This window comes from Osmia lignaria, chromosome 3, assembly GCF_051020975.1.
Source record: "Osmia lignaria lignaria isolate PbOS001 chromosome 3, iyOsmLign1, whole genome shotgun sequence".
Taxonomy (NCBI): domain Eukaryota; kingdom Metazoa; phylum Arthropoda; class Insecta; order Hymenoptera; family Megachilidae; genus Osmia; species Osmia lignaria.
In genome coordinates, this window is record NC_135034.1 from 10,010,907 (window position 1) to 10,475,123 (window position 464,217).

Sequence of the window (464,217 nt, forward strand, 5' to 3'; positions counted from 1 at the left end):
TCAAAAAAAAAAAAAAAAAAAAATTTTTGGGAATCAAGGATTTGAACCGAGGACCTTCAGATTACCAGTCATGGATCCGCTCCGTGGTTAAACACATGACTCGCAATCTGAAGGTCCTCGGTTCAAATCCTCAATTCCCAAAATTTTTTTTTTTTTTTTTTTTTTTTTTTTTATAGTTTTTGTGTAATAGTTATTCAAAAAGAGACAAATTATCATTAAAAAAAAAAATGTTGGGAACCAAGGATTTGAACCGTAGATCTCTAGATTGCGAGTTGTATGTGTGAGTTTGTCATTGTAAGGAGTAACTAACTGTAATTGTTAATATCTTTTAAACAATTATAGGCATATAGGCGTGTTCAGCTCGACGAGCTCTACAAGCTGACAAAGTTTCATTAATAAGTGAGTGTAACACTTGGGTAGTTCTCCGTATTAGAAAAGTTATTACAACAATAGGCCGACCACGGCTACCCCATCGATCATACAATTTCGATGGCACTCATATTCTATCATCCGAGGCCCCCGCATAAAATGACCATAATCCAATACAATAACAAATTTGGCTAGTGCCACTTGACAATACGGTGAATTAAAGCTCCCGCTAACGGATGATGGATCCTGCACAATGAAGGAGAAACCACCCCTCGGCTGATCACGTTCGCGCACGTACGTGTGCTTATGTGTCCGCTAAAGATACACACGTGTCCCTTGCGGCCATCGCGCACGGAATATGCACTTGCACAGTTACGTGTTTACGTGGATGCGTTTATGCGTGCGTTCAAATGCATCGCGTGTAGACAGGTCACGTGTGTCCAGCACGTGACCCCCATAGATTTTCGGTTGGAATCGAACACCTCTCGACGTAGGAAGGGTTCTTTCGAGCAGAAAAATAATATTGTTTTTCCATTTCAATGTTTTTCTCTAGCAACTTTCTATCATCCGTCAGGGTACATTCATTATTCTTCCAATATTCTGTATTTTCCAAAGTTTTTATTACGCCATAATATCACTGTTCTTTAATAGAGATTTCTGATATTTATGATGTTCGGTGTGCAAAAGTCACGAGGTTTTTTTTCAGTCTTTTCACGATTATTCGGTTAGGGGAAGGTTTTTAGTTAAAATATCCAGGGAACTCTTTTCATGCAGCTGTGACCGACCCCGGAAATTTCACCACCACCCTTGCAGTTTCGTATCGCGCAGGCAAGGGTTGGTCGAACGGAGCAACATATGCAGGATGATGAACGACAACGTGCGCGTATCCCCTGCGAGTCATAGGGTGCTTTTGTACAGGCGTGCGCGTTTGTATCCTGCACGGGTTGACGGTTTCTTTCAAAGAATTATTTTAATCCTGAACGGCTACTAGGGTCACTGGTGTATGCAAGTACAAGAAATTCACGTTGTACAAACTCACCCTTGCTACAATTATCGCGCGTCTGCGTGTCACCAAAATGTTTTCACCCTTGCTTAAGAAGGGTGGTCATCGAACTGATTCCATGATCTTCGCAGCTGTAAATCACAGCTCAAAGAATATTTCAAAGTTTCTTTAGTTAAAATTAGTACCATAATTAATAGTCTTAAGGATAGGTGTTTGCGTTTGAAACGTCACAAATCTTCCCGTGGTTCCTTCCATTCGTCGAATGAGCAGCTTCCAACGAATTGATGGCTGCCATTACCAGCAATCATTGCCATCTGTTCTGTCGCGAAATGTTTCACGTTCCGTTTGCTAACTTATCTGTCCGAAATGTTACGTTGAACGATGCAATAAAAATCCGATCAACCGTACACGATATTATTCAGAATTAAGGCGAACGGTTCGCTCGGTACGAAGATAAATCACGAAGTCGAAACGTGAGGGCCTTTGTTCTATAAGTGAACGAACTTAGAGGAGACACGACACGACGATCGATGCAGGATGACGAAGGTTGCTGAGCGCTGTCAAAATACTTCTTTTTTTTTATCCTCGGCATCCTGCGGTGACCACATCGCAGTGCGTTGTCGTACGATTTCGTTCTTCATTTACCAGTGCGTACGTGCATCAAAATTATAAACAAAATATCGTATTTCTTCGTAATCCTTCCATCCCCATAAGTGACATTAGCACTATTTAATTAGGCTTCCATTTCTATGCAAACATCTACCGTGAAATTTCACTTCTACCCTCCAAGTCCCCCTCGTCTGTAATTAAAATTTCGACTCGAACAAGTTTCACGCTTGGAAGAATTTCGCTATCCTTATCCTTCGTCTATTTGCATGAACGATCACCCAGATATTGAGCACCCCTGAAGGAATAACTCCATGCCCGCGGGGCCTTGGATCGTGCGCGGTCGGCCGTGGTCGGGGATCCTCGCCCAGACGTCGCGAGAGCGACGAAGAGGAACGATTTGGGCCCAGAAGCGGAGCTTCTTTTCTCGCGTGCGCGCGTGTTCGATGAAAGAAGAAGGGAATCGGGGGATGGTTGGATAAAGAAGGAAAGAAGGAGCATAGAGAAGGGCTGGGCGAGATGGAGCAACAGAGAAAGAGGGGACACTGTCTGAACGCGAGCGCGCGTTCCCACGCCCGCCGCGCATGCGCCGGCTATCCTGGCCCCTCGGGGACCCCTCGGCTCCCTCCGGGAGTAATCGGTTCTCTTGCACTTCCAATCCTCTCTCCTTCCAATGGGACGTCGACATGCTGCCCTCTTCGTTCGCTCTGCCACCACGTAGCTCCTTCTAACTCTCTTTCTCCTTTCGCTCTTCCCCGTCTCTCTTTCTCTCTTTCGCTCTCCCTCCCCTTCAGACATCCGCATAGATTCAAGTGCGGACGTCTGCCGCTCTTTCTCTCCGCCACGTTCTTTCTCCATACACCTCGTCCGCGAACAATATTCGTTTCCACCACTTGTCTCGACAGCGGTCGGCTCCCTCGGCCGCAACGTTCACCTTCTCCTTCCACTTCTTTCGCTTACCAATAAGCTGCTCTAATTATCTTCGACCTGTTTGTCAGCGGATGCCGCCGATGTAAAGTGACATCGGTCTCGATTGAACGCGCCGCGTCCCTTTTTTTGCCCCTCCACTTCGGGGTGGTAGGATGTAGGTGGTATGCCATTTCATAAATAATATATTTCTTATCGCGATCAGCACCAGACGAGGGGGTGGGTTTCGAACGAGAGACGAGAACCGTGCTCGTCGATGCTTCCTAGAAGAAGTGCTCGAAGTAGGAAACAATCGGGGAAATGTTTGCCGAGGAGAACGCAAAGATTGCGGTCCGTGGAAGCAAAGGGGGGGCTGAGTGTTTAGGAAGGCAAATTTAAAAGAAACGCGGGACCACAGTGCGGAATAAGAGAGCGGTGCGCGAGATGTTTGCAGAACCTTCGGAACCTTTCGGAACGTGTTATTTGCGAATACCTACGAGACGGTTTCGTTCGTTCTCGTGAGAAGACGAGCTTACGGAGCTTTGCAACTATTTCCAACGGAAGGGTAACGAGAGGTAGAAGGAATTCGACTGATTCACCCCCTCGTGTCGAATCATGGAAGCCCGGGGGGGCTGTTTATTTTAGCGCAACAAGCAATTAAACGATCACGGTTCGAATTCACTTTACATTCAGCCAAATTTGCCAATAAATCGAATTCCTTTCGAGTCAATTTTTCCACCAGCCAAAGGCTCGTTCGTTGCTCGTTGTTAGTCAGTGCGCCGTGTGGCACAGTAGCGTTTCGAACATATCCCGTACAAGTTACCGTCCCGGTCACAGAGAAGACGTCTCGGTCTCGTTAGTGGCCCTGCTAGACGCGGACGTCGTCGTCGACGCGCCGCTGTATAATGAAGCTCCTGCAAACGGAACCGTTGCGGTCTCGCACCGACGTGCTGATTGCCAGCGCGAATATTGTCGTACAGTAATGGGTCTGTTCGTAGAAACCCGTGGACAGCAGAATCGAGCGAGGAAAAAATGATTATTTAGCGGCAATTAGAAGCGGACGCCTAACGATTCGACTGGCCACTTGTAATCCTACCTTTTGTTTTTCTATCCTATGATCGAACAGCGTATTTCCGATACGAGTGTTCGTCTTCCTGGACAACGGATCGTACAACTTTGACTCGATGGAGCTGAATAACCAACTCTGTCCGGCTCGGCTAGAACGTGACTCGTTATTTATCTTTGTGGAGAGCCTGTGTACAGACACCGGGGGGTTAACGTTCGGGGAACACCGTGCATACTAATTGCGTTACTTTTTCATGTCTCGCGTTCTATCTTCGATTATCGAGGCGACGAACAAAGAGGTGAAACCTAGCAATTGTTACAAATGGCTTAGCGTAATAAAAATGACGAAAATTAACGTTGAACCGAAGACGAGTGTCCGAAGTACCGTTGGTCGGCGTTCAACGATTGCTTCAACTCGAGCTGCTGATTACTCGGTTAACAAGAAAGCATCGTTGCGCGAAGATAAATTTCCTCCCTGTATGCTTGTAGTCACACCCGTTCTCTCTTTCTCTGTGTTTCGCAAGTCTCCGGCGGTAGCAACGTTCTCCTCTGACCACGTTTTATAAATCTGCACGCCCTACATCTGGAAACGTCCGTTACACGTCTTCGTACACGCGGTCAGTATGTATTTACATGCTTTTTACCTTGAGCATACGCGATCTTTACAGTGGGATACGGTACGGTTCTGCGAGTGTGCAGAAATGGCGCGAGAGCGATCGGTTAAGGAAAGAGTACGAAGGCGAGGGCGGGAGCAGCTAAAGGATCGGCTTTTAATTACGATCGGTGTGCGCGTGTTCAGCGGACCTGAACGAGAAAAATAACTACTGCCTCTCCTTTCTGGCGAGCCACGCGAATTTTATTCCTGTCGTCGTGCGCGCATACACTCGCGCTATTAATGACTCGCGTTAAGATATATCGACGTGCTGGCTGACTCGCGCAGGATCGGTTCCTCATAGTTAGAACGAAACCAAAGATTAAGCGATTTAATCGTTCGATTAATTACCGCGCGGTATGAATGAACGATTAAGCGTTGTATTTTAACTCTTGATCGACCAATCACCGAACATCGTCGCGGGTGGCCGATAAAAGATCCATTTTGATTCATACCTACACTTTCGTTACATGAACATCGACCAGAATTTTAGAAAAGGGAAATGAAGTGTATCATTTTTTAATGAAACCGTTCACCATCCGAGGATTAAAGTAGCATGTAAACTTAGCGATGATAAGAGCTGTATATCCATCCCTGATAGTAGATTTGCATTATGTGGCATTGCGGGCATGAAATTCTTAACTGAATGAGCTGCAAGAAAAAATTAATCAAGGAAACTGTAAATTACGCGTAGCTGGTAATGCGGTATACCTTGAAGCAGTGGGAAAGTGAAATGGAGTACAGTCGTTTGGAAAAAACGTGGCGCTGACTCGGTACTTCCTTAGTCACCTTTTGAGTAAGCTGAGAATTATTCATTGAAGAACCAGTTATGCTATTCAACGCGTTCAAGATTTATTAATCAACTATCAGAGTGTATCGCTATCATTATTTGCATAACAATTTTCCTAATGAAATATCAAAAAGTAGAAACGTCAGGATGATAGCGATTCAGACCAGTTGCACCTTGTTATTTTTCATCTAACCACACGGTCCATGTCGAACTACATTTTCACCTCTATATTTCATTATCCCCGAGTAATTATATCTTTTCGCCTGGTATACGTTAAACCAGTTTAGAAAGGAAGCCCAGAAGAGATCGGGGAACGACATCGGAGGAGATCGGTTGCTGGCGACGCTCGACGGGTAATAATTACCGGCGGTCGATAAAGAGTGCCGATTTTCTCGGCGAGGATGAGCCACCATCTAGCAAAGCTGCCCTCTCGGATTCTGCTAATCACCACGTGTTTCTCTCTTGATGCTCCAGTTAGGTAGCCCTGCAAAGTCCTTACGATCAGGCCGCAACCACCTGCGATGTAATAGCAGCCTCCTGTCCTCCCTTCCTATCGTTCGCCGTTCCTTCCTCTCTTCTCGGTCGGTAATATCTTGACACCACCACCAGACTGGGGGCCAAAGTGCCCTATACGCAGCTGCACGTGTAGATCCGGTAGGGCCAGGGCTTATGTATATACGTATTCATAGGTACATAGTGGCAAATGCTTGAGCGAGGAGACCCCCAAGATCAGGGATCACCGGTTCGTTTCTGTGTATGCCAACCGGGGATGGGCTACGCTCATCTAACTACCCACCTTTATGTATTCATGCGCATAGCTGTGTTCCTCTCGCATGGCACAAGAGCACCGTGTGCCATGCTGGTGTTTAAGAGCGAAGGAACGCTGATTATACGGCTCTAACGCCTCCAGCTACGGCCTGCATGTTAAGCGTCCTTCTCCCGCACCTCCCATGATTAGGGACGATCTACCCTGGCCATTCTTTCTACTTCTTTTCGAACCTACGACCCTGATCGTGTATCCTGTTCCTTTTGTCTAGTCGTTGCCCTGTCTCCCGTTTCCTTTTTCCTTAAGGGTTCACTATTCCACCGTGTATCTCCCTTCTAACCCGTAACATTTCTTTTCTCTTCGTCGCCACACTAATGACCTACTCTTTATTTCATGATACTTTTGTCAGGTGTCGGTAATTATGCCTGTGAATCCACTTGTTATTATCTAATTTTTATTCCAAGATACCTGTTCAATTTTATATCGACGAACGAGCAAGACAGACGCAATATTCAAGTCAGTTCGAGGGTTAGTTTTGAAGGAGAATCGTATACGAGGGTCTGCAAAGTCCATTTGTTATTCCGCCCCTGGTCGAGAGCAGCTTTTCTCCAGCTGCATAGCATTGGGTCTCTCATTGAATCGTGTTTTTCTTCCTCTCCGCTGTAGCTCGAACCTATTGCGCAAAAAGCAACGTCTAGCCCTGCTGGTAATGATATTCATTCGCCAGGCCCTTGGTAGATAGAAATTAATGAACGCGTTCCCTTTGCGTTACGTTTTATTGCGCGCATTGTTTTGTTCTCCGCGTACGTTGAATCATTGATAACGAGCAACGAACCCTTACAGCATACCCGACCGGTAATTACACGGGGTTATCATTTCCTCCTGGTCACGGAGACTCCGGTAACGCTGTATACGGAATGGTAGCTTGTAAATTAATTTCCTCTTGTCCGACGAGTCGATTACACGGCGAACGAAACTAGTTCGATATCAGGTGGTGAAATAAAAGGAAAGCAAATCGGTGGGCAAGCAAATCGAATGGAGATAATACGTATCTATGATCAGATATTTTAGCGCGATCACACCCGCGGTTAACAAGCTGAAGATACAGAGTAAGAGATAACGCTTTTCCTACGCGATTGTTTTACAAGCGCCGTCGCGATAAACGGCCTGCCTTAATTAAAAAAGATGCAACTTTTTTTGTTATCGATAGCTTCCATTCTGTTATTTTTGAAGAATATTCAAGATCAATCAACGCGGTTTCGCGCAAAGTTACAAGGTTGTAGACCGGACTGAAATTCCAGGGAACCCTTCATTCATCTTTCGTGACTAACACGGTCCGTTTACCCTTTTCTGACACCTACAAACGGTTCGTGTCTAGGCTTCGTTTCCTTTGCTTTTTTTAGCAAAAATAAAGGCAAGGTTTTTTCGTTCTATTAAAATCGCATTTTTCCATCTGCACAAGGGATGTTGAGTCTTTTATATGAAATCACACTCGTTTAATTTTTCTTTGATACAAGTAATTTAAATTATTCATTGTCTTTACTGTGTGCGTGTTCTCGTGGTGTATGAAATATTTTTTAACTTCATAATAAATATTTATTTATTTTTAAATAAATATAATATCCATTTTGGATTTTAATAAATTCGTATCTGAAGATGGTTGAACAAGTGTGTTAAAACACACAGGCATAGAGGAACGTGTCGGTGCATAGAGGCTGAAAGGTATCAGCTAGAGTGCATAGAAATCTATGGTATTATGGTGTGAATCATGGTGAAAGAAGCAGGTTTTCGAGACTATACACGGTGTATTCGCCTCGGGGTCTGTCTCGCATACCTGAAGAAGAACCTGCGGCCCCGCCGTGTTATTAAAGAACCGGAGGGTCTCTTCTTCTTCCTCTTGCTCCTCTTCTTCTCCTACCGTATCGTTCCGTGCTGTTGATGGTCCTCGTTCCTGTGTTGAAGCGTAGAATTCTATACCGCGAATCTTATTTTTCTTTTTTATCTTCTCCATCGTAGATTATTATTTTCCACCTCCTACTTTCGCGTGGACGTTGATGCCTGATGGATTTGCAAAATATTTTCTCTCTTGCTTTTCGAACGGTATTACGATGAATATAGGAATTTTTCGAAACGGTTCAGTTAAATAAGTAACATAGAATTCTGTTCAAATCGACGTGTCAATGAAGATATTAAAAAAAATAATAGTAAAATTGTAACAAAATTGCTCAAGATATCGGACAGAGGATGAAATCGATGCGATTCGATTTTTTATCCAAGGAAAGGTTTATCGCAATTTTCCTTTCGCTATGATAATCGTCGACGAGCCGTTGCCCAACAGCGGGGCTGGCAACGATCGACGTCCGATGATCAAGCGATTCGTGGCAGGCATAAGCGCTCGATCCACCGTCTCGAATCGAGACGTTTTCCGTTTCTGCGGTCACGAGCCGATTCCGGGCCATTATCGCGATTAAGCCTGCGGGGCCCGTTGGATCGCCCGTGCCTTCGATCCCCCGCCCCTACCATATCTCCCATATGCTGTGCTGCTGACGATTATGGTAATAATACCTTTGCGCGTATCGCAGCTTGCAACAATGATACAGATAGCAGGGCCGAATTCCGCTGCCCTGTGGAATCTCTAAACACCATTCTCTGTATTGTGCGATCGAAGATAGTGAAAAAAAAAAAAGTGTTGCAATCTGACGATCCTCCTGTACTGCACCGATCGATGAGCTCTGTTTAACATATTTCGTGCCACACGAAATCGGGCATAAGAAATCGAAAGTTTAAATTTCGAAGTCGTTAGAAAATTTCTATCCGGATCTCGAAAGTTTGATCAGCTGTTTCCTCAACCTCCCAGAAATGCATCGTTCATTAAAGGTAATTGATTCGACGGGGCACCCCGTGGAAAGGTATTCAGAATTTCAATCACGTATTCACTCTCGCTCGTGAGGCTCGTTGTTCAGGTCTATCGAGGTACATATTTCGTACAGACTGGCAGGCTCGGAGAATTCAAATAACAAAGAAGAGGACTGGAGGTAAGGAGAAAGTCCTGCGGAGTATTTTACCCCGAGGACTCGTTCGAATTTTTAATTACTATGCAAACCGCGAGCCACATATAAGGCTCGGTATTATAATAGCGCGTGATTGGCGGTTCGGTATATATACTCATCACTATTCATAGGGCGAGCACGTTCGATGGTACAGCTTCGTTAGAGCTATCCACCCTGTTCCGCATAATGACGTAATTAGCGCGAGCCCTTGCTCCGAGGGCTACCTGTGTACCATCGACTCACCCTTCTCACGCTTTCGTAATGGCTCTCGCACGAAGTCACCTGAAAAACTAGCGTCGCGTGCACCATTAATCCTACCGGCTACTAGAGTATCTATCCAGAAGTATCTGCGTTGAAACTCTTTGTTCCTTGTTATCCGGTATAATGTATCAGTTACCGCATACATCGGGGGCCAGATTGAATTTCATTAATGAACTCCTTAGCTAATTGTCCGTTATTCTGTAAAGAATGCGATACGAAAGGCGTATCGGTTTAGAGGAAATCTTCTAGAGAAGATAATTTCATTCCTAGACCTCGTCGGATCTGAGTTTCGCAATCGTGATACCTGAACAGACCTTCTATTTTATCCTAATCACGCGAATTACGCCGGAGAAATGCAGAATCCACGTCTAAATCATGAAAACGATGATTCGTCGACACGGTGACCCAATTCCGATGATAAATCAAAGTTTAATGTACCGTACGAAAACTGGCGTGACGATACACGGTGCACCAATGTCGGCGGGGTTAATTATGTCCTCTCTCCGTTTCGGGCTCCTTTCGTGCCGGAAAGATCAGCCCGACGATACGGGCCGCGTAATCGCGCGGAGAAACGCGCGCCGCTCGATGTCACTTCTCGCATGGCTGCGCCGCGAAACCGTGGCTTGCAAGTCGGTACCAGGATTTTTCTTACCTGCGTATTCTTATCGATAATCGAGCCACTGGGCGAGTCGGTGAAAGTTTGAGAAACCTGGCCGGACATCGGTTTAGACGGGCCTATCTGGCGTTGTTAAAACGAGAAATATGTAGAGCGAACTGGCGCTCTCCTATATATCCGCGCGATTAATGATCGAGCAGAAACGTGTTACCGTCGAGCAACACAGCAGCGTCGAGTTTCCTTTTGCCGCTTCTCTTACTTTCATTGCCGTAACGAATAGAAATTTCAAGCAGTTATCGAAAGATAACAAGTTATTCGATCGTATACCCATAAATTTTGTCAATAATAATGAAATTTATTTGACGTCACCACGTTTTGCAAATAGAGGTAGGTTAAAATTTCAAGTTGTGACTGAATTTAATGAAGACGTTTACGCGATAACAACGTCTTCCAAGTTGCCAAATTTACTTATACGAAAGTCGCCTATCGCTTCAGTCACGATTCCGCGTCAAGTTGCAGTCGTTTTACATATTCCCAGGTAAGCTGATCGTCTCCTTTTCTGAAAGTTGCCTTTTTCGTTGGAAAACCGAGCTGCGAGACTCGGAGCGCGTACTTTCATACCGCCGCTTTTGGCAACGCGCTCCTTGATCACGACACAAAGTGACCGACGTCCGTTAATCTTCCAGAACGTGCGAGTACACGTATTTATTTGCGATCGATCAAACGCCAAGCATGGACGTTTTACGACGTGAAAACGCGATCGACAAACATGGGATCGAGTACAGTCAATTAAACGTTGATCTATTTCTCCTGCGGCGAAAAAAGTCGATCAAGGAAGTCGTATATTTTATTCAACTATATCGGCTCCTTTCCGCGATCAAAACTAAACTCTTAATTTTTCTACACTGCAAAAATTAAAAATCAAAAAAATCTCCGTTCCGAGATACGCGGATCGATTAAACAATCGACGCTCGAGCAGTTTATTAGCCGTTTCTGGTTGAAAATAATTAAACGACACTGGACGAGCTCGTAATGGGCCACCATAAATGGTAACACGTGAGAAACACGGATCGTTAAGTTTGTTCGAAGTGCGCGATGCTTGATGGAAAAATGTTGGCTGGTTTCATTAAAGCGCTATTAAGTTCGCGCCTGTGAATACAGGTGTTATTAGACGTAATTATACTAACTGGGGAAAAATAAAAAGTTCAGAAAGGGAAGCTCGCGGAGAACCGTTGTTAACGAATAGAGGAAATCGGAAGGGGGCTATAAGTGAGCGACAGTTCGCATTCGACGTGTCGAAACGATTTTCTTAATTAACAGCTCGAGAGGATAGAATTCAGTTCCACATTTGCTGATCATCTCTTGTTTGCCATTTCGTACTGTTATTCGGACGATGATTGTATTCGTTGCTCTCGTTTAGAATCGAGAATCCTTGCCGCGATATATTTGCTTAGTCAGAGATAATAATTAGTTCCGTGTCCAGTTGGCGTTTTGATTTGTCATTCAGAAATAATCTCATGGATGTTTACAGTCGGATGGAATGTTAACTATCATAATGAAACCGGTGGTTCGACGTTGACGTTAAAAATAAAGGACAGCGTTAGTTTTCAGAGAATTCTATTCACCGTTGAGCCTTATAGATAAGTGTGAAATACGCGTGGAAGGAAATCGTGCGAAAACATGGCAGCTTTACGCCAGAATCGTACGCGTTCCCTCTGTTTACCGAGTCATCTGGCGTGCTCAGTCAACGAGGTCAGAAACACGATGGTGTTGCGATGCTGATGACCTCTAACCATCCTCGTACCTTTCTACCAGCTCCTGGAAAGTCATGTTCCTCCTCGCCCTCTTGGGTTTCTCGCGTATGCCAAGCTTTTGCATCGTTCCGCTTTCGTTCCACGTTCCATCTATATTTCACGAATAAAATATCCACTCTATCGCCGTGACGAATCGAAACGTTAAATAACGCGTGAAAATAATACGGAAATTTTGCATTTTCGCTTCAACCTTGAACCGGGGTAAAAATGTTCCTGCTATTTATCCGTCACGTCACTTTCAGAGTATCCATTTATCAGCGGTTAGGAGAATACAGAAATGCGCTTGGTAAAAAGTAAATAATTACAGAATGATTATTCCCTGTGCAGCTGGTGTATCTATCCTATTGACAGATACCTGATCGGACAAGTATCTATCGACAGATTCGATCGATTTACGCTAACGTCGATCCTAAGAACGCGAACCGGGCTTCGACGGGAGTGAGTAGGATAGCAGTATCGTCCACTGCTGTTCCATGCATTAATGCATGAAGATAGTGTATCGACACACCCCGTCTTGTAAGGGACGATACATAAGTGTGTAAGGTCTTATCACACTTGCCTCGTCACCTGCCCGGAACAAGTCCCTTTCTTAGCATACCTTTGCAAATCGTTCCTGTTAATGTCTCTTTTCGAAGTGATAGAATTCGTTTAAAATTAATTTTAAATGTGTAAAGGTACGTTTCCATTGTGAAACTCGGGGCGTTAAATATTATCTAATTCCTAGAATTTTGACATAAGGAATATTTACAAATGTTCATCGTACGCGTGGACCATTTCACTGCTTTCCCCTACGCTTTGTCGTCATTCGAGTGCAGTGTCCATATTTGACGTGTTTCGGGTATGGTCTGTTGGTTATCATTGATATATTTGAGAACCGGATACGGTTAGAAGGGAGGACGTTTGAAGGAAGTATTCTTTTTCGCTCGTGGGCGCCTCGAAAACGTGAGCAAACATTGTAATGGCGATCCGTCGTGGCTACCGACTGTTAATGTCTCTTGACCACTTCTTCAGCTTCTTTGGTGAGTGATCTCACCGTCGATCAACAATGTTCCGTGTGTTTAACCGAGCCACGGGTCAATGTATTAACGATAAAAGTTGATAGCGTTCGTGTAATGAGAATTTCCGGTCACTTTGATGAGGTAATAATTAACCCTCGGATCTAATTTTAAACCCTCTTTAAGAGTTAAGAATTCGGATGATTTTGAAAGAAAAAATTAGAGGTAGTAATTATCCAAGGGTGCGTACAATTAATTATTGCACGCCTCGGTTAATTAGTATCGTCGCTAATTTTCTCCGCGTAGGCGTAAAGGTAGTCGGAATTTCCGCTTATTAAAGGCGGTATCCGGCCATGTAGATGTGAAACTTGAACTTGTAACACTTGTTCACACTTGCAGGCATTCCAGAGCTTAACAATGTAGAGATTCTTCGCCAGTTATCTATGTAAACAATCAGTTTCTAAATAAGTAAAAGTCCAGGAAATGGTCGAAAAACACGTTCTGATTGGTGATTTAACATTCGAACCCGTTGCCAAGTGATTTCTATCACGGTGGCAGCAATGGCACGAGCAATTGATCGGTCAGAGTTAGCGAACGAATCCGTAACGAGCCTATTGTCTTTGTCGCCGATTGCTCTGGTCGCGACGTCTTCCTGACGGTGTCGCCGTCTGCAAAAAGCACGCTTCCAACACCGACTGGCCACTACATAATTAATTAAATCGACGTACAGTGGCGACTGAACGGTAGTTACCTTCTTAACTGACTATTAATTAGAGTTACATAGCTGTCTTTGCTGTAGAATACTACGTTTTGAATTTTTCAATCTTCTAGAAACTAGTTACCATTTTTGAAGACAAACAAAATAGGAATAAATGAAAATATTTAACCAGGATTAACATTGACTACTTCAAGTTTTTTAATTACTTCAAGTGTAACGATAGAACAAATTGTTTCAACTTGACTTCACACCGACACGTCTCCCACCATCGACTTTCCCACGCGTGCCTCGACTCCCTTAACAGTGTTTTTCTCTTGTCTTGCACGTTGTCAGCGACTTGCCGTCTGGGCCGGTTCGAGACTCTTCGCGATTTCCAGAGAAACACTATTGCGAACGCTTCTTCGCGTTCGTCGCCGGTGATCGATCGTCTTTTTCCTCGATCCTTTATCGTTCCAAGTTATTGCCATCGGGAATCAAGTAGATCGTGGTCGTAACGGAACCTCTTGAAACGGCAGTACCTTTCAACAACCGTTCATTTTTACTCCATATTTGCATATTTACTTGTTACTTCAAGCGATAACTTGCGCCTGTAACGTGGTATCATTTCAATTCCAATTCTTTCGATATTTTCTAAAACTTTGCCCAATACCATGTGGCGTATTATTTCTCAATAGGCTATTTGACTAATATTAACTTTTTATAGCAATATCTCACAGCGATAGTGATCAATTGATCGAGAAGATAAAGTATCGACAGAGGTGTGTACCTAATTTCCAATTTCTTTCCGTTCTACTGGTAAAAACGTTCGCATTAGCATTGCGCGAAGCTCGCATTTAGTCGCAATCATGGGCCGTCATTAGTTTCCGGTTGACAAGCGGTTTATTAACGTCACCCGGTAAACGTAGTAGCATTAGCCAGAGTAAGTTCACCTTTTCCATCGAGGGGAGCCGAATAAAAAAGCGTACGAACGTCGCCTCGTCCGGTAAATTCGACTCGAGAAAGCGATCGATCATCGATCATCTGGCTTAACGGAGAGGTAGACCTTGTCCAGAAACGATCATTAACGATCCTGCGATCGTATCCCCCCTGGTATCTTGTTAATTACGAAATTATCGTCACGACACTCAAGGTGGACCCGTCGTAACAACATAATTCGATGAAAGTTGACTTCTGCCCGCTACCGACCTTCCACTTTCCATTAGAATTATGAAAATCACGGTATTCGCGCCTGATAATTGGGTAATCTTCTTTCTTGGATAAAGCTTAACCCTTTTCCCTCAGGGTTAACATTCTCATAAGATTTTTTTTTTTCTAAAAATGATGGGAAAATTGAAATATCATATTATTTTAAATCGTCCATTTAATATGCAACTACTCGATACAAGGTGAAACTCTGTTCTTCCGCGAATCCAGTCGCCCATTGTATGGTCAGGAGATCGCGGACAAAGAGAATAGACGGTGAAACAAAAGGAAAGCCTAAGACGACAGGAAACGATAAACTGGAACATCCTACCGATAGCGTGCTCCGGGAACCAGTAGCGTGCAACTGCTCGTTCGGTACGTCGATGAAGGAGAAGTTTCAGCAAAAAAGTGGAATCCTCTCGAGAGACGAAGCTAGTAAGTAGCCTTATGTAGGCTGAGTCAGGAAGGTACCTGGAAAACAGCAGGCCGCAAGAACCGTATACCAGCGTGCCGCTTGCAGTCGGTGCACTGCTGCTGCACTTTGTTGCATCGAGAAGAGAACGTTGGACCTGTTCCGTGGAACAGCCTCGAGAATATATCAGGCGAAAAAGTGGATGAAGTAACGAGGTGAAATTACGTCTTGTTATGTCCTCGAGATTCCGTAAGGATCCTGCAGATCGATCGAGCTTCTTCGAGAATCGTAAAAACACTTCGATTGGTAACCTTCGCGGTGCAAGCTCGATCGACATCCTTGGAAAAATCCACTTCGACGTTGTCCCGATACTTCGCTCGATTGGAAATTTGTATATTTTAATTAAGAAACGAATTCCTGAACACAGTGCTTAAAATATTAACTTTATCGATCTTCTGAATTCAGTTTCAATTAGAAATCGGCAAATTTTCATTCAACAATCAAATGATATTCACAGTACCTATCGAACAAATGATTTCCACTCTCGTAGATCATTGTCTGACAATCATCCACCTTTACAGTACCTTGAACTGCAAATAGGAAAAGAAACGATGTTTCAATAAGAAGGGTTGAAAGTGGAGAACCGAGCACATTGTAGCTATGCCCATACACAGGACGTTTTCTATCAAGATTAGCATCTTTTTCGAGCGCCACACGAGGTACTGTATTTACGGCTCGGTATTATCGAAAACCCTTCGGTATCGATCTTGAATGTACACATTCGATCAGCATCAACGAGAGCCGAGGGCGAGGGGACGGATATGCTTTCTAGACACACAGTCAAAGGCCACGGAGAAGAGTTACACCCGCGTGTACGTGATTGAACGTGGGTTCGCGATTTACATCGCAATCGGAGCCGTAATCATCGTGAAGCGGCCACGATGTACACGACGAACGAGGATAGTGTAAAGTGGGTGCGCGAGCGGAAAGGATAGCCTTTATATGTGGCCACGTACAAGATCGTTAGTAAGGGTGGAACAACGACTACGTGGACGACGAGCTTGGAGGAAGAAGACGAGTATCTACCGACGATTTAGCGCGCCTTTGCATCTCCGACTCTCCCCTCGGATACTTTTCTTTCGCTTCCGTTCGCCTCGCCATCCTAATACCTACGCGTTCGTGAACTTCAAACGAGCTTCCTTCTACCGTCTTAGAAACTTGCAACGTTTTCTTTGAAACTTGAAACTTTCCTTTTCATTTCTTTATTTTTCTAATAGCTTGCCACTCTAATTGGCACTTGTATAATAGCGAAGAAAATCTAATTATACGGATCGAGCATCGCTAACGACGTTTTTACGCGTCGATGCGTTCGCGAATTATTCTTTGCGCCATTGGACGGGCATCGAGCGCATCGTGCAAATTTCTCGCACGTTGCTTCATGGATTTAGCCTGTCGTAGGGCCGTAGGTGTTGGTCCGTAGCCATTATTTTTGCGCTTGTTAGAGCATGAAAGTGCGCTGCGAACATACGTTTCTGTCAACGGTATCGGCATCATGCATCACCGCTTCGAAACGCGTGACTCGATAAATCCCGGCCGCCTTACGAAGCCGCCGCGCCGTTTTCTCCACGCTCCAAGGCTTTTCCTGACGCTGCGACCGGTGTGCTTTCGTCGCAACGAAATGTAGCGCAAGTTGGTCAACAAGTATCTCTCGAGGATTGTAGACAATCTTAGAAAGACCTACAACTAGATAGATCTTGAAGGCACAAGTGAGGATAATTAATTTTTTCAAAATTTTATTATTCTATCATTCTGGCGTCTTGGATCCTATTTGCTAAGCTTGTTTAAAGGTGTACAGATGTTGACCCGTGACGAAGTTCCTTGTATTTCGCTTGCGCGTGTACGTATCGGCCGCAGAAGAACCGTTCGAGGCATTAAGCAGAGTTCTACCGCATGCCTCCTTGAATTCCACGGACGTAGAATCCGCTTCTGCCATTACGAGGGGGAAACGCGGCTTTCGCCGCGGCATCTGCGATCCAATCGCGCATTTTTCTCGCTCTAATGACGTTAACTAAATTGCGGACAACGGACGATCGTGGACAGACTACGCTCGACTGACGGTTCTTGCGAACTCCAGAAATTCTGCGGCTAAACTTTCCTCGGTAGCTCGAGTATTTGTTATTTCGCTCGATTTTTGCCTGATCCACGATTAGCCGTTCCAAGATTACGTACAACACTGCTTCATGATACATTTCTTTTCCCTTTTAATCGCTGCAGGACTTTGTTGATATCTTTACTCGCTTTTGGAGGGAGCGTGCGACTTCCAGTGTAATGGTGAATGTAAAAATTGTAAGTAACAGAGGATGGAAATAGTAACGGATCGAAGTGCCTCTCGAATTCAAATAACCCCCCAAGACACGACGAAGTATCTGGTAATCCAAGGGGCGTCGAACAGAACTATGAATTCCTAGAATCTAATTCGAGTTATCGCGAATTTCATTCGCTCTCCTGTATCCTCGGTACAGATCACTGTGATCATCGAAGATGGCGCGAGTAAATGTCGAGCCCGCGGTAAAGGACCATGTTTCGAACCACTTTACCTAGCCTCGGTTGTTCATTTCCCTCCATTCAGCAACGTCGAATTTAATCCGACACCGGTAATCCGATTGCGCACACGCGAATGGAATGCATCAAAGTGTCAATAGCTCACGGTCGAAACGATTATCGCGTCGACCGGCGCGAGTGCAACACGACAGGCAAATTTGTAAATTCCATGGAAATCGTGCCAGCCGATGAGCACGTAAGTCTTGTTCGACTGGAGAACATAATCGATACATTGTATGGTATTGTGGACAGATGATTGCAGGTTGTCTTGTAACTGTACAGGGAATTTACTCAAATTCAGATGCAGCTGAGTGTTCATTTTAGTTTTGGATTTTTATCAGTTTTATTTTCTATATTTTGCAAACTCTCTTTAGGTTTTGTGATATTATATTGTTAATTTGAAATAAGGGGTAGATTGAAGCTGTAAATATAACTTGCTCGGTCAATCTTAACAAGTACAACCCTCGATGATTACCCACCCCAGTAAAAGTACCTAAAGTACCATCATGGGGTATACATATCTTTTAGCGCGAAACGGGTCCTGCTAACTGAAACCGCAAAGACAAAGCACGATCCGGTCTCGACGAAACGGGAGGATGAGCCGAAAGAATATTAGCGGACAGCTCTGATCGTTGCCGCGTTCTTCGTCTTTTTTTTCCCCGAGCTTTCTTCCCTCCTGCCGTCCTCTGCATCAGCTTCGTCATCTTCTACCTTCAGCAAGAGAAGAAAGAGGCTCGCTAATAGAATCTGCGGTCCTTTATTTACTTCCTCTCCCCCGCAGCTCGTTCCACACCAATTTTCGACCCCCTTTTATCCTTCCCGTCTTTTCTTATCAAAAGATCCCCTCATCTTTCCAGATTCGCCACGACTAACCGTGACCACCTGTCTCCTTCTTCCCAGAAAATGACAAATTTCTCTCTCGTTCTTCCCTATTATTATATCAGACGGCTTCTTTTTTTAACAAACGTTCTCTAAACAGCCCATTACTCCGGCACGGGACACCGTGAACTGGAAACTAGAATCGACTCTCGTCGTTTCGGACGATCCTCTGGCCGTCTGGTTAACGATCCGATAATCGAGCATCAGACGTTTCTTGCGAACGAAAAGAAACGGGCGTTTATTTCCACGGGGCGATCGGTAGAAAAGGAAAATAACGAGCAGGATGAAGCTCGACGGAGCAAGGAGTTAAGCTCGTTGACATCGCACTCGTGAGGTCAGCCAACCAGAGTTCGATTCCCACCGATCTTACTTTCGTACTTAGCCACTCACTTACTGCTCGTTTCTCTCGACTATCGAGAGTACGCGTCGACTTGCATCGTTGGGTCATGTACCCCGGGGATCGACTAGTTGTTTATTTGCATACCATATTGTGGACACCGTGTAAACAGGGAAATATCGTCTTGGAGAAATTTTCATTTTAATTTAGAAGCTACTAAATTTATAAGAAATTCATTTTTCTGTCCAAAGAATCGTAAATAGCTAATAGCGTTCTAATGGCAGCTGTTGCCTTACATTCTATACGCGACTTTCTATGGAATATTTACAGGAATGTCGTTTGTCATTCGCGTTATGTCCGACTGAGTCATCGACGTGATTGCGATTGAAATACCGACGTCGAGGAATTTTCGATGGATGTCTGATCGATCGTATAAATATGAAAATTCGCGTGCCGACGTAATGGATGCATAAAAATGCAACGTGCCGAGATATCGATGCCGGTTCTTACGGAAAGCCGACGATTAATATTCATACGCGTCTATTTCTATTGATGCTTATCGCGAACACCGATCGAATATGCATATGATCACATTGACCAACAGTTACACGTTCAGACTTCCTCAAGGAAAATCAGATTTCCAATATTATACACTGTATTTTCCGAATGGTAATCGAACGAACATTACCGTAATTGAAAAATATGCAGATCTCGGATGGAGTTGGGTTCGAGCAAGCGTGTCTGTCGTTCATAGAAATGGTATCTGGGAACGTTGATGGAAAAGGAGTCCCACCTTGATCCACATCGGTGGGACACGAAGCTACGGAGCCGAGGGAGTTTTACATCGGTGTAAACGCGAATAAGCGGCCTCACCGCGTAATCTCCTCGCTGCGGTTTCCCGTAGCGCGGTATTTTCCGTTAAAGCGTGACCGAAGCTTACTCCCGCTAACGGATGTTCGTGTTCAATTTTCAAATAAGAGCCGTTCTTTCAGCGGAAAATTAAGTGCCCTGATGGCTGATGCTTTTTGTCTCATCATTTTCTTGAGCCAGGCCGGAAAAAAACACCCCCAGGGCAAAAGGAAATTATTATTCATTTCAATTTAGTCTACGGTAATGGAAGATGCTAGCATATAATCATTTTAATTTCAACAACTCGGACCATTGTGTTAATTCTTCTTCGGTACTATTCTTTTCTAACCGAGAAATTTTAATTATTGACAGATCAATCATTCGCCTCGCACGTGTGTTTAAGACTTTTTTTGTTAATTCCTATCAGCTTACAATTTAGCGTATTACGGTTTTTGCTCGAGGTATGATTGCTGGAAGAATGAAAAATACTTGGGGCAATCACCAGGTGGGTTGCGTAAATAGGATAAAAGTATCGCACCTAATGAACTCGTGATATAATGTAGTCGAATAATAATCGAGGGAATAAAGAAGAGGAGCCGCGGTGTTCGTAATAACACAGTCAGTCCGTGTAATTATTTCATTATACCGTTTTCTTTGTCTAGAACCACTTTTCTTGCCTTTGCAGGCAGAACCGGACACCGTATGATTTTCTACAGTCACAGCCGTGAAACCCTGACGGCATTAGCGATTGATGATTAGCGTACGGTCATTCATGCATTACGCTAAGTCACCACCTAAGACGAGAATATTGCTCTGTCAGCTCTCGCGTGCATTCATAACTGAACGAAAAGTGGTTTTTTCAAGATTTCACACAGTTATTCTGAAAATAGATCATTTTTACAATTTTTCTGTTTAATTTAAAAATTCCGCAATCAGTAGATTCTTCATTTTAATCCAAATCCATCATTTTTATTCTACGAATCTACCTGTTTTAATCATGATGAAACAAAAGTGCCGAGGATCTTCATAAATTAGTTTCATTCGTGAATAGAAAAAAAAATCCCCTCGTGTTTTCATCGTCGGTAGAAAAGTGGTGTTGGAAGAAACTGGAAACGATATACGGATCGCGTATGAACGGTGTCGGGGAAAAAACGAATAAGGGTGAAGGAAAACACTTGGACGACTTGTTTGTCGGGAAGCTGGCGATGGTAAAGCGGGATAAACGGAAATGTCATTGCCACGCTCCGGCGTGAAGCGGTCGAGAGGGTGGTTTTTTACGAAAGAGATACCGCGATGGAAAAGGGAGAAAGAGAAAGAAAAATGAAAGAAAAAGGCAGCGGCCACATGGCGCTATGCAAACGCCATCGTCGTAAACTGTCAGCGATACAGCTTGTGTCCTGTTAGCGACAGACATTCCTCCTGCTTCTCTTCTTCTTCCCGTTTTTTTGCTTCTTCTTGTCTCCTTTTCTCTTCGCTTTTTTTTTCCTCCCATCTTACTCTGACTGCAACTTTTTAACCAGCTAAACCCTTTGGTGCGAGACGGAGGAAGACATGTGCTCGGCAAACCGGCGACCGTCTTCTATTCGTCGCGACGCTGACTCGGTAATATTTTCGTGTTCACGCGGAACTTGGCGGCAAACGAGTGGCAACCACTTGGCCCTTCCTCGTTTTGCTGTCGCAATAATTCTCTGTCACGTTTTTCGCCACTTCCAGACGATTATTGCAGCTACAGCTCGTTCTGAAATGCACGATTACAACGGCGCCGCGATCGCGTTTCCGCTTCTGACTTTGCTAATAGTTGGATACATGCAAATTACTTTGATTAAAATTATGTTTGATAATTTCAAAATTGCTTATTTCTCCATTGTAATTAATTACATCCGTCGAAATCAGAATTTAAACATAAACAATCTACATATTTGAAAACTAGAGTCTTCTTCTCGGTTTACTTTAAAATAAGGTCATATTCTTCCAAGTTTGTAAACGGCCACACGTGGCCGACAGACGCGACCAGTCACTACCATTCAAGCTAGGTTCCCGTCTAATTGGCCTCTCGAAACCTCTTCACTATATTTTTGTCGATCGACCCAGATCCCTTACGATTTTTCGATCATTATCCCCCTTCGAACATCGAATTTTTGCCTCTGTCTCTTTTGAACGCCTTCGACCCTCTGATTCCCCGGATTCTGACCCGCATCGTTCGAAATTAATGGAACTACTTAGCCATCGAGTCGCTGCCTAATTCACAGTTGAATCGGTCGATTGAGAAATAAGAGACCCTTAGAATGAAGAAGAAAAAAAAATCGAATCCATATTTAATAACACGCTACATCGTCGGTGTGTCTTTAGATCCCTAATAAAACTATGTTACCGAAACGTTGAAACGCTATTCCCAAATGGTTAGAAATTATATTTGAAAGCTTTACAACTGTCATTATGCAACGAGAAGCATTAAAGAAACTAGCGGTAGTGGCGTCATTATGCAATCTGGAGAACATCGGACGGTGAAGCTTGGTCGTGAAGCGTTGATAGAAGGCGCGGAGGGTATTACGATTTTCACACGAAATTTTTCTCTCACGTTTATGTTGTTAGCTCGGATGGAGATGGTTTCGAAGTGTACATCCATTAGCGGACCGCTCACAGAATGTTCGACTTAACGACGTATCATGAGCCTATTAGCTTATCAATGAGCTACCCTTTGAGTATGGGGGAGTTTGAAAATAAACCGTGGACCCCCGTGAGAACTCGTCCACCTTTCCCTGCACGGTTTTTCCCTCGGTGTTACATACCTTCTCACACTTAGTCGGGTTAAAAGCAGACGTACTCTTGCGATACATGTGGCACCGATCCTCGTCGGCCTCGTTGACGGCAAGGACGAACGACAAAAACGTGTTGCTTTATGCTCGAAAAACGCAGCTTCGAACGGCGTTTATTGTTAAAACAAACAACGAGTCTTGAACTCGTTGAAGGTTTCTAGCAGTTTATCAAGTCTCGCATAGCTCGTATTTATTTTCTTCTACTATGTTACAACGTTACAACAGGTTGCAGCTCGATGATGTAAGCCGTCGGTTTTCCATTTTCACGAGCGTGCAGCTGCGAGGGGACGTTAAGGGTTGCTGGGACCGCGATCGTCGTCGACATCACCGCGAGTCGCGCGTTAAAAAAAGATGGCCCCGTCGGTTTTTTTTTTTTTTTTTTTTGAAAGCACGATAGGTGCTGGTGGCGATCGCGGTGAACGCCGACGAGCTCGCGTTTACGATCGGTGACCGCAGTGGACCGGCCGAGTGTTGCGTTTCAAAAACCGCAGAGCACATTGACACGTCGTTCCACGCTCATGGGAACACGCATCGGTTCTTCCTTTTCCTCTGTTTCCACTTTCATTCGATCCATGGTGTCTTCGAAAAATACCGCGGTAATCCTTGCTCGTCAACTCCTCGGAAGATGTTCATCGAAATGGATATTCCGTTGCTTTTTGTCTCGAGATTAATTAAGCATTATAGATTTATTAGAATTATTAGCCAAAGGGTTGTTTGTAATTCTAGGGATCACGAAGTTGGTGTTATTTTTACTTAGAGCTTTTAAACCCTTTGAAATTCTAAGGATCGTATTCGGATAGTGGTTAATTATTTGATTTTAATTAGAAGGTAACGAAGGTTCGTTGGCCTTTTAGGTAACACGATATTCAGGCAAACAAGGGTTGTCCACCGCGTGTTTATGGACCACAGTCTCCCTCGTTGAACAGATCAACCCCTAAGCCCGCAGTCATTTTATCCACGTGGGAAGCTTTACTCGGCTCTTACCACCTCCTCATTCATGAAAGCCTCTTCGCTGCCTTATCCGCCGCTCTATTCCTCAATGGATTCTTTCGGTTGTCCTCGTTTTGAATACCGAATGGACATCGATCCTGTCAACGAAATCGGACGCCTGTTCTTTTGTTCTTCTTGTTTGTGTAATGAATCGATCACGAAGCGACACGTGCTTGGAACGTTAAAGTGTTTGCTCGTCGAACATCAATATCGTACACGGTGATACGTTTGTTTCTTTTTTCACTTTTCAAAAGAGTATTTAGATATTTAGGAAAACTTTAAAAAGATACAAAATCACAAAATCAAGCTCAAACCTAAAGAAAAAAAAAAAAAAAAGAAAGAAAGAAGGTATCTATGAATCGGGAACAAGTTCAATTAACACGCAGCGTCGATTGCTCAATCAAGAAGTATGCCCGGATCGCCAGGGTCCGATCGTCCCTTACACGTTGGTCAACGAGCGGTCACGATCGAATCGCGACATCTTTCGACTCCCTCGGATTCTTATCTCGACCCTTAATTGATCGCGTCCGTTGACCCTTAATTATTCGACGATCCGGCTGGGATGACCCTCTCTCCTCCCTCCTACCGTTCCCCACTGTCGAGTGTTCCTCTACCTCCTCCTACACCTTGCCCGGTTTTCTGTCGGTGACGATCGCGCTCTTAATGGATGCTAATTCGACGACCGTATTACGGTGCCGTTTCTTAATTAGCGCTCCTCACGAGTCTCAGCTGCGATCAGTGTCCCGGGCTAATTACACGCTTCTAGATCTTGGAGAACGGTGCTTGCGCTTCCGTCGCGCACTAGCTAGCCTATTCGACCGATTACGAAACGGTCCGTCGATGACGGACCAGCGAGAGAAGCGTACGTTTTCGAGGGAGGGGAAAAAACTGCTATGAAGAATGAGAGAGAAAGAACGAGTCCATTAACATTCGGCGCGGCAAATTACAAGCCGAGACACTAATGGACCCAGCACGGGCGGTCCTCGGTCCATTGATGGTGGGTGGTGATGGCGAGATGCTGATGGTGCTGCCTGTGATGGTGGTGGCAGTCGTGATGCTGATGTCGGTGCTTGGACCACTGTCTCTTCTCTATCATTTTGCGGGACCAACATGGAGATGAGTTTTCGCGATACCACGACCGGACAGATTTCGTTCCTTCCCTCTGGTACATCGATCCTTATTTTTACCTTTATTTGCGATCGTTCTTTCCCGTTAAAAATATGATGAATAGCTCAACCCTTTGAGATTTTATTTTACTTTTCATCTTTTCGATACATAGTTTTAATTTCCTTGTAATTTGTTGCCATATTTGGAACTTCAACTGGTAGCCTTTCACTGTCGCGTAATAAAAGGGTTAAGATCTGGACAGAGTATCGGTACGGTGATTGTAGCCTGTCGATTCGGAGCGAAGATTTTCAGATCAGCCTGTCGATTTCGATACGCCGTTCGAACGTTAATTTATGAGCTGGCGTAATTTATTCATTAGCATATTAAATAAGTGACCGGTCCGCGAGCCAGGGTTTTGCAATTTCAGTTACGCATCCAGTTAACCGAGAACCTGTCCACCGATTTAATCTCGTAAACAACTGGCGGATTGCTTCATGAACGAGAATCGAAAGCTGAAAATCAAGCGAACCGAGTGAACGCATTTTCACACGTCGTTGAGAGGGCAACTAATTGCGACACCTTGATTATCCCGCGATTTGCTCTTGATACGTGCGTGCGAATTTTCAGCTCGACAACTCGTTCGAGTTTTTATGAAAAACTAGCTGTTTGATCGTTCTCGCGTAACGACGAATTAGGGAGGTGATAAAATTACTATTTCAAACTCGGAAATTTTCATGCAATTCGATCGGCTGAGAATCTTCGATCGCTCCCGTAAAATTTCCAAATTGCATATCAATTGGAAGGATTACTCGAACGTGTTCCATGATGGGTCGTATAAATTCAATGGCGTTATCGACGACACCGCGTGTGACGGATGGACCAGTGTCGAAAAATGATGGTGGTTTCGCCGAAATGGTTCGCGAAGGAGAAACGCAATTGGCCGTGGTGGTTGGAAAAACTGTTGTGGTACAATAAAAGGAGGGGGGGGGGGGGGGGGGGGGGGGGGAAGAAGCATCGATATCCAGAGCGGACGAGTGGTTAATGGGAGCGACCAAGCGTGTTGCTTGGGCTTAAGAGGCAGCAATAACAGCTGCCTTTACCTCTTTCTCCCTGTTCGTTTCCTCGTCGTTCCATCGCGTTCCTTCCTTCTCGTCCACCTCCTCCTGCTTTCTTGCGCTTCTCAAACTTTTTTCCTGCAAGCTTCAAGTAATTCGAGCTCGTGCCAAAAGAAGTCGGGGAATTCGCTGCGGCCGAACGCGTTCGAATTTGATGGTTCCGGTCCCAAATCCAGACGATCAAGGGACAGAGACGTCGTTACCATTGTTTGTTCTCCCTCGTTTCTTGTATGAATCTTCATCGTGCTCGTTTTGTCTTAGCATTCTGTTTCGTTGAGCCTGTTCGACGAACGCGAAACTCTGCCGATAGAAGGGATGAAAATTAATTCTTATAATTATCCAGTGTGAATTTCATAGAATACGATCGGAAAATACATAGCGGGTATTTTATTATAGCCAGGAGAAAATTGCGAAACCGAGATCGACGTTTCGGACGATCGACGATCACAATTTCAGAAATCGTCGCGAAATTGTCGAGAAACAATCGGCAAGAGGATCCTTCTCTCCGCAAGATCCTCAATTTGCGATGCCGGTACTCGTTTTGCTCGCGCTTCGTTTTCCGTTCGTCTGTGACTGGCGATGTTATTACCGGCTAAGTGGACGATTCGTAATGACACCGGAGGCTGCCATTTTAGCGCTAAGTGCCGCGCATTATCGGCCAGGGATGACGGTAGTCCATTTTGTATTTTTCATTTTCTCCCATCTCTCACCCTTGTTTCGCGTTTCTCCGTCTCTAGCAAATCGGACGACTTTTATCGAACTGGTAATCTTTATTCACGAAATATTGCGATTCCCATTAGGAGTTCTAAGATATTGCAAAACGAGAAATTCGGAGGTAAATAAAGATGGTATATTCGTTAATATCGAAACTTATATGTTGTCTTTGGAGTTTCCCGAAGATTCTGACCGGTATTTCTTGCCCAATTAAACATCGAACGATCGGCAAAGGCTGGTCCTTTAACGCTTCGCGCAATTTCAGATGCTCGTTTAGATAGCGTGCCGCAAAAATCTCGCGGCCATTCGTCATGTCCCGTAAGAAGAAAGAGACGGCAGAAAGGCGGGAAGGGTGAGCGACGTCGATTTACGAGGCAATTTCGGCAGGGGATCCGTTAATTTCCGGGCGATACGTCGCGATAAATTCGCGAAAGTCGCGGATATTGATCTTTTTACCCTTCCAAAGTCGCCACTGGACGAACGCGTCTTATTAATTGGCTGCGAACGGTCGACACTTCTACTGCACCTTCTATGGTGTAACGAAAGCTTTGGGGAATTTATATTGTATTAACTACCAGAAGAAAAAAATTATCACTCCTCACTGTTATTTCCATTTATTTCATTTTTCTTCAAGAAACAAAGACATATTGCGTTTTAACTTCGTCTACAAATTATTTTATTTATTCGTCGCGTATCTGACACGTGTCCGAAGGGAACGAAATATCTGTGAACAGTGTTTTCCGTCCAACTTATCGTGTGAACGAGAAGCGACGAACTAGGAAGAGAAATTGACATGGAACCGTCGCACAGTTTGCACTCCCACGTAACGAGATGATTCATCGACGTCGTCTTAATTGTCTTGTTTCGCGAAACGAAAGTGGCAAAAATTCAGTCGCTAATTATGAAACTGTTCGATGATACTCGTTTCGCCGCGTGGATGCACCTGTCGACGTTTACCCGAAACTATTTGTCCATCGGATTTCCCAGGTTCATATTTTACTGACCATTTAGAACCTGCCTATGGGATATCATAACGCATTAGATCCTAAAAATAAATCGGTTGAACAACCCACGAAGGTTTCTTTGCCTTATGAATTAGCGCCTCCTAACATCTTCCGAGTTGCTTCGTTTCGTCAAAAGGATCATACTCGAATATAAGACGCGATAATTAATTGTGAGCTACCGTTTAACGCTAATTTAGTTTTCATTTTATTCGTTTCGATTAGAAATAAATGGTGATCGTGATTCTTAACTGGATATCTTAGCTAGATTTTATTTATCTAATATCAGATTTCCTGAGATATTTTCAACATTTTCCGTTTCCCGATTAGATAGTATTCTAGCCGGCAACGTCCCATGGAATAAGGCTCGGTGAAACCCTAAACCCCAGGTTTAGAACATTAAAACGTTAACTAACTTTGTAACCGAACGCTGTCGCAATTAACTAGCGACATTAGGGGAGCTGCTTCGTGAAACGAAACACATTCCCTCCGTTGTACGCCGTTCGGGACCATTTTGCGTTGAGGAATGTCACGAAATTGTATCCGTCTCTTTTAAATTAGGACGATAAAAAGCCTAACGAGTTGCGCGATCTAACGAATACCGTCGTTTTTAAGGAGATAATCGAGGGAGAAGGAGAAACATTTATAGCGAATAAAATTAATAACGATGCTCTATTCGTTTTTATTATTCATCTTAATTACAAATTCGATATATTCCCGGTATGGAACAGTAAATATTTTCTATACTTCTCTTTTTATGCAATAATATTCGCTATTTCATGCTGGAATTAGTTGCGAGCAATTTGCATTGAAATGCGAATTGATACGAGGGTCTGCAGCTCGTTGAGATCTGCAAATACTCCTCGTCGATGAGGGTGTGCTGCTCTTCGAGATCTCGATCGACTGTATGCCGATCGATTTATCAAGCTTCGAGCCCAACCATACAGCCTCCTCATCACTGACAATAACAAACGATAATTGAAATCGCACGACTCGCTTTCGATACCCGATCAGAATCGCGTGTAATGCGAACACAGAAAACAGCCTCGATCAGTTTCTATTATTCGATGCTCTCCACTCTCATATTGCAAATATTTTCCTTCGACATTCCGATGAAGATGTTGGAAAGATGTCTTCTTATCCTTAGAAATGTGATACATCAAAGTGCTTTTTATCCTATTAGAATTCTCAACCTCTACGAGTTTATTGCTTGTTGTAAATTCTTTAATATAGAATTAAGGCTCGATCGTCTTCTTCCTTTCTTCCAAAATACCCTGTTCGTTCAACGATTCGGTCTCTGTTTGAAACTGATGTCTCATGGCGTAGGTTCGTACAGAAAAAACGACTCAACTTTATGGCCACTTCGTTTATTCCAATCAAATGTTTCTCACGAACTTGACAAAATATAGAATTAAAGATTACCCAAGTGCAGGGAGGTTGAGAATAAAATCACAGAGAATTCCGTGCATCGGAAACAAGAGTGCCGGGATAAACACGATCTCGAACACTCGACGTGGCTTTTTGCGGCGTGTAAGTACGCGCCTGTCGGCCATTTTTCCGCAAAACTCGAAGGTAAAATGGTTGAGCTATCGAGTGCTATTCATCGTGTCCCCGGCATAATTCACCGCGCTCGATTCTTTGTCGAGGAAAAGAGAACGACAGCGACACGTCGCTCCGCGACATTCCACGCGAATGTTTACAGACCGATCAGCCAGAGTCCTGGCAACGATTTCTGCGGCAAAATACAAGTCGTCCTTTGGCGAGATCTTCTTGCCCGCGGCCTACGATCGATTCTTACAGACTGCACCGCGTCTCTGGCCACATATAGAAACTCGAACGTCGAGAATCCCAGCTAGAAACGAGCTGGAAGAACACCTGGATCATACGCTCCGCGCGATCCTTTACCATCGACGTTCATTTTTCTGCGTCTACGAGGCTAGATAAAACCGTTCGCAACGGAATAATCAGGGATATTTGATGCAACCGTAAAGATGGCACCCGAAGATTCATTCAAGATTGAAATCTAAACTTCGAGATGATAATTTCATAGTTGAAAATTTTATTCTTCAATATTCCGGCATAGTTTCACGGTGGATCTCTGATTTCGCTAGGATAAGATAAAACTAAAGGAGCGTACACATTCGGCCCTCGTAGATCGCGATTGATACGCGTTACGTGCACGCACGCGGAGCGGAATAAATGTCGGAGCGTGTCGTGGAGCCGCCCATTACCGGAGAGAATGGTCAGCCATAAAGTGGCTTTCGTTTCGTCTTCTTTTAAACAACGTTGATCCCGGCCAGCCAACAAAGCAGAATGATGACGCTACTGGACGGAACTTTACTGCCCGTGAAGCCTCTGATTGATACATGCTGCGCGTACACACCACTCTTTGATGCAATCATATTCGCGTGTGCTGATGAATACACGCGAAGCAACGGCAGTAGCGTAGCTGCGAGTAACCCTGGTACCTTGGTGGTCCTTGATTTGCAGAGATAATTTCCCGTCAGGAAATATACGGCACGTATACACGATTGGAGTGATCGTAAAAGACAAATTTCAAAAATATTTCAAAGTACTGCTGTAAAAAACAGAATCATGGCCCGTCCTAGATTCGTTAATAAAATTACCCCGTCCGCTTTCACAGAGCAACGCGCACACGATAGTATAATTACAGTGTACTTGACACGGTATCATGGCGAGATGATTGCATTCGTACTGGTTCGCAGAACAGCGTATAAACATTCAACCTTCCACGTTTTTATTATATAAGCGAACGTATTCATATTCTGTCGCAGAAGAGTTGTGAAAATCAGTCCTTATTAGCGAAGGGGTTAATGATTCTCATTGAAATTCGTCATTTTGACAGGCATCGTTGTCTTGATATTAAAAATCCGTGCTTCGTACTTCGGGCTGGTCGCATCCTTCTGAAATAATAGATCCGGCGGGAGGTACACGAGTACAAGTCCTTTCTCCATGCGACACTGCTGGCACCGCATGGTGCTCGTTACGTCCCTGGTTTGCTTAGAAGGGAATATTCACAGATAGAAGTCAATAAATCCAGCCGATGGTGCTCAACGCGGCCTACCGACACCGGTAGTCGCGAAGAAACTCGCTGCCGGCAAATAATGGCCGTGGAATCGTCGCTTCCGTTTATAGAGATACCGGCTACAGCTTTCTATGCGCTCGCATGTGCACCGCGATATCCTTGCCAGGAGAAGAAGAAGAAGAAGAAGAAGAAGAAGAAGAAGAAGAAGCCGGAATGGAGCTGCGTAAAGTAACTCGGAAACCAGCTGTGCCTTCGACAATGGACGCCGATACGTTCTTGTCTTTAGCTCGTTCCTGCCGCGGCCATCGTTGTCGGACTTTTATTCTAACCATGAAGCCAAGAAAGCTTCGTAGGTATCACGGTGTCGGCATCCGACTCGCTTCCCTTGTTCCAATGAAATGGGAAAAGATAGGGGATGGGAAATTGGAATACTCGTTTCACTTTACCTACCTATTAACAAGATTTTCGACATCATTGATTCATCTTTAACCCCGTTGAATTAATCGATTCTAATGAAATTTCAAGATTAATTTATGTACTTTTTTATTCCAAGAATTTTTAATTTATTTTTTCAAACGTGAGAAAGAATTTTGTTCATAAGGAAAGAGCAATAATTAGATTATATTTAAAGGAACATCATAAAACTGATACACTTTTTTTTATTTAAAATATTGTACAAATTAGTCTGCTTCAATCATATATTAATTTTTAATTTTTAGTCACTGTCAAATTGTAAGAAGTATTATCTTCTTTACACTACAATGCATCAACAGTTGCATTGGGTGCATAGTACAGGATGCACAAGTTGCATCGTCGCTTCTAAGGACAGCTAGAAATTTCTTTTCATTGATCTCCTCTTCAATAGCTGAAGATGATCAACAGGGTAGTAGAATACGGGTCCCCGAACCCCGAGGATCATTAGAAAGCATTAGAAAGTAGCTTTTCTTCGGCATCCCTATTATTCCGAAGCTCGGTCAACGACCTCGTAGACAGACCTTCCAGCATTTTGCGGTTTCCCTTCAAATTACCCGCAAGATTTTTTAATATTTTATAGGAGACTCTGCGCGGATTGTTAGCCATGGCGGACGGAAGCGAGCGATTATGCGAGATACTAAAGAAGAGGTTTAATTAGAAGCTTGAGAGAACGGAGTTTCGAGCGAGCAATTCGCAAAGGGGTGAAAACGTTTCCTTGAACGGTCCGTTTCGAAGGTGTAGGATGTTTAGAAAAATGATCCGGGCCAGTTTCTCGTAATTCCACAATCATACTAGGCCATTTTTAGATACACATTCGAAGAGAATGTAATAATACGTGTTGGAGAACGGCCACAAAGAATTCGAGGTCTTCCGTTTTCCGGACCTTTCGTGGAAGCCTTGACCGCAACACGATCATTGTTCCATTTTGCAAGAAGGCATTAAAGGCCTGCTAGAGACCGCCCAGTTGGAGCGAGAATTTACAAGCAATTTTAACCCTGTTTTTAATTTATCAAATATTTGATCTTTTACGACAGAACTTGATTCACCAAAGATGGATACTTTTCTCAACACTAATCTGTGCAAATTTTTTCTTTGTTCCAGCTGTACATCGAAATACGTGGGAGAGTATTGTCAGCACCTGAACCCCTGTCACACGGGTCCACGTTGTCAGAACGGTGGTTCGTGCAGGGTGAAGGAAAGCGTCGGGGGTGGAACGCCGTCGTTCACCTGTTCCTGTCTCGTCGGATTCACTGCAAGCCTGTGCGAAATACCGATTGAAAATGCATGCGACTCATCGCCGTGTCTGAATGGAGCCACTTGCAATTTAAAATCGTTGCGCGAATACGTTTGCACCTGTGCCACCGGATATACAGGTAAGATTTTCCTTAATTCGATCCTCCATCCTTTAGCCGTGGACACGTCCTCGTTAATCGCTGAGTTAATGAAAAAAGTTCTTAACGTTCGTATCATGGGACCAACCTGTACATATGCATTTGGTTCGCGGCTAAAGGGTTGAGCTTCGAAGAAGCTCGCTCGAGATAAAAATCGTCGATTTACGAGAGGATCCTTATCCGCTGTTAAATGAAGTCGCTAAATCTGCGAGTACCGAAATGCGAGATTTTATCGGTGGAAAGAGTCGCACGTATAATTGAGTCGTTGACCCGTTACGATATCTTCGCTTTCGCCAGGAAATACCGAGTCGTTCGATGTAGAAGAATCTAAAATATTTTTCCAGCATCCGGTTAAAGTTATTCCGCGTTTACGAGGATCCTGCGAATATACGGTTACGAATTTTATAGATCGGCTTCGAGGATCTTGGCATAACCAGTTATAACGTTTGAAAATGATTCTATCACGCTTTTTTATTTTAACATGCACCGAAACGGTTAAACATCATTTTTCCAAGCATCGCAAAGCAATTTTGTTGCATAGATCGTACGAATAATTTTTTGCTCGTAAAATGCATGTAACAATCACGGTACTTAATAACTAAAGGAAGAAAAAAAGGAGGACGTACGTGAGTTTATGGGTGCAATATTAAATGACTGACGTTTTAGTTATCTAGGTAACAAGTTCCATAGATTCACGTGGGTTTGGTGGCAAGGCTAAACGATAGATGTAAAGATAAAAACCGTGAGGTAATCACGCTTGTTCTCATTGTTTTATACTCTAACAGGATGTTGGTTCGCGTGATACTTTTCTGTCATCAAATGGTATTAAACAAATTCACCGGTGACCAACCATTTTAAATTAAAAATATTAACGAGGGATCCGTATAGTGATTTTCCTCAGATCTTAAGCTTTAATTTGATATATCATATGTGAGATTTTGTAACATTTTTATGTCATGATATTAAACTTTCCATCTTTCGAAATCGGGTCGGATTGGCATGCGCGAATTTGTTTGGCTCGCGGAAGTGGCTAACGAATCTAAATGAGGATTTTTTCACGGACCGCGTTTAAACGCGAGGGAGCGCGTGCTCCCTTGACAAATAAATCGAAGAGCAACGGGATTCCGAAGGGAAAGGGTAGATAAAGAAAGAAACGGAAGGGAATCGGTTAAGAAAGAGAGAAGTTTGTGCCAGCTGGATAATTGGCGGAGAGCAATGCGGCATTTCGCTGTGGCGGTACCTTTGGTCCAGTGGTTCTCACCTTTACAATTATATTTTCACCTCTTTTCAACCATTCCCTCACTACTTTCTATACTTTTAATACATAAATTTATTGCTACGTTCCAATATATCAATACATTCATTTTATTCTTTTAAAATGCAATGTGCATCAAGGAACATGGTCATAAAAATTTCTTAGCTCCTCGATGGTTTAATTTTAATTAAGTGAGCACCGTTGGCTCATAGCTACACGGGAGCACAGGATCAAGGAGCAAAGACATCTCAGATCCAAGGAAGCGAGTAGCCACTCTGGTAATTAGTTCCACTAATCAGTGACGCTGAAGAAAGCAGGGATGGGACGTTAGGTAGACAGGAATATGTGGTCACCGCGATTTTAAACGATATCTTCCCAAGGGAAGGAGATCACCGTCGAGCTAATTTATCCTTGTCCTTGCCTGTGATCTTTATCGATGAGATGCTCAAAAAAACGCGAGACAACGTCCATTTCCATTAAAGTGATCGACAATGATTGATTTATTTACTTTTGTAATTGTCCTTGGTATGAATTTTTAAATTAACATCTGCACATTTTTTTTTTATTTCAATGGACATATGTTCGGTTTCGATTCTTAACCCCAAACAGGGTGAGCTCTTCGTAACGTGTCCAGCAGCAGATCAAGGGCAAAACTCACCCCTATCATTCTTCTTCCTTCCTTCTGCTCCCCTTCTATTCTTCCTGCGACCTCTTCAGCACCAGCTGCTGAATCTTCATTTATCTACGTTAGCCAACGACTCAAGGATAGGGTTCCTATATAGCTGGGTCATTTTTGAAGTGCATCGTCTACTAGGGGAAGGGGTTGGTCGTAGAACAGCCTTGCAAATTTAATCGTACACCGTTGGAGAAAATATTTTTTATCGAATCGGAAACCCTTATTTCCTTGTTAATAAAAGAAGAAAGTAGGCGCGACGGCAGGATTTTCTCGCGATTTGATTTATAAAGGATCGGTCGAGCGAGATTCTTAAACGATACGATGCAGCATGTTTTCGCGGTTAAAGCTTGGGACAGCCGGCACGCCGCATTTCTCTTGTTGCTTCTGTTACAGGGGAACACTGCGAACGGCAAGACCACTGCGCCTCGTCGCCCTGTCGAAACGGGGCCGAGTGTCGTTCGCTCGAGGACAGCTACAAGTGCACGTGTGCACCCGGCTTTACGGGGCCGAATTGCGCGGACGACATCGACGAATGCGACAGGAACCCATGCAGACACGGCTCCTGCAAGAACATTCACGGATCTTACAAGTAAGTCGAACGACATCGTTAACGGTCCTACCACCGATACTTTACATACCATCTTTATACGTAAATTGCGATCTCACGCCGGTTTTGGGCTTTTCGATAAACCCCGGACGCGATTCAATTTCCTGCGGCGAAGATTTCGTCGATAACGTTCATTCTTCCCTCCTTTTTCTTTCATACGAATCGTTTCTCCTTTGCAACCGAGACACCGGTATCGTTATGGTTAACATAAATTTTCATCACCGATACTGATGGTGATACTTATCTCACCCGAAGCTCTAATTATCAATCTTCCGCGAGCTCGAATGTAAGAAATCGCTTGAATATTTTAATTTAACGCTTAACGCGTCGTATATTTTGCATATATTGTCATTTATATCATTATCAATGAAAAGTTGCGTTACAAGTTGCCACTTGAGGTAACTATACTTAGGGGATGAAATCCTTTAAAGTATCTTATTTTATGCTGCAATATGCATTTTTATTTGATAGCCTCTAAGTATGTTAACGAGGAACGTTTGTTATGTATGATTTTAAGGTGTAAAATTACTTTGATCCGCATAGATATGGTGTTATGGGAGGGAATGATAGTGAAACGTAGAAAAAGGTAAGGTGTACGATCAGAATCGCGTCGAAATATCGTGGCGTACCAACGTACGCGGTGGATTAGGGCTCGGAGAATCGCGTCAGTGTCGTTCGTCTTTGCTGCAATTACCGATTGAGCACGGACGTGGAGCGCATAATGACGTCGAACAACGAGGATCCATCGAGTCGATCCCACGGCCCATTACGAATTTGCTCGTAATTCGACGTTGCGTCGATTCAGAGATCGCCTCTGTCCTCGCCCCGAGATGCATTTTCCAATCGCTCCTCCCTTCGGATCTGCGTTTCGAGTAACGACCCGTGACTTACGAAAGACAATTTAGATTTCAAGCAAAGGCGAAGTAGTTTTATTCGATTCGTATGACAGGCAAATGCAAAAGGTATAAAAATGAAGATGTCCAGGGCGTTGGAAATAAGGCGAGGACAATTTCGGGAGAACCGACAAAGCTTTCTCTCCGGTTGCTGACGAAGGGAAGAAAAAGGCAGGGCGTACCTATACGCGCACACAGCCACCAGGATCGAGCCGATATAATTCAATATAATGTAGGGCCCAGCGACATTATCTGCTCTCGTGCAGTCAGCTCGACTCGGGCCCCGATTAATCTCGACTCGATCTCAACAAAGCGCGGATTTATGTTCTCCACGCCGCCCGGCTTCAAGTCCCCCGCTGGAACCAGTTTTTGGCGAGCTCGTTTCTTTTCCGCGCTACCCTCTCCTTTTCCTTTTTCCCTTTTCACTTCCTTTTTTTTAACCCCCCTCCCTATCGTCTATCCCTACTGCGCCCTTTTCGAAACTCGCTCTACAACGTGCTTCTAGACCCTCCATGGCTTACCGGTTCCTTTTCGAATTCATTTATATAAATTTCTATTTTTCTGTTCTCGTAAGGGTAGAAATTTGAAGAATCTCGCATCTCGAGATCTCAGAAATCGCCTCGATGTTTTCCTTCAAGGTTGAAAGAAGAAAAATAGAAGGCGACGTTTTATTACCGGCGCGTACCCTTAATTGAATGGTATCTGGTTATCGCGTACGATGGAAACTTGTAGTCGGATAGGAATAATTGAGCTTTAGTCGGCTAATAAATATCGACGAGGGGTTAATCGAGCCGCTACCCAATAATTCCCTTTAACGCTGTTAATCCGCCTCTGGTAGAGCCTGTAACATCTTCTGCACTGTTAACGCGTCTATGCATCCCATTTCGGTTCGGCATTTAAAGTACCTAGGTAGGAAAGGTTCCTGCGTTCCCTTCTTTACCTGTCCCGATACGTGCCACTCTCGCGGTGCAACAATCTCGTCAACACGAAGCTCGCTAATCTCTCCTACTCTCTCTCTGTTACGAGGCTGGAAAAGCAATAAGGTTCAATTGGCTTTAATAAAGACTTTGATGTGGCATGCCTGACCGCCAGGTGGTTCAGCTAGAAGCTACCATGTTATTAAATAGTTAGGTTGAATCGGTGGTCGAAGAACAAGGCGCGCCAGCCACTATGCCGAGGACATTGTTGGGTGGCTTCGCGATACAAGGATAATTAATCGTATCTTTGCTGTGAAATATTCCGTCGGTGATCTTACAGTTAATTGTAGGTACCCGGCGGAAGGGTTTCGCAGGTGTTGTTAACTGTTACGATAGTCTTTGTATAATTTCTGCATACGTTCGTATTTTATTTCATTCCCTTTTCATTTCGTCAGCAAATAGCTTCTTTGATCGCGTACAATGTACGCTTTCAGCGCGAAAAAGCGCACCCGCTTGGCTACGCTTGTGCGCGTGCTCGGGACAGGTAGCGTGATTTATGAAATGATCCTGGCCAAGTAGAATTTAATTGAGCGGAGGCGAGGCAAAAAGGAACGCTCGAACGATGTTCCTTAACCCCCCCCCGACCGATGAATCCGCACCGGATCTTGATAAACTGCGGCCTCCGCAGTAATTTTCGACGTTGCCAGAACCGACCCCCGGTTGCACGAAATTCTTCTCGGCTTCTAGCCGAAACTCGCACCTGGTCCGTCCTCACAGTATTCCGGAATGTGTCCACATCTGTTCTCCTCGCCTCGTTCTCATCAACGATTACGCTTTCGTTCGTTTCTCAAATCCAAGATTCTTCAAATTTTCTTACCAGAATTTCAAAGTTCGTACTTTTCGAAGATGCAGATGTTGATAAATCGGAATGACTCTGTAAAGATCATTTTATACGATCGATTCGGCCGACACACCTGGTACGATAAAGAGGACAAGAGGCTACGAATTTCCATGTAATTACATACTTTCGCGAAAGTGTTAACGATAACCCGGGGGAACCGTCTGCGACGATCGGAAAATTAAACTCGACCACGATCGGCCGCGTGTGTTAACGTTATCAAGATCGTAACGCAAGCGTGGTCAACCTTGGCGCCGATGTTGAAGAAAGTAATCTGACGGAGCGCATCGGTGTTCTCACAACCTTGTTGTCGCCGACTTCACGTGTCTCTTACAATATTGTATTTGTACGCGTGGAGAGGTGTGCCCGGCGAAGGATCACGTAATCCGTAGGTCGTACGGGCCGACTTTAACCAGTCGTTTCCACGCAATAAGGGTAGCCTAGACGAGGTCAGCCGGGTCGATGACGGTCGTGAAGCTTGGCCCGTTTCTTCCGAGAAGGAAAAGAATCTCGAACTGTTTCGAGGAAGCCGTTTTCTACGGCACCGAGTGACCGATAACTACGTGACGCGAATACCGAGATGGATGATTTTCGAATTTCGCCGGATGTACACGCGTGTCTAGCGACACCAGCATCATCGCCTAGTCCGGCAGGAATACAGAAACCTGGAATCGAGAGTTGCTTTCAACGCTGATACTCATCAGGATCTCGTATCTTTTCTACATAGGCGGTCGGTTGGACGTGTTTGGAATAAACGAATCCGGTATGTAAGGACAATGAAAAATTAAGGAAATTCATTGGAATAGTAGACTGCTTGGGATTGCTGAAAATTTGTCAGGTCAAAGGATTAAGATCTCTCTTGGTAACCATCGATTTCTCCAAACTCCAACCTCCATGGGTCGTTGGAAGTTTAAATAAAGCAGGAACAACGGCGCTATGATTGCCAATCGCATCAATCTTATCCAGAGTTGTAGCTGTTATTGCTTCATCATGTCTGCCACTTCCTCTACGCGCTCATAAATAACGTTTCACCGGTGATTGCGACTGACGCAGCTTCGTTAAATGTTGCTGCCCGCGGACGTTTTCATTAACGTTTATGCAATTGCAAATTGATTGCGGTGTAAAAACGAGAGAAAGATTTTCAATCGAGGAATTCAATGCATCAACGTGTCAGATTAATTGTCGCCAGACGATGTTGCGATCGGCAGACAGCGTCTAATGCCGTGAATCGTTTCAGCAACCGGACTTCGAAACCGATCCCTGATATATCACCGGTGTTACCAGCGTTTTCGAGACCGGACGATGCCGGGATTAAGATGAAAAACGATTGTCACGCGACTCGTCCCGCTCGAGTGGTCGAAGATAGCGGTAGCAATCTAGTTTGTCGCGAGGATGACGTTCGTGTATCAGAATCCCGATCCTTTTCATTCGTGCGTGTAACTTCTTGATAAACGTAATCAGTGATCTAGGATAGGAAATGTCTTCAGAGTTCTGACGTGGAAATTAATTAGAATAGTGTCTATGATGCAGGGATGTAGATTCGTTATTGAGATTGAAGTATTTTTTAAGGAATCCTGCTTCAGAGATCGCTAGCTTGTTTATTATAGAATCTCCGAGCTTATTTTATTTGTAAATTAGGTGGAAAATTATTTTGCTAGTAGATTAGGTACTCTAAAAATGATTTCAAACATCTTAGAAATTATCTCGTCTATGAAATTAATTAGTCAAGCACTTGAGGAAATGAATTCCGTTTGAAATTATAATACAAAAATCCTGGATGATTAATTTATTACACCAAACTTTCAGTATTTCTCTTTGAATCCAATTGACAGACGAGGTTGATCCCACGACAGACGGTAATGATTAATCGTATAAAGTCGATCGGGATCGAGCTGTCAAGGTTACATACCGCTACACTTTTCCAGCCAATCTACTATGTAAATTCGCTCTGTCCACTGGTTGCTCCACATTTTCATGGACGATGGAGGAAAGCGCGAGTCAAGTTCCATACGGTATCCATTAATAATCCGCTTGTAATGGCTGTCGTTAAAGGGAATTGTTGATGGTTCAGTGGATCGTTCCTCGACGGCTGTTTAATTATTGTTACGGTATGCCAGTCGCAACTATTTATAATTTCGAAGAATGTCGTAGGTGAAGGATAATCATTCAATCTGTTGGACCGAAGGCAAGGTCCATCTTTTTCAATCGGGCGTGGATCGATGATCTATCGCAATATTCGCACCTCTGCAAATAATTGAGTCGTCGGCAAGGATTTTTCTATTCGATCTAACAATGAATGCTGGGTGTATTGCGAGAAGGAAATGTCGTTTTCGAACGTTCGAATAACGGGGTGAATGAACTTTCCTAATAATATTTTAATATTTTGCTTAAATTTAATGACAGGCCATCGCGAATAAAAGAAATACCTGAACAAATAAAAGTATGGATTAATGTAGTATGGATACGTTTGGATTAATAACCGAGAATTGAACAGGTAATACTCGTGATAATTTAAATGCTAGGTTTTCATTGCACGAGAAATATTCATGTTACATTGGCAACGTTACCAACAGCTCGATAATGTATTAGGTATTTCCAATAATCGCCTAAAGGTGAGATATTAATATACGGTTGGGTTAGGAATGGAGCAACGAGTGAAAGGGAAGGAATTGGAGCTTTTGTAATGATAACTCGATTTGTACACTTCGTGTTTATTAATTGCTTAATTTACAGTCAATTAGAAATTCGATCGTTTCAACAGAATATTTTTCACACAAGTGGTTTCTCGTTAGACAGAAAGTCAAGGTAATTAAATTTCGTTTTCTTCTATTTTCTTTATATAACTTGCTGACAAATTTTGCAAGTGACAAAGTGTCCAACGGGGAAGTTGATCGTCGAGAATCGTCTGACGTAACGATTATCGAGTCCAACCAATTCAGGCAATTACCACGGTGGGAAAGCGCCCTGTGCTGGCGTTCCATTAGCCGTGTTAATCCGCTGTTATGCTCCTTACTTTACGCGCACTGCATCCGTTTACGTCACGGCTGCGAACACCACGCGGTATCCGATCAAGTGTCAGATTAATTGTTATCAAAATATAACAATTAATTCAGGAAACTTTCATTCTTACCTTAGAAAATTTGCCTCGAAGAAATTGATTAGAGGAGTCAGGTTTGGTCAGTGTAATTAATTTTCTAACAAAGAATAGAATTTTTTTAAATGTTTTATTATTCCAAAATGTACAAAATGAAATTATTTTTCTGAGGTACAATTGCCGGTGTCTAAAAATACAATCACATCCTTTATGGAAATCATAAATTCATATAAAAAGGAACGACTCTTGTGTGTCGTAGAACAATCTCGTTTCTGGTTTCTTGAAATGTAGACGTATAACGGACGCGCTGATGCATAATCAATGAGACGATCTAGATTTCTCCGGTTTAGAACAATATTATCTAGCAGTTCCGTGCGAAAAGGAATGAGAATGCGCGGGAAAAGGAAGCATATTCTTGCGACATCCGTTATCCTCCCGCCGTTTTATTCGTTATTTAATTATTATTTTTTCAATATACTAAAGTATTGCATTAAGAAATTTGAATGACTAAATTCTGGGTCAGAATCGACAGGGTATCAACTGGTTAATATTTATGCGTAAAGCATTATAAAGCCGTAAGGACCGAACAACGCGTGTATCAATAGCTGAAGATAAGGGGAAGGAAGGGTTTATCATTAACCAAGAGTGCACTTAATATTCCTCGCGAGAATGTTTTCATCTCGGCGGCTCGATAGGCTCGTAAAGATGATCAGGAACGAGATTCCCGAGGCATGTCGTCTCTTCTCGCCGATCGAGAATCGATTTCAATCTCCTTGCGTTCCAATATCCTGTCAAATAAATCGACCAGCTAACCACCTAACGGCTCGTATCAATTTTCGGTACCGCTAATGACAAAACCGAGCCAGAGATTGCTGTAGATTCGATTAATCCCTCCGAGCAATTGCCTTCTTTATCTTGATAGGACCTGTTCACTGTTTCGTCTCTTTCCTACCGTGTCTCCTTTACGAAAGGTCCTTCTTCTTCCTGGAAAAGATTTCAGCTTCTCCTAATTTCAAATTACTATTTGAAAATGGTCGTTGTAAAAAAATGGGTTTCTGCATTTGAAACACTTTGGGTGTGTGTGCTCGAATTGTTTCCATGTTTACGAATTCGAAAGCGAACTTGAAATTTATATTTCTGTAACCGGACAGTGTCAAACGTCCGATAAAATCGGCCTGGAAAATATACGACCGTGTTTCTTTCACTTTTATATTTCTCCGTAAAAATTCGTATTTGTCGAAACCGAGGGGGAGAAGAGATCGAGAACGATCGAGCAGAGGAGTAAAACTGGCGGGTGACTTGTTTCTTCTTCCATCGTTCGATTTTTTTCTTTTAACCACAGGGAAGCTCTGCGTGCATCGCGCGTCGGCTCGAAAATCGGCTTCCCAACTGGTTCCCGGATCATTTCTGACATATTTTCTACCTTTGACTGGCCGAGACCCATGCTGAAACTTCCTGCTGTCGTGGTCCGCCTCCGTGGCATCCCAATATGAATCATATAACAGAGACACATAAACATCGATGTGCCTAACCCACCCTTCCTTCTCTGTTCGATTGGTCGTTGAAATCGAACCGCTTCGGGATCGTACTTGTCCTTTTTTCATACCTGCAAACTGGTTGGACAATCTGAAAGACAGTGGTCAGGTTCGTAATAGAAAAAGATAAAAATTTAAATATTTCAAGAAACCGAGGCACAGTTTGTTTCAATACATAGGGTGGTGTTTTCCATAAAGAAAGTGGAACGAATTTTACATTCTCGCTGGACCAATTGAAGCTCGGTAATCTACGTGTGATCGGAGACTCTCGAAAATCGAATGTATCGAAAAATCATTCGAAGTCATCGATGCGGAATAATGGATGGTGCGAGGGAGAGTAGAGAACGTGGGTCGGGTCAGGAAACTGGAGGGTAGCGTTTGTTGGAAGGGGAAATCCGGATGATCCCCTCGTTCACGGGAACCCCATCGTCCGGCCTGTTGGATGCCCGCAAGCCATACCATACCGTTCGCACAATGCGTGTAAACAAGTGAAAATTAAATTTTTCAAATTGCCCGTCTCCAGTCTGTTAGCCGATGCTCCTAAGCAGGTCAGTCAACACACGGTTTAATCAGAATTTTCGTGTTTCCGGCACGCTTCTGCCTTCCGGCCTGTTTACTCCACGCATCGGGTGCATAAATATTCATACGAACGGATTAACCAGATTTTATTCCGCCCGACGTGTAAACTCCTTAGCGGTTCTCATCGAAGTCATTCGGAATAAAATTGTACAATTTTCATGGGACTTCAACATTTTCAAGAGAGAATCGTACAATGAAGCTGCTGTCTCTTGTCGCCTAATCGTGCTAAAAATGTCCAAGCAGAAGTCCGTTTGTGTACCGTTCACGACGTTCCGTTCGTGCATGAAAATGCACGCAATTAGCGTACCGTGACAAAAATGCCGAGAACGCGTGACAAATTTCGTTCCCCGTCGTAACAGAAGTGCCGAAGGTATATCGTGTAACTATCGAATTAGCAAAATTCTTGCATACTATCAACGAAGCCGGAGGTATATAGGGGCAGAGACCCGAGATGCACGCAATGATTCCGCATCGTTTCTATGGCCTAGGGGCTCTAGGAGGTTGGTTGAAAGGAGACATCCTTATGGTATCGCGGTGCGTGCGAACAGGATAACGCGAGACACGGTCGAAGATTAACGAAGGATGACGGAACCAGCCGAGGGGACCTTTCGGTTAACGAGCATAAGGGAGAAAGAGAGGGTAACGATCGCGTGGGGCAAGGTGAAACGAGAAGGAAAACAGAGTCACGACGCGACGGCCCAAACGATCACCACGGTGGTGGGGAGAGATCGGCTGTGACGCTAACAGAGGGGTCATCGACGAGCGTGGCGCCCTCTGAACGGCCCGCTCCTGAAAGTAAGGTTAGTCTGTCGCCAGCCGTTCAAGAACGATACACGTTCTACGCGCGTCTCTGTCGATTTCACCCTTCCGGTCCACCACCGAGCGCGTAGAATACGCGCGTAAACAGGTGGCAGCGTGACGTGACATTCTACCGTGTTCCATCGACAGTGTTATCAAAATTACCTATATAGTTATTATTATAATAAAATCGTGTTTCCGGTTCCCGTGGGATTTTCAAAGTGGCGCGTCGCGTTCGAAAGAGACCGGCAAGCGTCGTCGAGCAGCGCGTCTCGGTACCCTCTGTTTCGGCTGACGATCATCGTAAGCCCGGTTCCATCGGAATAATACCGCGGATAAGTGTACGCGGTGGATTGATAAACGATCGAGAACATGAATCGACATAGGTGCGTGGTGACAGTGGCACGATAAAAAGGCACAGATGAGATACGGCAACGCCCCGTACCCGAAACGACCCGGTCGACCGTCATGGCCAGCTCGTCGGCGATCCGACGTAACACAGGATAGAGGCAATTTGTGCGAATTTAAGAGAGTTTAAAGTACGCGCTGTCACGCGACGCGAATCGACATTGGAACGATCGTGCATGGATTACACGAGGACGATTCTGGCGTCGAAGTGAACCGCGTGCCGGCGTCGAAAAGTGACGACGCGAAAGACCGTGAGAAAAGGAGCAGAGCGCGGCCCTGGCTGGGTTTGCCTCTCTAAAGAACGGACCAGCCATCAGATCGCTATGCTTTCTCTTTCTTTCTATCTCTTCTCTTTTTAACGTTGACGTATAGAATTTATAATAGTTTGTTGTACGCTTGGTATATAGTTTATATGACTTTCCTACTTGACACCAGTGCCGCACCAAGCACCACGGGTCATTCGGACAATTACGTGCAATCATTTGGAACGCCGCGTACCGACGGCTTCTCTTTCGGTCCAACTTCTTTCTTAGGGTACGAAACATTGAAATTTCAAAAATGGAGTTATCGATAAGGTGCTTCGTATATCGGGGAGAAAGTGCCCGTGACGGAATTGAATCGGTGATCAATTTTCGATAAAAGGACATATACTGACAGTGGACAACATTAGTTTCTGCTCCTTTGGGAAACCGTGCTTTCTCGATATCTTTGAATGATCATTGCTCAACGACTGTTCGAAGTTTGTGATACGAATACCAGTGCAATCGACGCCGTGTAAACTTGTGCATTTTCTATTTAGATGTACCGCGTGTGAACGTAAGTGTGAGGTGTATATACGTGGATGTGTTTATATATGTATATCAATAGTGAGATCGGTAAGGGAGGATTTCAGAAAAAGGGATAGGGTGTTTTTCGAGTTTAATGACGATGGTGATCGATGGGAATGGAATAAACGCACGGTGTGTGTTCGTGAAAATATGAGGACATCGTCCGACTGCGAGCCGAGGGAATCAATTTCGAGAGAAAATGTATCTCACGCGCGTGTTCTTGGTTGTTCTACTGGCTGCCAGCTCGAGGTACGTTTTATTCATTAAAATACACCCTGTTTTCCCTTAAACCAAACAATCCTTTGGAATTATTCATCGTAAACAGATTGATAATTTCCTTTCCTTAAAGCGGTACCAGCTCCCTCTTTTTCCAATAATTTATTCGCGATTAATTTTTCCACGACGGACCATGGAGAGAGCCTATATCCTACGTTACTATGTAGTATCGTAAATCCGTACACGATGGAATGAATGGTTTATCAAGAAAAAGGGGATTATCGTAGGTATCTGTGTTTACTGTTGCTACGATAATCTGAAGCTTACGTTCGCGAATTAAATACAAGCACCGTGTAATGTTTACGTTCGCGCTGTGAGTGGTAGTTTCGAATAGGTCACGTAGAAAATAACATTGAAATAAAGTTGACCTATACGAGAAAGGAAATTGTAGTCACTCTGAAGTCTCTTCACGATTGACACGGTTTTAATTAACATAAAATATTTTATAATTCTAGTTTTCCTAATGTATTCAAATCCTATTGTTGTGTATCGGCCCTTATATGAAAACGCGCCTCAAGGCGCGTGGGGGGGACGCGCCACCTGGGATGATTTTTAGTAAAACAGTTCGATTATCGTGTAATGGCGTCATGGCGTCGAATGGTGTCAATAAACGTTATACACAGTTATTAGTTTATTTTTGTATAATAAATGTGTTGAAGACATGACACCTATGTTTTTAATTTCGTGAACCATCAAGGTATGTGATTTTTGTACATAATATTTATTTGAAAGGAATTCCAATTGCATATTTTTCATTTTATCTTTATCGGAGCAACTACCTGTAAAGTAATACGCACATAGTTGAGGCATTTGTGTGATCGCGATGAGTATAAATATGTGCATAAAAAGTGTCGCATTAGATGCAAAAAAGTTGATGTTACGATGCCAGAAACCGGTATTATAAATATTGATTGTTCGAATGGTTAACGCGGTTCGTTGGTCTCGCGTTGCCTTCGATGGGAGTGAACGAATGGGAGAACTGTGAGAAATCGATCGAAATGAATCGTATTTCCATTATTTGACGTTCGCGTTACTTGCCACCGATGATTTTACGTTAATCGAATAAATAATACCCGCCATAGATTACTAAGCGTAATCGACACAACTTTCGTCATTCCGCGTATCGTATTAAGTCTTGCTGACATCGTGGCGAGTAAAATCGCTTGTTCGCGTTTCTTTCGATGTCCTAGAGAATCTGATCCGTCGTTACTGTCACCAGCGAACTCGCGTTCAAGACTTACCTTATAATTAACGCTGAAAGATATACAAGATACGCCTTCATTAAGTTATAATTTATCCGCTCTTTGTCGATTACGCTTTCGTTAGACCGTGTAATTAATCTGATCAGGACGGATAATCTTAATCACTTATTTTGTGTAAGCATCATGGCTTAGAGATATAAAAAAACAAGGTGTATATTTTATTTGTTAAAATGATCTTTACATTCAAAAATAAATATCTGTTTTCAAGTAAAACTAAATTTTACCATAATACATAATTCTATGTTTCCATTTATTGCAAAAACAATTTTTTAAAAATTTCAAATGATTTCTTTTCCAGATGCATGTGCTCGAGCGGCTACACTGGCCAGAATTGCGAGAACGAGTATATTCCCTGTGATCCATCGCCGTGTAAAAATGGAGGCACGTGTCGTCAAATCGACAATTTGGAGTACAAATGCAGTTGCCTAGAGGGTGAGTCTGAAACCATTCTTTCTTTCTTCTCTTTAATGTCAATCTTTTGCGGTCGGGCATAAATCTCAAGCATGGACGATATTAACCAGATATTGTGAATGAAATTCTATCGATGGGAATGTACTTCTAATAATAATAGAGTGTAATTTTCTGTCATTATTTTGCAAAAATAATTGCCTCGTGGGTCATCGATCATGCACGATGATTAGCCTCGGAGCAAGTATACTCTTGCGCAACGAATATTCTTAGATTGAATGAATGTTGAAACAAGAAATGAATGAATAATTTTTTTTTTCGATGTAAATAGAAGTCTATCTCCAAAATTAATTACCATCGTTGAAAGAGTATTACTTGAGATAAAAGAACCGCAAACGATTAACATGAATTCTTTCGTAACCATTTCCAGTTTCGACGCGTAATTTCTAGTGTCTCACGCATGATTAATAATTACAACGTTAATGTATATCCTGCCATATATTTTCCTATTGAAATACGTCCCTCATTACCGAGTATCCCCCATGGAACCGCGAAAATTGATGTTTCTCACGAATCGTGAAAAGATCGGCATGTTCGTCACCTTGAACCGTCTATCACGAGAAAATGCGAATTCGCGAGTAACCCACTTCGTGGTCGACAGAAGTTTTTTCAAATTATCCCGCGTTCCACGTTCCACTCTGTTTACGAGGACGATAAAGTCCTGGTTTAGCCGGTTGCGCAACCTTGTCCCAAGGAATAAGCCGTAGGGAAGAGGAAGGAAGACAAAAGAGCGGTGTCCGTGGGCCAGTGATTAGCCCGTGCAACAGGTACGACTTAAAGCGAAGGGGTGGGTGGCCATTTACGTGCGTACGTACACGGTGGATGGTTAATGTAAAGCCTGGGGTCAGCCTAGCGTGGCCTTCTCGCAGCTCGGATCACAATGCGTGGTCCTGTCGTTCCCAGGCGGACCACAACCATGTCGACCCAACCTTCTTCGTTCTTCCTTCACCATTTCCCTCCCTCTTTCTCCTCTTTTACGCTGCTTTGCTCTTGGTCGCGCGCCTTTTTCCCGTTAAACAATCGTCCCCCGTATTGTTCCACCTTCTTGCCTCGTCACTTTTCATCGGTTCGTCGACTTTTCGACAGCTTGCCATTTTCCTCGTCTAATTGATAATTCGTCATTTCTCATCATCGTGAGAGAAAGGATTTTTCCAACGATTCGTTCTATCAATGAAGGATCCTTATTATTAACGGCGCTCGGTGAAAATTCAAATTAAAACGTGGCAAAAAATAAGAGTCAATGCCTCTTGGAATATGGTATCCGCGAGTTTTACGACCTCTCATCGGTACAAATTACCACGTTATGTCGCGTTCCTCGTGTATCCGTACTCGAAGCTGAACACGTTGCTCGGCCTCGCGCTTCTCGTTTTAACGAGGCCGCGTTCGACTCGGCTGCAATTATTATATCGCCGCTATGGGCGACCGTTTCTGGTCAGTCCTGCTCGTTGGCGAAGCCAGCGCTTGATTCTTTCAAAAGAGACGCTCTCGGATGGCTAGTGGTGAAAATCGAAACTCGTAAAAGGCGTGTCTCGATCGCGTGCTCCTAATGGCAGACGCTCGAGAAAACTCGTTCCAGTTGCTCCTTATGGAGGCGATCGCTTCGGGACGAGGTTGTAACTATTCTGGAATCTAGTCTTCCATGGTCTCCCATTTATTTGTTACCAGGATTTTTCGATACCACCCCTTGTTTCAATTCCTATCATTTCCAGCAACAGTTTCTTTCATCTTCTTTTTATTCCTCAAAGAAACTTACAGAAGCAGGAATAGTACCTTGCTTAAAATTCTTAGCAAACTATGACTATTGATTACGCTTTCACTGTTTCAATGGAAAAAGATAAAATATTTAATTCTGTCAGGTAGCAAATTATATTTATCTAAAACTTGAACCGATCTTCAAGGTATTTACAACGAACTCGTAACTATTCTCCGAGTGTACGCGTTCAAAGTGATCAGCTCACGTAGTTAATCGTAATGGTTCAATTTGCAACACCTAGACACTCGGCTGCATCCTCTTCTCCGTTCAATTCTCTTTTTACCTATCGGTCATTGACTCGGTTCAACGCACCGGTTAAATCGTTCCTGCCGGACGAGAGCTTATATTCTTCGAAAGAATCTTCTCCTCAGTCGGTCGTAAGGACGACGAGGCTGTTGTAACGATCCTAGCAGGATTCTGTAACCTTGGTTTCTAGTCGATTTGGTCGCGTAGGTAGTCGTAATGGTTCAATTTGCAGCATCCAAGCTTTCTCGACTCCTTTATCCCGACGCGGCCTGGCGTTTCGCCGCGTACAGCACGAGCCACCTTGCTTTCGCCTGTTGCTCCCGTCCTCTATTCTCACCCACACCCTCCACCATTTCTGGCTCGTGCAACACACTGACTCTCGTCCCTTTAGCCGAGGACGAGCAACAGATTTCTCTGCTCGACGATCCGATCACGCCTCCTCCATTCCATTCCGCTAATTAGAAACCGTTCTATCGAACGAGCACCGGTTAAACGATTAACCGCACGCCCATAGATTAATCGGCCAGGCGACCGAGATACAGGAGTAAAGGGAGTGCAAAACAGCAGGTTCACTCCAGATGTATCTTTCTATTTCATCCTGTTATCCGCTAAATTAAATTCTCCACGCGACATACCAGAAGGAAAGGAAATAAACGTCCGTTCTATGATTTTCATATCAGCTGCTCGTCTAATTAATTCTTCTCGTTCGAAGGTATTTTTATTACCGGTAAACAACTCTGAATAAAAGGTCGATCGAGCACGAATTTCCTTGTATAGGAAGCATGCAAGCTCGTGTATGCTCCCATCTTCACGATTCAATTAAAACGCTCGCGATTCCGCGAGTAGTAGTCGCGTTCGATCGAGCCAGGATCGATTTTACCGCGATCGTGTCGGAAGGATCGAGAGTACACGCACACGCGCAGCTTTCGACGCGGAAAACGCTAGGTTCGCGGGTGTATCGTGGCTCGAACGAGCGGAGAAACACGTCGAGGAAGAGCTAGCCGGACAGTGTTATACGCGTTCCAGCTGATTTATGCCAACGCGAGGGCATAAAGTGCGTGGCACCGAGGAACCCGGGGATACCGGAGACCCACAGGCGCTTTTATTCGAGTTCCTTTTGCACCTTGGTCTATCACTTTTAATTTTGTATACTTGACTTATTATATTTACTTTTTGTTTGGCGCCAAATGGACATTTTATACGTATAATGATAATCAGATAGCGGACCATGGAGAGAGACTCGATTTTAATTTAATTTAATTATCTATTTCTTTTAAAATTATTTCTCCAACATGTCAAACCCTTTCATACATTTAACTCGAGGTTAATAATCAAAGGTTAATTAAAAAATAAGGAAGGTTAAGGGCACGCATAAAGAATTCGAAATAACGGAACGATCTATGGGTATCCATGGTTTAATAAATACTCTGCGACAACGGTACTCGAATTTTATCGTCAAAGCTGAGCCCGTTGGTCTCGACCTACGCACGGGACCAATCGAAGACGTGTCTCGCGAAGATTTATCGACACCTCCGCGTTACATTGTTCCTCTTGAATCGTCGGACGGTTTAATTAAAAGTGTACTCCTCGCCGGGCTGATTCGACGCGTGAAAGCTGGCCTAGCACGCTGTCTCGCGTGGAATAATTAATAGGCGAGAAGATCTGGACACAAAGGAAGCGCGTACGACGACGTCTAACAAGTGTCCTCGCGTCGTACCTCTATTCTAGCGCATTGTCAAGACTCGTCCAACTCTATTCCGACCTGTGTCGTCGCTCCATTCTCGACACTTCGCTTCGGCACCGTTCTTCCTGCTCTTCAACTTGTCTTCTTCGTAGGTGGTGCGACACGTAGGTGCCCGTCACTCGTTTGGAATGCTTTTGTATGTTGTAATCTACTTCTTCGTGCTTCATGCTCTTTCTATTTCTTTCCATCGACCTATTAACCAGTCTCGATGCAGGTGTACAGATTGTTGTATTGATATTCTGTATTTTTTAAATACGATTGTTAGCTCTTTTTTTCTTGAAGTATAATGAAGTTTATGGTTAATAATGTTTTGGGTGAACCATAAGAAAGGGTTAACAATGTCTTTCATTTTCTCACTTTTCTAAAAGAAATAAGGAAACGGTCGAAGAAAAGGGTATCCTTAGGACACGTATCGTCTCAGTTCGCTCGCACTGGCTGGAGACAGTGACAGATACTGGTCATTGTTGTCCATGGCTGCTTACAGCTGAGGGTATCGGTATACTGGTGGCATTTCGTTCTCATAAAAGCCGGCGTGGGCACGATAAATGAGTCCGAGGTATGGAACTAGGCAAGCTAGAGCTTCCAGCTTGAAAGCCTTCGCGGTCTGTTATCCGAGTCTCTGTACCCGACTTTGTAAACGTAATAGAACTAATTCCCGTAGGAAGGTATCAAATATCCGAGTAATCTGTACCCTCGGATGCTGCATCCTTTGTAAACTTGATCCGCAAGTAATCGTTCGATCAGTTATTTCTAAAGTGAATTGAATTTTCTCTTAGGATCCTGATTAAATATCCTAATTATTCTTGGGAAAATTTTTATATTCCACTATTTCTTCCTGTTTCTGTGTTGACGATGTGTCATCACCGTTCCCGAATCTCTCGACAAGTCAGCTTTCCCACGAATCGAACGAATCGCACAGATGCAACTATGACGAACCCTTTCCGTTCGAATCGGAGGGGTATGTATCGCAAGGTTCTCCGGGGAATCGTTCGGAAATCAGGGCGACCGATGCATAATGTAATACCGTGAAGCATAAGCGGTTCCATTATGTCAAGGAAGGTGAGTCGTGACAGGGACGTATCCAGCACCGAGTGCCACTCGGAATTCTCGCAAAGGTCCTCGAGAGAAAACGAGCTGAATCTCGTGGTCCCTTTTGTCCAGATCTCTCTCTCTCTCTCGCCAGAGAGTGCAGTGATAAATCCACACCCACGCGGTGTAAACCGAGCTCCCTTGGACACGCTGGTCGTGGTAGCAGTGGCCGGAGAATCGGCCGCACCCGACGCAATCGTGTACGAACGACCGCTTTGTACACCCGTGCTACAGGCATATAAATCTGGATTAATTTAATGCGTCCGTTGAATCTCAATAACGATCGGCGGCGGACATGACGGATTTGCATACGAGCCCGATTCGATCGGTAGAGGAGCGATCAGATCGCAAGAAATAAAATGATCCAACTCGCAGATCGTTGTTGGGATTCGGATTAATTTGTTCGAGAGGAATCTATCGGATTTAGGTTGTTTTTAAGTTGAAAATAACGTAGAAAATTAAATACGTAAAAGATTGAACATAATTTAATATACGGATCCACTCTTTATTTCAGAAATGAAATCTGAGCATTTCTTTTTTATTAGTACGTTTTCTGAATACAGTAATCAAAGTAATGAAAGATTAATACATTGTTACCTTGCGGAAAAGAAACGGGGAAAGTGGAGCAGAGAAAAAGGGAGAAGCAAAGTAGGTTTGTAAGCGAATTCTCTGTTTCCATCTCACGATTCGCCGGCAGTGATGAAACACACTCGGTCGAATCAAGCAGATGCAAAGGATTCCCTGGAAACAATGGGTCCGATCGATACAATGGGGGTGCAACGGGTAGGTGATCTCCATAGAAAGGGGGACCACACCCCGTAGAAGGAGAGCGAGTTTAGTAAATCGTGTATACGTTTGAAATAGTGGAAGTCGTTGGAGGGAGCCACAAAGACAGAACGTACACACAGAGTCATTGACTCGGTCGTAAAGGCATAGTGGTGGCTGTGCCAGTGCCTTATTCTTGTTTTCTTCCTTCTTCCTTTTCTACGGGCCCCACCTTCTTTCTTCGTCTGACCTTTTTCCATCGATTCTTATTCCCCGCTTTTTCGATACCATCTACCAACTCTCTCGCCAACCCCTCAGCCTTCTTACTCTTCATATTTTACCATTACCATATCAGGTTCTTCTCGATTCTTCTTCGTCCCTGTTCAGCAACCTTCGTGGTCTATCCGGTCCCTTATTAAATATAGTTACGTAGATACGCTCACGTACCGAAGCCACACACCCTTGATCGTCTACCCTGATGATTTCTACACGTTCACCCTTCCATAAGCTTTCCACGAACACCAGTCGATCGGTGCTTTGATTATCTTCCACCTTTCGACGGTGAGGCCAGTTCGAAACCGCGAGTTCATTTTTTTCTTTTCTTTCCTTTCGATAAGGAAGAACCTCGAGAGGGTCGTCGACATTGTTGACAATACAGAACCAGTTTTTAATTAGTTCTGATACGGGTCTTCCTCGTTCGAGATATGCAAATTACGAACACTCGCTGTTAGGTAAGAATCATTTTCTTAGCTATGAAAAGAAGGTTAACCCTTTCTTTCGGTGTGTCTATGACGAAATTGAATAAGGGTTCGACGATCTATTTGTTCAATTTCATGACAAAGTTTATAGCAGTAGTTTCAGTTTTATTTAAAAATAAATGTCAATTTATACTTGAATATAATTTAAAAAAATTGTTTCTGGGCGAATACAGGTATACACTGTCCGGGGGTTAATGCGAACGACGATCAGTGTGTAGTTTATAATAAATTTTCCTCAACGCATTGCAATCTTCATAGATTGTAACGTTGTTTCAGTCATTTGTATGTTTTTCTATTATCCTACGCGTAGAAAACATGTGTTTATTAGAAGACAGTGATTTGTCTGCGCTGAGTGATTCAGGTTTTTGTATTAATCACGACTGATTACTCTATTCGAAGCTTCTTGCATTCTTTTTCCATCGATCGATCAAGTGATCAGCAATTGTATTTTGGAGCAAGAAAATAATAATAAGGACCGCTTTGGTGGCGCGTAAGCCGTTCGAAATCGCTGCAGACTCTGGTGATCGTTGAGGTTGCATCTCGCTGCACCGCGCCACGGGAATATGCATACGCAATAAGGAGATGCACGCGTAAAAGGTTCAATAAACTTTACTGGTGGCGGTGCACCAAGGGTACGAGCGTTGTTTCCCTAAGGTCATACTCGGTGGAAGTCGCTTGACCTTTGTCCTCGGCCGCCTCCGTGTTCCCATAAAGGTGGTACAGGGTTACTTTATGCCCCTCCTTTAGTATGTTCACCCTCGAACGCATCCTGTGCAAGGCAGCTCGAAAATTGGCTACAGATTTTTTTCGTTTCGCCATCTTCGTAGAATTATTCATAAATATTTACTTTATAATTTTCATAAAATTGCAATCAAATCGATTCTTCATTAGACAAAACAGGGGCTGCAGGAATTCTCAAGATTCTAATTAAAAAAATCATTCACAACTCGCAAAGTTTTTCCACTTCTATCGGGAACAAATTAACCGGCACGAATTCGACCAATTAATTTCCTCGTTGATCGTCTTCCGCGTGTACGATGCAGAGGAAGGAGAATGGGTGAAAAAAGGAGGAGGAGGAGGTAGAGGGTGGAAGGCGGTCACGTTTGGAGGACGATATCGAAACGGCGGATCGTTCGAGATGCGCTCGTGCACATGTTCCTCTCTAATCTTTGCAACTCGCGACTTCCTCAGCTTGGTGGCTTCTCGTATCTGGCCGAGCCTTGAATTCCACCTCCTCCTCCTCCTCCTCCTCCTTCTCTTCTTTTCCCTGCTTATACTCTTACTGTCCAGCTAACGACCCCTATCTCGTGCATCGCGAAATAATGAAATTACGCGAAAAAGGGACGAGTCGCTACCGCATCGGAGGACCATGGTCGAGAAACTTTTTGCGAGCTGCACGGATGCTAACGACGTTCGTGTTCATAGAAATGGATCTGGCACGAGGCGGCTTTATGCCGGGCAACGAACGTTTCTGAAGTCGTTTCGTGTACCTTGCTATCACGGCTTATTTTTCTGAGATCATCCGCAAACTCGTTTACCTGAGATTTTTACGAGTTTCATCTCGGACAGAGTACTTGATTCGTTTCTTGGAAAATGAACACGCGTCGAATAAATCGAGAAAATGATTAAAGAAAATTTGACTTCGAAAGAGGCGTGCGATTCTCATTTAGAACGTAATAGGGATTCCGAGATCGTTGAAACGCTCGATTCCGTTGAACTTTCGCGTCGCGACCTCTTCCTGATAGGAGAAAACGCGCATAAGTCAGTTGAAATTCTTATCCGAGGCATTATCAGCGCACGTATGAAAGCGGGAATCCGCTTGGTATTCCGTGGAACACAGGTTAACCAGGCTCGAAGGGAACAGCAGCGATCGCACATTATACGCTCGCGACTGTTAATCAGTGGATTCGTTCGTTCACCAGCTGAAGATCGGAGCCTGGACGGTTTAACAAATCGTCGTGGCTGGAAACGCGTGATTCATCCGCTCGCGCGTGTGCTTGCCGGAATGGTCGGCTGAATCGTAATTCTCTTTAATTGCGTCCGTGTTGTATGTACGGGCGGCTCGTTACAAATTCGCGGTTATTGCGTTCGATTCTAATGCACCCCGTTCCCTGGCATTCCTTTACGAATGTTCCAAATTCTTCCTTTCAACTTCAATGGTAGAAAAATTCATTATTTATCGAGCTGTCGTTGATCACCGCTGCGCGAACATTTTCTTTCCCTTCAGGAATTTTCATTTTTTTCATTTCTTCTTTAAGGCTCATAATTTAACAGGATGTACCGTGAAATAAATTAATACTGAAATTTTCATTTTTTCATTGATTTTTTTTTTTTAAATAGAACAATGTTTCGTTCGCAGAGGTGATTACACGATTTTAATGTATCCGATTACAGAATCGTCGATGTCGGAATAGATGATAATCACAGGCTGATGCATCGTGACAGTTTATCGCGTTGAAATCACATGCTATCGTTCACTTACGCAATCTTAAGGCTAAACACATTCCATCGGTATGCTTCCTGCTCGTAAATTCGACCTGCACACGCGTAGACATCTTACAAGGGAGATTTCTTTCGAAAAGAGTCACTGGACACCTATCGCTACCATGCTCCATCGTTGACAACTCATTTTTTCTAGATTCATTTGAAAAAATTTAACCACATTTTGAAGAATTTATTTTTAATTGAGAACGACAATTTTCTTGGTGAAAATAATATATTCTCCAAAATGATGGTTCGAAACATTGTCGAATGGAAGATAACGATTAAACGGGAAACAGCGGTATCACAATGGAAAGCAGAAAGTAGATAGTAACAAATAGGCAGAGAAAAGGCGAGCGAGTCTATTCATCCGAAATCCTCCCTCTGTTCATTCCACGACCTCTGTCCTTTCTTTCTCGTCTGGCCGTGTATGGCCGGCTTTAACGAGTCGTCGACCGTGACCACGACGCGATTAGACGCCGAGACTCTTCTAGACGGCAGGAAATCGCTCGTTGCCGCCATCTAATCCACTGACAGAGACTACAGGTTGATGACGATTAACGTCCCACCGTGCTTAACATGCGTAGCCTATGTGTTCTCTCCTCTAACCCTTTCACGGTTCAATCCAAGAAAGATTCATTTAGGGTGCGACTGTTTAATTAGTTGCAATTTCCCATGTGGATAAGAATTCAATGAAATTAGGCTGAGAATGCGTAACATTCTCAGTGTTTTCATCACTGTCGTTACGCGATGCGTGTTCTCTTGTTATAATGAAAACTGGTCGGTCGATATTCGATTAATTAGTAAAATCGTTGCCCGTGTGAATTGAGTCTTTGAGAAGCCGACTATCGCAACAGATGTGGGAAGAGGATTCCTGTAATTGGCGAGTAGAGCACCGCGAGTCTATGAGAAAAAGTTCGATGCGGCCGCTAATTGGCGGATCGCGTACGTTGAAAATTGCGAGTGATAATTAGAGAGAAGGAAAAAAAAGAATCCGCTTCAGACAATCGTAACTCGTCCCGTGGCGACACCTTCCTTTCGTTTCATTCCATTTATGGGCAATGAATTTCATTTATTCAAAAAATATCTCCTTCGATTGTTGCTCACTTTCGAAAGGGTTAAAAACGAGCTTCGGTATCTTTCAAATGATTCTTACCATCGCCAGTCATGAACAGATTAATCAGGAATTAATTTCACGTGGGAACGAGTATCCGCGACATACATATATAGTTTGTAGACGAACGGAAGTGAAGTTAGTCATAAACCGAACTAATTAACGAAATCATTAGGAGCTTCAGTTTAATGAACACCCATTGTTGATTGCGTTTGCTATTTCACATGATCGCGTTCCCTCGAATGTTCTTTCAAAAGACCCGACACAAATCCTAAATGTGTAATAAAAAAAAAAAAAAAAAAACAAGAAAAACAATACAGAATTACATGAATCTTTAAGAAGTTTAGGAAGCTTCCAATGACCGCAAAAAATAGTGTCAAAGTACTAAAAATCAAGAAAAGTTTCACCTGGTTCTTCCGTGTTAGGTCACACGTTTACCGATCATCCCGATAAGCGTTCGAAAATTAATATTACCAGGCTAATTACGAGTCGGCTCTTTTATTTTCCCTTGTTCGTGGTATCTTAAGGGTCAGCCCCATAGTAGCACGGCCCGAAGGCACGCTCCTAATGACCGGTACCGGCTACCGGTGAAATGCATGCTCACGTATTTCCCGCCATAGAATGCATTATATAACCTGTGTATACCGCACGACACGTATCTCGTTTTATAAGTCGGTGCACGGGTCCGTGCAGCCCCTATTAGAAAGGAGAACTCGGACTTAGAGGGTTGCGCTGCTAGTCGGAGCGAAGGGCAGAGGGTGTGGGGGTTCGGAGCAGGTGAAAAATGCCCGGACCTCTGGTCGTGCCATCTAATTGGAACACGATTCTGACCCTGAAACCCAAGATAGGGGAATATTCCAGCTTCTCCTGCTCTCCTCTTCCTTTCTCCCTACCTGAAAGAGAAAAAGAAAAAAAAATAAGCCAACAAAAGAGTGAGCATAGACGAGCAGAATCTCGTTAAGGGTCCGGTGTGAAATACGGCTGCCTGTGGAAGCGAAACGATACCCCTCTCCGCCTATAATTGACGCGTCAGCGAGAGTACGCGTTCCAGCCCGGTCGCGCGAAGCGGAGATTTTATCCGCGAGCAGGATCTACCGGTGGCAAGCTTCTTTCGGCGAAGCCGACAGTAGGGATGGATAGATCGAATCTGTTGCTTGGAATCTGGAAAAGTGGATGAAACGCGTGAAAGATGTGGTATTCGGATAGAGCATCCGAAGAGATCGCAAGAGGGTAGCTCGTTATTGCGACAAAAAATACTAATGATTTTTAAGAATTCTTAAGTCTTCAAGTACCGTCGGTCATTATCTTTCATTTTTCCCCTTGAAGCGTAGGCTGGAATCCGAACAGATGTGTTTACCGAACACAACTTAATTACTCATTTAGCTAACGACGACGCTTGTTCACATTTTTGCAACTATCTTAGCGCTTGCTTCTGATTCTCGTTCTTCTCCCAAAAGCGTATAAACATGCGAACAACAGTAATCGTCGAGTACGAAGAAGAATAAGCTCGTTAGCGCCTCGTCTCTGCTAGCTCGATCAGCATGCAGTTGCGCTTATTAATTTTAATCGAGCTGATCGCGTAACAAGCGATTCCGTGGTAGGAACACACGGAGGCCGCGAAAGCTTCCAATTTCCTTGCCGAGTAATCATCGCGGGACAGATGGAATTTCTCGGTTGCAGTAACGGTGCTTTGTAACCCACGCGCGTATCAATGTCGAGAGGATTATGTTGCCGACAGGAGAGTACGAAAATCGAGTCACATTCTGCAGGTAGTAGGAAGCTCTTACCAACCAGCCAAATTTATTTATTTTTCTTTGAAAATAATTCTCATAAATTTACCTGAATCAACCTGACACTTCCGGAGGTATGCAACGGCATGAAAACGAAGGAACGCATAAAGAAAGTTGAAATTTGTTTAACAGCGTAATAGGTATAGGAAGCGATGGAGGCGGTCGAGCGAGCGTATGAGCAGATTTGACCGTACAAGGCGATACACGCCGAGGCCAGCTTGTATAAATAAGACCAGCGGGCGACGGTCCATGCGACGATCTGATTCATTTGCCGCACCGGGGGACAGGGTAACCACTTCCGAGATGCAGATATCTCTAGTAGCGGCGTGAGTAACCTCGAAGGCAAAGATGCTCGACGAGGAGAAAGAGAGAGAGAAAGAAAGAAAGAGGTGTAGGTAGTTATCCAGCAGGAGGTTACCCACGGCGGAGGTGGACTCGCGGCGGTTAAAGAGCGATTTAAGAGGCGATTCCTATCTTCCTTAATTACCGTGCGTTTTTTCGTAGTTAGACCGTGCCGGGGGAAAGGAGCAGAGACAGGAGCGAGCAGAAAGGCTTGACCGAAGGGTTACCGCGTATATGGGCTTCCTCCTCCTGCGGCCTTTCTGTTTCTCGATTTGCGATCCGCGGTTTGGTTTACAAGTTCGCGGAATGGCGGGGGATGCGCGTTGATTGTGCACAGGCTACTCTTTGCTTTACGGTGTCTTCTACGGTCTCAAGGGAGGCCGCGCAGTGTCCTAGGAGATCGTATTGGATCAATTTAATCTTTTAAATAAAATTTTTTATTGATAATAATAGACTTAATGCTGCTTGGTTGAAAGAGTGAAAGTTTGATGAATAAAGAAAAAAAGAGAACCGAGTAACAAAGACACGCGTAGCCCGAGCACCTCTGTAGAGGAGCAAAGGGTGCATTAATCACAGAGCGGCTGACAGGGAGAACCATGGCATATAATGCGTTGCATAGATTTATTTATCATGCGCGAACGCGTAAGTCACTGGTAAATGGCCGCGGGCGGCGCCATTAAGTCCCTTTGTGGGTGGAACCCCGTACACACCACCCATTACACACGCAGCTCGTACAGCTCTTCGGCCCTTGATTTTTTTCCTCGTTCCCTTAATCGACCGACTCTGGCCGAAGCGGGACGAACTTCCTTAAATGTCCTGCCGAGAGAGCGGCGGCAACCGAGGCGAACAAAACCTCAATGACAAAAGCCAGCCGAGAATCCTTTTACGACTTCGTCCACGTATGACGGAATGCACCCACCATTCGCCGAGTTTTATTTTATATTTCTGCCGAACGACGCGGATCACGCGCGAGTTTAAATTGCCAAGCGTAGGCAATCGAGATCGTTAACCCTGATTATGCAAGATGCAACGTAACGGTGTTTCGATGCAAGGGATGATGAATGGTCTTTTGGAAATTCGGATTAAGAAAGCTAGGAAAATGTATTTCTTAATTTGACAAAATTTAGTATCAATAGACGGTCGTAATCCGAAAATTGTAGAATTGAAAATTTATTCGAGATTCGAAATTTTTCTCGAGAAAGGATCAGATGAAAAAGGTAGCCCGAGTAGGTAAAAAGCGTCGGCGTTAGGTCCCTTTCGGGTTTGATACTCGAACGAGACAAATCCACGCCTACCTCGAGACCTTCGCGCTCCTTATTAAGGGCAGACTCTGGGTCTCCGACCACGTGCCTCGAAACACCGCTGCGAGAGACAAGAAACACAAGGAAAGAAAGGGGTCCATCCAGTTGGTTGCTTTCTGTGCTTGTGCACGTAGGAAGGGGCGCGTCGCGTTCGCTTTGCTTCTATGCAAATTTATGCGGCTCGAAGTGCCTGCATCTCTGCTGAGAAGGCACCGAGACGACGACAACTCGCGAGGATATTGGGTTATCGGATACACGAGTGTCCTCGCCAGCATACCCGCGGTAAATCCTTGCATGCTCCCCGAGGAAAGTGGAACTCGAGGTACGCGCGTTCCGCGTGCAACAGGCGTTGTTGAATTTCAAATCGTTGCGGGAAAATAGACCGGTCGCTTTCAAATGACACGATCATGCTCGTGAGCATTTGTTCAGTCTAATGTAACCGTGATGTGTATAGGCACGATCGGTTACTTCCAATTTGATGGATTTTCTGTTGTATGTTCAAAGGGGTGAATTGGAGATTTTGATCCTATTTTGGAATGATACTGGTAGAAATTGAAATTTTTAAACAAATTTTTTCAGTTGCATGGTTCTTGCATTCAACCCTTCAATTTGAAATTGGATAAAATTAAAATGTTCTAATTATGAATTTGGCTATAATTAAGCTTATTTGCCAAATTGACTAATTTCGTACAATATATAATGAAATATACAAAATTAAGTATGCGGAGTATTTCTAGTAGCCATGATTAAAAAATATCATCCCCTGTGTCATTTGAAAATAAGGAATGCTATATCGAAAGTCTCCTCGCGTGCGCCGAATGCCATCAGAGTGACGATCATTACGGGGAACGTAAAAGAAAGATCATTACGCGAAACAATAATGCCTGCGTCATCATAATTTCAATAAATCCGGTAACGCCGACACGTTGGCCAGCAATTCTACCCTTTTTTCCCTTTGTCGGTTCCCCCTGCACGATTCACTGCGAACGAATTACCTAGCGCAAATACGTTGCACGGTTTGACGGTGCATATCGAACAGCAAAGGGAAGCGAAGAAGAGATACGAAGGTGGAGGAGAAAGGAAGAAAAATCAACGTAGACAATTTCCGGCCGATTCGACACGCTTTTTCCCTTTCACCCCCTCGCGGTATCGTGGAAAGGTGGTGGTGGATCTGGTCTCGTCTGGTACCTCCTTCTTTGTCAGAGCTTGTAGCCTCGATGGAACGCACATATGGCCTAAGGTTGGTTTACCTTAGAACAAAGTGCTTTTTGTTCGGTCCCCGAGCAACTTGTGCAAGTCACGGGGGTTTTGTTGGCGTCGCTGAAGAGAAGAAGAAGAAGAAGGGACGAACGACGGAGCAACAAGAGCAAAGAAGCCGCGCGCCACGCGTTGGAGGAGAACCGTCCAATCGTTCTTTCTTTCTTTCTTTCTTTCCCTCCTCCTACTTCTTCACCTTTCTCAAGCTTCCCTCTACGCGTCCTCTATGACCTTCGCGTGTACCACCGAACAACCTGCACGGAGGGGATTTTTTCAAAAAAAATTCAAAACGGCTCTTTAGCACCCAACTGTTGAATTTCTTTCCGAATCAATCTTATCAGTACATCGCGTTCGTATCTTCGATCTGGAAGCGCTCTTGTAATTGCTGCTGGTTTCTTGCTCCTCAAAGAGGGTACAAGCAACATGCAAATCACTGAGAAACAGATGAGGATCAATAGTCATCCGTAAACCTCGATCCTCTTTAAGATATGAACTTCTCTCCTCTTTGTTTGCGAATCTTCGAATTTCTTTGTATCTTAGCAGGAACTGCCTATTCCTAAAAAATGATTTGTATCAAAGAAAAGCAGAAGGATCGAATTTGTTAGAGCAGTGTCGTTGCACGAAACGAAAGTGCGGAGTAAAAGGTGGATAGAAAGAGGCTGAGGAGAAGAAGGTAGAGGCACGAAGCGGAGGGTCCCACCCACTAGTGGCCCTCCGCTCGGAGTTCAAGACTCGTGACCACCTCAGGCTGATATGTCGAACTGAAACCCTTGGTTTCTTCTTGCTTCGCATCCCTCTTGCTCTCTCCTCTCTCTCTCTCTTTCCACCACCGATCATCCACGGGAACCATGGACCCCTCGTGCCTTCTCCTCTCCTCTCGCCCCCACGGGACACAGCCGTCCCGCGTGGCTCTCACGAATACTCTTCCCATGATTTACTCGCGCGTCTCGAAACGGAGAAGCATCTTTTTGCCTTGCCTCGCTTGCCTTTCCTCCGTGGTATATCTCGTTGGCGGAATCTTCGCGGTTTCGAATAGGAAATGCTCTCTAGCCGGCCTAGAAGAAGTCGTCGGCCCCCTGATGCTTTTCGGCGATACCAATTGAATAATTGCCTCGAGGCTCTTACGATCCGAGGGAGAGAGAGTACGTTTCGACGATCGAACGTTTTGCTAAATCCTTTTTCATCCGGGAAGGTGAAGCGTTTATATGTTTTTTTTTTTTTTTTCAGAATTTTATAAAGTAAGGCTTATGTCAGGTTGGAAGGGTTATAAGATCCTTATTTAAATTTTATTCATTTTCAAAGCTGAATACTTTCAATAGTAATATATCGTATCTGTTTATGCATGATTTATGGTGGACGATTAATCTAGTATTCAAATTTGAACACACGATTATGTAAGAAGTAAAAATTGCTCAGCCTTTCTTCCGCGTTAATAATTGATTCCTTTCTCCGCCATTCGTCTACTCGCGTAATTGTCCTATCTGACTTATTAATTATCGCTCGTGTCAGTCATCGTTTCAATTATGAACCTCTCACGGCCCTAGGAGTCGATTATCTGGAGCCAAAGGCAATTTGTCGTACTGTCACGGTGCACGGTACGGTTAAAAAAGACGGCCATCATTTTCGATACTCTTTGTCTCTCGAACCAGTCACGACAATTAACCAAGACGAGCGTGCGTTATTGCGTAGACGTATTCTCAAAAGTCTCACTTCATAAAAGGCTGACAGTTCTCAATTATCCTTAGCTCGTCATTTTTTACCTGTCCTCGCCGAGTTTCACTCCTTTTCGAGCGTCAAAAGAAACCGAACAGTCGATACGGTTTTATGCAACGAACCTTGCGATAATTAGCAATCGGATTCAGTTTGGTACGTACCGAAGATTCATTTCGTGGAACCTAAAACTTTCTTCGAGTTATGTTTAACCTAGTTTCTATATTTCAAGAAGAAATAGAAATCGTATCTTAATTTTAGGTAGGAGTTATTTTTCGTAGAATCAGTCGATAGGACGATAGACGTATCTGGGTTGAGATGAAATACAAAATAAGGGAATCCTTGGATCGATCAAATCAGAAAAAATTTTTTTCATTTCGTCATAGCGTGGCTCGAATCGAGCAGTGCAATTAAGAGGTTAAGGTTATCTACCTACGTGCAATATTTACGGTACCGGCGCGATGGCAGCTCCGGGCTAATAGACGAGGAAACGCGTCCCTCTTGCTTTCCGACGCCCTTTGTTTTCTCTCTTTTCTGCCTTGGGCCGTCTTCCCTCGGTACGACCCACACGCGAGGAGATAAAGTGGAGGATGATCGACGCAGTAAATAAGGTATAGAATACGCATATGTAAATCACGAAGGGCGCACCCACGCCTCCTTACTCAGCGGACTCTCCGTCCCTACTTCTCCATCTCTTCTTCTTCTTCTTCTTCTTCTGCTTCTTCTTCGTCGACGTCGTCTTCGTCGTCGTCGTCGTCGTCGTCGTCGTCGTCGTCGTCGTCGTCGTCGTCGTCGTTGGCCTTCGTTCCTTTCTTCTGCCTCGATCCTAAGCCACCCTGTGTTCCTTCGTGTCTGGTTTCGCCCCCTTCTCTCTTCCTTCTTCATAAACCTCTCGTGCAAGAAAAGAAGAAGGGTTGCCGAAGAAGAAGAAGAAGGTGCGTGCACGAAGGTGGCTCGGTTTCTATACACAATACCCTTCACTCGGTGTTCATGTGTGTCGAGAGTGCACTTCAACTTCTCTGCTGCCTCCTCAAGCGGCGGATAAGGAGACCTTAATACCAGCATGCTCTCCTCTATTACTACTTCATCTCCACCCTCGACACTTCACTGTTTCTTCCATTAAGATGATCCATCTTTCGTTTCGTTCTCTTTATTTCGAACAATTTTGAATTGTACTTGTAATTAGAAGGGTAGTTTCCAAAGTGAAGTGTTGAAAAAATGTTTGAAATCACATATATTATTCGGGACATTTGAAAATACCTATCGAGCAGAGAGCCTAAAGGTATCATTACGAGACAACATCCGGTACCTGAATATTACAAACCGGATACGGAGCGCAATAAATTCCCGTCAAAATTTCAACCGCACCATCGCGGAATCGTGTGTTTCACGCGATGTCGATTTATGCTTTCTTGGCAGAGGGTCTATTACATAAGAGAATATTGATGATCGAGTCGTGTAATTTATGCGTCCTAAAACTGGGAGGGCCGATGCTGTTCTAAGTGGTCGATGAGAATTCCACTCGTAGGAAACGGGTACAAGTCAAAACACGAATTCAGCTTCGCTTAATCGCTCGATCGAATCTCTCCTAGAATATCCTGTCAGTCTCTGATCCTTCGGAAAGTTTTTAATTAATTCCATAGGTAGCGAACGTTGGGCTATAAAAACGACGCGTATATTGCGGTGCCTGGTGAAAATTTATGCCTCTGACGTCGAAGAGGAAATTCCATGAAAAATTGTGCGGTGGGCGTGCGCTTTGGCCGCTCCTCTAGCCGTCGAACGGGCTAACCAATACTGTTGAAATGGTCCCCCTGTAGGGATTTTCGAAGGGCCCCGTTCGCGTAGGGGTTCCTCGTTGGCGGCGCGCCGGTCTACGTGGGCCTCGAAAACGCAGGGACCGGTAGAAAAAGCGAAAGAAAGAGGAGGGTCAGGAGAAAGAAGGAGAAAGGGAGAGCTGGCCAAATCGTAAATAAGAAGGCGATTGTCCTTTTAAGCGGCATGGGGCCTCGGTCCCCGCGTGCTCGACCGACGGTGGGGGTAACCCTTCGAGAAAGGGGCCCCCACTGATTGTCCCGAAAGAATGGTAGCCGCATGACGGTCCCATTGTTCGAATGCCCGGTACCTGTACAGTGTGCGAGCACACGCACGCACCGGGGCAGCTCTGTATTTGCGAGCTGGATAAGAAGGGAGTTTTAGTATCCGCGTATCGCGTCCACTCCCTTCCACTTCATCTCGTCTGTTCTTTTAGCTGCGGGCCTGCTTTTCTATATCCTAGCTCTGTCGCTTTTTATAATTACAATTGTGTCATTTTCCTAGTTTCCTTCTTTAGTTATTCGATTATATTAAATTTGTGGCCTCCAATTTTCTCGTAGTAAAAATTTCACCACGATCCTTTCGCCGAATCTTTCCTCCGGCTACAAAATCTTTTCCAATCCTCTCCCCAATGCCTGTTTATTCTATACACTTATGGCGATACAGGGTGTAGTTATAATTTATCGCGATCTTGTTCGATCTAAGGTTCGAACAATAACCGCTTCTTATCCCACTTTCTATCGGAGACTGTGATTTGAACGAAAGAACCACCTGTTCGATGGCGTACACCTGTTGCGTAAGATTTCGCGTCCCATTCGAGTCGCTTTTTCTCCATTCTGTTCTTCATTTTTCTCTTTCTTGCGATCTAATTGCAGCCTCACGGATTTCGCGTGTAATTCAGCAGCCCCCTTTTGTGTAGCCGCGTTTTCATCTTCCTTTTTCTCTTTTCACCGGTTTCCGAAGATAGCGTGCTACGAGCTAAAGCACTCAGCAAGCCCTGCGGCCACTTGTTGATCGTTTTGTAGCTACCTGTTGCACAAAGCTCGGGCTGCTTCTTTCGTCGCACGCATACCTCTATCGCGACCAACTCTTTCAACCGTTTCTCACATTAGAACCACCGCGTTTCTATTTTTTTTTTTTTTTTCAATAAATAAACGTCACTTCTGTTCGTTATCAAGGAACACTAGCAAAGGTGTAACGAGATAGAAATTAGGGTGGTATTTGACATTAAGGAAACGATTGAAATAAATAAAAGAACACCAGAAGTGTTATTGTAGAATTTCAGATTTATTTCTCTTGTAACAACCATAGGAAGAGACATTAATGAGATCATGGAGGACTCGGTGATGGTAGTTGAGTCCGTCGAGCGTTTATTTATAGAAGGCTCGTACAGGTCCATTGAGCCAAAGCGTCTGGAGAATCTCTCGTCATACGTGATTCGTCTTGGAGCTGTTATGATATCCAGCTGCTTTTCACTGGCTCCCTTCTCATCCGTTCGGAGCTAGCTCTCGAAATCCCTAAAAGACATTCCGGCGATATTCCTCGTTGCCGTGTGTAACGTCGTACCACATTCCCAAGGATATTCTCAAATTAGACACTTCGGCAGCGTGTTCCGCGTATGCATTATTCATGGCTCTTCAACGGGGTCCGCATAAATTTTGTGCCAAGGGTGTTTCGAGCCGTCCCGTGAGAGCTGCAGGTTCTCGAATTGCCTGCGCCCTGTGGTACCGTACCACTCGAGCTTGCCCGTCCGTTTCTTCGATTAAGCTTCTTCTCGGTTTAATGGAGACATTTAAACAGTTCGATTCGGCCGGGGCGACAGGCAGGACGCGATTTCGCCGATCGCGTACGCAGTAATGGCCGGAGACGGAGTGGTACGCGCGGAAAAGTGAATCCGGTTTTGGTAACGATAAGACGGCGCGGTTTCGTGGCCGAAAACGTCCCCCAATCGAGATCGAGGCCCGAGAGGAGAGTGCATTAAGGCTGGCAGAGCGAGCACCATCTCGGCGCCCGGATCTCTCCTCTCTCCTTCCTCTTTCATCCCGACGTCTCTGCTCCTCCCGCTGGACCCGTCATTAACCGGGGACCCTCCTCCCTTGCCGAAGCCATTACCCATTCAAATTACGCTTATCGGTGGGTCCTTTCTCGAGTACGCGCGCCTTTTAAGGTCCCAGAAAATGGACAAAGAACGGGGAGAGTCTGATGGGGTGGAGCGGAGATGAAAAAAAAAAAAATGGTGAAAGAGGGTATTAAGACGCGCGGAACCGGTGTAGAAATCGCGCGCTGTGCGACGACCTGTGCATTATTGCTGCCCAACTTGAACTGGTTCCATGGATTCAGCATTGGTACTTTGCAGATAACGCTCCATTTCTGTTTGTGCTTCTTAACCCATCTTTCTTCTGATCTCGTTGGAACGCATCCAGCTAAATATTTCAAAAGATCCTCGGGTCCATAAGAATTTATCTTCTGAAAAATGGCAAATCAAGAGGATTAACGTTACTTTAGTTGAGAGAATTTCGAAAATTTCAAAGCATTCACCGTATCAATGCTGTTACGTTTCATGGTTTCGCTAAAGTCGAGGGAATATCGGTGCACGGAAAACGAGCGGACGGGATTCTTTTAATGGAACGATGTACTGGCTGGGAATTGCAGCGGCATACGGGTCTCTAAGGGCTCTCTCGTATCATTACCCTCTTTCCGACTGTCTGGGAATTCTAACAAGCGTGCAAAGCAGCTTTTAAAAGGCCTGGGCTCGCATTGGTTCGTTAGAGATCTAACGAGGGGCGAATCGCATTGCAATAATTACTCCTTACAAGGGCATGAACGTGCACCGCTTGTCCGCTCGTTCGAGATGGATGGCGATCGATGGCCATTTTGTAAAGTAGCGTTAATCCGCTAATAAGCGATCTGTATCGCTCGATTGTTTTCGACATCTCCCGCGGACTTCGTTCCTTTTCGTGATTAGGCAAGCAACTTGTCTAACGTTAAGTAATCGCGAATGTTAATTAAGAATTGAAACTTTGATTAATATTTCTTGTTAAGTCTGGAGGGATTGGAGAACTTCGCATCAGACTCAGAGATTGAGATCCACAATTTACAAAATAACGGTAGACCATGCGATTCCTGTCGCGAAAATTAGTCATCCTCCATCGTCATTAAGATGATTCGTCTTCTAAACTCTTCCAAAGATTGATGCTGGCAAATGTGCATAGGGAACGTCCCGAGAAATCCATTTGTACCGTGGTACCACGGTGATGTCTTCATCCTTCAACCTACCTGAATTCACAGCGACGTCGATGATTTTCGCGATTCGATTCGCGACAGGTGCATCCGTGTTTCGCCATCGCGCAACCACGTGGCCTGAATATAATTATAACGTTCCACCGAGCGCGCACTTATGGCGACGGACAAATAATTTTTCCATGGGCACCCCCGTGGCGTGCTCGTGGCTACCCGGTGCCTGCGATGCTTTTTGGTGGGGGAGGCACGGGCCGCTGTGTTTAACCTTCCTCTTCGCTTCATGGGCCCCAATGGGCCCCAGCAGCTCTCAACCATATACCCTATGGTACACGCGCCCGAAATTCCGAGGCAAGGACGCCATATGGTGAAACGAGACGCGTCACTTCCGCGTCTCTCTTGTTTTCTTTCCTTCGTAAAAGCACTTTCTCTCCAGAAGAGAATCGTTTTTCCGGTGCGGTTCTTTGTTGATCTTTAAACGACGGAGGATTAAGGGGCTGTTAGGTGTACGGTGTCGTTTGATGTTTCTTATTTATTTCAGAAGAATTCTTAAGAAAATCTAGCCTTTTGACATTGGCTTCAGAAATTGACAAGTGTTTTAAGACAAATCGAAGGCGTTGGCTTAGCGTCGAATCGCAGAATTTTCTCGCGACGCCCCTAATGATACCCTCTTTTTTGCGTGCACGGTGAAACGTTCTTGGAGCGTGAAAGCAGGAAGTCGAGCAGGACTCTCGTGGGGGCTTGATCGCAGGCGTCGGTCGAGCGTCGGTTGAGCGTCACTGGCGACGCCACAGTCGGCGGCATGAGAATTTTCCCACAGTCCCCACCACGTGGCCTGCGGCCGACGCACACCCGCTCTCGCGACGTTGCCACACCTTCCGCCAGGCTGAGAGGCACTGTGTTGCTAGTCAGATGTGGAAAGGGGAACAGAGAGGAGAGGATAGGGGCTGTTAGAGAGAGAGAAGGAGAGAACGGATCCTATCGAGAGAGGAGAAAGATCTGTAGAGAGATCTGAGAAAGGAATGAGTGAATGAGGATGAAGGGGTGGGGGGTGGATCAGTGACAGAGCGAAGGAGAAAAGATGAAGATGAGAGAGACGGGATTTGTGGCGAGCAGGAACAAGGTGCTTGGAGAAAGGTGAAAAGAGGTGAGTCGTAAGAGGAGAATTGGATGAAGGGAGACGAAATGATAGCACAGGATACCTCGAACTCCCTAGAAAAAGCTAGTGGATTTAGAGAGTCTTGGCGAGAAAGGTACCGCCGACCAGTATTTATACTGACCTGGAGTTTTTCTTAATTTTTCTTCAATTACGTCAGGATATTTTGAAACATTTGTAGCTCGATACATTTCTTACCTTCAAAACAAAATTAGAATGTCATGCAAGTTCTTCGGCAAAAGATACCTACGGAGAAACCTTCACCCTGCATGTACACCCTCGCTGGTACTCGAGAAACCCTCTCAGTCTTCGTCGTTAATGGCGACGGCTTATTTCCATAAAGTACCATCCTGTTCCCGGAATTCTGTCGTACCTTCCAGCCGAATTCATCATGGAAACCGTCCGGACGAGTAGCCGCTGGCGAAAGCGCAGACAAATGGAGCGTGCGATGATTCGCGAGTACAGAAATAAAAAGATGGGACGAAGAGAAAGAATAAGCTTGGAAGCTTACAGCGAGCTGTGTAAGCCGCGTGGGTGCGTTGGAGAAGGATGAAATAGCTACAGCACTTATAAATCAACCTGGACGGAGGCCTATAATTGCAATTGTCCATGAGCCTCACCCCAGATCGGAACGATCAACCGCCACGTGTGCGTGTGTCCGTGTACGTGTGCGATGGGTGCAGAGCGGACCCTATTCGACCCAAGGATACGTATCCGTTACTTCGTTACAGATGCAGGGCCGTAACGAGCGGAACACCGGTATAAATTCAACGTACTCTTCTTTTTCGGTGATTCGAACAACACGTTTGGATATCCCCGATTTTATTTTTATTTTCGGCAGATACATTACCCGAACCGACTAGACACGGTAATTACGTCCAGGAATTCTATCATTTTTTTCCTAATGAACCGACAATCGGGGGGATTAAGAGAGCAGTCATTAGTCGAAGTCGGCACGATGAGAAACAACGATTTTCGTTGCCGATGAGGATACACGCTCGCGAAGAGCAAGGTCGGGCACAGTCGAACTGGAATTTCGGGAATCCTGTAAAACGGCGGGCAATTAGTCGCTGATTCAGGGTAGCCAAGGATGATTTCATTCACCCACGAAAAGACTTTCGGGGAAAAAAACAAACGGAGCAACGGGTTATAAACGTTTCGAAGGAATTCAGGGATTTCGATTCGTGTTCGTTGAACACGTTGGCTCGCGTTTCCTTTGGAATCGCAGAGTTCTCACGTTGAAAAAGCCGCTTCGAAACCCTTTGACCCCCGTGTCACTGCATCCTCGTGGCTTCTTTTACCACGAGAATACCAGGCGTTTTGTTTCCTCCGGGGAAATGGGAAGTGTCCTTCCGATTCGTATAATGTAACACCACTGTTTCCTAGAGAAACAATTAAACGATGAAATTTCAGGGATTTTTATTAAAATTATTGTCCACTCTTTGTAACATCATTTTGCAAGTGATTGAAATCGTACGTAGAGTTAGCCTGCACCCCCTAAATGGATCCTGCATTTTAGCCACAGAGGGGTGCTACAGGGATGTAGTTTTTTTTAGACCTGGTTCCCCGTGCAGCCAGGAGAAAAGGTAGAAAGAGAAAAGCAGTGAAAAGAATGCGAGTATTAACGCGGAACGAATGCCGCTGCAAATACGTGCATTTTTCAAGCAGCTTCAATGGTTCCCCTTTCTATCCCCAGCCGTATCGATATTAAAGGCAATCGATTCGCTCTGCACCAATGACGTAGGTTCTTCTTCTTTATGCTTCCCTGTTGTCCTCATACTCAGCTCGACTTCTTTAAAAATTTCTTTTATTATCCGTTTCTTTTTTCCTTTCCTGCCAATTTAAGAGAAAACGAAGACGACGCTTCCGCGTGGTCGCGTATAGTACAGCTCGTAAAAGTTCGATTTAACGAGAAAGGTGAAATCTTCGTTTCGCGTAACATTGCCGCGTATATTCCTGGCCAGGATAGGGTATTATAATCTGAATTTTACGGTGTAACAGTCTCACGGTAGCGTGTAAACCCGGCGATCTGTGGTCCCTCTGTAATCCGGTAACTCAAGAAGGGAAACCTCCTTAAAATTCCAGTTTCGAATCTCTGCCGAAATTCACTGACGGAAGCCATGGTGGCGCACGAAACCATCTGTTGCCCTCGTCAATTTGCTCTTCAGCTATTTCGTGGCTTACTAAAAGAAGAGAAATTTAGGGAAGCGGTATTATAATCGATAAATTAAATAATTTAGTTGGGAATTTATATTGAAGCAAGCGGAAGATTCTAGCGTAAGATTATTCCTCGAAAGGGGCGACGAACCCCCCGTAGGCGAGTTCCTCGACCGATTTACTTTTGCATCGCGTTAATATTAATGTTACGCCCCTGTTTGCAAGCTGGTATAATAACGTCGTGGCCCATACATACGTATAGGATCGGAATTCTTTTCGTTCTGAAACGAAACTGTGGCTCGATGCGGATGCACAGGAAGTTTAGTTAACCGCTTTACCAAGCATAAATTATGCACGCCATTAGAGTTGGTAACCGTGGTTCATGACCAGCTTTGCATCGCTCAGCAACAAGTGATATTGATAGATAAAGGCGGAAGAATGTTACGTATCATCTGATGTATTTTTCATTTACTAAGGGATTCGGTTATTTATTATAAATCAGAGTGCTCTGTGGCAACTGAAAGAAATTTCTGCACGTATTCCAAATGGAGTTCATTGACTTCAACTTTCAAAGAATATCAGAATCCTCTTAAAAATTCGCAGATATTTCTTCGCTACTGTTTTCGATATGCACGATTACGCGAGACCGTCTCGAATCCATTTGCCGTAAACTTTGAATATTTATTTTACCTGCAGCTAGACAAAGGTCTATAAAGGAGAACTTGGTGAAGAAGCAAAAGGGGTTTTCGGTTCGCTTGCAAATAATCGCGCGTCATGCTACGTCGATCCTATCGCGATCCTTTCTATGCAACAGTTTTTGCGTTTTCAAGCTTTACACCGCGTCGATTTTCGTTTTAATTAAAACAGCGTTTAGCTTCTTGCGATGATCGCTTTTCTTCTATGTCTCTCCAGTTAGGATCTCGGCTAAAAATCATTGCTGATCATCACACGGCTGTTCGCTTACCGTTTACATACACACTGCTCGATACCGTATCGACCGATCGATTTCACGGTTATCGAGGTTTATCGATTTTATCTTGATGGCTCTACTCGCCTTCCTTCTTCAGTTGCATTCACGAAGAATGCAAATTAGCCTCACCGTGATCTATCGCAAGAATTAATATAATTACTATTATTAATTAGTCGATCACCAATGATCACAGCTGAGACACTCGATATCCATCATCCTGAAAATGATTCCTCTTCAAGATTTATATTGTCGTACCCTATATATCTTTTCCTCCATAAAAAAAGAAAAAGCCCTCAGAACACAGTCTAATTTATCATCAATTTTGTTCCAGGTTTCCGTGGCGAGCAATGCGAGGAAAACATCGACGATTGTCCAGGGAATCTGTGTCAGAACGGTGCGACCTGCATGGACAGGATAAACGAATACTCCTGTCTGTGCCCGCCATCGTACACGGGCACACAATGCGAACTCGACGTGGACGAGTGCTCGGTCCGGCCATCCTTGTGTCACAACGGCGCCACGTGTACCAATTCTCCTGGCAGTTATTCGTGCATATGCGTGAACGGATGGACCGGACCCGACTGCAGCGTCAACATCGACGATTGTGCAGGAGCTGCATGTTTCAACGGCGCTACCTGCATCGACCGCGTCGGCAGCTTCTACTGTCAATGCACCTACGGCAAGACCGGTAAGTGCGACACGCGATTTCAATGAAAATTTCCCACCAGCTGTTATCGACCGGAGAATTTGATAAACGATCCCGGCCGAAGTTCCTATGAAACTTCTAGACGAGAATAGTTCGTGTCTGCACGACTGCACGTTTAAATCTCGAAAGGGTTAACCGATGATTCGAAAAGACGAGATGGCGCGTTATGCATCGCGAGAGGAGTTGCATCGTCGGACAGGTGCATCTGCACGTGCAACAATATGATGCAGCTTCCTCGCGGACCCTGAAGGGAGCCCCTCGGAATCTCAAGATTCCGGAGGCTCCAGGCTAGCCTTACCGAGCGACGACCTTGAGGACTGAAAACGAGTTTCTGTCCTTAGTTGCCTGCCCTCGAGGCCGAACAGGACGGTTTTCAGATCGATCGTACCGACAGCGATCGCCAAATACAGGCATCCTTCTTTCGTTCCCGACATTACTGCGATTCCTGCGATAGAAACCACCACCTTATAGCTCGGCGAGCGACTTTTTCCATCGGGACGCGCAGACCCGGGAAATCTTAAATGAAGGAATTCGCGCGATCCGCGTACCTTGAACAACGAACGTTTAAGGGACGGTTTCAAAGGGCTTTCGAACGAGTTCGAAACCTTTCTTCTGCTATGTTTTTATCGGTAGCTTTTGTTTTAAAATGGTCAGGGAATTGAATCGAGTATTAGGAATAGAAAGAAATTGAAATTTTATTTGATAAAAGAGAAACAATCTTGATATACGTAGAGAAGTTGGTGGCCCACGAAAGGGTTAATAGACCAATCAACACCATTATTATAATTTTTCCTTAATCTTTAGATCGAAACATCGATTGCTTCCCGTTACAAGCTACATCATACCGGTTGTCAACGATTTACGATCTCATTATTTCGAAACGGTTTAAGCAACGCGTACAAACTAACGGGTTTACAGAACGCACGTGTAATCGTGCATCTTGTTCACTCTGGTTTATATGTGAACAGATCCTAGACATCCCGTTATCGAGATACCTGTGCTCGAGTGGCATTGTTGGCAATGACCAACAAAAGATTCCTTGTACCTCTGTAGCGTTTGCGGAAGATATTGATCGTGTATCGGTTTGTACCTCGGTATTTTTATATATTTTTTAGAACGTGGATTTTTGCTATTCTTTTAATTATATTAAATTTGTAACGTTGTTCACTGATAACCCTCCACAGTATTACACGCGTTAAAAAAAAGAGTGAAATTATAAAAACTGTTGAAATACGATAGAACTGCAATTTACCATAAACTCAAAGCTTCATTATACAATAAATTAACAGTCCATTGCAAGCTTCTTCCAGGCAGTAGAGATACGAATTCCTTAGATTTCCACATGTTTGGAAGCAATTAGACCGACTTATCGTGTAAGTTAGCCAGCATTTCCAACAATTTACCGAATAGGAATCCGTATTGAACGATCGAGAGCCGTTGGGATTTGTCACCTCTCTTTCTCTCCTTCGTTCGCTTCATGTTTAACGATCCTCGAGTAGAAGTTTTCTGGCCGGGTTATGCGAACCACCGAGCGATACAGACCTTAATGATGTCCATCTTTGGTGGTTGCCGCCGTGTTTGGTGCTCGACGATCGACACTTTTGTCCTAGAAACGCACGCAATGCTCGATTAACAGGCTCCCTTCAAAATGGCCGTTCTTAGTTGCGTGCATTTACAATGTATACTTTTACAATGAATTTTTACAACGAAGCCTGTCTAGCGATTTTTATTTCTAATACGAATAAGACTCGCGATACGTATTTTATCGATCAATTCTCCGGTCAATATCGTGGCAACTGTAATCAATCGGAGGACAATCGAAGGATAAATCTATGTACTCTGGTTTTCAGGACTGTTATGCCACCTGGACGACGCTTGTACATCGAATCCTTGTCACGAGGGTGCAATTTGTGACACCAGCCCCATCAATGGGTCGTTTACTTGCTCCTGTGCCACCGGGTACAAGGGAGCTGACTGCTCGGAGGACATCGACGAGTGCGAGCAGGGTGAGTACAATAAAATCTTTTTATAATTTTGTTTTATATTGAATCAAGTGACGTCTAATTTTTACACGGATGCATCGCTTATTTTACCTTTGATTAATGATAAAAATTATTTGAAACTGGTTAAAAAGTTCAATGTTATTCTTCTCTATGGAAGAATTTTATGAGTATCATATTATTTAAGTATAAATGTTACTGGCTAGTACAAATGAGTAAAGCAGATATAAAATATATTGTTGGCTAGCGCTATTAATTCGATGATACGTCTGCATGGAATATTGATCTAAAAGATAAACCATCTAAATATGTAATCTCGAAAAATTGCGAAAGCAATCTCACTTCAGAACGAAAGTAATGAGCGCTCCTCGCCTCATGGTGCCTCATCCAGCACAGTTATTAATGATTCGTCGGATCTAAAAATGCTCGATGATGATTTCGCGCATGAACGGACAAGAAAAATCTCTCGAACATCTCACCTGATAGATTTTATCGCGGTATGAGATAGTTTAAAGAATAATAAATGAATATCATACGGTATTGCATTCTACAAAACTACTTCAATACATTTATTGGAACATTTGTAGTACTTATCGTTTTAATCATTTCAAAGACAAAGAAACATATAATAATATAAATAATTATGGATTGCTCAACATTTTAATAATATTTCGGGTATTATTCAATATTTAAAAAATTTCATATCATTATGTAATATCGTGTCTTGGTTAATACTGCTTATAAATCGAATACCGATGAGATCTGGTCAGTCATACAGAATTAATGTACCAATTAACAGTATTTTTTTTTTCTTTGATGCAATCGTATTTTACACGACCTAAGCGCGTTAACATCGTTTCAAGGATCGAGCAACCGAATATTTCTGGCTCCTTTTGATTAGTCGAATAAAGATCAAGATTTGTGCTTCGACAGGCACAATATCTCGTTAAGTTTCATATATAAATCATTGGCTTTTGACGTCAAGAGAAAATGTTCGTTTCGATAAATATTACGTCATCGATCGTTTCGACAGGAATATATTATTTTAATCAGACTTTTATTATATTCTAAACAAAAAAAAAAAGGTTTGCGAAGAACAAGTTTTTATATTCCTTTCTATCTCTGGCAAGGATAAGGTAGATAATTGGCAAAATATTTATAAATTCCATTGAAATTGATTATTGTTTATTGAGTAAATTTTTTATGAAACATACAAACTGGTAACAATTTATTGATTAAATTCTCAGACAGTTACCATTAATTAAAAATCTCATTTTTTTAAATAATATTCGTTCAAGAACAACTATAGTTAGCTTTATCAGGATCCAAGGATGTTTAAAAAATCCTTGGCAAAATATGAAAAGCAGGATGAAGAGGATGCAGAAGTACTTGTATACACGTATCTCGTCTGGTTCGCGATCTCGTTCTCAAAGCATACCACGCGAACACCTGTAGGGTGCAGTGCACCTTAATAAGTATCCTTCGAGGACTCCTCCGATCCCTGTCTTTCTCTTATTTCCCTTTAGTATGCTCCGAGGCAAACTTGTCATTCGTAAAAGCTTTCTCCCTCTTTTTCGTTCTCATCATCTTCTCCGATGCACAGATCGCGATTGGAAGGGTGCCAGTCCCTCTGTTAGGACAGCAACGATTATTAATAATTCCCTCGGTATAATTGATGGTCCGTCGAGAATTTGTGTTTCAAAGTACATCCGTTGATATCCATCGATCGATCGACAGTTGTCTCAAAAGCATTTCATCCTGGCGCCCTTTTAATTTTCTTTTTCTTATTTAATTCTTCAGAACCACGAAAAGTGGTTTTTAATTAGGTGCATCTGAAAAATATGAATATTAACTCCATTTAAATTTTTGAACTTTTCTAACAAAATTCCTGTCAATTTGTTATACTAATAAAAGCCCTCATCGATTCATAATAAATGATAGTTAAATTTATTACAGTTATTTCTAAATAGGAATTAAAGGTATCGAGAAATCATGGTCATTTAATTTCTCATTAGAATAGTTGCTACTATAATTAGCTACTCCTTGTAATTAACATATTAATATAACGAGGGTATAATGATGGCGAGCTTATAAAGTATGTCTCTCGGTGAATCAAACGAGCAAGATTGTTAACTTGTTCACCCCCGAAATCCAATTAATCCCCGGTGCCAGTTGATTAACGCGGTTCGCTAATGCGAGAAAGCAAGCCCCGAAGAGGGGAGCAGCGAACACGTAGGGTTACAAAAGAACAGTTTCCGATTATTAATGAAGTGTCTTTGTCTGGAACGAAACGTATTAACCGGTGCGTTCACCTACGGCAGGCGGTGAGTATTTATTATCAGACCCAACGAATGAAAGGGATTTACTTAGATGCATTTTCAACTGCTTCTCCTTATTCTTCTTCCTCTTCTTCTTCTTCTTTATGATTCACGGCTTCCTTTTTTAAACGAGCCTACGAATGATCTTCTTCATTCGAATCTCTTGTTCACTGATTTTACTTTCTTCAATCGCTTTAGATTGAATTTTCTTCTGGATTTGAAAATTAATTTTTTAAATAATCGAAGGTTGAAATAAACCCCACCAGGAGAACGTGTACAATTCCTATTCTCAGGAAATTATTACTGAAGTATCCTGTTCAAAGGATCGTGCACTCGGCAAAAACGTTAAACGCAACGTTCTATCCGGTTCTATTACCGCTCGGATAAAAAACAAACCGCCAATATTAAAACAGAGTATCGAAGGGGAAGAAAAAATGATGCCGGGTAACGCAGCGAGAAACAGCATCGGTTTTCGTTTTGCGTTAACGGTGAATCAGTCGTCTGGTTACCCTATGGCCATTACCATTTTTCCCGGTTCACGGGTGATCGAGCACGGCCGTTCTCTACTTACTTCCACGTCAACGATAGATCGACAACTCTGAGTTCCTTCGTACGTCATAAATCGAATTCCGGCTGATAATGCGGTGAGATAAAACGCGCGCACGGAGGAAGAAAGGTTCGAGGTGTGTGGCCCTCATACTGGGCTCGATTCCCTGACGGACTATTAATTAAACCGCGACTACTGCCTGTCCACCAGTTAATTACATACCCATTTACTTGTGTTCGTAACGCGTACGTGAAACGAACGGTGAATTTCTACCGATACTTGTATCATTTTTTCGTCTAAATCAAAGAATTTTCAATTTTTTCTGTCGTAGGTCATGTTAAGGTATCTATCTCCTTTCCTTTTAAAATATATTTCAAGTAATTAGATTTCGCTCGTAAATTTTGGTCAAGAATCCATCTTTCTTCTTTTAAAAAAAATTCAAATAATCAGATTTCAGCCCTAAAGTTTGCCGTCTGAATTGATCCGACAATCAATTTGCAAGTATCACACGATATGCATCAGAACGAAAGGGTTGAATTCTGCTGGTTTTATTTTTAGATTGATCTAGATCTTTGGTGTTTTTCATTCGATAAGATTGACGGGCTACCGGAATGGATAGTCCTCGTGATAGTTGGACGGGAGAAAGCGTTTCTGCAGGTTGGGCCGACTACTCTGCGCCAGATTTCGGCCGTTAAACTTTTTTATGGCCGCATAATGAATGAAGGATCCGAGTTTTTCTGGACGAGCGGACCCATTCGAGAACCCGTTCCTTTGGCCCGGTAGACAGTACCCGTGTGTCATGCTTCGAACGCGAGGATTGTAATTAGGAAGACATTACTCAAAGAGGGCCTCTTTCCCCCTGGGGACCAGAACGATTCTTCCTATGCTTCTTCGTCTTCCTTCTCCTCTTTCTTTTCTTGTTCGTCTTCCTCGTCTTACTCTTGATGGCTCGCGGGTTCGTTTGAGAGCGAACCATTACCCGTTTCACGAACGGCATTCTGCAAAACAAATTGTCAATCAACTTGCGGTACGAATAAATTGTAGGGTGATTGTTGAAAAAATTGTAGGTTCATAAAGTTTCTTCAGATTTTATTGGATTATAGTCTATCTAGTAATTCCTTTTCTTATCTTTCTTTGTTCGATATTCTAGTTCACTTTTGATTTCAGTATAATAATTATTATTAAATAACATTTTATATTAATGAATTTGATCTAAACCATGTTAAAAATGATGAATTTTTAAGGAACAAATAATAAGTAATGTCCTTCAGGATAATATCGTCTCATTATCGCTTTATATCGCAATGTCTGACATATCGTTGACTCGTACTACTTATTTCTGTCGAAATGCAAGAATCAGCCTTAAAAAGTGTCCCAACAGAAATCCATCGGACTCATTAGGGCCTCTTAAACTCCCACCACAGAAAGTGCAATAAACCAGTGAACAACCTACCCCATACTCATCGATCCTCCCTCATTATCATTGATTGCAATTTTATTCAGTTCACCGTGGTGGTTCTTGAAAATTTGTACATTTCCATTCCACGATCGCGTCGTTGGAATCGCAGTTTTTTCCAGGCCAATTCCCACAAAGGAAAAGTATCATCCATCCCGTGTGGACACCGGATCGACTAATTTCAGGGAACGGGTTAATTTATTCGTCGTTGCTCCCAAGAGGGACGTCTGTCCCGAGATAAGCTCGTCTTATTTCGTCGCGGTTCTTTCTTGCAATTCGTCCGGCAAATCGCGAAGCCGAGGTGGACCCGTTCGTGTCCCAGGACTTTCCTTCGTCCCTCAGTGCCAGCGGCTTATAAATATTTACGCTGGAATTCTTGAAAACGTCGGCGTCGCGTCGGTCCACTTGCAGCGAAGGACCACCGCAAACCGGGTCGTTCGGCGTGCATCGCGGTTCGTCCGGTGTTGAATTACATGCCCGACCGGCCATCTTTTGCCCGCTCCTGAAATTCTCTTCTGCCGCGAAGGTGACACCGTGCAGACGTCATAATTCTTGACAGAGTCCAGTGTCGTTGGCCCGTAGGTTTTACTTTGCTTTCGTTTCCCGTCGAATTAACAACGCCCCCCGGAACCGGGCGGCGACTTTCAATCCCGTGAAAAGGTGGAATAAGTCATTCCCCGATGAAGTCATCCAGTTTGGATGAAAATTTCAAACTTCCAGACGGACGATTCCACGGTTTGTTTTTGCTCGACCAAGATGGACCGGATGCGTCACCATTTTTATTGGAATATAACAACTATTTCAGAACTGGTTTTTAGAGAGTCCATCTGGACGGTATTCTTCGCTTTGATGTCTTCAGATATGATCTTTCGTTCTTTATAAAATCCAAGATAAAATATATAATTATTTACTGAGGTATAGTTTAACATTTCTAGAAGCTCATTTTCTTTTCATTTCTCAGCATGATCTCCATATGCATTATTCAGAAAATTATTCCAACGATAATTAAAATCCGTTTTTATTCAATATTTATAATCAGTTCTCATAATTTTATTGAATAATTCCTGCAATTACAATGAAGGTAATTACGGACAGGTTACGTTATCGTATCATGAGGTATTAAAAAGAATCATTTTGTTGTGCACCGCTCATCCTCTCACGTTCTATTTAATTTAATTTAATCGTTATTCTATCGTGAATTAACGCTGCAATACGTATCATGGGAACTGCGGTAATTTACAGTATTACGATGCAATCTTTTGAAGAAAATATATAAAGCAATTTTTCATTAAAAAAAAAAAACTAAAGCTACATAAATCCAGCAATAATATGAACATTCAAATAATAGAAATAAAAAACGAAAGCCTGGATTGTCCTTAAAAAAGAAAATGAAAAAAAAAAAGAATTGGTCCGTGGATCAAGTTGCTCTTTACGTGGGGTGCGCACATATAACGGGCTTCGTGTGAGTTCCGCAAGCCCGTTCATTGCGTGCCAATGCAAACAACGTGGTAAACGCGTAACGAAATCCCTCTTGTTTCGTGCTGAAGCTCCGTGTTCCATCGAGACCAGGCCGGGGCCCTTCTTCTTCGTTTTCGCGGCGAAGTTGACTCGGCCGGATCTCCACGGCGAGGAAACCGGGGCTGCGTTCGCTACCTGCCGGCTAAACAAAGACCCATTGTTACACCGAAATTCGGCAACGTCGCTCTGACAATGGTAAACCGATACGAGGTAAGGTAGTTCGTATACCTGGATGGATCGGCTGCATACCTGTAGGCACCTCGAAAATCCGGGCTACATTGGACATTATGGACGAAACGTGACATGTTGGAAAATTTTTCTTCGCTATAATCTTTATTTTTACAAAATTAAATTTTAATTTTCACCATTTCCCTTGAAGAATCTTCAGATTCTGGTATTTACCGAGAAACCTTGCAATCGTGTCTAAACAGTATTTCCTTCTTCTTCTTCTTCTTCTTCTTGTTAAGAACCGTTTACAATTCAAGTAAATCCTCTCGGACAAACTTTCAAGAGGGAACACTCAAGAATTCCCCAAGTTTGTAGGTAAACGGAAAAAGAAGGACAGATTGCTAGTTGCTTGTGTTGTACACCAGAGGACAGAAATAAGATTGTTAATAAGATTTAGCCGGAAGTGGAGGCTTAGAAAGATCTGCAGCCCGGTCAGTTTTCTCATGCGAGCTCCGCTGGCGACCGCGCACCAACGAATCTAATTAAACGTTAAATTGTTATTTTAAGTTTAATAACAACCATAATGACCTCGTGCTCCGGCCTCAGCTCTGTTATTATCTAGATTGCATATTTTCTGGTAGATTAAGTCCCTTAAGAGTAAGAGGAGCGCGCAAGAAGCAGAGGACGAGCTACCGGCAATCGACAACACTCGCAAACTACGCCCTCGAGCGAGTACGATTGATCGATTATCCCTGATATTATATTCGTCGACGAACCCTCGATATTATGGAATCAGCGTGATCCAGCGCTGGATAATGATGTAGAGAAATTTCTGTATTAAGATCGGCCGGTGGTCGAAGCTGCGATTAAATGAGATGTTGAGATTGAGTGTTTCGCTGGATCCTCTTCGTTGTCAGCGATTGCTCGTTAATTTGAAATTAAGGATTTTATTCGAGATTAATTCTACCCCTTCGGACAATTATCTTCTGACGTGAAAAATATCGTCGCAGCTTAGAAAAGATATTTCAGCAGGTGAAACGCGAAAACACCGTTCTTCGCGCTACGTTTTTCATAATCTCTTCTTGTCATCGGTGCCTCGACCTTGTCGGCTCGATCTCGCTGTCGACCGATTCGTCATCTGTTCGTCTGGCGAACACGACCGAGCAATGTGTTTCTTGCTGTCGCATAAACACGCGTGCACCCTTGCTTCTCTTTTCTACCCGGTTTCTTCAAACGTCGCGTACCGCGACAGCAATTACCCGTGCGGCACGGAAAAACCGTGCTGGCACGAATTACACGAGATCGGTATGCGAGAACGTGCCACGTAGACGCCAGTTTACAAAACGGCGAATCGACTTCCTTGGAAAAGTTTGAAAAATAATCCCTCGCCGGTAATTTCGTACGCGTTTGCCCTGGGAACAAGCGACCACGAAGAGTTTCGTGTTTGCCGCGAAGAACCGCTTGTTTTTCGACCGCATTAGCATTGTATGCCAGGGAACGATGTCGAATCGTTGCCCAGAGCGTCGACGAGAGGATTCCGTTTCTAACGGAACAACATTCCTCCAGATGGATTTCGATGAGACGAAGCTGCAGCTTCGCTGAACACTTGAGGTACTTGAATTTTAGTGGTGGTTCATTTCAAGTGGTACACTTGTATCTATGTAACTTCTAATGGATGTGTTTTTCAATTTTAATTGGGGTTGTTGGATGTCGACTTTAAATTGTAGAATTTATTTACGTAAATAGTTCCATCCGGATATAAATAAAATAATTTTATTGGCAAACTTTCATTTGCAATGAGAAATTTTTTATTATCGCCATTTTTATTCCTGATTGAAATAAAAAGAAATTGGAATTTACTTGTAATTGCATACAAGTTGCAGTGAAATTTAGTTTAGTTTACCGTGGTCATTCTAATTAATAGTATAAAGAAACTTTCACTGGTGAAGCGTTACATGCACAACTAATGCGTGTACAGAAGGTGTGTGAACTTCCTCGTCTTTTAGTGAAAGCAAAGAGGGGCATGGTGTAAGTTGAAAAATGTATTCAAATCCCATAGAATACACCTCCCTTGCGAATATATAATTTTATCAGACAATTAATTACATTCAGCCTAACGATTTTTTATTTTATCAAAAATTATTATTTCGAGTAAGCAACAATCATTGATATTCTCTAAAGTGTATCCACAGTTGGTTGAAAATATTGAACAAACCCAGCTCTGTTGTCAGAAATGGAAACTCCCATACGAAAGTTGGTCGATTGGAACGCGACAGCGTGTGATTTCCAAGATTCTTTCATTCTCCATCGAGCACTTTCTCTTCCCCCCTCGGCACTCGAAACGAAAAACAAACTGTACTCGCTATAACGAGCGCATAATTCCGATAAAACCACCTAGCTTGTTTCTCACCACTGTAATCTGACGATGTTAGGTCACAAAGAAGTGCTAACAATCGGTAGAACGGCTTGATTGCAATTTTGCGCCGTTGAAGTTGTGTAATTTAATTAATAGAATCCAATTCGTTGCAATTTCATTTTATCGCACTGCAGTCTTGCAATTTGACAAATGATCATTGCAACATTCCAACAGGATCACACGCGTTGCATAATTAAAAATATATAAACCTTTACGAACAGCACAGCATCACCGTAGCAAGATTGGAACGACAAAAGTCACTCTTCTGCAACGAGTCTTAATGAAACGCTCATTTCACGAGCGTCTGACAGCTGACAGCGGTAATTATCTTATTGCAATTAGCGTAACTCCGAGAATACGGTCCACGTGAAATGGATTCCTGTCCAAGAAAGTTGGCAGAAAAGGTTTAACCCTGGAATCTGTACCCGGTAACTTCCTTCTTATGGTCGTCGTGCTTGTTCGACTTCGCTTCTTCCCCTAATGGCAAACGCTTCTAAAAAGCCCGGCTACTTGGCCAATTAAGGCTCGCTATCGTGCATGTGTCGCATCCCATGGGGGATGCACCTGCATGCTGCACTTGGACTAGCGCACGGCTATTAATTATTATGCACCACGTGTTCACCGGTTTGCGGCTGTTTTAATTATCCAGCCTTGCACGACCACTGTAAAGAAGCTTTCTTCCTGACTCCTTGGGGATCGCATCAGGTCGTTTCTGTCCTCTCTTCTTTTCACTTTGTTTTCATCGCTTGTAACTGATCATTTTTTGAAGAAAGAATAGGGCACATAGGAGACTTTGAAAGAAGAAACCTTATTGATTTGTTTAAATATTTATTCGAAAAATAATTTTTACAGGAATATCGTGTGAAAATGAGAATAATAGGAAATAAAAAATTAAATTAAAATGATGGCTCACGGCGATCGAGGAGTGATAGAAGACATTAAATGTTTTTCAGAAGGAAAACACTTGCGCTACTGTTTTAATTATTACTATTTATAAATCTTAAATTAAATCTGCTTTACTCAAAACGCACATAAGTAAACATCGAATTTAATTTAATTAAATTGAAGTTGTACCTATAAATTTAATTTAATTTAATTTATTTATCAATTTTTCCAGGATCCCCTTGTGAACACGATGGTATCTGTGTGAACACGCCCGGTTCGTTCGCCTGCAATTGCACGCAAGGATTCACCGGGCCGAGATGCGAAACAAACGTGAACGAGTGCGAATCCCATCCCTGCCAGAACGACGGTTCCTGTCTCGACGATCCAGGAACGTTCCGGTGTGTCTGCATGCCTGGTAAGTAAACTCCTTTCTTCTTTTGCATGCTCCTATTAAACACCGTATTGAAAAAAAGTATCGTTCACCACAAGTACCGCATTGGAGGTAATCATTCGCGTGACCACACAAACCACATCCGTTTAACAAAATTTGTCGAATTACGTTATTATTCTGTTCTATTTTGAAAAAGTAAAACGCGACATACTCTAGTTACCGCAAATAGCGAACAATGATCAACGATAGATCTCTAGTTTTCATTTCTCGAATATCTCGCGCGATCGCGCGGTGTTTTCACGGAAAAGTTGGCTATTCGCGCGAACCAGCGACGCTTCGCGAGCGCACCGAGGGAAATCAAGATCCCACGTGTACGATAGCGCGAAGAACTCGCGAGTTCTTGGCTAACTTCTGGCAAGTCGTAGCGGTGTCGTCGGTAAATTGCTCGGAGATGACAGGGCCACGGTTTGCATTTATCTGATGGCAGCGGGCCGCGGAAGGATGCCAGCCGGCAACTCGTTTCCTCTTTTAACGCGGTTACAGACGCGTAAGTCAAGCTTAATTGTTTGACACCGCGTACGCCCGTCTTCCTGGCTAACCAGACCCTCTAAGGGTCTAGCATAGAGGCCTCGCATCCGAGATTCATCCGATCGATAACCGATATAATCGGCGGGGAATGAGCGAGCTCGATATCGCTGGGAATCGCGTAAACGCCTCGGGAGGATTCAGCAAGATTCTCAGGGTGGCGAACGCTGCTTCGTGGTTGGTCAATGATGAATAGAATTGAGAAAGTAATTCGATGGTATGCAGCGGGAATAATAGTATTTAACATAGCATTGTGTAATAAGAATTATTCATAACGTTGATATGAAAAAAATGGCCAGAGTAGGTAAACAAGAAATTGATGACACTTATGGTGCTTCAATTATTTAAAACTTCATCAGTCTTTTTTCTTTCAGAAAATAATTAGGCTTAAAATTGGTGTACTATAATTGCTATTTTAAAATACTTTTATGTCATGAAATGAAATCTGAATCAGACCCTCTTTATTTCGAAATCCAATATTTATGTATAATTGCACCACATTTCATATCTAACGAATTGCTTATTGAAAAGATTTCAAGGAGTTTCGAGATCGATAATTCAGATCTTTCAACACTATTTGCAACACTCTTCCTCTTAGCTATTTCAAGCTCACCTACTCCCATTCAGCGACATCACGATACCCCTGAGGCTCAACAATTCCACGATACCATTCCTCGCAACTTCTATCGTATACCATTGAAATCACCCCGTAGAATTACCATTCCCCAGCCTGGTCCCCTGGCACGAGAAGAGAATATTCTCGCAAGCCTTCTCTCGCAACAAATAGAGCGTTAAGATCGAACCGCGAATCGAGCTCGAAACGGCGGCCATCGATTACGACCGTTCGAACGCTATTTCGCCGTCTCTTTATTCCCCGTTCCCCTTCCTCCTCCCTCCGTCTCGATTTATCGCCGCGATTTACAATTCGCGCGACCTTTGCCGCGCCATCGTCCTCCTCCTCGACGTCGTTGTTACGCCTCGATGTGCACGCTATTCAACGAATACCCGCGGACAGGATAAATCGTCCGGTCGACGAGGAAACACGTCGAGCAATTAAGGAAACACGCCTCATATCCTGTCCTCGAGATCCCACCTTTGATTTTTTTTTTACTGGAAACTTTCTGCCGACCGATTAATATTTCTCAGCTAAGGGATCGGGTAAGTTTTCTTTCTTTTTCTACACGCGTTCTCGCGTTCGTGGAATTCCTCCTGCGTGTTCCGCACTTGGATATTTATTTTTCACATTTTTATCGTACAAATTGGACTGATTATATAAATTGTTTATCCAAAAATTTCATTTACCACCGACGTCTATCCGTTTCTTAATTTAATCTCTGCCCTCGTGTTAACGCGATTCCCCCTCCGTTGTTTCAATGTCGGTCCAGACGAATTTTTCGAGTAAGATGGACAAGGTCCAACCGGTTTCGAAAAGCAACCAGGGAAAGGGGACGCGAGCAGGATTAAATTATTGTCGCCGGCGACGTTTGGTGTCTTGTTTTATTCGAACCCCGCTGAGCCCTCGCTTCCTGACGATCTCGTCCCCGGTTGAAATTTCACGAACCGTCGCTTGATTATGTAAAAACTGACAGATTTAATTTGACCGGCTTTCTCGACGCGTAAACCACTGATGGATAATTACGTTCGTTGATTGTTTCTTGGAGAATACGATTACTTACTCCTGATTTTAAGTATAGCAGAATTTTTCGAAAGTTTTATTATCACGATTCAAAATTCCAATTCGATCCAGCGATTCTCTGCAAATTACACGAAAATCCTCGTAAACTATAAATAAACCACCTACAAAGCCATACATTTGCACATGAGATAAGAATCAGGAAAGTGTAAGTACCCAAAAGCGACCCCTTAAGTGTCCACGATCTACCTTGAAACCAGAAATCATTCGCCCTTTCTTCGAGCAAACATTTACATAATTTATTCCTCCACAAAACTCCGACTCGCAAATATAATAAGTATCGTAGAAAGAGCTGCGCGGCAAACAGAGCGGACAATAATATTCGAAAGCTGAAAAAAATGGGGGTGGGGATCCTGGTCGCATATTGGGAGCTCGAATCGAATGGACCTCGGCTAGTAGAGCGATGAACAATCGAGGGGAGATTTAAGGGGGAACGAGGTGGGCTTGGAGGATCGAAAAGGTAGAACAGATTCGAAGGGCCCCGAAAAGTTGGCGAGCAAAAAATGAGAGACGAGCCGAAAGGGTCTTGGAAGGTTGGGAAGGGTAAAGAGAAGGAAGGGGGCAACGAGTAAAATATGATAGCAGGATTCGCGAAATATGAGACCGAAAGGAAGGGAATCCTTTGCCCGGGGCCTCTGTTAGGGCACAAAGGCTTATCTTGTCCCTGGACTTACCAACCGTTCCGCCATTTTGGTACTCTACCTTCGCTTCCTTTACTCTCTCTCTCCTTTTCTCTCGTTTCTTTTTCGTCCTGTTTGTTTCGAAGCTTCGTCGTCGGCCCGTTTACCATGATTTCCTTTCTTGTCGGGATCTGCTGTCCCGTAAAAGGATCCGCTAAATAGCGCTAAGCGGTTCGAGGAAAGAGGATACTCGCGAGCATTCAGGATTTCGCAGATCCGAATAGGGTGCACCGTGCTAAGTCCACCGTGGATCCTTGTAATGAGATGAGGGTTTTTGCAACTTACCAAAATCTTGCTTCGATGAAAGCCGGTTGAAATTAAAATCAGCAGCACGATAAAATTAGATAGTACTTATTGTGTTTCAATCTATACACGCGATCCTGATCGATAATCGATAAAAGTCAGATGGGATTCAGAGGGTAGACTCGTGGTGTGCATCCTTTCGCCAAAGTACATAGCAGCTACCTGACCACAATGATGATATAAAGGTGGCGTCGCGCGAAAGGTGCCATAGATCGTCCCGATCAACTATCCGACAAAAGGCGAAACAATGTTATCTGCGACGCCATCTTCTCAGGTGTACGTCCAGGTGTTCACACGGAACGGGAATCAGTAAGATACTATGTCCAGTCTTCTTCCTGGACTGTTGCTGTAATAGCACTTGATGTATCAAATTTCGTAGGATCTTATCGAATTTCAATAAGATTTCCATTTTTCCATGGGTCGTGTGTATTCACCTTCTGCATATGCAAACAGAAAGGTTATTCAATTCTTTTGGGATATTTCTTAATATTTGAATTTTTCTGTAACTAAAAATTATCACTTAATTAACTGTTTTCAGAAAGCATTAATTAAAGAGAAGCCAGCAGATATCTCAATATTCTCTTGAAGAAGTAGATGCAACAATAACGCCGTGCGCTTTAAAGTTCCTCGTCTTCAGGGTGCATCGTAACACGCGCGTCTATGATACATTACCGAAGATGTAGATTGCGTGTAGCATAATCCAGCAGCCTTGCATTGTCCACGCTGGACAATGGCCGGGGTATTCTGTTAGCCCTTATCCGACTTCTCCCCTTCTGCTTTCCTTTCTTCGGCCTCTGTTCGCCATTGGTCGCTTCTTCTCGCGACTAGGAAATCTTCAAGGAAGAATCAGCATAGTTATCGCACAATTGCGCCGATTGCAGACAGACCATGTTTCTCCTTCTTTGTTATCTCAATCGACATTTTTCTTAAGAACGAAGGAAGACGAATAGGGTTTCGTTGTCGATCTTCAGCTTCTGTTGAAGCTTTCTGCCAACCGTTATTTAGGGATTTTAATTATTCGAGTTTGCATTATTTTTAGTAGTAGAATAAGAAGAGATATTGCTGCGGTGGTAAGAAAGAATTCTCAGCAAGGGGCAAACGAATCGTCGACGGAGTAGAACGAAAAACCGTGTGCACGGCTTGGAGTTTTTCGAGCTCTGTCTCTTTCCCATTGGTCTAGGCGGTCGCAATCAGTGGTCGGTGATCTGAACCAATTTAGATGCCGCCTTTCTAGAGCTGCCCGTCCAACTTCTCGTACGCGAGCGAACCAGAGGAGAGAGGAAAGATAGAAACGGATAAGCGGAGGCAGAAAGGGAGACTCGCGAGCGCAGATCCGAGCGGATAAAGTCCGCTAGAAGACTTAGCGGGCGTGTTGGGTAAACGTAGATAGAATCTTGCTCGCCCGTCCACGCTTTTACCTACCTCTTCGTATTTATGTAAGTGTCCCGCGGCAAGCCACCTACCCCTTCCATCTTACACCACGTGCAATTTTTGCTGCGATTTCGTGGAATTTCTTTTTTCCCTCTTTCCACGGCGAATTGTTCCTGCTTTGTGTCGACCGGCTCGTAACACTTTTCAAATCTTATCTTCATTATATAGGGTTTATGACAACGTAGATTTCCGAGTTCCGTTCGTAGAAATATTTCTAAAATAAAATATTAACTCGTCGAAAAAAATAAAGAGACGATGCAGATTATTTTTCTTTTGAAAATATATCAGCAACACATTCGCCCCCTGCATCGAAAGAAAATCAACATTTCATTTATACAACTTCCACGACGGGATACCCGGGGTACGATCGAGTAACGGCGAATATAGAAGAAAGAGAATCGAGTCGCGAAATCGATCAACAGTCCGGTTCGAATCGCGAACAATAAATGCTCGCGTCTCCTTTCTCCGGAGGGTGCCGTCATTCTTGACAGTCGCCCTCAGCCTTCTTCTGTTCGACAGAGAGGATCCTCTTTGTCCGAACCGATCGGTTCGCGGATCAGTCGATGAAGAAACAAAAGCATAATTTATAATAAGGCAGAGGAAGAGCCGAGGGACCGGCAGAATCGTGCCAGCATCTTGGACAGGAAGAGATATGTCAATCGTGGACCAGCTTCCTTGACCGATGAGAATAATATCAGTATTGTTCTGATAAATTATTCGCGACATGTCCTGTTGCGTATCATATCCTGTTCCATGTATTCGATATGTCAGATTGACAAGAGCATTAGAATTGTCCAGCAGATGGACATTCTTCTTGGTGTTTGATTCATAGAATATTCATGGTGAATAATTATGCAGATGAGGATTCGTTATTGATTTGTTATAGAAGGGTGGAAATGAATTTAATAAACCATATTTAATTAATATAAATTAAGATCTGAGTGTACCTCTAACGAAAATTTTTAATTTTGCTTAATAATCCCTGCACCTATTTTTGAGCACAGACGATTACTTACTTTTCGCGTCTCCGGGGAGTCATCCATCAAGGATGGAATTGAACCCATCAGACTGCTAAAGGACAGGAGGGGGAGGGTCGGAAAACACGAAACAAAGAGAAACAGTGTAGCCGAGGAAAAATGAAGCAGCGTGGAAGACCACCTTTAGCGAGCTGATTGCTAACGAGCCGCGTTGTCGCTCAGCATGGCGCCCGCCTTTCTCTAACGCGCCTTCTTTTTCGCGACATCAGTCACTCCTGAAATTGTCCGGGACCCGGATGACGTTATAGTTCCGTGGACTCGTTTTTAGCCGCGTTTTCATGTAGGCGTATCGCATGCTGCTCGTGATGTACGAGCATCGAGAAAGCACGCACCACGCCTTCGCGAATAACGTGTCTGCTCTTCTTTAAAGCCTCCTCGTTCTTGATGTCCTTAAGCCGTAAAGTAGACCGATTCGAAGAGAAGACTTCTTCTTCGCCGGGCTGAGAAATAAGGATTCCTTCGGCGAGAGAAAAAGCGTTGTTTGCTTCGGGATCGCGCACTCCCGCGGTGCACCCATTGCTTTCGGTGATGCAGGTTTCGACAGAGGTCGTGAAATGATTGCAAGTTAATTGGTCGAGTTTTTTGCCACTTGGAAATACGATAATGATTTTGTTATTTGAAAGAGAAGGCTATAAACACATGGAGGAATTAATTTGTCTTCGTTTGTAAATTAATTTGTCTCCGTTATTTAACCCCTTGGACAACGTGTTACTAGGAATTTCACATATCATAAGAATAATTTTTGAAGGAGCAATGACGAGATTAAACTGAAATTGTGGCTCTCTCCGTGGTCCGCCGTTTGAGGGTTAATCATTTAGGAATTTTATTTTTTATATTTCTCATTCCTGATTTATTACCAAACCATGTACTTATTTGTAACTTTTAACAAGAATGAACTGTTGCTCCTTGAAAATCAATGAAAGAACCCTTTCGAGCCCTCGTCTGTTTCACGCTCGTTTCTCTGTGTTGGAAGTAGGCAATTTAAAGGTGCAACGGGATCGGTAAGACGGGATCGGCGAGGTCGCATGCGAATGCAGCCTTAAACGTGTCCCATTCTCCGTGAAGCTGGTTAGGTTCCTTTGCGCTCGCTTTCAGGCCTGGGTCAAATCGGTGACCCGTTCTCACCTGGACGACAGTGCCGATCGTAAAGCAGAGCCGGTCGCGAATCCAGAACGAATCGAAAGTGCTTTCGAGCATTTCTTCGATTTCGTTTCACGTCTGCTTGCATTTGGAGCGGCGCGCCTTGATGTGCCCTCGCGACCATTTCATTTCACTTTGTTCGTTCAAACGAGTTTCGAGAAATACCTTAGGGATAATACAAGGATAGTTTTCTTTCTGGGAAGTCAATTTTAGGGTCGTATTGAAAATACTCGTACAAAGTTTAAGTAAATTTTGTTTAAATTTATTTTGATTATTTCTAATGGTTCAATCGTACATTTGTAATTAGATTGCTAAAGGTTAAATATGAATGACTTGGGAACAAGAGATTAACATAATACTTAGTTCAATGAGTATCTTCGACTTCTCGTTTAAACGTTTTTGCACGATGAATTTAAATTTACAGGTACGTTAATTAGGTAACTCGCGGTAGGTCGGAATACCTAGCTCTCTTCAGAAGTGATTTTGTAATTCTTGGTTTCATGCAAAGGCTGGTCTCGAGAGAGTAGGTGTCCCCTTTCAACACGGAACCGTGGAATTCATTATCTTTAATACGGCAACGTGATTACGTTCCTAGTCCTAGAGAGGAAGACAAATCTTAATTCGATTTTAAACTGAACGATACATTTACAAAATTAACATAACCAATTGACTTTCATTTCTTAATTTATCATTTTACGCGACACTCGCTCTGAATGAAAATAATTTCAAGGTACCATTTTCTTATTTTCCAAGGTCTTTACTTATGATTGATAAAAAATAAAATCTTGCCATTTTCTAAATTTCAAGTTCAAAGGAGAGTCAAGCATATTTATCAAGTTTCCAAAAAGTTTGATTGAATGTTCAAAATCTGATGATTAGAAGTTAGAAAGGATTCAATTCTGTAAACTTGTTCCTCTCGATTCGATTGAGAACAACCACGAGCGTTATGTAACGAGGCAGTTTACCTCTAGAACGCGGCACGGTCCTCTCGCGGAAAAGGTTAACGCATTTGCTAAGAGAAGACGCCCTTAAGCCGGATTCGCACGATGGCAAAGGCGAGGGCGAAACGAGAGGCCGGACACATTGTCCTGTCTCGAGGCGTTATTTATCTCGAACTGTCGCCAGAGTTTCTACGCCCATCGTTTCAATCGAGCGTGCACCGCTCGGAAAGAAGCGGAAGAAGTTATGAAGCCAAGGAAAGAGCGAAAGGATTGTTTCAGCTCGCCTTTTATATACCCTCGCGTTTTCTAACCGGATTTACATCGATCTATATACACTCTGTAGCACGGTAAATCGTTCTATACGAAGGTTTATTAACGATTAATTTTATTTATTTTATATAGAATTAATTTAATTTTATCCATAATTAATTTTATGGAGAAGATCGGAAAGCCAGGACATCGTCTTCTTTGAGGAAGTCTGTTTTGGTCGCGAGTCTACCTCTCTCCTTCAATTTCATTTCATTTCATTTTATTTCTTCAAATCAATTACCCCTTTCAGAAGATCACGCCGGTAATCTGAAACACCGATGATCTTTACCTCTCGTCATTCGTTGGCCGTAAATCAAATTGAGATTTCAAACAGGTCTTCGTGGCAACTTGTCGGTGTCATCGAATCCTGTGTCGGATAAGCGGATTGAATTATAAATACATACGTTGGTCCGCGAAAGTGTGTAAGTGGAAGGAAAAGAAAAGAAAAGAAATGGAAGGAAGCGAGGCAGGTTTTATCGTTGTTGGGTGTGTTCGAACATCGCGAAGAGGGACCACTCGAGATCGAATTCTTCGGCAAGCGACAAGGGGGTTACGTTAAAAGCTAGTCAGATCGTCGATGGAAAAAAGTAGCAAGAGAACGATGATGAAGAGTAAGAGGGAGCCGTAGCAACAAAGAGGCTTATCTCCATCTGGTCGGTAGCGAAACGGACTCGGCGAATATATACGCTCGTGTTTATACCGACTTGTCTATTCGTCAAACGCTCTTTTCTACCGAGCTCCGCTCGTCATCCGGCTATCGTCTTCAGGATCTCGGATTGTCCCGAGCCTTTTGCGGCCTCGTCACACGTCCGATCTGGCTAACGGTATATCCGGTGCAGCCAGCTCGACCTGGCGACGATATATTGCCATTCCCGAAGGACACTCGTCGACCAGACTCCTGACGGATACCGGTGATCTCTGCTTCTTTGTCAAAGATAACTTCCATCCACGATTTCGACAATATACGATGAAGAAATTCAGAGTTTTGTTAAGTGACACAACAGAAAAATGAACCTTTTGCGTTTGGGTAGATAAAGAAAATTTTAGGATAGCATTTTACGTCCCCTTTGGATTGGCACTTAACTCTTGATATGTATTTCAATTTACTGCACAAATTTTCTTTTGCTTGCCCACATAAAGGGTTAAAATCTGTTACCTTGCATTATCTTTTATATTACCGCTGAAAATTTCTCTTTTCCTCCTTCTAATTAACCGAGTATATTGAACTTACGATGCAAGTCAGCACTGATCTTGTAGCAATCAACGTGTTCGTTTTCAACCTATTACAGCTGGAATATTTCAATGCACCAGTGAAAAGATTGTTCCGTACAGGTGCCGTTTCTTCGTTAAATTCGCGAAAGAATCGCGCAAAAAACGTTGAAAGCGTCGATCGATCGATCAGGAAGGAAGGCACTGTCGTTATCGCAGTGAGGAAATTAATTTGAACGACGAAACAAGCCGCCGCTTTATTGGCGGTAGTTAATTATCAACCAAAGTTCGATGCTTGGTCCTCTCTCGTTTTCCATTAAAGGCGCGTGCAAAAGTCTCGCGTTTGTATCGCGCGCCGGTAGGCTTAATTAAAAAGTAAACGCGCCTGAGCGTTGCGTAAACCGATGTGTTTGCGAGTTTTCTTGAAATTTTTTTCCCCCGACAATCCCTGCTTAACGCAAGAATTTTTAATTTAACCTGTCGAATTAAATCATTTCGCAATCTTCGAATCTACTAAAACGCGTACTCGAAGAATCTTCTTTGCCGGATCTCTTCTCCGATCGATTCTCTCACCGCTGATCAATTTCACCGTTCGTTTCATTCGATTTGTTCTTCTGTTTTTTCCTTTCTTATTTCCCGCTACAACTGATCCATTCTTGGCCTAATGGCGAGGCTTACAGTAACGAGAGCAAACGTCGTACCAGAACAGAAGGTGTGTAAGGATCGTGTAACAACCTCTTTCCCCTTGCTCTCTCCTCATCCTAACCTTCCGCCCGATCGGTCAGAACATGTTTCATTACTCACCTCGTTACCGCGGAACAATAACAGAATGTTGAAGGAAATCGAAACGCCTCTGATCGGTCCGAAAATGGAAATCGTTTAGAAGCAAGTACGAAAGCCTTTTACTTTGGTTTGTTGCCGCAATTAAGTGACACGGAATTTAGAGTAGCTCATAATAGATGCAGATTTCGAGTATTCGTGCGAGTCGTTCGAGGGAATGAATAATTCTACTTAAAATAATCAATTTTCGAAGGAAAATCTGTTGATAACACGAGTACGTTGAACGATGAACCCGCTGTGTAATAACCTGTCGATTTTCACGAAGCTGCCGGAAGAAAGCAACCTTACCGTCCAATTTTACAATTGAACGATACATTAATCACTTTAATTACACACCGGCAGGCCAATGACTGGCAATGAATAATAAATACCGTGATATCATCGATCAGTCGTGGCCGACGTGCACCATAACTGTTCAGGCCCACGCATTATTCGTTTCTCTTTAATAGGTTGCAAATTAACGAAACCCTATTGACACCTTTTTGTTATAAGTCAATGCGCATAGAATTTTCTTTTTTTTTATTAACAATCAAGAGGAAATCTAAGGGGGAGGGCTACAGAAATCTTTAAATATCATTTTAACCTAGACAACTCAAAGGAACAACAGTCTAAAGCACAAAAGAAGCCGCTATCTATGGAATCATGAAAAACTTACAATATCTAACAAGCTATCCCCAATATCTTTCCCTGTTTCGAGCTGGCTGTTCAATTTATTTACCGTATTCCCCAGACACAGGCAATCTGTTTCCTCGAGCGAGTGCAACGATGCAGCTGTGCATGCAGTATGCAACGCATGCAACGTGTCTAGCGGAGCGGTGTCGCTTTGTCGGGACGGCAACGATCGACAGGATTCGATCATGTAGATCCGAATGGATCTCGATCGTGGCTCGCCTAGGAGTCGTATAATCTTTGCGACCCCTCTCCTTAGATCCCTTTCGATCCATCGTTCGCGGTGAATCCATGAATCTTGAGAGCCTTCCATCCGTAGACCCTCGAACCCCCCGAGTGCATATATGTTTATTCGATGGGTTCGATTTAAATGGGGAAAAAAAATAATCCTGGTCCTGGGACGTGGACGGAGAGACGATGCAGGTTTGGCGAAGGATCATTTGCGTCCTCTGAATTTCTGTTTGCCTCTCAAGAAATAAATTGATGCCTTCGGTATTTTAAAATTTGCAAAAAAGTCTTTCTACCGCTCAGCTTAAAGACTCGTTAAAGGCTTTTGCTTCCAAGGGAGATGAAGAAAAGGTCGACAGTAAAACGATGATTCATAGAAATGGAATTAAGTCGGACAAGAAGTTCGGTACACCATGATTGAAATACGACGAGTGAAGGATGAAAATTACCAGCGAAATGGAGGTGGTTTCCGATCGGTCATGGTTTCCTAGCAAGATATTTCATCCGCGTTATAGTGCTTCGCGTTGTCCATTTTCCACTGAATTAATCTCTTGAAAGAATAGCGAAAGGCTTAATTTAATGAGAGCCATTAAACGTCAGAATCGTAGTCGCGGTACGCTTGTGCAATCGCTTCGTTCTACACAATAAAGTTTTCGTTCTGATTTTATTGAAATAATAAAGGCAACGATATCTCGATCGATAAATTTTAAGATCCACTTTTACGATCTTCTTGCTGGAGAAGCTGATATAAAATATTTTCCATGGTAGATGCCAGGGAATGTTTTGAAAACAATAAATATTTGTTAATTGTAATATCTTGATATACTAGAGTCGAGAAAATTAAATTTAATATCCTTTGTGCCATTATAGTTCATTTTGATACATTAATTGCCTTAGTGGTCATTAATTTAATCCTCAGATGACGGACCATGGAGAGAGTCTCAATTCTAATTTAATTCCATACTTCGAATTATTTTCAATTTCAAAATTTTACATTATTAACCATCCAAGCATATGTATTATAATCCGTCCAACGAGACGAGTCAAGATATGTTTACAAATTCACGCGCTCGACACAGGGTCGGAGCTCAGTTGTTTCCTGTTCTTCGAACATTTCGGTCGAGTTATGTGTACTGTGAGTCCGGCCTGCTTCAAGCATGTGAATTTTTATGCATTTACTGTCTCGTCTCGTTGGATTGAGTATAGTAAATGGCAGTGGTCGATTTCGATGCGGTTCCGTCACGGGCGGCGGACTTTTTTCGCCCTCCACCTTCTCTCTCGTTGCATCGCGAAAACGAGCCGAAGTTGGCATTCCCGGTGGCGCATCGATCGTTTATGCGGCTTCTTAATAAGATGCCTTGCGACGAGAAGAACAGGCAACCCTCTCCGTCCGCTTTTAGAGCGGAGATACCGGTGAAAGAGGTTGAACGGAATGAAGAAGCTCGCATACGTGGGCCACATCCAGGATGATCGGCTTCCCGGACGAGAAACCGGGAAGAACCACCGCGTCGCGATGTGCATTTGCATTTTAAATACGCCCGACATCCTCGCGACCCACCAAATTGTCCGCTCCCTCATCCTTCTTATTCCTCCTTGTATTCTTCTTCTTCTTCTTCTTTCTTGCGACCTCTTATCTCGCCACTTGCTTGTCTCTTTGCCTCGGAACCAGGCAACAGGGTATGTATGGAGAAGATTTGAATAATGGGGATTTTAATATCGTATCTTGTACACCGCTTCTGTTTAAAAGGGCGAACCTTTCGTTCTGATCGTTTTTAATCTGTACAAAGTAGGCATACTTGAATATCCATATTCTACTCGTCGCAACGAGCATTATTCGTAAGGAAGCAATTCAAGTTACTAGACTTCTTTTTATCTTACATTCTCTACAACAATACAAATGAGACTCCCACGTTCCCTTGAATAATCGGTTGGACTTTTTAAACGGTCACGTATCCGAATTAAGACAATTCGCTAGTTTCTTGCGTCGGAACACGATCCACTCGATTTGGTAAGGCTTGCATGCGATTCCTTTCGGTGCGTGCAAGAAAAATCAGTTCGTTAGCCGGCGCATTCGAGGCACACACTTCCGGGCTCCGTTTTCGACAAAGTCAAAGAAAAAAGCCGTTTTGCGTAAAGGGACGATGATCGTTCGGTTTTTACATCGTTCCTTTACTTTGTTACGATTCGACACGGAGAATGTAGAAGAAATTACCCGGGGCCTTATGCGATCGGCTTCGATAGTTGTCCCGGTCAACTTTGATGCCGATGCTAACCGGGAGGGCAATGAGCCCCGAGACCGTTGAAAATCGCGCCGAAGAAGAGCCGACTTTCGATGAAATCAACCCGCCCAGTATTCGTCGCACTTCCTTCCCCCGGTAAATCGCTGCGATCGAACTTGATACACGCCGTTTCGCTATCTTACCGGATGTACGTTCGTAGAGTGAACTTTAGCCCGAAAATTTGATCGAAAATGAACTTGACCGATCGTTTCGATAAATTGTATGATGTTAAAATTACTTTCTTATAGTATCTTCTTGGAGGGAATCATTTAAATAAAGAAACTTTGTTGAAACTCGAGTAACCGTTATGTTTCCCTGTATTAATGGTCAATTACCGTTTTTCTGTTTCAGGTAAGTCCGATTTCTCTGTTCGTTTAAGTTGAAACGAGTCCTCGATCGACGAGGAACCAATGGAGCGTGACATTTAGCACAGGAAGTCAGTTCGTAAGTCAATGATCAGTTATTTGATAAATCGGGTGGCGAGAAAGCTGTTCGTTCTCCTAATTATTATCATCGTTATCTGACCTCGATACTTTTTCTCGCTGAGGGAAATAATGTTGAAGAATTTCGGGTATTGAAAAAACTTGAAATATTAATTAAGAATATTTTTTATTTAATCTAAATAATTTCTAATACTTTATTCTGCCAAGATTGTAAAAAGACAGTTGCCAAAGGAGCATATTAATATTTAAATTACCGTAATGAATTTCTTTGACCGCGTATATGCATGATATCATTTTCGAAAGGTTAAAGAACCCATCGCCGATTCTCGTTTACATACACCAAAACCGATCGTTTCAGGATAAATCAATTTCACGAAGCACCTCGTTCGAACGAACTGAACGGTAATAAACGCAAGCGTAACAGGCGTAATGCTCCTCCTCTTACGATTCATTATCACGATTGTGCGAATACATATCAAGTAACTTTCCCATCCGTCAGTTAAAGCGGAGAAAAAAGGGTACCGTCGAGAATTTTATTTTCCTTTTTGGACCGTTTCGAAAGCGGAAGCACCTGTGCCTGGTCGCTTCACAATAGCAAGCCGACACCTCTAAATCACCCCCCTTTATTTCCTGGAAGTATAAATCAGTCCAAGATTCACGCCACGAGCTGCGAGTATCGGGCCACGATCGAATCCCCTGAAGCTTCGAACAACGATATTCGATTTCCTTTGCAGATCCTTCTCGTCCTTTACTTCTTCCTTCTCCTCCTTCTCGTTTCCTTCGATGCTTCTTTGCTCCCAGCCTTTACTTTTCTTTTCTTTTTTTCTTTTTTTTACTGCGGCCGAGCTCGTCCTTCGAGTCGATCTGTGGCGAAAACAGTTTTCTCGATGGCTAACCCCAGAGTCGAGATTTTTTATCAAATTATCCTGGGTTTTATCGCGTTTAGCGGCCAACGATTCACTTTACTCTCTTCGATTATTTCCAGTAGAAATCGCCTCTACAGACCCTTCTTTGTCCCTCGAGAGTTCTTCAAGGTAGTGGAATTATTCATTTTTATCAAAGATCCTCTTTCACACGAATTGCCGAATTCTCGAGCACGTAAAAAAATAAAGAAAAAATGAAAAATCCAGAGTTTATTCCATCGTTGGTAAAAATCCTCTTATGACGTCGAGGGGCACCTGCTATACAGTCGTCCTCGCCGTATTGTGATTCTAATCCTTGCGTAATACGAACGTTGGTACGATCTCGAAATGGTTTATGGAGTCCATAAAATTGCCTTTAAGCCGACGACTTTAATGGTTCACGACTTTTGCCTATGCAGATTTCGTGGTTGATAATCCTCTGCCCTGCTACTCCGACCTCTCGATCGAGAGTATCCTTTCGGGCAAGGAATACAGCCTTTCCACGAACTGCCCGCTTCCTTCTCGGCCAGGACGACATTAATATACCGACTATATCTGCAATAGAATTTTTTTATAGAAAATTATTTACTTTATTCTAATGAGATATTGATATTCATTGCATCGTTAATTTTTTAATTTTTAGACAGGATATACAAAATTTAATAAATTTCTTTTTTCTTTTAATTGAAATATTAGTTAACAGTGATGTAGTATCTATTGTGTACATAATCAGCTGATGATCCTTCATTTCGACAAAAAGGATAATTGTTAGTTTAAACGGAATTCCTGTTGCAATTTCATCGCGGCGACTTAACGAGCACCCTCTTTCAGAGCGAAATGGACGCGGAGAAGATCAGGTAGACATTCCTCTCGTATCTTTTCCCGGTAGGCCGATATAGATAGAAGTTCATGGAAAGGAGCGTCGAGATGCCCGCCTATTATTCGCCTCGTGCGACCGGTATGTCATTGTCAGCCATTTTCAGGCTCACCTTGAGCGTGAATATTCGATCTGTCGTGAGAAGCAGAAAAACAATCTCTCTTAAACGCTATCAAATATTACATTTCAAATTTCACGTAATATTTTACACGCCTTTAGTCTTTCCAGAATTTTATTAAGTATTCAAATTGAAATTGCAAATCGCGGATTTGAAATATTACTGATTTGTCGCGTAAGACCGACGATTACGTTGTTAATTGAAGGTATTATTATTCGAAGAATGGTAAAATAACAGCGAGACTAGAGAAATCTTTCGAAACGCGATACGCGAAGTGGAGAAGTCGACATCCTGGCGCCTTCCAGGAAAAAAGGAAGCTTTCGACGTCCCGACTGTGAAACGCGAGAGTAACAGTCGAAACGCGAGATCAACTCTGTACTGGATGGCATAATGCGATTACGTTTTACAAATGATTCGGGGGACGATAGTTTGGTGGTTAGATTAAGGCCACCGGAGTTGAAACGCGATATCGGGGCAGGTCGTTGCTCGTCACCGCTTGAGAAGCCAGATAACGCTTCGAACATCGTCAGGAGGATCCAAAGCGAGTGGAATTCGCGACTCCTGTCGATCATTTGCTTCCCTTGCGTTGTCACTTGCAAATTTTCAATATTAGGCAATGTTATAATATCCAGGGGTGTTTTATCGAAGGATGCATCGCGCGGAGAGAATTAATTTTTTGAATGAATAAGGGTAAAGGAGATGAAAGGGCGTGATACTGGCGCAGAGGAAGAGCGAAAGATGCTTATCCTCTCGCGCGGCAACGCGCGGACCAGGGAGAAACCGGTATGTAATCGAGCAGTCACCTATGCGCCGGTTCCTCTGGATGGGTAGCAATAATGCAGCTCGGTAAGAAAGGTACGTGACCCATGGCGGAGGTAAAAAAAAAAAAGCTGCTGCACAACAGCGAACGGCGAAAAGGGACGCTTTTGTCGGCGCGTAACAGCGTTAAACTTTTATCTCAAGCTTCATCCAGCTTTGCTTCCGCGCTTCTCCGTTTCGCGGGTTCGCGATCGTATCGAGATGTTTGCTCTCGCTCTCTCGTCTCGACACCTTTGCTTGCTAACGCTGACGTATCGATACATCCCGTCGATTAATGAATAAAAATGATCGTCGAAACGTGGCTTACGCCTGCCGATTATTCTTTTATTCGCTGAAGTAGGATACTTTAAGGGTTTGGGAATAACAAAGCGTTAAAATTTTTTTTAATGAAATATATTCTTATCGAAGGAGTACACAATTCATCAAGACAATTTTAATTAACTAATGAATTAACGAAGTGTTTAAATTTGAAAACACGTTCCAAGATTTTACATAATTTCCAAGGTTCTTTAAAACTCTCATCTCATCGCTGCAGGGCGGTTCAAAGATAAATCGACGAACCCTGCGATTACTCTCATTATACGTCGTTAAAGATTTGCTCGTCGAACGGTACTGAGATTATCGTGATGCGTCTTTCGACGGCACAAGAAAGGAATATCAAATTAGTTCGATTACCATTTAGCCGCATGATTTCCGCGAACTTCTTTAACTTTCAAAAGCCCGGATCCGTCAGCCCATCATATTATCTCTTGAATACACTCAAACATTGTACGTATACTGAGTGTCTCTATAAACAGGATAAATTATTTATCAAATTTCAATCACAGATCCATGATTGTCATTTGATAAAAAGAAGAGAATTTTTATTTAAATCGTCTCATAGGTAAAGGGTTAACAAGGTATCGTTTCAAATCGATGAAATCGATCGAATCGATTGTTGAAATATCGAACATTGAAAACTTTAAAGCAGATCAAAGAACTCTTCAGCTCGAACTGTTCACTGCATTGCTCGTCTCTCATCGTTCATATCGTTTTCTCAGAGCGAATGCCGCCAGTATCCAGAGGATTCGCACGGATCCACGAGATCCTATCATTCTATTCGCTTGAATTCCGGCTTGGTAGCGATAGTCGGGTCGTTTATGGAACTTTTGACGGCCGATATCCTCGTGCTTGCGAGATCGTCGTCGATTCGAAGATCGATAGCCGTAGAACACGAATCCGAGGAGGATGCTTCGACGGTGCAGTGACTTGGGGGTTGATGACATCAGTAGATCTATATTTATTTAAAAAGAAATAATTGATAAATTTATAATTGCATTATTTAATTGCATAAATTCATCGATATTTCAATAATTAAAAAAAAAAAAAAAATAGTTGCCCCAATGGGATTTGAACTCGAGATCAAAGAAATTGAAATCTGCAGATATACCCATGTATGTATTTCTTCTCAAAATTATCATTGCATCGATAATTAATATTGCAATTTCCTTGGGTTAAGACCACCCTCTGGAATCAGCCCGGGGTCGTAGTTGTCTGGAATCGCGAGAAATATCGCGGGATCGCGTTCATCACGAAAATCCACGTTTCCCCGCGAGCGTGGTATCAATTGTGAGCGTGGCTGATACGTTGCCGACCGGTTCCCTTGGCTGACTGGCGGCTAGTTTTCTTGGGGTCACGAGAGAGTAAATAAATTCAACGAATAATTCCGTCGGTGACCGGTCTGGGCGTGTTTAGAGTCGCTGCTATCCGAGCGAGTCCGCGGTAGCCTCGGGACATCACGAGCTGAAAAGCACGAGCTCTTTTTCCCTTCATCTTCTAGCCTCTCCTCCTTCCTTCTCTTCATCTTCCCTTTATATATCGTTATCCTGTTCGTTGTTCGTGCGTTTCTCATTTCGATTGCGCGGTTCGCGTGTGCTGCATCGAAAGCTCCTTTTCCAGAGATGCTTATCGTTATCCATTCCAGATTTACTGGAATCGAGGCTTCAATTCAGCCGATCGGTTACCAACTGTATCTTGTACTTACCAGATATTAAAGAACTCTTGGACGAAGATTTACTCGATGATCTTACATATTACACGGTGAAATATTTATGGTTAAAATTCGATTTTAGTCAATTTTATTAATCGTTCAAAATTGCTCGTGGACACTTTCGATTATTTTTCTTCTATTTGCCTGACAATCGGTGCTCTACCGTATTAAGAGGAAAAAGGAAGGTAGCGATCGCGATAGGCTCTTCCTCGGATTCCTTTATGGCGAGAAAAAAAGATCGGTCGACCGTTTGCGACAAACGTTCAATAATTTTAACGAGCCAACGTACCGGCTCTTCTCGCTTGGTCGAGATTCGACTTGGTAACTTTAATTGGTACCCGAATATTTGCATGCCAACCAGTCGATCCTCCCGAAGCCTTCCCACCTTTATTCATTTTCTTCTTTCTTATTTCGCGTCGATCACGTACCATGCTTTGCTACTTTTTCTCCTCTTCGGCTTCGAAGCCGAGGAACGGCGATAACGTTCCGAGCATTTCGACGCGATGGATAATTTGTAAGGTGTCGTTCGTGTTTCGAACACGAAGGGTTGCTTCACTTATTCCACGCTACTGATTCTCTTTTTATTTTTATTTCTCTTCACCTGGAATCGGATCCCTCTTCGAAGCAATTCATTTTCAATTATCATTTTAATCGCGTTTAAATATTGACACCTAATTCTTTATAAGAGATTCACTTCTACATATACATATGTTACCTTCTCATTCCCTAAAAGTAAGGTTTTTACCAAACAAATCTCCTTAATCATCAATTGTCCGATCGTATGTACACGCGTCGGGGACTCAGCATGAATTAGCTGTATCAGGGTGTATTTAACCAGGGTCAATATGGCACAATAGAAAGGAACGATGATCCGTGGATCGCAATTGTATGGCCAGGATGACGTCGAATTCGAACGTACGATTATTATTTTTTTTTTCGCGACTCTCATTGTCAGGCTAATCCCTGGCCGCACGAAACGCGTTTTCTTCGAACAGCTGTCGGATGATCGGCCGATACTCTCCGAGGTGCGACCGAATGGACGTTTTGGGTCAACCTGGGTCCTCATAAAAAAAAAAGGGAAGGAAGAGAAAGCGGGTGAGATCAAAGGAAAGTGGCAACTGTCAAAAATCCCACGAGTACGAAAATATACGTGACATTCTGTGATGTCGCGTATGCTAATGAGTCTGTTTTGCAAAGATAAAAATAAAATTAAAATTGTAAAACGAAACATTTGTAATGAAGAAAGAAATATTAAGGTTCTCGATAAAGAGACCATTCTATAAAGTTCGAAGCTCGTTTCCGGCCACCCACTTCAAGTATCCCGAACGATATCGATGAACATGTTCAGGTTGAACCGAAATAACGAAACGAGCGAACGTATCAATTAATTGCCCTTCGATTTCTTGTTGAGAGGGAATTACGCGCGAAACGATGATGTAAAAAGTCAAAGCAGGCGGAGAAAGAGGACCAGAAAAGGGAGATGGTCGACAAACATGACGAGGAAATGAGGGAGAGGCGAGCGAAACGTAAAAGGTAATTAGTTCGACGATAATGAGGGTCCAGTTTTCTTTTTTCTGTAACGGTTCGAACGGTGGCACTTCTTCTCATTAGCGCAAATGCACCCTGACTTCGTTAGGCGAGGCCTTTTTAAAACGTTTCCTTTTCCTCGTTCCCTGGTTATTTCACCTTATATACGAGATCGCCGCGTGGGAATAGCACCGACATCGATATTCATATCGCATATCAGACGAGATCTCGCGGTATTTTCGTTTCGCGTAATTGAGAGTTCGCCTTTCTATTCGTTGCGTATCCTCTGATATTCGCTTCATTTGAATCTTATACGGAGAACTACTCAAGTGTTACACTCACTTATTAATGAAACTTTGCCAGCTTGTAGAGCTCGTCGAGCTGAACACACCTATACCCCGTTTTGTGGGCAGATGGCTAATTGTTTAAAAAATATTAATAATTAAAGTTATTCAAAATAGAATATAGAATTTTAGTTTAGAATTATATAGAATTTTAATTATTCAAAAAGAGACAAATTATCATTAAAAAAAGAAAAAAAAAAAAAATGGGAACCAAGGATTTGAACCTAGAACCTTTAGTTTGCGAGTCACGTGTTTAACCACGGAGCGGATCCATGACTCGCAATCTGAAGGTCCTCGGTTCAAATCCTTGCTTCCCAAAAATATTTTTTTTTTTTTTTAATGATAATTTTTATGTAATAGTTATTCAAAAAGAGAGAAATTATCATTAAAAAGAAAAAAAATGTTGGGAAACAAGAATTTGAACCGTGGATCTCTAGATTGCGAGTTGTATGTGTAAGTTTGTCATACTTCAGAATGTAAGGAGTAACTAACTGTAATTGTTAATATCTTTTAAACAATTAGCCGTCTGCCCCCAAAAGGGAGTATAGTTGTGTTCAGCTCGACGAGCTCTACAAGCTGGCAAAGTTTCATCAATAAGTGAGTGTAACACTTGGGTAGTTCCCCTTGTTAGGCTATGCAAACGTTTAATAAGTTAAACTTTGCAACTTATCTTTGCAACCATTTCAAAAAAGGCATCCCTTTTATGATATTCAACTCGAACCTTCGATCATCGAATCCTGAAGCAAAATGTTCCCGACCTGAAGGTTCCTTAAGTGAAGAAAATCATTCGGTCTTGTTGAAAATCAGCTCGATCCGGAGATCAGTCGTCCGGTTTGGGAGGCGATCGTGAGTCTCACGGTTGCTCCGATCGCGAAGATTAGTCACGACTTAAGGGTAGGAAAGTAAATCAGGCCCTCGCCCGTTGACACGTTTAGCCGCGTCCAGAATTCTCTCCGTGGCCGTTGAGGATGATGGCGGTACCGATAGCGATGCTTATGCCGACGGTAATGGTGATCCTGGCTGGTCGCGTTCGACGATGCTGCTGGCGGCACGGCGATGCTATGGTTCTTCGTTCGCATAGCCCATGTGATAAATCACCGACTCTACCGTCGTCACAATCCGGCGGCCATTAATCTCGATAATTGAATCAATATCTGTGATATCTGCTTGTGTATCCGGGCCTGGCCTCATGGTAATTAGCCGGCCTCGTCATAAATCATGCCCTTAGGGGGTCGGAGTGCGCCGCCAACAGAAACAGGCTACGCGGTATTGCTTCTCTATATGGCCATTATTCGTCTCAACTTCGTGTTCTTCTGTGCAGACGATAATACTTGTGTCAACTGGATTCATGATATTTCTTATTTTTAACCCTTCGGTCAATAGAACACAGTGGACTCTCGTTATATTCCCAGAAGGTAAAATACACAATTTTGACTCTCTTTGATTATACCCAAAGGATGCAGGGATGTTACGCAAGGGATGTTAGGGATCACTAGAAGGAAAAATTTGCGACGATACTCTTCCGCGTAGCGTTCGTCTTCATCATCGCGCAGAATCACGCGTGCCCAAAGTGGTATCGCTCGATGATTCATAATAAACCGCTCAATGCCAGGAGAGTTCACCGTTTCATCGAGCACGTATGGCGATTCACCGACGTCTCGGGGCAAGCCGGGGGTCAGCTCGACTTAATCAACCGATCATTATCACCGGTTCGCGTCGTAATGACTGAAAGAGCCGGCGTTGTCCACGCTTTATCGCGGAGAACGGTCCGAGGCGTGGTCGTTTGCCAGCTGCTACGTACCACCAACGACTTTCATTATTCGAGGAATCGATTAATTAACGGTCACCGACTAATCATCGATAAACAGCATTTTGATCGGAAACCAATTCCTGAAAGGATCTAATAAGTACAAGGTTCCTATGTTTAATTATTACGAAAGTATCTCTGATTTTAAAATTAAAAAGATATTTTAACCATCTCAGTTTCGCGAAGAATTTCGATTAACTCGTGTCGAGTTAAAGCTGTTGAACCAATTTTCATGGCACAGCTGCGAATTCAAGTCCACCGACCGATTTATCGTTCCCTGACTAATTGACTCCGCAAGATACGCGATTCGTCTGCTCGCTTCTTCGCGTTCTCGTTATCTCTTCAAGGGAGTCGTTTCCCTCTCGAGCGAGCATCAGGCTCGATCGTGAAACGAGCCGCCTCCTTAATGAGCCAATTATTTAATTGGCCCGCGTACACAACCCTTCTCCCGCCGTCTCTGTTTCTTTTCTCGAAAAAGTCAACCAACGGTTTCGAACTTGTCCCGTTGTTGAAATTGTTTCATTGCATTTCTTCGTTTTAACTCTGCTGATGCATCTCTGACGAGATCGCCAGTTAACCGGCGATCGAAATTCCTCGATGTACACAATCTTGTCGCTAATGGATTCGAGAGGAACACTTGTTACTCGGAAGTATTGCACGTGTTTATTTGTTAATTATTGCAACGCACGATCAACGAGGAATTGAACAGGAATTAACAGGAATTCCTCTTAACTTATTTTTAATGACAGTGGAAATTGGGAATAATTAATTGTTTTTTTTTTTATGATTTGCAATCAAAGCTTTAAAATAATAAATTAGAATCAGATTCCTTTTCTCAAGAAAAGGGATTTTATTCTAATTCATTCTAATTCAGCTAGTTTTGAAAATTACTTGAAATAGGAAGAAAAGAGGGCAAAGTCCAGTCATAAGATATTAGCAAGGATCATCTGGTCGTATTCAAACGTTCGACACGTTCATCGGCAAGAAGAGTCACGTAAAAGGCAGAAGTGACCTGACCCGACCCCCAGAAAGGCGGTACACCTTCGCCAAAACCAATCAAGCACGGTTTGGAATGCCGTTTTGCTCTCTCGAGGTCTTCGACTTCCATTTGCGGCATGAACTCGAAGAACCTTCCACGGTTCATTCGTTGTACAGTTCGGTTCGTCATCTTTCTCGGTTTCCTACGCGGAGACCTGTTCGCACTCTATTTTCTCCTCGCGTGGGGGGGCAATTTAGCCTTAATTGAGATTTCTACCGAACCGCGTCCTTGATGAGTTCATCTAAGACCCCCTCGCGTCAACTTGCTGCCGCTGCTTCACGCTTCGAACAATGTCTCTATCGATGATCGATATAACTTCCAATACTTTCTGTCGTTTTGAAAAAAATTACAATAATTTCTGGATAGTCCAATAAATAATGCAATTAATAATAAATTATGGGCTTAATGAGGTCTTCAACGCTAAATACTTGAATCATTAACGCTATTAAGTTTCGCAATATTTTATACAAAAGAATTTCATAAACTGTGAAAAAAAGTTTATTTCAAAACTGAACTGAAAGAAACTGCTCCTAAATCATTTTCAAGATCATCAAAGTACACATGGAACTTCATAAAAACTAGAATTTTCGGTTCCAAAGGATCAGGATTGGGTTCTAGAGGATAGTATTCACGAAAACGATCTAACAAAACATAAATTCGAGATAACGAGGTATCTAGGAAGGACTGATATCCAGCCATTAAGAGTGTTCGCCAACACTCGTCATAATGGTGTTCTGTTTCTATGGGAGGGATAATTACACCTCCACCCATTCTCTAACTCTTTCCCTTCGCACCGACTAAGAATTATCCTCGTAAATTATAGTCCGTTTATATAATTGCGACCTTCCACGCATCGCGAGGTGTCATTTACAATTCTCGCCTTAACTTTCGAATTCAATTGATTAATTAGTCGCGTTAATTAACGCCACGCTGCGGGTGGTAATTAACGCTTGCATCGGATACGCGTTGCACTATGCCTCGAAGGAGATATATTTTACATTCTATTCCTTTCAGCTTGAAATAAAAACCTCTATTTAAGAAAAAAAAAATAAAATAAAATTAGAACTCAACAGTTCAAACTGATCTAGGCCTTTCTATTTATCAACTGACCAGGTGGATCAGAAATTGTCAGTATTCTTTCAACGACAACCAGAACAATGTCGAGTAAAAATGCAAAGTGAACGCAACTTTCTTCTCCTTATCTCATATCCTCGTTGAGAAACGATCAACGAAAGGGCGTGAAAGTTGGCCGATTGTTTTGCGCGCGGCAAAGGAGGTTCCGTTAAATCTTTTACGATTATTCGTCGGCGAAAGGAACTGGACCTGCTTATCGAAGCCGAGGAACTCGAAGGAGATAGGAAGTGCATGATGCAGAAAGGAAGAGTACCTTCTTCTTTTTTTAGGGACCACAGTTTCCATTACAGTTATCGAAGACCACGTATAAGTCCTTTTATTACCGCTTGCCTAACCTTCCTTTCAGCTTATGCTTCTTCTCGGAATCTCCTTTTACAAGCCTGCATCCACCCACGTGGATGTCGATGAAATAGCAATTGGAATGATCTGACGTAAGATCGATGACAATGATCACTGCTATGGATGCAGGAAGCTGATAAAGCTCGATAGACTTTCCTATATAAATTACCATGAAATTTAAAATTTAAACTACCCTAATGAATCAACTATTCAGATGAAAAAACCATTCCCTAAATGTCAATCACTGAACTGAGTCTGCTTATCCCCCGGGTTAACTGATGGAAACACTATTCAGCTAGGTAACCTTAACGATGCACTAACAGGTCCTGTACGAAACGCTCTCCTTTCCTTTTCCCACTCTTGCCGACGGGCAACACTACCACAGAAATGTAGAAAGCTCGACTAGGTAGCAAACGTGTACACACTCGAGGAACATGCTTCCCATTTCTAGGTAGACGTGCAACAAAACGTATTCGAATGGCGAAATGAAAGCCCCGAGTCGAATAGCAAACCTTGAACCATAAGAAAACAATCTTACAACCTTCTCCCATATCCTATTACGATTTTTAATCATTCCCCTAAGCTGCGCGGAGGCAACGAAACCAGATGATACACCTAATCGAACCAAAACACTGCATCGACGCGTCCCACGCTCGTTTCTTCTCCCCTTAACTGTAATCCCATCGATATCTCGGACTGGTGTGTTTGCTGTTTTCATGGTCCGCTAGCTAATTACCGTGGATGCAATCAGCACCGCGCACACCCTGATCGTCTCTATGTTGAAAACGGCCTCACGTGTCTACGGAACGGAACACACGGTCCGTGTGCCGAGTCCGATTTCAGTCGGACAGTTAACTTAATTACCAGCCATCGTACACGCGGCACGACGCAGGAAGCGATGGAATCTCAAACGATCGACGTTCACCGGAGCCTGGATGACGGGCCTGGCCACATACAGCACGAGATCGGCAAGGATAAAACGGATACACGAGGAAGGGAATGGAGCGAGGTAGGTCGCACTCGGGCGTGTTCATGTCCGACGCGACCTTCGCCCTCTCCTACGAGGCTGGTGCTGTTGCTGGATGGACTGGATCTACGGTACCGCTAGCCGTGCCTCTCTTCTGGTTACTTAGACTTCGATAAAATGGCATTGCTACCCTACATACCGACACGGACCAGCTGCAGGCTCGGGCGAATACTCGTATGAGAATCAAGAGTATGAACAGTAGAGTTAACGAGGATGAAATGTCATCTTTGGCTCGTGGGCTTGTTGAATCTACGATATTTCAATCGTCATTTTTATTTTTATTTGGAAATAAGAAAAGAAGGTATTGGGAACACATTAGCATTTTTCGTTTATTTTACTAATTTTCTTTATTCCTCCACGCATTTTACTCTTCGAAGGGTAAAGCTCCTCTTGTACCGCTATCCGTGCTCATAACGCCAGGGACACGAAGCGGAATTAGTGATCCATGAAGCAAACGCTCGTTGTACGCGGAGCTCGATCGCGAACCATATGATAAGGGTACCGGCGTAATTTTCTTTGACCCTGGTTCGCGACGTTATGCAAAGTAAATTGCTGGGACACATCGGTGGCTAACAGAGAGCTGCGAGATAAGCCGAAGCGAACGGTAACACGCGGTACCACTGAGATCAAACGATGATCTCGTTGGCCGAGATCGCGGAACTAGGATCATTAGGGTACGTTGATCATCCTGACGCTTGTTTGGAATCGCTATTTTAACGGGAGGTGCTCTTACGCTCGAATCAGTTCGCCTTCTAATGAGATGTTACGCAAAAACATCTGTACCATGTTTGTTTTCTTTGTTGCCTACGTTCTTGCATGGTTTTCGAGGATAAACCGTGAGAAAATTAGTGATTTAAACGAAGGGATTCAGGGAATTTTGATGATGAAATTGTTGGAAGAATTTAATGGTTCGAGGGCTTTTGATCGTTTACTGCTGTCCTATTGAAATTTATAGCCTTTCTATGCTTGATAAAGATAAAAATAGTGTTTGAAGCAGATGTATTGAATTCTTTGATATATATTGAAGAGAAATTAATTGTCTTGTTGTTGAGAATTATTTGGGTAACAAGGTGTACCTACATCAGAGACGTTTCTCTTCTGTGTAAACCAGGTTGCGAACTAGTTTCGACTTTACGTGTTCCCTATTTAAGAACAAGATCTCCTTCCTATCTTCCGTCTTAAATCTGCTTAGAACAGCGACTTCCGGAATGCTTACAAAGGGACACAGGTAAATTCGAAGTGTTAGTATAATAAATGAAGGTTTCTAAATAACTGTTTCTAACTATTGTTATTTCGCTAGGAGTAAATATTTTTATTGATATTTTTCTACAATTATCACTTAGCTTTCTGTATTGATAAACGATATGAGAAAATGATTGTAAAAAAAAGGCGATTGAATTTGTGTAGAGAACTTCTAACACTCTGCGAAGTGTTATCCACCGATGGCACAATACCTCGACTAAATGCCAAGGACAGCTTAAGTTTCTCCTTCATTTCACACAGCTTCCTGTTCTCTGTCCGAGAAACACGTAATGTCACGTTCCCTAGGTTAATTTTTACAACAAAAAAGAAATAGAAAAAATATCTTCTCTACTTTGTACCAATCTCTAACCACATTTTATTTATTTTTGTTACAGGTAAGTCCCTGTTTCAACGTGTATCATACATTGGACGTGACTCTTCATTAAGGTCAGATAAATTATAATTTTATTAACTGATTAATTCTCAGAAGTTGAAAATATATTATTTTCAAAATTTCTAATATTAAATAATGATGTTGAAAATAATATTACAGTAAGTATCGATATCATAAATATGCAGTAAAGGTAAAAATAATTAGGGTGTTAATGAGTTAATTTACCATAGGTGAAGAATTCTAATAACTTCAATTACCAAAAAAAAAATGATAAAAATGGTTAATTGAATTCAGACAAATGAAATTCATTTAACACGGGTCGAATTATACCCGGGAAAGTTAGATCGTACCTTTAATCGCGCCTTTCTATCGCGCTGCTAATTTCTTCGCTCGTGTACGACGCACTTAGGGCGAGATATATTGCTAAATTTACTTGAGAAACGGCCCTGCTCGCGAGACTTCCTGTTTTAATGACTCGTTGCTTGCATCGGAGAATCCATTCGAGCCGTCTGAAAATGAAATACGTCTTGTCGATTGATCTTAACGCTTAGTACTAGTCATTTTTTATTAAAAATACCAACGAATCTCTTACACAGTTGTTTTCTTCGTACTTCAAGCTTTAAATCGATCTGCCATAAGTACAATTTTGCAACACTTTTCTGTCATGAATTCAATTAGATATGTCGCGTGATATGCAACAAGCTAATAAAATCTTGTCCGATTTTTAATTCGCGATGTTTCAAGTGTCAGCCAGGGTAACACGTACCTCGTCCTCGTTTCATCGGCGTGATTATGATGCAAAGAAGCGTGTCAGAACGCAGTCGCGGAGCGAGTAAATCAACTTTAACCACCTTTTGCCCTCGATCTGACTTCATAATCGAAAGCTGGACCGAGTCGACGCGTCGGTCAATTAGACCTCTAGCCTCCTGTGGTTACTTTAAATTGCAAACAACTACACTTCTATTCAAATAAATATTTTTAAAAAACGAGCAATAATAAATAATTTTTATAAATTCTTCCTAAAGTTAGATGTATCGATGATCGGATACCTTATTAACTTCCTTTTCTCGACAACAAAATAAACATTTATCATTGAAAATTCCGAAGATTCAACTTGAACTCTGGTCGTCTGATATCTCTAAAAAAAAAATCAATCTCTCATTTGTCTTCGGTCAGCCTAACCGAGGCGCACTGGCATTCTTAACGATCCACGAGGAACAATCACGGGTCAGAGAAGATGTCAATTGATTATGCCAATTCCACACAGGACGCCTGTGCACACAGAGATACCAGTTGAAATCCGGTTTACTCGCCAGGTTACGTAACACGTCAAGTTAGAATGGATGCCCGTGACAATTCGGAACGCAGCATCTTGATCGAGAAACGTGAAACTGGTTAACGGTACCGGTCGCAAGGTAGTCTCACCGTGAAAACGATGATTCCAGTTTGATTCGTCGATAGTATCGCACAGGGGCAGCCAATTATGGACCAGCCGTGGAACCTCGTGTCAACGCGCCACTCAGCGTTGATTAAACGCGGGATTCCGATCTAATTGGATTAGGCTTCGACTCTATTTCTCATTCGTCATCGTTCGAAAGCACTTATTTCAGTCGATTTGCCGATTCATGATCCTTGCTATTTTTCGATAAACGATCTGTTTGGATCTAACGGACAGGTTCTGGGAAAATATTTGTATCCTCTTTTCGTTAACCCTTTGATTGTACAGAAATTTGGCAAATTGAGTGGCGAAGGCTTCTGTTAATCAAATTCTACAGAATCTAATCAACTTGGTTGTCGAGTTTCAGGCGAAATTTTCATTTCTCAGTACTTGAATTTGAAGGGTTAATTCTGAAATTTGAAAAAAATGGAAAGAATTATCCCTTGCTCTTAGTTTGTACAGCAGTGATTCGGGTCACCGTTTCATTACTGGTTGAGAAACGCTGTCAGGGAGGACGTATGGTCGAACTGATGTAGCAGATAGTCATTTTGGTTCATCCAACGTGTCCGCCGCGTTAAAAGAATCAAAAGGATTCGACCGACCAGTGATTTGTTGCTGACGGTGCCGACAGGTCCGGTTTAATATGGGGTCCTCTTCAGCTTCTACCTTCGTCCGGTTGATGCTTCGTCGCCGGTTATGAATCACTCTTGAATTCGAATCAAGCCAAGTCTCCTTCTTTTTTGATTCATGAAACGAGGAGACAGCAAATTGCCGAAGATACTCGTATCTATCGCGAAATTTCAATTAAAAATTAGAGGAACTTTGGCTCGTATGACACATACGGTGCGTCGTTCTCTCTTATCAACAAATGATACGTCATCTTATAATTAAGAAAAAAGTTGCCTAAAATACATCCGTCCATTTTTCAGATGTTCCATTAAAAAAATTCTAAAGGGGAATTTCGCAATCTAAGGCTCCTGGTCGATGCTCGATCAGCAGCGAGGACAATTGCGGCGTCTAGAACGGCCACACGCGGTCAATCGAGATTCCAGATGGTCGAGAGAGCTCGACCGATAGCTTAGAAAAGATGTGGCTTCGAACCGTTAGAATAGGAAGGAGCAAAAGGGGTCTGTAAGTGTGTTGTAGCGCGCCTCGGGGCCCTCCTATAGAGGTTACGAAGCGCTGGAAAGCGCGCGCGGATGCAAGAGAGTGTACGTATTGCTCGCGAAGCCCGATATCTTCGACCACACCCATCTTCTCGCTCTCCTTTAGCTCTCTTTCAGAGAGAGGAAACCCTCTGCAGAGAGAAACGGTCCGGGTTCTCAGGTATCGCGGCACCAGGTAGATCAACTCGACGCATTTGCATCCACGTTTGCTCCACTTGCTCGCGAAAGAATTCATCTTATTGTTAGAAATGTAGGGGAGAAAAATGTCACCCCTGATGCACAAATTCCCTTTGTTTCTACAATTCGGAGTATCGTTCATTGAGAGAATCGTTTGATTTTTAAAATGTTCCTCCCCTGGAAATATTTCAGTTTCTAATTTACAACTGTAAAGGGTTAAAAGGCTTTCCACTTTCAAAATGATATAAATTTAATGTTCTTTAATATTTTTTTTAACCAATAGTGGAAGAATGTTTCTTGAACGGTCGTTACTGCAAAAATTACTATCCCTGTTCGTTATGGAATTTTCTTTATAATACCGCTCGAGTTTGCAATATGTATTCGCTGAAGCAGAATAGAAAACACTTTTCTCTCGTTCAAACGGCGAAGAACGCTTAATGTAAGGCCGGGAACTCATTACTTTCTTCGCTCGCAGATACCGTGCAATTCTACCTTGCATCCACTAACCGGATATTGATCGTAAACGAACGAGATACTGTAAGTTTCAGTGAAAATTATCGGCTTTCCCTCTAATAACTTGAAAAATCAAAAAGATCCCAGTGCACATAGAAACATAGTATTAGGAAAAATTAATTTTTGAGAGTTGGTTAAGGATTAATAATTATTTTTGACTGATTTGTGATTAATTAAATTTCATTTTGCAAGCTTTCCAATTATTCCAATTTTCTCTATTTATCGGTGTTAAAACTCCGATGGAACATTGATGAAACACGCAATCGCGTTAAACAGTGATGCACGCTCTTTGAACCCGGTCTGAATGTGTGAAACACCACGTCGAAATGTTAGAGCCGTGGTAAAGTTTATCCTTCGGAGGAGACGCCCGTTACGAGAGGACTATTTACGATCGTCGATCCGCGAGAAAGTCGCGGCGAACGCCGCGCTACAGATAATGCCGATCGAGATTCCTATCTCCTGCTCTTGTGTCTTTCAAAGAAAATATTTTCAAGCAACAATCTTTATCTCTTCGTCGAGATAATAAGTACCCCTGATATGCTTTAAGTTATTACACTTTTTCTGCAAATCATCGTTAACGCATTTTCTTGAAAATTTGTTCAATTTCTTTCGTACAATCATTTCTGCACGTGTTACCGATTTCGTATGAAACCGTTTCTCGTTTCGCGGTGACTCAGCCAGGAGCGTGACTTTCGGTTTATTGAAACGAAGCGAAGGGGGTGTCTGTCGGGATACCCGACGACGTGGTCGAATCCAGTAGATATACATACGTCGATACAAGTTGGCGGCATTCACGCGTGGGAGATCGCCGTGACGCCGGTAACACACGGCCCGCCACGCCCCGAACAATTACCAAGAAGTCGAGGCGGTAAATCAGCCGTGAAACCAAGCGTACGAGAACGGGACACCAGGGTATCCCAGAGATCGCTGATTCTTCTGTAAAAAGTTTGACAAACTATTGCCTCGACAATAGTCTCCCTTTTTTGGGGGGAGTTCGCGAAAGGAACTGGGTGACGGCTAATCATTTGCCATATGAAAAGTCGTTGTATAAAGATTAAGGGCTTTTTTGTCAGGAAGCCTGGTATAATGAGCCCATTTTGTAAAGAAATCTTTGCACTCGGTTACTGTATCTATCTTCCCCGGTGTAATTGAACTCGACAGTTTTTCAACAACGCAAAGTTAGGTCAAAAGGATCGGTGATCGATGGCTGAGACATTAATAAACACATCCCCTGACGAAAGCTGGACTAATGCCGAAACGCTGGTCAGAACAAACAATCTGAAAATGATGATCGATGAACGGGTAAATTGAACTCACAGTTCGGTCGAGGGATAATGAAGATATATGTCCACCCACAAAACAAATTTCACTCTCCTTTTCACTGAAAATATGAGCTACAAGACACAGTGAAATGGGCATTTGTTATGGGACTTATCGAAACCCTAATTATTAGGAATAGGAATAGTTGATTTGAAAATTTCAATCTTTGAAATTTGAAATAATATTTTCCTATTGTTTTCTCTGAATTATTCAGACACGTGTAATTTGAGGTACCGGTCACCGATGACCCCTATGGTATTCGAAATGTTTAATTTCTTTTTGCAAAGAACATTTCATTCAAGAATGGAGTTAGATAATTGAATAGAGAATAGTGTAGCTTCTAGTATAGCGAAAGGGTTAATTACCAAGCGTAATCCCGTTTGCCTTCGCGCGTTTAAGCGGCGCGTTAACCAGTCGTCTCGTTACACACTCCCACACACGCACATACGGTGGCTGAGAAAAAAGAAAGCACGGGGATACACGAGGATTGCATAACGTTTATCCGTATTTCTCATGGATACCCATAAGCCGTGCTAACGTTCTTAAGCCTGTGCTTTCGCCCGGTTCCACACTCCCGGAGCCGGAGCTCTCTCGCCGAGCCATTCGAACGGTTACACATATGCGAGAGTTCTCTCTGCCACACCCAGGTCACAACACCACCGGTGAAGGATTTTTTTCACCAATGCACAGAAACCGCTGATACGCTATCTCTCGCCAACGCCATCTTGATCCTCTAGTTGGCTGAAGAAACAAGAATTTTTCCTTTCCTTCCTTCGGGACTGATGGATAATTTCGAGAAACAGTTTGCACCTGTTGACAGGCTTTGATGGGTTTATATTTTATAAGATTCGTGGCGCTGATAATTGATAGCCCTCAAATGACAGAACCGAGTCAATGAAAAATAATATTTCAAGTAATTGAAAAATTTCGAAAATTAAATTTAAATCCAAGGGGTGAAATAAAAATTTGTTAGTTATGATCTTTCCTTCCTAAGATCTTCCATCGAGGTTATCAAATGCAACAATGAAGCATTAGATAATTTTTCTTCACGAACCAGTGATCTTCTCATTAATCGTCTCTCGTTTCATCGCCTCTTCGATCGAGGCCCGATCTCTCCTTCTTTGGATCTTCTGTTTCCTATTGGAAAAAGTCGGATCCTCTTCGTTTCTCTTCGTGGTAGCCGGTTCATCGGCTTCCTGGCGAGAGATGCCACGTTTTAATGAATATTACACACTCACGCGATATCCTGCGAATCGCTTCCGATCGTTCGACGAGAATCGGATCGTACGATCGTCCTCGAACGTCGCCGATATTTCATCGTTAAGGCTATCAGCCATGTGACACGACACGAAACCTTCTTTTTCATCGTTTAATTGGACGCGGTTACATTTATTCCTCTTTCTTACTTTTTTTTTTCAATAAAATTTAAATTGGAACTCGGAGACTCTTTCCACGAATCTCGCTACTGGAGACCCATAAATTCGATCCAGGATCGATCGTTTCGACGATAAATTATTAAATTTCAAGCTGGAATTAAATATCGCGTGCAACACGAATTTGTCAGCTTCTTTTCATCCGGAGTTGGGAGATTATTTGAAGATAAACAGTAACTTGTGCTCTTGAAAAATTTATCTCAATTTATCTCAACCTGAAACTATGATACAGGTTTAATATAATTTGATGGAATATGAAAAAAGGTGTAATCGTAACAAGTTTCAAGAAACGCCTTTCGAATTACCAAGTTGAAAATAAACGTCGAGCAACGAGCTCGAGAAACATAAGTATGAAGGTAAAAAGAGGCCTGTAGGGATTTAATAATCAAAGATAACCAAAAAAGTAAAAAAATTAATCAAAAGGAAAAGCGGTCATTAGAAAGCTTTGAATTGCGAACTGGAATCGAGAATGCGGTAATCGTAAAATCATGAAAAGTATCGTGGATGCTGAAAGCCGGTTACAGGATACTGGAGGATGCTGCGATAATTAAAAGTCGAGCTGCATTTGCATAATCTGGTTAATTACGCGGCGCGAACAATCCTGCTCTCTTGCTAATCTTGATTGCATCTATTTAATCGGATCGTGGGTGAACTCTGATCGTTAGATGCATATTAGATCGTTAGAATTCAATTTTTTAATTGCTCTAAGTAGAAGAAATTTCTATGGAATTGTGTATCAATTATTATAAGTTGACTTTGAACATTTTAAGTCTTCTAATTTTTCGGAATCTGTATAGCCTGATTTCACAATCATTATCATCTAATTATCTTCTTCAACTTATGCAAATTAGTTGAAATTTCTCTTTAGTGAAAGTTCGATAGTAAAACCTCAATGATAAAATTCTCAAATTTCTTTACGCAACATTTAAATTTTTAAATATATTCGCAAATTTTATGAAATTTTACTTTCATTTATAAATCCAGCAAAAGTATCAAAATTCACGTAAGATTTTGTAAGTAGCTCAATATCTGCAAAATTACAACTGTTTTTTTTATTTTCTTCGGACATTCGTGCCATCCGCCCATCGATCGAACGTTCCGACCGATCTTTATGTTCTTATTTTCAATGATTGCCGATGATTGAGTCGGCGAAAGGTAATTTGAACGGTGCGAGTTTAAGGTCGATTATACAGCAGTCGTTCTTGTACGAGGGTCAGAGTTCGCGACAGCATCGCGAAACCTTCTCGCGGATAACTCTCGTAATTCGTGCATATTTAACAGTATTGTAATTTGCGCGTCGATTTCGAGTAACGGAAAGATTTCGAAATTGTTGCATTAACCTGCTTCTTACTAGCCTCGCGTGAAATCCTCGATCGATCCGTTTCCGGTTCACTTGCAACACGACGTGTAAATTATCTGTTCAATTTTTTTCTCCGATTGATTGATAATTTTTCGGAGAAGAAGCAAAGGTGCGGATAAATTTAAACGACTCCAGCAGAAGAAGCATGGAATTCGTCTCTTTTTCGACTTCCGCCGGCATGAAACTTTCTAAGATCATTTCGTCAAACGTTAGATCGACTCGGTAAAAAAGGAACGTTTTAAACACGTTTGGTATCCTTTCCAAGAAATATAATTACACAACTCCGGGGCTGAAATATATCGCTCGATTAATCGATTTCTTGCGACGAACGAGATCTCGCTACCCAAAGACAGCGTTTTAAAAAAAAGGGGTTCCATCAATCGATCACGGGTTAACAGCTGGCATGAAAGTAATTAGAATTTCTTACGAACCATCCGGTCTCCTTTACTGAAATCGTGTCGAATCGTTAAGGAAAGCACTGATCACTGTCAGTATTCATTCCTCTGGACGTTATATTGGTGAAGATTTTTCCGAAGATGAATTTTTCTTTAACCCCGAAAATAATATAAAGTACAAAATTAAATTAAAATTGCGGCTCTCTCCATGGTCCGCCGTCCGGGGGTTAATTTCAGTGAATCTTCGCTTATGTTCTCTTTTGAACTTTCTCTGAAACGAGATCTTAATTCAACAAAAAAACGTCCTCGATCGATAAGCAATTAATCAATCTGTCTGGAAGAAGATCTCCAGATTTGCATAAGATTCCTCCTCGTCCCGACAGGGAACGGTGTTCCATGTACAGCTACCAGCTGGCGAACCGGAAAAACCACGAACCAAACCCGATACGGAGGACAATCATCGCTAGATTTTCTTCGACCGCGTCCTTTCCAGTCACGCAACCAACCTGGCCAATTACGACCGATTAATCGAGTCGTCCGCGGTGAAGAAAAAAAAAAAAACGCGCTAGCACGGGAACTCGTCCGCGTGCACGAAGCACCGCCTTGGGAATCGCCAGCGAACCGGTGGATTTCATTTTACCTCAACTTTCAGACCCGTTCTCAGCCTTATTCAGAGTTTCAGGAAGCTGTGACCTAGGCTGAATAAGGAACAATGATTGTCTCCTTCTAATCATACTCGCTCTTAATGGTAATAATTTGATACCTTCGTTAATTGAGAAGAAATTTTTGGAGAATCTGCAGAACAAATTCATTTTAAATGATATTATTTTAAATTAGTTTAAGGATCCCTAAAGAAAATAGCAACATAGGGAAAGTAGGAATGCTTACAAGCTTAATTTTAATTAAGATATACGTCCACCTTTAATTAGAAACCACTCAGTTTCAAGGGGTATATAAAGGGAGCCAAGAATTCTATCAAAGTTACAAGACCCACGTGGTTCACCGTGCATGTAAGTCGTTCGATCTAATAGTCCGTTCTACACTTCTCTTGCAGACGATTCATCTGGACAAATACGATCCAGCATGTTCCTAGGCCTGGCTCCCTTATGCCCATTTGCCGATAAATTTCCCGCAAAGTGGAATCGGCGAGAGCCACGGGACGCCATTCGCGATCGCTGGAACGTCGATCCTCTTGGAATCGCGTAGCAGGAATTCAGCGGAGAATTCCAGCGGCGTTTCTCTACGGCTGAAACGCAGCCGACTTTACGGTCGCTTCGAGCTTCCGGAATTTTTTTATTCCTTCCGGCGAATCATCCGCGAACCTTCCCGCCAACGGTTTACAGTTAGACGGTGAGATGTACAGGGTGTGGCTGCCATCGGGCAAAAGGTGATCCTTCAGAGAAAAATATCAAGAAAATAAATTTATTTTCTATATTCACCATAGTACATGTTATAAAAGGTGTGATAAAATGATTTTCTGAAATTTAAAAATTAATAGGGTGATCCTGTTTAAGGAATGCCTAATAAATGAAAAGATTTTATTTAATATTTTTTATCCAATTTTCCCTAAGGTACCACGTGTCTTGCTACATCTACCGTGCCTCCTGTACACAGTTAGGATTAGAAGTTTTCTAATACCTTAGAATTTTTCATTTCGACGACTAGAGGTCGTGGCACACCTCGAGCAACAGTCGTCGGATTTTCGACGTGTTTCTCTGCATGCAATTAGTTATTTATTCCACCGTTATACCCCCGATCGACGTATTAACATGTATAAATCGTACATTAAGTGAGAGACACCGGGTTAGACTGTTCCAGGGAAACCTTCCATAAGAGGATTTACAGTTAACTTGGCCAGATATATGGCTGGACGAGCTTTTTCTTTTTTATTTAAAAAGAGGCGTGGGTAATACCGTCATTTTCGTTCGCAGATATGATGGGTCTCGAAGCAGGGATTAAAATCTTGCAAAAGTGAGATTATTAAATTCTTTAACACTAATACGGAGAACTACCCAAGTGTTACACTCACTTATTAATGAAACTTTGCCAGCTTGTAGAGCTCGTCGAGCTGAACACGCCTATACCCCGTTTTGTGGGCAGACGGCTAATTGTTTAAATAATATTAATAATTAAAGTTATTCAAAATAAAATATAGAATTTTGGTTTAGAATTATATAGAATTTTAATCATTCAAAAAGAGACAAATTATCATTAAAAAAAAAAAAAAAAAAAAAAAAAAAATGGGAACCAAGGATTTGAACCGAAGACCTTTAGTTTGCGAGTCTTGTGTTTAACCACGGAGCGGATCCATGACTCGCAATCTGAAGGTCCTCGGTTCAAATCCTTGGTTCCCAAAAATTTTTTTTTTTTTTTTTATGATAATTTTTATGTAATAGTTATTCAGAAAGAGACAAATTATCATTAAAAAAAGAAAAAAAATGTTGGGAACCAAGGATTTGAACCGTGAATCTCTAGATTGCGAGTTGTATGTGTGAGTTTGTCATACTTCAGAATGTAAGGAGTAACTAACTGTGATTGTTAATATCTTTTAAACAATTAGCCGTCTGCCCCCAAAAGCTGGTATAGTCGTGTTCAGCTCGAAACTCTACAAGCTGGCAAAGTTTCATTAATAAGTGAGTGTAACACTTGGGTAGTTCCCCTTGTAAGAATTTATATATTTATTAACAGTGACATTTTCTTCTGACTCGAAGCTTCAAATTGATGTACTGTAAATGTTATTTCGTGGTACTTTTAAGTAATGAAAATCCACAGAATCATGTCATGGTCCAAATGATCAAACTTGTTAAGACATCAAGATTCACCGTAATTACCAAAATCACATCACCTCGAGTTCAACGTACAGAGAATTTATTCGTCTTATTACCTTTTTTTCTCACCTGATAAAATGAAAGAAGGAGAGATCAAGGTGTCCTCTCGTTTCCTTGATGAGCCACCTGATGAGCTTCTCTTTTTCATTCGATTCGGTGAATAACCCAGACCTGCCACCGTGGCGATTCGACTACTCAACCGGCGACTCCGTCGTTACGTGTCGTCGTGCATTAACGTCGTCAAAGGGACGAGGTCCCAGAAGATGATTCAGGTAGCCGAGGTTGGACCGTTAATCGCGAAGATCATCTGGCCACAGGTGCTTCGAGTCTCACCTTCGTCTTCTTCCCTGTGGCTCGACCTTTGATCCGAGGCTATGGACCGACCCCAGAGCTTTGATCGCTCGTTACACTCTTCTTATTATCCTCGCCGGTATTACAAGTTACTCGGGTGTGCACCATGGATTGCCTTTCAATCGGATTCTGAATTTCTATATTGCCGCAAAGATTGTAACGATTCATATAGGAACCGAGTTCTTCGTTCAGGTACAAAGTAATAATTTTATTTATTTATTCAATAACGCGTTGTCCTTTTTTTTATACGTAAGTAGGTTAAGTTTGTGTCTCACAAGTGAGCTTTAATTCTGTCCTCGATGAGATCATCCAGTTCCTCTAACAAAGTGAAATCACCACTTCTCCAAATTATCATAAATTTAGTCATTTGCACGAAGGAAATGTATAAAATTTGCTTGGAATACTTAAAGGATTTCTGACTCGAAGGAACCTCTGCGGTGATATAAGAAATTCTCATTCTGAAGAAACGAGACAAGAAGAGGTAACAGTGAAAAGAATCTCTTAATGCGTGGATTTCGTGACGAGCTGTTTTTTGTCCATGATTAAGCCAGCCTAAAGGAGGCACGAAATTGGTTAAATGCGACGAATGAAGTGATCCTCCGGGCTGACACAAGCGTGCACCAAACGATTCGATCGTTTCTCGATTCGCGTAAACTGAGTGTTCGATTCGGATCGATACAAGGGCCGAGTTTGTTCGTGGAGAATCACATAAGAGAATCAAAGGGTTCCGCAACCGCATCAACGATGTGTACAATGGTCGTCTTCGGCTAAATAAGTCTTGCGGAAGAAGGTATTGAATTGGTTTTTCTTGATATCCTTCCATTTTGTTATTATTATTAAGAGAACGGGTTATTTTCAGAATTGAAACGAGCTTGTTTCGTATAATAGAAAATCGAGAACGGTAGACTTCTCTAAGAAAAATAATATCTTTCAGTTTGATTGCAAATTTAAATTAGAAAACGGACATGTTCTTCGGCTGTCTGCTTCGAATATCCGATGAAAGGAAAGTGTTGTTCTGTGTAGGATGCACTCACACTGAATGGGCGGTAACCGTTGTTGATTAACAATCTGCAAGATGCACTTTGTTACTTTATGCATAAATTACGTCCACGTACAGTGCGCTGCGCTGTGCTAATTCTTTGATACTAAGGATTAGTTCTGGTGGAGAAATAATTAGAAATATGAAAATATAGTTTCTGTTAAATTTAGAATAGTAAGATAGTAGAATAGTATAATCTACTTGCACCGAAAGGGTTATCCCACAGCCCTAAATCTAAAATGCTAAAAACCCTCGTCGGTCGCTGAAAAACACGTCCATTTTTCTTGTTCGAACCGAAACAGCTGAAAACACAGGCGGTATTCAAATTTCATTGTATAAATACGCACGCGTGGTTGTGGTGAAGCTCGTTAGCTGAATGCTGAAGCGCGATCGAAAGAAACGGACAGGTTCAGGTGAGAGGCAGTCTCGGATGTAGAAAGAAGGGGTTGAAGAAGGACAGATAACAGAGAGTGCATCAACGGGCCTTGTGTTGGCTTTCGCATAGTTTATCAATGCGCGTAGGCTGGTTCGAGAACACCGGCGAGGCAATAGATTACAATTATCCGAACACGCCTGGCCAAACGTGGGAGTAAACGGTGCTGCCACGATCAACGACCACCATAGATCGAATTCTCGCCTCTTCTCTTATTCGCCAGACCTTCAACTTTCCGATGAAATAACGACCAAGTCCAATTTATGACTCTTAAATCAGGAGTTTATTGTTTCCAATCCCTTCGAACCTTTCGCTAAGACAATTTTCAATTACCTGAATTTATTCTACTTTATTCATCTTTGAAGAGAGTAGACTTTTAACCGAAGGGTTGAATGCAAGAATCAGGCTGCTCCATTTTTTCTAGAAATTGAGATTTTATTATATATTTTAGACAAATTTTTTTTCAATTAATTCTTAAAGCTGGGCTAATTGTCACCTAGATTTCTATTGTAATTTTATTGAAATTAGACAGTGAAATTTTTCAATGAATAGTTTTCATAGTAGAAGCAAGACTATTGTAATTGTTAATATACGAAGGTAATTTTCCTAAAATATCTTTATCATAATTGAAAAGTCATCATCCGGAATTGAAAGATGGTGTAGAAACAAGCAATAACATTCCATGGACCAAGAGTTGCTAATTCCTTCGGACTCGTGGTACCACGAAGTTCTACCGGAATTCTTTCGCATTGTTCCGCAATCTTCGGTACCGTTAGTCCTTGCCGTGATTCGATTTCTGCTTGATTCGTTTCCGTACCGCGGAAACGATCCCAGGACAAAGGTCTATGAAAGCTACGAGCCGGTCATCATCTTCATCATCGTTCAGATACACGTGATATTGGGACTCTTGAATAAAACCCACCTTGCTACATCACTATGAACCAAGTTATTCTCAATTCAAATTCAACATTCTATTAGAATTATTCATACTGGTTGAAAAATTAAATTTCTAGCATTTGATAAATCGCAACGATTGTTCCGTAGGACGATTCAGTTTTTCATTTTTATTCTCCAAAGAGGAAACAGGACTGATATGAAAATCGAGTGAAGACAATGGCGTGTTAACTCAGCGTTGAAAAATGTTTCTTCTTTCAACCCCGCCTCGCATGTCCTGGGACGTCTTTAATAATTCAAACGCTACGCGTTTCTGCGGACGTATTCGTATGGAAATACGCGAACAGGCTTCTGACATTAATAAAATGCTTTTGGTTGCATGTGAGCTACTTCTATGCAAACATTTTTAACTTATACAAACTTGCTTGTAATTATTGCTATCACTTATTCTTTAGACGGATGCTTATCGAGTATTCACTGATGTATAATTAAACGTACAAATTTCCTCGGCGAGAAAAATCAGTGCACGCTGCTCAATGATTCATGCCGCTAGTGAGTCGCTTGTGTACAGGGACTTTAAGATTCGAGAGGAAACGGCGAGGATCCGCCGCGTTGTACGTGCGTTCACAACTGAATTAGCCACGTCCATTGTTTGAATGGGTAAAAAGACGAAGAAATATCAAATGAATGTGAATACGATAAAAGTCCACGCGTCATCCGGCTGGCGATCGACGTCGATATTTACCTGGGTAAATATGGACAAATTGGACATCATTTCATGACAGAAATGTGTTTCGAAATAATAAATAATTCAATTCTGTTATTAAAAAGTAATTTTACAAACATCGGTCAGCCAAATTACTTCCTGCTGTTCTTCGAGGACCGGTCTTCTTGAACCGTCGGATCGTCAGGACGATAGTCATCTCCTGCCGCTAATTACAACCGATAATTGGCACGATTATTGACGCGCGCGGATCACCGTTCGACGGTCAAGAACGCGTGGAAAAAAAAAAGGAAACAAAGCTCAAACAGTCGATCGATCAAAGATACAATTAGCAGTTGCCAGCCATACGATCCGGTCCATCCGAACCAGTCTCCCTCGTTCGCAGCTTGCTACGCGTTTAATTGAGGCTAATTACGCTTCAAGGCCGGCTGACGACTTTATCCGACCCCTGAGGATGTTTGCAATTTCCCGAATTGCTTTTAACTCGGAAAGAAACTGCCTCCAGGCCGACGAGGATCGTCCAGAAAGGATAATCCTTACAATTACAACTTTCAAACGATGTTTTGCTATTAGAATCTCTTTTAATCCTGAACACCTTGGAAATTATTCCTGGTTCGAATGGATCCTGGAAGAAACTATTGCCTGATTTTTCCCTCTCCTCTTTAGCCATAATCTTCAAATATTAACTCTGCCAGTATATTAACAATCGGGAAATGATTTTGTTGCAGGTTTCACTGGCACCCAGTGCGAGATCGACATAGACGAATGCGCGGCAAAACCATGCCTGAACGGAGGTGTTTGCACCGATTTGATAAATTCATTCAAGTGCACCTGTGCCAACGGATTCGCTGGCTCTCATTGTCAGATAAACATAGACGACTGTGCATCATCGCCGTGCAAGAACGGTGGCATCTGCCAGGACTCGATCGCGAAATACACCTGCGATTGTCCACCAGGATTCACAGGAGCCTCCTGCGAGACGAACATCAACGACTGCCAGTCGAATCCTTGCCACAGCGGTACCTGCATCGACGGAGAGAACAGTTTCAGCTGCAATTGCTTTCCTGGATTCACCGGCAAATTATGCCAAACTCAGATCGACGAATGCGAGAGTAACCCTTGCCAATTTGGAGGAAGATGCGAGGACAGGATAAACGGCTATCAGTGTATCTGTAGACCAGGTACTTCCGGTACCAATTGCGAAGTAAACGTGAACGAATGTTACAGCAATCCTTGTAGAAATGGAGCGAGGTGCATCGATGGTATTAACAGGTAAATTGAAGGTTCATTTAGAGATATTTAAAGGGGTAAAAATTAGTCGTGGTATAGATTTGTCTCTCTTTATTAGAATTATTACAAACTGTTATCTTTTTTCAAATACTAAATTCATCGTAATCACATTTAATTACAGGTATTCCTGTGAGTGCGAGCCAGGGTTCACCGGGCAACATTGCGAAACGGACATCAACGAGTGCGCTAGCAACCCGTGCGCCAACGGAGGTCGCTGCATAGACCTGATAAACGGTTTCCGGTGCGAGTGTCCACGCGGCTATTACGACGCTAGATGCTTGAGCGACGTGGACGAATGCGCGAGTAATCCTTGCGTGAACGGTGGCACCTGCGAAGACGGGGTGAACCAGTTCATCTGCCACTGTTTGCCAGGTTACGGTGGGAAAAGATGCGAGGCGGACATCGACGAGTGTGGCTCGAACCCCTGCCAGCATGGAGGCACTTGCAACGATCATCTGAACGGATATAGCTGCAAATGTTTGCCCGGCTACGCTGGGACCAACTGCGAAACGAACATCGACGACTGCGCGAATAATCCTTGCCAGAACGGCGGCTCCTGCATCGACCTTGTCAACGACTACAAATGTGTCTGCGAACTGCCTCATACTGGAAGAAATTGCGAGGATAAATTAGATCCTTGTTCACCAAACAAGTACGGCTTTCAACGGTTACGGATAAGTGATACGATATTCTTGATTCAGTTAGCTGTGCTTTCTTCTATAGTAATTCATCCGTTTATCACAGCTAGCTTATTCAGGAATATAAAGTTACCCTTAGGTGTCAAGAATTTCCCTTAACGTTATTCTTTTTATAATTGCAGATGCCTCCATGGCGCCAAGTGTTCACCATCATCGAATTTCCTCGACTTCGCCTGCACCTGCTCGGTCGGTTACACGGGCAGACTCTGCGACGAGGACGTCGACGAGTGTGTAATGACATCCCCATGCAGAAATGGAGCTACCTGTAGGAACACCAATGGATCTTATCAGTGTCTCTGTGCGAAAGGTTACGAAGGTCGGGACTGCATCATCAATACCGACGACTGTGCCTCCTGTAAGTTTAACACGATTATAATTGTAATATCAAGAATGTTACGTACACGACTAAGATAAATTTGTTCCTTATAGTCCCATGTCAGAACGGTGGTACCTGCCTGGACGGCATAGGCGATTACACTTGCCTCTGCGTCGACGGTTTCAGCGGCAAACACTGTGAAATCGACGTGGACGAATGTCTCTCGCAGCCCTGTCAGAACGGTGCTGTCTGCAAGGAATACGTGAACTCGTATACGTGTCAATGTCAGCTAGGATTCTCCGGTATAAATTGCCAGACGAACGACGAGGATTGCACGGACAGCAGCTGTATGAATGGCGGCAAGTGTATCGACGGTATCAATAACTATACATGCGTCTGCAAACCTGGATACACCGGGTCGAATTGCCAATATCGTATCAACGAGTGCGACAGTTCGCCCTGTTTAAACGGAGCCACCTGTCACGATCATATTCAGTATTACACTTGTCATTGTCCTTACGGGTACACAGGGGCTAGATGCGACCAGTACGTGGACTGGTGCGTGGATAACCCCTGTGAAAATCAAGCTACGTGCGTGCAGCACAAGAACAAGTACCACTGCAATTGCTCGCCCGGTTGGACTGGCAAGGTCTGCGACGTGGAGATGGTTTCTTGCAAAGACGCAGCCATCAGGAAGGGTGTGCCTGAAAAGAACCTCTGTAACAATGGTAGTTGCGAGGATATCGGTAACAGTCATCGTTGCCACTGTCTAGAAGGATACACCGGTTCGTACTGTCAAGAAGAAGTGAACGAGTGTGACTCTGCTCCTTGCCAGAACGGCGCTACCTGCAAGGATCTGGTGGGCTCTTACCAGTGTCAATGCACGAAAGGCTTCCAAGGGCAAAATTGTGAGCTGAACGTGGACGACTGTAGGCCGAATCCTTGTCAGAACGGTGGTACATGTCATGATCTCATTAGCAACTTCAGCTGCTCCTGTCCACCAGGCACTTTGGGTTTCATTTGCGAGCTGAACGTCGACGACTGCGCCGTAGGCACTTGCCATAACAATGGAACTTGCACGGATAAGGTCGGCGGGTTCGAATGCAAATGTCCGCCCGGTTTCGTCGGTCCCAGATGCGAGGGAGACATCAACGAGTGCTTGTCTAATCCGTGCGCATCACCTGGAACTCAGGACTGCGTGCAACTGGTCAACAACTACCACTGCAACTGCAAACCTGGCTACATGGGACGACACTGTGAGGTGAAGGTGAACTTCTGCGACAGTTCACCCTGTCAGAACGGTGGAGTTTGCACTGCCAAGCAAGCTGGACACACGTGTCTCTGCCCGACCGACTACTATGGAAACAACTGTGAATTTGCAGGTTCTTATTGCGACAGGGAACCCTGTCTGAATGGCGGCACTTGCAGAGTAGCTGAAACCGATGTCGGGTATAGATGTTATTGCCCTCCTGGAACGACTGGAACTCACTGCGAGATAGATGCCAGAGACGAATGCGCGAGCAATCCTTGCCAACAGTCGAACGCTGTCTGCAAGAACCTCCTTGGCGATTACGCTTGCGACTGTCCACCCAAGTGGACCGGCAAGAATTGCGAAATTTACGACCCTAACTATGGAGGAGGTATCTTTGGCAACCCTAACTCTCACGTTCCCAAAACCATGAATGCGTATGACCTTGATCTAGAATTGGAGAGAAAGAAGTGTATCGAGAACAGATGCGAAGAAAAATCTGGTAACCACCATTGCGATGAAGAGTGCAACAGATACGCTTGCAACTTCGATGGAAACGATTGTTCTCTGGGTATCAATCCATGGCGAAATTGTACAGCTCCCATCAACTGCTGGGACGTCTTCATGAACGACGTCTGCGATGAAGTTTGCAATAATGCTCAGTGTCTTTTCGATGGAAGGGATTGTGAAAGGAAGTTGGCACCGTGCAAGTAAGTATTAAAATAATTGTAATACATATTTTAACATGAACAATTTTATTTAACGAACGTTTCTCTGTTTACAGTCCTATTTATGACGCTTACTGTCGCAAACACTACGCCAATGGACACTGCGATTATGGTTGCAACAACGAAGAGTGCAATTGGGACGGACTCGACTGTGACAGAGAACCTCCATCGCTAGCCGAGGGTGTGATTTCCGTAGTTGTCAGGATGGACATGCAAACTTTCCGCTCGAACGTCGTCGCCTTTCTCAGGGACATAGGCCACGAGTTAAGAACAACGTTGAGAGTAAAGCAAGACGAGCTTGGCAATGACATGATATACCCTTGGAAGAGGGAAAGGGAGCCCAGTTTGCAGACCAACTTCTTCGGTAGACCAACTACCATTTACACCAACACCCAGAGCGGCGTGATCGCTTATTTGGAGATCGACAACAGGAAGTGTACAGTCACCCAAGGAGCGGTATGTTTCCCTTCGGCCAACGAAGCAGCCGAGTATCTGGCCGCAACGGCGTCCAAGCATTCTCTGTCTCGAAACTTCCCGATCGAGCAAGTCCGAGGTGTGGTGGGTCCGCAGGGTCCGGAATACCCGGATACACCAACCAACTACAAATATGTCTTCATCGGTGTGGTCATCGTGGTGCTTGGAGGAATGCTGGTCGGCGTTCTGGTTACTGCGCAAAGAAAACGAGCTGTTGGAGTCACTTGGTTCCCAGAAGGATTCCTCCGCACCAACAGCGGCAGTGGGCAACGTCGGAGATCCAGAAGAAGAGGGCCGGACGGTCAAGAGATGAGGAACTTGAACAAGCAATCATCGGTGAACTGTATGGACTTGGACGTAGGAAATGGACGAGCCCAGCAGTGGTCCGACGACGAGTCTGACCTACCACCGTCGAAGAGGATGAGAGCGATAGAGCCTGGATACGCGAGTGACCACACAGCCATAACTGATTACGAAGAAACGGAGCCTCGAATGTGGACACAGCAACACTTGGACGCTGCAGAGATACGTAGACCAGATGCTGGAGTGTTGACACCGCCCAGCCTCGAACATGGTCAAGACGTGGATGCCAGAGGACCCTGTGGTATGACACCGCTAATGGTAGCTGCAGTTAGAGGCGGAGGGCTGGATACCGGAGAAGAGGAGGATGAGAGCGACGGCACAGCTGCTGTGATCGCCGATTTGGTTGCTCAAGGTGCCGATTTAAATGCCACCACAGACAAGAGCGGAGAGACGTCTCTTCACCTGGCGGCTAGATACGCCAGAGCCGATGCTGCGAAGAGGTTACTCGACGCTGGAGCCGACGCGAATTCCCAAGACAATACCGGTAGAACGCCTCTTCACTCTGCCGTAGCTGCGGACGCGATGGGTGTCTTCCAGATATTGCTGAGGAACAGGGCAACGAACCTGAATGCTCGTATGCACGACGGCACCACGCCGTTGATCCTAGCCGCGCGTTTAGCCACCGAGGGTATGGTGGAGGATCTCATTAACGCGGACGCGGACATTAACGCAGCCGACAACAGTGGTAAAACAGCTCTGCACTGGGCAGCAGCTGTTAACAACGTCGACGCTGTCAATATACTTCTCGTTCACGGTGCGAACAGAGATGCTCAAGACGACAAGGACGAGACACCGTTGTTCCTCGCTGCCAGGGAAGGCAGCTTCGAAGCTTGTAAAGCGTTGCTCGATACGTTCGCCAACAGAGAGATCACCGATCACATGGATCGGTTACCAAGAGACGTAGCCAGTGAGAGATTACATCACGACATCGTGAGACTGCTCGACGAGCACGTACCTAGATCCCCGCAGATGGTCACCATGATTCCAAATGGTCCTCTCATGGGTAAGTGTTACGTCGTTAATCTATTCTTCCGTATGATGCTTTTAAAAAGATTCCACAATATTATAATATGTGCTTTGTTACAGGATCTCCAAATCACCCCCAACTAATTACACACCCGACTGTGATCGGTTCAGCCCCGAAACAGGCGAAGTCGAAGAAGCGGCCGAAGACTGGGACAGCGGGGAACCCAAACAGTCCCGACTCGGAAGGCGGAGTGGTAGTGGTGAGGCGAAAGCCGTCGGTAAAGAAGCCACCCGCCAAACGCGGTGCCCAGCCACCGAACCAAGAAATTCCTCAGGGAGCGGAGGGTGCAGAAGGAAATTTACCGAGTCCGTACGACAGTGCGAGTCTGTACAGCAACGCTCTGCCTTTAGTGGGTCACACAGCCACGGCGAAGCAGCCGCCACCGTACGAGGACTGCATAAAGGGTCAGTCGATGCAGGGTCTTCAGCAGTTGGGCCTCGACACGTTCACGACCAACTACGGTCTGCCTAATTTTCACGACCAACTGTTAGCGCCCCATCAACGGCAAGCTCAAGGCATGGTGAACACGTTATCACCGCCCTACAGTAATCAGTCTCCGCCGCATTCGGTGCAGTCGAATATGACCCTGTCGCCACAGGCGAGTTACATGGGTTCACCCTCTCCGGCGAAAAGCAGGCCATCGTTGCCAACCTCCCCTACGCACATTGCCGCCATGCGACAAGCGACGCATCAGAAGCACGGTGGCATGCCGCCGGTGGGTTTCGACTTTGAGAACCTTCCCTACTCCTCCAGTCAGCAGCAGCAACAACAGCAGCAGCAACAGCAGCAGCAGCAGCAGCAACAACAACAGCAGCAGCAGCAAATGCAACAAACGCAGCAGCAGATCCAACAGCAGCAGCAACAACAGCAGCAACAGCAACAGCAGCAACAAAGCACGCAACAGCAACAACAACCACAGCAGCAACCCCAACAACAGACGCAACAGTACTACCAGTACTTGACGCCACCGTCTCATCACTCCGGACCGGACGTGACGCCCCAACATTTAATGCAGGCGCCCGAAAGTTTTCCAACACCCTCGCCGGATAGTCCAGGACACTGGTCCTCCAGTTCTCCTCACTCGAACAGCGATTGGTCCGAGTGCATGGCATCGCCGAACGCGTACGGCGCCGGGGCTGCCCACCAAAGCAACAAAGGCTCCGAGGCGATCTACATATGAAGCCGGCGATGCTCTCTTGCTCGCACGAGTAGATCGTGAGTCGTGTAAAGCGCACATGAACTGCCTGTGATTGACTCGTCGAGTTCGAGGGTGTTTGTCGCCTATGTTTCTCTCTTTTTTTATTTTTATTGTAGCATCTTGTTGTTGGTATCTTTGCGAGGGATCCGCGAGTGCGACGAATCGCAACGCTCTATCTCGTTGTCTTTTTCTCCTGTAAGGTGAAACGGGTTAGATATCGGCGTTCTTCGTCTTTACGAGAAATGCGTACACTACCCACGGCTGCTATATATATATATATATATTTATAAATATAAATATAGATGAGTAATTTTTTATATATGTATATGTATGCGAGGAGGTAAAATTCTCTTCGAATCGGAAACACGCCGTTTTACGTGCTCGTTCAACGATTGTGCCTTCTTCCCAGACATATTTTGTCCACTTTGCTCTGGTGGTTAACACGCGGATCAACGAACAATGGTGCCTTCGACTTGCCACAGTGTGAAGACCCCCACCCGTAGAAAGTTTCCTCTTTTTTAATAATCGTAATTAAATAAATAAATATATATATATATATTTTTCTCACTCTGTTTCTTCATGTGCGCATACACGTGTGTAATTGACTGTTGCATCGAGGAATCGACGAGACTCGGATGTGTCCTTAATGCAATTCTGAATTATATACTTTCATATAAAAGTTATCCGAATAATGGAACACGAGGGTCCAACGCAATTTCCACGACTATTATCACAAACCTGTATGCTCCTAAGGAGAAATATTTTTTATTTATATATAAATATATATATATATATATATATATATATACATATACATAGAATTTTGTAACGAATTAAGTGTATTTTTCACGCGACTGCCTTTGTATTGTTAAAGCCACGAAAAGTCTGCCAAATAGCGAACGACGAAAATATCAAGAGACATACGTATGTTGATAATTTTCATTCTTTATTTTCTATAATAGTACCTATATTGTAAAAGATCTGATTATAGATTGGACAATAAATAACTGTTTGTTAAACAGAGTTTGATATTTTCCGTCGTTGTACCATCGCCAAACATCGAACATTTTTTTAATTGGTACGTAAACAAGTGTAAGTAAATTTAGAGGATTGTTGAACAGGTGTAATTAAGGATAACGAATGTGTTCAAAATTGGTGGCAAAACGATGTTAACGAGACAACAGCGATAAAGAATTAATGAAAATGTAAAAGACAGATAAGTTACACCCTCCAATCTACAGTTATCTAAATGATAAGTTAGAAAACTCCCAATTATTATGATAGATCTTGTTATTCCTTGTAACTTGTAAAAAGTACTGAGTTTTATTAGTATTAACTATTCCATAAGCTAAGGATTTGTTTCGGTCCTATTTGTATCCTGCCTCTTTTTCCCCTTTTCCTAGCCCCCTCTTCCCTTCTCCCATTATTTCCGATCCTCATATTTTTTATAAATAAGTTATGTCTTTTTAAACAGATGTAATAATAAAGATAATCTAACGTTCACAATAGGGTTGTTGTTCTGTTCTATTGTGCTATGCTTCCGCGTTTTATTCCTTAATAAATTGTAAGCATAGATACCCTTTTTTCTCTCTGTTTCTATACTTCTTCTTCCTCTTCTTTTTTTAAGTATATTACAACAGATTTTACACAACAATCAAATTGTATTATAGCAATAAAAGAATAAAAACCTGATCATTTCCTTAATGTATATTTTTTTCATTTGTCATTCTTCCTCTTTTATTGTATAATAAAAAATAGAATCAAAAATTTACTTGAGTTATTACATGGTATAATTTATACTAATATTTTGACAAGATATTTAATTATTACGACAAAGCAGCGGATGTTCTATTGCGAAGTGGACTAGTCCTATACCGACAGCCGAGGGGTGCGGATCAACTTGTCAAACATACATACATATACCTCTAATTTCGTTTCGGAGTTTATTTAATTTACTTTATTTTGTCTCTCTTTTGAGCCTCGACCAACCACCCCTTTATTTATTATTTTATCTTTCCTTATGAGCCTTCCTTCATCCCTTACATCCCTGCATCCCCTACATCTCTACATCCATTACATCACTTCATCCCTTACATCCCTGCAATCATTTTATCCCTACATTCTTGACATCCCTACATTCTTTTCATCCCTTCATCCCTTACATGCCTACATTCCTTCATCCCTTACATCCCTGCATCCCCTACATCTCTACATCCATTACATCACTTCATCCCTCACATCACTTCATCCCTTACATCCCTTACATGCCTGCAACCCCTACATCTCTACATCCATTACATCACTTCATCCCTTACATCCCTGCATCCCCTACATCTCTACGTCCATTATATCACTTCATCCCTTACATCCCTGCAATCATTTTATCCCTACGTTCTTTTCATCCCTTCATACCTTACATCCCTACATTCCTTCATCCCTTACATCACTGTATCCTTTACATCCCTGCTTTCCATACATCTTTGCATCCTTACATAACCGCAACCCTTAAACTCCTTATCCCTTATATCTTTCATATCCGTCATATCCGTAAGCTCTTTTTGAGTAAAAAAAAGTTACAAATTTAGTTCCTTTTTTTGCCCCCAGATGGCGCTGACTCGAGGTCGAAATTTTAGTTCACATTTTTGCCGCTAGAGGGCCAAAAATTGAGCATGATTTAGTTCCTTTTTCCAAAACCAGATGGCGCTGACTCGAGGTCGAAATTTTAGTTCACATTTTTGCCGCTAGAGGGCCAAAAATTGAGCATGATTTAGTTCCTTTTTCCAAAACCAGATGGCGCTGATTCGACATCGAAATTTTAGTTCAAATTTTTCCCGCTAGAGGGCCAAAAATTGGGCATGATTTAGTTCCTTTTTCCAAAACCAGATGGCGCTGACTCGAGGTCGAAATTTTAGTTCACATTTTTGCCGCTAGAGGGCCAAAATTGCAGCATGATTTAGTTCCTTTTTTTGTCCCCAGATGGCGCTAAATTTATTCGTACTTTAGTTCCTTTTTCCGCCGTTAGAGGGCGCTATTTTTCATAAAAAATTTACTTACCTTTACTTACCTTTACTTACCTTTATTCGAACCAGTTTTTATAATATATTATTATATTTATGATGTATTTATTATAAGGGATAAAGGGATGTATGGGATGCAGGGATGTAAGGGATGTAGAGATGTAGGGGATCCAGGGATGTAAGGGATGAAGGAATGTAGGGATGTAAGGGATGAAGGGATGAAAAGAATGTAGGGATGTCAAGAATGTAGGGATAAAATGATTGCAGGGATGTAAGGGATGAAGTGATGTAATGGACGTAGAGATGTAGGGGATGCAGGGATGTAAGGGATGTAAGGGATGTAAGGGATGAAGTGATGTAAGGGATGAAGTGATGTAATGGATGTAGAGATGTAGGGGATGCAGGGATGTAAGGGATGTAAGGGATGAAGTGATGTAATGGATGTATAGATGTAGGGGATGCAGGGATGTAAGGGATGAAGGAATGTAGGGATGTAAGGGATGAAGGGATGAAAAGAATCTATTGTTGTCAAGAATGTAGGGATAAAACGATTCCAGGGATGTAAGGGATGAAGTGATGTAAGGGAAGAAGTGATGTAAGAGATGCAGGAATGTTGAGAAACCAGGGCTGTAAAGAATTCAGGAATGTGAGGGTGTCATAGATATAAACGATGCATGGATATAAAGAACGCAGGATGTAAGGAGTACTGGAATGTTGATAAGGCAGGGATGAAAGGGGTACAGAGATGTAAAGGAATCAGGGATGTAAAAGATCCACATAGAAGTAATAAAATTAACACATTTTTCCTCTGATGAGTTTATTTAGTAAGCTTAGAAGGAAAATACAGCAAATTAAATGAACGCAGAAAATAAAATAAGGGTATACATACAGTGCCGTAACGAGGGTTTGAAGCGCCTGTATCAAGTATCTAACTTGCGCCTCAGCGTAACCCAATAATGATTAAAAATTTTAATGTAACAAGTTAAATTTTGCTAAATGCAATACATTAAACACTATTAACGTCATCAAAATGAGTTGCCTGTATATACGATAATGTATTTATCAAAGTATTCGTGTGAATAAATAATCTATAATCTAAATAAGAACAGATTTTTATTTATATTCTGCAGCGACAAAATAAAAGAAATACAAAACATAGGTGTCTGATAAAATAATATAATAAAAACAAAACAGTTCAGCTTATTTTATAAAGTAATTTTATTATATCGTAAAAAAATCCGGGACTCCGCTGCGCCAATGACATCCTTTGGATACTGATCTGATATTATTGTGGGGTGTTAGGGACCCCGAAGCATCGGTGAATCTGTCTGCTTAACGATATATCATCTTGGGGTATTAGGAACCCCGAAGTACCGATGAATCTGTTTGCATACCGAGATATCATCTTGGGGTGTTAAGGACCCCGCAGCAACAGCGACGTTCTTTGTATACCGACAATATGTCGCCCGGGGTGTCAGGGACCCCGAAGCACCAGGATCTAGCGAAATATAAGACCTAAAACCGAACAAATCGTGAAACTCGCTTGTTCCAGGTAGTGATGGGCACTACAATTATTTACTATAAAACATTCTTGTAAATAATTAAGAAGTTATTCACTCACAAACAATGAAAATGTTAGATTTACAAATCACAAACGATTTCCAATCAGTTACAGTTATCAGTTGTCACGAAATCTGTTTAGTATAAAAAATTACTAACATGTTTCGACTCTCATCATGATTGAAATAAAATTGCTAATTAAAAAAGAGTTATATCTTCACAAATGTTAAAAATAGACTCACAATTAATCACAAACGATTTACGAACGAAATACACTAAGAAAAATTAAAAATAATCATATTTTATTACTCCTTCCGGCTAGTTTCATGTATGTACTAAAATTATATCGTCTCGGGGTTCTAAAGACCCCAAGCATCGACAATTCTGTATACTTAGATTATATTGTCTCAGGGGTTCTAAGGACCCCGAACGTCCGATGATTCAGCATACCAAGATTGTATCGTGTCGGGGTCCTAAGGATCCCGAATCACCGATGTTACTGCATGCTAAAATTATATCGTCAGGGGTTCTAAGAACCCCGAAGCATCCTTGATTCTGCTTACCAAAATTATATTGTCAAGGGGTTCTAAAGACCCCGAAGCACATTGATTTTGTATACCTACATTATATTGTCTCGGGGTTCTAAGGACCCCAAAGCTCCGATGATTCTGCATGCCGACATTACGGTATCTGGGGTGTCAGGGACCCCAAGGAAGTAGCGAAATATAAGAACGAAAAACGAACAAATCGCGAAACTCTCTTGTTCGGGATAGTGATGGGTTTGAGCGGATCTAGCGAAATATAAGAACGAAAAACGAACAAATCGCGAAACTCACTTGTTCGGAATAGTGATGGGTTTGACCGGATCTAGCGAAATATAAGACCTAAAACCGAACAAATCGTGAAACTCGCTGGTTCCAGGTAGTGATGGGTTCGACCGGGTCTGTAGCGCATGGGCACTACAATTATTTACTATAAAACATTCTTGTAAATAATTAAGAAGTTATTCACTCACAAACAATGAAAATGATATATTTATAAATCACGTACGATTACCATTCAATTTCAGTTATCAGTTGTCACGAAATCTGTTTAGTATAAAAAATTACTAAAATGTTTTGGCTCACATCATGATTGAAATAAAATTGCTAATTACAAAAGAATTATATTGTCACAAATGTTAAAGATAGACTCACAATTAATCACAAACGATTTACGAACGAAATACACTAAGAAAAATTAAAAATAATCATATTTTATTATTCCTTCCGGCTAGCTTCATGTATGTACTAAAATTATATCGTCTCGGGGTTCTAAAGACCCCAAGCATCGACGATTCTGTATACCTAGGTTATATTGTCTCAGGGGTTCTAAGGACCCCCAAGCTCCGATGATTCCGCGTACCAAAATTGTATCATGTCGGGGTCCTAAGGATCCCTAGTCACCGATATTATTGCATACTAAAATCATATCGTCTTGGGGTTCTAAGAACCCCGAAGCATCCTTGATTCTCCTTACCAAAATTATATTGTCAAGGGGTTCTAAAGACCCCGAAGCGCATTGATTCTGTATACCTATATTATACTGTCTCGGGATTCTAAGGACCCCAAAGCTCCAATGATTCTGCATACCGACATTACGGTATCTGGGGTGTCAGGGACCCCAAGGAAGTAGCGAAATATAAGACCTAAAAACGAACAAATCGTGAAACTCACTTGTTCGGAATAGTGATGGGTTTGACCGGATCTAGCGAAATATAAGACCTAAAAACGAACAAATCGCGAAACTCACTTGTTCGGAATAGTGATGGGTTTGACCGGATCTAGCGAAATATAAGACCTAAAAACCAAACAAATGGCGAAATAGTAATTGCAAGATTATACTTACTATTCATTTTTATATTTTACAATTGTTTATTAATAAAATTATTGTTATATCTATTTAAGTAGTTTATTTCTTTACATTTTCGCATGGGTGGCTTATTTTTAAGCAAATTGTTAAAAAATACAAACGTAGATGCTGGTATAATATCATACTTTATTCTTCAATCAATAAAATATACAAATTAGAAGATTCTTACCAAACGTCGGTGTGGATCGCGTGATTGTCCTTGAAATGCCAATAAATAATTAATTACAGATGAAATGCTTACATAATATATGTATATTAGAAAATAGGTACTGCATTACACTTTATTCTTTAACAATTAGAGACTGGGAAACTTGGAAAATCGATAATAGAAGAAATCAGCCACTAACACATTAAATATAATACAAAGCCAACGAGTATAAAAAATTTTTTTTATTGATGTCAACTTTAAGGGTTTCAGGGTATTTTTAAATAGATTTTACATTATAATTTAGTTTTACATATGGGTTTCTTTAGGGTCACATGCAATATATTTATATAATAATAAAGAATGTCAAATCCTTAAAGTAAAGAATGAGAAATCCTTCTTAAAATAGAAGGAATAAACGGGACAATAAATTTGTGTATAACAATATTCTATTCACAACGATGATATGATAAATTAGCATCGAGAGGCAACAATTTCTTTTCGGAAATGGTACAACTTACATTATATATATGTATATATATGAATGTATGTATATATTATATATAGTATAACAACACTGCGGAAAGCTTGAAAACACTCCATTCAAATTACGTTTATTTTCTTTTTTTCATCGTTTATAGGCATATCATTATATGTATGTATTTATGTATGTATGCATGTACGTATATATGTAATATATATGTATATATATATTACTTCCTAGCGCGTGAATCTTTATGCTGTGCTACGTTAAAAACTTTAAACAATAATACTTTCCATTTTCAGCACATAATCACCTTTCTCTCGATCACTGATATACAATAAATAAATATTCATTCATTCGATCATATCACACGACTATAATGTTAAGAAAAAATAATCGTTCTTGCTAGCAACGCTTGCAGTCACTGTGATATAGTATTCTCCACTAAGAATTCTAGAACAGTTAAGAAAATGACAACAGCGTGCAAAGCAAAGAATTTGATTTAAATGGTAATGTCTCAGATGATTTCATATAAATATAAATTAATAATGCAATAATTTAAAGTGTATGGAACTCTCAATGCACGCAGATTTCCCTTTTCCTTAACTATTCTGATGTTATAGAAAATGCACATTTACTCGTACTGTCTCCACAAAAGTTAAATTCTGTCAATCATTCATCATTTTCCTTGTTACACCTTGTAAATGTGTTTCATAATTCTTATTCCTGGCCGATATACATTGAATCATAATGAATCTTTCCGGGGTATGTACTAGATATCTTTAAAAAGATAGCGTTTAAGAAAATGGGTAACTTTACTCCACTGTTTTTGACATAAATTTATGATAATGTAAAACAGATACATTCAACAGCTACTCCGTCATAGGATAGCTTAACAGTGAGATCAGTAATGTTCCCTTTTTCTTTTCCATAGTGTAATATTACAGACTTATAAAATGTCGAATTTAACTCGTCTACGATTTTCTCTCGCTATCATTTAAACTTGTTGTTTATGTAACTCACACGTAGAAGAAGTTAAAAGAATTCAACATTGTAAACTTGTTACATTTAGAATTGATAATATCGTATCTAGAATTGATTGTTCCTTGTTACGTCGTTTGTTCATATGTTTGTATCGCTAACGATTGTACGATGTAGTCGATATGAGAAACGTGAACAAATGATGACAGATTTTATAGCACGTTAAAGTGAAAGAAGTGACTTAATCGGTGTACAGAGCGATTCTTTTTTAGGCTTTGTTCTCTTAAGTGTCCTATTACTTTCATGACATTAACACGCAGCTATAAAGAGTTTTATAACTCTGCAGTCGATAACGTGACGGGGGGTGAAAGATACGTTGATCTTTCTACGGAAACATTATAATTACTACGCATTGCCGCTCGGACAAAAGTGGTGCCAGCCACTTCTACATCACAACCAAAGAATCCTATTACATCGACACCTTTAGTTCTTCACGCACGCTCAACCCCTTCCTTTCAAAAAGATGAAAAAAAAGAAAAAAATAACAACGAGAAACTAAACACAGAAGCAGGTACTCTAAGAGTTAATCGTGTATCGATTTTACGGTGGCGATACAGATTTGATCACAAAGAGAGACGAAGGATAATAACAACAATAATAACGCCTAATACGCTTCCTCAGAATGCCCGAAGAGTGTGTCGACCAAAAATTAACACATTAAATGACAAAATATATAATATATGTATGTATATCTATATATCGAAAGCAAAACCGCACTGTTTCTCTGTACATGTATCTTTATCTGTACCTACTCTACTATTGACATAAATTTACTATATGCTATATAAAATATACAAATTCTTAAAATACTACATGAAAACTATGGCTCCTCGTATGCGGTTTAGAAATAGGATTCAACCATCGCAACACTCTATTACCACTTCGTTTGTTTAAACATAAACTTCAGTAGAAAATAAAAAATGTCGTTGTTTGAAAGTACCGTTCGCCCCCCTGCCATTTTTTCCCATTTTGGTGCCTTTTTTTCGCAATCAATCTTGTTACTCGATGTATCCGTTTCTAATGCGTATAAATTAATTACACTTGTCTACTAGGGGGTACTATTTATAATATTTACAAGAACTTAAATGAGATTAACATCGCGTATGTATATGGTATGTATACACACATTAACGCGTGACAGGCATAATATGTAACATATAAATAGTACTCTTTCCTTCGATTCTCTTGCACCTCCATTCAACAATTAATTAAAACTAGGCGATAACAATACTAAGGTAAATAAACATTGCAAGACATTAACACATGTATGTATAAGAGTATTGACGTCAAAAATTCATAATTAATGATAGACTCGGTGAAAATAAATCTGCGATACATGTATCTATGAACGTATATACAGAGATACATCTGGTCCAATGAATATTAAGTATTCATGTAAATAACCAATATTTTCTTACATATGTACATAGCAGATACCAAAATTGATAATATAACAGAGGATGACTCAACGTTGGTTATTGTCGATGTTCAATATGTCATATTATAATATATTGCTCAAAGTAAATTGCTGACAAAATGAACACAAGAATCGCCTGGTTGTTGCAATAAACGTTGAGACATATATAATCGAACAAAAACCGTAATAAAATAAATCTACGTAGCACTGAATGATATAGAATCTTTCATAGCAATGGTATTTCTCCAGCTTTTCAAGCAAATTTTGTCAAAAACCACTCGTTACTTAATCACGACCATTTTCCGTGGTTTAGACTATTTGCAAACATAAGTATTAATATATGTTACCAAGAAATTCCTGAGACACAAGTTATAGGTTTGCCAGTAGTTGTCAATGAAAAGAAGAACAAAAATCCGAATTACTTTTAAGGAACCAGTTCTGACGTTCCTTGAAATTAAAGTATGAATTTATTATGAGCAATGAAGCTAATTTCCAGAGGAATCGAAAGACTAGAAAAGTTGTCAGAAGTATAGAGTTTACAGTCAAGAGATGGATCAAGGTACAGAGACACTTTACCCCTTTGTTGAGAAAAAGTGAAGCTAGAGACATATTCGTTCGGAGCGGAAGTACTGATTAATTCGAAAAATTAGCAGAAACATTGAATCTATTCACGACTTCATCGTCTGCAGACTCAATGTAGACAGAACTGAAGAACTGTAGACATCGTGTTGCGAACAGCGCGATAATTTTGCACATTTATGATACGAAGATACTTTTGTATACGTATACAACTCTGCATAATATAGAAGAGAGTTGCTAAATGGCAGTAGGGAATTAAATAAAGTGATACGTTGTAGTATCCCGATTCTGTCTTCTTCTCAAGCACCGGCAAAGCCATACACTTCTAGTACTCTAATCTCAAAGTCGCCACTAGCACAAAGAGGTGGATTATTAAACGTGGAACACCGATCGGTCTTACCGAATCTTATATTTTCATCCATCCAGATCGCTTGTCCATCTCTGAAAACAATCAATTACAATCTTACAATCCAAATTTCATAAATGTACACTATTAAATTATTAATTAATTGACAAATAACCATAGATCTCCATAAATATTTAAAGACTTACCCTCCACCAATTGTTATCATTTTAGAATCTGCCGCCATGAATAGCTCAGCTGAATGATGAACTTTCGAATCATTGTGCGAGGAATCCATGCCTACCCAAGGGTATTTTGCTCGTTCAGGATACAAACTAAAGAGGAACGTTTCACCTGTTCCAAAGTAAGCTTGTCTTTGTCCTTTATCGTTTTTTAAATTACGTTCGCACCATCTCGTGGAGCAATAAGCACCAAATACCTTATAAAAAATGATCGAAACGAATTATGGCTTAATGTTTTAAGTAATAGATAAAAGGCCTATCAGTAGGAAATACTTACTTCATTATTACAAGTCTTAATCATCAGCAATGTTGGTTCGTGTTGCTCTACCCTCACGTAAAATGTTGTTAAAGAACAACCATGTTCTTCAGTAGTGTACAACAGAATTGGTTGATACATGGTGATCCTCATAGGTAACCAGGACCATAATGTGAATAACTGTCACAAAATAAAAACATAAAATTAGTACAATATGTATTTTACAATTAATGTTCATAACTGTGCAAACATTAGTTTTCAGTAATTCTCTAATTGTTCAAAAATACAACAAACTAAGTCACAGCAGCGGTAGATCATGCGCTTGACTGAAAAAAAATTTATATAATAGATAATTGTGAAGCCAAAAAATATAAAAAGATTTGTTTCTTTTCATTTTTAATGTAACGTCGATTTTATTTACATTAAATAACTTATATAAAATTTCTCTTTCATTTATGATATACGTTACTTAAGAATTACAAATATTTTATAACTATTTTCTGGCGTTACGTGCGTCAATATAAATACAACATATTACTGTCAATAATAATATTAAACTTACAATTTAGACTAAACAGATATTTTAACATTATAAAATTGATTGTGGTGTAATAAAAGGAACTAGTAAGAATATTAACAAAATAATTAACTATTTTACATAAAAAATAGTATCATTCGTCATGCAAAAGGCACGGGCATCATTCATATATAAAAGTGAATTGCTAAAATATTATAAATCTTGAGTGAATTGAAGCTGTGAAATAGAAAACTGATGGAGTAATGAAAATGATACAATGAGAACTAATTTTCAGAACATATAATTGCGCATATCCATCACATGTGTTTTCAAATGTCATTTTGGAGTAATAGCAACCAATTTGACTACATGTTATTGGCTACATGCTACTTGTTATTGCTGCAAGAAAAAAACAAATTTGTAACAATACAAATTAGTACAGGGTTTAAGGGAGGAATTTCAAAGGAATGGATGAGAAATGCATGAAAATTAAACAGGAACAATACATGCCAAATTAACAGCGAAGAGAGTGATTTAACTGAGCAAACAGATTTGTATCAAGGAATACATGAAAGTGCACTATTCTAGTCACGGTATCGATAATCAGGCCATACACCATTCAATTCAATGTAAGATATTAAATCTCAGGCAAAATGATGTACAATAAAAGAAGTGACAACGAAACTGTGAAAGCCGATTTAAATTGATAATCACTAATGTACTTGTACCTTGCACATGAATGACAATCAAAAATTTCATTTACCATCGGTCTGGCCATATTTGTAATTTAGAAGATCTGCTAAACGATTACCGGTTGTTCGTTCAATCGACGTGAATTGTACACACTTGAACTAGTATTCAGTCGAATAATAGCCAAGATCGGAACGATGTAGACTACCTAATATAATATATACTTGAAGGCGGCTGTATGTACACCAATAACGACAATATCGACATGCCAACAGAGAGGCGACCAGCGAACTACTGAAAACTCTGCTACTGCCGAGACTCTTTTACTTTGTTTTACTTTGTTTTCATTAATGAACGGCCGTAAAGTACTTACATCAGGTATGTCTAGAATCTGGGAGCATATACTTTGTATGGGATAAACGCCCATTGACAGAGCACGCGGTCCAGGACTGTGTGCACCCTACACCCATGACCATTAAAATCCATCATCATTCCAGTAACGCAGCATGACACAAGACAACACAAAACTGTCAGTTATGTTGGCGTACGGCTTTGACTCGACGTTATAAAAAATATATAGGAATAAATACTATACGAGAGACACTGGTTAAAACCATCGGAGAGACACAAAGAGCATAACAAGAAAAACCATCGGCCAGTAATTTCAAATCGTTTGATGTGACGCGCGAATGGAAATGTTGAATTCACTGTTAACCAGTGTAAATGATCTTGAAAAAAGAAAATTGTAAATGATGTACTACGGAAAGCATTGAAAATAATTAGTATAACATTAAAATGCGTCGTTCGAATGGCACATTTCTTATTTTTTTAAAATAGTTTCCTACAATATTAAACAGCAATAAGATTGAGATTGATGAAGCGCGCTGCTGCATTCACTGATCGAAACTGATGTTGCGTACCAAGCACTTACAACAGCTTTTCTATTTCATTCGTTTCTCGAGACAACTTTGATCATCCTATCGATCAATGACAAGCAAACATCTTGTGTAGCCCACCAGTAACAGTCACCATCTATATGATTAAGTTTCTCAACATTCTTTCTGGTAAATGGTTACAGCAAAGGATATTAATTTTCTTGATAGAATGTATGAATTTTTCTGTTTTCATTATTGTTACATTTGGCGTGTCATAGTTGCGAAACACTGAAAGCCAGTGAAGACCTAATGAATAGACGATATGAATCTTTGATCAGAAGAAATCAATTTGTTATTCTTTACTCGATAAAGGCAAGTGAATAGACGGTAACAGCAACAAAGCTGGCACGATAAAGTGTAACAATGGGTGAGTATGAATGAATGTAACAGGTATAGTAGTTCAGGAACAGAGGGCAGAGCACATGAAACTAAACAACACATTTCCCAAAAAGATAATTATACGATACCCTGTCTTTGTATGTGTCTTCACACTCTTTCTGAAAACAAAGTGAATCATTTGAACAGCTTTCGCATCATTTCATTCGCTACTGTTTACCCTAAGAAACTATGTTTAACCGACGATCGTTTTCTAATCGCTATTAAACGCTATTCTAAACCATATTAAATAATATATAAACTACTGATAACTAAAGTCTTCGAACCTGTAACACTTCTCAGAAATAAAAGGAATCATTCGCAACGATTAAAAAAAGTAATGGGCTCACATATATGTACATCATTCGTGAATATAAATTTTTATATTCTGAGAATAAAGAGGAGAGTAACGCGTTGTTAACATGCCAATAGTATCAATAACTACAAAATTTACAGGAGAAAATAATTCATAAAAGTCCAAGAAGAGAAACAACCAGATAGAATGGAGTAAAATCTTAGCATGTACGTGAGTCCACTTGTCAAGAACATTTTTGTTCAAAGATTGGAAGGAATAGGAATACGGATAACATACTTCTCGTATGGTGAGCGTGTGCGACATCATCTGAATGTTGACTTGAGATTGACTCGTGGGTAGATTGTCCGTGGATCGTGATCTAGCCAGTGATCTGGATCCTGTTAAAACGCTTCTACTCTTAAGAGCCATTTCTGTGCGCAAAAATACCCTTGATATGTACGCTGAGCTGAGACCACGTATTCCAAACGCGGTTCGCAAAAATTTAGCTGGTGTTACCTGCAATTACACGAATAATTTTTTTTTTTTAATGTGAATGGTGTATTCAGCCAAGTGAACTTGTTGGAAAAACGTTTATAAATTATTACTCACCGGTATCTGCCTACAGAATTTCGAGAGAGCGGCATCGATACCGTTCTTGGAAATTTCATTCATCCACTCGGAGTTTTGCAACGACGAGTGCTTGTAGAATAATAAAACTATAGCCATTGCTACTCGATAGAAGACCTGAAAATAAACGACAGGAAGTTAGCGAGCGGATATCCCAGTTCTAAAGTCAGATTCTAAATTCCTGATGAGCAATGTAGAAACTATGAATTGATGCATGGACACATTAAGAACAGTCAACAAGGAAAAATGTATCTTAAACCAATTTCTCATTGGCACAAGATCAACACACGAATTTACCATTCATACTATTCCTGGAAGAACATTCCACAACATTATACATATCTTTTGCTTCATCTTCTTTTTGAACCAAAGCCAATAAGTGTTTTTTTAATGTAGGTTGAAGAGGTAGAAGAGATATCTGAATATTTTGATACTGTTTTTCTTTGAATTTTAAATACCAACCTTGATGCCTTCGTGAAGAAAACAATCCATAACCCTGACTAGATGCTGGAAAGGGAGAAGCTGTAGGATCCACCAAATCCAATCCATGTAAATCCTTTCAGCTCTGGATCCAGAGCAATGCCTTGCTAGATGCACTGCAGCTGATTTCTGTTACAAATTATTCACATATGCTAAAAAAATTATTCATCTCCAAATTGCAATTGGTAACTATTATAATACATGGAAATAGAGTGATGAATGACGAGTTCGAAAATTAAGTATCAAAGTGAAGAATACATGACAGTAACTATCAAAGTGTTAATTTCATATACAAGGATACAAAACGGCCTGGAACTCATCTAAATGATGTACAAATAACTCATTCAAGGATGAAACAATGAGTCAACTCTTGATGATCAACCGGTGGTGAACCTGCTGCTACGTACCACGTGCTTCTTGGTGATCTGTTCTACAGTCTTCCAGGTGACCTCGTAGAGGAGCTTGGTTTGCGTAATGAACTTCTTGTCTTTAGCGGCGACCAAGCTGGCCATGCAATGATAACATTCCTCCTCTGCAACAGAAAAACAGAGATAGAAACCGTATCTCGTGAACACGTCCGATTTCGACCTATTAATAAAACTGGGACACCATCCAACCGTGTGTCCGCGTCTTAATTTATGCGATCAGACAAGAAATTCGACTTACGGGCACGCTATGTGAATTTCCATTGTGACCGGAACGAATGTTTCTCGAATAAGAAGAAGAACAAGAAGAACAAGAAGAAGCTCCTGTCGGTGCTTTATTTACCGATGTTTATTTATACATGCTTACCTGGCATGAAGTGAAGAAGAAGAGCGGTGATGGGATAAAGAGAAGGGCTGTAGGTGATGTCGGGACAAGCGTATCCAAGCACAGAGACAACCCTGTCCGCGACGCTCCTGCCTTTTCTCGTCAGGTGATACGACAGGCAATGAGTACTATCCACGAACGGTGGTAGCATGATTGATTTTTCCGGCAGCTCTGTAAACAGATAATTCCAGACATCAGTCGTACATCTAGCCAAGAAAACGGACTGGGATAATGATTTATAATTTTATAAATCTCATAGAGCCTAAAATCAGCTAATTCCCTGTCAGCATATGCCCGCCAATTTTCAAGATTCCAAATATTCCCCCTTTTAATTAATACATAGGCTAACAATTTTTTAGAAATAAAACTGATTTTTTGTTCCTAATTTTCTTATTATTCACCTGAAAAGAAACAAACCTGTGGTTCCAAACACTTGGTTGACCATATCCCAATAGAAACCATCTAGCATGTTCTTGCCATGTGCATGCTGATTGCAAAGAGCTGGCCAAAGTTGCGCCCTGATCCCGTTGTTCAATGGCCACGCATTCTCCCTTATGATCAGCTTAGCCTCCCTCTTTCTGCCAGCCTGGAGTAGCGCATTAACCTCGTTGAAGGTCTTCAACGCTTGCTTCTTGCTGGTGGGTGACTCGGGCTGTATGACGATGTTCGTCGTGTCGACGTGCGGCGGGAATGCATCATCGATGTCGACGTTCGCCTCCTCCTCGAGTACCGACAACATATTCGGCAGAGTGTCCGTCGAGGAGGGTGTCTGTGTGACTAACATCGCAGGTTGCGACTACGGCGCGAGATTCTTCTTCATTGTGCCGTTTTCTCGTACGTTTAGTGCCACGATAATAATTACGTCATATCCTGGGAAGTTTCAATTTTCATCTGAAAATAGAAATACCATGGATTTCAGCATAAATAGCTTTCGAGAATGAGAAACATTTGGTTAGGTAAAAAAAGTTGACGGGTGAAAGTCGGGTGGTCTATCGTAAGGGGCAGCGTTTAAGTAACTATATTCACAATATTTTATATTTATAAAATTTAGAGCGGTTTGCTGCTCAATAATGTGATAATTAAAAAAATAGAATAGATTAAATATCAAATATATAAAGTTTACATTTATATATTTAAAAAACTCTGGAAGTTTATATTCAGTAGAATTACAACGAAGTCGGGTTGCCTACCATAAGGGGCAATGGTACTTAAGAACCCTTTCACTGGATCCATTATATGTATAAAACTACCAGACTTTAGTATCTATTTTTACATTTACAAATTATTTATATAAATGAATTGTCGGCATCGTTAATGGTTTTCCTAAGCAATTATTAAGATGAGTTCTGCTTTGTATTATGAAGATTTATTTCCAACCTTCAACATGCTTATTTATAGTCTATTTCCTTGTATAATTCTTTTTCCCTTTTCTCAATTTAATTTTTTGTTGGCATTGTGCACACTGTTATACCGACGAATTCCAAAGGACATATGTGAACACATATGTTATAACGTAAACGCAGCATGTTTGTTTCCCTTAACTAGATGGCACTGTACGATTAATCGAACGTTTCAATCGCTGTTTTCATTGCACCATCGCGAACGTGCTTTCTAAATTTGTTCGTTCAAAGTACTGATCTTCCGTAACAGAGGATCTTCAGAGAAGAGATATTCGCGGATGCGGAAGAAATGATCTAACCAACTTTTCTATGAAAAACTGAAGCATTCCATGCGCAGTCTGTAATTACACGTACTTATAAGATGTCATGGTTACATTACCGGTTTTTCAATCGTGCAAATTGTTCAGCCTGGCAATTATTCGTGTACATACACTCTACAAGGATCGTTTCACGAGTCGAGTTCAAGACCGAACGACGGCGCATGATTCCAAGAATCTTCCGTAAACATTCCCATAATAACCGTGACTGTAGTTAAATGTATCGTCGTTTAGAGCCGCGATGCATTTAATCACGCGGTCGAGCGAAATGAGAAGCGAGAAAAAAAATGAACAAAGAGGGGAGAAGAACTATCTGAGCCAACGCATCTCTTCTGTTACCGTGTGCAATATACTTTTCGTTGACGTCGTCGGTTTGTTGCGGCACTTTGGTCGCTTTGCAATCGAAATCAATTGTCTCCTGTAAAGATGCCAGCGTAAACAAGAGCGAGAGACGCTTCTCAAATTTCGGGACAACAACGGTTTCTTAATTACCTAACTGTATAAAATCACTAGCATTCATGAGTCTCGATTCCCGCGAAATTTAAATTTGAAAAAAATTCTACGGTACTCTGAACAGTGTCTAAATATTTCTTAAATTTTTCAAATGCAGAAAGCTTCGATACTCGAACGAGAAACAAACGATACGAATTGAAAAGTATTGTTGGTTACGTTCAACTCGTGCGGGACGGCCAGCGTCGATCAGACAATGACCTCGACGATGTGTTTCTAAAGGAGTCCGGCCAGCAGGAGACAATGGATATATAATATTGCCTATAATTAGCCACGTTAAAGCTGTCTCTAATAATAAGCAAAGCAGCCAGATGTGAAACTCTGAGCTACGATAATCTCGGTGTACTTAACAGTTATTAATAAAATGCGCGAGTTATCTTGCAGCCACAAACACGTTTAATGCTTATCAACACACCATGTGCGACTCGGGAATATTACTGTACACAATCCGCAGATAGACTGCTTGCCAGATAAAGGCTTTTACGATGATGCCGTTTTCTGTCTGGAGGCTGTGCGGCAAACGGAAGAATTCTCTTATCGCTGGTTAACCCTTCTTTCGTCCGGAACATAGAATTAACGTTGATAAACAAATCATTAATGGTAAACAGAGAATTAAACGAAAAACCACGAAAATTTTTGTTTAAAGAACACTTACTACAACTATTCATATAGACATGACCTTAAAAGAACAATTATAAGTTACTTTTCTAATGAAGGAACACTGTGAACCCTTATTCGCTGAATTAAATGCAGTATTGTAGGTTCATAGAGTGTTCTAAGATAATAATAACAGCATGCTTTATTCGTGCCTTACTACCCTTTAAGGGCGTAAAAGCTATCCTCAAAGTCAAATGGCTGAGCGCACTTTTCCAAGTGATTTATTATTTTTATTTTATAGGAAACACGTGTTAAATTTGGAAAAATAGTTCAATAAATCTTCGATTAGAATTATGAGAGATCATAGTTCCATTTTATTACGCGCGATATGATTGGCCTCAACATTGCGCAACAAAATTAGAACCGTCTCTAGGTTACATCCTCTCGAGAATCGTATAAACTTGAGCACCAGGTTGTAAAGATTTATTTAATCACAGCATTAAATTTCAAATGTACACTTTTTAAACGAAACCGAATTCCTTCGGATTGTTACAGAGTTAACTGGATTTGCTATTTACAAAACAATTAAAATTACAAGTGTACTACTTTGCGGTATTAGCAATGATAATAATGAAACTAACTGATAATCTAATACGTTAGCAAACATTGTTTGCTAAGAGTGTGTGATGTATTACTATGCATTATGCATAATACTTGTTACAACAAAGATAAACAGTAGTAATAAATTAAACGATACATCATACATGTACCACCATTACATCACTGTACGTACCTAATGCCGTTGGAGCACGTGATTGTTACTAATTAGGGTATTTAACATAACAGTAGTTCAACCCAGAGCATATTTCCCAGTACTGAAATAAGTTATTCCACCAAAACAGTATCAAGCATTACCACTGTTCTGTTATTAAAAGCTATCAGCATCTGATATTAAAATTATAATCTCCAATAAGTAACAAACATATTCGAATACAACATTAATAGAACACACGTGCGTCGACCAAAGAACGAATTGTAAATAATGCAGGAGGCTGAGAAAAAGAAAGTAAAATATACATTTAAAGCAGTATAAAACCCGTAACTTTATTTTCAAACGTCGTTCACGTGGCACAATAAAATGTATCTAAAGCAGAAAAACCCTGTACACTTTCTTTTAGTTCCTCAGTTTCTTACATCTCTTTCGTCCCGTTTAATCACAGTGGATGCTAACAAAAAACTGTTCCATTAGTGTCATATTAAAATCTACTTCCATTTTCACGTCTCCTGGTCGGTGGTAAGATTTCTCGGCAGACACGGATTTTCAGAAAAAGAAGATGCACGTTTGATGCAGCTCGATTAATAATAACGAGATGCCTTGGTGCAAAGTGTGCCGCATGAAACCAGACATCTATTAATACCAGCCGTATTGCAGTTTACTCTCGCGAACAAAATCGTCGTCATAATGCCCCATCCACACTGGTGTTTACAAGTAAATCACATCATTCGATACATGTACAGTTGGTAGCAATAGAGGCTTCTCTTGGATAAAGAGAAAACTTAAGAGGATCTTGGGATGGGCCTAGGAGATCTTAAGATGCATCTAGGGGATCTTAAGGTGAACCTAGGGAAATCCTAAGGTAGGCCTAGCGAGAGCTTAAGAAGAACCCAAGGTGGGACTAGAGATAGTATAAGGAGAGCCTAGGGGAAACCTAAGGAAAACTTAAGGAGAACCTAGGAAAAGCCTAATATAGAACCTTTGGTCCACAAGTCCCCCATGTCCCAAGTGTTGGAAGATTTCTTCCCCTAAACTTCCCTTAACTAAAAGAAGTCTAAGTTGCCCAAGACTGTACATAGTTCACAATCTATCTGCGACTACCAATATGGATGCGGCCTAAGAACTCGGCTACAGCTGAAATTCTACAATATATTCCAGTTTTACGACAGCAGGATGGATACGATGAGAGCGCACACGCCAGGCGCGACTTGCAGTTGCCGTAGCAGATAAATATTATTGCAACTACACAGCACTCGAACCACTTGATAGTGTAAATATATCATGCATCGAAGACGAGGGCAAACACGCGGACATTGCATTGTTGAATACGTAGAGCAAAACAAGATCGGTATGGATGAGGCTCTGCTTTGCATTGCGACACGTGCGACCAACGACTGATTTGCATAATTCTGAAAAAACTTTCGCTTCAGTTGCCGGAATGGATTGAGAAAATTAATGTATATTTTTCTCCTTTAATATGTATTAATTTTTTCACTGTTTACCGAGAATCTAATTTGTTTGACGATCAAAGATACCTAGACAGATCCTTTCCATTTTCTTGACGTGGATGTTAAATGATTTGTGATTATAAATTGTTAGATAGTTTATTTGAATGTGATTATCTGAATTTCACAGACTAAACAGTTCAGTCTGGGTCAATAATCAAAGAATGATGTATGCATTGATTAATCAATTGTATAAATAATTTGTGGCAATAAATATTTCTATGTCAGCAAAAATAATGAGAAGTATCTGCATATTATCTTGGAAACCAACGCTAAAATTTCGTAAATAAGTCTATCGGCATTAGCATGGCTCGCACATATGACTGATTTCTTATCATTCACTTTTATTACCCATGCCCCAGAAAAATAAATGTTTTCCACTTAAAAATGACTCATTGTCAGTTAACAAGTTATGAAAAAAAAAGAAAAAAAAAAAGATTTAACTTACGATATCGTGTTCGCATTGTAATCTCAACGAGCTTCGCAGTGGAATTCTGCTTTGCAACTTCTGCAATTCTGATTGCACGACGATCTTTACAAGCGACAATTATTGCACGGAATAATTGTCGACGTTGTTCCAAGTACTTAATTAGTCTACGCGGATCACTATTACTCTGTGACATGTTTGGATTGGGTTGCCACAGGGATTCCCGCAGATTTCAATGTGTACTTTTCAAAGTACCATTATGTGGATTTTAATAATAACCATTTTTTTTTTACAAATGTTATAGATATTTAAATTAGGAACAATTAGAAAATTAATCATTACTTGTGTATCTCCAATTGTCATTGGACAAATTTTATAGAAATTTTAGAACGAGGAAAAATTCAAATAATATTTCAAATAATTAAAATTATTTAATTAAGAAACCTTATACTACTCACACTTTTTATTCTCGCTTTTTAATTAATTATTCAGCTGCATTTCACAATGTCGTAATCCCGACGTGTAAACAAACGTATGATAATCAGCGAAAGAAAGATCTTTCGAGCAAGATAGATAAGAGTTTAACTTGATAGTTGCGATTCCATGGAGGCGTGCATTGTCGTGTATGGTCTTATGTTATCACCAGGAATTATCACAGAGGATTAACGTAGTTTCCGATAATTCTTCTTATCAAGTTTGCTGCTACATTTTTGCAACACGGTTACATCCAATTATTGCAACCGATAGATAAATGATTTTTTTCTTAAATAATCATCGTTTCAACTGATTTAGAAATTAACATAAATCTCAGGATAAAATTATCTTTAAAGTACTCGAAAAATATTATTATTATACTGTTAATTATTTAAGAATACTTCTATCGAACTTTGTTATTTATACTATGCCATTATTAGCATAACAGAATAAATGTACTGATGGTAATTTTAAACGAAACTAAAGCCAGAAATAATTCTTCCAATATGGGAACAATTTTCATCGTTATGTTAAATATAAAAAACATAATAAGAAAATTTTCTATTTGCTACCTTGCATTATTAGTGCTGTTCAAAATAATATTTTTCCACTGTTTTCTTTTAATTATTCAACTGCATCTAATTTACGGCGCCGGTCACCAGTGACCCTACGGCACTCGGGTGTTAATATTCCACTGATGTACTGAAAACAAAAATTAAAAAAGAATACTTCAGAATTAGTTTAACACGTTTCTGTTAGTCCTCTTTGTTACCTCTTGTTCGAACAAAATTTCATTCACCTTAACACGTGTATTTATAAAACAACCAAGTAATATAAATCACTGGATGATTATTTTTCAAACGATCTCTTTCAAACGTGTTATGCTATCTCGAAAACATTCTAAAAATCTTGTCGAAGAGCGGAAAATTTTTTGAAAAGACACGAAAACACCGTATACCATTCGCGTCTTTGGCACGAGGAAAATTTCGTTTTCGAAAAGAAACATGGAATATCGTAGCGAGTGAAAAGAAGGCCGGACGAATGGCGAGCAAAACATTGCATAATAACAGAATGTGAATGTTTAAGAAAGAAAATATCTGCCGAGAAATTCTCAAGTGCCAAATATGCGTACGCGACTCGCTAATGTGATCTTGTAACCTTGATTTCAATGATCCACTACAGTTATCGTTTTATTTCATTTCAGATCTAATGCATAATTCATGTACTAGTAAAACGTGCAATTTCAACTTGTATTGAAATTAATTTTCTTTTAAGAAGAAAATGTAATTTTTGTAAAATTCGATCAATTAATTTTACAATTTATTTTATTTAAAAATTTGAGTGACTTTTCAGTGGAGTTGTAAATAATTTACAGTGATAATTGTATATTTCATTACTGGTGCCATTAATCCATTTAGTAATTTATAAAATTTTCATAAAAAAGTACAAATTAATTTAAAATTCCAGGGAAAGGATGAGCATACGGGAATGCTCGCAGCTGGTTGGTACATATCTAGAAAACTCTGGGGAAAAGTTCAAGTAACACGAATTACTCGTTAATCAAGCGCTAATGAAGTAATTGCATGTTCTGTTCAACGAAGTGTTGCGACCGTGTGCCGTAAAGATTCTAGAAAATTGGCAATTAGAGGATCGTTTCTGAACGACGACACCTCTTTGTATATTATCGACCAATAATACCCGCTGTAATCTGACTTGTTGCTCGTCGCAGTAGACGAGCATATAATGAGATTAAACCGGTGCTAATTAACCTACACTTCTTTTTAAAACCATCGCGAACAAAAATACGCAATTTCATATGAAAACAATTTTAGTATAATTATGGACCTTGTTACACATGGATCGAAGCGTCTTTTAATTCCTTTTAAAAAACTATTAAGATATTCGTGTCGAATATTGATTAATTCAAAGATATCTCAGGGAGAGACAGGGAGAACCTAGAGGTCTCTCCCTAAAATATCTTTTGAACCATCCAATTTTCGACCCAAGTACCTTAATACTTTTTTATAGGGAATAATAAGATCTATTATATGACGTTTAAGAAAGTATACGATTCCATTTGAAAAAATGGAATTGACCTTGAAATATTTGGAACACCACCATTTCCGGTGCTGACACATCCATTACCGGATGCTTCATTGGACGGCTTTTAATTTTTCTTAACATTTCTTTCTATCTTTAACTACTTTAGAACTACAGACCAGTTGCTTGATAAAATTTCCTGTATACCCTGTATAAAATTTCAAAGATAAGGAAGATAATTAAGCTGCTCATTTCCGTATTGATTAACTTCCAGGAAATATCCAAGTTGATAGTGTAAAATAACTGAATTCGTTTATCGTGCACGAAAGCTTTTTCTTTATGTAGTAAGTCGCATCAGAAGGCTCGCATCCGATGGCATCGTTCCAAATCACATGACACCAGGTGCGCGAACTATATCCAACTATTTTTTTTCCTTCTCTGTCTCACGCGACTGAGCGCTATTTTAATGAGATGTACCTGCCTGTTATAAGCGTTGTGGTTATTTTCACACTTTTCACATGCCAATACCGTGCAAACACCGTTTCAGACCCGATGCAAAAGAAGAAAAATGAAAAATTCAATTATATTTATTTATTAGAGCCAATCGTTATTAGATTTGCTAAGTTGAAGTAGTATTAAAATTTAATTTTTATTAATATTAGATAGAAGAGAAAAATTGTCCAAAATAATAATTAAAATTATTCATAATACTTTGGAGAATGAAAAATTCAAATCTTACGGCTATCCGGTGTCTGATAAGGAATAATCGGCTGTTATCTATGACATTTTTGTGTAATGGGATTTTGAATAGATGCTCATGTGTATCTAAATGGGCGACCCCCAAACGCGTAACACGGACGTTACGTTTACGGACGGGCTATAATTACAGGGCCATTAGCGTTTAATGAAATGCGATGGACGAATCGGCGTCATTGGGCAATTATTCGTGGACACCGGTTGCAACCGGAAACACAAGGAACGGTTTGAAATTGAAGCTGATGTTGCAAGAACTTGCAAGCTTATTTCATGGAAATTTTCATAAATTGCTTCTTATTTCATAATTTTACAGTAAATTAGCTAATGAGTTTATTTAACTGTAACTATCCCTGTAAAATTAGCGGATGAAATCAATGTATACTTTCCCTCGTCTCGTGTAAATCTTTTTTCAAACAATCATCGATCGATTTGTAAGTCGGGAAATTCAGTCTTTTTAGAGTGCAAAAAGGATTCGCTTTCTAAATAGATTGCTAATGGGAACGGATTTACTTTCACGCTGTAATCGCTTTTCCACGATGTTTCCTTTATAATTACACGCGCACACTATGGATCACGAATAGTGGATTAACGATCAAAATTAGATCGTAAGAAGCCTGAACGTTCCCCTTTTAATCTAATTACTTTTGTAATGGTACTCGTGGGAAGTACTGACCGAGAATACTTATTATTATCCGCTCTAGTAAGAAGCAATCTCCTAATTCTTTTTTCTCTCTTCTGTTTCTTTTTCAACGCGTGCAATGAACTGAATTCATTCGATGGAAAAAGGCTAACATCCATGATAGTATCGTGAAACAGTTTCACGTTTTAAACATCGAATAAGAAATTTCGATTTACTTTGTAATCTATGGAATTTTCTATACCTCTGAATTTAATTTTAAAATATTCTATTGCGAAAAAATTTTGCAACCAATAATGTCTTCACGCTATAATATTTAAAATTTGTATTTGCATAAATTAAAATGCGTTAATTAATTGTCCAATTATCAGTTACATAATTCTCTCCTTTCTTTTCTTAAGAATTGATGAAAGAGAGAAACTGAAAAATAAAATTTTTTACGATTAAACAGTTCCTTTGCCAACTGGTGTGAATGCACGCTGCACAGACGTGTTCAATATTATTTATTTTGATATCCTGGCAGTTTACACTGACGATATCAAGCAGAGGAAAAAAAAATGACAAAAGCCTGGCAATCACGAGATTCTTTTTTTGTTTAAGAGAAAAAACAGAAAGGAGAAAGAAAATAGTACACCAGGTATAAAGAACTGCTTCTTTTTCTTTTCAAATCGTACGCTCGTGAAGTCACGATAAGAAAAACATGATTTAATTAATACATGTATCCTTCGATCGAGCGTGGTAACGCCGTTAATTATACTTTCCTCGTGGTTAAAACTGCTTTCATGCAAAAGAATCGACTGATAGCATCATCAATATTCATTATTTCGTTCACTTAGCGATTATCGAAACAATAGCCAGCTAGTGGAAGTATGTCAACGACTCTGTATTCCAGTTGAAGTATTACAATACATTGTTTTACAAGTTCTAATACTGCTATTTCTAGCATATTTCAATCTAAAAATAGTAATGATATTATAGTACCCTCGTTGATATTATAGTAATTAATATTAATTAATATTCCATTTTTTTGATTAATTTAATTGTAGCTTTATTATCTTTTTCTCGCCATTTAATATTCATAATTGAAAGCTGAGACTCGCTGCAATTAGGTTAGTTTAATTACGTTGATAATTAAATTTTTTTTTTAATTAACTATGAAGTAAAAATACAGTATTTTGTGTACTATATTTTGTTTCAAAAATATACATATAGTACAGGTGGCATCCCTAAGTACAATACTCTAGTGGCATTGTATTATAGTATTCTGATTTATGAATAATATTATTACCCAGAATAGTATTTAGAGCAATGTTTTAAAAACTTAAACAGTAGTTAGTAATTATCTTTAATAATCGGTGTGCAAACTAAAAAAACTCCCACGCTATAAAATGCTGTTATATCACGAATTAAAAGTCTTATAGTATTTGTAAACATTTGAAGAAGTCGAAGTTATTCTTGTTCTGTGCTTGATATATATGTACAGCCATGCTAAAGCTTCGAGCAAAGTGGCACAGTGTAAGCCTAGTAAAACATCACTACGGTATATTATTATGCATGGTGTGCATTAATTATGCGCCAAGTTTCAGCCAAACAGGTGATCCAAATATCAGTAGCTTCCCCGTGGAAATTGGATATTCGAACAGAGCCAAGCTTCTGAATATTCAAGTGACAAACACTCGAATACGAATTGAGTGACTCGTGAAAGATTCGTCGGAAAGAATTCTACTTGAAAATTTAGGTAATTGGAACACCTCGATATTAAGGGGTTCAACTAATGAATATTCTTCTTGGTAATAATGTTACTTGTGAATTACAGTGTTAGATCTACTACTGTGTAAAATTGAAATACCGTAATAATAGTATAATAAAAAAAAAATTCTAATTATATTAAAATTAATCTGCTCAATATCCCTCTCTAAAAAAATTTAATTTATTTCAATAAGTAAAAACATTCATTCCAGTTTAATGAAAAATTCCTCTCCCTTTTCAAGTGTAATAACGCGCGAATTCTACCCTCGAATTATCTGGATAATTCAAACAGCGCGAGTTCCATTAATTTTCTACATTTTCTCTGGCGCGAAAGACAGCCTTGAATGTGTTTCGCGAAATACGCAAAAATTTCAAGTTTCTGAGTGACGTGTTGAACGTTTGACGTAACACAGGGAAACGCTTACGATTGCGATTTCCGTCCAGAAGAATTTATACCGTGGTGAGAACACTTTGAAAAAGAAAGACAGTAGTACCGCTCGTAACCCCGATATTCTCAAGTTAACGTTACCCATTTCGACCGTCATGTAAATATTACGTTTCGCGCGTGTTTTACGTGGGAGTATTTGCACGCGATTCGATCGATCGTGACGAACGGCTTTTTCTTCTACGGGGTACATAGAAAGCTTATAAGAAGCAAGATAATTTTCCACGATTCTCACCGCAACGTAATATCAGGACTATTTTCATAATCATAGACTATAAGAGTGTTGCATACCAAATGGCGAATTCAGAAATACGAAAAGTCTTTTGTGATTTCATGACAGAAAAGTACGGTAAATTACTATCTCTGGTACATCAATTTGAAGCTTAAAGTTTGAAGAATAACTACATAAACCTTTCATTAATGTTCTTAAGACAAAATGAATGGTTAGCAGTTACAGCAAACGGTGATCGATTTCGAAGCATGCCAAGTCTGATACGATTTCATCACACAGAAGTATCGCCAAATGGCAATTATGGTACGTCAAATTGTAGCTTATGCTTTAGTGAACATACCCACGTAAACGGTACTTTAAAATTGATAATATAAAATGTCGAATGACCACTGATAATTGGTTCATGATAAACGTGTCTTATCAGACCTCCTGATTTGAGAATCTTTTGGAATTGTGTATCTGTTAATTAATCACAAAGATAATTAAAAGGTTAGGTATTTTAACCTTATGATTCATTTTATGAATGAAAGGTGCAAATTTGTATTTTGATATAGTCAATTTTAAATTGCCTCCGAACTTAAAAAAGAAAAGAAAAAATTATATACGAGTTGAATTTTTGTTATTTACATATAGATGAATAATAATTTTTGGGGATAATAGTATTATTATTATTACTAATCCCATTGTATTTTATTTATTTATATAAGTATAAAAAAATATCCAACTTCTTTATAATACTAGCTTCTGTAACAATTGTGATGTTTGCGATCCTCGTTTCTGGCATCGATCAATTCATTACAATTAAGTTTTATCACCAAACGCGATGGTATTACATCACCGACAGTAATTACTCATTTTTTCTCGTCACCGTCTATCAATAAATTGTATTTTTTTTCCATCGCATATCGCTTAGCCCCAATATTTGCTTCATAATATTTATGATATTTGCCATGATGTCTTTCGTCACTTGCCAGTTCATTATAAAAGAGAAAAATAATTCAACTGATTATTTTTGGCAATATTAATTATTTTTGTCCTATGTCAATTTTTAAAAGATAAATTCAAGATTCCAAAATGAATATCAATATGAAAAATGGCACAAACTTGAAACCACGTTTCATTATTGAAAATAAATTGCACACTGTTAATACAACACGTTTCGAATTACCATGAATCAGAGTTATGCTGAAGAATATCGCTAAAAGTTAAAAAAAGAATCGCTTCGTCAATGCGAACGCGTTTAACGAGTCGCTAACTTGCTAATTGATTCACAACAACCCACGCTAAGCACGTTTGCGAAAACAACAACAACCATTATCGATTAACTATATTTACGTCGTGATATTTAAAGAGACCGAGATTAAAAAACATATCTGTATCCCTTCAAGAGATTTAAACATCACGCGAAAATAAAAAAAATTAAAAATTGTTTAGATACATTTGCTTTACTATAATATTCTCTCCCATATGGGGACAAATATTCGCGTAACCTTTTATAACGAAAGATTTAAGCGGCTTAAAAAGTTACTCTTCCGTGCAAATTCAATTAGAGTACCTGTACACCTGTACATACACTCTCATCCATAAGTCACGGGACACCTGATCATTTTACAATAAATCTAAATTATACTACTAATTTAATTACACATTTAATGCCTCAAATTTATGTACCGTGTCGAGCAAAGTAGGCATCCCTAATCTTTTTCTAAATTTTTATATTATTTTACACTTTATCTACTGGAAGCGTATTAACAGGCTCTTCGACATCACCGGTTACTGACAAAAAACTACTTAATAATTTTTTGATATTACAAATTCACCTTTAAAATATTTCACCAGTTGAAATAATAAAAGTTAGGTGTACTTCAATTAAGAGGAAATTGATAGAAAGGGTTACACCCTTTCATCATCAGTTACCGTTAAGTTATATTCTTAATAGGCTGAATTATTTGGGATTTAGATGTAAAATTGAAACTAGTAAGCGTTCGATGACTTCTGAACGAAGGTGTACATCTTATGGAAGGTAGCCACACGCAATGAAATCGATCGAAGGATCGTTCATCAGTCTTCGCGTGACTCCTCGTCTTCTTTAAGAAGCTTAGCTTAACACGCTCCTTTTCGTAAGCCCAATGACTGATCGAGAAAACACGCAACCGACCTGACTCTAGCTGGTTTCCTTCTGTATTATATAATATTTTACTCGATAATGATATTGCATTGATAAGTTCTTCGAAGAGGTTGCAGATGTAGGCATTACCCTAGATCTCTTTTCAAGATTCTTCACGTCTTTTTAAAGTCGCAATGTAAATTACATTTGATTAGATCTTAATTTCAATTCTAATTTCTCTTTAATTTTCTGGTATTTTAATTTTAATTATTTCAAAGCATTGTAATTGAGATACTAGAGGGAAATACAAAGTAACACTTCACCCTTAATTTACAAATAAAACTACCTACAATAACAAATTTGTACCGACTTAAATAACTTAATATAAGAAGGCACATGTACCTGGAAGAGATGATCATAATAGCTGTAAGAGCATGAACTATAAATGAAATTATCAACATTTTAAAAATCTCTATAATCTAATTATGTAATAAAACTGTATATATGTGTACTATTACGATTCAATAAACAATGATTATTATGTTAATAAAACTCTTATATCGTATCGTGGTCGTAGTCCATAATCTGTTTCATCCTTCTCTTTATCTTTATTGTATAATATTTGCGAGCTTCTCATACGAGATTTGTATTTTAATTTTAATTGGTGGTAGATATACCGCTTCTTTTCAGATAGTGTCAATTTTGTTGTTACCAATTATTGCTTCAGTGGGAGGAGAAGTCAGATAAAGATCACGCGTTTTGTCATTATTCTCAAAGATAAATGCAATCTAATTTTCATATTTCCTTTGAAATATAACAATGCACTCAGATTCTATTCATTGTAAACAACGATCTAAAATTATAACACGGTTATAAAATTTATACACATAAATATGCAATCAGGTGTTATTCTCCGAGCCATTAAATTTCATTTTTGCATTTTCTATCATTGTATCGTTGCGAAGAGAATCGTGTCAATATAGTCGCGAATAATTTATGCAAATGCACCCATTCGTTTCATTATTTTTTTTTTCACTGGACACTTTATACATATAGTCACGATCGACATTCTAAACTGTACTATGAAGTGCATTCTAGTTTAGCGAGGGATAAAAATAAGCAATTCTGTGAGTACAAAAATAGCAATAATTGCGACGATATCGACTGCAAAGACTGTAAAGAATCCGATCGAACGGATTATATTTGAATCAATACTTTTCTTTTCTGGTTGAACCTCTCGTCCAAAACAATTTAAATAAAAACATTGACGATTACGAGAAAATTCTTTATTTCTTTACTCTAATCGATCATGTATACCTATCAGTATTTTAATAAAATTTTGAAAGATATTAATTAATGATTTCAACAGCATCGATAATTAAATTTATTGATTTGCTAAGTTCATTAATTTTTTTTAAATTATCTGTCTTATCATAAACAAATGTTTTGAAGGACTATCTTGCCTGATATAAATGAATTTTTTATGAATCAACAAAGTTTCTCCTTTCAGAGAATACAGAGAACATTGCGGCAATTTTATTTCCGATAATTCGTCCACGTAGAAACCTAGTTCCGAGTTGAATTATTTTTTCATACCACCGTTGTATATCCGCGACAGCCAAAGTTCTCTAAGTTTCAAGGACTCTTTCACGGAACTAATTGCTGAAGCGGTTGACAGTGCATATTAAATATAGAACGTTTTCTAGAACGACTGTTTCAGAGGAAGTCGCCATCCGAATTCCTGGTGTATCTAGTATACACCATCTGTGATAATATACCTAATCACTTTGCGCTCAACAAATTTATCATATTATATTAACACAGAAATTCGGATCCAAAGATGGATTAATGGCAATCAAAAATATTCAATTTGCTTTAAATTATACTAAATTTACGACACGATAAATATAATATATTTGGGAACAACTTAGCTCTCAGATGGATGACCGTCTGCAGTTGGCACACAAACAGGAAATGATTCAGATTGGCAATAAAGGCCAATAAAAATGACTGTAGATAGTTTTGTAGAAGAAAGGTAGGAAAATTTATTTTCCTCGAACGAGATCCTTCCGGAAGATCATGATACAATAAAAATATTTTGGATGGAAAATTACTATGTTAAAATTGATCATAGTCATGCAGCATTAAACATACCGTGTGTAATCGATATTAAAACGGAGCTCCGCGAGGTAAACCACCCTATCGTTGGCACTTGACCAACGATTGGCTCATGTGTTTATTAACGCACGATAGAAGAATGTAACGCGCATCTAAACGATTTCATAACGCAATTGCACCGAGTAGAACGTCGTGCTTTGCATGCCAATCCGTCCTCGAGATTTGCCATCGACGAAACGTACGGAACGACTTCAAAAAGTTCTACGAAATTACAATTCTCCGATTCTTCATTCGTCTGTATTTATACAAAATTACTTAATCAAAAAACTATTTAATCTTTAAGTATCAGAGCAGGCTCAGATTTAAATTCATTCTAATTAACTGATAATTAATTATCTTTTAAATCGTATTCGAATAAACCATCACTTATATTAATACAATGAAATGTTAATTAGCAAGATTAGTGGTAATCCTTTGAAGCCGGTAATTATGCAAGATAAAAATTAATTCATTAAAGAAAACAAAAATGTAAATCATTTTATGAGACACGCATGTATGTCCTCTATCGAATGATTAAAGATTAAAATTTGAAATTGTATCGATACGATACGTCATTGTCCTCTATCGATATTTCCGTATCGACTGAAGTTGCCGGTCACTTTTCGAACTCGCGCGCAGATCTACGAATCACAAAGAGGAAGGGGACAGTGATATAAAGTTAACGCTCGTTGAATTATGACGGAACCATTACAGAGCGAACGTAACTTTGCCACAAGCTCAAAGAACAGTGCTCGTGAAAGCGTTTACGGCTTTTAAAACACGCGAAAGTGTGGAATAACGAAACCCGAAGCTTCAACACCGGTCAAAAATAGTCACCTCCGGTAAACTCGTGGACTTTGATATTTTCTAGAATTAAAAATATTTTTCTACGCTACCGTAACCGTTATAAATTTACTTTACGCGTTCTTTGGCAACTGAGATTTATTATCTTTTAATTATGTTAATAAAATGTTAAATGTTCAACACCTGTCAACTTTTATTTTTATTTTGTGGTAAATCCTATTTAAATTATTGGTTCCAACTAATTTGAACTTAACCTGGAAGAAAGTTAAAAGGTTATATTTGATACACTTCGTTCTAGATTTTCCAACAAAAGCATATGATAAAGCGAAAGAGTTAACTATGGTGACGTAAATCGACGATCAAAGGTCCGATGTCATTTATTTTCTGCAATTTTATTCGTATCAGTAGCGATAATTGATATATCTCGTTCGACTACAAACAATATATATAATATTGAGCATGATACATTTTCCCAAAGAAAATAGCGATGTTCCGAGCTTTTATCAGGAAGGAATTTTCCCGCGCTCCCGACTCCCACCCTTCCTCGTCAACGACCGCGGGGAAAGTGACGATGCAGGAGAGAGGGTCCCATACGTATAGGACCATGCTCCCCCCACCACCTGCGTATAAACGTTGACGCGGGAGAATTTGAATTGATATTTATACATTTCCTTACTGAAGCCTATTTTGCTCGCTACTTTATGTTTCCACACATGCAATTAAATAATTTCTAGAACATAACTCGGCACGTTCGATTAATCGCGTCGAGATTACCATTTAAATATCAGATCCTCGTGATACGACTAAAAGCTTCATCGATAACATCACGTTTTTGTTACGCGTTATCCATCAGATTACTCGTTATCGCGTGTAAATCAGATCATAACGTATTTATGATCGATCTATCGTGGCTTATAGTTAATTATAACGAAGCCTCGAATACTTGAGCGGGAAACAATGAAACGCGTATGAAAATAGATCAATCTTTTATTTAAGCATGTTTGCAAACACGAGTTAGATAATTAAAATTCTATTGATATTTCACACGTATAAATGTGTCTATCATTTTATAAATTTTATAACAGAAAATTTTTAAATAATTAATCAGAATTTAATACAGTTGCTCAGCAAAATTCGTGACCATATCAATGATATTAATTTCTCATCTAAAGCTAATTTAAAATTTAATTCAAAATTCTGTAAATGCATTAATGTAATATTTTATTACAAGCTCCCATCTTGTGAAATTATACGAAATAAAAAAAAGTTATTCCAACTTCATGATTTCCAATTTTTATCCTACACCAAATTTTAGACGAATTAGTGAATGTTTGAAAAATCATTCGACGAACGTCGGTGGCTTAACGATCTCCGTTAACGTTAACACGACGAAAGAAAAAACGGAATTGAATGATTACAACTATTATGGTAGCAAAAAAATTTAATTACGTAGGTAGAGAGTCGTAAAAGACGCCAGGACGAGTACGTACGTATAGGGTTAAATTGTCCGTTACATCCCGTGGAATGTTAAGAGCTGATTAAGGAATTAAAAAAGAATTCAGTGAATAAGCGCCACGACGAACCCTAGAACCAGAAGGATTAGAGTTTCGTTTCATCTCGTTCTCTACCTATACACGAAAGTCCCTGAAACGAGAACTGCCTACTTCCGAGTAATAAAGCCCAATGCCGTAATCATCGTGATTTAACGACACCGACCCAAGTGGCGCGGAGGGTCGGTCGTGTGATCGTGCGAATCGTTTTCCCGACCAGCTTTCGCATCCTCTTCTTCTTTTTAACCCTTTCGAAGGACAACAAATGATACACCGAATCTTCAAATATTTTTTTTTCTTTCTAAACACTAAAAGCTGTACAAACAACCACATTATAACATGGTTCTCCTAACTAATTATCATAAACGAATAATTTTAACATTTCAAGACCTTACTTTCATTTTATTAAACAGCAATTCTCTTTCCCCTGTAATTACACATTCGCGCTTACAATTTATGTACGATAATGTTCAGGAACAGTTACGTTCCTGTAATTGTCACGATGCGAATTGCTGAAACGTGCATAGATAGGAAGAAACGTAATATAAGTGGTAAGCTCGTTGCACTGATGCATAGGAATTATTACGTACACTAGTGTACTTACACAGACGAGAGATTATTACGATTTTGCGCACTCGAGTTCGTATGCAAAAAAGTAAGAAACTTTGTAAGTACAAAGACGACTTATACTAGTGTATTGGTAGCGCTAGGAACATCGTCATTTTACGAACAAGTGATTCTTATCGAAAAATATAATTTGTACATATTTGTTATACTTATGTGTAAAAATTGCATTTGAACACTAGTGTACAAAAATATAACTCAACACGTTGAAGGTCACAACACGAACCATTGAAACGTATGAAGATAATAAAGAAACGTTTTAAGATACGACAAAGTATCAGGCTTGTTACACAGACACACTGAAAGTCTTACGTACACTAGTGTACAAGAACTCGGTCATTCATACGAGATCGTTATCGTCCCGCGCGTCAATATCCACAATTACGAACTACTGAAACGAGCACGTACAAAGAGAAGCGTTTGCAAACGTGACTAGTGCATAAGAACTATGCACTACATACAGTAGTGTACTAGAACTGAGTACACTATGTTAAATTAAATATTTTCTCTATGTAATATTAGAAATTTTCTGTAAATTATATTCAAATGAAACATGGATAAAGCACATTTTTTGCAAGGTTTGCAAATCACTAAGTATTGGTACACTAGTGTATAAAACCTACACTATTTCCATGAAAATTTACTATATTGAACTGACAATTTTCTCTATGGTATGTTAGAAATGAACGTGAATAGAGAAAAGTGTTTGCAAACTGGACAATTAATTCCTACACTAGTGCACAGTAGTGTACAAACGTTAATCTGTTTTCATAGAAACTTTTTATATTGCATTAGGAATGTTTTCTAGATTACTTGGAAAGCAACGTAGATAAAAACATTATTTAAAAACCTGAAACAAATAATTATATAGTACACTAGTGTACAATAGTATACGGGTACCATCTTATTTTTATAGAAAGTTATTATATAATGTTAAGGTTTTCTTCATACTGCGTTAAAAACGAGCAGGAATAGAATCGTTTGCAAACGTAACAAATAACTATCTCGTACACTAGTGCACAGTAGTGTAAATAAACAAAACTATTTTCACATAAGTTTACTACGTTACGCGTGGAACTTTCTCGCAGGTGTTACATGTTACCCTGCGTAATCGGCTTTACGAAACCACCAAGCTAATTCCACCAGGCTTAACGTTTGGCTAATTCAAAAAATTCTTGTTTAAAAAATCCAACACTGTTTCTTCGAATCAGAGAAATTTCAAGTTCAATTTCCACAGAAATGTCAGTATCTCTATACACGCTTAACAGCGAGTTAAAAAGCGTAAAATTTAAGATTTCTTGATAGAATCTTGAAAAATGAACAAAATGCCTTCTTGTCTCGAATTAAAGATAATTATTACTGATTGTCACATTAATTTCGACTAACAATAAATTCTATTATCTGATCGAAATAGATAATTTTATTTAACGACGTCAGGTTTAGATATCTCTAAATCAATCTCTGATAATTGTATGCGTCATTCGATTTACTAATGAACTTTTTTACTGAGAATAATGTTACGATACAGCTTGGTATTTGGCGATTGCAATATACTGATCTTTAATACGGTAATAAATAATTCAGTATGTGCACAGGATTTCCGTTGAAGAAAATTGAGAACCGTTTCGAGGAAGTTGGGAAGCGTGAAACGTTCTACCGAAATCATAATTCTCTTTATTCATTCATGGAATCGTTTGCCAATTATACAATATTCATCAGAAATCTTTCATTTGGAAATCATCATAAAACTGATCCTGTGATAAATAACACTGAAATTATTCTATTTTGAAATAGAACAAATTATAGCAATGTAAAATTTGAAAAAAAAAAAATTCTTAAGAAATAAAATATTTATTAAGAAACTGTAGGGTATTCTATTTTATTTTCCTTTAACTACGCTAGAGTAATTATTATTTGCATTTTAAGAATTAATTGATTGTTTAAATACCGGAAAGATATTCAAAAATTATAATACTTCCGTTAAGAGTATCGCTAATTACTCTCTTATATCACTAATTACTCAATGTTTAATGAATTTAATACTTTCGTTATTATCTTCTCACCGGCATTTGTACATAGAAAGTTTCTTGCTGCATTTCGCGAAAAGCTGCATGTTCATTGTGAATTTCATAACTCGAATGAGTCACATGATATGTGGATTAATATGAAACTCTGACATTTGTGTATGATCAAAAATTTAATTCAGTATGAGATCATTCGAAATTTGGAATTATTGGAAGTCTTAAAAATCTTTCACAAGATATTGATAATACCAGTGTTGAAATGAGTAACAAGTTATGTGAAGATAACATTATTTAATATGATAACATCACTTCCTTTCTATTGTATATACAGAAAAGATATATATTCTTTTTTTTCTAAACAACTCGATAAAATCATTGAGAAACCTTTCTCCATTCAAAATGTTTCTAATGTGGAAATTATTAAATTATATTGGAAATAATATTAATTTAAGTTTGAACATGATTTCATATACTTGGACTCTAATTCTTAGCCCATCAATTTAGGAAAATTTCTCAAATTTTTCACTTCGAGTAAGTAGATATAAAAAAATGTAGCTATGAGAAATAGTACAGAACGCCTATCACAATCTACGGATTACACCACCGCGCCGTATCGATTCGACATTTCAAGCAATCCCAGCAGCTTTTGACCCGTTTAGAGATAGTCGGATACGTGCGACCCATATTCCAATTTCTGGGTTAACAGGTGCTCATCGTAGGATTGTCGTCGATTCGATATACCGCCACGACGGTAATGGATAAAGTGTATCACAAATAAGCAGCTATAAAGGGCGATAATGGGAGGATAATGAGTGGAAGAGCTCATTTCCGGAACTGGGTCTGACGGAGCGTTTAAAGCAACAAAAATGCGAACTACATGGTATATAATTTAATCCTCAGACGTTGGATTACTAATTGTAAGCAACAATTTAAATTCAATTCCAGACAATTTAAATCATTTTTTCAATTCCCAGTCTAATATTCTATAAATTTTTACTTTGAGATTAATATGTATTAAAACACTATGAAATATTTTTAACTAATAATAATAATACTGTTCTACTAATAATTGAAATTTTCTTTTATAAATAATGGATATTTTATGGATACGTGACTGTTTTGATGCATCTCAAAGTTAAATAAGAATATACAAGATAAAATAAGATAAAACTTACCATTCGAAGGCGAACGATAAGATTATCGGAACGAAACGTTCATACTGAATATATTTTATTTATGATGGTTTCCAATGAAAAAAAATATAATCGTGAGATGATTTATAATTTACCATCGTAATTGTTATGCACAGATCATTTGCTAACCACGCAACGCGATGATCTCTTTCTACTTTTAGTGATGACACCCATTGCTGGTTACTGACGAGTATCCCGCTTTGTTCTCCGGAATTGTAAAAATAAAACAGTCATGCATCGTGAATAAAACAAGGAAGAAATGTGACATTGGGTACATTATTAATCGTAAGTATTGGAAAGTTCAATACCCAACATTGTAGAAACAGTGCTTCAAGAGTAATAATAAAATCCTTCGAAGCCTTTCCTATTACTATAGATTGAATATAATTTATTTGAAAAGTTGACCGCTGACGTAGTATTACGTCTTTTCATCCGTTTCAATTTCCATACATATATTTATTAGAATTTCAAATGATAAGTGGCTAAAAATATGTTAAGGAAAAGCAGGATCTCCAATTTCTAGCAAATTTTCATCATAAATTTATTAACCGCAAAAGTGTAATAATATAATAATTGCAAATTTCCTATATTTTCAGATAGAATAAAATTGCTTTTGGAAAATTTAGGAAAATTATTATTCAATCTATAAAAAATGATATTTCAAAAGCAATAACACTTCTTGGTAATCGTTTCAGTAAACCTAAATCTGTATCTACTACCTCAGATCACCCTAAATCAAATGAATGAAACGAAAGTATCTATCTCGGGGTCATACTTTGTACAAAGTACTTATCTCACCTTCTTGCAATCTCCCAGACAGGTTTACAAAATATTTACATATGCAAAACTGGTGTCATGTTTAATGAGGCAACACGCTTTGAAACAGAAAATATTTTACGATTAGACTAACATAGATTTGTAGCCTACTTCACAAGTATTCGGACGTATAATAAACTTTCGAACCGTTTCATCTCTGCGGGTCACCTGTACCCCCGCGTAACGAGTGCAGTTACAAATTATCAAGCCACGGAAGAGAAAATATTTTAGAATAACATAGGTTCATAGTCTATGTTACCGGTGTTGCACGCATAACAAACTTTCGAAACGTTTCATCTCTGCGGGTCACCAGCGGCCCCCACGTCGCGAGTGCAGTTATCGAGAACGCGGAACTCATTAACACGCTTCAAAGTCGAAACACACGTTTCCTTTGAAAGAAAACAGTGATTCTTGTTTCAAGTCGACGACACACCCCATGCGTCTTGCGTCATTTAACGAACGACGCACCGTATGCGTCTTATGTGATATAACTAATGACGCGCCTTATGCGTTCTGATCAAACTGATAATGCACCATGCACGTATTGCAAAGAAACAGATATTAAGTAAATATTGAACAGGCGATAGAAGATAACAATTAAATACATATTTGTTGTATAAGCATTCGTCTAAATGGTGATTGTATTACAGCATGCGTGAACATTATATGATTGTAGAATTCAATGGAAATATGTAAACACGATAAAGGAAGTTCAGGTTTCATACACGATACATGTTAATGATCTCTTTTTCTTTTACTTTTACTAGCGCTACAGGCGCGTGGTCCAACTTTGTGAACATTTACTAGTGCGGTGTTAGTTGAATAAAAAATGATTTTCATTGAATAAGGGTATTATGATTCACTAATGAACATGCAAAAAGCGTAAATGAAATAAGAAATGAAAGGTTGCTTAGGAATAAGATTTTGCCCATCTATGTCGTGCATATATAGTTTGAGGGTGACTTGCGCGAAATTCGTCGCAAGCAAAATGCCCGTACTACCACTGATGTTCACGCGTGAGTATACACGACCAGTAATAACGACCTACGAAGTTGTATATCGAATTATCCGGTAGATTTGTCCCATTTATCCATCCTCTACTTTTTCTCTCCAACCGTACCGTACATGTTATTTATATGACGTTGACGAGTTCCGAGTGCGAGCTTCAAAAAAATTACTTATTTCATTGAATAATTACCGCGAGTTCGATGTTTATTGTTAGGAAGAAATCACAGATACCGAACGAGCGAAACGGCTGTAACTTGCACTTGTTTAAGAATTTTGCTATCTGAAAATAGACTAATTGACTTATGTAATTCGGTAAACGCGGTCTCTCGGTTTTCAACCGGGAACAGAAGTGCACGATTCCAACGACAAAATGTATACTCGACGCGACATGTATTACCGGCAGAATCTTTCATCTCGCCGGTTTCGAGGCACGCGTTCACGACATCGTTATCGGTCATCCTTATCGCGGATGGTTCATTATTCGTCCCTTGACGAGGTCAACGATGCAACCGGAGACGAACTATTCGCTAACAGCACCCGACGCCGGTCTAACATGCGTTCTAAATCTTATAAATTGAACTGAAACTGAGATTTCACCGATTTTCGAACGGCCAAGAATGGGAGGGTCCCGCTCGTCGTTTATTGCGCGACCGTAAAATTACATCCTAAAGAATGTCTGTAAACGCGTGCAGCAAGGGAAGAATATCGTAATTCGGGCCTGGTAAGGGAGAGGGGACTGTACGTCCCAAAAGAGCGTTACCAGAGGAAATTGGTACAGGGCGGAGCCTAGATTTTCGTGCTCGGAAAAGCGCAGGCGATAACGCTTCCTCCGGGTTACTCGACCTGCTGATCAATATTAATACGCGACACCGGCGAGAGGGCAAATGGATAAAACACGGTGGTAAGACGATAGAAAAAAAGACAAACGGAAGGGAAAATGATCATGAGTTCAATCACGTTTAAAAAGGCACACAAGACAGATGAGCAACAATGGGGATACAAACAGTAAGTAAGAGGAAAAAGGCAAGGTTCACGGAAAGAGAGAGAGCAAAGAGGACATGCTGTTGATAAATGTGTATTTACCGCCAATCTAGGGACGTCCACAGTCTCGTCGGTGCAGCCCACCTCGAAGGTTGAAATGTGACAATAAAGCGACTTGTTTCTCGCCCTAACACGCAGCATGCAACACTTTTGTATCCTCGTCCACTGGTCCAGGGCACGTCATCGGTCAAATCGTTCGCAAGGAAATCACGACGGCTACTGTCAATGATTTAGAAAGGGCGCGGGGATCAGGGTTGAGGCACTCTATTCACTCACGTACACGCACTTTTCTTGCCGATCGTAATGCTTTAGTAGATCTGTACGTACGCACCGAAGCCACGGATATGTAATTGCCACTGTCGTCTTGCTGTCACGTATATTCCCGTATATAGGCTTAGGTGCCCCTCAACGATACGCGTATTCGTCACTGTGTGAAATTTATCAATTGTTAACATTACCGATAACAGGTATCGGTATAAGCGGAATCACTACTGAACAACTTGATCTCCTACGTGCCACCACGATACGTCCTCATATTGCATTCTTTCAAGACCAACTGCGGGATCACGATTTTCGGGTCTTTAGTTCTTCCGGTGGTGCCCCCCTATGGCGAGCGTAACCTAGGATTATACAATACATAAAGCGGTTACTTCGTGTCCGTATTTCGTACCTATGGATGTATTTTCATGAAGCAATAAAACAGTGTTGTGATAACCTTAGGTTTGTTCTTATTTTTATACCAATACTTCATTGATAATCCGTGAATGACCATTATTTTTTTTTTCTATAATATTTATATTTTATTACTCGTTTAACGAGAGAACATACCTGTTTCACGCACTTCAGGGAGGCCCTCTATATCCTACTTCGAGCTTAGTGGTTATATACACAGTGGACAAAAATATACAGATAAAAGGAACAAGTTATGTACCTCCTCGGAGGTCGAGTATATTGAATATAAGACTACTGGGTATGCAACTCGGTGCCGCGACGCGCTTGCGCAGACGGAGCGCGCTTGCGCAGACGGAGCGCGCTTGCGCAGACGGAGCGCGCTTGCGCAGACGGAGCGCGCTTGCGCAGACGGAGCGCGCTTGCGCAGACCGATCACGCTTGCGCCAATCCTAGTTAACTTGCGCAAAACGAATGAAAACTCGTTGTAGAAAAAGTAGTCTCTCGTTCAACGAATAATACTGATCGTGAGTGCCTCCTAGTGTTGATTAGCAGAATTAAAAATAAATATATTTTTTGCGCTCCCTATTGGAGAAACAGACAAGCTCATTTTTAACATCAAACATGTTTGGCGCGATTTTTAAATATACAAATTCCGATAAATACTTAATAGCAATTTATACAGAAATGAAGTCTTGCGCGTAAAGATGCCACTCTACATTTTTGCCTTATTTTTTCATACAGATTCACCTCCTTTCTGGTTGTGCCGCTACATTAGAAATCCGACAAATAATCAGTAAAATAAAAATTGCTCTATCTTCTGAGATATACATTTTTAGAATAATGCCCTTTCAAAAATATGTAGATCGGTAAAATGTAGTTGGCTCTAACACATTTTTATTTCACTTCTTCGTACACCTATTACAAAAGAAGCAATAACAGTCGGTCGAAAACCTTGTACGCATACAAATGTTCAACATACTCGATACTTACTGACGAAGAAACGGAAGAAAAATATATTTTGACGGTAATCTGTAAGTAATGATCATAGGTACATACATATATTATAATTGCGCGTGGATCGCACTACATAAACACGTGCTTTTAAAACGACGTCCTCAACAGCACAGTAAGAAAAAATACCCATAGAAAAATATAACCGGCTACGTAAGAAATCGCATAATCAAACGCGGTGAGCACGTATGTATGTTACGTTTATCCTTTCGATAATAGCTGTCAGAATTTCTTTTTCCTTCATCACGGTGAGTAATTGAAAGGGACTTTCGGATATAATGATTATTAGTAAAAGTTTGCTTACAAATGATATGCTCAGTGACATTGTGTTTTTCCTTCACACATCTTGCAGTTACACGTATACTTGTTTCATTTTGTGGTATAGTGTTCTACGCATGTAAGAGTCCTATAAATGAGACACATATAATATAAATGCCTTTGGATATCCCTTTGCTTTATATTACCTCTGCGTCAGTGTGAATAAATTTCGATTTACATTTTTATGTCTTGAACAGGATTAATTTTCCCAAATAATTCACTGTATTATTTTCATCGCGTTAGTTCTGAAAGAATTTACATGTATTTTTTAATTAACGCATTGATGCTTTTACAAAGATCATATAATATGCAATTTCGGTAGAAAATTATTAAGGATATTATTTATGACAATTATGCAATTTGTTGTTTGTATAAAGCAACAATGAAGTTGTGAAAGATTTAATGTATAGTTATATTTAAGAAAAATATAAATCTTCCGAAAGTCGGTTGTTCCATTTTGATCAATTATGAATTATATTTACAAAATGTTCTACTAAATAGAATATTTTATTGTTAACCGTATTTAATATTTCAGTGTGCAATTATGCACTGTCATTTCCTTGCGTAAAATTTCGCCATTAGCCCAGATAAAACCACTTAATTACCGATATCATATACTACCGAACAAACAAATTACATCATCGTTAAAAACAATCGAATGTAAATCGACATTATTTCAAATCAACTTGTTACTCATTTTGTCATACTCTTTCCGGTTAATTGTTCGGCACACTGTCTTCGAAACAGCATTACCATCTTTTGTAGATATGTCCCTTTGATGATGATGACGCTTAATGCTCTGGTGGATCAACCAAAGCATCAACAATCACCATGATTATCGGTTATCGGTCCATCCAACTACAATATAGGCTTCTTTTAGTTAAAAATAAATATTATGAAAAGAAAGTATCCATCATTTTGTCTTCAATCCTTAGAAAATCAAAGGAAAGGCAGAGAGAAGTTAATGTAGAACTTGTTCTCGCATATGTATAAAGAACATCGACAAATAATGCGAATGGTATAATATTCTTTCGCTACACTTCTTTTTAACGAAAAGAAACCTGAATTGCGCGTGACCGTACATTCTAATCACTTACCATTGGTATCTATTTAATGTTAAATTACACATATATCTTTTGTTGATTAGAGATCAGTAACACATTAATGGTAATTATTACTTGTTTCGTGTTTATCGATATTTGCTAGGGATAGTTACTTATTGTTTCCTTGTTAAGAACGACACACTTTTAAAACATCATTAATTTAAGTTCGGCGAGAGTTATTTGACGCGTGATCTTGCATCAATTTCAGACGGGTTAAATGAATTCCGTTTTCCCCCATTTGTATCCGTACCATGCAAACAACTGTTGTTTCAAATTCGAGCCTTAGAACTTATTGATTCTTCCTTAAAATATACAATAAGGGATCGATGTATCGTTCGATCGTTTAATTTGTCATATATGTATATATACAAACTATCGTTAATTCTGCAAATATCCCTCGCCATCAAAGTATCAATAAGCAATTATCAATGTGTATTTATGATCGTTTTGCAACGCTAGAACTCTTGTGTTGTAAATTTTACAGCGATTGCTTTAGAGTCCATTTTCATTCATAGACTGTTTCTATATTCGGCAAAAGATAGATAAAAACACATTTTTCTTTATCCTACATTCTATGTTTGGCTAATCAGAGCTGAAAGAATTGCAGTCGCAAAGAACAATCTATCAATTTCCGATAATTAATGGTATTGATAATAAGATAAATTTGACAGTGATAATAAATCACTCAAAAATACGGGGAAAAAAATGATGAAGATAAATTAATATTTTTTCTGATATAGGTGTACAGTACCGAACATGGTGGAACCCTTTCTTCGGTTTCCGGTCTTCCCCGGTTTAATAGTTAAGATTAAGATTTTTAGAATTCTTGCTACTTTCGACACTGTACACTTATATGTATATGCTTCTATAATTAAAAAAGAAATGATGTGGAAGATATCTTATTATCAACTTAATTATCAAATCAATTCACTTTCTTCACTGTGTGTTCATCTACCGCAAAATAGTCTAGTGTTTTATTTTAACTAATAGACTGACAGAGTCTAAGTTTTTCGTTGCATATTCACTGTTTTTTTATCTCACTCATAGTTTTGTTAGCATTAGCATTACCTTAAACTGTATGCTTATACCGCTTATATATGGAATTTACAAGAGAATACTGTTAACAGTGAATCGAGAAAAAATGTAATAGAAAATAGATGCAACAGTAATCATTATAACTGCATCACATTTAAAATACATTTCCAAGTGAGCCATTTTAAAAAGGAACTATCAACAGAATTTCGACAAGCAGCAACGGTATTTAAATATATATACATATGTCTCGAGAATCAGGTAGGATGCAGATGTAACATAAAAGAAATGTTATAATGAATTTCAGGAGGAAACTGATGATGATTGTATTAAAAAATACAAGAGGAAAAAAAAACAAAGTTTAAAAAATATCAGTTATTGTAAAGTTGTGCAACATGCAAAGGCAGTAAATTCCTCCTAAGAAAAGAAATTCTGGTTTTCCATTTTTGAAAGCGGAATAGATATAGTAATTATAACTCTGTAACTAAATATATCCATGTAATTTTAATTCTTAACATAGAAAGGAAAGAATATCATATTCTTATCTCTAATGAATTTTATGGTTTCCTTTGTTACAAGAAATTTACATGTGTTCATATTTGTTGCACAATTCCAAGATACCTGATAGAACACACGGTTCATTTAGTTTCCCCAATTAAATGAAAACAAAATATAAAGGATCAAGCATCCGCGGCTACGTAAGAATGTAACATGGCATCACAATGATTTCGATAAACTTAAATACGAATGAGATTAATCACCTCGTGCGGAAAGTTAATGATAAAGATAATACACTGTATATATACAATTGTGAATAATAGTCGGCACTCGCGTACATACAAGAAATTCTGAATACAATCAAACTATGTACAAAGTTAATAATAAACTTCTTAACCTTAGATTAGACGAACCCTATACGTATCAATTATTGAACAGAAATATTTCTTCACGCATACAATCACACGTTCATGTATTATGAATTTTTTCTCGAAAAGAATTATGTGTATTACTTGCTCCTGAATTATTGGCGTAACAATAATGACTTCGTTAAAAATTCAATCTCAAAATTGATTTTCTATTCTTTTCTTTTGAATTAATTACGGCTGCGGTTAACGGAGTGCATCTATTTACTGAACAGTTTTAATGTTTATTACTTTTGTGATTCATATTGAAAGCTACCTTTACGTATGTATATATTTGGTGCATGTTCAGAAATTGACAACGGTTTTGTCGGATCTATATAATAATGGCAAACTACACTTTCGATCTACCTATGTTTTTTTTGTTCTCGCTGTTTTTAAGTATTGGTTTTAATAAACACCTTACCCACCGCTTACGGATGAAACGTATAAGCATTATCACTTTGTAACTTAATAAAAATTGGAAGGGGTGGTTCATATTACCAGGCTCCTTTTAATTGTAGCACACTTTAATTTTATTATTTCGCTGGCATCAGAGTCTATTCATTGGCTTCCGGTCGGTAAGGTGTTAACGGTATAGATCAACGTCAATCATCAACTGCTTAGGCCTTCTGAATATGAATAATAAGTGTACGCGACCATCGTGATTGCAAGTACACTGATAAGCGACGTTAGCTTTAGGAAATAAATTTTCAATAAAAGGAGAACACAATTGTTCGCAACTATGTAAACGCATTTGTCAGAAATAATTGTATAATCGCTTGCCAATATACCTGCAGCTTATATACACATTGACTGCCATAGTAAAAATATTCTTAAACATTACTTCTTCAATCTACTGCTTATAATACCAGCATAATTCATTTTTTAATTATTTGATGATCCCCATGGCAGTTAAGGTGTTAACAAGCAGATGACGGTTTTTAACATCTCTTAAATCCGATTATCATAGCATCGCCGACGAAGTGTTGTATACAAGACATTTATCATTAAATGTGAGACCAGAGAACGTTAATAATAGGCGAGATATTCATTCACTCTAATAATATGAGGCACACAGACAGCCGTATCACTATAGCGATATATAATTTATCTTAAGAAATTAAAACTCGATGCACTCTATTAAATTCCGACGTATTCAACGAAGAGTAAGAATCGAGGGTCAATAGTACGATTGTTTTGTTTTTTTATCCGGGTAAAATTAATTTGATCGGATTACTTTCCCTCTAAATCGGAATGTGTAGTGAAAGAGAAACTCCCTCTCCCACTTGTATCATTGAAAATTATTAAAAAAAAAAAACATATATATAGCAAAAGATATCAAAGAGATGTTTTAGAATGATCGTTAAAACACAAAGGATGATAAAATTTCGATTCAGTTCTTTCGCTAGGATCGTGGATTTCACATTTAATTTACCTACATCTTCTAGGTAACCATTCGACTTAAAGCTGAAAGCTTGGATACCTATTAACAAGTTTCCAACAAAAAGTGTTCTCTAGAATCATATACAATAGTATATGTAACAGTTACGCTCAGTCGTGTGCCACGTGTTCGGAAAAGCGCGTCCATTTGAGCGCGCTGATCTGTGAACTACGATGGCGCTACATTAATCAACGTAATTGGTGTTTTTCCTTGCGAAGTCAACAGACTTTAGACTGTTGACGTTTGAAAAGTTTCTCTACCTACGATAAAGCTATATGATGGACGTTTACATATATCTAAATAAGTTAAAAAAAAGAAAAAAGAAAAAAAAGAATGACACCTACTACTTTTTACATGTTGCTGATATAAGGCAAATAAATAAATACTTTTCTTTATATAGATATACATATAGAATATGTTAATGTGTGGGGTTTCTCTCCCTTCATGCTATGTTAAGCATCGTTACAGCTGCATCATTTTTTTAAGTATACGATTCCGTAGGTCCATAGCAAATACGATTTTTTATTCCCTTACTATCCTATCGGCGAAAAGGACAAAAAAAAGAACCTACAAAAATACATTGAGACACGATTAATCTAACCGAATCATTAAAGTTTTTTCCTATACGTTTCGATTCAATCGATATTTATACACGCGTTCAATATTTCAAACGAAACAGATATACATCAAATTTCAATTTGATCTAAATGTCTGTTTGCGGTATTATCGTTTCTTCACTTTAATATGGAGGAAATATTAAAATTTTTTCATAAATTAAAATACAACCTCACAGAGGCTGTTGAAATGGGATAGACCGCGCTAACCCTTTCACCGCCCTTTGAGTGTTGTATGATATTTTTTTCTTCGATTTGCAATTAAGCTTCTACCTAAATACCATTAAATATAAACGTCCTAATTCACTGTTTCAGCCTTTCGATTTCGAGACGCAGGCAGTGAAAGGGTTAGACGTATTCTAGTTTTGAGACTGTGCTTTTTTCCCACCGCGCGGTTTAATGCTCTCGGAAATCTGCCACATTGCCTCCTCACAGAGGAAATCACTGAAATTATTGAAGAACGTTATTATACGTTCGTGTTTTTTAAACGAATATGTCCTGTAACATACAATACATTCATTGTATAAAGGGAATTCTAATAAAAAGTGTCCTGAAATGAAATGAAATTAAAATTAACAGCATCATACCCTTTTTTGAACCTCTTCATATTTTCCACAATATTAAATTGTTGCCACCTTTTGGAAAAGTTTATAGTGCCATCTGGTAATAAATCACTGTTTCCAATGTGCACAAATGTAAGATCTTGTAAAACAAGTCCGCTGGAAGTACAAGGAAAATATTTGCATACATACTGTTGAAATAAAAGAGGTAATCTTTTGATTCATTTCGAAATACAAAATTCTTACATGTATGGAATACATGGTGGTTGCGTTTCTGCCAGAGCTTGCCTGTAAGCTCTAAAACTGCTAGAACTATCAATAAGAGCACAATATTCCTTCAAGCCTTCTGTAATATGTTTCTGCCACTCGAGCCTCCTAATCGGCGCGCTATCCAGTGCAGAAAGCAAGGCTAAGTAGCTATTAAAATTATTTATTTTTCTAAGGTGCTTCATTATCTTAATAAATTTAACCACATATTTTTCTCTATCCTTCGCTTCATTTTCTAATCTATGCTCCAGTATCCTTGATCTGGCCCAGTACGACATTTTGTTGAAGTGTTCTGTAAACCTAGTCAGGTTTGGACTACGTTCTTCGTTTTGTTCTTGGGCCCAAATCAACACTTCCGGTATCTCGATTTTCATGAACAGATCAGCGTCTAACAATGTCATTTGCTCAGCTATCTGTTCGCTCTTAAAATCGAGCAGAGAAGCTTGCTTCGTTGTCACACTTAGAGAAGAAAGAATTGGTTGGGTCGCTTGTAATTGTTTCGCTGCGTGTTTCTCTAAAATCTTAACCCTTAAAGCTTTTGCCATTGTGAGATCTCCGCTGCAGACTAATTGCTGCACGAATTCCATTAACGTTTGTAAGAGAATATCATCGAGATCCGACATGCTGGAGGATATTAATATTTCTGAATTATTTGACATAATCTTAAATATCATTAACTCAAAATCTTTTTCACTTACGTTAAATCGCTAACTACTCTAACTAATAAGGAAAACGCTTCGCGAGCTGCCCTTTGCTTAACGACGTCAGCAGAGCAAGAGAACCGTTGATGACGTCTATGTAATTTTTGAATTAATTCCAATGGCTGCATGAAGGTTCTATAGGTTGTTAAGAATGCTTCTTGGTACAGGAAATCTGTGAATAAAATAAATATAATAATGTAATTATATTCAATGGTTTGTTACAATGCACGGTCATCAATTATAGCAGGTGAGTAGTAGATGAAAATCTAAAAAATGCTGTAGTTAGTACACTGACCTGATTCTTTCTCATCTATGAAGCATGAAAGAATATGAAATACATTATATTCAATGGATAATATTGATTAATTATACAGTTCTTATTTTAAGAATTGACTAAAGATTGTTACCGTGTTTATTAGCTTTGGTAGCATGAATTAACAATGCATCCGGGTGTCCTCCTCGTATATCTGGTCCTTCTTCATCAGGTTTTTTGAAGACTAAATATTTACTAATGTCCAGCTCATCTAGAATACTATCATCCTGATCGACATCTCTTAATTCAAGAGTACTGTCATCGACTGACAATGATGATAAAGCATTGCTTGCCGGTCTCGAGGGAGGCAATATCGGGCCCAGGACAGTATTATTCTGAAAATCAAATATCCGTGGTTAATAATGATCAATCAATTAATTAATGAAATATTTACCAATTTCACTGGAGTTGAAGGTGTGAGTTCTTTCTTATCGTGAATACAAGCTGATTCTTCTATCTTCACCGGAGTTGACGTTACAATTGGGTCCATTGAATGTATGCTTTGTATGCTAATGGTAGGTTTTGGTGATATTGGTGGAGGTGTTACATTTGATTTAATGGAACGCGATCTCTTTGGCGGCAATGCTGGAGGGAGACTAGAATTATCTGCTATTTCAGTTACTGATGGTGTCATTGTTATAGAGGTACTGAAAGAAAAGTACAAAAGATGTTGTTTTCATTTTTCATAATGACAACTATACAAAATTACAGGAAACATGTATACATTTATGTCATCAATTACGTACTTTGAACTATCATGTAAAGTGGTCATAGTGTGAGCCATGAAAGAACATGATTGTGTTGTGGTAAGGGCCATCTCATGTTGTTGCCATTCTGCTTGCATTGAATTATAAGCTGCTACTGAATGACGTGTCCCAAGACCAGAGATAAAGTCATTGTTACTGTGGGAACAGTTCCCAAACATCTCCATGTACGCCATAACTGAAATAGATACAGTCAAAGATTTTCATAATTCTAACAATATAATTAAACATCGAAATATTTATTGTAAAAATAAAATAAAAAATATGAACTTCGTGGATATATAAATATAATACATATGATAGATACAAGCATGATTTATGTAACAAGAAATTATTAAAGCACAGGAGAGTAAAATATATAAAGAAAACACTGATGCACAAGCATGTAACTTGATACATGATCAGAAATAATTCAGGGGGTAGAGAAATTCACAAGAACTTACTGCTGTACGAATGAAATCTTTTAAACAACATCTTTTTAAGAGGTATAAATGAATTACACTTTTTTTGCGATCAAACCTTGATGTATAATGTTAGAAATAAAAAAATAACACATTAATGCAAGCACCAACGATTTGTCGCGTGTATTAAGAAGATTCTTTTCCCGTTGATTCTTCACGCACAATCGTGAAAACGAAAACTAAAACCTCCGACTCTGTACCAGAGTTAAAGAAGCATAAGTGTTAACTGACTATTAGCAAGAAAAGGTCAAGTTAATTAGTGAAACAATGTCGACGCCTACACGACTGGTCCAAGATTAGTTTCTATAGTTAATCAAATCTAGAACTCGTAATGTTAACGAAAAACAATATACTCATAACGTGAAATAATCTGTATTAAATATGTTCATAGAATTTAATATCACAGAGTATTTTCAACTGAAAAAAAAAATGATTAAAAGCAATTAAATTTTATACAATTTATGTATGATAAAAAATTAGTATTATCTTCAGTGATTAAATATTATAAATGTAAGCTGTGAAAATAGCTAAAGATATGAATTAAAATATCCAAGCTTAAATGTTAAATGAAATCATGTATAGTGTCAAATGATCCTGACGAAATGAGATTAAAAGAACGACGAACATGCCGCAGAAAAGCCAGGAGCTTGAAATCGTGTATTAATAAGGCGTGAAACGAAGGATTTCAACTTAGCGTGAACGTGTTTGCTGAGGGATAGCTGAATTTGTGTGGGCAGGATCCCACTTACCAGAATATGCCACTGATTGGAACACTGGGGGATACAAAATATTGCATCAGTTTTAACCTACTATTTGTTGTTAACATTTTCAATATCTATTCTAAACAAAATCTAGTCAATGTTTAAAATAACTTTCTGTGATAATTCTTTTCAATTTATTTTGCCATCATCGTTCTTTGACAGTAATAAAGCAATGATCAATTGCTTTATCGCTGTTTTTATTACAAATTAGAGATCAACTTACTATGACGTTTCTTCAAAGGGAGCGGAGGAGGTTTACTGGCATCTGGACTATCCCCATTGCTGGTATGTAAACTACAGGTTGATAAATGCTCGTTTTCAGGTACATTGTCGTACTGCGATGGCTGACGTTCTTTTCTACGTTTTGATCGTTTTTCTGGCAATGCTGGAGGCATACCGTTCGCATCAGATGCAGAAACTGATTCCATTTCCTGTACAGAATTGAAACTGTAGTATAACAGATAGATACATAAATACTTAATAAACACATGCACCACAGATATACTATATATTACATCAAACATGATTTTCGGTAGTTTCAAAAATAATCAAATAAGTAATACTTAAATTAAAAAGAAAAATATTAATTAAATATCATGAGGAAGAAAATATATTATTTTGAGGACAGTACTTTTGATTTGTAAAAGGAACATAAAATCAAACCATGCAACACCCACATTTACCAGTTTCTCCAACATGGAGGAATCTCCACTTCCAGATATATTTGTAGTGCTGATAGTGCTCTTGGAACTGGTCATTGTCTTTTGGGTGAAAATAGACCCGTTACTATCCGACGACAATTTTGTCTGCGAGAACGACTGCTGTGAATTGAACGTTTGGGAATTATAACTAATGCTGCTTTGCTGAGACGATCTTTTGGATGTTACACTGGAGGCAGTGTAACTTTGAGACGAGCTTCGTTGTGAGTGCATCGATACGAAACCAGATTCTTGCGTCTGGGTCGATAATCTTTCCATTTTTCCTTCTATACCTGAAACAGAGAATCATAAAAAAATTGTATCTGAAAATAATTCCACGAGAAATTGTAGAATCTTGCTCTTACGCAGAAATGTTTTTACTGTTCCCCAGTTCCAGTTAATAGACATGATATTTTTATATAATCAGAATTTAAAAAAAGAAATCCGGTTAAGTGCACCGATCTCGGTGAAGATCTATACGATACTGTTTATTCACGTAGTCTGAAGGTTTCTGACGCCTACGCTACCTGCTCCACTAGCTTATTTCAGAAATTCTTGCGTAATTTTAGCTCCTACATTTTTCTGTACGCTGATAAATGTGCAACGTCACCGGTACCGTTCTACTCTTTGTTCGAGTGTTTGGCAACGGACATAAAAGAAATTTTTCTGTTACCTACCGGTGAATGGATTAAGCATTTCTTGTGGAGTTTGTTGACCCAACAACATGGTGCTTGGTATATTTGTTTCAGAACCATCCCAGCAACTACAGTTTGAACTACCATTAACTTGCATGCCTGAAAATATACAACCACACACTTATGGAATATTATTATGACACTATCGGACACTAAAAAATGTTTAATCATCTCTTACACCACATTATTCTAATTTTTTGTATAAAACAATTAGAGAATTATTTTGAAATGTTTTAAATCAGTGCAGTGTGCATTCTGAGGCTTTTCCAGTAAGACTGATGCAATGATTAAGAGAAGCACAGTTGAGAACTATTTTGCTGACTAAGCTACACTGTGGTCTGGTTGACACAGATGGAAATGTACTTATAGAGTTCTTTCATTGCCTTCTTGAGAAGATGTCACTGTCATGAATTCTTTTATCTTGAAGGATGTCTTATTTTATTTTACATAGATATTAAATTAAGTAACTGCCTAATCTGTTATACATTAATAAAAGTTGCATACTTTTTTGAAGATGAGTAAATATTTAGTTCTTTGCATTTAGTCCTCCTATAGAAATACGTACAAGTAATATTTGAATATTTAATCTAATCGAAATGATATCACCACATTATCAAACCTAAACCATGAACTCTTCACCTAAAGTATAAATCAATATCACAAACTAATATTGATCCAAGAGGAGTGCGAAGCAATCAGACAAAAAGACGAATCGATAGATAATCCATGCAACAGAGTATCATTAATTACCCTGAATAGTAGCCATCAGGCTGAGATCCATACTGTCGTTCAGAGACTCGTCGTTTGGTCCCATGATCGCCCTAATCTCATCCTCGTCGCGAGAATGATTAAGAGCCGAATCCAAACTACCAGCCGATGCGCTTAAAAGAGACGACGAATCCTCTGGAGATCGACTACGAAGTGAAACACCGTCAAGACTAGATGCTAAAAGACCCTCGGACTCGTCCAACAGTTGTTGAGCCCTTGTTCTTCGTTTCGGAGGCAAAGGTGGCGGTGTCCCGGACGAACTATTCTCCTCCGACAGGCACACGTTGCCTCTGAAATAACACGCCCGTACATCATCATTTTTTTATCGAACGATGCATACGGCACGTCGACTAGCATGAAACTTTATTAATATAAAGGATAAACTACCTCTCAGGGAGTGGTGGTTTGGGGGGTGGACTAGAATCCCTTAAGATCGACTCTGAACTATGCGAACTACGGACCAGACTAGTAGTCGCGGCTGTCTGCTCTAAAATCTGCCTTTCCCTCGGGGTTAACGGGATATCGGGTAAAGAATTTCTTTGTGGCGTCAATTCCGATCCGTAACCCGACGTTCTGAAATGTGATATTTTCAATGTTTCCGTGATCGATCGTCAGCCTTTGTGTTCTGCTATGACGGCACAAAAAAATAATCATATTTTTTTAATAGGCGCCAGGGCCGCCTGAAAGGTAGATAGAGGAATCTCCCATCGTTTGTCTTGGCTTCCGAGAGGATTTTGACAAAAACCCTAAAGAGAGCTAGGGAAAGGACCAAGGAGGATCTAACTAGCAATCTTTCTCTAATTACAATAATACAAAAATTTGCTTTTCTAATTAAAACAATTACTTCAAAAGATTTTGAAGGAAGGATGAGGCGGCCCCGTCAGGTGCATGCTTCTTCAATTCGGGAACTGAGATACCTATTGCTAGTCGTGACGGCGGCGGGTTTCTGTCTATTGGTGATCTTCTCGTTCGCCAGGGCAACCAGGTTCTTCACAGCTTCCTCGACTAATCCTATGATGTGCGTCACGTTCTCAGTGTCCAAAGCAGATGATTGGTCACCGTGCAACAGCACATCGTCGCAGAGCTTCAGTAACTGTGCCAGGGCCTGATATACTTGGTTCGTCGCTGATCCCAGAGTGGAGCTTCGATAAAAAATCTCCTTTGTTTGGAACTATTTCTCTTTCAAATAAAATTCTAATAATAAGAGCAGCGATTTACTCGACGCCTTTCTCACTGCTCGCTATTTTAACGAATCGTCTATGTTTCTACCTGTTCTCGTACAGTAGATAGGACTTCAGCACGGTGTGTATGGTGGTGACGGTGTCGAGTACGATGGTGCCGTTGCCCGGCAACATCTCGAGCTTCTTCTTCGACACGACGTCCCTGAAGTGGAGCAGTGCCAGCTGCACCTGTCGCACATGGATGTGCAGGTCACGGAGGGGATTCTTGTCGAGGGTGGTTGCGTCCGTGCAACCGGGTGCGCTTTTGTCCCGAGGTGTTCGCGGCGAGGAGGGCGAGGCAGCCCGTGTAGCTGCCCCGCTACCTCCACCGCCACTGCCGCTACCAGGAGAACGCATGTGGGAGAGCTTCTCCAGGAAGTCCTCCTTGAAGGAGCGCGCACGACGCGCTAGTTTACCGCCGCGCGCCTTCCCGCCGGAGCGCTCCTCGACTTCTAAAATCAATGAGAAAAAAATCGAATGAAATAAAATTTTCCTAGAAACAAGAATTATATATAAGTATTAAAGTAGTCGCGAAACGTAATCTGTATCCAGTACAATGAAAGTTGTATAAAGCGTTATCATGACTTAACGCACAACTCCATTAATTTAGCCAATTCCGGCCAGCTCTAATCGTAAGTTAAGATGGCAATTTCGGGTATCGGACTGGGGCAACGGCTGCAACAGACGGTGCAGCCGATAACAGGAAGAAATACGAAGTTTCCCTTGGTCATTGTTCTCCACGAGTTTCCCAAGAACACGCTTCTATCGCGTCGATTGCACATGTGCACCGGCTGCTGTGCAACGTCAAGCGTCGAATGCACTTCCGACCTTTTAAATTGCTAACTTATATAGCGTACTTAATCCTTCGGGTAAGAAGGATATACGTATATTGAGAAGAGGTTTATGTTCCTTTCAATAAATATATATTTCAAAATGAACACTTTGATGATTTTATATTTTATGAAATCAATGACTTGTAATTTTGTATTAATAAAGGTTACCTGTCTAGAGAATGATGCGTGGAAATTTATATAATTACTGTAATTACTAAATACTACCATGAATATAATAGACGTCATGAAATTTGCAAGATGAATTTCACAACGAGCGTGTTACGCCTCTTGCATAAATTTTACACGAGACCTCGTCGAGTGCAACGTGCATTCGGCACTCGACTGCACCGGCTACGGCATTGAAATAATTTTTTTGTCTGCTTCTTTCTCTCCATGGAACAGCATGGGTTATTCCATGTCATGGCACTCGAATGGTAACGTTGGCAAACAACGTTAAACGCCAAATGGGATCGTATTGATTCTCTGCAATTTTTCTCGACACGGGGGATACATGGTCATCGATTTCAATAATGGATTTACGATCGACGAAATCTGAATACATGGCTTTTCATCAGAAACGAGTGTTTCAATGAGAACCAACTAGGGTGAACATTTTTTTGGAGGGAAAAAAAGGGATTCCAGGAAATACGATTGTATAATTTGTTTTCAGGATTTCAACGTGCACTGTTGTAACTTTGTTGGAGAGGCAGTCTGGTTCCGGTATTCGTTTTGGAGATGAAAATCATGACGAACTGGTGAGAAAGAAAAATGACAATTTTTTGACAGTTTGGAAATAAAAAAAGAAAAGAATAGTTTTTGGTTGCTTGAAATTCATTTTGGTTCTGAATACTGATTTTTAATAAGTCAATTAATTGAAAAAAAAATAAATTATAAATTCATCAGAGTAGACAGATAATTAATTTTTCGATAAATAAACTATCATTCAGATGATGAATAAATTATCTGCCGATGTAACTAACTTTACCTTTTAATTGATAAGTCATTAATAAATCATCAGGTATATATTGAATATTAGCGACAGTAATTATATTATTTTATCACGTACATTATTACTACATAATTCTCATGTTCTCCAATTAAAAAAGAAGCAGATAACATATTCTCCAATAAACCACTAACCAAATTATCGCTAAAACAGCGGATAATCGAATTGTCTGTCGGTAGAACTTCCTGCACCCTTCGATTAATAACCCCACGCTGGAATCATTATCAACTATATACAAGGTGTCCTATTTTAACATTAAAATTAATAACGTTCGATGCACATTTATTTTTAAATTGAAAATAGATGAACTTGGTAATTCTAGTATTAATTTAACTAATGTTCAAAAAACAACCCTCTCAAAATAAATTAAATTTTCTTTGGAATATTTTTACAAAATCAAATAATAATTTACTAAACAACTGTACGAATTGTAGTAGCATCCAAATTATCTCCAAAACTGCGAATAATCGAATTGTCTGTTGTTCGCAGTTCCTGCACCCTTCGATTAATAACCCTGTACTCGAATCATTACCAAGCTATTTGAAGGTGAACAGAGTAGAGTGGATTGAACAGTGATCTTCGGTGGGTGTGTTTCGCAAATGGGTGGAGAAACGCAAGCAGCCAGGCAAAGCAGCCTGTGTGTACGCACGCCGCGCCGGTAAATCAAGTTCTATTCACGAATTCCGATTGAAACCTCAATCAGACGTGATTTGCGCTAAAGGCACGGCTCGGATGGCCGACGATGATAATAGAAAACATACGGGGAACAAGGTAGACGGGGATGGATGGTACACGCAGACCAACGACGGATGCAAATTGCCGTGATTGACTGGATTCACGGAACGCGTTCGATTCCCATACGCCTACCATGGGAACTCGCTATGGAACCTCGACACTGTACTCACGCGGTTATTTGCAAACCGCGCGGTGAACGGCTTCGAGGGGGCGGACTTTTTTTTCGCCCTGGAAAAATCGCCGCTTCGTTTGTCGATCGTTCCGCGTGCAAATTTCACTTGGAACACTCAAATCCGGATGAAGGATTCCGTTTTTTTTTTTTTCGAATAGAACATCTAGACTTGATTGCTCGATCGAAATTCAATGACACCATAGACGAATCTTATTGATTTGATGATATGAAACTACCGCAAAATGGTACTTATGGCACATCAATTCAAAGTTTAAATTACACTGAACATAATAACACAAACGATCCTTCGATATCAAGTAAGAGTTGAATAATTCAGTAGATAAACGAGATAGCCTGTATCTACAGGAATATTAAATTCACATGTTATTTAATATCATATAAAGAACCTATCCCTATCGTAGTTTTCTCCAAGTAAATCAACCACCCTCGTCCGAAAGCTGTCCCGTTAATAACGAAGATTATCGAGCGAAGCGATCGCTAGGTGGACTTGCACGCGAAATTAATAATAGAGAGAGGGAGAGAGCTTTTCATTAACCAGACCCGGCACACACGTTCTCGTACCGTTTGCCACGAATCATCATCGCGGGTTACACGGAGGCAAGCTTTCGTCTTTTCATCGTTATCGTGACGGTGCAGCGTGCTCGAGAATGTGCAAGTTGCGATAACTTTCCGCCCGTGTCCATTCATCAGCGTGAAAGCTTTTCGCTGGCCACGCAACGATTCCTCTGATTATGAATACAGCCTGGAGGAAAATTGATTTCAAATCGTAATCTAAGCGAGAGATAACGAGTTCCAGAATTGCATTATTTTAATTAACAATTCTCATCTCAACCCCTTCTTCGAATCCAAGAATCACCGTAAAGACTCGTCGATCCCTTCCCATTTTCCACCGCAAAGTCATCGGACCGAATTCCCAACGTCACGGATTAATTAACAATTACCAATAGCAAATGGCAGTAGTGTAAACGTTAATGGCCCTGAGATTCATGTTTTAGGGTCGCGTTTACACATGTATCAACACGACCGCGTTTCCCCGCGGAATTTACGAGAGAACCGGTCCGCGTTAAACGACGGGAATTCGGTTTAATTGTTTCATGGAAATCCAACGAATTTGCATAACCCCTCGAACTTCTCTTCGGCAGGCTATTCGTCTCGAGAGACCGTACGGATCGATGAGGAACTTCCGGCGACTTAACTAGCGATCATCCCGTAGTCCAGACTGCGTGCAACCGCAATCTACCTGCAAAGTTCGTTTCAGGAATTCCGGAGAGAATGGTTGTTTCGTTTGGGAAAAAGAAAAAATTTCAACGAAAAAAGAGCGTGTCCCATTGAGGATTTTCACGGATCGGTCGATTGCTCGCCAGTGGTTCGTTAGAGGCTTTAATGACCCGCTTTGCGCGTACGGCTCGATAGACGAGATCGGCTGAAAGATGAGTACGGACATTTTGGATTTTTTCTATCTGGTATAACGTAAGTCTTTTTTGAATAAAATTTAATGGTACTGTTTTTATCGAGATAGTTTTCTGTTTTAATAAAATGATAATAATTTTAAATGAAAAGACATTGTAAAATTTCTATGTAAATTTATCTTTTCTATATGGAAATTGACTAACGAAAATGTTATTTTTACCCCGAGTGTATTTGCAGTACGATTACATAAGGTAAATAAATCCGTCAGATAAATTGATAGAATATCGTTCGAATAAACAGGAGTTCAGATAAATGTAATTCAACTGTAGTGAACGTTACGAAATAACCATTGCATTGCTATTCCATAACCATTATGAAAACTACCCCGTAACTGCCACTTTCACCGACAAAACAAATCGGAGCTATCTGACGCAACGAAACCATCCCTCTCTGCAATCTCTTCTTATTGTTATGCATTCATCAATCTTCTATTGTCGCAACAGTGTCATCGAATGGTATCTACGCTTTTGGATGAATATCGAGGTACACGACACACTTGAGGAAACTCGATACCTCTACAGGGTGTACCATAATACGTGTTTATATTTTTAATTTGCATCGATTGGCGTAATCAAGATTTTGAAAATTTTTTATTCATCTATTTTTACTAAGGAAAATTAATTCGATCACGAGTGCACATCTAGTATAATAGTTTCTTGCATTCACCCGATGTAATATCACGAACAAAACGACACAGGACGTGTCTGAGGTAGGGATGTGCGGGTACCCGATATTACCCTCACCGCGGCAATATAACGAGAGTAAGGGAAAAGGAAAAAAGGATTGTTCGTGTTGGAACAGCACATAGGAAGGTACTACATACCACGTCACGTTCATGCGGAAACACGTGTGCGACAGGAGACGAGACGATGCCAGGGTTATCATGGTCTGCGGTTATCGGATATACACGCGCACTCGCGATTTCACGGCAGCCACCTAATGGGAAAACGCAAATTTTCCGGGTATTTGCGAGAAATCAGAATCATTCTACTTTTTCCAGAATGGCTTATTAACTCTTTCACTGGGAATCATGTATCCGGGGTATTCAGAATAAAAATAAGGAAAAAGGAATTTAAAGGCTGATAATATTCGTGAAATAGAAAAATATCCTATTCCAAATAAGAAAACTAACTTTCAGAATTAATTTTTGCAGATATTTAACTCTCGAACGGCGGACCATGGAGAGAGCCCCAAATTTAATTTTCTAAATTTTATACTATTCTTTTAAAATTATGAAACACCATTGTTTAAATATTATACATTTAACTTTAGATTAATATATTTCGTAAGTTTGACTCAGGCTCCGCTGTTCAAGAATTAATTAGACACCTGATCATCGATTTACCATTTCTCTAATATTTTAAATAAAAATGATACTCTTCTATTGTAAATGAAATAATAAAATGTCTTGTAGATAGAGGCTTCGATACTTTATCGAGTTTCGAACGAAAAGAAACCAGGCACGTCAGGTTATCTACACACATACCAGAGATAAGTTTCGAGCGGAGTATGCGCTTGCCAAATGCATTTTCGTGCAGTTGCATCAGGCGCGAACGCGCATTCAGGAGGCGGAGAGGATCTCGCTGGACAAGCCAGCTAGGCGTCTCCTATCTGTTCGCTTCAGGCAAATAATCCGTTAATTTTCCGGAACACGCGTGTCCCGAAGGCACGGTAGCCAGTTTGCACGGCGCATTCCGTGACACGAGCAACCCCGAAATAACCACGAGGTTGTTGCACCGCCCCATGATACACGGTCCCCGTGTATACTCGGTCTCCAAAAAACGTGCTAGACACACCATTCGAATTTCAACGTTTCTCCTCTGGACTTTGGGGAATATGCGTTCGAGTACAGGTAACAGGAAAACCGATACAGTAATGGTCGTTGCATTCCACATGGGGGTTGTAACCAGATTCGTTTCGATGCTTTTCAATTTTTTTTTTTTAGACTATCAAAAGTTTCGAAGTTTTTTGTCAAATTTCTTGCAATAATTTCAAAGCATTTGAAGTACATCAAAATGAAAATCTGCCCCTAAAAAAAGAAAAGGTACGTTTTTCACAAACGAGGCTTGCCGAGAGCGATTGGGACGATTAAACGATGCAACCAGGTAAAAAATTGCATAACATTCCCCGAGCCCGGTTATCCATGGTTCTGGTTCGAATGCACCCTTCCGTGTTCGTGTAACAACGATACAGAGTTTCGATTGTCTCGAAAGCTAGCATCGAGAGAGGATTCTCGTTGTCCCCCGACGGGATGGAACGTTTCACGCTGTTTCATCGTATTTTGGCCGCGGGTTTCGGCCTCGCTCACTAAATTTAGTTCGTTGTTCGAAGCCACCATCTTGGAATAATCCTCTTTCGGCGTTTAAGCTATTTCGAAGGCTCTTTAAGCTCGCGCTCCACGTTTCTTCATATTTTGCCGACGTTTGTTCGAGATGGCTTAAAAATCACTCCATACTGGATCCTTCGCGCTAATATTTTATTTTCAGACTTTTCAATGCATATTCTGTGTGAAACATATTCTGTAATATTAATTTAAAATAAAAAAAAATTAAGAACTCCTGAATTTGTAATTGTTGATATTTTTGAATAAATTAAATTTTAATGTATCTGATATGATTTGAATATCCGATGGAATGAATAATTTTTAGAAGAATATAAATAATGATTTGATTCGATTCAATCTTAATTCATCGAATGATTTCACCCCTATGGCAACAGCTCTAGGGGTTCACTAATATCAGCGTCGAATCGTGAAATTCTCAGCTGGAACGGTTCACGGTATTCCGTGAACATTAAAGTCCCGTAATTGCATCGCTGCAAGCGAAATGCAGTAGCGAACAGTCGCGAAAAGGAGGGACGATATCGTTGCCCGGTTTCCATGGATCGTTCCTCTGCTTGCGTAGAATTTAGCCTGTTAACAAATTGGCTCGGGGAATTTGTTGATCGGAATCCGTCCAACCGGCATGATCAAACAGTTGATTGAACTGACAGAGATTAAACGAAGCCCATTAATATTCTGGTAATAAGTGTGATTAACTATGTCGCAACGTGGATTGTTGTTTGCCCGCGTATCACGAATTTCATCGAGTTATTATATAAATTGGATTGCTTTCATGGTTTCCTTTGGAAATAACCAGTGTTATTAGTAAGAAAAGGTTTACGTAGAAGGGAATTTATCTACCGATAAATCGTCTATCTTGGTTTCTTTTTTCATTTTTTGAAGATGTTAGGGAATCAGAGGGTGATTTATAGATCTTAGAATAGTTCGTTAAAGGAATGTAAAAATTCTCGATCTTTTAGGTAGGCAAGCTTCTTCGAAAGTGAAGATAAATCTCCGAACTGGAGGAATGCGAGGTCAAAACGAGTCTGAGTCTCCCTTATACCATTCATGAAGGCTCTTCTTTCAAAATATCGATGTTCTGAACATGAATATAAATCATTCTATCTCGCGTTGTTAATTAATCACTCCTTAAGATATGAAATAAGAATTAAAAAAGAAAATTCTGATAAAATTTGATGACATAAAAATATCACAAAATAGCACTTATGCTATACCAATTTAAAGCCTAGAGCTTCGAGAAAATGACTACATAAACGCATCATTACAGTTCTTAATATAAAATGGCTGATTGCCAGTTGCAAAAAGCAATGACCCGATTTCGAAACGCGTAAAGTCAAATACGATTTGATGACATAAAAGTATCGTGAAGTAGCACTTATGGTACATCAATTCCAAGCTTAAAGCTCAAAGAAAATGACTACAATTGAAATCATGCCAAGCTTAATGCGTTTGAAGAGTAAATTCAAAGAATTTCATGAAATTCCATTGGAATCGTATCAAATCCAGGGAGGAAAAACTAAATGGAAAATCCGGGAGCAAATTGATTTTCAAAGAACGAGGGGTGCTATCTTATATAAAACACGGGTATCTTTCGATATTCTCTTCAAATGCAAACAGTAGATCCATTAAGGGGCAGGCTTCGAACCCTTATAATGTTTGAAGATGACCGCAAGAGAATGCTTTCAAACGACCAACGAATAAAAGGACAAAATATAAGAATTGCCTTTTTTCTTTAAACAGCTCGACACTGGTTGCCAGCTGAAGAGTTCGCAAGCATAATGGACCGAGTCCAGTTGAACTAGGCTTACTATAATTTTCCTGGTTCCAGTAAAAACTAAAGACACTTCCAGAGTTGTGGCTCAAAGTTTTGGGAAAATAATGCGCTTCGAAACTGCAGTTTCGACCCGGCATTCCTGTTCCGGTGTATACTCTGTTTGAAACTTTAAACACATAAAAGGAGATGAGGTAGTGATAATAATCATAACTATGCTCGTGTACTGCACCGATGGTTAAAAAATTTTCATATTAAATTATAGGCTTTCGTTACATAAGAATAATATTTAAGAATACGAAAGGTAAAGGGATGAAAATGAAATAAACAAAGTGGGTTAACAGAAACATTATCCACTCTAAAGTTTAAGAATTACCGGTGTTAATGTAAACACGTTAAGAGTGAAACTCGTGCAGCCGAGTGGATGAGCTTTTCTAAATTTCGCTACGTGCAAGCCATTGCTCTTTTTTTCCTCACGTGAAAAGCGGCTAGAAAAGTGGCTGGCAAAATGCGGACGAGAAGTGCACTTGGCGGAAGTGCGGAAAAACGCGAGTGGCCTGAACTGCATGCTTCCGGAATTTCAACATTATACACCTTATACGAGGACATTTTCACAATTGTATCGCTGATCTTACACCGAGCGAAATAATATGAAAAGATAGAAATAGAAGAGATACCTAGCTAGAATTCAATCAATGATGAATAATGACATGATTTCATGACATAAAAGTATTACAAAACAGCACTTATGATGCATCAATTTAAAATTTAAAGTCTGAAGAAAATAACTATGTAAATGGTTGCAAATAATGAGGAATATTGAGGTTTCAGAATGAACCACTTGATACACACTGATCCTTTTCGGTTTATGGATTAATCCATGGCTCGAAATAACCATTTTCCTTCGAAATCTAGCTAAAATCATGGCCGTTCATTTGCATTTAATTTTCCCTGGCTGCAAAATAACGGGAATTCCCGATTTCGCTGTCGAGTTTCCGTCGCTTTGTGCCAGTCGAAGAGATAGCCGTAAACGCAAGAAAACCACAGAAAATCGCTTTCCTCTCGGTCGTAATCAAATAAGACTCTGCAAACAAGAATCCAATTTCCAGCCATTGCTGCCCTTCCCTATCTACCGATGCTTTCTTCCGTATAACACGAGCAGAGTTTCGTTTTCCTAGGGGACGGGCAAGAAAGAGAGCTTTTCTACGAACGACGATAGTAAACAGAAAGAAAATAGGGCTGTGATAAACATTCGTTAACTAGGAATATATCGCGATCCGTGTTTAGGAAATATTTTATCGATGGTAAATTCCTCTGTTTCTTTCCTACGTTGTTTCACTGTTATAACACAAATGTGGAGTAGAACGTCAATTATCTAAATATCTGTTATCTGAGGAATTCATTATCGGAACAAGGAATGAGTCACTTATTCAAACTATGTAACAACGTTTACATTTTGGAACACGTATCACTCTTGCTTCAAATATTCGAGTTTCAATGTTTGCTCCCGATGCAGTGGATATTTCATATTTTAACTTAAAAGCATTACCCCGTTTGAAAAAAATATCAAGCTTAAAATGTAGGATATTCTGTGCATGCACGGGGTTAATCCGCGCTTCATTTAAAATGCAACCAAGGAAATTTATAAATTTCCTCTACGCTCTCATAAAGCACGAGAAACGTTCGTTTATTTTATAATAAATTCACCACCCTATTTCCCTACACCCTTATCTTGAAAACTTATTAAGAAAGGGTTGCTACTTGCTAGACGAGCAAGTTTCCCGTCTACTTTCTCGGGTTGCATTTTCGTTTACCCGCTCGGAAGGAACTTTTCAGTCTAATAAATTGCTCGAACATTTATCCACGTTGTAACGATTGACATAATAGTGTAACACGTGTGTCGAGCATGTGTGATGTTGAAAGAGGGATGCGCGAGGGAAATTAGATGCAGAACACTCCCTCTGCTAAGTGTCTTGAAAAAGGAGATCCTTTTTCAGCGAGGGTTTCTGAAAATCAACCACACCTTTTTTTTTTTATCGTTAAGTGAAGGATTTTGAAACAAGAAAATTTTAATTCATAAATAAAATTTAATTTCCTTCAAATAAATTTCCGTGGCTCTCTAATTTTCTTTTTTCGTATTTCTTTTAGTGCGTTTACTGAAATGCGGTTGAAATTTCCAGGGTGACTGATTTTTGTGGAAAGTCGGGTTTATCCCCAGTCATTCGTAAAGCTTTAGGGATAAGAAATTGGATATCTAGTTTGCAACGAGATACTCTAATCGCTCATTCAGCACGGATGAAAAATTCTCACGATCCATCCTAAGCCGAACATCCACCATGTCGGCCAACCTTAATACCATGGACTGCGTAACGGGAGCTTCTAATTAATTAAGCGACCACGTGCACAGATAAAGTGAATTTTCTTTTGCTCCGTTTCAATGCTAAGAATTTTATCAGTCCTCCCCTTCGCCTGATTACTTATCCCGTTCAATCAACCGGAATAGATCTTGTTCTCGCTTTAGTAGCTCCATCAATTAACCAGGAATTCTTTTGTTAATTAATTTTGTTTGTAGAAAATGTATCTTGTTTTCCTTTTTGGAGAAGGTAAATTATATCGGAGTCATTCTGTACTCACATAGCGTTTGGAAATTGCGTATTGCGAATCCATTAATTAATTATATGCGTTCCTGATAGATATGACGTGTTTGTTGCTTCTTGTATGAGTCACTCGAGAGACGAGTTTCAAAGACAAGTATGTACAGTCTGATTTAATTTGAATCGAAGAGAAAAAAGTTCAATTTTTACCAAAAATGGAATGAGGAAAGTTAATGTTCTTGTCACCTAAATTTGCCAAAATGATGACACCCAATTAATGGAATTTCATTAAGAAATTTTGAGAACAAACTTGAAAGCTTTTCTTAATTTTTTCAAGCTCCTTCCAAAAACGTATTGAAAAGCTAAAAAAAAATTAGAATCCATAGATCTCCATTAATCACGATTATCTTCCTACACTGGAGAATCTGCTGTACCATTCGATCCATCAACTTTCCATTATCTTCTCTTCTGTTTACCACACTTCTCCGTAAATGGATACGAAAAATATTTAATCATCGTCCTTCCATCCAAGAATATTTTTAACCAGTCCCAGGATGACCGTGTGATGGTTGATTTAAAATCCAGTCGTATTAGCAAGAACACGAAAATAAAAATGTTAACACATTGGATGACTTAAGGCTGACCTTCGTCCTTCTGTTCATTGAATCGTCCGACCGCCTACTTTCGTGCACTTGTCGTGATCTCATCCCTGAATTCCTTCTCTGGTTATGTTTTATTATGTTTAATACACCAGCTATTAACAAGTATTGGTACTTTTCATGCATTCCTGTATGATTACAAATTTTCCACTTGTTGAATATTTGATGCAATGTGAGTCACGAAATAAGGTAATTGTCTAATTGATGGTATGTTAAGTTTCAGAAGCTTCTAGGGTGCAAATTCTATTCCCAAATATTTATTTTAAAATTTTTATCATTTTGATTACCAATATAATTACACTACTACTACTACTACTAAAATAGTAAAATTTTAATAGCAAAATTGTGACTTCAATTAATTTAACTAATAAATTTAAAATAAGGGGCTGTAATCTAAAATTGAGAATAGTCAGCTTACTGCACAGTACCTTGCCATTCTATTATGGGCAACCGAAAATTTCATTTATTGCTTCTTCAGCAAAATATTGAATGAGGTAAGTTTCCAGGTACACAGAATGGCCCAGTAACTTCCCCAATTTATTGCGTTCAAGTCCAAGTGACCGAGCAGCCGCATTCCCGCCAATCGGACGTAAAAATGAAAATGCCTAGACGTCTCAGAATGCGGATACAATAACGTTTCTTCCTACGATCAAGCGGCTTGAACCGCAGTAATACATGGTACACGCCCGTAAAGTGAGTCACGGTCTGTTCCTCTGTACAATATAATAACAGTGGAAGCCGGAAGAGGTTTTCGTTATTAAGCGTTTCGAGACCTACTGATTTATCACTTACAGAAGAAGTAACGTTAGAAACATGCACGTCACTTCTGTCACCAAGTTATTAATAAACGCCATCCTGTCGTTGCCACTGTGCAACCATGATTGATCCACCGTTCACGTCGTCTCGTGCGCGCCTTTAAAATTCAAATACCGTACGAAAAAATATCGAGAGGAAATTAAGCGTGAAGCGATCGGCTAGGCGCATGCATATTTCACCGATTCAATCTGAATACATTGTATACCAACTGCTGGCGAACATTTTTGACCCGATATCAATTCCTAACGGTTTTACGAGTATTACCTGGTTCGCATGGCTTCACTTTTATGATAGAATGCATTTACCTTCGACTCTTTTGTTACGAGCCTGTTTGGCCGTAAACTGTTCTTAAATTATGACAAGAAATTGTTCATTGAAAATGAAATTGTATAAATACAAGTGTCATTGATTTCATCAAATATGCAATTGTTAAAGCTAATAAAAGTTTCTAATTAAATATTTATTTCCAAAGATACGATACCATTTACCTTTTAGCGGGCTTCAAAATATTTCTCCCTTGTCCACAAGCTACCAAATTCACCGGTAACCCTTTCCGTTTAAGTTTCGTTCAAGCACCAATACGAAATGACCATTCTCGTCGCGTAGTTCGTCGAGATCGTTAGGATAAATTGAACTTCAACCTTTATCAACACTTGAACCTTCGAGTCACTTGACCGGACCGAAATCTCGATGTATGTACCGATGTGTCGAGGAATTTAAATGGTACGCGTATCACTGGGAGAAATCATGGGTATATTTCATTCGACCGAGTTTCTTCATCGAAGAGGCCGCTTTCGAGCGGAAGCCGCAGATTTCTCTGCCACAAAGGCAACCGGACACGTTGACAAACCGAGAGAAACGAAACGATTGCCAGAGGAACGAGAGGACGCGTCTAACCGTACGTCCGGAACGCGTGGCGTGTGCGCATCGACTGCTAACTAACTTCGCCCGACCAGCATCGAGTACGATCTCTTCTCTGTTTCCCTCTTTGTCCCGCCGAACCTCGTGACCCCTCTACTATCGCTCTCTTTCGCGCCTCTCTTAACGATTCATTGTTTAAATAAAATTAATAATACAAATTTCTTCTCTTCTTTATTCTGATCTATTTTGAAAAGTATCGATCATTTAATGTTTTCTTCTCCCTACTCAATAATTAATTAAACAAGTTAATTACTATAGTGAAAATGGGCACTTGTTGCAAGATGTTTTGATGCTCTAATTATTTTTTAAAAATAGGAATAGCTAAATTTCAAATTTCAAGCTTCCTATTTGCTATGTTATTAGAAATGATATTTTTCTATTGTTTTTTTTAAATTATTCAAGTACATGTAATTTTGTTTATATGGCTGGGCTGTGGTCATTATGGAGAAACGACAGATTTATCTTTATTTTTTCTTGTCTTAGGCAACAATGAGTTGAGCAGTCGAAGCTTAAAAAGGAAATAAAACGATGTTTGGTTGTAATTAAGTTGGTTAACGATAAAGAATCTGCAGAGGCGTTCGAAACGACAGCCACCTCGTTGCATTTGGAATGCGGCACAGCAGTTTTATAAACTTCTTCGACTGTTCTCGTGACGGAAATCGAAAGCAGACTTCTCTCGCCCTTTTCGTGGCCGAAGTCGAGATCCCTTTTCTCTTTTTCCCTTGATATTCGACTCCTGGACGTGACTTCAAAGGCTTTCTCGTTCGTGCTCGTTTCTAAGCGAACAGTAACTATTCAAGAAAATTATGAAAATTCGAATTCTCACCGTTTCTTTTTACCGATGGAATACCATATCGTGGAATTCTTGGAATTTATTAGATTTTGTAAAATCACAGGTTCGAAGAATTTATCAACTTTGCAATTATAAATATCAATATTGGAAATATAAAAATTCGGAGATTATCAATTTTGTAAAAATTGAAATTCGAAATATATAAAAATTCTAACAAATAAACTATTGTATAGCTTTTAAGGATATTTGAAAGGATTTTTGAATTACGTCCACGAAATGGTGGGATAGTACTTTCCCTCCCATTTGTTCCTTTTCCCTGCATTCTTTCAACTACCCTTGTGCTATTTCCTCGACGAGTTCGTAGTTCGTCGTAATCATAAAATTCTGGATGGAACTCGTGGAACAAGTGGGACGACCGTAAAAAAACACGATCCTCATGCATTTCGACTTGCAGTACCATCCGATTGGTTGAATTTTCTCGAATACCTTATACGTACCCATGGTCAGAGGCTCATTTCGTACAATGCTGTCTGCCGAATCGTTTTAACTCACATTTTTTTTTTCACCGTTTTGTAGATGGATCGATAAAACCCAGCAGTAAATTTTTTAGAAGAGACTCGAAGACCGGAATATTTGATTTTGAATCTGGTTAATTTTTTCTTTTCAGTATAAAATGCTGAGAAGAGGACAAAATGGTACTTCGGTATTTCGTTGTACGATGAAACTAATTTCCATATTTGAATAAAAATTAGAAGAAAATATTTTTCAGCTCAAATTTTCTTACTTGAAATATAATTTTAATTTCAATATAAAAATAACAGCTTCGTTAATTGCAAATGTTTTGTACCTATCTTCACTAGATCGTTAAACAACGTTGAAAATTCATTTATTTAATTGATAGAGTTTTACGTCGACCACGTGTTACAAACACGTAGGCAGCCGCGTGTGCTCAGTTAAAATATCGTTTAATTAACGCTGGGCTGGACAGAAATTTGTTAACCAAAATGGCTCTTCTATCGTATGTATTAAACAACAACGAGCGTGAACATCACAATGCGACACTGTAATTAAGCAACAATATTCCGTGATCAAAGTATCGAGTATGAATAAAGCTTCTCGATAGTTTCACGGATTTTTATTTCAACTTCTTGGCATCAAATCTTACGGGAGTTTCGGTTTTATCTTAAAACGAGTTCCGCCGAAACTGTAACAAGTTTCCTCGAGCCAGAATCAATCGATAAGGTGGAAAACTTGGCGAATGCAATGGAAGAAAAAAAAAAAGCCTTCATCCCTTTCTGTGCGTGCTTCCGGAGTCTGAGAGGAAAAGATGAATGCTACTTCGAGTTAAACTTGAAATAGAGCTTTCTTACGTGTTTAAAACACCATCTTTTTTCCAACTTACTCAGTTCAGCAACAAAATTTTCCAAGGGATTTCAAAGGGTAAAAAGTCTATCACGATTTCATGACATAAAAGTTTCATGAAATTACACTTATAATACATCAATTTAAAGCTTAACGTTTCTTGAAAATAACAGCATAAAGATTTCATAAAAATTCTTACTACAAAATGGCTGGCTTGTAAATAAAAAATACGTGCCAAGTTATAAAGTTGATTGTTACACTGTCTACTTCGACGAAGAACCAGCATTTCTATATTAAAGATAATTAAAAAATGCTTATACAGTTATTTTTATTAAATTCTAAGCTTTAAATTGATATATGACAAATGATATTTTGTGATATTTTTCTGTCATGAAATTAACGTGCAATTCCAACGACACTTGAAAAGAATAATCCTATCAATACGATAATTAATAAATCAATATTCCACACAATCTACCGTGCAACAATGCAATCAAAATCTCAGCATGCATAAATCTCAATAATTCAACGATTTCGTATCAACTTCTTCCCAATCAGGCGGGGATAATAGGAACAGCTAACGACTTTCCGCGACGATATCGACTTGCATATTAGTCCGCGTCGGGTCCCGAGGAATTCGCGGTTGCAATTTGCGTATTAATGGGGTCCCGTCGAGGTAGCTGCGTTTCTGACTTTAGGGGGTGATAAACGTATTTTATGGACGGGATCCGCAGCGGTTTCTCCGCCGTTTCAATTAACGGTAAAACACTGGTGCACCCCGTGTGCAACGCTGCGCTTGTATGCGTTTCGGTTCACGTGCATACACCAGGCACCGACTACGCTAAATAAAAACCTAATGGTTGGCACGACGAACGAAACGGGGATCATTTTCATTTTTCCTGGTCGCGCGTCTGGATCGTGAGAAAACGCTGAGGAAGGTGGTCTCTCCACCCCTCGGGAACATTTAATTGCAACCAGGAAATTATACGAATTGTGGAGTGCAATTTCTTGTTCGAGTATAATGGTTTAAACGGATCTTTTTGTTTTCCACTGTTTCAAATTAAATTATACAAGTCGGAGGGTGTCTTTTTGTATACGACAGTTCAAAGAAATTTTTCTTTTTCTCTTAATATTTAATTAAAGGCTGCAATTTTTTCAGGGCGTCTCCCTCTTACCCCTTTTTTGTTTTTAAATTTATAACAAAATTATTTAAACTGCGGAGTGAAATTTATTTTTGATATTTATTTTTAATATTCCGCGGTGGTTAGAGAAAATATTGAATCGCATATGTTTTCCCAACCGTTTGAAAACTGATTTACCTCCAAAGCCGCCGGAGAACGTAAATAATCGTCCAGAAGCATTTTACAGGACAAAAGAAAGGTAGAACGACACCGGGGAAACTTTTAATCGAAAAACTTCGAACAATGCGTCCTCGTTGCTTTTAACAATAAGTCCAATTCAAAGCCGGACTCGCGGTGCCTCCTTAAACGTTTTATTATTCCATAGACTGTTCGAAATGTGACGACTTTGTCTTATTGATTATCGATGACTTTAATGCCGTGATTATTTGCTTCTCGCTACGACTGGAGATCGGTACGAAAGACGTTCTAAGAACGGAATTTAATTAATGTTTCTTGGGCAACTCGACGTCGTTCTTCGACAAATTTCCTCTTACGAAAAGGAATTCCATTGTTTCGGTGTGTTTCATTGAACGATAAGAGTAATAATCTTAATTCAAATTTCTAATTCGAATAGCATTACTCCAAGAATCTGCAAATTTTCAAGATATATATATTTCGAATATAATTATCCAAGTAATTTGAAACTCCCATCACGGAGTATCAAATATCCAGCCCTAATTGCAATATAAGATACTTGATGTTACCCAATATTACAAGCAGATAAATCAGATTCGAACTACAAACAGGAACTCAAATAATTAAAAAGAATCCCTCGATCAACCCCTCGTTTTCTAGTCACGTTTTTCATCAAAATCCAATTTGCTTACACACTTCGATATAATCATCCCTGCACACGACACCAATTAGCGAGAAAAATATAAAAGAAAGAAATTAATTAGCTCGGTAGCAGGATGAATCTCGTGGTCGATAAATAACAGAAGAGGATAGGAGAGGGAAAGAGGAAGACGAGAGGGAACATAAATTCAGGGCGGAAAAATATCCTGCAGCTCGTTGTATCGGGCATTTTTAAGCGAAAATACGGCAACCGTGTACCCTCTCGAGAAGGGACAGCAACGAAGAAAAATGTTGTCGTAAAACCAGCGTAATGAACACGAGGCGTCCAAGGTGGGAAGACACGGTGAGAAAAAAGGGTGTAACACAGAAACCGTTGCTACTTTTTCTTCTGCTTCTTCGTTGTCGCGTATATCGCGCACGATATTATCCGTTTCCGATAAAAGCGTCCCTGAGAGGACATCCGTTTTGTATCTTTTTCTTGCCACGAGAAGCACAGGGATTCGGCTGGTCCCTGGCTCGACAAAAGTTCAATAACCCGCTTCGAAATTCAGCTTTTTCAAAGTCTGCCATTTTTCAAATTCATCAAATTTTACAAAGCGATAAAATAACGGGATCATTAAAAGGCGTAAAGATTGTGAATTTAATCCATTTAGGAATAGTACGAGCGCAGATATTTTTAATGAAAGTAACACAACCACGGTATTCGTGCTTTTAATCGCGGCTAAGATCATAGTTCTTTGAAAAGCTGAAAACCGTCGGGTTTTTTGACTGGCGACACTTTAGAAACGTTAAAGCTTGTTCGCCTTCCATCCAGCGACGATTCAGAAACGTTTCTCAACAAAAGTGCTTGCGCAAACAAGTCTCGGCCGTTGTCGCCGCAGCATTTACCCCCGTGGAAAAGACTTGAAAGAGCCGTTCAAAGCCCGCGGCCAACATCTGCCGCACGATTGGCTTGGAGAAAAGTGGAAGAGGTTGTTTCATTTTGCAAATTGGAGGCTGAAGAAACATCAAAAGACACCCTATGACTGTCGTCACTTTCACGCGTGTAACCCTTTCGCAGATTTTCCTGCGCTACGAATATTGTTCGCGATAGAGAATTTCTTTTTCGAAATAGAGATTTTAAGTTTCTCTTAATTTGTGATTTCTGAACTACGTATATCCCTGGAATTTTGATATATTCCGAGCAAGAATATTCTATTTCTATTTATTTTTAACAAAGAGAATTAAATTTTTAATTCAACTCCACTTGCAAACCTACTTTCCTATAAAAACGACGAAGCAATTCAATTACACCCTTACCTCTTTAAGTGGAATAAAAACAAAGACACTAAATCTTCCTTCTGAAACTCGGAAAAAAACTTTTTCCATTTATCTTTCGTTCAAAGAACCTTATATTAAATTCGTAATGTCCAGCTCAGGGGAAAAAGACACACGGGTTAAACAAATTAAAACGTGGACTTCGAAACGCGAGATCGCTTGGTTAAGAGAGCGAAGGGAAACAAAGGGAACGAGAAGTCTAGCTTCCGGAGCAGAACGGAAACAAAGGAAATGGACGAGACCTGCTCTTACACCGCCTTAATCATTAAATGCAGATCCAAACGGGACGGCGATACAGCGTCGTTAATTAGCGCATGTTCAAGTGTCCTGAGGATACTCGTTCAATCGATACACGTCGACCAGATGCTTCGTCGAGGTGAAATGGTATCAGTTAAATTGGATTACAACAGAGATGTACCTACTTATCTTTCGGCACTAAGATTTATTTCCGAGGATAATAATTGCCAAGATCAGACGAGGTAATATTATTCGGTTCAAAAAATAAAAATAATATCATGGACTGGATCTCAGGAAAATTCATAAAAAGAATTTCATAAATATCTCTATTTAATTTTAACGAGTTTTTAAAGATTGGTATAATAATTAAATATTTGATAAAATTAATAATAAGAAAATAGCATCATTGCTAAAATTATGTAAAAAATGAATTTTGTATAAGAAGATATTTAGACTGAATATTCTCTTTCATGTCTGAATTAAAATTAAATTACATTGAAATATATCACAAAATAAATTCACTGTATAGCGAGTTCGTTTAATGTATTCAGCATGAAATATCAGATACTCCAGTTGGTCACGTTTTAATTAATATTGCCATGTGTAATAATTTACAATACAAAAGCTCTTTACATTCCTCATCCGAGATCAAAGTCCCTGTTCTCTAATTCATAATTAATCTCATTAATCCCTTTACAAATTCACTCTGCAAATATTACAAAATTAGACTATCATCAAAACAAGAAGATCTCTACAAATTAAGAAAAGAACCTTTTAATTACCTCAAAACAAGAAGAAAAGAAATAATACCGGTTACATATCTTCCAATAGCTCTCATAATTTAAACAAGGCTTGAAAAATTCACCTGCAACCACGTTTAAACCGATTACCACCTCCTATTTCCAGTCCAGGCAGCAAGAAGATTAATTTCTCTTCTCTTCTCAAACGAAAAATAAAAAAGAAAGATGTAAAAATCGTATCGATTGTCCAGTTGATCGCAATGAACGTTTACATCAAACAGAATGCACGAGTGATTTTCAATGAAAGGGAGAGATAGAACAAGTAAAACCCTTTAATATTAAAGGGTTACTATATTTGATGCTGCCTGGTTTAATGACGTTGAAGAGGAAGTTTCTGCTTTGGAAAATGTTTGTTCCTTTGACTTAGCAAAACGTCCACCGTTGCATCACCAACCGAGCCAGCATCTTGCTAATTAATGCAGTTTTAGTTGCACGTTTAGAGGGAAAGCAAAGCGTCTCTCGCTTCTCATTTCGGTCGACGTCGCTCGAGAAGCTTTCGCCTTAACGTATATAACTCGTTAGCCATCTTAATTCGCCATGTCTTCCACTTTGGATCTTACTATGCTCGCGACTGTTTATCTTTCATTTTCTTGCCTAATGATAGCTACGAGACGCGTTGCATGATTAAACAACTGCCACGCCGCCTTCGAAATTGCACGGTGCAACGTTTAATTAACGCGCCAAGTGTTTGCAGCGAGGGAGAATTAATTTGCAAAAAATCAACTAGCGTAATTATTGATTACAAAGGGGAGTTAATTACATATTTATTGCGGTGATGTAATGACATTTTTTAAGAATAATGGTAAATGAAAAATAATTTGCAAAAATATAAGATTAATAGAGTTTAATAAATCAGAGGAGAAAGAAACGATATACCCATTCTCTAAACGTTGCATAATAAACATTCCACAAACTATAACGCTAAATTCCCTATCGAGAACCCTCCAGCGTGGAAACGATAATACCGAGGAACGCGTAAAAAGGCTAAAGCAAAATAACTTCGACGCTCTGAGGATCGTATTAAAAAAAAGTTCAATAAACTGTAATTTCCCATATCGGCTCCAAGCCGCAAGGGTGCAACGACATTCTGTCCCTCATTTTCCTGTGTATACGAGCCTTATATCGATGAAACGAGATTCGAAACCATGCACGATGCGAACTGATCGAAACCCTATCCGTTTATGGCAGTATAAAAGAGTCTGTACATTTTGGTATGACCATAATTACGCTATAGTAATAATACCGCAGAATTGAATTGAAATTGTATAAAAGAATCAAACGATAACATTTTGCAGGAGTTCAGAATTTTCGAAAGGATTAAAAAAGATGCAATATTTAATTTCTCCTTGTTTTCTCTTTTTCCCCTTATTTCGAACGTCGTGATTGAATTGCAGAAATTATGCAAATCTGATGCCTGTGGTTATTGTCATTACCGTTCCCATATAAATATGCACGCATATTAAGCAATGCAGTTTTGCTGCAACTATGCAATACCCCATCTGTATTCGCACGTGCGAATTCGAGCAATGTCCCCTTTACTATTGATCGCTTGGTAAACCCATGCCATTCCAACGATCATCGTAAATTTCAGACAAAATTCTATGGTTACCATCTGTTTTATTTCGAACTGCTTAAACGCATAATTAGTAGAATAGTAAATAAATTTTCATTCGAAACCACCATAATTCTACTAGAAGAGAAAAATGTCGATAAATTAATAATTAATTAATATCATTAGTTGGTAAATTAATGCAAAGAAAGTCCTAACACTAACAAAATGAACTTCTCATTTTCCTTTAATTAAGAAATTACTCCAATAAATTAATGAATACTTAATTAAAAAAAGAGGAACTCCATCTTCCAAGCGATTAGTAACCATTTTCTAACCGTGTCAATCTCTCTCCGTTCGCAAAAAAAAAGTGAGAAAAAAAGTACAACCACCGAATACTTGATTAAATCCTCGAATTGAATTCCCCGCTGGGTTTCGAACGAAATCGAACGAAAGCAAGTCTGCGAGCAATTAATCGATCGACAGTTCGTCAAATTAGTGTTTCGTCACGGTCGAACGATTGTTTATCACAATTTTTGCCAAGGTACCGAGTCTTTTATGAGGCTCGAGACACAGACAAGCAGACGGTCAGGATAATTAATCTCATTAGCGAACAGAGAATCCGCAGACTAATGAGATGCCACCGCACGATCTTGCCTCGACACGAGTTCCCTGATATTTTTCTTTCGCGCCCCTTTGACACACCCCACCAGGCTCTACACCCACTGCCACCCTCTATTTTTTTAACGAGCACCCGGTTGCTCATTTAGTTACGCCGTTTTTCAACCACCGACGAAAGGAATTTTTAATTAGTTCCCACGTACATATATGATGCTAGACACTTTGTTGTTCGAGAAACGATAACAAAAGATTCGAGTACAAGTTAAAAAGAAAGTAGGCAATTCCCCATGCAATAATTACATAATTAAGAAATTAGCGAAATAAGAGAATTACATCTGGTATTCACGTTTCGTCCAAGCAATTTACCAGCCAGCAATTCCAGGTGGCAACGGTTGTCGCCCCACCCTGTATATCACGTCTGCAAGGTCTTGGGACACGTTCGAGGGGTTGAAGAAACGCGAAATTCCTCGTCACGGGCGAAGGAGGGGAAGAACTGTGGCGGCGGTAAAAAAAAAAAAAAGTAAATGGAAAAAAGGAGTCTGTGTGCCTCCATGTCCTTTCCACCATTTCCTCTCACCCCTTTTTTTCTCTTGTTCCTTTTTCCCTCCCCTGTTACGCGTGCTCGGTTCTTCGGGTCGTAGTCGATTCTCATTCATGCAAGAACTTCCAGCCAAGTGAATTTTGTTCCGCGGATGCAAAACGAGATGTAGACGGTGATAGAGCGACCTGCAAAGGGTGGCGCGGCTCTTCTTGCTTGCAAGAAGGTGAAACTTCTGATACGGATAAAACGAATCCCATGGAATAGCAATAACCTTTTTCCTGTCATCTTGTATCACTCCGTTCACCGTATCCTTTCATATTTGCAGTAAGCTTTACCTCTGTATCGTTTCATATTTTTGTAATAACCTTTTTTATGACATCTGCTCGACGCTATCTTCTTTTGTATCGGCTTATATTTGCAACAATATTTCCCGGATGCTGGATCGTATTTGTAGTAAGAACTTTTCTTTGATATTCCTATTATTCTGTTCAGATAATTGTTTTCTATAGATAATTAAATTACACTATTATAAAAGAACAACTTAGAGTAATTAATATTCTCTTTTCAATAAAATGCAACCAGTAACGTATAGTTTTTTCAAATATTTTGCTTCAAGGAAAATCTTTTCAACGACCAAAGAATCGAACTACCCCTGGAGAATAGTTACTGTTTCCAGCCTCCAGGGGCGAAAGGCAAAAGTACTCGCGGCAACGTTCCACCCTTTCAAGCCGCACATGCGACCTGTCGAAGCCACCCCCTCCGAGGCATATTCCTGCAGCAAGCACCCCCCAAAGGGACGCGCGTGAATGCACTTTACCAGCGAAATATTCTCCTCTTCTCGCCTGAAATTTATCGGCGGGACGACGTTAAGCCCCTTTCACGCGGAAAGCGGATTTCTTGTCATCTTTGCCCGTCCTCGTCGTCGTTGTATAACCCTTTCCTCTATCGCGAAAGAGTCGCGTCGATTCGTGTCTCAAGATTTACGAGCGAAACTTTTCGGTATAAGCTCAGCCTCTGCCCACCTGATGGTGTTAAATTCACTTCCGGTGGAGTAGCGCAATGTGCATTAAACCGACTTCTTCATTCTTTCAAATCCTTTCGCGAAGCAGTTTTTAAGGAAAAATATCAAATAATGAAATTAATTTTAAGAAATTCAGAAGTGGAGAGGAAAATTAAATAGAACGACGAGGATTTTTATTGGGGGAGGGGATGGCAGTCTTGTTTCCAAGTACGTACACATGATTCGAAACCTTTTATCTATCGGGGATCGATGATACTAAAAGGGGTGGCCAAACCCCGAGGGCAAGAGTGGCTGAGAACTCTCGCGAAGAGAACTCTCGTGTAACGTCTTGATTAAGTAGTGGTTTACACCCTCTGGCGTGTAGGGCCACCCTCGTAAAACAAGCCTGCCCTCCTGTGATTCTACTTGACGCGTTAAATGCTCGTATAAGAAAAGAACGCGTTATTTATACCTGCGTGAACAACAAATTGCTATACACGTGGGGATCAATTTATTCGCGTTCAAGTGATTCGAAACTGAACGCACCGCGACACCGTTCGATATTAAATAATTAATTCTTCGAGTTTTTCAGACTTGACAGAATTTCTTTGTCCTTTCATTTTCAAGTTTTCCATATGATTTATTCCCAACCAAGATACTCAATTATCTTGGAGAATCCTCTATTTAAAAAAATCATAAAACGTACAAAAATGATCAATTTTATCTTTTTTAAATTTACAATTTAAATTTAATAATTATCTATCGTTTGAAAATTGAAATTTTTAACGACATTCAATCGTCTTTCAATTATACCGACGTTTGTCGGCTCCGTATGAAAAGACATTCAACAGTTTTTCGCTACACCCGTGATTATTATTTCATACAGAAAATTCCTATTCATGAAAACGCTGACGGCTACCGCCTCTATGGATGCAGATTACATCGTCCTGGAAGGTTTTTTTCCCTACGAATATATTCATTTCGATAGAAAGGGAGAGAGCTGAATGCTGCTGAAGCGTTCTGATAAACCTGCACTCCTTATTCTTATTAGCCATGAATACAAATGAACTAATTTGACGTGAAAGCACGGATACCGTGTTCTTTATTGTAAGATCAAGTCCGTGCGCCTTTTCATCGCGTCGTACGGGAAGCTGTTAGTATATCGTTACGTGCGTTAAGAAAATTCAACAAGCTTTTTAGATAATGAAGGATCCCTTGTTCGTCGAGTTCGTAGACTTTCGAGCATTACCATTGTTGCCTATAACGAGGCAAAATTAATTAAACGTATCATGATTCGAAATTCTATGTTCAATTAATCACGTCAAACCTGATTAAACGGAATCAAGGAAAATCGAATAACATATGAGAGTAACACGGTTCATTAATAATCAACTCGCGGTTCAACGAGCGTTCGAAACGAATTTCGTACGGTTCGGTTTAATTTTCGCCCGGACACCGGTAAACTTTATCGCTGCCACTAATTACCGCTTGTACTTCATGTTTATTAATGTTGACGTTAGCCGGGCGCGAGTTGGCGCGTGTTTACGGGCCGGTCCGTGCAAACGTTGCGGTCGCATGATAATGACTGAATCCGCGTATTTATGAACGGGTCAGAATTCGCCCGGAAATTTCTCCTATCAAAAGGCCGTGTTTCCGCGTGACACCGAGGTACCGCCGGATATTGCCCGGGGCTTGACACGTCGGCACCGGGTAAACCGGGGCCGGTGCACGCGTGCTGCTGACAGTGACCGATCAAGTTTGAAAATCTTGTTGCAATCGAAAAGTATTTACTTATTTCTATAATAGGTAATTATACTGGACGAAATTGAAGTGTGAAATAATTAAGGAGGTAAAATGTGTTGAATTTCAACCCCTTAACATCCACCATTCGGTATCTCAACGTCCAGACAATTTGTTTGAGGATTAAGATCGTGTTCTCTGGACGCCTCAATCGTAGAATATAGCGGGGAACATAGCAATTTGTAGCACACTGCTTGCCCAGAGGGAAATCACTAGCTTGTGTATACGTTATGTGCAAAGGGGGTGGATGGGTGTTGAGAATGATAGTGTGCAGACTGTAGTAACAGGGAGGTGTTAATAGCTCGAGGTGGTACCACGTCGTGAGTTTGGTGCTTAATATGATTGACAGCACGAATGGGTAATTAACGAGCGAGTCGCTTTCACGTGCAGCACACTCGACGGGGTAGCATATTTAGTGCGGCCATACTTGCTTCCATAACGTTATTATCCTAAGTTTAATTACTGTAGCCAGATATTTTGAGGAACGTTGATCTTCTATTTGTCTACAGATTTTAGGGGTCCAATTCAATATGCATATATTCGCAAATGTAAATCAATTCCAACACCCAATTTTCAGTTCAGAACATTTCTAATAACTACATCATAAATTGATGATTTTCCTTTATTTTTAGATTATAGAGGGTTAATTATTCAGAAAATTGTTCTTTACATCTTTTTCTAATGGAAAAACCAACGAATTTCTTTGACTAATAAAGAAATCTTCAAAGCGGACTCTATGCTTTCAGCTTATTCAACCTAGCTCAATACAGACTCACGCCCTTAACCTGAATTTTTAGTCCAATTACCTTTTAAGCTGCAGGTCGATATGGAACCGGAAAGAGTCCTGGCGTGATTGGTCACGGCCAGTAGCAAAGGTGTGCCCGTGATGAAACTCTTCGACTTGGTCACTAATTGCTTTTGCACCGCGTAGCTACGGGTCCGTCGCCGAAAAATCGGCGAATCGAGGAAACTATCGTCGTATTGAGGCATTTTATCACATATTACACTGAATAATCAATTCTTGAAACATGGATCCTCCATAGAATTCATCGCACCTGTATCCATTATCTCACTGCGTCTATTAAGCAAAGTGTTCTTCATCTTCATGTTGTACTTGCACTGATTTAATGACAATAGAGTTTTTTCATTAATTTTTTCACTCAGATCGTTTGTTTCTTAACTTCATTTTGAGATAAATTTATAATATGCGATTGGTTTATTGAACTATGATCAGGTTTCTACAGTTTCTTAACTGTTCCTATATCAAAAAAGATTCATCATTTTAACAACGAGGAGGATTCCATGAAAGATCAGGTATTGAAATTAAACGAAACGCGATGACAGTACACCTAAATATAAGTGAGATGATACATTTAGCTGCCTCGAGTACTATACCAAACTAGAGTACCCAAACATATTCGACTTCCAGGATATCTATTTTAGACGAATCTTCCGTTACGATTTCTTGTCCGCTTCCTAGTCTATCCTGCACCCAATTTATTTTCACCCAATTACTTTTAACCCTAAATTTTTAAAATATTTTTGCCCATCCAGGGTCGCTTGAAGACATAAATAACAATGGCCATATTGAGAAGAAAAGGCAAATTATAAGATACCAGAAGAGAATTTGTAAAGAAACAGAAGGAAAGAGTTATTGTTAGCAAAGATCCAATAATAGGTAACTGGTTGATAAAAATGCATTGAACAAGAAGGCAAGGTACGTCTACGAGATCCAAGAGTTGGCCAAGGTTCCATCAGTTTTCACGACAAACGATCAACGATTACTGGAGCGAAAAGTCCACCCCTTTACTCCACCTATCACGATTCCACGTCGCTTTTACTGTTTTCCTAGCAACGTGTATGATTCTATAGGAGAGCAGGAGGTCGATCGTGTAACTCGTTCCACGCTGGACTGGGCACAAGGACCACAGTTTTTCTGGCTTGTTTGTTCTCACAAAATTATCGAATTTTATGCACACTCGGGCCTTTGACAAAGAAACGAAACGTGACCTCGTTGGTTGGCTAATAAAATAAGTGTGAAACGAGTAAAAAAAGAAATACATGACGTGGATACAGTTGTGATCTATACATTACATATTTATTAAAAACTGCATATTTCGAGCTTTCGAATATCAAAAATTACTGCAGAGTTCGGAATTCCAGATTCATAGCTACTTTCCCTAGGGAAGCCTGATTTGATCGCGAACTTCAATTTCTAATACCTCGGCGTTCCAATTATTTAACGTACTCGAACGGCCTTGCGATCATGCAAATCCACGAGAATTTCATGCCCGGTTGAGATTTCCTGATTAATAATAATTAGCACTGATGAACTTGCGACCCAGTTACGCTCGACTCTTCCTGTCGCGCCCAAGGCGCTCCGTTATTTTCGGAGTTCGATGGACCACCACCGATTCGAACGACTCAGCTCTCGAAATATCAAAATTGACAAGAAATGGATGAATTCGAACCAAGAGATTCAATTATGTATTAATGAAACACGGTTTGGTCCTTTTAATTCCAAATGAAAAGAAATGTACATTCTGCGATTGCATCGATGCACAAAAATGCATACGATTCTTTTGTATTAAAAACACTATATGCAGTTATTAGGAATATGCGAAAAATTATCATCTTTTGAAGGCAATTTTTTTTATTAATACTTTAGAAATGATAATCATTTGAATGACGAGATATCTAGTCTTGTCTGATTAACACGACCAGTGTAAATGAATCGTAACGAAACAGACGACTTCACCTCCGAAAATAAATTCAATGGGTTGCATGTAAAATTTTATCGTCGACTCTCCTCCTACCCCTCTCTCTCCCGTACTACGCTATTCGTTTCAATTTCCCATCGCTTTTGCTTTAATCGCGGCGTTCCGATGATTACGAAAATAATCGCGACAGCAGCGTTCGAAAATTTAATATCGAATATCCTGGCGACGGTTGGCGAATAAAAAACAGGAGCATGTTCGCGAGCAGGGGTTGCGCTGTAAACGCTGTGTAGCGCAATCGAAACGTCGAAAATGAGGGAATATTTAATATACGAATGAATTGCAATTAAACAGTCTGCACGTGAAATTGCATTCCACGTTCTTTAACAATTGATTACTTGGCTGAATGAAAACAAATTTCGAGTGAACTCTTGCAAAACTACCCCTAGGCTTTCAATATACATATTTATGCAAATTTTCAAACGGTGGAAAAGTGAAATTTTCTATTGCTTTCAGAATCGAATGACCGATAATTTCTTTGGGAGACGCATAGGGTGCGTCGTTGGTCTTGAACGTATTAAACCGCTTGTTCCGCTAACTAATCAGGCCTTGATCGTTTATTACGCAGCATCTACGTTCCGTTTGCTCCAGATCGTTCGGCACGTCGCGATCTGGGTCGTCAAGAGCATCGCGGAGATCTTTTAATCTCAGACTTTGCGGAAAAATACAATCGATTCGGTGAAACACCAGCATCGTTCGTTTGGCAAGCGGATATCGTGTCCGTTCGACGATACCGAATAATCTCGTCTGCTGTTTGCTCAAATTCGTCGATTACGTACACGTTAACGAATTTCGACATCAAAAAATGAATATTCATTGACAATAATTTGCTACATTTGAGTGATATTCAAAATTTAAAGAATTGATCAAGAATATAGGGAAATTTGTCTAATTTGAAGAATTAATGAGATCCAAAGTAATTTTAATTAATCCTATATTATTACAAGAAAAAAACATTGGCATATTTTTCTTCATTACCTATGATTAAAAAAAAGAATTTCAAAACACTTTCAGTCACTGTTAAACCTCAAACTTTGCCACTGTTCTGATATTAAACGCTATGATCATATTGATTGATAATAAACACAACTTCCAATCGAATCAATTGATATCACTGCTCGAGCTAAGCACTCGCACACTGGAAACATTGAAATACGATCATCGTTTATTTGCATCGAAACACTTCCTGATACGTTTCTACAACAATTTTATCCCCAGGTCAACGAACAAGACCCAACATTCTCTGAATTTTGCGAGGCTGGCTTCGATTTGGTTCACGAAGCTACAAATCACTCACTGAGGTAGCAGAGAACTTTACTCTTCAAGTAACTGGAATACGAAACGTTTATCCCCGAGTTCTGAAGTTCCTGATCGATCCACGAAACTCTCGATACAGTTGAAAAAGCGAAGATAATATTTGCTTTCAATCTTGGAAACCTTCTATCGATTTTTCGTTCCGTGAGGTTCAATTTCAAGAAGAGCGTTATCGAGCTTCGGAGTTTCTCAGTGATCTTCCAAATCTTTGATGGATTAATTAATTAACAATTAATGCGATATTCATTTCTTCTATATCTTGGATAATTTTAGGAATTTGGAATCGAAGAATCTTGCATCAAACACGCTATAAATCTTCCCATCAACCTTTATCCAACAAACAGTTTTTCAACTTCACTTTCACATCATCCTCCAATTTAACCCCTAATCAATCACTACGATATCTCCGAACTTCGTCGCTCTCCACTGACAAATACCGGTACATGATGTTCGCTTAAAAAATCACGAAATTCCAATGAGCAACGCACAGAAGCGACCAGGGAATTAGCTATTCCGGAAAATTTTCCTCGAATTTCCCGTCGCTAGAGCCGGTGACCGCGTCTGGACGGTCACTTTCGTCTACGATGATCGCGAAGGCGTAAATCTGGTGCGGGTATCGGGTTCCAAACAGGTATTTTGCTCGGGAAACAGAGGTGAACCGTCGTCGTCACTGGTGTACCGTCCGTCCACTGTAGCATCGTCCCGGTAATATCTGTGACTTTGGCCGGGAAAGAAGGCTTGTCTATTTTAACGGGTCAGAGAGAGGAGCAGGCAGGCGAGCAAAAGTCTGCGAGAGGGAAGGAGGAGTGTAACACTGACAGTACGTATAAGAAGGATGGACGACGATGAAGAGAGAGAAGAATTTCGAGAAGGGTTAACAGAGGAGAGGGACAAAAGAGCTCGTACAGAGGCAGACTCACTTATGCTCGTTCTTTATTTCAAAGATGAAAGAGAGAGATGAGACGAGTGGGAGTACGGAGGAGCAGAGGAGGAGAGACACAATTTATTTGCGGACCCCTGCAGCACTGTGTCAGCATACGACGCTCGGAAGAACAACTTTTCTTCTTTCTTCTTTTTTCGCAATTCTATCTTTCTTACGCTGACGATGCGATGGGCATTGTCATTGCCATTGCACCGTAAATTGGATTGACTTTCGTGGGAAAACGATCGTGGAGATTTCAGTTTCCGGAGGTAAAGTGTCCACTTTTCCTTTCTTCATGATTTCCGATGAAGGGTTGTCTCGAGTCAACCCTTGGACAATGGAGTTGGAAATTTCATGCAAAATTGTAATTGCACGTTTAGTATTCTGTACTTTTATTTGTCAATTTAATTTTAATTTAATCTGAATTACGCTTTCAAGGATGAGTAAGAATCCATTATATTTGATTTGTTCTTATTTGCTGTCGTTATCTTTGCTACCAGTTTTTCATGGAACTCTGTTCTTTCATAACAAGATATTGTATAATTACACGGTTACTGCATTTATTCGCTTTATCGAACAGTTCGAAAAGTAATTTTATTGGTTTATTGATAGCCTGATATTTAATATCAAAATTCTGTATGAAATTCAACACTGTCTACCTTTTATCTCTTTGTGCATTTTCCGAATGGCAAGCTTTACTTTATCACCAGGCAAGAGAAAAATTTGTCTATTTTATACTGTACACGATAGCGACACCACATTATAATATAAAACACTATAGTGATGTTTCATGTTATCAGAATGAATGTAAAAAACAAGATAAGCGTACGGTCTGATGAGAAATACGAAGATATAGTAGAAAACGAAGGAATGTCTCAACAGTTTTGTACTTGATCTAAATATTTGGCTTCTAAATATGCTGCCTATACGACGCCCAAGAAAATCGAACCAGACGAATAGCTCAAAAGCAACGTAATATTTTTGCACTCGTCGAATGAGAACGTGGGCCAGATAGATCATCTTTATTTATACGTAAATTAAAAATGGAAACATAACATGAGGTAAGCTCGCTCCCTTCCAATTGTAACACATCCTATTTTTTAAATTACAACAATTTTCTTACTGAAAGTTTCAAAAGCATTAAAAACATTTAATAATCCTCAGTTTCTAGAACAGCTGATATTCCTTAATTCTTAGAAATCTTCAATTTCCTAGCAATTTATTATTTCACCTTCAACACATTGAGTGGCAGAAATTGAGTAATTATTTCCTAACAGTCTATATAATCTTTGGGGACAATCAGATACATCAGATGAGACGTTTTAGTTAATTAAAAACATCCTAAAAATCATCGAAAAATTAATGATTTTTGTATCCAATTTTATCAAGACCACTTTGTTTCGACGAGTGCAATATGCTCTTGAACTTTGATCCTAATTATTTAAAATAACAGAAACACCGCAAAACATTCACAAACTTACGAGGTTTGAAAATGAATCCCACGACCATCTTGATTCAGATCGCGATGACCAGCATCGATCCTTTTCAAGGATCCTAGACGCACTATGCCCGTTCACAATGAAAGAAGAAAAGCAGGTTTTGACGTATGAACGTTTCGTTATGCCAATTAGACAACGTGTTATCTCACGATTATCTCAAGCAACAACGATACGGTACGATAAAATACGATAACGAATGACTAATTTTCCTCGAGGAGAGAGGTACTCCGTGGTAGGAGGCAAAAATCAAGGCGACGCGATGGGATCCCTATGGATCAACGGGTAAATTAGGATCAACCCATAGCACGTGTGTAGATCGGTTTTCGCACGTGGCTGAAGTTCCCTCTAATCCTCGTGTACGAGTTTGCTCGACGAAACGTGAAAATGGATGCATATTCATGAATCTACCCGACTGCTGAACCTCGTGCACCCTCTTCAACAACCACTGCAGCGTGGTTTCGATGCAGAATGGGCTACGTCTGACCGTGATTTTACCGTACCATCTAATTTTACGCTAATAAACTCGACACTGGATGTAAATCTACTTTCTAATTAAAAATAAACCGTTGAATGGAAAATGAATTAATACGTATTCTAATATTCTTATAAAAATCACCCTAGCGATCTTTATGAAAATTTGTATCGGATCTAACGTATGAAAAATGAATTTATTGTCGTAGAAAATTTCTTGTTTTTTTTATATATATTTGTGATATTTTAAAACGCTCGTGTTTGTCGAGTCACGTTTTCCCAATACACGTGACCACGTACAAGTAATCCGGAATGTTTTCTCTTCAGGACCACGTGTATATCAGCAAATAAAATTTACCTCAACCTCGGTCAACCATTGATTAAATCTGAAAAGTAAGTATTGAAGTTACGGTTCGAATACCGTGCCACTCGAAAACCGATGAGAATAGCGTTGCAAAAGTAAAAGCAACTCGACATCAATTTTTATTCCGTACTCGGCGTGTGCTTTTAACGAATGCGAGTGTTCCGCGTTGCAAGCACAGAAATACAAAAAAGGAAAAAAAAGAAATGAAACATTGCTGTCGAAATGGAATCGAGATGTACGAGTTGAATGGAAATGTTTTTACGCGTTCGATCCAGTTCAAAATTGTAACGAAACTTTCAACCACTAATAGACACCCTATTAGTAACGTGTACTCGTCGATTGATGGAATGAAAACAATTACTCTACGGGTTTTTGTTTCCTTAGGAAGACTACGTACCTGGGGTCTGTCGATTGTGTCAATATAGAAAAATACAAACGGACAGGAAAATTCGTATATTGAGAGAATAATAGATTCGTGTTTCAAATGAAAAAATGTTATCACTATTGTCTTCTAGCAAAATTTCATGACATAAAAATATTAAAAAATAAGATTCATGTCGAAGAAATATTCTTTGCAAATTTGGATATATCCACAGGTCATTAAACAACGCCGTTTATATAAATCTCTCGCATAAATTTTTAATGGATATAAGCCATTTATATTTCCTGAAGGTTTATGTATGAAAATGTTCCTTTTAAAGTCTCTCATTAACCGTGTACATGTGTAAGCAAGCGTAGACAAGTTGGTAAGCTCCTAACGCGAAAACCCCTCCCGTAGGAAACATTTCCGTATTTTCAGAATGCTTGTTATTTTAGTTTCAGAAATACGTAGATTAATCTCCTTTCTGCCTCTGCTATTTAACGGAAGTTACTTGAAACATTTAGCGAGACATTAGGCAGTTAATATTAAATTCAACTTGAAATTAATTTCAGATAATTATTAGTCGTTTTCTGAAATCCTACAGCAATGTAATCTCTCTTACTCTCTTAATCACTTTCAGAAGCGCAATTAGCAGTTTAATTACCGACGTTCTTCACCCTCTACTCTTGTTGAAATATAATTGAAAGATATTCGAGTGATCCGAGAAAAGAACCATCTGTACGAGAGGGTAATAAAAAATTAACCGATATAAAAATAAAAAAGAAATTGAAATAAATACTCGTAAGGAGTATTAAAACTACGCTCGAAATACAGATATTTGAAGAAAATGAGAAGTAATTTATTTATACAGTTGTGACTATCGCGCGATGAATTTCTCGGTGAAAGGGTTAATGTCGATGGATCTATTTTTCAGAAGCAACAGCCAGAACACGATGGACACGCTATGATTTCAACCAACAACAAATCAACTCGCATTAAACGCAATTACCCACCGACATATGACGTAGGGTAGCGAGTTAGTTGCTACTCGTTATCCGACAAATTGATCAAACTGCCTTTACTTAAGCGTGTCTGTCCATCAGTCGCCCTGCTGCGAGCTTGAACGTATCGGTTCTGATAAGTTGCACCTGTTATTGTACAATGTCTAAATAAAACCGCGACAAGTACCCACATGATTTTAAGTATTCCTTGTGAATTAAAGATCACAATCGCGATAATTATTTTCAAAAGCAATTTTTAACTACCATCTACCCTAACATGATATTATTTTGTTTTTCAACAAACAATTTCAATAAAATTTGGGATTAAGTCATCAAATCTTTTTTTATAATTAATATTATGTAATAATTTTATTCAAAAGTGAATAAAATATCTATACATATCACGATTTAAACTATGTATCAGAATAGAGCCTACCAACATAGTAATCAGTGTGACCAACCACGCTAAATAAACAAAGGAAAGTTCCCACACAATCGATCGATCTCTCGAATCGTAGATTTTGAAACGATCTCGATCTTTCGAACATCGAATATGATCCCCATGGAAATACTGTCGCATTGATCATGAAAATAGGGGGGTAACTCTTTGTCTGAAGGGTGCGAACGCGGGCAGAAAACTCGTGACATGGGCAGCTGTTCGAATTACATTGGGCTCGCCCCTGGCGCGTGGACGGTTTATTGACACACTCTCCAGGCGACCGCGTATTATTACCAACGTGCATTCTCCATGAAAAGTATGGTCCGTCTTTCAAAAATGACCGTCAGGTCATCGGAACATGACCTCAGGGTCCGTGGACCGCGAGAGGGATATTCGATTCCAATTCGATTCTTTTGGTCGAAAGATTGATCTCTCGAATCGATTTCTAACCCTAAAATATCGAAAATCGATTCTTCTTTCCCCAATTTTTGTTACTTATTAAACTTATGTGTAGCATTTCTTATAAATATGGCAATTAAAATTCTAGCAAGATCGATTTTTTATGAGAATCGATTCTCATGATTCGATTCAAGAATCGATTTTTCTAAATAAATCGAATCGAGAATTTCAATTTGTAAAGTTGAAAGGACGCGCGGAGCACTTCATGATCTCGATGAATCGAACGAGAGATGAAGCTGCGAACACTGATTTACCGAGCGGTTATTGTTCCGCTGATGATTAGCATTCGCCGAGTGTAATGTTTGTCGAAAGATACATTTACATCTTTAAGGAGAATGTAAATGAGTAGCTATGATACATTACGCAGACCGGAGAAGATGAATAGAAAGAGACACGATAGAAGAGGCGTGCTTCGGGGTACACGCATATGCTTTTGACGTTTCGCGTCCGGTAGCGTCAGTGAATGATCAGCTCTCGTTAACATTTTAGATTGTCGCGACACACGATGAAACGAATGTTTAAGAACTTCCTCGCTCGGTAACGTTCACTTCGTGAACGAATAAAAACTTGACTGACAAGAAGAAAGAAAAAAGGAACAACGGTCACGGCGGCCGGGTTCCACCGTTGTTATGGAACATCGTACGTTTCTTTTTCAATCGTATAGGTCATAGCGCAAATGCCACTTACCTGCATGCTTCTCCGACTTCGGCGTGGAGGCCATCGCTACCCGGTAGTATGTCCTCTCGAACCACAACACTATCTCACCATTTCCGCGAATGACCGCATCGTAAACTACACACCAGTGGTTGCCGCGGCGTTTTCAGTCTGATGTAAACCCGACGTGCACCGCTACATCTTCGTTTGTCAGCCATCTTTCGAGGCGCGAGCGCCGAAACCGCCATCACACGACCGAGATTTGTACCCAGCCACCAGACCAATATGGCTGACGGACTGTCATTCGGTTGACATTTCATTCAATTTTCGTTGGCATACTTGAACGGCTGACTTTCGCCAGCGGAACGTATTCCGCGGCCACGTGCGTACAAGTGTAAAAAATTACGACACTGATTAGCTCGTAGCTCGAAATTACGAGTATCGCCGTGTTAAAATTAATCGGAGTAGTGGCGGCGCAACGACTGACTCTCTTCGCACGCCGGTACAGTGGCGTACAAAAGTCGACATCCACCACATGATCGAATACAGTCTGTAACAAAAAAGTAATTAAATGGCTTTACGATAACCCTACCAAAGAAGAGGAGTGAGTACTAAGCAACTAGAATGCACGAACAAAAGTCAATGTGATACCCTTAAAAACTGAATGATCCTCTTTGCAAAATATATTCTTCTGTTTATAACCTTCAAATGTTACTACAAAGGAATTGTTATTGATATACTGTCATTCAGAGATTATTAATACTGATAAACCAAAGATAAAAGTACGGATTTAGTTCCATTAGGTGAATTTGAAATAAAGTTTTATGTCAACGCAAAATGGGGAGTTCTGGTTTAAGACAGCATTATGAAACCGCGAAGAAGACTGGCACATTAAAATTATCGCAAAGGAAACTTGACGAATTTCCACAGAATCTACGTGCCTTAGCGCCATTGTTACGCACATTGGATCTTTCTGAAAACAAATTTACTCGCATTCCAGACGATATCGGTAATTTTACTTTACTGAAGCAACTGAATATCAGTCACAATAAACTGATAGCTTTACCAGAAGCTCTCGGAGCGCTGACAAAGTTAGAGGGCTTAAACGCGAGCTCAAATCAGATTAAAAGTATACCATGGTCTTTATCGAAACTGACGCGTTTAAAACATGTCAACCTGTCCGACAACCAGATTACCGAATTTCCCACTATGTTTTGTGGTTTCAACTTACTGGATGTACTAGACCTGTCCAAGAACCGAATCACAATGATTCCGGACGCGGCCGCAGCGTTGCATGTGGTTGAACTTAACCTCAATCAAAATCAAGTATCAACTATCTCGGAGCAACTGGCAATTTGTTCACGCCTAAAAACGCTTAGACTCGAAGAGAATTGTTTGCAACTAAATGCTATACCTACGAAGATTTTGAAAGATTCCAAAATTTCTGTCCTTTCGGTCGAAGGTAATTTGTTTGAAATGAAACAATTTGCCGAACTGGATGGTTATGATAATTATATGGAGAGGTACACTGCGGTAAAGAAAAAAATGTTTTAAGATATTTTTTCATGTGTTGATGTGCGTGTAAAATTATAAATTATGTTCTTAACAATAGCACTACATAACTGTTTCATAACTATGGAAATTCGCCGCATCGTGTTCGCGCAATTATTCTACAGGATATTTGTGATAACATAATTTAAAAAATAAAATCTTAATTAATTGTAATAATTAATCTTTTTAAATCCAAACTTTATAAAACAGTACGTAGTTTTTGTTACGCGGCTTGTAAAACGGTACCTTACTTTGTATTGAGTATTGGAGTACAGTTACGACCGATGTTTCTATCAGTTTATGCACAATTAAAATGTACAAATGAGACGCATAAATAAACCACATTTCATAGAAAATGTTTCTTCTTTGCCACATAATGTTTAGTTGTATAAGCGGAACTGAAAGAAAATCAAAATACTGTAAATCTTAAATGTATTTGTTGCCGTTCATCTCGATGTATAAAATAAACTTTATAAATTGAAATCACCTTTTGAACATCTGTTACAATTATACGAAATTTTGTTCATACTATGAGTTTAACTATATTTTTACAATTACTATTACTTTTATTTATTTCCCCATGATTCTGAAATATAAAATGTCTTTACATCTATATTTGATGTCACGAGAGTCCATAACTGCGAAAAGACCAGTTTTCGTTCTTTTCTGCGCATTGTCGCTCTGATTGGCGATACTTCCAGCGGAAGTGGAAAGCGATTGGCGGATCGCTTTCCCCCACCATCGCTGCGTTCCCCCGCCATCTTCCAACCTGCGCGCTTAGTTATGGACTCTCGTGACATCAAGTATACTTATAATTTTCACTATCATATGTTATAAAATCATCCTACCATTTCAATTGAAAAACAAATGATGTTTTGCATCCCAAAATGGCGTATCAGGTCTTTGCTTTCTGAATAGGAAGAGCTGCTGAAATTAAATAGAAAAAAAATCGACAGGTGAGTTGCACACGGTAAAAAAAATTGCATACTTCAACTTCCAAGTTAGCAACCCTTCACTTGCGACTACGTGAGTAGCTTAAGTATTACTTCATTAAGCATAAGAGATTTGTATTCCACTCTTTTGCCGGCTGCACAATTACAGCTAATTTTAGAGCGTATTCAATATCCGACCATTGATTAATAATAACCAACGATTAAATGTTTCTTTTTATTTCCACGTAATTGTATTTTAATAAAACTGTGAAGGTTATGTTATTTAAAATAATCATTTATGAAAATGCATTCTACAAGACCGCTCTTCGAGCAATTACACATTTGCATTTCGCTTGTAAATTAAATCATGTAAAGCGGTTGCAATTATAATTTTATAAAATTTGACATGATTAGATTTAATACAAAAAGATAATATTTGTTGAACAATTCATTATATTCATCAATAACGATTTCTTTTGTAATAATTTAGGGATTGTTTCAACCTGTTTAAAATGTAGCAAAACTTATGTATGCCTAGGGTACAGACGACGAGAATCTTGTGTATGGCAGATACACTACGCTATCTGTTGAGAAACTTTTAACTTTAAATACACAACGAATATTAAAATTTGCTGCATTTTAAACAATTAATATAATTATTCACAATTATCATGACACAAAAGAATCTTTAACTACATTGTCATTGATTGTTTATATTATATCTGCACCACAATAAGACGTCCAACTAACAACCATGACCGTATATTAAGTGATGAATGCCCCGTGTAATATTGTTCCTACAATTTTCTATATGTACTAAAATGCGATAAACAGTGTACAATTTATGAAATATATAACATGTACACACAATTATTTCTATTAATTGTTCCTTTGAAATAAAAAGTTCAGGAAAATTGGAAATCTCATTTTATAGAAACATACCTTATCACTTTCATGTATCTTAGAAAGTACATTTCCAAAGCGGCAATGCTTACACATAATATAATTGCAGAAACAGTATTAACAATACTAAAATAATTATGTCTGATTATTCTGTAAAGCTGATAAAAAGGATCATACTTTCTAACTAGAACAGTAAGCGAAATCTGGAGAGATGGGCATCCCTGTTTCGTTAGACATCCCTATGGGGAACACTGCCACTATGGGAGGTTAGCTGACTAACGTAGTTCCTAGCAAGTGTTTCCCCGAACATGGCGGACGGTGCTTATTCGAATTTTCAAGGGACACAATGAGAGTGCACCGAATTTGCCGCGGTGATGTCCGTGACTAAGGGCGTGTGGTGATCCTGAGGGTGGCCGACGTGGATACCCGGGCGCCACCGTGATAGTTACGGTTACATGCGTGCCGGCGTGTCGTCGTCCTGACTTCAGGGGATAGGGTTTTACCGCGCCGCGATTGTGTGTCTCGGAGCGACGAACCGTGGCGGGGCCCCCATGGTTGTAAATGGCTGACGGGAATCGGAAAATGAGGCCCGAACGTCGCGCGTGATTCCACGGCTAAGACGCTGAGGTACGATATAAGAAGGTGCTTGGAGATCGAACGATATTCGCGCGGTCTTCTGTCCTAAAAACACCACCACCGGGTCCAAGCACCGCCCGGTGCTAGGAGCTGTCCCGGGGGTTGCTCGTGTCTACCGTATCGCCCAGTGTCTTCGTCAAATTGTGATCCGACTATAGGGCTCGCATTCCCTCGATCAGCAATAAATTTCATTTCAGTTCGATACTTGTCATCGGAAGTTAAATCTTCTCGAATTATGTATCTCCCGCTCGTACGCGATGTTTCGTCTTGTTTTAAAACATGATTTGTAGGTGTTCTCGTTTGTTAACGAGAATGTAAACGCGCGGACTGCTTTTCAATGAGATACCGATCATGTGGTCGTTATTTGTTTCGCAGGTTTTCGCGATACTTTTTCGATTCTTGTAACGTACTTATCGCCACTTGTAATGGATGTAAATGAATGATTTGGGCTGACGACCATCTATTTTACACATTTGCGTGGACCAAGCATTATGTGTACATGCATGTAAGATTTGCTTTCCTTTCGGATTTCAACAAACATTTTTCATACAAATTTATTCTACTAACATGATCTAAAAATCAAAATATTTATTCTTTACTGAATGTAATTGTTACTTTTATAAAACATGTACAATGTTGCTTGTTAGAATGCAATCTATTTCATGAAAACCTAACTGTAAATATATGCTTTATAATTTTGTAACCAATTGATACCTTAACATGAGTATGTAAGGCAATCGTAATAAAGTTATGTGTAACTCATTAATCCTAGTGTTCAGTTTCAAAGCATAATAAGTTTATGATATTATATTATAATTTCCTATGATTTCTTTTTATATAGATGAAAATTGATATTAGATAATTTAGAAATTGATGTTTGTTACATAAAATGTTTCTGAATACAATGAAGCTGTGTTTTTAATAATTCAGTCAAGCAAAACAATGGTATTTAATTTTATGTTGCTTAAATTTACCTCAGCTATAAGTGATATACATGTTAATATGTATTTGTTATTGTTTTGTGAAATTATAGAAACAGGGTAGAAAATGTCAGAGCCAGAAGAAAGTCTGGCAGCGCCGGATAGCACTACGAGGGAACAAAAGTTGGGTTTCTCTCATGGAGATGATGTTCTTCTTCAACATAAGGATGGCAAATATTACCTTGGAACAATTGTTGAGGTGCACTTGCATAATACTTTTAAAACTACTTGCATCCTTTCAATTTCTTATTGCATTGTAACAATATCATATCTTGTAATCAACAATAAAATATCTTCACGCGCTAAATGTTTTATGTATGTACATGTACATATAGGTGGATTTGGCAAGGGAAAAATGCCTTGTCAAATTTATGGACAACACCTCTGCATGGTCTTCAGTTAAGGAGCTGACAAAGCTGTCAATACCAGATTCTGATGTTATGTGCGTTCTTTGTAAAAAATCTCAGCCCAAGACTGATAATGACATTATTGTTTGTGACAAATGTGGTCGTGGTTATCATCAACTTTGTCATCAGGTAACAAGATTTAATTTTTGTTGAAGGGAATACTGTTTCATTTATGACTAATTGTGTTATAAAATAAGTAAACCCAACATATATGTTTGTAGCCTCAGATATCAAAGGAAGAAACAGCAGCTGAGGCACATTGGATATGTAAAAGATGTGTAGATAGTCAACCACGGGCACGCGAAGTTGTAGAACCAAAAACTTCTATGGTAAAGGCAAGTATAAGAAAAGTTTGCAGTGGAAGGGACCAACCTCAGCCGCCACCAGATGACATGACAAAATTGCCGTATGATGTAAATATCTTAGTTTTGTCAAATATATTATTCTACTGATAAATATATTTCGAATCCGAGAAAGTTAACGTGAACATTGTTTATTACAGCCTAATATGCTAAATTGGGATGCGCATCATAGAGTAAATGCTGAACAAATTTATTGTTATTGTGGATTAAATGGTGAATGGTATACACAAATGTTGCAATGTGCTCGTTGCAAGCAGTGGTTTCATGAAAAATGCGTCAGTTGTTTAACTTATCCTTTATACAGTGGAGACAGGTAAGAACAATTAACCGATAGAGACTAATTTATATTTGCAGTATCGTCAATTTTAAAGTGTATTTTATAATCGTTAATATTTATAGGTTTTACGTATTTGTTTGTTCAATGTGCAATTATGGTAAAGAATTCGTACGGCGGCTAGAATTAAAATGGATAGATCTGGTGCACCTGATGTTGTACAATCTGACTGTTTACAATGCTAAAAAGTATTATGATTTAGACACTGTTATTATACCTTATGCCAATGATAACTGGAATACTTTACAGCTTCCGCCACGGGTAAGGGTCTTTAATGAATATTTAAAATGTGAAACTTAAAATACTTTCACTTATTAAAAGTTCTATGAATTAGACTTTCTACAAGTATGCATATGTATTTACTTTATTGTTAGATCAGGGATGTCAGTGCTCAAATACGCAGAGAATCTATACTAGCAATATTGACAAATAATAGAAACAGATTCAAGTGTGGCAGAGAAATAAAGAAACGTACTACAATATGGGGTCTTAGAGTTAGGTTACCACCACCATGTCCAATTGTTCATCTTCCAGTAACTGGTGTAATTGATGATTCCGTATTACGTAGATGTTGGGGGGCTAATAAGAGACTGGGATATCTTCCTCCGCCTACAGGGTTAGTTACTAAAGTATTAATCAAACGTGTATTAGCAAAACTAATATTTCAGTCAAATTACTCGTCTGTACAACAGTTAGAAAGAAATTGTATTGTTTCAGGCCGATATCTTTACCAGAAAGTACAAAACAATTGACTGCATTAAAACAAAGCACGGCAGAAAATTTAGAAATCCCCGTAAACCCATCAGATGTAGTAATGCGTGGAACAATATATCAGAATTCAGAAGCAGAACAAAGTTCGTGTCCAAGTCCAAGCCCACCAAATCAATCTACGCAATCTCTAAGAGAAAGGTAAATAACATTTTATCGGGTGAAACTTGTTTCGTAATACAAACGATTTTCCTGTACTGTTATTTTCAATTTAATACAGGTATAGCGGAGGTGGTTTTGTGAAGAAATCATTCCCATTCCCCAAGCTCAGTTTACAAAGAAGAAGACGCTTAATGGCGTTAGGTAGTTCGCGCGAAAGAATGTTGCGAAAACACAAGAAAAGAGAGAAAAGCGATGGCCCTTTAAGCAAGGCTCAGGGCGTTCGAGAAGCTAGATACAGGAAAGCTAGGAAGCTACTGAAGAACGCTATAGCGAAGGTTAGCACGAAGGTAGAAAAAAATACCATAACGCCTTATACTATATTCACGTAAGCGTAATACAATCCCAGTTCTCGATTATATTTTGCAGAGTAAGTCTCGAAACTCGGAAACGTCTGATTTACCACCAACGCCTCCAACTTCAGTTTCCGGTCCTCCTACACCACCTGCCACAACTTCAGGTATATCTGAACTATCCGTGCCTAGTTCCGTGGAATTGATGCATCCTCTACCACCGTCGACACCCGCTGACACTAGCGGGGATGAAACGAGTTCGAGAGGAACATTGGATTCTTTCATTCCACCGCCCAAAGACTTTGAAGGCAAGAATAATCCATTCAGAAATCTCAGTGATCTATTGGGTGCATCTGGCAATCTAAATCAGTCGAATTTAAGTACTCCGTCACCGTACAATCAATGCCCGATCACATTACCTCTACCGCTCACACCAGTTATATCACAACCACCGGTAGTACGGCCCGCCAAAAGGCAGTTATCGGAGAAAGACATTATCATAGACAGAAACGGGCAGGTTAAACGTAGACGACAACATCGGAGAGGTCGGCCGTCCCAACAACAAATACAGCAACAGTACCAGCATACTGCTAGTAAGACGGCGACCATTTTACCGGCGCGTAATAGCGAAGTTAAAAGTGAGTTTGCAAGGAATTTAAGAAGTTCATTTAACGGTGCCTCAAGCAGTGCTAGTAGTCAAATTGGAAATTGTGTTGATTATGCCTTAAACGGGAGGAGACTGAGACAACGTCAGAGCAATGACAAACAGCCGGCTCCGGATTTGCAAGCGCAAAAGAAAGGTAGCGTACCTACATCTCCAAAGTGTTCACCCGTCAAACAAAGTGCACCCGACATATCCATTGATGACCTAAAGTCATCGGTGAACATATATTTCGGAGCGGCGAATAGAATAGCCGCCGGTGAAAAGTTTGTCATCAGAGCAAAGAGGATAGGATCGAACGGTCAGACTCAATACCTAATCGAGTGGGAGGGACTTAATACTTAACAATGAATTCGTTTACGATCCGAAGAAACTCATTGCGAACGTATACAATGTTTTCGTTGGCATCGAGCAAAAACAGCATTCGACTGCTAATTAGTTTCTTCCGTTTTTTTTCTCCCTTCATATATTTTCTTTTCTTTTTGTTTTTGAACCTCGGTGTTTCAAACGAACGACTTAGTGACAAATTGATCCGTGTCACATGCACTGCCATTCGTTACATATGTTTTATATAATAAGTATGTATTAATTGGTGTACGATGTACGACTGTTCTTGCAAATGTAAACTTGTTTCGTTCATTGACAAAGTGATATTCGTACGAAAACACCGTATTCCAATAGAACAAACTTCATTGCTGGCCAATGAATTTGTTTAGCCACTTTTTATTTTTGAAACAGCATCCGGTTAGTTTCGCTTTGCACGTCAAAAAAGAAAACAAAAAAAAGAAGAAACACTTTTCCACGGATTTGATTTACATTCAAAATGTACCGTCCATAATTACCTTCGACGCGTCAAATTCAATTAACGTTTGTACGTCTATTTTACTACGAAGCAGCTAGTAGCGCACGTGTAAAGGAAACACATTTACAAGAACAATCAGGTACATTGCTTATGAAGTGTAAATATTGTAGCATAGTAGGTTTCGCAGAAAAATCGATGAATGTAAGACGAGTTTAATCGCAAATGAAGAACATAGAAAATGGACTCGTTTGCGCCGGTTTTACATTCATTAGAGATTGGCCAATCGCTCCTTATGAGCTGCGGAGCAGACCATGATCACGACGAGAGAAGAAAAAAAAAAAGCGAATTGAAATTGACTGTTGTTCCTCTCACTTGAGCTAACGTACTAGCGAACGTGTTAGTGCTTAGTTTTTACAGAGTAAAGCAGAGTAAGAAAAGAGAGAAAAAAAAAAAATTGAAACAAAGAGCAGACATGGTGCAAAGGTTATTTTTCAATACAATCGTAGAGATAGACATCCGCTTCTGTAACTCGATCGTCTCGTACTGTTTTCTCGCATCATCTTCGCGACAATACGAACAAGAATCATATGCGATGATTACTGCCATGGCTGCATCATTTTATTTTATGCTTGTATCGTGATACTTAACATCGATAATGATCCTAAGTATTTATACATATTCAAGAATTCCATCAAACGGTTCGAGACGATCAAGATACGGTTCTAGCATTGCTCATTATTATACAAGACTAAGGGGAAAAGAACACGAATACACACATACACTCCTATTTCGTACAATATAACAAAAGCTAAACACGTAAGTGATTGGCCAAAATTATCTGTGCAAAGATTTAACGACGACTTTGTACAATTCTCTACGCGGATTTTTCAAGCGGGAGATCATTTCCGAACTCGTAGCGAATCTTAACGAATTGTTCTTGTTAATTATTAAAAGAAAAAAGCGCGCGTACGACGCGAAATGAATTTTGTAAAATTTACATGGTCAGTAGCAAGAATTCTTGAAACGATATTTCTTTAATTTAATAACTATGCTGCACAGAATTTGGGGTCAGAACTTACTAATTAGTATACTATAAAAACCGCAGGAAAACTAGAAATATTCCTCGTTAAAGTCTCCGATTGAAAGAGTTTATTTTAAAAAATTGTGCTCGATTCTTGAAAAGGAAAAAAATCGAGGCTCCCTTATTTTATCTGTCTTTCTTTCGGATACCAAAAATAGTCTTCTTATATTCTTTCTACTCTTTTGTTTAATAATTTATTAGCGAAAAACGAAGGTCGTACGAGTTTGTTCCCTTAAACATCAGGATATAAAAAATCCGCGAGTCATTCATTGCTTAGACAGACTTACCTAAGATAGGTATTTTTTTTAAGCGCTAATTTATTTAATCTACTTACACGTAACTATCATTTTGCGCATTGTGACTCCTTTAGAGAGATCATTATAGCTCAGCAACACAGCGATGGCAATCTTCGAATCACACGTACAAGAATCTTTTTGCCAACTAAACAGTCGCTCATTATTCTTATACCGTTTCTACATTCTTTTCTCTTGTTTATCATTATTCGCGAGAAAACGTTCTTTATTTGATCGTCTTCGAAAGATGTGTTCAAGTGTGTTCAAGTTGTAACCGGTGTTAATTGTGCGAAATTTAATAAACACGATCGAGTAACTAGCGAATTACTAGTTAGTCTGACGAGTACCCTTTCAATTACTAATTGGATTACGTACAAATTATTCCACAATATAAAATCAGAATCTATTCGGTAGCCTTATTTTTAATATAGGAAAAAAAAAATGTAAAATCAAAAGATTCGTAGATGTATCAAACCTACAAAAAATTAGATCTCCACCCTGAATAATAAATTATTAATTGAGAGGGTACGAATGTTTTAATGAGAGATACTCAATAGCATGAATTATTTGTTCAGAAAAAGTGCATCGCAAAGAGCGGGACAACGTTACTCTCTAAAGGAACGTAAATAGGTAATTATTGGACGAGAATACACTGCCAAACATCTTTTAAGTTATAATTTAATAAACAAACGTTAGACAATATACTGCGCTATGATACTTCGATTAATTTTTAATCGAACGAACGTACAGTATGGAGTAGGGTAGGCTTCCTTAGGGTAAATGGCATTACAAGGAAAGCAGAAATTCTCAAAACCTTGAAAGTGATATAGAAAAAGAAATAACAATTTTTAATTATTAAATTTCATAAAATTTAGTGTGCGAATGACTGAGGAGGAGGAGGAGGAAGCCTTCGAGCGGTGGGAGGACCTCCGGACATCGTTATTTTCCCTGAGGAAATCTACTTTGCTCAATGCTGTACGTGTATTTAGTTTCTTTTATTATTATTATTATTATTATTATTATTACTATTGTAATATTATTAGTAATTTGTTTTTCGTTCTTTCGTCCTCTTGTCACGCGAAGAATATTGTAAATGGCGAACTCGAGTACAATCTAAGAAAGTCGTTTTCGTAGAAGCTGTTATTTTTTTTCAGCGACTAAAGTAAGCGTATTAAAGTGGTCAACGAATATAGAAAAGCGGCGATGTTTCGTGTATTTTTCGTACGAAACGAATGAATTCCATCCCCCATAATTTTTTTTGTTCTCTCTGTCTCGATCAACATTGTGAAAAAAAAAACCTCGTGATCGTTTTATGTATTGTTTATTAAGTAAGTTAAGAGAGGACGATTAGAAAACGACGCACTTGCATCGTATTAACCAAGTTAATGCAAGGTATATTAATTTTAATGAAGCGTTGCGTCGTTTCGCACTTGTATTGTTAAACGATTTCTATACTATCTATTTTTTTTTTTTATTATTATTATTTTTCTTGTTATATTCTCGCGGTCTACCTTGTAAGCTCTACGAATGCGATTGTTTTCCTTTTCGTATTACGGTGATCTGATTTCGTTGAAGTTTCCTTCTTTGCGCTCGATCTGAACCGAATTGAGCAAAGGAAGCAAGGGATTAATAAGAATTTCGTAACTAATTTAATTTTTATGTATAAATGAGAAGGTAGAAATTACAGTGGTGTAAATCATCTAATTTTATTAGGTATAATTGCAAGATATTTCAAAAATTTTAGGTCTAATGTTTGAAAGCTTCTCCGAAAGAAATTTCTAATCTCTACTTTAATTTTTAGTACTCATTGATTCGGTTCAGATTGTAAGATCGATCACATACGGTTCGAATGCGACAGGGGAAGAACGAAATCATTGAAAACCGTTGCGAACACAATCCACTGTACAAAGCCAGCGTAGACGCTAAATGAAGCGGATAATTACGCTCGCTATGAGCGTACGCGCGAGAAAAAACCCTTTCGCGCGAGGAAACGCGAATTAAGACTTTGTCAATTTGAAAGTTTATTTACCTTTTCCAAAATATTTACAATTTTGATCTGTTCCTAATTTTAGTAATCAACCCTTGTTTCGTAGGGTTGGGTCGTGGTTGTCCCAGTCGTTGTCAGACTTAATTAATTTGTGGGTTAATTAATCCAGTTTCAAGCTTCGATACGATTTTATAATTCAAACGCACAACAATCAGTGCATCGGTATAGAATATTAATCAAAAGTTACAGGGGTTAATAAACTTATTGACTGCTCATTGACTGATAATTAATTGACAGAGCTATTGAAATGAAATTGTGCCACAACACTAATTGAAAATGAATGAATAAATTATTATAGATAGTTAGTCTCGAATGACGGATGTTCTAAGACTGACACAGCAGATGCAGGGTCATTTTTACCCATAATTAAAACTTTACTATATGCAGCTCCGAAGGCTGAATTGTGTACAAAATTTAAAATATATTTTCAATTGTAAATACTATATTTAAATCTAATAAAGTACATACCTGGAATAAGCTCTACGAATAAATTTTCTATATTTTACACATTTTATTTATAACTGAGTCAAAATGATCCTACATCCGTCATATAAGAGCTAATTATTTATTTATTACAAAATTCAAATATTAAAATATAATTGTGCTATAACGGCAAAGTTTTATTCAATTTTAATTTATTATTTAATTAAAAAAGGATGTTTATTTCATCCACGAACGATTAGTAATATGTTAATTAGTCAATTTGTCGCGCGTTTCCGGTTCGCGAAGGGTGAAACAGGAAGCTGAAGATGTACTGCCAGTATCGTATGTAAATATTCTCTCCCCCCTAGGTACACGACCCCCATCCAATTTTTTTTTGTTTTTTTTTTTTTTTTTTTTAATGCAAACATTTTACGAATACGCGAATTATTATTCTTGTGGAATAACGCGCGTTTCGAAGTGTATTTCGAAGAAAAATTATTAGCAACAAGCCAACCGACGGTACTTAGGATGGTCTATGTAAATACACGAGAGTTCTTCAAACGATTTTTATACGAGACAATTGTTCAGAATTGCCGATAATAAACACGATAATTTTTGACAAGAGGATTGTTTAATATTAAACGATCACTATGCAAATTCTGTTGGAATAGCGTTGCAGACTTTGAAAGTACACAGACAAAGGAATAAAATTAAGTCTAGATATGATTGTTTTATTCTATTGTTTCTATTTATTTTATTTACCATGAAAGTGTCAGAATAACGAAATTTTATAAAATGTTGCAAGTTGCCTTTATAATATTTAAAATACTCCTCAAAGAGAAATTTCACAGAATACAATAAAAATAGAAAAATAATAATTTCTCTGCACTGTTCAATTTCTGAAACGCTATTTCTTCAACGCGAATACCTCAAGCAACGAAAGCTCGCTAGAAATAACAGGTGCCAATGAATTGCTAATAATTTTTCTACGACGTCGAATCGCTTTGCGACCGATAATTCAATTATTGACTTAATGAGAGATCTATACGATCGAAGTAAAACAAAAAGAACGAAATTTTTGTTTCGTTTCCGAGGGATGATTATGTATGAGTGATCAACGAGAAAGTATACAAAAAATGCTAGAATGTTTGAGATTTTCGCGAGTGTGTGTGTGTGTGTGTGAGAGTTCTGTAGCCTGTAAGGATCGAGGTAGAAGAAAAGCGAAAGAAAAATGAAAAATAAAACGTAAGCGAGCGATCTTTCGATGTGTCGGTTCCTCAGGAAATTCGAACGAAGGAAAATATAAGTGGAATCGAGTTTCAATTCGAATCGGCCAGTCTGATTTTTCTCCGGGAAATTTTGTATATTAGACGAATTAACGAAGATACAAATTATTATTATATACGATTCGAGTTTTCGAATTCGTGTGTTTGGAATTTTGCGTCCGTGAAGAGGAACGAGGAGAAAAAACGCGACGATTTCTGTGTGATAATAGACCGTTTCACTCAAGGATCCCTTGATTACGTTCCCGACGAATATTTCCATTGATAAAGTTACTTGAATGACCAGAGCGAGTGAGAGAAATTGAGAATGAGGAATATTTGTATATACACCGCCTGCACTTTGTACGAATACTGCGATCGTGTCGTTGTTCAACGATCAATCTTTTTCTTTTTTTTTTGTTTCCTTTCGTCGTCTAATAAAGTGAATTCTTCATGACCTCTTCAATATACTGAGAAATTAATTTAACCCTTCCACTATTAACGGTGGTAATAATCATTTGGTATAAAATAACATTTGGACTTCAAGTAGAGAGGAAACATTATTAAAAAAAAAAAAAAAAATTAGGCATATCTGGAGTAATCTAGAAATGCACTAAATATAATTTTATTCTAATATAATGTTCTGTTTACTACAGCAATCATTGAATCGTTAAGATCTATGAGTGCTAATTTTAACATTGGTGAAGGCATCATCAAGCTCTAAGGATATATGAACTTCTTCACTAATCATCTGATCCATAATTTTTAAAAATATACCAATTTTGTTGTTAATTGTATCTTCAAGATTTGTGAATGAACTAATTTTCACAGTAGTAAATATATCACTAATATCTAAAGATATATCAATTTTACCACTGATCATTAAATCGTTAAAATTTAAGAATTCGTTGTTTTTCATTGTAATTAATATGTCCTCAGGATCTGAGGCAGTACCGATTGTCAAATTAGTAACAGTATCTTTAAACTCTATAAATATATGAACTTTTTGACTAATATTTATATCCTCAAGATTTGAGGATTCAGAATATTTTGTACTTATTGATAGACCTTCAGGATGCCAGGATGTATTAATCTTCACACTGGTAAGTGTGTTATCGAATTCTAAGAATATACTGATATTTTCATTGATTAACATTTTAAATAATTTTGTTATGAATCGATCGAATGAAATACTGTTCAGTGTGCCTTCAGGATATGAGAAGGAAACAGTCCTTGTATATAAACCGTGTGACCTCAGATCCTTGGTGAAGCTATGATGCTGTGAAATATTACATAGAATTTTTTCAAAGGACATGATTCAAGATCGAGAGTTTGTAATCAACACATTCAAATAAGAGAAATAATTTTAAACGGCACGAAAATTATTTTACTACTGCAATTATTTTGATACGTAATATTATGAAATTAATTGCAATATTAATTATTATAATAATTTCTTTTCAATTCGGTATTTTATATATACAATAAAATTATTTTCCTACCTTTACTGTTGTTTCAGCGATGTGGTGGTTTTTAAGTGTAGTTTATTAGACTGATTTCAGCAGTATTTCTGAAATATATAATTATTCATGATTATTAAAATTCCTGTATCTTTAATTACAGTTCTTAATTCGTTTTCACGTTAAAATTATAATAGACACGAAGATTGTAAACGGAGGAAAGGGGACCATCTGATGGAAAGCAATATTAAGGGTAGTTAATTTGGAAAGAGAAATAAGTACCTGACACGAGATCCTCCTCGACGATCGAACGTTGAATGATCGCCAGACGCGTGCGGATTATATTCGAGTAAACACATTCTGGTTCCCCGATTCAAAATTCCTAGAACAAGTTTATGAAGAAGGCACAACAAGCCAATTTGCTTTTCATTCTACTAGATACGCATTCTTTTCAATTAATAATATTTAAGGATTTTTATTTTAATAATGCGAACCACAAAATTTATCATTCCTTTCACAGGGATGCTGGGATGTAAGGGATGCAGGGATGTAAGAGAGCAAAGGCATGTCCAGTCTTTTTGTAGCTGCAATCACTGCTAATACCAATACGACTCCTACACACTAGCGATGGTATGCATAATCGGTAACAGTGATTAATGCAAACGTGTACTGAAAAAAATGTTATTTTTTGACAAAGCATATATGTATCTACATTAATAAATCAAGAAATATCAAAGCAAACAGTAAACAATACCTTAGAATATTATAAGTCTTTCACAATTCTTAATTTTACAAATTACACATAATTAGACGTAGAATTATAGCTAAAATATAACACAAATGCAACTTGGGTTTCCTGGCTTTAGACTTGAAACTGTAACAACTTGTTGCTTTAATAGTAACTCAAAAATGAGCCGGATGTCACTGTACGACGGTTAAAATCTCCCTTAAAATATCCTCTAATGATTTTGCATTCATTTCGCTAAAAATCATAGAGCAATTTACTTTATAGTGCTGATAGAAGCGTATACAGCTAACCACTTATTTTCTCTGCGATATTTTCATGAATAAAATGATTCTCTAAACGAAATCAGGGACCGTCTCCATAATTGCACTGCGTGTAATTAATTCAATTTCTGTCCTCTTCTTGTTTATCGTTCCCTTTTCTCCGCTGTTGCGACCGCAGCGTATGTTCGCGGAAGTTCCTCCTCCTTTGCTGGACTGATTACAAATGCATAGATCAATGCACCCGCCATTCCACCCAGAATCGGACCGATCCAATAAAGCCAATGATTATCGAACATTCCCATCACCACTGCACTGCCTAACGACCTAGCTGGATTCATTCCTGCTCCAGTTCTTGGTACCTGTTGACACAATCACACAATTAGAAATAATTACTCCTTTTATTATTTTCAAATGTTTAGAAATGAAATATCCTACGCCAACAAGATGACCAACTAAGACCGACAGTCCGATTATGAGAGGGGCAATTCCTTTGCTGTAATGTTTAGCTGGGTCGCATGCACCGCAAACGACCAGTACCAGTATCAAAGCGAGGAAAAATTCGATACCAAATCCTTGGACAGGCGTAACATCATCGGAGAGGGATACCACGCCTAGTGCACCCTCCATTCGTTCGGGAGATAATGCTCTCAACACACCAGACCCTGCTATCGCTCCTATGCATTGAGCTATCACGTACAGTAACCCTCTAATTATTGGTACCTGGAAAATTAAAAGATTTCTTACGTCGCTGAAATTCTTAAATTCCATCAATTCTAAGATTCTGAAATTCTTCTGAAATCCTAGAAATCTAAGATTTCTTACATGGCTCAAATTCTCGAATTGCTTTGAAGTTCTGGAATGAAAAAATTCTAAGATCTTCTCGTTGAATCTTGCGAAATGCAAGATATTGTATAAAGCTAAGTGATCTAGCCTTTCTAAAGGAATCCTAGTTATACTAGCGACCGTATCAGCTCATAGCTATCACAGGATGAATAAAAATCAAATTACTTTTTATCGTTCCTCTTACCTTACCAATTACCATTAAACCAAAGGTAACCGCAGGATTGACGTGGCCACCGGAAAGGTGTCCGATTCCTTGAATGGCGGCGGCTACCGTCAAGCCAAAGGCCAAGCTTATGGCAACGATGTTACCAGTGACGACCGATCCACAGCCGAAGAAGTTCAACAGCAAGGTGCCGAGGAATTCCGCTACAAGAGCTCGATAAAGGCCTGACTCCTTATCGGTAAGTTCGCCGATTCCCAGAGCTTCTTTCAAGTTCGACATCTGCGAAACGATGCCATGTAAAGATAGCTGCTGTGATCAGTGCACTTACCTATGTACCTTCAATCTGATAAAAGAAATGGCACGCTGTATTAGACGATAGCTTCTACCATAACGAACGTTCACTTTTTTCTTTCTTACAACTTCCACGGCGTCTACAAGTGAACAAATCCTTGAGTCACGCTTCATCGATGAAACAGTTTCAAAGAGTGACGGAACTTTTTATTCAATGGAAAATTGAAAATAAAGAAAAAAAAAAATTGTTTAATTTGGAAGGGCTTAAATCTCTCCCTGAGATATCTTTCGAACTAATCAATTTTCGTTCCAAGTACCTTAATACATTTTTGTAGAGAAACAATTTTTGATACGAGAGATTCCATAGTATTCAAGTTTCATTAATATTCAAAGGAAAAAGTCGATCTTTGATCCATCGTTCACTAATCGCTTTGAAAATGAAGCCAACCGATCGTTTAGCAGTTCCGTCGATTCGCGTTGGAGATTTAGATCGAGGACGCTTGTAGATATAGTAACTACGAATTATATCGGAGAAACGAAACGTTAGGTTAACGAGGGACGCATCCAGGTTGCATTATGCATGCAGATCATCGTATCCTCGACCAGTGGGGCAAACGATCCCGAACGTTTCGAATTACTTAATCATCGTCGCATGACAAGCTAATCGTCACCCACGCTGTTACGTTTCGCGTCTTTAGCGTTTAAACATCTTTGCGCAGATCTAGGTCGTTGATTCATTTTACCTCAAGAAGAATTATTAACCCCTGCTCTGACAATTTTCTGTGGCAATCAAATATAATAGCGCAAAGGAAAAAGTGGAGATACTGATGATTCAAACCTTTGCAACTCTTGACTACATCAGAATTATTATACGTATCGTGGAATTATTAAAAGATTATAGTTTACGTTGAAACCGTCCAAAAAAAAAAACGGTTCGACCGATTCAATGATGGATTTAATTCGAGTGAGATCATCCTTAATCCGAACGAAAGACGTCGACGCGACGCGGCAATTCTTCATCCCGCGCAATTTCCACGTTCCTACGCGCAATACCGTTTATAGCTCTGTCCTTTTGGCAACGTGCTTGCTTTTCTCACTTATAAGTTGCAGGTTGATTCAGAATTCTTTTCGATCCCATTGAGAGTTCAAGATCACAATTTTACTCCTCATACAGTTAATTAGTAGATACAGTACTCCTCATACATAAAAAATTGAATTAGCTCATTTTTGAAGCTTTCAATTTCCTATTTTATGATACTAGTATAGATTTGAAATGTTGGCTATGATTTGTATAAATAAATCATTGAACGTATATTTGCTAGATTGACTTGTCATCGAGCAGACATCTGGTAAGCTAAATCATACGAACGGGTGTCATTAAAAATGTTGTTTATAGCTGGCCTAGTTTTGCATACGGGTGTATGATTTTTTCGATGATGTCACTCTCTAGGATTACCTTTCCTCCCCATTCTCCGTAGTGCTTTTTTTTTTTTTTTTTGTTATCTTTCAACGATAAAATACTCGATGACACACCATCTGTTTCGGTTGTACTCGAAAATATTCGATCATGAAATCTCAATCATGTAAACTATTAGCTGATTGCATATCAAATATCGTTTGATGACATAAAAGGATCGCAGAATGGTACTTATGGCGTAGGAATTTCAACGTTACAGTGCGATGAGAAAGACAGAAGAAATTATTTTTTAAATATTTCAGGCACCTAATAGAAGTATTTCTAATTAGATATTTCTAACGGTATGGGTAATGGATTTCTATGGAAATTCCAGCATCATCCACATGTGGATGACGAGGCAGTCAACTTGTTAACCCTTGGACTGCGGAGCCTGGTTCGATCATGACCCAAATTTACAAAACGTATACAAGAATATTAATCTAAAGTTAAATGTACAATTTTTAAACGAAAGACTTTTATATGTTGTAAGAATAATTTTTAAAGAAACAGGGTAAAATTTAGAAGATGAATATAAAAGAATTTGTTACCAAGAAAGATACTGTAAAATTTGGTAAATGGGTCGAAATAGAAAGTTGAATCTTTCTAATATTTATTTATTTTATTTTTTTGATCAGTAATGTTCCGATCGGCATGTAAAAGCGACAAAAACCGGTCGATTTCACATAGTTCACTGGTTACGTCTTCTGCGAATTATCGTCGTGCACTGTACACTCTTCGACCACGATGCTCGTTATCCCTATATGGTGCAGTACAGGTGCACGATATCTCTTCTTATCTTTTCTCATCTCTTTCTCTCTTTACCCTGGTTTCTTTAATCGCGGATAAAGCGTTATTTAAACTTTTTCTCGGTGTCGTTTATTGCCATAATACGAGCACCAGTGAAGACAGGCGCGAGACAAATTTCTGTGCTCAGTGTTTTATGGTTGTCAAGCTTTTCTTGAATTAATGCAAAGAAATTGTATTTTGTTGAAAATACGAATTCATTATGGACGCGGCTTCTAGTCCGACCAGTAACCGACTTGTTCTACTTTTCAGGAGAGCTAATCGAGGCTGATTCTACTGCCACTTTGCAAACTTGTCATCAAATCGTGTTTCGAAATTTTCAGTAGTCTCTGTACGAAATAACCGGTGATGTTTGCTTAACCCATTTGTCGTTCTCAAAACTATTCTCGGAATAAACAATGTCAATTAATAGCTCACGATTCTTAATTTAGAAATTTTATTAATTCCAAAGAAGAATTTTATTTAATAGCGACATGTAAAATTCTGAAAAATTTCATTCTTGTCAGTCAGAACTTATGCAACAACCTAATATAATAGCTAGAATTGATTCTTTTAATTGCACGTTCTTCGAGTTTACATACACGACGTCCACACAGACATAAAGGTGTGCAAAGTGCATGTTGTACAATCATAGACTTTCCTAATTATCTTGAGTGAACAAACAGATCTGTTTGTTCGTGGAACATAATATTTATTTTCCATTAAAAGATCTAATTTTACTATTGCCACTTCCTGTATTATTTCTCCAATGAAATTATAATCTTAAACTATTTATTGTTTGATTATATCATAATAATAATGCAATTTTTATTTATTATATTTTATTGTAATTCTAATTATTTGAATTGCTATCGTTTCATTTTCCACAATTAATATAATAAAAAAAAAAGAAAAAGAAAAGCAAATGGAAAATGAAAATAATTATAATTATATACTTGGAAAAGAATTTCTTTTAATTTCTCTCATTGTAAGTCATGAAATTATTTTAAATTTCTAATGTCAGTCACTGATGGCTCTCGCGGTATTTAATTTGAACTTGAAAAAGAACAGAAGTCTATATGGGGGTTAAACAAAGAAACTCACCCTAGGGATGGTCCAGCTGCGTCCAGTAACGAAACAATTAAATGTACAATTTTTCTGTGATAATTTCGCTGGCGAAATCTGTCACAAGGTTTACGTTAGCAACCCTCGAAGAAGTGAACGGTCTGTTAGAGCCACTAAGCGACAACTGTTGAAGCTCTCGAGCATAGAAACCAACTGGTCTCACGTAGGTATCTAACTGCGTCTGTTCTCGTGGTCTGGTAGCCGGTACCAGAGTAGGGATATCACGGTTAAAACGAACCACGATCTCCAGGTAGCATCGTTGTTTTGTTGCACCAGCCGTACGAGACACAACACGGTGCAACTGGAATGCCAATTGTCACCTCATTATCGAATTTCTATAAATTTGAAGAAATCCAAATCTGAATATATTTCGTTAACAATAATGCATGTTCATAAAATTTCATTATCTCATTGAATTTTTTAAAATCCAAATAGGAAAATTAAAATTTAATTTAATAATACTTTTGCTGTATATTATACTACTTACACGAAATTTCGTACTGCTAAGAAATGATGAAAGTATTAATCAGTGGTAAACATTGAAGATTTCTTTTATGACACTAGGCGTGCCTATCACTCAATGATTCTGCTTTATTTTTACCATGCTCTTTGGTATATTCTCAGTCTACTACTGCTGATATTGTGATAATTAAACGTAATGAGAACAACACCAATGTCCTTCATGGGTTAACGAAGAAAATTGAAAGCAACTTTTTTACAATACCAAGGATTATGAAAGAATTGATTGAACATACTGCAATCATGTATTGTATCCATACGTTTATAGATATTATACGTCAAGTCTGACATCGATGATCGCATAAATTTATCATGTATAATACTTTCATTAATAACGTGATTTTCTTCATTTATTCTAATTTTGATACACAGGTTTTTTTTCTTCGTTAACATTTACTCGCTGGTTGATACTTGGAACTAGAAGATTCATTTTTTTCCATCTAGCAAACGGAAACATAACTCGCCAATGAGACTTCCGTGCAGAACAGCCGATGCAGAACGTTACGAGTTACGTGCTCGCGATTACTCTGAAAGAATAATTTTAATGTAATTCCAAGTTCTCTATCAAATTATTAAGAAAAAAAATCACTTTTAGAAAGATAGACATGTGTGATAGATATTCGCCAGTAAGTTTGCTCGTTAATTAAGCTCGGATTACGAGCAATTAATATCCTTGATTAATTTGTGCGACAAGTATTTTGAACTCTTGATTCAACCTCGACTTGATTTTTTCCTACGAATATCAATTTGTATTTAAACACTGACATCAAGTGCCTTTTTATTTAATAATAGAACAATAAATACAATGGTATGCAGTCAATTGAAAATATAATTGAATTTGAATTGTTTAATAACGAAATCTTGCAACTTTTAATTAATTATTTGGAAAGAAAAAAAAATAGATTGACTTAATAGTTACCTGTAAGTGAAAGTATTTTTCTTTCTTTAAAGGATAATTCAATTAACGAGCAGATTATTTATTTTGCGCTTATTAAGCAAACACAGAAATGAACATACAGGATGAATCGTTTAGTGTTACAAATTGATCGAACAGACAATTTGCACGTGAAAACGCATCGCTGCACGCCTCCGTTGATTCTCTACTTGAGGATGATTTAATTCATTCATATATCAACTTCCTTAACCAGATTAACTTGCTATGTTATGTTAATAAGACTCGAGTGGTTTGCTATAAAAAGCACATTATACGTACGTTAATCGAACGTTGCCTCTTGATAATATTGTTTTCATTATGATAACACCGTGATACGAACGCATTTCTCTACCTCATTATTTCCAATAATTAATAGAGCGACAGTGATAAGAAAAATAAGATATGCTTTGTTGTGGTTGCTATCATACAATAACCTTTGCTAGAGTTACTTCTTTTTTTAAGTATCGTAGGTATATTGTAACTTGTTTAATAATTTTTTTCTTCGAAATTCATGGTAAAGTTCATGGACGCCAAGGTGATATTACAATGAAAACTTGATATCAACTCGTCCACGAAGACTCTTTTATTTAAGACCTTGTACGTGTCTAGTGAAATCAAGTACTTTCCTGAAAATAATATAACATGATATACAAATTTATTATTTCAATACTCTACAGTGAAAATATTTATTCACCAATGTTCCACTTGTGAATTTCATTATCACGCTTCGACCGGCTGAATTTGAATGAAATGGAAAGCAGCACCGTGAATGGAAAATTTCAATTGAGAAATGAAACGATCGTATTCTTAATAATTGTAATTACAGTGTTTCTATAGATGGTCATATTCATTGCGTGGGTCATCGTGTTAAGTAACTAGCCGTCATTGCACACCTGCACTTGTTCTACATTTTCACCTGAACAATCGTTCTGATCGTGTACACTTGGCTCATTACTAGCAATTATCTTCCTTCCACTTCTTTTTCGTAGAAATCTAACTGTTCTTCGATGTCGACGAACCATATTACTGGCTCGAGAAGGTGGACGGGTCAGCGACGCGTGTTTCCGGCACGAATTTCAAGCTCGATCGTTCGCAGACCTGGAACATCATACGAATCAAACGATCAATTGATCCGAAAGAGAAATGCATCGCGTTATTGCTACTGTTTTGTGTCAGACATTAAGAAGTGGACGTAATGAAAACCAGCCGCCTCGCCTTAAACACACCCTAATCTCTGTTTCTCGATTTAGAGCGCAAAGGATGCACCTGATTCGAAGGATGTATTTCGTGTCGTCCTTTTACAAAGCTTCGTTTTAAGATACGACGGTGTTTATCTTCCAAGGAACCGCCCCTTATTGCCTCTTGTTGAAAAGAAAGGCTTAAATACATAGGGGTTCTAATGAAATTGCGGACATTTAGATGGTGAAGATGTCCCTTTGTTGATCTAATTTACGATTAAGTGTTCTGAAGTATTTCCTCGAATGGTTTTTTAATTTTTGAAGAAAATTCATTGAAATGGTAAAGTTCAAAAGCAACACGTGTATTGATAAAGGAGAATATAATGAAAGAGCATGGATGTAAAATATGAATGATTGCACAATAGTGCATGTTATCTTCCAAGTGCATCGGTTATTGCGTTTAAAGATTTATGGATGTCATGCAAAAATAAACTCACGTCAATATCAACGACACTAGGTGCAATTATTATTGATGATATTCTCTGAATATATTTCATTCTTGATACGATTCATGAGGAATAACGTCGCTAATGAACCATATAATTTCATACGTTATTATTTTTAATATATCATCTCAAAATTCTGTTTTATCATTAAAGAAAAATTCTCTTTGAAACGATGGAAATATTTGCATACTTCTAATATAAAATTATGTACAATACCTCTTGAAGTAATCAATAATTACAAACGAAAGTATCCAGTTCCATCATAAAGAAGTAGAGGAGTAAAAGAAGCGTTTATAATTGCAATGAACAGTTTCTCATCGACGAACAAATGATCAGACACCATAGTATTTTAGTGCAGGTGGTCACTACGAGTGCAAGACACTGCAGAAGTGACGTTCCATCGCACCTCTTTCTCGTCGAATCCATCGACTGACCTCACGTATGCTAATTGTCACGGTTTTATCTGCACGCGAGCTCACCATCGCTGTAATATCAGTTAACGACTCGATATAGGCCACAGGAAGAGCTTCGAAACAGTGGTGGATTTTCAGCTAACCGGAAAAGACGAACACCTCGACTTCCACGTCAGATTTGTCTCGAAATTTTTTAAAACATTCAATACCTTCGATCTTGTAATTTTAAATCAGCCAGACAGGGAGATCCTGTTCGAAGCAACGACGACCCAGTTGCATATCGTATCACTCGGCAGATCTCGGCCACCACGGTGTTGGACCCAGCAGACCAACCGGAAGTGGTCGACCACTGTTTCTTGGACTCTCCTTGATACGAGAACATCGATGGTACAATTAGTTTACCGATAGTTTAAACAAAATACATTGAATGCTTGTATTTTTCATTAATTATTACCTTGTAAGATAAAAAAGGATCTAACCTTAATGTTACTGCAAAAATTATAATATTAATCTCCCAGTGTACGTTGTCAATAATTTTTTCATAAACATAAAGAGAGCCATGAATTCTACGAAACGTGCGACCATGAAAGTGATAACAGTGTGTCTTCGTTCAATTTCATAGCCGAGTAATTAAGTATCGTCGTGTATATCATCGCTCGTATGTGGTGCCTGAGGAAACACTGGAAGAAAGATGCACACAATGCACAGCATAAATTAAACGTCGGGGGTTAAAACGGACATTCAAAGGTATCATCGCGTTATCGTTGGAAAGGGATCACCGTACATGATGTTTCCTGCTCGGTGACCATCTCCGTGTCACGCAATTGCTGCAGGTTTGTTCGCCAAGGGCATCGTATACGCAAGATCTTGTTCAGTCACGCTACATTCACGATTGGCAGCAAGGATCTCGTAGTAGCGAGGGAACTAGCACCAGGTTCGTACGATTGTCCCGCCAGGATTTCGACTTTTCTGTTCCTTGAATCGTAGAGCTGGCCACGTGGTTACGCGAATTGCGCAGTGGCAAGGTTTACGACTGGACAAGGCCTCGGACAGGGCAAAGTGAACAGGGTGTGCTGTAAGTAGTCGGCCAAGGGATGCAACGTTCAGTGGGCAAGAAGCCTTCCTATCTGAACCTTTGGCACGAGTTTTTGACCATCCAGCCGAAGGCCAAACACCTGCCACCATATCCTGTAAGTGGTAATTCGGTGAATTATTCTTCTCCTTTCATAGTAAGGCGTGAATTTATTTTGTGATGGAATTTTCTTCTGCTACGGAGATATTAGTGGTTAATGTTTTAAATTAAACTTTCAGTTTGATATCTTCGATTAAGGATGGAAACAAAATTTGAATGTTTCAATTACATTGTCAGTGGAATTCTAGTTTTCGCTCCACTCCTGATTAGGGGTTGAATTCTTCGAATTTTTAGAGTTTGCAATAATTTGAAATGAATTTGGTATTAGGGAATTTACTATTTACAAGACTGAAGTTATTCGTCCGGTTTAGTATAGTTTTCATGGAAGTGTAACCTCCTTCGGATGATATGAATAGCAGCGATCTTATCAAGAATGCAAACTAAGAAAGCGTAATCGTGATGCATTTAGGTCGCAATGAAAATGAAGAGTTCGAGTTGGTCTGAAAGCTCCAAGAGGAAAACTCCTCCCCTCTACATTCACCCTTAATTTTTTGTAACATTGAGAAGCAAAATAATTTATATCATATAATTAGTTGTTATCAAAATAAGGGAGTGTTCCTTCTATAAAAATGCGTAATACCAACGTTTGACTTCTTTTCACCCTTAATCGATAGAAAACTTTAAAATTCTACTCCCTTGTTTTATTACTTCCTCCTCTTTATATCTTCTTCAATGAACACCGTTTTGAACCTGGAAATCACGGATGATATTTGCGACTCAGTGTCAGAAGAAGGCTCTAATGAATCATATTGAAACGTTCGATTAGCGATACCTGATCTAATGTGATCAGAAAATAGAATCGGTCAAAGCGAATTCAGCAGCGACACGAAACGTTTCTTGTGCAAAATTACAATTTCTATTAATCCAACGAGTTGCACAATTATTTCAAACAATCGTCATGAATGTAAATTGTGTTCGTTTGTTAAATATTTATTTTAATTTACGTGTTTGCAATAGAAAAACGAAATTCATCGACGCTCGTTCAATTCTTTGAAAAGGAATTTATTCTCGTAGAGTACTTGACGTGTCGAAAAACGATCTAGAAATAAATTTGACGAAATTCGTTCTTTCTGTTATTTCCAGTTTCACAAGTCGACCGGTATTATGAATGTCTCGACCGTGTTTCCGGAAGGATTTACTGAAAACGAGAGGCCACAACGTCATGCATCAGCGAGCGTGAAGGATGACGAGGAGGTTCAGGATAGATACAATCGTAAGTACTTGCAAATTCTAATCTTTTTGTAATTGTAATTCCGCATGATAGTTTCGCATTTGAATTTTTGAGTCATCGAGTTTGTGATACTCTTCTATTGTGCGTTACATCATTATCTGTCCCATAACGTATCAGGCTATTTCGTAATTTGCATTCACCTATTTACGGAAATACTGCATTACCAAAACGGTACACAAGTTAACTTTGCTATCTGTTGTAAAATCAATGACACACCGGTAAATGCATTACTCGCGATCAGAACGTGATTCACTATCTGTTGACTCGATATGCAACCATTTCCTGGCATAGCGCCCCGCAAGAAATGTAATCCTCATTTACATTTACATGAACTCGTGATTCCTTCTACCGAGATGCCATGCAATTACCGTGAAATTAAGCCGATACGCTGGCTCTCCTCAAACGCACATTTTCTACTTATCCTAAGAAAATGACTCGAAAAAAGTTTTCCACTTCGTTTAATCTGCAAGGTATACCGAGAAATAATTAGAATGGCAAGATCAGAGGAACTAGATAATTATCCACATTTTTTCTACGTCTTTTAGAGCTCTGATTGTGAGTCAGGTGTTTTACAAAAGTGTTATAAATCCTTGAAATTATGTTTAATGCGGTAAATTATAAAAATTAATTGCTAGGATATAATTGGACTGTGTATGTACCAGTTAAAAGGTTTATTTTGCTATAGTTTTCGAAAAATAATTGTGAAAGAAGAAATAATTATTGATTACAGTTTTATCGACCGAGAAGTAGCATTGCACTCGCGGTTAATTTTAAATTGACTGGAACGATTCTCGATAGATCGCGACTCGCTATTGTATTCTGGATTCAAACGGTAATTTACACAATTTTTCTTTATTAATAATAATTTTGCAATTTTATAGCAATCTTTATCCCTTTTTTTCTATAAATTAAAATTTGTACTTCTTTCGAGCTAATACTCAACAAATAAAGTCTGACACAAATTGATGACATAAAAGTATTACAAAATAGCACTTATAGTACATCAATTTAAAGCTTAAACTTTAACGAAAATGACTATATAAAAACTTTGTTAATATTTTTAACATGAGATGACTAGTTGTGAATTGCAACGGACAATGTTCATGTACTATATAAAGTATCCGAAATTCTACGATTTTGTGACATTTGTGCAGTGATTTTCAGTAAATTTTGAGCGTACTATTTTCCAAAATTATTTCAAACATAAAATAGTTTCACTGAGATCGTTGTAAACCTTGTTCAAAGCAGTTGCTGCAGAAAAAAGGGCATAGAAGAATTGATTTCTCTCGATGAGTCTGTCACAACGTTTATAGAAAGTTGCAGACTCGATCCGATCTCTCCGATCTCTTCTGTGAAGAGATCTGGTACAGTAAGAAGCATGATTCATTCAGTCGAAGCATTTGGAAATTTCCAGATTTCACCTTGACTTTGATTGTACATCGCACGCGAGCTCGATCGTGCGAATGTCGGATAAAACAAGCTGCTACGTGTTACGTGTACTAAACAAATCCATTGGACGAGCTCAGAATTCTGTTTACCGCGAAACACCGCTCATTTTTCATTCATCGATGATTATCATCCAACAAGAAAAACGTTTTTCCTGTTTCCCTCTAGTTTTGCATTCGAACAATGTAGTATTGATAACGAGACCCTTGCGATAAAAACATCTTTTTTTTTTTCATTTTTTATGAAGAAGAAAATTGTACTTTTTTCGTTGGAAAAAATCGATCAAGTTCACAAATGCATGGAGGGTGTTAAAGAACCCTGTATTCATTGTCTAAAATTTAGAATTTTTAAATTTTAGAATGTTAAGAGAGTTACTATACATTTGTTCACCCTAGGGTTCACCCTCTACTTAATTACTCTAATGACTAAAGGCAAATTTATTCCGTCTTCATTAACTATTTCATTCTCGTTCATTTGCTCAGGATAGATTCACTATGACTCTGTACACGTTTCAATTCACATTCAGTATGTGTTTCAAATCAGATGCACACTGAAGCTCACCGAGGCGTTCTTCCAGGTTACGTGGTTTTGCGGTACGCATTTTTGCAATTTCCACCGGTAACATCGCCGTTAGTAGGTTCATTACGAAACCTGGCGTTCTACGTTTCCATCTATTCATTTCCTGTCACCTGCGATTCTATTTAATTTACGAAGAGCATTGCCAATTCCCGGGGGCTGTTCGTGTTTGTTTCGCGCTTTCATATCTACTGTGTCGCGCACGACACTATCATTTTCGCGGAGGACTCGTGAATAATGTATATACAATACCACTGTGATCCAGATCTTGCTTTTCGAAGAAGGGCAAGTAATAGAAAATAGAAAATCATCTAACTAGGTTTTCTTCCTGGGGTGGATCATGCTCCTTTGGAAATTTGGCGATTTTGAAACTTTGGAGTTCCGTCATTCTGGGGTGTTAGGAATATGAAGATTGGAAATTCGAGAATTCTCAAATTTCAAAATCTTAAAATTATAATTTTGAAGGCGAACTTGTTCAGCTTCAAGACACAAGGTGATTCATTTTACAAGTAATTTCCACGTTTCTTTTCTTCATGGTAAGCTTCAATCTCTAATTTCCTTGAGATTCGTGTTACACACCGCAAACACGTAATGCGTTAAATGAAATAGTTCAGGAAAAAACATCAGCCACTTCGCAGTGAATCTCATCATCATAATTCTTCTAAAAAGTTGATCGTTTCCTTGTACACGGATTAAACTGGATAGAATTTTGAATTGCCATAAGGTCGACTCGTCAGACGCATAATCATGCGACGTTTACAGATATTATTTTTACGATCCCCGACAAGAGAAAATGTCTTGTAAACAAAACGATGCCGTTAATTCAAGAGTATATTCGCGATTCGATTAGCGAACGGCAACTAATCCGTGAAAATGATCCGGAAATTTTTGCAAACAACACTTGGATCGTTAGCATCCAAGACAAACATTAATCACTATGATGGATGGAATTATGTTGCATTTGTGTGCTACGCTGATTTAATTCGACACGAGAAATTTATGGTAACGAATGAATTGCATTGAATAAATGTATGAACAGGGTGTTCGTTAGTAATAGGGCTACTCGACTAGTAACTTCCTCTATTACAAATAATTGTACTTGTATAATACAGCAAAAGTGGTAAATAAATTGAACCCTCTGTATAATTTAAAGTATAAAATTAATTTTAGATTGATTTTTATTTTAACTTTGTGAATTTTTTATTGTTTCAATATATAAAAGTTTTTGCTAAAAAATTTGACGGCTTTTATTGAAAAATTATGAGATATTAAATTAACTTAAATGATGCATCAGTCTTTATCTGATTCCATTCATCAGGAATTAAAATCGTCACTGTCAGTAACATAAAAGGACATTTCTTCTTCAGAATTGTTCGAAATATAAAAATAAAAGGAAACCGGTTTAATAGGACGGCTTATTTTAATAACCCGGTCGTCTTTCACGAAACAAACTACACGTGTCGCTAATTTAAAGTAAAGTTCAAAGATCCTTAAAGTAAAGTTTGCAAAAGCATCGGGAACGTTGAAACGTTGCACGTTACAATGAACGAATCTGTCTGCGGTTTGCTTACCATTCAGAGGCTGCTATAATGACCGTTCTCCGTTCTAACTGGATTGATTAACTTAACACGTGCTGTAAACCGGCTCCGCCGACCAACCACGTAATTACACGACGAATTCACATTGATATTCGTCGAATTCGAGGTGTCTCGTTACCACGACACGTGAAACACCTGTGGAAAAAAAAGGCTATCCACTTTGCTATACGAATCGAGGTTTACGTTAAAAGGAAAAAATAAAGTCGCGCACGGGTCAGATTTACTTTTAACGATGCGACATTCATTCGATTCGAAGTTGACAAGTGTGAATCACGATTAAAGAGAATTTCATTTATCCTTTTTGCCTCGACTCTAGATTTTTTCAAAGTATAATTACGGTATTATCACTAGAACTACCAAACGGGTTAAAATGACAGGTTTCAAGTTTCTTATTATAAATCATAAAATTAGAAAAGAAATGAAAATTTGTTATCTCTTGTCATATTAACTGTATCTTAAAAAGGATACACTATGTTAGTATTTTGTAATGTAATTATCCTGGATTCGTTATAAATCTCTTATCCAATTATACGTTCCTTATATAATCAGACGATTAATTCTAATTGTAAGAAAAATTTCATTCATAACTCAGCCATAGACAGATTCGTTCTATTGTATTCGCGTGATTTTCCCAGCTTCTGTTTAAGGATTTGCATTCGCGGAAGAGTCCAGTAAAGCACGCCAGGTGTACACAATAGGTTTACATAATGTGCAACCTTGCGGCATCTACACCGATGTAACCTTAACCTTACAAGACATTGAAAGATTGTTAATTCGACTTCGTAATTCGGAATGAAAATACACTAACCCGTTGTCGGTTCATTCCTGAAACTCAGCCAACCAGAATTCTGTCAGAAAAAGAAAGTTGACGCGTGAATCGTGCAAATATTTTCCCACCTTCTTTTTCAAAGTAATATTATTCATTTTTTTTAATTATATGAAATAATCTTTCGATAATAAAAATAAAAATTAAAACAATTTTTATATCGTCCTTCCACGATTTTCAACGAAATAATTTTTAAATAGTGAAGAAAAAATTCCTACGACAAGAACGTCCTTCACTGTAGCATAATTAGGTTTATTGCCATTTGTACAAGGATGATGGTAGCATCTCCGCGAGCATCGTCAACAAGTGGAATAAGCCGGTACGTGATCAGACAGCGGCACTTAATCTCTGATTAATTTTTCCATTACTTCACGGCTCAATTACATCTCTCTGCACCCCGCAGCTAAGTACATACCGTTCTAAATATAATCGTCGCTTCGAAAAGTAGCTTTTTTTTTCTTTCTCTGCCCTATTAGGCTAATAATAATTGAATCGAGTGGCAATTGTATTAGAAAGGGAAAATTTGTTATGAACGCAGATGAAAAAAATCATTCTTTTTGCAACTAAGAATTATTCAGATAAAAGATTACGAACATCACATGTAATTGTTTAACATCGAAGATCGAGGGCAGATAATTGTTGACGACAGTTGTCTTGTTATTAAATTGTTGCCGTTTACGTATCTCTGTCACAGGCTGAGAAAATAGTGGAGAATCTGCTAGTGTAGAATGGGTCATCGACGATAACGTTGTAGATACAAGGGATTATTATGTTAATCGTTGTTTGTTGTGTAATTGAAGCTGGCCAGTGTATATTCGCAGGTAGAATGTTTCAACTCAGCGGTAGCTTATTAACACTGATTGACATCAATGTTTGTACGGTTGAATCGAAGGAAATAAATGCATTAATTTGCAGAAAATGATCTCGGAATATTGCAGAAAATTACTATGTTAGATATACTATATACAGTAATAGAAAAATAATTGTATCTCTGATTAAAATTCGAAGAATAAAATTATAATAGATACCTTATTGTTCAAGGATGGGTTGAAAGAGAATATTTATTAAATTTTAAGCTTTGAATCGATAGTTTTATGTCGTCGCTCGATAAATGATAATTTCCTTAGAAAACAATATTATTATTTCAATTTTGCTTCTAGCTGAATGTCATCAAATCGTGTCAGGTTTTCTGTTTCGAAATGCAACAGTCTAATAGAACTGCAACTTTTCCATCAGTTAATCGAAAAATGAAAGGTGAGAGGTAAAGGAGAGACTATAAAGGTTTCATCAGTAGAATTCCTTCTGCACTGATTACAAAAAGAATACCCGTCGCTAAATCTGTCTCACAATCGAATCGCAAAATGGTATTTATCATCGTTCGCCTCAAAATGAAACATTCCTACCTGCGTTTTCATTTCGATTATGACATCATCGGCGCCACTCGTATGCGTCTCATTACGCGGGCCTTTCTATGCACTGACATTCATAATTTCCGCTCGAGAACATTGCCCCGGGGCCATCTGCGCTTTTGCAGCCTTTTGCTGCCTTTGTCGGGGATATTTAATTTCAGGTTTCGATTACATCCGACAGTTCAAAGGATATGTTATTCGTGACACGGTAAACCGCAACCCTCGAATAAATGGATGCCGCAAACACTCGGCGTAACTGGCTAGGGGTCAGGATAACCCTGACCCTGGTGCTTCAAAAATGAAAAATTGACCATTTACTAAAAATTGGTATAACTTGAAGAGAATAGCGGTCAGCTAGACAAATTTTATTTCAATGGAAATTAATTGTGTTATGGTCGAACGGGGGTCAGTCGTGACCGAGACCAATGAAACATATTGTATGGTATATCCTAGTGAAATGAAATTTTTAATTTTGAAACGTAATAGCAACGAATGAATTTATTCTTATATCCAGACATTGCTGGAAGATTCTTATGCCGATGAAGACTCGTTAAAACTATTATCACGTAATGAGTAACCATGTTCGTTCAGCTAGCTTCACAAGAGTATTTTCGAGTCATGGTATAATAATTTTCCGTTTTCTAGCAAGTTCTCACGAGTGGAACTCGTGAAAATCTGTAATAATACCATGTTTCCTATTCCACTTCCTAGAAGACTAACCATTGTTTTTATTCCGCTGAATAATCGCGTTTATCGCTGGCCAATTTTGGCAGTATCCACGATCAAACCGGCTATTATAACGTACTAAGGATTAGTTTCTCAATGTTCGTAATACTGCAACTCTTTTCTTTGAAAAACACTATTGACTCACGTGACGCAATTGGAGTGTACTATTCCATGCCAACAATTAAAAGCAAACAGTAAGTTTTGAAAATTTCATAGAAGCGGAAAGCGTGTTAAGTGCAAGTCATTTTAATTAAGTAATTTGTAGCTTACTATTGTAATTTGCACTTGCATTGCTGTCATACATTATGAAGAAAATAAATTTAAAAATAGAGATAGAGAGGATGCTAATAATATGATATATTTTTTTTGAAAAATATGAAATTAGAATAATTAAGAAGAAATTAATTACCATTTGATTATCTAAATTTTCTCTATAATGAATAAATTCTCTAAAGGAATATTTAAATAGAAACTGATAAGACATTACTATTCCACAGTTCAAGTTCTTTTTCCCACAATGCTTTCTATCATTATACTCTCTTAAATCTCTTTTGCATATGAAAATAAACGCGTTCCCTCGTTACAAATAGAGTACAATATAATGTACCCAATAAACAAGTGAAAACGTCAGATGATCACTCTCAGAAATCGTAATCCTTTCCACGAGTATCTCTTTAAGTGGTAAAATATAGTTTAAACTCGTTCAAGAACAAAAGGAACTTTCTCTGTCTAGTCGGAAACTAAACCTCTCGGTTGAATTGTAACTTAAAAAAACGATCTTTACTCGACAAAAGCAGGAAGTTTCACTATAAATTAAACTCTTCACCCATATTGTTGGAACAATGTTCATTAGCATCGAAAACTTTTACCTGTTTCGTTGAACTTTGGAAAACAAGCGTCACGAGTGTTCTGTATTTTTTTTCTCCCGTGGCCAATTTCCAGACAGGCGGTGGTTGATCGTTGAAAAAGGAAAGTTTTCACGGGAGCCAGCTTTTTACAATCGTCCTGGAAATGAACGATCACGGTGAGCTATATAATTGTAGCAATTTCGCGTGGCGCATTCACCGGACAGAAATCTTTCGTCAGATTGTACTTCGTTAGGCTAGCGAAACAATTTATAAGTAGGAAAGCAGGACGATTGACCTGGTAATAAATCATACTTACCAGCTTACTTTGTCGTTGTAAAAGGGTTCGGTGAAACCAATTCTCGTGATTACTATCAAACGTTCAGGTAACTTCTGGTCCTGCTGTTCTGTAATAAGAAAAAGAAATTAGAAAAGTCAGAATTTTTGTTTCTGTGATTATTATATTGTTCACTCTTTCTTTAATTACAGCTGTTCGTAAAAAACGGTATTGCACATAGTAACATAGACAATCTGCAATTTTTTTGCCAGCACTCACACCCTAGAAACTCTAGGAATTTATAAGTGCAGCCCCAGGGCCCGAAATACTTTCTGGGTCGTCGTGTTTGCGAAATTATGCCCCGGGTCAAATTTGCACATTGTTCGTTCAAGGGTCGTGAAATTTGACATTTAACTTCCTACAAAAATAGATCCTTTTGCTGGGTTCTGTTTTTCAAAGTCTTTCGCGGTCAATTTTTCCACTAATGGAACAGTGTGCACCGATAATTTATCGCTTTATTAAATTGCCATCTGTTGCTTTGACGGGAGTCATTTTTTCCTTCATTGACAAGTACTTAACGCGACGTAACGAACTACTTCTTAGCGAACAATTAACGATGAAGTAAGTGGCATGTTTACTTGAACGTCTTCTTGGGAGTGTATAGGAAGAACGATTGGAGCTATGAATTCCCAAATAGTACAAGTTCTTAAGCATTCTTTGAACCATGTGACATTAGACAATGCAAATGAAGCGCGACAGGTGCACGAAGGATCTATTTACAGGAGATACTTCGCTACGCAGTGACCCAATTAATGACGTTTAATTACTATCGAGGGACATGTGTAGAGGCAGTGCAGCACGACAGTGTTGCAATCCCAAAGAATTCGTCGAGTGTAGTTATCTGCCGGTAGTACAACGTCGGTAGCAGATAACTACTGATAACCGAGGAACGAAAATATCCTCTTGCATATAGTTCTGCATTATGTTTGCATACTATTGTTGACTCTTGATGCTGTAATTACTTTGTTGACACTGCTTACCTATGCACACGATGATCTCACTTAAAAAGTCAAATTCCTTGCCACGAATGACGTATTCTTTTTTATTATTTCACGAAAATGATTATTCTGATTAACGTATTTCGTTATTAACGAAAGGAAAAATCCATTAAGGACGAATATCCTGACAGGATAAAATTGAACATGTCTCAGAAATTCTGTTTGACCCAAATTTTTCTTTTAAGGTATTAATGAATTGTCAAAACTTGAAGAATCCATGGACTTTCAGGACCAAACTTACGACTCTGGTAAACTTAAACAGAGATCGTTTTCTGCGATTCCCATGAAACTACAATCTCTACAGCATGCTCGATCGTTTTCTTCTAGTTTCAAACTAGACCCGAACGTGTATTATGTAAGAAGGTGGCCGGATGAACGGTAGAAAAAGTAGGGTCTAGAACTAGGATAGTGGTATCTGACGATTATGGATTTACAAACGAACAGCGTGTAAAATTGGACAGGAAATTCGTAGTTTGCGTAGATTCATTCGGATCTTGATAATATTTTTGCAATTCAAAGCAGTCTTTTAATTAAATCTCGTCCTACACTGGTACAGCTAGTTACCGTTTCAAACTAGTCAGTTCTTATTGAACAACATAAAAAGAATGAAATTTTGTATGTTGCTCCGTTATGCCTAGAATTCATTTTGCATGTATAAGGTATTTTCAATAAATCATGTTGAAAGTGAACTTTCCATCGATACGCAGTTGTTGCTTGTAGAATGACTTTGTGATGCGACGATAGCGACTCGAAGATGACTGATTTGCAATTCCTTTTGCGACATTAACTTCATCGTTAACTCTACTGAACCACAGGAATCTCATTTCGATTCTATATTAATTTTTTCCAATATTTCTATAAATTACGTTGCACATTTCTTCATTAATATTTTCCAGTTAATAGAATGTTCTGAATCGAATTCCTCGATCTGTAATTCCTCAGATGGAAGACACGTGATCAAACCATTTACATAAAGTGGAATGTCCTAAATCTGTTCAGTCACGTTTGTATTAACAGGCAAACTGAAATTTTCTTTGATATAACCATGCGTCAGTTGAACGTACATACGTAACGCAAATATCAGTAATACGAGACGATGATAAGGTAAGTGAGTTATGTAAATGAGATATCGTAAAAGTATTTGAAACAGGAATGATAGTGGAAGAATTCTGAAATTTCTTCCATATCCTTCGGGAGCGGATCGCGAAACAAACGATCCAGCGGCTTTTGAATGAGTTTTTGAGTGGGGCCACGTTGATGAAGAAGCCGGAGGTGGAGGAGGTGAGAAAGGAGGGATTCGCGTGTCGATTGGGGGGAGGACAAGCAGTGGAGAACAGCGATATATGAAGGCGAAACTCGCGCTCCGCAGACTCAATAGCCCAGAGACCCCACGTGGTGTATACCATTGCGAATTCTACATTTTTCTTCATCCTCTTCATCTTCCGTTTAAAGGTGACCGGTGTGACGGTTCGCCAAAGTTCTTCGTTACGCCAAAGAAAATCGCGATAGTACGAGCCGGAGATCCGGCTGATAAGTTGTTTAGCATTGTCTTCTTCTTTCGAAAGGGTCTTTTGTCTTGGACGAAAAGAGACTGTTTATTGTGATCGGTGATCGGTGATCGATAGTCACGGGTGATGTTAGGCGAGTTTCGACGAAAGAGCAATCGCGTTGAGTACTGTGGAAATCAAGAATAAGGGTGGTAGAAGGAAACATTAAGTTATTAACGTCTACCTTGAGGTATCGGCTGAAAAATGAGTAAAGGGTGGAAAGGTATGTTTCATTTTATAATATAATTAGGAGTAATCACTTTGCGTTGATTTTTCAGATTTAAAGTATGAAAAAAATAATAATTCAATACTTTGAATAATAGGCTATCATAAATTAAAAAATTCATTTATATTATAAAATAATAATTGATTTCTATCAAAAAAAATAATGAGACGAAATTGTCGAATCATCAAATTGCCGTATTAAAATAAATGACAATTTCATCGAATTTAATGTGCAAATCATAGTGAATCAAACTGCTCATCCATGAGAAGCATGAAAGATTAAAATGCAGGTGCATTATCATTAATTTCAATTTTGAAAAATATGAAGCCCCTTAAATACTCTGGTCTCTTGTCGTTAGAAAAGTTTGAAACTATTCGAAATGGTGAACACGCATATCGGCGATATCCCCGTTTCCGTCTGCTGGTTCGATAATAAATTACACAGGAAACATTTCTGTCGCTTCACGGTACACGGCTCATTATAAAAGGACTTAAACGGTAAAACCGTTTGTACACGTGATGAAACATGACACAAATGTTCCTATTTTCAGCCTCTGGAACTTTCATCCTGCGTTCAACTATTGAGATTTCCCATCACCATTATTGAGATTTCTTATCACCATTATGCACGATTGTTTGATTTTTTCTTAATATTTCATGTTCAAAAACATGTAACACGATTTGTGATCAATTCCCGATAAAATAGAGTTTTGACATTAATCGATGATGTTTTATCTCGTTAGTCAATATTGATTACAAATTGCTACACAATTTTAAGACACTGATACATGCGATTAAATCAGATATTAAAGAAAAATATTGGGAAACGATCTTAATAGTACAGGTATTGATTATCGATACTATTACAAGTCCATCAAAAAATTTTTTTTGAACCATATAAATTTGAATTTTTAATCATTTACGTCAATTTTGTTCCGAAGAAACTTGTTTAAAAGAAACTGCATGAAAATAATGCATTTTGAAAAATATTTTTCCATCAGTCTCCATATTCAAAGTCCAAATTTAATCCACGTTTTATTACTTGCTTAAGAATAATAACAAAATTTCAACATCATCATCGTTCTATGAAAAACCTTCTCTCGGAATTTGTTTACACTTTCTGGTCTTATTTTATGCAATGTCTCAACTTTGCGTCATTCGTTTCATTGACTTCAATGACGTAATCGTTCCACAAGAAAGAAAGAAAGAAAATAAGAATAAAGTTTGGGATTGAAATTCATCTCAACGAAATAATTTATCATCTCCGGTTGACGTCTATAGAAGTATCGTCACGTATTGACACGTGCCAACTTTCATTCAAGGGAAACAATGAAATATCATTTTTATCATTATCGAATGTTTAACTTACACTTTTTTGTTTCCTTTTTTTTTTGTGCAGGTGCAAAAGACTTCGTCGGCCTCGAAGAGGTGACGAAGGTCGAGTTTCTGGTCATGTTGTTCGCTGAGGCTCTTGGAACGTTTCTTCTGGTTCTGATCGGTTGCGCATCCTGCATCACCTGGACAGCAGACAATCCACCCACTGTGGTGCATATCGCGTTCACCTTTGGCCTGGCCGTCGCGAGTTTGGCACATGTAAGTTTTTGATAAACAATTTTATTATTCTTTATGGATGGTATAAAACTTCTCTAGGAAAGAAGGCTCCACCACTTGAGTATTATCTATTATCTAATAAAACACAACCCGATAATAATTTAGTATCGAGCAAATATTTCGTTATTGATCATCAAATTTTCAAGAGATCGATCAAATTTCTTTCGAAGTAAAATCTTGTCTCGTTCGTGCATTGATTGCGTATTTGCACAATTAGAATTCTAATTAAATAAAAAAAAAGCAAGATAGTGAATGTCTGATGTAATTGCAAATTAAGTGTTGAAGACACAATAAGGTAGAGAAATGAGGTAGTAGAAAGAGTACCGTAAGCAGGCAGGAATCAGTAATAGGAAAAAATTTATCACTGAATTTAAGGTCGTAATTAAGGAAGTAGTAAATAACACGAGTTCATAGAAAGACCCGTAACAGATTACGTACTCGCGTTGAAACGCATAACTCATGAAAAAAGTTCTAATTGTAGGACATATAAAATACAAGAAATCATAAAACTCCATAGAAATACGGCGGGGAATAAAAACAAAGTTGTCATTTTCGGTGAATGATTTATCAAAATTTCAAGTATCCTCTTATCTTTTGGTTCTAGCATTATTTCGCGTGCTACGCACGTGATAAATCGCTTACCAACTTACATTTGTTTGATTTTATTGAATGGACAAAAGTAATCGTGTTCTCGACTCGTCCCAAAAGAACTGTCCACAATGGATATCCTGGGGAGAAGAACAAGAAAGAGAGGGGATTCCATTCACCTCGATGAACTGTCGTCTTTCACGAACAAGTTGCTTTCATTACTCTCACTATCATTCTCACGTTCATTCGTCGACGGTGCCACTTTCATGGTCGATTAGCAAATTGGGAATTAATCTGTTCCTTGAATAATCTCACACGTGTACTAATTATTCATCGCCGCAAACAAACTGAATTTTTGCTGATGTTAGGTTTCTGTATTGTTCTTTTGTTAATATTTGTTATACTGGGACCACCGGCAATAAACGCGGTAATTAATGCGAGAGAAAATTACCTGCTAGGTTCTACATTAATCACAACAATGGGGCGCAATACCCGTGAAAATTCTTTGATGTATGAAAAAAGACCGCCATCCGAGCTATTGTTTAACGCCTAATGTCATTAACAATGATGTTTGAAAATTAGCGCGTTTTGAAATCGCATCGGGATTAAAGATTCAGTAAATTATTCTTAGAAGCAAAGTAAATCCTTATAAGATTAATCTGTCAGTTACCTATATATAATCCCTATAATATGAAAGGATTAAAGAAAAATCGATAATTATTTAACGATTGGTTAAATTAACCTACATCAACCGTATAATTAAGAAATTTAATTCGAAATATTTATACGAAGTATACAAATTAATAAATACTTCAGAAGATAAATCTCAAACGAACGTGAACATCATCTTTATACACTCGGCGTTAAGTTTCTTCGTCTTTGTAAGAATATCAATTTAAAAATGATACTTTCAACTGGCGATAATTAATGATATATCGTGTTTAATATAATATTCGTCGATCGGGGGACGAAGTTAAAAAACAGGTTACACACTGGTGGTCGGCAGTCATTATCACGACAGAAAAGTTGAAGTGCGAAGTGCTAACAGTCGAACGTGCAACATTTTTATCGTATCGTGAGTCTTTAACCGAAGTAAATCTTATTTTAAAGGCGACCCATTTTCGCCCTCGAAACATTACTTCGCTTTCAGCCGAATGTCGGCTTTCGCAACTGCTCTCAAGCTCGATACCAAGACAATTTGACAATCAATTTCTGGGATCTATTCCTCGTTCCTTTTTTTAAATAACGTTAATTTTATCAAAATTTCAATATGTGAAACTTCTCATACTTTACTTACAATAAAACATGCTATAAAAGATACAGAGACCACAGAAAAACGCTAGACGATAACGTAGACGCGAAGAAACTATTAGAATTTAATAGAATTCCTCAAACAAGTAAATTTAATAAACAGAATTTAAAATTGTATTAAAATAATAATAATGAATTTTAGCATCGGAGAATTAGAATCTAACTAGATGATCATTGAAAGTGAAAAAAAGAAATGTCGGTGAATCGAAAGAAGTCGAAGTCGTTTAACCCGATCGTGTTCGCATAATTGCTTAACGAGGCGTAGGAAGGTCGAACACGTGGGAGGTAGCTGGTTCACGAAATCAGCAATTTGCCGGGCTTGCCACCTTTAGCAACTAGACTGCCTGTCTCTTTCACGGCGTCGATCTTCACCGGAAGGCATGTCAGCCTTCTCCTGCGGAGAACACGCGTTCGACTTGAATCGCCTTGCCTCCGCATTCATTGACATTTCGACAAAAAAATCATTCAGCCCCGAGACCCTGAATGACTGACATCAAGTCCCAACCAGCTCTATTACTATATAGGAAAATTTGGGACGGAAATGATTCGCGTAATTGATTGTCTCTATTACATATAATTAATGAATCTATTAGATCATCCTAGAGTTAGGCATAGATAATGAATTAATTTTCATTTTAATAATTTTCTATTCCACTTTAAATGAAATTATTGAAAATAGTATCTGAATAAAAGTGACCATAATTATTTTTTAAAACAATTATCGGTAATTCGAAGCTCATAGATTGCCAATATTTTCTTCCAACATCTTTTTCCCAGCTGAAAAGGTAGTCGAATGTATAATAAGCCAAGAGAAACTAACGAGTCTCTTGGCGAATTACTAATTCACTATCTCTTTCTATATCTTCTGCCTTTCTCGGCATGCTACGGAATAACGAACTAGCCTAACGGATACCTCGAAGTGGTCTGCAGAGTTAGTTCATCCTTAGTTTCAGGTGGTCACAGTTCGCTAGTATTTACTACTTGTCTGAGTTTACCTTCGCTGTGTGTGCAACGTTAACGAGTAAGTGGAAGTGAACGAACAAGAAAGGAAAGAAAAAAAAATATTAATTGGATGCTTTAGGGGTAGCTTGATAAATGAACAACGATCCTTCACAAATAAGCTTAATAAAGCAATCAGTGTTATCATATTAGACTTGTTAGAAACGTTGTTTCCTTCACTGGGTAAATTTAATCAGAAAATTTATTTATCTATAATTCCGAGTAGATAATTAAAAATACTGATAATGAGGTAATTCAAAGAATCCTATAAAAATTTTAGCATCGCTCGCATACGAGTTAAGAATCATCAGACCTTAAGATTGAAATTAATCTAGCATAAAGTACCACTCTAGAGTACTTTCATGCCATGAAATGGTATCAGAGTCGGGATATTTCAAAATCCACCATTTGATACGTTTTTATCATCAATCAGACGTGATCCATGCCAGTCAAAGGGATCAAAGTAGAAAGTAAAGATCCGTTTCCTACAGTAGATCTAAGATTTTCAAGGTAACACGAACCCGAAGCGTAAAGCTGGCAATTTTGAAAGCGTATCTCGAAGCAAACCGTTTCAATGGCCGCGGTTTCTTTGCCAACAGCAGTCAAACACCTCGGAATGAATACGATATAAGGACACAGGTTGAACCCTAACCGTGCTACAGATAGAGAGAAAAAGAGAAGGATAGACATTTTTAAACGTTTTATCGCGCGCGTGCAGCGCCTTTTACGTTTATACGCGTTACGTATGCACACGCGTGTACTCCGTTTTACACGTGACGTTAACCCGAGATCTCAGAAAGCCGCCGGCACGTTGGTAGAAGGGTAAATAAGGCCGCTGATTCGCCCAAGGGGGTCTAACTGTCCGGATGGTGCAATTCTGCCCCGAAGGCTCCGACAACCTACTCGAGACTCGCCTCGAACCTTCCGATCGACTAATGTGACTCTTGTTCTGTCTCTTTTGATACTTTACTTTCCGACAGCTCGCCCAATGGACATGGATATTTATAGTACCATTCGATATTTCCAGGGGGTCTCCCTTTTTCCACTATTCCTTTTTCTCATATTTTCAATTAATTCTGAATCAAGTATTTTTCTTAAATTATTTATACATCTTAGTAATTTATTTTAAATAATATAGACTGTCAAATTAGTTGCCCAATTCGTTCTGAAGAATACTTGAAAATCGACATTGTCATCAGCTTGGAAGATAAATATATTCCCCGAAACATACGTTCGAATGAATAATTAATGCAACTCGGTCATTCTTTGTTGGCCTGCCCTTTTCTTGCCGAGAGACACGACGCGTTCGAACAATGGGAAGGAAGGTTAAAAAGAAGAGATCGAAAGGGAAACGAAGGAAAGACATCAAAGTCACAGCCGTCACGACTCGTATGCAAATCACACGTTTCCCGCCCTGTATTATGTGTCATTTGTTGTGAACCAACCAGGAATTGTTAAAGAGGAAGACGCATAAACGTTGCATAACCATGTCGCGAAATATGAATCGTAAAAACAATAACAATGCCGTGAATGATTTCACAAGACAATAGCTTTGACATAGTGTTATGTATTCATTTGAAGAGCTACGGCTTATTAAGTGGTCGCAAATGAAACAAGCAAATGCTTTATGGAATTTATAACTAAAGGGATGAAAACACCTCCTTAACTCATTTTTTATCATATACCAATTTTGAGACAATTGGTTGTTATTGTGTAAGCTGGACCATCCCACGTGAAATGGGGTGAAGGACTTCTGTGGAGAGGGGGATTAAAGTGTTAACAAACGATGAAGATTAATAAGTTATTATAGATTGATCGAAAATTGAACGACTGATTCATCGCTGTAGTAATTGCTTCTTAGCTGTAGGCAAATTATTTTATCCCATACTCGAAACGAGTACTCAGGAAGCTATCAAAATAACCATTCAAACCACCATTAATGTGTCAGGATTCTTTTGATGTATTACAAGGTTGCTGCTTCTTTAAAGTGAGAAGAAAACATTATTAAAAATCGATCGATCAAATGGAAATGAAAGCAATCGTGAAAGTGATATTCCAAAATTTTAGTCTCATTAATTTTTTTTATATTTCATAATACTTTTGCATAAATTGCACTTTTAATTTTCCTATCATCAGATATTAAGATAAAATGAGTTTGTTTTGAAATATTCATAAATTCTGCTAATTATAAACAAAAATACAGAACGCATTCCGCGAGAAAAATAAAATTGCAATTGAATACAAATTTACTCTCACTGATTGCCGATTGCAAGATGTTCCAATTGAGACCCAACTCTGTACAAAAAAAATGTAATGGAGAAAAAAATCCTGTTTACCGCGATGAAACAGAAATGTTTATACACTGCCACACGGTATAAAAATAAAAACGCGTGTACCGCGTGACACCTGCAACAGCTAAGCCGGGTAACGTCATCAGCGGTCCAACACGGTGCATCAGATAAGCGACAGATATTTTTCATTTACGTAATCAAAGGTGCAAGCTCCCCAGGTAACAGTTGATTAAAGCATACTATCATTTTTCACCGTTTTTAAAGGGTTCAAGTTGGCAAATTTTACAAGAAAATGGTGTTAGAAGAGTATTTAGCATTTCAAATGATCAATAATGATCACAGATTTATCAAGTAGCTTTCAATTAATAACTGAGAGTTTTAAAGAGCTTGCTAACAGTTGCAGTACCAAAATTAGTACTTATGAAACATACATCAAACTGACCTAGCATTATTTTGTTCAGGTATTTGAGCTTTGAATAGTCATTTAACAAAGATTCAGTGGAAAGTAGAAATTTAATAGATGGTTGTACGATGATAATTTCACATGGGACTGTCTTAATGTTGCAACTTTGTTGTAACTTTTGTCTTTTAAGAAAAGATTGCATCGAAAGTGGAAGTTCATTAAAGGAAATTATACTCATGTATACCATTAATTGATGTTAATTATAGGCCTTTGTGAAACGAAACTTTCTATTAGATCGGTGCATATCAAACGACGGATTTCGAAACATAGGAAGTCTGACATGATTTGATGACATAAAATGATCACGTTAATAGCAGTTGTGATCATTTAGAAAAAATATTTCTGAAGAGCACCAATAAGTTAATAAAATATTATATGAAATCGCAATTTTCTTGGAACAATTCAGTGTTCCGCTTAAAATTCGCGATAATATCGATCCTGTCGTAACAAGCATGTATCCTTCGGCAAATATTAGAGTCATCTTGCTGGAGGTCTTTTGGGAGGCCTATGAGAAGACCGCTCCCTGATCTCGAGCTATTGTGCAACGTGATCCACGAGCGAAAGAAAGATCATTGTCCCGTATGATCGTACGTGAACCTTGCAACTCGTGTGCAAGTCTCTGCACCCTAATTATGCAGCCACGAAGCAAAACCAACATCGCCATGCTCGGTGAATTTTACAGAAATTCATTTTAACTTGGTACATTTATACAATTAACTCTTCTAATCTAACTTAGCCTTATCGTATCCTTTAGGACTTTGTTATTTTATCAAATACCTAGAATTTCTATTTTTGCCAAGTGTTGACACGAATTCTATCGGTCTTATAGCAATAAATGATAAGATACCATATTATAGCAATAAATCAATTAATATACTTGGATAGTCAAAGACTCGTTATCATCGAAAGTTTTTTCACGTGGTCCTAATTATTATAATTTTCTTTGGTTTTTCATATTTTCCTGTATAAACAAAGGGTTTACTATGTTCAGTAAGCTAACGTCTCGGAAAGAAAATCAATTTCTCAAAATATCCTTTCGACACGATAGACGTTTACAAATTGTATAGTTAGTTTCTGAAACACGTGATTAATTGATTTTCGACTATGGTTAAATATGACGTGTACGACATCAGAATGAATCTCTATGATACGTTTGTGAAAACGAGAGCAGAGGTATAAGCCGCGTAGCGTGCAATAAACGTGTCCCGAGGCTGTGGGTCGTGGAACCCTGAGGGGACGAAATCTATGAGCTAATTCGAACCTCCTGCGATTCTTAATAAACTTACGCTATTCAACAGCGCGTTCCGCAATATCGAAATCCTTGAATGAATTACACCATCGTAACTGACTAGAAAGACTCGTCTCAAAGATTTATTAATATAGCGAATTCTGTAAGAGATAAGAAGAGTAAATACCGAAGAAAGAGATAAAATGTGTGGAATCGATGTTACAATCAGGTATTTATTTGTTTACTAAATTTATAGAAATTTCAACAACCCAAGAACAACCCGATAAAAATTCGTCGAAAAAAGACTAATTTCGAGATGATATAAAAATCTCGTTCGAATATCGAGAAAAAAATGGAGGCAGTGCGTCGACCTCGTTTCAGTATCTCACGAATCCCCGAAGTTCACGATTTTCAGCGCGTGCCCGTTTCACGAAGGTGTTTCGCCACCGGTAAATCCCATCGTACGTCTACGGTATCTAGACACTTTGCAGAATTAATAATTCAAGATTAATGCAAGATAAGGCGGTCCTGAACTCGCGTGTGCCACAACAAGAAGAGGGCGTACGGGCGAAAAAAAGAAGTTTTATCGAGGTGCAAGTTGCCGAATAAAAAAAAAATATATATATATATATATATACATATACATATAAGCCTGACTTCGTTTATTGCTTTTCTTGGAACAACGAGCGAGGGCGAAGGACGCACGGTGAAAAGTGAAGCAACACTTTCCCCTTTGTAAGATTCGCGAGTAACAGACTGCGGTTTGATAGGCGTGTCGAGAGACGCGTATTAATTAAAATCGCGCGAGATATGATTTTTTTCATTCGGCACAAGGTCTCCGGTGTCCGTGGACAAAATTCACTTTAAGAAGAAGCATCCTTTTAAAGCAAGAACCTCTTCATCCTGTAATTGCTGTTCTCGCGCGGCCGATCTTTGATTAAAGGACCACGCGCGCGTCGTTCGCGCTCGATCTTGTAATTAATAAAATCAATTAACCGGTATCTCGCCGTTTGATCTTCCCTCGAAGCAGTCGGAAATTTATGCTATACATGCAACTGGTAGCCGATCGCGGTATCGGGCGAGGATGACTACCGAAAGAAAAAGAGGATCGAAGTAGAAGGAGGTGGAGAACAAGAAGAGTGGAAAAACGTACGATCCAAGAAGATGGCTTGCGTAATCGCAGCGCATGTGTACCGATCGCCTGAGGCAAACCGAGACCTTGCCGACATGCATGAGAACTGGGCCGCGCTGGGACCCACCGCCATTACACACCGATTCTACCGCACTCAAATCGGCCCAGCCACCAAACTAGACGGCATTTAAACTTCCCTCGTTTCTCCTTCTATTCAACTATTTACCCTTGATAAATATTTTTCTCAATCAGACGTTATAACACAAAAATATCCAACAACATTACAGTTTTTCAGCTATCCGCCAAGTATTTATTGCCTCTATTCTACTTTTCCACAATGAAAATATATGAAAGGAAAGGAGAACGAATCAATCGCTTTACGTCAATCTTTCTTAAGCCCCGGTTCGTCATTTATACTGGCCACAAAAGAAGCACGGATACGCGTACATTTATTGCCTCGAGTTTGCAAGATGAATTAAGGGCAACTGTGTCTTGCTGTGCAAGACACACGAGAGACGAAACGATGGCATGCATCTCAAGGGCTTGCCAAACGAGAAAATACTCTACCACGAAAAATCCGCTTATGAAATGGTTGTACCTCGTGGAACTTTGCTGGTCAATTCCACGGCGATATTTTGTAAACACCAGCCAGCTAGATTCAACAAAACAGGACCTTGATTTCGCCACGGATATGTGGAGCAGTGTAAAATCGTTAGGAAATCATTCGTGTCGTGAGATAAGCGCAAGATCTCTTTATCGGTACTCGTGTTGCCCGACCATGAGAGATTGCGAAACTTGAATTAGAATTAGAGAATTTGTTGTTTCTTTTTTTGTAAGAACCAGCGCGGATTACATTCGCTGCCAGATTTTAGAGCAAACTTATATACCTTATCTGTTTCACGTAACGTGCAAGCACGCTACCAATTTCTACTGGGAAAACGAGTAAATCATGCGAGTTTACTTACATGGTTGTACCGAGGTCTGATAAAGATCCAGAATTCTTCGCTCTTCTAGGTTGACAGTAATGTGGATGTCTTATAGGATGTCACTGGAATGTTGTAGACACTGTGTTGTTGTTACGTGTGGAATATCCTGAGGAATTTTGGAACAGAATGTAAATGACTTGGGAAAGGCAAATATTTCAAAAATGAAATTTAGATGGATCTCTTCTTACGTTAACCTGTTTTCTTGTTTCAGGTATTAGGTCCAGTTTCAGGGTGTCACGTAAATCCAGCGGTATCAGTGGGTCTTTTAGTTAGCGGAAACTGCAGTTTTCTTAAAGCATTGTGCTACATAGTGTGTCAGTGTTGCGGTGCGATAGCAGGTTCTGCAGTTTTGAAGGTAAATTTTCAGTTCCTCATTTTTTTTTCTTCTTTCTGCAAACCAATTGCGTCTGTTAATCTACTGTACATCGAAAAATACTCTCCGATCATAACATGTTAATTAAAAGGTTCGCGAAGGTCAAGGTCTTTACCATCTGTTTACCAGACATTGGTTACATCAGAAGCAAACGAGTTAAACGAATTCCAAACACACGGGAGATGAATGACGTTTGATTCCTTCATGACAGTTGATTCATGCGCGTATTAATTCCTATGATTAACCCTTACATCAACGTGTAATTACTCCGTAACGTCTAATATAGTGAAAACGAGTGAGCACAAATTAAATTGTCAAAATGTCGTAAAATAAAATCTGTCTTTATAATAATGAAAGAGTTAATTGCACACATACATAATTATTTGTTTATTTAATAAATTGCAAAAGTTAAAAATCCACTGAACTATAAAAAAAAAAAGATTCCAAAAATATTTTACGATGATTCTGTTGCATCCTTTCTTACAGTTGGTGTAATTCTGCAAAGTCTTAAATAAACACTTTTATTTACCTTACTGTTAACAGGTATTAATTCCAGCAGAATCAGCTCATGGTTTAGGCGCCACATCGTTGGGGTCATCGGTCACTGAAAGCCAAGGAATCTTCATGGAAGCCATCGTCACTTTTCTTTTATTGCTGGTCGTCCATGCTGTAACAGATCCGAAACGAACGGACACCAAAGGATGGGCACCATTGGCTATTGGATTAACCATCACCGTAGCTCACATGGCTGCTGTTCCTATAACAGGAAGCAGCATGAATCCTGCCAGGACACTGGGTCCAGCAGTGATCCTGGATCACTGGGAAAATCAATGGATTTATTGGGTTGGACCTATTCTCGGTGCCTCTGTTGCTGGTGGACTTTACAAAATGGCCTTCAGACGAAAGAAGGAAGACGACGAAGCGTCCTATGATTTCTAAAAATGGAATCTAATTCGACTTGTCTCTTGTGTGAAAAAAAAAAGAAACACACAACCGAAATTAGTTATGATACTCTGCAACCATAAACTTTGTAATATATTGGCGCCGGAAAAAAGTTTCGCGAGGAAACTTGCGAAATCAGAAAGTTCATCGTTCGGTTTGAGAAAAACTGAGATTAATATTGGTGGACGACGCGACTGACTTTGGATAATTTGAGGCTGGGAGAAAATGGACGTTCTATTTATTACATTGTACAGTTTAAGCGTTTTTTCGACGAATATTTAACGTGACTAGTTGTTTAATGGACTAAGTTCTTGCGTTTTATATACTATTAAAACTAATGATATTTCATAGTTGTTCAACTAAACTACACGACTATGTTTATATCATCGAGAATTTAACAGAATGAAATTACATGAACGCAAGAACTATTTTGTAATTTGATGTTAATTCTTTCCTATTCGTTTTCCATCCGTTTAAGCAGGAAAGAAATGTTTCATTTAGAAAACAGATTTCATTGTTAATGATATAATTAATGTAACGAATCTATCTAGTATTTGTTACATCTGCATCAGTAATATTTAAGATAAATCTTCGATCCATGTTTGTTTGAAAGTGTAATATTTTGATTATAACAGTATTCTACATAAATCACGTTCAGTACGATATAATTTCGCTCTGTAATTTCATATTCTTCTTGGAAAGAAACTGTTTCGTGTACATTTCGTAAATCGTTTAAGTTTTGTACATATTGTACTTAAATTATTTTATAAGATACCGATTTCTAAATATATGATTTATATCGTGCACTACTTGCCAGTCATTTTGTTGTGCACTCTACAATTCGGGATGGTGATTTTAGAAACTACGCGAGTGATCTGAAACAGAATACTCGAAAACTTAAAAAAAAATACACGTTTGTAAATAAGTTCTAATCTTCTATATAAGCTCTAAATAAGTTCTAAACCAAAACTAACCCTTGAAATCTCGGTGAATGAAAAAACTTTTCATTTTTCAAGAACATTTAAACAGTATACAGTAACTGATGGCTAATAAGTAGTAAATGCGACACACCTCTACGCCTTACCATACCAAAAATAACGCAAACAGAAATAGATGAACGTATTACTGACTCGTTTCGTTGGACGGAACTTCCAGACGAAATAGATTTCAGTAGCTTAAACGTTGCCAGTAGCTTCGAGGGTCATCGACTGGTGCCGTGTCACTCGGAATACACCTTTAATCAAAATTCATAAAGAACCATCCAAATTCTCCATACCTCAAGTAATCGAAAAAGAAACCAAAACCAACTCAACCCTTGAAATCTCGGTGAATGAAAGAACTTTTCATTCAATAATATCAAAAACTTTCAAACTCCTGCCCGTCGTTAGGAGTATCTAATAAATAGTGAATAATTTGTAAATAAAATATAATGAACAATCGTGGATCAATTTTAAATAATATATTATAGTGTAAAAATTAATTTAAAGAGTATTAAAAATGATCAAGGAAGAAGGAAACGAAATCAGTGATTACTTTAGCTCGAATTTCTCCGAGCTACAAAATGCGATCAGCCCTCAAGAGATGAAAAAATTCAGAGCCTTAGATATTAATTCTGAAAGGATTGCCTTTTTATTGAGATACCCCGAGACTCACGTTCTGACATCAGAAGTGCCTAATGAAATGCTGAAGAGCAGCGAGAAAGCTATTCAACTTAAAGATATTGGGAATAAATATTTTGGACGCGGTGAATTTGTTAAAGCGCTGGAAACTTATTCGAATGCTGTCCTGTTAGCACCTCGAAAAGGTAATTAATCAATGAATACATTTGTAATAATTACTTTTCCTTGAAGTTTTTGAAAGCTATGTCCTTGTGATCTTTCTAAAGGAAAATCCTTGTGGAAATTCTAAAAAGGGAAGGGCAAAACGGGTAGATAGGGAGGTGTTATTAGGGGTCCTGAAAAGGAAGGGTGCAAAATGGGAAGGGAAAACGTCGAGAGGTCTTGGCGATTGTAACGGGGAGGCACTCGTGTCACCATGTTACAATTTATAATGTAACTATTAATTTCTCAGATTTGGGTGTAATATTGGCAAATCGTTCGGCGACGCTTTATCATCTGGAGAAACACGATTATGCTTTGACAGATGTACGGGAAGCTCTACGCGCTGGTTACCCCCAAGAATTCCTGTACAAGCTCGAAGAAAGACAGGCTAGATGTTTGCTAGCTTTAAAAAGACACGACGAGGCTATCTTAGCATTTAGAAGCGCGTTAAAAGCTCTGGATAATGCGAAATTACCTTCAGAAAAGAAGCAGAAGCTGGAGGCGGATATGAGGGTGATGCTTGCCGTAATGGAAAAGGGTAATCAATTAGCTCAAAAAGCGCCCAAGGTTACCCAGAAGAAGGATAAAATTGACGAGCAGAAGAAATCGGTCGCCAAGATCGAGGTTGTCAATCCTTTGTATCTCTCTTGCAGCAAAGCTGTTGAAATAAAAGATGAAGGTGGTGATATAGGAAGACACGCTGTTGCTACTAGAAATATCGAACCTGGTGAAATACTTGCCGTAGAGAAATCACATTGTTCGTTTATTCTAGCGGAATACAGGTGTGATTTTATTTAATTTATGATTTTAGTTTTGAATGAAATCTGAAAGGAAAAATAAGTAATAAGTTCTGGATACATCATTTTATACCATCTGTTCGGTAATTAACTTTAATTTAATTTCAGACTTACGCATTGCCACCTCTGTATGAGCAAGATATTCGTGCCAATACCATCCAATTGTCAAGTATGCAGTTACCTAGCTTATTGCAGTACTTCCTGCAGGGATGCGGATCAAAAAGTACACAAAAATGAATGTACAGTACTACCCAGTTTATGGATGTCAAAAACTTCTGTCACGTGTTTCTTAGCTTTAAGGACAATCACGCAAAGGCCCTTCGAAGAATTGATTAAATTAAAGGATAAGTTAAAATCTTCAAAGGGTAGATTCGAAGTTTCAGCACAACAGCCTTATCGAGCTGATGATTTCGAAGCCTATTACGGATTGGGTAATTAAATTATTTTGAATGATTCAACTATTAGTTTGCTACTTTACATATCACATACTACGTACATTCGTGTTTCACTTTATACAGTAACCCATGAAGAAGAAAGAACGGCTGAAGATGTTCTCCATAGAACTTACATAGCTGTCTGGTTACTGAGGTTGTTAAAAGCAGGCCCTTATTTCCCGGAAGATGTTAAAACTCCAGACACAGCAGAAGCAAAGCCATCCGAGGGTGAATTGTTCATAGGTGGTCTAATTTTACATAGTTTAATGTTGCTGCAATTCAATGCTCACGAGGTGAATCATACAACAAATTTATTGACATCAATTATAGATAACAATAAAATGCTTGTGTTTATCCTTCTTCATTTTATTTTCCATATTTTTAGATATCAGAATTAACAATACCAAGAGGCGAAAAAACGTTGGCAAAAGCTAAAAGTATTTTCATAGGGGGTGGTATCTTTCCGACGATAGCACTGTTTAATCATTCATGTAATCCTGGTATCATTAGGTACATCTAATTACTAATTACTGATCAAATTAGACCCAAGTATTACAAATTATTAAACTAAAAATTTAATCAATTTTAATAATCATACGATTATTGTAATTTAATTAACAAAATGTTTCTATGGCTCAAAATGTTTAATGGGAAGAAAATTATAATTGTTACTTGTAAATATATAGATACTTCGTCGGTACTACTATGATTGTTCGAGCAGTCCGTTCAATTGCCAAGGGGGAAGACATCTCTGAAAATTATGGTCCAATTTTCACTGTAACTCCTGAAGCTGAACGAAAAAGGACACTAAGATGGCAATATTGGTTCGATTGCAACTGCGAAGCCTGTACGGGTCATTGGCCTGTTTTGGAAGAAATTGATCCAACGATTTTAAGGTAGAATTTTATAAAAACAACTTACTCCCGATCGAAGATGTCCAAGGGTGTTCCATTTCCATATTTTTTTTTAGATTTAAATGCGAGACTGGAGCAGAATGCGGCAATATTCTACCTGTAAGAACTGATACCAACGAATTCATGATCAGATGTCTAAAGTGTGGCAAGAATACGAATATTTTGAAAGGTTTAAAAGCTTTACAGGACACTGATGTGCTTTTCAAAGTTGCTTCTAATAATCTTGAAGAAGGGAACCACGTTGAAGCGTTAGAATCCTATTTGAAGATTCTAAAGCTTTTAGATGAAACTCTTGCTTTGCCTATCAGAGATTATCATATTTGCCAGCAGGGTGTTCGATTATGTATGCTTCCTCTAGGTAATTGCAGTTATGTTTAAGGTGATGCGAGCGTCGAGGCCGAACTTCCAATTCCGCATCGGTAAAACAGGCCATGTTTGATCGAAAATGAACAGAAACTGATTTAAGCGCCACCTGAATTATTGCATCCAACTAACGGCATGCTATACTACGTTACCTTTCGCAAATACCTAAATGACACATGTATGCTATATGTATAAGTACATAATTAAACAATACTGACCATGCATTCATTATTATTAATTTTCTTCCCGTAAAATTGTATTTGCAATGTGGTACACTTCAGAATCTTAAAGACATAGTTCCTGAAAAAAAAAACATAACAGCGATTAAATAGAAAAAAAGCATTTTCGCAGCCAATTCGCTCGTATTATTTGCTGCATAATTAATAAATATACCATAGAAATAATGATACAGTTATTAATTAGTCAGCAAATAATAACGATTGCCCAGGTCTCACCACGGGGAGGTTGCTGCGGGTGGAGACCCGCCCTACCTCATCCCATCCACCCTTCCATTTATGCAAATTTTTATTTTTATTCAATACCGTCATCCTTTTGATGCACATTTGCAAAACGTTTTTGACTGTTGTGCAAACGAACAACAAAAGGAGCATTATTTTTATTCACTACCTACCTATCTACTTATCTATACATATATTTACGTAGATTTTTTTTCCTATGCTTTTTATTCCTATCGCAACAATTTTTAATTTTGATTTTGATTACAGATCTGTAATTAATAAATATGCAATTGCATATTTGACCTACATACTTATACTACTAAGAATATCTATCTATACGAGCGCTCGTAATTATATTAAAAATTCGCTTAAATCTAACGCTTCCTAATTAAACACTGCAGTGTTTGACGATTATATCTTAATGACTATATACATAAATAAGTCCAATGAATTTGTTGATTTTGTTGTCCTCGCCAGAATACTTCCTAAAATAAAACTGAAAAGCATTAAACATAATTTAAGAAAATAATAAGGCGCATGTAGCCTTAATCATAAATTTATAACCTGCCTGAAACAAACAGCAAAGGATTAAATACAATTTTCAAAAATAGTACGGTTCAAATATTACCACATATAAAAATCATTTTTCCTTTTCAATCATTTTCACCTTGCTTTACTTAATTGGATACATTGAATTCCATTTATGGACGCTAGATTTTATATTACATTTCTTCCAATCGATTATCCGATATTATTATTTCATATTCCCTATAAAGATATTTCTCTGTAACAGAAACTGATTAATTGAATCCACATACAGACAAAGAAAAATTAAAAGCTGGAAAGAAGATACATTAGTAACAATAAAATTTTATAAAAGTCAGAGTGGTTGTTAATAATTCAAAATCAATTTGATACGAAATATGAATTTAAAGCAAACTTCAATACCAAAGTAAAGAGAAAAAAATTCAGATAAATATATATTTGAGTTAAGTGATTTGAGTTAAGAACATTAATTATTTCATTTTATTGTATTTAATATTCGTTCATTTCGCGACAAATAGCACACAATATTTTAATTGAAACAACTGCCTTTTACTGCAATATATAGTACGAACAACCACGACTCTACTCGACTTTATTGCATTATATTATTCAATACACTTTTCAATGCAAATTTATTGTAAATGGAAAAACTGAAAAGAAAATCACGAGTGGACTTTGCTTTTGAGGAAAAGAATTTGAAAATTTATAAAAGTAATTTAATTAGCTTCTCCGTAAGCTTGAAACAAAACATCGCGATCAAAAATTAAAACTAAACAACTCGAACAACAATTATCCACTACTTTTGTTTAAATAAAGAAGAATTAAAATAATAAGCTATCTCGAATGAACAAATATTCCTTGAAATAATTTATCACCAATCACAAAATAAAATGAACTTTCATTTTAAATAAAACTTTGAATAAAGTTCTATTTAAAACTTTATCGTATTTAATAATAATCTGAAAACATTAAATTCATATATTATTTAACAGTATTTCCAACAAACGAATGCTCAAAATTTTCAAAAGGGAAGAAAAAAGAATGAGGGCGGGGCAGGGTACAGGGTAACCTGAAAAGAAAAGTTTGACTGCCCATAAGAGCAATCCCTAAGCAAACCCTATAAAACAAACCGAAATCACACGCAACACTAATTGTAAAATTGCAAACATTCTGAACTATGACAAAACATCGGCTGGCAACGAAGGGTTTCACGCCCCCTAGACTTACGCCAGACGCTACATACCACCCACCCCGCCTGGACGTCGTAACGCCAGGACAGGATGCACCCCTTCGCTAAAAGCGCTACCCGCCCGTCCAACACGTTGCATCCAACGGTGTCAGATTGACGGACGCCCATAGTATAGACAAAAGGACTACAGTTTAGAATATGGTAACATATTTTCATATGTTCCGTATTCTAAAACTGCGCCTGCAAAGGCCTAGTAATGCATGGGTATATCTCCCAGAGATGGTGTTCACGGTCTTAGGCCGCGGAATCCAATGGATTCCCACCGAATGTGAGTCATAGTTACTTCCACTAATTTAATAAATGCAAAAAAGTAAAAAATTTAATAGCAATCGCGAATTCATTCGCAACACTAATTTCATTAATTATATAATATGTACAAAAGCGTACGCGTGAAAGCTGCTCCATTATACGCAACACTAAGCTGAAAAAAAGAAAAAAAGAGAAAACGCGAACTGTAACGCAACACTACTCAAATCTACCGAATTTTGTAAGACGCAACACTAATCTAAAAAAAGGGTACAGCCAATCCAAGGCTGTACCACGGCAGCTGGTCCATAGCTGCCTTATGGACCATAGCAACTCCACTGGATCGTTTTGGGGCATTCCTAATGCAAAACGCGAATATTCATTACCACAACACTAATTAGCAGGGAACTCTATAAACTAATGTGAAGCAATCGCGTATTTATAAGACGCAACACTGGGAAACAATCGCGCTAATGTCATTCGCAACACTATCTTTAACAGACATGCAATTAAAATGCAGAAAAGGGGGATTCTCAAACCGTGAATTTTTTACTCGCAACACTAATTTCATTAATTATATAATATGTACAAAAGCATACGCGTGAAGGCTGCTCCATTATACGCAATGCTAAGCTGAAAAAAAGAAAAAAAGAGAAAACGCGAACTGTAACGCAACACTACTCAAATCTACCGAATTTTGTAAGACGCAACACTAATCTAAAAAAGGGGTATAGCCAATCCAAGGCTGTATCACGGCAGCTGGTCCATAGCTGCCTTATGGACCATGGCAAATCCACTGGATCGTTTTTGGGCATTTCATCATATATCGCAACACTAATGCAAAACGCGAATATTCATTACCGCAACACTAATTAGCAGGGAACTCTATAAACTAATGCAAAGCAATCGCGTATTTATAAGTCGCAACACTGGGAAACAATCGCGCTAATGTCATTCGCAACGCTATCTTTAACAGGCATGCAATTAAAATGCAAAAAAAGGGGATTCTCAAACCGTGAATCTTTTACTCGCAACACTAAAGCAATCAACATTAAAAAGCAAAACTCTCCAAAATCTTAAAGCAATCAACATTGAAAAGTTTAATTCTATTTTAAAGCAATGCAAGAAAGAAACCTGATATTTAAAGTTCGCAACATTAAATGAAAATCGCGATAATCATGCATACGCAACATTAAATTGAACCGTGATCGATATTCATTCGCAACACTAAATTGAACCGTGGTCAATATTCGCAACACTAAATTGAAAACGCGATTTGCCCAAAATCATGGGGGTCACGGGCCCCCTCTTGTCCTGAAATTACAAAACTACAACTACAGGCAAGCACAGTGACAAAGTAGTAACGATAATGATTTCCCATCCTTTTTTGCAAAAGGATGCAAAATCATTAGTAGTTCCCCTCTTGAAAGACAGTTTGTCGGGGCGCTTCGGCATATAGCCTTTTCTTTCTTCAGGCGGTCCACCCACCTGAAACTTATATCTAAAGCTCGAGACTTGCAAATTCGCAAAACAAAAAAAAAACCATCAACAAAAAAGAAATATCGCGAAATACTAATTGACACGTAGACGAAAAAGGACTTTATATAAGTCGTTGTTCGTGCACACGTGCCGTGCTCGAGCAGAACTTGTGCGTTTCGTGCTATCGCGATCGCGTATGACGACTTATGAAGTCGCCAAAAATTTGAAAAATTGTACAGATAGATCAAAGGCGAATGGCATACTCCATCCGTATCGATCGTATCGTCAATTCTTCAAATATATTCCAGGTACAGGTTGATCACGCGAAATCGCGCCTACCCGACCAAGATACTGTGACAACCTGTCCCGGCCCTACCTACTTACGATCTATCACACACACCAGAAGGTATACTACCTACCTACCTAACCCTATATTTAAAAAAGGCAAGATCACATTCTCACAAAAATTCATTCCACGACCCCCATACACTCCACCCGGGCGCAAGAGCCTAAACTAGGGAGAACGTCCCGGGACGCCTCCGTCACCCGAGTTTCATCTCACATCACACTCTACGGTACGTACCATTTTTCACTGAAATCGTCTGGCAAGGCTAGCAATCATTGCGTATAATGATAATTACAAAATTTAATTAACTACTTTGATGTAGAATATTTCATAATAATGGTAATAATCACGGTAATAGTAATGGCAATATAGTAATAGTAATGGTAATAATACTATTTAGTTTGTACGTTCATTGTACATCTTATTGAATAAAATATTATTTCAAATTAAAAGTTAAATGAAAAGGTTATTAAACCGACGCAATCCCACAGCCTAAAAACACACACACCATATGTGGAAATTACGTCGTGCACGATATACTAACACAATGCCAGCCGCTTATTAATTGTTATTCTTATGAACTAGGTCATCGTGCCCATTGCCTCTACCTATCCAAGTAGCACCTGGGCACGTGAATGGGCTTTGGCAATAAACACGGAAGGGGTTAAACCTGAAAATCCTGATCTAGAAACATGATTAGTACACAAACATCGAACGGACTAATATTTCACTATTTTAATAAAAGTGACTCGACTTTGTAAATATAAAGCTTTAAGAACAAATACTGAAAAGTAGAATTGAGCAACTATGACGCAAACATGGTGCACTGCTAATATCAGCTGGCAACGAAGGGTCTCACGCCCCCTAGACTTACGCCAGACGCTACATACCACCCACCCCGCCTGGACGTCGTAACGCCAGGACAGAGTGCACCCCTTCGCTAAGAGCGCTACCCGCCCGTCCAACACGTTGCATCCAACGGTGTCAGATTGACGGACGCCCATAGTATAGACAAAAGGACTACAGTTTAGAATATGGAAACATATTTTCATATGTTCCGTATTCTAAAGCTGCGCCTGCAAAGGCCTAGTAATGCATGGGTATATCTCCCAGAGATGGTGTTCACGGTCTTATGCCGCGGAATCCTTGTAACTAATTTGATTAATTAAATAATAAAAAGGATTGAGTTTAAAAACCAAAAGGATTCCCACCGAATACTAGTCAGTGCATCGTCATATTTACTCTCGCGTTGGAAATTTCTCGCAACACTAATTTAATAAAGGCAAAACTCTAATAAAAAGGAATTTAATGTCAAAATTGAATTTGATATTTTATTAAAAGCAAAATGACTAATTAAGAATTCTTTACAATGAAAAAAGAATTTATTATGAAAATTAATAAAAAATTAAAACATCCTCGGGCGACTCCCTCATCAGAGTAACTTTTCAGGAATACGCAAAATGTGTTGAAATAGATCACTCTGACTTGGAAATCTACCCGTCACGAATTGTCTTCTTGCACATAAATTGTTCAATTTTACATGAAATGAATTGAACTTTACTCCTCGTAAACAGGTCTCAAATTATATTTGAATTTACAATGTACAAAATGTAATGAAATCAATGTAAAATCATAATTAATATGTATATTCAGTATACATATTATATCACCAATAAAAACTGAATAAAATTGTTTCTATATTAAAATATTTCATATTCCACATTTAAGAACATTTAACAACATTTAAGAGCATTCATATATTTCATAAATATCTATTGGAATATGTGGAATTGAAATGATATTAAAACGCGGTGTACAAGAAGACCTAGCCTGAACTAACTAAATGAAATGAAACAATAAAAATGTTACTACACATGGGTATAATCATACCCATGGTCACTATGCTTGCCAACCAAGTATACAACCGGTAACCCGTGTCGATTCGGACCATTCGTCCTACGACATGATTGGGCACCGGAGGAACCATAAAACATGCGACTCACCGTTCGCAGATATACTCTTCTTCCGACAGTCAAACACCAGGTAGCAGGCTGCCTTGTAGGAGAAGACGGAAGTCGTGAAGAAAGCTGTTCATCTGTAACAAAAAAAGAAGAATTACGGTTAATTTTGAAAATTATCAATTTTTATTCTAATAAAATTGTATATGAAATTTAATTTTATAAAATATTAACAATTAAAAAGAAATCTCAATTATCAAGTGTTGAAATTGTAAATTATTCTATTTTAATAAAAAGCAATTAAGTGACGTACCAAGGCGGAAGTCGTGAAGAAAGCCATCATCAGGATATCCAGGAACTCGGCAATCAAAAAATTCATCTGTAACAAAACAAAAAAGAATTACGGTTAATTTTACAAATTATCAATTTTTATTCTAATAAAATTATATATGAAATTGAATTTTATAAAATATTAGCAATAGCAATTAAGAACTCTCAATTATCAAGTATTGAAATTGTAAATTATTCTATTTCAATTAAAATTAATTAAATAAAGTAATAAGATACTTACACTCTTTCCTTATGGAGCAACGCCCAAAACTCCTCTTCAGTGGTGCTTTGACTCTAATCCCGAATATATCGAGCAATTAAAGAAAAAAAAAAGAAAAAAAAAATAAAGATATAAAGTAACGCGACCGAGAATAATTTCCGGCGAACAATTGTAATGACTCTACTTTCACGATGAAAAAGGAAAAAGCAGAGCCGCGATGCTCTAAAGAATATTTTATAATCCGCAGCAAACACTGACTCTACTTTCGCGTGATTCCTAATCATACAAACGCAACTCTATTCAGGGCCAGTTCGCCCTTGCAAAAATCAAAACATTGGAAGTATATTCGTACAAACACTGACTCTACCGACCGCATTGCGCGCGGCCACAACAATTCCTGAAAGAAAAACTTAGTGGGCAGGGATGGGCTGGGTGGAAATAAACAAAACAACATTCTTCTTATTGAGTGTTCGTAACGGAAATACTGTTATTAATGGCTTGTAAATGAAAATATCTATGTTCGTCAAATATATTCGACGAGCACAAATATTGTTAAATCTGAATATTGATCCTAGATTGAAATGAAATGTTTTAAATAATTGTTGATAATTATTTCAATGAATATTACATCGATAGAAAATCATTTTGTAATACAGATAATAGACTATGGTATTAAAGCAGAGGATTTTTGTTGTTAAGATTATAAGCATACTACAAATTGTTGGAAATTCTATTATGGCATGATTTATAAATTATCTAATTCTTTTCAATAAGCAAAGTCCAATAATTAACCATGCTTAAACAGCATATGATTTAAAAACGAGATTCTATTTTAATTTAAACTTGCATCGAAAACTGGATATTATAATATAATTACTACTATTTAACAAAAATAGATTGTTTAAAATAATTAATAATTGCAGAAGAGAAGTAATCATTTGCAGTAGAATACGAATTATTTCAATTTAGTTCTACTTTAAAACAAATGTATTAAAACACTGGACGAAATTATTCAATAAAATGAAAAATTAATTATTCTTTTTCTATGAATTGGTTAAAGAAAAAAAATGTCTTTAATCTTTTCTTTCTTGACTTTGGTAGCAAGTAATTATCAAAAATGCTTATAATTAACAACGACTCAATAAAAAACAAGTATGAATAAATGTTAATAATTGATTAGAATAAATTAAAACAATAAATTCTTACGAAATTCTATTTTAAACCTATATCAGATGTCATGGCGTCCTTTCAATATTCATCAAATATCTGTAACAAATAAGAAATACCAATTTATGTAAATAAAATTTAATCAACAATAATAAAATTATTACTAATAAACGACCGAACTATAATTTATGCAAAATATTTTAATAGGTAGAGTGCGCACCTACTACTTATACGGAAGGATGCTCTCAACACGTCTTGTCACTTCGACGTTCGCGAGAGAAATGACGAGACCTTCCTTCCTGCCGAAAACCGATCAGCACCATTCGGTATTATTCGGTAATGTTCGTCCCCAGCCGAACCGAAGCCGGTAGACGAACAGATCTCATAATATTACGATGCTCAAGAGAGAATGTTATTAAATATCAAACAGTAAATTTTGTGAAAGAATATTAAAAACGTTCAATATTGGTTAGGAAATTAACGATATAAAAGGGAAAGTAATTCAAATTCTGCTGTTCCAACCTCATTGTACAATCGCAGCAAGAGCACAAATTTTCAACTCTTGTATTTTTGAAGAAAATGCCGAATTAATGTCAAATATCAAGAATCTAGACTTCTCTTCGATGGTTGTTTCTGTTTTTTGTACTTTTAACACCCGATCGGCAATTTAATTTAATATTTGAAGATAATTTAATCTTACCTGTTGCAGACACGTGAAAGACGGACGAAGCTTCAGAGAGGACTGATGCACTGCGCCACAAATCGACGGACTCGCTCACACAACGACGTGTCTGATTGGTCGAAATGAGAGGACGCCAACATGGGACGACCAATCACAGCCATCGATAGAAGTTTCAAAGTGCTTCGAAACATTAATACTAATCGTAAGGGAAAGGTTCGTTAAAAATTATCGACGCCATATTGAAATAAAATCAAGATTACTTTTCTCAACTTTAAACACCAAAATATACGAAACAAAGTAGAAAAAATATAAGATATTGACGGGATTTAAGAAATTTTTGATATAAAGGCAGAATAAATGAAGGAAATGTTATTTTAATTCGTATCTATATCGGTGTAATAGTAAAAAACGAGAAAATCAATTATCACGATATATAACAATAAATTACGAGAAAAATGTACTAAAACCATGAAAAAATGCAATAATATTCGAAAAATTATTGATATAAAGGGAAAATAATTCAGATTCTGTTCTTCCAACTTCATTGTCAATTCACGGCAAGAGCAAAAAATTTCAACTCACGTATTTTTAAAGATAACCTCGAATTAATGTCAAAAAACAAAGAGCTAGACTTCTCTTCGGCTATTCTTTCTCTTTTTTGTATTTTCAACACCCGAAAGACAGTTTAATTTAATATTTGAAGATAATTTAATCTTACCTGTTGCAGACACGTGCAAGACGAACGAAGCTTCGAAGAGTAATGCTGTACTGCGTCACAAATCGACGCACTCGCTCACACAGCGACGTGTCTGATTGGTCGAAATGAAAGGATGCCGAATGAAACAACCAATCACAGCCATTGGTAGAAGTTTCGAAACTGTAATGCTAATCGTAATGGAATCGTTCATACAATAACTGTCGTCGTGATATGGATAAACTGAAAAATAAAACACTGCAAGGATGAATGAAAAACAAAATTCTTTTTATATTTTAGAAAGATACAACCTCAATTTAATGTTAACTAAATGATTTATTAACAAAACATGTGATTGCTATCTGTAATAGGAAAGCCAAAACAATTATACGATACGCTTTTATTTTAAAGTCTTAGATTCGTAAGAGTACAAAATAATACAACATAAAACGACGATTCTCTTTCTCCAGTAACTTTTCTTCACACCAAAATGTCTGTCTGGCCCTTTAGTCGATCTTGAAGTCGGTACAACACTAACCATTGTTTTATCATTATAATCGTTCTTAATTGTAACTTAATTCTTGTTCCTTTTCACTCGTACACTTTAAAAAGCAATGAGCACATTTCGTTGATTCAACGCACTTGATAGCCCTTGTCACAAAAATTTTGGATGCGTGTATACTGCATCAGTGTGTGTGTATGAATTAATGCAATCTGTATGTGTGTTCGTGGTGTATGCATAACACACGCGTGTATAAGTGGTCTTAATGTTAATATTACACACGTACGTGAAGTCTGATGCGTGTAGAAAGTTAACAGCTTAAATACTAAACATTCTGTACTGTCTGTTCATTTTTTTTCCATATCTCTTACAAATGTCTTTTTAAATTCTTTATTATCATTGCTTCGTCCGAGTATGTACGCGTGGTAACGATTATATTTTTTTTTGTTTTCTTTCGTATATTTACATATAAAATCGAGTTTCTTTTTTGTCTTCCATCCGGCACATTTTGTCGGTCCGTTCTCTCGAACACTTTTAGCACCTAACTGCAAGTAAATAGAGAAGACACTTAATATAAAACATTCACTTGATTGTATCATCGATGATCGATTCCAACGTTGAAGAAAAGTGTACGCGAAGCTTTTTATCATATAAAAATACGAGATTTGATCCGTGCATTTGTTTGTTTTGTTTCTTAATTTGTGGTAATATTAATACCGTCTATCACGGGAATCCGAACGAGAACGGCGGTCTCGGCTGCGGCTACGAGTCAGAGATCTTCTGCGAGGGCTACGGGACCTTGACCTAAAATATTAAAGAAACATTTTAAACCATTTTCAATAGGAACGATGCGATTATTCATTAATGCACGACTCCCTACTTCGTCTCAAAAATTTGCCAACACTATTGTTATTAGTCCTGTTAGTTCACGGCTAGAAGGTACATGCTCTGTCATTGTTTTTATATTACTTAATAAGGACATCTATAAGATTGAAAAATAACGTGATTATCAAATGCTTTCTAGTAAACACATGAGACGAAACAGAACGTCGCACGTTAAACACATAGGTACGAAAATGATCGCAAGGCAACTGTAATAGAATTAGGACTGGCTAATTCCTATTTGCCTAAGGGGTGATAAAACTAGTTAGACACAATAATTAATACAAAATGACATCTCACCAATAATGAGAAACCAATAAACGAAAGTGGGATTAATTTAGTTAAATTAAATCTTTACAAATAACTGTTATATATGTATACATATAATATGTATATATATATATACTAATAAACATATTATTATTATTAATATTATTATGTAAAAAGTGACAGTTCTCTGGTCCAATGTACAAATATTATTATTAAAAATAACTGGAAAAAAAAAAGGAAAAGAAATATTAACCATAGTGTTCCTTGATATGCTTTTACCATCCATGACCAGCTTGAACATGGTACGAAACATTGGACTACAGAGAACGTGACACCATAATTAAAAAAAAAAAAGATAAAAAAAGAAAAAGAAAAAGAAAAAAAAGATAAAAAATCTTTGAAAATCGGTGAAATACCAGACAACTGTGAACATGTAGTGGTGGTTGGTGGTGGTGGTACTTGGTTGGGTGGTGGTGGGATGGTGTGTAGGTGGTGATCATTTTGCTTTGCTCAGTCGAAGAGAAGTGGCGGTCGCGTTGTCGGCTAAGTTTAACGTGATGGTTGACGAGTAGTAGTAGTAGCAGTAGTAGTAGTAGTAGTAGTAGAAGTTGGAACGGACGGACGGACTGACGCGCCGAGATTTTGACAGAAGTATTCGTTCATATCGCGTCGGCTGTTCGATGGATTCACGATGCTCCTAGCCGCTAGAGGTTGAGGTAGCCCGAAGAAGTCTTTTTGAAGGGGAACAGACGGACTGACGGACTGACGGACAGCATCGGACTGTCAACTGACGGACGACTTGGCTCCTACCGGTGACTGGTGGTGACTGATGGTGACTGGTTGGGAAGTTAGTGGGCAGGCAGGCTTTTTTTTGTTCAGTTTTGATTGCTAGACTTTTTTTCACGGTGGCTGTAGTAGTAGTAGTAGTAGTAGTAGTAGCAGTAGTAGTAGTGGCGGGGAGACGAGCAGAGCTAGGAGCTGACGCTGGTAGAATCTGCAAACGTCAGTTTTAGCAATATAACTATCAACGTTATCATACTCCTGGCCACTATATCGGTATACACGAGTTCTTTCCTTAATCCAAATTTCACAAAAATTGCACATCTTTGACTTATTTACGATTATAATCCTAGACTGCCCACTCTGATGCGTACAAAAGAAGACTCTACTTGCAGCTGATCGATTAAACTTATATGATGAATGTATCAGTTTCAACTTATCCTTTACGTATACTTATCGTAACGCATTGTGCAGTACGCTAAAACATGGTACTCTATAGCTTTTAGAAGCAAAATAAAATTCAACTTGATGAAAACTAATACAGAAAAATAGAATTTGATAAGAGCAAGCTGCTTCGATGCGTGTACGATAAATAAAAGTGACCAAAATACAAAGTGCAACTGAACTATTTGCACATTAGTGCGTTCCAATGTAAAAAAATCACTGCTAATATAAATATTTAATTAAATTCAATATTTAATTTATACTTTATTCGGTATCTGAATGGTTTGAAAAATTTCTGAAAAATTCAAAAATCGTAATTACTTGTAAGCAGCTATTAATATGTTTACGTATCTGGAATGCTAGAATCTTCAGATACCGAATAATCTTCTATCTGAAACACTTATAAAGTAAAATCAATCAGATTCTATAATAGCACAATAAGCACTAAAAATAAATTGCTTTGAAATGATAAAATTAACACCAGACACCGCTAATTAATTACTTTCATATGCCACCGGTGCTGCTTTTTTTTATGCACCGAACGAGCTTCGTAGTTGCCAACTAATTCTTGATCTTAAACGTTTTTCTTTTCTTTTTTTTCGTATGTTTCAAATTATTTCTTCGTCCTCCGTCTACCGCACTATATTCTAGTTTTGTCCTCTCCAACTTATGCCAATCAATTAACAATTACATGACCGCCGATCGTGACAATTACGCAATTCTTAGTGTTCAATACACCTTCAACAAAATTACTCTACATGTTTCTTTCTTTTCTTTTTTATGATACATTGTGATTCTGCGTGCAAAATTGCGATGATCACAATACAAGCGGTACTTGCAAATACCTACTTGTAACTTGCAGATTGGCTGTTCTTGGTAAGGCCCTGAAAATTTCATAAAAAATTATAAAATAACGAAAATTTACCTGGAATATCGGCTTATCGGTGATCTGCGCGGACTTCTTGACCAGGACCTACAAAAAATTAAGAAAAACTGTTGTATGTTTCAGACTGCTCATTATGTTGCCAATCGCCATGTTTCGCTTTGATTTCTTTCTTTTGTCTACTTGCATCTGAAAATTATGGTTAACAGGGCTAGGAAAATCTTACCTTGGATAACGACCCAACGATTTCCTTCGAGGACTTCGAGATCTGGACCTACAAGTTTGTCAAAAAAGATATATGGTACGTGAAACCTGTTGTTTGCTAAGCATTTTCACAAGGAGATTACAATGGGAGCAATATGAGCTCTAAACGAAATTTGCTACCTCTGCCATAGCTAAAACTTTGCCCTAGCATCTCCCGTTTAGGTTTCCCATGCAGTGTATTTGGTTGCTCTTCGGCTAACCGCACGAATATTCACATTCAATATACATTTTCATCATACTGAAACTGTTATTTTTTAAATTATTTCATATATTTTCATTAAAATCATCTGATATCATTGATCTTGTTATTCATGTAAGAGCACTAGCCAGAAGAGCGGTAAGATCAAATAAATGCAGAATGAAGTATATTGTATCCGCATTCCTATACAAAATAATTAAAAAAAATATCAATTTACAACCGTTGTGCATAAAAAAAAAAAGTTCACCGAAACCCGTGCATTATTTCTTGACATTCTTAGTCGATAACTGCACTTTAATACCTACTTGGCGAGACACTTAGCCGTCTGCAGTAGCTCAAACGTTGCTGTAAAATGCGAATCTCCAACATTTAGAGATCTCTTACCTGGAGTATCTTGGACCGGGTCTACGCCCACCACCTCCTCGTCGACTTCTTCCTGAAGACATTTCTACTCTTACTCTGGTTCCACAGCAACGTCTGTTGAACAAAAACATCATTTTTATTATCAAAATTCATTATCATAACTATTGTAATAACTATACATTTTGAATATTTCACTTACGTTCCATCTAATCCTCTAACTGCATCTTCTGCATCACGTGGATCTTCAAACTCCACGAAGGCAAATCCAGGTGGATTTCTAGCAACCCACACATTCCTAAGTGGGCCGTATTTACTGAATGCAGTTTCAATTTCGTGTTTGCTTGCACTATTTCCCAGGTTGCCGACATATACCTTGCACGAAAGATCCCATTCACGATAACGTGACATTTTGCGTCTGTAAATAATAATAGATTTCTTATCAATATCATTAATGTATATTCACAACTGAAGTTCGTATCATTTGAATACTGATTTCATCTAAATAGATATTACGTTCTTGAGAAACGTAATTCATTAGCAGTAATGAAAATGAATTATCGACACCCACTGTCAGTTTATCTATATTAAAATAATATCGACCGGCGACGAAAGTGCCATTCAGTACAATACTTAAAACACATAAACAAATATGCATAGTATCAAAATAAATTTTAGAATCAACTTAATTTTATTATTGTTTATTTACTAACGTTTAAACTACAATGAAAATTTAGATTACAATTACGGTTAGAAAAGAACGTCGGAATACCGCCATGTTGTACTCTCGACTTACCGCAGTAACGGAGACCTATTATGACAAACTTAAACAGTTCAATTTAAAACAAAAATATGATGCATTACTTAATCTGAAATATTGTAATGATTAAAAAATGGTATTTCTTTCAAGTTTTTATTCATAGAGACATAAAAACATCGCTAAAATATGTCGAAACAAAAACCGACGCCATGTACATTTCGAAGCATTGTCCCCTTTAATCTGCGATATTTATAATTACAAATATGTAGGATTACATCTATTATCGATAAAACATTAGTTTACTTACATTTTTGATGTGTGAATTTATTTAAAGAATTTTATAATCTTATACACAGAACCGTCTCTTCTAACTGCACAAGCAGCAATGCCCACAAAATGGTGGCGTGTGTAGCGTTAATCTTCTTCTGTGGCCTTCTTTCGAAGATGGCATTGGTGCATGTGTATATTGCTTTCCACATTTTTAGTCAAATGAGAGCTTAATACTATTATTATATTTCTGTATTTCTACATAATTATTAAATTTACAATGTATACTAATTTATATTTTCTAAATATTAATTTAACTCAATATCCTTTTGATTTTGACAAAAAATTTTAATATTTTACTCTGCTTTAAGTATAAATTATTTATAACTATCATCACACGGAAGCAATACACCTCTAATTTACGAATTTGTTCAATAAAACTACCTTTAATTAGTATCCAAAAATTGTTTATGAAAATCGATAAGTGTTACACATTGACTTGCGTTGTACGGAAAATGAATGGTATACTTTATACTCCCACTACCTACGACATTGCATCAATAATTAAATTTAAAATATAGTAAATAATATGTATAACAGACAATCTGATTAAAATAGATATACAAATTTATTTTTATGTTTTGAATTATAAAAAAGTTTAATTATGTACAATTTTACAAGACAGATTTACAGATGTAAAGTATATAATTTTATGATAAAAATATAATGTTCATTAATTCTATACCTCTTATATTAATGAACAAGTCTTTTATAATCAATTTTTTCAAGCTGAACCAAGGGTTTTAGTTGTTCAGCAAAGATTCTCATATCTTCTGCTATTGCATCTTGACCACTTGGTGCTAAGACACTCAATTCTACTAAATAGCTTTGAGATATGGCTTCCATACTTTCAGGCATTTTACCCTGCTGACCCATTTTAAATATCTTAGAAACTGTCACCTTCATTCTGCCTTTACGGAACATGTAACCACGTGCAATGTATTCAAAATCTAATCTACATCCAAGTTCTGTTAAAAAGTCAACAACTGTGTTACTGGTTGCAATATCTAAACTACTTCTAACAATGGTTGGACGTGACTTATCACCCAATTCTGGTTGACCAATATACCGTAATTGCCAAGGCATGTCTTGATAATCCAAAGCTCTCCTTACACGTAAAAGCAATGGTTGCTCTGATGCTCTGAAATATAAATGGTCAAATAATTATATTTTTCTCCTATGATACCATATCTATGACTTTATGTTGTAAAGTTATTTTATATACCTAATACTGAAACACATTTCATGATCATTAAAAGTTTCTGGTCCAGTATCAACATTGTCACATAAACCACGTAACCTATGAAGTAATACTTCTACTGCACTATCCAGAACTGATCCTTGTAACAAATACTCTTGGTTTGGAATTATATTAGATTTAAGTGCAGCTGTTAAACTGTCCATTGCTGTACTTATTGGGGCACTCATTTTTAAGGTTGTAAATTTTGTGTGTTTAATAATGTAAGCGTAATAATATATACATAAATAATTGATAAATATTCAGTTGGAGAAGTTGATGCCTGAATTCAATCAGTGACTACATATTGCTACATGTCCAACAAGACTAAACATGACTTTATTCTCTGGGGGTCTTGAATTTATGCCTCGAAAGTGAGCGCCATTTACTTTACCCCGCTATAAAAATTAGTGAAGGTAACTGCAGATGAAATTCGAATTCCGCATCGGTAAAACAGCCCACGTTTGATCGTCGAGGCCGCTTCATAAACACGAGCTACGAATGAAACGAATGAACTGCGCCCTACTGCAAGTTTTACTAATGTATATACAATACCAGTCGACTAAAGTTTTGTACCGTAAAAGACCGTGTTTATTATAAGGTTTATAGACGAAATTGAAGATTTGTATTCATTATCAATAACGTAGAAAATGAATGTGAAAAATATTTATATTGAATGTAATATGGAAAATTTTCTCTCACAAGGAGTAAAAATAGAATAGTGTGTAACCTTAATACCTTTGTTTTTAAATACCCATTCTTACCGGTCAAATGTTTACTCCCATCGTTATCGTTAGTCGTACATTAACAACTGCTGTAAGATGCAAACGGCGAGTTGTAGTCACAGGAATAGGAATAGTAAGTCCTCTTGGAATTGGTGCACAAAATGCCTGGCAAGCTCTCATTAACTCCAAATCAGGTATTACGAAATTAAGCAAACCGGAGTATGAAAAATTACCTTGTAGAGTCGGTAAGAGTTTCATAATTTTTAATTTTTTGAAGGAAAACTTAAATAATTTCTTGTAGATAATATAAAAATGTAATTATTGTTGAATAGCTGCATTAGTACCAAAAGGAGATGGACCTAATCAATTAAATATTGATTCTTACTTTTCAAAAAGTGAGTTACGCACAATGTGTCCTGCTACTGCATATGCATTAATTGCTACAGAGGAGGCATTAAATGATGCAAATTGGAAACCAGAAGCTGAAACAGATAAACAAGATACAGGAGTAGCAGTAGGGATTGGAATGATAGATTTGGTAGATGTATGTACAACATATGAAGCTTTAAAGAAGGGATATAACAAAGTCAGTCCATATTTTATACCAAGAATATTACCAAATATGGCTGCTGGACAGATTAGCATTAAATATGGCTTTCGTGGACCAAATCATTCTGTATCAACAGCATGTGCAACTGGAGCACATGCAATTGGTATGTTAAATCTGAACACAAGTAAAAAATATTATCTATGTTTGTTATGTAATTAAACAAAATTTTTACATTACAATTTATATAGGTGATGCATCTCGTTTTATTCGTGGTGGGGAAACAAGTGTAATGGTATGTGGAGGAGCAGAAGCATGCATTAGCCCTCTTGCTATAGCTGCTTTCTGTAGACTTAGAGCATTAAGCACTAATAAAAATGATTTTCCATATGAAGCATCAAGGCCGTTTGATAAAGACAGAGATGGGTTTGTAATGGGAGAAGGTGCTGCCATATTAGTATTGGAAGAGTTAAACCATGCACTTGAAAGAAAAGCTAAGATTTATGGAGAAGTATTAGGATATGGGTTATCTGGTGATGCAGCACATTTAACTGCACCCAGTGAAGATGGTACTGGTGCTATACTAGCTATGGATAGAGCTGTAAAAGATGCTGGTATAGAAACTGTAGAAATTACTTTTATCAATGCCCATGCAACCTCTACTCCTTTGGGTGATGCTATTGAACTAAAAGCTATAGAATCATTTCTAGGGCAACATAGTAAAAATGTCACTGTGTCTAGTACAAAAGGTGCTCATGGTCACTTGCTGGGAGCAGCAGGAAATTTAGAAGCTATTTTTACTATTCTAGCAATAAGAGATGGCATAATCCCGCCAACATTAAATTTGCATAATTTAGATGTAGAAACGAATTTAAATTTTGTTCCTAATGTAAAAAAGAGCTGGAATTCAACTTCAAAGCGGGTAGCTCTAAAAAATGCTTTTGGTTTTGGAGGGACAAATGCGTGCTTATGTTTTGCACAATACAACGAATAAGCGCATTACTACGAAACTACGATACTTCTGTAAATCATAATAACAAACACAACATAACATGAACTAGTCATTCCTCAATGTACATTAATTAATACATACACTGTATCTGCAAGAAACATATGCATAATTTTACTCCTTTATGGTGATATAAAATAATATTAAGCTAGGATATAATAACTCAAATATTTTTTAATATTTTTGTGTAGCATACGACACAAAACTCATGTAATATATTATGTAAAGAAAAACATTTTTATATTATGTATTATTTGTAAAAGATTGTACAGAGAAATGTAATTTGAAATTATATAATACATAGTGGAATGCAATATTTATTTTGTATTGATTACTTTTAATATTTTCTGATTATATCATTATTACATTTATACCCATTTTTGCAGAAAAACAAAATTAAACTTCTGCTTTAAATAAAACAAAATTCTCTTAAAAGTATGTAATAATTAATGAAGTTAACCATCTACACAACAATTGCTTGCTACGTGCAGTTGATTATAATTTACCATATTTTAATGGCTAATACGTGCTGATAAAAATGATTGTTTAATTATTCAAGCATATAGAAATCAGTCTCATTTAACTCTGAACACTGATGTTCGTTTGTGCATTAATCCGATAATTTGTATTTCCTTGAAACCAGTTTTCAGAGTTAATATTTGACTATGTATATGTATATACTAAATTTCATTCATTTATAATTACATTTCCATCTACAAATGTCTTTTATTTTTATTATGAATTCAACTGCATAGAAAACAACAAAATTCAAGGCATAATTATTTGTTGATACCTCTAGTTTATTAGATGCAATTCTCGCTCGTAGATAAACCATACCATACGATGAAGTTACGATGTACATCTCCAACGGTATTTTATTCACACAGGAAGGTTGACCTCCAATGACAAGTTATCCAAAATACATCTATTGCATTCATGTCTCTCTACTGGCAGTAAATCAATGTAAAAAAAGAAAGATTTTATCCTATTAAGTAACTGTACCTAGTAGGAATTCTTAATTAGGAATGATAAAGGGCTTGTGATGACTGCATAAAATAGCAAAACGTTTTCTAAGTGTCTGACGAAGTTCTTGTCGTTTCTCAAGAACTTGGCACATTCGAGATTTAAATTCCAGAACTTCTTCCGCTGGAATATAACTTTCTTTTTCTTCGTCATCTGATAAGTAGGAATCCTAAGAATAAATTGCGTTAAAAATAAGAATAAAACTTTCAACAGGAACAGAACTAGACCAAACTACACTTACTTCTAACATCTGTGTAAGTGTTAAACCTCCACCCCTTTCTTTAAGTAAAGAGATACTGGAATTGGAATGAACAAGTTTATCAGATGGTCGTATATCATGACAATCTCTCTCATGATTACAACACCCATCACTGCAAGCTACTTCCGATCCTTCTGGAGTACTAGGAAGGGAAGAACTACTAATGTTATGTTCCGACGAATAACCGCAATCTTGTGACGATCGTTCGCTTGAGGAACGACTTTTCCTATCTGAGATTGATAATTCAAACCGTTTTTTCATTTCTATCCACATGTTGTATCTTTTGCTTGGTTTTCCTATCCAAGCATCTACGATGTCTTTAGCCATTGGATCTTTACAACCATCCAAACTGTGCCAGTGGTCAATTTTTTCGGAAAAATCCTGTACATTGAACGATATTTAAATCTTATAACGCACGTTAATTGATGCATAGAGCATGTATCGATACATTGAATTATTACCTTACACGATTCACACGATTCGAAATATTCTTCTTCAGAAAGATTTTTAACGGGAGTATTATTCTTTTTTGTTTGATTTGCAGCAGTTTTTGCCTTTGATTCGGAAGAACCTTTCTTAACTGTAGTTTTTTGCATATTTGATGATTTTTTAGGGAATGCTAACTGAGTTTGACTTTGTGGTTGCGATATACTAGATTTTGATTTCTTTACACAATCTGGACATTTACACGTTGGCGATCTCTTGTTTTTTGGATCTAATACTTGTAACTGGAAAAAGAAAAACTATATTCGTTCGATTTTACTCATAATTGCACAAGAAAAAACAGGATACATACCTTATGTCGATCTATATTTTGCGTCGTGGGTTTCAAATCTGCACAAACACAAGGTGTATCACTGTTACCACTTTGCCTTTTGCTTGAACACTGAGGATAGAATTAAGTAAACATATTGATTATGTTCACTAATTTTAGGAGCTTAAATTTATTAAACAGTAACGTACATCACATGTATTTTCTTTTTCTTCCGTCTCATAACGACGTTCTTTCTTCTTCTTGCGTTTCAAGCGTAATTTTTCTCGTCGTTGCTGTTTCGCTATTTCTTCTCGTGTTAACTCTTCATAGAGGAGTTCTAGTTGAGAAATACCTTGTTTAACTTCTACAGCCATCTATAAAGTATTCCGTAATTATGAACAAATAAATCTATTAATTTCATAATTCGACAGTTCCAGTAATCATACTTGAAAATTCCTAGACAATGCATCCACTGCAACAGCAGCTAGTACTCTGCATACAGTTTCTTCTTCTCTTAATCGCCTATGAACTCTATGCAAACGTTCGGCGACACATATTCCTAAACATGTAAGTACCTCTTCCTGAGCAATTTCCAATGTCTTTGCATGTCGTTCCCTACAGTTCAGAAATATGTATATTATAACTGAATTGTAAGGTGGTGTAGCATAAGTCATAAAGTTTTGTGATCCTGTACCTTCCCATGAGTTCTGGTTGAGCGCGTCCGATAAGGGTACTAATATAATCTGTATTTGTAGGTAAATGTACATGTCTATCGCGTATACAACGTTTAATCCCAGAATATAAAGCAGCAACATAACCCTTCTCCTTTGCTGGTTCAGGTTCTGTTGTTAGCAGTGAAGAAGCCAATAATACCTTTGTACGACATTCGCCACAAAATCTATAATAAACCGGTGATCAAAAATTTTTCTATATGATTACGTATATGTACGAACCTACCGATGTTTACGCAAATATGTATCGAGAGTGGCCTCAAGAGTATCAGTTTCGATTAAAGCAAGTTCTTGACGACACGGAAGTTCCATACAATCCCATACTTCTTTCCATGCACTGGGAAGAGGTTTCATACGCTGTATTTCTAATGAGTGTAATACACACCTTCTTGACTTTTTATTTCTGGGCTGTCTTTCAACTAAACTATTTAACCTAGTGCTATGATAAATATTAAAACTGTTAATAAGAAACACATATATAAATATATACATATTGACCCTTTTATTACCTGTGTCCCTGTAACATTGTACAAAGCAATTGTGGTGATTCTAGAACATCATCTTTTATTGACAATAAACCTTCAGGTGTAATTACCAAAGGATCTAATGCTGGATGTCCTGATTTCATGAGGTCATAGAACAATCTCTCAACACTAAATATATCATTTTATTAGGTGGTATAGATATGAAACAAATCTATTTTATATAAATATTATTCAAACATTTTATACCTTCTTCTACAACCAACACATGGTACAGCTTGGCCCAAAATTGCAAGCATATCCTTGCAAGTAACTTCAAAGGAAGCTTTAATTTCCTCTTTTGTAAGCATATCAAGTTTTCTAGTAAATTCATCAAACTGTTTACCACGAACTAATGGACTATCACAGATTGCTCCCAAACCATTTATATCCATAATCATCTATAGAAAAAAAAAGAAAATATTATATTACAAAATTAAATTCATTTTCATGTTTTAATTGAAATAAATTACAATATAATGTTTAATCCAAGTCTATTTTATACTATGGTGTAAGTAAACTCAAGCTCCATTCTATCACAATTATCATTAACTTTATCATTCAGCTATTTATTCCATTTACTTAATAATATCTTATCAAAATATAAGCAGAAAACAAAACATTTTGACACTCTATTCTTTTAAAAGAAAATAATTAAGTTAATAATTGTAATAGGAAAACTGCAAAACCAAATTATAAAAGATCTATTAAATCTGTGGACATATAATAGTAACATTTAGCAGTTAGGCAAGGTATAAATATCAAACACAGTATGTCTAATTAATTATGGCATAAGCATGCACTCATTGCCACGTTTAGGTTAAGTCAGAAATATCATAGGATATCATTACGTAAGTCCGATTAGGATTTTAATTTTCGATAGGTAGAAACGGTTTTTCAAATAAAATGACAAAAGAGTATCGTGCTCACCGTAAGATTTTCATCGACAATCAACGGCATTTGTCTTCGCGTCAAATCGACCGGGTCATCGTCCCGCCAAACATTTACCAGCTTCGCCATCGTTATTCGATTCTCTATTAATAATAATTATATATTGAAATAACGGCTAATACTGTAAACCGTTACGATGCACAATCAGAAGTAATTGTGATTCACTGCCACGACTATGCCAAAAAAATAAGAAGACTGTATCATACGTCTGCCATTTGCAACGAGTGGTTTCTCACTTCCGCCCTGCGTGCATTGTCCCGTTTCCCTCTCTAAGCGTCAATTTATCCTTATTTTAATTGTACATACCTATTTCTAATCACTTTTCGCAGTATATTTTTTGTAGTTCAAAGTTTTATGATATATGTTATTCATAATATTAAATAAAATCTGATGTAGTTAACGGTAATGCGACTGAGTGTATTATGTCTTGAAAGTGATTTGATACACTTACCTACCACGTAGAAAATCATTTAAAATGCAATCAACAAACGTATATTTAGATGCGTATATAATAAAGTATATGTATACATATGTATGTAACATAAAAAATACTTAACGGATTAAAAAATATACTACTCGTCGATTTATTTAAGGAAACCTATCACAAACATATCATAGAGCAATTGTATAGTAAGAAAACTTTAGTAAAGTACTTTTACCTCTGTTCGTATGATAATTCTATTTTTTTACTTCTTTTAAAGAAATTCTATGTAACATATTTATTGTACATGCGATAATTGAAAATTTTGTTACATAATATTTTTATTTACGGTGTACGTAGTACCTATGATTTTTAACGAACGTATTTAAAACAACAAAATGATGGTTTTTAAGTATGTTTGGTTATTACCGTTACTTGTATCTGTATATTTACTATATTCAAATGATTATCTAAATGATATCAGACTTGATTCCTTGGAAAAATGGCTAAATATTGTTAAAAATGCTTATACTAACATGAATAAAAACTCGAACTTGGTATCAGATGTTAACCACAAAATGTTTACATCAGATGAACTTAGAAAATATACAAATTTAAAAGATGGTTTGTATATTTCAATATTAGGACATGTTTTTGATGTTACTAAAGGAGAAAAATATTATGGACCTGGTGCAACTTATCATGGCTTCACTGGTATTATACTTTGTAATAAAATTATGTTGATTATATTTGTAGTACATATACATAATTTGTATATATACATATATATTTATAGGTCGTGATGGATCATTAGCATTTATTACAGGACAATTTGATGATAATGGTTTGATAGATGATATCTCTTCATTATCTATGGAACAAATTAAAGCATTAAATAATTGGGTACAATTCTATAATGAAACCTATATTTATAAAGGTACTTAAGGTTTAATTTTGGGTATGATAAATAAATGTTATTTTATTCTTGATCATATATAAATATTTCTTGAGTAGGAAAGTTAATTGGTAGATATTATAATGAAGATGGTGTACCAACTGAAGAATTTTACAATATACAACAAATATTAATAGAAGCAAAGGAGAAACAGTTTGAAGAAGAACACAAGAAAAGAATGTTTCCACCTTGCAATATAGAGTGGAAACCAGATTCTGGTACTGTAGTATGGTGCTCTAAGAAAAGGTATACATAAGTATAATGTATATAAAAATATTCATTCCACTGAAATTATTATTTTATTTTTTACAGTGGAGGAATAGAAAGGGACTGGATTGGTGTACCAAGAATGTTGTTTGAATCTCCAAGTTCTAAACAATACAGGTGTGCGTGTGTCAAGCTTGATAGTAAAGAATATGAGGAATTAAAAGGCATGCTTAAAGAATATACTAAATGTCCAAAAACTGCAATAAAGTGTGCTCTGAAAACAAATGATTTATAACAGATGCAGAGATCCCAAATTAGCAATTGCAGTTTAAGCCAAGATAATGAGAAAGTACTATATTTTTTATATATTTTGATACAGTATATTGAGATACAATTGTAAATAATTTCTAATACAAAATACAATACATTTATAAAGAACATTACATTAATTTATTATTCTTATTTTTCAAAAATGGTAAGAATGCTTATAGTTTTTTCATGTTTTCAGTCTTTTTCAGTTTGTGCTGCTTTAAAAGTTCTTTAAATTGTTCATTATTGTTCAACTTACAAGTTGCTATATCTTAAGAGCACAAGTTTTTATATTATTGAAAAATATTTCAAATTAAAGATTCTTAATATAATAATACTATATCATGTTACTTAAATGCATACAAAAAAAAGAACATAATTCAAAATAACATAACATCAAAAGTATGTCAAACTGGAGGTTTTCAGTTCAATCCAAACCATTTTGTTCCACAGCTTAATACTTTTACATTTTTTCATTTTACCTCATTATTAATTTTTGCAGGAGATTCTGCTCTAATATCATTTAGTTTCTCAAGCAGCATTTGCATAGATGCTTGTTTTCGTTTAAAATTACTCTTTGATCCAAATACTTTTTTAATTCTTGCTCTTCTTTTCTTTATCTTGGAATCTGAAGGTTTTTGTTTAAACTCGATCATACGTCTATATCTCTTAACACCCATATATAATGTACTTTCATTTGCATCATCTTTTTCCTCAAATATTGTTTCTAAAGTATTTAATTTCCTTTTTAAACTTCCATTTAAGTAATATTCCTTAATACCTTTTTCTTTTCTGTTATTATAATCCATTTGTGTACATGTTCTTTTTCTTGGTCTTAAACTACATCTAATGGTATATATAGAAAATAATTAAATTGTGATATATAATATTAGAAATTTTGTTGTACCTTCTATTAAGACTTTCATTGGAATCAGTTGCTGGCACATTTTTCCTAAATACTGTTCCATGATTAGAAGATGATGAAGTATTTACGGTGAGCATTTCCAAACTAGCCATTATTGCAGGTAAATTAGTATCAGCTATATCATATGTCACTTCTCTAAGAAAGAAAAACATTTATGTTTATAAACAATTCAATTGTTTAAAACTGTCATTATCAGGAGGTATTTATTTATATTATACAAAGTAACTTAACAAATGTAAGAATTAAAATGACTTTTTATTCCAACATAGTCTTGTAATAATCAGTTAGTATAAACTATTAAAACATACAGTGAAAAATTGTAAATCTATTTTCATAGATAAATTGTAATTTTAGGGATGTTATTCTCAAAAAACATACGTTGTTTCAGCTTGAGTTTCGTCCATATTTAACATTGTAATATGTATATTTTTAATCTTAAATTAATGCTACCATTCACTTATGATCATAATTGATGATCTTCATTGCACCTTTCCGTTAAAAGAGATTTGGCAGTATAAAATGTTCAGTAATAACCATGTATTTTTGTGCTTATGAATATCTTGAAATAGTTTTCACGATATGCTATTGAATTAAAACATTTAGGATCTTTTAGAATTTGGAAATTAATCAGTCATCTATAATATTAAACATCCTTGTTTATTCGCAGCATAAATTAGAAAATGATATTTTCTGGATAAAGCACTGACTACAGTATTAAATGAACAAACATCCCTTTGTTCTCGAGCGGTGTTGAATTTGTGCTTCAAGAACGAACGCCATCTGCTCTATCTTATGTTAGATATTCGTCATATTGTCAATTGAGTCTAGGGATTTTCATTATGTCAGAAAAAAGTCACGATAAAAGCAAAGAGGAACAGAATTAACTCTTTTAAAAAGTATAACCAAAATTACTGTAAAGAAAACTACTACTTAATTAATATTTCTCTTTATTCATTACTTATTTGCATATAGCTAGAAACTAAAACAAAATGGATAATGTAAGGAAGCTAAAAAGAATACATTATTCCCCTTTTTTTGGTACTCATAATATGAACGTTTCCGTTGCGATTAGTATTAAAGTTTGAAAGCACTTTTAAATTTCTACCAAAAGCGGTGATTGGCCGTCTCATTCCGGTATACTCCTATTTTGACCAATCAGATTCCTTGTTATAGGGTGAGTGCACAGAGGTGAGGAGCAGTGCTTCATTCCTCTTCGAAACTTTGACCGTTTTGCACGTGTCTGCAACAGGTGAGATTAAATGATCTTCAAATATTAAAATAAACTGTCTTTCGGGTGTTAGAAGTACAAAAAACAGAGAGAATAGTCGGGGGGAAGTCTAGATTTCTGATTTTTGACATTAATTTGTCGTTACCTTTAAAAATACGTGTGCTGGCAATTTTTGTTCTTGCTGCGAATTCACAATGAGATTCGTACAGCAGAATCTGAATTACTTGCCCTTATATCAATAATTTCTGAAACAAAATTGCATTTGTTTCATGTTTTTGATACATTTTTCCCATAATTTATTGTTACAAATTGTGACAATTGGTTTTCTCGTTTTGAACTATTCTACCGATACATATACGAATTAAAATAATATTTTTATCATTTATTCTGTTTTTATGATGATAATTTATTAAATACCACCAATATTTTATGCTTTTTGTACTTTCTTTTGTATATTTTAGTGCTTCAAGTTGAAAAATGTAATGTTGAATTCATTTCAATATGGCGTCGATAATTTTCGATGAACCTTTCCTTTATTTTAATATTGAAGTTTCGAAGCAATTTGAAGTTTCTACCAATGACTGTGATTGGTCGTCCTATTCCAACGTTCTTCCATTTCGACCAATCAGAGACGTTGTTTAGAGGGCGAACACGCCGGTGTGGCGTCGTGCTTCATTCTTCTTCGAAGCTTCGTCTGTTGTGCACGTGTCTACAACAAGTATCATTAAATTGTCTTAATTATAAAATAAAATTGTGTTTCGGGTGTTAGAAGTGCCAAAACCAGAAAGAATAGCCAAAGAAAGGTCTAGATTTCCGGCGTTTTCTTTAAATACACGTGAGTTGAAATTTGTTGCTCCTGTCATGAACTGACAATGAGATTGGTACAGCAGAATCTGAATGATTTTCCTTTTATATCAATTCTTTTTGCAATGTTATTACATTTTTTATGTTTTCAATACATTGTTTCCATAATTTATTGTTGTAAACTGTGCTAATAGATTTTCCCATTTCTGACTATTCTGCCGATATAGATATGAGTTAAAATAGTATTTTTTCCTTTTATTCTGCTTTTATATCGATAATTTCTTAAGTATCAATAATATCTTATGTTTTTTTCTACTATTTTTCCTATGTTTTGGTGCTTTAAGTTGAGAAAAGTGATCTTCACTTCATTTCAATATGGCGTCGATAATCTTCAATACTTTTTCGCGGGAAATTCAAATATCTTACTTATTCCACTCATTGTTCTAACTTCCGTATTTGTTAATTATCGTATTATCTCTATTCAAAATCAACTTTTATACAGTGATTAACGTGTTTAATAACATAATATTCATGGAAATTTGATTAATATTAAAGAATTAAAAAAAATTTTTTCAAAAATGTATGTTTTGAAAATAAGTAGATTTTTTGAAATACTGATTAGCTGAATATACATGATGTATTACTGAGGTATGTATTTGAAAAAATGTGTAACTTTTTGTTACAGTATTACATTCGAATAAAGAATAAAACATTACAAGCATGATATGGAACTATTAAATGAATCTTCGTCAAAATAAACGTAAGTTTTATTATTAAGTAGTTATGGTAATTTATTATGGTAAATTTAAAATATCACCAATGTAATATTATCGTTTGATTAATTACAGAATGATGTCAACACTCCACATTGATCTACTGAGGAGACCATCCGCCGGGTGCTTTCTTTCAATTATGTCTTTCAATAGCTGTTCACCAGTTCGGTAAGTCCCAAAAATTAAAAATTTGACATGTATCGCGGCCGGGAACTGATAAGGCTTACGTGGTTTATTCGCGAATTTCAATGATGAACGAATTGAATTAGCGTAAATTATTGTTGTAACTATTGAAATTTATTATTTTCATCACTTTTACGCGTGGATGTCTTCTATAATTTTGTCCAATTACTATTATTACAATTTATTTCTTCACTTTTTGGTCGATAAAGTAGTTGCCCTATGCATGCTTTTGCGAGGTGTAGTAAAGAGGAATTGGTAAGATAGGGACCCTCAAAATCATTACCCTTGAAAAATAAAAGCATGTCTAGTCTTTTAGCAAATTAGAAAGTTATTATACTGATTGTATAATGATCATGAAACATTTTCCGGCTGTTAGAATGGTTTAAAAACCTCGTATTTTTCAGTAAATAGCAATTTTCGGTTCTGTTATCTTTTCTCCCCACTGTTAGATGGTGCTAGGAACACCGTTTCTAATAGCACGCGGTAATTCCCCATTCAAATTATATGTACGAACCATTTAAACATTATTTTATCTTTTATTATACAAACAAATTCATCAAATCCTTTGAAAGAATAATATATCACGTTTCAGTTCGTTCATACCACTTCATTTTTTAAGAAAGATTTCAAACGTCGTTTTGTTTCGTTTTCTGCCACATCTTGCCGTATCTGAGAGAAAATATTAAAAGATGTTCTGAATGAACAGTACTTAATTATGTTTGTTATATCATAAGAAATTTAACATGGTACTATATATAGAATTAAAATAAGAGAAAACTATATGTAATTGCAAACCTTAGCAAGAAGGGGACCAGTCAATTTATCGGGGACTGCATCATTATTTTCAATTTCTTCTTGCTCGCGTGTCACGTTTGTTTTCGAATATACTGTTCCCCGCGTCAAGAATTTAATGCAATCACGCGAGAGGGCCGGTGCAATTAACGCCGCGAGTGGAACACTTTCATTAATTAAACCTGCGTAACAATCGCGCACGAATTGATAAATTGAGAAAACCGTAATTCAAGAATTAATTGAAGACAATCGAACCTTGATTGTTAATTTTTCTGCTCTTAAGAGAGGCACACATTTGTCCCACTAGAATTCTTTGCGGGTTCGTCATTCTTCGCAATATTACATGATCTGCGTCTGAATGCCCATGATCCCGGGCAGTTTTCCAAGTCTGCAACCACGTGGAATAGAAAAAATATTCCTTATCAGATCTTTCCCCTTTGAATATTTCAAACTTTCAAATGCATTCGTGTCGATGCAATAACATTACATCCTTTTATCCTTTTTCCTTTTTAATATAAAACCTACTTTGAAATTCGAAGTGCGTCTGGACAGAATACTTCCTGAAATTCTCGATCTGGATTTCTCGATGCCTTTTATCTTGGAGTTTTTCCTCCAGCTCTGTCTATTCTGTGTTTCCGAAGTTTCCACAACGTTATCTTCTCGTAATCTATTTGCAATGCAATTCTCGCCTTCAGAAAGAAACGATCTTATGTATTAGAGCATTATTACCCATGGTATAAATTAGCATCTAATACATTCTTCTATCAGTTTCCTTACCGGAATTCTGTTTCACTCGATGCTTCAATGAATCATGTTTTTTATTAGAAATTTTCTGAAGGTTTGTACATTTTTTTCTTGAGCAATTTTTATTTTCACTCGTACTGGAAAAGTATTCGTCTTGTTCGAAAAACATTATTGATCTGCAAGATTGAAAACAAGATAGGTATAGGAACGATTAAAAATAAATTACTAATTTTCACGCGAAACCAATAATATAATTATTACGAGAAGGTTTCTGCATTCTCCTTTCCAACCGTTCTTTCATTTGGAGCAGAAGCATCTTCTCTTGGATTCCTGTTGATCCGAGTCGTTTTTTTCGTGTCGTCAAATATGTTATTTCGTATCTCGGCGATCAAGGAATCGAACGGTGGAATCGACGGTATTTCCAGGGTCAAAGCTATTATTTCCTTCTTTAGAATTCCTTCGAAACGAAAATCTATTTCATTCGCCACGGTCGCGGCTGAAACGACGAAGCTCTCCGGCGAGGATACTAGCGACTGACCTAACAACGACTGTGCAAATTTCAATATCTCCGAACGCATCAACATTTTTCTTATTTTTTCCGTATCCTTTGCCATTTCAATTATCCTCCTCGATTTTTCTGGGTTCACCCTCTCAAGGACCTCGATCACAGTCTGCACCAATGCCTGCAGCTGATAATTCACAAGAATCGGCACAATCTTGTAATCTTTGTCACTAAATTCCATCGATTGTACTGGTGCATTTAGATAAATACACTTTCTCAATGATTTCGTTAAGTCTAGATTGCAAGAAATAACAGAATTCGACGACGGACGACTGTCGAACATGCTATGGAACGTAGATTTGATGCTCGGAGTTTTGGACGGTCCCTTGGTGAAACTAGATTTTATAGTAATAAGATCTTTGGTTGAGGCATCGAAGTTCTTTCTTCGTTTTGATTTCAACATTGTAATACCGTGATCGAGCTTGAACGAGCCAATCCCGGATTTCCTGGACGGACTTCTGATCGATCTCGTGATCCAATTTCTATTGGACATATTTGTCGTTACTCTGCTTGTAAGATCATCCTCGTCGTCGTCTAGATGGAAGGACAGACTGTTCTCGTCCAATCCATTTAGCTCCATGTTGCAACGATTAAATTTTTTTCTTGCCACACCTTCGGCAAGTGCTTGCTTGATTCTCAACTCGTGAGAAGCACCCAACAACGAGTAAACATGAGGTGCTACCGATGTTTTTTCAAGAGTACGTATCGTTATTCTAGTAGTTGGTTTACCACCCCCGGAATCAGCATTATCCTCCACGTACTGTTTATACTTTTCCTCAAACTCGCGGATGGTTTGCTCCTCCAAACACTGTTTCGTTGGATTCTCATGGAGTTTCATATCCTTTGAGTCTTCCTGAAGATCCACCACGTAACATGGTAGAACGTTGTTCCAAGCGCCAGAGAAATGTTTATTCTTAGCTTAAAACAATGATAGAGTTGTTTATTATTGTTTACAAAGACCCTCTTGTTTATGTACCTTTCTCTAATAGTGATGCTACAGGTTTAATCGCGGAGGAATCGTTGTTGTTATACTTTACACTGTGGGCAGTGAACAGATGGAGGCAAAGGAGTTTGTCAGTATCTACTTCGTCTTTGGTGAACACTATGGAGCGTACGAACTCGTAGGAATCTTTCGTTGTTTGCTGCTTGATAGGTCGACCGACTTGTTTGATCGCGCCAGTGCAATGATAGCAAAATCCAGGGTTATGGGTTTCGTACATGCGCACGTCAATAGCCTGCAGTCAATTACTGTGTTGGCAATTAATAGATCGGGAGATTAGACGGGGAAGCCGCGTTAGAGACGAAACGAAAATGATTTCAGCGATCTTACGTTCGATCCACCTGATTGTTCAGAGATTTTTAGATTCCTCCGTCGTGTACGAAACCGATGCCTCACAGTCTCGATCATTCTCAAGTCCGACTTTTCTACCTTCTCCAGTATCTCAAGTTCTTGTTCAAGCCTTTGACGGCTAATCTCGTTCTGCTTAACAAGCCTATCCTGCACCGTCGAGTTGGATTTCATGGTTGTCGGTGCTTATTACTCTTCGCGGTTCTTATCAAATTTTGTCGAACAACAAATTAGATTTCCAGCGGTAATACATTAATCGCGATTAGGACGGTTTTCAATTTCATACGCGATCATTTTGGAAAACGTAAGAATCTTAACCAAAATTCGTTATATTTTTTTTTTTATTTCAACAGCTCTCGATCTTCATTTCAGAGCACACTGTAATTCGTGCGGAATTCGTAACGATAAAAGGATAAAAATTCGGTTAACCGCGAATTGTACGGTGTCTGTTACATAACGAAATTAAAATACTTGGCACGACTTGCCCAGAAATGAACTTTTGTAACAGGCTTTCGTTATTTATAGGCTAAAGAATTTATTTACCGAGAGCGAACATAGTGACGATGACTTTGCGTCGTTGGAGCGGTTACGGTCTCGACATAACAAGTGCAAATACATACTAATCATGCCAATTGCAACCGATTGCTTTTATACCTATTCGATATCATCAAACATCCGTGTCAGAAGAACACAACAGCTTCCGTGTATTCGAAAACTGTTATGTTCCTGAACGAAAGGGGCTTTGTATCGTATATATAAATCGATTTGTCCTCCCAGGCATTGATTGACACGGTTCATAAATAATACAGGAGGGGAATAAGTGTCGTAATCTATCTGCGCACAATCGATCGTTAACACAGGCTTTCAAGAGAATTACTGACTTTCGAAAATTTCACTGCTCTCTTATCTAGATCCAGTGAGCCTAATTAAAAGAAACTATGTCGTATACATTGTATGGAATTTGAAGTTTCGTTAACGCTTGAATTAGTCGGCAATTATGGTAACGTTCGCGCACAGGATATTTTCGATTAAGAAATCGAATGAGATAATCGAAGAGAAAAACGCGGGAAGGTGCGAAACTGTAATTGGTGGAACGGTTTAGCGCCACGTAATACGGCGTCGCTGATTGGTCGGACGGTCGGTTAGATTAATCGAATTTGATCGCGTCAGTATATCCTCGTCCAGGAAGGGTGCAAGTTGAGTCTGATTCTCGGAACGCGCGTTTTGTTTACGTAAAGTTTCGTAAACATTCGAAGAAAACAAGATATGTAGCGAGGAAGAGGCGCGCTGTAGCGGTTATTGGAAGGCCGGCAGTGTGACGGGTCGCGTGGTAGGAGGTTGCTGCGATTCAATTTCAGTCGAAGCGCGCCAGGCAAACGGAGCGCCAGCAAGAACCGGCTGCTCTCTTTTCTGCACCTCGTGCCTCGTTTTTCGATCCATCCTCGAATCTGTTCGTGCACGTTCGTGCGTCTTCGTTCAACCGTGCGTCGGTGAGACTAGGATGCGTTGGGCTGCCAGACGGAACTCGAATCGGTAACGTGTGTGTGCGCGCCACCGGGCCTCCAGCATCCGATCTATAGTGTTTACGTTGTATGTACGTGTAACCCAGTGTGGACAACCGTTGCTCCGAGAACCAGTACCTCTCCTCTACTCGAATGCATACGAAAAGCATCGTGTCTACGACCTAGTTTCTCCGATGATTCGTCGCGAGTGACAAATCCCGTAGCCTGATCTTTGACTCGAACCGAATCGAATCGAATCCGTGACATTCGTTAACGACTTTCGAACGTGTCGTTCGGTGCAGCATCGTGGCGTACGATTTCGCATCGACGGTAGTTGCCAGCTGAATTTTTCGAAAACAAACGCGAACAAGGAAAGTAGCGATGACGAGTTAAGAACGATGCGTGTACCGATTGTGAAAGGATACGGAACGAGCTTGGACATGAACAATCCACGGGATCGTCGCTGGCTCGTGTAGTTTTCAATCGTGGCTGTCGTGAATAGACGCGATATGATCGAGTAATTTTGTGAACACGTGACACACAAGCGTTTGCCGCCATGAACGCAAGAGGATAAGGAAAGGATTAGCAGTAGCGCAAAATGGAATTCGGAGGATACAAAGGTACCGGTCCCCGTGTCAGGGTGCGACGACGCGCGGAATTAGGGAGACGGCTCACCAGGAGGCTGTCTCTGGTCGCGAAAATGCCAGCTGCCATTCTCAGCAAAGCGAATCCACCTGAACCAAGGCCGGTTGAGATCACCGCGATCGCTCCTGACAAGACACAGCTCACCGTGAGTAAATTACCTTTTCTCCTCTCACATTTCTCTCTCTCCAATCATTTTTTACCGCCAGGTCGTTTAGCAAGTATCGAAATTACGAATTCCGAACTCGATTCGCACACGCCCCGCACTAACATACCGGTATGTAACATCTCACGGGAGAGTTGGCGAATGCTCGGAAGGTTAGGGTACGTTTCCACGTGCCGGTGAATCGCGACATTTAACGCCGTGGTGCTAAATGTCGTGATTTTTCTCGTCTGAAACTTAAAAGTCGAGTCGTGTCACGACGTTAATGACCGATTACATTCGTAACGCAATGTCAGATTTGATTTTTCGATTTATTTATCTGATCGTATATCTGTATCGTAACATCGTGGAAAAGCTCGAACCTATACAGAATCGGAGCGAAGCGGATTCCAAGGTAGAAATCGAAACTCGGTATAGGGTTCGACGATTAATGTACCAACACGTACAACGTGCACGGGCTACAAGGTGCCGTACATTCTATACAGGAGTAAGAGGCGTTACCTTCGGTATTTAAACGCTCCATAGAAACGTTTCACGTAGTACTAGACTTGTGTTCGTACGTTGCCACGAGTTTGTGTGGGTACCGTGATCTAGCTGACTTTTGTTACCGATCAGCCTTTATTACAGACCGTTTCGCTTAATTATTTCCGAAGGAATTAATGAATGTTTGGATTCCGGTTCGATCGTGTATTTACAACATTCCGAGAGATCGGTTCTACATAACTTTCCTCGTTAAAATACGAGCCGATAAGCTTTTGATTCACAGCTCCGTTTCTTTGAATTATCGTTGTTTATTCAATCTTTTACTTTTTTTTTTACGACGACGCTTCGAATCGTTGAGAAAAGAAATATTCTCAGCTTCCGAATCGCTTCGATTCGATATTCACGCGAGGGTACACGTGCGTATGGTAGACTCGCGAAAGAAAAGTGAAGGCGTTTTGTGCATATGCACCGCGCCGTTCCTTGAACTCTACTCACTCTACACGTAATCGTCGTAAGAAAGAAAGTGTACAACGTGATCGATAGCAGCACTTTCTAGAGGGAACGAAATGCACTTTGGCCTCATTCTGATTTTTACGTAGATCCTCCGCGACCACGTGATCGGTGTTCGTACCGATTTACAGACGTAAGGGCAGATGGGATAGAAAAAATAATATTGTCAAAGTTAAACAACTTTTCTATTTGCTCACTTTAGGACGTAGGTGGAAACGAATGCTACTTATTTCATTCTTCAACATACTTATATCTGTATACGTTTGAGCATACGATCGACATGCATGCCCGATCCAAGCTACCGTGGACTAGATACCGACCGTTTAGACCGGAACGATAATTTTTCAATTTTTATCTATGAACGTATCGCGTGGCTCGTTGCACAAAGTCGTCGCACGTGCACACGTAAGTTGTAGCCAGAGTTGCATCGTGTGGATAACTGTAATTTCGAAGGAGGTTTCGCGCCGTTTACCTATATAAAGAAAACTCTAATTAAATGCTAATGTTGTAGACAAACGTACGGAACGTTGATCGGTCTCGTCTCTTTAACGCGTTTCCACGTGATTTACGATCTAATTGCCGGATAATTTGCAGCCTCGATTCCGTACGGAAGAGATAAATCCTTCTTTTGCGATCTCGTTAAAACGTCGATAACGTTATTTCCTTCCTGAATGTCTCGTTTCGAGCGTTTGAACCTCAACATTTTTTTTCCTATCATTCGAAACCGCGTGCAACACTTGGCTAGTTTGCGACCGCCAATTAAATTATCCTCGTTTTGCGAGATTTCGCGTTCGACACGGTTGTTTCGTTTCAACGGTCACCGGCTCTTTATATAAGAACGTGGCATAACGTTTGGAAAATCCTTTCGAAGGGAAACACTCGGTGTCGACTCGTTGCTCGATAGTAAAATGGTTTTAGAACCGCGTTCGTAAATTCTACTGTAATCTTTGAAATTGCTCGGAAACTGTAGCGGATATCTTGAAATATTGCCGCGTCGAATGGCTCTGCTTTTTTCCCTTCAAATCGTTAATTGCATCTGGAACTGCATCGTCGTTTACATAAATACCGAATCAAGATACAAATAAGATGTAACGAATCGTCGATGTTTCACGTTACATGCGAGCAACGTGTTTAAAATGTACACGGTGTTAGGTAAATTGTGCGTTATGAATAAAAATATGATAAAATCGTTTGTTTAAAATTCGAATGCTTTTTGACTCAATTAATGTGACACGTGAACGCTGCTTAAAGGTCATTGTCACGCATCTCTAGAAATTCACTTTCGACCTCGAGTATCGAACCTCTATAATTAAATGGAGAAAGTGGTGACGCTCGATCGGCCGTCCTCGTGTTTAGCATAAGATTGTTCAACAACACTCGCTAAAACGCACGCAAAGTTATCCGGCGTTGTAATAATCCTCTCAGGAACATCGGGAAATTTTATTTCTGCGAAAGTCCTCGATCTGACTTCCGTATCGCTTGAAAATGCCTACGAAAAGTAAAAGTTAAAAATAAAAAAAAAAAAAGAAATGAAATTCATCGCGCCGTATTTCCGTGAACGTGGAAATTCACGGAACAATGGTTAATTAATTGGAACGATGTGAAATTGAGTAGCGTCAAAGTCAATGCCTGGTGAAAGATAGATTTGTTGCGAGTGAATGAAAGCGATGTTGAAATTAGATTCGAATCGCTATTCATCTCGTTCGATTAACCATCTATCCCGACGATGTATCAATTCCATCTTCGTTTCGTCGCGCACCTATCAATTATCCTCTCTATAGATTTCCATACTCGTTCGCTTCGCAGACTGGTATGAGTCAACGTCAATCAGAAACAAAGAACACTGGCATAGAATATCGTTCTGCGGTGGCAGAAATGCCTGCTATTTCTCCTGCCGAATGTAATTTCCGGCATGCTTATTGAACTGACCCATTTCCGTGGACATGCAACTTCTAGCATGCTTGATTTGATTACAGCGAATGCATTAGGGATATTGTAAGGATTTACTTTGGAATTGTACGAACAGAAAGTAAAACAGTTTTCGTTCGTAGCTATTACAGGAAAATTAGTGAAATTCAGAGGAAACGAAGTTTCGTTCGTATAGATAGGTACCATAGAATTCCGTAAGTCTAGTCCGTAGCAAATTGACTAATGTACGAGGCTAATGATCACGGTGTCGTAATTAACTGGACACGAGTGGATTCATTCGTGAGATTGCGAATTTTAGATCTCATTCTGCTCTGATTGTTAGAGTCACGCGGCTGTACTCTCGCTAATAATGTGACAGTAGGAACGCAGCCACAGTAAACAGTCCACTATTTTATCACGGTCGACCGCGACCGAGAACAGAACACGTGTGTCTGCTAGAAAAAATAATGTTCGACCAACCGACGATCTGTCGTTGAGATGAAACTTCTATAAGATGATTCAGAACAATCGACGAATCGAGGAACCAATAAAATCGGTGCATTTATGGTTTAAGGGTTGCTTTTAAAAGTGCATTCTCGCTTTTAAATCCATATCTATGGATCGTAAAACGTTTTCCCTTTTATCCTTCCAGAACTTTGTTCGTTTCCGACGCGATAACGATAGGTCGGTTTTTCATCCAGGGTAGAATCGTAAATGATAATTGCCTGCTAATTAACCGAGGGAAGATTTTCCTCGAAACCGTCGAGAAATGTTTCATTGGCGCCATTAGGAGTTTAGCAAAGTGCGTTCACGTGTGGAGAAAAGTAGGTTGCATGCGACTAGAGATCGTCTGAGGACTGAATGAACTGAAAACAGTGGAAGCAGTGTCCACGGAATTTTCAGGAAGTGATTCACGCTTCTGTAGCCTATGGAGCTTTCACCCGCTCGCTTGCGTCACCATCTTTCGAAGAAGCTGACGAGCCGTGACCGATTAAAATTATTACCAACGCCAACGTGTCTCGTTCGTGGTACAAAGTAATTAGGAAAAAATGAATGAAATATCGAGGAAAGCAAATTTTTCTTCCGAGGGAACTTAGGAAATATCGTCTTCATGGTTCTGTGAATATGTAGACTCGACAAAAAGAAACAAATGTTTCTTTGAAGTGACCATTGCGGCAGCAGGCAACTCGACGCTCCGAACCTTTTCGTGTTCCGCTTTATCGTAAATGCATAATTATCCCCGTGCATTATCGTTGATGCGGGTGGTTATGCAACGGGAGTCATTCGAATTTAGCTAGCTTTACAAATAAAATAATGTACTTGTTAAAAGGAGCTTTGATTCACGAATCCCGTATTACGAATCTGTTAATATAAAATATGCATCTGTGTAAACGGTACGATTCATCACGGAGAGAAAAAAACGTCAACAAAGGTTGCGTATCTTCGATAAAAGGCATTGTCTCTTTCGTCGCTTCAGCCTGTCATTCTCAGCAACAAAGTGTGAATGAAACTTTGTTTTCACCGTGTACAAATTCAAAAGAGAAACTAGGCTAAAGCGTAATTCGATAAAGGAAGTCCGTCGTGGAAACGGACACTCCTATTATCCAAGGGAAGTTGCAAGCGACCAATGAATGACGTCAATGTACGACCGATATAGTTTAAAACGACTTAGAGTAGCCGATGGTTATGGGTGTTGCACAACCCTTCGACCACGATGGATTAACAGGCTCGTAAGGTTTCGAGGGATTTCTAGAATTCCATTGACTTGTTCCTCGAAACAAAATAGTTTACGCGTGTACGAGGCTCGCGTTCTACGCTTTCGATCTTAATCGATCCTCGAGAAACCGTAACCCTCCCCTGTCGGTCAGCTACGGTTACACGATAAACGCGAAAATGTAAACCTGACGTAATTGTTGACGGTATTCGCAAGAGGGTACCGTGTCCCGTTACATAAGAAGAATTTAGGAACAATAAGGATTAATTTTGTAATCTAATACTTCCGTTCGATATTTCAACATACAAATAATTCATTAAGCAAGTATACATGATTCGAAAAAAATTTTACAAGTTTCGATTAGGCACTTATATTCTTTGAATTATTCATCATCCGGTTTCAAACTCCTTCTCTCGAATATTTGTTTCGCAAACTGGTATATTTCAACGAATTTCACACTAATTTCATTTGAATTTCATTCGACACTCTGATGAATAAAATATGCAACGAATCAGGCGATAAAAAGATTCGAACGAAATGGTCTCGTCGTAATATGGCGTCTGTTACGTAAAACTTTCCTGCGTCACGATATTGACCCCTGATCCAACGACGAATCGTTTTAATCGAAACCATTTCCATATCAATTAGGATTCATCTGTAAATGTTGCATCTTCTCGCAGTGCCTCCGCAATCTTTCGATTCCCTCTCGTCGGTTATCAGAGTAACGTTGCTCCCAAGCATCGAGTAATCTGTCGTAGTATCTTTTCACATCGAAGAATTTCTCATATTCGTACGTACGTTTTGTTGGAAAGATTTTCTCGAAATTTTCAGCCTGACTAAGCTCGTCTTCGTAACGTATCAATTGTCTCAGATCGTCTCTCGTAAGTTTATCAATGATTCGCTCGAAATACTCGTCACGTTTTTGCATCGCGTTGATCTCGTTCTGTTTCATCTTCTCTTCGAGATTTAGGGCCATGCTGTACAACCTGTGATCTTGCATGATCGATTCGAACTTCTTGCAGCTACCGGATATCCTTTCGTTCCTCGGTATCTGATAACCGGCCATGTTTAATACGTTTCGAATGAGAGCACCCTGCAATAATTGGGGAAAAAAAAAAAAACAGATCGTCCCAGGTCAGAGGAATCACGATAGTCGTTTATCACGCGAATCACGGCCGTGATTCGGTCGAGTGGCGTTGCTAAATGATTTATGCGTTCGCGTGCATCATTGTGGAAGAATTCGAAAGTTCGAAAATCAAGCGGTGGCAACCGTGAACGGGAATGTAACTGGCTTGCGATTGAAAGTAATTATCGTTCGTCTAACGTCACGACGCGAAATGGGAAAGTTCAAATACGCGGGAAACGTGTTGGGCGTCCCAGAAAATGAATTTAAGGGCAAAAAAGTCGTGTTTGAAAAAAAAAAAAAAAAATGATTGAATTTATAGGGTAGCTAATAGTTGATTCCCGGTTGCTGCGTTCGAACACGTTCAATTAAACGCTGGTACCTTAATAGTCGTATCGAGTGGCGACTCCGTTTGCAACGACGGCAGGATGTTGGCTTCGAGCAGCCAGGGCTTGAAATTCTCGTCGAGCAGTATGTCGAACCCGTATAACTCGTAGCAGGTGTAACTCGAGACCAAGTACTCCGAAATGGCTACGTTCATAGTCGGTTCCACGGCGATGAACGTTTTAACGACAATGTCCTTGATCTTGGACCATAGCTCGGCCACGTCCACTCCCTCTTGCTCGAGGTACGACCATAAACATCGTAAGGACCATTTGTGACCCTTGAACGAATTCACCCCGTCGTTCTTCACGTATGCTGGATTTTGTCTATTCACGCTGCTGTTCGTTAGATGCATGTACTTGTCGTTTAGATTCCCTCCTCGTACGTACCTGAAGAATTCGTGAAATGTCCCGATATTATTTTCACGAGACTATGATTCACGTTTCTTTTTTTTTTTTTTTCTCCAGTTACAAATGGGAATGGTAGATTCACGATTGGTAAGGACGTAATGCTTATGTAACTGATAGCGGTAGTTTGATTCCGATGGTGAAAATTAATGGAAGTTTCTTACGAAACTATAAATCGTAAAGTCAGCGTAGAAAGAATTCAAGTAAATTGATAGAGTGGGAGAGTTGAACATAAATTTATGCGGATAGCTGCCTCTGCACCCTATACTTCTCGTGATTATGAACCTCTCCTGTCTCGTCTTAAACTGATCACTCTTGAAATGCGACCAACTATGGTCCATATTTCGTTTACACCCGATGTTTCAAAAGTGATTGAAAATGGGTTAGGTTTACCTGACTGAAGCAAAACGAACCAAGCCCTCTTTGTAGATATAAATCCTCATAGGATTGAGGCTCGTTAGAAGCACGTAAAGTCGTAGATCGAATTTCAAGCCATTAATTAGTTTCGGTTTGGTGATGTATCGTTGAACGACTACCAAATGCCACTTTGGAATCTCCCACCATTGATTAACTATCTTGATACCTTGACCGCGACCAGAGGACGGTGGTTTAATTATCCACGTGTTAGCAATGCCATTCTTGAGCCATACATTTTCGAACTTTTGTATCTCCCTTGGTAGAATGTATGTCTTCGGCATGAAACCGTATTCCCTGGTACCGAATTTCTTCATCATTTTGCTTAGATGGTTCCATAGTGAATCCTTGTTCCCGAGATTATGTGATCCTGGGATACTATTTATCTAAACACGAGGAAGGCAATGATTTCTATTCCTAAAGATTTTTAATGAAATAAATTTGAACTCGAAAGGGTTAACCGGGTTAATGTTCACCTTTTGGAAACTTTTCATACGCTGATACCTAGTCGGATCTTTGCAAGACAAATTCCAAATGGCAGACCAGTCGTTGGTCTTCAGCACCGTTTGATATCCAGAATTGATTAAAATTTTAACCAAAATCTTTGGCATAGTTCCAGTGAATTTCCATTTGAGAAGTTTCGTGAACTCTTTCGGCAATTTGACCGCCTGTTTCCGTTCGTGACTATGGAAATATACATACGGGGGAACGTTTGGAAATAGGCTCTTCCTCATCCATTGAGATGCTGGGGTAGTGACTTTGTCTCCATCTGCTCGTTCGTCAAAAATAATCTCACAACAGTCAGCTACTTGTAAATCGAACAGAATCGATTTAGGTCGCACCACGTTCGGGAATTTAGATTGTTTATTGCATTGGGAATTTCTCTTGTAACGAAGGAGAGCATTTTCGGTGAGCTTTTCGTAAATTAACCATTCGTCGTCGAGATCGTGATAGAGGTTAATCGCTCCGTTTGATGTGCTGGTGGTTGCACATCGCACCGGATCGTTGAATCTCCATGGATCAGGATGCTCGAGGACAACCTGCATCGCGACACCAAGATACTAGTTAATTTTGTAATCATTATCGTTTCTCTAAGGTAGACGGAAATACGAGAATTTTAACGAAGGCTCATAATGAAACGTTTCGTGCCGGTGCGGGCCGAAGTTGCTCCCGAAACAAACCATGCACGGCTACCATACATACCTCATAAAAAATATGAAACGGAGCATGAATAGCTTTCACAGATGAACGCAATTAATAATTTGAAAAAAACGGACGTTCTCCATGAAAGGGGTAAATCAATTTCCTATCCCATATCTGAGTTCGAACAATGGCTCGATTGATTCCGAGTCTTTCCGCGTTTGCGTGCCCCGCCGACGTTTATCTTGCTGCTAGAGTAGAGTACCCTCGGTCGCGGTGAACACGCTGGCGGATGGTTTACGCGCGTAACGCGCACGCACTCGCGAACACGCGTGTTCCTCTACACTTGTATACGGGCTCCGCTATCCACGCTAGCCCACTCGAGAATCCTTCGAGAGCAGGGATAAGAAGGTTCGTTGGAGGAAAAATGGTCCTTTGGTCCGGAGCGATCGGCAAATACGCCTATCGTTCCTCGTATAACTCTCGCCGCGGACTCTAATGGCGATGCTGGTCGATGCTAATTTGATTCCCGTGTAACGCAATCACGGGCCTGATTGTCCATGTTACGCGCATCACGCGCATTCCTGCGTGCGCGCTAGTTGCGTTTTCCATCTTGCACGATTAATTGTTCGTCGTGCATGGCCGCCACGCCGCGCCGTTCGCCTCTCGATCGGCCTTCTAACTGCCAGCAGGAATGCGACGCGACGCGATGCCAGTGTGTGTGCTTCTAATCTGCCAGCACACAATGGCCGGACAGGAGCAGCATTAGGGCCTATGCGGAATGTAATATACGCCAGATACCAGATATAACGCGCATTTACATACAACATCCACCATCTCCACCGTCCACGTTCTTCCGGCATAACGCGTTCACTTTTCTTAGTTTCGCTCGCGATATCGAGCAACTTGCTTCACAGGAGATTCCGTCTTTCGACACGCTTCTAATCTACCTACCCCTACACTCTAGTAGGTGCACCTAGGAAATTTATAAGCTTATCCCTCGCTAACAGTCGCTGATTCGAGTAGGAACTGCAACAGTTAGCGAGGCAGGCAGCTTGAGGGAACAGCAACGATCTTTTTCCTTGTTTTTGCTTCCATTTACGGTGTATATAAATCTGGCTGTTTTACACGCCCGATACACGCCCCGCACTGATAACACGATATATCGCGATGGCGCCGGCGTACGAATACAAACGTATATAAAACATTGCGGCTCGTACACTTTCACGGTTCGCGTGGCAAACATAATGCGTCCCGAATTCCAGCCTGCGACTTTTCGAACGGAAATCTTCTGTTAAATGTCTCCTTGTGGTACTGAGACGTTCGATGCACGCGACTGCCTATCGATTAACCCGGGATAATAGAAACCGCGGACACGTGGAACGCGCGGCCCGGACAGGGATTTATGAAAATCGCGGGAAATTCGCGCGAGATTACGAAAGGTGAATCTTAATGGTATAACGGAAGATTTCTCGAGTATTTCGTTCGGATACTTAATTAACGGAGTAACTTTCTTAAATGGTCGAGGAAAGACGTTCGTTGCGAAACGAACGCATCGATACAATCGGAAAACTGCATACTCCGCGTCGTTTCCACGGATACCGATGCCAGATCGAGTAAAATGTATGCATTGTGAATTATTCATCTTCTCAATTTTCCATAATTATCGTGGTATCTGTTACTCGATTACCGTCGATTTATGAACGAATTAAAAATTTTTATCTGAACGTTGCAACATTCAATCGGAATATTTTCCTATCGAGCACGGTGTACGATTGGAAAATCTCAAATTATAATAACTGTAAATTGAGCCGTGAAAGCCTTATGGTAAAAAAATGAGGTGAACTTAAAATTCTTAAGAATGAAAGAGTGCAGAAAGGAGGGAAGCCTTGAGAAGGTGTCGTGGAAAGCGTGTACGAGCCGCCATTCGAACGCAACGCGAGACATCGAGTCGCATCTCGTTGCATTGTCTTTGAATGACGGGGAACGTCCTTCGATGCGTGCGAGAAAAGATTCTTCGCGTGTACTCGGTACGCATGCTACCTGCTCGCGGCGCATTAACGATTTCGCAAGAGCGACGATCGGCAAATAAGTACGCGTGTTTTCCTGTCAGGCCAAGGTACGCTTCCCCTGAGAAAATCGCCGCTTCGATCAGCTTCAATTCTATCTCTACGAGCTGAGAATTTATGGATTTAACTTTGACCCTTCGTTAACTGATAAGAATTCCCATTTTTTTTTCCATCGATCCACAAAGGCTAACAAAGGAACGAAGGAACAAAGAAACATTGGGATGAATTATTATCATCGACACGGCGATGCGTCAGATTTATCACTGACATCGCGTTTTGTTTCGCCCAAGGGGTCCAAGGGAGAGCATAATTTTCAACACCGTCTGAACGGTGCGAATATTATTATTCGTTGACCCCGTTTTCATCGAGCCTTTTGCATCGTTGAAATTGTTTAGCAAAGACAAACGAGCCGTCGAGGATTTATTTAGCCGGACGAAAGCGAAAAGATATGCATCGCAATTTGCGTAGGCGAATATTTGTTAACGCGTTTAATGAGGAGAACCATGGAACGTTGCGGACGTGCCGTTTATTTAACGTTCTTACGCTTACGATCGATCGTGCTCGTTCAACGGTATTTCGCATACAGTGACCCTTTGTTAAAACGCTTTAACCGACGATCCATTACGAAACTATTGAAGCATAGATTTTTTTCTCCTTTTTCTATTCCTTTCTCTCGTGTCGGATAAGCGATTAACCCATTGCGGTACAGGTAATTGCGTTATTATTACGTTTCGCAAGCTTATAAAAATTCGGAGCGAATTCAAATATATCCCTCGCATCCTGAACGATCTAGATCGCCAGTGTCGATCATCGACGCGATAGAATCCCTCTTTCTCGATCGATTATTCGTCCACCCGATTGTTTTCGCGACGCACGTGCACGAAGGGTTTCAAAATCACGAACGCGACGCGACCCGGAGTGCAGAACGCGGTACGTAGAATAGTTTCTCGAAGATAAAGCGGGCTTCGAATAAAAGGAACAACGGGCTGAGGAGCTTCGAAAAAGAAGCATCGACGAAGGAGGCTGTCGTGGTACGTTCGCTTTTAAGATTGAAACACTCTTTCGTTGGCGAAGTCGAACGAGGAGAGTCGAAGTCGTACGTATGTATGCGTCGGCATTGCGACATCGCTAATGCATCGTGAGTACGGAACGGCGGCCGTGGATGCACTGCAAAATTACGAGAATAGCGAACAAACGGCTGGAATTCCCTGCTGCTTATGGAAGAGAAACGAACCTGACTGCACCGAGGAACAGAGAGACGATGGAAAATGGATCTGAAACGATTCGCGCGACGACGATCGGTACGTTGAACCGTATCGCGTCAACGTGAGATAAATAAGTTAAAGACTACGGAAAGGTGGTCGACCGTTCAATTACCGCTAATTTTTCCAACAACCTGAGGATTTTTATTCAATTTCGCAAAATTTCCTTGAAATTGCTTCAAGTGCTAAATTAACTCGATCAACTTAGCGACCACCAACAGAAACGCGTTAATTGTTCAATTAAAATGCTTGCAAGAAAGCTGGCATCGCGAAGTCGTTATTCGAAAATAGGTCAATTTATATTAACCATTCCGATACGGACGGTTAGCAGAACGATCACGTTCAGACGAAATATTCTTCTCTGTCTCGGGGTAGAGAATTATTTTTAATTGGACCACTGAAACGTGACAAACAAAATACGATCGCGATATTTCATTGTCGACGGACCAGGAAGAGGCGAGGATGAAACACGAGCATACGGAATATGCATCGAAACGACGCGTGCACCCGAGTGCGCGTAAATAGTAAGTCGTCGATAATAAATCGTCGAATCAACGATGAACGACTGTAGAACAGTATTCAACGTGACATTGGGCTTTTTTCTAACTGAATTGCTTCGACGTTAATACATCATCCCTTATTGAGCTTGAATTAAAAAAAAAAAAGTAGTAATAGTCACTGAATATTCAGACGTCTTCACGTAGGCTCATTTACTTTGTACATTTCTATCGATGTACCATTGATCACCTCTATAAATACTAGATTGAATTGAATCAATTTACATACCATCGCGTGTAGAAAAATTGTAATTGTTTTTACACGAATCGTCGATCAGGTGTATGCCGAAGGCGCCGTAAGTCTCGGAAAACAAAATTTTTGTTATATTTGAGAACGAACAGTCGTGAAATGTCTGTTCGATTTCTTGTTCCTTGCAAAATAAGAAATTTTACCGCTTCGAGGAAACCACAGTCGTCTACGCGGTGTAAAAGATATTTTTCTTAGCGCCGACCGTTTATTTGCTTGTTAGGGAAAAAAGATAGGTGATCTGTTGTTAGACTTTTCGATAACAGGGGTTCATTGAAACCTATTTCAAGGGAACTGTTCAACCCCTATTTTTAGAGGTCCTCTTCTCTTTGAAATCGCGATTCCGTATCGCATCGATGCCTCTATGAATGGCTTGATCGATGGATCGAAGAACACATAGGAGGTAGTTAGGAACGCGGTCGGCACCGATTTGTCGAAGCGGTTGTCAATCTCTCTCCATGTTGAGAGATAGCCGCGCTTCAAAGGCGAAAGAAACGCGTCAAGGCCGTCCCCGTGGTATAGTCGTACGAATACCAGTACTCGAAGTACTGGAATACGGATTCGATACGGTTCAGGGTGATCTTAGCTTACTGGTGCACGCACCGTTCCATTCGAAGTCTGAAGAAAACCAGGCAACTTTTCTTGCGGTTTTTGCGGTACACCCGACCGGTAGGTATCTATTTTCGATACGTTGCGTTAGTTCGCCAGTTTAAAAAGCTGCTTACTTTCGAAATGCCCAGCTCGGCTGGCATTGGCACGCGAAATCGAAGAAAGGAGAACGAGGAATCCGTTGTTACGGGAAAATTGCCAGTTAACGCATTGATCGTCGCCTCGTCCATATCGAAGTAGCGTGGGAATATCGTCTGCGATCCATTTTCCAGGTGATACTATTTAGAAAAGCGCGTAGGCACGCGCTAGCTTTCGCGCGTCCGGTGTCAGAAAGGTCTCACCTCTTCAAGGTCTACCGAGGTGCATTTTATACACCACGGTTGTAGACATTTTTATGCAAATCCATTTAGCATTGTGTCGTGCCATCCGTTCCACTAATCGAGCACCGATACCTTAAGACACGCAACGAATCGCATCGTATCCGTTCTATCTTTTTGCTTCTCTAAATTTAACTCAGCCTTACGTAATACAGTTTCATTCGAGTCACCCATCAATTTTTCTCTACCTCTACTAGATCGTCTAACGTTCCTGTGAATTTTATTTTATATCCGAAAATACGACTAGAAAAAATTACCAACAGATGAATTATTCAACTTTAAGAATCGACGCAGCGGGTAGTACATATTTGATCAAAATATTATAAATAGAATGAATGATTTCTTTTTGTTTCCTGTCTGGTGTCTTATTATACGATCGTAAGGATTCCAAAGGTTTACATAGGACATTATGCAGTCGTTTCAGACATTTTTATGCAAATGTAATTGGCATTGTGCGGAATCATCGGTTTCGTCGCTCGTCAATGAAGTGTCGGAGAAAAGGTGCTTCCCTGACGGTCAGACGTTTTAATCGACTTCGGGAGTAATTTATGAGTCAAGCCGACGTTATCGTTCGTGAATCGTATACGTAATACACATTGACCAGGATCGTTTATGGAAGAAACGAAATTTCGAATCGTCACCGGTGAGCAATCCAGACGAGCCTCGTCATTGAATCGTTCCCTCTTCATGGTCTTCGGGTTTCGACAAATTATTCCATCGATGTTTCTGTGTCGAAGTTGTAAATACACGCGAAACTGTTTGCCTCTTGCAATTACCTGCAATTAGCGTTGAATGGCCATGAAGGTAAAGATAGCAAAGAAACTTTTTCTTGTAACACCTCGGGTGTTCGTTCGATTCATCTAATATCAAACGGTGAATTTTTTTAATTTTCACCGAGTACACGTGACCCGAATCGTAAATTGTCGAGTATTATGATATTAGTTGAGTTCGAAGGTCGGGAAGAAGATCTATGGATTTCGTCCCTGACGAAAGCGATCTCGCATATTAGTTAATATATGTATACATACGTGTGTGTATGGAGTTGGTGCGCATGGTTTATCGGCTGTACGCTAATATGGTTACGCTATGCATACCTTCGATCGTATCGATACGCATACTCATCGACACGACCAAGTTGTCCAACTTTCGACCTTGCGATTCGCAAAACGAAAATGGAATGCGGCTTGGAATTCAACGCTAGACCATCCGAGCGTGATTCTTTGTATCTCTTTTGCATCAATGTTGACGAGTGAGCGTTTCCTTCGCGGACACGTGGGGTGTTAGAAATGTTCTAGGAATGTTTGCCTTGCCAAAAGAAATAAGAAAGGTAGCAGAAAATAGATACGTCGTTCAGTTGTTTTCAATGGTGGAAATTGAAAGAAAAAGAAAAAATAAATCATCCGAGACATAAGCATTCACTGTATCAATACTGGTTTGAAATCTTGCCTTGAGCAATTTAACTGTGCTACAAATCCGATTCTGGTTTTATCGCATCCGATTCCTGTAACACGATTATCGAGATAAGCAGTTAAATCATGATAGTATTAGGAAATGAATATCCAATATCCAATCAGAGAGAAATTGGTTAGTGAAATCTCGGTGTACAATGTATAATATCTATCCGAAGTAGATATCTCGTTAAAGGTAAACGCAGCAAAGTTGCAGTTTTTCCTTGCCACGGCTGAGTCAGGTTGCAATAATAACGTAATAATAGAGTGGATCGGCGTTCGTGTAACCTTTGTTATCGATCTACAACCGATCGTTGTTTCAAAGTTGGCTGAGTAATTGCTACGGGCATTTGCTTATCCCTTCTTCTCCTTTTTGTCTACGTATTAAATTGATCAGAGATCGTAATGCCTGGCCAAGAGATGTTGGAATGTCGATATCGATACGAAAGATCGATCGTTGCTCTTTACGAAAATGAAATTATCCAGCTCGGTGTCTGCGCGGAGGATAATCGAGCGTAAAACGTGTTCGATCGAAACACACCAACGATTTGTATCTTTGACAATCTAATAGGCTGGATCAATTTTTTTCCATCGATAGTAATTTACGCGTCGAAGTAGGAAGAGAAGGGAGATTCAAAGTTTCTAGCGGAAATAGGGTAACGATCGATCACTTGCTCCGATTCGCCGTTCGAATCCGCGGGAGAAGAAAGAATGACGTCGATGCAGTCGGTCGTGTCGAGAACTATGCCGATTTATGGTCTCGCCTGCGTTGTCGCCCTGTTCTACATTATTCCTCCGGGTCGTAAAGACCTCTGGTTCTCTCGTTCACCCGATAACCTTTCGAGAAATTCCTCTACGTTGCACGATTTTCTGCGACAAACGTACGCATGTGTACAGTGACTCGCAAAACTAGGTATCCACTTGGTTAGAAAACGATAACGATTTCAGGTTAATGCGAGGAATAAACATGTTGAAATATAGATGATTTCAGTTCGATTATGTGACCTCGTTTCGCACGGATCTTACATTACGAACGCGTTGCTTCCAGATCGAGTAAAATAAAGCGAACTTGCGCTCGTATATCTCGTACGCAATTACGGAAAGCTGTTTTCATGTAGATTAGAAATTATTGTCGTCCCACTGCAGAGTAATTACTAATTAGTTATTATAAAACGGATAGCTGGCGTGGCAGACTTGGATGGTAAACCATCCAGAGCATTTATCACTAATCGATAAGGATGCTTATTTACATTTACGCGTAAGCTAGCTATGAAAATCGTATCGCGCAATTAATGCGACAATCTTGTCGTATCGTGTAACGTCGACACATCGATTATATCTTATTAATGAGTACACGTCAGACCACGCTAATTTACGGTAGATAGATTAATCGCGTACAAGAGGCAAACAAGAAAGCTTATCAATTCTAGAAAAATTCGATCAAGTTTCTTCTTAATTAAGATCTACTATGGAAAATGTTGAATTATCTCTGGAAGAAAGCTCTACGAATGGCATCCTCTAAATTTTTCTTACTTCTCAGAAACTCGAGCCACCCACGCGGGATTCGAAAAAAAATAGATAACAGCAAAGTTTATCTACATTCCCGTGTATTTTTCCAGTATCTCTTTTATCCTTTCTACTGAACATATTAGCCATCCATCGGCGAATCTATTCTTCATCTAAGCATATTCATCTTGCGGGACGATATCGTGTTAGATCCATCGAAAGGATCTCCTTTCACCGTGGCAAAAAGATGAACATAATAGGATGAGTAACGACAGGGGACCAAGCGGTCTGTGTTGTGATCGTTGCGAAAACTTCTCGGCTCGGCGTGTCGGCCGAAGATTTATCGAGTCTGCGTCGTTAACGTCCCCGGTCTGTACGCGCGTGCCGTTCGATACCCAGCTGGAAACTCTATTTCTTTTCTCCTCCTCGATTCGATGAAAATTATTCTCTCGGAAAGTGCAACGTCTCCACCACGCCTCGTTTACCACGCGCCTACGTCGTTCAATGAGTTACGACAATCTCTATCCGCGGTAACGTCCCGTGCATCTTGCCCGAAAGAATTATAACACCCTGGACGGGATTTCTCATGGTGGCACGCGCAACTTTCGTTCGTGCTAGCCTTTGAAGCGTACCGTTATCGAAACGCAGTCACCCGGTGCAAGACGCTATCTTTCTATGGAAATGATGCAGCGATAAGGCACGATGTTCGATAGGGAAACGAAACGATAATAACGAGTGTAGGTCGACGCAACGATGCCAGTCTTGTTAGAAGATTAAAGCCTCAGCGACGGAAGACCCGTTAGGGAAACGGATTCGCGAGTATTCTTACCATTCCTCGCTTAGATGTTGCCCGATTCGTTTTAGCAACCTAGAGACATCAGATGAACGAGATTTTGTCCATTTTCGAGTCTTTGTCCACGTCACCGGATCGACTCAATTAGAATTTCTTTTTTCGGTTTCGTATTCGAGAAACGGCACACGGGGGCCTACGCGTTTGCGATTTTGAACACCGATGACATCAGTCGAAAGCTCGAGGAATCGTATTCCTTTGGCTATCGTTCGATTCCGCGAACACTCTGACATCCTTTCCATTATCCTCGTAGATGTTTCTGGATTCGATCGATGAAAAATGTAGGCGGACCAGAGATATCGAGGAAGGTGAGTCGAGCCAAACGTTCATGCTAATTACGTTTCCTTCGTTTCGGTCGCCATCGCTGGTTCGTCATGCAAGTGCGCGATGGCATTCATTAAATTGTAATACAATGCCGCGTTATGTACCCTGGATTGCGTCGGGAATTACATATGCAATCAAGCTGATGACAAACCGTGACGTACAAGATCTTCATTAGCAAGTACATGTATTTTGTGGACCGATTTAATTGGAAGATTAAAAAGGTAAAAAGAACATCTCATCGCGTTAATGTCTCTTACATCGTTTCAAGGATCACATATCGAATTAGCCTTGATGAGAGTGCAACGTACAATTTTTTTTTTTCAAGAACAATGCCTCGGTGCTAATTGGTAGGGAATTAGAATTCGGAAGCGAAGTATATCTTTAACCGGGACGAGGTTAGACCGTCGAGGATACCGGTGCAAAATTACGATAATTATGTTAATTCACAGCCAACGCAGTAACGAGTGGAGAGCAGTAAATGTTCAACAAGTGGGTGTCTCTACTTTCACCATTATCGTAACGGTATACTTCTGTATTCTAATTCCCTTTGCGTGTCACCAGGTACGTTCGCCGTATCAGATTCGTTAGCACATGTATAATATAATATTATTTCCATTACGATCGTGCGTGCACGTTCGTTTTCAACGCGGTACGTGTCTCCCCCGTAATACGTTTATCAATTCGCGATCGTGTGACTTAATCAATTAATATACCTTTACTGCACGTAAAGTACGTGAGAAATCGAGGCATATTATTCAGGTGAAATATTCTATCATGTTTGATTCGCGGTATATTCGATAAATAAATTGGATTTTGGTCGGCTAACCATTTCAGTCGTCCAATAAATTACAGAACGTTTATTTAGTGGAAGTAACAGAGAGCGGATCCTCGAACCGCAATAAAAATCGAACGGTTTATGGAGTGAAAAATTGAAAAAGTTCTCGTCGAAGCGGAACGGTGATCGTTTCACCTGGACGGCGAACGATTTGGCAAGAGTCGAACAGCAGCAGCACGGTTACGCTGGCGGAATACCAAACCGAGTCGAGCGTCGAATTTTCATGGAAACGTTTAGCATTTTCACGCCTGAACGTTGAGCAAACTCTACTAGTTCTCTTCCTAAATTTGTCACTCGTTGCCGCGATCGACTTTTACGATCTTAAAACTCGTACATTTGCGAAATCGCTAACTGGTAGAAGGGAAGCTCGCCGGCTTGTCGCTCGCGTGCTTCTTGTTCATTCGAGCAACGGATTCGATCTGGTGCACGCATGTCGACGGAGAAACGATTAATTATCATTACGCGCTCGTCAAGCAACGTCTCCGTGACCTGACAAGCTTTCCCGATGCGATTCTCAACCCGATCCTCCGCAAATTAATTCTTGCCTCGTTGTCATCGACTCGCACACTCGTCAAACTGTCATTCTCTTTGATTTCTAGACCGTGATACCTTCGACACCCGTGACACGATTTCGCAACTTTTATCATTTTCGATTTCACGTCAGATACACCAAAGAATTGATTAGATAAACAAGCATGATACTTTCATAAAGAATAGTATCGGTCTCCTATGGGTTCGATTTAGTTCAAGAACAAACGGATAAAGCAATTTCTTCGCACGTGTATGTGACCCTGGTACGGGCTTAAAACTACCGTTCCGTGCGGACGCAGAAAAGTGGTGCGAAAAGTTGTGGATACACACGATTAAACGTACTTATGCGAATGTCCGTGCGAAGGCGAGTTCTAGGCCTCACCCATGCTAGAACCAATTCGTCGAACCGCAACGAACAACCTCTCTATCCTTCCTTTCGCTTTAAGAATCGACGACAAACGAACGCTGTCATGTTTGTTCGTGAGAACACCGGTGATATTAAATAAACCCAAGCACGTGACGATCAACTTTCTAGAAACATTCTCGTTTTTTCGAGGACACTTGCCGAAATTCGCCACGGCGGAATAGGGCAATCAGCGTCGTTTACCGTGAAGAAAGCCGGGACAGGAAGCGCGGATTCTCCGGTATTTCCGGTAGTTGACTCTCGAGGTTAAAGGTACGAACGATTGTGTACGCTTTACGACCTCCGCGATGGAGTTATTAAGAATTCTTGTAACACGAGTCAATCAGATGATCTCAGAAGTGGTAACTCGTTGTAGTCAAAAATAGTAGAACCTAGCCAGAGGTAGTGACCTGCATTTGGAGCGCACATGTTCACTGCCTGTTTATCCTAACCGTGCTCCCTGCTTTTCGTAGTTTGAACGATAGTTAAGATTAACTCGCTAGTTTTCTTACCAGAAACAACTTATGTGTGTCAAGTAGGGATGTGCGGGTACCCGATATTACGGGTTCGACTATTTCTCTATTATGACTGCCAGTGTAATGGTAAATGTAAAAATTTTAAATGATTAGTTAATTAGAGTTTGGAAGCTTAAAAACTTGTTACCCTCACCGCGACGATATAGTATCAATAGTAGACGTTCATTAAAAATATTTAGCATTGAAAAGATTCCAAGTGCCGCGAAGGAGACCATTATCTTTATGACAAGAAATTCAGTCTGACCCCGGTTTGGCCGGCTTTTTTTTACGCGGCACATTTAATTCATGGCTAAATGATTCACGGATGAGTTGGTTGGCAATTATTGTGTTAACGATAGGATAATGAGTCGAGAAATGTTGTCGTTTGCCATCGAGGAAGATATATCAACTCTATGAATTTTGTATTAGAAACACGTCTAGGTATTAATGAACGGTCTAAATAAATCGTTAGTAAACCAAGGTCGATGGAATTGAACCGTTTATACCGCTGACACTTATTTGATTGTACAAAGTAGCTGAAAGTGGTAGCAATTTGGCTCCATTGTCCTGGTCACTTTGGTGTTTTCTTCGTAGATCCTCTCGTTCACAGAGCAGGCAATACGTTCGAGAATAGACGGTTTACTCGGTCTAAATTTGCATGACCCAATGAGGGGCCACTGATCTCTCTGCCCATAGTCGATGGCAAATTTCCTGGAAGCCATCGAGTCCCGTTGCGTTGCAGATTACCCAACCTCCTATTCGGAAATAGATTTTTCGCTGTACGAAGAAAAGTGCCTATCGCGGGTCTTTCTAATTTTAAGCAACACCGACAACGATCCCTGGTATTCCCTCGCGTCGCCGCGGCCCTGTCGATGTTACCGAGGAGCGTCGCTAATGAAACGGGCCGAATGGACGTGCCAACTAAAATGATTCCGATTCGAAACGCGTCTCGGTGAACAGGCCATTATATTAAACGTATCGTAACTGACGCGGCGAAACGAACTGTGATAGGTGTTCGTGAACTGCATTTAATCGTCGCGAATCGTAATCAAGATGAAAAGGGGAAACGCCCACTTGATTCTCTAGGTCAGCAGGATGATCCTGGAAAAGGAAAGAGGAAGAAGGTGGCTGTCGAGACGGTGGATTCGCATGGGTGCTTTCAGCCGCGTGTTCGACGGCTTTAACGGATCGGAATCGGGTTCCCCAACGAGGAAAAGAACACTTTCGTGCGACGATAATGGATTAGACACTTCGTTTTTCAACCCCACCTTCTTGACCGATCCCTTTTCTCGTTCGATCGTTCCGTGCAACTTACAATTGAAGCCGTGCAAATACGCGTTCTCCTTTAGACTTTGTTTTTAACGACGAACGACAAGGAACCTTGATGTTAATCTACCGAATAATCGTTTCCCGGCAACGCGTTATGATCGTACGTTTGCCGAGTACACGCCTGTTTGCCGATATTATCGCGTACGTACGATCTATCTTCCAGTGAATTCAAGGATAACGTCGTCGATGTTTCAGGTTAATCCTGATAGAATTCTGAAATTGTAGTTTCGTTGATTACATTTTTAAAGCTACGAATACGAATGGAAAAAGAAATCGAGGACGTTTTAACACCTCTTCGTTCAGTTTACTCGGTAAATAGATCCTTGGATGGGTGATAAAGGAGGATGGTCGTGATGAAATTTATGGTTCTGGCAAACAGAATTTCAACCGGTGCTTCTCGACGGGTCATAAATGCATAGAACTGCGATAGGAAGGTTGTGAAAAAAGGCGGATGAAAGAAGGATGCGCGGTTAAATAAATTAGATACATCGTTTAACAATCCCGAGCAACGATTCCGATACCATTTTCGGAACGCGTCTTTATACGTATTGCGAAAGAGGATGGTCGGGCAGATTAGTCATCGAGAGAATTTTAATGGACCCGGCCAATTAAGTCAGCGTCACGAAATCGGATGCGGAATATCGATGAGACTGCTTGAACAATTGATCGGGACTGAATTTTGTATCTCGTAATAAAAAAGTATAGAAACTAGACGTCACGATCGAAACTAGATTCACAGTTATCGAGGAAATCTATTTTATTACGATCTCTCTGGGTAGGTATTCATTCACGCAGAACGACAGGAACAAGCCTCGATGAAGCGCACTTGAGCGTACGATTTTCACAATTTCGAGAAGAACCTTCGAAAACGATTTAAAAAACCGTACGGATTCCATGTCAGTGGGTTAAGTGAACGCTTAGTCGGTGCGGTTTTGCGGATTCCGAGTGTTTAGAGCACCGTTAGTCGGTTGAAAACCAGGCTCTACCTTTGTTGGTTAAGAAACGAAAGTGACTCGTGTGTATTTTAACGAATCACTTTCTGTTTGCTCGGACAATTTTTTTCACAAAATACTGTAGTAAAGGTCGGAAGAGTTAATACAGGAGAGAAATTAATCGAGCGACGACTCCTGCTGGCATGGCCACGCGAAATGCTCCGTTCTCTTCCGCCTCGACAGAATGGCCTGGCTCGTGATCGATGTAACGATGTTCATTGTCCCGTAATGAGGCTGGGAGGGACAGGATGCTCGTGCATACGTGTTTCGAACAAATACAAACGTGGATCGTTGCGAAGAGAGATTCGTGCTCGTAATGCAAGCCCCGAGCGTTGGTCCTTTGAATATTTGCCCGAGTTGATGAGAGATGTTTGAAAGCCGGTGCCAGAAAAAAATGATTAAGCTTTGCTTTGCTATATCGTCTCAATAGCAATTTTCTTTTCACAATGGAAAGTCGGTTCTCAACGAGATGATATACGTGATCCACGATGCAAAAGGGTTAAACGCGACAAGAACACGAAAGGCAGATGATAAAGTGGAAGCCGAGAGGGGTCGTTAGAGAGGGATTTAATCAACGACACCGGGAACGAGAGGAGTCGCGGATATTCATCGTAAAGAATGAAAGTTTGCGAGGCAATTAGAGGCAATTTCCGGTCAGCAGGGGCTCGAATCATTCCCGTCGTGGAAACGTTCACTCGATCGTCTCTCGTTTTTCTCTTCGTGGCCCGTTTACGAGGTACACGCTTCGCAGTCTCCCGCCAGACAGAGAGACTTGTAATTTTGATGCTGTCCATTTGGCCCAGGTGATATATGAAAAAAAAAGTACAGGCCCCGATCGTTAGCCTAATATTAACATCCATAAAGCGTAATCGCGTGTACGGTCGAGACGTCTGCTTGGTATCAAGTGTTTAATTGCGATACAGGCTGTTTCACAAGAAACTAGCTATATTCGCGATTTTTATTCCGAGTTATGACACGTGTATTACACGTATGAAAATGTGTGCCGTGCATGGAACGCTGATAGGCAAAAGGGTTAACTGAGAAGTTAGAAAAACGACTATAATCGAAAGGGTGGTTGCAGAAAAATAAATGATTAAATTCAAGCTCGTTACAAGTGGTCTTTGTACACGTACGACGATTCTCATCAGTTCATACGGCTAAGAGTAATGCTCGAACAAGATGCAGCGTCGTTTCTCTTAAACAAGAAACGCATTATCTGCGACCAGGTTCTTGTACCAGCTACTCCCGATCGAAAAGAGAAGACCGCGTACGCCCACTCTCGCTTTTAATAAAGCCAAACCGGAATCGTAAAGTTGAATCTAAATTGCATAATTATACCGGTCTCTGTCTCTCTTTCTCTCTCACCCTTCCTTCCTTCGATCCCTATCTTACTCGATCGCGAAGGACTCGCGTGTCCTTTTTTTCACCACCGTCCACCTTTTCCTTCCTTCCTTCCTTCCTTCCTTCCTTTCGCCTCGTTTCCGTCGCCTTACGCGCCTCTCTTCTCTTCTTTCCGCTCGGCAACCTTCGCGTTTCGCGGCCTTTCTCCCTTCTTTCCCCGCGGAACGGGCATGATTATAAATTGGCGCGAAACGCGAGGGGTATCCTCCTCGAGCCCGACCTTAAACCGGACTTATTCGACCAAAAGGGAATGTTTTTATAATAGGGACGTAAAACTTTGGCTGGTTGAATTATTTGCATAATTCGAATGTATTCGAATATCCCAATTGTCAGAATTTCGACTAACACCGGGTACTCTTTTACTTTTAGAGCAGATACTCGACGACTCGTTTATAAGAGTGTCCTTTAGATTCCGAGATTCAGGACGAGATAATAAAATATATGATTTTTACGGTATCCAGGTTGTAATTGGTAAAATACCGTGACATATAATATCAATTTTTAATTATTTTGCTAAATAAGTGCAGTAATAACGCTCGTTAATGATGTAAACCATAAATTTTCACCTGGATAATCCGTGGCTGCTTGAATTTGTAAGATTCAGACTTTACATACCGCATCGATAGAACGTTTTATGATCTCGTTTGATATTATAATCACTAAAGTTAATCATGTAAATAAGGTGGATGAATATAGAATATCCGTTTTAATGCAATAACAACCTTCTCGCCGTAGGAAAGGGTATAAACGTTCGGTGTTATAACTTTAAACACTTGTATCTCTCTAACACTTATAAGAGATAGTCTTTTCAGACGATATAGTAGAAAATAAATTAACAAGGTTTCATTGCTCTAACTCTAGTGTGAAATATTTGTTTCTTCGACTGCTGAATCGCTGAATATTTAATGCAACCGCAGGTGTGACACGCGTTCTGTTCGATAATAATCGAGGAGAATGCGGTTCTACCTTCGGTGCGAGCAAGTGCAGAAAGAACACCGGATCGGGATCGAAGAAATGCATTGGATTCCTGAACGGAGGGGCGCTGGAAAAAGAATTTTCGATATGATTAACGGTACAATCGAATCGAACGTACGGACTACCGGATTCTTCCGAATCATACCGATCGTATCGTCGAGATCGACGAGAAATCACGAGCCATCGATTATTCGATCGGAAAAGAATTTAGAGTTATCCCATTCCTCCTCCCGATTGCATCCCTTTCAGACCTTCCAACGATTCGAGCATAGATGTGTCGCTAGATAACGTCACATTATTAATATTAATATTTAACTCGCTTCATTCGTTCAGTTTGTCTGGTCATCATAAAATATATCCGATCCGAAACGGTTATTCCTCGAGATCGTACCTACCGGGAACAGCGATTAGAAAGATCGGCATCCGATGTCGGTGTAAACTGCACGTCTCGTATCGTCGTGAAACGAGATTAAATTGCATTGTCCGTTACTGTGCCAGCGATAATTGCCAGGTTGCTTGGCGTAAGGTTACCCGTGAGGTCGCGGGTTAAGCATACCCGGCTAACCACCGGCTAACTCGTGCAACAACACCATTACAATTTCGTTTCCTAGACGATTGAATGTTCCTTGAAACTATTCAATCTATCTATCGAACTTGTTCATCCAGTGTAATCGTTCGCAAATAGGTATTAACCTTTAAACTCTCTTCTTTAAAAATGATAAATATGGTAAGATCGTGTACTGGTATTCATCTGGAGTTTGATTTGTCTGATTGCAGCTACCTGGTGCATCTCCTGGAGCTGTGTCTTCCGTGGTGGCACCGGTGCTACTCAAGTACCGGGTCTGTAGGCCGAGGTTGTTACTCGCTGGTTCTAGAGCCGAGGTTGATCCTGCTGCTGATGTGGGATTATTACACGGGGAGGTTTTGCTGATCGAGGATTCCGCCAGGCAGTACGATCCGATAGGAGGTGAGTTGTCCGACTACCTCGTTGAAACGCGTTGACTTTATATTTTCGTTACGGTGTTCTTTGGCTCGGGCTAATTGACCGTGTGACGCGTAGCTACTTTATGATAGATATAATTATGCCATCCGTCGTTGAATACCGTTGACCCCATGTCTCGTAACAAGCAGCGAACTTGTTGCACACGAGAACATTCAATTACGTAAGAGTTTCGAGTGAAACAAGATGTAAAATATTATACAAATGAAAGCTGGATGATAAGAAAATAGAAGATTGCTATGCGCAACACGAACGTGACTCGTGTTTCTTTCATCTGACCTGCACCACGAGTGTTACTCGATGTTACAAGGCAACGGGTTAAGTCAAAGATTGTTCGCGAAGAAATAACATAACGTTTCCTTTCACTGGCCTGTTCGCAGATACGGATCGCAGATACAGAGCAACGGAGAAGCTTCTGCACGCCGAAGAAGAGTATCACGAGGCTCTGTGCAGTGCCAAAGAGTTGTACGCTAGACCGTTAGCTCGGAACTATCCAGAGTTCCACGATGTCATTTTTCAACCTATCGCTGATCTCTCCGTGGTTACCGCCGAACATTGCCAAAGGGTGAGCGAACGATTGAACAATTTTTTTAATTTCCAACTATTGTGAGTTTGAAAATTTGGAGGGTTGAAAAAAGAAGTGTCCTGCTTTCGGGGCAAGCTACTCTTTTTTGAGATACCCTGTAGAATTTGAATCATCGCGCTCATAGTAGATCTCTTCTTATCGACCGACTCTGTTCTCGTGACCTATTGCAAGGTTTGCTGTGAGACTTTCAATGGAGAGATGGCGGCACTCGAACCATGCACTCGCCATTCACTATTCAAGTTCGTGCGCGGCACCTGTTACTTCGAGCACGTTACCTTTCTCCGTTTTCTCGTGTCGCAATTACGACAGTTCGTGTAACCTTTTCAAAAGGGAATTCCAAATGATCGAGGCTTCTTCAGATAATATCATCTCGGTCCTTTTACGCTAAACAATTCTAATGCTCGTTCCATCTCGATTTGCCATTTTAATTATTAAGAGCCAAAAATAGTAATTGGCATCATTAGGTATGCATAGATTTGCATAATGTCTCGTTAGCCTAGCTGAGAAATATTTAGGGAAAAGCAAACGTGTCCAGCATGATAAACGCCATAGGATCCTCCACCTTTACCTGGCCGAAATGACAAGAATCTTGAAAGATTATCATGGCCGTGTTTTCACTAAAAACACCGTGGAAAATATATCGTGGTCCGTGGAGGTTTCTAAGCGCTGATAAGGCGATCCTGGCAGGCATATAGAAGCAGCTACTCGGCATGCAACGGCGGACGTGTGTTTTCTTAGGGCTGACAATAAAGAGGAGGATGGCTGTCCTTCGGATGTAAACACAAAGCCGCGCCGGCGGAGCTGGTTAACGAGTCGGGATGAGCGATGACGGTGGTTAGCACCCTCATAAATATTGACTTTTACAAGACGACCGGACTGAACGACTGCTGAACATTTTCGCTGGCTCTTCAACAGCCTCGTAAAGTGAAAAGGGCTCGCGTTTTGCGAAGATTGCGCGCGAGAAACCGAGTCGAAGGGAAACGCCTCCCTTCTTTATTCAGCTCGTTGAGAAACTGCGATGGTCATCAATTTAATTTCATTTCGCGTAAGAAAATAAGCACGAACGAGTTATAAAACAGGGTAAAGATCCGAAGGAAATAAGTTTCTTTTATTATCGATCATTGGGATAGAATTTTTATATTCCGCTTGAAATCTTGACCACTAACGCGTTAATGAGGGGGCGAAAACAAAGGTGGTAAGGTGTGGAAGCTCGAGAGTGATATGCTCGGTGCTGGCAAAACCTCGCTGGGAAGCGAAGGTTAATTAGTGAAAACGCTTCGAATCGCCGCGCCGACAGTTTCTGAAGCGGATCACGACCCATCAGCCTTCCCGGTACCCTTTTTTATTCGGCCTCGTTGTTGTTGTTGCTTCACCGTTCGCGCGGTCTCCTCTGTCGCGGTGCAATTTCACTTTGGAAGCACCTCGGGACCAACGCAACGCGAGGGCAATTAGAAGCAATCGCGCACCTGGAAAGCGGGAATCATTCGTCCTGTCTCCATTGCTCCAACTTTACCGACGATCATCCCGAGTTTTTCTACGTTCGCTGAGGACACGAAACGACTCGCGAGCAGGAACAATCGTGGATACTTTTGTTTCCTCTTCGACACCGCGGTTCACTCGCATTTCGAATCCTATGAAGAAAATTTTATTCTACATCGTTTCATCATCCCCCTCTTCTACGATGATTGATCGTAAAATTTCGAGGTGAAGGACGTAGAAGCTCGTCTTTTTGGTCGAGCTTGCTTCGGTCCGTCCGATTCCCTCTCTGGCTACACGTTACGACCGTAAATTACGTTTTTGCGGAACGCTACACACCACGGTAACCACGTTCACGGCGACGATGCGCACGTGCACCTGCATTGCGCGCCATTCGATGGGAATGCGACAACCCCCGATCCCGGACCAACGCCCTCTCTCACCTTTCCAACCTCGCGCCTATTACATTAATCAAATAGTAGTCAGTCATTCTCCAGTCCGTTTACTCGTAATCGCGAAACGGATATTGTTTGTAATCCACCCTGATGGTTATGAATGTTAATCGCGGCTACGATTCTATAATAAGGAGGCGAGAGGAAAAACGTGTAATCGGCGTTGGATGAAGAAAGATGAAAAAAGAAAAGAGTTAGGAAAGAATGATACTCCAGCGCAGAAAATTCAGAAGATGGCGCGTTAAGATACCTCTCGCATTCCGTGGTAGGGAAAAGAAGTCCGGAGAATGCTGGAAAATTAATTAAGTGGCGTGCAATCATCCGGCAGCGGGTACATTATCGCGCGGAGATCAAAGACTTCTCGAGTACCGACGCGTTAGTTCCTCTTGCCACCTTGGTCAGCGACGAATGGAGCGGTCAGTAATGGCGGACGAGCTGGAGGATACGTAATTTTATTCGCATTAGGGCGTCGTTCGTCTCCGCGCGAAAGAAAGAAACAGGTAGAGAGACGTAGAAAGTAGAGCAGGGAGAGGGGAGCACAGGTTAACGAGGTAAAAGAGAGGAATACAAGAAGGAGAAAAAAAAAAAAAGGGAAAGAGAGGAGATGGGATGAGGAACGACGAACGTGGCGCTGGAAAGTGGATGATCGTCGTGGCATTTTGTCGGGAAAGTGGACTCGGGATACCGGATCGCCGTGCCGGGAATGGTTTCGATTTCATCGGCAAGGGTCTCATTTTTCTTTACACGGGGGTGGGGCAGACGCGTTCCAGTTTAATTTTTGCACGCCACGGGAAAGTCCTTTACCTCGATATCGGCTTGCAAGAATTTTCTAGTTCCCTCACCTGTCCCGTCGCGGATGGAACGTTTCGTGAGGTCGGGTATTGTGGTGTAAGAGAGGATAGGTATACCATGTCCCAAGAGACAGAATATTTTCCTCTAGTTATTCTAACACTTTGACTACTCGTTTATTATTTAAAACTTGAAAGCAACAGTTGCGTCATCGTCGTATCTCAAACGCGTTAATCTGAACACCTCTCGTTGGTCGAGTTCACGAACTCGTGTTTCCCGTTGAATTCATAACCGTACATCACTGCCAGTACTTCATCAGCGAAGTAACCAGAGAAGAAGAGGAAGAAGAAAGAGGATTTCTCGCGTTACGAAAGGAGAAACACACTCGCTTGTAACTTTCGTTGGTTCCTTCGAACAAAATTGCAAACTCTACCAGTCTTCTCATACATCACGTCAAACGTACCGGGCAAAGTTCAATCCCCTCGGCTTGCCACGTCTTGGCCGACGAAGAAAATATACGTGGTCGGATTATGTGTAACGCGGGTCTGTTCCATGACGTGGCGAGCTTTTAACCCGGGGATAAAGCGGGACTGAAGGGCCACGGTTCGAGAAAGAGAATCGAAGAAAGGGTGAAATAAAACTCCCTCGACGTTCGAAGGTTTAATCACCTTCCTCCACCTTTCAACGACGACACATTTATTTTTTTTAAACGCTTCTCCGTGTCGTTGGTGCCCGTTGTCCACGACAGAGCTGACAAATACGTGGATTCGGAGGTTGAATCGTTTCGGTTGCATCGCTAATGGGACCAGTTTCTTCTATCGATTTCTAATTTCTTCTCGCCTTGTTCACCTTTGTCCGTGCAGCTACCACGATGTCGGGCGTAATCGTGCGGAGAGTCGGCGCGAATTAGTCGCTGTCAGAAGGTTCGAATCTCGTTCGTCTGGTCGTGTGTATCGAGCAGACTGGAACGATCTATGCCTTCAGGACCACCGGAGGATTAGAATTCCCTCGGGAGACAGCCTGGCCGGATGTTCGCGGCGCTGTATAATAGCCGTTCGTAGGTCTCGGGCAATTCATAAGACGACCGCTCGTAACTAATCATCCTAGGGTATGCGTGCACCACCACGCTCACTCGACACGTGTACGATGCGAGTTTTGATGTCTCGCGAAGAATACATTGTCCGGAGGACGGGATTCTAATGCAAAGGGTTAACGCTTTACCGGTGGACGACGCCATTGTTACACTGTCGTTTGTGGTAGCATAATTAGACTCCTTCCGATTGTACATACCATGATTAGTGGAACATCCGATTACAAGCTATTCATTTATCAAAGGTTATTAGAAAAACAAAGGACGATAACGGTAAAATATACAGTGTTTATCGCATGTAGAAACGATAAAAGCGAATGGCAATAAAGGGCGAGATAAAAAAGTACGTGGTAGCCTAATTACAAATCCGCGGTCCTTTCATCGTTTGATATTAATAGCCGTCGGAAAGAGGAAAAAAAGGGAAAGTTGTTTATCGCTTTAATATCGCGTAACGTGTAATTACCAGTGGAAGCCACGGTGAAAATGAGATACCTATCCGTAGAGCATCATTTGCATAAATGAAACAGGAAAATGTATTGACATCGTTCAATGAACACAGGACGAACGATCATTTCCACCATGCTTGTGCAGGTGTATCGATGGATCTCGTTTATCGATAATTTCGTACTAGATGGAAAAAGGAAAGAAGAGTCGTCGCGTAGACTGGGTCGACGCGACTATAAAATAATAACGGGAGGATCGAAGAAACGCCCACGCATAGAGCCTAATAACGCTTTCGTTCGACCTGTTTCTTTTTTTCGTTTTTTTTTTTTCTTTTTTTGCTTCCTACCCTGTACACGCCCTTCGAGTACTCGTCCTGTTGGTCTTCTTGAACAACCAAGCAGAAGAGGGACGATGTTGAATCGTGCGACGTGTAATTAAAACCGCCTCCAAGAGATGCGTCTGCGACGGTGAAAAGAGAGAAGAGAAAGGTGAGGAAAAATTAGCGTGGAGGGAGCGAATTTTTTCGCAATATCCTCGATGATAATCGTGCTCGATCGGACGCGATGATCTATCGCTATCCGATGAACCTAGCCAGGCCACCGGCTCTCTATTTACTAGCCTATGCATTCATAATCTCGCGTCGATTATTCTCTTCCACGAATATTCTGAAAAATCACACGCGTGTCCGATCTTGATGGAGAGAAAAGTTTAACGAGCCCCTTTCTTTTTTCGTCGTCTAGCCTTGCTACCTCGAACTCGACGCTCTCATGAATATGAATAATTCATAATTAATCGAGGATTGGGTGGCTCACGGGAATAACGTTCGGGAACGAATGGGTCACGGTGTATGTTGGCTCGTCGGCCCGTCGGCCCGTATAATTCGATGCATAAATGCATGGACGCGTTCGCGTGTGCGCTTAACATAGATACGTATCTGACAATAAGACACGCATCGACACGCCGACGCACCGTGACACGACAACAGCCTCGTGACAATGCGATGCACGCATCGTCGGCTCCTACACGCATCCCCCTTTTTCCAGTTTTTCTTTTTTTCAATTTACTCTCGACGACCATCGTCCACAGTCCACAGCTTGATCCCCGAGACAGCTAACGAACGATAGCACTAGATATGTGCCGATTTATGGGATTTCTCTATTACGATCTATTACCAATGACATCCTGTTGGTAATTAAACCTCTCGACTATCCACGTATTTTTAATAACCATTTATGTAGAAGAAATCATTTCTTTTGGACAGTGTAGTGGGACACAAACGAGCTTCGTCGCCCCATTCGAGATGTCTTATCGTATAGTTTATGATTCAGCAGGTCATAATTCTAGAACGCCTTTTTAAGGTTCGGATAAGAAAGAAAGGTTGATGACCCGTCGCGTCGTCTGAGCTAGCATCTCGACAAGTTCTATCCCATTCATTTTCCCGTAGCACGTGCCAGAGGACGGGTCAAACGAGCTATCTTCTCGTCCAGCCTCTACCTAAAATTGCTAATAGTCGAAGTAATTAAAAGATGGCAATTAAGCAAAGAACACGTGTCAGGCAGATTTTACCGTGATTACACGGTGTCCATGATGGATACGAGAAATTTAAATGGAAAAAAGTCAACCGTGCCTCGATTCTTTGAAAATCCGATGAAATCTATGTACAAATTTATACTCGACCACGCTACCGCGTCACTGGTGTTTTATTTACCCAACTTTCTCCCGATTTTACGAGCGTGTTGAAATTAAACATTAACGCGACGATTAAAGTGAGCCTGATACGCCGTTGCTTACAACCGTTCCAGCCACTTACGCGATGTAGCGTTATTGCTTTACTAAGCGTAATGCAAAGATATCTGATAAGTGGATTCCATCTCGACAATGTTACTCGTTTAAAGAGTTAAATGGTAGTCGTTCGAAGCTTTACGATTTACCTTGATATCTGGCAAGTTGATCGTCTCGGAGTATGATGTTACCTTCTTTGTCAACCTGTTCACAATCGGCTCGTTTGTCTGAGAATCAGGCGAACCGATGGAACATTCAGAAGATCAAAATGATCTTTTGCTGTACTGATGTTCGATGGAGCAATAAAATAACGAGTACACGTGCAAGAGTAGGTATTTAAATTCTTGGGACGTATTATATAGAGTTGGTCGTGTAATTTATTTTGTTATAATACAAATTTAATATCATACTGACGTAGAGTTAGTAATTAACTAATTGTATGCTTAATGATTTATATTATCGCGTGTCTGACTAGTGACGGTTGTTTCTACTGTGTCAGTCAACGCGTTAAGGGACATTAAACAGGACGATTAATTGAATAGCGATTCAATGAAATAAATTGTTGGCCACGATCAATAAGCTATATTATTCTTCCGTTTTATTCGTTATTTATTATTCGAATAAGATTCCTTGCGTCTTATGAGTGACGCTTTAATGCTCGCTGATAGAAAGAGCCTTAAGGACTACCGAGCTTATTCACGTCGGATATGCTCCCCTCGATGATGTCCTGATTGGACGTAATGCTGCGTCATAATTCAACAGACAAAATGTATGCTCGTTTCGAGGACGTGATTTAGCCTCGTGCCATTTGAGCCGGTCGGATCGTCGAACCCCGCGTTAGAAGCTGTGCTGGTAAAGTTGAAAAATTGTTTTCACGGTTCTAAACGTACGCTTCTGACAGCTCGAGCAGTCACGATTTTATGTTTCACCCGTCCTTTTTTACCTCGAAGGCTTATTTTTTTGTTTGTTCTAAACATGCCACAAGTTCTTTGAAATATAACTACCATTTAAGAGAAGAACAATCTGCCAAGGGTTTCTTGATTTTTAGATATTATTATTATAGTAATATTTTTATTAATTTCGTTTCTCTTTTGTTTCAGATCCGCACCGCGTTAGAAAACTGGGATGACAGTAGCTTCAAATCGAGTAAGTTACATTTCCTAACTTTGATTTTTAAAAATGTGGCTGTATTTATTTATCGAGTTGGTACGTTTATTAACTCTGACACGTACACGACCACGGGAACGTATCTGTTAGAAATATTTCTGTCATCGTTCGCCAATGTACTCGTCGCCTTAGGCTCGCAGGCAGTACTGATTTAAATTTCATTTAAATAAATTCGCGGTGTACCTCGCGAGGAACTCTACGACGCGTCTGTTGATAATGGAGTGGAGAAAGAGAGGGGAAAAAGGAACGATTCGATGGTAAATCATATTCTCTCGGTGCGTGAGTGTCCGTGGAAGCATCTCTTCCGTGATGCTTGAGACCCCACCAGAAGAGAAAGAGTCGTAAGGAGAGAAAAAGACGGGGATCGTCAAACAGAAACGAGTTTTATAGAAAAGATAGCGGGATGATGTATCGCCGGATCAGGAATCTTACGAATTTAATTTTCCATTTTATTTTCAATCGCCAAATTTATTGTTACGTAAGCGTAGAATGTAGGTGAGGAATGATATGTTATAGGAAATGAAAGGGGATGAAATTTATTGAATTTTGTCCGTTGATAAGGTATTCCTTAATGTCCTTCCTAATTGCCTTCCCGTACGCTGTCACCAGGTGACTTATTTCCTGGCTCGTTTTGGAACTCTTACTGGGAATACCTGGAGAGCTACGGCGAAGCCCGGAGGATTCTGGACGAGCTTAGAGCGACGGAGGACCCCCTGCTGCACTTCCTTAGTCTTAGGCAAGCGGCGGCCAGGCACTCCCCATCCTCCTTGCTTCTTCTACCGGTGAGTTATTAATTGCTGCATCAATTAAAAGCATCATATTAGCGTTGTAATCGATAAAATTACTCGTCCGATTAAACCTAGTCGGATGATAAAAAGGAGGAAATAAAATACCTCTTCGGGTAGATGCGCGTGAAAGGCAACGGATAATATAGGTCCTTCAAAATGCGAAGGAAAGCCGATTGGAAAATTAATGCGATCCGGAGATGGATGAAATATAAGGTAGTTAGTTGGCTCGGATAACTACATGATTTTCACTTTTAATACTAATCACAGCCACCGAAGTACCCGTCGTTTATACACGCCATGGAATAAGCATGAGTCGAAAATATTCTCCGGTCGCATAATTAATCGTCGCGTCGTTAATTCTAATTATCTTCGTTTCGAAAGAGAGTCTGCATGATTTTCCCCGACGCGAGGGATCTCTTTGAATCGCAAGGGAACGCGTTTACGCGTGGCCACGAAATAGAATGCCGTAATTGACCTTAACGATCGGCTCGGGCCACAACGTGGTCGAGACTTTTTGCCTCGCGAGATGAGCACGATCCTCGTGGTTTAGTGAAAGTCCTACCTCACTGACGCAACGCTCTACAAGAACATCATCTTCGGTTAACCTTTCGAGCCGCTGCCGAGTCGACGAACAAAAGCTATCGATCGTTCGATCACCTGTCTATCGATCAGCCACGTCCAGGTACATACAGTGGCGATCAGCTACTTAACAACTGCCTCATACTTGAGCAAAATCGCTGTGTACGATATTTTTCTTATAAATTCAAGATATCGTCGTTACACGGGTTGCCATGAAAAAAATCATGTTTCCAATACTTTCCCTGACGAGTGTAATCGAAACTCGTGTTCGGCACGCGGCGTCGCGTTTAATCGCGTTATTCCCTATGAAATTTCACCTGTCCATCGAAGCACCTGTAGCCACCGCAGCTAGTATCCTGCCTACGCTAAATGTCCGGTAGATTATGCGATGCCATGTCACACGTGGGTGTCCCTGGCACTCGGTTACTCGCGAATATCAGCTCTCTCTGCGGGCTGACGTTTCTCGTCGCTTTTGATAGTTGACGCGGTGTATCGTGAAAATACGTAGCCAGTTTTAACCTCGTTCATAACGATCCTAACGTTAAGACGAATTCGCGAGAGAAAGCTATTCTCAGTGCCCTTCATTTTGTACGCACCTGCGTACAGATATATGCACCGTAGTAACCACTCATTGTTTCTCTTTTCTGCCATGCCGTGTTGCAGAACGACGAGTGATTTACGAGGTGCACTCGTCGTGCCGCGGTAATACGTGCTTCGCCCGAAGGGGCTGGAAGATAATTTCGTGAAAGGAGAAGCCTTAAGGACGCGTACAAATGCTTTAAAGTCTAATTGATTCGGTTACATCGTGCCCCCTCGTAGGCTTCTAAGACGTTTTCCTATACTCGTTTCCGGGATCGCTATAGGCAGTTTCTAAAGACTATTTTTGAAAATAATCGAAATTATAATCGGATCTATTTCGTTGAGTATCGGTAAACGGTGTATAAGGGTTAAAAAGAAGACGGGATGAGAAAGCAACGTGTAGATAATTAAAAGCGTAAAAAGCTAACGGTTCCGTTGCCTCGCAGAATGTGGCTGATGCATACGCAACAGCTAGGGGCTGCGGTATATACGCGATGATGCTTCGTGGATGATAAACGATCTTGCGTTCTCATCGATGATGGCCGTCCTGTAAAATTCTGACGCGAGTCGATAGTACGAACGTTCGTTGCGGCTTCGAACCGTGGTACGCTACCATGAAACCATTCAAGTAGAAGAAGAAGAAGATGGAAACAAGCTTTGGTTGCGTGTTCTGTTGCGTTACAAGAACGAAGCTTCGTTTTTTAAACGAGCAAATTCCAAGGAATGATTTCATGTTGCAACTTGAATTTTCCAATACTATTCGATACTCCGTTGCAACCTAACTCTTTTGAAACACTCTGTATAACTCGTAGTCTCGATCAAGGATACCAAAATGATCGATCGGGTAACAGAACGCGAATAATTGACAGTTGCGTGCAAGGAAATTATACAATGTTGCTTTCGTGCAGGGATGAGAGTATAATCTAGCTGGTTTGATCGGTTTTCATTTTTCCGTTCTATCTTCTTCTTCTTCTTCTCTCTCTCTTGTCCAAGAGAAAGACGATTTGATGGGCGATAAACGGGATAATATAAGGGACGCGTATGCGCGACTGTCCCAAGACGCGACAGCGAATAAAAGGAGAAAAGCGTAGGCAAATAATTTACTTTGCCATAAATTGTGTCATTCAAGGCGATGCAGACTCACGCTGCGAAAGCGAAACAGTTCTCGAACGAAGATCGTTTGAAAATTAATTAAATATCCAACGCGACACGACGCGACGCGTTTAATAGAAAGGCGTTTAATCCATTCTCCACAGTCGTCTGTATTGGAAAAATTTCTGATACAGAACGAAGGGTATAATACGGCTCCTATATCTTGTACCGGAGTGAACGTGTTAAAAACGTGGCACGCGGAAGAAGGATCGTTCGAGTCGGCAAAGAATTTCTGCCGATCGAAAAACCTTCGATCTTGCCCCTCGAACTCTTGTTCCATGCAAACGCCTGCTCGTGTTTGTCCCCGGATTCAGTCCTGCATTCCATCGGGTCTATCGTGTTCCAACGATTTTGCCCGTGGATAATTAAAAAACACGACCGGTAACCTGTTTCCTGAAAGCGTCCAAGCACGTCCATCGCTTCCTCCTCGTCATCCGCGACGCGCAACCGGGGATGTTTAGATTTCCTCGAGGAAAGAGGAGAAATGGGGAGGCGAAGGAGTCACTTGGTCCCTTCGTCGGTCACGGTCACGTACAGCAACGTAAGAAGTAGGAAAAAATGATGGAAGAACGGGAGGGAAGGTTATTAGCGATCGATCCGAGGTTCGATTCCCGGATAACAAATTGTTGCTGAACCAGTTTCACGAATTCGAAGAACCGTCGCAAAGTTGCGGGAAAAAGATGAAGAACCATGGAAGACGATGCGAGAGGAAGACCTACAGTGTCGTGCACTTCGAAGGTCTCTCGGCAGACGGTGCGCCGGTGCATTCCTCTTATTCCTTGGAATTATTATCAAGGTCGAAGCGCGGTATCGTTATCCGACCATTGGACCACCGTCAAATGGCTGCTTTTTAATTAACCATGGTAATTAAATTTCTCCGTGAATCGCGTTACGTAATAACACGTCGGAATGCACGGAAGAAATGTCTGAAGATAATGTTTGAATTTTTGCACGAACCATCATGGGTTCCACGAGGATCGATCCTCGGCTGCATAAATCGCGGACGAAGCAATCGCCGTGTTGCCATAAATAATGTAACTAAAGCTATTAATCACAGTTCGCGATCACGCAAGAAGCGTCAACAGAGAACTCGAGAAGCCAACAATCGATTCGTCGTAAAATTGCCCGCCGCGTTCTACGAATATCGCCCATCGTGGATTTCAGTTGTATATTTCTTTTTTTTTTTCTTCACCAGGGATTAACATTCGCGAACCGTGTAAGATTCCAGATAAATTGAACTTGAAACGCCCTTCACGCCTCCGCCTACCAGTTTTTGTTCGCCAAATCCTAACGATCTCCTCGGCCATTTTTAACCTGCTCCTTTCTACGGATTAAAAAGCAGTATATCTGTTGTGGCCCACCAAGGTGACCCCTCTGTCCATATTAACGTCACGAAACGCAGCTACCGTTGTTACGAAAAGTTATTTATCGGCTTTCGTGAACCTGATGAACCTGGTTATAAAAAATGATGTATATTTATATATTGTAAGAGCGCGTGTAATTGACGGAATTATTTTCTTGTAAATGGAGTAATTACACGGTACTCGCTGACTGGATAATAACATTATTCCTAGGAGGAATAATTACACCGCAACCTTACCGACAACGCACACTAACGCTCGTCTATTTCTGTCGAACCACCCTGTACGTGTACATACACGGATCGAATACATACTTCCGAACGATAGAGTAAGTTTGAACGCTAACGATTACCATAAACGCGGGACCGGTCTAGGACGACCTCGAAAACGTAGAAATATGTAATTGTCAGGAGGCTGGCAATTAGTCGAAAATGGTTATCCGCAATTACTGTTCGGCGGGGGAATAATAGACTGGTCATGGTAGTCTTTGTACCGAATCTCGGGGCGGCACGGCGTGGCGAGACAAAAGTGGCAAGAAAAAAAAAAAAAAGAAATTAAAGTGCCACGGTAACGAGGCATTGTCGGCAGGGAAACGTTGATTGGGCAACCTACGCGTACGAAGAATTTTCACAGGCATTAACTTTACGACGGATAAGTGTGCGGCGTAACCGTGATGGTTTGGCGAAAATCCGGTATAAACAATTACCCATGGACCTTTATGCGACCCCGAATTGTTGGAATAATTGGCACGCTCGTGGTAGTTTAACGATGATTATTATACATCGCGGTTGCATTCCAACCGCCTGGTGCTTATGGTCCGCCGTTAAACCGAGCCCACTCGGTGAGTTACATTCTATTGACACGCTCGACAAGCATTGTATCTGTAACGTGTAAGCTTTGCTGGCCGAGTAAACGATCCGTAACGATTAATCACTCGATACTGGTACCTCTATCAACACCGCAAGTTTGCATTATAATTTATAAACTGTCCGTCTCCATTTGAAATTATCACCGTCCTAGTAGTCATGAAATTCGGCTAACCAAAATGAGACTTGCAATTAGAACTCCGATTTCGTTTTATTTCGTTTTACGTACCGAGGCGGTGTCTTCGTAAGTGGTTTTTAAAGGACAAAAATCACTCGGCGGAGGTGTGACGGACGTTTCAAGGCCTTCAAGGTTTCATTCGCGCATGAAAGAAAAGAAAAAATGGCATTCGCCGAGTGTGCGGTTGGCGGATCGTTCGAGGCACGATTTCTGCGAAAACGAGTCCCCTTGGATTGCACGTTTCGCGTGCCAGCATCCCCGGATCGCCACGATATTTCGCCGCGGATAAATCGACGATAATCGCGAGTGATAACGGCCGATTCTCCGGCTGTTTATCGGGGGATCTTGATTGGCTGGCTCCTCCTCTGGACAGACGTGGGCGCGTTCACTGTCTCCGTCGACTGTACGGAAATTTATCGACAATTATTCCAGAAGCGATAATGGACGTGTCTGTGCCGCGAACGAAAGTTATTTTATCGACGAAAGTAAGCCGGTCAAAGCTGACGATTATCGTCACGATGTTAATTTATTGCCGGTGATTCGACGCGACACGACCGCAGCCGGTATTTAGCTGTCGTTCCGCTATCCGAACGACAGGTAATTATTAATAATTGACCGTCTTCTGGTTCGGTGCCGTTGAATTATTATACAGTCTGCCATCAGATTTTCCCGCCACAATGTGCTATTCTGTTCTACGAACAAAACTAAAAACAAAATATTACTTGCATCCAACCATCATAATAGCTACTTTTTTTTGGTGTATATACTGCGATAGATATTTTTCAAGCCATTCTTCTTTTGCTACTAGCACAATGTAATTTGCATCCAAAGAGGTGCATGAAGGTTCTAGTACCGAACACAGTGCAGTTTACATAAAAAAACATAAAAGTTCTTTCATTACCCAAAGCGAACATATTTGAACGATTTCGTGATTAGAATCTCAGGTGAAAAGAGTGTAGCAGCTGTAGAAGGGGGTTGTCATGCAAAAGAACAATGGATCCTTTGATGTTCGGGCAATAACGATTTTTCGAAAGGTCGCTTCTCGCGCATACCTGGCGGACAGGTTGATTTCTCGTTAGAATCGAGGCTAATTGCCTCGTTATGCAACGTACACGGAGAGATCGTTGATTTATCAATTCTTGCGACACGTTTTGCCTTTTGTTGCTCGCGTTTTTTTTGTCGCGCTCGCTTTGCCACGCTGCTCGTATCGTGGAACGATTGATAGCGAAAGAAAATTTTGTTTGGCAAGGCCACTCGCTAGAGCGCGTTTATCATCTCGAGCAATTATCATCGGAGAGATCAGTTTCGATTTAGACGAGTAAACGATTCGACAAACCGGCTAGCCGATCGTTCGCCAATTTCGTCATTGAAATTAATTATTCGTAAAATTTACGCAATTCTCACGCCATCTATCAAGATCCTATCTACTTTCGAATTTCATTTCCTTCCAGCCTCCGGCGTTTCCGCTCCGACCGGTTAATTAATCGCAATTACGCGGCTAGTGAAATCGAGCCGGTGTTCGGGGAATATCGCTTGTGGCTTATACTAATAATTCGATTTGTTTCTCTACACATTGAGAGAGGGAATGAGAAGGAGATAGATCGTTCTCGCGTATCGGTGATATCTCGACAGACGAGTTAATTGCATCTCAACCGGAATGATTTACGGTCAAGATCGTTATAGATCCGTGAATTATTTATTCCATGATTTAATTACAATTACAGTAAGAAAGCTCAACGGTTTGGATAATAGAAATTTTCATTATAGAATTCTCACTTCTTTTCGCATTCGCTGCATTATACTTCACAAGAAGGATCGTACCGTTCTCGGTTGCAGTCTCCGAAATTCGTGGAACAATAAGTTACGATAATTATTCGCGGAACTGCTCGATCCACCCGGCTATATCACGTCCCCGGTGTCTGGTATTAATTGCAACGCGAGTTTCGCGCACGACAGGCAATATATTTCGTGTTAATTCGGAAAGAAATGCGCGAAGGGATACCGACCTCGTGTCGCGGATATTTCAAGCTCCTCCGCTACTCAGAAGAATGAAATTCTTACGAATGTCTTTGCGAGTCGTTACGTAATACGAGGAAACGAATGGAACGTAACGAAAAGGGGTGACTGCACATGCGGTGGCATCGATAATCACACGTGAGAGAGAGATAATCGACGAGCATCACGTACCAGTGAGAAATATTACCGAGTAACGTCACACGGCATTCCAATATGACACTCGAACGTTGGAGATTCATAGTACGAGGACGCATCATCGTCGATTCTTTTAGTAAAATCGAAAGATACGCGAGAGAAGGGACCGGATGTCACGTGTACGTTGCGTGAGCTGCTGTGACAGGGACACCTTCTGGAATAATAAGACTTACCCTGAGTACGTACTACCCGTACGGAGGATCCTGTTCGAGGACGGAAATCAATTCTGAAGGATGAGAAGCTGGTGTTACAGTGAAAGGGCAATGACAAAGCCGATGATTAATATTCAAAGAACAACGAAAGACGAATAATTTGGAAAATGATTAAACAGAATTTAGCGGTCGAGCGAAAGAGCTCGTTCACCGCGAGATTTCCCATGGATGAGTTTCCATCCAACATCCGGCGAGAAGCGGCTCGTTTCTCCGCGACCGCATCGCGATTATACCCACCTTTCGAAGCCGTCCTCTTCTCGATAATAAGTAACTTTCATTTCCTCCCCCGACGGCGGTCTTCTTCGCGGCGCACCGCGGCGGCAGCAACACGTGTCCGCCTATAACTCGACTCATAAACGGCAAACAGGTACAGCCGTGCGACGTTAATGACCGAAGCCTGTTTCCACTCGATAATTCTATTCTAATGAAACGTTCATTTTTATGGGACCTACTGAAAGGGTTTAAGCTTGTTACGCGCCAGTTGAAAGCGCGAGTTATCGAATAAAACGTAAGAACCAGACGTGATTTCGATAGGAATCTTGTGGAATACAACATTTAAAGAGAGAATCTTTCGTTTCTTTTTCTTAACGCGTGAAAAAAAGAATTCCTATAATCGAAACTCGTTTCTATTCGAGAGATGAGTTGATCTTGAAGGAAAATGAAAGCGCAGCAATTTGTTGTTACCGCGCTAACAGCTATTTTATCGATGGCCCGTTCAAACGGCGTACAATCAATTCGAATTTCCAATCGAGACTCCGATGCGATTCATGCTGGCATAATTACAAAAGGGACGCCACGATCTTCATGAATAAAACATCGAGATCTGTTGGTTACGCGAGGCACGCGCTGAATTATTGAGAAAACATGTCGTTTGATCTTTCTGGGGCGTGATCTATGCAACGATCCATGAAAGCATCAGATTTCGAATCTCGCTATAAGGCGAGGATCAATTTCTATAAACGATTAATTTGAGAGGCTTAATTGTCGATTTTCTCGTTAAGGTAGGACAACGGAATCGTGAGCGATCGTTTCGCTAGTCGTGTTCGCGTTGCAAAATTTCGTTGTCGCGCTACGAAATGGAATTTGCGTACAACGACAACCATTCGGGCACACCTTGTAGGTACTTCGCAACGACAGAAGAAACGTCTTGCTCGAAAGTCGCCGATTGTAAATCTCGCATAGGTTTGCATAGGCGCGTATTCCTAGCGTTATGTAAACACGCGGGCAGTTCAAAAAGTTCGAGGAATTTCTTCTATGTATGTTACTTCCTACGTGTATCAAAAGTGACGAGAAAGTTTATTCCTGGAAATGAATAAAATATACGCTAGGTGTTGTATAGTATTCGTTTGCTACCTGTGAGAAGAAAGTTCCACTAATTTTCTATTGTAAAAAATCAGCTAAAAGTAGCTTTTCCAAACAATAGACCGGCCTCGTTTGTTTGCGTTACGATGTAATGAAGGAAATAATTCCTAGAAGTTTTTCAATGCACGTATTTCAAGGAACAATCGCGCGAACGTGTATTTTCTTTGAAAGCTCCGGAGAAAAATGCTTTTCCTCGAGGACTCGCACGCACACCGGCGTAGAAGAGACGCGACACGGCAAAGCGCGTGCAGGGAATCGGTAAGCAAATGCAGTTGTGCCGGTGCACTTGCACATTCGCGCAATCACGCGCCTGTGTGCACTTTCACCGTCGTGCACGGCGGAACTGCAAAGTAGCCTACATGCAGGGCGTTAAACTCGGGCCCGCGCCGCGACGCGACGCGACGGATTGATCCACGACCGAGAATCGAGATATCGATCCGTTGCAACAGCGAATTCCTGCAACAGTTCGGGCCGGTGTGTTATCGTGCCCGGCCTTTTCGATGAGTATCGTCCGAGCGTACGGGACCGATTGCTCCATTGTAAATGATTAGTTAATTAGTTTGGAGCTGAACACGCCTATACCCCCTTTTGGGGGCAGACGGCTAATTGTTTAAAAGATATTAACAATTACAGTTAGTTACTCCTTACATTCAGAAGTATGACAAACTCACACATACAACTCGCAATCTAAAGATCCACGGTTCAAATCCTTGGTTCCCAACATTTTTTTTTTTTTTTAATGATAATTTGACTCTTTTTGAATAACTATTACATAAAAATTATCAAAAAAAAAAAAAAAAAAAAATTTTTGGGAATCAAGGATTTGAACCTAGGACCTTCAGATTGCGAGTCATGGATCCGCTCCGTGGTTAAACACATGGCTCGCAATCTAAAGGTCCTCGGTTCAAATCCCTGGTTCCTAATTTTTTTTTTTTTTTTTTAAAATGATAATTCGTCTTTTTTTGAATAACTAAAATTCTATATAATTCTAAACTAAAATTCTATATTCTATTTTGACTAACTTTAATTATTAATATCTTTTAAACAATTAGCCGTCTGCCCACAAAACGGGGTATAGGCGTGTTCAGCTCGACGAGCTCTGCAAGCTGGCAAAGTTTCATTAATAAGTGAGTGTAACACTTGGGTAGTTCTCCGTATAAGAATCCGTCCGGAAGGTCGGCGACGCGCGGCACTTAGGTTCTGGCACTTTGACTAGCACCCAATTTTTTATTAACTTTGTACATCATACTAGCATACTCTAGTTACTAGAGAAGTCAAACTCTTCTTTATCGAATATGTACCTTGTAGTATCGTTCGTGCAACACGATACACCTTCTCACCTTCGAACAATTTCTTATTCATGATGCGAGTCAGAGCAGTTCTCACAAGGCGGCACGGTAAACGGCAAACTATATCATCACTCGATACCTGGAAATTGGTGAGCAATACGTGTCTGCATTTACCTCGGTACCCCTTTATATAATGCATGCCTGGTTTCTCTTGGTACGTATATTAAACTTGGACGGTACGTGGTCGAGAAATAAGAAAAGCACGAAAAGTTGATTCGGTTTTCATATAATGTTAGAGTATCGTGAATTCCATAAATCACATCGAATTGCATCGTTCGATAGTGACGAAGAATTGATTATTAGCAGTGAGAGAGAGTGGAAGATTTCAGATACCTCGTGATCAAAGGTAGACTAATCGTCGGTTAATCGATCTGGGTGTTTGATAATCTCCGCGTGAAAGTCTCGAGGCAGCTTGATGAGATACGTTTCGGCCGATTGTTAATCGAGATACGAACAGACATATCGTTCGGTGTCCATGTTCTTCTTAGTGAGTTTGGTAGTTGAACCGAGGAATCAATCGGTACGATTGAAACAAAAGGAAAGTTGATTGATGCCTCCTTTTGATAGAATATGTTTCTTCACTGATCATTGGAATAGTTAATAATAGGATTGGAGAACATTTTAATTTTCAAACTTTCTATATTTCAAAAGCTAATTGCTCAGATTTTTGACGATCCTAAGATGGCGGTATCAGGTGTACCTACAGTAGTCTCAAATAGATCGCTAAAACTAGACAAATAATTCGTTTCCTCTCTCGACTTGGGGACTGTTAAAGATTTACAAAGGCAAATAATCGATTCAATAATTTATTGAACACGTTGCTCGACTCGACTGGACTCTCTCTTCCCAGACAAATCGTCCAAGATTCCGATTGCGCACGAACAGGAGGAGCAATAAAATTTCGTCCGGAATTTATTTATCGATTCGCCGTGTTTAGCCGGCAAGCAGATGCATTCTCTTTGTCGGTGTTAGCCGCGAGTATATATCTCCGCGAGCAAACCGTGGCAGAGCAGGTACCTTAGAAGGTAGACGCACGATAACCGCGCCGTGTCCCTTATCTTCCACGGCCCTGCATCCCATGAGATGCAAACCAGAGTTATCAAAAATAGATTCCATTACGTTTTACAATATTTTTCCATCAGCGAGTGAACGCAATTTCGCGTGAAAAGCAGCTATAATAGCGGGGTGAAATGATGTTTCATCGGTGTATCACGGTCTATAGTCTCGATTTCATCTCGCTGTCGTTTGCGATCGGTTCTCGAGCGTTGCCTTTTGTAGGACACGCATTGGGTGGCCAAGCGAAACGTGCACGACCGATCAAAAAACCAACGAGATTTCACTGCGACGCTCTCTTACTTCCTCTCTTTGTCCCTTTCTACCGGTCTGTCCTCGATGACCATCGACTGCACGATTTCGTTGTTCCTGGCGATATTACATTAATAACAAACCGTCGGGCGTCGCTCGAATAATTGGATCGACGATAAAAAAAAAAAAAAAGGAAAAAGGTATCCCCGTCTCGTGGGACCGCTTGCTTTCCCTTTTACTCGACTTACTTATATTCCTTGCTGCTCGAGATATCCGAACACGAAAAAAATTCAATTTTCATAGGCATTATTTTCATTTATTTGTCTCTACCAGTGTAATCAATGCGCACAGTGAAAGGGTTAAACAAACAAATAGATCAGACAGGTATAATACAACGAGGACATTCTCAATTACAGAACGCAATAAACAAAATGAAGCTTCGATCGATTTGCTTTAACTTATGAGCACCACCTCGAGCAGTCCAGTTTATCTTGCTAGGTTTCTCCGACTGTGTTTCCACTTGCTTCTCATTCACCGTCGCGTCGACCTATTTCCCGGGGGTCGGAACGTAGATAGACCTAAGTAGAAACCTGTTCATTAATCGAAGAATCCTAACGACGTCTATACTCTCGTACCTTTCCGGCTAACGAAATTCAAAGAACAGGCAAATGAACCGCGTCTATTGGTCCAATGAAATTTCTGTAAGATTTACACACACGAACCGTATTATTATTCATTTGATCTGATCGAACGAGGTATATTTTATGTCCACGTTAGAGAAACGATTAAACATAGGAATTAGAAATTACACCGAGAGACGGAGTCGCTAACAGGAAACGATTAGATAAGTTTTTTTTTTTACTGTTGCATCGAGAGAAGAAAACATTGTGTTGAATTCGTAATTACGAATACGAAGAGACTGGCAATCGTGATTTCGCTACAACCACGCCAGAGGTTTCCCAGATTGGCATCGACTGTTTCTAGCGGTACCAAAGCGACTCCGTTACCGCAATTTCTTTCGGATCCTGTCGGTAGATAGCGTCGAGATTGTTATTAAAAATATCAGAAATCTCACGGCACACGCAACGCACCTCGCTGTTCACCTCACGTGCCAGCAGAGGTCGCGTTTTTCGCGATTTACCTGCACGGACAAACTCTTCTTCGTTGTTATCACTCCTGTCTTGTTCCTTATCGTTGCTTGCACCGATCGTTTACCGAGTTTCATAACTTTCTACACAGAGCGTTGCCGTTTGCACGCGTTTAAAGTAGAAATTTGATTACCAGAAGATACGAGCTTCTATGCGATGTTAATTAGTCTCTGAATTAATACAAAGGATGATTAATAGTTTCATAAAGAACGCGTTATTATTTCCACGCGTCGAAATGGAAAGTCTATCATCACGTGGATACTCGTTGTTGTTCGAAAGGATTCAACAGGAATACGAGCTCTAAATTATTCCCTAGGTCAATAAAAAAGTTTATTAACCCTGTTGCATCGATTGTTCGATGCACGAGAACTTTTCCCCCCTTCGAACGATATCGTAGTTACGCGTCATTGTTCTCGACAAGAAGAGAATTCCCGATCCATGACGTTAATTATCCTCTATGAGCCATTAACGAGGCTGTTATCGTTCACGGACACTTCGCTTAATGAGATTTCTCTCGAGTTTCACCTATCGTCTATCGTCGATCGAGAATACGCGTTGAGAACGCATCGTAAAGCGATTCTTCGCGATCCCTGGTTTACGACTTTTCCAGGACGTTGGTCGTGGCACGAGTCACCAGTATTTTCCTATTCAACTTGATTACTCGCATAAATTAGATAGAAGAAGAAATAAGATTCGAATTTGTCCGGTTAGCCGTGATGGTCATGAAATTACCACGATCGTTTACAAATTGGCTCAGATTTTTCTTTCTGATCATTAACGTTTGATAAATTGTTCCTCTGCTCTTATCACGATACTCGTAAAATTTTCCAATTCAACTTCCGCCGATTTCTCGTTGATCGGTAGACAACGACCGGACACGAGGCGCATTGGGGAAGGTCTAACCGGTCCTGTAATTCCCGTGCATACATGTATGAACACTGGGATATGCACGTGTACGTGTACACGGTGGGTCGGGTCGTTTCACAAAGCGGAGCTTTCACCGATGGAAAGCTAGCCGACGGCCAAGGTGGCCGAGCACCTTGAAGCGGTATGAAAGTACAGTGGGTCAGAAAAAATTCGTGCAGCCTTTAAATGGGCTTTTTAGCTTGTGTAAGGTCGTTGAAAGTGGGCCGATCGTAATTGAGAAAATCAGCAGATTTACGTTTGCCTTCGCTGATCGTTACGTACCAGGCGAATCGTGCTATTTTCTTTGCAATTCTAATACCGTGCGCGATTTAAACGACGTGTTAACTATCGATCGAAACGCGAAAACATGTGTTAATGAATAAAAAAAATTTATCTAATCAGTGTAACTTTTCAGACGTATTCAAGTTGTGTTAAAAGCAATTCATTTTAAGATTCGTTGATTCGTTGCTGACACCCTGTATATGGTGTTGGAATTTCTGATCAGAGATTACCATCCATTCAGTCGTCAATTTATTATGTTTGTTTGATTCGAGCCGAGTCGTATCGTTAATATTATAATTTCCAAAGCGCGACGAAGAAATACCGGTAACGAGTATCTTGCAGAACGAGTCACATACCGAATTCTCCACGCGCGACCTCGGTAAGGTCGCCTAGCCGACCTTCGCACGAAAGTGTCACCTAAAACGTTTTACCTGCACGCTCACCTGCCTCGCCGCGTCGCGTAATAGGTATACGGAGAAACGCGCTATAAAGTACAGTGCGAAATCTGCTCAACCGCGTTCCAAGAAAGCTCGTAACCAGATTCGCAATTTTATCCTGGACACGCGTATTTGGTAAATATTTTAGAGCCTGTTCTGCTTGCGTGACCTGAATTGCCAGCTACCTTTACGTATTTTTAACGAGCTACCATACTAGACTACAGTTTCTAGACTGTCCAACGGAATAAATCAACAGAATCTTGCACAATTAGCTAAATTTATTATTCAACTCGAAATCAAGTTCCCTCAAATTCCCTGTAAATCAATTTCCTGGAAATTTCCCAAGAATACGATTTAAGGACGGGTATGATCCAAAAATACCGTTATTGTAGGACCCAAGAATTACGATACGCCAATCGCTATTCTACAAAGCTTAATTAGGATGTACCTCTCAGTAGGAAACGTGTCATCAAAAATAATCTTCTCAAACACAAGTTCCGTCACGTCTACAGGTACTTAAGGGATTTAAGAGAAAAACATAGATTGTCACCGGGCTCACCCTCCACAGCTATGTATACTTTAATTTATGGTTACTATTGTGGCATTCAGACCCTACGATCCCAAGATAGGTGGCTATGAACTTAAGGACCCCGGGTTTCATTCGGGGTATTCCCTTTTTTCCACAAATTCTTGTATTATCTTAAACACAGTTCTTTCATTATTTACGACGATTATTGTGAATTTTTGTTAGGATTTATAAATCGAAATTCATTTCTGTCGGTGCGTACTACTGATTCCTTCGAATAGTGAAGCTTTCGTTATCAATAACGAGAGGTTTGTTATCAGCAAAGTTTTCCACCATTAGCGAGGCTTTCGTATGATAAGCTGTACTAAATGTCCTAACACTCTCGGTACACAGTGAGACGTGGCTGGAACAGGAGGTAGGCAAGAACGTACCGCTTATTCACGCGCCGTTACAAGCGTGTGGCGCAAGCCGCGCGTTTGCATGCCTGTAACTGGTATTCTCGCTCGTAACGCAGATTGAATTCCTGCCGAGCCGCTCGGATAAGGGTAACGACGACCCAGCGTCGCGACTACAAGCTGTAATATCGAAGCTGGCCTCGCGTTCCCTCTAGATCAGCAACTCCTTGACGTCACTCGTAACTCCTTTAGGGGAAAGCAACTTCCGCGATACGAGCTCTTTTCAGCATAGAAATAACAACTAACGTCCAGACAAACGCCACCATCGTTTCTTTGTTCGGACTCGACAAAACGAAATGCTACGAATGTTTCGTTGTCGCTCTTTGTCTTCGAAGAATAATTAGATAAAACTAGGAAATACTTTATTGAATTTTTCAAACGGACAGTAGATTACATTTGGTGAAAGAAATTTTATTTAGTAACATGATTCTAAACGTTCCCATCTTGGTAACTCGCGTGGGATTTCACTTTCCCGCCGAAACGTGAGGGTTGACGAAAACAATTGAGGGGGCGGTGATAGTATACCGAGGAAGAACCGTCTCCTAATTCGGATCGAAGATCGAGGGACATCTTTCGAGGTGCATCAGTGCAACGTCCTGCCATGCCGGGAAGATTCCTCCTCTTGCTGGTACCTTACACCAGGTTCCTTTGGACTGACTCACGTACCGGTCGCGGTCGTTCGAGACCTCTCCTCTTCTCTACACGTTCCCACTTCGTTCCACGAACGCGACGAGAACTTGCTTTTCGGAAGCAAAAACGAACGTGGGCGAACTTCTCGAAGGACATTCTCACAGATTCTGTTCCATCGCGATGCGACAACATCTCTCCACCTCCTTCCTCTCGTTTTCGTTTCTTTTCATCGTTCCCTCGATCGCTTACGCTACATATCGAGACATTCGCGATGCTGCGTACCCGATGCATACGAAACTTTTCGGAAAGCTGATTTAACGCGGTCTGAATCCCTATTACCCCTATTCTGAATCACAACGCGCGATAAATCTTGATCTCCTTTGTTCTTGGAGACGAGTCGTCAAACGGTAACAAGCTACGGGACACTGAAATACGTTTGAGAATTCCATACAAAGTGTCGGTCATCGGACATCATTGGATAAGACACAATATACCACGAGCTCGGTAAAATGCATAACAACCCATCGCTCATTCTACACCAGATGCGCCGCGCCGGTATTTCGCTTATGCCAACAATATCGCCATGGACATTTCCATAAAGGACTTTACGAACCCTTTGCTACACCAATTTGCGGTCCCGTTAACCAGGATCATTACTCTGAACGAGCAGTTCTGTTTCCAGCCGCGTTTTTCCGCGCTTTAAAGGCTCGCACGCAATGCGGAAACGCAGGTTCGAGGGCGGTTTGCGCGTCGTTAGCACACTTTTACGGAACAGGAGGATCGTGTCGGTCGCGAGCTTTCTACGGCGTTCCCAATGCCGATCGTTTCGCGGAAAGTCTTGAGAATCGGTATCCTTGGAAAGTTTTCGGTGCAGCTCGGTGAGAGATTTCTAAACGTACATAGTAATTGTACGTAGTTATTTTAACTGCAGCTCTGAAAACTTTCAGTCACGTATTACTCTGTTGCTCGCAAGCGGCGACGTTACGTTCCATTACACAAAGGAACCGCAACTTTCCATCGGCAATTGTCAAGTTACGCGTCCGTGATTCGAAATATCCTCGAGCGTGTTATGTCACGCGCTTTCACGCATCGGAGTAACCTGTCCAAGGGATATAATCGACCAACCCTGTCCCGTTCTTCCTTTCGCTGGTAGAATTTCCTGGTGATGGCGCACCTTGCGGAAAGCGAAAAATCTCAGGTGAATCTGGTTCAGACGTCGCCGCTCGGGAAGTAACCGTAATGGTAACAGTAGCAGAAGGATCAGCGGGCAACGGGCGATAATGAAATCTAAATTGCAAATTATGACGGGGCATAACTCGCGCTCGTTATCCTCCGCGTTCTACTCCATTGTCGCACGCACTCTCCTCGAGTTTCCTTCTCTCTCGCTGTCTGCCGGTTGCCGGTGTTGCTCTCTGAACGGTGGCATGCGGATGCCTTGCGCGGATGCCCGTCTTTAATGCCCATTCGAATCTCCGCGTATGCACGCGAAACGGCCGATGCAATATGCCGTGGACCGTTAAGTGGCGCGACCTCGCTGGTCCTCGAACGAAAAAACACCGTTCGAACCCGGTGAAGCATTGTCGGCATCGAGGAGGGAGGGATCGCGTGGAAAACAGGACCCACGCGTGCACCAAACACGCGGAAACGTTGTGCCAGGTCAAGATTTCATTCTCGTTCTGGATGGAAAATTCATTGAAAGAGTCCGTTTCAGTTCATTTGAATAGGGGTAAAGGGTTGATTGTTCTTCATCGCGCAAGGTAATCGAACCGTTCACACGTACGGGTGAATCTGCTACATTTGAACGATGGAAACACGTTAGACGATCCTAAGATAGGATTCCCGAGACTTGAAACTCTCCGAGTCAAGGCACGCGGAAACGTTGCGTGAGGTCGCGGAGTCTTGGGCAAAAGGATAGACCCTTGTTCCGACGGAAGAGTTAGCCGTCAATGAGATAATGGGGCGGGTTGCGAAACATAAATTAAGATATTATCATCCGGGGTGTCTATGTACGTCTGTTGCGCCGATTGTATTTATTACGGCGGCGGGTTAAATCTTTCCCACAATTACATAAATAACTCTGCTCACCGTGTGGCCGAATCGCGTTAGAAGACTCGAGCCAAAATTTACGATTCTATTAGATTTGTGGCGTCGATCACCGTTAACCTCCATTGAATACAGAGGTGCATTTTTTCTCTCAGATATTCGGTCGTACTGAATTCCTGATCCGGCCACCGCTCCCACGACATTTGGAATGTGTCTTACCACGTGTGTCCATTTCTACTGCGGCAGTAGTTAGTATTATCGGTCAGACGGCTGACTATCCACTCGACAATTTAACCGTCTTTAGTCACGATTGATTCGGCCATCGCCTTTCAAGGGTTAAAGTGCTCAGATTTGTCACATTCTTCGGACTCTTCAGCGTGCACACAGAATCTCAATCCACGTAGACGATAATGATCGACTATTCTACTAGAATCACGATAAAAGCGTATTGCATCTGGGATGCAATTTTCTGTTGCAATTCCTCGTTCGTTCTTCCGTATGCAGCGGGTATGAAGTTAAATAGGGGGGCAATCGTGGCTCGTTGGTCGAATTGGAAGATTAAGCTTCACCGAAGCCGGCGAATTCCACGCCCATTGTCGAGCCATTTATTAATACCTCTCCATCATTGACCTCTCCATTAACCCGTTTACGCAAGCATGGCCGTGCACGATGCGGCGCGGCGGCGTAGATCGCGAGTTATTAGACCGCTCGAGCGGATCGTTATCGTTGCCCCGATCGATGGAATGGTGTATTTCCTGGCCGGGGCTACGGCCTCTGCATTCGCGACTTTCACGAAGAAACGATCTCGTTCGCGGCCTTAACTCTCGATCGCATAGCTTGTTAAACGGTGGACGACTTGAAGGCGAACGCGCGGAGACCACTCGGCACACGCTCGGTGAAACGCTGTAAATCACCATTCTGTCCGACGAGTATTTCGAGTATCTACCACGTTTCTTCTGTCACTGTGATCATTTTTTTTCCTTTTCTTCTCTTTCACGCGGCACGCCTTGCCAATCCTTCTATCCGATTTAATCTAACCGGTTCCATTCTCTGTCGAATTCTTCGTTAGACGGTAACCTTTCTTCCTTATCATTGGAAATACTGAAATAATGCGGCCGAATTTCAACCTCGTTTCGAAGGATGTCGCGAGGACACGAACGTGGGTGATTACGCTATCGAAATCATTGAAATTGACGTCCTCGTCGCGTTATCAACGGGTGCAGACATAAAGCGTCGGTAGGCGATACGATAACGGCGCCGGCTCGCGCTTCAGTGTCAGGGGAAATCGCTGTTCGGCCACTTCCTGCGGCACGCTTACTTCCGTCTCGTGGCAGCCTCTCGCACAGCTGATAATCTCTCCGTAGGCAGGTCGTACTGAAACGGCGCGGCGGGCCGTGGTCGTTAATTTCTTGCCGGAGTGAAACCGGCACGGAGTGCGCAGCTCCGCAGATCAAAGGATAATATTTCTCACACTGTCCGACAGTATAATCGGCACGCAACGTTTTCCCTTCTCGCGCACGTACTCTTACGGGAGAGCGCTGAATTTTACGCCGATGCACGTGTGCAGGCGCGCGAGCAACCGCGAGGAAAATCAGCACCGGGATGGTTAGATAGAAAGGATCTAAGTAACAGGTAGATAGAAAGGGAAAAGGTCGTTTCGAATTTTTATTGAACTAGGGAATATTCGATTCTGCTTAAAACTTTCCGCGTTCCGCGAGAACTTCAAAAAGGGCGGAAGAAAGAGAGAACGACCGCTGAAACTGCCCGTTGCGATTCCTTTTGATAACGCGAATTTATCGCTACGGCATTCCATAGCTTCGCGGTTTTGGCATTCCAGTTTTCGAACGACTTGGAACGCGCGTGAACAGTCACGCCGCGGCGATTCATTTTTCCGACATACGATTGTTATTCCCGCGACGATGGTTTCGCGAAAGAAATTCAAGAAGAAATCTCTGTTACATAAACGTAGACTGTTTAGTTATGAGTAGTTGATAAAGAATGCGTCCTGCACGCCAGACGACCTGATCTAATCTGATATTTATAGCGTTTTGACGTTATCTTTGATTCGATGCACGTTCGAGTGACACGTTTTACATCGCGTTCTGCTCCAGATTCGATCGTCGTTGGCTCGACACGCAAATGGAGCGACGAACAGGGAGAAAAAGCGGGAAAAATATATAGAGATGAAAAGGATCCAGTAAAGAGACTGGTGGTTACTTGTCCGCGATCGCGGTCGTAAATCGAGGACTACGAAAGCGAGAAAAAGAACGTGCGAAAAATACAACCGCGACTGTGGACTGACGCGATTTCGCGATAGCTGGAATTTATTTAGCCTTTGCACCTGTCGTGCTCTTGAAATTTAAGCCTCCTGCGGCGAGAACGCGATCCTAACAGAGAGAAGATTCCACTCGTATAGAAAGAATGAACCCGGACGAAATTTTCGTTCTTCTCGCATTCGTTTCGTCGTTTTATAGAGAATTATCTGGAGGGTAGGCTTTATGAAAAGGTGTGCAAAGTGATTCTCTAATTATTTCGTATCTAGACGGTAGCATGCATGAAAGATAAGGCGAATTTCTAGTTACACGGTTGTTGTATCGCGCGGTTGAATCGCGAGGTGCAGCGCAGGACAAGTAGACTTCCGCGAGACAAGACGAGACGAGACGATGAAGATGAAAGATGAAAGATGAAAGAGGAAACGCAGCGAGTAACAGCGCGTGTTCTCGTTGTTTGCATCGTGGATCATGAGCTCGTTACAGGGCGAATCGCAATCGCCCCGATCCGCCTCGCGTAATTCAGATTCTCACGGGATGCAGCCGGCGTGGCAGAGGAAATAAAGAGAGACACGGTAGGAAGAATGGCCCTCGGTATCGGGTGATTGCGGTAATTACGCGTCCGCGTAATAATTGCCAAGTGGACTGCTGGAACGATTAATCATGTTCCTTGTAACGCCGTATATAGGCGCGGGAATAATTGAACTTTTGACGGCTTCCCACCCTAATGATATCGTTCGAGGGATAAAGAGCGCTATGTTACAGTCTTCCTATCCTGATGGTACTTCGTTGTCCTTCAAAATGATGAAAAGCACGATTGCACGATCGTTAACCCATTTGCTCTACGTTTAGTTTATGTTTTCACAGCGAAACACGATAATATCGTGCTTAGAAATAAATTTTTCGAGGTAAATCAGGTATAACGAAAGTGACTGGGATTAATTAGATCGTTCGATTAAGTTTCTAATCACCCAGTGTCTTCTCTTCCATACTTCCCTTCTTTATCGGATTCTCGTTTTCACCTTTTGCATTTCGAAAGGGAGCTTCTTGGAACTGGACGTTCCAGGACAAGCCGGCACCTTCTCTCGATGTTCCGCACGACTACTCCCCATTTATCGTGTCCGACATGCGAGAATATCACCGAGAAGCAACCAAGAACCAGTCATCGTGCCATTAATTAGCCGGTTGACGCCTAGAAACAGGAATTCATTCCGGGGTCAGGCATTATCAATTGCTTTTATCGTGCCCGAGACCGTTACAGCGAGACACGTTCCCCCGTTTGCAAATAGAGTACGATGCACCCTGCGGAGCATCCAGATACGTTCTCTTCGTTATCGGATCTTTGAAAATCTCAGAAAATTATCGCTTTTGTTATGCTAATATACGCTAATGCTGCTTTTAAAAGCAAACGAAGCGAAAACAAAAGTGTTTCTTTATCGATCCTTGGATGGTTGCTGCAATAATCTTGATCATTTATCATAATAGGCATTTATTTGTGGGTTTCGCATAAATGTCTCTAATTAATTTTAATTGTTATGAATACTTAATGAGTACTGCTCAACTCTTTCGCTACAATGGGTAAAGCTTCAATTTGGAGAAAAAACCGAAGAAAAAATGAGTTTAAAAAACGTATCGACGGGCAGTTTACCCCTACCCGATCGTTCGGACCTGCTCGGTGGTGGAGGGAACGACGTGTAAGGCCCCAAAGGGGAATAAGTCCCGATCGCCATGGTAACCAGTGACTCGGTCTCGCGGCGGCCCGTCGTAGATCGTCAAACTCCGATTCAGTTCGTGCGGCTTCGTCCGTACTCGGGCATTTTCGCAGGAGCGAGGCCAACCGGTCGGCAAACGCAGTCTCCGCGCGACCAGTTCGATTCCGCACGTAGCCAGTGATCGGTGCTCGTGCCGTGTATCGTGTCGCGTTTACGTTCTCTCTCGTGTAACTGGTTGTCACGTTTCTGCAACACGCTGCGTTTCGCGTTCTTTCGCGTTTCGTCGCGTTGTTCTTCCGTTGGAGAGCCGGTAAACGAGCGCGACGATTAAGGGGGCAAACCGCGAACCGCAGAAGTAAAAGAAACGGTGCACGTAGAAGTAACCGCTTGAAAACGCGGATCGTGTTTGCGAGAGAGCGCTGCACGCCCGAAGGCAAATACCTGTGCCTGGTTTCAAGTCGATCCGGGCCTCTGACACGTCGCTTCCCGTAGGCCACTACTTTTCTCCTGCTCGATCGGTGAAACGTGCCCGAGAATCTACCTGAAACGGTATCTCCGCGTTTGCCCGCTACGCAGCAAAGACAGCCGGGCGTTAAGTCCCGTGTAAACGACTTACGTCGTCTTTGTGATTGTGACCGATTTCTTTTTCCCCCTTTTACCTCGCCTCCTATCGCTATGATAACGCGTGCTATTTCCTCGTCGCGTTCAAGTGAATAACAGTTTCGCTGCCCTTGAGCGGCTTGCACGCGGAGCAAGTGTGTACTCGCGAATCCATTTCGTTGAACCACCTGTGGATTTGCCGGGAAACATATTCACCGAGTGACAGTGTGCTCTTTAACCGAGAAACGAGAGAAAATCGATGGGCGAGACAAAGTTCGGCACGATGGCCGAGTCGTCGTGAGAGGAGGTGGATCGGAGGTGGATCGATTCGGTTGTACGCGGTGGTAAACCAGCTTGAATGATGACCATGTTCGGCACCCTCGTGCAGAGGCTCACCTCACCGGTGACCTCGCCGACGAGTCCGCGACGTCGTTTCAAATCTCCGTCGCGTTGGGAGGTGCAAAGCGATCCGGAGGACGATCCAGCCGCGCCGGTTAGGAAGTCTCGAGCTAAACATCTTCTGGATAAACGCAAGAGCAAGAGCAGGGCGCGTGCATTGAACGTGCATTCGGAGCAAGTGCAGATCTGCAACTCCGGATGGCACGATGCAGCCTTTCCGCCCCTTCGAGGCACCAAAAGTCTTGGCAGGCTCGACGGTATGAAAGAGGTGAGTGAATCCGACGATTTCTTTCCTGGAATTGTTTACCATTGATGCGTGCTTCGATTCCTGGTAGGCAGATGGAATAATTGAATTCGAAGCCTTACAGGACCTTGCTCCAAAATTCTACTCTAACACTTTTAGATCTATCGTCTACTTTATCTCAAAGTTATTTTATTAAATAATTGAAATGAATCAATGTAAGAACGCGGCAATGTCGAAATACCTCTACCGTGTCATCATCGAATCAGAATTTCGTGACTCGCTGGAATGTATGACATTTTTGTCAATATTGTTGCCAAACCGCGTACACGAGCTGTCTCTCGAGGCGATTACGGTTTATCGTGGAGGTTCTGCTAGAGTAGCCGACAGGAATTTCAGGCTAAAGCAATTTCACGAGTTCAAGAATGATAGTAAACAGTGCACAATCGGTGGACAGTGGGTGTGCTTTCTAAATCGTTCGCCTCTTATCATCGATTAGACGAAAACAGGTTTTCCGTAACGATAAGAGCAAAACGTTGGCGAATAACGGACAATTGGGATATTAGGTTCTGGCAAGGAATTAATTAGTCGTCGATGAGAACGGCCCTTGGATCCTCTCGATAGATTTTAATTAAACGCGATTAAACGTCACGGTCGTACGTGCTTTAACCTGATTGCATAATTGCAACGCAACGTAATACCAGTTTTTAGATCGCGGTTTTTTACTCTGCTTTCTTTCGCGTAAATACACTGGCGCGGTTATGTAGCGCGTTACTCGCGAGACCACGCTTAACACGCCAGTTAATGAGTGCATATTTAGTTTGTGCGCGTCGAAATGTTGCGCCACGGCCATTACCATCATCGTGTAACCGGAACACGGATAGAGTATGAAAAAACAAAAAAAAATAATCATCAACCGGGATTCTTGTTCCTGGCTATGGTGTTTACTTTGGAATAGGTCGAACTACTCGTTCGAGCAAGAACTAATGTCTTCAATGTTGTTTACACACACGTTGATAATTTCCGAACAACGATCTACCGCGATGATTTCGCACACCTTTTCGCTCCATTTCGCATAAACTTCACAGCTTGGATTCGAATATTTCCTTTTTGAACTTTGGACATTAATTTCCAAGGGATTTCGCGGGATATAAGGAAGTAGTCGGAGGACCAAAATTGCCTATCGTTTGCACGCTTCTTTCCGGGTGTTACCCGCGATCGGGACGAGCAGGTCGAATTGCAGAGGCATCGTAAAATCGGCAGCTTTCACCGAGCGTAGTACCGGCGAACGTGTTCGCAACGCGAGGAAATTGTACTCTCTCCGTTCGGAGCGAACAGCGGGACGCAAAATCGGCGGGTGCACAGGAGAAAATTGTGTGTACGTATGTACGTAGAGAGGAGCGAAATTGCGTGGCCATTAAATGTCGTTGTCGGTGGAGCGGTGAGATTTGTAATTCGACGAAATTGCGCGGTTTTAACGACGCGACTCGCGATTCGAAACGCGACCCACCAAGGTGCTTTTGTGCACCTTTCCACTTGGTGTCTGTTTTTCAAACGAATGTCAACGTCAGTTGCATTATACATAATTCTATAATATTACAAAATAATAGAAGATGGTAGTCGGCGCCCTATGAATTGATAGATGACTCGAGCAGCAACTGGATTTTTTCAAATAAAAATTGATGCCCCTCTATATAGTCAGTTGCGTACCCAATGGTTAAAGTAGCTGGTAAAAAAGAAATATCACCAAATGTTCGTAATTCGAGCGACTGTGGTTCTTAACGACGACAGGTCCTTCCTTCTTCTCGCTCGAGGGTGTCCCAGCGCTCATCCCGCTTCGCTACGTCCACCCTTTTTTTTTTTTTTCTATTCATTCGCAAGGCGTCATTAATTTCGCGAGGTTGGAAGGGAAAAAAGAGGAAGACGAGACGAGGCTGGTCGAACGCGTTAACTCCCCGTTGTACGCAGCAGCCCTTAACGACTGTTCGCTCCCTTTGGCCGGAGCCAGTCGAAAGAGAGAGCTTCTTCTCCAGAGCGTTGTCGAGCAGCTCTTGCTCGCAACTGGCCGCGAGATAGGGATCTGCCGGTGTGCATCTAGTTAAATCGCGGTACACACAACCGGCCGGATCTCAACTCTCTCCTTCTCTCTATCTTTGCGAGACACGAGGAAGTCCTACGGGCTCGATGCTGCCGCTCTCCCAATCAGATAACATCGACGATCGGAGGTGATGGAGCACGGTAGCCGAATATCCTGAACATGGTCCGCGAACGTACCCTTTTTTTCCTCGTGAGGTCCTTGAACGCGTCAAGCCAACGGGGACCATCTTGCTCGACCGCGATGGGGTTGAAGAATCGAAATTTATTAGAAAGGATAAATCGTACGCAATATGCTTGTAACAATAATTTGTTTACGCCGTTCGGTACCGTCGATTCGAGCCGAATTTAATTGAAAATGCCGCAGGCTACACCGCGACCTCTCCTCGTAAGATTCCCCGTCGACAGCAGAGGTATTTTACAAGGAAACCCATTGGCCCGAAGGCTTCCCGCGGTCCGCGCGCATTCCGAAACTCTGAATCAAGCCTCGTCTTCGTTTCTCCATCAGCGAAGAACGCGTGCCTTGGTAGCTTTCGTTCCAACCCACCGAAAAACATCCAACATTCGTTCTTCTTTCCACGAAATTTACCAAAACGCTTCTCGATCAAATTAATTTATCCTCGCGAGATACACGCGTCAATCTTTATGAAACGTTAACGGAACTGGGATGCGTGGTCAATTTGGAAAAAGATTAGCTCCGGTGTGAACGTTGGTTCCCGTTTTTGTCTGCCAAAAAATCGCGTCGCTCTTTGTTCCTCGAACGAGCCAATTCACCTCCGCGGGTGTCCGAAGTATTGTCCGAACGAATTCGAAAAGACGAGGCAGAAAAGATGTTAATTGTGAATATGAAAATCGCAACGGGGGTGTCTGGCCATCGGTTTCGTTCTTTACGAGATAGAGAGACCGCGTGGTTCCTGGCACTCTACGATCCTCCAGCTCGAACCTTCTCTTTTTGCATCCCTTCGAATCCTCCGAACGAACGAGTTATGACATCCTGAACATTCCTGGGCCAAAGATTTCGTAGAAAAAACGAGCCTCGTTGCTGGCAGTTTAGAAAATAAAACAATCCAGAGTTCCTGAAAACGTTCTGACCGTGACATTCTTTCGATCAGCCAGTTTCATTCGTCCTTGATCCTTCCTAGAAGAAGTTAGAGGATCCTTTACGGAGGATCTAGGAGTTGGGAGGATTCGTTCGAAGTACAAATAGAACCACCAGGGGGATGAAATATTAATTGTAAACAGGGATCGCGAGCGGCGGGTAGAGAACAGCAGGAAGTTTCGACGCGTTTAATTATTATCCTAATTACCTCACGTTTTTTCTACCGCAATTAACTGGAGATCCTTGCGATACCTCGTGAGATAGTAGGCGAAGATTCATCGAGTGCCCTTAACGCGGTTTATTTGCAAGCGACTTTTCGCACGCCGCGATTTTTCCCTCCCTCTTTCCTGTTTCGCCGTGTTCCTCGATGCAAATCTCGTCTAGCAAAAACTTGTTAAGTGACTTATCAAACAGCGTCACCTCGCCGGCATGTCATTGTACATCTTGGCACGATGGTGCTAGAATCATCATTTCGCGTCAAGAGATTAATGAGATTAATTGTTACCATACACTTAAAGATTGGTAATTAAACCCAAATTCAATCAAAGTTCTCCCATGTATCTGAAATAAACACATTTGCAAAGGATTGAACGTTGCGGACAATGAATCGTCTCGTTACAACTGATTATTAGGGCGTTCGCGAATTTACCGGTCCAAGATTATCTTCGTTTCACGGCAAGATCGTTTCGTTAACGAAGGACCATGGAAAGAAAGAGAAGAGTCGGTATTCCGTGCAGCTTCCTACAAGTACGGGATCGTTAGCTGTCAGGGAGATGTAACCGCGGTAATGATCGCAATTAAATTCGTGGCAATTTTCTTCTTCGACTCTAATTCTCTTCTCGTGATGGTCCGTCGTTAAAGAAGGCACGGTGATTCCACCGGGTTTTTCTCTTCCTTTCTTTGATTTAATCCAATTATTCGGGATAATTAAACGTTTACCCGATTGTGCTAAATTTGTTTAAATTTTCGATTAATTTCTCTATTATTCCTCGGTCGAGACTATTAACCTCGATGGCTTGGTACGATGATAGAGCTTGGTAGTTCGATAAATTGTTAATTCGGTAGCTTGAAACTTGAATAGCATATTAATTTAGAAGTTTGATATCTTGCTACCTTCTGAAAGCATCGTCCCAATTACATAGCTAGATGTAGTATATTCGATAAGAGGAGCCGTTGTGTTTTCTCTTTTTCCCTGGTTAAGTAGAATTCCGTGGACAGTCGGTCAGTCGGCCTCACGTTCGGCCTCTTCGCTCGACACCGGGCCCTTTGACTCGACTTTCATTTAGAACAGACTTTCATTCGCGATTGCCCCGACTTTCGCTCCGTTCGTCGCAAGCTCTTGTTGCTTGGGAATCACTGGCAATTCTCAGCTTTTCAGCAACGTACGTTCGGCAACTTTGCAGCAAACGTTGTGTAATCCTGCTTAGGCTTAATCGATACCTGAACAAGACGTATCGAAGGTAATTGGAGTGCGGATGGGTGGATGGTTAAGGAAACGCAACACCGTCGAGCATTCTTTCATTACAGTCAGATAGGATCTTCCCTAGGTGTGCTCCCATAATTCAATTCTCTGCTCTCCCACAGGTTTCGTGCGAAACCGAGCGCCTGGTAATCGCGTTGCATCTTCTTTGATAAGCCTCATAATGCATAATATATTCCGCGAGGAACTTAAACGGGGAAAGAAAAAGAAGATACGCGGTGTGGATCGATCGGATAGCATCGATTACACGCTCGAACCAATCGCGAACCTTGAATACCTATTATTGAAATTAAACTGAACTAGGTTCACTGGCTTAGGCTTAATCCCTTTGCCTTATCGAATCAAATTTGTGTATCTCATTACAGATATTAATCCGTATAATTAGATGATACGTAGAAAAACTCGTAGGGAATAAAATGTTGCAAAACGCGAGCAGTTAGATTGGAATAGTTATCCGTGGAAAGGGTTAATATATACGATTTAAGAGCATGCCGTGCTTCTGGAGTTTCGAAGCTCGAACGAATTAGTCGTGAAACAGGTAGTTTCTCTGAAATGTAGGAACCAGGTAAACACGGAAGGGTCAGTAACTGTGTTACGAACAGATGGAAAAAAGGTAACGCGAACAACGAGTCAACCGTTGTTACCCGGTAATGTAGTGAAAACGAGGTCTTAACGACCTCGACATTAAGTCGTGCCGTGTCCTCTTCCTTCCCGATCCGACCCGTCCCTGTACCCTTGTTCTAGCATGATCGTCGTCAGTGTCAAAGATCCTCGACCCGAGGAACAGAAGGTTCGGGTTAAATGGAGAATTAACGTCGAGCCACGCGAAGAGAGAAGCGGCTGGAAACAAGGTAGACGAGAATGGTCGAGAGAAATCGAGATTACGCTCTGTTATCGTGTCTTCTATTAACACGTTACCTTCTGCAACAAGAATTACACCTTTCTCGTCAATTAAGAATTCAGATTTTAGACCTCTTTAATTTTTATTATTTTTTAAATTCCTGTTTTTGGATGCCTAATTTTAGTCGGAAGCATAGTTTTGTACTTCTCGCAGATCTGAGTCACGATTGACCCGGCATCATCGTTGAAATTGTTAGCGTCGTTCTTCTTGTCGCGTGCTCTTCTAATCCATAGACCATTGTTTCGTTACTTGGAATAATATAAAAGCAGAATAAAGGCACACTCGCGTGTTCAGATTTCCATCTGCTCGGCAAACACGTAGCCATGCCCGGAACATTTGTACGTGCGCTATCTCGAAAGTCCAGCGAGCACGATTAAATCATCGTCGACGAAAATTGTCGATTGTCAGTGCACCGTTGTCGCGAGCAGAGAGAATGTGCTTTGCGTACGATACCGGCTAGAAGGCTTATTCATCGGTTTATCATTCGCGGTGTCGATTTTACTGCATCTCTATGCAGTTTATTGTTGCATTTGATAGCTCGGTTAGAGAGTTACTCGTCAACTTTTGTTTCCATTTGAAGTTTAAACAATCACCGTAGTCGACAAATCACTCTTAATAAACTATTCAGGAACTCGAGTTCGTTCGTTTGAAAAATTGCAAATTTCAAAAATTTCATTGCACAACAGATGCAAGATGCATCTCAACTACCATTTCTAAATCACTTTCAATTCGATTCTTGTATCAAATAAATATTCATTACCATCGCATCGAACTTTGAAAAATATCGAGTTTAATTGGAATGCATGCATTGACAAGTGCACGATCCCGCAAGACAAATGTGTTAATAAACGCAATCAGGGTAAATGTAAATTTTCCAGGGATACGATGATGGTATCTCGAAGGGCGATATAGGAAGCGGATTAAATAGAGTCCGGCAGGATGAATCCAGGTGCGGCTTGGCCGAACGTGAACACGATTTTAGACGGCGTACTTTATTGGCTATTAGTTTGATTTGCAGTAAGAGGCTCGTTACGCAATGAATGCCATCGATTTCTGCCCCGGGTGCACACTCGCCAACGAGTCGGGTCCGCTTCTCGAACTCGATAAAACCGATCGATATCTCGATCTCGTACGGTTGCCCGAGAGCGTATTAGCACCGATCTAGTCGACCGTCTTGCCTGCCCTCCTTCCAACCCTTCGATACCGAACGATCTCGATACTCGATTCTCGATCGCACCGTGGGACATGCTTAATTCGAATTACGCTAATTGACGAGATACGAGCCTCGTATCTTGTTTTCTGTCTCGGGTTCGCCGCTCTTTCTCGCGCGCGTACGTCGACACCGGAAACGTAAAATGAAGACTTCGTTGAGTTTCATCCGATCGACTGGTTCAGATATCGGGCTTGTGAATATGCATGGCTGCAGGCAACACCGTGTCTTGATCTAATTTATATTATATTCTTTATCAGGTGCAATTATGAGCACAGTAAAACATGAAGCTTTTATTACAGTTTCAACATTTTTTCTTTGAAATGGTGAAATTGGGAATTAGAAAATTTTCGCGAGAATTAATGGAAGGTATAATAATAATCGACGGGACCAGTGACAGCGAGCCGATGCGATGGCGCGCTTTCGAAGGCGTTCACCCGTGTAGACAGGACCTTGTTCCACGCAGAATACGGCCCTCGGGAATGCCGAAGGTTCCGGTTCTGATTCATTGTCGCGTCATATATCTAGACGCCGGTGCCTCCGTCCTCTGTTGCGTGGGCAGGTACGCGTTCAGACCATACCAGCTTGACCGTGCGCGATACATATTTGCTCGTACAGGGACCAACACCGAGTGCAACGAAGATGGAAAGAGGGAAACCTGAGAGAACAGAATTGGTAGAGAAAGGTGTAACGAGAATACCTATCCGCGCCATTCATATTTCCTGGAACACTAGCCTCTTCTTCGTTTCATTTAACGCGCTTCTGAGGGGGTTGAATTTGGCAACTGACACCTCCGTCGAAACATTGGCACCTTTTTAATTTATTTTCTCGAGGGTTGATGTTTCTCCATTCTTCTTTTTGACTCGTTTTTTAAGCATAGGCCTATTTGCGACGGCGCACCCTGATCGCATCGTTCCAGTCGCATGTCGAAATCGGTCGTAGACGATTCTCTGCCATTGTTTGCAAACACCTACGAGGAAGACGCGTTCGAGCGCGACGCGCGACGCTTACACGCGTCTTCAATTTTCCCTCGCTCGGCCAGCCAGAGATGATCCTCGATCATTAGGGAGGCCTGGAATCTCGATGAGCTCGCTGATAATCTGTCGGTCTACGAGCAACTCGGCCTTTATCAGGCACGATGAATCGCGCGCGCGGAGTCTATTGTAATTTTAAGGCTCGATCTTGATGCTGAAGTGCCTATTTGATAGGTACGTAGGACGGCTCCGGAGAGAGCAAAGAAGACACGCACGTTTAATTCTACGACTTTAATTAAAACTCTCGTGCACGCTCTTGCGATTGTACATGCTCTTTTACTCGTGCTAGATCTGGCGTTAAATTGCCTCGCTCACGCGTGTCGTGCCGAATGCTTTTCAACCGCCCGCTAGTTTTTAACTCGTGACACTGAAACGAGGAATGAGGTTTATTGCTAATCGTATTTCAAGTTCCGTATTTTGTGGAATTTGTTGAAAGTATCGAATAAAATGTTACACACGTAGCGTAGTCCTAGTTTTACAATTTCGAGAGGATCCTCGATTCGCCGTCGCGAGCGTTGCCGAATTTTAAGAATTCCAAAGAAAGACGCGATCCGAATCCTTATTCGCCGGTAGCTCGTGATACTTTTACCTGGTCAGCGAAATCTGACCCAAGCATTTGGCGAGCTTAACTCTCTCCCCGTTACAATTTCGATGTTGGAATAGGTGTGCCACAAAGGGACACGGTTCGTGCGATATCTCCCTTCTATTCACCTACACCTGGTGTCGTGTACGTACAAGCTAACACCGACAACGCGCTCGTCTACATGGATGCTGACCGAGAGACCATGTACAGAGATAAATCTCGCGGTGATATTGCCACGGGACTACCCGCAGTGGATCGTTCGCGCGATCGATGGATCATCGATCGGTACCTCCGTGCCAGCGGGTGGGTTTGCAACGTGCTGCTATACCACTCGTTCCTGCAACACTCTTCTTCCACACGCGTGTACACACACATATACACACATTACCTTCGCACACTTTCGCCAAACGTTTATTCGATTGGAGAATCGGCACGCGTACGATGTTACGATAACGCTCGTTCAGTCTCCGACTACTTACCGTTCGTAATTAGTAATTTAGAAAAAAAAATGTTAGAAATGTCTAAAAATTTTAGAAATTGCTGCTCGTTATTTTCTATGATTCTATTTACGATCAAGACATAGGAGAGCTTTCTCCTGTTTACCCTGAAACTGATTCGAATGAAATATGCGCTTTTGTGAACGGTCTGCTCCGTGTTTCTTTCTCTTTTAACGTGGAATTGTTGTTCGTTTGGCTGATACGTGCGAGATAAACGCACGCACCGGAGCGGTTCTCTCGGTGAGACTAGAATATGAGAGGAATGATTTAAACGCTCCACAGTCGCGCACCGTTATGTACCTACCAGTTTATCACGGTTCCACGCGAATTCTATCGTATACATATGTATGTTAGCTTGTTGCAAGTGAAATGACTGATTTATTTAGGAAACTTTCAACAGCTACGACTTCGTTAGAAATAATGTTCATTAATCAAAAGGTGCTTGAGAATATCTAGATTTATCATTTTCAGCAGTTGCAAAGAATCATAGAATCGTGTTATTTCGCGATGCTTTTGTGTCGTCAAAACTTATATTCGAAGAAACTATACTTTCCCCTTTCTAATTGAAATTTCTATGCTGGCGAATCGACCAATCATCAGGGGGTCTCTATTTGTCCTGCGCCTAATTACGGGGCGCTTTCTATCGTCGCTCGTTCGTCTCGGTTTCCCTGCTTGTCCAAAGATTTAGTCGACAGGTGTGAATATCGCGAGTGCCGGCCAATAAAGTGCATTCGCGGCGAAAAGAAGAGGAGGGAAGAGTCGTGTCTCGTAACTCCATTACTTATGCATTCGCGTAGCTGGCTGCTTCGAGTCAGCTCTCCTTCCTTCTCTCTCTTTCTCTCTACCCCATAATCTACGGTGCACAATGTCGTCTGATTATGGCCGGGCCGATATGCCGTTGATTCGACCGGGTCAAACCTACGCGCGTTATTCAAATATTAAGCCAGCTTGCGCACGTACGTCCCTTGAGAAGATGCAGAAAAAAAGGAAGGACTAACACGATCCGAGCAGAGGATCGAGAATTCAGTGAACTCTGACCAAATGGGTCAATGAACTCCTCCGAAGGGAAAAATGTTTGGAGAGAGTAGAAACTCTTCGATCGATGCAATTGCTGATATATTATTAAACGCTAGACAGCTAAATAGCAAATATTATTTAAATTAGTAATTGCATTCATAAGTATATAGTATTCGAGTTATTTCAATTTTTAGACACGTGAACGGATTCGCATCGCATAAAGGGTTAAGGGTATTAAAAATGTGCAAGTTTTCAAGGCGATTAAGAAAAAATCGGTCGAATAAATATAAGGTAGAAGGACGAGCGGAACGTGTTATTAGCTTAACTGGGGGAAGGTGATTGTTGTCGCTTGGAAGGAATCCTCGTGTGCGTACGAATCCATGCCGAATTTGCATCACAATGGAAAATCAAGTCGAGCCAGGGGGAGTATGGAACACGTGGTCGCGAGTTGGGACGTTCCGAGAAAGAGGCTTGGCTGCTGCCAGAGGACGCGTACATATTTAAGTACCCTCGGTACTCACGGCTACTTAGAGGGTTGCTTTCTCCAATGACACCTCCTTTTTCCTCCGCTTCGAATTCACGATGAATTTCAAGATCCATTTATACATGCACTGTCAAAGCATAAATCAATAGTATAATATATCAGCATTATTCTGCTATTACCTTAAATGGAAGTCCCCATCGGGTTTAGATATTTATACTTGACACCTGTTGGAAACGTTTCACCTGCCCTGTGTTTCCACAGACCTGATCGATCGTTCGCGATACATGGATTTTCTGGGTCAAATCGATTTTCACATTAGTTCCGATCGCGTTTAGATATCGACCTCGTTTCCTCCTCGAGCCTTGCTTCATTCCGCTGAAAGAGCGGCTCGATTCCATGCTCGGAACCGCCTTGTCCTTGGACGAGAATTTCACGGCACTGGCGAACAAGTTTGCGCAATTTTGCCGCACCTTCTCTCTTTTTTTTTTTCCTTTCTTTTCTTTGATATTACCAGCGTGCACCTGCGAATCTCTTCACGAATACAACTCAATTAACTCGCGAGAAAACGCCAGGTATCCCTGAATGAAACTTTGTAAGCGCTACAAAGTTATATTAACGAAATTTTTAACGCCCATTGTGTCATCAAATTGTTATTTTTATATTACAAAGTACTCGATCGAGAAGCAATTAACGACCGATTGACTTTCAATGCCATTCGGTGGAACACGTTACGATTAGTTAAGAAAACCTTTGATTGTGTTCACGGTCGGTGAAAACGGATGATCGAACCATTGAAAAAGTTGTATCGCGAGCGCGATGCACGAAAAGAGTGGGCCCGGCGAAGTATGCGAATCCCGTCTCCCCTGTATTCCCATGAAAGAGAGAAATCTCTGTTATGGCTGAGCTCTCGAGAGTCGTTTTTATTTCGTAAGGGTCGTTTCCCGATTTCTATGGAGAGTGGAGGGATGTGGAAAGCCCGCAGCTGCTGTCGCTAGACGGCTGACGAGCCGTCTTCTGACGGACGTTAAAAAATGAGGGTCCATTGTGTCGTACCGCGTGTGGTATACCTTGTGAATCTACTCCGGTATCGATTTCACGGGGTCCTCTGTGAGTACTTTCTTTCTTAGGCGACCGAGCGTTATCGGTGACTAAGGGATAAAAGAGTTAAGCGCCACCGTTACGCTTGCCTCACTTATTCTACCATTAAGACCTACCTACCGCTTGTTACTTGGATGATTCACCTGACATTCTTCCTTCTCGGACCACCATCGCTTTTCGACGACGTGGACATATTACGAATAATTGGTTGGTGACGGTGACGTAACGCGTGACTGATACACCGAGGAGAAGATACTCGAAATAGAGTTAGAAATGAACGTTTTAATTGAGTTTCGTGGGATAAACTTGAAGCTCAGGTATTATAGTTAATTCGTATTGAAAGACTGCGCTGACTGCAACGTGAAATCATTACAAAGCGCAGCAACGACTTTGAAAGGAAAAAGAAAAAAGACACGAGGTCGACGACGGCTAATTGTTAGGATGGGACTGAAAAGAGTAGAAATTACGTGGCAAGGGGAGGAGTTAGGTAGGATGAGAGATCAAAAACAGCTACTTTGCATTCTCGCGAGCAATGCCTGTTCGTCCATTACCTACCTGTTGTGTCTCGGTTGTTTCATTTTACGACTAAAAAAAGAAACTTGGCGACGAAACCCGTATGACAATGAGGGACACGCTTTTTGTCTAGGCAGCACCGGTAATTGCCTCTTTCTTCTCGAACTCGCATATTCTGTCCCTCGTGTGTACCTTAAGGACGTGCAAAAGAATTATTCGAATTCTTTTTTAAACTGTTAATTTATCTAGATCTTTGAATTTTTCGTCCCATTCACTTCGCAAAAGGATATTTTTTTTGTATAAAGTTACACTTTCCCTTTGGTATAGTACTTTCCCTTTCGTACTTCACTCTCGATGTCTCTTTCTGGACAAAGCGCGATTCCATGAAATTTACGGAGCAGAACGGTCGAGGAGAGGAGGAGCGCAACAGTTTCGTAGCCGACGCGTAGGAAAGGCTGGAACAAAAGCGAGGCAAAGGAGATAGAGAAGGAAACTAAAGCGAGAACGAACCGGAAGGAGGCATCCAACAGGATGCGAGCACGTCCTTTGGCATTGTGTGTTGCACCGGAACTGTGGGAAAACTTCCACACTCGGGACTTGCAATCAGCCAACTCCCGCGACCTCTTCTGTACTAATGCGTTTCTTTAAAAATACTTGATCGTCTGAATAATAATCAACGAGCGTAGAGATATCTTAGGATAAAAAGAAAGAAACGCAGTAGAAGTTAGCTAAAGTCTTTCTACGTTTCTAATAGCATCGTTAGAAAGTCGATGCTGAAACGTGTCCCGAAGCCATCGATCTTCCTCCGGCTCTCGAACGAATAAATCGTGACGCCTAGTTTCTTCCTGCGAGCAATTCGTTCTAGTAGAAAAGAGAGTCGTTCGTGTCCGCTCGTGTTAATTAGCTTCAGACCACGCCGGGAATCGCGTTCATCTCCGGCCACGCGTTTCTCCTGTCGCGATATATCCTGTCATCTTCAGCGTATATCGTCTCGCCAGCCCGTTATGAGAAATCTTGACGTGAACTAACAGAGATAAAGAGATAGAAAGAGAGAAGAAAAGAAGGGAAAAAGAAAAAAAAGGGGGGTAGCAAGTCGAAGCGAGTCTCATCTCGAGCAACAACCGTAGAGAGATCGAGTCGATTTCTTAAGTCCAAAAGAGTCCTGCTACGATACTCCGGTTAGATACGTGACCGAGGTACGCACGTCGACATTTATCGATTTCCACGCGAGATCGCGAGAAGGGAAGGACGTTGATCGAGGCCTTTAGAAACTTCCCTTGCCTTACGAGCAAGCCTCACGAACTCTGCCCGCGAATGCAGAAAAAGAAAAACGAACCACTCTCTCGCGGATCTTAACCTGTTCTCCATTGACGAAGAGAGGGAGACGAATCGATTTCGATACGAGTCGATTCTTTTTACCTTTCTTCTTCTTCTTCTTCTTCTTCTTCTTCTCCTTCTTCTTCTTCTTTTTCTTATGTTCTTTCCATTCCAACCAGCAGAAATATATCTGTCGATATTCCACCGACGTTTCCACGAATTTCTTTTCCGCGAAACAGGTGAAACGAAACGACCAAGTGCTGGATGAAAAAGGAATAAATTTCAAGTAGGTAGAGAGAAATAGCCGAGAGTGGTAGCCGCATTTATTCAGTGGAATGTACCAGCCACGAGGCAGACGTGCATAGCTCGTATTCTCCATCGATCGACCGGGTTTCGTTTGGGGCTTCTACTTGGTCAGGGTTCGACATAGATTTTCTTCTTTTACAGAGTCGTTTTCTAAATTAACACTTTTCACTCTGAAATTATTCGTACGTTGTATCGAGGTGAGCAAAGTCGAGTTACACTCGAGGAGAGACACGGGTCAGCCAATCAACGGAATGACGAAATAATTGAACGTCCGCTCACGTTGGTAAGGTTCGCGAGGGCAAGCGAGGACTAATTAACGAGAAGAGAAGCGGTACGTGGCCAGACTCGTTCTTTCGGTCGTACGGAACGCGAGAACGTCGAGCAGGCATGCTCGACGTCGTGACCTGGGCGCGAAATTTGCGACTCGTACTCGCCGGAGGAGGGCCTGCAGAAATTCACGAAAAATCACCGATCGCTGGCAACTGGCAACCCTACGGTAACGGTACTCCGTGACGCGAGCATCGAAATATTTCTTCTCGCGGAGCGGAGGCTGCGTTACCGGTAAACGTCCAGCTCGTTTCCTCGTTCGTCTTTCGCGTGACAACTCTTACGTACACCTGGATATTCCTTTAACGCGTTACCCGTCAACTTTGCCAAATATTAGGTCATCCGGTAACCACTGTCATCAATCATCTCGAATAAAGTAAACGAGCTGAGGTAAAGTAATCGTTCGTTTCGCATTTTTAAATGGAAATCAGGCAACAATTGCGGATACCGATTGAAATTCTTCATTTACCGGACAAATATCCGAAGAAATATAAAAGAGGTTCATCAAAAATGTATCCCGGTCCAGTTGATGCGATTATACGCGCGCGATTCCCAGCAGGAGCACCCATTTCGTTTTTCTTCTGTTTCCGCTCCAGATACAGGCAACCAGGCCGTATAACTCGCCTGTGCCGATTATGGCAGGACGGGCTTTTGCGCGGGGCTCGTTACGCGGGTTCCTCTTGCACTCCGTTCGATGCAACCGCTCGGCTTTATGATTGCACGCGGTTCCTGGCCAACGGTAGAGGCCTATTTCGAACTTCGCTTCCGCACTAGAAAACGCATTCTGTCATTCAACCTGCCTCTCTCTCGTCGATTCAGCTGAGCCTTTGAAAAGCTGCTCGAACATGTACCAGCTTTTTCTTCCATTTCTTTTTAACCGATGATGCGATGATGATGCGAACATCCGTTACGTGGACCTCGTTCAGAGAGAATGATAACGAAACTGAATGTGAAAGAGAAAAAGCCTGTTGTCTACGATTCTTCCCTTTCGGCATCCAAAGTTTTCCTACTATTCTTAAAACAGAACCACCAACAGTTTTCTGTTTACCCTTGACCTGCTCGGGCCAACTTCCCAAAATAAAAAGTCATCGCTCTGAACCACTGCTCTTCGATCGACCCACATTTCTTAACAGCACCACCGAGAATTCAAACTATTTTTCAAGAAACACGAGAGGGTGGGAAATGTTGAAAAAAATGATTCGCATTAATTCTCGAAAGGACATACATAGTTGAGGGTAAAGGGCCATCGGACGGTACCTAAAGGGCTCGCATTACGGACGTAATAATGCAAGGAAAAAACGTCGAATTACCGTGGTCGCTGTTGTGGCATGGTAACACGAGATCCCCATGGAAATCTTGATACACCCACGTCCGTGTAAAACGTATTTCGCGGCGTGCTATTTACATAATGCAGTTACGTACCGCAGATTCGTATTATATCGGTCGTGGCGTCGAGAGCGTACGGTTTGCGTGTCATTTCTTCCACGCAACGCACACGACAGCCTCTCGCCACGCTTCAACACGTGTCCGACACGAGTTTCATCTTCGTTCGTTAACGTTTACGTTTACTCGTCCCACCGAGGAGATTTAATTGAAATGTAACCGCGACGATCGGGTGAAAGTATCTTTGGGTAACATCCATCCGAAGCGTTATTTCGATAACTCTATCCAGCTGGGTTTTGCGTCAGAAAGAGCTTCCAGATCTGAAACATCGTACCTGTTTCACAGGTTTATTTTCACGCGCACGTTTCGATATATTTACAGAGAGAAGAAATAGTCTTTGATAGCTGCGAAACGCACGGTACGCTTCGCTAAAATTAGCCTTACGCTAGATTTGTGCCAGCTCTGAACTACAATCATAGTCAGAGGTAAATGCTACACTTACTAAATTCAGAATTCAACCAGTGCTACTATGTTATTTTAACACTTTCACACGTTTCGATACTATTCATCCTTCCTCCCCATGTGTTCTAAATTTTATTCCTGTTTGCTAATCATTGCAACGTGTACATTCACGTTTTCACTCGGACTCTGTACATATTGCAGAAGGTTATTTTGAACCCGGTATAAAAAGATCCTCAGTTACGTTATTGAACCCTCCCTTTACTCAACCGTTTCAGGATATCCATAACGTCGTTCGTCATCGGTCCCCTTTGGGTTGACCCTTAAAAAATACGCAATAATTTCCATGCGAGAGATTTTCCGGATGCACGACCCTTCCGCTCACACGCGTTCCACCCCTCCGTTCGAGTTCGCACACCCCACGCTAGAAACCGACCTGTTAGTACACCTGTTGCACCTTCGCCATTATCTCTCTCTTTCCCCCTGTCTGTTTTTCATTCTATTCGACGAAGCGTTGGTGCGTGTGCGTGACACACGTTGTTCTCGTTTATGCGTGATGTGTTACACGCTGCTACCTGTTGTACCTTGGTGCGCTCACGTACACGACCAGCAGAAACAATTACATACGGTTAACGCAAACGAATCAGACAGAGAAGAGGTGGATACGTACTAGCTGGTGGGACAAACTAGCAGCGTCTCGTAACCTGGTTACAAATTGCCGTGTCGCGTGTTTCTCGATGCAATTCACCGTCTGCCAGGTTTCTTTGCTGCGTGCCTTTCATTCTTAATTATTAAATTAACGTCGATTCGTAATCCGATCGTTCGTATCCTCGATCGCTTCCATTTCGATGCGTAATTCATCGGTATTCTTTCATTTCTATTTCTATACATCCATATCTCGTTGCTTTGATTTTTATTCCAACTTTAATTCGCGATTCGGCATGGTCGTCATTTTTATTTTCTCCCTATCTCGCCGGTATGATTTCTGATTAAACGTTAATTCGCAATCAGACGTCCTTGCGTTTTCTCTTCTTCCGTATCTCGTTACTTTGATTCGTCAGTATAGTTGGCCGGTCGGTTGGATTTCGTTCTTGTTTATCGTCCATTTGGCGCGCGGCCGTCGAACATTTTGATCGAAGCACGCTACCTACGGAAGCAATCTTTATCGAGGAAATTGCAAATGCGCCTGGATATGAAGGATAGCGTGTTGAATTCGCGTTTACAGTCGCTCGTTTCTCCGAGCGTACATCGAATCGATTGGTTTCGCAGCGGAAACGTACTCTACGAGTCTAACGATCGAGCAACTTGCTGCTCGCGCCTGTTTCTCATTACGTCGAGCCGTCCAGTCGTTCGCGAAGATTAAATCAGCCTTGTCGGACATCTTGTAAAGCTTGAAAGTCCCAACACCCCCCTGTGTTTACACTTTGACGGCTGTATATTTTATGGAATCAATGACTCTTGTTATTTTATATTTCCTCTAATAACGAAATTGAGATTACTCGGAGAATTATGTCCGCGAGCTACTATAATGCGAGTCGTAAAATGACCAGTTTTCAAACTGGAATTAGTACGCGACACGATTAAATAGAAATGAAGTAAAGAACGCTGGCGTGAAACGTTACATATCCTCTATCAAATTGTTAACCATCGAACATGACAGTCGACGCGTTAATAAGTTTAATCAGCGATCTAGATTGAAAAGCCAATAATCTCGATAAAGCCAAGAACCGCAATCGTAGAAAGATAATTTATTAATTCGTTTCATGGATACACGTGTTACCGATTCGCCGCAATACCGTAGAAATGAAACGATATCCCGATAAAAGGAAGAATAAACTTTCACCGGGTACACATTATGTCATCGAGTATAGAGATGGTTGGATGCAGTTAGCGCGGATAATGGTGAACGATCCTTCCGTTTCTTCCAGCATCGGTCCGTACGTTACTCGTCTTCTCTTCCCCATCGTTTTCCTTCTTCTTTTCTTCGTTGCTCGAGACCGTTGCACCGTTATATTCTACGTGATTCCATCTTGTCCAGCTGTCGCGTCGGACAGCTGTGCAGGTGCGCGACGCGAAGTGACTCGTGCGCTCGAACCAGCGCGGTAGTCCAGAAAAGCAAACGAAAAGAAGAGTGGAACGAAATACGAAAAACCCTCGTCGAGATTCCGTATCCTTTATTCCGTCTTTTCGTTCGTTTTAGTCGCGAACGAGGATCCATCGACAGCAAGATCCGTTCGTCCCCGTCCTTCTCTCCTATTTCGCGATTCTTCAGATGTATGTACTCGTATGTGTATCATAGCCATACGGGAGAAATGAAAGTTCTAAAACTTTCAAGTGCAATTTATATCCAAAAGGAAAGCATTTATAACGTTTAACAAGAGGTGCAGCCAACTAACTTTATCAACGATCTAAAGATTCACTGATGCCGATACGCGTCAGGATATACACTCTTTATATACAGTATTCATGTTCATGTTCCGGATCGTTGATCAGCCAATCAGTTTTTAATTGCTCAGCTGATCAATTAAAAAAGTAAAAAGTGAATTCGAAAACAAATTCGAATTGCAAAAGGATTAATCCTGCTTGCTCGTTTCAACCTGGACGGGAAGATGCGTGTCTTTCTCTGTTAGCCAGCGCCTATTTCCAGTTCTCGCGCTATATCCGTCCTCCTGCCATTCAGGATAAGACCTTTTTCTTCGTTGCCCTGGTCTGCCTGTTTGCCTGTTTGCCTGGCTGCCGGTTCTCTGAATGACTCGCTCTACCTGCGTCTCAGCACCACCTATGTATATACGTTCACGCTTCGACGCGAAAAGTACGCCGTTCACGTAGCCGTACCGCGTACAAGTTCGCCTATAAACACGAAGAAAACTTCCTTGACGATTTCATTTCATTCTTTATCGTTACACTTAACACCATGCCGGTCGTGTAGAATATTTTACAACTTGAAAATTCGCATCAAGGAGCGTCGAACGCGTATGGTCAGCCAAGTAGTAAAAGTCGGTAGCCGCGAAACGACGAAGCGTACACGGCAATTGGAAAATCTTTTAGATAATTATTCGCCGCGAAGGCCATGCTATGGGTGCGTGTACGAGCTGAATGCACACTCGATGGACACACGCGCCTCCTTCGCCCGGCGAGCTGGCGCAGAAAAGAGGAACGGAAAGGAAGACGAACCTGTTCCCGATACCACTGGTCTTTGCGAAATGCCGCGGGATTCCAAAGCCGCGTGGATCTCGATTTTCGCTAGACGATCACCGCGATCATCCTCGTGCTGCAGAGAATTACGCGAGCTAGCGAACGGTATCCGATTGATATACACTTCCTTCGCAATTAACCGCGAAAGCATGGGATTCCGTGCATCGTTGATCCGGGCGTGGACGCAGATTACGCTTCGAGCCATGGAATGCTGCGGGCGGATGTACAGGATTCCTCAAATAACGTGTATCATATTTTCCGATTGAATATCAAGGAAATCGCAAAGCAATCCTGCAAACTCATTCGCTTCTCGTTTGAAAATAAATCGAGCAAGAGGATTAAAAATCAATTTCAACGAAAGTTTCGCTTCCTGCATTCGGTTCAACGAAGACGGACGATCCTCGCGCTATCAGATATTGAAAACAATCAAACCTTGTCAAGATCTAATAGCAATCTACAGAACGTTATCGATACGACCACGTGCAACCGCATCGATGACACGAACAAGATCGCGAACAAAGCCACGGTGAAATGCAGGATGATCGAGCCTGGTGGTCCGATGGTGCACCATGACGGAGGCTCGACGAACATATCGGGATGATTCATCGGAACGTGGCATGTGGCAGCGCGGTCGATTGGAACGAAAAATTCAACACTTTCTTTATTTCGATCGGGACATAATTGAAATCAAAGCAGACTAGTTACGACAAAGAAGCTTCATAGTCGAAAATTCTGAAGAGTTTGCACTTTTTCATTACGTACATCTTCCTTTGAGGCAAGCTGTAGATTCGAAGCGATTACTAGCCCATCACTACCCTCGTCTCGAGCGAACTGGTCCCGCAGGCTTCGAGAAACAGCCAACTGGTCCCCTCCGTTCATCACCACGCCAGCCAGCAGAGTTCGTTCCCCGTTCAACGAGCTTCCAGAACAGGAACAGATCAAGTTGAATCGCGTCCCCGGATGTCAAGATAGACCCACTAAGCTACGTGTTGATATCGAATCGAACCGATAACCCGATCGTTTCACTTATCGCGTCGAAGCAGCGTCAAGTACTTTTTGCTACTTAGCCGATCAAGCTTAGAACGAACGGATTAGTCGGTCCCTTTATTGCAGACACGCTAACTTATCTGAACGCTAAAAGGTAGAAAATGAAGGAAAAAGTATCCCTGTTAGATAACGTGAATCTCGAAGGAAAATTTAAGTATAATAACTCAATAGAAACTCGTATGTACTTGGAAGTAGGAGCGTGTCTCAGCTGGACGAGTAACTCGCTGCGGGAATCGCGTGACGCTTAAGAATCAGCTCGAATCGAATCGAATCGATCGATGTTCGAAGAGAAAAATCGAGGCATTAACGCATAAAAAGTACGGTTAATCCTGTGACCATTCACTCGACGATTTTTCCATCTTCTCCTCTAGTTCGTTGCTGTAATAACTCATGTCGCTAATGTCGCTGGTTCGTAGTTGGCGAACTGGTTCCGATTGAATATCCACTGCGTTCGCAACTCTTAACGATTAGAGATCACCTTTCTTTCTTTCTTTCTTTCCTTTCGTTTTCCACGCTCCTTTAACCCGTGTTTTCTTCCTGGCCTGCGTTAACCGCGCTGTTGGATATAAATATTGCATGATCGAGGAAAATGATTCCGTTTCTTGAAAATATCAGGTAACTCGCTTTTCTCTTTCTCCTTTCTCTAAAGCTCGGTACACATCTTAATCTTTACCTCCTACACTTTGGATGGCGTGAAATATTGATTTTCTATTATTATCAGGGATCTCTAATTAGAGCAACGATATAGATTTGTTTTGCTTTTGTTTTGCACGAGGACGGATGTTTGTTTCGTAAACATTTGTACGTAGGTGTGGAGTAGGCTTAACGCGTGATCGTTCTCGTCCGTTCCTCTCTTTCACGAGGTTTATCTGGCCGGTTGCCTGAGCACGGTGGATAATTGGACGGGATGCAGTAGGACGGAATGCAGGTGCATTTGTCTACGGTACCAACGCGAATACATCTCTTATTCCTTTCGTCCGTTTCTCTCCTCTACCGATGCGCAAATTAAGGGCGATTCCGGCTGAGCGGAATCGCCATTTCGCATGAAACGACTCCTTCTTCTTCTGCTTCTGCTTCTGCTTCTGTGTTGTACGCTTCCACTTTCTGCTCTGCCTCTTCTTCGGCTTCGCCTTCTGCTTTTAGTATACGGCGATGCTGTGTTTCTGCTCGTAAACGATCGAGTTTATTAAAATGCACCGTAATTGAGCGGCATAAATATTGACCGTACTTTCGAAGCTTCTTCGCTTTTAACTTCCTACACGTCTAGGGTTTTATACGGGCGCAGCTCGTTCCGCGTCGTTTGAAACGCGAACACCGAGAGGAAAATCGGTGCCGTGTGTCAGCTTCGAAGAGGTTTACGACGATTCCAAACCTTCGACGTCGAAGAAAGGATTTTTCTATGATTTTTATTCCCATGGATCGATAGACAAAGGTTACCGCGTTCCGCTTTTGGGAGTCGAATTTTCGACCCTTCCGAGCCCGTTACGCGAGATTCGCGGCACCTTGAAGTCCCTTTTCGCTCGATTGCCTTCACCGAGCCTTCCATAGATTTTTTCCCTTTTCTTCTTCCTGGCTTGGTGCACCGGTAGCCGAACAATATTCTTTCTCCCGTTCTCTCCTCTCCTTCTCTTCCCGTCCTTCGTCTCGTCTTTTTGCTCGATTCGGCTCCCGTCTGCATTTTTCGATGCTGACGAAGCTTCGTGGCACGCGATCGCTTCGGCCAGGAAGAGACCGAACTCCTCGAATATCTCTCGTCGAAGCGAGCGTTGCGACCGTTGCTGCACATAAGACGTGTATTCTCAGGTGCGTGCACGAAATACGCTTCCCTTTTTCATCCCCCAGCTCCGGTTCGCCTTGCTCTTTTTCTACCACCGCGCCCCCTTGTGTTCCTTCCACCTCTTCCGTTGCTCCCCTGTTCATCGTACACGCTCGTTGAATATTATCGACGATTAGTACCATCCAGCTTTCTTCACGTGAGCAAACACGCGGATTTACTTTTCGCCGGCGAACCGCTGCCTGGGAAAACATCTGCGCCTGTTTTCGCTCCGCTACCCAGGCCAAATCAAACATCGACCGGCAAAGAAATCCCTTTAACACTTTGATTACCTTACGGGCTCACCGGTGACTGACATCGTAAACTTTAAAAATCTTTCATATTTCATTTTTGATGAAGATGGAGATATTTCATTTTTAATCCATCAATTCCTCAAGATTTTTCAACTAATTTTTCTCTTTTCTTTTCTGTTTCAGGTAAGCAAATTTATCATTACCCGATCCACCGATTGTAAGTACACTTACTGGACAATGAACCAACATAATCTATAAGTGACCTAGTTCCAGTGCATAATACCCTTATGTGTATTATCCTGGATCACAGTTGTCTAACTGTATTAGAATATCTCTGAAATGAACATAGATGTTCGGGAAAAGGGTTGGGCTCGAGGATTATGCCGGTAACGTAATCTCTTAATAGAAATCTAACAGTGAAAAGGGTCTTTCCGTCATTGCTTGTACGAGATACGCATCGCTTCCTTTTTCACTAGCTTTGATCTAACATCAATATACGAACCGCGCTTTTTATGATTGCTGTAGTACACGTCTAAATCCATTGACAATCGTGAACGCATTATACTAAGCTTTTTAATAGGCGAAACTTGAATGTGAATGTCGTGAAAGTCGATTCAGAAATCGGTAGTCGAGTTTCATTCAGATAGTCACGAAGCTGACCTTCCTCTCTAGCGAATCGGGCTTCAATTATCCTTCTAACGGCCTCGATTCGCGTTCACCGGCTGTCGTGGCCTAGTCAGCCTCTCGTGATCTCTTCGCTATTGTGACTCGTAGGGTCGAAGGTCGGGTCAACGTAGAAGGTCGGTGAACAAGCAACAGTATAGATGCACGCGAATGTGTGCCAGCAGTTGGCTCGGCTTCGAGGATACCTGATTGCCTGGGTCAAGGTCACTGCCTACCGAACCTCCTCCACCGCCACCACCTCTTTCTCTATCGTATTCTACCTCTTCTTCTTCTCCTTCTTCTTCCTGCATACCTGCGTATACTCGCGTTTACACGTGTCTTACTTCGTTCCAGCACTCTTGAATCCAGGATTCCGTCGAAATTGCGTCGATAAGATTTTTCGTAGAACCTCGACGCGTGTTCCGTTATTTCGTCCCGCTAGATTAAACGTTCTCATTAAATGTTTCCTCGAAGAAGTTATCGAACAGCTGGCCAATTCGACGCTTCCTCGCTATTCGCGAGCAGAGATCTTGCCGAAGTTTAACCAGCATCTGTATTTGGCTAGCTAGTTTAAGATTACATTCATGCAGGGAATAGGAAGAAAAATGAAGGAAGAGTTCGGGTAGGTTTGAATAGGAATAGGTTTCACGGGATGCGTCTTCCTTTTCCGGTGTCGCGAGTATCTTCTAAGTACACGCGAATTTATCTTCTTTTCTACTGCTTATTTAGTATTTCGGAGTCGCGATAGCAAAACCGATAAAGTCAGAATGTTATTTAATTACAGGAGTAGAGCAAGATTGTCTTCTAAAGAAACATTAATCTGATCGGGTTTACTATTTCCGACTGTCTCGAAAGAAAAGAATAACGTCCGTGGGTTATCAAGATTCTCCTTGATTAGTTCTGGTAATGAGTCTCCAAGGTGGCATCCATCAGCGTGTCCACAAATGGGTTATAGTCGGTAACTGTACCCCATTGAAACCGGAGAGAGACTTTCGCGCCCTGGGAATTGTCTCGGGCATCTTTTTCGCGATCATTAGACTTGTATCGTGGTCAGGTCATTTCTATACACGATGCTCGGTGATGCAAAGATTGAAGAATACCCTGACAATGGCTACCGTGAAACTCGTAACGCGAGCTTCCTCTTCCTCGAACCATTGTTCGATCCTGACCGAAGCTAATCGACTGGGACTGATACTCCGCGTTGTTCCTGGTAAACGAACTCGAAGAACCCTTCGATGACGAAGAGTTGCTATGAAATTTCTCAAAGTTTAATTACTTAATAAAAAAATTACCTGCAACTAAGCGCATTCGAAGAAGGCACCAGATGACGGTTTCAGAAAAACATGGGGGCACACCTTGGGGTCTCGGAGCGAGCGATGGTGTTACGTTAACCGGGGTACACAGGAAAGCAAGCTGGACCTTCGGAAGGTCGTTCGTCGCGGTTCGTCGTCCACATTGCTGGAATCGTCCGCTAATGGGACGATTGTAAGGTGGAACACTGCGTCGTTGCTAGAGTACCGACCACAAAAGCTCCTGCTCCAGGCTGTTGGGATAGAGAACGGATCCGCCGGGTAATTACCGAGACCATTCGAGAACGACTAACGACGCTCACCGGTCGTCGAGAAAGCATTCTGGCATCTCGGCACCGCGATCGACCAAAGTGTGTGCACCGTGAAAAAAAGAAACCGAGACACCGAATTGGAAGCCAACGATCAGAGGGTGTCTTCGATTTTATTGAATTTTCGTTATTCAAAGATCGTGTACGAAATAACTTCCCAACATATTATCAATTTTCTTACAAGACAAGCGGTTGATTTCATCGAAGAAACACTTGCGGCAGGTAACACCGCAAGAAACACGAACAATAATCGTAGCTCGTGTCGGGGATCGAACATCGATCGTTGAACACGGAGGCACAGGCGCATCGATCATCCACAGGAAACAATCAACCATAACTGTTCAACGTAAATGAAACGAGCGGGTTCCTTGAACTTGCGGCTCGATCGAAAATTTCCACGGCAACTGTTTACCGATCAATTCTATCCTTTACGAACCGTAAATCACATCGAAGCCGTAATTTAGCGTGCTACCTATTAACCACGCTAGAGATGCCTAGGGATACAACTAGAAGTATCCGGAGCCACGATCCTAAGCATCGCCGAAACAACAGCCTTTTTATACTCTACGCCCATAATTTTGATAGACCATCTAAATTATAGCAGGCCCCCAGCGTGACAGAGAAGAGATCGAAGAAACGGACCTTCGAGGTAGCCCTTGATCCAGGTTACGGTAACGGTCCTTCCAAATCGAACCTTTTCTCGAAACCAGGAACCTGGATACTTTACCTGGCCATTGTTGGAAATGAAATAAGGTTCTCTTTTCGTTTTGTTCTCTCGTTAGTTTCGCGAGATGGGAGTTGAAATGGGAATGAATTGTAGAACACTCGGATACTTAGGGACCTTTATTTTATACCCTATAAAATTACCATTTTCTTTTTATTCATATTCCATTAATTACAATTACATCTGAGATATTTCCACGCGTTTCTTGTTCCTGGGTAATAAAGTCGAGGATATCATGTTCGAAATCTTGAAGGAGGGGTGAGAAATCGTGACCATTGGCGGAAGGATTAACGGAGAGGCCAGTAAAACAGTCTGGAGGTTTATTATATCGTGGGGAGAACGGTGTCTGGACGTAAACGCGTGTTAATTTTAACGAACGACTAACGCGCGGTACGTAGCGTGATACCGTGGCTGTTGCATTCCTCGCGTTTACGCGTGCCTTCGTTAAAGCTGCACCAGGAAGAGATGCCTCGTTACGTAGCCTCGTATTCGTCCTCGTCTTCGTCGTTGTCGTTTATTTCGACGACGAGTAACAATGGCAGCGAAAGAGAGAGGAGGGACAAGAGACTCTTCTCGGGGAGAGAAAGTTTATTACAGGCCCCCGAAGTCAGCTCTTCGGGTCTTCTCTTCTGCTGTCTGCTCGTGAAAGGTACGTTCTCGCAGGTGCCACGAATCCGCAGGCTGTTCTTGTTCCCCGAAAGTGTACAAGCTACAGGTGTAACGGCTACGAGAATTCGTGTTCTTTCCACCAGCTCCTCGAATATGAGTCCGTTCCATGGGCTAATTGAATCGTCTCGCGCGAACAAGGGGGAAAGTTTGGGAAAGTCGTTGCATAACTTGTGGAAGCAAAAATATTTTTTGACTTAGGGTCTATGGGACACGTATGTTTTAAAAGATATCCACTCGAGAGGAAAAGGAGTCGAATTTCCATGCTATTCTTGGAAAGCAAGGACCCTCATTTTTCTTCATCCCAACCACCGCGTACCGTTACCAATTATTATCGTTGATCGTCGAGAAATAACCCCGAACGTTCCTCGGGACCAACCACCGCGATTATCTTTCCCCGGTCGACCGACATAAACCACACCTTGCCTTCCAGAAAGAGGCAGGAATAAAAGGCGAACGGGAGTCGGATAAAAATCACGTCTTTCGAGCAGAAACTGGTCTGTCGGATGGCAAGAGAACCGCGATGGGATAAGGATGTACGTGCGTGTTCCTTTTTTTCAAGAAAGAAGGTCGGAAGAATATACAAATCCAGCGTGTAATGGCAGTTTGCGGCGATTAATTCGAGGTGTTCTTTTCACCGCAATAACGCTCGTTTCATTTTTTCATCTTTTTTTCACGAGCATACAATGCGGTCAGTTCGTGTCGAGCAGCGACAGGAAACCAATGGAATTGCTTTAGTACGTCGAGGCAGATTCTTCGCCTCATCGAGACACACTAACCCGCATCATCCTCTTTGCGTGTACCGAACAATAGCTCGAATGGTACCAAGATCGAGGCTCTTTAAGTTGGCCTACGAAGCGGATGTTCCAAAGATTCTTGGACGTATGCGTCGTTCTATAAACGATTGAAAGTCACAGAAAAGCGTATCCTTCACCGAACAAATAGATAAAAGAGAAGAGAGAGGAAGCAGGAAAAGCCGGTCGCTTTCGAACAATGCATTCGGCCAGCGGAACCATACGAGTGAATTGCGACAGGAAAGCTAAACTCGTCAGTAGAGAGGTGCTACCGGTGATTTTTTATGTCCACGTCCTCGATTTCGAGCGTTATTTGCGCTGCGTTTCGAGTAAATACGCGAAAAAGACCCCGTGCAAATGTTTGCCTTGTAACGCGATTCTCGTTTGCGTGTAGGACATGCTAAAAAGCGAATCGCGAAGAAAGTTTCGCCTCGCTTTCGTCGCTAATTTCATCGTGGGTCACTCGCACGGTCTAGTTTAGCTATACGATTACACGAGGCTGAATCGAGCCTGGTCAAGGGTACAGATGACTTTCACTGATTCGCTAACGGAGGATGGTCGTAAGGTAAATCGAGGACGGGTTCGTTGAAATTCTTCGCTCGTAACACCTTCTACCCACCTCTGTTTTCTTTTTATTCGTTTTTATTTTCTTCATTCTGAATGCACAAGGGAACCACCGGGTGAGCTGACAACTCTTAACTTTCTTTCCCTCGTTCTAATCTTCCTATTTTTAAAAAAAAGGAAACGATCAGATAGATGGAAATGACACGATTTATTATGATCATAAGTAGAAATTATCCGAACACGATAACTTAATCAGTTTCATAAAACTGATTAAGTAAACGCGTTGTAACGAGCAGAATTTACTGTACGCCTTTCGTATGCATTAATGTATAGCTTAGAGCGTGTATATACGTCTTTCTCAGTCAAAGGGTTAGGTTTGTCCTGTCGTATCGGGAAGCGATCAAGAGCTCGCGCAAAAACTTGATTATACGATCGGTGCTGCCCGTGAAAAACGACTAAACGATGCTTCGTTGATCCCGGTCTAATGATACCGCCATGAACGCGTGATCGAGTCGCCCTTGTTTCTCACCGAAGCCAATTCTCGTATGCACGCCAGTTGCGTATCCGCCATTGATGAATGAAAAAGCCATGCAAGGGTCGTTGATCCTCTTGAAGCCTCTCCAACACCCTACTTCTCGTGTCCTATCATTTTCTCATCGTTTTAACACTTCGCGGGATAAATATGCATTTGCATGTGAAATTTTATTAGCACAGATTGAAAAGAAATCGTACGTGGAACATTCTTATTGTTAGTTAACACGAACGAACTAAGGGTGGGGGGTAAAAAAAAAGAAAAAAATTCTAGACCATGGTAACTCGGTATAATTTCAACGATTCTACACCCCTTTTACGAGCGACTCTGCTCGTTTCGCTGGGTTATTAATCTCATCGGTAATTGAGCTATGCGATCGTTTGCGAAGCGTTAGCGGAAAAATTTTCCCCTTTTTCACCTCGTCAACCGTTTCTAGCGTTTTTCTCGGACCGCGTGCAAGCGGGACTTGGTATAGGTTCTTGCAGATGAGAAGATCGAGGCGGTCACCTCCCTCTTGGAATGTGCGGTCAGTACCCCTCGCTGGTGAACGTACACGCGTAAACTTGCGTACACGCACACACACACGACATCATCGCTTCCGTACGTCATCCTTATAGGTAGGGATGGGATCAAGTTCGATATACAGTGTCCGGAAAGTCGGCGATGCACCGGAGTTGGACTAATGGACTTTGAGACTCTCAATCTTTCTTTGGCCAAATTTTTTCCTCGCCAGGTCACTTCTCGCACCAAGATCCCCCGTAGATACGGAGAACGATCGGTATCGTGTTTTCTTTCGCAGCTACCTGGTTACACCTGTTAAACTTGTGTTCTCGATACCCGAGAATGATAAAGCTCCTACGATAAAGGTAATTTAGTGACTTGTAGCAATTACTTCACGAAAAGTTACCAATTCATTTATAGAATAGGATTTCGTATCAATTTTCATTGTAATTTTTTGTTGTTCCTTTCTCGTCGGAAACATTTCAGTCAGCAAGGATGCTTTCAACGAGAATTTGTATCGTACCGTTTATTGGCCACTTTCGAGCGTTCATTCGCAAACATACGATGATTACACCGCGATACAACGAGCGGCATTAAATAGAAATAAAATAAATCCTTGCTCGGATGAGCCGTCTCGAATGAATGGGGAAAAATCCCTACGGGCTTCTGCATATTACAAGCATCAAGTCACTCAGGCAGAAAACGCTGCAGCCAAGTCGTGGTGATCTCGAATTCCCTCGTAAAACGCATCCACATTATATAGGTGCGCTTAAAGGAATTGATACAACTGCAGCTTCACAATGTGAACACACCGTGGCTTAGGTACCTTGGCTTTAAACTCGAGAAAAGGCTCGTATAATATCCAAGCAGAAATAGACCACCGACTGTTCTGCTCGATATTCAACCACCGAGCGTGTTTCCGATCACTTTTCGTTCACATCATTCAATGATTTTTATTTCTTACGTACATATTCGATAGGCTCGTGCCTATCAATATCCAATTAATACCCAATTAATACTCGATTTTATTGTAGGTCTATTCTTTGCAAGTGTTGCAAATCTCAGGTATGCACCGACGATATAGGTCGAGGGATAGGGTCGTTTATGACCTTACGATACGTCAATAACTATCAAGTCGATTGTTCGATACTCGAAAAATATTCTAGCAAACAGACATGGATCGTAAACTCCGGTACGAAAACTTTTCTTTTATTTGTAATAGAAAAAAAACGTATCAATAGCAGCAAGGAAATCTCTGCTGTTGTAATTCAGAAAACTAAAGAGGGATAAAAGAAAGCCGGGTGATTTTCAAGATTTTTCAACAGGCCACGCGAATAGAGTACTCGGTCAGGAATGTACAAGAAGAGGTTTTATGATTGCACCTCCGGAGAGGTATCGTTTTGTCTCTGTTTTTCTTGCTGCTTGGCCGCAATCGTTTACCCGCTCGCACGCTCGTCCATGTGTATCGAGCGGCTGCAAAAGTGCGAAACGCCAGCACGAGTCGTTGCACCGGAACCACGCTGATTTTCTCTGCTCGATCATCGAACGCTGCTCGAAGCGTGAATACGCGAACCACGATCATCGGGTATGTAGGTGAAGAGAAAAAAAAAAAAGAAGACAAATGCGTAACCGTGACATGTTAAGAATTTCTCTTTCCTTATTCTTGACTTTGTACGAGCTGCAAAAAGCCAATAACTTAATTGTTACTTTCGACCCCGATCTTCCCTGCTACATTCGTTTCCACGTTTCTTCTTTTTATTATTGTCAAAAGGTTTCTCGCAATCAAAGAGTCGAAATATGATCAGATTACGACGAACGATAAATGCTCTAAACTCGCAGCTGGACATTCTGTTAGAGGAGCTGAAAAATATTTATCTCGGAGGTTCGACAAGTGGACAGTTGTTGGTCCGCGAACGTAACGGCCACTTTCTCAGAAGGAACAATGGGAAGGTGGCGGAGGTCGAGTGTCCAGTGACAAGACAACCGATAATCCCGTTTCTCGGTACACATGCCGCTTCTCGGGTTACCACGATCCACGCCGTTTTTCCATTTCGGCAACGTTACACCAACTGACTGCCTTTGTTTTCCGCCACCTTATCTCGGCCCACCCACTGCATTTCTGACCGCAGGTGCCGTTACGTTGCACAGATAAACCGTAGAGCTCTTCGAATTTCGGTGCTTATCTAGCCGACGATGAAGAAACAGCCGCGGATAAGAAGATGAACCAGAAAGATTACGTCGAGTCGACGAAGAGACCACCGTGGAATTTTTCACTCGACTATTTTTATCGAAATTATCTGATAATGTTGAAAAATTGAAAATCCGAAGAAGAGGATCGAACGCGATGGCAATGGAACGGCGTTCCGGGCATCGGTGTGTTTTCAAAACAAATTATCCCGCGGAGGAGGCTATAGTCCGAGGTACAAAGCCCCGGTGCCGCTTTTTGCGGTTATTATTTGCCCGGAAGAATTCAAAAAATGAACCGCAGAGCCGCGAGAACGGTAGAGTAAGAAGAAGAAGAGAGTGTTGGCCAGCTGGTAGGCTACCATGAGAGGGAAGGAAGAAAAACTAGCGGGCGGTTAAGGACGAAGAAGAGGCGGAAGAGGTCGGCAGAAAGGAAGAATGGTAAACTGGCGAAGAAGTCGTGGTCGATGTAGCGGGCACCATAGCTTCGAACGAACGTAGAAAAACGAACTTTTCAGTGGACGTTGACGCCGACGCCAATACGCGATACCTATTCAGGATGCTGACGATGAGTAAATTAAAGATGTAGAGGACACTTAAAAGATTGACTATTCATAACGACCAAGTGACTAAGATAATTAGGCGTTAATTTATAACCACTATATAATGCGCTGATTATCATCTAAATCCCATGACGGTATTTTTCGCTACCAAAGAACCATTTGCAATAACTACACCTACTTTCTCTCCAATCCTTAGAATATATCCTCTGGCTTAAATTCCAGGTATCGTTAACGACTTGTCCGTTAATAGACCCAGGACATCCCTCTTAGGTGCTGCAACCCTCGTAATCCTATCAATAAACTCCTTTTAACTGAACGCTTATAAGTGCCGACAATAAGTGAAAGATTAATGCTTACAACACTCTTGGGGGTTCCAATCTTACTTTACGATTTCAAGAAATGAAACATTTTTCTTGGCAGAAAACGAGGGGGCAAGTTTGCTAATTGCAATTACAAATCGCGAGGCGAGGAAACCGTGTTTGGACGAGGAAGAAAGAATCCAGAATAATCGGGATGATTTAAAGATGGGGGAATCGAGAGGCAACTGAGAATCGCCGCCAAATGGAGTTCATCTTAAACATGGATATTACTCAAGCTTCTATCGGCGATTAATTAAAGAGAACATCGAGATCGCTCCCGTTTCTATCAAGTGCGAAACCGTTTAAGAGACCGGATTAGCCAGACGGACAGGCTCTCGTTGGCGATTTTAATCGTCCCGATGGAAAATGAGCTTCTTTGGATCGCGCGAAGTCGCTCGTGTATCGCGTTTAACGGTAATTATGGTAATGAACTAATAAATTGGCCGCATCTGCGTCTCGTATATTGTAAAGCCACATATCCCTCGATGAAAGAATTTCAAACGAACAAAGCTCGCTTTAAATCATCTATTAAATAATTGCTCTCGGTTATCCAAGCCTGGGTAGGAGAATCGTGTAAAATTTAGAGAACGAAATTAAAATTAAAGTTTCTTCTTGGAAGGAAGAAGCGTGTTTCAATTGCCGCGAGATCCGCACGAGCGATCGAGCGTGCACGGTTCGCAGGCTCCGTGTGCTTGGCCGAGTATCTCTCACCCCTTTTTTCTTTTTTCATCCTCCCGTTGCAATCTTTCCGCCACGGCGAACGTGCTTCCTCGTTGCGACCATAAAAACGGGCGCAACCCTTCTCGTACAGACTGATAGACAGACGTCTATCGACAACTCGGCTACGTGTTACAAGCTACCAGACGTATCGCTCGTCATAAACGGGTAGAAGAACAGGGGATGATACACATGGCGAGTGGCACGCGATTTCACGATCAGTATAATTGCCAGAACGTGACGAGTTACGGTTAAACAGCCTTTCCTCGACGAATGAAACGTGACAGGCGTTCGTAAACGTAATTACAGATTCGACCGAGTTTCCTGAGAAACTCGGACAGACATAATTTATTTGCTTTATTAAATTTCTTTGCTGAAAAGTCTCGAACGACGGAGAGAACGGTCAGCGAGAAGAAGGGAACCCACTGTCCGTATTTTTTTTCGATCGGCGAATAAAAAAAAAAAGCAACGAGCCTCATATCACTCGCTCTTGAACTGTTACCAAGTCTCGAACCTCTGACACGGCCGGGTCCCGTGTCATGGGAGAACATAAAGACTCGTTTTGTGAAGGTTCGACACGTGTGGGTGCACTCGGCATCTGAATAAGGCCTACTGTACCACGCTCTCCTCCCTCGAGCTAGTCGTTTCTGCTTACGACTCACCGCGTTGCTCTTAAATCAACGCTGATTTACGCTCCACGGCTTTTTTCTTTCCTTCCTCTTCTTTCTCACTGCGGTTATTTCCTTCGGGAACTCGTTCGATTCCTTAACGCCTCGCTTGTTCGCCAACGATTAATTCGCTACTTACTGTCCGCGTTTATGTAACGTTGCACAATAAGTCATTCTCAAGGTTCCCTCCATACGCTTTCGAAGCGCGTTGTTTAATTTTCAGATTTTCCTTATTGAAATGAAAAACCAGCGTGACCATGAAATATGTTTAACATTTAACACGAAAATTTATACCAGTACTTGGAAATCTCGCGAGGTGATGTCGTTCAGGCATAACTGAAACAATATTTGTAATGATAATATTCGAACAGTTTGTATTTTTGACAATGTAACTTCTACACCGTTTCATGGTACTCGTCAACGTACACACGCACTTTGCCTTTGGATAGAGGCAAACTTTCTTATCGTCGACATACGTGTACCGAGCTAGATTTTTCTAGAAGAAAGGAGCGTTTCGTTTGGGAAAATCAAAAGCGCCGAACAGGAACCGGTGCACACGTGTGTTGTCTCAAATAGCGAGGGAAGGTCGTAAAAGTGCTTGAAACGAGGCTTTCAGGATGGTACACTAATCGAGGGTACGTCTGGTGCAAGCTTTACGATCGTTCGACTACTTTTATCAGCGACTGCAGTACCGAGATGAAACGTCCGTAACGAGGCACCTTTTGTAAACGCGAATTAACATTACCACGTAGGTTAATTCGCGAACGATACATCATCATCATCAAGGAATATTCCATGCATCGGGGCTCTCGTGAATCAATCTGGGACTCGTACGAAAACAGACAAACGACCTCGTGTTAATATGAAACACGCGAATGGCTAATGTGCATTTAAATGCTAGGTGCATCGTTCGGTAAACCGTTCAGGGATCGGTAAGATAATAATTAAGAGCAATGAAAGGTACAAGGGAAACGAGGAAGACAGAAGGGGGAGATTCTCAGATGTCTTTCTCGATCATTTACCTGGACCCTCTTTGTAAGCAGACCAACCAAGGAGTCGCGGCATTGAAAAATCTGTCCGCGTGTAATTTTACAACCTTTCTCCTTCCTTTTTCTCGATAATAATGGGTAATCTTCAGGGAAAACGATCGAACCGCGTAGCTTTCCTTGGCGTTTTACGTAATTAACCGAAGGGAGGATTAATGGTCGCGTTTACTGGGTGTTCCTCGTGTTTGTCACGTTTTATGATGGATTAGGAAGAGGATCGATGGATCCTTGGACGTTGATAATTCTCTGGAAGCAGCTACTGTCGGAGTTTAATCTTAGGACTTGAATTTAATTCAACTTTGCTTTATGAATTTCAATGGGTCACGATTGACCTCCTACGAAGGAACCTTGTAACCCGACGAATAAACGACAGGATATATATATTATATTTTCAGACGCGTCACGGTACGCGATAACTCTTCGTTTCCTAGCGACATGTTAATTCACAGTTGTGGGAAGCCAGAAAATAATTAAGTCTAGCGTTTCGTGTACGAGGAATGAACGCCGTTGGCGTTTTCGAGGACGATCCTGGACGCCTGTGAACCGAGCCGCTCTTCCTCTCGGTTCGTCTATGATGAATCCACGAATTAACCCAAGCCCCGTGCAGCTTATCTATCACGAGACGAGGCATTATGCAACGGCTCGTTTTTCTTCCAGCAAAGTTCCTTGAAATCGTGTAGCTCGAGACAAACATCGTCTCTTCTCGTTACACTGTTATACCTGTGTAAATGGCACGAGCCTGCGCTTCGTGCTTTGTCTATTAGAGTGGAAGGTACTTACTCGTTTAACACTTTGAAAGCTTAGATGTTGGTCATCTTACAAGGGGAACTACCCAAGTGTTACACTCACTTATTAATAAAACTTTGCCAGCTTGTAGAGCTCGTCGAGCTGAACACGCCTATATCCCGTTTTGGGGGCAGACGGCTAATTGTTTAAAAGATATTAATAATTAAAGTTAGTTAAAATAGAATATAGAATTTTAGTTTAGAATTATATAGAATTTTAGTTATTCAAAAAGAGACAAATTATCATTAAAAAAAAAAAAAAAAAAAATTCGGAACCAAGGATTTGAACCGAGGACCTTTAGATTGCGAGCCATGTGTTTAACCACGGAGCGGATCCATGACTCGCAATCTGAAGGTCCTCGGTTCAAATCCTTGATTCCCAAATTTTTTTTTTTTTTTTTTGATAGTTTTTATGTAATAGTTATTCAAAAAGAGTCAAATTATCATTAAAAAAAAAAAAAAAATGTTGGGAACTAAGGATTTGAACCGTGGATCTCTAGATTGCGAGTTGTATGTGTGAGTTTGTCATACTTCAGAATGTAAGAGGTAACTAACTGTAATTGTTAATATCTTTTAAACAATTAGCCGTCTGCCCCCAAAAGGGGGTATAGGCGTGTTCAGCTCAACGAGCTCTACAAGCTGGCAAAGTTTCATTATTAAGTGAGTGTAACACTTGGGTAATTCTCCGTATTAGTTCTGATAAATCTGGAGGGTTGGTGTTTTTATGATATTTAGAATCTTCTATCGGGTAGACTTTCAGATGTTTGACAAAAGCGTTAAAGCGTAACCGAGTATAAAAAGAATGACTGATCGCCTTCTTATCGCCACTCGTATAATACGTCCCTTTTCTCTAATATCCCAACGTCATCGTATCCCAATCTGAGCGAGGTAACAGGTCCAGGACGTTTACCTTTTGACCTCTTTCCAGCCGTCAGATCAACGAAGAGGATTTAAATCAGGCCTCTTCTAGCATCAGCTGCACAGCTGTTCTTTCTATTACATGCTCGTGTAAGTCTTATCTGTTGATAAAGGGATAATAAGAATTGAATTGAATTAAATTATGGTACATGCATCTTTTCGTTCTATATTATTTAAAATGTGGGTGTAGATGGGTATCGCATCTACAAGAGTATTAACCCTTCACACTTGTTGCACAAAACTACATTTATTTCACTTTCATTGGGATCTCCATTTTTCTTCCACCACGGTGATCGTAAATAAATTCAAAAGGGGTAGCTTCTTCAACCCCTATATTACGTCCATCCATAAATCACGTAATCCATCATACGGTCAGAATTGGTCGGATTTCCCGGGGTCTGATTTAATTCCAGCCTGGAATTCCCTCGATTCCTCTACGATTCTTTGGACGCGCTTAGAATCGGGATTAAAGGTGTTGTCAACAGCCGTCTATCACGGAACAGAACCACTGGGAGACCTCGAGATCGAATACGCTCGACTTTAGTCGTCTGGATGTCTCGTGTTTCGAGGTCCAAAGGCAACCTTCTGACTGTCTCTCCCGGTGGAAGAACAGGAAGATGCTTATCGAACGTTCCAACCGTTCGTGAGGAGAATCACGTAGACACGAGCTATAGAGAGGAAGAGCGGCGTTCGTTTTTCTTTGCCGTTGGAAAACTTGTCGTTGGATAACGTTGCTTCCAGCCGCCTATCTATCGAACCTCTGGGAAAGCTTTATCGTAAGCAGATTAACCGCGTGCTTTCACAGAACGTAGACGCGTCCAGCCGTTCCCAACCGGACCGTGAAATGGTTCCTTCTCTTCTTCCATGCACCGTTACTCCTTTCGAGCTGATTGCTTTTTCTACGATCCTCCATTCCGGGGGGATAAAAGTGACCGTGACGGTGATTTGATTTCAACGTCCATATGATAAACGATGAGATTCTTCGGTCACGTCGAGGCTCGTGTAGATTCAGCTCGACGACGAATATCCTCTTGATCAATTTTTTTTCATTCGAACGCTTGTCACCCACCAGTTTGATAATTGCGGCTGTCTCTGGACGTGTAACTTTACAGAGGCAATTCCAGTTCACGAGGGTTTCACTCGCGTTTACGAGTCCCTCCGGTCGAAGCGGAGAAGGTTTTAAGCACGACTCGGAGCGCACAAATTTTTCGAGTGCCTTTTTTTATCGTTCCGCTTGCCAAGGGGACAAACACGCTAGTGTCGCGGGAAGAAACTATAAAAATTCTCGTAAAAAGTCCCGTGGAGTTTGTCAGGGAAATTAGGCGAGTCCAGAGGGTGCCATAGAGAGGAGAGGAAATTTTATTTTGTAGTTTATTGGTCGAGGAAATATTTGCAAATATGTGGAACAATGAACCGTATAGAATTGTTGATAGATAGAATACAGAGGAGTTTCAGACAGTAGGTGTTAATTAATTTGCGTTCGAGAGGTCACAGTAACGGCGCCACGTAGCGAACAGTCCTACCGAATGGCAACTGTACAAATAATCCTGCACGTGTGGACGATGGAAAACGGTGGGAAAATCGTCGACTTTTCCTGACGCCTCGTTTCTGGCAGGTGGTGGCACGTTACGGTCATCCCCCCAGGGATTCTCATTTTCTTCTCCTCGCTTCTACGAATTTTTCGATTTACTCATCCTCGAAGCTACCGAATTTGCAATTCAAGTTAGTTTTTCCGCTTCGAATAACGCGTGTATGCATTCGCAACGCATCGACTATTCTATGGAATCGTTCGCGTTGCCGTGAATGCATTTGCATGCGCATGACTAAATCGCCAAATTGATTCATCGCTAATTACTTCTTAATTAATTTCTTACGTTAACACACACGATCGTGGAAGCGAATGTGCATAATTATTTCGTGTGAGGTAATTGATAAGTGATAAAAGATGAGAACACCCCGAGGAACCTGCTTTTCCAGGCTGACACATGTTGGGCCATTTCTCTTATTTGCTCGAACATTTGTTTCACATAGTCAAAGATGAAACCTCGGAGGTCCCCTAAGTCAGTTCGGTTGACGAGTTTGACCAACATTTCTATTTATATCAATCGAGAAGAAAGGTCACGATTCATTTCCTTGAAACACCCTCTGGGTAACGTTTATCAATAAATTGCTGGGTTGCCTGAAAATATCCCTTCGTTCGGCCCTAAGGCAAAATCAACGATAAATCGTACACAGAGGATCTCTTCCGCGTGTCTATTTCCAGAAAGTGGTTCACTGCCGCTCACGTCGATGGTCCATGGTGTTCTCGGTTCGATCACCAAAATAGCCGTGTTTTTCGGGGTTAAAGTTGAGCACCGAGCGAAGGGCTGACACGACCTCCGTTTCGAATCGTCCAATCGGAAGACGAGAATGTATCCCTACCCACATCGAGCCTCAGAAGCAGATGTCGCGTAACCGATGCGTCGAAAAGTCAGTGTGATCCGAGCTCACCACGCGATAAGTGGCTGATAAATTTTCCAAGTGCACTTTCTTCGTTTAGCTCGCTTTTTTTCTTTCCTACTTTGTTTACATCCTCATAGTGGTTTTTGATTGTAACGCGTTGATGCACGTTGTGCACTTACCAAAAGAGAACAGCACCATCCGAAATGTGCATCACCTTTGGAACGATCAAGGTGATTATTTTTATTTTAATTACCCGTACTTTAGAATGAAAATTTGGAATTTCCTCAAGTTGACCACCCACGGTTCTAATCTATCGACAAGAATGAATAATCAGTTGTTTTCATTGGTCTGCAAGAATAAGAGAACGTTTGTTTTGCTGACGGTATCTGTGAACGACGAACGTGGATGGGTAAATAATGAACGAACGCACAGAAAGTTTGCTCCAAAAGCTTGAAAATGACAGGACAGACGTCGTTTTGTTAGCGAGCGATTGCATTGGAATCTGCAACGCAATGCAATTCCGTTTCAATGGCAGCGTGGTTCGCGCGCGTCTCTACCCTTTGCGTATAACTAACTATTGTTTTCTTTGTTGTTGCAGGTAAGTGAGTGCAAAGTTCCGTGGATGTGGCACGGTAGAGCTGGCATCGGTGAGTAAAACGTGTCTGGAAAGCTTTAAAAGAAGGAGTAGATGCTCCTATCGAGGGAATAGGAAAGGCCGCAACGCTCGAATCGTTCGACGGCAAAATCGGAATTCATCGTTCGAGATGCATCGGTTGCTACGTCATGCGAGATGTGGCCTTGCTTAATGAATCGACAAGAAAAGAGTTGAAAATGCTGATGCAAAGATATAGAGAGAACGGGTTCCATAATAGCTGCGCCGATAGCCACGAAAGGATTAAATTTGGAGCGTGAAACGAACGGGGAGAAAAATAATCCGCCGAACAACGGGGTAGTCTTTGATTCCTCTGTTCCATGCTCGGTTAAACACTTTCGCATGGTCGATGTACGTGATAATCGCGAATCAATTTGCTTAAAAACTTGATCGATCATTTATTTTAATACGTACTTCACACTCTGTTACACTTTGATTCGATGCTAATTCGATGTCTTGATTGGTAGGCGAATAAATGCATCTTTTATAATTAACGGAAGATCTTCGGTGACGTATCCGGTCGTTCGTAACGAAAGGGTTGAACAGAATATTCGGATGTCTCTTTGACCAGGGTTATAGAAAAGAATTCGATCCGACGATCGACGAATAATTATTGGTCGAGCAATCGTAGGCGACAAGCAAACAGGGTGCACGAGGAGATAAAGTTTTGAAATGTTGGCTCATAAATCAGGAATCCTCTCGGACGTGCGAGATGATCGTCTCTCCGCTATCTTGGCGAACGTCGTTCTACTCGTATGGAAATCGAAATTGTGTCCTGCAGTCTCACCCTCTTCATCCTGTCCCTTGCGTATGCAATTATAGGCGGGCGTTCGCCTCCTTTCAGCAGAAATGAATCTACGATTTTTACAAACGCGACCAGATAGTATTGATTAATGGCCGTGCGGTTCATAAATTTTACTGTGACGATATATCGGTCAGAAAGGAGGATGATTGATTTTTCCTAGATGGCATTGATTTTAATTGAAATTCGACCAAGACCTATTTCCGTCGCGTAACATTCCCACGCGTTTTCATTGCCACTAATCATTGTCCACTACTTTTCTAGTCTACTTTTCAAGTTGAAATTCGACAAGATCGAATTCGTATCTTATCATTGTTGAACACGCTTTCGTTGAGAAACATGTCGAGTACTTACCCTTCGGTCGGCGATAAATTCGCAAGAGTGTTCAGGCTCATTCAGCAAAGGATTTTCAAGTCATTCAACGACTAGTAACGAGGTAGAAAAAGAGAGAAAGGGTGAGACCGGTCCTCATAAATTTCGCGATACGTTATTGGCACGGTGGAGATACGATCGATTGAAATTAATTCCGACGCCTGGCATCGCGAAGCTCGTTGAAACGCGAGATTACGCTCGGCAAGTTGGATGCACCGGCAAGCCAGCCAATCACCGGCCACCGGGGGAAAAATGTAATTCGAAGCATTAAAAATAGATACAATCTTGAAAACCGCGTGAGGCCGTGCCGTTCATAAATCAGAAGTCGCCGGCAACGGGACGACGATACAACACCGGTTCCTCTCTTTGTACACACTTATATACATACTATGTATAGAAATTGTGTTTGCGTAATTACGATCTTTGAGCTTAACGATCCACGAATAAGAGGCAACCCTTTTCCGTTCCTCCTCTTTGCTCGAATTTATGAGCGCATATTTTACAACAGTCGTGCGACGAGTTTCGAGGAGTTTCAAAGTCTATCCGATAAACCGTGTAGCAAGAAAACAATTGGTTCCATGAATTTTCTCCCAGTTGAGATTTCAATGATATAATGATCTTTAATGATCCAATCTTAGAAGATGATTACTAGGAATTAGATCTTTTTAATTTTTTTTTCATACACTCGTTAGAAGGTTCTATCCAGATGTTTGCAATTTAAAAAAAGAGTTTCGAGGGAGCGTGTGCTGGTCAAAACTGTTGATCAGACGAACGGGATAATTGGCCCGCGAATAACCGGCTGCGATTCCAAGATAAATCGATGGCAACTGAAACGGAGCATCGGAAAGCGCAGCATCACGAGTTTCGGCATAGCAATCATTCGTCAGCTCGCAATTATCCGGATAATTGACCGTTCGCATCGAGATTCGTATAAACTTAGCTAATTGCATCGTGATTGATCAATGTCGCTCGATCGTCTCGATTAATAATATTCTTTTCGGGAGCTGTCGATTCGTCTACGTCCGAATCGAAATTCTTCTTCTGTTTCAATCAACGTGAATTCATTAATCAGGGATTCGGGAAAGCATAAAAATATTCATAAGTCCGCGAAAATTCAATGGAATCCAGTTCGCCTCGACATAGTTCGCTCCGATTAGAAACTCGTTCGTCACTCGTTAGAAATCAATTAACGACCGACACCTGATTATACTTCGCGATCTAGGTCGTGAAGGATAAGCTAACGAGCCTAACAACCTGGCCCTTTCTTTCTTTCGCTATGCGCCCGTGAAAAACCTCCCTCAACGCACAATTCGAATCTTGCACCGACTTCTCGATTCATTCACAAACGATCTTCCACGCTATCGGTTCAGATAAAAATTAGATTTGTATAAATTCAATGCACGTTCAATCGCGTTTCACTCGTGCCTCGCGTATAATTATAGCTCCTTAATCACTCGCAGTACTCAACGACTCTTTGTGTGCCCTATCAACAAAGAAGGTTTCCATGACTGGAGAAAGAAAGTAAGAAAGAAAGGAGATCGAAAAGAGGGAGTCCCGCTGATGAAACGGCTAATTAATTTTAGTGGTTCCGTGCATACACTCCGCGAAAAGCTGCATGGTGCACACACGTATGCACGCACATGAGGAGAAAGAAGAGCGTGCGCGAGTACACCGACAGTGCTCGTCTATACTTGGCCCGTTGGCTATGCCGAGAGACGAACAGTTTCTCAAAGGTCCTCGAGTGCATCGTATCACGCCGTTCTTTCCTCTCTTTCTCCACCGATTCGATCCGAACCGATCCCGGTTCGTTTCACTTCGTTCCGTTTATTTATCTAACGCGTGTTGCACCGATACCAACGAGGCCGCGAACAAACGCCCCTTTAACAGAACATTCTTTCATTCCACCAGTCGATGTTACGCGGACAACATATTCGCGGTTCGCGCTGATACGCTCCTTACTTTCTTGCCGTTCAGTGACGAAAACACGACCGATACTGTGCGCTGTGTATCGCGTGACGATTATCCACTGACAACTTTTCAGTGAATCCGCATAGCACTTTCTCTCTTTTCTTCGAGCAGTAAAATTATGATGTTCGATAGGATCAGTGAAGAAAAGTGATGTGGTTCAAATACTACAAGGGATACTACGACGTGCGAAAGCTGGAGCTCGAGCTGGTGAGTCGATCTTCTCGATCTTCTCAATTGGAATTTCAATGAAATTGCAATTTGACGCGTGGCTGATTCTTAAGTTTCACGTAGATTTTCATATTTTCCCAACGATTCCCTCCCTGAAGAAACCCACCGCGCGATGCTAAAGAGGAAAGACGATTTGGCCTGGAAATATTCGAGGAAGGCCGTGTCGTAACGCGATTGAAATTCCACATGGACTTTCAACTCCTAAACGCGGCCGTTCCATTACGCGTTTATCGAGACGTTTTTTGGAATTCCTCCGGTACCCTCGGCCCCGCGGACTGTATCTCGGCTTCCTCGGCTACCGATAACGACCCAGCACAGACTGCCTCGCCGCGTCGTGCCGATACAGAGCCGCGTTTCATTTTCCAGCAGACCGTCGCGTCTCCAAGCCGTGCACTTTCAAATGAAAAAGGCTTTTTGGGCTCATTCATGTTTTTCTTCATAGAAAGTCGGCAAGACTTGAAAACACCTGAACAGAGAGAAACTTTCCCACGATAGTTGTTTCAATTTCTCGGAGGTCAGTTTTGCTTGCTCTGTGCACCAAGCCAGGCTACTTGGTTTTCAAAGCAAGTCTTAAACGATCCAGTTGGCTCGAATAAAGATTTGCCGTGATAGTTTGATTGGCTGGAAAGAAGAACCCTTTTCTATCTCACTCTTGTTTTGCACTGAACAAGACCTTATTTTTTTTTTTACCATATTTCTCTCAAGTTTAGATATTTTTCTCGGAAACGTTCGATGAAAGGGGTCATTAATCGAGCATTTTGGATGCGAAGAAGTTCGATAAAGAGGAAGAGAGCGTTCGAGTCTCGTGAATGACGTGCACTGTCTCGTTCTTTGGCCGCTCGTGCAACGACACTCTCCTTCTTGTTGGACTTCTTCCAGTCGTCCGGTTATTTCGACGCGTTTCTTCGTCGGTTCCTCCTCGTCTTCTTCTTCTTCTTCTTCTTCTCGTCGTCACAGGGTTCGGGGTACGACGTCCCACTTGTAGCGTTCAACCCGATGCGTTTCTATTTTGGCGCCGTACCGACTAACTCCTCCTTCCTCCCCGTGCAACACGTTGAATATTCCGAGTATCCGGTTTCGAAATGAAAAAAACGCACCCCCGGTCTCGGGGAAAAATGATAGGAGAAACAGGCGAAGAAGAGGGGCGTCGACAGGTGGCGAAATTATCGTCGTACCCTCGCGAGATACGAGCGGTCTTTTCTCGTTCCAAACTGCTTCTTCGCTCGTGAAAAATGTCTTCTTGTAACGTTTCTCTCGGCCATATTTTTTTTTTCTTTTTACTTTCTCATCGAGCCGGGGAATATTCTTTAAAGCGTGCTAAACATATCCTCGCGACACTGTTTCAAGACGATTCCCTGGAAGTTTCGCGGAATCTTTTTCAATTTTTCTCTGATATAATATCTGATATTCTGAGCGAAAGTTCGCAAAAATATCGATCGTGCAGCTGTTTTTGATTAATGGCAAGTATGTCAACCGGTTGTTCTAAAAGTGTCGCGTTTCTTGTTTAGATCTTGAACTACAGCTGTTTTGTCTCTTCATTTATTTATACTCCCACGTACTACATTCGCGTCACATTTCATCGGAGCTTGGCGAATCTGGCTTTCGAAACTACGAAACACGTGGTCGACCGCGATTATCTATCGGCTGTGAAAGAAGAAGCGTTTCGAAAATACGTACAGTGACCCGTTGTGTTCGGTGCCAGACAGTCGCACAGTCGATTCGTACAAAAGTTAAACGAAGCGATATTCTATGAAGACACCGTGCTGAATTCATCATCTAGCTTTTACACCATTCAAAGAGGATTAGCAAGGTTTACCTGGCCGAGGTTCCATCGTATTCCTTGCCTTCGTCGGCTAACCGTGTATTGACCTGCACGCACGCAAGAAAGGATTGCAGGGCGCGACGATCGTAAACTGGCCGGCGAGGAACGCGGAAAATTCAGCCAGTAATTTTCGAATGCTTTCATTGTTCCGGGGACGTGGCATTGTTCCGCGCGATTTTACCACGACAAAGGTATAATAACACTAACCAATAGCCGTCCGAACGGTTCTAGACATCTGGAACGAACGGCAGTTACCTTCGCGAGTTAATATAATTAACTAAATGTGGTAGAAAATGTGATCTGCACTGGATAGGATCTGCATAGGATAATTCCTTAAAAAACATTGAATCTAAAAGGTAGAGTGACATTTTTTCGTTCGATACTTAAGAGAAAACGAATTTAGAGCATTTGTTAAGGAAACTTTGCACACCCTCTATTATTTATTACCTTTTATTGAGATTTTGAAAACGGTTCGAGGAACAATTCGAAAAGTCAATATTCCGGTGCCCACGTGTTGCATTTACAACACAGTACTGTTAGACTCGTAAAATCCGTGATCCATAAAGTCCGCCGTCTATGGCGTAAAATTCTAAGTAACGATCGGTTAATCATTCGTGTCTAAGAAGCTATGAAAAATCATATTTTACAATATATCCTAAAAAATAAAGGAATCTATCGTGAGATAAAATTTCTTGCTCGAAGCATGAATCAAACAGGGAGGCGATCGATCGATCCGTTGCTTACATTCTTCAACGATCGATAATATTGGCTCGTTCCATTCATTACCGCGAAGTGAGAACAAACGTTCTGGCAATCGGTTGGTCAGATAAAGGCCGGCTTCCGAAGGATTTCCACGTCAGCGAGATAAGGCGAGACGGCGAAAGGAAATCCAAGTGTAAACGGTCAAACGACTTAGGGGTGGCTTTACTTTCTTCACCGACCACCAGAGTGTCGCTGCCGATAATCGGTAGGCCTGCAACCCTGACTGTCAGTCGATTCTTGGAGCACGATTCGTATTGGTCGCTCCAAGTCGGTGGTCTTGATGGTCAATGAAACGTGACTCGATTCGTATCGTCGTTTATTGTCGCAAGCACACACGGTAGAATTTGCACTCGTGTTACAGTGATAGTTTAAGGATCGTTCGATCAATGTGACGCTGAAAAGGAAAGCTTGTGATGTGTTTTGGAGAAACTGCAAAATTTTTCAGAGTTCATTGGAAGATTCTGAACGGTGGACGCAGAGTCCATTCGAGAAATTTTCGCAAGGTAATCAAGGTGATAGATTTAGGTAAAAATTACTTTGTATAAAATAAGAATCGTTCGCGTAATTTTCTATAATTTTCTAAAATTAACGCGAATGGCGAAAGGGGTGGGTAAAAAGACATTAGCGAGAATTTCTTCCAGTTACGTGCCACTCTCGCTGGTTTATTTATAAGTGATTCACACTTCGGAGAGACGTCGCACGATTATAGAATCGCCTTATGCATATTCCCGTGTCGGCGGGCAAATATAAAGCGGGCGATTTGGCGCCTGGTCAAGAGACAGTCTGCGAATGTCCGAGGATATATTCTCGATTCTGTGAAACGATAAGAGGGGAAAGGGGAGAACGGATCGAGAGAGGGAGACAGACCGATGGGAGTGCGTTTGAAGTTATTTTGAAAACTGGGCTGGTGCATTGACCGTATGCTGACTGCAATCCGCTCGTACGCGTACAGTCTGCCGACTGTCTTCTCGCGTGCTTTCCGGGAATGCCAACCCGTGTCGTCCACCTGGCGTACCGACTACTTCTATCTTACCACCTTAACTATCACTCGCTGATGGAGTAGATAAGCGTTATCATATTTATAAATTATCACCGATGAAAGGCAAAATTTATTAACGTTAGAACTACCGACGTTTTTAAAATTTTCAAATTCTGTTGAATTTAAGTTCGAAGCATCGAGTAATGGAAATCGTAGCTCCGTTACTCGATGGTCCACGGTCCAATCGAGAAGATCCATTAAGAATATACACACTCGATACTCGTTCGATGCTTACAGAGGAGCTCGTCGTTTCGTGACAGATAGAGGAAGTGCATGCGTTAGGCGACATTCCTACGATGACTAAGGGCCATTCTGGATGGCCGGACGTCGGCAAGGTCGTTGTCACGACCCTTCGTGACGCTTTATAGGAGCCCTCTTAAGGATATCAAAAGTATGCTCGTTAAAAGGCGCCAGTCACTTGGTACTCGCGCGCGTTTACGCGCGCTTGTTAGTCGCTTAGCCGTACGCGTATACGAGACGTCGTAAACGTCTCCTAAATGTTAGAATCCATGACCAGGGTTCACCGAATATTCGTAGGTACGCTTATCAAAGCGTCTACGACCTACGATCATCGTCTTCGCGATCGAGTCTCGAATTTATGAAAAAATTTTAGTATCGAAACGCTAGACCTTACGAGATTAACCCCGATGAGATTTCTGTATATTTTTCAATAACAAATGTAGAAATCGGTGGATTCTCGTTGAAATTCGTTCAAAGTCTCGTGACAGTCCTACTCTGAATCTGTACCTGCGACCCCGTTCTTCTAATTCCAACCAATTTCAACAACACTCGTCTATCTAGAACACCGAGTGGTCTTGGAATAACGACAAAACATCGTGACGTTGTTTCGAAGGAAGAAGCAGGCCAAAGTCTCGAACGATAGAATCGTCCTCGTAAAAATAGCCCCCAGATACGTACACCCTGTTCTCCCGTTATTTTTTTTTATTCCCATTTTCAAGATCGTAAATCGAGACTCGCCCCCCTTGCGTCAGGTAGCAACGATACAATGTATAATTACAGTGTAACGTACGATTTAATTCTGGTTCACCTTCGTGCAAATTATTCGCGCGTGCAACCAGTCCCGGGCGACAGAGAAGAATCGGCTCGGTGTTGCTATTCAGGACCAGGTCCTCTTCGCCACTTTCGAGGGGTCCGACGAAATTGGACCGAAATTTAAAGGTCCCCCGCTTGGTTTCGTCGTCGCCCTTTTTTCGGGACGCTCGAACACGGCAGCAAACGCTTTATGCTAATTCTTTACCGGGCCAGGTAGCAAGGTCGTATTTTAACGAAAATATCGACCACCTTTGCCACCTCGACTCGATGCACAGGTGCAAAATTGAGCGTAATAGCGGATCATCCTTTTGAATTTGAATGGCCTCTTTGGGTGAAGTTTGCGTTCGTCAAAAGTAAGGGACGCGATCGAAGTTTATAGGCGTAATTTAGATACATATTCGGTTAATTACCAGCGGAGCTAATGTCGAATAACGGAACGGTCCGTTAATTATTCCCTCTACAATATTCGTCACTCGACAAATCTGGCGGAACGAAAGAGCAGAAACGACGGGGACGACGCGGAAATTCCTGCGTGGCTAGTTTCCTCTCTTCCTATTTCAAGAAACGTGCAATGCCTCTGACTACTCTGCTCTTTGAAGACCGCCAAGACCCTTACCAGGAAATGCACACACAGAGAGAAATTCTGCCTCTAAGCTGCTCCGTTTCTATCCATTCTCTTTTCTCTTATTCCAACTGCTCTTCCTCTTCTTCATCTTCTTCATCCATCGTTGCTACCGTTCCTATAGCTTCCTGCTGTTGGCTCACCAAGAACGATTGCTCGTTCGTCACGAACAGGTGCGGGCTTGATAAACGAAACGACTGTGTTCGATTTGCGGTTTACGTGGAAATTAGTCGATGGGAAATAGATATAACCGCAACCACGGGGAGAAAACGTCTAATTCGTGAGAGGATGGAATTTCGCGAGGATCGTTACCGCGAGGAAATCGTGTCACGATTCTTGCTACCATCACCGTTTTCACGGTGTCACCTTGAAAATTCACGTTTCGCTGAGTCAACGTTAACTGTACCTTAGCGATTAGGGTGCACGCGACGTTACGCGTCCATGATTTACCGGTACTACCATCGTTCTTCTTTTCTTGCCCGTCGTTCTAGTCAGCGTTACGATAGATCGCGAGTAGAATTGAAATTTCCACTTCAGAGACAGATTAACATAGGTAAGTTTGAAAAAAGAAAAGGAAAGGCAGAGAAAAGGCAAATAGCTGTTGCACTGAGAGTTTGCCCCGGTGGTCGCGCGTCCACGCACTTGAAGCCTCGTCGGTGGTTCCCTTCGACGAGGATCCACGCCGATGGTAATGGTCCTCTCGTGGTTGGTGGTGGTTAACTACCATGTTTCAAGGACACCCAGCTCTCCCTCTTCGTCCCTGATCGTCGTTCGGTTCGCTATCGCGGATCTTCACCGTGAAACTTCTGACTTTACTTTGGCCCAAACTCTCATTCCGTTCGTCTCGTTTCTTTTTTCGGCATCCTCCGCCGCTCGATTCTTTCCTCCGCTTCTTTCCACCTTCTCGATATGTCGCCGCGCTAATTGCGCGATTTTTCATCGATGGAAAGCGAAGACACCGCGCGGTTGTCTCGTAAGGAGCGTGAAAAATGTCAGCGATCGCGAGTGGATCCGCGCCGATTAAAACGTGATTTTTATTTCCTCCCGTCGAATGCGTTTCGAGAATTTATTCGACTGTCGAGCGAGACGTTTTTGCGGGCGATAACGCGACGAATCTTCGAGGAAAGGATGAATCAATGCAGATGAGTAAACAAGCTTGTTTGCATCGAACGATCCAGAGTTATTTACGAATATCGCGATCAGCCGGTCAAGAGCTCTTCTTCGAAAAACTTTCCACGAAATACAATTTTCCTTCGCTTTCACGCGGAACAAATTACCAGCTGATAATGATTAGAATGTTGGTATCTTCGAACTTTCTTTAACTTAATTACCTCAGGTCATCGAATACGTTAGACGAAAATTGGTATGGAGTGAAAAGCGGAATTGAAAAATGATCGTGAGAGCTCCCGTAGGTGGAACGACGAGAGTTTCTTTGGAAATGACGTCAAAGCTCGATAGTGGTCCAGAGAGAACGCGAACTCGATGGATTTCGAAACTCGTAACGGAGCTGAGTATCATGGTTCGGTCAGGATCTCGGCTAGATCCTCTCTTCGATCACCTTGGGATATCGCGATCGTGTGTCGGCTATGATCTCGAGAAATACCTGTGCCTACTGCGGGTGCACGGATCGATCGGCTCGTGCAAGACGTTTCTCGGTGGCATTGTAGTGGAAAAACGAGTCGTGACACTCCCATTCACTAAATTCCTCCCTTTCATCCGCACCGAAGTTTCTTTCGTAAACGGACACAACTTTTCGATTACCTTCTTTACCTCTCGTTAAGCTGGATTACTCTTTTTTGGAGGGGATCAAACTCGACTACACCCTTTTCTCGTTCTTTTTCCATTTCGAGAAAAATAAAAATACCCGATGGTATTTCTTGCTTTGGTACAAAGAAACGCGTCGAACGTGGAAATTTGAACGATCGATGAAAGATCCAACCTTAATCCCCGGTAGACACGAGACTCGTATTAGGCACAACGTATACCGTTAACCACAAGCTGGAAGTCGTTTACCTGATGTTACATGCGAGCTAGTATAGAGACCTGGTGAACGCGTATGCATCGTTTCAACGCACGTACCGACATATGTAGGTGTGTTACCTGTAGCTGAATTTTTCGACCCAGAACAACGAAGGTTGTAAGTACACCGACGCCGGACGGGACGAACGCGTGCCGTTTTAGTTCGACAGGGTCTATGATAGAACAGAGATAGCTTGTAGGTTAACGGGCTAACTCGGCTCGTACGTTAACTACGATAACATTGTCGGAACACGAGAGTCGCGTGCTTTCTCTTTGACTTGGTCTCGGCTATTGAAAGAGAGTCAATATCGATCGAACGACAAGCAACATGAACGGAACAGACCATAGTAATATTGTACGTACTCTTATCTTTGGTCAAAGTTTCCCTCGTAAAATTAACGCTAAACCCTTCACGGTGTATTAGAGTACTTAGAGTATGTATGAAATTAGAAAGTTTCAGGGAATGCAGCAAATTCGTGTGGTTATCTCTGATCAGAATTTCATTTGCAAAATTGATAATCCTTTACTCGATGATTCATTTAAATGGGATAAGGATTAGAGGAGTTCCTTTTGGCAAACTTTGACTTAGATATAATCTAGTTAATTTTGGGACAGACCACGTGCCGAAAGGCAGGAATTCGTACATGATTGTTGAATAGCAACGATCAATTCCTCGGCAAAGTTGCGGTAGAGGTTCAATCCGGTGTACCTATACTATCGGAATTCCGTCATCGAGGTGAACGGAATGAGATTCCTTGGTCGTGGCTCGAATACCTTTGCCAGTGGTTATTACGGAGTGCCGCTAAATAGTAAAGGTGTGTACGTGTAAACGCAGAGGCGTAGAATCGCGGTATCTCTGAGGATTTTCTATCTCCTATCCTATAAATTTCATCGAACGAGTTTCCTGGTTCCCTTAAACAGCCATGCTGCTTAATGAAATTACTCCCTCGGTTCCTTTCTTTTTCAATTAACTATACCGACGATAGTTTTCGAAAGGGATAAAAAAAAGTTTGGCGAAGAGAAGGCAAAGCTCGTGATTTCTGGTTGAAACTTTCATCATAAGCCGACAACGAAAGTATGCAATTACGTGTCACGATCCCGCTGCGAGGAGAAAGTACCGTACACGGTACACGGGCAAAATTCTCGTCTCGATACCATCTTACGCCATTGGACGCGAGTTAACGTACGCGACAAAGCTGGAATCTAAGCCAAGGCTTGGCACTACCATCGGCTATTACTATTTTACACGCCACCAACTGTATCTCGTGGCTTGCGATCGCGTGCACTTAATGAATGAACATCGAACGACTGCTTCGAATTTTCTCGCTGCTACCTTACAGCATTAGCAAAATCGCTTCATTCCATTCGAACCTCGAGGCTGTGTTTTTCATCGTTTACTCGTAATATTTAATCCGTGTGAAATATCGAATTGTCGGGAGCTTGCCGAAAGCTCGACATCTTTATCGCTCGGTAATTCTTGGTCATTGTTTCTGTTGGACGAAGACCAACCACGGGTTTTTGTCGAGATTCCTCTTCACCGCCCACGCTGATGAATTTTGCTAGCACCGAACGATATTATTAGCGAAGAAACGTAGGCATTAAACGAAAGCAAATTGAAATTCAGCAATAAAGAAGACGCGTGGCCGGTGGCTAATCTGAATAGAAAGGGGCCCTCCTACGGCGCCGTGCAACGTTAACGGCAATTCAACTGGCTAATTTGACCCGGTAACGAGCTCGATGAGACGTTCGTTCGGTGGATGCACTGTTTGTTAGCGGTTCTCCTCCGTCCTCGCTCGTTTGAACTTCTGCCTTCTCCTCTATGGTGAATTCTTCTTTTGCCGCGTCACGAGCGGAACGGCGAAAGGCGAATGTGGGTAGACGCGACGAGGAATTATCGTCGTCGCTCGCGGATAGCCAACGTTTCGTAATCCTCCTCCTCGGGTAGTAGTCGGTCTGTGTATCCTCGTGTTCCTCGTCCGTTAGCTGGCTGCTTTCAATGGATCGTCGCTGTGAACGGAGGAACAGGTTCACCGCCTTCTCTTCCGTCCAACTTTCTTTCGAAGAAATCGAAGTAGGACCCTCCAGGGTGTTTACCTTAATCAAAGATCCTCCTCCATTCTCTAACCTCGTGTTTGATGACATTTTTCGGAGAAAAGGTAAAAAGAGTATCTTCTTTTTTTTTCTCAATTAGCTAATGGATCGTTAGTGGGTGTAAAGGTTATTAGGCAGCAGTTAATTGGGAAAGAGTCGACTCGTTAACCGAGTGAAATTGTAGAAAGATCTAGTGAACTACATTCTACTTGCATTTTAATTCACGAATAGAGGTAACTCTGATTAGATTTCTATAGATTCCTATTATATGTGGAATTATAGAACTAGTACAAGAAAGAGAACCGCGAACATTTCAATATTCCCAGCATATTTTTCCCCCTTTTGTTACGAGAAGAAGATAAATCGACGCGAGGAAGGACAATACCAGCGGCCATTTGTACGGCATAATTTTTATTCCGATTGCAGCAATGGCGGGCAACGTGGCAGCGCGGCGCGGCGGAATGGAAACACGGACAGGGCCCCGAGGGCACGACGGACAGCTCGTACGCTTTTTCTTTTCTTCTTTTTCATCGTCGTCTCGATATCACAAGAGTACGTTACTCGTATACTCGCGGGACAAATTGCTACGGTCTGACGCAACGAAGAACACCTGTCTCGAAGAGTTACAAAATCCGCTTCCTGTGGCGGTTGATTTACGCGGCGTCGCGCAACGCGCTCGTAGATTTACATTCAAACGAATCGATATCAACAGAAACAAATCTACGCGTTCTTAAGCCGGCATACGAACACGAGCCGCGAAGTCGATTAATAAAGAAGCAATCCTTTTCGCTCGCTCGCAACGCGCCAAGAGTTTCTACCGAGTTCCTCCTCTTTATTCGCAAAACCATCCGGCGAGATACTCTTTACTCTTCAACCTGGACGTTTCGTTTCGCTTCTCGCTCGCCCGTTGATCGTGGCGGTTCGTTTATATAACGTAATGGGCATTAATAACACGGCATCGAGGTCAAATCCAGGCGGAATGCATAACGCGCGTACGAATGTCGAGGAATGCAACGTGCATTACGTACGATGTATAGGCGTGCATAAGCTCGTTCTTGAGAGTAGCGAGGCACGTTGCAAGAAACGCGAGGATATAACGTCGACTACCGATGGGATTACGAAACGCTACTCTCGTGTATCCACCGTGGATGATAATTCCTCGGCAATCTCGTTGCAACCGACATAAGATATATACGTAACGTCACGGTCGAACGTGAAAATAAACGGAACGATCCTCGAGAAAAATCGATCGAATCCATTTCTATCGGTAAACGAACTTGATGATCCTTTCGTTATGATCGTCTTTGAATTTTAATCGCCATCCATTCTAAATGGTACCTCTCACTTCTAACATCTCGCCAGAGACAACGTTGCATCCGCGTTCGCAATTCTTATCGCGGTATCGGTGTTAATCAGAGCTCGTCGAGAGGTCAGAGATCAAGGGTCAGCTGGATCGAGACATATTTACCGGGCAGCGCAGAGGCGTGAACAGTAAACGGTGTCCATCAAGAAATAACTCGAACAAGCACCGAGTCCCGAGGTCGATGCTTCGAGCGAGAGCCTAACGGTAGATACGTTTAGCTACGCTTCCAGATACACGTTCCCCATGGTGTATACACCATATCCATGGATATTCCAGCCAGTGCTGGATGCGAGTACGTCGTATAGGAGAGTGGAGAATGGGGGAGTCGAGCAAAAAGGTTGGCGAACACGCGCGAATCTCCGCGACCTTTCTCTTCCATTCACCGCGTTCGAACAATTTCAAGCCGCTAGCACGTTCCCGCCGACTAATTAAATGATTGATCGCCTCGACCGGCAAATTATCTTACGGCTGGCCGACAAATTAACCAGCCCTCTCTCGTGCTTTTTCCTCGACTCGCGAGCGAACCAGCTCTTATTAGGGGCCCTTTCGCGCCAGGAAGAATCGTGTTTCGCGAATCCAGCTGAATCATCGACGAGGATTCGTGATACCTACGAAAGAGAGAGTGAACCGGAGATCATTCAAAATGGAACGCGTGTCGTTTAGAATATAAGTATGAAAGTTTTCTATTTGGAAAGTTGCGCAAGTTCGGGTCACGAGCGACCCATCCGTTTTGTTCGAGGATTAACAGGCTACTGTGTGTCTTCCTAACGCGATGTGTCAATCAGCCACACCCTTGGTTAAAGCAACAAAGCGTACTGTGTCCCACCAGCCGCGCCCGTCGTTAAAGGGTTAATAATAATTACATCGATCGGTAGTTTGGCACCGGAGGGTCAACTTTCTTACGAAAGATAATAGTCTTCGTTGTTCAGATTCTTAACTATACATCGAGTAAAAGTAAAAACATACTCGTTGTGTAAATAACAGTAGAATAAGATTTCTACGCCCGGAGCCATAAAGCTCGATTTACGAGCTGGCTCGGCAATCCTCTCGAGTGGAAAACGAAAGGGTGACGATGCAGGCTATGCTAATTAACAACAATTCAGCCCCAAGTGTCCAGGATTATCGGGCGAAATCCCTTGGCCTGGAACGAATCAAGTGGTTCTTTCTCTCTCTCTCTTTCTGTCGTTTGTCGAGGAGCCGTCCTCGCTGCTTTGTGAAGTCTCCTTAATATGCGAGAAGGAGCAGCGACTCAACGAGCCGCATCGACAACGAGCAGACCCGTATGCGTGTCTCGGATCTACCCTTCGTTTTGAAAAGCCACCCTGAAAGAAGGAATCTCTTCGGTTACTCGATCACACCCCTCTCGTCCCGGGGATTTAAGAGAAATCCCTTTGAGCTTAAGAGCGACCCACTCGAACGACCGTCTCCAAGTATTTATTTCGCTGATCTCGAGCCGTGATTCGAGCATTCGGAACTCTTTGTGTCGTGGCAGGCAGAAGGGCGGAAGGGGTACGAAACTGAGGCGTCGAGGGTTTTCGAGCATCTTTTTTTTTCTTCTTTTTAAAAAGAGGGAAGATGATACGATTTCTTCGAATTCTCCTTCGTATATATTATGTACTCTGTTCTTTCATTTTGTTTATAGGTCGGGGAGGTTTGAATACACGGTAGAGACGATGATTAACTTTAGGTTGAATGATTGATCGTGTCGAGAGTTTCGGAGTTGGACAAATTAGCGTTTCTAGGTATGCTTCTAGTTGGTAATTTGATAATTAGAGGATCAGGTATGCAACACTTCTGTACGCTGTAATTTACGATCTTTTTTAATGGAACAAGATTGCTGTCATTTCGTTTCATTTTTCAACCAGAGTAGAATAAAAAAAGTGTTAATTCGTGTTGTATCTGCGGCAGTTAAAGTATAATGGTGTCAATAAAAAGAAGAAATTCCTATCTTTCACTCGAACGACGAGTGTACAGATTAAGTGGTTTCCACGATGTTCGAAGGGGCTATCTTATTCGTTATCTGCAAGTCGATGAAAAATTCAATTAGCCTGGCTGTTAAAGCGACACAGGTCTCTAATAAGCTGTGAGAAAAATGTCTGGGAACTGGAATGCGTCGCGTCGTGCGTTCGAGATATTTTCATTCATCGGGATCGTATTTATTTCATCAACTTTGAAGTCTTGAAATTCCACTGTAACAAAGTTGCAGTTGCGAATCAAAATGACCTTATCCCATAGAGAGAAAAATCCATCGCAATGTATATCGTTCGAATAACAGCCCCGTAGAATGTTTCCCGCGCAATCTAATTCAACAAGATAACGAATGTCGTGAACAGAAAGTAGCCAGATTTTTCCTGTACCGTTTTCATCGTCGAGAAAATAGCTCGGTTTGTGAAACGCGGTCCTATGGTGTTCGTGACTCGATAACGATTATCGAGGAACGATCGAGCGTATATAAAGGCAAGTAAAGAAGGCGGCGGCGTTCCATGTTTTCGAGCACTGTTCCTAGCAATATAATCGACATGACGGTGCGGTGAAAGTGTGCGAAAAGGGGCCCCAGAAACGGTGCCGGTATAAGAATGCCGCGTAAAAGTATACGTGTCGTTCGAACAATGACGATGGGAAACGGAACGAAAGAAAACGAGCCAACGTCGATGGAGAAGGTATTTATCGAACGTGGCCGCGAAGAATGCCGATTGCTCGACGAGCCGGCGTCAAACTGTGAAAATTATGCCGTGAAAGAGAAAACCAGCGAGTAACGAACGTTCGAACGGGGCAATTATCGCGAAATCGGCGCCAGTGAAACGGCAGAACTCGCGACGAAAGGAACCGATGTCGCCGATCGCATGTTTGCCTCGTGAACAGACGATAATTTTCATTTCTGCACGTAGAATTTCGTTTTAAATTATAAAATTTACCCCCCAGAGACATCCAAGAGTGTCTTATCCCCTTCTACGAAAATTCAAAACCTTTCGATTCTAAAACACACAGTCATCGACTCTCTCAAGAGTGAAAAAACTCCCAAAGATCGATGTTTCCACTGTTCACGAGATCATTGACTTCAGTGAAAGCGTAAAGGAAAGATCGTCTCCCATAAAATAAAAAACTTTCTCGAGAGCAATTCTAATCGAACGGTTAATGCTTTGATTCGTTAAGATCAGAGATGAAAAAAACGATATCTACGTCATGGTTTCGTAAAAGGCAAGCAGGTGAGAAGGAACGGTGACACACGAGCCAGCCTCCTCTGCTCTCAGGGTGGAGTGGTAACTTCCGGTGGACCTGTGTGATTCATTGTGCGCTAAAGATGTATCGCGGCTAGTTACTCGCGCGAAATCGAGCTCAGTCTGCCAGCTTCGAGTCTAGCAACCGGTCGTCGTCACGCTTTTGCTCTTCACCGGGAGGTGTTAAGCGAACGTCGAACCGCGTGTGCATCTTCTGCCGCCTTGTGTGTCGTCGCTCGGCGAGACGTAAGCGCGATTCTTACGACGAAATGTTCATTAAATACGTGAACGTGTTAGTGGACGAAGGATACGCGTCGGATTCGTCGACTGTAGGTATACGATCGGTTTTGTCGAATCTTTTTCTTGCAATTTGTACACACGCTTGATTATGATAATCGTAAAGATTGCTCCATCATTAACGATCGATCATCGGATGATCTACAACGGAGACAAATTTCGGCTCATCTTAAGTCCCGCAAGGATTTAGGTAACCTCGGTGATCGATATCGAAATCCGATTGGTTCGATTCGATCAGCGGCTTATAAGAGAAGAAGTGTCACGCTTTCGTCACGAAAGCAGCCGATTTCTGTGTGGGTGGCTCGATACAAGCGAGTGGTACAACGTGAAAGCACGGTCGCATTTTAATTGAAAATTTCTGGTCGCACGTGGGAGCGAACAATAAACGGAGCAATGTGAAAACGTCGCCGCCTGTTGTACCCTTGGCGAAGAAAAGGAACAACACATCCGGGGGGAAAAAAAGTGCAACTCACCGGGATATTTCCGTCGATGTCTCACGTTGTTCGAAACGAAACTTGACCGGATTTATAATTGTTCGAGATGTATCGGAGACTCGTGGCAAAACCGGGACCGCAATAGATGATTATAATATTTATTTCCTTGAAACGAGTATTTTTGTAATTGAAACTTATGGCAACCGGATTGAAGTGGAAAATAATTGTACAGTGTAAAATAAAAAAACGGAGCGACGTTTGAGCAATGAATCAACCATGACCACGAGAGGATAGTTGATCGATGACTAGTCACGAATTTACATAACTCGCTTGGATGTATCGCGAATAATAATTATTTGGATCGTTCAGGGTTGAAAAGGAACTCGAGTTCCGATCTTATTACCGGTCGACGATGCAATATCAATTTTCACGCGTCGATTGCGAGGGAAACATTCGTAGATTCTCAATTGCTTCCTTTTTCCTACTTTCATAAACGCGAGTTCTGCATTATCGTAGTTGCGTAAAAAGTCATCGATTCGTTGAAAGGCGTGGTCGTGGTGAAACGAAATCGAATTTAAGCAATAAACTATCGTCAGTGTAAATCCTTCTTTGATCTAACGAAAGTATTTTGAAATTTGTTTCAGGTCCAGAGGCTGGCCGAATACGAGAGGTACCTGGGTCAAGAGGCGCGAAACCTGGTGGAGAACGGAAACGGAAGCGTCGGAAGTGGCGCCGTTCTCCAACGCGGTCAACTCGAGGGTGACCTTCATCGAATCCAGGAGCTCTTTCCTGGCGATAACCTTCGGCTACACGAACGAGATGTCCTCACCACGGTACTTTCCATATTTCCCTAGCACGATTTCTCGTCGTTACGCGTATTTCCGTAGAAAAATCTCCATAAACACATGCTACTTCCGCTGTAACTTAACTTTCCACGATGAGTTTCAATGATTCTCACGAGAGTCTAAAGCATTTTTTTCTTCTTTCCACCCGTGGAAACACGATGGTTTCCCACGCAATTCATGGGACATTCTACCATGACAATATATATTATGTTTACGTGGAACATCGTCGAAAATACAGCGTTATTAACATTAAACGGGATGTGTTGCATTTTTTGATCCGGAAATCAAATTACATATATAGTTCATTGAGTTTCTGGGATGAAATAAGAGCTTAAACAATGGTGTGTAAAGTTGCCTATTTTTAGTTACCAACGAAAGAAAACACGCGAATTGTGCTTTTATTAACGATGACTACGCGCTGCCAAACCGACATGATTCAAAACTGTATTTAACACTTTCGCGGGCGGCTGTGTAATTTCTAAATTTACCTAGAACCATGGACTAAAGTGTCCAAAGTGTACTGAGAGTGTTCCAAAATTTTCCTCGAATCATCGATAGAAATGATGAAAATCCAGTCGTCGACGACAGTTTTCTCTTCCCACGTGTATCGAAGCAACAATTAGCATACCGGGCGTAAAGAGTATTGTCAAGAGCAGTTTCTTAGACATCGGTAAGATTGTTTGTCGCGCGCAGGTAGGAGTGCGTGCTCGCGTTTCTCAATGCACTCTCCTCGTCGCATTATGCACGCAGCAGTCGAGCGTGTTCCCGCGAACGATGATGGAACGTTTCCTCGAATCGCGAAGAATCATCGCGAGCCAGCGGCGCGTTACCTTGATTTCTACAGCGTTCATTAACATACGATAACGCAAAGAAACGCGCCGCGGTGTTTCTTAAACGTGAGAGTTACGTTGAGATCTTGCTGGGAGAGAACATCGGGGACCATCAGTTGAGGTTTCGTAAGAAAAGAAAAAGGATTACGATATTGAGAAGAGGTTCGAAGTCCTAGTCGGTCGTGTCAAAGAGAAGTATGTTAATCGATCTGTCCTGTCGTTTGTAATTTCGTGTATCGTGCGTGTCTTGGGTCGGTTTGACATATTTGGTAGCGTTATTCGTCAAAGGTAACGTGACTCGATACGAATGGGCAAGGCTCCCTCGTGTAATCGCTGCATTGATTTTGAAAGTTTTGCTCGATTATCGCTGCTAGTAGCAATCAGCTACCAGTTTCGTTTAGATAGATTCAAGTACAGGTTTCATTAACGAGTTACCCAGCTACCAGTAGTTGCTTGTGAAAATTTCGAACGGGTTTTATGCGAGACGATGCCTCACTGTCGGCGGATCGAGTCGGTGAAATAATGCTGTTAAGTCATCCGAAAGTTAATGCGGCTTGGCACGTTGCCGTCCGGTTATTAGCCGCCTGCTGCGAGGATGATAATAATTTATGTCCTAGATCCGAGCATCAAAATTGGTCGTTACTTTGTTGACCCTTGAGCGCGTTAACTGGATAGAAGCGTAGCTCGAGCCAACCGTACGATAATTTAATGCTAATCTCATCTCAAGGATACCCGATAGCGACGATGTTCCACGCTCGATTTCCAATATAGAATCCCTACTTGATGTTTCGCACCTTTCTTTTTTCTATTCAATTAAAATAACGCGATTATCGCGCGCGTTCCAGAAGATGAAGAGTCTGATTCGTAAAAGGAACGGTGGAAATCCAGGGAGGCTGACGAGAGTGCTGTCGCAAAAGTCGTTGAACGTGTCTAGCAATTCTCCGGCTCCAAAATCTCCACCGAGAACCTTCCTCTTGGAAACTCCGGTACAATTCACCACGGTAAGTGATTCTTCATCTCTAGAACACCCATTTCTTCCTTATCGAGGCTCAATAACCAAATTGCCGATGTTGTTTCTCGGTTTACAGGGTGTGCAGTCGCAGGACAGACACCTCTTCCTGTTCTCCGACTTGTTGCTCATAGCAAAGGCTCGAAGCGGCGGTAATTTCAAGCTGAAGCAGTCCGTAAGAATGAGCGAGCTCTGGCTAACAGCTGGACACATAGAAGACGTGGCCGAAACGAGTAAATCTCAGGAGACCAGTTTCGTCCTCGGCTGGCCGACGACGAACGTCGTCGCCACTTTCATGTAAGCCCTTCTCCTCTTGTCTAGTCTCGTCAAACTTTATTATTACACCCTTTATCTTTCTCAACGTCCTACGACTTCACGTAATGACCATGAATTCTTGTCATTTCAAAGCTGCCAGGTTTCTCTTTAGTGTCCCAATAAATTAGTATATGAAATTGCGTCTACGATTAGGCGTCAAATCGTTCGGTTCTTTTTCTTTCCAGGACTGCTGCAGCTAGGGATCTCTGGTGGGGTCGTCTGACCGAGCTGGTACGAGAGGAGAGTATGAAGGAGCCGCCGGACACGAACATTCAAGTCGTGTATCACGACAGTGACACGAACACGGAATACGTAAGTGCGCCTCCTCTCCGTCGCCTCGTCGCCGTGCACCAGAGAGATACACGCGGTCACGCCTTCACGGTCCATTCTTCGCACAGAGAGTTCGATCGGTTGACCTTCCTGAACAGGCATTCCTTCTTCAAAGATGCCCCTTTTATATATATACATCATTGACGTCAACGTACGCGGTTGAATGGATCGTTCTCCTCACTAAAAGGAGCCTCCTCTATCTTTGGCTCTTTATCGACGCCAGTTCCCTCGCTCGGCGTAGTCATTATCGACCACGGCAGCTCTCGTTGCACTTAAATACCCAAACCGTTTCGACGTGGCCGGTTAAACGACAGCCGACTGTCTTTTCGTTCACCGGTGACCAAACGCGTATTCTCTCTGAGCGTCTCGTGCCCGTTCTCCGATGTAAGCTACATAGTTTCCCTGTGTTTGCAGTGCAAGACCATAATGGTGGGATCCGAGATGACGGCGGCAGCCTGCGTGAATCTAGCTACGCGACTGTTGGATCTACAAGGACCGTTTCAATTGTGGGCGAGGACGTCCGCGGACGAAGCACCGTATCCTTTGATCGGTCACGAAAGACCTTTCGCCGTGAAATTGTCCAATTTACGGCACACGCTATCCGCGGAGGAGGGTTTCGATTTGGAACATTGTAATAAAAGTGGCCATGACACCTGTCACTTCATCCTCAGGCCTGTACCGAAGTCGCCTGTGAAGAAGAACAAGTCCAAAATCACTGGACTATTGAGGAGATCCTTGTCGTTGAACCCAAGTTTGTTTGGGGTCAACTTGTCCAGACTGGACGAGAATGGACTGCCCAAACCAGTGCTGGTGATGTTGCAACAACTGTTCGCCAAAGGACCGTTCACGCAGGGAATCTTTAGAAAATCCGCGAACGTGAGAATCGTTAGGGAGTTGAGAGATCAGATCGAGTCCACCGGTGATCCCAGTTGTTTGGAGGATGCGCCCATCATCGCGGTGGCAGCTTTACTGAAGGACTTCTTGAGGTCTCTACCGGATCCTCTACTCACTTCTCATCTGTTTCCACTGTGGATGGAGAGTTTGGACACGCCGAATCCCGTTCAAACCATTAAAAAGTAAGCTTAGCTGCGGTTGACTCATCAGCTTGAATACCTTGTCGGGTATTTTAACGATCAGTGGTGTGTTTCAGTATTTTAGACAGACTACCCAAAGCGAATTACACTCTTCTGTCGCATCTGATATGCGTGCTGCATCACGTGGCACGCAGGTCGAAGCACAATCTCATGTGCGCCAGCAATCTCGGGGTCTGTTGTGGGCCCAGCTTACTTTGGTCGCCAAATCCTTCGGTCAATCAGAGCAGAGCGATCCCTACGTTAACAGAGATGCTAATTCGTCACTGCGAGGTTCTCTTTGGCGAGGGTGTTACTCAGTTGCTCGGGGAAGAGCGCAGCGACAGCGGAGCTGAAGAGAGCACCGATAGCCTTCACTGTGAGTATCTTGTTCCTCTTCGTTCGTTGCGATTCAATCTTAAAGATGAACGTCTCGTTCATATCAGACCGTCCCTTTATAATTTACTGAAGAATTTCTCTCGTTGCAGCAGGTGGGCTTTCCTTGGACAGCCTGGACCTGACGGAACCACCTCGTAAAGACCACATGTCTCTTTCAAGAGACTCCGGTCTGACCCTGTCGGACTGTCAGTTGTTCATTCCAGAATCTCCGGTGGGTTCCGAGGATTCTGCCGTGAATGCCTCGTCGTCCAGTTTCGACAAGTCCCTCGTGAAAGAGGACAAGTCGACCAGCAAGTCGTACATCCGCGTTTACGGTGGGTGGGAGGAAAGAATAAACGGTTACACAGCCAATCATCATACGAGCAGCATCGAGCACGGTTTCAGGGAGGAGAAAAACGGTATTGGTTACCCAAATCCAAATTTTCAGAGACAAGACTGGCTGAGAGCTCAGCTGAAGAGGACACCCCGAACGAAGCTCGACGAACACGATCATCGTAAGGAGAGGTTCGACGAGAAGGATATATACGGTAGAGAGTATCTCAGGCAGGACTCGATGAAGGAGAACGTAGAAAATTGTAAGGATATTTACAGGAATTCGCAGTTGGACATAACGCGGGATCTCAGGTCGGAGTACGAAAGAGCAACGCAACAGGATATTTGTACGGAACGGGTCTCGATTCATAATTCGGAACAGGATCTGGCGGTAGACTCGTCGTTGTCCAGTGACCGCTACGAATTCAAGAAAGAACGTTTCAACGAGTTCAAAAAGGTCAAGTCGGAAATGTATGTTAATCGGGAATCTCCTGTCTCGCAGAACGGTAGCTACCATTCGGGAAGCGATCTGTACGAGTTCAAGAAAGTGAAGAGCGAGATATACGTGAACAAAGAGTCGACGCGTACAGAGAGATACGAATCTGAAAGTAGTATCTATGGTAATAGGGATAGAACGAACGAGATATACAGTACGAGAGAGAGAAACGATCTGTACTCGTTCAAGCAAGCGGAGGCGATCGATTTGTACGGTGACGAGGACGAGGACGAGGAGAGAACATGGCCGGATACACCGCCACCGCTGCCACCACGACTGAGGCATTTGCCACCGGTGCATATGAATCTAGAAGACAGGCACAAAGTAGCTGGAAGGTCAAGGTCTCTGCCACCGCCACCTCCTTATCGTCCACCTCCTCAACCTCGTGCTTCGGTTACCACGAGACATCTAGGATACGGAAGATCCGTCGTTGATGACGAGAGTTACGTTTAAAACAGGGTGCCAAGAAACGCGTGCGCGCTTCCGCGTGTACGCGCACCTTCGACAAAATCAAAGAACCGAAAAGTCGCAGCTTCGAGATCGCGGTGTACGCGTTGGCTCGTGTACACGCGTGGTCTCGTTATACGACTGAAACTAGTCCAAAACTGGGAACGCACGTACGATCGGAAACAATATAATAGCGACATGTAGAATTATCTAATTAGGTACGTCGTCAACGAGGAAACGTTATAATCCAACAAATCCAAGGAGGGAAATTTATATAAAAGAAAGCGCTATTCATTGTTGGCGATTCTCTTTAGGGGTAAATTCGACTGTTACATAGTGATTCAGGGTGCTTCCACGAGCCTTAACTCTTAGGTTTCTCTTCATTTTCTTTTTCTAATTAGACGTTCATATAGAAATCTTATCGTTAAGTATATAGGCTATAGCGGACAAGACTTACGTCGAAATGATATTATTCGTAATCGTTGTTTTCTTTCTACCCGAAGAAGAATATTTGTAAAAAAAAAAAATATAATGATACAATGCAATGTGTGTAAACTGCGCGTCGAACTGAAAGGATATAAAAGAAACAAAAGGTCTCCGTGGGTATTCGAGTAAAAATATTGCGGCATAGAGGAAGAGTTTAGCATTCAATATCCGCGGAACGAATAACCGATAATAAAATGCAAATTTTATTGCAGCCACACCGAGGAAAGGGAGATATTCGTTTCCATTCGTCGTCTCTCGCGTCATCTTTAAATACATTCACGTAGCCAAGCGCACATCTCTCTATCGAAATGTCTCGGAATTTCAAGCTCGTTCCACGTTTGAAGAATCGTTTCGAGTAACAAAACAACGTCAACTGCCCGCATCGCGTTTTATCAGGTTCCCTTCTTCGTTATTTGTATATTTGTATTTCTTAATTTCTATCAGGAAATTGGTTCACCGCCAAATGAACATGACAATTAATTCTTTCTTTCTCTCTCTCTCTCGTTAAGTTGAATTAAGTTAGGAGACATAAATCGCAAAATGCTTCTTCGTCGAATGCAAGCGCAGCGATTATCTTAATTGAATAAGGTACACGCAGAAGTTGTTAGAGTGTTTTAACTGCATTCAAAACTTTTCGTTCTTTGTATATATTACTGTAAACTGTAATCTTTTATATTGCTAAACGTATATGATATACTATGCAATGCCCGTAAGGTATGTATACTTATCTAAATTATACGACATGCTATGAAAGTAAATATATTTCGTATTTTATACAGGTGCGTGATTGCGACTATCTCAACGCCCGTTTTCCCGCCGAACCAGACCAATGACCATTCTTGAAAAACCGAATCGCATACGATCGTGTTTTCATTTCCATTCGAACCATAACCTGAATAAGCTTTTCCTGTTCCTGATAAATTATTTCAAATACATGGGGTTATATACGTGCACGATTGTCATAAAATGCGAGCAAAATGTTTATGGATTACGAGGAGTTTGCAAGCCTTCAGTTAGATAAACCCATAGCGGATATAAGAGTACGTAATGATGCATCTATAATTATTAATCGATCGATTCATAAGTTAAAACTGCCTTCTTAGGACGAAGAGCAATTAAAAAAGCATAGTCTAGATCCTAATTTGGAAAAAAGGCCGATAGACAGAGCGCTTCATCTTTTGACGTAAGTAAACGCTGGAAGCGAAAAGTCAACTTCCGCTTCCATAAGATCGGCGTGTATCCTTGGGACTCCAGGATCATAGTAATTTCGCGCAATAGTACCTCGATAAAGCACCGTATCGAACCTTGAATGAAACTACGTAATCTCGCGTGATTATCGTATCAAGGCTGTATAACGTGATCAATTAATTTTGTACAATTCTAAACAATGCATACGCCAGGGAAAATAGTTATAACCTTCCCGCGCGCTAATGTGCTTCGATCGCAATCGAGTTAGCTGTAAATGTACGTAATAAAACGCGAAGAGTATTCTTTTTTAGAAATGTGTAAACGACGCTCCTTAATGCGATGTGCATCATCGAGGGGGAATCGTAAAATGACTGCATCGATTCGTTGATTACACAACATCGACTACCGATCAACGCATCGTTCTATTGTATTACGCGCTGAACAGCATTACGTGTTTTCATCAGCAGCGCACGTAGGTCGCATTCGGATTATTTCGGTTCAGTTCGGGTATACTCGACACCTCGTACGCTAAGTCAGATATAATCGATACCTTGGAGTCAGAGCCCAGTTTAGTTGTCATCAACGTTCCGTCGTGTTGTTTTTCTTGCGTTTAAGTGCGTCATGAGAGTGCGTACGCGTGTATCGTCATTCGCGTAAGGGATCGATCCGTGTGTTTGTCGTTTTATCGTACTATTATTGAATAAGATGCGCCTTGAAAATGTTGCAAGAAGAAGCACTGTTCAACAGCGCATCCCCTCAGTAAGTACATAGTCGAATGAGACAGTTTTTAAGTTAGAAATTTTGGGGCCTCAATTGTGGCTCCGCTCTTCCCGGTCGTTTCATTTTCGTACGAACTCGTGCATGGTTTCCAAAAATAACAGCGTCGTTCAAGAGGTGTACTGTCCTGTCGTCTAAGAGTCGCTAATTATAGTCCTTTTAAAGACAGAGACTCGTAAGAAATGCAATTCTACGTACGAGTAACCGATGAGTAGTTAGCTAAGATCGTGATTAGGAATGGTACGATGCCATGGTGTAGGTTACTCCGAAAATGGAATTCTTCTGTATCTTTCCTTTAGACAAAATTGCAATATTACCTGTTAATAGCGAATTAACGAGACACTAATATCACAGTAATACAGGTAACTTTCGCGCATAAACACTGTATCAGTGAAAACATTGTCACATGCTCCAAAAGGACATGTTACATAAAGATCTTGTCCTTGGAGGATGCATACATTTGAAGAAAATAACGCGAGAGTGACGAAATTGTCTTTAGAAAATTGATGTCGTGACATTTTATATTACATAAATAAAATGAACAACGTTTTTTTTTTCATAATACATTATTTTTATTAATGATATTGTCACACTTATGTTTGTAATTATTCCAGGAAAGGCGATGAAATTCAAAAACTTAATTTTATACAAACATTACCAAACCTCTTGGCCACAGACACAGAATCATGTATGACTCGTGTGATACCAAAAGTACAGCAGTCATTGTCTACCGCATCCACAGAATTCCACATAGCAGCTTCATCTACATTTAAAACAATATTAGAGCAGAGACTTGTCAGCTATAATGTCTTCAGTCGAACATTCCTCCAAAGTATATTAAATTCGCTTGAAAAGCGTGATCCAGGTAAAGTAACTTTATCAAGTTGTACATTAGAACTGCTAGCTAAGCCTGTATCTACATTTTCATGCATTTGGTGTTATTCTACATAATTAAACATGTATATATACATTTAAAGTTATCTGTCATGCATGGCTGGAGACCTTACTGGATGTGATAGAGTTACTGCCGGTAGAAATCATAAGAAAGCAGGTTTGTATACATGATCTTAGAAATTGATATTCAGAAAACATAATCATATAGAAGGACAAAAAGAGCATCATCATGCGTAGCACATCTGTAATTTTATAATACTTAAATTATAGTAGATCGGTAATAAAGTTGACTTGTATTTGTTACTCTGTGCTAGACTAAGCATCAAGTACTCTATTGAAAAACTACTTGTTGCAAAAAGAATGCTATGTATTTGACATAGCTTTGATGATATAATTACTTAACAAAATTATTACCATTATTTTTATATAAGTCTACTATGATGGTTGTATCAACCGGATGATAATAGAAATAAAATCATACAGATTCTTCCATTGACTATAAGCAAAGGACAATTGTCACAACCTGTCCACTCCAGGATAAAATGCAGCACAATATTAGGAAAGATTTGTACAAGATTTGATTCTGCTCTGTGAGTATGTTTCATCTTATCAAAATTTTTTAACAATTTCCCTTACCGGGGGGTACCAGTTTCTGAGACATTAAATAACTTGATAGCGTGCAAAATATGCCAAAAAAAGATCATTTTATTGCCGTAAAGTCGTTAAATAAGTATACGTATTAAAATTGTTGTCAGGATACAGAAGGAAGTTCTACCAATGGTACACTCCCTCTGTCAGGATGTAAATAGTGAAGTACGAGCTAGTATCTGCTTGCAGCTACGTTTTGTTGCCGAAGGCCTTGGTGCTGAGTCTGTAAAACCTGCTTTGCTACCATCTCTCGTAGAATTAGCAAATGACGAAGAAATCAATGTAAGATGCGCCTCTGTACAGATAATAGCGCATTTGCTACCTCATCTTCAGGAAGGTATGCTTGATGATTAGTTGTGCACTAAATCGTTCTGAATTTTCTCGTAGTGACATGTGTTTTAATTCGTAATCTATGTTCATTTTCAAATCAGAATATATTCTTTACATTAATCATTTACAGATTCGATCAAAACTATCATAATACCGCTTATTAAAAAATTATGCGAAAATTCGATGCGGTCAGACGATAACGTGATATGTGTTATTGCTCAGGAATATGGAAAAATCGTACTCGGCGTAGAAAGTAAGACCTTTTAATAATTTGAAATATATTCGTGATCGCAATATAATATGCGATTCATATTTTAGAGTGCCTATTACCTATGGAGAAAACATGGTTTTTAAAGTACTATCAACAGCTTGCACAAATGGGTATTCTGACGAGTAAAAAAGAATCTAAACCAAATCTTCCATTTGTAAGTACATACAAATATGAAAGGGTCATCGCGACGACGTATACGGAGTTCTAAAATAAATACGGAGTATGAATTGCACTGTTTCAGAATAGTAATCCTGCTGAAGATGAGAAATATGTGGAATGCAGAAGATGTTGTGCTTTTAATTTGCCTGCAATGTTTATGTTTGTATCAAATTCTTCAGATGACACAAATGCGTTGCTTCATACGTTTACCGCATTAGCAAGTGATCACTATTACTTGGTTAGAAGAACTGTAGCATGTGGAGTTCACGAAGTAAGAATTTCTATTTCTCCTTACATTATAATTTTTACAGTACGATATATTTCTTTATTTACAAAAAAAAAAAAAAAAAAAAAAAAAAAACAACAGGTGGCTAAGGTATTGGGTTCACGTTGCGGAGAAATAACATTAGACGTAATAAAACTGTTAAAAGATAATTCTGAAGAAGTTTTGCAAGGTTTAGTTCCTAATCTAGGAGTAACGCTTGATTGTTTAGCCGAGTGTCAAGTTATCGGAATAGACAGGGCGGTTAGTATCTTTCCGTTTCCTTCATGTTATGTATAATTAATCTCTCTTTTCTACATTATGTTACTTATAAAATGCAGGGAAACACTGTTATGGAAATAGGTAGAGCATTATTAAAGTGTGAATCGGGAATAGCGGCCACACACAATTGGAGATTAGCAGTATTAATGTATTCACAACTTGAAATACTACCTAAATACTTTTCAAGTGATTTTATCTATTCATATTTCGTGCCAATGGCTTTTTTTAGAATATTACATGCCGTAAGTTATACTTGTACGCGATGTGTTAAACAAGTCATAACAATCATTTTATCGTTATTCATTTTCAGAGGCCAATACCCGTACGTCTCGCTGCAGGAACTCTGTTCCTTTTTCTTTTACGTTACAATACGAAATCTATGCAAAAGGTAGAACTTCGAATTAAACTATATAGCCAAGTGGCTAATAACCCCGATTGTTACGTGAGAATGATGTTCGTTCGCATGATGGTAGAGGCCATGGAAATTTTCTCTTCTGTATATTTCAAGGAACACTTTTATACTGTTTTATTGAACTTGGCAGAAGATTCTGTACCTAATATAAGATTGAAAGTAGTTTCTTTGTTGCCTCGATTAAAGAGTCAGCTACGGATGCCGACCGATAAGAAATTATTAACCGCAGTAGAGACGACTATAAGACATTTAAGGAACAGTGAAAAGGATAGAGACGTGCTTACTACGTTAGCCGAAACTTTACAAAAATTGGAAGAAATAGAAATTAAATTCGATACTCAACATGTAAGTAGTTTCAAATACCGGTCAGCTATAACGTGAACTTCTTTTTTAAAAGAAAATATTATATTTTAGCTAGCTAGTACACTATCGAAGCAAGATGCTGAAGATGCTAGAAAGTTAGAAGAAGAGAAAAGATTATCCGGTATGACATCTGGAAAATCTCCACCGAGGGGAGCTACAACGAAGAGAGGTAGGTTATAAGAGGCTTTTAAAAGTGTGCGAATATCCGAGATAGTAATTTTTAAATACACTTATAGGTAGTTGGCGTCGGACAACTAATGATACTCCAGGGAGATCAATGTAAGTTACGTCTCTATTGAGATTAGAATCTTACATCCCATACCTGTAACTCATTCAATATGTTTTGTTGTTTCAGATCACAGTCATCGCAAGGTGAATTTGTACAACGTTTCTTATCCCATTATTATGCAGAATTAGTGTATTAAAATAACACGTAAAATGAATTGTATGCATTCCAGATCGCGTAGCTTCTCCTCGTCAATCGACCGATTCAGCGAAAGGGAGGTATGAGAACTATATATTTCTTCATTCACTGTATTTGCAAATGAAAGTAACGTTATCTTTAAACATAATACTAACATCTAATTTAACGATACCTACTAATTACAATCAGAAACAAGTGTACAGCTTGTTAAAGCATGCATATGTAGATGATTTTGTGACTTGATTAAGAACTAAAGTCTAACTCTTCTTAGCGTACTAATAACATTTATAGAAGTCTAATATCAAGTTCTGCACGCTTTACGTCTAACAGAATTCAACTAGCACACCCTTGGGAAAGAATAGGGCATACCAACTCAAACATTAGCACAACCGATACTAACTTTGACAATGGATCGTGCAGTGATTATGTTACGCAAAAGGCGCAGCAAAGCCGATCGAAATTAGCATTGCCGTTTATACTCTGGCCGGAAACGTGCGAATGCGACTACGCGGAAGACTACGCTTTCCATTCTTGTCCCTCGTCCGATTATGCAAAATCTGTCTTCTTGGCGATCATGAGAGAGAACAGGCGGAGGTCGCAGCAAAATTTCCTACTAACCCGAAATTATGCACGCGAGTTTCCTACTAACATAGCCAGCAAGGACACTGCCACTCTGAGAACCTTTCCAGCTCATTATAACCCTTGTTGGCCTTGTAGCTCGATGCCCGAGATACCTGTTATGCTGTCGGACGACGAGTTCCTCGTGGATGCTGGTATCAGAATACCAGCGCAATTCTCTCAGAGTGTATCAAAGATACCTCATCTTCAAGACTCCGTGTTTGGCAAAAGAAGGACCTCCTTCAACGTGAATCGTGCCGGTGGACGAACGACCGGTATGAGCTTCGACAAAGGCAAGCCGAAGAGAAATTCATCCGTAGAATACGAGGATTGTATCAAGCGAAAAACGAACGGTGCCGATCAGGCAAACAATGTTAGGACTTCCATTGATTGCGAGGATGGTTTGAGTATGGTAAAGCAATCTGCTCAACAATTAGACAAGAAGAACCCAGCGTATCTTGGGCCAATGATGAGGTCGAGGTTTGGTTTTGGCGTTAATCATGAGAGACCTATGGATGATAAGATGAAACGAAGGAACTCGTTGATACTAGACAAGGAGAAGCCTAAAGTCGTGCAATCGAAGTGCATGCTAGACAGGACTAAACGTCACTCCGCGAATTTTAGTTTAAAGCTACTGGACTCGAAAGAGACCAAGCCTAATCTGAAAGAGCAGCATAGCATGGAGGTGACCGATTACGCGTCCACAGAACGTCTACGCCGTGCCCTAAGACGGTACTCGACGTTAGATGTGAATCATAATCAGGGACACAGTAAGATACCATTAAGAAGTTTTGTACGACGTAGTAGAACCGCGCCTGCCACTAGGGCTTCCAGCCCTGTAAGCTCGCAATTAAGGTACGAGGAGATCGATAAACTGTGCCGAAAATTCCAAGAGTACCAACTCTATTAAAATACGGTTGCGGTGAATGCATTTAATGCGTTTCGATTCGACGAAGTTGAAAACATCGATCAATCTCTTGCATGTCCTGGTTCCGATATGACATTTAATCTGTTCCAAGCATATTACGTCACAGTCAGGGATAGAATATATGTTTCGTGGGACAGTTTTACCCGTTTCCTTTGTTAACAGTCTCGTTTCGAAATTGTTCGGGCAATATTTTAATTGAAGATTCGTAGAGATTTTCAAACGTGCCTGCGATTAATCGCAAATTTCTTAACATTTTCCTCGATGAAAGGCAGCCAGGCATTTTAGACGCTTTTCGCTTTTTATAGCGTATTTTCTTAATCGTATACAATTGGCAAAAAAAGATATACGCGTGTTAGGGTATTCTAGGAGGAAGACAGGGATCGGTAATAACGAATGAGACTGAGAACACTTCAAACGTTATAAGTGGAGGACGTACCACGAAATTTAGTTTGATCGCATTTCTTTCAACGATATCCTGTAATTAGTCCCACGTTGAAGATAAAACGTACCTTCGGATAAATTTGCTGTTCGATTGAAGATGCACCGCAATTTTAACGTTTAAAGTTGGAAGACTGTTTTTATTAGACGTATTGAATTCCGTAAGGGTAAAAAGAATAAGACTATATTTTGCACTTTATTTTATAGCTGCATAACTAATACGTAATTGGTCTACTATTTATCAAAGTTCACTCACCGATCGAATATATTCTAATAGATGATTATATTTAGGAGAAACACAAGAGATAACGAATGATAGGGTTAAATTCATCTTAATAGCCAATTTTAGGTCTAGTCCCAAGTAGTTGTAAATCATCTGCAAAAGGCGTTCGTTTTTTTCTTTATTTTACAATTTCTGTATTCCGCTTTGTCAGCCGCTCCTTTTATTCCCTCCTCCTTTAATTTCTTCTTTTATTTAACAACTTCAGTCCTTAGCTAGGAAACATGTTTTTTAAATAACTTTTTAAACGTAGGCATAGTATACGAAAAACCAGCCTAGCGGTACTAAGTATTTTAATTAAACTGTTTCTGATTAAAGAAACGTTAGCCATTATTAATACACTAGCTATCGTGATTTTCGATCGATTTATGAGCATCGACGTTAACCGATTACTTTTTATTCAATGAAAAAAAGAAAAAAAATAAGAACCAGTGAATTTACGCGAGAAGCGAAGTAATTTTTGGAGTGCAACTTTAGGGATACTCGATTCCCCGACACACTTCCTCTAACGAAACGTTGAACGATCAACTCTTATCCCTGGAACACTGTTGTGTCTTAAATTCAAAAATATCTACGAAAATATCATACAGTCTTAGAGAGAAAAAAGAAAATTAATACGTATTAAACATTGTACATAAGGACTGACCAAAAAAAAAAAAAAAAAAAAAAAGACAATTTAGCGAACGTTTGTACAGCTAGTATCGATGAGAAAGCTGCAAAATTGATCGTCTTAACGTTGTCAGAAGAAAAATATATATGTAAAGAGAGGAAATGTATAATATCTTCGCAGAATATTTTCATTGAGCTTCTAAATAGATGTATTTTAGGGTGAAGGGAAAGAAAGAAGGATATACAAGACGCTTCAAAGCCAAAGATGAATTCTAACGATATATACGAACAACGTACAAATCCTTTAAAGGCATTATGTACTTGTATCATGTACATATACATTGCGTAAGCTTTACACAGTGCAAGTGCCATTGAACGTACGCGCCTGGGAGATTTCAACGCTTGGAAAAGAAAGAAAAGACACGAGAAAGCTCTTTGAACGCCCCCAAAAATACATATACACTTATCAAGATATTTTCACGATATGTGATATAGTAGTCTTAACACTTTGACGGTCTTTACATATTACAACTCTTCTAATTTTACGTTTCATCTCAAATAGAATCTCTCATATAATAATTTCCGTGTATCGCAAAATTTCCATTTTTCAAGTCTTCAGTATTTAATATTGGCCGTCAAAGTATTAATAACACAGGGTGACATTAATAATAAATGGTCAAACTTTGACCATTTATTTTTATGTACATTCTGTATTGTTCAAGAATCGAGTAGTCGTTTCGTTTTCGATCTTTTTTCATCTTTTATCTTCCACTTTCTCTGGTCATCTTTACGAGCAACACAGCTCGTACACGATTCTCGTTTCTTTTTAATAGAAGGTTTTGAAAGATCGCTAGTCAATCCAGTTTTTCAAAAGGAGAAACAGAATTATTATTACTTTTTTTTTTTTTTTCTCGTGCTGAACACCAAGAATAGAACACACACTTTTACGCTTAGAGAACTTTTAGATGGAACGCAACTTTTACCGATCGATTGTTGCCGCGTTATACGATATTAATTATTTTGTTATAACATATAAGATCGTACGGCTAACGACTTATACACGTAATATAGCGAAGCTTGTTGTATTATTTTTATAGGAAACTTTAGGGTAACATCAATCGTTCGATTTCGCGAATCTGATATTATAGACTGGCACATTTTTTGAAAGAATGTGAACTAAATCGAGTTAGAAAAAGTAAACGATAATAGACAATAAGAGAATCTACAAGCATCCCTTTTCATTTTAATTTTAGGTTTACTTTGTCTATCTCAAAAACTGTCTTTATCTTAAAACCAAGTTTTTAGGGTAATATTTTTAATAATAAAAAATAATTCTTATAAGTTGAACTTAGAGGAAGAAGACGAGGTTTTGCGAAATCGTACGGTTGTTCGTTCACCAGGCGACGAAACTTCTTTTTTATAGGAAATCTTAGAATATATTATACATATACATATTACATAGTTATATACATACGTATGTTAAGTATACATGATTTAACGAGATTGAACAAATTATTAAATATGCAAACTAGGAACGTCCGTAAAACGAGTTCGATGCGCGGTCCGAGAAAAAGCAAACGAAAATAAAAATGGAAAGAAAGAACAAAGAAAAATTTCCGAAAACGAAGAACGAGCACGCGCGTTTAGCGAGGATTAGGAAAAAAACACGAGGAAAGTAAAGTTTCTGGGATATATCTCGCCAAGAACAATAACCGCTTAAATGCTGCTCCTTATTTTTGTACAGGATCTTACCGTGTGTGTGTAAATTATTCACTTCTGTGCCAGAAAGTAAACGTGTTGCGAAGAATGGACGTACACGCGTTACGGATCTGTCACATAATTGTTGAACATTACTCGTTTCTTCGTACACGAAGAAGAAGGGACGAGCAGTTTTATCGCTGACACTGTTATATTTATCTAATTATATAAATACGTATATTACGTACTAAATAATAAAAAAAAAGAATGATAGATTTTTCCTTTATCCTCGATCGTTGCTCGTCGATCAATTATTTTAAATACGTTGGCCATAAATGAAAACGAATAAGAGAGAATCGATATATTAGTATGTTAGAAATCTGTGGCCTGTATTTTTTCGAGGAGGAGTAATCTGTGATGAACAAACAAACAAAAGAGATACATATTTAAACACAAGAACAAATAAGAGAGATACACGTTCGTGTTGCACGTGATGAACGATTAAATTCGTCGAACGATATTTTTATTACTCTTAACCGTTCCCATATGGAATAAGGAATGTTATAAAACAAAGAGAAAGAGAGAGAAAAGATGAGAGAGAAGTGTATTTTTCTGAGGTATATCTGTAAAATGAACAAACGATCTAGTTAAATGTGAAGAGAATAAAGAAACATCACGATCTTAGATTTTATTGGCTCTGTCGATATTACTATTATGATTATTATTATTATACATCTATTTTAACATAAGTTATGAACAATAAATCGAACCTTTTTTGTTACACAATACGAAGTTTCCTCTGAACAAAGATGATATACTTCTTATTTTATGAAGGATTAATGGAAGGATAGAAGAAATGGAATGATTTCGGTCAATAAAAAGTAGACAAATGATTATTTTTAATCTTTTTATTTCTTCTACTTTCTTAATAAACCAGTGACTCGAGTCGCTACAAACTGTGTATGAGTTCAATTTATAATTTACTTACGAAATACGTAATAATGATTTTTTGTTTGATCACCCTCGCTCATTCACACTCACCCGCTTACCTTGATTATTAAAAAGGAAAATGAAAAACTTTTTCGAATAGTAATCGAATAGAAATTGTGACCCAGCACGTAAGCTTATCATTTAATGTATACATTCTTTTTGATCATTTTCTTTCATCCGACCATCTAAAATACTGTCATTCCAGTCTATATAATTTTTCTTTTATATCGTTAACCCCTTGCCTTACGATTTTTGTTTTTTTTTTTTCTATCAAAAACGAACGGAATGTCTTACGTAGTTTGTCATTGAAAATGATCAATTTTGTAAATGAAAATTCATTTACTTATTTTGTTCGAGTGAAATTCGATTTGATAAGGCAGAGGGTTAAAAGGGAGGGAATTCAATTGTTAACACGTTGACTGAGCAGTGTAATTTTCATGGTATTCTGAATTTTGTTACGTTTTTATCATTATTTTGACCTCTCTAGCAGTCAACGCGTTAAAGGACGATTTTTTCCTATTGGAGAACGGATTGTCAAAGTAAACGGATTTCCGACCTCGTCTTCGTATGCGTTAATTATCAGCTAATGGAATTCTCACTTTAAGTACACGCCTATCAACCTTGACGCGTGCCATTTAATCAGGGGGGTGAATGAATGAAGTAACAGATGAATAAAGATGGCACGGTTGTACATCACATGCGAAACGTTTACGCGGACCAAACTCATCTGGAATGATTCGCGTACAACCGCGAGCAACGATGACTTCTATTGATTGAGGGAAGTCATCGTTGCTCGCGGTTGTACAAGTACATGTTCCTTCATATTCACACGATCATTATTTATATGATCAACAGACTGTCTACTGGAAATGTTATGTACAAGAGATTTCGTACTTCGATGCTACCAATCTCTCTTTCAGACTTTTCCAAACCAATCGCTATTGATTTATTTAAGTTAAATAAAACGCGAGTCTTCGCTTCCGATCCTCGATCTCTATGAAGACTCAAGTAAAAGCTATAACGATCGAATGGACATGCTATTACCGGTTCGAGCTAAAACGTTCGCCAGATAATTCCATAGCACTTTAGAAAGAACGTTCGCATAGGATCCATTTCGATTTCGCGTTAAGTACTAAAAGGCGCGAGAGGATACAACGATTCCTTTCATTCTTACCCGTAATTTCTACGATCGCGTGCAATCGTGAACGTTCGTTCAACCGGTAGCATCGACAGCAGGAAAAATGAATTTCATTGCTTGTGGTGCAAACGATAGCCTCCTCTCTTCGAATGCAAAGTGTAGAGATACATAGAGAATTCGCAAATCGAGGGGAAATTTCGCCAGTCTCTTTCTCCTTTACTATGAGATTCATATGCTACAGAGTTCATGTATCAAAGGGGGTGAAAACTATAGTGGTGCAAGTAAAATTTTTAATTTGAGATAAGAAAATTTTTAAAAGATTATTTAAAAATAATCGTTGGAGGTTTGGTGTTTCTAGAGTTTCTAGGGTTGGTCATAACATTTATAACTATTAATGTTTTTCAAAATAAGAATTAAACAATTTATACCACTATAACTTTTACCCTCTCGTGTATATGTGTGTATGTGTGTGTGTGCGGTAAAGCGTTTCAGATTGCTCGTATCGCATAAATAATCCCTGACGACAATACGGCTCGCTCTCCCGTCATTAAACACTCTCCGCGGATCAATTATCACTCCGTGGAACCTGCAATTACAAACACGCTTGTCGAACAATCGTGGTAGGGTGGTAAAAAGTGAAATCAATCGAAACCATGAGAATGTATCCTTTCAGAAGACGATTCGAGCGCATTTCATCACACTACTCTCTGTTCTCGTTATCCGTTCCTTCTTTTGTTTTCTCTTTAGTTTCATTATGTACAAGTAAAAGTCGTCTTTATCCATCTCATTTATCGGCAGATTCTCTTGGATCACAAAATAAAAAAGATCTCGAATACGCTAATGCCACACACCGACTATATGTACAGAAATTATAAACAGAGCGTGTATATAATACCCTTGGAAACTTTATCCTCTATTCGTAGTCAATATATTTATATTTATATATATATTTATGTATATCGTTAGTAAATTCTTAGATATGGTTGTTCGAGGCTCGAAAACTGTCGCACGTTATCCTGACGATTTTTAGCAATTCCATTTTGTTCTCGCAAGCTCGTCGTATACGTGGAGGGATTGCGATTCCGATGGATTATATTGGAGTTTTGTTGCATCGTAACACACGAAACGCGTTCTTTCTTTCTTTCTTTTATAAGTAACGAAAGGGTTAATTTTATGGAAATGGAATTCAAGAACTTCCATTACCATTTCCTCACTTTTTCAAGTATTACGAACCAACGGATTAACTTTGCTAGAACCTCCTACACAACTTTTTCTTCTCGCATTAACACGCGTTCCGAATAAGTATCCAACTTTCCTTCCCCACGCTTAAAGGATCGGGTAAATTTGATACAGTCACCTGTTACTACCTAAAGGGGTTCAAGATTTCCTTGCACGATCCATGACACTCCTGAAATCCTATAAAAGTCCTACAAAAACGAGATTCCAAGGCTTCCAACTTCATTCCCTCGCATCCTCGTGTGTTACCGAACTTGAATCCTTAAAAGAAACGACTTCGCTTGCGATCCCCTCTACCATCCTTAGCTCAATTGCCCTAACATTTCTAAACACGAGATCTTATCCTTATTTTTCTAGATTAAATTTCAGTAATTCTATATAATCTTTTGTAATACGTGTACAGATAATGTAGCTTCGGGTAGGACATTTTCACTAAGGACGACAGTGTTCGACTACTTCGTCTGGAATATCGTGCGTCCAGTTTTCGACCTATACGCGATAGTCCCTTTTACAGTAAAAATATATTATCACTACGGTAGTACTTAACTTTGACTAGCATGTGTTTATAGAACTCGATTCCCAATCTTACGGAAACGGACTCGGAATCTCGATGATCCTCTGTTAACATTTCTTTCATTTTTTTAAAAATTGTTATCGCGATTGGGAATCATCGGTGCAATATAACGGAATCGATCTCCGTTATCATTCTTAAATGTATACAATATTTTTTCATTGAATGTATGGGGTACGATATCGGCTTTAGATTAAAGAGTATACTTTTTTTTTTCATTCGACAATAGTACAATCTAATAATAACTCTCTGGGACTCAACGATCCATAGAAGAGAAATATAAGGTCGATCGTTTTCTTCATTTTTAATTCTACTACATACGATAGCTGATCTCTCAATATTAAGTACCTTCGTGTCGTGTTCTATAAATCATCGGTATGGAGAATACGAGTTTTTTTATTTTCATTTTTATATGGGATAAAAAATTCGGTAAAGTTTGGACAGTGACTTGGTAGACAGTGTACCAAGCAAAGTAACCAGAGAACACTCGCTTGCTTCCCTTTTTTAACCCCTCTTTGGAGTTCCAAATTTTCGGGGGATTATTTAGTTTAAGTACCATCTTGTTAATTTTAGAGGGCTCCGTTACGACCCCTGTAATCCAAAGAAGGGTTAATCGCCATATATACGATATTATAGAAGACACGATACACGTTCGACGCACGGAATGCAGAGTAGAAAATAAAAGAGAGAGATCTCTTCCATCTTTTTTTTCTTCCATTAAAAAAGTTCGAAAGGGGTTACAATTAGAAAGAACGCTCAAAGAGAGCTGGCGCACGAGAAAATTATATTATTAAATCTCTAGCTCTTTAGATATCTCCTACGATTTAAACCACACAGCAACTATTATCATCTTGTTCAGTCTTGTGATAATACTACTTTAATACTTTTACAATTCGTTATAGAGTCAACTGCGGCATATATAATATATGTTATCTTATTTTGTTTCTTTTTATACAAGTTATCCACCTGTGTAGAAAGAAGAGTACAACTGTGACTCCTCCACCGATTTGCCATTTTTTTTCTTCTTTCTTTCTTTCTCAAAAAACGTAGCGTGTTAAAAAAGATATAAGCGTGGCGTTGCTACATACGATGTAATTGTTAAAAAGACAAGAACACACCGGGTTTCCTTTTTAACACACGACGGACATAGATTTTATATTACAATTCTGTTCCTGTTCGACGTAAAAACAATTCCATTTTTGGCTGTTCGCTAAAGGGAGGGTTTCTGTGGATGCAAAATACAGAGATATATTGTCGTTTGAATGGTGATTTCCGGTTAACTTTACATTGTTCAATGAACCTCTAATACGGCACGGTAAAACGCTTCTGTTCACCGTTGATCTTTTTGATTCTGAATACTGATTTGATTATCCGCCCCGTGGAGCATTAACATGTTATACATGAAACAGAATTAATCTGCTTTAATAATATCTCAATGCGAAAACATTCGATATTTCATATTCTCTTCTTTCTTATTCTTCATTTCTTTTTTTCTCTCTCTCTATTTATCAGCATATATAACTCCTAGCATTGCTATATTATTGCGTTCAGTATCACTGCATTAATATCCATCGATCACACGCGTCGATTAATCCTCGGTGCAAGAGATTAGCAGAGCAAGAAGAGAAATAAACGCAGAGATCAAGATACTTGCATATGCATTCATTTCATTATCGTTTAAAATTGTGATCAAAGAAAGTCTGAAGCTGTGCAGACATAAAATAGGCCTAACTAATCTAATTGTAAGTAGATTCTCCTCTTCGATTCTTCTCTTAGCTCCTTGCTTAATCCTCTACATTATAAATAGTTTTATTATCAAAAAGATCCTGCACCATCGAAGTAAAAATAAATATTCTTCTTTCATTTCTCTCTCTCTCTCTCTCTCTCTCTTTTGCTTTATCTTCTTCCACTTTTTTTTGGTAAAGAATTCCATATAGACATATTATATAGGCTCTTCGCGCACGAAACGATATAGATTATCTTAAGTATGAATAAAAAATATTTTAAGTACATATTCCTACGATACAAAAGAGGGAAATTAATATTGCAATTCACGACTAACAACTAATTCGTTGCGTGATCTACATAGAAATCTAAATAGGAAATCATAGACGAATCGAAGCCATATTAGGATAATGATGTACCGCGGATAAGGCGGTAAAAATACAATAAAAATAATTCGACCTTTGTATCCGTTCACGTATTCTTAGGACCTTAGTTTTCTTTTTTTTTCTTTTTTCTTTAAAGATATTTCCTTTATAATCTATACATAGTGCCATCTTTGATTGCCCAGAGAGACTACAATATCCATCGTATAAATCTTGTTAAAAATGAAGACCATCGACGGCTATATTATTGTTATCTTAGCCATTAAAAAATAACTAGTAAAAGTTTGAAAAACCCTGTGAACGCTAAATGCAACTGACTACTTTCATTGCATTTTCTTTTCTTTCTTTTTTCCTCTTTTTTGGTTGTATGTTAGAATGCAAATCGATGGTGTTACGTGAACCGGTATTAAAAAACACAGAGCCGTTAATTGCATTCCTCGGTTTGAACCGCTGTACAATACTCTATATAGAAGTATATACTCATACAAAATAAAACATATCGAAAAAACGATATACTCATACAAAGTATACATATATGGATGCAAACCGCCTCTTCAATTTATCCTAGGGCAGGATTCTTACTATACAAACTATTACAGTTTCTTATTGAGCATATTTTAGAAATTGTTTGAGTCGTTGTAGGAAGTGTTCAGTTATTGACTTCATTTCAACTATACGCTAGAACCTAGAATCTAACCCGGTTTAGGTTCCTTTGATTGTGCGGCTTCGAATGTTTAGAAGACACATGGAATCGTTAAAAGACGTAAAGAAAATTGGGAACGTATAACAGTCGTAAAGTATCCGTATCTTACTCTGTTTCTTGGACCAACGAAGGATGATCGTTCTTCTTCTTAAGCACTGCTTTTGACAAAACATACTCACAGGGCGAATGGTGTACTAGATACCCGCGTATAGTGTAAACAGTCACGATGCCCCAATTATCATTTCTACCATGAATACTCTTACAGATTTTGTTTGGAATTCCTAGGAACTTCAAGTTTTCCCCTCTCTTCCCAAACAATGTTGCTACGCTCAAGCTTCCTGCAAAAAGAAAAAAGAAATATACAAATTAAAAACCACGGTATCACGAGTGTAATAACGATTGCGAGTTTGCGTCAGGTTCTGATCTCTTACATCGGGAAACAGAAAGTGTTCACGAGTGGGCTGTGGTTGTTCAAAGGGAGAACTGCTCATGTATCCAGGCGAAGGGGACTCGCTTTTCTCAAGTACCGGTGTAATGTTCGCGTAATTGGCCGATGGTGTCGTCAACGTTCTTCCTTGTTCCACAAGAATACTTCTGTCGATCTTGTAATACTCTTTTCCGCTGCGAGGGCGTAGCGTTGTTGCTACTGCTCTTCCGCCCAGTCTGAAAAGAAAGGAACAAAAAAAAAAATGAACAAAAGAGTTGATACTCGGTAAGATTTCTGCGGTATTAAGTACAAAAGAATCTGCATATTCCCCTGAATATCTTACCTCAGACTGTCCGGCGTGTCGGATGACGAGTGGGACGACAACGACAACGTCTCGATATAATCAGACATGTCGGATGTACCGCTGCTCGTGCTTCGCGAGTCAATGTAGGGAGCACTGGACACTTCCCCTGGACTATTATACCCCTTCGCACCCTTCGGCAAACACGTCGGTATATCGGCTTCCGCCGACGAGGACTTGGTGGGTATTTTAATCTTCTGAAATTGAAAAGACAATTCCCGGAGCGGATCGCTCGACTTTGATTTCCTTGGTAAACTGCTGTGATAACACGTAGGCGGTGGACTCTTCCGGTAGACAGACAACACGTTCTGTTTTCTCGTGGACGTCGAAGGTACCAATGACAACTCAAACTCCACGAACTCCGCCGTTCTGTGACTGAGGGATCCAGTGGAGACACCAGAATCGTTGCTACTCGAGGAATCTCTATTGTGACCGGTCTTTGATGGAACCGAAGATGAACGTCTGATCTTGATGAACGACGGCTGAGGTGAGACAATCGACATCTGCCCGTTATCCTGATTAATTTTGATCTCTGAATTAACGCAGGAAGTATGCGCCTCTCCTCTGACCAGAGAAGCCTTGTCTGCCTCGCTGGAACACTTGTGAATGGTGAGGGTGGATGGAAAGGTGTGATTCTCGTCGTCCAAGTAGTGAGCAGACTCTGCAGAGTAAGATCGTTTTCTCAACAACATACTAATGTTCCCACTGGACTCTGTTCCGCTGTTTCCGTCCAGGTAACGACGTCTAAGATACGGGCTAGCCAACATAGCTGAACCAGGTACACGAAACTCCGAATCGGATCGCTTCTTGCCAGCCTCGGTTATCGCCGAGCCTGATAACGCAGGATTGCTCGAACTCTTGATACCGCTGCAGATTCTGGACAAGATCTCTTTGGAGCAAGCATTGTGGGCCGGTTGCATGGGTAAGTAACCGGGGAACGGTTTCTTTGGCGTTTGCTTCTCGGGATCCATGACTAAGTAGTCGTTCTCTCTGTCTTTGAGGTGGCCACATTTTTGACATATCTTGGAGGAATCTTCAACGGGTGCTTCTGGCGTTTCGTCCTTGATCTGATCGGAAAATTTCTCTATTTCTTCCTGCGATATGCCGCTCTTAGCCAGAAGGTCTTTGCTGTTCTCGTAGTGTTCAAGAGATTGGGTGAAATCAATATTCGCGTAATTAGCTTGTTTGGACTCAGGCTGAGTGTCGATAACCGGCTCGACGTTCTCGTAATTGTTGGATTTATTATCTGACGGACATTCGCAGTTGTCTTTGCTCTTCTCTTCCGTAGTCCCTGATTTGTTAGCACGTTTCGCGGTCGCGTAGATCGCGATCTCTCCGCTCGCGTTCACCACAGGCATCTTTCCTTCTCCAGACAGTTTGACGGGGTGCACGGCTACCCCGGTCGGCTCTATACCCGCTCCTCGTCTACAATACGGCAGTACGAAGCCAGCCCAACTCATCACATTCTGACAGGGACAACCAGAAGACCTGGGGGACTGAACGGTGAGCTTGGCCGGGCAGCCGCACTGTTGCAACACGACCGCTTGTGGCGCTTGAGGGGTATCGTAATTAGGATACGTTTTTGGCAGTGCTAGGCATTCTTTGATTTTCCTTGGCGTGTCGTAATACTGATCCGGTTGAGGATTTTGTTCCAACAACATGTGATGGCCCAAGATCGACTTAGGCACGTCGTAATTCTCGTAAGGACCAACTACGCTGGTCGCGTTACGAGGGACGAGCTGCTGCTTGCTACGCGAGTGCACGCAGATCTGCTCGTTTGGCAGTGGCATCGGGGGTTTCTTAACCTTCTTGGTGGCAGTGCTTTGGGACGGTTTCGGTGGTCTCGGTGGCAGCGCGTTCGGACTCGGTGTGGCGCGTTGCGCGTTCGCTTGCGAACTCTTCGTCTGCGAACAATGACACTCGGCTTGTTGGGAGCTCGAATAATCGCTGTCGTGACTGCTGCTACTGTACGAGGACAAGGAGAGCCGATCCAGGGTGCGTGGCTGCAAATGGCAGCCCAAATTGTTGATCGTACCAGCCGGGCTGCTGACGCTGCTCGCACCCATCGCTGTGACTAGAGTGGAGGATTTCGAGACGGTGCCCAGTTTACTGATACAGCTAGCGCATCGCTCGAGAGCGGATGTTCCTTGACGAGTGAGCGAACAGCTGCGCCACTCCCCTGGCTGGTCAGGCAATTCCGAAACGGAGACGGTGTCACGGCTACTGTAATCCCTGTCAAGCTCAGTTTGTTGGCTGCTCTCCGCGGACGACCAATAGGGCGAGCTCTCGTTCTTGCAGCTGTCACACTGTTCCTCGTACGTGGACGAGTAAACAGTCGAGGGGAAGAAATCGCTGGCTCTCGTTTCCGAGCGGGAGAACTGACGTCGAGGGCTGTCCTGTACTATTTGCTCCTTGCAAAGCGGTCGTTTTTTCGTCAGCTTTCCTTCCGCGGCTAACTGCAGCATCTTCACGATATCTTCTCCTTGATCCGTTATCAACACGTGCAGCCCTTCCCCCCGACCGCATCTCGAGCCACCCTCGAAACAGAATCTTCCCTCCACGACTCCGTAACGCCGAAGATGAGCTATCTCCCAAATACCGACTAATCGGGGAGGCACTCCGACCGTGATGCAGAAACGACGGTCTTGAATGTGTAAATGGGCCGGGCCATTCGTGAGCTTTGCTTTCGATGGCACCGTGGAGATTAGTATCAGGAACTGTTGATCTGCGCGAATGTGTTACTTGGTCAACTATGTGTTAAGCTACCTTCGACCCTTGCGCAGGCAACCGAATACCCATTTCAATTTCTACATATTTTTTAACAATTTCAGCGTTGAACTTTGTAAAGAGAGAGAGAATGCTAATAGAGGGAGGTTTCTATCCCTAAGCTCACCCTTAACCAAGAGAAGCCTACGTTGCAACGAAACGTACGTCGCGCTAATAGGAGGGGTTACAGTTTCAATAGGTACCCAGTTAGCCCCACAAGGGGTGACTGATAATTTCTCTTTTTTAACTAACGTATGTACCTTCGCCCAAGTTGTTCGAAATCTTCACTTGCCATTGTATCAATCGTTCTCTGGTATCGAAGGCCAGAACGACCGTCACATCCTGGCATATTATGGCAATGGTATTGGATTCCTTATCGAGAGTGAAACCACTCTCCACGCCGAGAAAATGTTGCAAGCTTAACGAAGCTTTCGTTTGACCTTGCTTATATCGATCCTTGCTATCTCCGTACAGTTGCAAATGAAGGCAATCTGTAAATGAATCGCATGCTTTGTAAACTAACCCCCGGAATGAATGGAGTAACACGAGCTGTTAAACGGCCATTGTTCCCGTCCGATCGTCAGCGATAGAGTCGTATCGAATTTACATAAATAAGAGGAATAATACATCTTTTGCAACGCGAAACGTCTGAAAAATGTATCAGCAAACGACTGATGTATTCTACGTATATTCTATTAATACGGTTTACATGCAGACGTAGAAACGCGCTAAAATCCATTTAGACCCTTCTATGTACTCTTAACTAATTCTCCCTAAGGAAAATTTATGAGCTACAGGGGTCCCGAAGTTTTAAAATATCCTCGAGTTACAAGGGCCAGGTATTAATGGTTATTGCTAGAAGCAAAGCTCTTCTTGGAAATCTTTTTTTTCTCTCTTTTGTTTTTTGTTTCTTCAGCTAGTCAATCTGTAACAGATGTGCCAGCTGCCACCCTAAACAGCACCAGAGGGAGGAATTCTTTATGCTGATAACAAGTTAGGAAATTCTTTCAAGAGATAGGATTAGAAATTATGGCAGGGTATAGAATTTTTCCGGCCAATTTGCAACATCTGTTTCGTTCATGGTGAAACAGTAAACGCACGGGTCGCGACTGACCCATCCGATACCATTGGAGGGTTAAATAATTTATGTAAAATTTATTAAAACTAAGGTAGTAACAATAGCAATATTATTTTACGATGTAAATCAATTTATTTGGGATTTCGTAACTCTTGGGGGACGATGGAGGTGATCGCACCCCTCTGACGCACCCTCTGCCCAATAAATTAACGAGTGCAGAGATATTACGTAAACAGAACAATAGTTTCATATCTATAAAATGACACCTGCAACAGAGATATGCAAAATGTGCAATATTTCCTGTCTCTTATCTATTGTTCATGTCACATGTAATATTTGTTAGTCAGGCAGTGTACAAAGTGATTCATTGCATGCATGATATTATTGTTAACCATAAAAACAGATGCACAATAAATGCATTAAATGTGATTCGTTAAGATATATTTAAAAAACAGGTTTACCTGCAACTGGTGACAATTTTCTCATTACACACCATCGTGATTTCCACTGTAAAATAAATTAATTTTCTTTTAAAACTTCATTAATTACCATTTATAGTAGATTAAAAAAAATATTCGTGTAAAAATAATCGGAGAAACTTAAAATGTGCCATTACTTTTTCAATTCAATGTACATATTCATATGTTTACATATACTTTACATATGTACATATGTATTATACATTTGTTTGAACCCATTTAGACCCTCTGCTCCCCTGTGATAAAAATAAAAATAAAAGACTTTCCTACCCTTTTCGATCTGAATGACTTCTTTCGGTACCCCAATGTAAATAAAAGAAAATGAGCTTGTTTTTTCATGGCTTTATGACTCTTCATTTCATTCGCATTAAATACTTTCTTGGCCTTTCAACAAGCCATTTAATAGTTGTAATGAGTATTGAACTCATGTCAAGACACCTTAATTTGACTTCTACACAAATGGAAACTTTAGCATTGTATCCAAGTTTCAATAGATTCAACAAAGTAAATATATGTATCACTATGTATACATATACAGTGAAGCATTCAAACTTTATTGACCATCCTTAATGAGGCACACTATTAATAAATATTTCGAATTGAAGCAAATAACGAAAGGTTTAATTGAAGTTGAAATTTTTTAAACTTTAATATAGCAATTTTAAAATGTTTAAAATTTGGAGTGCTGATGTTAATAAAATTAAACTCGGGTACAGTACATTTAAATTTTTTTTTAATAATGCATAAGTTTTTATGCGCGTTAAAATTTATTATGCATGTGGTGGAATAAAATTTTCAATCCCTTACTAATTGAATAAATACTTGTGTACGTACACTCTATATAGAATGCACAAGTATTAGAGGAGCGCGTTAGCGCAAGTTCCGCACATTATATAATTTTTCTTTTTTTTTATCGTAACTGCATCGTGCTTAAGTGACTCTAAGATAATTACTTCGCGTACACGAGTTGGGATTGATTTACAGTTCAGCCTAACGATTTATTCGCGAAAAAAAAAACCGAACGAGCTTCGTAGCGTTGTGTAATATTTTAGCGTTACAGTAATTAACGCGAAAAATTAGGCCGCATTAATTTTGACAGATAACGAGTCCGGCAATTATCTCGGCCGAATTAATTGGTCGTTTCGATTGTAAATGGAGAAACGATAAGGAGTTAACAGAATGTTAAACGGTGAAATGAACTTACTTTTTTGCCGTCGCGAAATTTGACGTTTCCCTCGATAATACAATTGTTATCCACCATTGTAGAAGGCCGCTGCTACTGCACTGGTTTTAGGTGTTTTTCTCATCACTATATAAAAGCACTCCGTTTACTTAACGCTGCATACCGAGACACCATAAGAACACCTTAGGACACCGTGAATGCCGATACTTCCCGATGCACAATCTTTCACTCACTGAAGAAAAACGGCAGTCTAACTGCTTACGAATCACGCGGTAAAATCCATACTCCGCACCGTCGACACCAAGCATCCATCTTGACAATCTTGGCTTGCTGCGTGCACTGCTGCGGTCCTGCTCCCTTTCGAAAGCGTATTCTGCACATTATCCATTCCCCTGCACTTTGGTCCAGTGGCGTAGTACCTACCACTTTTTTACTTTCACAAACTTCCTTTCTAAGCGCCACTGGAATCAATGGTACGGTTTACAACGACGAAATTCCCGCAAGACGTCGGCACAGCAGTGGCGCTCGTGTTGCTACTCCCATAGAAAAATCCCTAAAAACGAATTTTCTAAACAGAATGTAAACAAATTTAAGAGACGGGTTCAGGAGGCCCTAAAGAATGGTAGTCTGGTCCTTATATTATCCTTATATTATCCAATTCATAAATTATTCCTAGATAGGCCCATTTTTGCCGGTAATGTCATTGCGCTGCATTGCCCGTGTCTACCCCCTTAAGGTGATGCGAGCGTCGAAAACTTTACCGACAGACCCTAGGAAAATCCCTAGACGCGAGTTTTCAAATTACGTCTTCATTTCTAAACAGAATGCAAAAAAATTTGAGGGACATGTCCAGGAGGCCCTAAAGAATGGTAGTCTGGTCCTTATATTATCCAAATCGTCAAAAAATTATAAAATATTGAAATTGCTGTCTGTCAACGGTCAAGAAAATGGCGGATCGGACTCACCTGCATTGATTTCTTCGTAATATAAACATTTCTGTGAATCGTATGTCCAAATAGGGACCAGACTGATATTCTTTGGGTCGGATAGAATAAAACGAGCACCCAAGGGATGATGTACAAGTCTTCAGGTAGAAGTAATTTGAAAACTACAATTTCGTTGATTGTTCACTCGCGAAAGACGTCAACAAGGTAAAACAGACCAGAAATTTAGTTTCTCGTTCATTCTGTAGGGCGCAGTTCGTTCGTTTGATTAATAAACAATTGTAAAATTAAAAATAATAATTAAATAATTTTTAATAGAATAATTAAACAAAATTTTGCAATATACCCACGCGGAAATGTAAAGAAATAAACAATTTAAATAGATATAACAATAATTTGATTAATAAACAATTGTAAAATATAAAATAATAATTAAACAAATATTAACAAATATCAGATAGAAATAGTTAAATCTGCGGAACCGGTGAAACGGAACGTCATGCTTGATTGCGCGCGCCGCGCGCCGGTACAAGCGCGACCTGGAGGAAGGTCAAATCTAGTCAGTCTTATCGCGACCGCCAAAGGATACGGAACGAGCTGTCAAACATATACCGGTACGGGTTGACACTATGGATATTCGTGCATGGATTTATCAGTGTGTTATCACAAGTGTTACTGTGTGTGCCTATGGTGTTTTCTATAGTGTTTCCCATGTTTTGGAATATTTATACGGATATATTAGTGCGACTTATGGTGTGGTCACCCATGTGTTCTGACATTTTTATACAAATGCATTAGTGTGCTGTGTGGTGTGGTACTCCATGTACCTGCATGTGCTTTGTTGTGTTTTATGGTGTGGTTTCCTTTGTGCTTTGGCATATATTTACGGATTTATTAGTGGGTTTTATGGAGTGGTACCCTATGTGTTTTGGCATATTTATACGGATTTATTAATGGGTTTTATGGAGTAGTACCCTTTGTGTTTTGGCATATTTATACGGATTTATTAGTAGGTTTTATGGATTGGTACCCTATGTGTTTTACTATAATTTTGCAAATATTTTATAGTGTTCTATGGTTTTGATCTTCAAGTGTTTTGTGATGTATTTGCATGTGTTTTGCCGTGTTGTATGGTGTAGTTATTCCCATATAGTTTTGCATGCATATTTTTAAATTATCCTATGTATTAGCATAGTAACTACAACAAATTGAGAGAAAACATATATCGTTCAAGAATCGTGATTTTTATGCTTTCAGATGAGTGCTTTGGCCAGTGGGGATACCATTTCTTTGACGAGCCAACAGACGAGCTATGGGTCAATCTAACAATAAGATGCGTGGCGAGTGCAGTAGTGCAAGTCAACGATCGGTGAGTCGCATGCTTTAAAGTTCCTCCGATTCCCATCATGTCGTAGGACGAATGGTCCGTAGCGACACGGGAATTGGTTGTAATTTTTATTTTTTGAGCGAGCATAGTGACCCACGAATATCACTGTATCATTTTATACAATGATAATCGTGCAAATTGCTTTTTTGTGTATTTTATGCCTTAGCTCAGGATAGGGTTTTCTTGTACATATTTACATATATAGATTTCGAGTTTAAAAATGTAGAGAAGTCGGATGACCCTCCGACTTCACAATACACTTTCTTTTTTATATGTACAAGAATTTATTTCGCGATGAGCGGATTTCAATATCAAAGTAATAAGCATGAATACTATTAATTATTATAACTACTTACTTTGATAACGAAATCGCTCTTGAAATTGAAACGTTTTTCCAATTTTACTTGTGAAATTGGCATCAGTTTAGTATATGGGCTGGCCCCCAAGGGGGTCGGTATTTGCTCTTCAAGCATTGTATAAAGTTCCCCTTTCGAACTTGAAATTCATTCAATCACGTTCACATTTCTCGACCCTAAACACTCATCATTCACACATCAGCCTCACGAACTCCATCACATAATCATTTATCCACCCGCATACGCTTGTGTAGTGAAATATTACCCCGTTAGGATTTTCAAGTTTAAGTAGTGTTGCGAAAAATTTTCAACGCGAGAGTAAATATTACCCCGTAAGGAGTTTCAAGTTTAAGTAGTGTTGCGAAAAATTTTCAATGTTAGAGTAAATATTACCCCGTTAGAATTTTCAAGTTTAAGTAGTGTTGCGAAAAATTTTCAACGCGAGGGTAAATATTACCCCGTTAGAATTTTCAAGTTTAAGTAGTGTTGCGAAAAATTTCCGGCGCGAGAGTAAATATGACTATACACTGACTAGTATTCGGTGGGAATCCTTTTGGTTTTTATTTGATGAAATTAGTTACAAGGATTCCGCGGCATAAGACCGTGAACACCACCTCATGGGAGATAAAACCATGCATTACTAGGCCTTTTCAGGCACAGCCATAGAGTACGGAACATTTAAGTATGTTGCATCCCATACGCTAAGCTGTCTTAAAGTCCTTTTGCCTATACTATGGGCGTCCACCACTCGGACACGTTGGATGCAACGTGTTCGATGGGTGGGTAGCGCTCTTAGCGAAGGGGTGCACCCTGCCTGGGCCTAGAGCCTTAAACAGGCGGGGTGGGTGGTATGTAGCGTCGGGCGTAAGTCCAGGGGGCCTAAGAACCTCCGTTGCCAGCTGATATTAGCAGTGGACGAATGTTTGAGTCATATTTGCTCGATTTTGCTTTTCAATATTTGCTCTTCAACCATAATTTAAAGCTCCCCTTTAGTGATGTTGCTAGATCAGCATTTTCTCTTTTAATTAGTGTTGCGAAAAATTTCCAACGCGAGAGTAACTATGACGATGCACTTACTAGTATTCGGTGGGAATCCTTTTGGTTTTTAAACTCAATGTTTTATTTAATTAATCAAATTAGTTACAAGGATTCCGCGGCATAAGACCGTGAACACCATCTCTGGGAGATATACCCATGCATTACTAGGCCTTTCAAGGCGCAGTTTAGAATGTGGCGCCCATCCATAGGTTCCATTTAATAAACTGCAGTCCTTTTGTCTATACTATGGGCGTCCGTCAATCTGACACGTTGGATGCAACGTGTTGGACGGGCGGGTAGCGCTCTTAGCGAAGGGGTGCACCCTGTTCTAGGCGGGGTGGGTGGTATGTAGCGTCGGGCGTAAGTCCAGGGGGCCCGAAAACCTCCGTTGCCAACCGATATTAGAAGTGCACCATTTTTGCGTCATAGTTGCTCTATTTTGCTTTTCAGTATTTGCTCTTCAAGCATTGTAGAAAGCTCTTCTTTCGAACTTGAAATTCATTCTATCACGTTCACATTTCTCGACCCTAAACACTCATCATTCACACATCAGCCTCACGAACTCCATCACATAATCATTTATCCACCCGCATACGCTTGTGTAGTGAAATATTACCCCGTTACGATTTTCAAGTTTAAGTAGTGTTGCGAAAAATTTTCAACGCGAGAGTAACTATTACCCCGTAAGGATTTTCAAGTTTAAGTAGTGTTGCGAAAAATTTTCAATGTGAGAGTAAATATTACCCCGTTAGAATTTTCAAGTTAAGTAGTGTTGCGAAAAATTTTCAACGCGAGGGTAAATATTACCCCGTTAGAATTCTCAAGTTTAAGTAGTGTTGCGAAAAATTTCCGGCGCGAGAGTAAATATGACTATACACTGACTAGTATTCGGTGGGAATCCTTTTGGTTTTTATTTGATAAAATTAGTTACAAGGATTCCGCGGCATAAGACCGTGAACACCACCTCATGGGAGATAAAACCATGCATTACTAGGCCTTTTCAGGCACAGCCATAGAGTACGGAACATTTAAGTATGTTGCATCCCATACGCTAAGCTGTCTTAAAGTCCTTTTGCCTATACTATGGGCGTCCACCACTCGGACACGTTGGATGCAACGTGTTCGATGGGTGGGTAGCGCTCTTAGCGAAGGGGTGCACCCTGCCTGGGCCTAGAGCCTTAAACAGGCGGGGTGGGTGGTATGTAGCGTCGGGCGTAAGTCCAGGGGGCCTAAGAACCTCCGTTGCCAGCTGATATTAGCAGTGGACGAATGTTTGAGTCATATTTGCTCAGTTTTGCTTTTCAGTATTTGCTCTTCAAGCATAATTTAAAGCTCCCCTTTAGTGATGTGGCTAGATCAGGATTTTCTATTTTAATTAGTGTTGCGAAAAATTTCCAGCGCGAGAGTAACAATGACGATGCACTTACTAGTATTCGGTGGGAATCCTTTTGGTTTTGAAACTCAATGTTTTATTTAGTTAATCAAATTAGTTACAAGGATTCCGCGGCATAAGACCGTGAACACCATCTCATGGGAGATAAAACCATGCATTACTAGGCCTTTCAAGGCGCAGTTTAGGATGTGGCGCACATCCATATGTTCCATTTAATAAACTGCAGTCCTTTTGCCTATACTATGGGCGTCCGTCAATCTGACACGTTGGATGCAACGTGTTGGACGGGCGGGTAGCGCTCTTAGCGAAGGGGTGCATCCTTTCCTAGGCGGGGTGGGTGGTATGTAGCGTCGGGCGCAAGTCCAGGGGGCCCGAAAACCTCCGTTGCCAGCTGATATTAGAAGTGCACCGTTTTTGCGTCATAGTTGCTCTATTTTGCTTTTCAGTATTTGCTCTTCAAGCATTGTAGAAAGCTCTTCGTTCATACTTCAAATTCATTCTGTCACGTTCACGGTTTTCGACCCTAAACACTCATCATTCACACTCATCATTCATCAGTATAGTGAAATATTAGCCCGTTAGATGTTTATGTACTAGTTATGTTTTTAGATCAGGATTTTCTATTTTAATTAGTGTTGCGAAAAATTTCCAACGCGAGAGTAAATATGACAATGCACTGACTAGTATTTGGTGGGAATCCTTTTGGTTTTTAAACTCAATCCAATATTTTATTTATTTAATAAAATTAGTTACAAGGATTCCGCGGCATAAGACCGTGAAACACCATCTCATGGGAGATAAACCCATGCATTACTAGGCCTTTGCAGGCGCAGCTTTAGAATACGGAACATATGAAAGTATGTTACCATATTCTAAACTGTAGTCCTTTTGTCTATACTATGGGCGTCCGTCAATCTGACACCGTTGGATGCAACGTGTTGGACGGGCGGGTAGCGCTCTTAGCGAAGGGGTGCATCTTGTCCTGGCGTTACGACGTCCAGGCGGGGTGGGTGGTATGTAGCGTCGGGCGCAAGTCCAGGGGGCCTAAGAACCTCCGTTGCCAACTGATATTAGCAGTGCACCATGTTTTATGTCATAGTTGCTCAACTTTGCTTTTCTGTATTTGCTCTTCAAGCTTTATATTTGCAAAGTCGAGTCACTTTTATTAAAAATAAAACCCCCTGGGGGGGCCAGCCCATATACTAAATCGGAGCCGTGAAATTTCGCCGATATTCTTACTTTTAATAAAGTGAGAATATCATCTTTAGTTTTTGCTAATCATACGTTTTAGCTTAGGCATTTCAGCACACATGAAGAAAACTGGTAGGTGAAAATACCTTTGGCCTTGTTCATTTTTATGCCCAAAGCTCATTCGGGTACTTAGATGTACTCGCGTGGGTGGAGGGCGGTGGACAAGGTTTAGTTTTAAGTATACATTTTGGCGACTGACAAAAGTAGTGAACCAATAGTGTACCACGATATAAGTTCCACATGTGTGTGTGTGGTTAGGATGTGGGATTTGTATCGTTTATTAACAATCTTAACTTACTATAACATTGCAAAATACTTATCAAGAATAAATTGCAAAATTTTTACATTAGATAATTCAACCGAATACGAAAATAAGATGTATTACTTTAGCATAATGTTCACTATTATTTGTCAGTCGATTTCAGCAAACAGGTATGATTTTATTAGAGTGTGAAAGTTGAATTGAACTCGGGTGTCGGAGGCGTCCCGGGACGTTCTCTCTAGGTGTAGGCATTTTTGCACCCGGGTGGTTGTATGAGAACCGTGGAGTGAATTTTTGTGAGAATGATTTTTGCCCTTTTTTAAATATAGCGATAGGCAGGCAGGTAGTTTACTTCTGGTGTGATTGAGTTTAGTTTATAAGTAGGCAGGGCCAGAGCAAGCTTTCATGTTTCTCTTCGTATTCTCCTCTAATACGTGAGAAGCTTGTATCTGGGGTTGGAAATTAAAAAATCGAGAGGAAAAATGAAAATGCAAATTAATTAGTTGATTAATTAATTAATTTAGCATTCTCTCTTGATTTTTTCAAGGCCAAGCCTTATTAGTTTGTAAGTCGTAGTCGTGGTACTAGACCCGATTACAAAAATGAAGTATTAAAGTGAATGTGCAGTGAAGTGAAGTGAAGTGAAGTGAAATTAAAAAGTGTTTTGTGCTTGGACATTTGCAAAAATTGTGCAGGTATGCGAGTAGCGATTCAAGGGATCGTTGCTCGTTTACGTGTTACGTTTTTACAAATGTCTGAGCAAACGTAAAATTTTCGCGAGTGATTTTTGTGAGGCTATTGCCGAAGAAAGAAGAAGCTATATGCTGAAGAGCCCCGGCAAAATTTGCCCAGAAGAGGGGAACTACTAATGGCTCTCCATCTTCGGATGGACAGTCATTCTGTCACTATGCTCGCTAATTTGTTTTTTCATTTTTTGTATTTTTCCTTGGACGGTATGAATAATACCGTCCAGGACGTATTGAACTCGAAATTTTACGAGTTCAATACCCAGCTCGTTGAATGGTCAACTCGCGATTTTATTTCTCCTATTTCTTTTTCGTTTATTGCTTTATTGAAATAAATTATTCTTTTCTTATTGGTTTGCACATCAATTATATTTCATGTTCTTATTTTAATTATGTTCTATTTATTTAAAACATACTCTAAGATTGTAATGGTAATTATATTTTCTGTTGTCGGCATTTTTCATTTCAATTGCAATCGAAATTATGATGTTAATTATATTTTCTATTTCAGCATTTTATTGTTGAATTATTTTTTAAT

General features: G+C 40.3%; 18 protein-coding genes and 5 long non-coding RNA genes across 70 annotated transcripts in view; 11 read left to right on the forward strand and 12 right to left on the reverse strand.

The window, feature by feature from the left end:
* N (neurogenic locus Notch protein) overlaps window positions 1-135,596 on the forward strand; it is a 162,998-nt gene extending 27,402 nt beyond the window's left edge. The window contains exons 3-14 of one of the 2 annotated variants that reach the window (XM_034332726.2): window positions 32,236-32,507; window positions 34,850-35,045; window positions 46,849-46,982; window positions 73,032-73,388; window positions 75,257-75,412; window positions 84,947-85,129; window positions 127,290-127,833; window positions 127,973-128,503; window positions 128,672-128,904; window positions 128,979-130,824; window positions 130,899-132,682; window positions 132,766-135,596. In XM_034332726.2, coding sequence (XP_034188617.1) covers window positions 32,236-32,507; window positions 34,850-35,045; window positions 46,849-46,982; window positions 73,032-73,388; window positions 75,257-75,412; window positions 84,947-85,129; window positions 127,290-127,833; window positions 127,973-128,503; window positions 128,672-128,904; window positions 128,979-130,824; window positions 130,899-132,682; window positions 132,766-133,886 — 7,357 coding nt within the window. In that variant the 3' untranslated portion in view covers window positions 133,887-135,596. Of the gene's footprint in view, window positions 1-32,235; window positions 32,508-34,849; window positions 35,046-43,768; window positions 45,262-46,848; window positions 46,983-73,031; window positions 73,389-75,256; window positions 75,413-84,946; window positions 85,130-127,289; window positions 127,834-127,972; window positions 128,504-128,671; window positions 128,905-128,978; window positions 130,825-130,898; window positions 132,683-132,765 lie in introns of those variants that run through there. The other variant, XM_034332727.2, reaches the window with a different exon arrangement.
* A 5,171-nt stretch (window positions 135,597-140,767) lies between these two features.
* Window positions 140,768-175,770, reverse strand: sky (GTPase-activating protein skywalker). 8 transcript variants are annotated; one of them, XM_034332458.2, is made up of 14 exons: window positions 175,645-175,766; window positions 174,859-175,436; window positions 156,206-156,335; window positions 150,046-150,519; window positions 149,611-149,799; window positions 149,226-149,350; window positions 148,801-148,947; window positions 148,321-148,455; window positions 148,009-148,227; window positions 147,509-147,538; window positions 146,480-146,566; window positions 144,921-145,079; window positions 144,611-144,840; window positions 140,768-144,499 (listed from the first exon to the last, which is right to left on the reverse strand). In XM_034332458.2, the coding sequence occupies exons 4-14, from the start codon at window positions 150,410-150,412 to the stop codon at window positions 144,358-144,360; spliced, it is 1,830 nt and encodes a 609-aa protein (XP_034188349.1). In that variant the 5' UTR covers window positions 150,413-150,519; window positions 156,206-156,335; window positions 174,859-175,436; window positions 175,645-175,766; the 3' UTR covers window positions 140,768-144,357. The 8 variants fall into 8 exon arrangements, with proteins under 8 accessions (XP_034188349.1, XP_034188348.1, XP_034188354.1 ...); XM_034332457.2 differs by lacking the exon at window positions 156,206-156,335 and having other exon boundaries at window positions 175,645-175,765; XM_034332463.2 differs by lacking the exons at window positions 146,480-146,566; window positions 156,206-156,335 and having other exon boundaries at window positions 175,645-175,770.
* A 254-nt stretch (window positions 175,771-176,024) lies between these two features.
* C3G (C3G guanyl-nucleotide exchange factor) lies at window positions 176,025-219,236 on the reverse strand. Of its 4 annotated transcripts, XR_013065214.1 has the most exons (18): window positions 218,208-219,236; window positions 215,259-215,710; window positions 189,167-189,569; window positions 188,815-189,039; window positions 188,285-188,470; window positions 187,880-188,187; window positions 187,112-187,228; window positions 186,414-186,727; window positions 185,960-186,167; window positions 185,725-185,748; window positions 184,497-184,692; window positions 184,145-184,397; window positions 183,845-184,085; window positions 183,435-183,609; window positions 182,716-183,360; window positions 182,497-182,628; window positions 176,964-177,062; window positions 176,025-176,905 (listed from the first exon to the last, which is right to left on the reverse strand). XR_013065214.1 is itself a non-coding variant. In XM_076693193.1 (17 exons), the coding sequence occupies exons 2-17, from the start codon at window positions 215,440-215,442 to the stop codon at window positions 177,035-177,037; spliced, it is 3,639 nt and encodes a 1,212-aa protein (XP_076549308.1). In that variant the 5' UTR covers window positions 215,443-215,710; window positions 218,208-219,236; the 3' UTR covers window positions 176,025-177,034. The 4 variants fall into 4 exon arrangements, 3 of the variants coding, with proteins under 3 accessions (XP_076549308.1, XP_034188331.1, XP_076549307.1); XM_076693193.1 differs by having other exon boundaries at window positions 176,025-177,062; XM_034332440.2 differs by having other exon boundaries at window positions 176,025-182,407.
* Window positions 219,237-219,430: 194 nt separating this feature from the next.
* Window positions 219,431-221,534, forward strand: LOC117608026 (uncharacterized). Its single transcript, XR_004582280.2, has 3 exons — window positions 219,431-219,734; window positions 220,266-220,526; window positions 220,985-221,534. It is a non-coding gene; the product is annotated as an uncharacterized LOC117608026 (long non-coding RNA).
* A 3,200-nt stretch (window positions 221,535-224,734) lies between these two features.
* LOC117608024 (leucine-rich repeat-containing protein 57) lies at window positions 224,735-226,710 on the forward strand. Its single transcript, XM_034332472.2, has one exon. The coding sequence runs from the start codon at window positions 225,551-225,553 to the stop codon at window positions 226,265-226,267; it is 717 nt and encodes a 238-aa protein (XP_034188363.1). The 5' UTR covers window positions 224,735-225,550; the 3' UTR covers window positions 226,268-226,710.
* A 41-nt stretch (window positions 226,711-226,751) lies between these two features.
* Window positions 226,752-240,673, reverse strand: LOC117608025 (uncharacterized). Of its 3 annotated transcripts, XR_013065217.1 has the most exons (5): window positions 240,562-240,673; window positions 240,350-240,449; window positions 240,110-240,177; window positions 227,113-227,191; window positions 226,752-226,850 (listed from the first exon to the last, which is right to left on the reverse strand). It is a non-coding gene; the product is annotated as an uncharacterized LOC117608025 (long non-coding RNA). The 3 variants fall into 3 exon arrangements; XR_013065216.1 differs by lacking the exons at window positions 226,752-226,850; window positions 227,113-227,191 and adding an exon at window positions 237,733-239,886; XR_013065215.1 differs by lacking the exons at window positions 226,752-226,850; window positions 227,113-227,191 and having other exon boundaries at window positions 237,733-240,177.
* Pcl (polycomb protein Pcl) lies at window positions 227,098-233,965 on the forward strand. 8 transcript variants are annotated; one of them, XM_034332450.2, is made up of 11 exons: window positions 228,283-228,726; window positions 229,111-229,240; window positions 229,769-229,914; window positions 230,051-230,251; window positions 230,344-230,535; window positions 230,625-230,797; window positions 230,884-231,079; window positions 231,193-231,434; window positions 231,536-231,727; window positions 231,807-232,035; window positions 232,115-233,965. In XM_034332450.2, exons 3-11 carry the CDS (start codon window positions 229,783-229,785, stop codon window positions 233,042-233,044), a joined length of 2,487 nt encoding a protein of 828 aa, XP_034188341.1. In that variant the 5' UTR covers window positions 228,283-228,726; window positions 229,111-229,240; window positions 229,769-229,782; the 3' UTR covers window positions 233,045-233,965. The 8 variants fall into 8 exon arrangements, with proteins under 8 accessions (XP_034188345.1, XP_034188341.1, XP_034188344.1 ...); XM_034332453.2 differs by lacking the exon at window positions 229,111-229,240 and adding an exon at window positions 229,577-229,680; XM_034332448.2 differs by lacking the exon at window positions 228,283-228,726 and adding an exon at window positions 229,577-229,680 and having other exon boundaries at window positions 228,735-229,240.
* Window positions 240,674-240,732: 59 nt separating the features above from the next.
* On the reverse strand, window positions 240,733-246,060 carry LOC117608023 (aquaporin). 2 transcript variants are annotated; one of them, XM_034332470.2, is made up of 5 exons: window positions 245,716-246,060; window positions 242,418-242,512; window positions 242,103-242,360; window positions 241,511-241,795; window positions 240,733-241,434 (listed from the first exon to the last, which is right to left on the reverse strand). In XM_034332470.2, the coding sequence occupies exons 3-5, from the start codon at window positions 242,358-242,360 to the stop codon at window positions 241,219-241,221; spliced, it is 759 nt and encodes a 252-aa protein (XP_034188361.1). In that variant the 5' UTR covers window positions 242,418-242,512; window positions 245,716-246,060; the 3' UTR covers window positions 240,733-241,218. The 2 variants fall into 2 exon arrangements, with proteins under 2 accessions (XP_034188361.1, XP_034188360.1); XM_034332469.2 differs by lacking the exon at window positions 242,418-242,512 and having other exon boundaries at window positions 245,716-246,052.
* A 1,765-nt stretch (window positions 246,061-247,825) lies between these two features.
* Window positions 247,826-263,752, reverse strand: LOC143308238 (uncharacterized). Its single transcript, XR_013065218.1, has 7 exons — window positions 263,612-263,752; window positions 259,455-259,542; window positions 259,160-259,295; window positions 250,071-250,474; window positions 249,766-249,966; window positions 249,496-249,652; window positions 247,826-248,287 (listed from the first exon to the last, which is right to left on the reverse strand). It is a non-coding gene; the product is annotated as an uncharacterized LOC143308238 (long non-coding RNA).
* On the forward strand, window positions 250,340-274,945 carry LOC117608022 (aquaporin AQPAe.a). Of its 3 annotated transcripts, none has more exons than XM_034332466.2 (5): window positions 250,340-250,476; window positions 251,562-251,691; window positions 263,642-263,835; window positions 273,063-273,206; window positions 273,768-274,945. In XM_034332466.2, exons 1-5 carry the CDS (start codon window positions 250,381-250,383, stop codon window positions 274,161-274,163), a joined length of 960 nt encoding a protein of 319 aa, XP_034188357.1. In that variant the 5' UTR covers window positions 250,340-250,380; the 3' UTR covers window positions 274,164-274,945. The 3 variants fall into 3 exon arrangements, with proteins under 3 accessions (XP_034188357.1, XP_034188358.1, XP_034188359.1); XM_034332467.2 differs by lacking the exon at window positions 250,340-250,476 and adding an exon at window positions 251,362-251,382 and having other exon boundaries at window positions 273,768-274,939; XM_034332468.2 differs by lacking the exons at window positions 250,340-250,476; window positions 251,562-251,691 and adding an exon at window positions 261,827-262,240 and having other exon boundaries at window positions 273,768-274,934.
* A 202-nt stretch (window positions 274,946-275,147) lies between these two features.
* LOC117608020 (protein-lysine N-methyltransferase SMYD4) lies at window positions 275,148-279,800 on the forward strand. The gene is made up of 7 exons (XM_034332456.2): window positions 275,148-275,970; window positions 276,237-276,768; window positions 276,892-277,214; window positions 277,302-277,510; window positions 277,603-277,727; window positions 277,904-278,113; window positions 278,188-279,800. Exons 1-7 carry the CDS (start codon window positions 275,664-275,666, stop codon window positions 278,507-278,509), a joined length of 2,028 nt encoding a protein of 675 aa, XP_034188347.2. The 5' UTR covers window positions 275,148-275,663; the 3' UTR covers window positions 278,510-279,800.
* A 4,768-nt stretch (window positions 279,801-284,568) lies between these two features.
* LOC117608027 (uncharacterized) lies at window positions 284,569-286,128 on the reverse strand. The gene is made up of 3 exons (XR_004582281.2): window positions 285,348-286,128; window positions 285,090-285,155; window positions 284,569-284,913 (listed from the first exon to the last, which is right to left on the reverse strand). It is a non-coding gene; the product is annotated as an uncharacterized LOC117608027 (long non-coding RNA).
* A 747-nt stretch (window positions 286,129-286,875) lies between these two features.
* On the forward strand, window positions 286,876-288,167 carry LOC117608138 (uncharacterized). Its single transcript, XR_004582298.2, has 3 exons — window positions 286,876-287,119; window positions 287,203-287,388; window positions 287,903-288,167. It is a non-coding gene; the product is annotated as an uncharacterized LOC117608138 (long non-coding RNA).
* LOC117608137 (RNA-binding protein 1) lies at window positions 288,137-293,680 on the reverse strand. 7 transcript variants are annotated; one of them, XM_034332773.2, is made up of 7 exons: window positions 293,521-293,680; window positions 292,656-292,871; window positions 292,478-292,570; window positions 291,857-291,904; window positions 291,673-291,720; window positions 289,089-289,175; window positions 288,137-288,916 (listed from the first exon to the last, which is right to left on the reverse strand). In XM_034332773.2, exons 2-7 carry the CDS (start codon window positions 292,862-292,864, stop codon window positions 288,913-288,915), a joined length of 489 nt encoding a protein of 162 aa, XP_034188664.1. In that variant the 5' UTR covers window positions 292,865-292,871; window positions 293,521-293,680; the 3' UTR covers window positions 288,137-288,912. The 7 variants fall into 7 exon arrangements, with proteins under 7 accessions (XP_034188664.1, XP_076544142.1, XP_034188668.1 ...); XM_076688027.1 differs by lacking the exon at window positions 291,673-291,720; XM_034332772.2 differs by lacking the exons at window positions 288,137-288,916; window positions 289,089-289,175 and adding an exon at window positions 289,953-290,517.
* A 156-nt stretch (window positions 293,681-293,836) lies between these two features.
* On the reverse strand, window positions 293,837-294,968 carry MED18 (mediator complex subunit 18). The gene is made up of 2 exons (XM_034332771.2): window positions 294,766-294,968; window positions 293,837-294,681 (listed from the first exon to the last, which is right to left on the reverse strand). Exons 1-2 carry the CDS (start codon window positions 294,966-294,968, stop codon window positions 294,234-294,236), a joined length of 651 nt encoding a protein of 216 aa, XP_034188662.1. The 3' UTR covers window positions 293,837-294,233.
* A 580-nt stretch (window positions 294,969-295,548) lies between these two features.
* LOC117608134 (3-oxoacyl-[acyl-carrier-protein] synthase, mitochondrial) lies at window positions 295,549-297,342 on the forward strand. The gene is made up of 3 exons (XM_034332769.2): window positions 295,549-295,747; window positions 295,835-296,215; window positions 296,301-297,342. The coding sequence occupies exons 1-3, from the start codon at window positions 295,549-295,551 to the stop codon at window positions 297,041-297,043; spliced, it is 1,323 nt and encodes a 440-aa protein (XP_034188660.1). The 3' UTR covers window positions 297,044-297,342.
* A 32-nt stretch (window positions 297,343-297,374) lies between these two features.
* On the reverse strand, window positions 297,375-304,894 carry LOC117608133 (gametogenetin-binding protein 2-like). 4 transcript variants are annotated; one of them, XM_034332764.2, is made up of 13 exons: window positions 304,493-304,894; window positions 304,097-304,249; window positions 301,277-301,380; window positions 300,557-300,747; window positions 300,335-300,478; window positions 300,052-300,264; window positions 299,789-299,992; window positions 299,541-299,709; window positions 299,304-299,468; window positions 299,137-299,226; window positions 298,802-299,068; window positions 298,323-298,721; window positions 297,375-298,250 (listed from the first exon to the last, which is right to left on the reverse strand). In XM_034332764.2, exons 2-13 carry the CDS (start codon window positions 304,155-304,157, stop codon window positions 298,074-298,076), a joined length of 2,184 nt encoding a protein of 727 aa, XP_034188655.1. In that variant the 5' UTR covers window positions 304,158-304,249; window positions 304,493-304,894; the 3' UTR covers window positions 297,375-298,073. The 4 variants fall into 4 exon arrangements, with proteins under 4 accessions (XP_034188655.1, XP_034188656.1, XP_034188657.1 ...); XM_034332765.2 differs by lacking the exons at window positions 304,097-304,249; window positions 304,493-304,894 and adding an exon at window positions 301,749-301,788; XM_034332766.2 differs by lacking the exons at window positions 304,097-304,249; window positions 304,493-304,894 and adding an exon at window positions 301,604-301,741.
* Window positions 302,085-303,254, forward strand: LOC117608135 (neuferricin). Its single transcript, XM_034332770.2, has 4 exons — window positions 302,085-302,432; window positions 302,515-302,655; window positions 302,733-302,919; window positions 302,986-303,254. The coding sequence occupies exons 1-4, from the start codon at window positions 302,117-302,119 to the stop codon at window positions 303,173-303,175; spliced, it is 834 nt and encodes a 277-aa protein (XP_034188661.2). The 5' UTR covers window positions 302,085-302,116; the 3' UTR covers window positions 303,176-303,254.
* Window positions 304,895-305,149: 255 nt separating the features above from the next.
* LOC117608032 (tubulin monoglutamylase TTLL4) lies at window positions 305,150-321,595 on the reverse strand. Of its 3 annotated transcripts, XR_013065244.1 has the most exons (5): window positions 320,275-321,595; window positions 319,778-320,184; window positions 318,976-319,366; window positions 305,488-306,051; window positions 305,150-305,354 (listed from the first exon to the last, which is right to left on the reverse strand). XR_013065244.1 is itself a non-coding variant. In XM_034332495.2 (4 exons), the coding sequence occupies exons 1-4, from the start codon at window positions 320,842-320,844 to the stop codon at window positions 318,111-318,113; spliced, it is 1,779 nt and encodes a 592-aa protein (XP_034188386.1). In that variant the 5' UTR covers window positions 320,845-321,593; the 3' UTR covers window positions 317,796-318,110. The 3 variants fall into 3 exon arrangements, 2 of the variants coding, with proteins under 2 accessions (XP_034188386.1, XP_034188385.1); XM_034332495.2 differs by lacking the exons at window positions 305,150-305,354; window positions 305,488-306,051 and adding an exon at window positions 317,796-318,521 and having other exon boundaries at window positions 320,275-321,593; XM_034332494.2 differs by lacking the exons at window positions 305,150-305,354; window positions 305,488-306,051 and adding an exon at window positions 317,796-318,563 and having other exon boundaries at window positions 320,275-321,591.
* LOC117608031 (uncharacterized) lies at window positions 307,067-310,728 on the reverse strand. Of its 2 annotated transcripts, none has more exons than XM_034332492.2 (8): window positions 310,531-310,728; window positions 310,177-310,435; window positions 308,900-310,118; window positions 308,672-308,814; window positions 308,420-308,583; window positions 308,150-308,282; window positions 307,898-308,076; window positions 307,067-307,771 (listed from the first exon to the last, which is right to left on the reverse strand). In XM_034332492.2, exons 1-8 carry the CDS (start codon window positions 310,720-310,722, stop codon window positions 307,700-307,702), a joined length of 2,361 nt encoding a protein of 786 aa, XP_034188383.2. In that variant the 5' UTR covers window positions 310,723-310,728; the 3' UTR covers window positions 307,067-307,699. The 2 variants fall into 2 exon arrangements, with proteins under 2 accessions (XP_034188383.2, XP_034188384.2); XM_034332493.2 differs by having other exon boundaries at window positions 310,177-310,448; window positions 310,531-310,668.
* LOC117608028 (uncharacterized) lies at window positions 311,895-432,752 on the forward strand. 6 transcript variants are annotated; one of them, XM_034332476.2, is made up of 12 exons: window positions 311,895-312,840; window positions 337,946-338,135; window positions 338,549-338,733; window positions 345,888-345,933; window positions 346,564-346,736; window positions 426,787-426,975; window positions 428,663-428,818; window positions 428,906-429,123; window positions 429,327-429,453; window positions 429,886-430,547; window positions 430,622-430,920; window positions 431,033-432,752. In XM_034332476.2, exons 1-12 carry the CDS (start codon window positions 312,649-312,651, stop codon window positions 432,199-432,201), a joined length of 3,606 nt encoding a protein of 1,201 aa, XP_034188367.2. In that variant the 5' UTR covers window positions 311,895-312,648; the 3' UTR covers window positions 432,202-432,752. The 6 variants fall into 6 exon arrangements, with proteins under 6 accessions (XP_034188367.2, XP_034188368.2, XP_034188366.2 ...); XM_034332477.2 differs by having other exon boundaries at window positions 428,666-428,818; window positions 431,030-432,752; XM_034332475.2 differs by having other exon boundaries at window positions 311,896-312,840; window positions 431,030-432,752.
* An 827-nt stretch (window positions 432,753-433,579) lies between these two features.
* On the forward strand, window positions 433,580-442,474 carry LOC117608029 (serine/threonine-protein phosphatase 4 regulatory subunit 4). Of its 8 annotated transcripts, none has more exons than XM_034332482.2 (17): window positions 433,580-433,721; window positions 433,785-433,864; window positions 435,261-435,511; window positions 435,624-435,697; window positions 436,024-436,130; window positions 436,296-436,525; window positions 436,649-436,771; window positions 436,837-436,943; window positions 437,031-437,219; window positions 437,316-437,474; window positions 437,552-437,734; window positions 437,803-438,249; window positions 438,319-438,436; window positions 438,504-438,546; window positions 438,623-438,639; window positions 438,726-438,771; window positions 439,022-442,474. In XM_034332482.2, exons 1-17 carry the CDS (start codon window positions 433,659-433,661, stop codon window positions 440,217-440,219), a joined length of 3,435 nt encoding a protein of 1,144 aa, XP_034188373.2. In that variant the 5' UTR covers window positions 433,580-433,658; the 3' UTR covers window positions 440,220-442,474. The 8 variants fall into 8 exon arrangements, with proteins under 8 accessions (XP_034188373.2, XP_034188377.2, XP_034188374.2 ...); XM_034332486.2 differs by having other exon boundaries at window positions 439,409-442,474; XM_034332483.2 differs by lacking the exons at window positions 433,580-433,721; window positions 433,785-433,864 and adding an exon at window positions 433,873-434,628.
* Window positions 442,475-444,501: 2,027 nt separating this feature from the next.
* LOC117608030 (uncharacterized) lies at window positions 444,502-456,463 on the reverse strand. Its single transcript, XM_034332491.2, has 6 exons — window positions 456,324-456,463; window positions 455,102-455,147; window positions 453,823-454,053; window positions 450,779-453,521; window positions 450,440-450,671; window positions 444,502-450,346 (listed from the first exon to the last, which is right to left on the reverse strand). The coding sequence occupies exons 1-6, from the start codon at window positions 456,378-456,380 to the stop codon at window positions 450,338-450,340; spliced, it is 3,318 nt and encodes a 1,105-aa protein (XP_034188382.1). The 5' UTR covers window positions 456,381-456,463; the 3' UTR covers window positions 444,502-450,337.
* Window positions 456,464-464,217: the final 7,754 nt, after the last annotated feature.

What these genes read in the sequence shown, in the direction of transcription:
- LOC117608028 (XM_034332475.2), top strand. Translation starts at nt 312,649, where the DNA reads ATGGAATTCGGAGGATACAAAGGTACCGGTCCCCGTGTCAGGGTGCGA. An exon ending in AACGAGATGTCCTCACCACG is followed by an intron (nt 426,976 to 428,662) that starts GTACTTTCCATA and finishes CGCGCGTTCCAG; the next exon opens with AAGATGAAGAGTCTGATTCG. An exon ending in GTGACACGAACACGGAATAC is followed by an intron (nt 429,454 to 429,885) that starts GTAAGTGCGCCT and finishes CTGTGTTTGCAG; the next exon opens with TGCAAGACCATAATGGTGGG.
- LOC117608134 (XM_034332769.2), top strand. Translation starts at nt 295,549, where the DNA reads ATGTTTACTCCCATCGTTATCGTTAGTCGTACATTAACAACTGCTGTA. An exon ending in AAAATTACCTTGTAGAGTCG is followed by an intron (nt 295,748 to 295,834) that starts GTAAGAGTTTCA and finishes ATTGTTGAATAG; the next exon opens with CTGCATTAGTACCAAAAGGA. An exon ending in AACTGGAGCACATGCAATTG is followed by an intron (nt 296,216 to 296,300) that starts GTATGTTAAATC and finishes CAATTTATATAG; the next exon opens with GTGATGCATCTCGTTTTATT.
- LOC117608031 (XM_034332492.2), bottom strand. Translation starts at nt 310,722, where the DNA reads ATGAAATCCAACTCGACGGTGCAGGATAGGCTTGTTAAGCAGAACGAG. An exon ending in TCGAGTGAAACAGAATTCCG is followed by an intron (nt 308,584 to 308,671) that starts GTAAGGAAACTG and finishes TTCTTTCTGAAG; the next exon opens with GCGAGAATTGCATTGCAAAT. An exon ending in GACGCACTTCGAATTTCAAA is followed by an intron (nt 308,283 to 308,419) that starts GTAGGTTTTATA and finishes ACGTGGTTGCAG; the next exon opens with ACTTGGAAAACTGCCCGGGA.
- C3G (XM_034332440.2), bottom strand. Translation starts at nt 215,442, where the DNA reads ATGCCTCAATACGACGATAGTTTCCTCGATTCGCCGATTTTTCGGCGA. An exon ending in TATCTACTGTACGAGAACAG is followed by an intron (nt 189,040 to 189,166) that starts GTAGAAACATAG and finishes TTTTTATCGAAG; the next exon opens with CTCCACTCTGGGATCAGCGA. An exon ending in ATGAAGAGGTTCAAAAAAGG is followed by an intron (nt 182,408 to 182,496) that starts GTATGATGCTGT and finishes TGTATGTTACAG; the next exon opens with GACATATTCGTTTAAAAAAC.
- LOC117608024 (XM_034332472.2), top strand. Translation starts at nt 225,551, where the DNA reads ATGGGGAGTTCTGGTTTAAGACAGCATTATGAAACCGCGAAGAAGACT.
- LOC117608135 (XM_034332770.2), top strand. Translation starts at nt 302,117, where the DNA reads ATGATGGTTTTTAAGTATGTTTGGTTATTACCGTTACTTGTATCTGTA. An exon ending in AACTTATCATGGCTTCACTG is followed by an intron (nt 302,433 to 302,514) that starts GTATTATACTTT and finishes ATATATTTATAG; the next exon opens with GTCGTGATGGATCATTAGCA. An exon ending in GTATGGTGCTCTAAGAAAAG is followed by an intron (nt 302,920 to 302,985) that starts GTATACATAAGT and finishes TATTTTTTACAG; the next exon opens with TGGAGGAATAGAAAGGGACT.
- LOC117608032 (XM_034332494.2), bottom strand. Translation starts at nt 320,844, where the DNA reads ATGCAGGTTGTCCTCGAGCATCCTGATCCATGGAGATTCAACGATCCG. An exon ending in GTATGAAAAGTTTCCAAAAG is followed by an intron (nt 320,185 to 320,274) that starts GTGAACATTAAC and finishes CCTCGTGTTTAG; the next exon opens with ATAAATAGTATCCCAGGATC. An exon ending in CACTCGATACGACTATTAAG is followed by an intron (nt 318,564 to 318,975) that starts GTACCAGCGTTT and finishes CAATTATTGCAG; the next exon opens with GGTGCTCTCATTCGAAACGT.
- LOC117608022 (XM_034332466.2), top strand. Translation starts at nt 250,381, where the DNA reads ATGCAACGTTCAGTGGGCAAGAAGCCTTCCTATCTGAACCTTTGGCAC. An exon ending in GGTTCAGGATAGATACAATC is followed by an intron (nt 251,692 to 263,641) that starts GTAAGTACTTGC and finishes TTTTTTGTGCAG; the next exon opens with GTGCAAAAGACTTCGTCGGC. An exon ending in CCGTCGCGAGTTTGGCACAT is followed by an intron (nt 263,836 to 273,062) that starts GTAAGTTTTTGA and finishes TTCTTGTTTCAG; the next exon opens with GTATTAGGTCCAGTTTCAGG.
- Pcl (XM_034332454.2), top strand. Translation starts at nt 229,783, where the DNA reads ATGTCAGAGCCAGAAGAAAGTCTGGCAGCGCCGGATAGCACTACGAGG. An exon ending in ACCTTGGAACAATTGTTGAG is followed by an intron (nt 229,915 to 230,050) that starts GTGCACTTGCAT and finishes ATGTACATATAG; the next exon opens with GTGGATTTGGCAAGGGAAAA. An exon ending in CCTTTATACAGTGGAGACAG is followed by an intron (nt 230,798 to 230,883) that starts GTAAGAACAATT and finishes TAATATTTATAG; the next exon opens with GTTTTACGTATTTGTTTGTT.
- LOC117608023 (XM_034332470.2), bottom strand. Translation starts at nt 242,360, where the DNA reads ATGTCGAACTTGAAAGAAGCTCTGGGAATCGGCGAACTTACCGATAAG. An exon ending in GTTTAATGGTAATTGGTAAG is followed by an intron (nt 241,796 to 242,102) that starts GTAAGAGGAACG and finishes TTAATTTTCCAG; the next exon opens with GTACCAATAATTAGAGGGTT. An exon ending in TAGTTGGTCATCTTGTTGGC is followed by an intron (nt 241,435 to 241,510) that starts GTAGGATATTTC and finishes TTGTGTCAACAG; the next exon opens with GTACCAAGAACTGGAGCAGG.
- LOC117608029 (XM_034332482.2), top strand. Translation starts at nt 433,659, where the DNA reads ATGTTTATGGATTACGAGGAGTTTGCAAGCCTTCAGTTAGATAAACCC. An exon ending in GCTACCTCATCTTCAGGAAG is followed by an intron (nt 436,526 to 436,648) that starts GTATGCTTGATG and finishes AATCATTTACAG; the next exon opens with ATTCGATCAAAACTATCATA. An exon ending in TAGCATGTGGAGTTCACGAA is followed by an intron (nt 437,220 to 437,315) that starts GTAAGAATTTCT and finishes AAAAAACAACAG; the next exon opens with GTGGCTAAGGTATTGGGTTC.
- MED18 (XM_034332771.2), bottom strand. Translation starts at nt 294,968, where the DNA reads ATGAGTGCCCCAATAAGTACAGCAATGGACAGTTTAACAGCTGCACTT. An exon ending in GAAATGTGTTTCAGTATTAG is followed by an intron (nt 294,682 to 294,765) that starts GTATATAAAATA and finishes TTTATATTTCAG; the next exon opens with AGCATCAGAGCAACCATTGC.
- LOC117608133 (XM_034332764.2), bottom strand. Translation starts at nt 304,157, where the DNA reads ATGGAACAGTATTTAGGAAAAATGTGCCAGCAACTGATTCCAATGAAA. An exon ending in TTGTCGATGAAAATCTTACG is followed by an intron (nt 300,748 to 301,276) that starts GTGAGCACGATA and finishes TTTTTTCTATAG; the next exon opens with ATGATTATGGATATAAATGG. An exon ending in TGTGTTGGTTGTAGAAGAAG is followed by an intron (nt 300,479 to 300,556) that starts GTATAAAATGTT and finishes TGATATATTTAG; the next exon opens with TGTTGAGAGATTGTTCTATG.
- LOC117608020 (XM_034332456.2), top strand. Translation starts at nt 275,664, where the DNA reads ATGATCAAGGAAGAAGGAAACGAAATCAGTGATTACTTTAGCTCGAAT. An exon ending in TGTAATCCTGGTATCATTAG is followed by an intron (nt 277,728 to 277,903) that starts GTACATCTAATT and finishes GTAAATATATAG; the next exon opens with ATACTTCGTCGGTACTACTA. An exon ending in ATTGATCCAACGATTTTAAG is followed by an intron (nt 278,114 to 278,187) that starts GTAGAATTTTAT and finishes ATTTTTTTTTAG; the next exon opens with ATTTAAATGCGAGACTGGAG.
- LOC117608030 (XM_034332491.2), bottom strand. Translation starts at nt 456,380, where the DNA reads ATGGTGGATAACAATTGTATTATCGAGGGAAACGTCAAATTTCGCGAC. An exon ending in AATTTCGCGACGGCAAAAAA is followed by an intron (nt 455,148 to 456,323) that starts GTAAGTTCATTT and finishes TTTATTTTACAG; the next exon opens with TGGAAATCACGATGGTGTGT. An exon ending in TTCGAACAACTTGGGCGAAG is followed by an intron (nt 453,522 to 453,822) that starts GTACATACGTTA and finishes ACATTCGCGCAG; the next exon opens with ATCAACAGTTCCTGATACTA.
- sky (XM_034332458.2), bottom strand. Translation starts at nt 150,412, where the DNA reads ATGTTAGTCACACAGACACCCTCCTCGACGGACACTCTGCCGAATATG. An exon ending in TCTTCTTCACTTCATGCCAG is followed by an intron (nt 149,351 to 149,610) that starts GTAAGCATGTAT and finishes TTTCTGTTGCAG; the next exon opens with AGGAGGAATGTTATCATTGC. An exon ending in TTAAGACTTGTAATAATGAA is followed by an intron (nt 144,841 to 144,920) that starts GTAAGTATTTCC and finishes ATTTTTTATAAG; the next exon opens with GTATTTGGTGCTTATTGCTC.
- LOC117608137 (XM_034332778.1), bottom strand. Translation starts at nt 292,864, where the DNA reads ATGTCACGTTATCGTGAATGGGATCTTTCGTGCAAGGTATATGTCGGC. An exon ending in GTTAGAGGATTAGATGGAAC is followed by an intron (nt 292,571 to 292,655) that starts GTAAGTGAAATA and finishes TTTGTTCAACAG; the next exon opens with ACGTTGCTGTGGAACCAGAG. An exon ending in TCGTTGGGTCGTTATCCAAG is followed by an intron (nt 291,721 to 291,856) that starts GTAAGATTTTCC and finishes AATTTTTTGTAG; the next exon opens with GTCCTGGTCAAGAAGTCCGC.